The sequence below is a fragment of the Poecile atricapillus genome, chromosome 3 (genome assembly GCF_030490865.1).
Source record: "Poecile atricapillus isolate bPoeAtr1 chromosome 3, bPoeAtr1.hap1, whole genome shotgun sequence".
Lineage (NCBI taxonomy): Eukaryota > Metazoa > Chordata > Aves > Passeriformes > Paridae > Poecile > Poecile atricapillus.
Genome location: NC_081251.1, coordinates 2,739,208 through 3,248,607, shown reverse-complemented (window position 1 = coordinate 3,248,607; position 509,400 = coordinate 2,739,208). Strand labels below are relative to the sequence as shown.

The 509,400-nt window shown below is 44.8% G+C and overlaps 5 protein-coding genes across 5 annotated transcripts; 3 read left to right on the top strand and 2 right to left on the bottom strand.

Annotated features, from left to right (window-relative positions):
- The first annotated feature begins 46,859 nt into the window (after nt 1–46,859).
- PINX1 (PIN2 (TERF1) interacting telomerase inhibitor 1) lies at nt 46,860–108,191 on the top strand. Its single transcript, XM_058836131.1, has 7 exons — nt 46,860–46,893; nt 51,975–52,084; nt 53,854–53,946; nt 54,290–54,368; nt 58,085–58,177; nt 60,693–60,769; nt 105,209–108,191. The coding sequence occupies exons 1-7, from the start codon at nt 46,875–46,877 to the stop codon at nt 105,806–105,808; spliced, it is 1,071 nt and encodes a 356-aa protein (XP_058692114.1). The 5' UTR covers nt 46,860–46,874; the 3' UTR covers nt 105,809–108,191.
- Nucleotides 108,192–114,145: 5,954 nt separating this feature from the next.
- Nucleotides 114,146–118,418, top strand: SOX7 (SRY-box transcription factor 7). Its single transcript, XM_058836197.1, has 2 exons — nt 114,146–114,435; nt 116,328–118,418. The coding sequence occupies exons 1-2, from the start codon at nt 114,210–114,212 to the stop codon at nt 117,227–117,229; spliced, it is 1,128 nt and encodes a 375-aa protein (XP_058692180.1). The 5' UTR covers nt 114,146–114,209; the 3' UTR covers nt 117,230–118,418.
- A 41,938-nt stretch (nt 118,419–160,356) lies between these two features.
- On the top strand, nt 160,357–186,113 carry RP1L1 (RP1 like 1). The gene is made up of 7 exons (XM_058834407.1): nt 160,357–160,995; nt 176,620–176,788; nt 178,678–180,156; nt 180,949–181,343; nt 181,404–181,879; nt 182,510–183,917; nt 184,815–186,113. Exons 1-7 carry the CDS (start codon nt 160,357–160,359, stop codon nt 186,111–186,113), a joined length of 5,865 nt encoding a protein of 1,954 aa, XP_058690390.1.
- Nucleotides 186,114–223,669: 37,556 nt separating this feature from the next.
- Nucleotides 223,670–239,807, bottom strand: LOC131577063 (serine protease 55-like). The gene is made up of 5 exons (XM_058834406.1): nt 239,612–239,807; nt 238,548–238,737; nt 237,371–237,711; nt 234,506–234,660; nt 223,670–223,969 (listed from the first exon to the last, which is right to left on the bottom strand). The coding sequence occupies exons 1-5, from the start codon at nt 239,805–239,807 to the stop codon at nt 223,670–223,672; spliced, it is 1,182 nt and encodes a 393-aa protein (XP_058690389.1).
- Nucleotides 239,808–241,835: 2,028 nt separating this feature from the next.
- Nucleotides 241,836–473,826, bottom strand: MSRA (methionine sulfoxide reductase A). The gene is made up of 6 exons (XM_058836249.1): nt 473,565–473,826; nt 390,688–390,756; nt 367,688–367,807; nt 339,276–339,380; nt 323,710–323,816; nt 241,836–242,671 (listed from the first exon to the last, which is right to left on the bottom strand). The coding sequence occupies exons 1-6, from the start codon at nt 473,704–473,706 to the stop codon at nt 242,507–242,509; spliced, it is 708 nt and encodes a 235-aa protein (XP_058692232.1). The 5' UTR covers nt 473,707–473,826; the 3' UTR covers nt 241,836–242,506.
- Between the last annotated feature and the right edge of the window lie 35,574 nt (nt 473,827–509,400).

The window sequence follows — 509,400 nt, the reverse complement described above, 5'->3', positions numbered from 1 at the left end:
CAGCAAATCCAACCTGAACTGCAGAAGAGGAGCCAATAGTGAATAATTACCAGTGCAAAATGCAAGTGAGACACCCATTTCAAGTGTAAATATATATAGTTTCAGTGTTTGGGATTGGAGCTAATTCTCTGCTTCACCCTGTCCTTTTGTGCACCTGCCAAAAGTCAGCAGTCATTTGCATGTATTTTTATTTAAAGCTGACTGGATGAAACAGGGCAAAAATAATTCCAAGCTTTAGTGAATGTCCTGCTAAAATGTGGCTCACATGAGGAGCATCACTATTGACTTTCAGAATGCAATCACCCTGTGCTCTTCAGATGTATTTTTGTACACACAAGATTCACTTCACAATTTATCCCACCCCTGGCCCTGCATGTCACACCTGTCACCCGCACACCTGCAGCATGACTAAACCTCCTGAAGAAAATGTGGTCTGAGGTTAGTCCAGCATGATTTCATTGAAGCTCAGAGGTGCTTTGAAAAGGAAAACTTACTACTGTGCATTTGCAAAACCTTTTAGTGCCTGCTTGCTGGGCAGCTTGGGCAGGAGACAATTTGGAAGCTGCCGGAGTCAGCGGAAAATTGTGGAGACAGGCTTTCCTAGGATTTTTCCTTCTTTTGCTGGGTTTGCTTTTCTCTGGGTTCTGTTCAGATCAAATGTGGTCCTGCAAAAGAAAACCCACCAGAAAACAAAAACCCAAATAACCATGACAAAACAAGGTCTATGCCAATCCCCACAGAAGCTGAGGTGGCTGATGAAGGATGGTAGGGATGATGTGAACTCCGTTGTGGACCCTTTGCTTGCTGGAGCTTGCATGCTGTTCTTTTGGCAGTTGTCTCAAGCCCTGGGGGCTTTGGGGGTGGTGCTTTCCCAGGGTTATGATTGCTGGTTTTATTTTTCCTTGGAGCTCAGGTGTATTCTGGTGCAGAGAATCTCAGCCTGGTTTGAACGAGGAGATTTGAGGCTATCCCAAATAGACGTGGGCAAACCTTTCACTGTGTGCAGAACGCATTTCCAGACCTTTGGGTACCGCTAGAGATTGTTGCAAACCACTTAATTCTCCATGAGCACGTTCAGAATCGCTTCATTGTTCTGTTGTGTTTGAACTCGGGAATAACGGTGTGGTGACTCTTTCCTGTCGAGGTGTGATGTGAAGAAAGGGAGGAGCTTTCCTGCTGTGCTGGGTATTGCCTGTGCTCAACCCTTGTTCCTTACTTGAAGCTCAGACAGTGGGATAATGAGAAAAATGGGAAAATGAGATGACAGATCACTGCATATGTTCCACTGGCTCTTCGCTGATGAGGAGGGAGGCAATTGGTGACTATTAAAATAAATCTGCATAAACCATCTGGACCTCGGTGTATATCCAGACACGCACAGAAACCAATTGGAAAGTGATGCTGATAAAATAACGTGGATACCTTTTCCTGTCGTATATTAAAAACCTAAAAATGAAACCAAACCAAAACCAAGCCCTGCAAATGGAAAAAAAAAAATAAAAAAAAAAAAGAAATATTTGAGAGCATAAACCTTCCTGTGCCCTCCCCATTCCTTTGGGACACATGCAGCAAGGCAACTGTTTGAAAGCCAGGCACTTTGTAATCCGCGGAGTTAATTGGATTTGTGCAATGCTGTGTTTGTCAGATGGTCTCTTACAGAGAGCGTAGAAAGTGACCACGGTCTAAAAGTCATTGCAGATTTTTGGGTGACAGTACTCCTGGGTTTCGACCCCAGCTCTGCCACGAAGTTGCTGTGTAACCTTGGGCAAGTGATTTAACCTTTCTGTGCCTACAGTTTACCCATCTGTACATGGGTATAATAATATTTACCTACCTCACAGGGGTGTTGTGAGGCTTAAGTTAACGTGTGTGAGAGGTGCTGGAAGTGCGCCGTGAAAATTCCATTCTTGCTGGGTTTGTGCTGCTGTGGGGGATGAGAAGTGAAGGGGTGGGTTACAACATGCAGGAGGAAAACCTGCTGGTGCATGCCTTGAGAAAGTGATTTGAAGTCTTTTCTCTCCCCAAAAGCAAGGAACGGAGAAAATTGTTGTGCGCCAACTGAACAGCCTTGCTTTCCTGGTCAAATGTAACAGCACTATTTGCAATATTATTTTCTTACACAACAGGTGACCTTTCCCTTTTCCTTGCTGTTTCTGAAAACTTGAAACTAAAGATGACAAAAGTATTTCTGAACCGAACAGATTACTGATGAATACTTGAATTTCTTTAAAAGTTGCTCTCATCAGCCACGGTTAAATGTGCACTAATCTTTCAGTCATCAGCTTCCATCTGAATACAGTGAAAAATTTGCTCACGCTGTTTTGGAATAGCCTGGACCTTATTTGGGAGGCTGGTATTGCTGAGGACTCTTGTAGGCATGGGAAAACTAGTGTCTCAACTGATAAACATGTGAAAAAATATCTTTTCTTTTTCTTTCCGTTTTTGCCTTTTAAGTTCCTTGACTGCCTAAGACAGCACAATAACTGCAGTTTACTTGGTTTACTTGGTTGTACAGTTGCTTTTTTGTTTTGTTTTGTTTTGTTTTTGTTTTTGTTTTGTTTTGTTTTGTTTTGTTTTTGAACTGTTTCCTTACGTGAAGGGCGAAGGTGGGATGTGAAAGGATAAAATAGACCCAACGCTGCTCCCGTGCGACTCCTCCTGAAGTCCCTGCTTTCCTGGAGAAAAAAACCTGTGCCACATCTAGAGAGACCAGACCAGGCTGCCTCCACCATCCTCCTGCAGGCAAAACTTCCCTTGCCACCTGTGGGAGTTTTGGCTGTTGGTTCCATGTCCATCGAGGTGGATTCATCCCCGGCTGAGCCCCAAGCCACTCGGGTGAAAGCCAGGATAACTTTCTTTAGAACGAGGGAAGGGATCCAGTTCATTGCTCTAAATGTCACCACTGGTCAGGTGATTCAGAAGGGAAAAACATGTGATAGAAAGCCTGGGGTTTAGGGGGGTTTTGGTGTTTTTATTGTCTAAGTGTCCTGACCATTATGTGATGTCTCCTGTGGGAATGCAATGCCAGGCAGGACCCCCTGCTCCCTCTGAGTGAAGCTTTGTGAAGTCTGCTCACACACTCCTTACTCAGGCAAAACTCCTGGGTTTTGTTCTTGGGTCTCCTTTTCTGTCCTGAGTAAGGACTGTGGAGTCTGGTCTGTTTGGGATCACTGGGGGTTGTTTCAGGTGGCCGCTGTCTTCTCTAGCCCAAGACTTGCCTTGCATGAAGCAAGAAGGAAGCTCTGGCTTGGTCTGCCACGTACCTTCCCTGTCCCTTCTCTGTACCCACCATGGGGAGGGAGTTCAAAATCTTCTGGCTACAGGAGCCAGGCTCTTCCACCTGAATTTCCAGGCAGCTGCACATCTTCCTGCTGGGGCAGAGCAAATTTAGAAGCCCCACTCCTGCAGATGGGCCGTGGCTCATCCGCATTGGCTTTGGGTCTGCTCCTTCCCCATCCTTCTCCCCAGCTGTTTCTTTGCCCTGTTTTAAGCATTCAGCTTGGTGCTTCTGGGTTCTTTTTACTGCTTCTGTTCCAAAAAAAAAGAAAAAAAAAAGAAAAAAAAAAGAAAAAAAGATTGAAGTTGGGAAAAAAAACAGCAATGTAACTCCTTCGGTGCTATGCTAACTGCTTTGTTTGACCCAACCAAATGCTGGCCAACAAGCGGATATTCCCTCTTTGTCCTAAAAAGCACCACACATCTGTGTCTTGAACAGGGATGGACTGAGAGGGCTGAGAGAGGGCAAGTGTGGTTTTGAAAGCAATTAAAGTCTCATGTGTATCTGGTAGAGCAAAAAGATGTAGGTGCAGACTGCTTTCAAAGCTCGTTGTCGCCCACCTCGTGGAATTAAATAGGATATAGCCTATAAGGTATTGAGGGCATTATATATATATATCTATTTAAAAAAAAAAAGAGAAAAAAATTCACATTATTGATAAATCACCCTTTAATTCTCCTGAAATTGCACTGTTTAACAAGGAAACCACCTGGCTGTGCTTGCCCCTGGTTGTTCTGGTATGGCTCACTTCAGCAGTGAGAGTAAAACAGCAGGAAGTGAGAGAATTCCTCCTACTATATATTAAGCCTGAAGTGAAGTGTGTGCCTAGGAATTTTCAGGATTAAAGGGATTAATCAACATGTATGTCTGAGTCTATATCCCCAGTCTCGTGGAAATATAGGTGAGCATACATGCCATGTTACTGCAGCAGTATATATGTTTTAATATATATGAACACATTGTGAATTCCAAAGGGCTTTTTCGAGATGAGGAAGGTCATTCCTGGTGAGAGGTGCTAGCAATTTGGGATTTGCAAGCAGGGTTGAAATAAACATTCCTTGTAGGGTTTTTTTTGTTTTGTTTTGTTTTGTTTTGTTTTTAATTAAAAGACTATCAGTAGCTTAAGGTCCTGAGGAAATGCTGTCCCACCGGATCTTCCACTTCTTAAGAAATTTGGAAGCCAAAATCAGAGCAAACATGAGGGCCCAACACAGCATCAGGATAATTCAGTAGAGCTCCACTGATGGCCAGGTGCCTCCTTACACTATCTATGCTAAAACCAGTCTTTTCTGCTGGTGTTGGGGAGCCCAAACAGGGCCCTATTGGTCTTTAACTGTGACAGTAGATTACATGTTTGAGCTTGTAGAGTTTGTCAAACCCAGGCAAAAGTTGGGCAAAAGCAGAAGTATCTTTCCAAGAAGAGCCATCTGAGTGTAGCCTACCCCTGATCTCTATAGGGGCTTTGTAGTCCCTGGTTTTAGCTGAGGAAGAGATGGTTTCTGCTTTCACCAGTATCAGCGCTGCAACGAGAACAGCCCTGTCAACACACGCAGCAAACGGGGCCCTCCTTTGCAGGGATTAAACCCTCCAGATCTGATTTCAAGCCCTTAAAATTCAAATGCCAAATGCCACTCGAAGGGAATGATTATTGTTTTGCCTCCAGATGTCATTCCCGTTCATCAGTCACAAGGACAAGCAGCTCATATTTTCCTTTTGAGCTGTATTTACCAATAAAACTCGCTGCCTGTGCCAGATCCTCCTCCCCTCAGCCCCAGCTGAACGCCACCTGCATTCCGCCCCCGCCTTTCCTCCCCTTCTTTCACTCTAAAAGCAAACACTGTTCCTTCCTAACCAGGGAAGATCCAGGACAAATGCCAGCTGATTACACCTGCAATCTGTTCGCTTGAGGGGCTGGTTTCAGTTTCTGAGGGCACGCGAGTACACGCGGGGACACGCGCCCGCAGCAATTTCAGTAGCCTGAAGCCGAAGCCTCTTGACTTCAGCGGGGGGATTCTTGGGGTCGTCCCATGTGGGGCCAGGAGTTGGACTTCCATGATCCTTGTGGGTCCCTTCCAACTCAGGATATTCTGTGATTCCATGAGCTGACACTGTGGGAGAAACTTCAAAGTGCCCCCCAAGCAACCCTCTTAAATTACTTCAATTTCATACCATTCCCATACAACCTGTTTTTTCAAATAATCATTGAAATCTCGGTATCAGCCAACAAATTCATGATGGATAAGTAGTAGGGAAAGTGGACTGGTTTGCACTTAACCATAAACTTCCCAGAACTACTCAAGCAATTAAACGAGCCTTAAATTGGATGTAATTGCAGACATTTGGAGGGAGAGCTGTGATGTGTGTTTTCTGAAGGAGGGTTTAAATGGGTATCACAGCCAAATCCCTTTGTCTCCCATCTTTTCTGTGTAGGGAGAGTGAGAGGCAAGAGATTTTACCTTGAATATCAAAGTTTTCCATTAGCTACAGCATATGTCCCCTCCCAAAATGGATCTAAAACTTGAGGGGTTTCCATGGAAAATATTTTCCAAAAACAACGGTTCTGGCTACTGTTTCTGCTCTGCAAATTTTTACCATTCCAGCCTTTTGTTCCAATGAGGAATTGGAATTAGTTTTAAAAGTGTTTTATTTACTCAGGGAAGGATTATTTCACATCTCGGTTTGGTGACTCCTGTTACTGGGCCAAGTTCAGACCATTCCACTAAATCTGATGTGGCCACCCGTTATGAAAACAGTAGGAGGTAAAGGTGGGGTGAGGTTCTTGACTGGTTTTCTGTGTGTTCCTTGTTCCAGACTAATAGGGATGTGCTTGGGAATCTCTCAGCATGCTCCATGCTGGAGCTGTTCCCCTAAAATCAGGATTATCACAGGAAGGCTCTACATTTTGGAGGCTTTGAATGACGTTCTGATTGCAAGGAAATGCTCTTCCTGTGGTAGGAATATTTTTGGATTTATTTTGAAAATCATGGTGCCTGAAGGTCCACGTTCTCTCTCCATCTCTGCCATGGGCTGTTGGTTGGGAAAGCCAAGAGGATTTTAGGGTTGTGTCTGCTGGCAGGTGTGAGATGCTCCCTGGTGCCATTGGCCTGTTTTCCAGGGCATGTGATGTGGGAATGGTCAGTCTGTTGCCACATCCTTCCCTGGATCTCTGCCATGCTTTCCCCAGGTGTTGCAACGTGCATTTAAAGATCTTTCTCAATCCTATTTCTTGCAAAGCCCTTCTGATTGAAAGGAATCCTTAAAGTCCATGGAACCCTCTTAAATGAGCTGTCATCTTCAGAGAGTTTTTGATTAGTGAATTTTGATAGTACCAGAAAATTGGCACAGCCACAGAGAATAGCACAATTTAAGTACTTCTATTGCAGAAGTGCCACTTTTCCCATAAACATTGAAATTCAACTAATCACTACTGGAACTTGTTAGCACTCAAAACCTGGAAAACACTCTTGCGCTTGATTCCTCAAATAAACCTCATTCAAGGAGAACAAATTCCAGAATTGCTACAAAGTGGTAAAAATAAGTTGTTAGGGCTTAACCTGAGGGTTTTGGGGGATTTTTGCTCCATGTTTCATCTGTAAACTGTGAGGGATAAAGATTCCCTCGTTAGGGTGATGGGAGGATTATTTAGACCATGTTGGTGATGTGCTTCCAGACCTTAACATCAGAAGTGCTGTGGGACCATGGTGGTGGTGGGCAGAGCAGGACAAATCCTTCATGGCACCTTCCTTTCGTCCCCATTTGGCTCAGCAGACACAAACAGGCAGATTGTTCTGTAATGTCACAGAAAGGGAACAGATTTTGGGAAGTGCTTTTCTCCATCCTCTGAAATGCTCCTCTCTCCCTGTGGAAAGCATCCAGGGAAGTCAACTGAGAAACCAAGGGTTTAGCACAGTCCTTTTGGGCCATGGAGTTGTTGACAGCAGAGGTGGAAAGAGCACATGGGTCCTCAGGTATATTCCCAAGAGTTCATGCCACAGGCATTCCTGTGTCTTATTCTCCCACCCTAAATCCTGTCTGGCTGAAAAAAATTCCAAAGAAGAATTCTGCTCACCCCAGACCCTCTCAATCAGGTGCATCAGGCAGGAATAATGGCCTAAGCTTTCCTAGTAAAAAGTACATTTTTTGTTAACTAAGCTTGAAACTTGGTCATGCCCATGCCTTGAATTTGCCTTATAAACCAAACTCAGCCCATTCTGAACCCAGGTCCTTCATCTGAAGTTGTCTTTCCAGTGCCGTTCCAACCCAGCGTGGCTTGCAGGTGAAGATGCCCATCCATCCAAGTTAGGATCAAGGATTTTCAGTTCATCTGGGAGAGGCTGGCTCCTTCCTAGTTCGCTTCTGCACCTGAGCCAGCCTTCCTGGGATTCTAGAAAGACTGGGATCCAAATTAGACACCCAAAAGTCAATCTGAACGAACAGGGAAAACTACACCAAGTCCTGCTGCGGACACCTCTGTTTGTCCCCCACAGTGGTGTCCCAGCAGCATTCCTGGCTTCTGCCAGCACACACGGTGCTTGGGTGACACGGGGCTGCCACCAACCCCTGCTCTGAACTGGCCAGAAGTGGCTGAGGGCAGTCCCGCCCCTCCTCTCTGTCCAGTGAGCGAATTTCCGCCAAACTCCTCGGCGTTGTCCTTGACTCGGTGCGAATCCGCTGACAGCGGGGGCAGGCTGCTTGTCAGCAGCTGTTGGAAGAGCTCGGGATTTTCAGATGGGATGGGCTGACAGGTGTCAACACGATGCAAAACCTGTGCTCTTAACTTGGCATAGAGTGCCTGCGAGTCTCTTCTTTTTCTTTTTCGATCACCAGGCAATGACCTTATGTACGGGGAGCCCATTGGGGATGGGCAGTGTCTGCAACTTCTCATTTTGCAGGAGGGCTCTGAGGATGTGCTCTGGATTATTCCCAGCTCTTCCTTCTCTTTTCCACATCTTGGAGGGCAATGTGCTTCAGCGTGAGTTTATGAGCAGAAGAAATAGAGCAAGGGCCAACACAAAAGTTTAGTGCAGCAGAAATGTCGGTTGAGTAAGGAGGGAATGAGGAGCACGGGCTAAGACCTCAGAAAACCAGACGGGTGCAGGTTTCATCTCTGCCTCAGCCTGGAAAGACTTCTGCCAACCCATCAAAATTGTAGCCTGTGTTCTGGACAATTTATTCTCTGGGCTCCCGGGGTGTGACAGATTGAGATATTCAGGGCAGGGCTCTGCAGAGGGATGAGATCAGACTCGCTGAGTGCCTTTGACTTCCCCCAGTTTAGTGGGAGCTGAAGGCATCCAGCACATCCCAGGAGGCAGCCCATGGCAGGCTGTGCCCTCTTTGTGTTAGATTATTCCCTGAGCACTCCAAGTTCAATCCTGCTTCTCTTCCAACGGTGCAGGTGTGTTGATCACGGCACAAAGAGGCCGCTTGAATTTAGGAAGGCTGTTAAAAGGTGCCCAAAATGCTACATAAGAGCTCGCAAAATCAACGTGCTCCTTTAAAGACCAAACTCTGGTCTCAATTTCACCATCAGCCACCCTGGGGAAACCCCAGTATTTTTTTCTGGGAAAACACTGTTCTTTCTGTCATCAGCGAGGCCAGGATTCGGCCTGGCCCCACCTGCCCTCATTAACTCCACCAAGCTCTTTATTTTTGTTGATGATGGCTATGGTAGGGCAGCAACATTTCAACTCTCAAAGCCTCGTGGTGCCTTTCCTTGTGGTGCTCACCCTTCACAGGACTTCAGTCAAGGCAACCACTTGTATCCAACAGCAACGCCAGTACTTTTCCTCTGTATTAGGTGCCAGTGCAGTAACAGACTTTAATGTATACTTATATAAATATAGATAGATAGATATATTGCTATAGTTATAATTATATATATATAATTGAGGTTCTGATGCCGCTGTCTGGGGAATGGACCATTCCTCTGCAGGATTAACACTGCTCGAGTGAAACCAACAGCTCAACGTCCTGTAAAATGTTACAACCTTGGCAAGGAGCTTCTCTTTCCCATATTTTTTTGGGTTTTTTTTTTTCCAGGTTCCTTCTCCCCTCCCAACTCCCAGAAACGCTCTCAGTGAAAGATGCTGTTTCACATCATAGAAATTTCTAAAAATTTCTCCAAATCTTCCCAGCGGATGCCACCAGGCCACATCTTCCTCCTAACACGAGATGGGGAGGTCTCCCCTTGCTGTGGAAGGAGGAGGATGGGGTCGGGGGATGCAGCATCCCAGGGGAGCATCCCAGGGCAGCATCCTTGCCTTTCCTTTGCACCTTGTGGCAAGTGGTGTTATTCCCCCACCCCGAGCAGAACCATCTGCTGTCGAGCCTCTCCATCTCAGCTGCCCCAACAACTCGGTGTGTTTTATTTCTTCTTTGGATGCTCGGTTTTCCGTGCTGCTCCGAGCGAGCCGCTGCCCCAGCCCTCGCTGGCAGGCAGGAGGGAAGCTGGCAAAGGCTTTGCTCACACGAGCAGTTCTGCCTGACTTCAGGGGGAGAGTTTTTTTTGTCAAAGTACTGCTGGGTTGGGCCAATTATCCCCTTTATTGTTACCTTTGAAGTATTGCTGAAACAAGAGAGAGACGATAGAGCAGATGTGGAGTGAAGTTATCTTCTTCCTAAAGGGAACAACACCAATAATACTGTAAAAGGTGCTAGAATCAAACCTCATTTTATATACTTTGGTTCTTAGAGTTAAAAAAAAAATTAAACACACAGTATTCTTCCTGTGCAGCCTTACTGTAGATTGTTATAACCAACTCATTATCCAAAAGACAAAAAAAAAAAAAAGTGAAAAGGTTAAAAAAGGACAAAAATGAAGTGATCCTGTATAAAGTGTAACAAATATGACTTTCCTATATAAATGTAAATGATCAGACATATATTAAAATGCACTTGAGACAGGCAGCAAGCATGAAAAGCTTTTGAAGTATCTTTTTTAATGTACAACACCTGTCTTTTTTCATTTGGCTGGAGCAAGAGGGAATGTGCCAAGTTTCTTTTATTTCCTTTTCATTTCATTTGTGATTTTTGGAAAAGGACAGAGGGCTGGAAAGAGAGTGGGAGGTTTAGCTGGGACAGAAACCTGGAATATTCATCTCAGTTTTATTTGTTTTGTTTTGTTTCATTGTTAGTTTACGATATTGGTGGCAGTGTTTGGCCTCACACCTTATTTCTCAAATGCTTTTGAAAGCTTTGCTGCCTGACCCAAGTTCTGAGCATAACTCTTACCTCAAGAACACTTTTTAAAAAAAAAAGAAAAAGTCAATTGTTTTTTCCCATCTCTGGAAAATTAATGTAAACAAGTGACAACAACAAAAAGAAAAAAAATTAAAAAAGCAAACAACCAGCAGTGATGAAGGAATGAAAATTAAAAAGAGAAAGAAGTCAAAGCAGAGGTTTGGTGATGAAACCGAGCCATTCTGGTGCTTTTCCCCTTTTTGTGTTGCTAATGATCAAAATTACATGAGATGGGCTTAGACAAGTCTGTGGTCTTAGGATGTAGCAAAAAATGTATTTAAAAAGAATACAAATTTGCATGGAACAAACTCTGATGGAACCTTTAAAGAATGGCTGTTTCAGTGTCAGACGTTTAATGTTAGCATGTGTGTGTGCTGTAAATACCTTTTCATGTGTGACATGTACAGTTGACTGAGGAAAAAAAAAAGTATGGAACCGAACAAAAAAGAATAATAATCAAATGCTATTTTATCAGATGATGCACTTTTTCACCTTGATGAGAAGCCACTGTTCACAACTATGCAATCTTCCAGTTTCTCTCTCTATCTCCTCTCTCCAACCTCAAATTTCCCAACTATTTTCCATAACCTAAACCGTTTTTTCTTTTGTACAAAGAAACACAAAAAGTTCCAAACTCTGGTTCAAGGTGAGAGTGCTACTGTGACTTTTCTCAAACAATAAGAGCTAACAAACAGACAAACAAAATGGGTTTGGTTTTGTTTTTAAGAAAAAGGAGGTTCGGACATGACCCTCTTTATGTTCTCTAAGTGAATTGATGTTTTCTACATGTGCCAGGCTTCTGTTGACTGTTTTTTGGGTTTGCTTTTCTTTCTTGATTCATTTCTCTCTCTTGGGTTTTAGAATATTTTTTTTATTCGGTTCCTTATGTTTTTGGGTTTTTTTTCTTTTTTTTTTTTTAATTCTGGTTTTGTATTGTAGGTATTGGGGATGTGAAGATGAAGGTGAAATTTGGCTTAACTCCAAGTGTTTTAGTACATGTGTGTGCTATATGTACATAGTTTTCTACATAGAAAATTTTACGCGCTTTTTAACGCACTTTACGACTTGTATGTAAAAAGTTGTCTATATAGAAAATGTAGTGAGTGTCCCCCGAGCCTCAAAGAAGAGCCTTTTGATTCCATGACTTAGGAGGAGTTCAGGTGTTTGAGTATCTCATGTGCGTGTGCGTGTGTGTGTGTATTATATACTATATTATATATTATAGAAATATATAATAGCCTATGTCCACGTGAGGGTGTGTATAATATAGACACACATCCAAACCCAGGATCGTACCCATCCACACCACCCAAACAGAGGTTTTGTAGTTCTTTAAGCTGTAACTAATAGCCTGGCTCTACTGGGTAAAATTCCCCCTGTCCTTAGGTGAAAGGTAGAAAATTGACCCGTTATTCCCAGTGCATATTCCTGGGGTGGGGGAGGGATGAAGTCTTTATAACTTTTCTTTCCCCACCCCAGTTCGCCACGGAGAGAGCATTGGTGAGGAAACAGGGTCGTCCAGTGATGAGCTCAGGAAACCACGTGGCCACCAGGGGTGGTTGCCCTGTCCCCTGCCCACCACCTGCTCCCCTGCAGCTTCGAGCACGTCGCTCCCACCTCTCTGTGCCTGTCACACGGGGGTTGCCAATGCTGACCAAGCCTTTAAGCACTTTGCACTCATGGTCCTCCTCAGCACGTCCCGCGGGGTCCCTCTCCGTGCCGACGGGAGGTGATTCGGGCCAGTTTACGGTGAGTTCTTCACCAACCTGCCCCTTGTCCTCCAGCTCTCTTCTGTTCAGGAAGCTCACTGATGCTTCCTTTGACTTTCGTCACCTCATTTTTATCTTCTGGCTGTGCTCCTCCTTCCTCCCACTCAAGGTTTCCCCATCCTTGGGAGCCATGGCCCACTGTGGTGGCACTCTTCAAACCCCTTTATCGGATTCTCCTCAGCCACAGCTTGGCTGAGGGCCAAATCCTGGATTGCTGCTGTCAACTCACTCTTATCCCACATACTGCACATAGACCCCATGGTCTGGATCCTGGTGGATGCCTTCCAACCTGAGATATTCTGTGCTTCAATGATTCTGCGATCTTGAATTTCTTGGGGTGGGATAGATAAAAACCCATTTCCGACTCACTGGACACCTAACTTGGCGAAGCTCTTCCAAGTGACCAGGGAACAGCTGTGGGTACAGAAAGGGCTCTTTCTGAAGTGGGTAAAAGTGGGGACAGTGAAGGGAACGGATTCTTGGCATCTCTTCCATGTTTCAATGAGAACACAAGTGTCCACATCATTCTGTGTATCAAGGGAGATTCTTCTAGCCAATCTTTTTTGCATTTGGATCCTCAGCAAGAACTTCATGTGAGTCTTCCTGCTCACATGTTGCAGCCACATTTACCTGAAAACAACTGTACTGGAAAAGCTGGATGCCAGCATCTGCAGTATGTGTTAATGATTATTAATGATTAATTTCATGATTAATCAAAATTTTTCAAAGACAGTATTTTTCCCCCCGGCTCACTCTAAGTTAGAATTTCCATCCCTGAATATGCAGTGCTGAAAGGCCAAGTGGAGTCATCCTCTGCCCCAGTTTCTGCTAAAGTTTTAAGGAAAAAAAATTAGGATACTTTCCTAATTGCTAAATTCAGTGAGCAGAGGAACCTAGAAGGCAAGTTTAACTCAATCTGTAAACCTGCAGCTAAAATCTTTTAAGTTCATACACTCCAGTTCTTAGAGGCAGAAACTTGCAAAAGCTGCTTGTTCCATGACTCACCAAGAAAATCTGTTAGGGGAAAGAAATGTATGGAAGATGCCTGGCAATGTATTTTTCCTTTCTGTTTTACCCAGCCCCTTCAAAGCAAAGCAAGGCACCCTTTGGAGTCTCAATAAAAGCACACTCATGTTTCAGTTCCAAATGGCTTTTTTTTGTGATATGAAGACCCAAATCTTTAGCAGTGTCTTTGGGAAAGAACAGGAGAAATTCACTTTGTGAATGAGTATAAAGCCACTTCCAGCTCCCAGAGCCTAAGACAAGCATGAACTTTTTGTCAGATCTCCCTGGGTAAGGAGGTTTGTCCAAAGGTTCTTGGCTTTACACGAATGGGATCCAATCCTCTAATTTAGCCAGAAGATCTGGGTATCCCATGAGTTATCAAGATCCTTTCCATACTCTATACTTCCATACCAAAGGGAGACTGCTAGGTAGGGATTCATCCCAGTTGATTTCAGATCTGTTGTGTGGCCTTTATTTGGTTACATTTAGGTGAGCTGAATCCCATCCAGAGTGGACAGGATTTACCATGCTTCCAAGACAAGCTCCACCATGGCTTCTCATGAGAATTTTGTATTCTGCTAATGAGCATTTAAAATTATCTCCTTCAACACAGCTCTGGAGTTGGGAATTTGGCTCAGCAGCCCCTGCCAAAGTGGGACATCCACATCAGACATTCCCCTTGCAGGAATAATGGTATCAGGCTGCAATTCAGTGTGGGACCCACCCAAGAAATGGGGAAATTTGATTTTCCTAAGTGTTACACAATTTCTGTGACCTTCTTCTGGTTGCTGTAGGGGTTCCCAAAAAATCTCTTTAGAAATGAATGCACTAGCAATAACCTTCTGTGTGTTTTCCTAAAGGATAAGGTCATTCTCCAACAGTGACTTGTTCAATTCACACAGCGAGCTGGTAGCAGTCACACTGGCTTCTCCTCCTGCTCATTCGCAATTTGTTCTGGTCAATTCTCCTCATTTTCTTTAATCCAGCCATGACATTGTAAATGATAGGAGAATAAAGCTCGCAGTGCCACTGCTTGCAGGAGAGCTGGGGAATCGTGCTTCTTCCAGGGTGTTACTTCCTACCTTTGAGAGAAAATTAGGAGGTGTTTGAGCAGCAGCAAAGGGGCTTCCTAGTCTGAAAATCCAACTTGCTTTTGTCTGTGTTGGACATAAAGCACTGAGAGATCCTTAAACCACCGATAATTCATGGCTCCTGAACGACACGAGCGTGCCATATCCATCCTTTGCTGCACATGCCAGCTCATGGATGAAGGTGGTCCAATGGCCTGAAGAACTATTACCAACCACCCCTGTGCTGGAAACACATTGGAAATGTTTTCCTGGATCCAGCCTGCTTCCCCCTGGCTAACATTAAACCCACATCATCTTCTATCTGTCTTTCCAGCCATGGAAGGAAGAATCAGCTACAGGTTGTCCTGGGTTGACAGACTAAATTGAAAAGCCCAAGGCTATCCCAAATCCATCCCGGGATATTGTGCTGAGAATTACCCATAGAGCCCCAGGTGCCTTAACAAGTCTCCTTGTGGGAATGCAGAGCAAGCAGCCAGACCCCACCAGGTGCCAGCGTCGGTCCCACAAGCGCCGGTCGCTTCAGTGCCACCAATTTTCTTGCCACGTATCTGCTGTTGCCTGAAAAGAGCAGCAGGATCCATCCAGGGGCTGCTCTTCTGCTGAAGCCTTGTTTGGCTGGCCATCATCGACAAGTCCAAGCCGATGTTCCCGAGCACACCTTTGCGGATGCAGCCTCCAGCATTCCCAGCGTGTGCTGTTTCCCCTCAGCCACCTAAAAGGAAGGGAAACTGATTAATTTTGCTTTTGCTTACGTTCAATCCCAGTAGATTCCCCTGCTGGAAAGTCCTCCCTCTTTGCCCTCAGGCACTACCAGTACCCCTAGATCACAGGCTATTTCTCAGAGCTGTTTCATCAACATTAAAAGTCATGAAAAATCAATGGAAAATTTTCCCTCAGAGACAACTAGTTTGTAGGAAACGCTTCTGATTTATTTTCCTCCCTGTTCCCCAAATGGCATCATTCCTAAATGGGCTCTGATATCAATATCAATGTTAGTAGGATCCATTGATCAAGCTGTGAATCAAAGCTCACTGCTGTGGTGGATATACAGATGTTAATGACAGTTGCGTTAAGCCAAATTTAGCAGCTGGATTCTTCAACATCCCTTTGTTTTGTATCTACCTCACTATGATTTCTTTGATTTCTTGTGATTTAGTGTTGTATACAATGTCAGAGGTGATATGTAGATAAAAATATATATATATATATACAAATATATATTTTTTGCTTTGCAATAAAGCTCAAAGCTATAACACGAATATTCATAAAATGTCATAATCTTTATTGTAATGTTTCCTTCTTAGTTGTAAAATCCTGTCTGGATCCTATTTTCCTGTACACTGGAATCTATATTGTGTTCATGAATGAATGGTTATTATTTCTGTTCCTTTTCCATTGAAGTGATGTTTTTGAGATGTGAGATAGACACCAGAATTGTCAAACATGAATTTACTTTTTTTCTTTTCCCCAAATACAGCCTGTTTGTAACTGGAATCAAGCAGCAAAATTGAAAGAAAATTATTTGCAGTCCTGATCTTTCAATTTTGTTTTGTCTGATCTCAACATTGAATTTGGCAGGAGGCAGAGAGGGAGCAGACAAAGAGGGGCTTTTAGGACTGATGGAGGAAAAATATGTTCATCTCTTTCCATTTGGGTGAAGAGGGGGTCCATTCTTTGAAATAATTGGAACGTGGCACTTCCCTGAGCCATGGGACCACATTCATTAAAGACTTGTCCCTCTAATGGCAGCCACCGACCCAGAGTCACTAACCCAGGTCCTTTCTGTGGGAGTGGAGAGAGACAAAGAGCTCCCCAGGACAAATCAGCGCTTGGCTAAGCCACGTGGCATGCATCTCCTTCAGTATGGCTGGAATTGAGGATTTGAGGCTCCCTTTGGATGCCCCACCTTGATGTTCTAAAGCCAAGTTCCCGTGGTCAGGGCACAAACATCCTGGCAAGTGAAAAGCCCCCGTTCTTTGGTCACACTCGTCGTTCTGAGCCACACGGCTCCTTGTGCTCTGGCAATGGAAGGGGTGAGGAGTGTGGGAGCTCCTGGCAAAGTGAGGAAGGCTTTTCCCTGTGTTCATCTGGTGGAAAATGTCCTTGGGCCCGGTGACGAGCCAGGAACACCACGATGACCAACATCTGGTACCGAAATTCTGGCTGAGTGCTGCGGTGTGGGGAGGAGCGTTAGAGAGGGTTCTTGATGTGGATGGGACCTCTCAGTTGTTTATTCCCAGGAAAGCCTTCCCAGGAGCCTCACAGATTGATCCTCCTGCCAGAAATGTGAGGACACAAAGCCCACATCTGCCCAGAGCAATCCTTTTCAATGCCCCCACTGCTCCCGTAGGCTGGAATTAGGAAAAAGAAAAAAAAAACCAAAAAAGCACCAAGCCCCAACTACCGGGATTCTTAGCTTGGTTAGGAAATATTTACAGGGATCTCACTTTACTAGGAGTAAAATGAGGGGAATCCTCTCCATTTCCTTTCCAGCAGATTGTGGGGAATGTAACATTTTGCACCACGGCTTTGTCAAAGCAAACAAAAAATTAGTGACCAGAAAGAATTGGACACAAATGGAATATGACGTATTTTTTTTAAGAGCAAGGAGAAGAATTATTACTGAACATAAATCCAGCTGTTACATTAAGAAATAAAAATATTTTTAAAAAATATAGAAATGAAAAAGAACTAAAGAAAGAAGCAGGAAATTAAACCCAAAGAGAAATAAATCTCTGTGGAGAAAATGATGTTGGGTTTCACTTAAAGCACAAGACAGGACTGCAAAACACAGATTTAGACTGGGTTTCATGAGACCCCTTCTGTGTAGTCTTCTCTCTAAAACTGGCACAATTGTTCAGTACAAACAGCATTTTTTTCCTCATTCTGATCTGGTGTCTGTACAAACCTGGCTTGTTCTTTGGTTTGGTTTGATTATTTCTGTTGCCTGTTCCCACCTATTTCTATTTTTATGGTGTAGTATTTTGTCTTTCTGGAATGAAATACAGGTGTGTTCATGAAGCTGTATAGCAGATGGAATTACAGGTTGGAGTTGAATTGGAAAAAGAAATAATCTAACAATGAGAAAAATATCTATATGAAAAGTATGCTTCCAAAGTGTGTGTTTGAATTTGGGCATTTTTTGTCATTCTACTGAGTTTTTTGAAAGGTTTATTTTGAGATAATGAGACTTTCTGAAGTTTGAGAGGAGCTTGAGATGCCAAAAAGCACAATTTATTGTTAAACTGCTATAATTTGATTGAGGGTCCATTATGGTAGTTCAATCTTTGCCTATTACAATCCGCAAATTTTGACATGAAACACACAATCCTTTCAATCTGTTCATTAATCATCTTGCATTAGGCAGAAGGGAGAGATGCAGCTGTTTCATTTCTGCTCAGAAATCACATGGAATTCCTGGCCTTATTTGGTCTTTATTTGCTTCAGAAATAGGGTTGGATTTTGTGCTTTGTGGTTTTTGTCTTCAATCCCTGCTGTGAAGTCAAAAAGGTCTCCTTTTAGCTGAGTGGCAAAGAGTCTGTCCAGTGAAGGGAAGAGACAGCCTGGATTTTCTCTCATCTGCAGTGAAATGTGCTCTGGGAAGGACCACTCGTGGAATCACTGGTGGATCTGATTGGGTCACACTGATTAACGTTAACGAGGTTCCTGGTGGATCCTCTCTGCCCTCCAGAGCTGCAGGTGCTGGATGAATTTCATGTCTGAAGCAGCATTAACAATGTCCTCAGGTGTTCAGAGGGCTGGTGGTGGTTTGATGAGCTGGGGAAATCTTCAGCATTTCTCCTTCATCTCTTTGAAGGGAGCTCAGGTTTTCTTCCCTTCCTCCCGCAATTATTTCCCCTGGTGCTAATGGGATGCCTTTGGTTTTGGTCATGGAAGCATTTCCTTGTCACATCTGGCTGTTTTTTTACTGTGATCATATTGCAATGATTTCCTAACGCCAGCTCTGAGGTTTTCAGTCCTTCTGGAGCATCGGCTTTGCTTTTTTGAGAATCTTCCTGTGTCTCTTCCATCTCTGTGGAGGATCTTCATGCTCACTGCTGGGCTACCTGCTCCTTTCCATGTCTCAGGACTCTTCACTTCTACAAAGACCCCTTTTATTTTGGAAGCTGGCTCCTGAGCAAAACTTTCCTCTTATTCCACCTTGCTAAATGTGGGAAAGCTGTACCAGCTTCTGTGGAGCTGCCCCAGCCTTTATCCTGGCCTAGAGCAGAGCATCCATCAGTGAGCAGGGTGTGCTGTTTGAGCAGGAATTGCCTCTGTGCTGCCTGTGCCACGGCAGAGAGCAAGTGGATGTAACAGCACTGGGAATGTCTTCTGTCTCACCTGCTAAAGAGAAAGTTTGTGTAAAGTGGTGAGCAGGTTCTGACCATGGAGCTTTTACAGAAACCAAGACTCATCTGACTTGGATCAAGGGTTTCCTGAGATCCTTTAGGCAGCAGAGCAGTGAGAGAGGCTGCAGGACTCGGTTTTATTTTCTCTCTGTTATTCCTGAGGTTTGGAGGCACAAGGCCCTGCACAGAGTCAGATTTGGCTCTGTCACTCCTCAGCTCAAGTCAAGAAACAAAGCTTTGTCCGAGGCATGAGGGTGAAACCATGGCTTGAGGGTCCCTTCATGGCTGTAGGGTTGGCATCAGGACATGCCCAGGAACAACAGACTGGTGCAGATCAGAAGATCCTACAAAAGAGACCAGAGCTTAAAATACATGGGAAAAATGCTGCAGTTTAACCCACTGTAATTCTCCTCCAACATACAGAATCAACAAAGGAGGCTGAGGACAAAATGCCTGATGGGGCAACTGTGAATTATGTCCATTCTCCTGTCAGGAAAAGATAATTGTTCAAACAAGCAATGGATCATCTTGAACCTGAGGAGAACTAGCCTGCACTCACCAAAGCAGTCACGCCATCAACACGCAGTCCTGTCTGACCTGGACCAGGCACGCCAGGAGGAGGGGTAAGGCTGGTAGAAGCTGAAAGGATGATCTTCCTCCTCCTCAGGGGGCCTGTCCCATCTCCCAGGCTGGCTCGAGTCTCGTGTATGCACCCTGAGTTACTTTTGTGAGGTGTTAATGGCATTGGCTGTGAGGACATTCGGCTCTTCCCGGTGCCAGTCCCTCTTTGGATCATGAGCTCAGCACCAATGACATCACCTGGCAGGGAATTTGGTACATCCTGAGCACCAGATGAGTGTTTCACTGCCCAGCCAAGCTCAGTCTTCAAGATGAGCAACCAAATTCCTTCCCTGGTGGAACTGCTTGGGGCCTCTTCATCACCATCCCTGAGATGCAGGATGAGGAGCTGAGTAATATTTTGGATGTGCTTTGAAGTGGCAAAAACTCTAAACTTAATAAGACACACAGATTATTCTCCCATTCCTGCTACATTCCTTGTCTCCACTCATACTAACAAATTACACAGAGCAGGATCTGGCACTCAGTTGTCTAAAGTTTTTCAGTTCTTGGCACAGTTTTGGCTGCAGTCAGTGAATACTGACCCAGAGATTCCCCCACATGAGGATTTAGTAGAAAGTCTGGAGACAACTTTGGTTGTGGGAACTCCTTTGTGGAGGCTCAGGGATACTGTCACAGGGAGAAAGAACCACTGTCACGGTGGTTTTTTATGTATCATGGGTAAAGTCACCACAAACCTTATCAGGTTTTGGTTCAATGTCATGACAAGCAACAGTGCAAAAGTCAAGAGGAGGTGATATCAGACTGAACCTGAAAACAAGTCCCTGTTTAACAAGAAAGAGCCAAGGCTTGGAGGAGAGGTCATATCTTTTACAAGAAATATATATTTTATTATTAAAATACCTCCCCCTTCAAGCCATGCCTCTTGTATTACCTCAGACTATGCCAGCTCCCAAAACGTGACTAGGGAGAGCTCAGAAATGTCTAAAAATTTATTTTATCCCAGTCATTCTGTTGTCAACAAACTTTTGTGGCCCATTTCATCCTTCTGACATGCACCCTGTTCTTGTCCCACACCAAAGCAAGAGGCTTCAACTTTGCAACATGTCAAAGGTTTCTTATTAAGTCCCAAAATATCATCCCTGCTTTCCATGGGAGCTGAGGGGATCAGAATGTTCCAGGAAGAGCCCAGAAATTTTTGGTCCATGCCTTCCCTTTGTTATGCTGCCAGCAGAGCCTCAAGGATGCCATATGGCCTTGTTACATTTGCTTTATAAAAAAATAACGACTCCACAGTGCTGCCTGAGTTTTAATAGTGCTTGTTTATGTACATTTCCCGTTGATAAGTGAGATATTTCTGCAGAATTCAGCACCTTTCAGAGCTGGCTGCATTTCCTGCAATAATTCCTCATTTTTCAGGCTAGGGGGAATTTTTCTGGCTATTTTTTTTTTCCCCCCTGGGTTTCCCCCCATCCAAGACTGATTTAAAATGTAATTCTTTGTTTTCTTCCCCAAATCCTTCCCCACATCTGTTGCTCACTCTAAGAACTCAGCCTTGGGCTTTCTTAAAACTCACAACCAAGAGCCCTGAAAGAATTTGCACCAAGTGAGGCAAATCTGGGGAGATGCTTGCAACTTCAGATTTGGTTAAAAGTCCACAGATTTGGCAAATCAGATTTTGCTGCACAACTCTCTGGATCACTTCTTTGCTGGCTCCATCAGGTCCCGTGTTCAGTGCATCAGATGTTTTTGAAATATTAGAGTTTTTTCTATAAAAATGCCACTTTTTTATCAGAAAAAAACAAATGCATTTGAATCTTCTTATCACAAGAGCAACCTCCATCCACATCAGCTAAATTTTGGTAATTCAAAGCAGCAGAGATCACCTGTCACCCTTTATTTGAGCAGCTCAGTTCCTTTCTCGGGAAAAGAAGCACCTGGTTTGCACAAAGCAAAAAGAGTTGCGATAAATTTGGTATTAAAAACTATACCAGGTATTTAAGGAAATTATTCTGTGCTCATTTCTCATTTGGTATAGTCTGGAAATATTTAAACAATGATTGAAATCTGGTGTTTTTCACCTCCCATGGCTTCATTTATAATTTATTTAGCTACTTGAGGAGTTCCAGAAGATAAATCCCTTAAACCTGCAGGCTTTAGCAGCCAGATGTCCTTCCCCAGGTGTGTCCAGGCCTGGTTATCATGGTAGGATTTTGGGATCATTGCTTTTGAAGAAACCAAGGAGAACACTGTGAGGATACCCAACTGGTTTTGTCCTTTGAAAATTTATCTTAGCAGCAGCAACATAAGTTTCTAGCACATGGTTTGTTTTCTATTCTTCATTAAGGTATATTTCACCTACACTCCCATGACAATTTGTCACCCCTGTACACCTTAGATGGGTGTGTGAGGCAAGATAATGATTCCCTGTCATTCTTCCAGGGCAATTTTACTTCTTCCCCTTGCTCTTTAGCCAGAAAAGGTCTCCCACTGAGCTTCTTTAGGATTCTCTCAAGTTTTAAGGTTTCTGACTGTCCCCCTAGAAATAGGATCGGTCCTTGAGATTTGTGTTTGCACCATGACATCCTGGGCACTTTGGGAGGCAAAAAAAAAAAAAAAGATGTTGAAATGAATAACTTTGCAATGCAGGTGAAATTTGGCTCACCCAATTTTAGACATTTTCAGCGTGGTTGTCCCCCTTGTGTGGACTAATGAATGGATGCCACATTTAGGAAGGAATGTGCCTTTCTTGGATGCAATTCCTGTCATTATAAAGCAGCTGCCTGCACTTTGTCAGGTGAATCATGACCTAGAAATGTCTGTGTCTGTCTTGACTTTAGAAGGAGTCCGAGATTCCAGCTCAAACACGGGCATCAATCTCTGTTTGCTCAGATAATGAGCCTCCCAGCGTCCCAAGATCAAATCAATTTTTAAAGTGTGCCCTGCAGACTGCTCACCTGTCAAGGCGATCTCCTGTTTCTTCCAATCTTTATGGGAGGAAAAAAACTTCTCACTTTTAACACCGTGACTCAAGTCGATAATATTTAAAAGTTTGATTTCTGTAAAAGACCTCATCGGAACCTTAATGGCCACTTAACATCGTATTTATACAGCAGCACTTCCAAACAATCTCATTTTCATCCCAAACTACCTCATTTCATCTTCTTCCGCAGCTCAGGGTTTCAGTAGAGAAGTGTCACTTCCTGAAAATCTTGAGCTGCTTTCAGTCTTGGTCTGACTTGGCCAGATCCAATTTTGCTCATTCTGGGAATTCAGATAAACTTGAACAACCAAGATCAGCTTGCCAAGCCCCTCCAAAGGGACACTGTGAGGTCCTGCAGCTCCTCTTCCAGATTTTTATTGCAACATCTAAAAACAATTCAGAGGCTTGAACTGCAACGTCTGGTACCTTATTTTTGAAGAAGGAATCCCTCAGTGTGCCCACATCTCTTGCACAAAGCTGACATCTTTTCTCTGGCAGAACAAGTGGCATCATTTGTTTTCACCTTCCAAAGAGATTTTAGAGGATTAATGTCAATGAGCCGGTGCTGAGAAATTCTCTGTGTTCCAAAAAGCACAGATCCTGCTGATTTCTTTGTGAACACCTCTCTGGAATCTGGACTCTGTGGGATGCTCCAGCATGACTCAAGGAACAAGAGGTGTTCAGTTCCCAAAGGCACCAGCCAGGGCTGCAGATGGGAGACCCAAGTGGGAAAACAATTACAGGTCCAGTTGGATGAGAGGAATTGTGCTGACAACACTGGGGAAAAGCAACTGTCTCACCTTGGCACGAAATGAAGGAACAAAAATTTAAGATGGCTGTTGCTCTAATGTGGATTAATAAATTCAGGATGGAATAAGCCAGCATCGGTACTTAAAAAAACCCAAACCTCCACAAAAGTTTAAGACTGAATATTGCTGGTAAAATTCACTTTGTCTGACTTAGATAACTAAAAGTTAACTCCCCAAACTCAAACTAGTGCTGCTCAACTTTGTCTTTGATCCTTGGAGAAGAACACTCACCCCTCCTAGCAGAGATATCTAAAGCAGGAGAGATCAATCATGCTCTGGAAATGCCAATTTCCTTCCACTGACTATAGAAGGAGCCAGGGGTGATCCTCTAACACAATGTAGAGATCACAGGCCATCTTCACTACTCATGCAGCAAATTCCTTTGTGTAGGGATGAGGCAACATTCCTGCTGTCCTCCTTCCATCTGCAATTCATCAGAGAAGTTCAGACATTAACACCAAGGGGCAAAATCACTGTAAAAAGTAGAGATCTTCATTGTTTCCTGGAATAACAAAGCCTACCCCTCTCAAAAAGCCTCACAGTCTCAGATCCCAAACCTTGACATAGTTTGATAGAAGCAACTTGGCTTATCTCATTTCCACCACTTCTTTTCCAGCTTGAAAGCTCCTGCTTTAATTGTCCAAGTATCTTCTGGGCAGGCCACAAAGTTTCCATGGAATTCCTGACTTTTCAGGCTTTTGTAGTTGGGCTTGTGCTTCACTGTCTTGTTGCTCAGAGTTTGGGAGGAGCTGTGATTTTCCTTTGACAAGGTTGCAGGAGTTGTTTTTTTTAGTTGTTGAATTAGTCTGTTAAAGGGATATTTGCTTTAGAATAATGATCATAAAGAAATCCCTCCTGCAGTGGGGCACCACACAACACCACAGGCCTCCATGTTTGGATTCTTGGCTTGCCACAGGCCTCCATGCTTGGATCGCTCTTCCACTGGCCTATCAAGCTTCCAGAGGAACGTCTTGTTAATTAAAGCCTAGGGTAGAGGAGCACTGTGATGAGAATGTGTCAAATCCTTGATCATTTCCTCTTTAAATAGATGAATTCTTCCTGACCATGGATTTAGTCAAGCTTTTTTTCCATGAGCTAGATTGCTATGAGTTCCTCTGGTGCTGGGTAGATCCCACCAGCAGAGCCAGGCTCTTCTCAAAAAGCAGGTAGTGCTTAAAAATTAGGAAACCCAGATGCAGGGGCAGGTTTGCCACAGGGAAAAGCTCCTCAGGACAAGGTGCTGTGGGAAAGGAGGCATTCCTACATGGATGGAATTGCCAAGGAGGAGCTGAGGGGCAGTGGTTGAACTGACTGCAGAAATCTGCTGGGAGGATGTAGTGTCTGACAGAACTAAAATGTGGTGACCTACACAATCAACGGCATTCTACTCTTGTCTTGGACTCCTGCTGCTTCTGAAAGTCCCTCAAGTGTCCAGAATAAAATCTAAAGGGAGGCAGAGATTGGAAGAACTTTGATAAAACATTTGTCCTTGTCTCCTTTGAGCTCACAATGTTCATCAAACCTCCTCCAGCCTCTGGCTGGGGCTGCATTTTGCTAAGGATTGCAGATGGAATTTTCAAAATATGTTGGTTTGGTTTTTTTTTTTTTGTGTAAGATATTGCTTTTAAGTAATTCTGCAGCTTTTCCCACCTGAGTACTGGATATTTACCCACCCATTTGGAGTAGGGAGAGAAGTTGAAAGAGGGATTCATCCCACTTAACTTTTTCTCCCTTAAGGAATCTGGTCTGAGCTCTTTGCATCTGCTTCCTCTACCATCAGTGGAAGGAGATGTGCACCTTTGGAAAGGAATTCCACACCACTTTTCTGAGTCTAACTTTCAATAACTTCAACTCAGATGAAAAACTAATTATTTACCTGAGTAAAGGCAACTTGAGAAGGTAGAAATTGCAAAATCATGCACTAAGTAAATTCCTGGAACACTGTCGACAGACAGGAACATTTCTGTTAGAAGCCTGTGTTTTTGGTGGTTATAAAGTCAGCTGGATCCCTCTTCTTGGAGTTGGGATTTAAACTGCAGCATCAGATTTTCCTGGCTATTTTCTGATTACTGTTTTCTTGCTTTCAGAGCAGTCAGGTTGGTTGTGAAGTAAAATCAATGTGTTTGACTAAATTAGCGAGTTACCATGATGCTTCAGGCACAGGGTGGGATTCTTGGAACTGTCCTGGGCATGGCCAGGAGCTGGACATTGATGGTCCTTGTGGGTCCCTCCCACCCCAGGATATTCTGTGATTCTATGATTCTAAAGCTTCTTTAAGTCAGAAAAGTCAAAGCTGGGTGCAGTGAAAATGAGTATGATTTAGCACTTGAGGGCATGGTTAAATGGTGCTGGGTTGATGGTTGGACTTGGTGATCATAGAGGTATTTTCCAACCAATTTCCAAGGATTATTGCAGGGCTGCAGTCATTTGCATCTCATCCTGATAATTTCAGAAAAGAGCCCCTTCCAAATGAACCTGTGACTTGTAGTCACAGACCCTCTGTGGATGATCCTTCTTTTTGAGAACTCATCCACCCAAAAAAATAAAAGATTGTTGATAATGTTAAATGCACAAACTCAAATCCCAGCTGAACACCACTTTGCCTGGCCAAAAAAAGCCAAACTGATGGGTGAGCAAGAAGCAGCAGTTTGGACAGCATAGACTCATCCAGGAGCTCGGTGTGGTGGCAGAAAGCCGTGACTCAAACACACACTCACGTCCCTCATCGAACGGTTTTTACATTTCTTTAAATGTCGGGGTTTCGACCAAGTTTTCATGCTTTTTATTAAGGCAAAAGTCCGTGCTTGTGAAGTTGTGAACTTGATGTGTTATTTTGTATCTGTTTAAAAAAAAGAAAAAAATGTATTTAAAGCTAAAGCCGTTATTGTGCGGGGTTTTCTCTCAAACTGGTGCATACACTTTACATCAGGGACCTACTATACATAACAAAAATCAGTGCTACAGTTACTGTAAAACCAGATTCACACCTTTTACTGTAATAATAACTTTTAAAACCTTGCACTGTAATGGTTGCTATTAAAAAAAAAAAAAAAACTACAAAAAAAAAAGCCTCTTGTCAGAACTGATTTTGTATCTTTGATTATATCTGAAATTTTAGCATTTTGTATACTTGCCATGCCAACCACAGCATCCTCCATGGTTGATTTCCAGGTTCCGTTTCCTTTCCGTCTAACCCAACACATGCATTGCTCCGTGTGGATGGGCAGGGTATGGCCGTGGGGGAGCCACGTGGGCCCCCGCCCCGCTCTTGTTCAGAGCCGAGTAGGAGGAAAAGCAAAGACCCCAAACCATTGGGATGGTTTCAGATCCCGTTCCGAGTTCCAGCTGCCCCAACAGAACCCAGCGAGCGATTCCCGAGTCATTCCTTTATCCTGGCGTTGCTCCGGCCGCGGTGCCCGTCCGGCTCCATCCCACGGCAATGCATCGCGAGTAGGTAGGAAATCCAAACCAACGAGATAACTTTGCAATCACTGAGTTTATCGATTAATTTTTTAATTTTTTTTTTTTTTACCTTCCCCTTTTGAACGTTTTTTTTTTGAACTAAGATGTATTTGGAATCACAGCATGGTGTTGCAATTCTTTCTATTTTTAAATACTGATACATTCTGTGTGTAAAGTCTTGTTTCTTAGCTAAGAGAATCTTAAATGTGGAGCTGAGTTCAAACCATTTTTTCCCTTGTTGTACTGTGATTTGGGAATTATTTTGATATAATCCTTTAATTTGGTAGAAGATTTCCCACACCTTCTCCCTCCTTGCTATCACCATTTCATATTTTTTACAAAACTGAAAAAAACAAACAAACAAAGGAACAAATAATCTTTTTTTCTCTATTTAGGCTGTGTAATGTTGTGTTGTCCAGATTCTGTATAAAAATATGTATATGATGTATCTGATATTTGGCAGTGAACGGCTGCAACTTTAACCAATATAATTAACAAAGAAATGCATAATGTTGGTGTTTTAAAAAGTAAAAAAAAAAAAAAAACCTAGTTAAGATGTTTGTGTAAACTTGCATGGTTTAAAATGTACTTAGTGCATTGAGAAATGTTGTTAGGGTCCTAAGTGAAAGGCTGGTTTACTTTTTGATTCTAATGGTGATTGGTTTGTTGATCAGAATATCCCCTATACTGTATGTCTTAGTTTATTTAGCATATTGGTTTCTTTTCTTTCCTCCAGACCTAGCATAGTGTATCTATCTCTGTGTGATACTGTTCCTTAAAACCAGGTTGTGGAAACTGCGTTTCGTCCGGCCAAAACGATGTTTCGCATCACGCTCGTGGTTCAGTTGCGTTCCACTTGATTTGCTGTGAAGTCCAGGTTTGACTTTCCCTTGGGATCTTACGGCGGGGAGATGCTCCAGGCCGGGCTGCAGGTGCCACTGGGACCAGGAGGATCCGAGGGTGTGGCTCCAGTGGGACGCCGGCGCCAGCCCCGGCGGTCTCTGACCACAAAGGGGTCTGAGTGCAGCATTTGGTCCATCCTTAACCAACAAAGGCTGGGTTTTTCCTCTCGGCAGCACGTGTTTTATCAGGATCACAGCAGGCATCCCCTGGGCTTTCTCCCAGCTCTCTAATGGATGAATTTGGCTTTTGTGGCAGCCGTTCCACCCTGCTGAAGTCACAGGATACCAGCAGCAGCGGAGTGTGGACGACCAGCCACTGCCACCACGAGAAACACAACGAGCCCTCAGCACTCGCAATAAGCTCCATGTTCCCTTCCAGAAGCACAAATTCCATGTTCCAGAGGAGCTGGCCCTGCATCCTGCAGAGCTGGTGGATATCGCGACAGTTAGGACCAAACGTCCGAGAGGCGACCACACGGGCAAAGGTCATGGTTCATTTTCACATCTCCTGCCCCCACCACACCTCTTCCCAGTTCTCTCCAAGCTTTGCTACTGCTGAACCACCAGAATGGGGACATTTCCAAGCCTCCAGCAGGAACCAACAAAATTTGCTGGGTTTATTGACCATTAATGGCTCGTGCAACTGCCCTCCCTGTGTTGGGCAATGCCGACGCACATGTTCTTGTCTCTCAATGCCTGAAAAATTTCCAGTGGCCTTTCCCAAAAATAAGACAGAGCCAGACTTGAATATATAGAGCTCTCCAACTTTTTCAAGTCCTTCATCCCAGAGGGTCTCCAAGGGCTTTTCCAGCATAACACGATCTTATTCGTGCAGCCTGTAATGTGGCAGAGCACTGTTAGCAACCTGCAGCCACCTCTGGGGTGACCCCGCCAGCTCACGGCCACTCTATGCAACAGTCTGGTGCAGGAGGTGTGGATCACACCCTTGGGGAGACTTGGCAAAGGTATAACATGCACAAATCCCAGCTAAACCCATGCTGAGACCCAAGAGGACAGATTGATTTGTTTAATTTTCCTTTTCTGGGCAGTCCTCCTCTTCTTTTCTGTCCTCACCCCACAAATGGTTCGAGTAACCTAAACTTTTCCAGTTTGCTTTCATCAGCTTTTTCCTTCCTGAAAGCTTTTTAAACATTCTTTTCACACAGGAGGATAGGGAACAAATCTTTCCTTCTTAGCTCCAGAAATAGAACAACTCCATACCTCTCTCTTTGCTTACCTTCCTTCTAGTCATTGACCAATTAACTTCCAGTCTTCCCTGATCTCCACCACATCTTTTAAATGACAGATGCACTCTGATTTTGCTGCTTGATGTTCTAATTGGTTTTAATCCGGACAGAAATAAACAGCCTGACACTAGGCACTGGCAGGAATCCTTGCTTGGCATGCAGATATAGGCACTGTCCTGTGGCCAAATCCTACAGCTCGATGGATGCCGGCTTTTGGCCCTGCTGCTGACTGCAAATCCTGTGATTTGTTGCAGGATTGGCTGCATCTCTGAAAAGCTGCTCGTGGTGCTCATCTCCCCAGCTTGGTAAGCTTTGTTCTTCCTTTGTTCCAGGTCCAGAGTTACTCCAGTCAAACAGTGGAAATGCCTCAGCACTGGCTCTCTGGAGAGAGGAGGAGATCTCCTGGTTGATGTTTCATGGCGTGGTGCTTAGTGGATCTTTCTTCCCAAAAGGAATTCAGTTGATCCCAAGTCCGGGTCCTTTATATAGAAAAGCTGGTGGTGGAACCAAGCTTTGCTCTCAAAGGCTGTGAGCTCAGCTGCTCCAGACCCCTCAGGGTTGTGGAGCATTCTCAGATGGAGAACATCAGCACTCAATCCCTCACAAGAGCTTTTCCCATCAGTTTTATTCCTGCAGAGCTGGCCTTCCATATCTCAAACACATCTGGGAGAAGGAGCTGTGCCCTGCTAGGAAAAAGTTTATTCCTTGAGAGATGCCATCTGGATTTATGGACCTGCAGTGTCCTCTTGCCCTTGGCCCATCTGCCTCTTCGTGGCCCCACAGACATCAAGAGGAGTTGGCTTTTAGAGCAGCCTCCTGCAGAGTCAGTCTCCAACAGTCCATCCTCCTTCCCTGTCCCAAGGCCAGCATGAAAACGTTTCCATTTGATTAATTAACCATAGACCTGACATAAATGACCAGAATCCTACAGAAATAACTCATGGCACGGCTCTCCACCAGCTGTTCATCTTCCAGTTGTCCACCAAGCTTTGGTTTGCTCAACAGGAACACGTTCTGGGATAAGATAAAAATCCTCTTAAAAAATATTTCCCTGGAAAACAAGCTGGGCACAGTGCTTTGCTCACCCTCACTAGAAACACATCAGAAGAATCTTTCTGTATAGACAGACATTCCCCTTCCTGCCCTCAGAAGAAAAAATGCCATGACCAGCTCTAATTTCCATCCTTGAAACCAAATCTAAAACAAAACAACAGAAACCCTCAAGCCCTAAACCCTGAAAATATTCAGCAAAGTCAAGGTGAGGTGGGGATTTTGCAGGCCATGGCTGTGGATTTATGCAGGACTTTCCAAGACTGTTTTATTTCCAACGCAATAAAGAATAACCAACTTATTGTAGCAAACCTTGTGCCAGGTGCTATCTCCCAAAACTTTCTGCATGGGACAGTCTCCCTGTTTTTTCTCTGCCTCACAGCACTTTGCAGAATGTTGGAAGGGAAAACACCCCCTTTGCAGATTGCAAATATGTGGTTTTTCTTTCTAATTCTTTTTCCTTCATTTTCTCTCTTTCTTTCTTTCTTTCTTTCTTTCTTTCTTTCTTTCTTTCTTTCTTTCTTTCTTTCTTTCTTTCTTTCTTTCTTTCTTTCTTTCTTTCTTTCTTTCTTTCTTTCTTTCTTTCTTTCTTTCTTTCTTTCTTTCTTTCTTTCTTTCTTTCTTTCTTTCTTTCTTTCTTTCTTTCTTTCTTTCTTTCTTTCTTTCTTTCTTTCTTTCTTTCTTTCTTTCTTTCTCTCCTTCTTTCTTTCTTTCCTTCTTTCCTTCTTTCCTTCTTTCTTTCCTTCTTTCCTTCTTTCCTTCTTTCCTTCTTTCCTTCCTTCTTTCCTTCTTTCCTTCTTTCCTTCCTTCTTTCCTTCTTTTCTTCTTTCCTTCTTTCCTTCTTTCCCTCTTTCCCTCTTTCTCTTTCTCTCTCTCTCTCTTTCTCTCACTTTTTTCCCTTTCTCCTTTTTTGTCTCTCTCATTCTCTCTTCCTCTTTCTCCTTAATCTCTAATTTTTCTCTATTTCTCTTTTCTTCTTTCTTTTATTTTTCTTCCTCTTCCTCTTTATTTTTTTTTAATTTTTTTTATTAATATCTTCCCCAATCTTGCTCTCTCAACCTCTTCTTTTGCTTTTCTTTCCTCCCACCTCTTTATTTCTTGTGAGATGAGGAGCTTCCACTGGCAGCCACTGGAATCTGTGAAAGCAAATCCCTTTGGTCTTTCCATCATAGTTCCAAAGCTCACTTGAGGGTGTGCTGGTGCAGACCCCACAGATGTCCCTTTGAAGCAGTCTTTTGGAAGTGCTTTTCTTCATGTCCCCGCTCCATACCTGACTTCCCAAATCTTCTGGATTCTCTCTTTCACTGGTCTTATGCCCAGTGTACTTTTCTGACCTTTAACAAGCGGAAAACTGGACTTCAAACAGGAAAGTGAACATTATCCCAAGAGCTCCTTTGGTGTCCCTCCCACCTTCCAGCAGACAGACATGAGCAGCAGGCTGGCATCCAGGGTCCCTGGATCCTTGCTGTAGTTTTTCCTCACACTTTCTCTCTCCTTCTTCTCTGTGTGACTCCATTTGCCCACCCAGGTTCAATTTCTACCTCACAGGGCTGCTGTGAGACCCTTGTCTTGGAGGTGGGGTAGGAACACCCACCGTTCATGGATCAGCTCATCAGCATTCCCAAACTCCGTCTCGACACATCTGTGTTGGCAAAAATCAGGAGTTTTATTCATTCCTTTCATCTGATGCCAAAATTTGGGGCATTTGTATTGACATCCCACAGGCAAGGCTGGGTGTGAGATGTGGAGGAGATCAGAGATAAGAATTTTTGTTCTTATTCCTGACATACATTAAATTTCCAGCACAACCATGGACAAAGGGGTTTTGTCCCACACTCCCAAGCCACCACGAACCACCTAATCATCTTTTCCACCACAAACTCAGCCTTTGGATTGCAAAACTCACTGAAGAATGGTGCAAGTGCACATTTTTTCTGTATAAATGATGCCAGTGCTTTCTGTGCCACAGTCCAGGCTCTCCTACAGCACTGCAGGAGCAGCCCAGGAAACGTTTGCTGGTTGCTGTTTGAAAGGATGTGCAGGGAAAAGTAAATTTAAAATAATTTCTCAGCTTTGACAGGAGTTCAGCACCCTCAATCAGCCTCTCCTTTACTGTACACACTTCAGTCAATGGATTCAGGCTCCAGCAGACAAGATTTAGGGCATGAATCCCAACAACTGGTTCTGGAGAGGAAAACTTCGTCACCCTCTTAGCCTACCCCAGAGTCGGCAAAAATGCTATTTTATCCCAAGTTTTATCTTAATCAGAATGAATTAGCAGGGTGAAAAACCATTCTGTTCAAGAGCAGGAATTTCTGCTTGGAATTTCTGCTTCTTCCTTCGAGAGCTCCACCGAGGTGGACTTTTGAAAGCTGTAAGAAAATTGGATTAGAGAACAAAATGGTAAAAAATAAAAGAAAAAAGAGCAAAATGCCCTCTCCCAGGGGTGGAAAAGGAGCCCACAAAAGACCCTTCTTGTGCACCATGTGAATTAGATTCAGGGAATACAGTAGGACAAATTACCTCCTTTCAGCCTCACTGGCACGTGGAAATTCTTGGAGCAGCTTTGAGTGGATCCCTCCCACTGGAAAGCAGCACTCGGAGAACTTCTGCTGTGTTTGCCTTTGAAATCTGAGTCACAAATTCAAAACCAGAGAAGGGGAGAGCTTTAGATAAGGTGAATTAAGTCTTCTTCACAGGGGGTTTGGATAGGAAAGAACTGTTCCATCCCTTAAGAATTTCTGTGAATTTATTTTTCCAACCCACATGGAAACGTCAAGGCTAAGAGCAAACATGAAACAAAAATATGCAAAACAATGCATATGCCAACAAAAACAGTTTGTCTATCATGGAGGGAGATTGTTTTGATCTTTCCATGTTTGCATCCTCTTTTTTTATTATTTAATATATAAATTATCCTCTATTTTGAAACAAACGCTTTTCTAAAATGAAAAGAAAACAAACTGAAGGATAATGTCAAAGAAGACCTCCAAGAGCTTCAAATCACGTCATTCCTTTCCCAACGGATGTGATATTTTCCAACAGGAAAAAGCCCTGAAGTTGGCATTTCCCAAGAAGTTTTAACTGTGACGCACTGGCTTTTTTGTGGGGGGAGAGAAAACAATTTTCCTTCCCAAATCCTGACTGTTTATCACATCTTTACATGGTTCTTTTTACAATGGGATTCCCCTTGGTACGGGAGCTTGCAGAGCACTGCAAACAGCCGGTGCCACAAGATGTTTCCTCGCAGGATGGGGACAGCCAGGTTTCCAAGAGGATTTAATCCCTGTCAGGTTGTGAAGCACCAAGAATAAGCACAGGCAGCGCCTTCTCAAGTCCTGCCTGCCCTTCAACCCAGCTGGGATGGGGCTGTCCCTCCCTTCTGAGGTGGTGAAATCTTCTTGCCTTCAAACCAAGCAAAGAAAATCCACCCTTTGCTTTGTGTGGTTTCACTGCCCGGCAGCATAACAACCCGAGCCTTGAGAAGGTTAATCCAGGGGTTGTCAGGAAGATTTGCTTTAATTCTAAGATAACCATGTTTCTTTTCCTCTTTTGAGTGAAACTTGAAGAGCTCCTGGAGTGCTGAAATTTGGAAGAAGTCACCATTATCCATCAGGGAAGCCCATTCTCCCACACCCAGGCCCCAGCAGGACCCTGCCCATTGCCCGGAATGATAAGCACATGGTAGAGGTTAGAGGGACCACGACAGCCCCTGGCTACAGTGACAAGGACAAAAAAGCACACTTGAGATTAAAGCACACCTCCAAGCCTGCTCCACGATCCTGATAAAACCCGCTGCCCAGGAGGGAATTCCCCACTGCCTCTCCTCCGAGGTCCCAAGCCCACACTCACACTTCCCCCTCTGCCCCTCTCGCTCTGTGATTTCTCATCTCGACGTCACCCCCCTCTCCCAGGCCAGGCTTACTCCAGGATACTCCACTGAGCTCGGCTCTTGCTTCACCACCAGCGAGGAAGGAGTCTGCAGAAGGTTCCTGTGTGCCAAGGGGGGATTTTCCTGGGATCTTGAACACCCCTGGGAGCTGCAGAGGAGCCCAAAACGGTGCCATCAGGGTTGATATCCAAGCCTGCGTTCCCCTTTGGAGAAGAAGTTTATCCTGGTCAAAGCTGTTTTTTTAGACCTGGCCTGGAGCTTTGCACCAGATCTGGGCTTGTGCACTTGCCTCTTCCTTGTCCCATTCGTACGCTTCGGTTTCTGGGCCGTTTTCTTTTTTTTGCACTGTCAGGAGTTTCTTTACCCGTGTTTAATTGTTGTCAGCTGCAAAATGTTTGTTAAGCCTCTCCACCAAGCTCTTTAAATGAACGTCAGTGGCTGTCTTCCCTTGGACAATAATGAATGTATATATCGTAAGTGCAGACTATACAGAAAAGTGGCTAAGTCAAGGATCAGAGGGTTTTGTAAAGCCTGTTTATTTTTTTAAATAAGTTTGAGCATTTATATTTTACCACCATTTACGTGGTTTTGGGGAACCCAGATTGTGTCAAGATCTCATGCCAAAACAAGCCAAAAGTTGTTTGATTTCAACCTTTTCTTCCATGAACCATATTTTAAACGATACTTTGTCATTTTAAATGTTTTATTGAAACATGTACTGATGAAAAAAAAAAGAAAAAAAAAGAAACAAAATGTCATCTTGACAAAAGATTTATACATGAATCAGAAAGTATTTATTTCAATTTTGTACCTTTCCATTTTAATACATTATAATGTATTGACTCAAACGAGATAATATAAACAGTTCATTTTAATAACATGTTTGCAGTGTGTTGTGTCTTCTTTTATTGCCTTTCTACTCCACATTGAACAGATCGTGAAACCAAAAGAAATATTTTAGATCCTGGCAATCCTGAGGTTTTTTTAGACCAGAGCACAAGTGTGTCTTGGGCAGGATGCTCCAGGAAAACCAAATGGGTCAGACCATGGGATGAGGTCTCCTGAGAGAGCAGAGGGCTTAAGAACAGTCCAGGGTTGGGGTAACTCAGGTGCAGCTGGAAATCCAGCTGCCTGCTGCAGGCTCTGGGTGATGTGACTCCCTGTGGAGTCCCCAGGCAGGGAATGGCACCACCATCACCCCACATGTCCCATTTCCATCCTCTGGCAGCACTGTGGTCCCTGCACTGAGACCCCAGCTGAGCACTCCCACAGGGACCGAGTGCCTGGCACCTGTCCTGGCCCTCCTCATCCTCACTCACTCAATCCCTAAGGATTGACTCTCTCCTCCACCAAATTCAGCGCCTATTCCTGATTTTCTTCATTCACCTCCTTTGTCCCCTGCTGCTCCTCCAGGCCCTGCCCAGGGAGGTGCATAAACCCCTCACACACAGGGGGACACATCTCTGCTGCTGCCCACGAGCTGTGCTTTGGCTTCTCTGCTTCGTCCTTTGTCAGGGCAATCCCAGACATCAGCACAGACTGGGAGAGAAACTCACTGAGGGCAGCCCTGGCAGAAGGGTTTGGGGGTGCTGGTGGGTGAGAGCTGGACATGACCCATCCCTGAAACCCCCCAAGCCCTGGGGCAGCAGGGGATGGGGGATTCTGCCCCTCTGCCCTGCTCAGGTGAGACCCCACCTGCAGAGCTGCCTCCAGCCCTGGGATTCAACAGCAGAAGGATTTGGAGCTGCTGGAGAGAGTCCAGAGGAATCCACAGAGATGTTCCAAGGGCTGGACCTGGCTCTGGAGCCAGGCTGGGAGAGCTGGGGGTGCTCACCTGGAGAAGAGAAGGATCATGGGTAACTCCTCTGTGGTAATTAAAAGAGGCTTCTAAAATAGAGGAAGAACAACTTATTACACAGAGAGATGGTGACTGGACAAGCTGGAATGGTTGTAAACTAAAAGAGAAGAGATTTATGTTACATGGGATATTGGGAAGGAATTGTTCCCTGGGAGGGTGGGCAGGCCCTGGCACAGGGTGCCCAGAGAAGCTGTGGCTGCCCCTGGATCCCTGGAAGTGTCCAAGGCCAGGTTGGACGGGGCTTGGAGCAACCTGGGATAGTGGGAGGTGTCCCTGCCCATGGCAGGAGGGTGGAACAGGATAATCTTTAGAGTTCGTTCCAATCAAAACCATTCCATGATTTTCTGCTCCAGTTTTCTGGCCTCAGTCTCCTGCTGAGTCCCTCTCCCAGCCCACTCCAGAACCCAAATACACGTTTGATGGTAACTGACCCCTCAATCCATCTCTCCACAGGGAAAACCCAAGTATTAAGCAGTCTGTCCTCCCTCACACCTGGGTCTGCCATGCCCTGGTAATTCTTGTCCATGGGCACCCAGGACATGGTACTTGTGAGGACAGAAACCTGCTGGTTTGGGCTCTCTGATGGTGCTGGAGGTTGGTATCATGCAAAGAGCAAATCCTTTTGTGACCATGAGGGAAATGCTGATTCCATCCTGGGATCTGAGGCACCTCTGGCCAGGTCCATGCCCTCAAACTCCAGACAGGAGGGTGGTGACATCCAAACCGTCTATCAGGAATGGTCTGTTCTAACTCCTGAGGCAAGTCCAAGGATTATTTGGGACATTTCCAGGTGACCTGGTCCAAAACTGTGCTCAGGAGTGCGCTTGGAAACCAGCATTTGTTTAATTTATTGCTGTAGATACAAGTAGTGAGAACCAAAGCACACAACAGCAAGGGAGGGGGGACATTCATTGCAAAGTCCCCCTGGGTGCTGATTTCTGGTGGCAGTTTTTGGGTATTATCAGGAAAAGCAGATCATATTCTCCATGACTGAAGTACAAAGCTGTTGCCCTCAAGAAACTGCTCTTCCTTCTGGTGGGGGGTTTTTGTGGCAGTGGAAATATGGACCCAAAATTGTTCCACCCCGACCTTTCAAAGCAGAATGAATGCCTGGTACAGACTCATCAAATTTGCCAGTTTGGTACCAGTTCCATTGCAAAATTCCTCATCCTGGGAGGTGATTGGGAAAGAGGACTTCTGGTACAGTGATGCCCCGAAATCTTGGCAATGTTCTCCAAAAGTTATCAGCTTCATCTTCAAAACCTCCCTAAGAGAACTTTTTTGTACCACAACTCTCCCAGTTTGCTGCAGGCAGGGCCCCACAGCTGGAAAGGTCAATTATTTCATTGCACATCAATGAAAGGAGGTGTCTCATACACAACAAGAGCTCAAACCAAACATCCCTGTGCTCCCAGATGCTCTGGGCAGGATCTGGATTTCAGGACACTGCCAAAGTCTGGTTGGAAGGCAGGTCTGGGAGATACTGAATGGGGAAGGAAGGAGAAAGCGGTGGGAGGCTCTGCAGCCTCCATATCACACCTGAGAGACATCAGAGAAGAGAGTTCATGGGTTATGGAGAGGCATCTGGAAGGAAACCAGGTGAGTGTGGGCACCCACTGCACACAGTGTCCTTTATTGTGACTCAACTTTCCCTCTCTGGGGATGTCACAACAAACCCCTGCAGCTCCAGGCTGGGGCAGAGGGGCTGGAAAACTGGGAAAGGTCCTGGGGGTGCTGCTGACACGAGCCAGGTGTGCTCAGGTGGGCAAGAGGCCAATGGCACCTGGGCTGTGCCAGCTCTGGGGTGGCAGCAGGAGCAGGGCAGTGCCTGTCCCCTGTGCTGGCACTGCTGGGACACCTCCAGTGCTGGGGACAGCTCTGGGACCCTCCTGACAAAATGAAACATTGATGGGCTGGAGCATGTCCAGAGAAGGGAAGGGAGATGGGGAAGGGGCTGAAGCACCAGGAGGGGCTGAAAGATCAGCCCTGAGATGAAAAATTATTACCCCTCCATGCCCTCAACTCCCCAGACGTGTCAGGAGCAGTGAGATTCCTGCACTTTTCCATATAAAATGGCAATTCTGGGCAACAAACCTCAGGCAAATGCTTTTGCAATGGGGTCTTTGAGGCTGGGACATGGAGGAGAAGGGAGAGGAGTAGGATATAGGGATGAGGCCTGGGACAGTGGGAGAAAGGAAAACAGAAACAGACAGCAACTCCTTAAGGGTAGGAAGGGTGGCAGAAATAAATACCAAGGGATGAATTCCAAGGGATTTCAACCTGCACCAGGACCACAGCGGAGCAGTAATCCTGGAAAAAAACTTCTTTCACTTATTAGGGCGGGGAAAAACAAGTGAAGAAAGTACTTCACACAGCAATTCTCTCCTGCAAACACCCATCCCAGGACAACGTTCTGACAGAACAGAAGTTTTGAAGGCTCCCTGTTCCCTCTCTGCCAGCTTCCATTTTAGCACTTTCCCTAAAAATTTTCCCTGGTTTGCCACTAACAAACAACTTGTGGAGAGGACAACTGCAGCTCAGTCCACAGCCTGGCTGGTTTTTGTGCTTCCCTCACCTGCCTGAGGAGTGAACTCCAGCCATGTTACAGCACAAGGTAGGTAGCAGCTGCCTCCTCCTAGATTAAATATTCAGTGGGAATTTTCTGGAAACTTTCCCAGCCTTTGGTTCTGTAGGAAAGCTCATGGAGGTGGTTGGCATGGCCACACCCAAACTGCGCGCTGGGACTAGAAAACAAGGGAGTCAGGACAAAGAAATGGGTTGAAAAGGAGCAAGAAATGGGTTGAGAAGAAGTGTGGGGTGAGACAGCAGGAGCAAATTTCCCCTGGTAGAATAAGAGGACACTGGGGAGGTTCTGTGGGTGGGAGCTGAGCACTCCCAGGTGGAGGTGAAGGGTTTGGATATGATTCAGCAGGACTGGTGTGGGTGGCACTGTCCTGCCCTGCCAGCAGCCACTGCCTGAGTGCCACCAGTAAAGGGGACCCTGCTCTGGGGTTTGTTAGGGGTACCCCTCAACAGATTAAACTCATTTTTCCAATTCTCTGCCCACAGCCTACAAAACCTCTGACCACGTGTGCATGTGCATCTTACCTGTTTGTGAATCTCTCTCTCCCTAGAACAAGCCAGGACCTGAGCGCTGCAGAAAAGTGGAGATTTTCTTCCCAAGCTGAGCATTTTCCAAGTGCTCCAGAGAACCTTAAACAAACAATGATATTTACAAGCAGTGGTAGTGCTGCTGCTTCCTTTAGCTGTGGATTTGGAAGTGTCTGTGGGATAAGATTGCCATGATAAATTCCCTGCCTCGTTGACTCCACAATGGCTGAGCAAAGGAAAGCTCCAGCTCAGCTCCTGCTTTACAGGGGAGAATTCCTTCCCAATATCCCATCTAGCCCTGCCTTCTGCGGGGGGAAGCCATTCCCAATGTCCTGTCCCTCCATGCCTTGTCCCAGATCCCTCTCCAGCTTTTTGGAAACCCTTTAGGCACTGGAAGAAACTCTGATCTCCCTGAAGGTTTCTCTTCTCCATTATGAACCGTTCCAACTCTCTCAGCATCATTCCTTGATGTTTGTGCTACCATGGGCTTCATGAGGGAATGCTGTTCTTCCAATGTGTGGAAAAGGTAAGGACAGGGACATGGACTGGCAGTGAGTGACAGCGATGTCCCCAGACCTGGCATTCCCCAGCCACTGTCAATGGGGAGCTCACAGCACAAAGTGTGGGTGAGAGAAAGGAAAACCAATGTGTAATTAAAGAGCTAATGAGCCCATCTTGGTTATTTCTAGTGCTCTTTTATTTTCCAGTGGTTGCTCAAACAGCCCTGAAATGACAGTACTGGGTCAGCCTTGAAAGTACAGCTCCACTTTGAAAAGTGAGCAGTGTCCTTGTGGGCTTCCCTCTTTATTTCTGTTCAAAAGCCCTAAATCTAATTTGCTGTGTTTACAAAGCTGAGCCCTGCTGGGACTGTGAGCAGTGCTGGTTCAGAAATCTTTAGAAGGAACCTCCATCCTGCCACGAGAACATCCCAGACAACCAGGGCTGATGAATAAAATGGGCAGGAAATTGGCTGCATTAAAACAGTTTAAAACCCATTGCAGGTCTATTTGCTTTCTTCACTGCTGACCTCTGTTTGCTGCTGCTGGATCCTGACAAGTCTTCAGCACATAATTCCTTATGAATAATATATCAAACATGCTCTGCTGGGCCTGGCATTTCCTCCTCCTTGTGGAAAGCAATGAATTTTCCTTGCAACCATTTGCAAATCCAAAAAAAAAAAAATAAAAAGAAAGAAAGATATTTGGGACAGGGATGTTTTGTTTAATTTTATCAGTTTCTTCCTGATATTTTTTTGTGGGCCCTGTTGAAGTGAGCCATTGGTGTTGCTTTTGTGCTGCTCAGTATTTCTTTTTGTGCTTCATGGCCAGAGGAGTGATTCCTGTACCTACAAATGTGCAAAAGTGCCACTTTCTTATCTCGCATGTGTGGTAAAGAACACCTGAATGCCTGGCAACAAATATCTTGTGCAAATGAAATTTGCTGCCCAGTTGCTCCTCAGAAAAAGAGCACAACGATGGTGGAAGGGGATTAATTTTGAAATATGAACCAGCATCTGCAGGCAATTTTTTTTTTTTATTTTTTTTTCCTTTCCCATCTCAGTTTGAGCAAAGCAAGTGAGTGTTTCATGGGATTAAATGGGACTCTTTATTTTGCAGAGTGAGCTGCATTTTACAGAGGAGCAATTAGCACAGGGCTGGTTTTGTGGTTAAGTCATTGCATCAGGCCCAAGGGAAGTTGCCTTCTCAGAGGCATCACTGAGGCTACCTGAATTAACTCATAAAGTGATAAAATCAGGAGAGCTGGAGGAGCTGGAGGAACCCTTGGGCAGCCACCTCTCTCTCTTCCCCGTTCTGTGGTCAAACAGTCCATCCATGACAAATGTGACCATCAAAAAAGACAATCCCAGCACCCCTTATCCATTCCCAGGTGTTCTGTACCCTGCCTGTTCTCCAACATGCTCAGTTATGTTGATTCCTGCTTTTCCAGGCAGCAGTACACAAGGAAACCAATCCATCCTAGCAGCCTGCACTGTTGGAGTTCCTGTGTGCTTTTCATTTCTGGACCAAAGAAGCCCAGTTCATCCAAGCTCTTCCTCAGGCTGTCTTTTTCAATCATCTGTTTGTGTCCCTTCCTCTCCTGTCTGCTCCATACCTGGTTCATCCCTGATTTCCTGAAGAGCAGTGGCCAGATCTGGGCACATTGTTACAGCTGTGGGGCTTTTCCATCTCTGAGAGTGGGAGCAATTATCCTCTTCCATCACAGGTAATGGGTCCAGAAAGGAATTGGTTCTTTTGAACCAATCTTTTACTAAAGGTTCTCATTTCACTTGTTATTTTCAAGCTTTACTCCTTCCTCCTTTTTTATTTCCCCTCGGTGTTGGTGCCTCTTGGTCATTCCCACTTTCCCAACTCAGCTGGTGCCCAGATGAAAAGTTTTGCTCTCTTTTGACCCTTAGTCACCGAAACCAGCGTCATGGTCAGAGACAAAACTTGGGGTGGTTTGTGGAGGATGGTTCCCAGTGAATTATTCAGGGTTTTTTTCCTCATTCTGTTGTCCTCCAGTGCACAAATATTGAACCATTTATGGAAGGACTTCTGCAGGATTTTCCCAGGGACTGGAGGCAAAGTGGCTCCTCCACGATTCCCTGAACTCCACCACCCTTCCCTCCAGTATGATCATTACTGATTCAAAGGCTGTTACATGACAGTTCTCAAAATTTCCAGGCTGAGCTCTCCCTGAGTTACAAACCTCCAAGTGGATACATCAATTTTCTTCCTACTCCCAAACCCTCACCATTAAATTCGCTCCAGATTTCACGAAAAACTGAAAACAAGAAACCTGCAAAACCTTCAGTCTCCTGTCAGTGTTTCTTACGGGATTTTTGCTTCCTCATCTTCATCAAGGTGAGACCAAGGCCAGCTTGGGCAGGGCTTGGAGCAACCTGGGACAGTGGAAGGTGTCCCTGCCCATGGCAGGGGGTGGAATGAGATGAGCGTTAAGATCCCACCCAATCCAAACCATTCCTTGTTTCCACGATGCCATAAAGCCCAGGCTGTTGGAATAACAAGAGCAATAAGAAGAATATAAACACATTACACTCATGGAATAGATGGAAAACCATGAGAATTCCTCTCTGCTGCCCCTTTTGCCACGCTCCCTCCAGCACTCCCAGCCAGCCACTGCCGAGCTCTGTGCTGGCAGCACTTCCAGGAACAGCAGCCCCTCTCCCTGAGCCTGTTCATGCTCCTCAGTGCCCCAGTAGCTGTTCTTTGACCCCCTCATCTCCCGGCTGCGGGCACTCGTTGTGACATCCTGTGCTCCCTGGGTCACACGTTGTTAATCTCTTGCTCCCTGCCTGGCGCTTGATGGGCGGCTTCTCCCACCAGAGCTCACCTCTAATCCGTGTGCTCCCTCGAATCAGTGTCCGAAATCAAAGCTGTCTTGTCGTTTTAAGGTCTCCAGGCAGTCCTTGTCCCTAGTGCTTCCATCACACCTCTCCCAGGACTCCCTCAATAAGCATTTCTAGCCTGGCCTCAAGCCATTTATCGCACAACAGAGGCTGATTTGCCTCACAAAGGATTTGTTGCACAGCCTGGACTCACATCCTATTTCTTCCCTGGCTTTCCTCCTCCTTTTCCCCCTTACTTTTCTTTTCCTGGCCACCTCTCCCTCCTCACATCTTCCTGGTCTATGGGGCATGGAATGGGGCCCTTCTGCAGGGCACGGAGCTGCTCCTTAGCTGGGAAATGCAATTCTCTCCTTCCAAGGGTCTTCTCCAGGAGGAAAGGGGTCAGCAAGGTGAGTATCAGGCTCAGATGTGCTTCCAACCCTCCTCCACTTTCCTGCTGTTTCAATTCCCGTGTTGCTGGCTCTGTTCATCCCAGCTGGATCTTTCCCTATGACCCCAACTCAGCCTGGGAGTGGCACCAAAGGAATTCCCCGAAGCCTGAAGGGACTCTGGAGCTGACAGCAATCGATAAGGACGTGCTGGGAGGAAATTTCCCTGCTCAGACTCCAAGCCCTGGCTGATCCTTGCAGGGCTGGTTCTCAGGAAATATCTCTTTCCAAGGAAGACCCCTGGGAGGAATTGCTGGAGAACTCCAAATGGAATGACCACCAGGCATCTTTATCCCTTTATTTTCCAGAGCAGAGCTACATCTCAACCTCCCCAAGTACACTGGAAACAGGATTTGAGGCTATTTTCTTAGAGGGCTGTAATCACCCATAGCAGAAAATATATATTCAAACATTCATATATTTTTCTTTCCTGTGACACCAGCTTTTAGTCAGGAATGGAATTGGGAAACACACAGTGTCCCTGGATGGAGCCTTTTCTCTGCCTAATTTCACTGCCCCTATGCATATTCGTGGACTTAATTGTTTTATAAACTCCTAATTTGCAAGAACTGTGTCGGATAATTTAGACATTGAGCTCAAGCTTCCTGTTAAGTAAATATTAAATAATAATTAAATCAAGTACGACCTCCTTTGTGTTCTGAGTTGTGATTCTTTGCCAGGCGGGAGTGAGAGCTCTGGAGGCAGAAGTGCTCTGATGCAGCCGAATATTAAGTTTCAAAAGCAAACAAGAGAAAAATCTCCACCTCAAGGCATCCTTTAACAGAAATTACTTCACATTTTCCACCTCCAGTGATGTCTTCATACCACAGCGAAGCTGTTCCAAACGTGGGGAATGCTGCTCCCTATTGGAGCGATCAAATATAACAACTCAGCCAAAATCTCTCCAAAATTACAACCAGAGCAGAACTTGGCTGGTGTGAAATGGATCACACAAGTGACCACCCAAACACCCGACACATGGGTGACAGCACAATTTCATTGATGTAAAAGAGATCTTAGAGGTATAATTCATGGAAATGGCTGCCAGGAAGGGCACTTGGATCAGGGAATACAGGTAGAAGGATAAGGGAAGGATAAATATTTTTATTTCAGATCCAGATGACAGCAAAGAGTGGCCACTACAGAGAATGCCTGGGTGGTGGTGGAAGGGGAGGAGAAGACTTCCTACAACTCCCTGAAAGGAGGAGGAAATGGCCTCAAGTTGTGCCAGAGGAGGTTTAGATCGGATATGAGGAACATTTTCTTCACTGAAAGGCTGGTCAAACATTGAAACAGGCTGCCCAGGGCAGTGGTGGAGTTCCCATCCCGGGAAAGTTTTAAAAACCATGTGTATGTGGCACTTGGGGACATGGGGCAGTGGTGGCTTTGGCAGTGCTGGGGGATGGATGGATTTGGAAGTTTTTTCCAACCTGAGTGTTACTATAAGGATGCTGATGAGTGAGCTGTGAGCACTGGGAAGCAGATGTGGTGACACAGAGCTTGGAAAGGGGCTGGAGCACCAGGAGAGGCTGAGGGAGCTGGGAAAGGGGCTCAGCCTGGAGAAAAGGAGGCTCAGGGGGCCCTTCTGGCTCTGCACAACTCCCTGACAGGAGGGGACAGCCGGGGGGGTCGGGCTCTGCTCCCAGGGAACAGGGACAGGACAAGGGGAATTGGCCTCAAGCTGTGCCAGGGGAGGCTCAGGTTGGACACCAGGAGGAATTTCTACATTGAAAGGGTGGTCAGGCATTGGAATGGGCTGCCCAGGGAGGTTTGGAGTTCCCATCCCTGAAGTTGTCCCAGGAATGACTGGATGTGGCACTCAGTGCTCTGGGCTGGGGACAAGGTGGGGATTGGTCACAGGATGGACTCGATGGTCTTGGAGAGATTTTCCAACCTGAATGATTCTGTGATTCTGTATGACTCTATGAAAACAGAAAGAAAGCTCTTCTATGGCTGATTCTGATCTCCAAGGATTTCCTCCTGGAGGAAAGCATTAAGTGAAACTTTTGAACAGGAAAATATCTCTCTGCCACACAGTGAAGGCCTGGGCAGTATTTATTTGTTTTCACATCAGTCGAGCCTGATGAATGTGACCTGAAAGTGCAGAGAACTGGCAATAAAGTCTGGAGAGAACAAACCCAGTGAGGACTCCTGGCAGCAGGATATGGCCTCAGAAAAGTATAAAAGGACCAGTTCAGTGCCCTTGTTTAAAGGAGGAAGTGGGGCAGCCAGAGAAGCCAGTTTAATAAGACCTGATATGAACTATTAAAAATAAATCACCAAGCTAATTATAAATTTAGAGATTTGCCAGGATCGAGCTCCATCGTATCAATGTAACTTTGTTGACAGACAGAAGGGGTCTTAGAGAGGAACAGACACAGATCTAATGTTTGTTTGCAAGACAAAAAAACCTCATAAAAACTGTCTTGCACAGTGTTCCCAAAGCAAACAGGGAACTGTAACATAAATCCAAAGGCACAGAGGCAGAGCAGTGGGAAAAGCTGAGCCAGGAGAGCTGTAACCCAGCTGCCATCCAGATGGGAGGAGAGATGGAGAAAGAGCAGTGGGAAATCTGTCCTGATCCTCTCCTGTGAGGAAAGGGTGAGGGAATTTGGCTTGTTCAGCCTGGAGAAGAGAAGATTTAGGGTGACCTTATTGTGGCTTCCCAGTACCTGAAGGGAATCTACAGGAGAGCTGGAGAGGGACTGGGGACAAGGGATGGAGGGACAGGACACAGGGAATGGCTTCCCAGTGCCAGAGGGCAGGGATGGATGGGATATTGGGAAGGAATTGTTCCCTGGGAGGGTGGGGAGGCCCTGGCACAGGGTGCCCAGAGAAGCTGGCTCAGGCCAGGTTGGACAGGGCTTGGAGCAACCTGTGAGAGTGGAAGGTGTCCTTGACCAGCAGTGCCCAGGGGGAAAAGAAGGCCAAAGGGATCCAAGGGTGCCCCAGGAAGAGCATTTCCAGCAGGTCAGGGAGAGATCCTGCCCCTCTGCTCAGCCCTGTGAGGCACATCTGGGGTGCTGTGTCCAGCTTGGGGCTCCTCAGGACACGAGGAACATGGAGCTCCTGGAGCAGGCCCAGCAGCAAGGGTGAGGAAGGGCCTGGCTGCCTTCTTCTCCCTGCCCAGGAAAGGCTGAGGGAGCTGGGGCTGCTCAGCCTCGAGAGGAGAGAGATCCTGAGAGGGAACCTCATCCCTGGGTGTCCCTGTGAGCAGGGAGGGCTCAGAGCAGGGCCTAGGCTCTGCTCCATGGGGATCCAGCAATGGCACCAGAGGAACGGGCAGGGATTGATCCCAGCAAGTTCCACCTGAAGAGGAGGAAGAACTTCCCAGTGCAGTGACCGAGCCCTGAGCAGATTGTCCAGAGAGGGAGTGGAGTCTCCTCACTGGGGATATTCCAGACCTGTCTGGACACAATCCCTGTGCTCTGGGATGGCCCTGCTGGAGCTGGGAGGTGGCACCAGAGGAGCCCCTGTGGTCCCTTCCAGCCTGGTCCAACCTGGGGTTCTGGGCTCAATCCTCCCATCATCAGCCTCACTCGAGGTATTGAGAACTCCTGGGACACGTCCAGGTCTCTCCAGCTTAGGAAAGAGAAGGAGAAACAGCAAATATCCACAATTCAGAGCATCACAACAACATGGAAAGACGCTATCACTGATTCAGTAAAGGGTAAAAGAAGGATTAACACACTCCACAAACACAGAACATAAAATCTCTACACAGCACTCCTATAAAAGCGATATTAAAGAAAAAAATGTTGCACTTAGGTGCAAAATGTAGGCAGAGAGGAGCCAGAGGAAGCTGCCTGAAGAACTCAGTCATATTTTGGGTGCTGTTCTTCAAATAAAACAAGCGAAGAGATGCTAAAAATCCCAGAAAATACGAAAGACCAAGGACTCAATAATGTAATTACAAAAAAGGATTCCTGCATAGAAGGGCTTTGATTCAGCACCTCATCCAAGGGGTTGCTTCACTCCCCAAATACAATTTCTGGCAGAAAAGAAAAAATAATTTCCACACACACACATTTCACAGAAAGGAAAATATGTTTCTCAAGATGCCTCTGGATCCCCCCGGCCAGTTCTTTCCCACCACAGCGAGATTTGGGGAAATCCAGGGATATCCACACCTGAAATTCCCTGGAATATTCACCCTACCCGTACCCCTTATTCCAACCATACACAGCAAGCACTGCTCATCCCCTTTCCCCGGCTCGGAAACAGCTGATACACAACCGAGATGCGTTTTCAGATATTTATCAGAATTTTAGCAAATTTGCAAACTTTATTTTCTTTTTTTTTTTTCTTTTTTTTTTTTTATTTATTTGCACTGTGGTGGCCGCCGCGCTGCCTGTTTTAAAACTTTTTTTTAATCAGGCGCTACCCAGGTCGCCCTTTTTGTGCGCCGGAGGTCACGAAAGTCCCCGCGCGCGGAGAGAGGCCCCTCAAGATGGCGATGCTGGCGGAGCGTGAGTGCCGATCCCGGCGGGAATGCCGCGGGAATGCCGCGGGAATGGGGGCGAGCCGGTGCCCCGGGAGCGGCCTCAGACCCTCCCCAGAGCCCTGCCTGAGGGGTCCGGGCCGTGCTGCCCGTCCCGATGGGTGCGGAGGGGTCCCAGGGCCGGATAAAGGGGTTCGGGGGGTTCCGGTGCTGGGGAAGCAGTTCCAGAGTTAAGGAAAGGGGAGTGCAGGGACTGGGACAGACGGGATGAGGGGTTCCTCTGTCCAGGAAATGGGGTCCCCTGTGTCAGGGGAAGGGGTGGAGAGACCCCGAGATGGCCGGGAAAGGGTGCAGGGGGCTGCCGGTGTTGAAGAACTGGGAGCTGGGAAAGGCAGGAATGGGGGTCCCCCAGGGTCTGGGAAAATGAGGGGTCTGGGAGCTGGGAGACCCAGCCGGGGAGGCAAAAGGGGCTCAGGAGGTCCCCGATGTTGAAGAACGAGGGGGTTTGGGTGTGAGAAAGGCAGGAATGGGGGTGTGGGGATCCTCGGGTCAAGGAAAGAGGGGACTGGGAGATCTGGGCTGAGGCAGAGAAGGGTTTCAAGGGTCCCTGGGGGTGAAAAACAGAGGATCTGGGGTCTGGGGAAGGCGGGAAGGGGCATCAGGAGGGACCCAGGGTGAAGGAGAAGATGGGATCTGGAGGCTGGGATGGCCAGGAAAGGGTTCCAGGGGATATTGGTGCAGGATAAGGGGGTGCAGGGGGTTCTTTGTGGGGTCTGTCATGTCCCAGGGAGGGCAGGAGCAGCAGGAATGTCCCTTGGACACCTTTGGGGACAGCTTGTGCTGTCAGTGGCTCGGGGCCATCTCTGGCCATGTGTTTGAGGGGAGACACCTCCAACCCGGGGTGTTGGGGCTGGGGACAGCCTGGGGATGTGACAGGGCCGTGTGCTGGGGCTGGGGACAGCCTGGGGATGTGACAGGGCTGTGTGCTGGGGCTGGGGACAGCCAGGGGATGTGACAGGGCCGTGTGCTGGGGCTGGGGACAGCCAGGGGATGTGACAGGGCCATGTGTTGGGGCTGGGGTCAGCCAGGGGATGTGACAGGGCCGTGTGCTGGGGCTGGGTTCGGTGCTTGGGTCATTTCTGGGAGCTGAGGTCAACCTGTGCCGATCTCCAGCTTTTGGAGACCTTCCAGAGGAGGATCTGGAGGTGGGGAAGGGTCTGGAGGGGCCACACGAGGAGTGACTGAGGGCACTGGGGTTGTTCAGCTGGAGGAGACGGAGCTCAGATCTCACTGGGGGCTGCAGTTCCTCCCAAGGGGCAGCTCCCATCTCTGCTCCCAGTGACAGGGGCAGGACCCAGGGAATGGCTGGACCTGTGTCAGGGGAATTTGGGATGATTATCAGGGAAAGGTTCTTCCCCCAGAGGGTGTCAGGCACTGGAACAGTTCCCCAGGGAATGGTGACATTCCCAAGGCTGCCAGAGCTCCAGGAGTGTTTGGACAATGCTCCCAGGGATGCCCAGGGTGGGATTTTTGGGGTCTGAATGGTCCCTTCCAGCTCAGGGTATTCCATGATTCTGTGAATTTTGTTTAAATTTCCCTCATTTTGGAAACAAAGACTTTCAGTTCTGCCTCTGAGGTGATTGAGAAGTTGGGCTCCCCTTTTCTGACAGGGCACCCTGGACTGAGAGCTCAGGGTCTGGTGAATTTGTTTGCTGGGCTGCAGGAGATATGGACAGTACAAATAACAAATGCAGTTTACTGTAGGAAATAAAGATGTGATTTGAGAAAAAACAAATCTGCATTTGCACATGGAATTTTTTAGGTATTTTCAGTGTGAACTTTGGTGTAATTTTTTCAGAATTTGTTAATTATTTTAATTGGACCTGTCAATAATAGACATATTTAGAGCGGAAGGAACCTTAAACCTCATCCAATCCCACCCCCTGCCATGGGCAGGGACACCTTTCACTATCCCAGGTTGCTCCAAGCCCTGTCCAGCCTGGCCTTGGACACTTCCAGGGATCCAGGGGCAGCCACAGCTTCTCTGGGCACCCTGTGCCAGGGCCTGCCCACCCTCCCAGGGAACAATTCCTTCCCAATATCCCATTTAATCCTGCCATCTTTCAGCTTGAAACCATTTTCCCTTGTCCTGTCCCTCCATCCCTTGTCCCCAGTCCCTCTCCAGCTCTCCTGGAGCCCCTTTAGGCCCTGCAAGGGGCTCTGAGCTCTCCCTGGATCCTTCTCTTCTCCAGGTGAGCACCCCCAGCTCTCCCAGCCTGGCTCCAGAGCCTCGTCCTTCCTGCGCCCCCAGACCATCTCTGGGCACACAGCAGGAGTTTGGATGGGAACCTTCAGATATCAAAATTAAAAACATGCTCCAGGCGTAGAATTCATCTTGAAAAAGGGATTAGTAATGGATCTTTTCCAGATCATAGAATATCTGAGTGAAGAATTTGAGTTGTCCAGCCCTGGCACAGCTGCCCAGGGAACGCTGGAGTCCCCATCCCTGCAGGGATTTAAAAGCCATGTGGATGTGGCCCTTGGGGACACGGCTCAGTGGTGGCCTTAGCAGTGCTGGGAATGGTTGGACCTGGTGATCTTGGAGGTATTTTCCAACCTCAGTGATTCTGTGATTCCTTAAAGAAATGAGGATTTTCTCCACTGGATGGTGCTGCTCTCCCAGAGTTTCATCACCACCATTTGTGGCATCATTTTTGAAGCAGCCCGGAAAATTTGTGTTAAATTTAGGAGCTGAATCTTGTACAAGGTTTCCTCTCCCACTCTAATGACATCAGTGAACAAATTTACACTTCTGATAAATTATTCACTAATTAGTGAATTTATTTTTATTTTTTTTTGGAAAGGGAAGATGATTTTATGTTTTCTGTAAATGGCATGGAGCTGGTCCTGGCTTCCTTAAATGCTTCTCTAAGGATGAAAGCAAGTTTGTTTGGAGTTTTTTGTACATTTAGCTCACCCTGTTTAAAAATCAGAGTATGTTAACCTGGCAGAAATGTGAGGATTAACTCACAGTGTGACTAGGATGTTTTCAATACTTAGATTGAAAGTGCTGGGAAAGGGAAGCACTGATTTTAAGAAATATTTGTGTCAGGTGCCCTTGTACTTTGTTACCAGCAGCCTCCTGGGAACAAAGCATCTCAGGGGGCTTTTCCACAGGGAGAGATATTCAGGAAAAGCCATAGATGCTCATTTTTGAAGCTGTGATTGAAAAGAAGAACAGCTGCTCAGCTGGGGAGCATAAGAGCTGTTGGAATCCTTGAACCAGAATATTTGAGGCTGGAGAAGATCTCCGAGATCATCCAGTCCACCACTGAGCCATGTCCCCAAGGGCCACATCCACATGGCTTTTAAATCCCTGCAGGGATGGGGAATCCAGCACTGCCCTGGGCAGCCTGTTCCAATGTCTGACCACCTTTTTCATGAAGAATTTTTTCTCTCAAGTCCAATCTAAACCTCCCCTGGCACAACTTGATGCTGTGCCCTCTCATCCTGTCCCTGTTCCCTGGGAAAAGAGCCCAACTCCCTCCTTTCAGGGAGTTGTGCAGAGCCAGAAGGTTCCCCCTGAGCCTCCTTTTCTCCAGGCTGAGCCCTGTGGTTCTCCATGGTAATCCCAGTTTGTTTGGGAGTTTGAAATCACAGACCACAGTGTTGCTTCCCCATCTTTTTTTGGCAGCACTTGGCTTGGTGGATTTGCTGCTCTCAAGGTTTCCTGGTGGGAATAATCAGAGTCCCAGGATGGTTTGGGGTGGAAGGGACATTAAAGCTCATCCCATTCCAGCCTCTGCCATGGGCAGGGAAACCTCCCACTATCCCAGGCTGCTCCAAGCCCTGTCCAGCCTGGCCTTGGACACTTCCAGGGATCCAGGGACAGCCACAACCCCTGAGGTTAATAAGTTGTTTCCTGTAGAGAAGTGAACCAGGCAAAGATTGGATTCCCTTGGGCCTTTAACCCCCTGTAAAAACTGTTCAGGGACTGTTTGGAGCTTCAAAGTTTTGGCAGTGTGTTTAAAAAAGCCTCCACCTTGAATTCTGACAGTCTTAGTTCCTTATAAATGAAACAAAACTGGGCAAAAAATGAGTCAAACATCTCTGTAATATTCAGTCCCTCTGGCCCAAATCCCAAATCTTGTCTTTTTGGGAAAGATGACTTCCTGATTACATTGAAAACACCTCGTTGGATTTGGCTTCTCCCTGCCTTTGTGTGGCCTTGGGTTAACCGGTCATTTTTGATCCAGCATTTCCCATGGTGTTTGATGAAGTTTGTGATCTTCCTGTCTCCCATTCTTTGTTTGTCTTGTTTATTTAGGTTCTCTTCCTGCCTGGGCTTAGGTGCACACTTCAAGTGACTGGTTAACTGGGCTGGCTGCTCTTCCTTGATTTCAAGGAAGCTGTTCCTGTTGGGAAAGGCAACACGTGGGTCTGGGAATCTGTAATTTCTTTAGGAATCCACATAGGACAAAGGAGCCTTGATTGTCCTTTGGATCTCTTAACTCCCACAATAATTTCTGGCAGCTTTTCAATTTCCCCGTAAACAATTTTTGAGAAATTCAAAAGCTGAAATCCCATGGGTTTGTGTTCTGTCATTCCCTTTCTCTGTTCACTTCCACTGGATTTTTTTTTGTTAGAAATATTTGTTAGAATATTAATATTTGTGGGTTCTGGTTAAAGGGAAGCCTGGAGAATTGATTTTGTCCAGAACTGGGAAAGCAGCATCATAATCTCCTCCCCTGTAGATTCCATGTTGAAGCCAGATGTAAAACAAAATTGGAATAAATATGGAATTTACACCTAAATGGTAATCCTTAAAGCCTTCCCTGAACTGCAGCCCATCCTGAGGGACAGCAACTTCCTTAGCAACCCTACTTTGGTACATCTTCCCATTAATAATTAATATTTTCACTGGGCTTTTATTGTTGTTGTTGAGTTTTTTATTTAGTGAAATTAACCCCTGAAATATGTTCAGAACCCCTGAAATAAGTTCTGGAGTGGTTTCTTTTGCAATGAAGAGCTTTGTTTGAACTGATCCAACACCAGGAGCTCTCTGGGAATGCCAGTAGAGCCTGTTTGAATTTTCCCTTCCTGCTGCAGCCCGGAGAAAGCAGAAGTGGTCCGTGGATCCACGAAACACCGCTTGGAGCAACGATGACTCCAAATTTGGCCAGAAGATGCTGGAGAAGATGGGCTGGTCCAAAGGAAAGGTAGGATCTAAAGGAGAATGGTGTAGCTGAAGGCTCTAAAACTGCCAGGGGACTCTCCTTTGATTGATCCTCTCAAATGCACAGGGAATTTGAGCAGTGAGAGATTTCTACACTTTGTTACAAAGTCTTGTTTGTGCCTCTTCTGCTTTCCAGTTTCTCTCCATTCTCTGACAACCTAAATTCCAAAATAAGAACAGGAGTTGGAGCATTAAATCAGGTTAAAGGTTTTAAGCTGCCTTTAAACCTTCAATTCTCTTCCTGCTTTTGACACTTTTTAAAGCAATTCCAGGACCTGCTTTAGTCTTTCACCTGGTTTTAAGATTTTTTTTTTCTGATCTGTTCCTTGAACCCCTAAAATGCTGTGAGCTGTGTCCCATCCCAGCTCCAGCCACGACCTGTGGATGAGAGGACTGGTTTCTGGCACTAATTAAAACCTCCAGGTCAGCACAAACTGCAGGTTTAATTCCACAGAGGTGCCTCAGCAAAGCTGAGATTTGGGGCTGCACATCAAGGTGTTCAGTGATAAGAATCCCTACAAAACCACTACCTTTAATTATTCTTCAAGATTTCCTCTTCCAGACTTTCCTTAAAAGGCATAAAATTAGGATCATTGTCAATTCTGTGAATGCCTTAAAGCCTGTTTTTGGATTTAAGTTGTTGCCTCAGTTGTCTCAGAATGTTTCCCACTCGAGATACTGGATCTTTCTTGCCAGCAGATTTACAGGAAGGATTTGTGTCTCCATTCCATTGCAAACTTGGACAAATGGAACTTTCCATTCATCAAATTAAGGGGCAGAAGCCCATCTGGGCAGTGAAACGATGCTGCTTAACACCAATCCTGTAATTGGTTGTACTGGAGTTGGGTCAGGGAAGGTTGTGTGGCCAAGTGTCCTGCTTGCTTCCATCCTTTTTGGTCAGCAGAAGTTTCAAGGCAAATTTTCCACCCCATTGACCAAATAAACTCTTCTTTGTAATAGCAACTGCCTTTTCCAAATAGGCCTCATCCCTTCAAATATTTGATATCCCAGGATGTGTCTACAGGGCTTCTCTCCACTACAGCACCACATAAATGTTTATTAATTCCAAAACATTTGACTGATGATTTGTGACAGATGAAGCAAAAAGTGGGTAAATACCAGGAACAAGGTTTTAAACCAAAAGCTTTGATTTTTAATTTTTTAGCTTTGACCACAGAGTTGAGAAAGATAACCCTGGATCTGAATATTACTTCATATTAAACAACCCCAAAGTTGTTTGCTCCAATATTTTCATCCTCTCACGAGGTCGAAGGAGTTGTGAATATTCTGCTGGCTCCAGTCTGCTTCTCCCCTGCCCCCTCCTGCTCTCCTCCCATATAAATTTGGGCTGAATTGTGTGTTCCATGTGGATCTGCCTTACTCCCATCACCCTTCCCAGTGACAGAGACATTTCTGGGGAGAGGCACGTTCTTCTTATCTAGTGTCTTGTTTGAAAACTGTAAACACTTTGGGTTTGCTTAGGAATGTCAGGTGGCTTCCTCATTAATCACCCAACTACTTCATGTTGTTGCTGTTTTAGTGTTTATAATGCTTTGCTGGAGGCTTAAGTAGTGAATTTAAAAAACTTTGTGTGTTGTATGGTAATGCCTGTAAATGAATTCAGGCAAAAACAGGCAAATTAATAGGAAGTTGTGATTTCTTGCTGTATTTCCTTGTGAACTGTCTTACCTGTGCAAAAGCTCTAATTGCTGCTGTAAAATCCTTACATTTTTACCCTCAAATCCTCCTTAGGGTCTCGGGGCTCAGGAGCAAGGAAATCCCGAACACATCAGGGTTAAGGTGAAAAACGACGTGCTGGGATTAGGAGCCACCATCAATCACGAGGTGAGCACTAGACCCAGGGCAAGGAATGGATCCCATTTCAGCAAAAAGCACAATTGTTTGAATGGAATATTAGTGAAATCTGTTGTCCCAGCTGGTGGTAGCATGCACCAAACAGGATTCTTTAGGATTTTCAAAGACTGCCCTTCTAATTTCCTTTCACTTTGGGGTGACTGTAGGAGCTGTGGTTGGTGTTACCACCTGTGGAGCTTCCCAGGGTCCCTCTTACCAACAAGGATTAAATATATGCAATTAATTTACTTCTAAGAGTCTTAATACCTGTTTTGTAAAGCTTGTGTTGGTTCTGAAGACTTCTGCCTTGTATTCATGTGGGTGATATTTACAGGACAACTGGATTGCTCATCAGGATGACTTCAACCAGCTTCTGGCTGAGCTGAATAACTGCCATGGACAGGGTGAAACAGGTAGGTTCATGCTTGGCTCAATCAGATGCTGGAAGCTCAGCAGAGTTTCCATTCTGTGTCTTAAAAAAGTTCCTGAGGCCCAGTTTGTGATGCAAATATCTTTGATGAGGTTGAGAACTCCTTCCCCAAAATCACTGGGAGCCAAAGGCTGTGTTGCCATCCATGATGATGGATTTGTGGATCTCAGTGGATCAGTTTTGCTCTCAGGACTCAAAGAAAGGCTTTTTCTTGAGGAAAGAAAACATAAAATGCTAAACCTGTTTATTTCATCCATGATCACAATATTTGGGACACTTTCCCTGCGCTGTACCTAGAGGAACATTTCTTTCTTTATAAAGCACCCAGAATCTGTCTGAAGGCTCACAACAATCACTCAGCATAGAAATATTTGCCTTCCTTCTGCTGATGAACTATCACTTGGTTTTCATGCTCCAGTGGCTTCTTAAATACCTCCTTTTCCTGTCCTTGGAGAGCTGATTTGTAGCTTTTGCTTTGGAGTTCTGCATGTCTGCTTTGAGTGTGGCATAAAGTGATTTTTGTAGCCCTGGTTTTGAGCACACAAGTGGGGAAACTTTCCCAAAAGGGCTATTTTAAAAGTCTTCTGTTTTTGAAAATCTTCTTACAAACTCACCATTTGTGAAAATTAATTTAGGAAGTGGTGGTGGGTATGAGCTTAGAGAAATAATTGGTTTATCGAGTGATTTTTCATTTCTCCTTTAATTAAATGCAGTTTAAACTCTGATTTTGCATCTGAACACCTCTCTGGAGTGTTGTTAAACCGAGGGCTCCTGCTTGGACACAGCCCTGTCCTTGTGCTGCTGGGGCAGAATTGCCAGATTAGTGAATTTAGCAACTCTTCATTCATTCATTCATTCTTAACCTTTGAGCACTGAAGGTTTTCTAGGAGAGAAAATGTAGAAAGAAGAGAAGGAAAATAATTTAGCAAGGAAGTTTTCTAATCCTGGAGAACTACGATTAAAATTCTGATTCTAATTCTAATTCTGATTCTAAAATTCTGAGCCTGATGTCTCAAAAACACTTTTTTTAACTTGCTGTGCGAGCTGTCCTTGTGAAATCATGAGGCCACCCAGGACTCGGTGCTGTCACTCAGCTCCTGGAGAAAGTAGGGAGAGCATTTCATGGGGAAATTCCAAAAGTTCCTGTCTCCCTTCAGAACAAAATCCTACCCAAGTTGCAACTTGAGCCCTGGGAAGATCAGGGAGGTGTAACTGGTGGGAAACCTGCAGACTGATGAGCAGAGAGCTGAAATGACTTGCCCAGGGCCATGGTGAGTCAGCAGAGGCAGGTTCAAGGAGCAGGACTTGGTCCTAAGCTTTGCACTCTTCCCTGGGTCACCTCATGCAAAGTGACCCTTGAAAACTCATATTTCTCCCTGTTTTCACTCAGTTCTTTAGGTCCTTTTAGAATCTGGGACACGTTTTCAGTCACTGAGAACAAATTTGGGTGCACCTTGAAAATTCCAGGTCAGAGTCACATTTTGATTTACAGAAAGGGATCGCTCTGAAACTTGTTTTTTTGGCAATTGTTGAAGCTGGCAAAACTCATCCAGAAAAAACTCTGCCTGCAGCTGTGCTGCAGGAGCAAATGTTACTTTATTGGACACCCTCCAGTTTCAAACTGCATTAAAAGTCACTGAAAAACTTCATTGTTCTTGAAGAACTGGTGCAGTTGCCAGAGCTGGATTGCAATTAGAGGTCGGAAAGGAAGGGCCCCGTGGGGGTTGATGCCAACTTTCAAATACCCTCAGTGGTATTTGTATGTAGCTTTAGTTGTCTTTTCCTGTTTGTTTGTTTTTTTTTTCCTAGCTGAGCATCCAGTGAGGGCAGGTTTAAATTAGATTAAATGTTAGGAAGAAATTCATCCACTGGTGGGGAGGCCCTGGCACAGGGTGCCCAGAGAAGCTGTGGCTGCCCCTGGATCCCTGCAAGTGTCCAAGGCCAGGCTGGATGGGGCTTGGAGCAACCTGGGATAGTGGGAGTTGGGACTCCATCATCTTTTCCCACCCAAACCATTCTATAATTCCTGGTTCTTTAGCTGGGATCCTTAGTGATGATGACTTTCCCTTTCCCATGGATAAACAGTGGGAACAACACCCTGGCTGTGCTTTGGCAGATCCACCTCGATCCCATTTGCTGCAGAAATGCCACTTCCGTGGCTTTACTGCCCCGACTAAATTCCTGTAAAAAGCACATTAATATTCCTGCAGTGCTTGCTCAGTTTGTCAGATGATTTTCCAGTCCCTGGAAGACAGGGATTTATTTCCCTGCCCACTGCAAGTGCCAGCACGTTCTGTAGTGAAATTCCTCCCTGCAGGCACGAGGCGGTGCTGCTGCCCCTTTCCCAGCAGGAATAACAGTGGAGGAGGAAAGCTCTGTGGAAACCCTTTGCTGTGTAATGCTCCTTTTGCTACCAGGAGATTGGAAACCAGGCTCAAAGTGCTGCATCGCTGTCAGGATATTTTAGTTGTGATCCTTACTTTCCCCACAGACCCTTTTTATTGAGGATTTTTTGTTAAAAACCAGATTTGCTGGTCCTTTCTCTTCCCATTAGTTTGGGAGTGGGAGAGTGGATCTCAGCCTGCTCTCCCACTGCAGGCTGAGGATTTCACTTTTAGCTCAGGCATTCATCTGGTGGCACTGCCTATCAAGCAGGGAAGTGCTGGAAATCCAGTGTCAGAAAGGTTTGGGCAGCAGAGCTTTTCCAGGGTGGGATCATATAAAAAAGGTGACTCAACTTGGCCCTCGGGGTATGGGTTGATTTCCTTACCCATCCCACTGGGAGGAAAAAAAACACCTCACCATAGTAACCTTCTGTGGAGTTACAGAGCAGAGACTCCTGTGGTGCCTCTTTTCAGTACTAACAAGGCAGTAATTAACTGTTCAACAGGTGAATTCTCTCTTTTTGGCAATGTTTTGTGAAATAGCAGGCTCTGTGGCTGCAAGGAGAACATTTGTACCCCCAAAATAACCTGGCACAGCACAGGAACGTGATCTCTGCGCTGTTAAATAGTGAGGTTAATCCTTCACGTGGCTTTAACCTGCTCACAGCCTCCCAAAGTACTCCTGAGTGACTCTGGGAGTGAGCCAGCCCCAGAGACCATTCCCAGAGGACAGTTTAAATGCAGTCCCTCTTCTGGAAGCCTGGAAAATGAGATAATGGAGATGTGGCATTTTGTTGTAGCTGGCCTCAGGGACAGAAAAGCTTTGTCACCATTTAGTTTCCTTACACAGATGTATCAGCTTATGTCCAAATAAAGCTATTTTGTGTAGGGTTAGAAATTAAAATCTTGTGGTGGTGGGGGTTTTCCCTCGTTTTTGTTTCTGCTCAATCAGTATTTCCTACTATTTCTTACATCTTTCTCAGACTTTTGTGCTGGAGATACTCTATGAAAAACAGCACTATTATTATTTTCTTACCACAGAGATGGATTTACCTTTGACCTGGAGTACCTATATCTGGCTTTTCAAATTAAATTTGATTGGAAATGGGAAAGAAAGGGGATGGGGCAAAAAAAAACAAAAAAACAAGCACTGACATATTTCAGACAAAACTTAGAATGCTTCCTTCAGTAATACTTAATGATATATTGTTGACTGGATCTTGAGAGAGAAAATGAATTACACTGATTTTTGAATTTTGTGCTTAAGTATCTCTGACAGAGTTGGACCCTGCTTGCTTGGGGTTTGTTTTTTTAGAATCCTCAGTGAAAAAGAAGAAAAAGACATTCAGCCTCGAAGAAAAATCCAAATCTTCCAAGAACCGTGTCCATTATATGAAGTTTGCCAAAGGTAAGAAGAGTTTTGTTGTTTCATAAGCCCTGGCCAAGATTAGAACAAGCCCTGCTCAAGGTGATCTATTGCCTTGTGGAGTCTAAATTTGGCAAGTAAAACCTGGGTTTAGAAACACCCCCTGCAGCAACTTGCTTAAAGCTCTAATGTTCTGTTCCTCTTTATTTTGGGCAATTTTGGATGACCTTAGGCTGCTGATGTTGGGAATGAAACAATTCCTTAGTGAAGGAGATGAGTAAAGGAGCAGCGAATATTCGGGGTGTGGGCAGGGATGGGAGCAGGAGGCAGGGGTGAGATGGGAGTGACTTGGGCATCTGCGTGGCTCTAACCCTGCAATCCCCAGTAACCCCTGCTCAGAGATCATGTGGATGAGATCAGGGATCAGATTAAACCTGCATGGAGGAAGAGGAAAACCCTCTTACATCCACCAGGTACTTTATGGGATAAATTAGGGCAGCCAGAAAAACTCTGATCAAGAACTTGTGGAGTTTAGTAATTCCTTTCTTTCTTAGAGTGATGACATTATTTCAGTTATTATTTCAAGGGCCAGGTTCTGGCCCTTGACAGTTGTTCAGTCCTTTCCCTTTTGCTGTGTTCTCTGTTCACACAGTGTGTGCCCGTTTCAGGGCATGGATAGGATCAGTTTCCACTAATGGCTGATTTATTAAACTGAAAGCTCTGTGTAATGTTTTCTGACAGCAAATGCCTCTGCTAAAACAGAGCTAATTGATATCTGAGTGGAGGCCAGATTTTCATATCAGGGTTTGGGATTTTTGGTGAAATAACTCGACCTTGAAGTCCAAGCTGTTAACATGAGCCTGCCACTTTATGACATTAAACAATTAAATTGGTTCAGGGCTCACAAGTACAGAGGCCATGGCCTGTTTGAGCAAAGAGGATTTATTTTGATTTGGATTTAACCTTTTACTAAATATAGAGGAAAAAAGAAGTGTCTTTTGAGCATGTAAAATACAGCTCAAGCCTTTCATATTTGCAATATTCCTGATTTGTTTGGTCACGTTTCCACAAGGCAGCCCCTCATTTGCTTGCACCCTCTGTGGCCTGACACAGGGAAATTGTCCTTTTTCAGGGAAAGAGGAAAAGTTATTTGAGAAAGGCTCGTGTTGTCGTGGCCCTTGTTGTTGAAGTCCAGTCCTGCTTCCTTTCAGACTAAACAAGACAAGCTCACACAAAAGCGGGAGAAGGGAACAGCGACGGCACCAAACGCGGCTTCCGCTCCCGGGGCTGGTTTGGAGCCTCGCTGCTGGAGGAACAGCCACCCCTGGATCTGGGAAATACACCCCAACCTCAGATTAAAACACTGATTTCAGCTGCTTTCCTAGCAGCTGCTCCCCTGTGATGCTGCAGGAGACTGGGGTTGCTGGTTTTCTGTTGGAGGAACAATGGGGGATACATCCAGGGGCAGGCACAGAGAGGGAGCATCGCCCAAAGACGAGAGCAGGAGGATTTTAGGTTTCACATTCCCTGCCTTGGCCAAGAGAAAGCTGAAAACAACCCCAGTCTCTTCCAGCTTGTTTGGACAAGGCCATTTAGAGGCAGTGCAGTGAGGCAGCAGGAAAGTGAGGAACACTTGCTCCTCTAGGCTGATGTGTCTCTTTACCCTTTGGGTGCAGTTAAGGATCCCAGGAAAAAGAAGTAGTCAGATTTGGGGATTTTTTTATTTATTTTTTTGGGAGGGGTTTTTTTGGCCATTACAAGATTCATTTTGAAGTCACTGATTTTGGAATCAGAAAATCAGTGAGATTTGAGACCCCAGCAGAGTCTTAACAAGTTGACCTGTGTGGGTAAATTTTGTTCCTTTAACTTTTGCTGACCTTTTCCAAAAGAATTTTCTGATGGAAGCAGTGGACAACTCAACAACTCCTGCTCTGTGGAATTGGCTAAACCTGTGCTTGTAACTCTGAATATCACATCACACCCTCCTGCTTCCCCTCCTTGCTCCATGTCTGATATCCAGCTCACCACACAACAATCAGATGGGAATAATGGCCCTCCTGGAAATCTTTGCTTCACCCTTGAAATGGTTTTGTGTTGGAATAACCCAGTGTGTGGCACAGGTGGAGGTTTTGCTTTTCAGAAGCAACATCAGAAATCGGAGAAAAGTCCCCACTGAGTAAAAATGGATTTTTTTTTCATTGTGTGGAGGAGCTGTAACTCCCTAATTCTGTCAGAAATGGGGAATCCTCATGAGAATCCAAAGATCCTAATGCATACACACATTTCCTCTTGTGTACCTTCATTTAATGGCTTTAGCATAGAACCCCAGCATAGTTTGGGTTTGAAGGGACCTTAAAGTTCATCTCATTCCAGCCCCCTGGCATGGCAGGGACACCTTCCACTATCCCAGGTTGCTCCAAGCCCCTTCCAACCTGGACTTCCTGAATTTTGTTTATTTCCAAGAGCAATTCCTCTCTGTCTGTGGCTCACACTGTTACCAAAATGCATCCTCAGATGTGAAGGTTTTGGGGTTTTTGCCTCTCTTTACCCCTTCCAGGTAAGGATCTCTCATCACGCACTGAGCAGGACCTGTCTTGCATTTTTGGGAGAAGACAGAAGAGTGCCAAGACCCAGGTAAACAAGAACCTTCTCCTTTCTCTTGTTTCCTTGTTTATTATCCCTTATAACAAAATACCCAAATGTCTTCTGCCAATGTGTTTTTTCTACTTGAAGTGCTTGAACTGTGAGGAAATAAGAGTAGATATAATCCCTGTTTTTGTGGATTATCGTGACATAATTCTTTGGAGATAGGGAACTCCGGTATTTTAATTTTTTGGTAGGAAATGTGCATCACAAAGAAGAATTTTGCTTGACCTGAAAGGTCAAAGGTTGGTTGCTCTCAGAGGTCTTTTTCCAACCTAAATGATTCTGTGAAAGATCCATGAATATCCAAAATATAATTGGACTTTCAGTAGCAAAACTGGGAAATCTCCACAAATTGCCCATGTTTTCATAAAAAAAATAGTAAAGGCTGAGCAGCTGCCAAAGATTCAGAGGTGGCTTGAAAAGTGATAAATATTTGATGAGAAGACCTTTACCCTGACTTTGTGTAATGGCATCCAGGTTTGGACCAGCTTTTATTTTATTTATGTGTTCATTAGCATTTTGAACTTGCAAAGCACAGGCCAGCTCTATCAGTGGATAAAATAACTGTGGACCAACATATCCAGAAAAATTCTTTAGACAAATCAACATCTGTAAAAGCACAAATTAATGTATTGAAGGAATTGCCCTGTTGGTTCCAAGTTGTTGGAAATCTCTGGTTTAAAGGGAAAGATGGTGCTTGAAATGGAGTGGAAATTTCTGGAATACCCTGTAGTGTTTCACACCTTGCTCCTTGTGCTCTCAGAAGTTGTTGTGGAACTTCACTGCGGGTCGCTGGGAGCTGAAATAGGGATTTGGGAATTTCCAATCTGTGAGAGCTGCTGGAGCTCTCACATCCTATGGGTAAACTTGTACCAGGGAGCCCTGTTGGTTCTGATCACCTAAATCTGCCCTGGATCTTCTCCTTGGCTCCCTGCTGTCAGATCAGTAGGAAGCAGGAGAAACTGGGATTTAAGGCAGCTGGGGTTGAGGGAGCAGATTTTGCCCACTCATGAGTTGTCTCAAGTAGCTGGTGCTGTTTTCTCTCTATGTTCTCCATCTTTTGAACTTCAGAGTTGGAAAGTCGGCTTCTTCTGGGACTTTTTCCTGCAGAACATTTGCTCTTTTGTGGATAAACACTGCAGATCACATGGATTTTATGAAGGGTGTCTAAGTTTGTGCATGTTGCTGCCAGTCCCTTGACAGATGCAATAGTTGGCTGATGGCTACTGTGCAGATTTCCTGAAATGGTTCAAGCTTCTGGCAGAAAAGTCACAGACTGTTCCCTCCTAAGCACCCAAATTTCCACATGCAAATCCAGGCAGGAGGGAACAGAATTTGGAGCTGCATTGTTGTTTTCTGGCTGCTGCTGAGCAGCCACAAGGGGAGGAAGCCAGAGGCAGCACAATTGCTTCCCCCAGCTCCCCCTTCTCCTTCTCTTCATGGATCAGAGATCTGTGGAGTTTGCACAGAACAGAAGTGCAGTGCTTGGGCCCTCCAGCTCTGAGCAGTTTCATTGCACCCATGAACTCTTATGATCCCTTCCCATCAAGTTCCAGAGCCTGGTCCTTAAGGTGGCACAAAGGGAAGTGCCCTGTGAGGATTTGTGGGAATTCTCTGTGTTTGCCTTCTGGTTTGAAACCCCTGAGCTCTGGGCATTTCCCTGCTGTGGCACAGAGCTCACTGCAGGAGCAGGAAGGTGCTGCCATTCTCCTGTAACTGAGTTGTTCCTGGGTGGAGATGGGGTAGGAAGGGCCCTACAGGCCCAGCAGAGCCCTGGGTTTGCCTGCAAGTTGTGGTAGGCTCCAGTTCCCTTCAAATTCCAGCTCCAACAACCCTGGGCTGGTTTCCCACAGGATAAGGACTTCCATAGGAGCCAGAACTGCTCCTATCCATGAATCTGACTGCAGGTTCCCAGCTGTGGGTGCAATGGAGATGACACATGGAAGTACCCCTGCTGATCCTGGAAAAGCTGGAGCAGTGGCTCACAGGAATCTCATGGATTTAAAAAGACCAAGTGCTGGTGCTGCATCTGCATCAGGGCAACCCCCTGGATCAATCCAGGCTGGGGATGAAGGGATGGAGCAGCCCTGGGAGAAGGACTTTGGGGTGCTGGTGGGTGAGAGCTGGACATGACCCAGCCCAGAAACCCCTGGAGCTGCTGGAGAGAGTCCAGAGGACGCACCAGGATGAGCAGAGGGATGGAGCAGCTCTGCTGGGAGGAAAGGCTGAGGGAATTGGGATTGTTCAGCCTAGGGAAGAGAAGCTTTGGGGTGACCTCATTGTGGCTTCCCAGTACCTGAAAGGAGCTACAAGAAAGATGGAGAGAGGCCATTTACAAGGACCTGGAGGGGCAGGACACAGAGAATGGCTTCAAACTTAGAGAAGACAGAGTTAGATGGGATATTGGGGATATCCCCTCCCTGGGAGGGTGGGGAGGCCCTGGCACAGGTTTCCCAGAGAAGCTGTGGCTGCCCCTGGATCCCTGGAAGTGTCCAAGGCCAGGTTGGATAGGGCTTGGAGCAACCTGGGATGGTGTAAGGTGTCCCTGTCCATGGCAAAGGGTAGATCTGGATGATCTCTTAAGGTCCCTTCCAACCCAACCCATTCCATGATTTTCTAGCTTGATGTCCTGCCTCTGAGGCTCTTTCTCAGGTATCATCTCCCTCCTCTGCTCTCAGAGATGCAGTTTGAGAAGCATTCAGCACACATTTGATGTGCACTGAACAATCCCAACATTACACTCTTGATCTTTTTTAGAAAGATCATTAATTCTTAATTCTTTTTCTCCCTATTTCTATTTGTTTCAGTCTGGGATCATGAAAACTTGGGTGTAACTTCATGGGACGATGCAGGAACTGCTTTTCATTGAATCACAGAATTGCTGAGACTGGAGGAGACCTGGAGGTCTCCAGAGGAGTCGCCCTGCTCAGAGCAGGGTCAGCTATGGCAACTTCTTCAGGAGTTTGTCCAGAGTCTTGATTATCAGCCTTCCCTAAAGCCTCCAATTTAAGCCCATGACAAAATATCAGTGGGTGGATAAAAGAAATCACTTAAGGGGCCGAAGAGATCACAGAATCATGGAATTGTTAAGGCTGGAAAGGCTTTGCAATCCTCAACTCCAAGCCTGTTCACCACTAAACCATGTCCTCAGGTGCTACAGCCACGTTTCTTGAACACTTCAGGGATGGTGACTCCTTTGTTTCCTGGAGCAGCCTGTTCCAGTGCTAGACAACCCTTTCCACAAAGAAATTTTTCCTAAATCCAATCTAAACCTCCCCACTGTTGCACTAGGTCATGCTGGTTGGCTGGTGTCATAACAGACTGCCTTTAGAGGTTAGGAAAAGAGAAGAAAAAGGCAAAACACAGGGAATCCCATCTGTGCTTACGCTCCAAGGGGAATTGGTGGGAGAGCTCAAGGCTCGGTGATGGTCTCTGGACCAGCAAGATAATCCTGGCTCTTCTGAAGTGCTTGTCAAAAATCTGTCACCTCTGAACTGCTGCAGTGATAAACAGGGTCTTAACAAATCAGAGGTGTCACTGTTCCAATCCTTCCTGTCCACTCTTCTCCAGTCATTAGCAATCATTCTATGATCTTGACTGTTCAAAAAGCCTTTGGCAGGAGATGCTCTGTGTGAGCTTAATCTGAGCTCTCTTAACTGTGGGGCTGATCTCAGACTCCCTTTTTAACTGTCTCCGTGGCCAAGGACTGGTCTGGTAATGGATCCTTTCCCTTGTTCCACATCAGCTCTGCAGCACTAAGTGGGGAATGTTGAAACTTGGATTATCTACCTTATCAAAGGAAGAGGGAGTTGGCCAGAGGACTGTAAAGATTGGAAAAGAGGGGAATTGCAAAGGATGTGGAAGGAAACGCTGTTTGCCCCCTGAGGGTCAAAAGGAGTTTCTCTAGAAGTAATAAAACTACAGTGCTGTTGTTTTGATGGTTCTGGGATATGTGTTACTAATCAGAGGCAATTGCAACCTTTAATTCTCCTGAATGTTCAGCATAACAGTCCTTTCTTTAAAATTATTTTTGATAAATCATGTGTCCAACTCAAACCTCCTTAATAAACTACACAGGGACCTTTGTTTAAAACCAGAAAAAAAATAAAAATATACAAGTGAAAAAAACGAGGTGGGGAAGAAAACAATGGCTGGGCTTCAGAGTGGACCTAAATTGAAAACGTCTGCAGTTTTTCCCAGGGAGAGCAAGTGATCGAAAATATTGAATTGTAATTATGATGCTCCCTGGAGACCTGCAGTGAGGACCTGTTTTGCAGGGTAAGATCTGCCAGACTTGTTTTTTGCCCCCACTTTTCCCTGTGATTTTCTCACTTGCTTAGGAACACTGGGAGCTGGGGAGACAGAAAAACAAATTCCATTAGTTCCTATCTGGTTGAACTTCCTGGAACCCCCACTATTTTTTTTGCTTCTCAGAATTTCCTTCCTCCATCCAGCTGTGTTTCCTGATGGAGCCTTATCACTGGAGAAAATGCTCCTGAGTGAGGCTGAGGATTTGGGAATGAGTTGCAGACGGTCCCAACTTGGTTACTGAACAACATGATTCTGGCACTGATTTCACTCTGGGGGCTGGGGGGGAGCAGCTCTGATTTACTCAAACCCTGTTGGAGATGCATAAAAACCTGAGTGTTTTGCATCCACCTCACATGCATGGCTCAGGCCGTTCCATGAGTAATCTGCTTCCTCCAAGTTTGTGTAACTTGGATGTAAACCTGCGTAAGTTCCCTTTAGCCACCCAATCCAAGTAGCCCGAAAGTCTCAGGCTTGCAGTGATTTCTTCCTTGTTAGGCATTAGAAATGGAACTGTCCACCCCTGGTGCTTTTTCACTTTTTTTTTGTTTTGTTTTGTTTTTTAATCAGGAAATTGTCTTCTGACACATTTTGCAGAACTTCCTCAACTGATTTACATTTCCCAGCACTTATCAGAAAAGCATGTTGGCTAATCTTAAGGGACATAGCTGAAAATCCATTAAAGTCTGGCTCTGCCATGGACTCCCTGAAGTTATGGGTGAACTGATACCATTCCCTGCACCTCAACTTTCTCTCTGCAAAATACCAATCACGCTACTGGTGTTTGTGGGGTTTCACAATTGTGACTTTTAGGCCAGTTGCAAGTTTAATCTTGGGGTTTTTTTTCAGCTGTGTCCAAATTTGTTGCAGGGTTAGCACATAAATTAATTTGCTGCTCCCTTTTTTGACAATGCCAGGAAAGGAAAGAAAAAAAAAAACCTGCAGAAGAGAAAAATGAGTTACAAATTAACACAGATTTTTCACCGTTCTGCTTTGGAGACCCCAGTTAGCATGAGGTATTTGGGACTGAGAAGCAGAACAGAAAAAAAAAAAAAAAAAAAAGACATCAAAAACCTGGAGAGAGTCCAAAAGAATTTAGTAAAATGGGAGACAGGGTTAGAGGGCATGTCCTAGAAGGAGAGAGTGGAGGAACTGGATACGTTCATCTCAGAAGAGAGGCAGAAAAAAGATGACCTCTCTGCCTATAAATATCTGGGGGTCATGGGGAGGGAGGAGCAGAGGAAGGGAAGGGACAGTAATCAGAGTAGGCAAAAGCCAGGAATGGGACTGGGGGGTGAGAACTTCAATTAGAAAAAGGAAGACACGAACTTACTCTTCAGCAGGCTTCCTCACAGTGATGTCAGCAGGGCACTGGAGGAGTCTCCTGAGGGAAATCCCAGCTCCTCAGTGAGTGACGCCAAGAAAAGAGATGAATTTAACACTTTTAGACCCATTGGGATGGGCAGAGATGGATCAGTTTAAATAAAACATCTCCAGAAGCCATTCTGTGAGCGGCTCCAGTACTAAAGTTGGATTCCTGTGTTGTGCTTGGATTCTGTGTGGCTAAAGGAGATGAGCTCGTGCTGGAACCCCTGTCCTTGTGCACGTGGATCTGTTGGCCTTCCCTGTTCAGTCATGAAATGTTTTAGGGTCTTAATGTCTTTGAAATCTCTGCTGACCAGCACGTTACACTTGCTTCAGAATTTTAGTCTCAAGTGGTAGGACAAGGTGGGATGGTCTTGACATGGCAAGGGAGGTTCAGATGAGATATGAGGAAAAAATTTTTTCCTCTGAAGGTGGTGAGGCCCTGGTACAGGGTGTCCAGAGAAGCTGTGGCTGTCCCTGGATCCCCGGAAGTGCCCAAGGCCAGGCTGGATGGAGCTTGGAGCAACCTGGGATAGTGGAAGGTGTCCCTGGCCATGGAGAAGGGTGGAATGGGATGAGCTTTAAGGTCTCTCACAACCCAAACCATCCTGTTATTATTATCAAGGGATTTTTACTGCCTGTGTAGTACTGCAGGAACTTCCTCAGCCTCTCCAGTTCTGCTCTGCACCCCACCATGGACTCTTAACAGCAAAAAGGGTCAAAAAGAAGAGAAAAAAACAACTCAAAACCAGATTCTGCCAGCAGTGAGCCCTGCAAGGTCTGAAGAGCAACCAGAAGAGTTCTGGTGCCACAAAGTCACAAGGAGGACAACAGGACAGTACAGCTGAAGGGTGAAGTCATAGAACCACAGAATGGTTTGGGTTGGATGGAACCTTAAAGCTCATCCAGTTCCAACCCCCTGCATAGGTGGTTGGTACATTGTAGGTTGCAAATCTGGAAAAACCCTGGAAAACAGATCTAAAGCCCTGTTGCTTTGAGCTGGTAACCTGCAGCATCCTACAAAGCAAGTCAGAAAATTAATTAAGCTCAAGGTGTTAATTTGGGCCATATATTTAATATTTCTCCATGCAGATGAGATTGTTTCAGGAAGACCAGGAAGAATTTCTTTTACCCAGCATTCTGTCCTAGTTGTGCTTTTGATAAAAAAAGAGGAAGAGCAAAGTATTGATGTTTTGTTGCCTATTCTATAAGCACCTTGTTAATCAACTGGAGGATAAATTATTGCTGTTCAGATATCAGGAGAGAGGGAGAGGAGGAGATCTCTCCCAGTCTGGAAGTAAAGGTGCTTTTTCTTCCTCTCTTCATTGGAGAAGTCTTGCCCCTCCACATTTGTTCCTTGGGGGGTTTGTTAAGGAACTGAAACAAAACTGGGGGGAGCTCTTTTTGATTTATCTTCTCTCCTTCCCTTTTGGTCACTTCCAGAGGCTTAAAGAGCCGAGTTGGCTTTAATGTGTTACCATTAGAGACCAGGCATTAGCTGGAATAACCCATCCTGCCTCACAGTGAAAAATATCCCTTGATTGGCTAATTAATCAGTCAAAGGGGAATGACATGGCCCTCGGCTTGAGGGACTCTGCTGCACAGGTAAACAGGTCATTGATAAATGGTTTACCCACAAATTCATATATCAAGAAAACTTAGTCATTTTTTAACTACACTTGGTGTGAAAGCTGTGCTGTGTTTTTTGGAGGTGGATTTTTGCTGCCTTTGCTTTTTTTTGCATCGTGGAAGCTTTTGGGCTGTGGGAGTTTGTAAGAGGAAGAGGCCAATCACAACTTTGTCACAACTGGAGTTCTTCTGTTTTCAGAATTGGAAGCAAAAAAAAAAAAACCTGAAGAATTTTTTTCCCCCCTCTCAAAAAGAGGAAATCATTGTGGTTTTTTGTGTTGAGATTGAGTGGGTCTGAAATCAGGATGGCTCAGTTGCTTTTGTCATTTAAATATCCTGAGGCTGCTCAGTTGGTCTCATCCAGTTCTCAGGCACTGCGTGGACAAAAAATAGATCCATAAATGGGTCTGATGAAATAATTGGGGGAAACCTATGGTGTAAGAGGCAGGTCTGTGCTGGTAAAAGGCTTTGACTGATTTCCTATTGGCTTTTGGTGTTACTGTGCTGGACCTTGTATAAAATCTGTATATTTTATAACACCTTGTCCTGCAAAGGTGGCTCTCCAGTGGGATTCTTCACTGAGATTTAGAGAGAAAAGAGGGAAAAAAAAATAAAATGAAAAGGGGAAGAAGGAAATCTAGCTATAAATTACATTGCATAAAAGTGTGATTTAGAAACACTTTTATCCATGTGGTAAATAGGGTTAAAGCAGTGAAATCGTGTAAGGGACCACAAAACAATGTTTGGCATAGCTGCTTAACTGGGTGCTCAAAACAAATCCTAATTGTGCTTTTTTTTCTTGCAATTCTCTCTTTTTTTTTTTTTTTTCTTTTCTTTTTTAACTGTGTATTAAAGAAAGTAACACACCAGCACCTAAGAATATGGGTTTGGCTTCTAGGGAATAAACCTCACCTTGTTTTTGTCCTGTGTAATCCCTTCCTCCCAAGCAGCCCTTGCCATGGGCCTGAGCTTTATAGACCAGTCTTGTTTTGTTTTTCCTTTTAAAAATATTTGTCTGATCAAAGAACTCTCCTTAAAAAGAAAAAAATAAAAAAAAAATTTGCAGTGCAGCAGTTCAAAACAAGGAAAAGTACCTTTTTTTGATCCAATCATAACAGGATTTGTATATGGAAGTGTGAGCTAAGCAGGTGGCTTCCTGTTGATTTCTAAGCCAGGTGGGCAAGTTCTTGATGATGAGTTGGTCTCCCTCCCTGCCCCGCTTTCCCTGGCGCAGGAATTTGCTTATTCCTGTGTCTGGAGGAGTGGGATTTGGGCTGACAGCTTGTAGGGATAATGCTGCTGTGAAAATGAGAGGGAAACAGCAGCTTGGTCTCTCTCAGAAATCAGGGATTAGGATACATTTTATTACTCCCAAGGTGGCAGCTGGATCTGGAGCAGCCTGCAAGGACTGGGTGTTGACAGCAATCTGATTTTTGCTGACTTAGTGTCATTAAAGGGTGTCTAACCTTCCTCCAAGGGTGTCTTCTGATTTTTGGCTCATCAAGCTGGTTATGAAACTGCTCGTTGGTTCAGATGGGTTAAACAAACCAGAAGCTGGTGCAAAAGAAATGATTCAGCCTGAGAAAGTGCTTAAAATCTAAAGAAACAAGCTTTTCCACTTCCAATCCAGTATTTCAGCTTCTCTGCAGCATCGTTCTTTCTTCAGCAGGGAACATTTGCTTTTCTAACTCTCCAGTCAGGAGAAATATCTGGTGCTGGAGGGTGACTTGGTGGTAAAGTTCCCCACCAGTGTCCAAACTGGTTCTTCCTCTCTCTGAGCTCCCTCCAGCTCCCTGGCATGTTTGCAAATGGGGCCATTTGAATTTAGTGTGGGTTTATTTGAGTTTTCCCGAGGTTAAGACAAGGTTAAGAAATCCAGTGTCTGTTTTTCACTAGGTCTGCAGCCTCCCTCTGCAAACCACCATCAGTCCCAGCGTGTTTCCTTTGAACAATTATGGTGTTGCCATAGAGAGAGGGACAAATGTGACAGAAGTGGTGATTAATGTCATTCATTTGACCATCTGTTAATAACTGTGTGTATCCCTCAGCTGAGGAAAGAGGAAGAGGATGATGGGGAAGACAAATCATGCAGGGGATAGTTGGTGATAGCTGTGCTCAGGTGGCTTCAGCATCAGCTCTGGAAGATGTGTCCCTTGTCAGGATCCTGGTGATGGGTACTTGCTGTTCTCCCTCGTGGAGTACTCTGTAGGAAAAGCCTCAGATTTGGAGTTAAGGATGAATATTGTCCTGTTCTGATAGCTCAGAGGAGAGAGCAGGGACCTGTTAGAATGTTAGAATCACAAGGATGCTCCCAGGGCTGGAGTCCCTCTGCTCTGGAGCCAGGCTGGGAGAGCTGGGGGTGCTCACCTGGAGAAGGATCCAGGGAGAGCTCAGAGCCCCTTCCAGGGCCTAAAGGGGCTCCAGGAGAGCTGGAGAGGGACTGGGGACAAGGGATGGAGGGACAGGACACAGGGAATGGCTTCCCAGTGCCAGAGGGCAGGGATGGATGGGATATTGGGAAGGAATTGTTCCCTGTGAGGGTGGGGAGGCCCTGGCACAGGGTGCCCAGAGAAGCTGTGGCTGCCCCTGGATCCCTGGAAGTGTCCAAGGCCAGGTTGGATGGGGCTTGGAGCAACCTGGGATAGTGAAAGGTGTCCCTGCCCATGGCAGGGGTGAGACAGGATGATTTAAGGTCCTTTCCCACCCAGCCCATTCCATGATAACAACTGAAATCAGAAGATGCAACCAAGGGAAGCTCAAGATTTTTGCTGAGTTGGACAGAGTTTGGATACTCTGCTGAAGAGATTCCAAAATCTCCATGCACACAGCAGGGTCTGAATCTTCCCTGCACTGGACTGAGGGGTGTGAATCCATCTGTGGTGTGTAGTTTGTCCCTTCTCTCCCTGGGGACAGGTGGTTGTGCCCTCGGGTGTTTGGGGTTTCGCAGCGCTACAAACCCAGTGGGTGTGGGGAGGAGAGGCTGGGGGTTGGTCTGGCTTTGGAGCAGGAGGTGCTGCTGTCTCATCATTAATTCCTCAGAAATTTTTGGTTGTAGCCTGGGATGGACCTGCAGAAGGCTCTGCCTCAGTGATCCTGGAGGAAAGCTCTGGGGTCCCTCAGGATCCAGAATTCCCAGGGTGGTTTGGTAGCCACCTTGCAACTACCTCAGCTGGAGTTAAAATCCAACATATGTTGGATAAACTTTCAGCTCCCACAATCAAGGATGATTTCAGCATGGATAGTAGAGTGGACAGAGGGTGAGAGGTGTGGCTGTCCACAGCATTCCATTTTTAATTCTTTATTTACTGGCATTTGTTTTAAACCTGCTCTGTTTCACCAGGAGCTGACTTTTTCCAAGCGCTGGGAAGTGTTTTTGACAGCAGAATCCAGCCTAGCTCAGGGTAACACTGATCCTGTGTCACCTGTGTGGTACAGGTTGTTTTTTAACAAATGAAGGGAAGATCAAAAATATTGCATGCCCTAAAATCCTGTTTTCCAGAATATTGAAGAATTTAAATGTCACTCAGTGCTTCAATACTTGAAAGAAAATTATTTATTCTCAATACTTTCTTACAAAGAAATATCTAAGCTTGGGAGAAGAAGAAAGTTTCTGTAGTACAAGGTAGTCAAAGGCTAATGCTAATTAGGAAATGTTTTCTAGTTCACAGAAAATACAATTTGTTTTTCTTAAAATTTCTAAAAAATATATTTTAATTTCAGATTGTCAGCTTGTGTATTTTGCAATGAATATTTGCAGTTAGAAAAATAGTAAATGTTACAAACATCTTGCTGTGGCCAAGTGCAAACTTGAAGGTGCTTTTTTATTATTCATTAAACCACTGTATCTCATAATGGAGTAAAAAAATCTTAGATGAGTGAAAAAATCAAGCAATTTTATTATTTCAGGAAACTCTATGTATTTATTCTTTGATGTCTCATAATATGGATATGGGGTTTATATTTAGTGAAAAAAAAGAGGAACAGTTCAAGTAAATAGGCAGAAGGATTTTGTTGGTTCTCTCCAAATCTCATCTACTACTTAAACTCTTAAAAATATTGAAAAAGCTCCAGGTGCCTGGAAAAGTTCTCAGGTTTAGTGAAATGTTTGTAAAGTCCTCTGGGTATCAGTGGATGTGGAATTTTATCTCCAACTACTAATGGGTTAAGCCACTAAGAAATTTGATATGAAATATGTCAAAGACAACATCGCAAATTCTGTCTTGATGCATTTTGGGAGCGGCTGACTCTCCATGTCCCTGCTGTCACATCCAAGCAAAAGCTGTTTCTCCAACAATTCCCAAATTATTTTAGAGCTTCAGATCTTTATTGACTTGCCTGGCTCAGCTCATCCCAGTATCAGCTCTTTAATCAGTTTGTAAACACCACATTTAGCCCAGTGGATTATTGTTTTCTAAATATCTCCCTTTTCTAAGGACTCAGGCTGTGCAGTGATGGCACCAATTGAAATCTCCAGTTGTTCCATGAGGACCACAATAATATATAAATTATATAAACCTCCTGGTGCTGCTCAGCTCCAGTCTGGGGCAGTGATATAATAAAACATGTGACTGTCGAGTTATCCATCCAGCTCTCAAATTGCTTCCCCCTAAAAAAATGTTTCTCCTCCTGACTTAAAGAGTGGATGTTCTGTGGGGAGCGATTCAGCCTTGGCCAAAGTGACCTAAATTCAGCCTTTTAATATCTGTGTCTGTGCTGATGCTGGGAGCTTAAGCATTCATTTACATTTCTTCTTAAGAGCAGTGAGAATGCTGGGCCAAGCTTTGAGGTGATGAGAGAAAATTGGGTAATCCTACACGTCAGCAAGCGGCTGGAAGAGGAAGTTTTTTTGTTGGAACTTGCACACTGAGAAGGCACAATGTCCCTATTTTAACTTCTGCCTTGCTAAGCCTCCTATTAATCACTGCTTTTGAACTCTTCTCTCACAGCCCCTCTGGATTTGGAGGATGGGATTTATCTGTAGTGGATCCCAGGAATGTGGCTCAGGCGAGGAGCAGCCAGGCTTTAGTCAGGGCTCTCTGGTTCCCTTTCACCACCTGCTGTGCAGCCTTGGGTCAAGTTTGCACCCCAATTTCCCAACCACTAAACCTGGGGATGGTTCATGTATCCCATGCAAGTGGTGTCATCCTAATTTGTCTTGTGTGTGATCGTCCATGGAAGTGCATTGAAATACTGGGATGATAATTGAGAATTTTGAAGTGCAAAGTGTATCACCCAGGTTTCTCCCAGTGGTTATTTCTGGAAAAGCTGTTGGAAGCGTTCTGTATGTGCTTCCCTGTTTACCTTTTGAACTTTACAGCCACGGTGCCCATATTGTGGTTTTAAGACATTGCAACTTAATTAAACTTTCAGAGAGTCCTGGAGCGTGACTGTCTCCAGCTTTCCTGAAATCCCTGCAAAAGCAGGGCTGTTCACATAAAATGGGGATGGGAGAGGGGTGCTGTGCTCCAGAGCATCCCCTGAGGGCACAGCTGAGGGTGGGGTCTGTAACCCTGGATAATTTGTTGATCTTGGGAAGCTGAGGTCAGGCAAGAAGTGCAGGAATATCTCACCTGCAGGAGTGTAAATGGTCAAGTGGAGCAGCAGCCCTTGTTTTGACAGCCAGGACTTCATGTATCCCTTGTGCTGCTGATTCCCTGCCCTCCTCTCATTCCAGCAGTCCCCCTCTGCCCAGGCCTTCCCACCTGGAGCTCTGCAGGCTCAGGAAATTTTTCTTTCCCAAACTGCGGGGTCAGGGTTGGTTTTTTTTTTCCCCTTTTTTTTTTAATAAGCCTGGTGTTTGTCAGTTACCAAATGGCAAAGGAATGCTGTGTGTAGCAACTGCGATGGATCTGGTCCAAAGGCAGGGAGCGTGGCCCGTTCCTTTTTCCGGCGTTGTCGTAGGGAAATGGGTGTCTCCAAGAGACGCCCGGCGGCAGAGCCCTCGCTCCGCAGCACCGCCAGCCTGGGGGTTCTGATCTGAGCACTTGCTCCTGGAAAACAGAGCTTTGTCACTCCTGGCAACTGGCTGTACAAAAACACTGATAACAATAAAGGGCTCCCTGCCCAGTCCAGGCTTGCTCCTGCTTTCTGGGAATCATCCAGCGCAGAGGAGATGCTGCCCCTCTGCTTTAACCCACAGTGGGCTTTTGTAGGGCCCTTCTGCTCCCAAATTCTGTACCTCCACAGACCTAAAGCCTTGCAGGGCTGTGGCAGATCCTCTTCCAATCACAGAATTCTTTCCTGTATCAGCAGAACAAAATGCCCTTCACCTTCACAGAGTGGCTGAAGGGATGGGAGCTGCTCACGCTCTCAGAGGAAGCTTGGGAAGTAGGAAAAGTTATCTCAAGTTCAAATCAGGCAACAAGAGATTAGGATTTTGCCATGACATCTATAAAGTACTTCTCAAACTTAATTTTCCAAGAAGTTTTTATGGCTAAAAGTTTTGGACTGAAAGCTGCAAAACTCTTTTGTTCTAATTAGTAACCAGTTTTTCTGGGACCTGGATTGTCAAGCTGGTGGGAGAATTCTCTTATTTTCTGGGGTCTGAAGTCTTTGAAAGTAAAGATGAGATTGCACCCAAGGGGGAGGTGTGGGGTTTGACTCCACTTAAGGGCCCTGACACAAAATCACCTTCAGGGTGTCATGCAGGAGGCACCCACGTGGCTTCATGTTTTGTCCTTCAGGATATCTTGTTGCTGTGGAGATTTCCTGATCCTGATGGATTCAAGGCAATACTCTCAACTAGTTTCAGAGTTTAGCTAAATGCCCAAGGGAGAGGGAGATTAATCCCAGCTGAGAGGTTAAATGTAGTGATGTAACATTGAAGAAAAGCTGCAGTGAAAGGCCATTGAGGCTGCTTAAGGTGTGAGCTGTGCATTTGAGGGTCACCTCTCTCTCCATGGGATGGGAAGATTTGAGACTCCAGGTGTAAAACTTCCACTAAATATTAAATATTTGTTTTGAGCTTTAGGTACAAAGCCCTTGGTTTATAATCATATATTGCAAATATATAAAAGCTTTATATTATTTTCCTTTCCATATAAATACTTAGCAAGGCAATATGCTTTTGACAGTTTCTGTCTTATATTTTTCATAAGATAGAATTACAGAATGGTTTGGGTTGGAAGGGACCTTAAAAATCATCTCCTTCCAATCCCCCTGCCATGGCCAGGGACCCACATTTTTGGTGCTGCTAAAAGGATTCGGTCCCAGAACATGGGTAGGACCTCAAGGAACATTGGAAGGGACCACAGAAATTATTCTGTAGATTAATGCCACTTCCTAACTTCTCCTTAGATATATGATCTTTCTGTCACTTCTGATTGCTTTCCTTTCCCAAGTCCTGCAAATAAAAATACCTTTCTGTAGGAGATACAAGCAGAAATCCTTCTTAAGGCAGGAGCTTTGTGTGGAAAAAACTACAGGAAATTGTAGGCACCTTTTCCCCAGAGTGCAGCTCTGAATCGGTACCTGGCTCTTATTTAGGAGGGCATATTATTCACTTTTCTCCAATATTTGGGAAAGCAGGACATGCTGCTCATTTGAAAATCATACCAGCTCCTTTATCACTGCCAGTCACAGTGAGCAACGCTGCATTCCCAGCTTGACACCAAGGAGGAGGTTTGCCCTGAATAAATAGAGGAGATAAATGGTCTTTCTGTTCCTCAGAGGAATTTGGGCCACTTCTCAAAGTTGGTGCCAGGAGTACAGTAGCAGAGTGGCATGGTTAAAGTTAATTGCCCTCAGATTTTAGTTAAAAGTCTAACTAGCTTGTCAGCTTTGAATTTATATTTTCACAGTTCACTAGGGAGTGATAATAGGGAGGCTTTGATGTAGCTGCCTGTTTTTTGCTTTGTACGAAATGCTCCCAAGTTTAGTAAATAAACTTTTATCGAGATGGGGGTGGGATTGACAGCTCAGAGCCAGCCAGGAGCATCAGGGATATCCCCTCACCGAGGGGCACAGGGGCAGCAGGACATTGGAGCTGCGTGGCTGGAATGATAAAGGAGATTTTCGTGGAGCACCGTGCTGAGTTCTCTAAGAAACAGCTCATCAGAGATTTGTTAATTAGGTGTCACCGGAGACTTGCTGAAACAGTGAAGCTTCCACACACAAAGCACTATCTAATTAACTCTTTCATAGCCCTGGAGTGCACTTGCTAGTTCCCTCCTCCAGGGAAACTGAGGAATGCTGGATTAATCCCCTGGGGCTGCCCAAGGCTGTCCTGAACAGCATTTGAGAGAATAGAGATGTGAGACCGACTCAGAGCTTGTAACAGGAGACTTCTAAACCAAGAAAAGTCTTGCTAAATTAATTGTTTACAAAGATGGTCATTCTGGTTTTAACTGGAACCAAAGGAATTTTTTGTTTGGTTGTTTTAATTTTATTTTTATTTTTATTTTTAATTTTAATTTTAATTTTTATTTTTAATTTTATTTTTAATTTTAATTTTAATTTATGATGAGCCTTGCTCTATACTATACCTCTGCCCTATAGCCAGCTGTGGGGGATATGAGCTGTTTGGTCATCTTTCAAGTAAAGAAGCAAAAAGGCACATTCAAAAGCATTTAAAGGATTTGCTACATATTTTTCTAATATTATCTTATTCAAGATTACCTAATAATGTCACTCAGAGGGTAGTGAGGCCCTGGCACAGGCTGCCCAGAGCAGCTGTGGCTGCTCCATCCCTAGAAGTGTCCAAGGTTGGACAGGGCTTGGAACAACCTGGGATAGTGGAAGATGTCCCTGCCCATGGTATTGAGCTGGGAACTGGATAATTTTTAAAGTCCCTTCCAACCCAAACCATTCTGGGATTCTGTTATTGGGTAACTTTCTAGTCACAACATTATTAGTGTTGATACCTTGCAGACAGCTGTTCTCTGGTTGAAGGGCAGATCAACTCCATGAAATTGGAGTGCTCCGCCTAATTCTTGCTAAAACTGTTCCTGAACACTTTTTAATTTTAATACGTTTTTAATCCTTTCTCATTAAATGAGAAGGAATAACTTACTCTCCTGTTTCACCTGGTGATGTGTGAACAAACCATTGAGCTCTTTGAAGGTACAAGTGGTTTTCTTGGCTCTGCAGCCAGGGTGGATGAATTCCATTGCCAGGATCTTACTGCCACACAGACCTTGTCTCGTTGGGCTGCTTTTTTTTGGAATCTGTTCTTGAGCTGCTCTTTCCACTGCAGGTGGTTCTGCAGAGCGAGCTGGCTGAGCTTGGACACAGAGATCAACTTGTGCCTTTGTGCCTGAGCTTGCACAAGCACAGATCACCTGCTGGCCACCAGGAATGTGCCCTGATCTTGTTCTGGCTGACCCGAGTGAAAACGGGAACTGGCATTGCCAAAACTATTGGAGCATCCAGTGGCTCCAAGGAGTCCAACAGGCTGCAGACAGGTTTGAACTGTCTGGGTGGGAAGGGATTTTCTGTTTTGCAAGCCCTGCAATATTGATTTCAGCACTGCCTGGCTGGGGCAGAGGTAATGTCAGCTCCTGGAGGAATAGCTGTGGTTCTGTCTGAAGGAAAGCTTGGGGGTTTGTCCACTCTGAAACCATAAAAGTAAAAATGTTACTTCCATCAGAAAGTTCTTAAGGGAGCATTTGATGAAAAGAATCCATTTCTAAAGAGAACAATGAAATATTTACATGTAAAAAGCCATTATTGCTTTAACATAAAATCATGGAATCACAGGAAGTTTTGGGTTGGAAGGGACCTTAAGTTCATCCAGTTCCACCCCCTGCCTTGAGTAGGGGCACCTCCTACTACTCCAGGTTGCTCCAAGCCCTGTCCAGCCTGGCCTTGGATGCAAATTTCCTCCAATTAATTTTTAGTAAAGTGCTTGAGTTTTGGTTTAACTCAAAATTCTGAATTGTTTCAGTTTCTGCCTAGTGTCATAAGCAGTGCATTTGAAGATCATTTGTTTGAAGGAGAGGATGTTGCTCTTGGGTTTTTCTGGCAAACTTTTGAAATACATGTCTCTTTAAAAAGTTTATGTCTTTGGGCTGTCTTGTAAATACTTGAATAAATACAATTCTGGCGTCCTGGAATGGTCTGGATTGCAGGAACCTTAAAACTCCTGTAGTTCCACCCCTCTGCCATGGGCAGCAACACCTTTTTCTCTCCCAGGTTGCTCAGGGCTTCATCAAGCTGGGCCTTGGACACCAATTAATAAAATCCATCAAAATTTTGGGGGATTTTCCTTTCATAGGACATGTGAGGATATCATACAAGGAATGTTTAAGCCTCTGTGAGGATTTCAGTACTTGTACTTCCATCAGTCTGGAATTGCATGTTCTCCCACAGAGATTTTGGGCTGCCTGTGCTGGAGTTGGTTGTATGGATCAGTCCATGTGTCCTGGAGGCCTTTGTGCAATGCCCTTCTTGTACAGTCAGAAGTTTAACTTCTATTTCATCCTTTTTCTGCTCTCTTTAATGCCACTTCTCCACATATTATACTGAACCTCATTCAAATACCAATTTATGTAAAAAAAAACCAAAAAAACCCACCAAACAAAAAGAGCACCCTAGAAATGCTGAATCTGAGTTTGATCGTGTAACTCAACTCACTCCAACCCTACAATGAGATTATTTAGACAATCATAATTGTTAATTACATAATTATGTACTGTTCATTTCTCTGGAAATGGCACTCACATCATGAACAGCTATTGAGTTTTTTGATTTCTTTAATGTAAGGTGTACTCTTGGTCTTTATTTACTACATGCAATTCAAATGCTGTTCAGAAGACAGGATTGGGAATATTTTTGCTGGGAATTTGGGAATATTCTTTCTATATTGTTTACTGCAGTTGTATCTTCACCTTTTCTGGTCTGAGGATGGTATCAGGTACTTGCAGAGGACAGTTTGTTAGATGCTGAAGAACAAATCAAAATCTGGAATTTGGGTGCACCTGCCCCACAAGGCAGTATAGATATTTACTGATTCTAGGTTTGCAGACTGAGATGGCTGAGACCTCAGCTCTTTCTGTTTTCATATTGCTTCAAATGATTGAGTTTGAGCCCAAATTCACACATCTGGAGCTGAAAGATTTTGTGTTTTCACTACCAGTCTCTGGTGAGATAAAGAAGAGACAGTTTCTGATGTCAGCCCTGCTGCTGTTTGTTTGTCATACGTGGGAATGCTTTTCTCATCCTTCCACATATTCCTGGATTGAAGGAATAAGCATTATTTCTGGTGATATTATTCATGACAGCACAGTGAGAAGTTATTGTTTTATTAGAGAGGCAAATTATACCTTAGGGAAATATGCTGGTCCTATCACCTTCCATTTAGAAGGCTGTTCCATATCTGACGTGTCTGCAAACAAAACAGACAAATTTGGAATTCTTTTCCCCTATTGGATTACATTTTTTTGATGTATTGACACTTCTGCCTTTTTTGGGAGGGGTTACAGTTTCTTAGATAAGTAGAGTCAGCTTGCTCACAAGGGAAGGGATATAAATACCTGGCTGGGAACTCAGCCTCTGGAGCTGCTCTGTTAATTCATGCCATCCATCTGGGCTGCTGCTGATGGGTGTCACCTTGTGAACGGTGCAGGTGGGAAAATGGAGCATGAGAGCTTTCCAGACAGCATTTCCTGTAAAAATACCAGGTGACACTTTCAGAGGCCTTTGGCTACCTGAGTGATGTCCTTGTGTATGACACACATGAGCCTGGTGCTTGTCTGTGTGCCTGGAAGTGTTTGTGAGCACAAATTCACAGCTTGTGCCCTGCTGCCCTGGTTTATTCATCAGACCCAACTGGTGGCACTCCCTGGGAGTTCTCTGTGAGCACTGCAGAGTGCTCCATGCACAGATTTTTGATTGCTTATACTTCCATCAGGCTGGAATTGCATGTGTGTGATTCCTGGTGCATTCCATGTGCTCGTGTGGCTTCTGGAGGCTGCGGAGTGCCTCGTTTGGGATGGATAAAGGTGCTCAGGTATGGGAGGGATTCTGCCCCTCTGCCCCAATCAGGTGAGATCTCTCACTGAGAGGCAAAGCTCCCTCCAGCCCTGAGGCCTGGGACAAGTCCAGAGGAGGCACCAAGATGTTCAGAGGGATGGAGCAGCTCTGCTGTGGGAAAGGCTGAAGGAATTTGGATTGTTCAGGAGAAGAGAAGGCTTCAGGGTCACCTAATTACCCCTTCCAGTACCTACAGGGAGGCTACAGGAAAGATGGAGAAAGACTTTGGACAATGTCCTGGAGGGACAGGACACAGGGAATGGCTTTCCACTAGCAGAGAAGAGGAATAGATGGGATATTGGGAAATAATTCTTCCCTGTGAGGATGGTGAGGCCCTGACACAGGTTGCCCAGAGAAGCTCTGGCTGCCCCACTCCTGAAAATGTTCCAGGCTGGGTTGGACAGGGCTTGGAGCAACCTGGGGATACTGGAAGGTGTCCCTGCCCATGGCAGAGGGGAACTGAATGATTTTCAAGGTCCCTTCCCACCCAGTCCATTCTGGGATTCTGTGATTTGGAAGGCAGCACTTTGCTTGATGCACTTGGTTTACAGAGAGAAAAGTGTCTGTGTGTGTTTGCTCAGTGGTCTCTTCACACTCCAGTTTCTATGGTTGCAACCCAAACGTTTTTTACAATTTCCCACCTTCCCCACAATTTGAGTGCCCTGTTGGTTTCTGATGTTTTCATTCAATATGAAACATGTCACAGTGGCAATGTAGCAATCATACAGAGTTTAGACCCTGCTGAAATACCTCAAAATCCCCATTTCTGTGGCTGCACAAGCCATTTACTTGGTATTAGTGTGGAGTATTTTAAGAGTAGCAGCAGGAGGAGTATCTGTGGGTCAGGTGAAAGTTTTTTGTGCCAGTGTGTCAAAGCAACAATGATTTGTCAAATCAAATCAAATCAAATCAATGATTTTGATTATGAGATGCTTCTCTACTGTGTCACATTCCTGTGCCATACCTTGTCCTTTTTTTTCCAACTCTCCAGCCTGAGCTCTGCTTTTGGGGTGGACCAGGACAGAAAAGGACAACTTTGTGTTTCTTGGAGAGTCATTAAATTTACTCCTGGAGAGGCAGGAGCTGTCCAGGTTTTCTCCCCTTCAGATACATGTTATCACACATTAACTTATCTTGATTAATTCTGCACCAGATATGGGAGCAGTTCCCTGGAGTTCTTGTGAAAATGAGAGGGACCTGCTATCTCCCCATCATCCTCCCTCGGCGTCAGAGTGTCTGTCTCTGGCAGGACTGGGAGCCAAGGGAAATTGCTTGACATCACTTCAATTTCTGAATCTCTCGGCAGCGGGAGTTTGGCACTGGGAAGGTGAATTCCAGAGCCAGTTTTATCCATTGGATGGTACAGATCATGTTGACACACTTCCTTTGCTCCTTGTACTAAATCTTCCAGGAAGACTTCCCCAGGTGAAGAAGCAGCTTGAAAAGTTGAGGATTTTCATTTTTTCCCCCTTTCTCCTTCTCTGTTTTCTTTTGCCAGAGGTGGGCAGATGCCACCCTCCTCCCATCTAACCCCAGACTAATTCTGCATCAAATTGTGATTCTGATCTCTCTAAGATTCAGATGTTTTTCCCAGTCTGAGGTAAATCCTCTTCTGCATAATACAAGCAAATTAATGACCTTTGGATAGAAAGTCACATTTCCAAGCCATGATTTCAGTATCATATCCAGGTAATAGATCTGTATGTCTTCAAGACAGAATTTATTAAAATATGTCACTTTTGGATCATTTTACTTGATGGAAACCTCCTTTTTGAAAAAAAAAAAAAAATCTAATAGCCTAGTTTCTGCTGGGGAAACTTTCTTCTGAATTGAGTGTGAAATGCTTTTTTTTTTATTCAGAAAATCTGTTTCATATGTGTTTCAGACTTTTGCTTTGATCAACAAACAAGTTGCCAATCAGCCTATTGAAATTCACTTTTCCAAACAAGACCAAAAGGAAAAAAAAAGAAAAAAATATTTTAGGAAGTTCATTCTGAGTTTTGTTTCTTCAGACACCACCTCAAAGCCACTTTACCAAACAGATTCCCCCTGAAATGGCTGGTGTCTGTCTTTTTGGCTTTTTTTGTGGTTTTTTTTTTTTTCTTCTGGCTTTTCATTTTTGTTGTTCTTTGACAGGATTATCTCAGCAGTGTCAGAAAGGACCTGACTTACCCAAAACAGCAGCAGTTAACAAAATCCAGCCTCTGATCCGGGTTTTCCTCCCGAGACTCGGCTGAGTTTATTTTGCCATTCTTGAGAGGTGGTTGCTTTTCCAGTCAGCTCTGCCTTTGATATCCCAGCTAAGTAAAGCTGCTAAATTTGTCCTGGCTGTGTTTTCTTTTTGAGCATTTTCTGGACAAGTGTTTCAACTCTTCCTTTCCTGTCCTGTCTGATATCCAGGGATAAACACACCCGGACACACACACACACACACACACACACACACAAATGCTGGTTTATCCAGAATCCTGGGCTCAATGCTGCTTTCATGTGATTAGAGTCTTAAAATATTTCTTTCATTCCAGTTTGAAGGAATATTTGACATTTTTGATGCCATCACTCTAATTCCTGTCTTGCCCAAAGAGCATTTCATCATAATTTCCTTATTTTTGTATAGTTGCAGGAGATTTGAGTGAGGAAATTTTTCTTTATTGTGGTAGAACTTAAAGAGAAATGGTAGAAATGCTGAGCTCTCATGATTTGCCTTTTGAATTCTTTACTCAATAGCAGTAAGAGTAACATAAGTTTTGGTGTCCCATGTATACAGAAAAGTGTTTTTCATTTAATGGGGAACTAAGTCATGTTTAAGGGTAAAAATGTATCAGCAACACAATTGTTTTAAAAACAAAATTTTAAAAGCTTCTTTTAAGGAGGAGGAGGAGGAACAGGAACTTCTAAAAGGGAATTTCTGCTTTGGCTAAAATGCCAATACATTGATTATTTCTATATTGGCCTCTGTTCATTTTGGGTCTCCACATGTTCTTCTGTATAGATACAGAGTAAACTCTTTCAATCACCTGGAAAATTAGTATATTTTAGGATCTTGTGTGCTTTTAAAAATTAAACTGGAGTTTCCTTTTAAATGTCACCCCAAACACCTTGTACTAGAAGAAATTTAGTAGCAGAAGTAAGTCCAGAATTTGGGAATCTTGAAATGCTCAAGGACTTTCTCTGCCCTGTCACATCTGTAAAGTTCTGCCCCCATTTTTTTTTTTTCCAGTGACATCTGTGATGTGGATTTAACAGCTGCTGCAATTACATGAGGGGTGTTTTCTCAAATGTTTTCAATTTATAAATTGACAGTGCAGCCATGATTTTAATAATGAGATTGAGGGAGGGGGAGGAGCATAGAAGCAATTCTTGAGGTTTCTAAACCAGCTATTTGGGAATTATATGTGGGTGTTTGGTAGATGGTTTTTGTGTTTTTTCTGCATTGGTTGATCCAGGTGGGGCTTTGTAGAGAGCTGGACACTTGGTTTCCATCTGAAACATTTGTTTATCACCTTATTTATGTTCAAATCTTACTTGAAGGTGCCTCCTAAAATGGCGTTGAGTCCATCTCACTTTTGGCTGAGAATGTTTTAACAAGAAGTAACTCCAGTTTTATAGAGGGTGGAGACTGAAGCACCCATAAATTAAATCCTGTGTGGGCAGGGGATGGAAAGATGGGAGATAACCCAAAATCCTTGGAAGGTCCATCTAGCCTGTCCTCTGCACACTAAGAAAATGAGGTGGCAGGACTGTAGGAACATAAAGAGGAGGGAGAAGCAGAGAGAGAAGGAAAAGCAAAAGAAACCATGAAGTAAAAATATTAATTTATAGAATGGGCTTTGGAGCAAAAGAAACCATGAAATCAAAATACTAATTTATAGAATTGGGCTTGGAGCAACCTGGTTTAGTGGAACATGTGCACATGGGAAAGGGTAGAACAGGTTGATCTCCAAGGTCTCTTCCAACCTAAACCATTCTGTAATTCCATGATAATTTCCATTTGCAGGGAATGTCCTTTTGCCAACTAATTGGTTTTGTTTGCAAGGGGAAGAATTCTCATGTAGTAAAGATTATTTAAGTAGTGACATATCTTTCAAACCCTAAGTCATCCTGGGTGTGTCAGAGTAGATAAGCTTACACAGAGGACACAGAAGATTTTAGGTAGTTTTCAGTACTCCTAAAAATCCTACACAGTTTTTTTCCCAAAACTTCCACCTTTTGAATTATAGTTATGAGAAATACTTCTCTTTTTTTATTATTATTTTTTTTGCTTCTTTTTTTTTTTTTTTTTTTCTTTTCTTCTCCTCCTTTTGCTTAAGCTTAATTTTTACTGCCAGCCTTGGTGGTGTCTGTTCTGGAGAGTAGCAGGAAAAGCTGATAAGGGCATAGGACAGAAATCTTTGTGCTTATCTGCCTGCAACACATGGAGCTGAGAGTGCATCCTTTTCCTGTCCTAGGACAGGAGACGTAAACTGACCATCTCCTGACAGCAGGGACTTCAAACAGCGTCCAGAGGGTAGGAATCTTCTCTCGACTTCAGAGGCCAGCTAGGTGAAAGTGGGTCACTGGCTGTTTAGAAAGCTGGGTTTGTGCCAGAAAGAATTAAAAAAAAAACAAAAAACCAACACCACATTTCTGATAACTGCTGGGTCAATAGACAGCTCTGTAGATATTGTGGTGTTTCGTGGTGGTTTTTTTTTTCCCCAAAGGGCAGAAATTCAGCCTGACTCCTAATGGTTTGTTTAGACTTTTACCAGAATGTGAATTAAGTTTAAAACTAAAGAAAGAAAGAAGTGTATAGTTTTATAAAATCATGATTTTTCTGTCAGATTTGGAACAAGTGTCAGACAAAAATTGCCCTCACAAAAGGGGTTATTTGGACAGTGCTGTTACAGATGAACATCAGAGGTTTTCTTTTATGTATTGTCTTCATGTGACCTAAAAGTGAAGGGTCTAAGGCAGAGGGAATGGGAATTGGAGCAAAGAGAACCTTCCACCAGGAATGCCTGAGCCTCGGTGCCTGGAGCTGAGCCAAGGCCCAGGCTGTGAGTTTGGGTTGGGATCCAATTCTTGGAAAACTGTAAACACGTTAGGAATTGGTTAGAGCAGCTCATTTATTACACTTAATGACAGCTCAGGTTCATTCCTAATTTTCACCATTAAGAGAGGCACAGAAAGTCCCAGCTCTTCTGGCTCCATGTGAAAATCTTCCTCGGTGGCCAAAGCCCTGGAAGAGAAATGCAGGAAGAAAACCAGGAGTCCTCACATGAAATATTGGTGCTGAACAGTTTGGAACAAACTGCTTCAGTGCTTCCCGGGCCTTGGTGTCCCTGGTGTGGGACAGCCCAGGAACTCCACGGTAATGCCAAGTTCAACACAGAAGATCACAATGGGAAGGAAGCTTTGGAAGTGTTTTTCTTCTAATGAAGTGCCTGCCTGGCAGCCTGACCCTTTCCAGAGTGGCTTTGCTCTGGAGTCTCCCTTCAGGGAAGCACAGCACCAGATCTTCATTTTCCCAGAAATCCTGGGACTCTGCAGGTTTCCCAACTCTGACAGCAGCTCACATCAGCTGAAGAAGGTGCAGCCTCATTCTCTGAACGTTTATTTATTGCTCTGACATTGGCAGGCCTTGCTGAGGCAAGTCTCATCTGCTTCGTATGTTCACTTGGAGACCTCACCAAGGCTGAAGAAACAGCGATGATCTCATCTTTTCCCTTTGTTTCAGGATGCACAGCAGTTCCTCCAGAATGATTGATTTGTTTTATTTTTTTTTTTAACAGTCACTTCTAGTAAATGTGAGAGCTGGAGGAATTAGGAGCGTTAAATCTCGAAGGTTTTCAGCTCCAGGCTGGGATTTGAGGTTTACTACAGTCCTTAATCTCAGTTTGTGGTCACATAACTTTGATAAAGGCTGGCTTTGGGTGGAAAACCAGCAAACTTTTATCTCTTCCCTCCTCCCAGCAAACCTCAAATAACTTCCCAAATGCAGCTCAGGAAGTGCAGAGCAGCTCTAAGCAACAGGAGGATGCATGGGATCCCTGGAACCATGTGATTAATCCCATTATAATCCAAATTTCCTAGTTCTTTCCAGTCGCTGTGAATCAGATGCAAATTGTACCTGGTGGGGCTGGCTAATCTGTCATTGATAGCAGGCTCTCAGCTGCCTCTGCAAGCCCTCTGGTGTTTCCAAAATCATCCTCAGACCTTTGCATTGTGGTTCTTCGACGACTTTCAGCTCTCCAGGATTCATGTTGTTGTCAGTTCTGCTTTAAAGACAAAGCACAGCTTCTGGGCAATGTTGTAAAAGCTTTTCCTAAAGTGATGTGAATCTGAGACTGGGTTAAATTTGCTGAGATTAAGGGTTTTCTGCAGTCTCCAAACTACTGATGCATTAAAGGCCTAAATTTTAGATTCAAAATCCAAATATAGGGATGCTGAGTTTTCTGAGAGGCAGAGGAGCTGGAGCTGGGAGTTCAGCTCACAGTTTACACCCACATCCCTTTTTCTCCAAGGCAGGAAAACTGGGAACTGGTCTGAGCACAGGGTGTGAAGATCCCAGTCTGGGAGGGAACATTCTTGTACGCAGCTCACCCTTCCCCTGGACTTGGCAAAATGAGCTCAGCTTCCTCCCTCTGAATCACTTTTACCTTCTGTGCTAGCACAGAGTTGCCTGGTTAGGTGGTGAGCTGGGGTAGAAGATGCAGAGGCAGAAATTTAGATGGTAATTAGAGTTATGGATGATTTAGGTTGAGGTTGGAAGGGTCCTTGAAGATGGGTTTGGGATTTGTCCCATGGCAGGGACACCTTCCACTCTGCCAGGTTACTCCAAGCCCCATGCAGTAACTCTTGGGTAAGAAATTTGCTGTTCAGCCCAAAGAAAAATTCAAGTAGCTGTTGGTTCTGCAAAAATTTCTGTCCCCTCATGTCTCGTTATGGACTTTGTGGATTAGGTTCTTTTTCCCTTTGAACTCAAGATGGACGGGAGGGAGGCAGTTTTCTCTTATTCAGTCTCGGTTGTTTATTCTTTTCTTATCAGCATTACAAGGTACAAGGAGCTATGTGCACTATGATAGAAAGGGGTAAAATGGCTAACAAAGATCCTTTTCAAGGTTTTTTATATGTTCATTTACCCAATTAACAGATGCTAACTAAATTGTTTTTCCTAGTGACCCAATGACCCAACACCTATGTGCTGCACTGTGGCATTCTCTATTCAATAATTCACTACCACCCGAAAACCTCTAGGAGAAGAACATGAAGAAAAAAGAAGAAGGGACAAGAGACAACACCCTAAATCCTCCATCTTTTGTTCTCTAAACTAACTTTTTCACCCAGTGATTTAAGAAACTTTCTAATCTACACACACTTTTTCCATCTAACTTTAACATTTGTTCTCATGTATCACCATGAAAACACGCTCATGAATTTCATGTTATATGAAATTCAGTGTTTCTTTGGATCCTAGAAGTAAGTATTAGAAACAAGGGCACACACTCTGTATCTCAGACTCCACCACCCTCAGGAGGACCCTGACCTGCAACTGGAATTTATCCCCAACCTTCCACATCACTTGGCCACTGCCTGAAGGGCCACATTACCCAGTAATTCCTGTTGGATATTGCAGAGGCTGTCACTCATCTCTGGAGCTGCCCAGCAGCATGGTAGGAGCCGTTGTTACGTGAGTCCCATCAGCTTTTCCGTGCCCCGGGACATTTGGGAAGCGAATCCCACCACCTGCCAGGGATTTCAGGGCTGTCAGTAAATTCCTTAGTTCCTTGAGAAGGGTTGCCGTGGAAGGTGGCCTTTTATTCCTGTTTGTGCTGGCTTGTCTGCATGAGTGTCAATAGCAGCATCAGACTGGGCAAAATGAAACCTGTCAGTAGCTGCCTCCCCATGTTAACATTGGCAGCAGCTCCTCGGAACTGTTGCAGGGAAGTAGCTCCGGTGGCCAAATTCTTTCAAAATTTGGAGATTAGCTGTTTGAATGGTTAACTCCTTCAGGAGAGCTCCCAGTCTGTTTCCAAGCTGCTGTCCAGGTTTCTTTACACAGGAGGTAGTTTAGGAGAGGACCTAAGAGCTCATGAAATCCATCACCTTTTCTCCGAGAGGGATCAGCTCTGCTCACGTGAGTCTTGACAGATGTATTCAAAAATCCCACTATGACTGGGTGCTCTTTTACATCAACCCCACAGGCTCTGCACAGGCTGCTGTGTGCCTGACTAACATGGAAAGGCTTCTCCAACTCTTCAAAAAATGCACCTCTGTTGCTTCTGTTTACAATCGTTATTTCTTTACCACAGATTGTAGAACATGGAGGTGAGACCATTGTTCTCTCCCAACCTTTGGCATTCACATTGCTCCAGGAATCATAAACCCCAAATCATGCATTCCTGCCTGTGTCCCTGCTTAAGGCTTTAATAGCTACTTGCACTCCAGGCAGAGATGAGGCTGGCAGATTTTCAGGTTTTGTCAATCATCAAGGCTAAATTACCATTTTTCTCCCTACAATGAGAATAACCTGACCAGCCCTCAGTGTGAATCATGGCAGGCTCAGACTCTGGATCTGTAGTCTGGCATCTTAACCATTACTGTGACCCTGAACCAGCTGATTGTTGCTGTGCCTGATCTTTCCTCTGAACATATTTTAGGGAGTTAAACCAGAAAAGACATTTAATATTGTTTAGAAAGTGTGTGTGAGAAAGGGGGAGAAGATGGGTAGGGCAGGTTGAAAGATGAAGGTGATGGAGCACCAGGAGCAGCTGAGGGAGCTGGGAAAGGGGCTCAGCCTGGAGAAAAGGAGGCTCAGGAGGGACCTTCTGGCTCTGCACAGCTCCCTGAAAACAGATTGCAGCCAGGTGGGGGTCAGGCTCTTCTCCCAGGGAACAAGAACCAGGATCAGAGGAAATGGATCTTCCACAGAAGTAAATTCCCTCCCAAACTCTGCTTGGAAGTGAATGAGCAAACCCCCTTTGAATTTCTGGAGATAGTGTCAGGAACCCTTCCCATTCCAGCCATGTGGACTAGACTGAGCCAGGTCTGGCTCCTTCCACCCTTCCAGCCATTTTTAAATTCCCAAACGTGGCCTTTCAGAGGATGTGGAACAGGTACCTTCACTTCCACGTTGGGAAAGCAGTGATGCCTGCCTGTGCTGGGTGGGCTTTGCAACAATCACTCTGTTATTAATTGAAAACCAGCTTGAATACACACACACAAAACCTGTAACAAGAATTCCCTGAGCAGCATCCCATGGTGAACTCCCTCTGAGCCCAAGCAGAGAGATAAATCCAAATTTGTGCTTTTAACTCCTACAGATGTGCAGCAAACGAGGGGAAGACTATTAGGGAATGAAGACTTCGATCTCTCTCCAGAGAGTTGAATCTGTCCTGGTGACTCCAGGCTTAGCAGGAGATACAAATGGTTCTGTTTCACTGCTTTGTTTTAATGTTGATTTGTTTGTAGTCTGCCCGAGGTACTAATTGGTGTTTTACAAGTAAAAATACAAAGGTGTCTGCCCTGAAGAACTCACTAACAAAAAGCACTGCAGTAATGACAGTCAGATTTTCTGCCTAATGAACCAATCCCTTTGATAAAATCTCTACCTCCTGGTGAATTCCCTGCTTTGATTTCCCCCTCGACTCCCATCTCCTTTTACACCTCACTTTGTATTCTTTTTCCCCTCCGCTTTAAATTTTGGGGGCGGTTCTCGCTCTAATCAACATTTTACAGTGCAGCTCCTGGAAAGAAAGTGAATCACCTCTTTCATTAGGAGCAAACAACGCCGGGCTGATGTTGCAACTGTGGATATTTCAGCTGAGAAAGTGGAAGCCCCTGGCCTGGCACTGGATTTTAAGAGGGATGGTGGCCTGTCATTAGCTTTTAATCCCTTCAGCATGCTGCAGTCGCTAACAGGTTGTAACACGGATGTCAGTGCCTGCATTTGCAATGCTCATACCCAGGATAATAATTGAACAATTCCTCCTCTTCAGTGCTGTGTTGGCTTTTTACCACCTATGACTTAGCATGGATTCTTGCTTTTTTTTTTTTTCTTCAGGAAGTGTTGATTGCTGCAAAAATATTCGTCTTAAGGGTTGCCATCAGCATCTTACTCTCACTGCTTCCATTTGGATGTTGCTGCCACTTTTCCAGAGGTGATTTCCTCTCTGGAAAAGGGTCTGTGGCTGCTTCTTGTCTGCTTCAGCACAAAATATTATTCTAAATGGTCTTTAGTGGTCATTTGTACCGTTGTTACTGTTTTCCTGTTTCACACTGAGGCTGCTTCCACTTAAATCAACACCTCCTTTTAGCACAAGTCCTGTTTGCATGAAGGAGGTGAGAAATGTCTGAGAAATCAGATTAAGGGTAGCTGGAATTAATGGTAAATAGTTCTGACACACTTGATTTTGGGGAGCTTTGGACCAACCAGCATTCCAGGGATTTCTTTTTAACCTCCATCTGTGTGATATACTGCATTCTAAATTGTCCAGCTACTTTTAGATACGGTGTTTTAGGCATGCAGAAGCATCAAGAGCATCCAGTAACAGGCTGCATGAACTCCTGACTTTCTAGTTTTACACCATTTCATATTAGGTTCTATTTTACCCATGTGTATTTCTTTTTATAATTTTGGTTTTATTTCAACTAGTTAAAGGACTGCTTCCTTTTTAGCCTGGCTTCCAGGTCAGCTAAAGAACAGATGATTTTTGTTTGTTTGTTTGTTTTTGAACACTCAACATCTTTGGAAGTGTTTGGAAGATGTGGATGTGGCACTTGAGGATGTGGTTTATGGGTGAACATGGTGGTGGTGCTGGACTGACTTTTCCAACTTTAATGATTCCATGATTCTGTGATTTTTTTTTGTCTATTCCATCCTCTCTCACTGATTTGAGGCACAATCCACAGGCAGATAGCAGCCTCACAAATATGAAGTTCCTACTCTTTGTGAAAATAAATGGTTGGATGAAAAGGAATGACAAATTGTTTTCCCAGCTGGGTTCAACTCTATCATTTGACATCAGAGAATCCACATGGAGGAAAGGTGTTAAAAAATCCATAACTACAGTTACAGCTTCTATCAGAACCTGTTAGAAGCTTTATCAGGTCCAGAGTCATCCAGCCACAATATCCAAAGCCACAGGAAGTGGAGTTGCTTTGCTTAGAGTTACCACAACCATCCTTTTCTTAGTGAAAAGCAGAGCTCCCACCTCGGAGCAGCCGTGACCTTCACCTGTGCTTGGAATGACTTCTTGGAGAACTCCCTGGCTCCACCCTCCTGCTTTTCTCAGGACATTAAATGTGGGGTAATGAAAGGAATGAACCTGAGCTGGCATTGCTCAGTCACTGCAGCGATTTGGGATGGGATGATTTGGTGGTGGAGGGACCACCCAGCTCTGGAGGCAGCAGGAGGGATCAGCAGAAGGCAAACCCAGGGTAAAAACAGGGCAGGGGAGGATTGACTGGAAGGAGGCAAAGCAAAATTAGCAAGCAGATTTAAGGTGGATTTTAGAGTGTAACTGGGGGTGAGCAACATCTTTGAACCTTCTATGTTCCTGCCAGGTGTGGGGACACACAGGTCTGCTGGTTGAGGGGACACTCCCCATCCCTGGCAGTGTCCTAGGTCAGGTTGGACGGGGTTTGGAGTAACCTGGGATAATGAAAGGTGTCCCTGCCTGTGGTCTTTAGGGTCCTTTCCAGCCCAAACCATTCTGTGATTCTTTATTTCCCTTTTCTCTCCATCATTTTAATGCTTAGTATCAAGCAGGAATTTCTTTGCTTTTGGCATCTGTTTTTTTCATTTGCTTCAGGACACTTAGGATTTGTTGGTGAGCTTTTCTGAGCCTTCCATTATGGATTTGAGACCCCAACCAACAGCACTTCCCTCTCAACAGAACAGGAGGGGGCTGGGGACAGCCAGCTCTGTGTTGGGCTGATAGATCCCCGAGGGATCAGCCAGGTGGGAGTCAGGCTCTTCTCCCAGGTGACAGGTGTCAGGACCAGAGGAAATGGCCTCAAGCTGTACTAGGAGAGGTTTAGATTGGATAAAGATAGGAAAAATTTATTCATGGAAAGTGTTGTCCAGCCCTGGCACAGCTGCCCAGGACAGTGCTGGAATTCCCATCCCTGCAGGGATTTAAAAGCCATGTGGTTGTGGCACTTGGGGACATGGGTCAGTGGTGGCCTTGGCAGTGCTGGGATGGTTGGACTCAGTGATCTCAGAGGGCTTTTCCAACCTCAGTGATTCCATGACTGTTTTCCTCTGCTTACCTGCAGACCGCAGAGCATTAGGAACAAATGAGACATTGGGAACAAATTGGTCTTCCCTTTAATCTGACATTTCCTCTTGAGTGTTCATTTTGCTGCTTATTCCTGGAGCAGTTTGCTGCTGAGCTCTGATAAGCATCCCATTCCCACTTCTTTTCCAGAGCTCCTGTGCCAGGAGACGTTCCGGCTTGGAACGCGTGTGCTGCCTGCAGGATCGCCTACCTGGCAATTATTTGTATTGTTTTGTACCCACTCAGAGCTTTAACCTGCAAGTCCCTTGGGGCACAGGTTCTGTGTTTTGTGTGGTTCACTGAGCAACCACAGAGCTCTTCGCTTCCCTCAGGACATTACACAAAGTGTTAATAATAAAATCCTAGGAAATCTATCTGGAATTGCAGGCCTGGGGATTTTCTCATTGTGGTTTTTTTTTTGCATTGCTGGGGAATCTTTATGCAGTTCCATAAAGCTCATACTTGGTGTAGTGAAAGAAAAGTGTGCCTTTAAAACTCAACCAGGTCAAAACCAGGGATGCAGTCATCACCAAAACAATTTAAAAAAAAAAAAGGGAAAGCACCTCTGCTCTGGAGCCAGGCTGGGAGAGCTGGGGGTGCTCACCTGGAGAAGAGAAGGATCCAGGGAGAGCTCAGAGCCCCTTGCAGGGCCTAAAGGGGCTCCAGGAGAGCTGGAGAGGGACTGGGGACAAGGGATGGAGGGACAGGACACAGGGAATGGCTTCCCACTGCCAGAGGGCAGGGATGGATGGGATATTGGGAAGGAATTGTTCCCTGTGAGGGTGATGAGGCCCTGGCACAGGGTGCCCAGAGAAGCTGTGGCTGCTCCTGGATCCCTGGAAGTGTCCAAGGCCAGGTTGGACGGGGCTTGGAGCAATCTGGGATCATGGAAGGTGTCCCTGCCCATGGCAGGGGGTGAGACTGGATGAGATTTAGGTTCCCTTCCAACCCAAACCATTCTGTGATTCTGTGAAAAGCAGAGCAGAAACACAAAGGTCATCCTTGGAAAGCAGCCCAAAGGCAAAGAAATCCAAGGATGGGTATGGAGGTGGAAAATGAGGCTCTTTACTCCCAGGAGAGGAATTCCAGGAGAGTGTAAACCCAAGAGCAGGCTGGACAGATATGGATGTGAAACAAGAATAAATCAAATATTTTCACCTTTAATGCTTGGAAGATCAGGACTGGATTGCCCATGGGCAGAAAAGCTGAGATAAGTTCCTAACTGTGAGTGTCTCAACATTATAGGATCAGAGAATCACAGAAAGGTTTGGGTTGGAAGGGTCCTTACAGATGATTGAGTTCCAGCCATGCCGTGGCTTTTAATCAGTTTTGAAGGACAAGACCTCTCCTCTTGGACATTTAAAATTTCCTTTGCCACTGAAGCAGGCCTGGGAAATGTCTGTCCTGTACATGCTGATCTGAGCTGTTCTCTCCTCAAATGACCTAAGGTTAAACCAGGTGAGTTGTTCTGCAGGTTGGCAGGGCCAAATTTGTGCCAGGGATGGCAGATTTCACAAAATGACCATGAGGATCCTTTGTCCCAGGTCACAGCAGACGTGCTCTGTCTTGCTCAGGCTGCAGGGCTGGGTGGGACATCCTGGCACTCTCAGGCTCTGGGGATTATCCATAAATTAGTGCCAACTACTCCATTGCAGGTTTTCCAGCTGCTTTGTGGCTGAAATGTGCTGTTCACTGTCCTGTTCTCAGTGGGGATCACCTCAGTTTGGTGTTTCAGGACAGGATCAGTGGTGGGTGGATCTAAAATCAGAATTTCAGAGTATGGTCATTGTTGACCTGCTGAAGGCTGTAAAATGTGGAGATTTAATCCCAGACTTTCTCCCCCCTCTTTCCTCAACGCTATTCCTTCTCTGTACATTCCAAATGCCATGTTTTTCCATCCCAATAACCACTCCAAACTGATAATTTATCCTTTTCTTCCCTTTCTTCATCCTCCTTTATGCTTCCTTGGCTCCCCAGCAGAATTCTGCTTCAGCCTTACTAGAAACTTTGTCTAATTGCTTTGGCACCTTATTTTTCAGTATTGAAGGGATACCCAGGACTCATAACACTTCCTAGGAAGTGTGCAGGAGCCTGGAAGAGCTTCTTACAGTAGGAAGCCTCAGGAATTGGAATTATTTTATTTGCTGCTGAAATAAGAGCGAGTTTTTAGGCTTTCCCTGATAACCATTCCCTACTGGCTGTTATGGGTTGTGTGGATGGAAACCCAAGAATAGGTTCTGTCCTTGTCTCCTCCAGCAGTTTTTTTCATCCTAAATGATGTCATTATGTTGGTATTGCATCTTGCTCATGGTTACAGTCATCCTGTCTTTCCTTCCTTCGGTGCTCCCATTGCCAGAGTTAATTCAGGACCAAATCATGAGCCTTTCACCTCCAATTCTGAGATTTACTGTAGTGTTCTCTGTGTAAATACTCACAACTGCTCGTGTTTATGAACAGGGAAAAGCAGCAAAGCCTGGAAATCCAAATAAAGTCAGAACTTTTTATGTCTTCTTTAAAACACAGCGTTCACCTTTGCTTTTGTGCTGCCTTGGAGGAGAATCTGTGCCTCCAGGAACTTGGAAGCTGCGAGCACAGAACAATGCAAGTCTCTGCAGAAATGGGGCTGTGATAACTTGGCTTTTTTGGCCTACATTTCTCAGTGGTTATTATTTGTTAATTATGTTGTAGAGTGCTCACAAGTGGGCTAATTGCTTCCCCAGAGAGCTTGCAAGGAAATGATGGACAGAACAAGGGCAGGATGTTACACATCTCAGATAGCGAGAGGGTAAGGTAGGACACGGCAGGATGGGTAGGGAAACACTTGGAGCAGCATTTTGAAGCTGAGAGGAGAAGAAGTTGGGTTGATTTTTGGAGGGGAGGATGAATCCCAGTTGGAATCGATCTGAGGAGCTGATTGTCAGAAGAGTTGTTTAAGGAAGCACCAGAACTAAAGGCAGAAATGAGGAAGAAATGCAAGAATTTATGAAAAAAAAAGGCTGCAGAGAGTTTGTACCTGGGTGGGTTGTGCTGTGTGAATCCTTGAAAACAAGGATATGATCCTTATGAACTGTAGGCACACTGCATGAATGGTATTCCTTAAAAATAAATCACATTTCTCAGACAAACTCTTTTCTTCAAACCCTTATAGATGGGAGAGAAGGAAAAAAATGTGCATACACAGACCTGCTGTTGTATTTCAAATTTAATTCTCATTCTTGCTGTTCGTGTTTCTGCATCTGTCTTTTAGCCTACACAGGAGGGCCCTGCTGGTATTTATGGTATTTCTGGTCTGTCCTGCCCCAGATTGTGAAGTTCTGATTCATTTCCCTGTGCTCTGAGTCCTCCTTCACACCTGCTTAGAGGAAAGGAACCAAGCCTGTCACTAAAAAGTGACAACAAAGTGACACAAGGTATTTCTCAGGGGCTCCTGGGCCACTGCTGGTGCTGAAAAACAGGAAATGGCTGTCCCCTTGCCCAGAGGTCTGAACTGGTTTGGATCCATGGATCAGCCCTCCCACAAATCACCCTCTTGGATCAGAGGCACAGAAGAGGCTCAAGTGTCGATTTTCCTTTTGAGAAGCATTTTCTGAGAGGAAGGGGAAAGGAGCAAAGCTTTGATTTAAATTACCTGCTTCTGATGATCCTGGAAACACTTTATTTGTACACAGATCTGCGTTTCTACATTTATTATTAGAAAAGGGCCAGAAGAGGAGTTTGACACAGGCAGGTGTTGTTTTCAGATTTAGAAGCACGTGCGGTTTCCTCTGGCAGAAGCCAAAGCTGTGATGCTGTGACTGTGCTTGCTCTTGGAATTGCTGCCAGAACTCCTTTCTCTCCTCTGGATGCTTCCAATGGTTTTTATTCCATCCTTTCTCTCAGCATCCCAAATCTTCAGAGCCCTCATTGATACCTTTGCTTGTATTCACAATCTGGCTGGCCAAGCCCACTTGTTAGTTCTTTTGGAGTTCTGTATCTGTGGAGTGGAGGAAGAAATCCTGAACTCGAGAGTCAGTGAGGGTTTGGTCTCCTGCATCCTTAACAGCAGCTGCCCATTCCACACACATTACAAAGGGATAATAAAAGGTGCCCAGGGAGTGACAGGACATGTGGAGAAGGCTTGGATTGCTTCTGAGCGCAGCACAGCACCCACAGTATTGGGGACAGGGATGACTGTTGGGACATTTAGAGTCTGGATTCAGGATTAACATTGATTTGCATCCTGGGCTGATCCAGGGTGTGGGCAGCAGAGGAGGGGAGGGATTCTGCCCCTCTGCCCTGCTCAGGTGAGGCCCCACCTGCAGAGCTGCCTCCAGCCCTGGGATCCAACAGCAGAAGGATTTGGAGCTGCTGGAGAGAGCCCAGAGGAGGCCACAGAGATGCTCCAAGGGCTGGAGCCCCTCTGCTCTGGAGCCAGGCTGGGAGAGCTGGGGGTGCTCACCTGGAAAAGAGAAGGATCCAGGGAGAGCTCAGAGCCCCTTCCAGGGCCTAAAGGGGCTCCAGGAGAGCTGGAGAGGGACTGGGGACAAGAGATGGAGGGACAGGACACAGGGAATGGCTTCCCACTGCCAGAAGGCAGGGATGGATGGGATATTGGGAAGGAATTCTTGGCTGTGAGGGTGGGGAAGCCCTGACACAGGGTGCCCAGAGAAGCTGTGGCTGCCCCTGGATCCCTGGAAGTGTCCAAGGCCAGTTTGGATGGGGCTTGGATCAGCCTGGGATAGTGGAAGTTGTCCCTGCCCATGGCAAGGGTGGCACTGGATGAGCTTTAAGGTCCTTTTCAACCCAAACCATTCTGTTTTTTCTTCTGTCCACTCCTTTAAAATACAATATCTGAGACTCCTGGTGATTTGATTCCTCACAGATCTGTCACAGAAGTGCTGCTGGGTCAGGTCTGTGTTTGGTGTCCCAGCCCCAGGCAGAGGCGAGTGGAATTCCAGGGTTATTTCCATCCTTGTTCATCTGGGACACCTCTGTGAAGGATCTCAAGGCACCTTACAAACACTTTATAAAACTCCTAGCTCTGCTGTGAGTTTCATGCAGTTGAACAGGCATGTTCTGTGCTTTGACAGCCTGTGCCAGAGCTGGAGGGAATATCTTCTCCAGGGTTTCTCACCAGCTGGGAAGGGAACTTGGGAAACGTGACCTTCCCCGTTCTGTGCTCGCTTTGCTGGACTGTACTTCCTCTGTTATTCAAGGTGAGAACAGAACAGTTAGAATTGATTTAGGTGCTTTTTGGGAAGATGAAGTCACTGTGTTTGGATCTCTGCATCGTGCCAATAGAGAGATCCTAGGGGAAATCTCTTCCTTTAGTTTTGTTTATATCCAGTCTAAGGCACAGATGTAATTTGCAGGGAAATGCGAAGGAAGAGAGGTTGTGCTGGCCTCAGCAGAGGAGCTGGAGTGGAATGAGATGTCACAGGGATATCTAAGTGTCTCTCAAGATATGAAAAAATTTTCTCTGCCATGTGCTGAGATTTTTAACTCTTTCCTTATATGCCTTCAGCACCTCTTGGGAATTATCCCACGGTGTGTATTCCCCCTTAGCCTCAGTTCCTGGATTTTACTCGCTGCCTTTGTTGTGCAAAAACTTAAATAAATTTGTCTTTTTTTTCCTGAAAAGTGTAAGAACAGTAGGAGGAAGTGTGTGTATGCCCTGTGGGACACAGTGCTGGGATTCCCAAGCTGCCCTTGGAAGTACAGGTGCTGTGGCCTGACCAGGATCTGCTCAGGACAGCTGGAATGAATCCCCAGGACTATCGTTGCAATCAAGTCCCTGGCCAAAATTTAATCCCTTGCACTTTTGCAACCCTGTTGTTTCCTGTTCCTCTGGTGTTTGCAGGCTGGAGGCAAAACCTGGCTGAGTGTCACAGTTTTATTGTGCAGCTCCTGTTTCACTGATGGGATCAGGCTGGGCTCCAGCTCATCCTACACCCCTGGAAAGGGATTGTTTGTATCACAAACAAATGACATTTTGCTTACCAGGAGTATTCAGCAAGGGAGATGGGGGCTTTCTGTTGTGTGAATTATAAAAATGAATGAAAATTGCTAAAACTGGCCTCTTGGTGAGGTACAGGATGAGATTTTTGACAAAAATATAAAATAGAAGGGCAAGACAGGCTGGGAGGATTTGGATGTGTTTTAATAAAACGCAGCACCATGGAATTTAAAACTGAAATAAAAACTGAATCAGCAAATACAATGTAAATGAAAATCAAGCACCTGTAGATTGCTGCAGTGGGGTGAAATGGGTGTTGTTTTGTGGTGATAAAACCTCATTAGGATGTGGTGCCATATCCAAGGCCAGGCTGGATGGTGCTTGGAGCAGCCTGGGATAGTGGAAGGTGTCCCTGTCCTTGGCAGGGGGTGGAATGGGGTGGGCTTTAAGGTCCCTTCCCACCCAAACCATTCCATGACTCTGTAATCAGAACAGGGATATCCTGAAGGATGGTAAAACCTCTGTCTTTGGAGGTTTCCATGACTCCACTAAGAAAAGTGGAGCTGGTCTAACACTCGCAGTAGTTCTGCTCCAGAGGTCAGTGATTCTATTAATAACCTCCAGATTATTTTAGGCTTGGATTTACTATAATAAAATTCCTTAGCCTTTTGATTGCTAAAGAACCAATCTGCTCTTTTGTACTTGCAAGTGTAGCAAAAATGGATCTTCATAATTCCATGGAAAAACATTATATTTTTTAAAACATTTTTCCTTGTCCCCTTTCCATGAATTACTTCCTAACTCTCTTCTTCTCCTTGCTGGGTTAGAGGCAGCTGATGGCTCATGTGGAGTGTAGAAGTTAATATCAACTGCAAGACAGCAGCTGATGTTTCAATATATTCTGGAACAGAATTTATTTTAGCAGGAAAGTACTTCTCTGTAGTAATTGGAACTTGTCCTTTTAACAAGTGTTATTCATCCAGGTATTGGACATGCAGGATTTTCATTCCATTTCCCATCAGTGGATTCATTGTTCTATTGGCACTCAGGATAAATAGTAGTAAAATTAAACTTTCCTATGTATATGTGGCAGGTCCTGGTGATGACACCACCATGGCCAACAAAAAATAGAAGTTGCAGCTGACCTGAATTTTTACCACTTTTGTCCAGGCTGAGTATCCCTGCTTCTCATCTCTTTGATTAAACCCTCATTTATTTTAACAGGCTGCCCATGGAAGTGGTGGAATCATCATCCCAGGAGGGATTTAAAAGCTGTGTGGATCTGGCACTTGGGGACATGGGCTGGTGGTGGCCTTGGAAGTGCTGGGGAATTTTTGGACTCAATGGTGTGAGAGGGATTTTCCAACCTTAATAATTCTGTGATCACCAGGAGGTCAAATTGTGTCCCTCTTTAGGTTTTTGAAGCATTACAGGACTGAGAGATGCTCCTGGAGCCCAGATCCCACATTTTCCATTCCAAGCAAGGGTTAACTCCCCATAACACTTCTCTGGTAGTTGTCTTGAGTTGCTTTCAGTGGTTGAGACTCCCAGTGGTTGTTGAGGCTTCACAAAGATGCTGATTTCTCCTGCTGGCAAAGTTTTCCTGTGGATAATTTCCATCTGCTGCTTGTCCTTTTCCTCATGAGCACTGGGGAAATTGTCCAGTTTTCCCTTTTCATCAGCCATTTCTGTACTGGGAGTCTGTTCACAAGATGCTGTCTGCAATAAACCAATTTTAATCAGGTAAATTAAAAGCATTAGAGTCTCCTGGGTACCTGTTCTGATGCCAGAATTGACTGCAGAACTGGTGGTATGTGGCCTTATTTATGCATGTATTTATTTTAATCCTGCTTAAACTCATCAGGCTACAGGTCTTTGTTCACCCTCTCGCCTGTTTGATCCCAATCCAAATGTTAATGCTTGTACTTAACTTGAAGTTGTCAACTCCTTAAAGCAAGACTCTGTCATCGTGGATGTCTGCAAAGCTCCAGAGTGACTCTTCAGGAATTATCTGCAGCCATTCCTGGGATGGAAAGATACAGGGATGCCCTCAGCTCTTGCCTGTCACGTTTTGTGCACTGCATGGGGGTCCCACCAACCTCTTGGTGAGGATCTGCAGCAGCAGGAACAGAACAGGATTGTTTTAATCTTATTGTTACAGTTTCTCAGCAAGAAAGTTGGTAAGAAAGGCAGAACAGGGGTGGATGCATTTTAAAGCTAAGAGTGATCCTGTGTTTTCCATGGAACCCAGGCTCCATGTGCTTCATCCAGCCCACTTTCTGTAATTTCAGTGAGAGCCATCTTTATTCTGCCTTTTTGCTCATCCCTTCTGGACTTTGCCTTTTGTGTCGTTTTTGTGAATCAGATTTCACAAAATTGTTGTGAATTAGTACCAACAAAGCAAAGTCATGTAAAATTACTGGATGTAAGTAATAGTGGTTCCTATGTAGCAGACAGAGATGGTATAAGAGAGTCTTTTATTCCCCTATTTTAAGATTTTAAGTGCTAAAAAGGAAATATTTGCATTCTGAAGAGGAGGGAAACTTCTCTGAATGAGCCCAGGCTGTTTCTGTTGCTCCTGTTGTTGCCAGCACCCTTTGCTTTGCTCGTGGGTTCTATCTGACTTTTCCTCCCAGGGTAACATGCAGGTGCAGTTCATATTTAGAATATTAACTATAATAATCCCAGTTTTGGGTTGGAAGGGACCTTAAAGCTCATCTCATTCCCACTTCTGCCATGGGCAGGGACACTCTCCTCTAGACCATCAAACCCATTTGATTTCATGAGGTGTCTAAATCCTTCTCACTTTGGGCTTCTTCTCTTGCCAAACTGCTTTCACTGATGTGAATTCCTTTGATAATTGACCATAACCCCCTGTTTTTTCCTTTCACTAAATAACTGAGAGGTGCTCTGAGGGTGGGATGCCCTAGAGATGCAATCCTGATCCTGCAGGATTCAAGGGAACCAGGATTTCCCTCTGTAAGTTTAGTGTACTCCCTTAATGATTTAATCAGCAAGTGAAGAAAGGCAGAGAAAAACACGGTGGTACAGGGAGTGCTTTATGTCCTTTAGGTTATTTTCCATACATTTCACTAATTACATAAACAGATGATATTTACAGGAGATTTCTGCCTGTAATTGACCTTCATCTCTTCCTGTGCACTTCCCAACCTCTCCTTGAATTTTCCTATTGTTTCCTCTTAGTCATTTCACATTTTATACCATGTTTTGAGCAGTCCTTTTCTTTGGCCTGGGACCATCCAACCAGCTCCCCAATTCCCAATTCCTTCTCACTTCATCTCCTCAGCTCGGTTTTGTGGGCAATTTTGGAGCTCATGGCATGGACAAACATATTCTCCAAAGCCCAGTCTCCAGGTTTCTCTCCAGTTACAGCACAATTGCTCTTTTACCTGATCATCAGTTCTCTGGAGCAAGAATATTTCTGTCTTTCATCTGGTGAAAAATTGTCTTTCAGAAGCTGCAGCAGCACAATCAACTTTTAGGAATATATGCCTTATTTTTCTTTGAAATTTTTCTATGGATCAAGCAGGGGAGGCGTTGCATAAACTGTGAGGGGTTAGAGAAAACCCCTGGTTAGAGTTCAGCAGTGTTCCCATGGCTACTGGGACAGGTATTCCACGGAAGCAGGAATACCTTGGCATTTAACAGCCCTTCCAGGTGATTTATGGTTTCACATAAGCTTTTCCTAAACCCAGAGGTTTTCTAGGGTTGGCACCTCTTTGCTTGTCTCCATGCCCTGTTAGTTCTGTGCTCAGTGGCCCGTGGTTATTAAAATTCTTATCAATAAAGGAGTTTCTGAGCAAGGTTCTTATTTTCTAAACTCGTACATACCTTTGGAACTCCTCTGCTTAACCAAAGGAACATTTGTTTTTATGCCTAATGTACTTCATGAAAAGAAAGAAATGTGTAGAGTTCAGGTAATATTTGCCTTCAATTACAGTAATTAAGTTGTCAGGAGTTGAAGTCACCAAGGCAATGAGAAAATCCTTTCCTGGTTGGCCAGGGGGTAACGGGTGTTCTGGGCCCAAGTGTGTTTTACACATCGGGGTGGGGAGGGAAACGAGTCTGGTCGAAAACCTGGGAGTCTGTTTGTCCTTTTGCAATCCAGGGTGTCAAAATGCTGCTGTGGGGGGAAGGAAAATGACCCTGTTTGCCTGGGCTTCAGCAGGGGAGGGCCAGGGAAGTGATTGTCCCCTGTGCTGGCACTGCTGGGACACCTCCAGTGCTGGGGACAGCTCTGGGACCCTCCTGACAAGAGAGACCTGGAGGGGCTGGAGCGTGTCCAGGGCAGGGAACAGAGCTGGGGAAGGGGCTGGAGCACCAGGAGAGGCTGAGGGAGCTGGGAAAGGGGCTCAGCCTGGAGAAAAGGAGGCTCAGGGGGGCCCTTCTGGCTCTGCACAACTCCCTGACAGGATGGGACAGCCAGGGGGGTCGGGCTCTGCTCCCAGGGAACAGGGACAGGAGGAGAGGACAAACCTCAAACTGCACCAGGGGAGGTTCAGGTTGGACATCAGGAGGAATTTCTCCATTGAAAGAGTTACTAAACATTGTTAGGGGCTGCCCAGGGAGGTTTGGATTCCCCATCTCGGGCGGTGTCCAAGGAAGGCCAGTACATGGCACTCAGTGCTTTGGGCTGGGTGACGAGGATGGTCACAGGATGGATTTGGTGGTGTTGAATCTCTTTTCCATCCTAAATGAGCCTGTGATGACATGAGATTCTCTACTTGTAAGGTTAGATCTTATTAAAAACAGGTTTAATATAAATGTAGCTCGACCCATTTACCCTGGGAATTCTGTCTTGCTAAACTTCTGCTGCAGCTCCCCTTTCAAATGTAACCTGTGTGGAGATGTGTGTGGATACATCCTCTTTTTCCCTGTGTTCCACATCCCTTTTCAGGCTTCTTTGCCAGAACTCAAATAGTTTCAGTTACTTGATAACCCTTCAGGAACACTACAACATATCCCTACAAGAAAAGTCCCTAATTTTGATAAGTGCCCACACAAACATCACAGGAATCTCAAGTGCAGCCTTACTTTCGTTCCACTGGAATAGCTCTCTTGAAAGCAGATGGATGAGGAAATCACCACTCGTAATGCATCACTAATGACACCAATTTTTGCATTCCTGCTCATGGGAGTAAAGGTTATGGATGCATAAGGAGCCAGACCTGGAAAACCTTACTCACAAACCCTAATAAACCCCACTTCAGCCAGCAAGTTTAACGATGCCCTCAAGAGAGCCAGGTCCCTTATCTGCAGCATCATGCAAGAGCTATAAAGCGTAGAGATAAGTGGGGTTTTATCTCCCAGCTCTCTGCTGGCTTTCCCTGAGCATCAGGTTATGGCAGTGAAAGTGGCTGTGAAATCTGACTGCTCTGATTTGGGCAGGCAGCATTCAGGATGTGTGGGCAGAGTGGATGCCATGGATTACCCATCCATGCATTTATGAATGGAAAAACAGGGAATTACCTGATTGGAATCCCCTGATGCAGATTTTGTAGAGGAGATTTTGGTGAGGATTCTACACCATCCTTCCCAGCTTTTCCCATCCAGAGGGGGTACCTGGTTCCCTGTGGTGTGTACAAAGCTTAATAAAAAAAAAACAATTAACAAGCTGAGGGAGCTGGGAAAGGGGCTCAGCCTGGAGAAAAGGAGGCTCAGGAGGGACCTGAGGCACAACTCCCTGACAGGAGGGGACAGCCAGGGGGGTTGGGCTCTGCTCCCAGGGAACAGGGACAGGAGGAGAGGGAACAGCCTCAAGTTGTGCCAGGGGAGGCTCAGGTTGGACATCAGGAAGAATTTCTCCATGGAAAGGGCGCTCAGGCATTGGAAGGGGCTGCCCAGGGAGGTTTGGAGTCCCCATCCCTGGAGGTGTCCCAGGAAGGTCTGGACATGGCACTCAGAGCTCTGGGCTGCTGACACGGTGGGGATTGGGCACAGGTTGGGCTCGATTGTCTTGGAGCTCTTTTCCAACCTGAATGATTCTGTGATTCTGTGAAAATTTGGGACATTTCCAAGAGTCATTTGCAGCAAAAGGCTGTACCACAAAGGCTTTGTTTTGAGTGCTTTGGTATGTATGTGAACAAGCCTTAATTTCAGCTGCCTTTCTGGTTTGTTTCTTTTGTAAATCTCAGACAATTTAACAAATTATACATTTTCATCTTGTGGCATTTGTTGCTTTCTCAGTCAATTCTCTTCATGCCATCCATAACATCCAGCTCCAGAGCTATACTTTGCTTTTAGTTTGATATTTCCTTTCTACAAAGGAGACTCTTCACCTGCAGTTGGAGATGAGCAGCTCTTTATTTCATGTCTGCAGGAAACTTGTAAGATGTAACCTGTGATGTTGTTTGTGCCATCTGATAACGTGTGATCAAATGGAGCCTGTTTAAATAACAACATCTGGGACACCCTGACAGCAGAGCAGCTCCGAAACAAACATTTCCAAAGATCAGATAAGATGGAAGAGATGCCTCAATGTTGGATTGCTCCCTGGATCACAAGTTCCTTGCTGAAGAGTTATTCCAGGCATGGGATTTCCTTTGTGCCACAGGCTAATGGATTGTAGTGGATCATTTTTCATGCTGGTTTATGTCTTGCAGAGACATGTGCTTTGTAAAGTCAGTGTAATGCACTGAGTATGACAGTGGTAGACATGAGTTATGTAGGAGTAGGTAAACTAAGGAACTCAAAACAACTGAAAATTGTCTTGGCTTGTGTTCTCTTGCTGCCTTCCCTCCTTCCACCTCTTTTCCCTAAACCCACAGCATCTTTCACATTAAGGGCTGCCTCACTTCCACCCAAATCTGTACTCTCACAGTTAATTTTCAAAGCACCACGTTGCTTTTCAGTATTTTCCTTATTAGTGTGCAGAAAACCAGCATTTTGTTTAAAGCTGTGACTCCTGACTCACTCCTGCTCCTTTCTGTTCCCTTGCAGGAGGATATTGCTGATCCTGACTCCCAGGAAGAGAAGAACAACTGGCTCTCCAGCCCTGGAGATGGTTCCAATACAGTGAAGAGTGTTCTCACTGTCCAGGAATATTTCGCCCAGCGCATGGCAAAGCTGAAGGGATCCCAGAAGGAAACAGAAACAAAGGTGGAACATTCCAGCCCAGCAGCTGATGAAGCTGTGGAGCCTTCAGAAGAGCTGGAAACCAAAGTCAAAAAGAAAAAGAAGAAGCAGAAGAGAGATGATGAGGCAGAGTGGACAGAGGACTGTGAGAAACCAGGGAAAAAGCCCAAGACAGGGAGCTCGAATGGAAAAGAACTGGATAATCCACTAAATGAATGTCACAAAAGGAAAAAAAAGAGGAAACATAAAGAAGAGAATGAAGGAGAAAACATCAGTTGTGAGGAAAATACAGGCAGTGGAGAAATTTCTGTGGGAATGTCTGAGGGGGAGGAACTCAGTGCAGGGGAGCAGGAGGAGAAGCAGAAGAAACGCCACAAGAAGAAGCACAAAAAGCAAAAAGAGGAGACAGGGGAGTGTGGGGAAGGAGCACCCAGAAAGAAAAAGAAGCACTGCAAGAACATTTAACCCTTTCAGGCTCAGGGTTTGAGTCTGTGTTAGAGAGGCTCTGTGCAAACACAGCATCATTCCAGGCTTGGACACTGCTCCAGCTCCAGCTGGGACAGGCTGGATTTAAACTCAGGCTGGATCTAAAATCAGGCTGGATCTAAACTCAGGCTGGATCTAAAATCAGGGTGGATCTAAACTCAGACTGGATCTAAAATCAGGGTGGATCTAAACCCAGCTCTGCCAAGGGAAAACATGTCAAATAGGAGCTTCAGTGCCACATTCAAAAGGGATCCACATGGAGGATTAACACATCAAGACTGTGAAAGGCAGGGAATGACTTTCTGCTGCTTCACATTGACTGTGTTTTTCTCAATTCAGGAAAGAAAAATAAAATAAAATTACCCTAGTACTGCCTTTTTATTAAAATTGTTTTCACTTGTGAGAGCCCAGCTCTGCTTCTGGAAGTAGGAGGGGGTTTGCAAAGCTGTCTCTGTTTTCTCATTGATTTTTGCAACGTGGTGTCCAATTTTTACATTCATCTCTTTTTACATATAAAATGAATGTTATTTCTTCCCAAAATGCTTACTCTGATTAAAATTTTGCTCCTGAGTGTCAGCACTAAAGGGTGAAATAAAAAGACCTCTCTGTGCCTCCAAACCATTCTCAAACAGTTGTAACTTTGCACCAAAGCTAAAGGAAATGTGTATGAACTTTATCATTTATTAACCATACCTAAATCTTTGATTTCCAGGAAATACTCAGGAGCTCTTCACAGTTGCCTCTGGAATCCATAAAGCTGCCTTGGATAGAGTCAGGTTTGTTCCTGAAATTGGGAATCCAATAGATCTTGAAAGCACAGTCAGATTGCTGTGGCCATTCACACATTGAAAACTTGCAGTTTGGATTTATAACCAGAGCTTGTTTCTCATTGTAAGCCTGGAAATAAGGAATGCTGGAACTGGGCACTGCCACGAGCAGTTTTGTGGGAGATCTGAAACACTCAGCATGATTTCTGGCATTTTAATGTCACTCAGAGCTGTCAGAAGAGATGGGTAAGCCTGGAAGTGGTGGAATGGGAAGAAGGATTCACCATCCTGGTGTCCTGTTCTGATACTTTGGCCACAGAAAACTTGACAGCACAACCCTGAACACCAAGCCAGTTATCCTGGCAGAATCCAGCATCCAAATCCATGAGCTGCTCATTTCATCCAGGCCTGGCTGGCTTTCATCAGTGTAAATCTAAAACATCCCATTGGCTGCTCTGCTGAAGAAAATGGGTACATTTTTATATTGTCTCAGCTCAGCAGAGTTGCTTAACATGGTCTGAGGAACATTGTCAAGATGCAGATGTTAATAGGGAAAAGAATTTCCTTAAGCTGCCTTTATTGTGCAGTGGAGGAAGCACCCAGACCACATGGATAGTTTGGTTGCAGCTCAACTCCTCCTTTTTTAAGATCTCTTGGTTTCCAAAGCACCTTTTTTTTTTTCCCTGCCCTCAGGACATGCTCATTCACTGCAGCAAAATGAAGTTTCACTTCTTGTTTGGGAGAACAAGATGCCTTTTTCCCTGGATTTCACATGCCAGGGGCTCTAACCCTTGTTGCATCTCCTTTTCAGGCTGTACAATTATTATTCACCATGATCTGTCTGTCCCTGGCTTCCTTAAATGAAATACCACTAAATACCATCAGTTGTTGTCAAACTGGGAGGAAACTCCATGCTTGAGGTGAAAAAATCATCTTCTCAGTGGAAGAAGACAGCAAAATAATGTTTTATGTTAAACTGATGCATCCCTCCCGATTTCTTGCTCACCACAAGTCAGATTTTTTATTATTAATTTTGTTATTAGAATCCAAAAGCCTGATTGTTTCCAGTTATTATTTTTTAACTCTTAACCCAACTAAACTTTACAGCCTCTCTGGGATTTCAGTTTAAAAAGGTGCTAGTGAAGGAATAAGGTTTCCTTCTCCAAATACTGCTGGGCTTGTTTGTTTGTTCCCTCTGTGAATTTTCAAGTTTCTGTGTGCTGATTCTTGTGGGTGCTTGGCCACATTCCAGTGTCAGTTACAGGAAGAATAAAACCAGCAATAAACCTTTAAATTTGTGCTGTTGCTCCTGTTAAATTCAGGATACCCAAGACTTAAATCTGGCTCAGATGAAAGTATCAGCTACCAATGGAAGATTCTCTATTTCTGAAATAAATACACGGCACTTTATCCCGGGAAATGTGGAATTTTAATGTGCCCCAAGCTCTGCATGTGGTTGTAGGAGGGGAAAATCATAATAAATAAATAATCATAAATCATAAATTGCTTGTATTTGACAGAGGCAATTTATTTAATTGCTCTGCTCTGTGTTTGTGGTCAGCATTACTCAATGAAAAGCTCTTCTTACCAGATCCTGTCCAGTGACATGGATGATTCAAACAAGAAGGACATGTTTCAGAGTAATAAATTACATATAAGATATTTTTGTTTGTTTGTTTCTAGTGGGTTTTGAGTTCGGTTTTAACCCAACTCTGGGTTTGGCAAAAAGGCCTTTTTTAGAAAGCACAAGAAAAAGAATTACGTCAGTGCCCAGATGGTGGAATTAGCAGAATGCGAGCACAAAGGAACGACTCGGTTTCATTTCCGCGAAAATCAGACTTTCAAACTCCGAGGCCTTTTGTTATAAATTCGTCCATTGTACTCACAGAATGAGGTGGCTTCCAGTGAAATTACCTGGACACCAAGGAAAATGAGATTCCCTGCGCTGCCGTCGCTCCCAAACGGCGAACGACGCACGCGCAACAAAGATATTAAAATGTTTTCAGTTTTGGTAACCCCGGGTCAGCAGTGACTGAAGGAAATTTTCCTTTTTGCTTTGGGAACATTCCAACACTGGTTTCTCCTGAGTTGTTCCATTCTTTGCAGGGATGGGGCTGTTCTTGGCTTTGGGGCTCGGAATTTGCTGCGGGATCCACGGCCAAGGAGGTGATTGGCAAGTGCAGTGTTAGAGCAGCAATAATGGAGGTGGAATTGTGCTGGTAAACACCTGCAGGCACCAAACTACCCTGGGAAGTAGAGACTGTGGAAAAATAGTCCTGGTACCATTGTTGGACCCAAATCTGCGTGGATTTTGGAGTTTTGTCTGACTGTGGAGCTTTCCTTGGAGCCAGGGGTGGGAGATGGCACGGGAGCACCCCAGGTGATGGCCCAGACATGTGGTAAAGGCAGAATTCCTTGAATTTTCTCCCAAGATGTTCCAGCTCTCATGCTTCACACACAGCCAGCTTAAAGCAGAGGCAGAATTGCAGAATCATGGAATCACTGAGGTTGGAAAACCCCTCTAAAACCATCGAGTCCAACAATTCACTCAGCGCAGCCAAGGCCACCACTGACCCATGTCCCCAAGTGTCCCTTAGTAACAACCAGGGTTTTTTAAAGCACAGATGCAAGGCACCATTAAAGATTTCAGAACCACCTGTGGTTGTGTTTAGGTGAATTTGAGTCCATTGAGATGCAGCTGCTTTGTGACTTTTGTGAATTTAAGGGGCTGGAGCGTGTCCAGGGCAGGGAATGGAGCTGGGGAAGGGGCTGGAGCACCAGGAGAGGCTGAGGGAGCTGGGAAAGGGGCTCAGCCTGGAGAAAAGGAGGCTCAGGGGGGCCCTTCTGGCTCTGCACAACTCCCTGACAGGAGGGGACAGCCAGGGGGGTCAGGCTCTGCTCCCAGGGAACAGGGACAGGAGGAGAGGGAACAGCCTCAGACTGTGCCAGGAGAGGTTCAGGTTGGACATGAGGAGGGATTTGAACAGGGAAGGGGTGGTCAGGCATCAGAAGAGGCTTCCCAGGGCAGTGGAGGAATCCCCATCCCTGCAGGGATTTCAAAGCCCTGTGGATGTGGCAGCTGGGGACACGGGTCAGAGGTGGCCTTGGCAGTGCTGGGGAATGGTTGGACTCGATGATCTCTCAGGGATTTTCCACCCTAAACCCGTCTGTGGCTCCATGAGGTGTTTGGGGACAGCTCAGCATCGTGTCCATGGCTGCAGTTCTCCTTTCAGCTGCCCTGGTGCTCTCTGCCTCCAGCTCCTCAGCTCTCAGCAAGGACAATTAGCTGCATTCATCAGCGTAATTAACCAATTTTCTCCTGTTTAAACACACGAGACCGAAGCTGTTGCAGCATCCACCTTCAAAAGGCACAATTTACGTCACGAAACCTCCGAACCTGCCAACACTGAGGGGAGGAAGGAAGCTCCGAGAAGAGAGGGAAACCACACAAAGTATTGGAAACACCGCCCAGCATCACACCTGGCTGGAAAAAGAGATCTGGGAAGAGTGTATCCTACTGGATATGGGGTGAGGATTGTGGGCATCCAAACCATCCTTTGCCTAATTCCCCCTCAGTCCCGGGCAGGGACCCCTAGGAAAGGTCAGAGCTCAGAGAACACGGGACAATAACCAAGGCTTTTGTTTCTCTACCTGTTCCATCCCGGGATAAACCAATTTTTTTCTTGGATCAGCAAACTTTTAGTGATGTGGGACTGGGGAATGCAGTACAAATACACAGGTTTGTGGTGGCAGAAGTGGGAATATCGTAAAACAAATTGAAGCTCCCATTTCTCAGCCAGTCAAAAATCTGCTTCTGAATCAGTCAAATACATTTTTTCTCTTGTCTTTATCCATCTTTATAAATTTAAAGGTGTGAGAGAGAAACTCTTCCTAGTTCCTTTTAACCTAAAGGCACTAAAATATATATTTTTGTAACCTTAAAACTGCATTTTAAATGTCGTAAGAGCAGAAGTTTTCAGCACCATGCTGAAAAATTTAGCATTTGGGGTGGGGGTGGGGGGGAAGTTCTCTGCATTTTTCTGTATAATGGGAAAGCTCTGGGGTTTTTTACCTAGAAAATAAATGGTCCAGGTGGCAATCCCTGGGGAAAACCTGGCGGAATCAGGGAGGATGGGCGGTGCACAGAGTTGGGAACTGCAGCACTGGGGGAATCTTCTGCTGGGAACCCCCAGCTCTCTCTGCAAAAAACTTCCCTTGGGAGCCAAGAGTTTCATCAATAATTAAGGAAGATGTGAATATTGAGCTAATTTAGGATTTGCACTTTCTCACATATTTTTATGTCCCTGAAGGTTGGTGGGGTGTGAGGTGAGGGTGGGGGGAGTGAAAATAAACCCTCCCTTTGCAGGAGTAAAATTCCAGATGTCAGATCCACCCCCCTAAAAAAAAAAAAAAAAAAAAAGAAATATTTTTAAAAAGATGGTCCTTCCACGTAGGGTTCAGCCACTCATTTTCTGCCTGGCCCTTGGGAGTTGTTGCCACTGTTCCCCATCCGTGAAAATGGGGGAGAACAAAGCTTTCTTTCCCCCCTTTGTCTGCTCCGTCTATTTTCGCTCGCGGCTTTTCGCCGTAATTTCCCCGTTCCCAAAGCCCTGGGAGAGCTCTGCTGCTTCCTGTGCCCCAGATACAGGTGAAGCCTCGCAGCAGAGCGGGGAAGGTGAGCACACAAGAATTAAAAAAAAAATAATAAAAAATAAAAAATAAAAGGTAATCCCGAGGTTTTTCCAGACTAATTACCCCGAGCCGGTGGCAATTAAGAGGTGGCATTTTCACATGGCCCCAGCCTCCTTTATGTAACGCGGGAGCTTCCGACAGGACAGGTTTGACCAGCATTTTAGGCAGGGTGCAGAATTAAACCCTCCTTACTAATGCCATCAGAATGCCAGGTGCTGCAGGAGAGGGGGAGAAGGGAAAAGGAAAAAGTGGTTATTAATAATAGTAGCAGTGTTTGCACTTAAAATTCTGTGTGGGGGCCCTGGGAAGGGAGGAAATACAAAGGAGGAATATTCTGCCGGATTTCTTTGTGCTGTAACCACACGGGAGCCCCAGATCGTGTCTCAGGAGGTTCTGAAAAGCCACGAGTTGACCCCTGTGGTACCTTTGGGAGGTCAAATGTTACTCCCAGGATGTGGAGGGAATAATGAGGATCAGGAACACCCAGAGAGGCGCTCCCAGAGCTTCCAGGCTTCGGCAGCAGAGGCAGGAGGTGGGTGCAGGTCCTGTCCTTGCTCAGGGTTTTATCCTCTCCCAAACCTTTCCACCCATCCTGTAAAATGTGGAAACGCAGGGCAAGGTGGAAGCAGTCCTGTAAAAGGGATCAAGTGGAATTCATCCATCTCTTTCCTTTTCCCAGGAAGGGAAACTCTGCTGCTGCTACTAAAAATTACTGGCCTCTGGGGCCTTGGCAGAGGCTGTTTTTATATTCATGATATCCAGGTCCTGAGCATCCTGAGGGTTAAAAAGTAACAGTGAGACATGCAATATATTCACCATACCCAAAGTACCACCCTACTCAAAATAAAACCTTGCAATGCCAGGCAGCCTCTTTTTCAGGGCACTTCCACCCTTCCTAAAGGAAACTAAAAAAAAAATTAAGGATGTTCCAGGTTTTCTTCCCAAATTCTCGCTGCCAACCTCCGCAGCAGCTCCAGCCTGCAAAATGCACCCGGGAGACCTGTGCAGGGCAGGGTGGAGAGTTTGGCATCCTCCCTCCCTGCCCCATCCCGGCACTCGAAGGCGTGAGACAGGGCTTTGGGAGAGATCTGGAGCTGCTGGGACAGAACAAGCTGTCCCCAGGAGCGTGCCCGGCTCCAAACCCCTGATAAAAGGCAGCTCCTCAGTGTGTGTGTGTGTGTTTGTGTGTGTGAAGGGTTTATAAATCTGTCCCGAGACCAGGAAATCTCCTGCGCCTTTTAGATTTAAGAGAAGTTGCCTTCCTGTTGTATTCCCAGATAACGCAGTTCTGATGGAGCCCACTTGTAAATAGCTTAATAGATTTAATCAGTTCCTTTGGAAAATGTTGTTGCTTCCGCAGGGTTTTAGTTCGGTCCCGGGGAAAAGCTCGGGGAGGGCAGCTGCTGCTTCTTCTGCGAGTGAAGTTGTCAGATTCTAGCTCTCCTGACCCCAAAATCGCTGGAATCAAGAAACCGGAGCCATCTCCCTGCCTGTGCAGAGGGAAGGGAGAGACCAGGAAGCCCAGGCGGATCCTGCCCGGCTCACATTTACATGAGCTCTCTCCATCACTCCTAATCTGACAAGAGTCAATAGGAACACCCAGGCACGTGGGAAACCTGCCCGAGCTCCCCGGCCTGGCATCGGCTCCGGGGTTTTTCCCCCAGCCTTGGGGTCAGATGGGGCAGCCTCGGCCAGCCCCAGGAAACGCCGGCCCATCCCGCACCCCGTCCCGCTGCTTTTCCGGCAGCGAGGAGAGCAAGCCCACGGTCAGTCAAATTGGAGCTGCTGCAGCCCCAAAATCGTAATAGGGTCAAAATCATAAAGGAATCCAGCCACCCAATACATTCCCCAGGGCAGGTTGCAGGGATGAGCCGGGAAAGGGCAGCCAGTTGGGGATTTTCGGTGCCATCACCTTCCTGGACATCCTTTGTCCTAGTGAGAGGAATGCTGCCTTGGTGACTTTCCCACCCCAGTGAACACCCAGCTGGGGTTAGTGGGGAGCACCACTGTGTGGCTTTGGGACTTCCATCCCATCCAACCTTTCTGGGCTGGGGCAGCGCTCCATAAAATGCAGCAGCGAGGAAAAGATCCTTTGTCTCCCAGGATCCAGGGATGGGCGGCAGGGACCGACTGGGGATGTCTCAAGCTCTTTGAGCTGTGCCCAGCCCCATCGCTGCCTTGTTTTCCCCTAAAAGCTCCCTTAGGGGTCCGACTAGGCTGGACAACCCGTCAGCAGGTTCGCTGTGTCCCAGTTTCCATCCCATACAAGGGGACCTGGAAATTTGGGGTGAAAACCCACATGGGGTGGGCAAAGCACAGACTGGTCTGGTGGTTAAAGCAGGAGAAGTGGGGAAAAGGTGCCTGTGGGATCCATGCCTTGATTTCCCTTGGCAAAGAGGGTTCCTGCAGGTTGTCAAAGCCTGGGGAGGGTCCTTTTGCACCCCAGTGGGATCCTCCTTTCAGTGCCATTTTCCTTTTCTTTCCAAGTTTTCAGTGCCTTTATCTCCTCTCTCTTGTTACCCCCCAGCCTTTAAGGTCTGAAGATCTTTGGGATGCAGGAGGGCAGCGGGGCTGCTTGGGGGCGGGACACCTCCAGCTCTCTCCTCACTCCCTTTCAGCGGGCAAAATAAGGAAAAATAACAATAAAAGAGGGGGAGCGGGGAGCGGGAAGGAGAAAGGGGGGTGCTGGGGTTGCTGCTTCCCCGGGGGGTGCCGGGCAGAGGGTGGGGAGAAGTTTTCTCCCAGCACCATCCCGGCCGGGGCTGAGGAGTTTGCAAACAAGGAGGAGCAGCGAGTCCCTTCGGTGTCATTGGAGGAGGCTTTTTCCAAGGAGCTCATAAATACGGGAGAGGCCGGGCAGGAGGCTGGGACTGCGCGGGGACCCCGAGGGCAGCGCGGCGGGGCGGGGGGGCCGGGGGGCCATGGCTGCGCTGCTCAGCACATTCCCCTGGCCGGAGCGGCTGGAGGGGGACGCGGGCGAGGGGCTGTCCCCAGGGCCACCCCCCCGAGCGTCGCAGGGCGAGAAGGGCTCCGAGAGCCGCATCCGCCGGCCCATGAACGCCTTCATGGTGTGGGCGAAGGACGAGAGGAAGCGGCTGGCGGTGCAGAACCCCGACCTGCACAACGCGGAGCTCAGCAAGATGCTCGGTGAGGAGCGCGGTGGGCGCGGGTCTGGGGGGGCGAGGAGCGGGGGGAGCTCGGGGACCCACCCGGGCATCCCCTGGGGTGCAAACCCTGCCCGGATCCGGTGCCCCGGGGTGAGAACCCGGGCACCCACCCGCCCATCCAGGTGCAAATCCTGTCGGGATTCAGTGCCCAGGGGCACCCACCGGGGATCCTGCGGGTGCAAACCTTGTCCGGATTCGGTGCCCATGAGTGCACCAGAGCATTCCCGGGAGTGCAAATCCTGCCCGGATCCAGTGGCCCGGGGGAGGCACCCACGCACCCACCCGGGCAGGGGATGCACACCCTGCTCGGATCCAGCGCTCGGGGCTTGGTTCCCGGGCACCCACCTGCGGTCCCTGGAGTGAAAACTCCGTCCGGATTCGGAGCACTGGGGCGGGGATCCAGGCACCCCCCGGCAATTCCTGGGATACAAATCCCGTTCGGATCCAGTGCCCCGGGATGGGCACCATGCACCCACCCGCTCATCCCGGAGCGCAAATCCCATCCAGATCCAACGCCCCGGACTGGGAATATCAGTGCCACTGACCATCCCTGGGGGTGCCAGCCCTGCCCAGGTGGCGACCCGGTCTGGCACGCAGGAGAAGGGCACCCCTACACCTACCTGTCCCGTTTTGGGGGGCAAAGCCAGCCCGGGTGCAGCACCCTGGGGCTGCAAAACCTGATGGAGCTCTGCACCCCGGGAGCAGCACCGCGCAGCCACCCACAGGGTGCTCAGCCCAGCATTGTCCAGATGTGCAGCCACTCCTCAGGGTGCAAAGCCTGATGGTGTCCTGCATCCCGGGGGACAGACACCCTGCCACCCTCTGCTGCAAACCCTGAGGGTGCTGCCCTGCCCCGAATTTGTGTGGCCTGTCCTTGCTGTCCCACTTTGTCCCAATATTACATTAGCATGTGTGTATTTTTGTTGTTATTTTTGGGGGATCACAACCCATTTTGAACACACATTTGTGTCCCACTCCCCATCCACCATTTCTCCCTTTCTCCCAATCCCCATTTTGATGTGAAACCAAGAGGGCAAACCAAAATTACCAGCCCAGACAGCCTGAGAAAGAGCTGCCTGAATTGCAACACAGCTTTGCTGCCCAACCTCTTATCCAAAGTTTGTGTTTCCCTGGACAGTTCTGTGGTGTTTTCTTTGGTGGTTTGGGTTTTCTCCTCACTGCTTTGCCATGCAGCATCTCAGCTTATTAGTGTTATTTCTGCTGTCTCAGGCCATGGGAAGGCATCAAAAGCTTTGATCTGTATCCTCATTTCTCCCCCTTACCCTGAGGAGCAGCCTGGGACACCTTCACTGTGGGATAAAGCCTCCCTTCCCAAAGCTGCTTTTCTGTCCTGTGTCTTGGGGACATTTTATCTCAAACAGGGAGGAGCGAGGTCATAGAATTAAAGAATCATGGAATGGTTTGAGTTGGAAGGGACTTTATCTAATCCATCCCTCTGCCGTGGTCACGGACACCTTCCACCATCCAGCTGTCACAGTGCCCAGGTCTCCCTGTGCCCTGGTGCAAGTCCTGGCAGGGCACAGGCTGGGGCACCTTAAAGGACACCACGTCCTGACCCTCTGCTCAGCCAGGCATGGCCTCAGCTGTCCCTGCTCCACAGCTGGGCTCTGTCCCAGCCCATGGAGCTGGGAGAGTTCACCTGCCTGCATTTATTTACTAAACCTAAACCCACCCTGTGTGGGGATTTGGGATGAAGGGAGTCAGAGACCCTACAGCAGCCTCAATTCTTCCCTTCTTCTCCTGCCTCCTGCCACCACGTCCCCCTGCAGGCTTTTCAGATGTGTCCTCTGCGTGCGCCTGGTGGGATCTTGGGAGGCTGTGGGTGCTAAGAGAACGTGTCCTCCGTTTCAGGGAAGTCCTGGAAGGCGCTGAGCCTGTCGCAGAAGCGTCCCTACGTGGAGGAGGCCGAGCGGCTGCGGGTGAAGCACATGCAAGATTACCCCAACTACAAGTACCGGCCCCGTCGGAAGAAGCAGGTCAAGCGCATCGGGAAGAGGGTGGATCCCGGCTTTCTGCTGGGCAGCCTGACACGGGACCAGAACTCTGTGCCGGAAAAGCGGACCTGCAGCCGGGCCGGGGGGGACAAAGAGGGCCCGGGTGAGTACCCCCCCCGCCCGGGGCTGCCGGCTGTGCGGGGGTACCGGGAGGCTCCGGGCAGCGGCAGCAGCACCAGCGTGGACACCTACCCCTACGGGCTGCCCACCCCGCCGGAGATGTCCCCCCTGGATGCCATAGACCCCGAGCAGAGCTTCTTCTCCTCGCCCTGTCCCGAGGAGCATCACCGCTCCCACCTCGCCGGTGCCACCTTCTCCCCGGAGTACGCGGGTGGCTCCCTGCCGTGCGGCCACCACCCGCTCAGCCCCATGCCACAGCCGGCCACCTGCATGATCCCCCCGGCCTCCAGCTGCCCTCCCCTTCCTCCTCCTCCTCCTCCTCCCAGCTACTACACACCCGCCTTCCCCTCCCTGCCCCCTCCCAGCCTCCATGCCCACCTGGGCCAGCTCTCCCCGCCGCCCGACCACCACGGCTTCGACACCTTGGACCAGCTGAGCCAAGCGGAGCTGCTGGGGGAGATGGACCGCAACGAGTTCGACCAGTATCTCAACAACCCCGGCCACGGTGACCACCACGGCGGGGCCTTGGCCAACGGGCAGGTGCCAGCATCCAGCAGCTCCCACAGCTCCGAGAACAGCCTCATCTCCGTCCTGGCCGATGCCACGGCCACCTACTACAATAACTACAGCGTCTCTTAGGAGCCCAGCCGGGGCCGCCTGGACCGGCCGAGGAAGGACCCGACACTGTTCCGAGGCGTTGCTCCCTGGGGACATCGCCCGCGGCCCCTCAGGGTGACCGAGTCCGAACCGCAGGGCCCTGGAGTCTCCTCGGTGCTGTAGGTAAAGGATTTGGGTTGTTGGGTCACCACCGTGCAAAGCCTGGAGTGCTCTGCTCCCACTGTGGCCAGGGGGCACTTCCCGACGCCAAAGCCCTTTTGGCCAAGTCCCTCTTCCAAAGCAGGGATGCTCCTGGGAGCACAGGAAGGCTGCCCTTCATTTCGGGGCATCCCAGCTCTGCTTTGGAGTCAGGAGTGCAGCAGCAAACATCAGATCTGAATTCCCCCTGGAAGAGGGAAAGGCAGGGATGGGAGAAAGGAAGATTTTGGTGAAGGTCTATGAGCTGGTTTTGGGTTCCGGTGGTGGCGTTGCTGCAGCCACCCTGACCTGCCTGACCATTCCAACAGGGATTAAAGCCCCCATCCCCTGCCCCAGAGCATGGATTGGGGGCTTCATCCCTCGGGAAACCCCAGAGAGGATGGGACACCAGCCAAGAGAGGAGTAGCCAGCCCCGAGGGTGCTGAGCCTGTTCTGGAGTGGGGTAAGACCAGGGCTTGGAAAGGCAGGATCTGGCCAGCATCCACCCCTGGGAGCAGGTCCCAGGATGAACATTTTGGCCAAGACATGATGATGTAGCAGACACTTTTTTTTATCAAACATCCTTTGAAGGGGAAGGCTCCGTGTTTGGAGCCACAGTGCCCAATGCCTCTCCTAACTCTGGCGTTTTATTGCTTGTAATAAAGCTGTACATTGATTTATTCCTCCCATTATTCCTCCCCCCCCACCTCGGATTTTGTATTGCTCGAGTTCTCTTCCTTTCCATAAAGATGAAGCTTTATTTTAAATCAGTTATATGACATGATTAATCTTAGTGTTTACTGTATGGCACTTGGTAATGATTAGTTAGTAACGTGGTTATGATTTCCTGGTTCCAGTCCCCAAAATGTATTAATAATAATTGCAAAGAAAACTTAAAAAAAAAAAACCCAAAAGTTCACCATTTTTTAAGCTAATACATTCCATCTCTTTTGTGTGACTCTATGCATTTTGAATGAGTGTAGATACGAGTTTGCATAAAATATTTAATTTAAATAAATATGTTTTTATATGATGATTGTTCGATGATTTAAATTGCTGTCGCTATTGACAACAGTTTTCAAAACAGAAACATTTCCCGTGCAAGTGCTATTTTTTTATATTTTTGTTGTTGTCGTTGTTGTTGGTATTTTCAGCCAAATTTTTCTACTTCCATTTTTTTTATAAATAAAACAAAGATCTGTGGTTATCTTTACAAATTGTGGATTGCTTTCTAACAAACAGACTCAGGGCACAATGAGTGCTTACCCTCACTTTTCATGGAGTGTCTCAGGGCTCAGGTCACTGTGCTGGCCTCGATCCTGCTTTGGCCATCTCTCAGATATGATCTTTGTAATCCGGTTTTCATATTACAGTGAAGTCAACAGCTTTGCCTTTAGTGTCTTGGTGAGCACAGATGATGTTTCCAATTTATGGAGCCAGTGCCAGTGCCTGGAGCATGGGTCTTTAGTCACATTTAAGGCTCTCTTTTCTTTCACAGTTTGGGCTAATTCACCTTTTAAGTTGTTCCACAGTGTGAGGACCTTGAAAAGAGTCCTTGTTTCAGGTGCAGATGGAGGCAACGAGGCCTCAGAAATGTGTGGGGGTCAAATTTTGGGGAGCCACGCGAAGGTGATGTTGAGTGATGGTCTTCAGGCCTGGCCAGCAAAGAGAAAAGCTTGATCCATGTTGTTGTCCCTGGAAAAACATCACAGCCTGCTCTTGCCAGACATTAAATCAGGCTGTGTCCCTGCTGTCCCTGAGGTTAAGCCACACACAGAGAATCCCAGAGTTGTTAGGGTCGGAAGGGACCTCTGGAGATCCAAGGCAGGGTAAACACCTCCCAAAGCAGGGTCCTCCCAGGCTGGGTCCTCCTGCTTGGCCCCAGCAAGTGGAGGAGCGTATTTCCTAGTGCACTCTGTGATGCCACCTCTGTGTGGGGGCTGGGAGTGCTCTTCAGATGTCACCCAACCCAATCCAACCCAATCCTGTCCCCAAGGGTGGCTTGTCTCCCATAAGTGACGTCTCTCATCCACAAAGCCCACGGTGCCAGAAGGTGGAGGTTGTGTGAGTATTTGGGGAAGGCACCCTGTCCTGTTCTCCCTCATCCCCCACTTGTAACCCCCGGATTCAGCTCTCCCATCCTGCCTCTTCCTTCTTCCACCTCTCAGGCAATCCCATCTCACCCTCGGCCTTTCGTTTTTAGGGGGAAAGGAATGGATACCTTTGGATGTCCTGCCAGCCCCAGGTACTGTGGTGGCTCCCTGACTGGGGTGGCTCAGTCCAAATGTGACTCTTCCAAGAGGATTTTGGAGCTGGAGGGAGGGGGGTGCCAGGATCCTGTTTGGCCTCTCTGCCCAGCAGCGTTGACTCACGTGGGACCGTGCCAGGAGCAGGAGTGGGGCTGGAGAAGTCCTGCTTTTCCCTTCTCCATCTCTCCCTGCAATCCCCGTGGTGCCCCAGGCCTGAGATGCACTGAGAACAGTCAAACTGCCTCGGGGAGGAGGCTCAGCTGTCCCAGCCCCCCCCAGAAACTCAGCTCTGGGTATTGCCACCAGCCTGATCTGGGATGGCACATTCTGACCCTATAGGACCCTTTCTCCAAGGCATTGGCTGTTCCTACTGGTCCTTCTCCTTATTCCCATGCTCTGAGCAATGATGGGATCAACTGCACCACCCTATAAGCCTTTTCCCTCCTTGCTTTCATCCCATGCAAGGCTGGTGGGAACAAACTCCTCTCCAAGAGCTCCCAGCAGCTCCCAGAGTCTGATTTCCCCAGGAAAAAAGGGGTTTCTCCACGCACCCCATCCCCAAGGAGCCCGTCGTGCCGGGATGAACGGAGAGCCCCGCCAGCCAAGCCTGTCCCCACTTGCTCAAGCCGGAGCCACGTGAGGAGAGGTGGGAGCTTGTCCCTGTGCTCTCTGCACGCCAGGAACAGCTACAGGCCCCAACCAGGAGCCAGGGCCCCCCGAGGGCGTTGGGAGCCGCAGCCAAGGCGAGGTGCGGCTCCCTGGGAGCCACGGCCGGATCCGGGCACACGCCCAGCGCCGGGAGCAGCCGGCTCCCACCTCCAGGACACTGCAGCTGAGACGAAATTCTGGAGCAGAACCATCCACCCCTTCTCTGGTGGGATGGAAAATGAGATGCTATGGGTCAATCCCCTCTACCCACAGCAGTTTTTTGGGATGCAGGGCACTGCTGCAGGAAGCGGATGGAAAATAAGTGGCTGGCAGAGGTGGGAAGGAGTGGTTTTGCTGGGAAAGTGGACATTCGTATGAAAGACTGCTGGCCATCAACATTCACAGATGTTGGGGGGGTCTCCACCCCAAGCAGGACTCATTCTGCATCAGTCCTGGGCACGTTTCTCCTCTCTCCCCATTCCAAATCCAGGAGCCCATGGCTGTCTCTCTGCATGCTGAGGAGTCTTGTGGTTTGTGGCCTGCTGTCCCCAGCCTGGGAACCAGCAGGAAAATTAAATCAGGGCTGCAGGAAGGGATAAAACAGCCTCACACCACATTTGGGCTCCTGCTCAGGGGTTCCAGCTTGGGTGTGGACAGAGGTATCTCGTTGCCATGAGGTGAGCAGGGTGTGAGCCCCTGTCCCCGTGTCTGGTGGCCTTGGCCAGTCCTCAGTCCCTGTGGCTGTGCAGGTGGTGGTGTCAGGCATCGGGAGCAGGGATGAGGTCACATTCCCAGAGAGCTGGGATTGGGGCTGGCCAGGAGCTGCCGTGTGTGTCATGCCCTGGGTGATTTCCTTTTCATCCCTTGAGCAGGTGGTGGCTCCTCTCTGTCCTCTCTCTGCTTGTCCCAGTGCCACTGGGCAGGGGTGGGCCCTGGTGACAGCAGCCACGTGGATGTTCTGTGCCTCAGTTTCCCTGTCTGTTAAACAGATAATTCTTCCTTCCCTCCTGCCCTTTTTCCAACCAGAGCTGGGACATGACCTGTCTCTTCCCCAGAATTTGAACAGGACCCAGTGCTTGTGCTGCCTTTAGCACAAGGGGTTCCTGCCCCATGGGAGGGATCTGGATCCTGCTACGAAATCATCTGGGAAACAAAAATTTTCCCTGATTTTTCAAAGCAGACCCAGGTGAGGGAAGTAAAGGCAGAGAAGAAGGTAAGGTGACTGGACTGAGCTCACCCTGCAAATCAGTGGCAGAGCCTAGAGAGACCCTCAACACATCCAACTCTCCCAAATCCCCAAATCCTAAATCCCCTTTTGCCCTCTTTTTGCTCACCTTCCCCCTCCATCCCTTTTTTTTCCCCCACCCCACCCTGACTCCGAACCCCGCTGCACCCCAGGGTGGGGAGGGCAGGATCAGGCCCTCCCTCCCATCTCTCCAGAGGAGGGAATGAGACAAGCTGCTGAGTGGTTTCCTGCCCAGCACTGCCAATGGGAGCTGCTTGGGGTGCCGGGAGCAGGGGAGGATGTATCCGGAGCTGAGTGTTTCCTGGCAGATAAGGCCAACCCCTCCTGCCGGATGTTATGAGTCCAGGTCCTACCTCCACGTTTCAAGAGAAGGGGCCGAGGAAAGGCTTGGATGTTTATGTCAAGGAAAAATAACTTCTCCCTCTGTGTACAATCCTCTGGCTCCCCCAGGGCTACGTGCAGCAGGGAAGATGCTGGGAATAGGAAAACAGGGGCGAGGAGGGTGATGGGGGAGGCTGTGGGAGGGCTGTGGGCAGGCTGGGGTGTCTCCCTGCTCGCTGAATCTGCCTGGGAATGTGGCAAGGCAAAGGCAGGATGGATGTGGGGAGAAGAGCCTGAGGGTGGGTAGTGCAGGCTCAGCACTGTGGGATCAGGGCCAGCATCAATCCGGGGTCACCTTGGCCAAACCCAGCATGTCACCCCTGGTGCCCACCTGGAGCAGATCCTAATCCAGTTAGGATTCCTCCTCATCCTCCACGTGAGCCCCTGCAAGGCCAGAGCCCAGGCCAACAGCGTCAGCCCCCACGGCTGGAGGTCAGGGTTATCCTGCCCACCTCGGCCATCCAGGGAGTCAGGGATGCTGGCAGAGGGAGGACAGCGCCAGAGCTGGGTCTGGCAGCCCAGCTTGGCCATCCAGGGAGTCAGGGATGCTGGCAGAGGGAGGACAGCGCCAGAGCTGGGTCTGGCAGCCCACCTCGGCCATGCGGGGAGTCAGGGATGCTGGCAGAGGGAGGACAGTGCCAGAGCTGGGTCTGGCAGCCCAGCTTGGCCATCCAGGGAGTCAGGGATGTTGGCAGAGGGAGGACAGTGCCAGAGTTGGGTCTGGCAGCCCGGCTGGCTGGGGAGGAGGGGAAAGTTATGGAGTGGGTATGGAGAGAATGAGGAAAACACGGATTTTATCCATGTTTTTTGCAATGAATAAGTAGAATCCAGTGCTGGCCAGAGCTTCCTCTTTGGATTGTAGCTGTGCTCTCCTGATGCCCTTCTGGGAACATCCCCAGGGATCAACCTGTGCACTGCCTGAGGGCTGGTGCATGTCCAGGGCCCCCTCTGGGTGACGGAAGGAATGTGGAGAGACCTGCATTAGACTTAGACTGGTCAAGAAATGAGGAGAGGGAAGACCCCCAGCCCTCAAGCGTTACCATTCCCACTGAAATTACCCCAGATCCCAGCACAGCCATGCCCAGGCCACAAGTCCTGTCCCAGACCCAGGACAGGGGCAGTGAGGACATTCCTGGTGAGGGTTTGGATGTGGCCACCTGGTTTGGATGGATGCAGATACTGAACAGGTTTTCATGGAGAGTTTTCTCTTGGACATCAATAGGGAGAAATCTGAAATTAGACAAAACCTGGCAATCTCCTGTGCAGGGTGATTAAGGAGAGCTGAGCTGCCTCCCATTCCCATCTCAGTGCAAAAGGGTCCCATTCCACACCCAAGGGGTCCGAGAGAGGACTGGAGGACAATCTGAAAAGAGAGAGGGAAAAACCCTGTTCTTCCTCCTCCGAGCTTGATGAGCCCATGAGGGCTCCCTCCGACAGCTGAAGGGCATCCAGGGAGCACTGCTGCATTCAGGGAGAATTTTGGGATAAGAAGCCTCATGCTGGAGCCCTGACCTGTGCCCTCCTCCAGCGTCTCCCACCCCTCTTCCCTCAGCACCCGGAATTCCCCCGTGTCCCATCCAGCCAGGACACCGCACCCCGCCTCAGCCAGCCCGAGATGTTGTTCTTTCCCTTTGATTTCCAGGAGCTCCTACTTGGCCCCCAGAGCTCCACGGCAAACAAAACATCAGAAGGCCAGGCTTGGCGGTGCAGGAAGGAAACCGGCTCATGTGGGGCTGAGTCACGATCCCGCTGCTCCTCCCGGCATCCCAGGGAGCGGGAGCGGGTACCAAGGGATGCCAGGTCCCACCGACCCCTGACCGGCTGGGGCACCAAAAATCCTCGTCCACCACACGGTTTTATTTGTTTTGATAAACAGAACACGGCTCGTGGGCTTTTTTTTTCATAAAGCTGGAGTGGGAAAGGCTGGATTTGCTTCCCTGTTGAGGGAAGAGTCTCCACACTGCCCGTTTGGGCCTTGGCCAAAATTCAGGGAGGATGCCAAAAACCTGAGTTTAAAAGAGGCTCCTCAGCACCCCTGAGCTGGGACCAGCTACTCGATTTTCTCCTCTCAGGGCCAGATTTCTCGTCTAGAGCTTTGCATGGTTGTGATTGACACCACTCAAACATTTCCAAATCTCCCCCTCGTATTTAATGATAAAATTATTTATTTCTATTTCAAAAATATAAATTAAAAAATTCATATACACATATATATACATACATATATATATACACATATACACATATACCTATATATCTATATATCTATATATCTACATATCTATATATCTATATAACTATATAACTATATATCTATATATATCTATATATCTCTATCTATATCTACCAATATATATCTATATATATATATATATAAAAGAAATATGAGTACTCCCAACTCTTCCCCTCTCATTTACTGGAGACACCAAATATACATATATAAATATAAAAAAAATAAATATAAAAATATATAAATATAAAAATATGCACATACAGGAGATATGACACATACATGTACATATATACATATATACACATATATACACACACATACATATATTTGTATGTATAAGGGATACTTATATATATATATAAGAAAAATGAGTTCAAACTTTTTATCATTATTTTATTTTTATTTGCTTTTTAGCAAGGCCAGTCATGACAGGATAAAGTATAATTGTTTTAAACTAAAAGAGAGTAGATTTAGATTAAATATAAGGAAGTCTAGTGGAAGGTGTCCCTGCCCATGTCAGGGGGTGGAATTAGATGAATTTTAAGGTCTCTTCCCACCCAAGCCTTGTATTCTTGTATTCCATGATTTTATGATTTTTTACATATTTGTGTGTGTGTGTATATATGTATATATATATATATGTACATGTATGTGTCATATCTCCTGTATGTGCATATTTTTATATTTATATATTTTTATATATGTATATTTGGTATCTCCAGTAAATGAGAGGGGAAGAGTTCTTCTCATTTTTATTTTATAAGAGGATATAGGACCTATGGCTTAGAGAAAGCATTCCCTGGTCTCCTTTTCCACAGCTCTCAGCACAGTCTGGTGGCACTCTCAGCAGAGTCCATGTCTCATGGGTCCTGTTAGGGTGGATATCAGGGAGAGGGTCTTCCCCAGAGGTGCTGGCACTGCCCAGGCTCCCCAGGGAATGGGCACAGCCCCAAGGCTGCCAGAGCTCCAGAGGTTGCTCCCAGGGATGCACAGGGTGGGGTTGTTGGGGTGTCTGTGCAGGGACAGGAGCTGGACTTGATCCTTGTGTGTCCCTTTCAAATCAGGATCTTTTATGATTTCAGGATTCCAGGATTCCGTGATTCTCATCCTCTCCAGTGCTGGCCTGGGAGAGCTGTCAGCCTCTGGCTGTGCCTCTGGGGGTTCCAGAGGCTCCAATGACCCTCATGGATGCACCTATGCAGGAAAATGAAGGGATCAGCTCTGAAATCAACTGGTCCATGCTCTCAGCCTCCCAAAAGAGGATGACAACACCCAAACATTGTCCTGGGAATGATCCCTGGCCTTTGCTCACCTTGAACCTTACCTGGGCAGTAGCTGCATCCCTGGCAGTTGACCTGGGCCAAAATCACCCCTAACAATTGGAAGGTCATTGGGAAGCCTCTGACCCTGTTCCTTTTCTTTGATGGGTTCCTCCAGAGTATGGATTTGTCTGCTGGGCTTTTACCGCATTAGAAAACATTCCCACTTCCCTCCCCCATGCCCAGGAAGATGGAAGATGTGTTGCAGTTGCAGAACCATGTGCTCCAGGATTAGGAAAGGCCAGGCTGGAGCGTGTTTGTGCAACCTCCCTGCTCCTTCCAGGTGCCAGGCACTGCAGGAGAGCTGGAGTTGCAGGAGTTCCCAGGATGTGACAGTGCGTTGGGAGGCACTGATCTCATGGTTACAGGATCACAATGAACTTTACTGGCCCCTTGGACCACTCTCAGCTCAGGCAGATTGGGGTGCATCCACTCAACATTTAAGTTTTAACAAGGCCTGCCAGGTCCCTTCCCAGTGACTGCACTGGGCAAGCCTGAATAGTGATTAAAGTTGGGATTTAACTCCCAGGCATGCCCAGCTGTCTCTGATTTGGAGGTCAGATCCATCCTGGTGCGGTTTTCATCTCAGTTGGTTGGAACATGGTGCCAGTGATGCCATGGCTGTGGGTGTGATCCCTCTGTGGGAAATTCACTTATAAGTTGAACTTGCTGATCTTTGTGGGTCCCTTCAGCTCAGAATATTCTGTGATTCTGTGTTTCTCACAGAAATGCTGAGGTTCTAAGGGACCCCTGGAGATCCCATATGGGATCTGTCACAGATCTTTGCATAGATGGATGTCTGATTTGGAGGCAGAAGGAGGTGAGACTCTCTTGGAGCTGACTGTCCCTCTCCAAACTAGCATGGCATTCCAAACTGCCTTTTCCTGGTGCCCTGGAGGCCTTTCATTTGAAACAGAACCCACAGCTCCACCAGCAACAGTTTGGGTATCTTGGCACCATGGTTCCATGGAGATCCCAATTCTCCCAGGATTTCCCCTGCCAGAGCTCCCTCCAATCCAGGCTCCTCTTCCCCTCTTTTACTCAAGGGAAGGAAGTGAAGGGAGCCCACAGTCCAGAGCTCCCACACCACCTCGCCTGCCTTCCGTTCCCAACCTCCTGAGAAGTCCCAAAAGCCACTCCAAGGGAAGTTCTCCAAGGCACGGGACTCCCCTGTAAAGGAGCTGCTGGACCAAATGACCCATCAGACCTTCCTGGCTGCTCTTTCCTGCTGCCTTCCCGGGTTCAAAAGGTGATTTAGGATGACATGCTCTGCTCTACATGAACTTGCCAGCTACTGCCAGCCCTTGCCAGCAGCGTGACGAGACACCCCTTCATTGTACATTAATTCCAGCAGGCGTACGGCCCAGCAATCAAAGTGCCTCATTAAACTTTAATTAAATTTCCCAAGTGATTTGCTCCCGGGCGGAGAACCTGAAATGCAAGCCCAAGCAACTTTGTGTGTGTGTGTGTGTGTGTGTATGTGTGTCTGGGATTTTGGGGTGTCTTTTTTTCCCCCAAAGTGTTACTGGCACTTCATGGCTGGAGTATGAAATAAATTTTCCAGAGGTGGAAATGCAGGCCAGAGGTGGAAATCCAGAGGTGGAAATCCAGTTCAGACTAGGAAGGAAAACCAAACTGAACAGACATTCTGCTCCTGCCACTCCTGCTGAGTGCTGTTCCCCTGGAAGAAGATCCTCCAGGGCCTTCTCCAGGCTGAACAAGTTAAACTTTCCCTGCTGGACTCCTGGAAGACCAGGAAGATTTTGCATTACAGTTCCTTTGTAGGATATGGAGAGGAGATAGAGTGGTCAGGAATTAGAATTCACCCTCAGATCAGTTCCTACAATCAGAGCTTGGCAAAAAAACAGAGGGACAAAGGAATTCCAAACTTGCGATGGATGGCAAACAAAACTAGATCTTCTTCTGTCAATGACAAGTCTTAGAATTGAGGGGTGAGGGTTAGAAAGGACCTTAAATCTCATCCAGTGCCACCCCCTGCCATGGGCAGGGACACCTTCCACTATCCCAGGTTGCTCCAAGCCCCATCCAGCCTGGCCTTGGACACTTCCAGGGATCCAGGGGCAGCCACAGCTTCTCACATGAACCTGTGCCCATCCTCTGCCTTGAAGACCAGTTGGTCTGGTCTGGTCAAAACTCCCTCCAGAGCAAGGTGGCTGCATCTGAACCACCACCAGGAGTGGTCCTTGGGCCGTGCTGACTCCTGACCCACAGCTGGGATCATTTGGGATCATTCCAGTGGACTCGAACCCAAGCCAGGAGTGCAAATGAGCCACATCCCGCATCAAGACACATCCAGGTTGTCTCTGTTATTTCCTGCAAGCTGCAAGTTGATCTCCAGATTCAAATTCCCTGAAGACTCCAGAAGGAGCCAAAACCAAGGCCTTGTTCGGGGGACTGCACAAAACTGACCCGGCGCGGATTCCTCGGGTCCCTGCGCCGGGATCCTGCACAAGGTGAAATTTCCCTGTGTTTTTCCTTGGGCTGGAGTGGATGGATGGCAAACAAAAGCGAATACTGGAGCACTTATTCACATCGAAAGAGGCACGAGCACAAAAACCAGTCACCCCCTTGAAACTTGGAGTGAGGTGGGGATTTCCATGTATTGCCTGTGCTTCCAGATCTGCAGATAAGGGTACAGCTGGTCAAACATTTTCCATTGATGATTTCCTTGCAGAAAACATCCTTCTAGAGGAAAAAAAAAAAAAAGCTCAGCAACTAAAAGAAAACTTACAGTTTAGCTTTGTTTCCCTTAAGCACGCTCAGAAAGAAAGTGCATTTTGTGCAAATTTCAGGTTTTTCTCATAGAAAAGAAAAATAGAAGTGATGAGGGGCCAGTCAGGGTGAGATTGGTGATTTTAAAATTCCAAGATGTATATTTTTTTAATGTTTTTTGTAGCAATATCCAAACTTCCCCAAAATGTAAAAAATAGAAAACAGACCTTTTTTTTTTTCATGTTCTGTACTTTTTCCTTCCCATTAGCTGAACTTAACAGCTAATATTTGGTCAAGTTAAGCTTCATCCTCATCACCAGATTCTGCCAGTTCTAAGACCTATTCAGTTTTAGGGGTCAGAGTAGATGATCTTTGAAGATCCCTGGCAGCCCAGTGATTCTGTAATTTAGTGCTAACTGTATTCAGGTGTACAACTGTGAGTAAAAAGAAGATATTTTTCAGTTAAATTGATAGATTACTATTATCAATAAAACAAACATAAACTGAAGTAGATAAGACGATTTTCTCTCTAAAAAAAAGAAGATTTTAATAAGTTTTTTTCTGAAAGGGAAATTTTCTTTTTTTTTTTTTATTTAGGAAATAAAGATGAGGACCTCAACTGGGAGAACAATTGGGATTTTCCAGTTGTTTGTTGCTGATTTTGTCTGTCCCTTCAGTCAAACTGGATAAAGAATTTATAGATGTAGGGAATATTCATAAAATATATGTTTGGAAGCTGAAGGGAAACAGGGATCTGCTTCTTAACTCTGCAGTCTGCCTTATGTTAATGGAGGAGAATAATTAGGAATGGAACCAGATCTCTGCATTTTCATGACTTTGCTCCTGCCAGCGAATCATTCCACACCCTCTGCCAGGTCCCTAAACCCCAGTGAGCTGTGTCTAACCTGTCAGCAGTACTGGGATGATAATTCCTCTCTTAAGGGAACAGGGAACATCTATTATTCCCTGCAAGATCCTAAAGTGAGCACACGCTGTTGTTGCTTCCCTCCAAGGTGACACGGACGAGCTGCAGAGAGCTCGGTGTCTTGAGGGAGAGGTGTCTGCAGGAATAGGCTGAGCCTTAGGAGATGAGGCTGTTAGCATGGAAACATTTGTTTAGGAAGGAAGATCCATGGAAAAACATGGCAAAAGCCCAGCCCAGCCCACTGGGGAAGTGTTGGATAAACTGATGTGATTAAGTCCAGCATTCCCTCAATGCCTTTTTGGTGGGGAATATCTGAGACAGCTTAATTGCAGGAGGCTGGAGGAGCCTGATGCCCACTGATTTCACTTGGAGGCTCATTCCTGGACTTTCTTTGGGCTGGATGTCCAAAAATGAGTCATGTCCCGGGAATGGGGTTAGGGGGTGAGACCAGGAATTGACTGGGTACGCCTCGTCCTGCCTAGGCATGAAAAATCTTTCAGGGATCCTGTGGGATGAAGAGGAACAGGTTATTGTTGTGCAAAGTGCCTGGCTACCACTCTCCAGCCTTTTGCAATTAGAGGTTCATGGGTAAAAGTGGAGTCTGCAGCCTTTGTGCATTTATACAGGAAAAAACTTGCAGGGCTGAAGTCCCTAAATCCCGAAGCTTTGAACACCTCTCCCAGCAGACAAGGAGCAATATTATTGCTGGGGAACTGAAGCCCAGAGAGCCATCCCCTGCCTCTGATTTGTGCACAGCACTGGTGAATTCCCCTGTAGTGAAAATGGCAGGATAAACCTCAGCACCTGTCTTGTGATCGCACTCTTTGAGGTCTTTTCCAACCTTAAGGATTCTACAGATTCTGTGAGCACAGAATAAAATGTAGGGTGCTGTTTATCCCACCTAAATTATGGAAACTCAGAGCTTTATCTCCATTAATTGTCTAAATATTCTAGGGAAGCATGTCCCTGCCTATGGTCTTTATGGTTTCTTCCAACCCAAACCCTTCTATGAATCTATGATTTTACTATGACTATTTCAGTAATTGTAATATTAAAGATTTTTGCATGGTACACCTATGTTGCCTGTTGGAAATCACCCTAGGAAACGCAAGCTCCCAAAATCTGCACAGGAATACACTGGGTCTGTGCTGGTTTTCCAAGAAAAAAACATTTCAATGTTTTTTTTCTCTCTCAGATGGGACAGCAGTGCTCCACCACTGGTGCCTTGGGACTTCCTGATTTGCTGGAAGATAAATAACCAAAAAATCCAGGTGTCAGCTAATTTGATTTGCCTCTAGTCCAAGAGGAGGACTGATAACCTCCAGACATGGCCAGGGTATTTTATACAGCCATTTTAAAATAAGAAAGCTTGTCCTTTTGAAAAGCAACCTTTGTTCTTATTCCATTCTTCAATTTTATTCTCCAGAAGGTGTAAAGGGAAGCAAGAGCTTGGATTTCTCCAGCTGCAGGGTGTTTCCTGCAGTTCAGTAAATCCCAACAACACACAGAGAGTCTGGCAGCCTGTGCCAGGGCTTCATAATCCTCTCTGGGAACACACTTTTCCTAATATCCAACATAAAACCTCCTTTCTTCCTAATATATCATCTATTCATGCCCTCTGGCAGTGGGAAGCCATTCCCTGTGTCCTGTCCCTCCATCCCTTGTCCCCAGTCCCTCTCTAGCTCTCCTGGAGCCCCTTTGGGCCCTGGAAGGGGCTCTGAGCTCTCCCTGGATCCTTCTCTTCCCCAGGTGAGCACCCCCAGCTCTCCCAGCCTGGCTCCAGAGCAGAGGGGCTCCAGCACTTGGAGCATCTCCGTGGTCTCCTCTGGATTTGCTCCAGCAGATCCGTGTCTCTCCCGTGCTGAGGACCCCAGAACTGGACACAGGTTAACGAGCCTCATCTCAGAGACATCTGCTCATCCTGCCTTTTCTTTGCAGGAACACATCCCAGGTTCAGGGAATGAACCAGAAATGTGTTTCTGCTTCTCACTCGTTTCCTTTTTCATCCAAGTTCATCTAAACATTGGCTGCTGGAAGCTTTGAGCTTCTTGTGCCCCGGCTGACTTTGTTCCTCCAGCTGACTTTGTTCTCCCAGCCTCTCACTGGAGATTTCCCTCACTGCAGCAAAGCAGGAAAAGCCTTTGTGCTCTCTAAATATGAAATAATTTAGGGTGGCTTAGAACTCCCATGTAATCAAAGCCATGCACTGTGGTTACAGCCATGAACCTCAGGATTTCTGTTAAAAATCCCTTCTAAGCAGGGACAATTTCTAGGCTTGTAGAGGGAATATCCAAGCAAGTCCTGTCAGAGCCCTCCAACCCCCAATTTTCATTGCTTCTGACCCCCCCAGAGCTTCTCTCCCTCCCAGGACCACACACCCCCCATTGCCCCCTCCGCTGGTCCCTGTGTTTGTGGGGGTGTATGAGAGCAAGAGCTGCCCCAGGATTTATTTTCAAGTATTGATACTCCTGTTACAGGAGAGGAAGTGCAGTGCCAGAGTGAGAGCCCAGAAGGCAGTTTCTGAATTTACCACCAAAAAAAATGCACCCCCAGAAATTCCTCAGGAACTCACAAAGTCCTCAAGGCTGTGCTTTACATCCTTGTTTCTTAAACTGAAGTTATTTTTTTTTTAATAGTTGCCATCTCCCCAGCTCCTCTCAAAAAGAAAGGAGTCGTGGAAGTACATCCTGGCTCCTCTGCAGGACTTTGGACTGTCATTAGCATCTCATGCATTATTCAGTGAGCTGATTATGAATGAATCAGCATAGATCCCTCCCCTTGGAAAGCTGAGAAAAGCTGCAGCTCTGTCAGAATGCCCCATGGCCCTTCCTGACCCAGCTGGCTGCAAAGGGAGATGTAATTTCTTAGTGACGTTTAATTAAAATTTAATTAATTTGTGAAGAAGCAGTGGATGTCCTGAATAGATTTTTATTTCAAAGGGAATGCTTGAGAATTGGTGCCCTGATCCTGTGTAGTGCTGGGAAAGTACTGAATGGACACTTTTTTATAAGGATTGGGAGATCAGTGGGGCCAGAAGCACCTGGAGGAGGGCTGGGATGTTTGATCCATGACTGAATTTGTGTTATTTGTAAAATAAATAAGGGATGAATGATTATTAAGATAATTATCTTCTGATTAGGAACATCAGCAAAGATCTCCTTCAAGTTATAAAGCCTGGGATAAATTCCACCTAAACCCAGCAACCCAGGAGCAATTACCACAGTGAAATCCAGCTGCTTTTCCCTTTTCCTCTTTCCTCCTTCTCGAAATTCACCCTGTGACAGTTTCCTCAGCCTGAGAGCTGATCCTGTATCGAATGTGCTGAATGGATAAAATCTGCAGCAGCAACAAGTTGTCTGTGAGATTAATTTGTCTCTGGAATCAACATTATGCAAACGGGACCCACCCTAATTTGTGTGAACAGGCTGTGTATGTTATCTTATGATTAAACAGCTTTGTAAGCATCAAAATATCTCATCTGGCTTCCCTGAGCAGGGTCTGATCCAGGACAGGCTGCTACCTTCCCTTCAGCTCTGCTCTGCATCCCCAGCATGATCCTTAGGGCTTAGAAGGTCCCAGCAGTTTTTTTTTAGGGAGAGGAACCAACTCTGGGTCAAATTATAAATTAGTGACATCTTAATTTTATTTTGCAGGAGCCCTAAAAGCCCAGTGGGCAAAGATTTAACCCAGCATCAGCACAACCCCCTGTTATCTCTCTTCATACATGCCATGAACCACCTCCCAAACGTGGGTGAGGTGGGAAGAAAACCAGAATATTGTGCAAAATTCCACAATTCCCTCTTTTCTCTCCATTCAGTGCAGGAGATGTTTTCTCACCCAACTGTTGTGTGTAAATCTTTTGAAATGATCGATGGAGTGTCACTGCTTCCTCTCATCACTTGTTCTCATTCTCCATGGAGGCACGAAGGAAAAGGGAATCACCCTCACCTTTCTCTTAGGTTGGATCTGATTCCTGCCTCACATGCATCAGTTCAAACAAGAAAAATACTCAAAATAACAAGAAGATGGATATGAAAGAGTCCAAGAGGAGGAGAATCCTTATTACACCTTCTGGAGTGCAATGGGGTGTGACAGAACAACATCAGCGTGTCTTAGACGGCTTTTCTCCTTTTTATGGGAGGCTTTGGTACATGTGGCACACATCCAGAATACTGTGCCTGGTCAGAGACTTCCCAGTTTTGTGCTTTTCCACAAGGAGGGGATGGACAAACTGAGAGAAAGTCAGGTTGTTTTTATTTATTTGTTTGTTTGTTTACACTGACATGTTTATGAAGATAAAGAGCAGGATTTAGAAGCAGAAGCTGAGGGATCTGGGTTAGTTCAGCTCTGGGAGGGTATAGAGAAAGCAGAGTCAGATTTTCCTTGGATGTCCAGAGTGAAAATTGACTCTAACAGCAAGAACATAAATCCCAGTTAGGCATTAGGGGATTGAAGGTGGGGGAAATCCATTGTAAAGAGAATAAAAAATGGGAGGGGTGACCCAGAGATGCTGGTGGGGGTCTCCATCCTTGGAGATAAAATATTGCTGAGTATGACTCTGAGCAATGTAACTTCAAACTTGCACCTAACTTTGAACTGGGTTTTGGATCAGACACCTCCTGAGGTTCCTTCTGATCCTCACTGCTCCGTGATTCTGTGAGGAGCCTGGACACGGCTCCAGCTGCAGCTGCCCAGCCCTGGCGGTCAGGGAAGCTCTGAGGAAGCTCCCACCAGGCTCCATGGTCAGAGGTGATGTCCCCATCACCACAGGGAGCCGAGCTGGGGCACACAGGGCACACCCTGGGCTCTGAAGCTGCTCTGTTATCTCATAGGCAAACAAGGGAAGTGTGATTTTGGGATTATTCCTTGGCAGCGAGTGCAGGAGAGAAAGAATCAAACTGATGATGGTTTAAAATGAGCCTAGCAATGAAGATACTTCAAAGCACAGGAGGACTGAGTGGGTTCAGTCTGAAGCCATAGCAGAAGAAAACTGAGGCTCTTGCAGGGGGAAGCCCTCAGGATACTCTTATCTGTCTAAGATATTCTTATTCAACAACCCACAAACCAGCAGAGGCAACATAAATAAACCCTTTATTGCAATATCTAGAAATCAAACGGCGTCTTTTCCATTCTTTGGGACTTCATCCACCTGCCGTGGTTTGGACGTGTCCATCCTGCCAAGTTCAGCCTTCAAAACAGGGTGGACCTGCGCTGGCTCCTGATCCACACCTGGGATTTGTTCCTGAGAGTGGTGCAAGGTCATGCTGAAATGCTGCCAGGGATTTGACACTGATTTTTAGAGGTAGCCAAAGTTCCCAGTGACTCAAGTCAGCAGTCAGGTTATCCCAGCATGGGTACACTTCAGGGCTAATTCATTCCTTAAAATGACCAGTGCATTCCTGATGATCATCAGGGGACTCCACTACTGGAAGGGAGTAGAAAATACTCCATTAAGAAATATCCCAGCTCTCATTAAAGAGCTGGGACCACTTCAGTGGAGAATCAGAGCTGGGCAAGGTGGTGACATTCATCCAGCACCAGGGGTGGAGGCTCAGCAGATCAAGACATGGGCTTTGGAAGAGAAAAGGTACAAAGACAAGCCTTGTTCTCTGGGAAGAATCCATCTGCACTGGGATTTGCAGCAGTGGCATAGCCAGGCTCCTGCAAACCCCACCCAGCAGAGCCAATTTATCTCCACTGGATAGACTGTAATGCCCAACATGAATATAATAATCAGCATCAAGCGAGGGGTTGAATTCTGGATTTATTTTAATGATGTAAAGCCACAGTAGCTCCTTCATCTTTAAGCTGATCAGATCAATGCTGCTGTGATGGAGAATCTGTGTCCAGACCTGATGCCCAAGAATGTCTATAAGTCCAAAGCAATATAAGATACAAGTAAGATCAATAGCAATAATTTTTACTGTCATACAGGGGACTGAAGTGTCAGGGGTTCTATTTAATTTTTCATTTCTGACGCGGTGTAAATGTACTCTGAAAAGGCTGGGACAAGGAAAGGAGCTGAATAAAACCCAAGACCTGAGTGCAAAGCTGGAGTTAAAGAGCCAGTTTTACCCAGGAGCAAATCCTCCCAGAGCTCTGTATGGGAAGTGTGTGTGTGTTGAGCCCCTTGCTGCACAAACCACAGGTACTCAGAGGTGTGCAGGGGCCGTGGGCAGGACCCCTCCAGCTCAGCACCACGGGGATGTTTTCCCTGCCTCTCTCAGATCCCTGCTTGGCAGGGCACAGGTGGATGTTGACATCCCTATTACAACACAGGGAAGCTCTTCACAGCTCACTGGGAGGTAGGGTGAGGGCAGGATTTCATACCAGTCACAGCGATGTGAGCACACCGGCAACCCCACCAGACTCGTTCTGCCAGGCTGTTCTCCCAGACACTTCACCCAGAGCATGACTGCTCCTGGTGTCCCCAGCAACCCCAGCTCCAACAAACCCTTCCCTCCTGGGCTTATCCCAGCCTGGGGCCACCCTCAGCCTGCCATGGAGCTTTCCTGCCCGTATTTACACCTCCTCTCTGAAACAACATTGAATGGTTTGGGGCTGGGACACGAGGAAACAGTCTTAAGCTGCACCAGGGGGTGTTTAGGTTGGACATCAGGAATTTCTTCATGGAAATGGTGATTGGGCATTGGAATGGGCTGCTCTGGGAGGTGGTGGACTCACCATCCCTGCAGGTGTTTAAGGAAAGACTGGATGTGGCGCTCAGTGCCATGATCTGTTTGACAAGGCGGTGTTTGGTCACAGGTGGAACTCAATGATCTCAAAGGTGTTTTCCAGCCTAGTTAATTCTGTGATCCTGGGTTGGAAGGAGCCTTCAAGGCCATCTCGTTCCAAACCCCTGGCAATTGGCATTCACCCACTATGGATTGGATTTTGGGCTAAGCACCCCAAACTCTTTATGTAACACCTCTCTGGAGGCATCTTTCCTGTCTGCTCTCCTACTTCACCTCGGGAGAAGAAGGGCAAACAGCTCATGCTGGAGCACACAAGACCAGTCCTAGATATCCTTGAGGAGCTTTACATCTTCCTCACTGCTGTTGTAGAGGACAGCACTGAAGATCCCAAATCTGGTTGCAGTGGCACCTTTTGTGCTTGGGAGGAGTCTTCAGGCTCTGCAAGAGGTTTTTGGGAAGCCAAAGCAAAGATCTGGAGCCCTGTTAGAAAATTAGTAACTCCTACTATTGGCTACTTCCAGGGAAAAAGAAAATAAATTCATTCCTGAAGGTGAAAGAAAAGTGAAAGGGAAGAGAAAAAAAAAAAAGGAGAAAGTGCCTGGGAAGAGCAGAGTGAAGTAGCTGGGAGAGTGGATTTTGAATCCCAAAAGGACAGGTTTCATCCTGTAGCACTGTCATGTTAACGAGTTTTAAGGCATTTCCCTTTTCAGCAAAGCCAGGAGAAATCCAAGCCACTTTCCCTGGAGGTGTCAAGTCCCACAGTTGTGATTAAAACTCTAAATCTCATTCCCTGCAAGTTTTTCCAAGAGGAGCAGAGCTGGGTGGTGGGTAGGGAAGGGACCTCCACTTTGCACACAGTGTCATTTCCCTGGGGAAGCATTCCTGCCCTGATTCACATCCCCTCTGGCACTGGAGGGCCTGACCAGAGTCAGATTTCCTTTTCCTCAAGGTTCTCCACCCTCTCCATCATGTTCCTGGCTTTCCTTTAGTCTCCAGCTTTTTCTGCTCTCTGAATTAGCAAAGTGATGATGCTGGGAAGAACAATCAGGGGCAAGCACTGGGTTAACTGGTCTGTGAAAGCTGTTTGACCACAATCCCAGGTCTGGCCCAAACTGCTACCAAAGCGCATCACTGATCCCAGACTGGAACCATTCACTTAATTTTGGAGGAAGTTTAATACTGTGGGCATTGCCAGCCCTGACAACTCTCATCAGGACCAGAAAATTACTCCAAGCACTGATTGGTTTCCTGGTAGAGATGTCACCTTCCTGTCATGTATCAGTTTTACATCCTAAAAACCAAGGTATGAAAATGCTGGAGCAAGGAAATCCTGGTTTTTATCACCCATCCTCTCTAAACCAAAAAGTCTGTAGTGGTTTTATCTGAATTCTGAGATTATTACCCACCTCTCCCTTCCCAGCCTTCTGTGGTCATTTGTGTGACAATCTCAGAGAACACAGGACACGCTCCAGCATTCCCCAAAGGTGTCTTCAACTTCTACATCCTCTGGTTAACCATGGCTGCTGATCAGGTGAGACAAAATAAGAGTTTGTGCCCCAGGTTTAGAGGGTTTCCTAAAGCATTCTCAGTCTGTGGCACAGCCAAGAGAGCACCAGAGCTTTAAACTTCCTGCTCATCATTTCCATCACCATATTTTGGATGTTAAAGTGTTCAAACAAGCAGCTCCTGGATGAGTGGGAGAGGTGTCCCCATGTGCTCACATGACAGGCCAGATCTTCAGTGTGAGATTTAAGGAAGTTGCATCATTCCTCAGAACACAGAGATTTCCACATTTCTCCCACCTCCCCTGTATGGCCTGAGTTTACCCCAGCAAATATTCTCCCTGAGGAAGATCTCCATCTACTCTGTAAATACCTACAGCTTGGTTGGATGAATTCAGGCTGATGCAGCTGAAATTGTGGAAAAAATCGAGCCACAGAAAGCTCTGCTTTGCAGAAATTCCCTCTGAGCTGAAGGCAAGGCCCCAGAGTGGAAGTGTTGGGTTATGGCTAAAGCAATTAGCCAAAGCAGCTGATTCCTGCTGGGAAATTGCATCACCTGAGGGGAATGGGAGATACCAAGCTGGCACATGGCTGTATTTGAGTGTAGCTACAGATTAGGGGTGATCTAATTCTAGGGGTGATAATGAGGCCTTCCAGTACCTGAAGGGAGCCTACAGGAAAGACAGAGAGGGAATTTTCACAAGAGCATGGAGTGACAGGACAAGGAAGAATGGCTTCAAACTGCCAGAGGGCAGGGTTAGATGGGATATCAGGAATAAATTATTCCCTGTGAGGGTGGGGATGCCCTGGCACAGGGTGCCCAGAGAAGCTGTGGTTGCCCCTGGATCCCTGGAAATGTCCAAGGCCAGGCTGGACAGGGCTTGGGCCAGCCTGGGATAATGGAAGGTGTCCCTGCCCATGGCAGGGATATGGAAAGAGATGAAGTTTAAGATCCCTTCCAACCCAAACCATTCCATGATTCTGTGACTCCACAAGATGAGAAGTTAGTGCTGGAAGGCACAAGGACCAGGCAAGGCCCTTTAAAGGCCAGTGATGTGGTGGGCGGGGGCGTGGAAGTTGCATCATTAATCAAGTCCTTAATGCTCTTACTGCTAATCCATTAATGCCTCGGCATATAAAGCAGTTACTTCTCTCTCAGACCAATTTTGGGTCCAAGGGGATTAGGACTGAAGGTCTCTCATCTCCTGTGCTTGTGTTGTGCAGTGCACCCAGGGCTCCTTGCATCTGCTGCACCTTGCAAGGTGAAAAAATGCACTCCTGAAACTGCATAACCCATTGCAGGTTATTCATCTGTGGCAAGGGCAGAGATTTATCCTCAGCCCAGCAAGGCTCAGCTGGCTCCCAACAGCAATGTGAGATCCTGATCTCAGAGCCCAGCACACTGAGAGGGTGCTCAGGGATGTCACCCTGTGCGCCTGCTGCTCGTTTCCCAGCACCAAGAGATGGAGCCCTGAGGAGATGGCAGACACTGTGCTCCAGAGGAGCCCAGCCAAGCCCAGAAAAGCTCCAGCTCTCCTTCAGGCTCACCCAGAAGAGCTGTTGCTGATGGAGGGTTCTGCTCAGACCATTGTGGGGAGCCTGGGGTTGGTTTTAAAGAGGGGCCCAGGCAGGAGGTGAGGTCTGAAAGATGCTCAAGCGTCCCACAGCTGTCTCTTACATCTGTGATGGACTCAAACAAGGTAATGTCACTGTCCTTCCAGTCAAACCTCCACACAATCAGTCTTTTGAGACCAGTGCTTTTGGCCTCTTACTCCTGACCCAACACAGGACGTCTCAACAATCCCACCCTGTGCCTCAGAGCATTGTCCAAACACTCCTGGAGCTCTGGCAGCCGTGGGGCCCTTGCCATTCCCTGTTCAATGCCCAACCACCCTTCTTTCACTGGCCCACACAGCTTCATGCATTTATACAACCACATTTCAGGACAAAACACAATTTTCAGGCTTGTTTGGTTTTCAGGTGTTTCTATTTTTATAAAATTCCAGAGCAAATGAAGAGCTTTCTCAAGTGACCCTGCAAGGCTGAAGCAGGATGTGTGTTTGGTGAGGAAAGAAGAGAGATTTGGCAAAGAAGTAACTTCAGTCTCAATGGCAAAGAGCTGCCTGCAGCTGCATTTCTCAAGTTTCTTGACTCCCTTCAAGCAGTTCTGTAGAACAGAACCATAGAATGGTCTGGGTTGGGAGGGACCCTTAAAGTTCATCAAGTCCAACCCCTGCAATAAAAAGACACATCTTCAACTAGATCAGGACAGTCTTGGTAACACCCAGGCTTTTAGACCTCCTAAAAGTTGGACACCCACCACTGGGATCACCTGAGCAAAGCAGTCCTGAAGTGCAGTCTGCCTAAAATTAAATAATAAATCAAATGAACTAAATAATAAATACAATACAATTCTGATGCTTCACCATACACACATTGAGAATTTAATTTTCTCTGGAAGTTATTTTGGTAGAGAGCAGAAACTGATAACAGACACAGGGAGGTCTAGGCTCGTTCTCTTTTCCTGAGCAGCACAATCACCTCTTGATAAATGCCTCTGGGAGGCTGGGACTGAGGTCCTTTCACTACATGGGGAGAAAGTGAGGCCCTGCTCAGAAGAGGAAAACACAGGAGGAGGTTAAACATCTCCTGGAAATGAGGTGCTGGCTCATATTCCTATGGGAACAGGGACTAAGTGATTTCCCCAAAATAATCCCAGTTGTACCGCACTCAGTTTTTCTGAGTGAGACCAAACAGCCTCGGTAATTTCACTGTTAAGTGTAAAACCTTCCAATAATGGATTGGAAACAGGTGCTAATATTATCCAAATGTAAGGACAGGTTTATGGGAGTCAGAGGGATTTGGTTCTCCCTGTCTGGCAGTCAGCAAATGTCTCCTGTCTTCTGCTAAATTTCTCCTCGAGGGGCAGGAGGTGTTTAGTAGGGGAGGAGAGGGCTAGAAAAGGAGAGCCCTGGGGTTTGTTGCATGACCTGCTGCTGTGTCACTGGATGTTTGAGCTCAAGACCTTACAGAACTCTTTATCTGGGGAGGAAATGGGGTCAGAACAGCCACTGTGGTGAGGAGCTGGGACCTACAGCTTTAATTTATTAAAAAGGCTGGAATCTGGGTTAATAGTTATCCACCCTGGTGCTTTCTCTCCCCTGTAGACTTTACTGGGGTTCAGCCTTGAATTTGAGCAGTGGTCCCAGCAGGAGTTTTTCCAAGCCTAACACATTTTCCAAAATGCCTTTTCCCTCCTGCATTCTCCCTTAACACTTAATAAAAGCTCCTCAGCCACCTTCTTGGGTGAGTCTACTTTCATTAATTCCTTGAAGTTACATGGAGATTTACAGGTAAAATAGTCCAGGGAGGCTGCCAAAGCACATTAATTATAATAAACAATTAATTATTGAGACAGTCTCAGAGGAGAAAAGTGCTGGAAATCCCACTCAGAGCAACTCTGTGTAATCTCCTTTTGGAAAAAACCCCAGCCAACCACGGCAGCGTGAGGTCAAGCTGATCATGTGCAGCTTTAGGTGATGAAGCCATTGCATGGGGTAAAGCTGGAGAGATTCCCCCTGTTCTGCTGATAAACAGCCACCAATCCCTCGGCAGATTTAACATGACACCTGGCCAGAGTTACAGCCTGCATGTGTGGAATCCTCACAGATGGCTGAAATCAGTTCCCTTTATTGAGTCTTGGAGGGGATGGGGTGAGGAAGGAGGTGGGAACACAACAGAGCAAGGGAGAATCTTTTTACACCACAGCTCTTGTGGCCTTATCTTTTGGGATGTTATTTTGGGTCAGTCATGCAGAATTTTAGATTTTTTTCTGGGGTTACAACTATTGAATAATTGAAAGCAGCCTCTGGTCTGTCATCAGTGAGGCAAGAGTCACTTGCAGGGATAATTCAGAGCTGGCTGAGCTTTCCCTGTTTCACCCTAGAAGAGACAGAAGCACCTGCATGTAGGTAAGAATTTCTGGGGCTTTTTATTTACAGCCACACCTCATTTAGGATTATAAGATTCATTGAATAAACTCAAACATTGAACTGATTATGCTTCTACTGCATGTGTTTTGCATATGATGATGTTCCTCCTGGATGAGGTGTGGTCAACAGGGTCTGGGAAATGGTTCCACTCCTTCTAAAGGAAGGATTCCAGGGGTGTCTGTCTTGTCCTGGAAGGAATAGTACCATTTATTACACGGCTTGGAGCAACCTGGGGTAGTGGAAGGTGTCCCTGACCATAGCAGGGGGTGAAATGAGATGAGCTTTAAGGTCCTTCTCAATCCATACTCTTCCAGGATTCTGTGATAGTTGTTCTGTGCTACAGCCAGTTTTCACTCCAGGATGCAGAAAGATTTTGGAAAGTGCTTGTCCTGTATGACTGAGCATGATGAGAGGATGCACCCATCCCATGTAATTCCTGCTGTCCATTCCAGAGGTCAGTATCTGAGCTAAAATCCCAAATTTCCCATATTCCCTGGAGAGATGAAGTCATTCTTGAGGGTGAGTCATGGAATCATAGAATATCCTGAGTTGGATCATTGATCCAACCCCTGGCCCTGCACAGACCCCCCAACAATCCCACCCTGTGCATCCCTGGGAGTGTTGTCGAAACACTTCTGGAGCTCTGGCAGCTTTGGGGCTGTGACTGTTCCCTGGGGAGCCTGGGCAGTGCCCAAGTGGGGAAGAAGCCTAAGAAAACACAAGAGTTTTGGCATCAAAACTCATCAAAATGGAGGCACCATCTGGGGTGAAGGTGTTGAGCTTGGCATTAGGACATTTGGGATCCTCATCTGGCCTTACTGTGGGGAAAAATACCAGAATCTGAAGATGCCTCTTCTCCCACTGAAAGGATGAAAACAATGAAGGAAAAATACCACTCACCCTCACCTCTCTGGGGTTGTGATTTTTGTCATTCCTTATAACTTATAATACAATTTAAGAGTCCCTGAAGAAATATCTGAAACTTTTTCTTGGGTACTGAATTTTTCTTTTTGCCATCCATGGGAGTTTTTCAGGTTGGGAGAGGCTTTTGCATTGACTTAATCTGATTTAATTATTGCATATCGGAGACTGGAGACTTAAAACATGGGCTTGGTGATCAGAGAAGGCAAGAAAGCTTTTCCCTGTGCTCCAGCTCTTGGCTGGAATACATGTGGACAGAGGAGGAGGGGGCACTGGGTCAGGCTGGGTGAGCAGCAGAGACCACGCTGCTCACAGAGATGCAAAACTCCATCACCAAACCTGCACAGGGAACCAGAGAAAAAACAACTTTAAGACCTCATTAGTTAATCATCGTCACTGCAGATGGTGCCCAGCTGTAAGCTCCTTTCTGCTCATCCTAATCCCATTCCAAGCAGCTCCCCTTGGCAGAGGAGCCCCTTTGGCTTTGTCAACTGGAGAAGTGGCGGAGCACGGGAGCACCTGGCAGTGGGGAGAGCTGCGGGAAGGGGAGAGATGTAAAGTTTTAGGAAGGGAGGTGGGGGCCCATCTCCCTGTGCAGGCAGGGACTGAGCAGGAGCATCCCACCCTTCACTCACAGGGCTGAGGAGCAGGAGCCAGAGGAATTCTCTGCTTGGCATTTGATCTCCGCTGTCAGTGCTCGAGGAAGGCCTGACCCGGGATGGATTATTGACCTGAGCAAAGCTATGTACCTGGATTACCTTCGCTGTGGTGAGTGGAACCTGCCTCTCTCTGCCCCTCTCTGGGCTTTTAAAGCAACACTGGGAAAAGGAGTGACAAGGGAGGTGCTGGAGGACTGGTGTTAGTACTAATTGCCTTTTTTCAGCAACTCCTTTTTGGTTTGCTTCTTACTAGGAAATTGAGATGTTGTTGGTTACGTGGGAGAAATAGGTGCCTGTGATAAACAGGAATTCTGCTTACAGGGAAAGGTTCTGATGGGAACAAGCCATAGCTGGTGGCTGTTCTTTGCTCTGTTGAGCAACACAGATGTTATCCCTGGAAAGCCTCCAAGGGCTGTGTTTGTGTTTTCCTGGGAGGCTTTGCAGTGGGCTCTGGGTCCATCCTTTTTCAGGCATTTCCCAGGCAAACAGGTCTCCTTTCTGACCAGAGCTGGATTCTGGTTTTCCTGATGTAACTTGCTGCGGCCACTTAAAGTCTCTGCTGCTATTTCTGGGCAGAAGGAGATTGAGTGGATCAATCCCATAAGAAGATCCATGCTCCTGTGCACGAACAGGGGACTCCTGTTCATTTTAAGCAGTGCTGCCCAGGCAGGGAGCCTGGTTTGCTCCAGGCCCTGATGGGAGAGATGTCACTGTCACCACAACCCCAGCTGGAGTCTAAACCAGAATTTTTGCTCTGATTTTCTCTGTAAGAACTGAATAACCACAAGGCCTTCTTTTTTCCCTTTTTCTTTTTCTTTTCTTGGCAGCCCCTCAGTCTCTCTAAGCACAAGCTAAAAGGGGGGGGCTTATGTTTTTTGGCTAACGTGAGTCTCAGGTCATTAACCCTTGACAGTTCTTTAATGAATTACTATTTAAAAATGAATTGATTTCTTGGGCTGAAGAGAGATTCATACTGTTGGGGACACAAGGATCATTTAGATCATCAAATGTGATCATTTGAATAGAAAACAGCATTGAATTTCATCCTGTAGCTCCTTTGCTTTCTGATCTTTTCACATTGTGTTGAGAAATTAATGGCAGAACCACAAAAACTGAAGTAATACAGAAGGTAAGGTGAGAACTGATTTAAATTCCCTGGGATGCCACAGGCCAGCATCCCACTGAGCCTTTGAAGAGAAGAACCTGGCAATCCACTGTTGCCTCTGCTGAAAACCCAGCTGGTTCCAGCTGCCTGTTATGGAAGGATCTTTTCTGGTGGCCATACCCCTCATCTGGGAATTTCTGAGCCTCTGTGACTCTTCAAGGGTTTGGATCAAGATTTGTATTTGCTTTTGAACATCTGAAACTCCAGTAGGTTCTTGGCCTGGCTGCAGTCACTGTGAACTATTGGTTGTGCTGGTGATTGATTCCTCTTTATCTTCCACATCTTCTACTCCCCCAAATGGCTCCTTACAGCAACTGAGGGCACAAGATAAAGTTTTCATCTCTTGCTGCTTTTTTGGTTTTGGGTTTTTACTCCCCTGCTTCCCTGGATCTCTCTTGGCTCTCCTTTGGAACTTCAATAAGTCTTTTTTCTCCTCTCTTTTCATTTATTTCCCTGTAATTACAGCTGTTTTCTTATTTTGATTTGAAGAAACACAAAGCATTGGCCAAGAGGTGAGTTTTGTTGCTATCAGTTGTTACAAGTAATTTATGCCCATTAATGTAGAAAAGGGACAAACTGCACATTTAAGTATAAAATGACATTTATAAGGCTTAGATGGTTTATATATATTTAAAATATTTTTTTGGGAGATAAACAACGCATCTTTTAATCTCTTCCCTTCACACTGTGACTCTTTGCCCCGTGCCAAAAAACAAAATAATCTCTTTTTCCCACTCAGTCTAGTTTTAAATAACCTGTGGGAAGGGGCTTGCGCTCCTTCATTTGAAGATTATTCCAATCTAAATGACCTCACTTGCCCTTTTCTCAGTTTTATCCCATCACGTCTATTTTTACCCTCTTGCTCTACATTAAGCTGTTCCTCTGCATGCCTGGAAAGAGGAAGAATTAGAGCCTTGACCACTTAGAGAATAAAAAAATACAGGAGAAAATTGAGACCCAGGTCCCTGGCTGCTGCCAGAAATGTTGTTCCAGAAAGGACTTGATTTCATCTTTCTGTGCAGTGCCTCCTCTCCTCAGCTTAACTTATCTCCTGGCTCCCAGTCATTCCTCACTGTTCACTTCCAAGGGCTGTGAGCTCCCAACAATGGAGATCCTACTTCTTCCTTGGCTCTTGGCTCCCTCCTGCCTGCCAGCTCTTGAATTTTCCCTTGGGCCTTAGTTGGCGGAGCAGTGTATATTTAGTTCTTTCAACATTTTGTTTTCTCCCTCCTTCATCTCACCAACCCCTCAATCACTCTGCTGATTTTCTCCAAAACCTCCCAAAATTGGCAGCATCCTGCAGGCTTGTGGTTGTCCAGTGCTACCCTCAGTCTTCCTCCTCCTGCAGGGCATGGAAGTTGAGTTTGTTGCCTGATTTTTTTGTTGGTGTTTCTGCTGACGCTGGTGCCCTGGATGGCGTGAGAAGGATCCTGTGTGTGCTTAAGGGCTTAAAGGAAGAGGTGGGCTCTGGAGAAGGGAGAGAAAATCCTCCCATGGATTTCCAGCTCACCTGCAAACAGTGGAATTGTGTCAGATATTTGGTTTCTGTCTCTCTCTTTAATGCAGAAATCAAAATACTGGGGTCAAACAGACAAAGGTTGTGTCCTATTGCTGTCCCAACAGCCAGGCAAGTGGTACTGGGCAGGTTACTTGATCCATCAGAACCTCAATTTTCCCTTCAGCATTTGTTTTTTGTCTTCTGTCTCGTGATCTGTGAAATTGTGGATACCAAATCCTCAAGGTGTGCAAGGCCAGGTTGGACTGGGCTTGGATCAATGTGGGATAGTGGAAGGTGTCCTGCCAGTGGCAGGGGGTGGAACTGGATGATCTTTAAGGTCTCTTCCAACCCAAACCATTCTGATTCTACAATCTGAAGAGGAGGCTCAGGGTGCACCTCATCACTCCCTCCAACTCCCTGACAGGAGGCTGCAGTCAGTGGGATCAGTCTCTCCTACCATGACTGCACTGAGAGGACCAGAGGAAATGGTCTTAAGCTGAGACAGGAGATATTCAGATTAGATATCAGAAAAAATATTTTCACAGTTTGGGTGGTCAGGCATTGAAAGGGGCTGTCCAGGGAGGTGTTTAAGGCATCACCATCACTGGAGATGTTTAAGAATCATCTGAACCTGGCACTGGCTGATGTGGTTTAGTGGTTTAGGGGTCACAGTGGCAGTTCTGGGCCGATTGTTGGACTGGGTGACCTTGAAGGTCTTCCAGCCCTGATGATTCTACGATTCCATGATCCAGTGATGGCAATGCAGCACGACCTGGATGTCAGCCAGCAGAGGGAGGCTGGCTCATGATGTGGCACCCAGAGAGCAGAGGTGACTTTGTGTGTGCTCATGCCTGATCACAGCAAGTCTGTTCCTGCCAGCAGGCCTGGGCCTGTGCTGCCTGGCTGTGTCTGTGTCCCAACGTGTGTATTCCCCATCCAGCCTTGGAGCACTGCTGGAATCCAACAGACCAATAAATCTGTAGAAATTATACCTGCTTGCTCAACAGACCTGATGCTCATCCCAGAACCACGGTGTGCCAGTTCTACTCTTTAAACAAACATGATTTTTTTGGATTTCTTACCCAGGTGCAGCCAGTAAAGCTGTCAGAATTAGAAGAGGACTCTTTGCTGCCTGATGGAATCATATGTACAGGTGCCAGTTAACCTCCAGTTTCTGTGCTGGGTTGAACTGGGTAGTTCTGGGAGTGACAGGAGAGGAGACCCTGCCTCAGAGCCCAGAGAGCAGTAATAAAAATAACCTGCAAAGTTGTCAGCTGGGGAAGGGGCTGGAGCACCAGGAGAGGCTGAGGGAGCTGGGAAAGGGGCTCAGCCTGGAGAAAAGGAGGCTCAGGGGGGCCCTTCTGGCTCTGCACAACTCCCTGACAGGAGGGGACAGCCAGGGGGGTCAGGCTCTGCTCCCAGGGAACAGGGACAGGAGGAGAGGAAAGAGCATCAAGCTGGGCCAGGAAAGGTTCAGATTGGAGAACAGGAACAATTTCTTCCACCAACAGGGTTGTCTAACCCTGGCATAGCTGCCCAGGGCCGTGCTGGAGTCCCCATCCCTGCAGGGACTTAAAAAGCCTTGTGGTGTGGCACTTGGGGACATGGGTCAGTGGTGGCCTTGGCAGTGCTGGGGGAATGGTTGGACTCGATGGTATTTGAGGGCTTTTCCAACCTAAACGATTCTGTGACCTAAATGTAGAATATTTGATCAAGAGTTACTAGGAAGAAACACATTTGCAGCAACTTTTGGTACTAAAACTGCACCTAGGAATAATGAGGCCACTACAGCTGCTTCAATAAGTTACAACAGTCTGGTGGAACTTTTTGTCCTACTTCTGGGAACATTCCCAGCTGCATCAAAGTTTGTTTGAAGTTGTCCCATACCAACTGCTCCCAGGTTTCTCTTGCATTTCACATTCTTTCTGCATTAGCTGACCAGACTTATTCACCAGGTGTCATCCTCGATTCTTGACTGCACAAGCCAATCTCGTGTCACTGAGATGTGGCCATGAGGCCTGGCAGGGAGGGAGTTCTGACTTGCCCTCCACGAACACCTCAGCCAGCCCACGAGCGCATTTGGCAGGTGCCCTTGCCATTAAAGTTCAGGCAAAGTGAACACTGAAGTCAGAAAAACGTGGCCCTCGGCCAACCCATGGAAAAAAAATCGGCACAGATAATCCCAGGTATTTTTTTGCAGTACTTTTCCAGACCTATTCCCATACTGCTGGCGATTCACTCACCCATTTCAACACACTGTCACTTCAACCTTCCTCAAAAGTATGCAAAGCTTCTCAAATAATCTTGCTATTCCTTATCACATCTGCCTTTGAGTGAGAGACAGGAGAAATGGAGGAGGGTTCCCATCTGAATCCAGGTCAGGATCAGATATAAGCTGGGAAATGGTGGAGCTGAGGAGCTGAGTGATCACTGCAGTGTTATGTAAGCTCAGCTGTAACTCCGACTGTTCTAGAAGATCTGTGGTTTTGGGATGAGTGTGAGGCCAGGGAAAGGAAGTGAATGGCAGCAAAGACTGTAGCTCTCCCTAAACCTTCACTTGCTGCCCATTCCCATAGTATGAAAACAGCTCCTGCTCCATGGATGGAGAGGTGGGAGCTGGATTGGCCAACCCTTGGAGTCCTCAGGACAGGTAGGAGCAAGAAAGATCTTCAGATCAGCTGAGCATGGTAAGGGCAAAAGGTGAAAACATGGAAAAAAGGAGGAGGTTAAGCACTGGAAGAGGCTGCCCAGGGAGGTGGTAGAGTCCCCAACCCTGAAAATGTTCAATAAACAACTGGATGTGACACTCAGTGCTGTGGTTTCCTTGGTGAGATGGTGTTTGGTGACAGGTTGGACTCGATGATCTTGGAGAAGTCTTTTCCAACCTAAATGATTTTGGGATTCTGTGACTGCAGAAGTGAAGGATTTTATAGGCAGGATTTTGAATGGATCTTGTATAATATCATGAAAATTGAGATAAGGCCACTCAGAAACAGGTGTTTTACAGGAAGGGACAGCAGGAGGTTTAGGAGCAATTTCAGCAAGGAATCTGTAAGATTTGGGATGGGAATGTTTGGTGTGAAGGAGATGAAGGTGTTGAACATGACACGGAGGTTGGGTGCTGCATGAGTGCAGGTTATTCCAGCAGGGAGGGAGGAGCTGTGGTGGGAGACAAGGAGGTGTTCTTTTAACTGTGATAAAAGGCTGCCTTTTAAAGGTATTTCATGGAGAATCCCTCTCTGGAGGCATTCCAAACCCACCTGGATGCGTTCCTGTGTCACCTGCTCCAGGTGACCCTGCCCTGGTGCTGTGGATGGACTGGAACACCTCCTGAGGTCCCTTCCAACCCAGATTATTCCATGATTCTGTGAAAAGTGTTGACAGAACCACCTCTGGGAAAGCTCAGGGAGGAAAGGAGAGACCCAGCAGTGGAGGGTTGCACCTGACACCATGAATATCAAGGCTGATGTCACCAGCTGACATCACAGGGATCACCATGTCAGCAGAGAGGGAATGGGGATGAGGAAGAAGCACCAGGAGGTTCAGATGCTACTCTGGGGTGAAGGCAGCAGAGCAGACCAAGTCTCTAAAACACGGTGTCCATTGCTATGGAGGAGAACTGGATTTCAACTGCAGCCAACGTGGAGGAGGAGCAGGAGGTGACATTTTTAGCTGTTTTGGTTTTAAGTCACAAGTTCAAATGTGGAATCTTTTACAGACCCCAAACCTTGTCTCAATATGGCACTTCTGTTCTTTTTCATGCATTCTTTCAAATGCTTTGAAAGAGTAATTAAGGTGAAGAAAAACTATTAATTTAATTTATTATTTTTTTTTTATTGCTTCCCACCCATACCATTCCATGAATTGAGACACCGTATCCTTCTGGTGGCTCCCAAGGAGAGCTGGAGTGATGTTCTCAGCTGGAATCATTACAGACACCCACATCCAGCCTCAAGCATTCTGCCCAGTAGGATTTATTTGTCTCACATTATCCTGTGATGATGACTGATCCTTGTCCCAGCTCCCTGGCTGTGCACCATCTCCCTGACCCTGCTTAGGGCTGAGCAGTTGTGGGGCCACCTGACTGACCCCACCAGGACACTTTGTTCTCCCAGAAGGGCCCCAAAACATCTGGGAAGGAGCGTTTGTGTCAGAAATACGCCCCATTGTCCCACAGCTGGCAGTGGAGGGGAGGCATTGTCCCTTCTGCTCCTGCACAGTGCCCCAGCACAGCAGGTGTTCAATCCCAGGAGATCCCGTCAGCTCTTGCTGGCTCATCTGATCAGAGAGTCTGGGATTCAATAGATGGGGGAAATTAAGAACAGTTTAATTGTGCTGAAAGTGTAGGCAAGCAAAAATCGCAGAAAACACCAAATTTAGACTTTGGCCAGGGTGCCAGTATTAGCAATGCTGCTGTGCATGAGAGGTCAGAGTTTTGCTGACATGAACTAAAATCGAGGATAAGTAAGAACTGGAAGGATATAAATCTTGGGGGTAGAGAAAAAGTAGCAGAAAAAGCAGGACTAATAATAAATTAATAAGGAGGACAATTCAAAACTGGCTGAGTTATTGAACAACTTAAAAAAAAAAAAAATCTCCTGAAGAAGAAAACTATAAGAGAGTGATTTGGACAGGATTTGAAGTGAGGAAGGAAGTCACTATAAAAAAAAATGTAAAGAACAAATGGAGGAATCCTTGAAAAAAAAATGGAAAGAACACAGATCAGCTTTGCTGATCTCGACAAGTTTGATATTAGAGAATTGAGTAACCAACTCTGTCACTTCCCAAAGACAGCTGATGTGAGCTGGGATGAATAAAGGAGAAAAAACTGGGATAATATCCCTGATAATTTTTTTTCCTCCTACTACTCAAAGCCAAAAGGAGTGACTCCAGGTGAGACATTGTGTCTTCTAATACAATGGAGCAAATGTTGAGGCCCAAATAAGAGTGCAGCTGTGTGGCAGAAGAATTCCAAACAAAAGGCCAGATAAACACATGATTCCAGAGAAATTTGACTGTTTCTACTGTTTATCAGATTTTACACAGTGCTGGATTTGGCTTGGAAAATTATTTGAAAGCGTTTTAGAAAGAGACATTGTTGGATGAATAAATGCAGTCCATGGACTCGGTAACACACATTGAAAAAGTGAGAGAGAAAGGATATACATGATGGAATGTGGAGAAACTGATTTGATTTAATATATTTTAAAATAACTTTTTTAAGAGTGTAAAAGACACATTAATGAAAATCAAAATTGATAATCATTTGGAAGGAGCTGAGGGTATAAGAAAGGAAAGAGAAATATAAAGGGGCCTGGAAATGTTAACAATGGTCAGAAAAATTAGATCTGTATTGAGGAAAAAAAGCCAATGTTTCATTCAAAGGTTTAATAATCTCAAGTAAATGTCTTATTGGAAATGGAAAATAAGGAAATGATGGTGGTGTAAAGGAAATTGACTTGTGCCTGATGGAGATGGAAACACTGGGATGCAAATGGTTGTTGGATATATGGAGAACCACATGCTGAGCTCTGGAGGTCTGAGCAATAAAGTGTCTGTGTATTTCAAAGGTTGTCTGTTGTCCTGAGGAAGGACTGGAGTGGTTTTTTGTAGAAACTAGAAAAAGAAACCCTTCCAACCCATGCAGTTTCTGGAACCTGTGGCAAGTTCCTTCTCCTGATGTACAGCCTTGAGCTGCCAGGCCAGATCCAGCTGCAGATTGAAACCTCTCCAAAGCTCGTGGGGGTTCTCTTCATTCAGCAATCAGCTTCTGGGTGGCAATTTTTAGGCACAGCTTGCCCCAGGTCCTGGGTTTTGTGCATATTCCTGGTTCTTCAGCTTCTCACTCAATCAACTGCTTTGCTTCCCTGGATGTTGAACTTTCTCAGCCTCTTCCATCATTCCTTGTTAGAGAGAGGAATTCCCTGTTACAGAGGAGCTCACCAGCATAGGAGACCACAGCTGCTTCTCTATAAACTCCTTGTGTGCCTCAGCTTCCTCCTCTGAGCTGGAAACAGCCCTGGGATGAGAGGTGGGAGGCACAGGGTGGCTGTGATCATGGAATCAAGGGACACCCCCACCAGAGGGAGGCAAAAGAACTGCTGACATCTGCCCAGCCCATTCCTGATCCTTGTGATGCACATGTGGTTTTGGGATCCTCTTCCTTTCAGGTGATTAATTGTACAGTTTTAGGTTTGAGTTGGGCAGGCTGCTCCAGTTTTGCCATGCTCTCTCCTCTGTCTGATGTGATGAATAGAATCATGGAATCACAGAATCTCCTGAGATGGAAGGGTGAGATGGAATCAGAGATCATTGGTCCAATTCCTAGCCCTGCCCAGGACACCTCAACAATGCCATCCTGTGCCTGAAAGTGTTGCCTAAATGTTCCTGGAGCTCTGGCAGCCTTGGGGCTGTTCCAGTGCCCAACCATTCTCCTGGGACAGAACCTTTTCCTGATATCCAACCTAAACCTCCCCCTGACACTGTTCCAACCATTCCCTCAGGTTCTATCCCTTATTATTACAGAAAAGAGAAATAGCACCTCTGTTTATCAATTTCCTGATACAAACATGCAGAGCAAGTTGGGCGTCAAACTCCACCTCTGTATTTCAGAAGGAAATACAGTTACCTTCCCCAACATTGCCAAAAATGTGAATAAAGGGCAGTGCAGATTACCTGTAGCAATATCACTGGGGAATGCCAGGCTTCAGCACTAGAAATACCCTCTGAAACAAAAGCTTTGTCCCTGATCCTAGTGGTGTTTCTACCCTGTTGCTGGAGATAAACAATGCAGACCCTGAGACACCCTGATGTGGCTGTTGCTGTCAGATCCTGTCACGGTGTCACTGGGGCTGTCCCAGCCAAAGGGGCTGCCCAGGAAGGTGTTGGAGTCCCAGTTCCTGGAGGTGTCCCAGGAATGACAGGACCTGGTGCTCAGTGCTCTGGGCTGGGTGGCAAGGTCGGGATCAGTCACAGGTTGGACCTGATGGTCTTTGAGTTCTTTTCAAATTCAGCCATTCTCTGAGGGTTGTTGTTTCAACAGACCACAGCTGGGTGTTGAACAGCAAGGGGCAGAACTGTCCTCTCTGCCTCTAGTTTATTAAACCCTTATTTTCATTTCAGGAAAGACAAATCCTACATTTCTTTAGGAAAATAAAGCAGTCCTCTCTGTTAGGTCTCCTCTGGTGGGAGAGTGTTTTAATCTCACAGAGGACTGTGCTTATCAGCACCCTGGGGGAGATGTCACAGCGTGATTGAATAGAGGGACTCTGAGATGGGGACAACAGGGTGTGTAGGGGAGGGGTAACAAACAGGAATCACAGTGTCCCTGTTCCTGCTCATCAAAAATCACAAGAGTCATTGAGGTTGGAAAATCCCCCTAAGATCATCTAGTCCAACCCTGAACCCAGGACTGTCACTAACCCATGCCCCACACATCTGCGTGTCTCCTGAACATTTTGAGGGGTGGTACTCCACTATTTCCACAGGCAGCTTAAGCAGAAGGAAAAACTCTGCACTGAGGAGTTTGAACCAAGCCTTAGTTTAGAGCCAGTCTTGGTAAGGTCTGTCCTGTCTGAGGTCCTGATCCTGGAACTAAATCTTTAGGGCTTGGTCCTTAGCCTCTGAACTGATACCAGGAGTTTGGTCTTCAGCTTCATGAGTACACCTTTTATTTGCATGGTGAGGGCACCTCCTGCCAAAGGAATAACCACAGAATGGTTTGGGTTGGAAGGGACCTGAAACACCATCTCATTCCAAAACCCAACCTCTAAAGCTTCTCAACTCCTGTACTTCCTTGCATGTGGAAGGCACTCAGTTTCATGATTTAAACCCATGGAAAATGATGTATCAACTGTAGAGACCTTGTAACAGAATAAACGCTTTAAAAATAAGAAAATAATTTTTTTTTTCAATTAAAAAAATTTAAAAATAAGGAACATTATTAAAAATAATGCTTTAAAAATCAGCACCCTGACTTTCCAGCAATTTCAGTAGATTTTCTTTCTTTGCACCTGTAGCTGAAAGACTAATTAGGTAATACATCTAGAACAGCAGGTTGATTTCTGTAGATGCATCTGATCCCTGAGACTAATTCTTATCCTCCAGAAGGCTGGGCTTCTTTATTACCTGGGCTAAGTGCACTGCAATCATTTGCATTAGAGATTGTACTTGAAAATGCAGCTTGGGTTGCTGTGCTTTGAGGTTTGACTTGTTTCAAAATTATATGGACCCAAGTAAAGAAAAATAAGTGCATTCTTTACAAAAAACCCCAAACTAATAAAAATCCCTACTTACCCTGTTAAAAAAATCCCACCAATTTTCCCCCTCCAAACCAAGAACAACAAAAATGTCACATGTATGAACGAATATTTAAATTTTTAGAAGGAAATGTAGTGATCACAAAAGAGAAGAGAGAATAATGTTAGAGAAATTTGAGGTGGAATATTCCATCAGATCCCAGAAAACATCTCTGATGATGGAACAGTTCAGGTGGCTGCAAAGGATGCATCACATTAAACTGTGAATTAAGCAGGAGTCTGACCCAGTGCAGGCAACCTTTGTAGAAGCTGCCTTGCCTTTGTTAAATCACAGAATAAATTAGTCTGGAAGAGATTTCAGAGGTTTTACACTCACTTATTTTACATTGATTTAGTCTCAGTAGATCAGATGCATTTTGAGTATCCTCAGACTTGGCTGTTCCTCCACCTCTGAGGCCCCAGTCTCTCATCATCATCACAAATTATTTTTTTCTCCTACCAAAATAACCTTTTTCCTGCAGCCACTCATGTCTGCCATGTCTCAATGCTTTACTCTTCTGGGAAGAGTCTCTATCCCATACCTTTACCATGCCCTAGGTAGTTCTAGACAAGGATGTGGATGTTTCCAGGTCCTTCTCCAGGTTCAATAATTCCAGTGCTCTTATGATCTCTATCCACATCATGCACTCCTAGAATCATAGACAGGACCTTAAAGACCACATAATTCCACCCCTCTGCCATGGGCAGGGAACCTTCCTCTAGACCAGGTAGTTCAGAGCTCCACCCAACCTGTCCATGAATGTTTCTAGAGATGGAGCCTTTACCCATCCACCTACCCTTCAAATTCCTAGCAAAATCCCAGAAGAGAAGGGAAAAAAAAATGAATTATTTTAGATGCAGTGAATCCAAACCCTCCTAGAAAATAGCTGATGAAAATGTTCTAAGCTGTAGGTGCTGTCGAATCAAGAAGATTTCTTGGCACAGAAGACAGAGTTTGCATTTCCAGCTTCCTTTCTGATCCAACAGTGAGATTCAAGGAATGGTGTCAATCCCTCAAATCTCCAACACTCTTCCTACCTAGAGGTGATTTCCCATGGCTTTAATACCAGCTCTAACAGGGACCTGGGTGAGGAAAAGTGAGGAATGGTTTAGGCTCATTCATTCATGGAATAGAATGACATGTTTGCTATCAGAAATCTCCTTCCTAAACAATGAAAAACTTAAAAGTCTTTTTCATAATCCTTTCCAAGTAATTTAACAAATTAATTGAAGAGAAAATATACATTCTATCTATTTTTGTCTCCTTTTTTTCAGATAATTATTATATATTCCTAGGGAAATGGATAATCTGTTTTCCAATTCAATGCTTTTATCGTTTTATGAATCAAATTTCTCAAAGTTCGTAATTTTCCATACATTACTTTGTCTTGGTCAGACCACAAATACTCCTTGTTAATTAAGATCACTTTGATATTTAAAAAATATTTTTCTTCATCAAAAAGAAAACATGGCAAATTGAAATGAGCTTTTTTTAGAAAACACATGGCTAAATCTTCAAACTGATTCATCTTCCTAGCTAGAAACTCTCACCTAGTCTGGGAAAAATTCCATGTTAAATAATTTTGTTTATGATTTTCCAGGAAGACAAACCTAGAGTTTTCAACCAGCTGCATTCCAGATGTTAGTGGTGGTCTGTAATTTTTTCTTCTGTTTGAAAGAAATGACTTTGCAGAAGTAGAAGCTACAATTACTTGTATGAGAGGAGAAATTTCCAGAAAAATTCTGCAACCTGATTAATCAACTAAAGTCATAAAAAATTTGACACTGGGACTGTTCAGGCGAGAGGAAAGATGCAGGTTTTAGTATTAAGTGGGATTAATGAGCTGTCACTGCTGGATGGGATGGATTCTTGATAATGTAAAGTATTTAAAGCAAGTCTGGAAGCTCCTCTTAAAGGCCTTGAGCAGTGGTCATAGACCTGGTGCTCAGTTCATGGAGTCACATTCCCTGACAGATCTCCTGCCTTGGCTCAGGCACCTTCTGGAATTCCTCTGCTTCTTCTACACTCCCAACAGAGAGGAGGAGGAGGAAAAAAACCTTTCCCAGATCAGAGTAGTGCAAGGGACACTGATGTGAACAGATGTTAATGCTGCAAGTGAAGAGGCCCTCCAGGAGAGCTGAGAGGGACTGGGGACAAGGGATGGAGGGACAGGACACAGGGAATGGCTTCCCACTGCCAGAGGGCAGGGCTGGATGGGATATTGGGAAGGAATTGTTCCCTGTGAGGGTGGGGAGGCCCTGGCACAGGGTGCCCAGAGAAGCTGTGGCTGCCCCTGGATCCCTGGAAGTGTCCAAGGCCAGGCTGGAGCAAGCTGGGATAGTGGAAGGTGTCTCTGGCCATGGCAGCATGTGGAATGAGAGGGTCTTTAATGCCCCTTCCAACCCAAACCATTACATTAGGTTTTGGCTAAGGGGTCACACAGCTTCCTCTGTGTGAATTCCAACAACAGAGGTTTGATAGGGTTGAGAAGTCCAGGACTTCCCTGCCTGTTACGCTTTAATCTTCTTGAGAATTCATTTCAGACTCTGATGGGAAACTGAAAAACAGGGACCAGCGTCCTGACACAGCCCTGAGTTTGTAGAAAAGCCTTCATGAGGGGTTCAGTCTTTCCCATGGATGGACTCTACACATTTTCCTGTAGAGCTGTGACCTCTTTTACTCAGTGCAAGCCCACAAAGAGGTGACTTTGGTCCTCTGGGTCAAGGATCCCACAGGAATGGCCTCTGGACCCTCAAAGATGCATCCACAGCTGGAAAGCAGTGCTGTGCAAAGAGGACTGTAACAGCTCCTACACTGATGTTACACTTAGAAGATTCCTGCTAAGTATCTGAGATGCAAACCTTGCTGAATTTATTCTTGCAGGATCCCCAAATCCCTGCCCTTGTAATAGAAGCCCTTTAGGACCCCAATTTCTCTGCATGTAATTTGTTTCTACAAAAGAATCCGCTTGGTGCTGGGAGTGAGGAAGGTGCACAGGCTGTGTAAGTAATCACAGAATCACAGTCACTAAGGTTGCAAAAGACCAACCAAGATCGTCAGGTCCAATCTTCAGTAATTCCAGTCCATGCAGGAGTGAGATTTCTCACTGATTTTGTACCTAAATCCAACTGATTTTCTGTTGTTTTTGTATGTGTCTTTTTTTGCAAATAGGAGCTGAGAGACAAAATAGGAAGGCTCTTACAGGTTTTACTGTTCTTTTATTTATTCTTAGAGGAATTATGAGCAAACAAGCAATTTCCCATTACTTGTCATCCACATGTTTATCTACCCATATTTCATACCCAAATCTCAATGATCCAGCTGTTGAGCATCATTCTGAGATGTGACTTTGACATCTGCCATGAACTTGAAAATGTTGGGCTTGGGGCTCTCCAGACTTTCCTGTTAATATTTCCCTGAAAAAGCTGTCATGGTGTTATCTCTGTCCTGAGTATGGGACTATCCACCAGGTGGGAAGAGACAGATCCACACAAGTCCTTCAGAGCCAGCATCATCTTTACTCCAGTCCCATGGATTTACCTGGAATTGCCAAAAACAAGATTCCAAAGCATTTTAGCAAGTGAGTTGGATCAGGAAAGTTTTCCAGGTCTCTGCAGGCCTTTATTTAAGAGAGGAATATACTTTGGATTGCATTTCCAGTTGTACTGGTGTGATTCCGGAGCAGAGTCAGATTGTTACATGGCCACGAGGAAAAGAGGGATTGGACAAACTGTGGCTAAAGCTCCCGTGGATTTGAGAGCCTCCTCCAGCAGCTTAGGTGGCTTTTCTTTCTATCCTTAGCAACACAGCCCTGCTTAACCCTCCAAGCTGTGGTCAGTCATTTTGAGGCCAGGTTGATTGACAGCAGGTAACCTGTTAACAATTTTTCCCTGCCTTTTCCAGTGTGTTTGATCCTGTAGGTGGCTGGCTGGATGGGTTGCTTTCCTAAATTATTATTATTTGGTTGATTTTATTTTTAATCCCCTGGATATTCTGTAAGAAAAAGCCATCTTGAGCCAGAGGGATGAAGTATTTCAATGTAAGTACAAAGATATCCATTTAGGCTTTTTTTATTTCTCTAAAAAGGTGTATTTGGGCAAGGTGAGCATTTTCCTTTGCAGATTAACAGTAGAGTTTCCTTCCAACTCTGACCCTTCAAATGGATAATATTAAACTTCTCTGTATGGGAACTGTTTATATTTCCTTTTTTGGGGGGAAATTATGGCTTTGTAAGAGCAGGTCTGACAGACCCTCTAGGCTGAGGTGGGTAATCAGCTCTATCACCCAAAACTCAAGGAATAATATTCCTTTAAATTAGTCATCCAATAACAATCCAACCAAATTATTCCCCAAAAACAGAAGTAGTATTGGGAAAGCGCGTTATGACTCGTCCTGTATTTAATTTTTTTTTCTGTACTTCTTACAATATGATTTAAAAACCTGAAAAGTGTACAATAAATCCTTGGGAAGCAGTTTAGATTTCTGGGAATGCAGTCAGCATATTGTGGATCACCATTTGTCCAGTGACTACAATTTGGATAATGGATTTGTTTGGAAATGATGCTGTCACTCTTTGAAAGCTCCAGTGTGGGGCTTGTGGAGAAAAAGTTGAACCCACCTTTCTGGAAGCTGTTGGAAAATAAAGAAATGAGGTATTTCTTCCCTGGAAATGATGAGTTGGAGTAATGGATTGACCTTTAAGTGGGAAATAAATAAGTGAATAATTGCTCAGTGAAACGTGTATGTGGAAAGAATAAATCATACTGAAATCTTTGGGGTGTGCCTGGATGTACAAAAGGAGGGATTTTTCACAATAATGGTTTTTCAAATGATGCCTAATGTCTTTTCTCACCTATCTGAGCTCAAACTTCCATTTATTGCAGCATTTTCTGTAGTACAACGTGCACAGATATTTCACTTGAGGGTACTGTGGTAAGAATATAGTGGTTTTGTTCTAAAATGTAGAGAAATTCAGCATTTACAGCTTTTTGAATGCTGCAGCAGAGACAAAATTCCCATTAATGGCAGTGGTCACCAAATTGATTCTCCAAAGAATAAACTGTTATTATCACAATTATTCAAACTAGAACTTCATTCAGCTGCTGCAGGAGAGGTAACCAGGAGCAAACTGAAAGCACCATTTCATTATAAATACATTTACTGGTTTCTAATTCATTCGTGAGCACTAAAAAAAAAATCCTTTCTTGTAAGATATTTTTTTGAAAGTTACCATAGGAAACTGATACCAGCTAAGAACAGAACTCGGAAAATAAATTGTACGTAGGTGTTTGTGGCCAGAACCCTCTTCTGCAAGTTAAAATTCTGCTGATTCCTTACTAACAATTTAAATTATTTCCTATCTGAGAGCAGATAAATTACCTGAAGATGATACATCTAAGTGCCATCTACTCCATTGAAGTCTGAGTAATTAACTCAGAATAAACTGGGGAATCACTGCTCATGTTCATGAAAAAAATGTATTGTGCTCATTACAGCCAATATTTTAGCAGTTGCAAAAATATTGTTAATTCTTTTATTTTTTTCATGTGAAAATCAAAGTGTCTTCTTTTTTGGGCATAATAGTTCATTCCATGGGAGGTCTGAATTTTTTAGCAACTGGCTTCCATGAAAGTGGATTTGATAAGTGCAAATAATAGTCTTGTCTTCATCAGGACAATGACATTAAAACCATTTGTGTTCCAAATGTGGCATGCAACCACCAGACTGAAACACCAAAATCAGTTTATCTTTTAAAGTGAAGGACACCAACAAAAACTGGGCAGATGATCCCACCCAGTCTCCATTTTTACCACTCTTTAGCAGAACCAAGTTTTGTAGCTCTATTTTATATCTCGTGCTATTTGTTATTTGTTTGCATAACTGCCTGAAATTTTTCATCCAGAACTCAGCACATAATGGCATGGCCTGTTCTAAAACCAGACTGCTCTGCCCCTCAGTGAGCTCAGGACTGATTGTGTGCTACAAAGTGTAATCACAACTTGAAGAAATTCTGCTTTGTTTTGGTTTTTGTTATGCTCCAGTCCACGGGGTTAAGGGGTTACATGAGAATCTCAGTGCTGTGCTTGTAAAAATAAAGCTGAAGTAATCACTGGCTCTGATAATCTCAGAAAAAACCTCAAAAATATAAGCAAGGAAGACACAAAACTCCAAAGGACAACAATGCACTTTTTGTGGGTTTTGCTTGGGGTCTGACTCATGCTTTTTTGTGCCTCGGGGGTGACTGACAGTGACTGGATTCCCACTGGAATCTGCAGGCCCAGGAAGGTTTGGCTGTGAGGAGCAGGGATATGGACGCTCTCCCCGCCGTGCTTCCCTGTGTCTGCCTGGTCCATTAATTCCTAAGGGTTGTTGGTACAATCTGCTCATGATGGAGCTGTTGTGAGGAGCACAAACCTTGCTCCCACACCACTCAGGCTCTGATCCTTCCTGACTCAAGCAAACCACTCTGTTTTTCCTTCTCTTTGTAGTTATCTTTAAGCAAGAGGGATGACTCAGGTGCCTGCTGACTACCTGTCAACCACCAGCTCCTACAACTATGAGCCACCCCTCCCCTCCGTGGCTCGGGCCAGCACCCTCACCAAGGTCCCTCCAGCCAAAAAAATAACCTTCTTCAAGAGTGGAGACCCTCAGTTTGCAGGAGTCAAGATGGCCATCAACCAGCGGAGCTTCAAGAGCTTCAACGCGCTCATGGATGACCTCTCCCATCGGGTCCCGCTGCCGTTCGGGGTCCGGACCATCACCACCCCACGAGGAATACACTGCATCAGTGAGCTGGACCAGCTGGAGGACGGAGGCTGCTACCTGTGCTCCGACAAGAAGTACGTGAAGCCCTTCAGCATCACCTCTGGGGGACACAGGCCGGCCCCGCCACGGAACAGTCGCCCCTCCAGCACCATGAGGAGAGCGGCTCAGGAGGGCAAGCTGGAAGATTATTCCACACCTTTCACTCACCATGGCCCCAGAATACCCAAGAAAATCACTCTGGTTAAGAACGGGGAAAGTGGATTTCGGCGCTCCATCATCCTGAACCGCAGAAATGCCCGGAGTTTCAAAACGCTCCTGGATGAGATCACAGAGATCCTGCAGTTCCCAGTGAAGAAGCTCTACACTGTTGATGGGAAGAAGGTAAATATCTCTGATGCTGCTCAATTGTTCAAACAGGAGTCATCACCTTCCTTGTGATGCAAATCCTTTAGCTGATAGGTCCAAAAGTTTATCCACCTTACCTTAATCCTCCTGGCTTTGTTACATTAATTGCTTCCCCATTAATTTCACAATAGTTTGATGCAGAAGAATCATGTTCAGCCACTCAAGAACTTCATGCCAAATATTGTTTGGGGTCAGTAGGAGGTTTAATGTTTTTGCAGTCAGATATAAAACCTCTTCTAGTTACAGTGTTTCTCACCTTTTTTGGGGAGGCATGTCCCAACAGAGGTTCAGCTTTTCCATTCCTGACCACTGGGTATGGAAATTCAACAGAATAGGGGGACCTTTGCTTGCAGTTCCCCACAGAACAGGGTCCTGCTCATCCTGTGGGATCCTCAACAGAGAAAAGATAAGATAAAAGATAGTGATGATATGATAACCAACTAATAAAAAATTAAGGTTTGAGTGAGACCAAGAGATGATTTTGTATCGATGAATTAGTGAATCTGCTGTGGAGGGAATTCTTATAATAAATTCAGGGCATGGTAATCCCTTAATTCTTCTGAGCCCAAAGGAATTTCCTGGCAAACCTGAGATTTTCCTGACTTCTTCTCCATCTCTTTTGAGCTAACTAAGCCTTTACCTCCATTTTTTTGAAAGAATCCCGCGGGTTATCCTGTCTTGTCCCTGTCCCTGCAGTGAATGGAGATTTCCCAGCTCCTTTGCCACTTTTCCCACCTTTACAGGGCTGAGTGCCAGCTCCTCAGTGGCAAAAACACAACCACTTGTGGTGTCAGTTTCTGAGCCAGGTGACTGAAATGACCTGGCTTCAAAAGACCCATTATCCAGGAGGGGAAAAAATACAGGAATATTTTGCAATAAACTCATTTTTACCTGGCACAAGGAGAGGAATGTGCAGTAGGAAGGGGAGAGGGAGAGGATAATTTAAGCCATCCTTCCTGCTGGAAGCACCGTGTCTTATCACAGAGCTTTCTGCTATTCCCACCAGTCTGGAAAGAGCTTCCAACCAAACCAAATCCTGCTGCCAAGATATTTTATAATCTATGGATAGCTAACTTATTTTGCCACTGATTTCTCCAGTTTTAAAGACTTGGACTCCTGCTCAGTCCAGACGCACATCATAATCTTGTGAACTGATAGCAACTTTCTCTTTAATTTTTTGAGAATTTTCACTGATTTCTCTGAAGAAAAGTTTTGCCTTCTACTTCTAAGTGCAGTCTTAATGTTCCCCTTGTAATTCCTAAATGAATTCCCCACAATTTTCCTTCTAGTCATTATAAGCACCAATATTTTAGGTGGGATATGAGCTAAATATGCACTCTGTAAACACAAATCTTCAACTCAATGATCTTGGAGGTCTTTTCCAGCCTTTCCATGTTTTCCATCGGCAGAAATATGGATGTGGGTCAAACACTATCACTTAATCCCTCCATGGTCCCTCCAGATTCTACTTTTTTAGTATGAAAATTTTCATTACTGTTTTGTCAATAAATAGTTGATTTTCTATACCTTAATAATTCTATTTTCATTCCTTTAATTCCTGTGCAGAATATCACAGTGATAGGTAATGAGGGCTCCAACCTCAGCAACATCATCATCTTCCACATAATTAGGAGATATGTGATTATTAATACCTCTCCTGGGAAACTTTTACAGTGAGTTTTTGACTATTATTAATTTTTGTAACTTACCTCCAGCTTCCAAACTGTTCATCACTGTTAATTTAACAAACATTCCTGTTAGGACTTCCTGTTACTCTGGGCTTGGGTACAAAGCATTTACACCACAAAAAATTTCACTCTGTCTTGGATTTTCCAATCTTTTCCTTTCACATGGATTCTCTAAACTATCTCTGTTCTTCTGAGTTTTTTTGTCATAGCTCAGCTTCAACACCTCTGTTTTTGATACACAGCTGGCTGTATCTGAGTTTTCAGATATAATTGTTTCACTGAGGAGTGAAAATGGTGAATTCAATGCACAATTTTGAGCTTTCCTGAAATAACCTCCTTCCACTGGTGCTGGGGTTCAATTTTACCTATGCATCTTATCTTTATACTTAAATTTGCATTTTCAGTTAAAGACAATGGGAAGAAGCTTCCATTCTTCCATGATCATTCAAAGGTATCTGGATGTTTCGTGTTTCTTGGGTATTTCATTTTTTCTTGCATTATTCTCTTTAAAGAATAATTTAAATTCTCTTTAAATAATTTTGTGAACTTCTTTTATCCCAATTATCTATGTAATTTTTCCCCATGACTTAGGACAGAGATCTTTCTTGGATAGAGGGCTGGGATTGAGTGGAACAGTAACTTTTGATATTTATTCCCATATTTTGACAGGTTAGCAGAATAATTTGTAAGCAATGCATCTGGACTACTGATGGATTGACTTCATATTTGTCTGGCTCAGAATAACAAAATTCACATCATTTAACAGCAGGTTCACAATGTCTCTTTTTCAGCCAGTTTTTCCTAGAATTCTTGAAAACCAAACAAAAAAGAAAAAAAAAAGAAAAAAAAAGGTGAAAAATCTGTCCTACAGGTCAATCAATCTTCCATCAATGGAAGTTATGTTCACAGACCTCAGAGTATTTGCTCTCCAATCTCCTTTTGTTTCTTCTACTACTGTAATTCCAGATCTAAACTTAAATCCTAAAATGAGTTAAATCACCTCTGTCCCAGTGGCTCTGTTTTGATCTGCTTCATTTTCATATTCTTACCATTTTGATGAATAAATTCAGGACACTTTGAAATTACAAATCTTTATGTGGGTATAGACTTATACACACATGGAGCAGGTTTGTTTTGTGTTCCTTTCACGGAGTACTGATTTGAGAAAAGTGATTTCTTCCTTTTGTAGTCCACAAATTTTCCCAGTAAACCTCTAAGTTTAATTCAATCATAACTCAAAATTAATTCATAGAATCCAAGAATTTTAAAGCCCTGATTCTCATGGAAGTACATGCAGATTGGTTCTATTGGTATTTACATATTTGCATTTTCATTCTAACTCCTGAATCCTTGAGTGAGGTGAAACCAGTGTTTTTAATCCTAAACATCAAGCAGATTTCCTACTAGGAAATCATATTCCCATTGAAGTAGGTGTGAAGTGTTTGTACACTCATTTCATCAGGGCAAATAGCCCGTTTTCCCAAATTAACCAAGATTTTTCTTGCCTAGAAATTTAATGACTATGGGACTGGGGAAAAATTTAGTTCAGTTTTAGGTAAGCAAAATCAGTTAAACTTTCAGCAAGAAAAGAAATGTAAATCATAGGTTTTTTTCCAGGTCAAGCTACTTGTTGGTGTTTTCCAGGTGATTAACTAGAAATAATTGGATTAACTGCCCAAATAGAGAAATTTGCTATTTAGGTTAACATTGACACACAATTAACTGGCCAGTGAAACTCTATGCACATTTCCCATTTCTAAAATATAGACAATCCTGGACACAATTCATGAATTCATCTAAATCTGGTTTTTTTATGAGGCATTTGGGATGAAGGGACATTTTTCCTGTTGGACCCTCTTTATTAATTATAGAACATAGGAAGACTGACTGAGACTAGTAAATTAAGCTAGGCCAAGTTTTCATATACTAGTTACAAAGTACTACAGATGTTTAGATATTGGCAAACACAAATACTGGACTTTACATCCATTAGCTGATGAGACTGTTGGAAACCACATATTTCCTAGTTTTTACTGAGAACATCAGTTCTATGCTAAAAAAAGAACCAGGTGTGCAGATATCTCAATAAAAAGAAAAATTGGTTATCTTCTCCATCAAATGACCTTTTGACTCTGTTCTGGGAAGTTTTTATGCCACATAGTGGGTTTTCTTCCTCATGGTCTAAACCACAGGAATGCACCTCTGTTCAGATCCCCACCACCCGCCTCCGGAGAGGGAAGGATGTCTCTGGGGGCAAAGAGAGATCACAGAAAGGGCAGAAATCCTCCTAAGCTGTAAGAAATTACGTGTAGCGTGATGAGGCAGCGACAGAGGATTTCCCTTACAAATGGCAACTATCCAGGGCCCACCAGCTGAACAGTCATTAAGATTTCGTTAAGTCACAGGAACCCAGCACCATGACTGTGTCCAGGCACAGATGTCCTGATTTCTGAATCACTAGGCCTTCCTTTTACTGGCTGTGCTAAATTAAAACAAGAACCGAATCAAACTCTTAAAATCCAACGTTCCTTCTCACATGGCGTTTGAAACCACACTGTGAGATGGCAAATAGTCTACATAGTTCATGGCTACTGGTGGCAATTACCAAGAGCAGCTCAAATGGGATTTATCAGCCCTCAGAAGAGTTTTCCAGGGGATGTGGCCAGTTTTATGTTTGTTGGAGTGAGGCCAAGGCTGAGATGTTTTTTTGTTTGGGCGCACTCAAGGCTGACCGTAAGTTGTTACATTTAATGAGTGAATCTGATCCGGTTTTGTTGTGTGGAAAGGTCGAGTGGATGACCAGAAAGACTCGATTTTGCCTCAGATTCTGCAAGTGAGAACGTTGCAGAAGGAGCACTGTGTGCCACCAAATTTCCTTGAGGGATCAGAGAATTGCTGTGTGGGTTAATCAGGGGAGCGATCATGAGTTAAGGAATGTTTCCTCAGGCACCACGAGCTGGAGACTGTAAAGGATTAGTTATTAGAAACATCTTGGGGTAAGATCCCTCAGTTTTCTCCTGTGTTTGTGTGGAATTTGGCACAGGTTGTACTTACACAAGACCAACCATGCTGGGGCAAATCAAGCCATCCTTGACCATGTCCCAGTCTTGGAGAAAGACAAATGAAGTGACTCCTTCCCTTGTGTATCTTCCCAGTCTCCAGCAAGCTGTAGGATAAGACCTTCAGCCCAAAGGAGCACGATGAGCCCTCACAGTTATTCCAATAGCCAGGAGAGTATCAGAGCACAGACTCTGGCACCAAATGGCACAGTCTGTGGATAATCACACTTCTTAGCACCCAAAATAGGGTCTAATTCCCACAGGGGTGGCCATGCTCAAGCCGCTTCTTAGGAAAGCTCCCTGGCATGTGTGAACTCCCACATTCCACAATCCCAGGAATTGCTTGGGAGAGTGCCAGTTGATCCAGGCTTTAATTGCTCTAAAGACCACTCTAAGAAGCGTGGCAGAGGCAACACCGTTCCAATGCCCTCAATCCAGAATTGATTTAATTTAGCAGTAAAGACAAAACTTTTATTTTTAGATGTTATTAGCCAAGCTGGTGGCCTAGCTATTATTACTAGGTAGTTCTTGATAATGACTGTATTTACAGCGACCTAGGGGTGCAAGGCCAGGAAACAGGCTTGTCTGACATATTTCCTGACTCAGATTTACACATCCATAGAGCCATTCCTAGGACATCTGTAGGCTGCCCGCAGGCATCCTCTCGGCCACTCATGTTTGGGCTCTCTACCAAGCTCATCTGTCTTAATGACAGGTGTCATCAAGACCATGATGGAAGTGCGGGAGGAAAACGGGATACATGGAGGCAGATCAGCTGTTTTAAAATGTGGTATGTATATAAACAGTGAGAGAAGAGAGGTGATAATTTGCCTCCGTGGGATCGTTAATTTTCTGGTTGCACGTTGATGAATTCACTGTGACGCTCAGTTTCTGTGCTCAGGTATGAGGCACTGCAACCAATTCCAGCCCCTGATCTGGAGCAAACCGTTGTTATCAAGCGAGCTGTGCCACTTTTCCACCCACCACGTGTGTGACTCATGGTCTAAAAACAAACCACAGGTTTCAGGTTTGATATTCTCTGATTCCGTGCCAAAACCACAATGACTCCAACGAGATTTACACAAGCGATCTGTAAACCTCAGCAAAACTTTCCATGAACCTCATCCACAAGAAGATTCATATCCAGGTGTGTTTTGTGAACCTTTGAGATGCCCTGAGATCATCTGGCTGGGTGCCTTACAAGGTAGAGTTAAAGGGACCCCGTGTTTAGCCACTTTCTTATCTAGCATGCAGCAAATCTGATACTTTCTTATCTAACATACACCAAATGCAGATGATTCCTTTAGCCTGAGGAGGTTTTGTTCTTTCAGTAATAGTGGAGCAAAGTGTTATTGCTTTCTAATCCTTTTGAATTTAATCCAGGGCAAAGACTTTTCCAATAATGTTATTGAGTGTATGCAATACTCATTGGAATATCCTGAGCTGGAAGGGATTCCCAAGGATCATGCAGTCCAACTCCTGGCCCTGCACAGGACATCCCAAAAATCCCACAATGTGCCTGAGAGTGTCATCCAAACACTCCTAGAGCTCTGGCAGCCTTGCTGGTATGACCACTAATATTTCCTAATTCTTCTTAATAGCAATTTAGAAAATTCTACCACTCATTTAACTTCTCCTTATGGACTTCAATTATACAACCAAAAGCTTCTGCCATGCTATGGGTACCTCCTACAACTATTTTTGGCATTTCTGTGTTTTCCCCAGAATAAACTATTTTGTTTTTAAATGCAAGTGGTTTTGGAAAAAAAAAAAAAAAAAAAAAAAAAAAAAAGAGAGGAATTGAATTTTTATAGGTACAATTTTGTCACATTTAGGTTTTTTCCATCTTCAACAAATTTTAGAAAGTACTTAGAAGGAAATTACTTCTATAGTTACCAACATATAGAAGCTTAGACCTCTGGAAAGATTGTAGATGGTTAAAGAAGAGACAAAACACCCCAGACTTATATAATGCAGATTTGCCAATGCAACAAAGGGCACAAAAGTGCATAACAGTAATTTAAACTTGATATAAAAATCCTGGATGGGGGTTTTGTTTACGAAAAAAATGTACTGAGCCAATAAAACCAGCTCTATGTCAGTAACAGGTAAATTGTGGGAAAAAATCAGGATCCATCAGAAAAGGTTGTGTTACAAAATATTTTGTGAGAAATGTAAAGCTTTTCCTGTTGATGGTTCTCTTTATAGTTCAGAAAAGGAGCACCAAATAAAAGTGGACTTCAGGAGAGTAAGATTTGTCACCATGATCTCTCTATTTATTAATTTGCTGAGAGTACAAAAAATAGTGGAATTCCACCCTCTCCTGGAAAAACTGTGAATTTTCTGTGAGTACTTTCAGTAGAAATCACTGTTTCTTCAAAGAATTTTCACAGGAAAGTCTGTGGGGTTTTTTTCAAAGGGAAATTAGGTTTTACAAATGAAGACTTGGGAGTCTTTAGCCAGTAAAAGGAGACGAAAAGAGAGAATTTTTACATTTGCATCAATTTTCTTCTTCCTTTTGGGCCTTGAACGTGGAATTCAAAGGTTTCTGCTGCAACTCTTAGCAAGTTTTGGAAGTAAAAGCAAAATCCTTCCCACTTTACCCATTTGTACCATGGATTTTCAAAATGAGAGTGAAACCTGGACTCCATAACAAAAAAAAATACTCAATTAAACCAAAATTTTCAGCTGAATGTGTCTCTCTCTGTGCCCAGAGTTTCTGGAGCCCACAGATTTTACAAGACATCCAAGATGGGAAAACCATGGATCAATTCCCTATGGATCTGTGAGTTTGATCCAGGAGGGTTTATATCCTTAGTTCCAGCTCCCAGAGATAACTGGAGCAAAACTTTGTCCTTCCCTCCTTCCCCCACAATTTCCAACTGGAATACCTTCTCATCCATGATGTAAATATTCTCCATATGAAAGGAGTGAGTTTTGACAACTTCTGGTCATAGGGAAAAGCTCCCAAAGTTGGATCCTTCCCACTGACTCAGCCACCACAAGACTGAGCACAAGAACCAAATGTTTCACATTTTTCAAGGCATGTCAATTTTTCAGCTAATCCTGCCCCAGGAGAGGATCAGGGCAGGCTCTCAGGGTGGAGTGGATGTTACTCTGACTCATCATTTTCAAATGCTGATGTTGGATGGACCAAATCTAATGAACCCAATGCCAAAGGTGGGGGACTCTGATTTCAGCCAGAGGGTGACAAACATCAGCAGCGAAACTCTTCTAGAAAGGCCATCCTCTCTTCTCAGTCAAAATTTGTGCCTTTAACAGCAGTTTGCTCTTTCTCTGGCTGCTTCACAGCTTGAACAGTGGAAGACCTAATTTTGAGCTGACAGGGTGGGTGAGGAGAGAAAAGGCCATCAAAACTGATAAGGCCAGTGCAATGTGGAGATCTCCCCAAATCAATCCAGCACATTGTGAAGTCCTTGGGAAGCCTCCCATCCTCTTCATCAGGAACCAGCTCATCCTGCACACTGGCAGGACTGGTGGCACCCCTCACACAATCAAAACTTCCAAACTGAACCAGACTAGAAATCGCTTTTCTTCCCATTTTTAGCCTCTTCACCTGTTTCTTAAAAACACGCTTTCTCCGTGCCCTTATTTTCCCCATCAATCCTCTTCCCCTTTTCCCTTTTCCCATGAGGTGTTTCTCTTCTGCTGCTACCCAAGTGATTTCCAACAGCCACTGATTTTCTCATTGCAGTATTTCTCTTGGAATGATGGAAGAGTTGTTAATCCAAAGTACTTTTAGGGCAAAAGCTAGAATATTTTTTTTATGTGTGTGCAAAGTGTCATGCACAGGGAAAAATCGTCTGTGAGTACTCCAGGAAAAGCTGCCAGCAGAGCAATAGTTACACCTGATCTTTGCCTGTGCTTGACTAAGATAGCAGAGCAGGGCATTATTGCATTCTTCCTCTCTCTTTCACATGTTTTATTTGTCTCTTTGAGTGCTTCGTGTCCTTCCAAAACTCTCATTTTTTTAATGCATCTTTACACTCTGGGCAAACCTGAAAGCTGAACAGGTCATGTCTGTAAAAATCTAGAGGATGCTGATGTTTGGAGAAATGTTGGAATGGCAAATTATTTTACACTGCTGTATTTCAGCATATGGAGCACTGGATTTGCCCATATTCTCATTAAATAAGCATCAAAGAAAGGCAGCAGCTTGAAATCTGTGTTTAACAAACCACCTGCTCTTACAAGAGCCCTGAACACTGGAATCTATCCTGATTTATCTATCTTCCTTTGATAAAAGAAGGTTTTGGGATGAGCCTTCCAGTACCTGAAGGGAGCTTACAAGAAGGATGAAGAGAAACTTTGGACAAGGACATGGAGGAACAGGACACAGGGAATGGCTTCCCACTGCCAGAGGGCAGGGATGGATGGGATATTGGGAAGGAATTGTTCCTTGTGAGGGTGGGCAGGCCCTGGCACAGGGTGCCCAGAGAAGCTGTGGCTGTCCCTGGATCCCTGGAAGTGTCCAAGGCCAGGTTGGATGGGGCTTGGAGCAATCTGGGATAGTGGGAGGTGTCCTTGCCCACGGCACGGGTAGACCTGGATGATCCTTGAAGCCCTTTCCCACCCAAACCATTCCATGATTCTCTATGGATTTGGGGACCTGATATTTAATTTAGTTCAAGAATCCATGTGAGTTTTGGTTTGGGAAGATGCAGGGGATGCTGTGTCCTCTCTTCTGGACTAATAATTTGGATGCTAAATTTTCCAGAGGATTAAATCCCTCTCCATGCAGTATTTCCTCGCCCTATGTTCAGTATTACCTCTTGTTTTATGTTCCTCCTGGTGACAAGGAAGAGCCTTCTGACCCCTGCTGAAGCTAGAGAAAGGGAGGACAAGTCATGCACTTCCTGATCTCTTCCTCCTCCTTTTCTTCCACTGCTTTGCTAATTTGTATGTGGGCATGGAGTGGCAACACCCCATGATTCACCTTCTGACCACGGATTACCCAGCCACTCCCCAGAAGAACCACTCTCTAATTCCTCCGGTGCAAAATTTGGGGAAGGGAAGGGCAAATGGGCTCTTTGCATGAATAAAATGCAAAATCCATTATCATTACACCACGATACATCAGTTCAGAGCCTGGATGCCTCCGGATTGGATGTGGCACAGAAAACAGACAGGGCTGTTCACACTCCAAGGCAGCATAAATGGGAATGGAAGACAAAACAGAGCAGATGGAAGAGCTCTGTGAGAGGAGACAGTGAGACAGCACAGACCATGGACTCAGCCCATTGGCCTGTTCCTCAGTGGGTGTGTTTCCAGACTTTCCTGTTTCTCCCATGCATTTCTGCACTCCTTTGGAAGGTGGATTAGTTTATAGACTCATCCTCTGAACCATGTCTTGCATTATTTCCACATTCTGTCGAAGTCTCTGACGTCTTTGGTTGGCTGGCAAGGGGTCTCCTTCACTCTGCCTTCATCAGAAACTGGCATTTGTGTTCAGCTTCTGAGGTGAGCAAGGCTGAGTGGTTCTTTTTCCTCTGGGAAGAGCCAGAGGGTGGCATGTTCTCCACAACAACCAGCTGCTTCCGTGTTTTAGAGGAGTTATGTTTGCCTTACTTCTGTACAGGTATTGATGACATTTTACTATTGCGTTGCAGTAACACCTAGAGGTCCTTGCTGAGATCACAGCAGCTGGTGGGTCCTGAGCAGCAGAATTCATGGAGACAATCCATCCTCAACAGATAGCAGCTAGACTGGAAAAAAAAGGGTATTTCAGAAAAGAGGATGTATTTTCATTTACACCTCACTCGTACTGACATTTCCAGTGGAAGTTTAATGTCTGTAAATCATTTTTATCGGAAAGAACATCGAGTTTTTTGAACCAATCCATAAATGCCATATCCTACTGGGGCAGGGAGTTCCTCTGGTGAGGAATAATGAATCATAAATCACAGAATGGTTTGGGTTGGAAAGGACCTTAAAGATTATCTTGTTCTACCCCCTGCCACCTTCCAGCTGACCAGGCTGCTCCAAGACTCATCCAACCTGGGCTCTTGTCCAGAACTTCATTCACAGAATCCATAATCCTTTTGGATCCTGATCCAGAGTCTGTGGAGATCACCCATTTTCTCTCCATCTATTACAGTGGGAGTTGGATCAGGTTTTACAGTAAGATTGAGAAACTCAATTTAATTTTACTTCAATAAATTTTACATAATAAACTTCAATGGGAGTCTATTCCAACCCACTAAATGCCAAGATCTAAAGACTGATCCTGTGAATTTTGGTGGATTTTTGTCTCTGATAATCCAATCAGACTTAAATCTGACTGAGTTACATCAAGGGAACTCCGAAAAGGCTTAAATAGATCCTGATTTCAAAATAAACTCTTTGTTAACCCAACACCTTTATTATAAGCCATTATTTCTCTTCCATTTTATTCCTAACTGTTCACTTATGGATTAAAATGTTCTTGAAGTTCCCATGTTTTGGGACTCAGCTTGCAAATGAAGATATCTCACTTTCTAACTTTATGAAGGTGGTTGATGTTTCCCGCTGAGCTTTCCGGTCTCATATTTTTTATCCTGTCAGCCATCCTCAGGCACATGTTGGATACTCTAGAATATCTCAAATTGTTTCAGGAATCTACATTTAGACAGCTGCTTTGAGATGATTGACTCTGTCATCAGTGAGAGTCAGGTATATCCAAGGGGGGATGTTGATCTGGATCAGGTGAAATTACCTGTCTCCCAAAAGTATTGGCTGCTCTCCACCAAGAAGCCTTGATTGTAGATGATGAGTTAGAATCCTGTGTGATGAATTAATGAAGAAATATTAGAGCAGGGCATTCTCTTCTCCATCACATCTCCTTCAGGTGATTGCCGGATTTTAAGGATTTATAATCCATTGCCTTTGGGTTTATTTTAAGCTAAATTGTGGTGGGATTAAATGCTGTTTTCTCTGAATATCCTAGCATGGCTGCTCAGGAATCTTGCTGTGGCAGCCTGAGGGAAGTGGGGAATCAGTTTGCCGGAAGAATCTAAGGTTTTACTATTGCTTTAATATCACAGAAATTATTAAGGTTGGACAAGACCTCCACAATCATGAAGATCAACCTTCAGATTTATCACATCCCCCTTCAGTGGCTTTCAGTTTTCTCCACAGTCTGTGAGAGCTAAAGCAGATAAGAACATTCACCTTCTTGTCTTTCAGTTCCACTCCACTTTTTCTTAACTGATGTCTCCATGAAAATAACATCCATTTCTACAATAGAACACCTAATCACGTTATCACTGACTTTGGAAAATACTTCTGGAGATCATATCATCAAACCTTCCTTTTCCTCCATATGCTGGAATTCACACTGTTTTCTGCAGGATCATTTCCACCTCTTACCTAATCTGAACAGCAATTCAACATCAGATTATTTTCTCAGAATTTAATCCCATCTAATATTTCCCTTGTTTCTCTGAGGCTCACATGCTTCTGAAACAGGAATAGTACTGTGTCTGCTTTTCACCATGGTCCTACTGCCACATCTGATAATCTTCTCTTTCTCAAAGCTTCTGTCTGATGTCCAGTTCCTTCTCCCAGCATGAAAATCTCTGGCAGAAATTGTGTGGAAAATACAGTTGCTCAAGTCATAAAAACTTGGTGGTTGTTGTGTCCAAGAAGAACAGGATCACTTCTCTTGCACAATAGCAAAAAAGAGGCTGGAGCCCCTCTGCTCTGGAGCCAGGCTGGGAGAGCTGGGGGTGCTCACCTGGAGAAGAGAAGGATCCAGGGAGAGCTCAGAGCCCCTTCCAGGGCCCAAAGGGGCTCCAGGAGAGCTGGAGAGGGACTGGGGACAAGGGATGGAGGGACAGGACACAGGGAATGGCTTCCCACTGCCAGAGGGCAGGGATGGATGGGATATTGGGAAGGAATTGTTCCCTGTGAGGGTGGGGAGGCCCTGGCACAGGGTGCCCAGAGAAGCTGTGGCTGCCCCTGGATCCCTGGGAGTGTCCAAGGCCAGGTTGGATGGGGCTTGGAGCAATCTGGGATAGTGAAGAAGTCCCTGCCCATGGCAGGGAGTGGAAGTCCTGCAGCAGAATGGTATTTATTTAACACTCAGAATACATTCAGTTGAATTTAAAACTACCAATGAACAATGAATATAACAGTGAAGCATTACAAAGACGGACCTCTGGAATTATTAATTCAAAGAGATTAATCTAGGAAGGCATTAGGAAGAAAATGTACATTATAGACAGAAACACAGCTAAAGTGCTGTTGATGTCAGAAATACTTCATACTACAAATACAGACTATTTTAAGTGACATAACACAAGTGTATTCCATATAAATGAAAGTAGAAATTCCCTAATTCAGCTGGCCCAGCTCCATGGATCCCTGACTCTCTGTCATTGGCACCATCTATTTTCTGCACACAGCACAACAGTGATGAGTGTGATTGAAATATCTACACCGAGACGTGGAACCACGTGAAAAAATGTGGGCAAAAATAGCTTTCACTGAAAAAAAATGTCCTTTACAAATAGAAACAGTTCCTAGACTTAGTGGGGCTTGAAAGACAGATTCTTTTACTTTAGGGACAGAACATGTTTTGTGTCTATTTTTTTTTTCCCTCTCCCTCTTTTTCATTTTCTCTTCTATTTTATCCTCATGTTTGTTTGTTTTGTTTTTTTCTACTTGTATAAAATCAGGGGAAAAGATCTCACCAAGGCAATAAAAATAAAAAGAACAGGAAAAAAAAAAAAAAAAGAACAGAAAAGCAAAGAAGGAAATTAAATATACAGATGGCAAAAGCACACTTGAAATATTTATTAAATTCTAGACTTTCTATAAACTTTTCAAGTGAGCTAGAAAGATGTTTTCATTAGGACTATATAAAGATGTTTTCTTTAGGAATAGATGGACCAGAAGTGGAGTGAACAAAGGCAAGCTGAGATTTGTGAGCTATTTTTCTGTTCCATGGTACCCATCACATGAATTTGGCATTTTCGCTGCTTTGCAGAATTTAATGAAAGTTTCAGTGAGAAAAGCTATCTTATTTTGGGTTTCATAACAAGCTGGATAGGCTAGAACACAGGTGTTGTTATAACACAAACAGAAAATAAAAAATAATGGGAAGACAAAGGGATTTTTACTGTATTCCCACTAAAAAGTTGATACCGTGTGTTTTATTGTAACAAATGCTTTCAGAAGTGATTAACTGGATCTAGAATGTGCTTCCATTTATCTCTGTCCTGCTCTCTCACCCCCCACACATTTATCCTCTCATTCACACCAGATCCAGCATCAATCCCTTAGTGCCTCCCACAGTCCTGGTGGGACATCCTGGAAAACCTCAGGAGCATTTCCCAAGCTGAGGGCTTGGGCTCTGAATGGGCCCTGGTTCCTCATTCCTTGGCTGTAACCATATTCAGAGGCCGAGCTCTTCCCTTCACGAGCTGTCATTTCAGGCACGTGTGACAGCTGCAGAACTGTCATCACTGCTGCTCTGAGGTTCCTTATTTTGGTTCTCATTAGGGGAATGATGATTAAGTGACAGGGTGAGGTCAGGCTGCATCGTGCTGAGCCCAACACCAGTGCTGGCTTGGTAACCCATGGTGGGGTCCCCTCTTGTTGAGGTCTTCCCTATGCCCTAGAGATGTTCTCCTGATGTAGCAGGCTGAGGAGGAAGGGACATCCCACATTGTGGAGACACACAAAGCTGCCAGAAATTGGCCACTCTAAAGTCCTCTCAGACAGCAAGAGAGTCTTCCCCTTCTTTTGAAAGACATCAAGTATTTTACCTGAGGGCTCAACTTCAGTCTTTCAAATGAGAGGATGCAGGAACAAGATGGAAGATGGGTCCAGGATCAGTCTGCCAGTGCTTCCCACAGGACTGATTCCTACTCTTTGAGTGAGACAAATATATTTGGGTAAAAGCTGGATAGGGATCCGAGAAACCTGCTTCACCTGCTTCAGCTGAAGATGTCCCTGCTCATTGTATAGGGTTGGACTGGATGGCATTTAAAAATTCCCTTCTAATTCAAACTACTCTAGGATTATACAGTTCCATGAAAAGTGACTCATGAAAGAGTTGGTGTGTGATCCAGGAACAGGTCATGTGGTGAGGATGAAGGGTGCAAACCTGAGTTCTCATAGAGGAACAAAGATTTCTTCACAGGCACTTCCCATACTGGGGACAATGTCTCTCACTGTCCAGCAGTGAGGCAATACTTGGGGTTATAACTGAAGCAGTATTTAAGGGAATATTAGGGGAAGTCACAATTCTTGTCCCTCTTCCTCAGCAAGAAAAGGATCAACTAAGGGACAAAACTAATTGTAGCATTTTTCATGTAACAAAAGCTGCCCCGTACAGGAGCTAGAAAATTTTAAATGTTATAATTCTCTGTAAGGCAAACTGAAACACCTCCAGTTCCATCCTCTTCCTCACTACCATATGGAAAATGACCAAATTTTTCCAGAATATGTGAAATCTTGTATCATACATAATAAATGAAATCTATTCTCTCTTAGGCAATCTCTCCCAGCCCTTCCCTATCTTAGGAAATCTGATCAAAAAATAGCAGAGCTTCACTTTCTATGGAGGAATTCTCCAACAGGCTCTGGTAGACCCCTAAGTTCTCCAGAACCACGTTTATTTTCATTGAATCACAGAATATCCTGAGCTGGAAAGGACCTACAGGGGCCATCAAGTCCAACTCCTGGCCCTGAACAGGAAAACCCCAAAAACAGCATTGCATGCCTGAGACCATTATCCAAATACTCTTTTATGTAGGCCACAACTCCTTGTCAGTAGATTCCAGGCCTGGAAGAACCGAATTCTTCTGTCTGGGCTCACGGTGCTCCACTTGCTGTTCCCTTTGCAGATTGACAGCATGCAGGCCCTGCTCCACTGCCCCAGCGTGCTGGTGTGTGTCGGCCGGGAGCCATTCAAACCTATATCCATGGAGAATTTGAGGAAACACTCGGTGGAGAAGCTGCCCAACCTGCCTCCCTGCTCCAACAATGGCAACAATGTCAACGAGAACAATGACAGTAAGAAAACCTCGGGGCCGTGTCGCGCGGCCGTACCCAGGCCTGTGTCCCACAGCATGGGGGTTACGGGCCCCTATTGTGCTGCCCCAAAGTACAGATTTCATGTGGAAAATGCACTTCCCTCTCCCTGCCTCCCAGGCCTTTCCATCCTCCCCTTCTTTTTCTCTGGTTTCCTTCTAGGATTTCCTCCCTGCACCCCCTAGTCTTTCTTTTACATGCTCCCCATGTCTGGCTGACTTCCCTTCCTCTTTCATATCTCTAGGTCTCCTTTTCCTTCCAGAAATCCCTCCTTTCCTGTGTCTGTCCTCCCAGACCCTTGAGATTTCCCACGAATCCTCTCTCCCCTCGTTGTCTGTCCTATCATGCCTTCACTCCTGCATTTTCCTGCACCAGGACCAGAGGATGCCCTGGTTCTGACTCAGTTTCTCCTGCAGGTTACAGCTGGCCTTTCAGGAACAAAATGTGTTTTTATGGAAAGATTATGTTCAGGAAGGAGTATGTTATGGATTATTCAGGATTATATTTCTTTGGCACTCCATCGTGAGTTATTTAGGGTCACAGGTAATTAAACCAACCACCTTCAGTAGCTTGGGAAAAGAAACATCCCGATCCCAAAGGCAATTAATCTCACCTGTATTAAGGATTTATTGTAGGATGAAATTAAATGTGCCCTGGAGGTGCGTCTGTTTCTCTCCATTGTCAATACCAGGAGCTTGGAAAGATTCATTTGTGTGTTGCCAACAAGTTGTAGAAACTCAAGGACAGAGCCATCCTACGCTCACTGTTTAGACATAAAATATTGGAGAGAAACATGGGAATAAACTGGAGCTTTGCCCATCAAAAGACTGAGCAAATCCATCAGTTCAGTGATTAGGATGGTTAGGGAAGAGCTATTTCAGCTGATTTCTATGTGCTCCTGCTCCACTTCCTTCCTAAAATTCCCTCCAACCAGCTGCATATCCATATGCCCACGGAGGCACAGGATTATCCGGGTATATGTACGAGGAAATTTTGGACAAACTTTTACTCGAAACAAGACAGATAAATGTCTTGCAAGACAACCTGATAGAAACATATTCTGCTTGAAATGAAGGGACCTAAACAAACCTGTCCACATCACTGCACAGGCAATAAAAATGTTCTTCCAATTGCAATTCCTAAATTCCCTTATTCTCCTTGATTTCTTCTACAACTCCCACTATTTCTCTTTGTAATTCTCACCAGCTTACAATTCATTTTCTGTTTGTTCTTTTTGTTTTAATAAGAATATAATTATTCTTAGTGGCACATCCCTGCAGGGACTGGGTGTTACTCTGGTTAACATGGCCACACATTTCCTGGAATATGGGTGGAGAAGTGGACGATGCATAATAAATGAGTGGTTAGCTAAGGAAGAGGGTCACTTCTCTATGTATTTTTCCCTGGTTAAATAAGGGTAATGAAAACCTCCACAGTTAAATAAAGGAATATTTGCAATGTGATAAAATGCTCAAACTCAGAGACTAAATTGCTGTATATGTGTATGTATATGTATATATAATTTTTCTTAATTTTACTTCCTGACATGCACTTAATAAAACAAAGTGTTTGTGGTTCAATTTGTTTTTTAAAATAAAGTTAAGCTGTAGAAGACTTTATTATAGATTATTAATTCAAAACATAATATTTAACAAGGAAGTTGGACTAGATTGTCCCTTCCAACCTTAACTATTCTATGATTAATGGACATCATGAAGTCAATGACAAATTTTCAAATTTTGTAAATTGGCATAGGCTTGGCCTTAATGGAATCACATCAGGATTCAATAGTTTGAGGGCTTGACTTATATATATATTGTCATCTTTATATGAATTAACATCTCTCTCTATCTTTCTTTTCTTCACTCCAGTGAACTTCGGACTGAAAGCCAAAAAAAGCGTTATCCATCCACGGTCAGCATCCAGCAACAGATCGATGAGATTTTCCTTGTCATCAGAAAAGTCATACCCCAATGGCCTCGTGGCCTCTCCAGACAACGGGGCACCCTTCTCCAATGGCTGCTCTCACCCAAAAGCTGGGGACCTGGTCCAGTCCTTGGTCAACGACGACATCGAGAAGCGGGTCCATGTGAACAAGGATGGGAGCTTGTCCGTGGAGATGAAGGTTCGCTTCCGTTTGCTCAATGATGAGACTTTGCAGTGGTCCACTCAGATCAAGAAGTCCAACCTGATGAACCGGCTGCCTTGTGAAGAGTCAGGAGTGGAGGAGGACGGTGGACTAGATCCCCTACAGAAAATGAACCCGGAAGCCAGCTCGGAAGCAGATGATTCCTTATATCCCTGTGATATCGATTCCTACATGTCCAAACTTGAGGAATCAGAATGTGACGAGGCCCACTGTCACAGCTGTGGAAAGAAACACCAGGACTATGACATTTGGAAGAACCCCATGCACATGTCCCAGAGGGAAGAGCCCAGCGTGCGAAGCACCTGGCACACGCGGTCGTCATGCTCCAGCACATCTTCCCGGAGGAGAGTAGTCCACAAAAAAATGACATCTGTAGATAGCATCCACACCACATCCAGTGAGGAATTCTCTGAGCACATTGTGAGAGAGTCCTCATCCTACTCAGAGACTATAAAGAACAGAGTGGCGTATCGATCCGTTAAAAAGTGTATGTGCCGAAGTGATTTATCTACCGGTGCTTCCAATGGAGAAGAACAGCAGGAATACACTCAGACAAGCACAGGAAACAGCCAGAGGCCTTCATCCTTGGGCTTGATGTCACATTCAAGCTGTGAAAACAACCTGGACACTCAAGACACCCCTGAAGACCAGGAGATCACCAAAATAATTTCACAAAATGAGGATGCAAATTGTTTTGAAGCTTCCTCTGTGAAGTGCTTGAAGGATGAGGAGGAAGAGGTTGAAAGCAGCAGAGTTGGGAGTGTCATGTCCAGGTCATCTCTGCAGTCCAAGCAGAGCAAGAAGAACGTGTGTGAGGAAACGAGCAGCGTGGGCAGGAGCATGTCCTCCTCAAGCCTTCAGAAGGCAAATCAGGGAGAAAACAGCCAGTGCTCCACCCCTGCCAACAGCGTGCACAGCAAGTCCAGTAACTGCACCACACCAAAAGAAAAGACTGAGCAGAGTGACCCCTCTGATGACAACCCAGTGGTGTCCTCTTTCTCCAGTGAGTCCTGCCCCAAGAAAGAGACTGAAGAGGTGGAAGCAGAGCAGGAAGAAAGTGAAGTCAATGAAGTCAGCTCAGTGTCAGCAAAAACAAAGCCAAGCCAGTCAATCAGGGATGAGAGCAGTGAAGGGGAACAATGCTCTACGCAAGGAACCCACCGTTCCAAGGCTAGTGACATGAACAGCAAGAAAAGTGGCAGTGATGAGAACATTCCATGCAGTGTCTCTTGCTCTTCCAGAGGGTCCAGAAAGAGCAAACGCAGCCACCTTCATTTGGATGCACAGTCTGAAATATCTGTCTCTTCACTTGAATCCACTCCAAATAAAAAGAAGAGTTCGCTACATGCAGATGATGCGAGATCGGGCAGCAGGGCATCAATTTACTCCAAAAGCTCATGTGAAACCAAGAAAAAATCTGTTGGAGACACCATATCTCATAAGTCAGCATCTCTTCACTCAAACATTTCATCTACCAGTGAAGCAGAGGCAAATGCAGGTCCTGCTGAGGAGAAAAGCTCAAAAAGTACTGCCAGTGGCTGCAGTGAATCCTCAAAAAACTCAAAGAAGAGAAGCCATAAAGAAGAAAGCAGCAAGCCATCATCCCTCTACTCAAGTTTTTCAAGTCCTAATGGAAAAGCTGGAGAGAGTCATGCCAAGATTAGTTCAGAACCCTCTTCTTCAAAACAGGGAAGCATGAGTGGGAGTGTATGTTCAAAAGTTGACCACTCAGCTGAGGATGGCATTAGGAATGGAAAACCTACAAGTAGCTCCTCAAGAGTCTCTTCAAAGTCAGAAATAAAAGATAAATGTGTGTTGACACAGATATCCCAGGAAACCGATGATAGGTGTTCACAGTCAAACATGTCTCTATCTTCAAAATCAAGGCAGACAAACACAAAAAATCTTTGTGTGAAGGTGTCAAACTCCAGCCGGGCATCGGTGTCAGAGACTATGTCAGTGTGCAGTCTGCACTGCCCTGCCCCACCAAAAGGGAAGCCAAAGAGAAAAAATATGCGTTCAACCATGTTGAAGAATTCCTCCATCAGCAGCATCGGCACCGAGTCTGTGCTGACCGCAGGAAGAGAGCAGAAAGAAATTGTGGATTCCTCCAAAGCAACTTCCTATGGTTCTAAATCCACTGCAGCCAAAGGAGATGGTCAGAATAATAAAGTGACTGATGATTTTTGCAGCAAAAAAACAGAGGTAGAGGTAGAAGACACAAGTGTTCCGGAGGAAGGAGGTGATTTAATGCCATCAGCTCTACCAAATACATCTCCAGAAGAAGTTGTGCAAGAATGGCTCAGAAAAATCCCTTCGGAAACGTTGCTTATGAAATACGAAATGGAGGATGACGGAGAGAAGGAATGTGCAGAGTCGACCACTGAGGTATCACACTGTACAAATGCTGAGGAAGCCCCAGAGGAGGAAAAAGCTGAGGAAAAGGAGGAGGAGGAGGAGGAGGCTGAAAAGGATGAAGCAAAGGATGAAGCAAAGGATGAAGCAAAGGATGAAGCAAAGGATGAAGCAAAGGATGAAGTGGAAGAAGAGAAAGCAGAAGACACAGCTATTATTGAAGAGGCTGAAGAATGCGTGAACCAGGAAGAAATCTCTGAGGTTGCACCTGAAGCTGCCGAAGCTGAGCAGGCAGAATGCAACAAGTCAGTTACATCCAGCCAAAATAACAACAAGAGAGACCTGCCAACCTCTGTCCAGACGTCTGTCCAGATCATGAAGGCCTTGCTCAGTTCAAAGCACGAGACCAAATTTGACCGATCAAACAGCTTGCCTGAAGTGTCCCCCACAATGGGGAGAAAACTGAGTAATTCTGCTAACATTTTGATTTCTTGTCTTGCCAGCCTTCAACTCCTTGATGAAGAGTCAGAGGATCCATCAGAAAACTCAAAACATTTGAATAAGTCAAGGTACACAGAGCTGCTAAACATTTTTCAAGCCCTCTGGTTTGGGTGCACTGCTGAAAGGAGTGGCCCAAGCTCAGGCCAAGAGGCAAGCAAACCAGCAAAGCCAGTGTCTGGGTCTAAGGTCCCAAAATCCATGGATCACGCCTTCACTGCCATGTCCTCCTCTGGGGTTGATGTTTGCAGTGGCTCTGGTGGCTCAGGAGAAGAGTGCACAGCTGGTGCCACGTTGGTGGCACAGAAAACCATGGAATGCAAATCAGCCGAGCAAATGGAAAATGCAGAGACTGGCACAGAACTGACTGAGGTTGAGGAGCAAAGTAAAGAGGAAGAGCAGCCATCCCGCCCTTCCACAGCCTGCTCAGAGGCAAAAGGTGAGGGAAAAGCAGAGTCTGCTAGAGAGGAGTCTGTAATCCAGGAGGAAGAAGAGAATAAGGAGGATCAGGGCAGTAACTGTGAGCATGGTCAGGAAGAAGGGGGAGAAAATGAAAATGAAGCAGAAAACAAATCAGCTGAAACTGGAGAACAGGAAAAAGCTGAAGCTGTGAATGATGAAGTCCCACAAGAAAAGCCTGAAGAGGAAGCTGATCAGCCAGAGACTGCTGGTGATGCCGATGTTGGTGATGCTGATGTCAGGACAGAGCTGAAAGATGAGTTGCAAGAGGAGCCCCAAGAAGAGTCTCCAAATGACCCTGAGCCCAAAGTCAATACACCCACCATTGTGGACACATCCGTTGTCCAGCAAAACTCTGTGGATCCAGACCCAACCTGGGTCCTGAGACTACTCAAGAAAATCGAGAAGGAGTTCATGACTCACTATGTCAATGCCATGAATGAGTTTAAAGTCAGGTGGAACCTGCAGGACAACCAGCAGATGGATGCAATGATACTGGAGCTGAAGGAGGAAGTGAGTAAAAGGATACAAAAGAGCATAGAGAAAGAGTTGAGGAAGATCAAAAGCAGGGCTGGAAGGAGGATGCCAAGGCCTCCAGAAGAGCCACCCACACGTGAGTCCAAACTCCAAACTGAGCAGAGGAGATGGCGACTTCAAACGATGCATAAAAAGTCCCTCTTTGGAGACAAGAATGGTGCCCAAATGAGGCTGGAGGAGACGACAGACTTATCATTAGATGTAGACAATGACTTTAACCTTAGTGCAGCCTTGGAGGACAGCATTAACAAACAATCCAGTGAGGAGGAATATTGCCCTTGTGACTCCTGTGTGAGGAAAAAACTGGCTTCCAGGCCTGCCAGAGCCCCTGTGGTGGCCACCAATGCCCCAGTCATGAAAGCCTTTGATTTGCAGAAAATCCTGAGGCTGAAGAAAGATGACAATGAGGAAGCCATTGTCGCAGAAGCAGCCCAGGACACCAAAACACTTCCCAATGGTTCTGTGGAGGAAGGGGCAGAAAACGAGGAGAAGGATGAGGAGCAACCTCAGACAGGTGAAAGAGAAGCGGAGGATGATGAAGGAAAAGAGCCAGAATTAAATGAAGATGATGGTGCAACGTTGAATGGAGATGGAGAAGAACCTGAAGTAGCAGATAGTCAAAACGCTGAGGTGGAGGATGAGGCCAGAATTGAAGAAACCAAAGAAGAAGCAGAAGAAGGAGAGGAAGAAACACAAGAAGGAGAAGAAGAGAAAGAGGAAGAAGAAATGGCCAAGGCTGAAGAGGAGGAAATAAAAGAGAAGGATGGTGAAACTAATGAAGATGAGGAAGTAAAAGAGGAAGAAGCAGAAGAAACTAAGGAGGAAGAAGAACTAAATGAGGAGGAAGAGAAGGAAGAAGAAGAGGGAGTGAAGGAGGAAGAAGAAACAAAGGAGGAAGAAGGGAAGGAGGAAGAGGAAGAAGTAAAGGAAGAAGAAGAAGGGAAAGAGGAAGAGGAAGGGAAGGAAGGAGAGGAGGAAGCAAAAGAGGAGGAGGAGGAAGCAAAAGAGGAAGAGGAAGAAGCAAATGAGGAGGAGGAGGAAGAGGCCAAAGAGGAGGAGGAAGCAAAAGAGGAAGAAGCAAATGAGGAGGAGGAAAAAGAAGAGAAGGAGGAAGAGGAAGAAGAAGCAAAAGAGGAGGAGGAGGAAACAAAAGAGGAGGAGGAGGAAGTGAAAGAGAAGGAGGAAGAAGAAGCAAAAGAAGAGGAGGAGGAGGAAGCAAAAGAGGAGGAGGAAGTAAAAGAGGAGGAGGAGGAAGTAAAAGAGGAGGAGGAGGAAGCAAAAGAGGAGGAGGAGGAAGCAAAAGAGGATGAAGAAAAAGAAGAGAAGGAGGAAGAGGAAGAAGCAAAAGAGGGGGAGGAAGAAGCAAAAAAGGAGGAGGAGGAGGAGGAGGAGGAAGAGAAGGAGGAAGAAGCCAAAGAGGAGGATGAAGAAGCCAAAGAGGAGGAAGGGAAGGAAGAAGATGAAGAAGCCAAAGAAGAGGAAGAAGAAGCAAAAGAGGAAGAGGAGGAAGAGGAAGCTGAAGAGGAGGAAAAGGAAGGGAAGGAGGAAGAAACAAAAGCAGAGGAAGAAGCAAAAGAGGAAGAGGAGGAAGGAAAAGTGGAGGAGGAAGAAGCAAATGAGGAAGAGGAAGCACAAGAGAAGGAGGAAGAGGAAGAAGTGAAAGAGGAGGAGGAAGAAGAAGGGAAGGAGGAGGAGGAGGAAGAAGGGAAGGAGGAGGAGGAAGAAGCAAAAGAGGAGCAGGAAGAAAAAGAGGAAGAGGAAGAAGCCAAAGAGGAGGAGGAAGAAGCAAAAGAGGAGGAGGAAGAAGCCAAAGAGGAAGAAGAAGAGGAAGAAAAAGTGAAGGAAGAAGAAGCAAAAGAGGAGGAGGAAGCACAAGAGAAGGAGGAAGAGGAAGAAGTGAAAGAGGAGGAGGAAGAAGAAGGGAAGGAGGAGGAGGAGGAAGAAGGGAAGGAGGAGGAGGAAGAAGCGAAAGAGGAGGAGGAAGAAGAAGGGAAGGAGGAGGAAGAAGAAGCAAAAGAGGAGCAGGAAGAAAAAGAGGAAGAGGAAGAAGCCAAAGAGGAGGAGGAAGAAGCAAAAGAGGAACTGGAGGAAGAAAAAGTGGAGGAAGAAGAAGCAAAAGAGGAGGAGGAAGAAGCAAAAGAAGAGGAGGAGGATGAAGGGGAGGAGGAAGAAGCAAAAGAAGAGGAAGATGTAAAAGAGGAGGAAGCAGAAGAGGAGGAGGAAGAGAAAAAAGAGGAAGAAGAAACAAAAGAGGAGGAAGGGAAGGAGGAAGAAGAAGGAACAGAGGGTGATGAGGAAGCAAAGGAAGATGAGGGTCAAACAAAAGAGGAGCAGGGAGTGGAAGAGAAAGAAAACCCAAAAGAGGAGGAGGAAGAAGCAAAAGAAGAAGAAGAGGGAGAAAAAGAGGAAGAAGAAATAAAGGAGGAGGAGGAGGAAAAAGGGGAAGAGGAAGAACAAGAGGAAGAAGCTCAAAATGAAGAGCAAGAAGCTGAAGAAAAGTCCGAAGGTGAAGGTGAAAATGAAGCTGAAGAAGCAGAGGAGCCAGAGGATGAGGAAGTTGTGGCTGATGATGAGGCAGAGACATCAGAATGCAGAGGAGATGCTGAGGGCTCTGGAACTGACAACAATCCTGAAGGAGATGCTGTGGAAGGAAATGAAGAAGCTGAGCAAGATGAAGCTGAGGCAGAAGAAGACGCAAAACCAGAGTCAGGAGATGAGGCTGAGGAGAAAAACAGTGAAGAAGATGAGAAACCTGATGAGAATGGTGAGGAACCCACTGGTGATGACCCTGACAAGGCACATGAAAAACACGAAGACCAAGGCACCAGCAAAGTTTCTGAGAAAGCTTCAAAGACCAAAGGCAGGAGAACCAGCAAAAGGTTAGAAACTCTGAAAAAATCCACAGCCTTTTCTTGTTATTCTTCTGTTGGAAACTTCTCACAGCAATCCCAGAAGGGGTCTGATGATGAAGAGGAAAGAGTAGATGAAGAAGAAGTAGTCGAAGAGGAAGGAATAGTTGAAGAGGAAGCAGTAGCTGAAGAGGAATGCAAAGGTGATGATAGCCCTGCTAGCGACCACCCCAATGGAGAGGTTCGAAGTGATGAGAGCTCCAAGCCCTCCCAGATGTATCCTGACAGTGAGGAAGAGGAAGAGGACAAAGAATCTTCGGGTTCTGATCCTGTGGGAGATGAGGAGCAGCCAGATACTGAAGGTGCAGAGCCAAAGGAGGCTGAAAACACTGAGGAAGTTCAGTCTTCTAAAAAGAAAGAAAACTCTGATGAGATTGACCAGGATGACCTGGACTTCTAGAACTGCTGACAAAAAACTGACTTTTTCTCTCTTTCTTCCTTTCTTTCTTTTTTAAAAGTTAAAATTTTCATTGCATATTTCATTATCTCTGGTGAGTTGAGCCCTCGTAATCGGCTTTTCTTCTGAGTTAAATGTGGTAAACTCAATCTTGAATCCTGTGAGTAATGTTGCGATTACCTGCCCTCATTTCTAGAGGGCTAGTAGCTCATTAATATCCTGTGGTCTCAATAGGTAAGTGATTTAGGGAAAGAGAAGGCTGTTTTGTTTGGGATACCTTCTAGGTCCCACCCTTTAAGCCACGCTGTTTGCTGCTGGAGTGATCTGTGGCTCTGCTGGGCATCGTCTCTGTGTGACTTTGGGATGCCTTTCACCTGTTGCACACTATTTTCCTGGAGAGATTGCCAATCCACAGAAACACGACAAAATTCGGATTCATTGCCAAAGTCTGGTCAGAGCCCACAGAGATGTACATTCATCTTCCTCCTTACCCTACCTTCCCTATACCCTGTATATTCATCTTTCCCTCACCTACCCCACCTCCTCTGTACCCAGAAAAAAGGGTCTGAGATACCAAAGATTTTCCCCTTTTTTTTCTTTTTTTTTTCTTTTTTTTCCCCTTTAGTAGATGTTGAGCTCATTCCTCATTTCAATGGAAGCCTCAACATGGAAAAAGGTCTTTCCAGTAGATCCTCTTCCAGACCCCATCTCTCTGTACTGTGCTCATCACTGTAGTGGTAGATAAAAAAGATGAGTTAATTCACTCTGTCAGGTCTCTGAGAAGTGGTTGAATGCAATATTGACCAAATTAGGGATAGATCCAATCCCTTGTGATGTCCTTTACTATGCCAATGATGGTATTGAAGCACTTTACAACCATCTGGGATCCCTCAGACAATTTTGCACGAGGCCCTGTTCTGGAGCTAATGGGATTTGCAATGGCTCAGTGCCCCATCCTTGCAGACAAAATTTAAACTAATTTTCCCTTTAACATGGAAAAGCTTTGGGCATTTGTGCTGCAGCAAACAGCTGGAAAAGGCTGAAGCAGTTATTGGAGAGCTTGGACTTTACAAACCACACTAGAACTGCAAACTTCATTTAGCAACTGTTTTTTACCAGATTGTAACTTTTTTCTTTTTTTCTTTTTTTTTTTTTTCTTCCTCTGGGGAAATACAAACATTTCTGAATAAATGCCCAACTAATGCCAGGAGAAGTTTGACCATACCTCAGCTGCATACTCAAGTAAAGCTCTTAGGGACACAGTTCATTTTATCAAAAATTTGCAGGGGGAATAAAACAGAGAGGTTGAAAACAAAATGCCTTAAATCGTATGGAGAAAAAGTATGTGTGTAGTGTTGTGCTGGGTTTGTGAAGATGTATGCAGACATCTAAATAATCAGTATTCCAAACTAAATAATTCCTGTGGTCTTCATTTCTAGAATCCTTTTCTTAAACTTACAACCAGAGATAAGATTCATTTCACTCAAATAAAGATCTGGGTTCAGCTCCCAAGACAAACAGTTATTCAGAGACAAACAATTTTGGGTGTCTGAGGAATAAGGGGAACTTGGGAGAGGTCAGTGGAGAGCTGGATCTCAGCTGAGCTGTTCCCACAAAGACGGACAGTGCCTCCAGAGAGATCATCCAGGGACAACAGCACCATCCTCAAGATGGAGAAGTTAAAATAACCATCCCTAAAAGAAGGACAGCCCTATCTGTGAACTTCATGGAATCACAGAATGGTTTGGATTGGAAGGACCCCAAATATCATCTGGTTCCAACCCCCTGCCATGGGCAGGAACACCTGCCACTACCCCAGGTTGCTCCAAGCCCTCTCCAACCTTGGACATTTCCAGGGATGGGACAGCCCTCCCTGGGCAACCTGTGCCAGGGCCTCACCACCCTCACAGGGAAGGATTTTTTCCCAATACCCAACCTAAATCTCCCCTCTTTCAATTTTTATACATAAAGACCATCAAGCCCAATTTAGTTAATCCAGCACTGCCAAACTCACCACTAAACCATGTCCCCAGGTTCTACATCATGTATAGAACCCTTTTGGTTTCATAATCAGCTTTGTGACACATCAATTCATGCAGGATTCTCAAAAGAACTGAGCCTGGTTGTCACAGCTCTGATCTTGACATGAGGCGTAGACTGGACATGGTACATGTTGAGTGAACTCTAAACATTCCTGGTGAAATGTTTAGAGCCCCTGAGCCACGCTCCAGACTCCCCTCATAACCAGCAGAGAGAGAGGGGCAAACACTGTGATTCATCTGCTGCAGGCTGCTCCCTTAGGAGGAGGGGGCAACACTGCCAGCAGATACATTTCTACCTGCAGAGTGCACAGGGAGTCTAGACAACTTCCTCAGACGAAAATCACCAAATCACACAGTTATTAGGTTGTAAAAGACCTCCAAGACAATCAAGTCCAACCTGTGACTGATCCCCACCTTCTCACCCAGCCCAGAGCACTGAGTGCCACGTCCAGTCATTCCTTGGACACCTCCAGGAGTGGGGACCTCACCATTTCCCTGGGCAGCCCCTTCCAAAATGTCTCATATGGGAAGAGCTGATCTCACTGTAGCTACTCTACAGTATCTTACTTTGATGGCTTTCAGGCAACAGCTCAAGCCAGTTATCCCATGGAAGTTTTAAAAGTGGAGTTTTTTTGGCTCCAAGATCACAAGGGGAATGGCTTCAAACTGAAAGAGTTTAGGTTGAATATTAGGAAAAAGTTATTCCTGTGAGGGTGTGAGGCCTTGGCACAGGGTGCCCAGGGAAGCTGTGGCTGCCCCTGGATCCCTGGAAGTGTCCAAGGCCAGGCTGGACAGGGCTTGGAACAACCTGGGATAGTGGAAGGTGTCCCTGCCCATGGCAGGGGTAGAACTGGATGATCTTTAATGTCCCTTCCAACCCAAGCCATTCTGGGATTCTGTGATTGCCTTTCTGTGCAGTTGCTAAAAGGCACCTCTGGAACTTAACAGTTAGGTTAGGGAAAGGGCAAACATTTCCCAGGATTTCTCCTGCAGCTGCTGACTTTGATCACTTTAAAGCTGCTTACACAGTCAACGCCACGCCCTACTCGTGTTGAATCAGTCAGTTCCTCACCTGCAGCACGGGTAAGGAGAAAGAAACTAAAAGCAACACAAAAATGCAGTTGTCAAACCATGAAAACTGAAATCACCAAAGTTCCTGCCCAGGAGACCTGTCCCACTCATATCTGTGTTTGTCAGCGTGTCTGGGCAGTGACTCACACATATGCCTGTCACAGTCAGGGCAGAGTGAGCTCTGCTCACCAAATTCCCCACTCAGAGGGGCTGGGGAGCAGCCAGTGGGGATCCAGAGACAGATGTTGCTGAAGGAGGTGTCTCCTTCCTCCACTAGTCTCACCCAGGGTCACCCAGAGCATCTGTGAAGGAAGCAACCAGCTGAAAAGGATCCCTCGCAGTCACATCCCTCACGCTTGCACGGCTTCCAACGTTTGCATTTCCCCTTGGCTGCTGTGACTCAGGCGCCTGTTGGGTCTTGCAGCTTCCCCTCTCCCTCTGACAGCACGGGAACGTGTTCCCAGCCAGGTTCAGGGCTGTCACGTTCATAGGGGCTGGGAAGATCACTCCTGTCACCACCTGGAACGGATTACAGCTGCTGTCTTTCAGCGGGGCTGAGGAGGAGGAGGGAGCAGAGGCGATGTGAGACTTGCACAGCTGTACTTCGTGCTTTCCTGTGCTCCTCTGCCTGGCTTTGGGGTGGTTGTTTTTGTTTCTTTACCAGCCAGACAAATTGCTTCTTGATGTGCCTCGGTTCTGTTTGCCTGCTTGCTTTAGAAATGGGAAATATCCAGTGAAAGATGAGGAGGAGCATGGTGAAAAGCTTAACACAAACGATGGAAATGAAGGAAATGTGCTTTCCAAGGCTGAGGTCTTTGCAGACGTGTGTGAGCAGACTCCTCTCACTAATGGAGAGCAATAATCCCCCTTTCCTGGTGGCTCCTTGTTGACATAGTGACATATTTAGCTCCAACCACTTGAAATCCCAGCTGCCTGACAGGAAAGGGTGGTTTGTGGTTATTTCTGGACCTCAGGCTCCTCCATTAAGTTTTGCTCTGGAGGGCAGGGAGAGTTTCCAAGCTGGCTGTGGATGTGGCCTGCAAGCTCCCTCTTTTTTTTAATTGGAAGGTGGAGAACTTGCACTGCAGGGCTTGGTTGCTCCTTGGCAAAGTGCAGGAATCAGCGCTCCTCCTGGATGGGATGGGAACACTCAAATCAAATGTGTGATGCACACATCAAGCTCCAGGCATTTGGGAGGTGCAGTGTTTTCCTCCAAAAGTGTGACACTCCTTTCCTGGGGGCAAATCCATCAGTCCCACTGCTCCTCCAGAGAGGCACTTCCTCATGGGTGCAGGAGGAGTGATTAGGACGTGGGATAAAGGATACACAAAGCTGGTTTAAACTCTGACCAGGCATTACATCCTTGGCCACACTCCTGCAGTTTGCCCTGCTCCAGGTAGGATACCTTGAGCCAAACAGTTGGGAAAGGGTGTCTGAAGAAGGCTTGAAACAAGCACAGGCTTCTTGGGGGCTGCAGGATCTCCCGACATCTCTTCTGTTGGACCTGCCTTGCTTTTGGCGAAAAATTTTCCCAGAGTTGCAGGATAAACTCAGCAGAGAGAGAGGCTCATTCTGCACTTCTGAATGGTGACTGACCCAGTCTTTTATATCCCAGGAAAATGCCAAACGACAAGACATCTCCTGTGTCCATCCAACACAGCCTTTCTAGGAGGTGACTCAGCTGGGGACTCCCTAATTATTCCAGTCCTTACTTTTTTGGTGTGGTCAGCTAGGTGTGTACACATCCTCTACATGCCAGGGAAAGAGAGGGATTATTTAGGGAGGAATTCCTGATATTCCAAACCTCATGCTAAAGGCAGAAGAGGTATTTTCTGTGATCCTCTAGAAAATAAGAAGCCTGGAGATGCTTATTTTCTCATGCCCCTAAGCCACAGACCCCTTGACCTTGTCAGGCTCAAGCAGCGACCTCCGTAACCTCGTGGCCACTTCTAATTTTAACTCCCTGCCCTCTGATCCGAGCACCAGGGTTTGTGCAGCTCCAACAGGAAGCATCCCTGCTGACCTTTCTAATTCCAGGAGCTTGATGCTTGCTTATCCCTGCAATCCACAGGAAAACCCCTACCTAAGAGCCACCTGCACCATTTGCAAGGAATCACATTTTGCTGCAGCTGAGAGGATCCAGCCCTGCTTGGAAAAGGATGTGTTTATTCTCAGCCCTGTGGTGTGAAAGTGGGGCTGGAGTGTGAGGGTGGAAAGGTCAGGCTGTGACAGGCTGGTGGGGTTTTTTTCCCCTCAGTAAGAAGGGCTTTGCCTATTGCAGAGTCCTGGCTGACAGATGTGACATGTATTAACCTTTCAGCTCTTGCATAAAGGATGGTGCTGGGGCTCCTTTTCCAGTTTTAAAAGAGCTGAGGCAGGCTCTTTCAGCCCTGTGACAGAGAGGGAGTGGGCGTAGGAGCAAGGTCAGGACAGCGCTTCCTAAGCGGATGGAAATGCTTCCCTGTGGTGCCTAATTAGTCTATTCCAGCACAGAAATCCTCCCCCTGTACCAGGCCCAACCTGGGAGCTCTCCCTGGTCCAGGGTCAGTCCAGCCTTAGGGCAGTGGGCACTTTGGCTCCTGGTCTGGTACTCCTGATCCCCTTGCAGAGAAGGCTCAGGCTCATCCAACAAACACCGTCCTTCCCACTGCTGTCCCAAAGCATCCTCTCCATCACAGCAACCTCAGCCACTCAAGGGTAATTCCATATTAAGTTTCTTGAATGGCACAGGTAAGTCTCTGCAAAAAAAAATCCTTCTTGTGCACTAAAACATTTGAAGAGTGATTTTTGGGTTGTTAAATATTCAAATTTCTGTATTTCTTTTCCAAGCGTCAGTTCCTTCCCAAGTTATCCAGAGCAGGAACTTTACTGAAGTGCAAGGAACCAACTCCTGCTCTTGAGAATCTCACTGAGCAGCAGGACTCACCCTCCGTAAGGAGTCAGGAACAGGCAAGGAATGCAGCCAGGTTTGGCTCTCCCTCTGTCTTTCCTGGGCTGCAGTCCCTCCCTGGCTGTTCCTCCTTGCATCAGACACCTGATTCATCAAACCCCAGGGACGGCAGGCACAGCCCAGTGCTGCAATCCCTGCAGGAATTCACAGTCACGGAATGCTTTGGCTTGGGAGGCACCTTAAAGCTCATCCAGTGCCACCCCCTGCCATGGGCAGGGACACTTTCCTCTACCCCAGGTTGCCCCAAGTCCCATCCAACCTGGCCTTGGACACTTCCAGGGGTGGGGCAGGACAATGCCCTGCTCTGGGCAGGATAATGCATCAAGTTGTCCTTGAGGAAGGACACAACCCTTCTGCTGTCTCACTTTGTGGGCTGCACGACCCTTGCTGACCCCATGCACCAGCTAAGGTGTATTTGGGGAGTTTTAAATCTTACCTTGATCTTTGTGGTGACATCAGACATGTCAGCTGGTCTGGGCTGCTAAACCCAGTCTCATGATGGAGCAGAAAGGGAACGGAGTTTTCACATTAAAATCTGCAATGGTTTGAAGAATGGAGGGTTTGCTGTTAAGAAAAACATCCCTGTGTTTCTGATAACCCAAATTATATTTCATGGCAGAAGACCATGATCTTGATCTCTTCCCAGTCTCCCACCTTGAAGGCAAACATCCATCAGCCCTAACATGCTGTATTTCACTTGGCTGCCCAAGAAACCTGGAGAGTAAAAATAGAACCATAGGATCATAGAATGGTTGGAAGGGACCTTAAAGACCATCCAGTTCTGACCCCTTCCCATGGGCAGGGAATAGAAGGACACTAAGGAGTAACCTGAGGACAGAGCCATAATGCTTGTGCCAGAGGCAAGAATGTTTCATTCAGACCTGGCACCATATTGCACAGCTGAAAATCCCATCCCAAGAAGACAAATTCACATCAAGGGTAAAATTTTGGAAGTTACTAGTGTAGTAATTTAACTTTCTGAGCAGTAATGTAGTAACTTCATTTTCAGCCCTGGGGATGCACTTCATAAATAAGAAAACTTAAGGAATGAGATCAGATTAATGAGGGCTCTGGCAGTATCAGTTGACCACAGCAACATGTGCTGGGAGGGAAGGAGAACTGAGGAGAAAAATGCACCTCACATGTGAGAGATGTTTCTTATCTCACCACTGCCCACGCTGAACTGCGAGGATTTGGTTACATCAGATGTCTTTTGGCGATGTCAGCCAGTCCCAGCAAGGGACCACATCTAATCTCATCAGGTTTCACCTTCCTGTGACACCCCTGAGCAAGGAAAGAGGATTGTGCATCTCTGGCCACACCTTGGATTCACATCATGTGTGGGAGGGCTCTGCTGGAGAGGAAGGACAGAAAGTGGGAAAAAAACGAGTCCCCTGTCCCCCTCCCTTCTCTCACTTTCCTGTCGCTCCTCCCTATCTCTTCCTGCCTGGTGATCCTAGCAGACACCGGCCTTTTCCCAGCACTGTGACAGGAATCCAATGTTCCTCTTGGGCTCAGGGCTGATCCCAGCCAGGGAGGCAGGGAAGGCACCCAGGGAAGCAGGCAGAACCCAGAGCCCACAGCCTTGGAAGAAAAGGAGAGGAAAAGAGCATCCACCCCCAAACAGGAGTCTGGAAACATGTGCAAGTACAGGAGTCTGGGTCTCTTTTCCAAAGCAGGAGTGGTTCCAGAAATCTGCGCTCTTGGCTTTTTGCCACGTTGGAGCAGACCAGCTTGTGGAGAATGAAAGGGTGGATTTGTATTAGTTTCATTAATAACCATGGATTGGAATTCAGATCTATGCTAATTACATCTGCAGTTGGTGCTAAGACAGGAAGACTTTTACAGTTTCCTGACCCTCGGGGTCTCAAGAGACAACTCCATGAGCTGGGGTGTCATAAAAGAGTCTTACTGATTTGTGGAGATGATCCACAGAGAGAGGATGATCCATTTTGCTCTGGCATGGATATACAAAGCTGGAGAAGAATTTGAAATAACACCACTGCCTAGATGTGAACGATGTTATAAAGCCTTAGCTATCAGTAACACTTACAGGCTGGTAGTTCTCCAGTCAACATATTCATAGGCCTTGATCACCATAGAATCATGTGAGGGTCTGGGTGTGAAGGAACATTAAAGCTCATCTTGTTCCATGAGGAGAGACACATCCCACTATCCCAGCCTGCTCCAAGCCCTGTCTAACCTGGATTTGGGCACTGCCAGGGATCCAGGGGCAGTCACAGCTTCTCTGGGCAGGCACTCACAAAGTGGGCCAGATACTCACAGAGGGAGAAATTTTACCTTTATTGAGTAGTGCATCCCAGTAGCTCATCCCAGAATATTGGTAGGGAGTTGAATTTTTTCAGGAATGATATTACAGCTGCAGTAACTCCCAGATCTGGGTGAAAAAAAAATAAATAAAATCCAAGCATAAAATATGAAGTTTGACCAATGGAGTGAGTTCCCTACTGCTTTTGCCTTTTCCAGGAAAAAGGTGTGGCATTTGGATCTACAACTTCCAGGTGGGGGAACCTAGCAAGAGACCACCCTGTCTCCATGTTTGCAGTCCCTTCCTCCCCTGTGAGATCTCTGTGGAGTCTTCCCTCAATGCCTAAAGAGAGGAAAGATAAAATCCCACATCATGGGACAGAGGAGAAATCAGGCCACTGTACTGAGGCACCGCTGGAATAATCCCTGTGATTATATATAAGAGTCATATGGAGATATACTAATGGTGACAATCCCAAGAAGCCCAGAAATTGAAGAAGGTCAAAGTGGGACTTTTGACAAGATCATGCAGTGACAGGATCTTGTGATGAATGTGAATGTCACAAGAATGTCTTCTTGTGAAGAATGATTTTAAGCTGAGAGAGGGTAGAGTTAGATGGGATATTGGGAAGGAATTCTTTCCTGGGAGGGTGGGCAGGCCCTGGCACAGGGTGCCCAGAGAAGCTGTGGCTGCCCCTGGATCCCTGGAAGTGTCCAAGGCCAGGTTGGATGGGGCTTGGAGCAGCCTGGGATAGTGGGAGGTGTCCCTGCCCATGGCAGAGGGTGGCACTGGATGGTCTTGAAGGTTCTTTCACACCAAACAATTCCATGATTCCCTGACTTTGGAAGAACTGAGTACACTAAGCACAAACAAGTGATGACAGATTGTATCTCAGCCCTTCAGAAATGGAATCACAGAGGGACAGACTGAGACAGTGAAATGGGCTACAGAAAAATTTAAAAAGATCACAAAAGAGAGGGTGACAAGACAGCAAAATTGACATGGAGGGAAGTGCTCCACCACTACAGACAGCAGTGTAAACTGATCAGTTGTGCCAAGAAATAAGTGAAACATCATCATCCAGTTCCTCTCTCTACCCTGAAAAACAGTTTCTGCCTGCCTCTTCTTGTCCAGGCAAGTTTTAAATCTCCTGAGGTCAGGTTTAAAGAGTGTGATTTTTGTTTTCTTGCCTTATTCATACCTGCAGTTCTTCAGTGAACGGCAGGAATAAACACAGGTGGACACAGCACAGGAACACTGCAGCAGAAAAGATGGGAAGAATGAGCAGGGCAAAGGGAGGAAGCAGCAGTGCAAAAAGGCAGCTGGGAATAGCTGGGGATCAGCTGTAAGAGGAAGGCTTCAGTTTGATATATGGTGCCAGAGACATTATTAATGATTTGATGGTTTTTACCTTTAAAAACTTGGGGTGGATTATTTATTATGTCACCACAGAGCTCGTATGATCTATGAAAGGGATGATAATACGTACCTGCTCCTGGCCTCTCAGATTCACTGCCTTTTTACAGCCTTTAATTAGGACTTAATTCTGCACTCCTGACACAGAGGAAGAGTTTGTGGTGTACTTAAAGAAAAGAAAAACACTTCCCCCCTTGCTTAAAACATCCCATTTGACCATGAATGAGCAGCTCTGCTGAGAGTCATCACAGCATTTTCACAGGTCAAAGGATTTATTTTCATCTTCAAATAACGAATAACCCAGGGAAACCCAACTAGACTGGAAATATTGCTAAAGCCCTGACTTTGGTGTCCTTCCATGAAGTTAGCCAGGAAAGCAGTGGGCACTAGCTGCATTCTGAGTGGGAATCTCTTCAGTAGGGTTGGTGCTCTTCGTTTGGGAGAAAATTCCTGTGATTTGGGTTCAGAATCATCATTTGAGGCTGGGGAAAGGCACAAGGTACTCAGCCAACATCCCAACTTGCCAGGCACAGGCAGAACTGCAGACATCACCCACAGTTACTCGTGTCCTCAGCACCACCTTAGTGTTTTCACCTGGAAACTCCTCTTCTCTTCTCTTCTCTTCTCTTCTCTTCTCTTCTCTTCTCTTCTCTTCTCTTCTCTTCTCTTCTCTTCTCTTCTCTTCTCTTCTCTTCTCTTCTCTTCTCTTCTCTTCTCTTCTCTTCTCTTCTCTTCTCTTCTCTTCTCTTCTCTTCTCTTCTCTTCTCTTCTCTTCTCTTCTCTTCTCTTCTCTTCTCTTCTCTTCTCTTCTCTTCTCTTCTCTTCTCTTCTCTTCTCTTCTCTTCTCTTCTCTTCTCTCCTCTCCTCTCCTCGAGTCTCCTCGAGTCTCCTCGAGTCTCCTCTCCTCGAGTCTCCTCTCCTCGAGTCTCACACCTGAGCTGTCCCCAGATGGGTGACAGTGGCCTCCCAAGGCTGTGCTCACACTGCAGACTGTGCCCATCCTCTCTGAGGAGCCAGAGGGATTCTGCAGGGCATGGCACAGCCTGGCAGTGAGTCAGCCCCGAATGACAAGGGAAGAGAGGAAAGGTGATGGGTGGCAAGACATGGGGTGAGTGAACTGTCAGAGAAGAGCAGCTCAGTGCAGGCACACCCAAGGGAGAGCTGCTCCTGCTGAAGGTCAGCGCAGAGGAGGTGGGTGTGAAGTGCTCCTCCCAAAGCTCCAGGATGGAGAAAGCCTGGATCACTCCAGCTCTGACTGGCATTGGGATTTGGGGTGAACTTTGAGGCTGTATGATTGAGAAAAACAGATTTTCTGGCTCCCTTGGTTCTCTGTACACACTGACAAATCCCATAAGCACTGCACCAAGCTGAACTTGTCCTTTGGGCAGGAGAAGGCTCCAAATTTGCAGGCTGAATGTAGCCATGGCACTGAGGAAACTGAGACCTCAGAGGCTGTTTTATAATGTTCCTGCTCCCCTCCATGAGCAAAGCTCCTATCCCTGGTGGTTTGGAGAAGGACAATAATAAAACAATCAGAATAACGATTCTGAATAATGGGAAAATGCACTTTTATCCTGGTCCTGGCCTGATTCTTCCCCTCCTTAACGCCTCACTGAGTGCTTTTGTTGGTTGATAACTTCAGTGTGGGACTGAGGAGGTGGGCATTCATTCAATAAATACCAAGAGCTCTTGCAATGGGCATTTTCCTGCCCATGGGCACCCAGGGTGCTTAATTCCACCTGCCTGGGATTTGAGTGGCTGGGAGTTGGGTATTGGGGAGGTGAGACAACCAGTTATCTGTGGTTGTCTCATGGTGAAGATGGCAAATTTCTAAGAGGGGCAAAATAAAAAAAAAATCATGGAATTGTTTGGGTTGGAAAGGACCTTAAAGTTCATCTCATTCCACCCCTCCTGGACAGGGACACCTTCCACTATCCCAGGTTGCTCCAAGTCATGTCCAGTCAGGCCTTGGGCACTTCCAGGCATGAAAGACCACTGTTTCATATGTGATTTTATAGATTCAGCCCTCAGGACTTGGTTTGTTCTCATCATTCCTGCACCAGTGGGATGTGATCTGCAAATCCTCACCCTGGGCTATCCCAAGATGAGGCTATGAAGAAAGAGGAAAAGGGATGGCCCAGGTGTCCTGGACTCATCCAGTCCAGTCCAGTCCATCTCATTTTGCAGGAAAGTGGAGCTGCAGACAGCAAACTGTGAGGAATAAAGCTTAGGACAGAGCTGACATGAGCTGTGGGATGAGCAGAGCCACCAATAATTCAAGATACTCATTACTATTTTCACTAAACTGCAAGAAGGCATTAAGGGATCATGGACATGATGTGACTCTCCAGGCACAACCCAATTCCTGTCTTCCAAGATGCATTCCCACCATTTCCTATCCTATCTGCAAGCAGAGCTTCATATCAGCACAAAAACCCGGCTGCTGCTCATCAGGGAAAAAAAAAAAATTAAGAAAGGACCATCTGGAAAATCCAGTGGTCCTTGAGCAAAGCAAGAGGTCTCCACATAACCCGGTGGTCAGACTTTAACCTAAGCTGATGTTAAAACAGAGATAAGACATGGTCCCTGCTCAATTTAAAACAAACATTTGCCACTAAAACATGGTTCAGTTATTAAAATTAATTACATAAACAAGTAGCAGCCTGAATTGACTTTTGGTTGAACCATTTACCCAAGCTGAGAGACTCTGAGGCTCATTTTTCAGTTTCAGTCTTGCTGAGGATGATATAAAGCTCCCCATAACCTCTGTGGCCTGGAAGAAGTCACGCTCAGTCAATACCCCCTCAGAATGACAGGTCCCAAATCCCACTGCAAGCCGTGATGGATAGTCCTGGGGTGAGATTTCATACATCTCCTGCTTTCAGAGGGGAGCTGACACGAATAATTGGTGTCACTTTTGCTGGGACCGTGCCAAATGCTGACAAAACAATTCCTAATCAGAGGTGCTGGGATTTGTGAGCTGGACAACAGGGAGGTGTCACTGTGGCAGTGAGCTCGAGGGGTCTCAGCTGGCTGGGACAGAGTGGCCTCTTGGCTGGTGCAAGAGTTCGGTGTTGTGACAAAAGTTGGTGGCATCGGCTTGTCAAGAGCTCTGCAAACGTGGAAACCCAGCTAAAGTCTCACCCTGAGTCCTGGAGAGCTCAGGAGCTCAGGAAAAAGGGTATCATCCCCTTTTTCTGCAAGTCAGACCTTAATCTTCTCTTGGGAGACCCACAGGATGCTGCCTTGCAGGATGGGGAAACATTCATTGGTGCCGTATGGTGCTGCATCACTGTATGTGGTTTCAACCCTAAAAATCCAATTATTTCTACAGTTGTTCAGGAGTGACAAGGATTAGTGACTTTCTCAACATCCCAAAGGGAGTCTGGATCCAGGGCCTGACCCTGTTTTCCCACAAAACTCCTCCTGCACCACAGTCCCCACCACTTTGTTGCAGCCACTGTCCTCCACCTGTTTTTCACCAAGATCAGGCTGTACTCCCAGCCCTGACTCAGCCCCTGAACCAGCAAAACATAGCAGGGATAGGGAGCTATTCCCTGGAAAACTGATCCATCCTGACAGGCTCGTGGGATAAACCAAAGTTATCTCCACTAAGCCGGGGGGTGACTGATACCACAGGACAAGTCTCATCACTGAAGAGTTTCAGGCTGTAAGAAGGATTCACCTAGTAAAAACACCCCCATTTCCATCCTTAAGAACTTGGATTTGGAGACACATGAATAGGGGGAGGGTTTTTTCCATGTCCCCAAGGCTTTCAAAGGCTGCTTAATTGTCCTGCTCCTCTCCCACTTTTCCTTTGCCGCATTGTTAGCGTTATCAACAATTCCCATGCTATAGCACCACGCAGGAAAATAATTCCACACCTGGCACTGGGCTCGTATCCTGTCTGCAGGGGCCACAGGGTGAACAATCGGGTCTGCACCTCCCGTATGGCACCGAGCAGGGAGCGGGGAAGGAAACCTGGGGCAGCGGCACAATTGGCGGGGAAGCATCAGCCGCGCTCCGAGTAAGAGTTTTGGCCGCCGTCAGATTTGTTGTTGGAGCTCGGGGCCGGGATTTAGGGACACGCGTGTGTTGGACGCCCTCTGCTGCTGATAAATGTGAGTTTATCGCATTTCTCCTCAAGGATGTAATTCCAGGCCAGAGCCAAGGTCAGGGAATCGCAGAGTTATAGCGACATGGGATCGCAGAAACACAGAACCATGGGATCATGAAGTTATTGAGCAGTAGAATCATAGAAAGCGCCATGGAATCATGGAATCATAGAGCCAGGACATCATAGAATCACAGTCATGACATCATAGAACCATGATATCATGGAATCGTGGAATCATAGAGCCAGGACATCATAGAACCATGGAATCATAGAGCCAGGACATCATAAAATCACAGTCATGACATCATAGAAGCATGATATCATAGAACCATGGGATCATGGAGTCATAGAACCATGATACCATGGAATCATGGAATCGTAGAGCCAGGACATCACAAAACCATGGAATCATAGAGCCAGGACATCACAGAACCATGGAACCATAGAGCCATGACATCATGGAACCATGATATCATGGAATCATGGAATCATAGAGCCAGGACATCACAGAACCATGGAATCATAGAGCCAGGACATCATAAAATCACAGTCATGACATCATAGAACCATTATATCATGGAATCGTGGAATCATAGAGCCAGGACATCACAGAACCATGGAATCATAGAGCCAGGACATCATAAAATCACAGTCATGACATCATAGAACCATGATACCATGGAATCATGGAATCATAGAGCCAGGACATCATAAAATCACAGTCATGACATCATAGAACCATGATATCATAGAACCATAGGATTATAGAACCATGGGATCATGGAGTCATAGAACCAGAACCATGATACCATGCAATCATGGAATCATAGGCCAGAACATCACAGAATCATGGAACCATAGGGCCATGACATCATGGAACCATGATATCATGGAATCATAAAACCACGGGATCATGGAGTCATAGAACCATGATACCATGGAATCATAGAGGCAGGACATCACAGAATCATAGAACCATGATATCACAGAATCATGGAATCATAGAACCATGGAACCACAGAACCATGGAATCGCAGAATCAGAGCCATGACATCATAGAATCATACAACCATGATATCATGTATTCATAAAATCATAGAGCCATAGAGTCATGGAGTCATGGAATCATGATACTGGGGAATCATGGAATCATGCATGGAATCACAGAACCACAGAATCCTGGAAAAACAGAATGACAGAATGGTTTGGATTGAAGGGGACCTTAAAAACGATCTCATTCAAAGCCCCTGCCATGGACAGCTCTATTTTTACATGACCATAAAATAACAACAACAATAAGGAATGGAAGGACCCCGTAGGACATTCCTTACCCCCAGAACAAAATCATTTTTGCTTGAATTCTGATTGTTGCAACTTTTTCCATATTCTTAAACCTTCTTTTCAATTATATTTTTTCCCTGCTCCATTCTGCTCCTCCACCAGTTTAACAGCATGGCCAGTTGACCTCCAGTGCTCCATCCCAGTAGTACGAATTGACTCTGAATTCCTCAGTAGTTCACCCAAAATTTCTCTTTGCCCAGGAAAGCTGTGGCTGTTGCATCCTTAAGGTCCCTTCTAATCCAAACCATTCTAGGATTCTATGATTGAGGTCTCCACAACCATCGCCCCAATATCTCACAGAGTTTCTGAAATTCTGAAAAGTCTGGCTCATCTTTGTCTCCCAGGATCATGACTTTCCTTGTCACTGGATGGCACACAAAGTTGAGTCCTAAAGCTGAGGACACAAACCTGACCTTTCAGGTTGAATCTACTTCCAAAACCTCTCCATTTTCATTGGCTTGTCCTCCTTTTCTGACAAGATCTCCACTCTGGGCTGGCAGCCACCTGACCACTAGAGAGGGAGAAGATTCTCTCTAAAAGGTGTATTTTGCTTTGGGCAAAGGCTTAGGATTACCTAATTCAACAATTGTGGCTATGCCACAGGGATTTTATTCAGGCTGAAATATGTTTGGGGACCTATGCAGACAGAAAACACCCTGAATTTTCTATTGGTGTCAAGATATTTTAATTGGAACTTTTAAGAAATCCCTCTGTCATTTCAATCCCTCTTTCTCTCCAGTTGTGCTGTGATCCTACAGCCCAGGGAGCAACCTGAGAGAGCACATGTCTGAGAGAAACTTCCTTCTGGAGTCTCATGGAAACACTTGTGGACTGATTTCTGGAGTCCTGGAGTCAGAAAGAGCATCCAGGCTGTGCTCTGACCGAATTTTGAAGGCACACTGACCCCTGTACCTTGGTGTCCAGGAAAAACCCTTAGGGAATCAAAGACCCAATGTCCAAAGTTTAGGTGCCCACTCTGATTCATTTTACTGTTGTAGAAAAACTTCATCTCACCTGTCTGTTGATAAAAGCAAGCAGGAGGATTAGGGAAGGCTCAGGTTTGAATTCCTCGTCCTAGGGATGCTTCAGACCAACACCTGTTAATTACACCAAGGTGTAATGGGCCTCAGGATGAGCCAGGCTGTGACCAGGGGTCCTTTACTCCACACATGACATCTGCCCACCCTTTGGGCCTTTCAGAGCCGCTGTCACCTGGGGAGGACCCGTGTAGGAGTTTTGTTAGTGGTTTGCTCCAACAAACAGTCAAGGTACCTATAAAGAGCAGGTTTCTATTCAAGATTCTCAGCTGCTTAGGACCTCTTCCCACCCAAATTCTGTTCAGGACTCTAACATGCTTAAGACCTCTTCTCACTCACATTTCAATTCCTTGTGCCCACCCTGCCCAGCTGTGTCCCCCCTACAAAGGGTGTCCTCTGTTTTACACCCCCCAGCCAGCTCACACGGGTGACTTACAGCTCCCAGAGCCCACCCTTGTGGGTTTGATTTTCAGGGAAGCCAGGGCAGTTTGGATCACTTTTCTTTTTTTCCCAGTGAGAGGAGGCAGACTGAGTTTTCCAGTAAGGAATCTGAATGAGCCTCCCACTCCTGGGAGAGCTGGATGCCTCCTTCAGCTCCCAGGGATGAAGGCACTTTCCGAGTCCCACGATGCTCCATGGTGGTGACAAACCCACTCCTGTCCCTCTCTCTCCCACGTCTCACCTGCACCCAGATGTGGCAGCGCTCCAGGCTCCCAAGCACTGATGAAAGTGTGGAGATTTACTTCTGGCGTTGGGAAATATTTCATCTTGACAAAACAACAGCCGTATTTCCTGTATCTGTACACAAAAGAAACAACAGGCAAATGTGTATCAAGTGGATTTATCTACACAGGATTTTGCCTTACAAGGAACAATGGAAACTCGAATCCACGAGGTTGCCCAACCACAGCAGAGTGTTTAGATTTTTTTTTTTTTTTAATTTTTTTTTTGGAAAATATTGTACATAGGGGAGTTCCTTAACACAGCAAGACAGCAGGCAGCTTCCTGTTATGAAAACAGTCAACAACCTGACATTCAGCAACCTGACATTCCCCCACACCCAACGTGATAAACAGGGCCGATAATGATCTGCCACAATAGGTACAATAGCACCCCCCCTAAAGGAATAGGACGTGGGCAGAGCCTCAATACACAAATATCCCAAGCCATCTCTTCCAGCTTCTTTTATACAGTAGATAATCTCATCCTGCTTTCCTTATTTTCCCAACATTGATTCATTTCCCCTCAGGCAGGGGTCAAAGTGGGAGCTGGGTGTTTGACACCACTTTCTCGCAGGTCTTTGTAGTTCAGAGGCAGTGCTCGGTGGAGATCTGAAAACTGTTTACCGGGTTTCCCTTCCTCCTGCCATTCATGATCCCTGTGTTTCAATGCCACAGCTGCTGGACTCCTCTAGCTTGTCCCCAGAGTCACCTCCTCCATCTGAATTAAATCCCAGAAGCAAAACAAAAAATAGTGGGAACCTCTTCCCCCTTCAGTGACCTTGGTAATGGATGTTGGACCTGCCTTTTTTCCTCCCTGATTCCCTATGGCCTCCACCGTAGTGATGTTCTGAGTTTCTCTGCTAAGGCTGCAGAAGAAATATCAGATAATATTAATTTCCCACCAACTAAGTGTTGGATGAACTTTTCTTCCACCTGAAAGTGACTGCAAAATAAAAGAAGAGGAACTCCTTTGCTGCTACTCAGCTCCTAGGCTGTCCAGAGAAGCTGTGGCTGTCCCTGAATCCCTGGAAATGTTCAAGACCAGGTTGGACAGGGCTTGGAGCAACCTGGGATAGTGGAAGGTCTCCCTGCCCTTGCAGGGGGTGGAAGAGAATGAGCTTTCAAGTCCTTTCCAACCCGAAACATTCTGGAATTCTGTGATTCCTATGCTTATTTGGAAAGACCTGTGGCCATTTTCCAGCCCCTCCACAAATTCCAGTGAGGTTTAGTGGAGCATTTCCCAACTTTCCCCCACAGATTGCAATTCCTTTTCTACATCCTATAGGAAAATAATAAGGACCCACCTGCTGTGTCCTAAGAGCCTTTGGGTACCTCCCAGGCAGTAGAAACAGGAGGGACACAGCCTAATCCTCATTTTTTGCTCTCAAAGAAAGGACAGTCTCTCCCTGGCAGGCAGGAGTCTTTGTGGACGGGAGGATATGATCTGTAACATGGAAAATTTTGAAGCACTCCTTGGAGGCACAAATCAGTCCCATTGGCCCTTGATTCCACTGCTCTCTCACAAAGAATCTTCCTTTGAAGCTCCCTTTGAAGGCAGAATTCCCATCCAGGCAGCACAGCTCCAGCAGGAGATGGGAATGAGGGCAGGCACCATCCCATGCAAACTGGGCACAGGAAGATTGAGCCCCACGTGCAATACCTGGCCAGAGGTAGCATTTATGATCTAGTACAGAATTTATTGCTTTGAAAGGATTTAAATTCTTTCTGCCACACTTTGTTACAACCTATTTCAGGCTGGTCTTGCTGGTGGCTTGGGGACAAGGCCATCAGCAGCACAGAACCAAGAGCTTGGGCAGGTGGTGGTCAAACCACTAATCCTGGGGAGGTTTGTGACTGATGTTAGGAAAGGTTCTTCCCCCAGAGTGTGGTCAGGCACTGCCCAGGCTCCTCAGGGAATGGCCACATTCCCAAGGCTGCCAGAGCTCCAGGAGTGTTTGGATACCGCTCTCCAGCACAGGGTGGGATTGTTGGAGTGTCCTGTGCAGTGCCAGTAGTTGGATTTGATGATCCTGGTGAATCTCTTGCAGCTCAGGATATTGTAGTCTAGCCCAGTCTAGAAAATAGCTGTGTGTTCAACCCATATCACAAAGTGTTAGGTGATATCTGGAAGTATTTGTGTCACCCATTAAGATCAGTCAAGAGCACTTAGAAAAACCATCCTAAAAGACAAAGAGAGAAAGAGAAAAATCAATCCCATCTGGTCAGAGAAGTCCCTGCTGTGCAGCAAAGTCTTTGTGGGTGGCTGAGACTGTGAGGGAAGGAGCTGTGCTACCTCAGGTCATGGTGACACTGTGTCTGGCACCACTTGGAAATCACAAGGACCAACATCTTGACCCTGGGGCAGCACTTGAAAGCACCCTTAGCTCAAACCTTGCAGGGGAAGAAATGTGAAGAGCATCAAGGGCAGTGAGAGCTGCACTGGGGATCTGGGAACCAGAGCACGTTTTCCTCGTGGGGAAATGTCACTGCCATGCAAACACACTCATTAAAATGGGCTCATGCTCATTAAAAATGGGATGTATCTCCACCAACCAGTGCCAGGACTTGCTCCTAGCCGTGTCCCTGTGGAAGTTGCCCTCTAACCCCTGGGACAGGGGTCCCACACAAGATTCCCAGCTGGTCACTGGTCCATGCTGATGCCTGAGCCATTCCTGGGCTCTGTCACTGAGCTGGGCCAAACCCGTGTCAAGGAAAGCTCAAACAATCCAGTGGTATGGATGAAGGAATTCCTGTCTGGGGTAATTTACTGGTGTGATGCAGCCCTTGAGCCCTCAGTGACCTCGTTTGGTCACAGTCTCTGATTTATGCCACCGTTAATTGCCATAATTCACTATTTCCGCTGCAGTAACAGTGAGGAGCCTGAGGCTCGGAGAAGAAATGCTTCTGCTGGGTGCTGCTCAAAAGCAGAGCAGGCCATTTCTGCTCTTAAAACAGTCTGCAAATCAAAATATAACCTGTGAGGAGAGCCAGCACCCACAGGTGCAGGGGAAGGTGGCTGCACTTTCCTCACCCTCCTGTGATCTCCTGAGGCGGAGGAAAAGGGCTTTTAAAGCCAAAAATGAGACTTTCAAGGACAGATCAGAAGGAGAATCCTGTGTGCATGCACAGGAAGGTCCCTGCCCTCACAGGGCACAGTGTATTTGTCAGAGAGCACCCAGTGCTAACTCCCAGGCACACACCCTGGAGCAGGAGGGTGCAAAACCTTCCCAGGCCACTCAGGGGTTGGGTCATATCCTCATTTCACAGGTGCAAAACTACCCTAGAGCAAACATTCTGGAGCACGAGTGGCTCATGTGTTGCACTTGTGTTGTTTGCAAGCCCTTCAGCTTTTGTGTGCTCTGTACCTGGGAGATGCTGAGTCGAGCAGCTGTGTTTGACCAGCAAACTCCCCAGTGCCTCCTGGTCCCCCATCACTGCCTCAAATGGTCTCAGGATCAACCCCAAAAGTTGCTCTTCCAGCAGCCAAAGGGACTTTCCCTCTCCCTTTCCATCAGAAATTGAAAAATTTCCCTCCAGGTTCTGTGTGCACTGAAGTGGCCACTGCATCATTTATAGGTGGGTAATACTAGTTTAAGAGAGATTACAATGATTTTTTACATTTTTTTCCTCATAGCTGAGCTCCTCACTCACCTCCTTTGCTCCTCGTTCCTTGAGAGGCTTTTTTTGTGAACACAGAGCAGGCAGGATTTGCCCTTGTGCCCCATCCAAGAAAAAGAGAGAAAAATAACCCCGAACAATTGCAAAGCTTTCATTTGAGAAATTAATCCTCAAGGGAGCAAGGTTAAAAATAAAGTTCTTTGGCCAGAGCCTTTATAAGCTCCAGCCATATTCTCTGGAATATAATTCATAAGCACAATATGTTTTTTTGTTGTGAATGAGTGTGAAGTACCAGAAAAGGAAAGAGGAAACCCCTAATGTAGTCCTGAATAGACCTGTGAAAAAGGATAATAAAACTTGTCCTGGATTTCCTTTAGCAGCAGGTGCTTCCTTTGGAGTTTCTATTCATTCAGACTTTGGGCAACCACTGCCTGCCAATTTTTTTTTTTCTTTTTTTTTAAACTTTTTGTAAACACAGCACTCAGTTGATCTGAACGAAGGTGAATTTGTCTTCTGGGCCACTGTCAAGCTCATGGGCTCACAAGGTCAGTGGCAAAGCTTCTCCAAGCTTTTGGGGCGGGTCCCCTGACAGGCCTGACAGGTGGAAAGGTGCTACCTCAGGTCAGGAGGTTTCCTCAAGAATCCAAGGCTGGAAGGTCCCAATTTAATTTTTTTTTCCATTTTAAATAGACCATCCCATCATTCCTGGTGAGACATCCATGCTTGCCCATCCACAACACGACACCAGCAGGGGAATGCAGCTCCTCATCCTCCCAAGGCTCATTTCTGGGAAAAAAACAGAGTCTCTTGAGCACGCTGATGTCTATAAAACATTTAACGAGATTAAATTTCACGGCATGTGAAGGTCTACATTGTCAAGACCCTTTAGCTTTCAACATCTCCCTGTTGCTTTCAGCATCTCATCATCTTCACCAACACCAGAAAAATCCAGCTTCTCCCTGTCAAACACAGCCTGGCTTCCCTCCTGTCCTGGTTTAGGGCAAATTTGGGAGAAAAGCCCAAAGCCCAAGCCCTTTTCCCAACCTGAGACAGCACCACAAACTCCCCATTTGTGGAATCCTAGAGTGGTTTGGGTTGGGGAGGAAGATTATAATTCATCTTGTTGTGTAGACAGACAGAAAAAGGCAGTTTGCTTCAAGGAGCTGAAAATCTAAATTCACCTTTCCTGAAACTGCTGAAACAGTTGACACTTGAGGAAAAGACTGAATATATTACAGTATATCACAATACATTGCAAATCTTCTTGTCTGCCTAAAGGAAGGAGGGATTGGAACAGGAGGATCTTTAATGTCCTGTCCAACCCAAACCATTCTGCACAAACTGTCAGAACTGAGGTTTTTTAGGTGTCTTTGATGAATATCTATTATTTTCTGTAGTCGCTTTGTCTTGCCAAACATCCTCACTGCCTGCTCCAGCTCACTCCTACTGAGGAAAACACAAACAACTCATCCCATTCCCTATATTTAACGTTCCAAACCTGGCACAGATTTGTACCAGCCCTGGTAACAATGGCATGCAACACCTGTCAGTGACTGCATTTGCCCAGGGATTCACTCTGTTCCATGCTGTGTGTGTTTAATAATTCCTGCAAACAATGGGAAAAATAAACTTTTTTTTTTTTTCCTCCTCCTCAGCTCTCACTCAGGCCAACATCACTGTCCAAATTGTACATGAGGGGCCTGCAGAGGCTGGTGGTTGTTTCCTAGACTTGAGGCCTCTTTCCCTCAGAAAAGACGTTGTCAGCAGCTCTGAGCTCAGAGAGGGCATTTTCCACTTGTATGGAAGGAAGGAAGAGGAAGAATGAGCAGGAAAGGGGCAGTGTCGTGCAGGGCTCTGAAGGCAAAGGATGATGAATTTGAACTTCAAGCAGGGGCTGACAGACAGATCTTCTGAGAAAGATCTTAGCAAGGGGATGAGGGATGTGTGGAGTGCACAGCCAAGGCTGGAATAACAGGAGCCAGTGAGGTGGGAGCAGAGGGACTGTAACACCCTGCAGCTCTGTCCTGGAACAGCGTGTGGGGTTGGGATGGGGATGGGGATGGGGAGCATGTGGAGCTGCTGGAAAGAATCCAGAGGAGGCCATGGAGATGTTCCAAGGGCTGGAGCCCCTCTGCTCTGGAGCCAGGCTGGGAGAGCTGGGGGTGCTCACCTGGAGAAGAGAAGGATCCAGGGAGAGCTCAGAGCCCCTTCCAGGGCCTAAAGGGGCTCCAGGAGAGCTGGAGAGGGACTGGGGACAAGGGATGGAGGGACAGGACACAGGGAATGGCTCCCAGTGCCAGAGGGCAGGGATGGATGGGATATTGGGAAGGAACTCCTGGCTGTGAGGGTGGGGAGGTCCTGGCAGAGGTTTTGCAGAGAAGCTGTGGCTGCCCCTGGATCCCTGGAAGTGTCCAAGGCCAGGCTGGATGAGCTTGGATCAACCTGGGAAGATGTCCCTGCCCGTGGCAGAGGGTGGGACTGGATGATGATTCCATTTCTGTGGCTCAATCCAGCCTCTTCATCCCAGCACAAAATTCACCTCCCCAGATCTCATGTCTCATTCCAAACATCATTTCCCATCTCTGCACCAGCCACTTTCCCCAGAGCAGCACCCCAAACTCACCAGCCAACCTCACCCTCACAGGTCCCCTTGTTCCCATGTCCCCATCATCGCCCCAGTCTGACCACAACTGCTCTGAGTCTCAGCAAACACCACCAGAACCCACCCCAGGCAGAATTTATCACACAAGAATTATTATTTGAGGTATCTCAGCCCTCTTTAGACAGCAGAAAACCCATCCCAGAGCTGTACTCCAGCACCTTGAACAGCACAGGTGATTTTGGGGGACATCCCAGCCTTGGTGGACTTCCAAAAACAGCAGCCTTCTCTTAACATGGGCTGCCAGAGGCCATTCCTGCATGGAAAACAAAGTCTTTTTAGGTCATTTAACCTATTCCCAGGGTTCAGCAAAGCTTCTTGCAGCCCAGCCTTGTTACAGATATGATTCACACAATGATATTTCAATCACTTCCTCTGGGAGACTCTTTCCAACAATGCAGATTTCTTGGCAGGAGAAGAATTCCCAGGGACTGAGCTGAAGTTTTCCTTCACCCTTGCAATGCATCCTCTCAAACAGCTTCAAAATGAGAATTTCCCTCCCTTCTCATTGGCCTGCTAAGGAGCCACATCATTCCCCAAGGGCAGGTGCCAAGCCTAGCGGAAAACTGGGCTGAAAATCCAAAAAGCAGGCCTAAAGTGATCCTAATCCAGTTCAGAGAAACCCACTGGAAAAAAAAATATTCTCCACAACTCCCTGACAGGAGGGCGGAGCCAGGTGAGGGTCGGTGTCTTGTCCCAAGGAACAAGAGATAAGAAAAGAGAAAACAGCCTTGAGTTGCACCAGGGGAGGTTTAGACTGGCTACTTGGAATAATCCAGGGAAGTGTTGGAATCACCATACCTGGAGGGATTTAAGACATGTGGATGTGGCACTTGGGGACATGGATTAGTGGTGCCCTTGGCTTTGCTGGGGAATGGGAGGACTCAATGCTCTTAAAGGACTTTTCCAACCTAGAGGATTCAATTTTTTGTGCTTTTCATCATTTCCCAGCTCAGAGGTTTTTTTTGGTTTTTTTTTTTTGAGCAGGAAATTCCTGGTGACACACTCCAGATCTATCCCATGGCTCTTCTGCAGGAGCACCCCATGTGACTGTACAGGGATACTAATACAAGAGTCTGTTAATCCATGAGTCTCCTGATGTCTGGCAGGATGAAACTTCTCCATGTTGGACTTCAAAAATTGGTGATTTCTGAAATTTAAATATGCTTGAATGCCATGTAGCACAAACTCAAAATCCTGGAATCACTAAGGCTGGAAAATCCCTCCAAGATCATCCAGTCCAACCATTCCTCCAGCAGTGCCAAGGCCACCACTGACCCATGTCCCTAAGTGCCACATCCATAAGTTTCTTTAACATGTCCAGGGATGGGGATCTACCACTTCCCTGCCAGACAGGCCACCCCCATTTTACCAGAAATGAACACCCAGTCATGGATCTGCTCCTGGAAAGAGGGGACAGAGCAGTGCAGGATGCCTGGTGATCCCAGCTGGATGTTCCTCTGGATGGCACCTGCAGGCACCACCTGCCAATATTTCAGCAGATGAAATGAGAAATGTTTGCAGTGTCTTTGAGCAGGGGTGAGGGAGAGGGAGGAACAGAGGCATTTTCTGTGCTTGGAAGACACATTTATGTTCTGCAGGTGAAAATTGAAGTAGAAAAGTTCATTACCATTGGTTGGGTTTTCTTGCTGTACCAAATGATGGTTTGGCCACGATTGCAGCTCGGTCTCTCACAGTTTTTTATTTTGAAGAATTCTCTCCCCAGAAGTACAGGAAAATAAACTTCTTACCCCAGCAAGTAATTGTGGAAAGGATCCAGTAGACAAAGCACAAAGTACAAATACTGCCAGATTTGTGGTGTTGCAAATATTAAATCGCAAAGAAACAGGTTTTGTATTAGAATTATTTGTTATTACCCATCTCTTGAGCATCTCTGAAAACAAACCTTCTCCCCTGAGAAGGAATAACTCTTCCCTTTTTATTATTTTTATTATTATTACGGTGCTCAAGACACCGTGGTGGAAGCACCATGGTATCAAATCAGTTATCAAAGATGAGCAGTTTTCTCTAGTATTAAGTGACGTGGAAACATTGTGAGACAACCCCTGATGCTGCAAATCTGCAATTTAAATAACGGATCATGGAGGAAAAACAAGGAGGAAACTGAGGCACAGAAAGGTGTTTAGTCCCCAGTGTTATTTTAGCACTTTTGAGCAGGAAACTGAAGCTATTCTGAGGATTTGGGCTGTTTGAGGTCACATAGAGAAAGTTTGTGGTGGACTCAAGAGGCAAAAGCTGAACCCGATTTCCCAGTGCTTAAATCCAGCAGTGAACAGATCCATGTTTGCTTGAACACAAGCAGAAAACTGTTAGGAGAATCTGTCTTGACCAAGGCATGAAAACATGGAATCAGGGAATGGTTTGGGTTGGAAGGGACCTTAAAACTCATCCCAACCCCTGCCATGGGTAGGGACACCTTCTGCTATCCCATCCAACCTGGATAGGGCCCCTTGTGTGATGTGGGCATGCTGAGATCTTCCTTCCTCCATCCCACTAGACCCCAGAGCCATTGCAAGGCCCTGGAAGGAATCCCAAAGAAATCCCTAACCCAAAGGTTAGATAAGGTTTTGGTGAACCCTGTGACACAAAATATCCCCATGTTTGGGCAATAATCCTCAGGCAGGACCCACAAGTGTCATCCCAGCTTGTGCAGGTGGCAGGCTGCACACTCCAGGTGGGATAAATCCCCAGGTCTGTGGGTCATTGGCACCCACTGAATGCCCCATAGGAATTCCTTCACGCAAGGCATGAGGTGGAGAAAGTCGCAGAACTTCCCAAGCCTGGAGTGATGGTGATTGTCCCATCCCTGGAAACATTCAAGGCCAGCTTGGACAGGGCTTTGAGCAACCAGATGTGGTGGGTGACGTCCCTGCCCATGGGGTTGGATTGGATGAGCTTTAAACGTCCCTTCCCACCCAGACCATTCCACGATTCTCCGATCACCTTCCCTGCTGCCGGTAGAGCCTCACGTCACCCCCTGGGCCCCATCCCAGCTCCATCCCACCACAGAACATCTCCCACAACCCATCCTCTTCCCATTGCTTGTGCAAACACACACAGACCTATTTTTCCATCGGCCTCAGGGATCCCAGCAAAGCCTGTGAGTGAAGGAAGCTGACCATCAGCTTTTGGGATCTGCTCCCTATGGGCCCGGGAAGGGGATGCGAATCCCTTCGGCGTTGGGTCGGGTTTGGTTTGTTAGGAATTTTTTTTCCCCCCTCTTTTCTCTCCCTCTCCCTGGATCAGGATCCAGAGATGAGGCCAGCATGAGAAAGTGGGGCCGTCCGTGCAGATGTTGCCCGGGGAAGCCGAGGTTCCCACACCAAGTAGGAAGCGGGGCCTCACGGAGCCGGGATGGGGACTGCGGAAGTGGCAGCAGGGCTGGTCCAGGGATGATGGGAGAGGAGAAGCCAAGCGGGGGGGCCCCGGCGTGGAGGGGGGGACATCTATTCTTGGAGAAAAAGGGGGGCCCTGCTTGGGGGGGTTTTATTGTAAGGCTTTGTTTACACCCCGAGCTGAATGAATCAAATGACCTTGTTTATTGTCGGTCTCCTGAATGGACGGCACAGGGAGCGGGGGAGGGATGGGGATGGGGGGTTGTATTTATTGTTAATTCTGCCATTTACAACTTCTTCTTCTTCTTCTTTTTTATTTTTTTTTTTCGCACCAGGCATTGTTGCCGTGATAAAAGAATAAAAGGTGAAACTCTATTCCTTCCTTTCCCCATCTCCGCAGTATTCTCCAAATCCCCAGGCAGGAGCCTGTTGGGATGGAAGTGCCAAACCACGGAGCTGTGGATGAGCTGCAGGGCCTGATCCTGCTGCTCCTGACCTCGCTCCTTCCCAAAATCCTTTCCCATGGGGTGAGAGCTGTCCCCACAGGGCTCAGAGTGTCTCTTCCCAGGGGGGACAATAGGACACAAAAAACCTTTTGCCACCACCATTGGATGGATCCCATTTTGCCCCTGGATAGATGCAGCAGCCTGGCCACTGCTCTCACATACAGGGACATTATTCCCAGGAAATAACGACATCCAGGAATGGTTGCTTGCGTTCCTGAAGTTTTTGAGAGCTGAACTGGAGCCCTCCTTGAAGGACCCAAATTTGCAGCAAACCACCTGCTCTTGGTGCCAGCTGCATGGAGATGTTTTGGTACAAGTCCCAATTATGGTCTATTTTACCTTTTAATTGGCCTCTGGTGATCCCCACTGCTGCTTGATAATTCCCCAGACAAGAACTCAGCCGTTTTTGGGGAGTTTTTGACTTTGCAGAGCTATGAAGGTCCAGGTTTGAGGATTAGCAGGATTGCTGAGGGCATGAAATGGTCCTTTTGGTTTGAGCATCACAAAAGCCCTCAGAGAGAAGGGCAGAGGATTATGTTGGGCTTGAAATGACATTTTCCCTCCTTGTCACAATTTATAAAGATTTTTACATCTCTAGGATGAAGGGAAAGAGAGAAATGCTTCCCAAACTCTGGCCCCTCCAGGGGCATCCATCTCTGTCCCTCAGGGTACCCTTGGCTCCACACGGAAGTCTGCTCCTGCACTGGGATTTGCTATATCCATGGGTGATTCCCTCTATCCCTTCACTTCATTCCTCTTTCCCTTCAGCTTAAGGCACTTTGGTTCCTTGGGGATCATATTTTAATTTCTTAATGACTTCTGGATTTTATTAGCACCACGTTGGAGATTCTCACTGGGGACAAGATGAAACTTCATCCCAGCCACCTCATCCCGGCTTCTTCCCCTCTCACCCAGCAACTTGCACATGGTGATGGAGCTTTCCTGGCTGAGAGACATCAGTGCAACAAGGAAAGCATCCTAAGTAGTTTGTACAACCAATCTTCTGGGAATTCAGCACTGGGAACCCGATTTTTCAGGAGATAGAGGTGTTTTAGGTACTTCAGGGCAGCTCAAATGTCACCGAGTGCCCACATCCTGTGTGGGCAGCTGAATCACAGACCTGTGGCACAGACATCCACATCCCAGGTGGGTGTTTATCCCACAGAAACCCAACCAGACAGTCAATGAAGTGACTCATCAGACCACAGGGAGGTCTCTGATTTATGGGGAGGTGAATCACTGGCTGGGAATATTTGCCAGAGATCCATAGGCAGTGTAAGAGACTAAAGACGTGAGCTGATAAAAAAGCCATAAGAGCTTAAAGGCAGGTGAGATGAGTTGTGGCATGCATCCACCTTGGGAAATGCACCTTCCTAGGACAGATCCCAGGGAATTCCTGCCCCTGTGCTGGAGCTGGGGGTGTGCTGAAGTGAGCCAGACCCCGTTTCCCCAGGATGGCTTACGGAGGAGAGAGATGGACATGAAACCCCAGACCTGGACCTACAGAGGAACTCAGATACATGATTTTAGGTCCTTTCTGGCCATCAAAGCTAGGGATTTATTGTTCTTTCAAAGAATAACAAATCATCCATTCTTAACAAAGGCACCCTGACCACACTCACCACTGGTAGAGACTGGATGGACTCATCACTGAAGTCATTCAGTCATGAGGTTCTTGCTTTATATTCTGCCTTATGAGCTTTCCCCGTTATTTATTCACCAATCCTTGCTTGATCACAGACTTCTCTCTAATTAATATCAAGGATTTCCTAGGTTCTTTGGTCAGTGCTGAGCTATAATCAAGGTTTTGGCCCTTGGCTTCCTGCATTCATCTGCTCCATTTTACTGTCAGACTCCCTTTCTTTGCCTCATATCCTTCAGATTTCCCCATGGCTGGAGGCAGGTAGATTTAATGTATAGCTGTGGGGTAGGACACACTGCCAGAGGGTACAGGATGGACATCAGTCTTGGAAATTTACATCAGCTATAGAAGAGCACTCTTTGGGCCAAGGTCAGGAAACCCTTGGCTGAGAACAGAGGTGGGAAAAGAGAATTAAAAACACAAAGAGGTAGAAATGAGCAAAGAAAAGCCCCATCTGCTACCCAGAGCCAGAAGAAAGGATGGACAAGGTGTGTTTTGGTTGTGACACCACGGGCAGGCAGATAAATAAAAGCCCTGTTTCCCTCTCAGTGACCCAACCCTGTTTTCAGTAACTTGGGAACACCTGGTTTGCCATCCTTGCCATCCCTTCCCAGCCTGTGCAGCCCCAGGTGGGGATGGGAATCCATAAATTTCAGCAACAGAAGGCATAAGGCTACAAGAGCGCAGCAGCAGTGATCCTTGAACAAAGTGGATGTCCCAAGTAGGAGGAATAAATCACTCGTCTCACTCCATGGACAGCGAAAAACAACCATGAAACCTCCTCAGTCTGATTTCTGAACTTTTAGGAAGCAATTTTTACCCCCTAACCTGATAATTGTATCAGTTGGACTGTGCAAACACTTCTGTAATTCCCCCATCTCCTCTCCATCTCTGCACCAATGCGTCCAAATAATCCAATATTTAGGCTCTGAGCTCATTCAGATTTACACAAAAGGACACCAAAAAGCCCTGGGATCTGTCTGATAAGAGGACAGGGAGATGCATTTTGGCATGAGATTTGCAGTTTGAGCAGCATGAAGCGATTTTGGTGAGGTTTGAAACTCACTGATGTCACATCACGGTATGAGATCTTGGATAAGGCTGAGTATCACAAATACTGAAACTTGACATCGTGGCATCCTATGCAGGGATTAAAACAAACCAGAACACCCCAAAAGAGGGACTTTCTGCCATCTAGGGGTTGTGTTTTTCAATTACAAGCAGGACTGGAAAAGGAAAACTGTAATTCCGCCTCTCTTGAATCTATGCTTGCAAATATGTCAGTACATAAAGAAAATGAATATGCATTCTTTGCAAAAATAAGTTTTAAAAGGTAAGAAGTTGAGAAACTCCCTTTTTTTTTTCTGTGAATTTGCAGAAAGAAACCTCATTTAATTTCTGTTTTACTGCAACGTCTCAGCACTGTCTGTGTTGGAAATGTGCTGCATAAGGGACATGAGAAAACACAGTTTATTTTCCATTTCCCAACTGGGAGGAAAGTTTTTAGAAAAATCCACAAAAGAGGAAGCAAGAGGTCTTTTATTTTTTTTTTCTGCTTTAAAACCTCAATTTTTGCAAGATATCCAGTAGCATCATTAGCATCACATATTTTTATGCTTAACACCCACAGCTAAGCTCAGCCTATAAAAGAATTCAACTTGTGAGTAAAAAAGGAAAAAAATTATTCAATATTTAAGGTGTGCCCCACTCATCACTGCTTGGGCATTTTGCTGAAGGATTTGAAATCTTAATAAGCTAATAACAAAACAATATTTTAATATTCAGCATTTCATTTCTGTGCTACACAGATGGCAAAATTATGTGATGAGTTTCTTTTTTTGACAATGGCCTGGAGTGCCAGGACAAAGAGAATGGCTTCCCATGGGCAGGGATGGATGGGATATTGGGAAGGAATTGTTCCCTGTCAGGGTGGGCAGGCCCTGGCACAGGGTGCCCAGAGAAGCTGTGGCTGCCCCTGGATCCCTGGAAGTGTCCAAGACCAGGTTGGATGGAGCTTGGAGCAACCTGGGATAGTGGGAGGTGTCCCTGCCCATGGCAGGGGGAGGGATGGGATGAGCTTCAATGTCTCTTCCAACCCAAAACATTCTGGTATTCCATGATTTCATGAAAATCCAACATGCTCTGTTTATGACTGGTCAGTTTCCCCATTTCCATGTCATGTAGCCCAAACTTTGCCATCTTACCTGGGTGATAAAGATCCAAAATGTAGAAAGCACATGGAAAACTTGGTTTCATTTTCATAGCATTCCATTTCTCCACCAAAGTGGCAACTGAAGGAAGGAGTGCCCTGAGTCAGATCCAAACTGGGGCTGTTTAGCCCAGTTTTACGTCTCCAGATTTTCTAAGTGGAGGATGCCCAGGGGAAAATTTTAAGAGATGATAAGGATAAAATAATCTTTTCCCGGTAGCTGAGCCATGGGAGCATCCCTAGTCAGACTCAGTTGATGAAATCCTTGTGTTTAGGACATCACACTATCCACCAATCCAGGATTTTCCAAGAGGCAGCTGGATTGAGGGCACCCATGTGGGGAAGGGAGAGTTTTTAAAAGCCTGGAGATGGCCAAACTGGCTCACCTGCCTTTGTGAGGTTGCCACCACAAGTGGCACATCTGGGATTCCTACAACCCTGTCTGGGCTCTGCATCAGGGGGTGCCTTTGCTTCCCCTTCACTCCTGCATTTACTTTGAGATTTTTCAGAATTTTCAAAAATTTTATGACAAATATCTACACCCCCCTCACTGCCAGAAGGACACTGAGGGGCTGGAGCGTGTCCAGGGCAGGGAACGGAGCTGGGGAAGGGGCTGGAGCACCAGGAGAGGCTGAGGGAGCTGGGAAAGGGGCTCAGCCTGGAGAAAAGGAGGCTCAGGGGGCCCTTCTGGCTCTGCACAACTCCCTGCCAGGAGGGGACAGCCGGGGGGGTCAGGCTCTGCTCCCAGGGAACAGGGACAGGAGGAGAGGGAACAGCCTCAGGCTGTGCCAGGAGAAGTTTAGGCTGGACATCAGGAGGAATTTCTTCATGGAAAAGGTGGTCAGGCACTGGAAGGGGCTTCCAGGAGAGGTTTGGATTCCCCATCCCTGGAGGTGTCCCAGGAAGGACTGGACGTGGCACTCAGAGCTCTGGGCTGGGGACAAGGTGGGGATCGGTCACAGGATGGACTCGATGGTCTTGGAGGTCATTCCAAATCTAAATTATTCTGTGATTCTTTGTCTCTTACCCTTTTATCCTTGCAAATACTCATTTATAAGATGCAGAGCAGCTCCCACAGTGACTCCCACCAGCAGCCCATGGACCTGTGGCCTGGATCATACCTGGGGTCAAGGGGATGTTCCTCTCACCAGGCTCCAGCAGACGACAGGAAGGGGTAAGAAGTTTGGGATTCTGCTTCACAGCATCATGCCTGGATATTTCAGGATGCTTATCCCAAAATGCAAAAGCTTCATTTTAACCACAAAGCTCAACAGGAAAAATCCTCAGCCCCTCCAACACGCTCCCAAGATGGGATGCCCCTTTTCCAGCCGTGTCTAATTGGGATTTCTCCTGCTGAAATCATCAGAGGCTCATTATGCAGCAAGGCAGAAACCGATTTACCTTTATTACAGAACAGTTCTGCATTTCTCCACGAGATCACAGTGGGATGGCACCATTCCCTTCCCTTTTTTGTATTGTTAGCCTGTAATTGTGCAGCGGGTTGCTTTGAAACCCTGGCAGCCGGGCAGGGGCGTGGGTGGCTTTGAGAAGTTTGGGATGCAGCCCCTTCCCAAATCAGCTGGCAGCCCAAACCCTTTTCAGCAGTGACTCAGGGTGCCCCAAAACACAGTGGGGGAAACAGAACACCAAAATGCATCTTTTAAAGCCATTGGAGGATTTCAATAATGGCTTCATGACTCTGACGAGCCTGCCAGGCTGTAGGAGGATGTTTGGGATGGCTGCAGAGCAGGAATCGTTGGCAGAAGAGCTGGGAAAGAAGCAGGGTTTGGAGGAGGGAGCTCTGTGCTGGAAAATCAAATAGGGATGAGTGGGTACAGGATTTTTCCATCTACATAGAGCAGAGATGGCAAGACCAACCCAAACACCAACCCGAACACAGGCCAGGGCCCTTTGCCAGGAGGCAGCTTGGATCAGCCACCCTAATATAGAGAATGTGACCATGTGGGTCAGGCAGGACAGGGCCAGTTGGTTCTTGCGGTGGAAAAGAGGTTTTGGTACCATTTTTAAGTTATGGGAGATGTGAAATATAAACATCTGTGTGCTGGTAGCAAGGAAAATAAAATAGAGTCACCTCGAGCTTATGTAAGGACCAACCTGCAGAGGTGGTTTTTAAATGAGTCTTTGGAGGTGCATGAGTTTTGGATTTAAAATACCAGGAAAGTGGAAGTCCAGGGTCCAGTGTGAAGGCAAAAATCCTGGAGGGCAAGCTAAAGGCAATTTCATAAGTGAAGCAAAGCTGTGTGCAAGCAAAGAGGCACAAGAATCATGGAATTACAGAATGGATTGGGTTGAAAGGAACCTTAAAATTTAGCCCATCCCACCCCCTGCCATGGGCAGGGACACCTCCCACCATCCCAGGTTGCTCCAAGCCCCATCCAGCCCAGCCTTGGGCACTTCCAGGGATCCAGGGGCAGCCACAGCTTCTCTGGGCACCCTGTGCCAGGGCCTCACCACCCCCAAAACCAAGAATTCCTTCCCAATATCCCATCTAAGTATTTTCTCTTTTATTTTAAAACCTGATGGAAAGGCTGAGACACACCCCCCTTCCTCCTTCTTTCTCCAAGATTTTACTGCTGAGCATGACATTATGTGGCATGGAATATCCCCGTGGTCATCTGGGGCCACCTGTGTCCCCTCCCAGCTCCTTCTGCCCTCCCAGCCTCCCCACTGGTGGGGTGGGAAACAGGGAAAGTTTTGATGCTGTGCAAGCCCTGCCCAGCAACTGCAAAATCCCTGACACAGATTTGAGTCTAAGACAGAGCACCATGGGTGCTGGGATAAAGAATGTGAATTCCATCCCAGCAGAGCCAGTGCACAGGGCAGGAAGGTCCTGGCCAAGATCTGAGCCACCTGGGATGGTGGAAGGTGTCCCTTGGTGTCTCCAGCCTGACACCAGAAGTGTTCACCTGTGTTTTCTCAACAAATCAAGGAGTTCAATACTGTCAGAGGTGTTTTCTCTCCCAGAGCCACTTTCAATTAACAACAGTGATTAATCACTCTCACCAATGGTGCGTCCCAAGGGATATCCCTGCTCCTTAATTATTCCCATGCTTACAGAAGGATAAACAGAGCCCTCACTCTGAAAAATGTCATGAAGGCCACATGGGAAAGCACTGGGAATTGTGGGAATAGATTCTGATCCTGTGCACCTCCACCTCCACCTCAAACCCTAAATTATTATCAATAAAAATCACATTTCTCTCCATGTAGTGCAAAAGGAGTGACAAAGGGATGGCAGTGGTCACAATCAGAGCTGTGTGTGCCCTCTGCCTTCTCCTCAGGGGGACCAAGAGGTGCTCGGGGTGCTGAGGGGAGCAGGAGAAGATAAACCTGGCTTTTTATTGTTTTACCCCTGTGAGGAAATCCGGGCAGGGAAAGGAGAGAAATGGGAAATCTCAGTCCCCTACAGGGACAACTGCTTTGTCTTCAGATCCCCCAGTGACATGTCCTGAGAAGGAGCTGGGTGGCAGGTGTGGGATCCTCCCCTTGAATCATGGAATATTTGGGGTTGGAAGGCACCTTCAGGCTCATCCCATGGGCAGGGACGCCTTCCACCATCAGGATGGGTAAAGGTTGGATTTCTCCAGCAGCAGTTACCTGTGGCCAGGGATTGCTGCTCTCCCCACCTTCCTTCTCTGAGGTGGAGCCACACAACTGTGCTTGGAGCCCTCCCCACCTCTCACCTCCACCAGCTCTTGCTGCCAAATTTGCACAAACATCATCATCTTCAACTCTTCCAGCTCCGTGCTCCAGCTGGCGTGCGAATGCCAGCTGGGATTGGGCAGACAGGGAAACACGTGGATACACAAAGCCCTTAATCTCTGCAGAACTAAGCCAAAATTACTTTGATGTATTGGCTTTTAAATTGCTGCCTTCAGTGCTCACGGGAGCTTTTCTTCTTATCTCCTCAGCAAAATGTGCAAGCAGCTCCTGACCACCTCTTTTCTCTGCTTGAGTACTCATATCCTCCTATTTTTTTTCCCCCTGAATCCTCTTACAGATGTTTTCCCAGGTCTCTAAGCATTTCCATATCCTGTTTATTTGCTGCTAAAGGTGTAGTGCTGCAAACAAAATCTGCCTCTGGGAAGAAGGGAGGGGCAATTAGAAATGAGCTGTAAGTTAAGACAAAAAGTGAACTTTGCCAGCTGCAGACTGAAGCACAAACCTTCAGTCTGGAAATGGTGTTCTGAACCCAAAAGAGAAGCTGTGGCTGCCCTTGGATCCCTGGAAGTGTCCAAGGCTAGGTTGGACAGAGTTTGGAGCAACCTGGGATAGTGGAAGGTGTCCCTGCCCATGGCAGAGGGTGTAACTGGATGATCTTTAAGATTCCTTCCTGGCCAAACTATTTTGGGATTCTCCAAATACAGAATGCAATAACATCATGAACATTTACACCAATGTGGTAAAGCTAAAAAAAAAAAAGATAATGTGTCCCATTGTGCAGCTGCATTTTGGTTTTGAGTGGCTCCAACATATTCCCATCAAATCCACAGTCAGAATGCTCCCTGAAAACCCAAATACCCTCAGAAAAAAACCTCACAGCATCAAGATGTTTTCATCAGACCTAATTGCAGTCTGGAAATGTTAAACAGACATGTCCTCTCTCACCCTGATTATTGAACAGTAATTATTTTATTACTATTAGTAATTATTGAAGTAGTAAGAAAGATGAATTCACTTTACTGAGTTTTATGATGTTTTAAATAAGGAGGAAAAGGTTTTTCCTGTTTATTTCTTCGCAGGTCTGGACTTTCAGGAGTGATGCTCCACATAGGAAAGTGAGTCTCTTTCATGCTCTCTATTTACAAGCAGGGAAATTGAGGCACCAAGCACAAACTTATCCCCAGATCCATTGAATAAATAAAGAGCAGGATGAATCAAAGCCCGGAGCAGCAGTGCCCTGCCTTCATTTAGCACAGACCATGATCAATTTGCAAATGCTTCTGATGGAAAAGACCTACTGGGTCATTTTGCAGGCCCCTGTAAGCCCAGGCTTTTTCCCTGCCATGTGCTGGAGACAAAAGTGCTTTATACAACCCCTACATTAAAATAATTTAAGCAGGAGGACTTCTCTCATTTCCTCTGGGGGAAACAATTCTGCAGCTGAAGAGATTGCAACATTAGGAAATATTTCCTGACGTCCACAGCTTCCAGAATCTGTTGATATATTATTAATAGAAAGGAAAATAAATATAGGTATTAATGCCAGCAGACACTGTCTGCTACTAATAGCTGTTAAAGTAATATATTCCCCTTGTTTTTAGCTCTTATTAGTCTTTTTGCAAAGGGTTACAAGACCCTTATGCATCCATTAGCCAGTCAGCCATGTGAAATTAATGTGGAGCAATTTTCATAAGCATTACTCAGAACTAATAATAATTAAGCATTATTTTCTGCTCAGATAACACAGAAAATAAAGCCTGACTTTTATGCCAAGATGGGTTTGCATTAGCTTAAGGTAGATGAATTAATTCTCATTTACAAGGCTTCTCTGCCAGCTAGCCAGAAAATATCAAGGTAATTAAAACCAATTTGTGAGGTTCTGTCCCATTGCACATTCACTGGGTTTTATCATTGCTGCAAATTGCAGGTGTTTTTATGCAAAGGTGGGACATGAAGGGGACTTTGCTGCCTCTCTCCTTCCCCATCACTCTCAAGAAAAGCTGAAACCTCTTTGTGAGCAGCAGAACATGTTTGGAATGCTGGAGATTAATAAAGGACCACGTGTAGGATGGAAGGATGTGAAGGACCAGCTCAGTCCTTCAGACCAGCTCAAAAAAAACCACCTCAAACAGAGCAGAAAAAATCTCTTTCCTTTTGCTTTACCATCGACTTGCAAGGGATTAATTTTGATTATTTTTAAGACTGAGGGGTTTTTGTCGGCAGCATTTTCTGGATAGCCCCCAAAACACTTCTCTCACCACAAAATCCTTTTGTTTTGGGTTGGAATGAACCTTAAATCTCCTCCAGTCCCATCCCGTGCCATGGGCAGGGACACCTCCCACTATCCCAGATTGCTCCAAGCCCTGTCCAGCCTGGCCTTGGACACTTCCAGGGATCCAGGGGCAGCCACAGCTTCTCTGGGAAACCTCTTCCAGTGCCTCAGTGGTTCTGTCCCCGAAGTTTCACAGCACCTGAGCAGGGGCTGAGCTCTCTGTGGGTGCTCTTAGTAAAAAAAAAAATTAGTTAAAATTAGAGTAAAATAAATTAGGGCAGCTAATAAATATCTGTAAGATACAAAAGCCCAGAGCTATCTTACAACAACTAATGATAAAGTGAATCTCTTCCTCTGGGTTTCAACTTTCCAAGGGGATCAGCACTTTCAGATGCCACATCTTCACTTGGCATCTGAGCTTAGCAAACAACTGAGTCCAGTGTGACCAAGCAGTGTGGAAAATCTGTGTTTTCCAGAGGATTATGGCCCACCTTGGCCAAATTCTGCCTCCTTCATTTCATTTCTCCACCCTCTGCCTCACTCCCTGTCTCATTGTCACATCTCCTGTTGGTGCCTGTGTCCACATCAGTGACATGGGGCAGGGTGGCCTCAGAAAAAAGAATGAAGTGGCAGTTGTGACTTTTATTTTCAAAAATCTTCCCTCAGTGTAGAGAGAATTGCTATTAAAAAGATAAATAAAAGGAGACAATACTGCAGAAACACCCGTGTTCCAGCCCTGGAACGAGCAACCCTGAGATGTGCTCCGCTGTCCACACCCTCAGTGAAGAAAGGTTTTCCCCTTATGGCTGTTTCCTTCTCAATCCAGTCCTGGTAGCTGTAAACAGGTGTTAAAATCCTGTTGTTTGGCTTTCCTCCACTGATGATGCCGACCTGGAACCACTTCATGGTGTCCCAGTAGCTGCAAACCAGAGGTCCCCCGCTGTCCACCTGTGGCAGAAGGAGGGATGTTACAGCTGGATCCAACCTCAGGTGCCTCAGGGGAGCTGCCTCACACAGCCTGAGTGGGAAAATCAATCTCTGCCTCAGGTTTGTGAGGATTTGGGGAGGGGGGGGGGGGGAAAAAGGGAATTTGGAGTCGAAATTTCGCAGCTCAGCTCTGAGATCCTGCAGGATAAATAGATACAGAAGGCAGGAGGAGGAGATCAGTCCCAGGCTCTGGCTCAGTGCACTGCCCTGTCATTCCCAGCCTTTTCCACACGCTCCTGTGGCCCCAGGAGGATACCTGAAACCTGTCAGCAAGAGACAACATCCCAGAGAGAAAAGGGACATTTGCTGTGACTGCTCACTCAGTCCTTGTCTCCTCGGCAAAGCTGCTGCGTGGAGGTGCTGGGTACCTGCCACTGCGAATTCTGGGGGCTGGCACCCAGAAACTGGGCAGCAGATGAACAATAATCCTGACAAATCCTTCTTGAAGCCACAGTCACTTCCCCTGAAAACTTTCCTGCTGCTGCGAGGACAAGCACTGCTCACCCAGTGTGGGCAAGGCCTTAAATGCAGGTTGCAGCCACCTCAAAAAGTGGAATATTCTCCTGTTGGCTGCTGTAGCTGGAACACCAAGAGCACACCCAGCTCTGAAATCTCTGGACATGAGCCCAGGGAGAAGAGAAAGCAGCACAAAATCCACCCAAGGCAGGTGAAGCACTTTTCTGAGGAAAAGCTGTGTGAGAGCTGGGAGCTCAGAGCCCCTTGCAGGGCCTAAAGGGGCTCCAGGAGAGCTGGAGAGGGACTGGGGACAAGGGATGGAGGGACAGGACACAGGGAATGGCTTCCCACTGCCAGAGGGCAGGGATGGATGGGATATTGGGAAGGAATTGTTCCCTGGGAGGGTGGGGAGGCGCTGGCACAGGGTGTCCAGAGAAGCTGTGGCTGCCCCTGGATCCCTGAAGTGTCCAAGGTGGGCTGGATAAGGTTTGGAGCAGCCTGGGATAGTGGAAGGCACTAGAAGATTTTTAAGATTCTTCCAAGCCAAACCTGTCTGGTTTTCAGGACATCTTCAGCGCTGTGCAGCCCCTGCTATAAATAAATAAATTTCCTTGCACTGTGTGTTTGAGTCTTTTTTTTCCACCTTTTCTAACCAGCACTTGTGGTAAACAAGTTCAATACAAATCCATTTCCCAAGACAGCAAACTTTACTGGGAAATGTTGTCCTTCCCTGTTTGCACACCACTTTGGGAAACATCTTTGTCATTAATGGATGAAACCCCTTCTGCCAGCAGCTACCCTGAGCTAACACACATTAATTAACGAGCAAGGAAGGGGCTGAAGTTCCCTGTGCAGCTCATCAGCACTCGCTGAAGTTTATGGCTGAATTCCCACTCCAATAGCTGGAGGGTTCTGGTCATTAATATTCTTATATTTTTCTTTTCTTTTTTTTTCATTTTTTTTTTCCAGTTCAGTATTCATTCAGGAGGTAAAAATGAAGATAAATGCAGAGGTAATGTTTGTAGAGTCACAGAATATCCTGAGCTGGAAGGGACTGACTTAGACCAGAGATTTACAAACTCATTTAGCCTGGAAAAGACCTTTCAGATTGTTGAGTCCAAACATAAAATCAACAGTGTTTGTTGTTATTGTGGCCACGTCCTTGCATCTCAAGCAGTGCTGCTGGACCCTCTTCAGAACCAGCATCTAAAGGGGTTTCCTGACCTTATTTCAGCCAAGAATTCCCATGAAAACCAGAGAGGTGACCTTGGAGCCCCGCGTTGCGGGCATCCTGTTGGGATGAATGAGCATCCCCGAGCGATTCGATTACCGGGGATTTCACTGCGGATCCCCTCGGGGCAGGAATGCATTATCCTGGCGAGGGGAAGGCGCTGGGAGCCTCCCACACGGGGATAAGGAGCTCGGTCTGGAGAGTGGGAGCTCGGGATGCTCCGCTCCAGCTCTTCCCAGCAGGAAAAAGGAAAAAATAAAATAAAATAAAATATAAAATAAAAAATAAAATAAAATAAAATAAAATAAAATAAAATAAAATAAAATAAAATAAAATAAAATAAAATAAAATAAAATAAAATAAAATAAAATAAAATAAAATAAAATAAAATAATAAAATAAAATAAAATAAAATAAAATAAAATAAAATAGAGATTTTCAGAAAAAAAAAGAGATGGGTTTCAGCCTCCAATTCGGAGGCTGTTCACACTTGGAAAGGATGTTCCTTTACAGGTGAATTCCTGGTGCCTTGTGACTGTGCCGGGGAATTGTCGCACCGGGAGCCGCGGCAGGGCAGGGATGCGATTGGCACCGGGCGGCGGCAGAGCCAGAGATTCATTCTTGTTTAAACTCTGCCTCACGCAGCTTCCCTCTCAGATCAGGTCTGATCTTCTCCTCTTCAACCACGTCCATTCGGTTCCCGGCCCGGGATGTTTGCGGGATGGGTGATTTAAAACTTGGGCAGAGAGGGAGCTCAGGGATGCTCTGAACAAACAGCCCAGGCAGCAGCTGCAAATCCATTTCCCTAGGAAATTCCCAAATCCTTACAATTTCCCAAATCCACAAGGCCTGGGACCCAAATCCTGATCTCTTTCCACGCGGGTTGAGCTCCTCTGCTTCCTGGGTACCACTTCTCACGTGCCATTTCTCTAAACTTCAGCACCTTCACATGAGGATTGTATCACAAAATGGGCCAAACCATCCTCCCCGTGTGATAACCTCACGTAATTACAGCAGCAGCCCGGATGAATCAGGTTTTCACAGGACTAAAGATGGAGAAAATAAACCCAGTCCTCGGGCATTTCTGAATATCCCTGTATCCACCTTAAGCCTTCAGGAACACCGGCCCAAGGTTTTCCATCCTTGTGTAGGAGAGGGAGTGGGAGGAGCGAGTTTTTGAGTGCTGGGACAATTATCTCAGCTCTGTGATGCTTCCAGTAACGCTAATTTAATGAACGCTCAGGTTAATGACTCTGAGGATTGAAGAATTATTAAACGCTGTTTTTTTCAGACTCCCGCATCTTGGTGCGGAAACGCTCCTGGTCAGCAACACACACCAGACACCTTCTCCTGCTTTTCCCTCTAAGTGCCAAGTTTCTGGATTGGAAAAACCAAACTAAAAATAGCAGCTTTGCTTCTGTTTCATGTTTCTTGTCATCTCGAAGATGAGCGAAAAGCAAGCGCAACAAATCAGATCTGGTGCTGAATTCCTGCCTGAAACATGTTAATCCTCCCATTAGGAGAGGTGAAAGCAATGATACATTCACTGATAAATAGCTGTGGGTTGTATAAAATCTGCCACTGCCTAACAAGGTGCTTTGTTCACTGAAGCTGACCAAAAATTTCATCTTTTTCACTGCGTCCAAAACCTTTTTTATTTTTTTTTTGTGAGCATCAGGAGCCTTTCTGCTGCCTTTAGCGGGCTTTGGATCAAAAGTGTAATCTCTCTTTTACATTTGTATTCGTGTCTGCAGCACAGTCATTGATCAGAACAAACACGTTCAGCCACATAAATCTTCCGAGGTGGGAGAAGCTCTGGGGGTGGGAGAACAACTCATCTGATCCTCATTAGGTGGATGCACAATCCCTGCAAGTCATTGCTGGTTTCATTTTCATGTTGGTGAGCTCTGTGCAAATTGGAGACAATCAGCACGGGAATAGCAGCACTGGGAATAGCAACAGTGCCCATCAGAGCTGCCCTGGCTGCTGGAGGCAAAGGCTTTGGCAAACATCACTTGCCCAGCTGTTTCCAGCTGCCTTTGAAGCGGGAGGAAAGGGGTTGTGGCCACATGGATGTGCAGATATCAGAAATGCACCAGGTAATACAGGGCATTATACATCACACTCCTCTCACACTAGCCCTTGGAGAAGCTTCAGCTCCTCTGTCCCTCCATCTCCCAGCTGGAAAATGGGAGAAGATGACCCGAAATCACCCACTGTGATGTCAGCAGGGGCATGAGTGACTGCAGTGGCACAGGCAGTGCAGATGGCTCTGGCCAAAGCCCTGTGGCCCAGACTCCTGTCTCTGTCATCTGCAGCAAGTGCTCAGGGGAGGAGAACGAGGAACAGGGCAAGTATTTACAGAGTTGTATTTACATCCCAGTGGCTAATGGCCTCAGAGAGATCTTCATCCAGGAAATTGCCTAATTGCTTTTTGAATCCATTTATCCCTTAGGATAAATACCCACAACATCCTGGTCAGCGACTCCCATAGTTTAATTACCTAATGGAAGAGAAAACACTTCCTTTTCTTTGTTTTAGATCTGCTGCCTGTTAAGGCCATCTGACACGCCTCCTTCATGTGCTTGGAGCAGCAGTGACACGAGGACAGCTCTTGACTCCTCTCCATGCTGCCCATGAGGTCGGAAATGTGTCACATCCCCATCAGACACCTCTCCTACAAGCCTCAGAGTCTTTCTCTGCTATTCTCTGTGCTGCCAGGAGCTCTTCCACGTCCCTGTTCATCCTTCCTGCTCCACTTCCCTCCTTTTCTAAAATTACCACTCCTTTCTTGGATGGAATGGATGGGAATTAGGCAGGGAGGCTCCCAGGAGTAGTGCCCTGGCACAACACATTTGCTTTGCCACTTATTCCTGTCCTAATAATTCTTAATGCTCTCATTGCCCTTTTGACCTCCCCAGAGCCTCAAGCTGATGTTTTTGAAGGACTACCCACAGCCCTTCTGACATGGTAATAGCTAAATTAGAGCCTATTATGGTCAGTGTGCAGCCAGAATGGCTTCCCCGTATATCCATTACTTTTTCTTTATCAATAATGAGCTGCAGCTGCTGTTTTAACCCCCAGTCACTCAGAATAATGGGACCTGCTGCACCTCTGCACAGCCACCTTTCACTTTGACCACTTTGAATAACGCTGTGGCATTGGCCAACTTGGTCATCTTGGCATTTTGCCCTCCTGGCACATCAAAATTCCCTCTTCCTGAAAGTTCTTTCTCAGCTCAAATCCTTTCTACTTCATGACAGCCCCCTTTCTCCATGAACTCTCGGTGAGGAATCTCCTTGCAAAGGTTTTGGGAGTCTCAGAACATGTTAGATGCTTGAACCACCCTCTTCTACAGGGTTGGCAACTCCTTTAAAGAATTTGGATGTGCCTCTGAGTCACAGCTTCCCCTCAAAGCTGTCACTGAATGAGAAGTGGCTCCTCTGAATCATCACAGCCATTTCCCACTCCCAGGGCAAGCTGGGATTTTGTGTTCAGCTGGATCCAGAGCTGCACCAGGACACAAAACCATGCTGGACTCCCAAACAGCTTCAGTTTGAGGGAGCAAAATCTATGACCCAGAGGAGGAAAGCAGAACAGACACCAAACATCATCCTCATCACCATCTCAGGGTCTTAATTTTTCACAGATTAAAGAACAAAGCCATCAGAGATTGAATGTGCTCACTTGTCTGCCCACACCATAAAATGATAAAGTGATGAAAGCCCCAAAAACTCATGGGCCACGGGAAAAGTGTTCTGATTCTTGTGAGCTACACATCAAAGGATTGGAAAAGAAGAAAATTGAAGGGACTGCAAATGCAGAAACACCTCTCCACTGCTTCATTCTGGGGCTTCCCAGAACGCCTTCCTGCTTAAAGCCATCTGTTCCCTGGGGAGAAGAAACACCTCATGGTGGTAGCAATAGCTCAGTGATGGGAAATCCATGACAAGGATGGGGAGTGGATCACTCTGTTCAGTAGGAAAAGAGGAAACAGCCTCAAATTGCACCACAGGAGGTTGTGGTCACTGAATATTAGGGAAAAAGTCTTCAATGAAAGAGGTGTCCAGCCCTGGCACTGCTGCCCAGGGCAGTGGTGGAGTCACCGACCCTGAAAATGTTCAGAAAACAGGTGGATGTGGCACCTGGGGATGTGGTTTCGTGGTGGCCTTGGCAGTGCTGGGGGAATGGTTGGACTCAATGATCTCAGAGGGCTTTTCCAACCTCATTGATCCTGTGAATCTACTATTAAGGTAAAATACAATAATAAAGTACTTTTACGTGGTTTGCAGTAACTTTTGGACTGAAATGTGGATAACTTTGACTCCTAGCCCCAGGGAACATCTGGCTGACAGGCAGAAGGACCTCAGAGATCCTGTGGATGCTCCCCATCCCTACAGACTGCAGCCAGACCCTCATTTCACCACCTCTGTTCAGGTATTTTGAGCAGCTTCAGGGACTGACCACACTATCCTGGTTTGTGCTCTTCTCCTTGAATCCATGACAATTACCTATAAAAACCACAGTTTTCATTTGCAGACTTCTTTCCTTTAAAAAATTCTATTTAATGAGTCTTTCTTGGCAGTTCTGGGGCCACGTTTGGACCAGAAAAAAGGATGCAAGACCATGTGAAAGGATGCCAGAGCTTTTCCAGTGGAAGTGTGAGGCTCCCACTGCAGTCACTGGGGCACGGTTTGAGGTGGGAGCAGTGGGATTCCAGGAGATATCCCGGGATATCTAATAGAGAATTAAATGTAGGCAACTGTCTTGCCTCAGACCCAAGTGCCCCGCTGTGAGCTAAAGCCCTCCAGCTGGATTTCGTTTCATGGGGAGCAATAAACACACATACAGGGCTTGATGTCATTTTAACACAGATGCTTAAAACAATCTCAGTGACTCCCATCACCAGGGCTTCTTTTTCTCCCTGTTGGTGTAAAGTTGGTTCTGTGGATGCTGATGGTTGTAGAAAAGACATCTGTGAAATGGCTGGAAAAGCCCATCCAGGCTTGCACAGAAACTGCTGCTTTTGTTCCAGTTCTGTGGGGTGAGAGCCCTGAGCATCCCAGAGCCTGTAAAGGGCATTTTCAGAGATGGGGCAAGGGGGAATGGCTTTAACCTGAAAGAAAGCAGGGATGGATGGACTATTGGGAAGGAATTGTTCCCTGTGAGGGTGGTGAGGCCCTGGCACAGGGTGCCCAGAGAAGCTGTGACTCTCCTGGATCCCTGGAAGTGTCCAAGGGCAGGTTGGATTGGGCTTGGAGCAACTTGGGATGGTGGAAGGTTGGAACCAGATGAGCTTTAAGGTCCCTTTAACCCCCAACCATTGTGTGATTTACTGCCAAATCCCCCCTGCTGCAGGCTGTAAGAGGGGGTGGATACCTGCAGCCCAGGACTCACCTGAGCTGGAACCACCCCACTGCTCTTGGGGGTCACACAACGATTCCTTCCCCTGGAATCAGAGCAGGGCCCGGCCCCCCTTCATGTGCTGCTGAACTGTAGGTGACCTGTGACTCCAGCTGAACACACTTTGTCCTAATCACCACATCAGAGCTCCCCCCACAGCCCCTCTGGACGATAATTGGGCCATTTACTGAATTTTGCCTGGGCAGGGAAGGCACTGAAGGAGACATTTGCTTTGTGAGCCCCTTATACTCTAATTATTGTTCAAGTTACCATTGCATCAGAGCCTAACAAAAGATGCTTAAGAAAGCAAGGAATGAGACATCAATTGTGGTTCATGGGGTCATGGAAGAAATGTAGCACACAAAAAAATAATACATAGGCCATCTCCAGTGTCTGTTCCTTAGCACTTGTACCCCCTGAACATCCATTAATGTTAATGTTTATGACTAAATAGAACTATAAGTCAATTACAGCTCCTGGTAGTGTTAATTCCCAGCCAATCCATATATTTGTCTGCAGAACTGACAGAGAATTGGGATAAAATAGATTTTTCTTTTTAAGGCAATGGATAATTTTTTTAAAGTACAAATACTTGGGAGCTCTGCTATTCAATCTCCTTGAGTTATTAAAGGAACATGGTCAGTTATCCACAAATTAGGCTGGTCTGGTATGAAGGCAGCTGGTGAAATGTCTGAGCCTTTTTATTCATGGTTTTTCTATTCAAGCTGCACCAGGGGAGGTTCACATTGGACATCAGGAGGAATTTCTTCCACAATCCCAGGTAGCTCCAAACCCTGTCCAGCCTGGCCTTGGACACTTGCAGGGACCGAGGGGCAGCCACAGCTTCACCTGTGCTGGGGCCTCCCCACCTTCACAGGGAACGATTCCTTCCCAATATCCCATCTCTTCTTCTGGTTTAAAACCATTCTCCTTTGTCCTGTCACTGTCTCCCTATGTGAAAAGTTGTTCCCTCCATCACAGCTCACAGATTTGGATCCAGATGTGGATCATGTGAACTTTCAACCTTGAGTCCAGCAACTTTCCTGCCTTACACCTGCTCTGGACATGAAAGCACGTATCCTGGTCCTCAGCAAATCCCAGGAAAAGTTAATATCAGGCTTTTATCTCCTCTGTGTCCAGGGTTCCTCAGGCTACAGCAAACTCATCATCTCCAGGGCTTGTTCCCTGACCAGGAATCTCTGCCTTGCCTGAACTTCTAATCCTTCCTGGCCTCTCCACAGTGACTCGTGGGTGGCTCCTGATCCATGCAAGAGCTGGAGCCTGGAAGTCCCCCAGGAGACAGCTGGATGGAACAGACCAACACCATGCCCAGGGCATGAAACCTGGCCTCACTCTCACCTGACACAAACCCTGTCATCCTTACAGGCAATGGTAGCTTGAGGGGCTGCACTGTCCACAGTGGATTGTCCAATTCTGGGCCCCTCACTCCAACAGGGACATTGAGGGGCTGGAGCGTGTCCAGGGCAGGGAATGGAGCTGGGGAAGGGGCTGGAGCACCAGGAGAGGCTGAGGGAGCTGGGAAAGGGGCTCAGCCTGGAGAAAAGGAGGCTCAGGGGGCCCTTCTGGCTCTGCACAACTCCCTGACAGGAGGGGACAGCCGGGGGGGGTCAGGCTCTGCTCTCAAGGAACAGGGACAAGGGAAAACAGCCCCAAGCTTGCCAGGGGAGTTTTAGATTGGATATTGGAAAAATTTTCTTCTCTGCAAGGGCTGTCAGGCATTGGAAGGGGCTGCCCAGGGATGTTTGGAGTCCTCATCCCTGGAGGTGTCCCAGGAAGGCCTGGATGTGTCACTCAGAGCTCTGGGCTGGGGACAAGGTGGGGTTTGGGCACAGGTGGGACTCAGTGATCTTGGAGGGCTTTTCCAACCTGAATGATTCTGGGATTCTGCCCAGTGGTCCCTGTCCTGTCCCAGGCCATGAGCAGGCAGCCTCCCATGGACAAGCCACCAGGTTTCTGACCCAGCCCAGTGAGGCCAAGATGTGTCCCCCTGGCTTTAATCAGCACTTCTCAGAAATCCAGGAAACCATCCAGCAGCAAAACACTTCCCCTCCAGCAAATCAGCAAAATCTGGTAGCAAGTCCTGAAATCCTTGTTTCATCCCTGAAAAGTAGAACTTTTATCCTCAGCTCTGTTTTTGTCCTGTTCCCTTTTATTCCAGTTTACAAAGTATTCCTGCCTGGTGTAAAGATCCCACTAAAATCAGAGAGATGCTGTATTCTGAGTTTTATCACCCATACAAAGGATGTGTGCTTCTGCTGCTTGGAAATCTCACATTCCTACTTCATTCCTCAGACAACTCTGACATTACTGTGGATCAAAATAGCTTCTTCATCAGCTTTCTGAGTCCAGGAGATTCATTTTGCTGGGAACAAGTGCTCCTGCTATTTCACCAGCATCATTCACCCACAGAACTTCAGGCTAGGCTGGGCTGGGCAGTGCATCCTTTAATCATGTTAATGTTATCCTGTGGCAGGTTTCTTTTCAAGATTTTTTTGATTTAATTTAATGGAGGTGAAAGTCACTCCTTGGATGGTTTCAGAGGCAGATGGAACTCTAGCTAAACAAAAAATCATTTTGCAATGCAAGCTTTCCCTCAGGATCCCATGGTCCTGGTGCCCCCTGCCTTTGCCCAAAGGTCAGAGCATCTCTCTCCATCCTGGGTGCTGGTTTAGTTCCTTCAATGAGTAATTGCTACAGGATGGAGCTGCCCATCCATGTGTCTCCCCACCCAGACCCCTCCAAACCCAAGGACATGTATCAAATACAGCTGGATGGGTCTTGGAGCAACCTGGGATAGTGGAGATGTCCCTGCCCATGGCAGGGGGTTGGAACTGGATGAGGTTTAAGACTCTGTCTAACCCAGACCACTCTGTGATTCCTGGAAAACCATTTCCCAGTGGAGGAGGGAAATCTGGAGCCAGAGGCTGCAGGAGAGCCCAGTCCTTTCAGTGTCTCAGGAGAGGGTTTCAAAGCTGGATGCTATGAATGACAAAGTGATTTTTGACTTCCAGGCTTTGTTTGACACCAGGACAGCAATCCTGGGGTAGGAATGTGTTGTGAGGGCACAAGTTCTGAGTTTTTCCTAATTTGGTTGTTTGTGTCAGCTCCCTGACATCAAATACTGCTCAAACTGTGATTCAGCTTGAAAAGTGCCTCGTTCTGTGTCACCAACACACTGCCACAAGACGTGACTCGTTTTGGCACCCACAGACCAACCAAGTAGATCTGGGTCAGAGCCAAGACCTCACCTGAGAAATGTTTCTAATATTTAAATTAAACACCCCCAGACTAAACTTCCCTCCCAATTCTTCTGCCTTGAACCTCCTGGACAGCCATTCCTATCTCCTTTAAGGCTGTGGAGCAGACCAGGAATGCTGGTCCCTTTACCTGGCAGCCTCCTCCTCCTCCTCCTCCTCCTCCTCCTCCTCCTCCTCCTTGCTCTGTCTCAGCACACATCATGGTCTCCACGAGGTGTGGGATCTGCTGCAGGCATTTCTCCCTGCTGATCAGCTTCATCTGTGTTTTCTGCAGCACATGGGATGCTGCAGCAAATGAAAAGAGAAGGATCAACAGAGCTGCAGAGCAGATGGAGAGTTCCCTTGGGAAGAATCTCAGCTGGATTTCTAAAGCATTGCAGGGCAATGGGGTCTCTGGGCAGAACCATCGGGTTCTGGGGTTGTGGGGTTGTACAGGGGATCCACAAGTGTTGGCAAGGATGAGTTTGTGCTCCTGAGTTTATCACGGAATCCCAGAATGGTTTGGGTGGAAAGAGACCTTAAAGATCATCCAGTGCCACCCCCTGCCATGGGCAGGGACACCTTCCACTATCCCAGGGTGCTCCAAGCCCTGTCCAGCCTGGCCTTGGACACTTGCAGGGATGCCAGACTGCTGGGAAACCCCCAAAGGGATGGATTTTCCTGCTGGTGGTCTTGGTGATGACCTCAGAACTCAGTCTGAGGGGCTTTTCATGGGATCCTGTTCAAGCCCCTGCAGATCAAGGTCCACTGAGCTTTCCCCAGAATTTTAATTTTGAAAATACAGAATCATGGAATAATTTACATTGGAACAACCTCTGAGAGCATCCAGCCCAACCATTCCCCCAGCACTGCCGAGGCCAGCTCTGACCCTGTCCCCAAGTGCCACATCCACATTTAAATTCCTGTGGGGGTGGGGACTCCAGCACTGCCCTGGGCAGCTGTGCCAGTGCCCAACAACTCTTCCAGGGAGGAGTTCTTTTCCTAATATCCAATCTAAACATTGTTCTCCCCGGGGAGGGCTGCAGGGCCACGCCTCACACAAGGGACCAGCTGCATCTTCACAAAGTGGCTCTCGGGATGGCAGCACACAAAGGAAATATCTGCTTTATCCTTCCCTTGGGATGGGAATACAGAAATCACAGCTGTAAGTGACAAAAAGACAGAAAATGCGCTGGGCTACTTGGAAACCCCGCTCATTTCACCCACGTTTCTCTCTAAAGCGAACCTGAGTCTAAAGGATAAAACTGAGATCTTCAAATCGTTTGAAACTCACTCCTTGTTTCATATTTCACTGTGCTGAATCCTCCCAGCACCTTCAGGAAACTGTGACTCAATGCCAAGATCTAAAAGATGGAAAGTGGTCACATCCCTTTTCCAGCTAAGATGGAAGTTCCCAAAGATGAAATTGCTTTGGTGTAGGAATCTCCAGGAAGGTGAAGCCCTTCTCTTATGGAGAGAAGCTGCAGGAGCTGGGGGTGTTCACCTGGAAAACAGAAAGCTCTGGGAAGACTTTAGAGCCTATTCCAGCCTAAAGGGGCTCCAGGAGAGCTGGAGAGGGACTGGGGACAAGGGATGGAGGGACAGGACACAGGGAATGGCTTCCCACTGCCAGAGGGCAGGGATGGATGGGATATTGGGAAGGAATTGTTCCCTGTGAGGGTGGTGGGGCCCTGGCACAGGGTGCCCAGAGAAGCTGTGGCTGTCCCTGGACCCCTGGAAATGTCCAAAGCCAGGTTGGACGAGGCTTGGGGCAGCCTGGGATAGTGGGAGGTGTCCCTGCCCATGGCAGAGGGTGGTTTGGGATGAGCTTTAATGTCCCTTCCAACCCAAACCATTCCCTGATCCTGTACCTTTTGGCTTTGCCCATATCACACCATCACACTCCTCTCTCACCACACCCAGATTCTGCTGGATTTCTTCCAAAAACCAGGCAGGGGGTGGGGGCTACCAGGGCTGTCAGTATTTGGAAGTAGGTCCCACATCAGCTGAGCCCACAGAGCAGCACGAGGCCAATCCCCAGAGCTGCTCCATGGATTTTGCACAGAGGAGCTCAAGAGAATTCCTGCAGAGGGACTCTGCAGCAGCCCCTCTGTTCTAGGAACACGTTACCTTGGTGAAATGGGAGAGTTTCACAGCTTCAAGAGTGTTGTGTGCTACTGCTGAGGGAGGAAAATGAAGCCTAAGAAGGTGAATTCAGAGTTTCATGGGAAAAACAGCAACACTTTGGAGCAGAATAGCAAGGATTTAACGGGATATTTATTTATTGCATCCTGGGAAGGATAACTCAAGCTCCAGGAGGCCCCTGCCCTCCCAGTCCTGATTAATTCTTTCCAATAATGAAACAGCTCATTGGCTATTTAGTGACATTTGCTCAGAACAGACATTTTGGGTCACAATTCTGGAAGACCACAATTTTGGTCACAGTTCTGGAACTGCTTTCATTAGGGCTTAAATGAGATCAATTAGCAACAGCAATCTGCAGTCCTAAATGAATGAAGGAAGGAGTGGCCAGAACAAATAAGTCAATCCAGCTCCTGGAGCTGTTAAGCCAAAAATGGCCCCAGACCTTCATTTCCTTTAGTCCAGACTATTTTAGACCCAGCCTAACTGGGTGATTCATAGAATATCCCAAGCTGAAGTTACCATAAGGATCCCACAAGGTGACAAGTGTCCAAGGCCAGGCTGGATGGGGCTCTGAGCGACCTGGGATAGTGGAAGGTGTCCCTGCCCCTGGCAGGGGGTTGGAATAAGATGAGCTTCCCTCCAGCCCGAATAATTCCATGCTAATTCTGTGCTAATTTACCTATCGGGGTGGAGTTTGTCTTAATCTGGGTGCCAAAAAGAGGACCAAAGTTTGGAAATGGCACCAAAATAGGTCCCAGAATTTGCCCTGGGGTTCTGTTGGTGACTGTTTCTTGCCCTGAAGGGGAATCTGGTGGATGTGCAGAGGTTAGGGGGGTCTGGATGTGTTAACCAGGGAGGTGAGGAGTGGAACTTTGTCTGGAAAACCCCTCATGGGAGAGGCAATCCACTTTAAATGGATAAAACCCATCTTCCACCAGCAAATGCATCTCCCCCAGCACCTGACCTGCGCTTGTGTTCTCCCAGCCAGCAGCCCAGCAGTGCTGCCACATGTCCTTGTCACACAGGAAGGGCAGGCAGATGGGAATTTTCTCCTTGCTGAACTCGATGGGGTTGCTGAGCAGGATCAGGGCAATGTCGTTCTGCAGGCTGCTCCTGTTGAATTCCTCGTGCAGGATCAGGCTGTCCGGGTTGTACTCCTCCAGAGGGAGGCTGAGGTCAACTCCCCCCGCTGCCACCGTCAGGTCTGGTGGCCTTAAAAACACAACAGGACACGGTAAACATGAGGGATTTGGGTTATAAAGCTTGGTGCCTCCTCCCCAGAGCAGGGCATGGTGGTGGCTTAGGCAGTTCAGCTGGAATTCCCAAGGAATTCACCCTCACTCCTAGGAAAGGATGATTTCCAGGGCAGAGAGGTGCAGAGGTAGAACGTGAATGCAGCCAGGTTATGAATAACAGTCACTACCACACAGATGGAATGGTCTGGATCTTTTGGATCTCTGTGCCCTGGGCTGGCTGCTCAGACCCTGCTGTCCCCAGCCAGCTGCTCCAGGCTGTGCTGCCTCAGGTCATTTGTCACCGAGCAGTCTCGGCTGCTGGACCTGCCACGTTTTGGAGGGGACTCACAGAGGGCTGGACTCTGCCCCTGGACACTGCATGGAGTTGATTTATCCAGAGTTTGGTGTTTGAAATTCGGAGTCTCCATGAGGTAAAGGTGTTTGCTGTGCAAAGACAAAGGTGATTCAGGGGGTACAATGAGCTAGAATGGAATACATCGCCTTTTCCAGGGGACTGGAACAGGTGTAGATGCACAAGAAATGCTTGGGGCCATCAGAGTAGCATTAGGAGCATTTATCCAAGGTTTCTCAGGCCATCCCTCAAAGAATTGCCCATCTGCTTCTCCTGGTTATGCAGATTTCTGCACATTCCCGTGTTCAAAAACGGGCCTGTTTCCCCCAAAGGAGACAATCCCTGCTTTCAGGGCTCAGCCACACCAATGTGGCACGTGGAGATGCACATCCTGCACCCACCAGGAGGAAAGTCATCCCCCCACTGTGCCTGGGCTGCCCTCCCACCCCTGCAGCACTCACAGCTTGTCTGCGAAGCAGTGGGCTGCGGTTAAAATCCACAGTGCGCTGATGATGGTGCCTCCACAGATGTGCTTCCCGTGGCTCTGGATGCTCACGAGCCACGGGAATTCCCCAGGACTGACGTCTGTCCCTGTGCCAATCCTCTTGCCAGTCTTCTGGAAGGACTCGTAGGATGGTCGGAGGCCACACCCTGGGTACAAAAAGGGATATTTTGGGCACATTCAGCAGCCTGTGCTGCTGAAAGGCAGGGGCAGGACATCCCTGAGCACTGAAATAGAAATACCCATGGAATCAGAGAAACACAGAATCACAGAATGGTTGGGGTTGGAAGGGATTTAAAAATAATTTTTCCAAATCCATTCCAATCCCAGCTTCCACCAGACAAGGTTGCACCAAGCCCCATCCAACCTGGCCTTGGACATTTCCAGGGATCCAGGGACAGCCACAGCTTCTTTGCAAAACCTCTGCCAGGGCCTCTCCACCCTCACAGCCAGGAATTCCTTCCCAATATCCCATCCATCCCTGCCCTCTGGCAGTGGGAAGCCATTCCCTGTGTCCTGTCCCTCCATCCCTTGTCCCCAGTCCCTCTCCAGCTCTCCTGGAGCCCCTTTAGGCCCTGGAAGGGGCTCTGAGCTCTCCCTGGATCCTTCTCTTCTCCAGGTGAGCACCCCCAGCTCTCCCAGCCTGGCTCCAGAGCAGAGGGGCTCCAGCCCTTGGAACATCTCCATGGCCTCCTCTGGACTCTCTCCAGCAGCTCCAAATCCTTCAAATCCTTCTGCTGTTGGATCCCAGGGCTGGAGGCAGCTCTGCAGGTGGGGTGTCAGCAGAGTAAAGGGTGAGAATGCCCTCCCTGGATCTGAAATACCAAAACCCATGACATCCCTGTCACCTCCCCAAACCTAAATTCTGCCCAGGAATTTGGGGTGGGAGGGACCACTGACCACGTCCCATGGGCAGGTGGGATAAAGCCCTTGTTTAGGGAGTGGAAGGTGCACCAGGCTGCAGCACAGGCCACACCTTTATTCCCCCAGCAGAAGGAATGAGCCCAGCCCCATTTCACTTACCCACATGTGAATATTCTGCAGCTCTTTTGCGCTGAGAATGCTGAGAAACAAAACCTGCCTGGACACTGCTGGTCAGGGAGGCTAAACAGGAGAGGGTAAGGAGCAGCATCTCAGTTGATCCTGGTCCAGAACTCTCCCACAGCTCTCGGAGCAGCGATGCCTCTGCAGATCCCTCAGGACACCGCCCGCATTCCATGTCAACACAACCCCGGCTGACATCACAGCGCCCGCTCCTTCCTGGTGCTGCAGCACTCAAATGCTCCTTCCTAAGGCAAAAGGGTCACTGAGGGAAAGCTCAGGGATTTCCAAAAGGTTTGTGACTTCCTCAGCTCTAACAGGGACAGGGCAGCAGTGAAATTCCTGTCTGTATCCTGGGCTAGCCTCACAGGATATGGCAATGGTGCATTTCATGAGCTGGGTGCTCCTTGCTGGATCCTGAACCAGCTTTGAAGATCTCAGGAGCTGCTCCTGTATCAGCTTTCAACTTCATCTCCAAAGCCTATCATCATGTTAATTTTCTCATTTCCTGGTAATTTTCTCTCCAGTTAGGACATGCCTGGGGTATTGACTCGAGTGTACTGAAACAGGAGAGTTGCCCCATCCCTGGAAATGTTCCAGCCCAGGCTGGACAGCACCTGGAGCAGCCTGGGACAGTGGAAGGTGTCCCTGCCCATGGCAGGGGGTGGGACTGGAGGATCTTTAAGGTCCCTTCCCACCCAAACCATCCTGGGATTCTGTGTTTGTAGGAGAAAGCAGCAGCTCTGTCACAGGACAATTTCCAAAGAGTGCCCAATCAAAACTATCAAATCAAAATCAAATCAAAGATGTCTGTAAATAATTCTGAGGGGTAGCAAAATATTTTGGTATGGACCAATTGTGGTATCAATGGAGCCATCATGCTGATTTTTAGACCAACACATCATTTCCATCAGGACAGGACCCAATAAAAACCTCAGCCAGGCTCAGAATTGAGGATATCTATAATAAGAGCTTTTCCCAAAGATTTTCCAGCTTGTTTCAAAACAATAACTACAGCATGGAGTAGGAGGGGAGGGAGAGGAATGGAAGAGAACCAGAAGTTATTTTATGAGCCTCCAGATGACTCAGAACCTGAAATGCTTTGCTTTGGAGCACATCAGGAGTTATCCCACCAGAGTCTGGATTTCACTGAGGTTGACAATGCATAGGATGAGGGTCACACTTTATTTCCCTCTCTTCTTTGCTTCTCTGTCACTTCATGCCAAGGAAATGAGACACAAGTGCTGGTTTACTTGGCTGTGAGTACTGAGAAAACTCCGTGGCAGGACAGGTTAGGGACAGGATCAATTACCACAGAAAGGAAAACTCCAAATGTGCTGTGGGCACATTTTGGGACATCTCCAGAAAGAGCCCAATGGGGCAATCCTGCCTGAGGCAGCTCCTGTAAGCCTGACCCAGGTGTAATCTGCCAAGAGGACAGATTTCCTCTGGATTTTGAGCCTGGGATGAGCTCAGCATCAGCTGAGGAGTGAGGGAAGATGGGGAGCTGATTTTTCTGGCATGGACTTGCTGCCCATCTTTGGAAAGAGCAGGCAGGGCTGCAGCACTGGATTTACAATCCCAAACACTGACTTGGTGGGGCACATTTTCAGTCTCTCCAAGATTGGAGCACCATCTGATCTGCTGCACAGGTACAGGAGATGTTCAGGGAGCTGCTTTGGGCCTTTTTGAGCTTTAAAGCTGAGTTGGAGAGCAGGAAACACCAAACCAAGCTGTGGAGAGCAGTGCCATGGAGAAGGAGGTGCTGTGGACTTGTGTCCCTCAAAACTGGCTCACTCCTTGAGCTCTGCACCCACAGGATCCCATTTTCATATGGGATAAACCGTGCATCCCCGCATCCTTTTTCTGCAGCTTTGAGTCTGCACTCTGAGAACCCCATGAATAAACCCAAATTTGATTTTTTTTTCCCTTTCTGGATGTCCTTCTGTTTTGACTGCACACTCACTGGAGACTGCCCCAAGTTACGTTTGCCATGAGTTTGCTCTTGGTGGGGGCTCCCCAAGTTATTAAAGTACGAATAATTAATCTTAGGGATAATTCTACTCGGTACTGTCTTGACTGATGATACAGATTTAAAAGCCCTGGTGTTTAATTAGCAAACTGCAGCATTTTATAATATTTGATGATTTTTTTTTTTTGATCAACCCAGATATCTACTTGGAACACATCACAGAGAACATTGTTCTTTTTTTGTTCTGTCATTTATTGCAGAGCAGGAAACAAAACCGATTTCTTTTTTGTGTTTATTCACTTCTTGGAACTGTCAAAAAGAAGAATCACATTACAATTTTGATTTTTTCTGGCCAAAATAATTTCAGAGAATAGGCAATACAGGTGGTACTAAATGCCATGAAAGCGGAGTTGTGGTAGGAGAATCACTGATCTGGTCAATTCATCATTCCCAAAGACATCAGATTCCAGGGCTGTGACAGGTAAAGAACCCAACCACATCTCCAGAAGTCAAAGCTCTGGGAACACCAGGAAATTATTTAACCCAAGAAGATCAACAAGCCCGAAGGCATTGGAAATGCGAAGCAGCTACGGGTGCAACCACCTCCTAATTCACCCTTTTAACAGCATTTTGAGGCAAACTTTCAGAAGTTTGGATCTCTTTCCACCTCTCCAGACAACAAGGAAACCCCAGGAGCTGCACAGAGCAAGAAGCTGTGACAGCACCAATTCCTGCCTCTACTTTGGCTCTTGATGTCAACAAGCAGAAAACTTATGATTACAGAAAGCCTTCCCAGCAGATTCCCAAATCTTTATCCATGGATGCTGGGGGAACATCCAGTGGGGCTCCTGGGTGTTCTTTCCAAGCTCTCTACAGTGAGGAGGAGGTGGTGGAGCGAGCACAGGCTATGTCCTGAGGCCGATGGGGCAGGAAACCCCCGTCCCGCCCAGGCCGCAGTAGCCGCCGGGATTCTTGCTGAGGTACTGCTGGTGATATTCCTCGGCGTAATAAAACTCGGGAGCCTCCCGGATCTCCGTGGTGATGGGGCCGAAGCCTCCCTTCGTCAACACCTGTCAGGAGAGACCATGGAAAGCCATGAGTGGTTTGCTGTGAATGGCACCAGGATTCCTCCCTGAAGGAGCCACGTTCCCAGCTCACCCCTGAAAGATTTTCATCCCTGCCCTCGTGGTGGTCTGCTCGGAGACATTGTGGGCACAGAGAGGGAGTGAACAATCCCCTTTTAATGGCTCATTTGTTTAATCTGCCACACTTTTATCCTCTTTATTAACCTGGGCAGTGATGTGGAGCCATCAGTGAAAGTGGAAAACAAAGGGAGAGCGCACTTGGATCCACCCTGGGGAGCTGCTGTGTCCGGGGACGTTCCCTGGAAGGTGCCTTGGCTACAAAATCCACCCCCAATGTCCTTGCCCAAGAAGAATTTCTGGGTGAAATTTCAACCCCAAGGATATCCTTGGGAAATCAGAGCATTTAGGCTTTTTTTTTTTTTTTTCTTCTAAGGAGTAATTGCAAACTCATTCTTCAAAGAGAAAAGTTCCATTTTCACCAGAAAGTTTTAAGGCAAATTATGGCTCATTTTGGAAAGATTTGCCAATATGTGGACCAGGAGCAATAATCACTTGGCAGGAAGAGAAGATGGAATGTGGGTGGGGACTTTAAATTAGACTTTAATTGCTTTCTGATATCCTCTAAGTGAATTTGGAACTCCTGAGAGGTTTCTGACAGAGGAAATTTCTTTTTAAGATGAATTGCTGTGACATTTTCCCCACTGCATTGTCCTTTCCTAAGAAAACTGGTAAACACCAACATTTTGGAGCCAATTCTCTTCTCAGTGGGGACATAACTTGTGCTCTGAAATCCATGCTAAAACCTAGTAAGTGCTTTAATTAATGTCAGAGTCCTGTTGCAAAGAGTAGTTATAAATACTGGATGTAGATAGAATTGATTGAAGGGTCAGCATTTAGGATTCCCATAAAAATATTTGTTACCTCATCATACTATTAAATATATGAAATACAAATAAAGGGAAATCATCACATGGAATCACAAAATGGTGAATCTGCCATCAGTCATCAATCCCATCCTCCTTCATCATGATGGACTGAATGATAGCAGCCTTGATGGCAAAAAACATTGGTTGTGGAAGATCTTTGGAGATGGAGGTCCTCATTCCAATATTTTCCATCCTGTTAGAGAGTCCCTCCTAAGCCTAGCCCAGTTAAACCCAGTACTTTCACTCAAACCCAGCATTGTGGGTTTACTCATCCTGGACATGGAAAGGAAATCATTCCCTTCCTCCTTCATCTCCTGCATGGCTGGGGAGAGGCAAGGATGGCACACAATGGAAATACTGGATTTAAACAACAGGAGATTATCTGGGACAAAAAGCCTTCAAATCTCCCACACTGGGGTTTCCCAGATCCTGCCCCAGCACAGCCAAACCCTGCCCACAGCCTGACAGCAGCTGCTGGGCTTTGGAGAGCATTACTCTGATTTAGTCCCAGCTTCACTGTCTAAAGGACACATTCTGCTGTGTTCAGTCTTCAGTCAGGAATGAAGTGATAAGGTGGATACAAAATCCGTGACTGACCAGTCTGGAGAGCCCTGAGTTCACAAACCTGCACTGGAATTCTCAGCACAGCTTTGGAGATTGTTCCTTGTGGGAACACAAGGAACTGGGACGCATTCCAAAGGAACCTGGCCTTATGTCCCCATGTAAAATCACCAGCCAGCTTTTCTCCATCTTTGGGACAGCCCTTGTCCCAAGGGAATCAGGTTATTCACCTGTCAGGCGTGTGAGTAAAGAAGATAAAACATGTGAAGGTTTGTACCACAACACCTCAACAGCACCAAACACAAAGAGGTGTCAACACAGCTCCTTTTACAAAGCACTATTTCACTTTCCAACCTTCCCAGCACAGAGAAGACACTTTGGAATGATCTTGACTGCTGAAAGATGGCACAAAACTCTGCCATCGTGGGCATTACTCATTCACCTGCTGCTGCAAATGCAGTCAAAATTGGCTTCTCCCCCTTCCCTGAGTCATGAGGATGCTGCTGGAGGGGGAGAGATTTTTCCACTCTGAAAAACAGTGTTTGTTACAGATTTTTAACCTGGGACTTTTCCATCATTGGCCTCATTTTGTCAGTTAGGAAATCCATTCCATTCGATGAGGCACCACAAGAGGGCATAAACATCATTTATCCCTTCCCAGCCCATTCAAACCTGACTAAAGCAGAACCCAAGATGACTCCTTGCACTGCACTTTGGTCCTGCTGTCAGGAGCAGTGGGAACCCCAGGCTCTGACACCCTGCCAAATCCCACCTTGGAGGTGTTTGGATTTTAAAGGGAAAATTATTTTCCTTGCACTGACAGTGTTGATGTGAAGATAAAAACATCACTGGGAGAGATGGGGATGTTCAGGATGTGCTGGCTCTGGCAGGTGTAAATCAGCCCACTCTGGATTGATTTCCTGCCACTGAGGCTGATATAATTTGATGGTAATCCTGTTCTCGAAGACTTTTTAGTCCTCTCTGCCTCAAAATTCCTAAGCCATCCAATGGCACCTCTCGTTACCATGCTGCAATTAACCCTTGGGATTTTTAACTCAGTGCAGGAAATTTTTAGGGACCCATTGGATAACTTTCCCCTCCAATAATCCACTGCAATTCAAAGAGAATTTATTCCTTCAGAGGATTTCTGTGGCTTTTGTCATAGGAGAGATCAAAGCCCTGAAAGATTATCGACTCCAGTCGTTAACCCAACACTATCAAGTCACTGCAACGTCACAAGAAATCTTTTAACTGATTATACTCCAGCCCAAAAATCCTGTCAGATTCCACCAGGGTGGGGCCAAGCCAAACCAGAACCCAAATCTCAGCCAGCTGCAGAGGGGACACAGCCATCCTGGGACACTGGAGAAGCACTGGAGCAGGAACAAGGAATCACAGAATCATTAACGTTGGAAAAGACCTCCAGGATCATGGAGGTGACAAAGCCAGCACTGGGAGCCTCAGCACTACAAGTTTTTCAGCCAACCTGTACTTTCAGCATGTAAAAGATGTGTTTGGTGATTTTCCCAATTCTTGACAGACTCTGAAATTTTATTAACTGTTGTTTGCTTTAAGCTTTTCCTGACCATTGATGACCAGAGTAGTCATCACTTCCTCTGTCACAAAACAGTGGATCTCAGAATCCCAAACAGTTTGGGGTTTGAAGGGACCTTGAAGCTCATCCAGTCCCACCCCCTGCCATGGGCAGGGACACCTTCCACTATCCCAGGCTGATCCAAGCCCCGTCCAGCCTGGCCTTGGACACTTCCAGGGGTCCAGGGGCAGCCACAGCTTCTCTGGGCACCCTGTGCCAGGGCCTCACCACCCTCCCAGGGAAGAATTTCTCCCTAACATCCAATCCAAACCTACTTTCTTTCAGTTTGCAGCCATTCCCCCTTGTCCTGCCACTCCAGGACCTCTCCACGTTTCCTGTAGGCCCCTTCAGGCACTGGAAAGCCCAAAAGTCACCCCAAAGCATCTCTTCCCCAGGCTGAACAACCCCAATTGTCACAGCCCTGCCTCACAGCAGAGGTGCTTCATCCCTCTGATCATCTTGGTGGCCCCCTAATAACAATTCCTTCTCCCCTCTCTCCATAGAAATCTGGATTTTACACCTTAATCCTGCCCATCCATGTCTTCAGCCAGACCCACAGCCTTTCACTCCTAATCCATAACCCAGGGCAGCCTTCTCACCCTTCCCTGCACCTCTCCCTGCTCTCCTTCCCCGCTGCACTCACCGGGGTGACTGGAATTCCACTGTGCTCAAGAGCCCCACCGATTTATTCAGCCCTGTACTTACATTTCCTCTTTCATTCCCCATCTCTTTCCCAGCAATTCTTTGCATTCCACTTGCCTTCCTGACCTCTGCTGAGCACGGAGCAGATGTTTCCAAAGCACCATCTGCAGTGACGCCAGAACCTCTTTCCCGGGCTAATTTAAACCCTCTCATTGTGCCTGCACTTGACTTTTATTGACATGGAATTTCAGCAGCTATTTTCTGTGGTATTGTCAGATTCTTCTGCAACTTTTTTGTAGCTGTGTCGACTTTGGCTCACCTGGAATAACTCCAAACCCTCAGCAGGTTTTGGTGCGTCACTGTTGCCTCCCTCCCTTTTTTCAGCCCTTTTGTGAGGATATTGAGCTGCACAGCTTCCCCAGACAGGATAATCTCTCTTCCCTGCAGAAACTGCACAGTTATTTTTACCTTTTATTTCCTATTTGTAACCAGTTCTTCACTCAGAAGAGCAACTTTCCTCTTATTTCACATGTGGCACCTCTTTATGCATCTGCTCTCTTAAAAAAAAAACTGTATTATGTGTGCAAGGCATGAGTCTCTCATGCTAAAGTCATTATAAATCTGACAAAAAGGCTTTAAAATTGGTTTTGCTAAATGAAACCATTTAATTTTCCGAGCAGAGGCATTAGTAAAGCAGGGGAGTATTAATTGGCTTCAAGCATTTTGTGGCTTTTAATAAAAATGGCATCATCCTGTGTTTGATTCAATAGACACTTTATAAACCAGCTTGTACCAACATCCATCCACTTTGTCTCTTGTCCCAGTGAGTTGCACGAAGCTGCTGCATTTCTAAAACCTTGAAAAATGCTGGAAGCACCACAGAGCATCCTGACACATGTGACGGCTTCTGTGCCATCACCCCGACAAACTCCAACAACAACCTCACCAAATAAAATCTGCTGGGCTCTCCCTTCATTGCAGTGTCTACTCAAAATTTCACACCAGCAGCAGCAATCCTGAATTTCAGCTCTTTTTCCAAAAGTTCTAAGAATTAAAGGAGTTGCGCTACGGAGGAGAAGACCTGCAGGAATTAGTTCTGTGAACTCTCTAGGGTGGGAGACTGTGGGCATCCTAGACACTTGATTCCTGTGATATTTTTAACTGGAAAACAACTTAACTGACTTTGCCAGCTTTGGGGATTTGTTGCTGGCAGGTTTGGGAGCAGAAATTCAGCCCTACAGGCTCACTTGATCCAGAGGAACAAACTTGGGTCCAGAGGAATCAGCAATTACCAATGTTTTCTTTTCTTCTTCATTTATTTTCTCCTTCCTTTCCCTCTCCTTTCTGTCAATTCAGCCCACTCTGCTGTGTCATCGGTGATATATGGTCTGAAATTGTTTCCTTTGTGCTGTTTTCAGTTGGCTGGAATAGCTCAGTTTGTCACACCGGGTCCAGTCTCCTCTATGTCACTTACTGATGTTGGCTTTTCCAAATTAATTGATGCCAGCAACCTCTACAAGCGCTGGAATGGGCTGAAATCCTGATTATCTGGTAAAATCTGCATTCCCAGCCTGTAGGTGTCCTGCTTTTGGAAATGATGTGTTTATGACAGGAAGAAGGACCATGCCAAGGGAAATGTGGCGAGTACTGAAGTCCAACCCCAGCTACCACAAGGACTGGGACCAGATATCCACATCCCCCTGTTTCCAGCTGCCTCTGCCCAGTGGATTCCATGGTATCGATGCATTTGATGGGTGGTGCTGGAATTGATTGGCAAATGCTTTTCACAGGGCTGTGGAGTTAATTCCACATAATTAGCTAATGCTCACACAGGGTCTGGAGAGCTGTGTCATTCCTGAGGATTATTTATACCCTTGCAGGGAAGCTGTCTGGTCTCAGAACTCTCTTTGCAGAATGCCTCTGGCAAACTGGGCAAGATCAAGACTGGGAATGAGGGAATCATGGGGGTATAAATTCCTCATCTTTCACAGAATGGGCACATGGATCTAAGAGCAGAAATGGTGAAATCCACAGACCCCACAGTGGGAGAGAAAAACAGCTCCTGTGGGGCTAAATCTGAAGAAAAATGTCATAGAATCATGGAATGGTTTGGGTTGGGAGGGACCCTTAAGGACCATGCAGATCATGGGCAGGGACACCTTCCACTATCCCAGGTGGATCCAAGCCCCGTCCAGCCTGGACTTGGACACTTCCAGGGATCCAGGGGCAGCCACAGCTTCTCTGGGCAGCCTCTGTCAGGGCCTGCCCACCTTCTCAGCCAGGAGTTCCTTCCCAATATCCCATCCATCCCTGCCCTCTGGCAGTGGGAAGCTATTCCCTGTGTCCTGTCCCTCCATCCCTTGTCCCCAGTCCCTCTCCAGCTCTCCTGGAGCCCCTTAAGGCCCTGGAAGGGGCTCTGAGCTCTCCCTGGATCCTTCTCTTCTCCAGGTGAGCACCCCCAGCTCTCCCAGCCTGGCTCCAGAGCAGAGGGGCTCCAGCCCTTGGAACATCTCCTTGGCTTCCTCTGGACTCTCTTCAAGAGCTCCACATCCCTGTCACACTGGCATCCTCAGAGCTGGACACAGAGCTCCAGGAGGGGAACGCCAGAGTGGAATCAGGTCCCTTGATGGTCACACAGCTTCAGGTGCAGCTCAGGATACACCCCAGGGTTACCCATTCCCTGGGCAAAGAGGAAAAGTGCCGCTGCAAGAACCTGCAGGAATTTTTCCAAGGAATGTAACCTTCCATTCAGCACAGAAAAAATGCAGGTAAGAAGGAAATAGGATAGAAAAAGAAGATGGTACAAAGTCTAAGCTGAAGATTCCTGTTTTTCATCCATAAAACTGCAACACTGACTTTGTCCGAGCTTTCCCCTGTGGACAAATCTCCCACACAATGGAACACGTCACTGGAATGGAGTAAACTGATCCTGGCTGGAGACACATCTCCAGGAGCCTCAGGGAAAGCTGGGTGTGTGTATAAAGTGTGCTCCCTCTCTTTGAAGGCCTGCTCTCTCTGAAATGTTTCCCTCTTAACCACTTAGCTTGGAGCAGGTTGTTTGGTCCGTCCTCTCTGCCAGAGGGGAAGGAATTGCTGGGCTTGGATATCCATCAGTCCTGCCAAGGTAAATCGCAGTTGGATGATAGCCTGGTATTAACACAGCCCCAAGTGGTTGTGCTCAGAGGGTCTAGGGAGGGCCAGGAGTGAAGTTAGGCTGATATTTCCTCCTGTTTTACCTCTGGGTGTAAAACCTGAGTGTTGCCCGCAACAATGAGCTCTGCCAGCTGAAATCTCACATTTATCCAGCCAGATTTTGTGGCACCTTCTCCCACAATGGGAAAAGAGGAGCTTTGAATTTGTCCTAAATCATCTTAAATACAACTGACAGCAAAATAAAACCTGCAATTTTATTTTTTCCTGTTGGATGCAGATCCTGTGAACGTGCATAGGAAGGAAGTTGCATCCTGCTCTCCATCATATCCATCTAATTCTGGATTCAAAGCTTTTTTTCCTCCAGATACTGCCTGGTTTAACAGGATCAGCTTGACCCAGAGTCTTTACAAGCTTGACCTTCAGCATGGAGCTTCCTGAACACCCATCCTGTTTTCTCCTGAGGGAAGAGAGATGAAAGTGGGGAATGGCACGGGCGGGCATTTAGGAGGTAGAGGGAGATAACATTAGCAAAGATAAAAGACATCTTGCTCCAGTAGCATCTGGGAGCTAATTAGGTGTTGAAGGAGCCATTGAGAGAGATGGAAATTCTGTTTGTCTGGCCAATTTTAACGCAGCCAAACAGCCTCTTACTGCACATCCTGCATGGATAATTGATGATGCCTAAGAAAACTCATGCCCATCCTGACTTCCAGTGATCTAAAGCTCAAATCTCTTCTGTGGCTGGAGACAGCAGAGTCTCCTCCCCTAATCACTCATCCATCACTCTAGTATTCCTGAAATAACAATGGCCAGGGCCAAGCTGGGATGGGGAAAACAACCCACACACAGAGCAGTGACACTCAGAGCAGAACTTTCCCCACTGGAGACCACAAGTGGTTTGGCCCTGGATGACTCCGAGAAGCCAATTCAGGTCCAAAAATACTCTAAAATCAGGCAACTCCAGCTGTCTGTGGACAGAATAAAACCCTCCACATGTAAATACTGTGTTGACAAGACTTCCCCACCTCCATTAGCTCAGTTATCTCTGGATCACGTTTTGTTCCAAGTGCAGAGCAGTTTGTGGTGCTCCCTTGGGTGTGAGCCCTTGGCAATGAATGTGAGGCTCTGCAATTATTTTTTTATGCAGGGGAGCACAAATGAGGAAGTAAAAACATTCATTTGCCATATCAAACCCAGAGGGCTCAGGTCAGCTCTGCTGTTACACTGCCATCATTTTATTTTTCTCACTGGATTTACATCAAGTATTTCTGCCATGATGTATAAGCATGACAGTTTCCCAGGAACAAATATGAGTTTTCCAGAGAAACAATTTATCTTTACCTAAACTCATCCTGAAAAATCCAGAAATTATTTCTGTTGTGATTGGAGGGAAAAACTTCCAGACGGGAGACCATGCACAATAAAAGCATAAAATTTGCTATATTGGAATACATTAAACATCCTTGCACTGGAAATTGTTGGGAAAACTGTCATCCCTGCTACTCATTTTGCCTCTAAAAACACAGTGGGATTTTCTCTTCAGGCTCCCAAGATCACTGTTTTATAACCCTAAACCATTTCATCCCCCCAAAAACTGTGAGGCCATTTGTATTTTACTGACATTTGTATTTATGTTTACCTCTGGAGAGGTGAACAACTCATCCTGAAAACCCACCATGAGCCCCACCTGCTAAACTCCACGCTGCCACCTTTATTTTCAGTCTGTACTGGTGGTTACCTCTATCAGGAAATATCTCAGGAGGATACAACATGGATCTAATATTCCCAACAACTTACAGCAGAACTATTTATGTCACAGATTGAACATTCCAGCAAAGCAGAATCATAAAATCAGAGTCCTTTCAGCTGGAAAAGCCCTCTAAGACCATAAAGTCCAACCATCCTCAGGACTGCCAAGGCCACCAGTTATATGTGGCCCATCAGATATTGCTTGTGCTCTAATGCAGCCTGAGGGGAGGGGATGATAATGAAAAGGAAAAGGAAAAGGAAAAGGAAAAGGAAAAGGAAAAGGAAAAGGAAAAGGAAAAGGAAAAGGAAAAGGAAAAGGAAAAGGAAAAGGAAAAGGAAAAGGAAAAGGAAAAGGAAAAGGAAAAGGAAAAAGGAAAAAAGGGGAAGGGAAGGGAAGGGAAGGGAAGGGAAGGGAAGGGAAGGGAAGGGAAGGGAAGGGAAGGGAAGGGAAGGGAAGGGAAGGGAAGGGAAGGGAAGGGAAGGGAAGGGAAGGGAAGGGAAGGGAAGGGAAGGGAAGGGAAGGGAAGGGAAGGGAAGGGAAGGGAAGGGAAGGGAAGGGAAGGGAAGGGAAGGGAAGGGAAGGGAAGGGAAGGGAAGGGAAGGGAAGGGAAGGGAAGGGAAGGGAAGGGAAGGGAAGGGAAGGGAAGGGAAGGGAAGGGAAGGGAAGGGAAGGGAAGGGAAGGGAAGGGAAGGGAAGGGAAGGGAAAAAATCAACACCACATTTTTCTGGTTTTTTGGATATTGTCCTTTTTTTCCCCCATGGAGATGCCTTCTCCAAACATCTTAAATTCCCCCATGGCTGCCCTCTCCAAACATCATCAAGCAACGAGGAGATGGATCCAGCATGAGACTGATCCAAACACCACAACACTGCACATCAGATGAAACAGAAAATCGAGGTCCTTCCCCCAGGGGGTATAAAACAGGGGGCACATCCCAGTGCTGGATCTCAAGGGTCAGTGCAGCTGCAGCTCTGTGAAATTTCCAAACAAAAATCCCACTCTGGTTTAAAACAGAACTCAAATTCTTCTGTGCCCCCAGTGTGTGTTGTCAGGCAGTTGCTGCATTTCCAGCCCAGGTCCTTCTGACCTTTCTGTCCAGCCAATTTCAGTGGAATATTTGCTGGATTTTTAATCCATGTATCAGATCAGAGAGAGGCCGAATACTTTAAAGCAATTTGGATCCTTCAGGATGACAAATTGTTTCTGTTATCGAATATATGCATAATTACTACTAAAATTATATTTGAAATGGCTACCAGGCAATACAATTTTAGCCCATTCCAAGGACTGAAAAGTCAAGAGAAAATGAACAGAGCATGTTTTAATCAGAAGATAAGTAGTTTTTCAACCACTATAAATAGAAAAGGCTGGAAGAACCCATCCAACAAGCAGGAGAAAGTGTGAGGAGGGTAAAATTCCACTGTGTTTTGGCTTTGGACTTCAGAAGGTAGTGAGTATGAGATAGTGTGAAATACAAAGAAGTCTTTGTTGTTTACATCTGAAGTTTAAAAGTGGCACAGTGTGAATAAACAAAGGATGTTCCATGAAACGCTGCAGCAGGGATGCACTCGCTCCGTTGGAGCTCCGCGTAAACAGAGGCATCGCCTCCGTGCTTTAAAAAGAGAGGGAGGTAAACTTGAAAGCGTTGCCTTCCAGAAAATCTCATTTACCCGGATCCTCAGGCTTTTAAGTGGTAGAAAAAACACACACAAGCTTAATAAGACCAAGATCTGGATCATTTAGCATTTGCTTTCAGGTTGGTTAAGCTCCTTCCTAACGATAACAGTGCACATGCTCTGCAAAACCTGAATTAGCTGTTCCTTATCTTCCTGGGGAAAATAAGTTTTGCTCTCAAGAACTGGGATAATATCAAGCAATTTCTTTTCTGGCAGACAATAAAGAATACTGCCTTGATAGTTTCATGAGTTAACCGATGGTTTTCCAGGAGGGTGCAGAGGATAATTGGTAAGGACAGAATCTAAAGATACCCAGATTCAGTTTGATATTCACGATATTTCCTGTTGAGCAGTTACATAGCATTGAACTTGATCTATAGGATCTTGGAATCATGGAATGGTTTGGAGTTGGAAGGGATCTTTAAATCCATCCAGTTCCAACCCCTGCCATAGGCAGGGACACCTTCCACCATCCCAGGTTGCTCCAAGTCCTGTCCAACCTGGCCTTGGACACTTCCAGGGATCCAGGGACAGCCACAGCTTCTCTGGGCACCCTGTGCCAGGGCCTCCCCACCCTCCCAGGGAACAATTCCTTCCCAATATCCCATCCATCCCTGCCCTCTGGCAGTGGGAAGCCATTCCCTGTGTCCTGTCCCTCCATGCCCTTGTACAAAGTCTCTCTCCAGATTTCTTCCTGCCTCCCTTCAGGTACTGTGAAGCCACAGTTAGGTCACCCCAAGGCTTCTCTTTTCCAGGCTGAACAATCCCAATTCTCCCAGCCTTTCCTCACAGGAGAGATGCTCCATCCCTCTGATCAACTTGGTGGCTTCAGGTTAGTTATGGTACCTGTATAGATCTTCCAATGCAAAGGTCTCCCCTTATTTGACAAATCTGATAAAACTTGACTTGGATTCAAAACATTTTCAGCTATTCCTGTGATGTAGGAAAAGGGTAACATCTGATGAAGTTAAAAATAAAAGGGGGTAACTTTTGATGAAGTTAAAAATAAAATTGTAATGATTTGCCCCTTATCCTATCCCTCCAGACCCTTATCCCAAGTCCCTCTCCAGCTCTCCTGGAGTCCCTTTAGGCTCTGGAAGATCTCCCTGGATCCTTCTCTTCTCCAGGGTGGACAATCCCAGCTCTCCCAGTCTGAAAATTATTTAACACAACCCCCTTTCTTATACAATTGTGAAAATTGGTTCAGCAAAACCATTTTACCAGAGGATGAGGAAAATGTGCACTTGGGTGGAACATCAGCTGCAAACCCAGCACCGTTTCACAGCTGCCAAAAGTGCTGAGAGTTCAGCAACAAGGGTGAAAATAAAAATGCTTCATAAGGAAACAGGGTAAATCCTACAGCTTCAGCTCCTTGCCACACCATCCCTACTCCTTCTGGACACAACAGAGAGTAACTGTGTGCACGGGGCACCTGCAATCACAGAGTCACAGAATAGTTTGGGTTAGAAAGGATCTTAAAGCACATCTAGTTCCAACTTTATTTTAACTGTCCCTACCTTGTATGAGCAGTAGATTCTTTTCTCAAGCTTCTTGATCAGCTCTAGTGATTTTTTTTTTTTTTTTTATTAAAGGGGTGGACCTTGGGCTTCCAGAAAAGTATCAGTGAAGGAAACCTCCAGAGCTTCTTTAGCTTTTCCACCTGCCCCAAGCTCTGCCTGTTTGCTGGAGGGATCCTGGAAGAGTTTAGGTACAAACAATTCCGATATATATGATTATGATTATATATGATTATGATTATATATGATTAGTGGCCCTCAACACACCCCACAGGGGCTGAGATTTGAGTGAGACTTACAGTCAACAGGTTAATTTCTCAGGAAGCCTAGAAAATACAAGACCCTTTTGGATTCAGGGTCAAATTCTTCTCGTCGTATAAACCACCCACCACCACTGGAATGGATTTAGGCGTCTGGAAAGGAGATTTGAATTTGGCCATTAGTAAAACAAAATACCGAGCTGATTGAGGCTGGAGAGGAAGCAAAGAAAATGCAGGGAATGCACTTTACATTTCAGAGAGAACCTGGCATTTGCAGCACATCATCTTCCTGCCAGCTACAGAACAGCAGTGACTTGGCAGAGGCTCCATGGCCAGATGTCACCCTCATCTGGTTCTCTTGGCTCAGGCTGCTCCTTTGAAATGAGCAGCAAAGCAGGGCGAGGATGGCTCTGCCTGGTGCTCCCTGCACAAGGAATAGAAGGAGGAAAAGTTCCCCAGTTCCCCAAACCTGGCATTGCTTTGCACCATTTTGACAAATTCACAGCCCTCAGCAGGCAGAGTCTGGGAGGTGGAAGCAGAGTCAAGAACCAAAGGGATTTGTTTGACAGCTGCCTCTCTCTGAGTGATGGATACAGCACAAATCCTCTCCGGGTGCTTTCTCTGCAGCTTCAAACACTTCAGCACTCAGAGCCCTGGTGCATTTCCCAGGATAAAACCCTGCACTTGGATTTCTTTGTTTAAAGCCATTGCTGTGTCTCTTTTCCACTGCACCTTCTTAACTGGTTCTTTTATTTAAAGAGGGTGATCCTTGAAATGAGATGATCCTTAAGATCCCTTCCAACACATCCTATGATTTTCTGATTTCTGCCTCTCTGTTATATTACCACAACCAAGAGCAAGGAGAAAAACATCAGGGAAAACATTCCCCACCTAACACCTGCCTGCTTTGGAGTTGTTATTTAGGCAATTAAGGATTTATGATAAATATGAAGGGACACAGCCTAACACCACATGTTCCTCCTAAAACACCTTCAGATACATCAGGAGTTCTGAACTAATGGCCAAATATCTGTGGGGTTTTGACATGGCACCAAAGTCCCCAAATGCCTTGAGACCCAGGGAACAAAGGAGACAGGCACAGACCATCCTGGCTAAACCCCTCATGTGAGTGACCTTCCCTCAGAAGGAGAATTCCTTTTGAAGCCCAACACCTGATAACACGTGTGTGTTTGTATACACATCAATATGTGTGATAAGAAGGCTGCTCCGTGGCAGAACCTGCCAACAAACCCATTTTTTGTCACCATCTGCTAGGAAGAGAGCGAGCACCTGTTAGGAGCAGCTGCCTGAATGCAGAATGTAGGTAAGAGAGAGGAAAATCAGTTTCATTTTGGACTTGGCCTGCTGCAGGTAGCACATGGCTCCCACCACCGAGGATGCCAAGTGGTCCTTTTTAAGTTTGTCCTAATTAAGAGCTTTATGAAACCTCCAAATTGTTCATTTATATAGGGTGTTACACCAAGTGAAAGAAGTGATGGTGTGCCCTAAAACACCTCCCCACTTCCACTGGGGTCTCTGCCCTGTCCCCTGCCTGTTTCCTTCTTTGAAGCCAACGGAGCATTTGGAGGAGCCGCGCGCGGCTCGGTGCCTCTCCTGGCACGGCAGCTGCCCCAGGACCTGCTGCTCTGAGGAATCCCAGCATTAGCAACACCCCTTGACTCCTTCCTTTGGAGAACAACCGCTTCCCTTTGGCTGCCTCCTTGTGTTCATCTCTGTGGGGGTCCTGGGAGGGATTTTGGAGGGATTTTGGAAGGAATGGGGACGCTCGGTCCAGGTGCTTGCTGTGATCAAGGCACCAGCAGCTGCCAGCCCTGCCATGCTGTCCTTTCTCCAGGGGGAGCAACGGGGCTGCCACCACCCAGAGAACTTGGAGTGGGCAGGAAAAACACATGAAAGGATTTCCCACCCTGGTCCAAGCGACAGATCCAGGTTCACAAGTCAGCGTGGCCTCTCCCACCGTGCCTGACACCATGGATGGTCTCCAATCTGCTGCCCTTAATCCCCACTTATGGCATCTGTGCATCCATGGAAGGAATGAGGTCATTCAGTTTGTTCTTCCCCAACCTCTCGAGCATGGGCTGTTCCTCATTTTCCTCAGCAAGCCATGCTTTGTGTCCCATGGCTGACCTGTCCTGCACGGCCCGTGCGACACAGCCGCTCACAGGGACAGCACCAGCACCTGCCCAGCCCTGGCTGTGAAAGGGCTTTTGGTCCTAAAAATCAGCCATCCTGCAGGGAATCATCCTCTTCCCCTTCACCACACAGCCCTACATCTAAATCCCTTGGGGAGGAACAAAAGGACTACGAGGAGCTCCTGTCTCCATTCACAGCAACAGGATCAATGCCCATCAATGGACGGGCTTGCCTTGCAGAGGGAATATTTGAAATTGGCACCAATATTTGGGAGCCCTTTCAGATCCAAACATCTTCACATTTTTCTCGTTTCCCTGTTTCCTCATTTTATCTTCCATTTCTTGCCTTCCCGACTACTTCTGTCCATCTTCTGGTCTACCCCGTGTCACAGTCCCCCGTTATGAGGAGAACAAATATTTTTTATAAATTGTCTGTCTGACCCATTGGACCCAGGAAATTTGTATTTTCTGAAATGGAAGAAGAGAATTGGTGGGACTGTCACAGCCTGTGAAAATCCAGAGGTTCATGCACACAGGCAGTGCCTTGAGGAACAAGGGATATTCCCAAAGCGCTTTTGAGGCTCCAAGCTCTGTGATGTGCTTTACAGTTCAGCTGGATCAAATGCTGATCCCAGAAAAAACCCCAACCCTGATTTCCAGGTGTGAAAACAACAGTCCAGCTGGATCAAATGCTGATCCAAAAAAAAAAAAAAAACCCAACCCTGATTTCTGGATGGGAAAACACCCATCCAGCTTCAGAGCGAGTGCACGAGGCCGAGGGAGAAATCCCATTTCTCCAGCTTGCAAAGGAGTAACTCTGCTCTTGCAGCAGTGAAACCCAGATAAATCACACAAAGCCATCCCAGAGTCCCTTCTCCCTGCAAAGCTGCACTTCCAGCCCTGTGGTTTAGCACAGATCCGCCGGCCAAGCAGGAATTCTTTTTCCTGACGCAGATTTCTCTCTGTGAGCACATCTGTAAGCACACAGATCCCTGCCTCCTGGGACAGGACTAATGGGCTCTGCATCCCTCTGCCTCACTTCTTTGGGAAGTGCTGGCTCTGCAGTGGGAGGGCTGAAGAGGGGCTTGCAAAGAGGGATGGTTTTTCATCCTGAATTTAAATGTACAGAGACTGTGAGATGTTACTGCCAAGAGAAATGACAACAGGGGGCTCAGGAACCTCAGACTGAGGAGTCAGTGACATAAAAGCATCCAAGGACAGGATGAGCTAGCTAATTAATGTCACCCTCTGCCCCCAAAATTGGTCATGTACTTCCTGAAGAGCTTCTGCTCCCCACCAGCCAAAGAGCAGCGATGCAGGAACACAGAGAGGGCAGCTCTGGATGTCCCAGCTCCTTTCAGCTTGTTTGGTGGTGAGGAATCCCCTCCTGGTTCACATCCCGTGATTCCCTGATGAATTTGGGATGTCTGAGGAAGGCAGGGATATTGAACAGCTCAGTGCTGACTTTGCATGCAGAAAAAAAGGGGAAGAAGCTGGAGTTGGGAGTAGTTATGGATCATGAGAGCAGAAATCAGGTGTCTGTATCCAGGAGGAAAAGTATCCCACCAGGAAAGCTTCCCCCCAGAAGAAACATGGGGTTAATCCACCCCTGAGAGCAGCCCAGGTGCCAGTGAAGCTCTGCTACAAAGCAACTCCCCCACCTTGGAGCACTCTGAAATATTAAAATATTGAAATTCTCCATATTTCCTCATATCAGGAAGAGCTCAGTCTTAGAAACTCTCTGGTGAAAAATCCAAACTCTCCTGCCTTTAGGAAAAAAAATAATAATAATAAAAAAAAATCCAGCTACTGAAAGGGAAAAAAAGGAGGCCAAAAAAAAAGGAAAAAAGAAAAAGGCTTGTTCATGCTGTTACAGTTTAGGAACTGCTGGCATCCCTGTCTCTGAGAGGAAGGGATGGGGAGCTGACTGCTCAGCAGCTGAGAACGTGTGTTCTGGAAGCAGCTCCTGGAGCAGATGGTGCAATGATTACTGCCAGTAAATGTTAGAGCCCTCTTTTCCTTTTTTTTTTTTTTTTTTTTTTTTTTAACTAGAATTCTGAACAACAGGGGAAAAATAATTACAAAGAACACATGAAAGCAGCTTGATTTCCTTTCTTTTTCCCCTCTCCGAGTGTGTCTTTCTCCTTCTCTAATACCTGACGCTGCAGAAGGGGATGTTCCCTGGGATTGCTGGGATGATGGAATCCACCATCCAAGCATTTTGTTCTGGGGAGTTTGACACGGCCCCTGTGCTCTGAGCTGTGTTCCCTGGGAAATGAGGAGCTGCAGGATCATGGGCTGTGGATGGGATGCTGAAAACAGGGAAAAGGAGAAGGGATGCAGCTGTGTATAATGAATGGAAGGCGTCCCTGCCCGTGGCAGGGGTTGGAATTGGAGGTCTTTGAGGTCCCTTCCAATCCAAACCATGCTGGGATGCTCTGATTCCACGATTTAAACAGTCACCCTGCTGGCTTGTGGGGTCCTTAGACCAAGAAATGGGAATTATTCTTCCCTTTCATCACCAGGGTCTGGCTCCCCTGGCCCCATCTCCCCCTCCAATGTCTCTGAGTAGCCCTAATTTCCTCTCTTGTTTCCCCCATTTCCTCTCTTGTTCCCTCCTCTTTGTCCCAAAATTCTCTTTCTTTCCCCTTTAAAATTTGATTTTTTTTTTCATCTTTCTGCCTTCTAGCAGGGCAGCTTGTCCAACTTAAAAACTGGAACTTTAAAATTGGGCTCTAAACCCCCAGGAGAGCCTGGCTCCCAAATTTTTAAAGAGCAAACATCAGCCAGGATGGGAAAGGAACATCCCTGTCTTCTTGGAAAACACAGTGTGGTGCAGGAGCAGGCTCAGCCAGAGCAGCACAGCACATCCCCTGCAGCATCCTCTGAGGGCTTCAGCTTCTAAATGCTGTGACATCTCTCCCAAATGTGTCTTGTTTTTTTTTTGATTTTTGAATTTTTTTAATGTCTGTAAATTAAGAAAAGCCAGGGAAATTTCCACAGGGAGATTAAAAAAAAAAAAAAAATAAAAATAAAAGCAGGATATGCGCAAAAACGCCTCCTTCCTGAAATTCAGATCCCTGCTCTGCAGTGGGGAGGTACTAAAGCTCCACGTAGACAGGTTGGGAGAAATATTTTAGTGTTGAAAACAACATGTTTTTCTCCAGCTTCCTGCTCCCAAGAATTTTGGCTGGAACTTTAAAAATATCCGTCTGAGGAGGCAGAAAACTGGCACAAAAATGTCACACACACACACACACCCCCCCCCAAATTAATGTTTGCTGAAGTATCAATCAACTGAGGGAAAAGACTTCTGAGAGGAACTGTCAGACATCCCTAAAATGGGGAGCATCCAGCTCCACTGGCAAGACTGAGGTGCCAGAATTCCTCACTGTGATTCCAGGTCAAAGCAAATCACATTTTCAGTCAGAAGACTGAGGTTCCTTTGTGACCATATAGGAAAAGGAATGGTCAACATCTGCTAAATTATCAAATTCTTCTTACCATTAGCCATGAAATTCCCCTTTGAAGGTCAGGCATGGCTTTTCAAGGTGAAGCCTAACAGTAGTTAAAGAATGAGATTTTTTAATTTCAGTTATAATAATTTTGAGGCTTTGTTGGGATGTTTTCAATTACAATCCCAGCTCTCATCCTTTGACAACTTCCAGGGAAGAGAAGAGGGGAGTAAATGAAATGTTGCATCTTCATTCAAAGCCTGCAGCACTCACCAAACAAAACTGAAATGAAGGGTACCAAGAAAGTCAGTACTGGACCATCCAGTGAATACTCCTCTCCTTGAGATGCAGCACTTGTATCAAGGACACAAACCATCAATAATAACAGCAGCACTGTTTGTTCTGCAATTTGTGGGTATTCAGAGCCCACTCCTCAAATCCTTGCTTAAATTGTGGCAGCACAAATGGAGTTGGACAGAGCCCGGTCCTTGAGTCCTACACCATTTTCTGGGTTCAAAGGCTGAGCGTTTTAGCTGTGTAATAATTGGTGGTATTACCAGGCATTGTGATGAAAAGAAATCTTCCTTGAAATGAAAATACCCTCTTCCCATGGAGCATGAACCCAGCTTTCTCTTTCTTCTGTGCTGGATCAGTGGTATTTGCAGAAAAACTCTTGTGGCACTTGTGGGATAGCACTTCATGCTGAGCTATCAAGGAACAGGTCAGGTTTGGGGGTGTTTTTCTCTTAATTTGTTGTTCCAGCTGACTGAGGACCCCAGATTTAAGACTGGCAGTGCAAACACAGGTGGTGCATATCTGACACACCTGAGCATTTCTTGGCTGATTGATAAATAAAAATCAGTAGCAGTGAGGAAATGTGCAAGGGATTTGATTTATTGTTAATATTTTTGTTGTCCTCTCTAGGCTGGATGGGGCTTTGAGCAACCTGGCCTAGTAGAGCCATGGCAGGGGTTGGAACTGATGATCCTTAATGTCCCTTCCAACCCAAAATATTCTGTGATCCACTTTCAAAGTACATTTGCTGAAGCCCCTTTGTTCCCCATTTTTCCTGCCCATTAAAAGCATTTGCCCTCAGCTACTGAAGGGTTTTATTCTCTTCTCTGAGCCTGGCTTGGTGAAAGGCAAACCCCCGCCCCCATCTCCAGCTCTTTCTTTATGGGGTTCATAAAATGATCTTGTGGTCATCAGGAACAAGGCCAAACTGCACTCCAAGACCCCTTTACAGCCCCAGAGGTGTGATATTGTTTTCATGACTTTCCTGACTGTCTTCACATCCTGCCTGATGCTGATTTCATGGGGTTACAAAGCAAGGCTTAGAGATCTCACTAAAAATATCACCAAAAAAAGAGGAAATTGTCTTTGGGGAAAAATTAATTTGTGATCCTGCAAAGTCAGCTCAAGATTTATGAGGCTGCAGGATGAGAGGCTGGGGCAAGTCCCTTCCCTGCCTGTCCCTCTGTGTGCCTGCTTGTAAAGCAGATGTTGCAACATCTGTACTTGCAGCAGAGCTGAATTGTGTTTGAGCACGTGGGAGCCTCGACATTGCCTGACCTGGTGAGGAGTCCCAGGAGATGCAGCCATGAAGACTGTGCACCTTTTTGCTGGGAAAAGTGATAAGGAGCAGGCACAGGGTGCCCAGAGAAGCTGTGGCTGCCCCTGGATCCCTGGAAGTGTCCAAGGCCAGGCTGGAGCCATCTGGGATAGTGGAAGGTGTTCCTGCCCATGGTGGGAACAAGATCCTCTGTCAGGTCCCTTCCAACCCAAACCATTCCATGATTGTTCTGTCGACCTTCCACAAAGTTTTCTAACTTTCAGCAAAGCTTTGCTCCTCAGCTTTACTCAGCCAGTGCCTCTGAAGTGCTTTGGGGACCTGAGGCAAAAAGTGCAACGCAAAACTTCGACGAATCCCATGCTGGCCCGTTGTTACCAGGCATCTTAATGAGGATAATTTATAGAATTCCACTAACATAAATGCATTCCAACCATCCCTGCCCCTCCCCCCCTGCCCCAAACAAGGAATCAATTGAGGGAAAATGGCCCATGACAGGAAAGAAGGAGAGATGGATTAAATATTTAAAGCATTACTGTAAATGAAGACGCCGAAGCCAGGTCAGTAATGAGCTTCCCCCGAAGCCACTGGGAGCTCACATTAATGCTGCACTCGACTCCTGCAGGTCTCTCCCACATGCCAGCAAAAACTCTCCCAAGTTGCCAAGCAGACACATGGAACAAAGTGTTGTGTTGGGCTCTGTGTGTGTGTGTGTGTGTGTGCAGGATGGGGAGAGAGACTTAACCCCTTCTGCACATCCAGAGCCCTAAAATAAGACAAGAATCCGGAATTGCTCTCATTTGGATCTGGGGTTGATGTCTAGCAACGAGATAATCAAGTTCCCATGAAATTCAATGATTCTCCTGAAGAAGTTGAACCAAACATAGGATAAATGGATTCTGTAGGTTGAGACTCTGAAGTGTTCGCAGAGGAGATGCTGGAAATAGAATCATGGAGCGGTTCTGGTGGGAAGGGACTTCAGGATCATTTAGTTCCAACTCCCCCACCGTGGTAATTAACACTCATTTCACCAGATTCTTCCAAAATAATTCATTCTATTACATGTGTAAACTGTGTCCTGCACTTAGGATTGTCCAATCACCCTCTTGGAGCCCCTTTAGGCACTGGAAGAGGCTCTAAGGTCTCCCTGGGGCCTTTTCTTTTCCAGGCTGGACACCCCCAGCTCTCTCAGTCATCCTCCTGTCCCACAGCAGAAGTAACTTCATTTCCAGCTTTCCCAATGGATATTTTCCCAGTCTTTTCCCATGTTTCCCAGCCTTGCTGTTTTCCACTCCAAATACAAGAGTTACATTCTCTTGCCTAAACCAGAGCCCTGTGAGCTCCATTCAATGCAACTTCCTCTTCTGACACAGAACAAATATCAAAACTCTTGTTAAATTCTTTGTCTTCAGACTTCCAGCAAATTTCCTGCTGACTTTCTAGAAGTTCCTGATTGCCAGGTTGACCTGGTTGCTTTTCCTTGCTTAGAAGGATTTTCTGGGTGCTTGTGAAGGCTGTGATTATTTGTGCCAGAATATTTCTAGGAATTAGAGTGGCTGATGTCTACACTGCCAGGTCCTCCTTTCCCATTAAGACAGGCACCAAATATTCCTTATTCCTCACCCATCTTCTGCAAGTTCCAGCCAATTGGAAGCGCCAACATCTCCAAAATCAGTATGAAGAGGATTGGAAAACCATGGAAAAACAACCAACTGATCAGAAGGAGCTGAGCACTCAGCAGTGGATGAAAAAGGAAGATTTAAATCCAGGCATGAAAAGTAAAATCTTCAATTATTTAAAAAATAAAATAAAATAAAATAAAATAAAATAAAATAAAATAAAATAAAATAAAATAAAATAAAATAAAATAAAATAAAAAATAAAATAAAATAAAATAAAATAAAATAAAATAAAATAAAATAAAATAAAATAAAATAAAATAAAATAAGTCTAAAAAGGGGCCTGAAAGGGCTGCACTGCCCATCCTCAGAGGGATTTAAAAGCCATGTGGATGTGGCACTTGGGGACATGGATCAATGGTGGCCTTGGCAGTGCTGGGGGATGGTTGGACTCAACGATCTTGGAGGGCTTTTCCAACTCCAGTGATGGGCACAGGCAGATAAACTTCATCATCAGGACTGAAAGGGTTTAGAGCACTCCACGCCATGTTTTTATCCCACTAACTCCCTTTCCCATCCTTTCCCAGCACACTTCCAAAGATGGGGCCCCAGGGATCATTCCCAAGGGGAGTTTGTACATGGCCAACCTCTTTCCAAGAGTAAATTAAGAGTTTGTGTAGTAATTAATACCATGGATGAAACCAGGCTCTGCCCTTCGAGCTTCACCCATGCACCTCTTAACGAGACAAGTGGAATCCAGGGACAGAACCATCCTAGAAATCTCTTGGATAGAGACATGGACATTAATAATTTCCCCCCATGACCACAGCAGGCTGCTGTTGGGACTGCCCAGAGCATTTCCTACACAGTTTATTCACATTACAGAACTTTTGCTCTCCACAGTTTTCGAGGCTGTTTGGGGCATCTCTTAATCTGTTCCATATTAATTAGCGCTGTTGTGCTTTTTTTTTTTTTTCTTTTTTCTTCCACCTGTACATTATCAAGCGGCTGAAATCATTATTCCACTAATTTATCTGCTGATGACACAAGCTGGGGTGAGCAGTTTTCAGTCATTTGTCATTTGGATGGCACTTTGGCTCTGGCATTTCCATCCATCTTCTCCCACTGGATGATATTTGCAGGTAAATCTTTCAGAATTAGGTGATTTCTACCTCCGTGCTATCTCTAAGCCTTCGGAGCTGATCTCCACTGTGCTGCTGAACCAGAACCTGAATCAGCCACCCTCAGAGTGGCAGGATGCTGCCTTTCCAAGATTTTGGGATCAAACTGGCTGTCAAAATAGGCTTTTTTTTCAGCAAGCCAGTGGGAACTATCCAAGGATCTCTCAGGATTCTGCCACCGATCCTCTCCCCGTGCTCTTTGACAGCAGAGCATCATGACTGGATGATCTTAGAGGTTTTTTCTAATGATTCCATGATTAAAGTTCAGGACAATTCACCCCATCCAACCCCATATTTGTGCTGTGTAGGGAACCCACAGCCTCAACTCCTGCACTGATGAAAAGCTCACTCAAGCTCCAGTGCAAGAAAATCCCTAAATCCTCCATGGCTTCAACCTCCCAAATCATCCATTATCAGCTTTGTTGTAGTGGTTGGCACAAGGAATTAGTCCAACAGGCAATGACTGACAGTTTTCTCCTAAAAAATGGCACCATCTGGCAAAGCAGAACTGCCATTCTACATTATCCCAGTCCTCCAAAGCATTTCTGTCCCCTGTCCAAGGCCCATGAGCAACCAGCAGATGTGGACAGGGTTTGAGAGAGAATCTGAACCACAGCTGTGGCTCAATTGGCCATGAAGACATGTGGAAATTATATAAAAAACATTACAACCAAAATCTTTTACTCTGGGATAAATGAGGTTATTCCCCTCACAACGGGAATAACTGGGAGGAAAGCCTCACTAGGTGCTAAATGGTATTTGATCCATTTTTATGGGAAGGATTCCATGAGATTGTTGCCCAGAATAACAAGGAACCGCATTAGCTGACCCAGGGAATCCTTTGCAGACACAAGTTTCTGTTCTCTTTAAACAAAATGAAAGGAAAATGCAGTTCTCATATCTGAAAGGAAAATCAGTTTTCCTGGAGCCCTGACATGCAAACAGGACTTTTTTTTTTTTTTTTTTCCCCATCTGCAGCAGTTCAGACAGATTTAATGTGATTAATGCTGCTAAACTATGTCACCTATGGCATTTTTCTGCTTTCCAGTAGATGAAAAGGCTTCTGTTCAAAAAGAAAACTGCAATATGTGCTGCATGAAATGCCAGCTGGGAGTGGAGGAAGAAAGGGTAGTGATGGCAGATACTTGATTTAGCTCTGCATCAATAAAACATCCACATTTGTAAGAGAGAATGCGATGGAAAACGTCTTAATTGAGCAGTATTTGTACCAGGACATTGGGCCACTCATCAGGAATCACTTCCAGGATACCCTGCTCTATTCCTTGAATTCAGATCTCCCCCATTCAAAGCTGTCACTGAAAGCAACGTCACAAAGAATGAACTTAATGGGTTGGAGGCAAATCCCCATTGGATTGGGGTAGGAAGAGCCATGAGGATTGGCCCAGCAACAAAGTTCAACAAGCTGGGGGTGCTCACCTGGGGAAGAAAGGGATCCAGGGAGAGCTCAGAGCCCCTTCCAGGGTCTAAAGGGGCTCCAGGAGAGCTGGAGAGGGACTGGGGACAAGGGATGGAGGGACAGGACACAGGGAATGGCTTCCCACTGCCAGAGGGCAGGGATGGGATGTTGGGAAGGAATTCTTGGCTGTGATGGTGGTGAGGCCCTGGCACCCTGTGGTGGATCCCTGGAAGTGTCCAAGGCCAGGTTGGATGGGGCTTGGATCAACCTGGGATAGAGGGAGTTTTCCCACAGCAGGGAGTGGAGAGAGATGAGATTTAAGGTCCTTTCCAACCCAAACCATTCCGTGACTCTGTGACCTCTCAGGCTGCTGAGTGCAGCAATTCACTGACTGACACAAAACATCAGTGTACCGCTACAACCAGCTGAGGTGTCCCCTGGCCAAAGGACACCAGTGCTGCTGCAAGGGACTTGCTCAGAGCTCTCCCAGGCTCCTCAAGAGTGCTGGAGCTCTGCTGCCATCTGGACAACTTGCCCAGGGAACTGTATCAATGGAAAACTAACCCCGATATTTTGTGCCAGTTTAGATCTCTGAAGAGTCCCTGTGGAAAGGAATTGTGGAAGGGGAGAGCAGGAAAGAGGAGAAGCCAGCATCTCTTTTCCCAGCCATGCAACTGCACCTGGATCTGATCTCCACCCCCTCCTCCTCCTCCTCCTCCTCTTCCTCCTCCTCCTGCAGCTCCGACTTTGATGCCAGAGGAGCTATTTTGGTGCAAGCTGGGTGTGAAGGGAACACAAGCCGTGGTGTCCTACATAGCCCTGCTGGCAGTGATGGCACAGAGAGTCCTGACTCATGTCCCCTTCACGGAAATTCCTTCTCCAAAGTTTACATCACCTGGCAGCTTTTTATTATTTTTATTATTTGGGTCCCTGGCAGTCAGTGTTAGCAGCTCCTCTCTCTGTCAGGAGTACAAATACAGCAGAAAACATCCAGGATGGTACCAGTGATCAGAAGTTAATTGTGGCTTTATAAAAGGCAGGATTATTTTGTTCCTATTGTATCCCAGTGAAAGGATGTTGCTGACAGGAGGTGTTTTACTTTGCTCTCACTGTTGGGGTTTTTTCACATTGTCAGAGTTTAGCCTCTCAACCAACTTTAAAAGGTTTGCAGCAGCAAAATAAACCAAAAACCTTTCCTTTTTCCACAACCACATCCAAGCAGGGTTCAGGATATTCTTCCCCCAGTCTGGCCAAGCTTCCCTGTGGCATCCAAATCTCCCCTTGTTCCATGCCATAAGGTCTTGCAAATCCTGCTGAGGAGTGGCTGCAGATCCTCAGATTATGGGAGTTTCTGCTCTCAGCACAAGCCCTGAGCTGTGCATGTCCCAAAACCTGCAGTAAGACCCCAGAGGCTGGGATTTGCCAGTGGGCACTGGAACAGATGGCTTTGGGAAACTCACCAGAGCAAGAGCTCTCCATCCAGCCTGGTCAGCCAGGTGGGTCATCAAATCTGTTCCACTGTCTGAAAAGTGCTGGATCAAAGGGATCCACAGAAATGGGTCTCAAATTCCTTCTCAAGTCTGTTCTAAATCTCCAAGATAACACCTCCTCTCTGCATCTTTATTATTTAAAGATATTTATTATTTAAAGATAATTTGGATATTTGAAGATAATAAGGAATGACATCACAATCTTCCAGCACTCAGAGCTTGTCCTTTTTCTCCTAATACCTTCAGAAAAAGAAGGAATTGTTCTAATCTGGAGGCCTCACCTCCTACTCCAGTCACCTTATCTCCAAACCTGCCTGGTTTTGTCTGAAAAAGGAAGGCTTGAGCTATGCTTTTCCCACAGCTCATCATGTTTAGGCTGAGATTAAGGCCCAGCCCAGGTGGCTGCCACAGGAGCAAGGGGCTGGGTGGACCTTTGGTCAGCCCCAGCACACCTGGTCCTGTGTTTTTATGTAATTTGCACAATTTTCAGCTTTCCAGAATAACAGCTTGTTGAAGAATTGTCCAGAATAACAGCTGGGTGAAGGAAAATTTGCCTCATGATGGCAGAAAACCGTTTGCAATTCTCTGCCCACAGAACAGACCTGAGTCTGATCTGATTCCTGCTAGGTTTGGGTCCACATCCATAGACAAAATTATTCCAGGTTTGCATCAGTAGTGCCAGGGACTGTGAAAATGCCTGAAATGTCTATTAAACCCCATTTGTGCACATTCCAGTCTCCCCTCCATGCCTATCCAGACATTTTATTGATCTGATAAGAATATTTATTGTGGGGAGTGCCCTTGGGAGATAGATGTAAATATGTTTTACAAGGGCTTGTCCAAATTTCAAAACAATAAATGCAGTAGCCTTATAACTCCTGGAGTTCCAAAAAAAATGACCTAATTTAAATTTACATTTACATGCAGGGACTTCTGCCTCCAGGCCAGTCCTGCTGGGTAACACAGGGCTGGTATTTGGATAGAGCCATCCTGGGTGTTTGGAGCACAGAGGAGGTTCAGATGTGAGGAAAAAGCCCAGAGAGCATGAGGATGAGAGCAGGATTTCACAGAATCATGGAATATTTTGAGTTGGAATGGACCCACAAGGATCATGGAGTCCAACTCCTGCCCTGCACAGACACCTCAACAATCCCAAACTGTCCCTGAGAGCGTTTTCCAAATGCTCCTGGAGCTCTGGCAGCCTTAGGGCTGTGCCCATTCCCTGGGCAGTGCCCAAACACTCTCTGGGGGAAGAACCTTTTCCTGATTTCCAGCCTGAACTTCCCCTGACACCACTCCAGACATCCAAACCTGATGGCAAGCCCAGGGTACGAACACCAAGAGCTGCCATTCCCCCAGCATCACCTCAGTACTCCACCTCCCCTCCACCTCCAAGTGCTGCGCATTAATTTGGGAATTTATTATTTAACGTGATCTTCCATCTGCAGGGCTGTGCAGATCTGTGACTTTGACACCAGAGCTGGGAGGTGGCAGCACAGCCAGGCAGGCACATTAAAGAGCAGAGCAGTGACACTGCCTGCTGAGAATTCAGGTTTTTCTCCAAAGAAGTTACAAGAGGAAACATTTGTAGTGTGTCTCGGTGACATCTCTGGGAATAATCCCCACAGAGCCCCTTCCCCTGTGCTTCTTAGGAAGTCACTACCTACCCTTATGTTTGGAAATCTGTTTCTGTGCAGCTTTACCTCATTTCAGTTCAGTCTTACAATAAGGGAGCTTCCACCATCCCTGGCACCAAAGCTATGAATACATTCTAGGTCACTTCCCCAGGCCAGCTTTTCCTCCCCACTTCAAACCAGCTGCTCTATGGAGAAGCACGTGCAGAGGAGCAAGGAAGCCTCAGATTCTTCTTGTTTCCATCAGGACAAAACTCTTTCAGGAATTTCAGCTCCAACCCGCCAGCTCCCATGGAATTGTCTCTGTCTAAAGGTTTTCCAGAGAAGCTGTGGCTGTCCCATCCCTGGAAGTGTCCAAGGCCAGGTTGGAGCAACCTGGAATAGTGGAAAGTATCCCTGCCCATGGAATGAGATGAACTTTAAGGTCCCTTCCCACCCAAACCATTCTGGGATTCTGTGATTTCACATTCAGCTGATGTCTGTCAGAAAGCTGCACGTCCTCTGATAGTGGAGAGAATCCTGCACAGCCCAATTTACGAATATATTATAAATTAGAATTATAGATGTGGCTCGCAGCTGATGTCACTTCAATTCACATCATGCAGATCCCATCAAAACAATGCATCTTCCGTGAAATAATTCAGCATCCTCAAGTAGCAGGAAAGGGGCTCTTTGCCTATAACGTGTGCCTCTCCTTTATTTTAATATAACATTAAATATGCACAGTTAAGCACTCAAAAGTCAGGAAATGAGAAATGCAAGGCTCATAGAGCTTTAACTCTGCCTCCTCAAGGATATTAATTATGTTGTCATCTTTTATCAGATCATTGCATACTGTTTCTTAAATAATCTTTTTCCGCAACCTTTCCCACACCCATACATTCCAGAGCAGCCCTGGGTGGCTCTGCTGGAAACCACAGGGATTCAAAATGAGGAGAGGACACAATGAAGGATTCACATTTCCATTCTGCCTTGGACTTCCTTGGCTTCCCAGAGCTAAAATGTGCAACTTAGAAGGCCAAAATCCCTCTTATTTTTCACTGTTGTTGATCCCAGGGCTGCAAAGTGTTACCATGGAATCAGAATCGTGGGATGTCCTGAGCTGGGAGGGACACACAAGGATCATCCATCCAACCCCTGGCCCTGCACATACACCCCAACAATCCCACCCTGTGCATCCCTGGGAGAGTTGTCCAAACACTCCTGGAGCTCTGGCAGCTTTGGGAATGTCACCATTCCCTGGGGAGCTCTTCCAGTCCCTGACACCCTCCAGGGAAGAACCTTTCCCTGATATCCAACCCAAACGTCCCTGGCACAGCTCCAGCCATTCCCTATGTCCTGTCCCTGGTCAGAGTAGAAGTCCCCCCAAACTTCACCCATTGACCCCTTCTCTGTACTGAACACTAACATGTTGAAACTGGTTCTTCCCAGTGCTGAAAAACATTTTAGGAAGTAATAATTCCATTTTATATGGTGAAATTTCCCTTGTACTTGCAATATGATATATAATGTATAGATATATAATATAGAGATCTATATCTTATATATAAGGGCAACTTGTCTTTCTCTAATTTTCCATACAGAAAGGGAAAAAATTGCAAATTTTGCACTTAATGATGGAATCAGAGTACCCTGAGTAGGAAGGGCCACACAGAATAATGATGGGTACAGAGAGGCCTCTCTTCAGGAAAGGCACCAAACTTCCAGTCCTTGAAAATCAAATATTAATATTCCACCTCGTTTTTATTTCACCGTGTCTTCCCAAGGCCTGATCCTGTCCCACTGACTTCCACTGGAGCTGAACTGCTCCCTGCAGAGCATTTCTACAGGGCTGGCAAAATTAACCCCTCTTTTCTTTCCTTCCCTCTCCTCTGCTTGTCTCCTCATTGAATATTTAAGGAACAGAGCAGAGGGACAAAACAGCAGCTTGCCACCTCCATGCTGGACTTTTGAGGTGTCACCAAGAATTACAGACAGGCTCTTCCTGCAGGAGAGCCCCAAACCCCAGCAGAAAGTCCAGGTTTGTCCTGAGTTAAATTATAAATAAGCAGGAATACTCTCAGGGCTGCAGGAAGAGCTGACAGCCTCTGGCAGCCAGATCTAAAGGTCTAAAGCAGGGGGATGCTCCCACTCCCCCCAAAAAAGCAGCTGCACAATGTTCTGGAGAGTTTTTGCTCCCCCAGGGGCAGGTTGGACACTGTTACAGGTAAGGTGAGTTGTTGTATGGTTGATTTGAAATAAGAGCGGGTCTGTGCATAAGATTAACAACATTACAGCAGCTTTCAAATCACCATGACAACCCTGGGTTTATAGACAAGATAATTTTATAGATATATTTATATATATATATAGATATATATATAAATATATATATATCAGCAAGATGTGTATGGCCTTTGTTGGGATAATGAGGAATGATGGGTCTCTGTCCCAAGGAACTTTCAAACTGAATTTGGCATCCCAAGGCATGGAGCATGTTCACTCTGGCCACTTGGGAGGGTGGAAAACAGACCACATTTTCAGGCATTTCAGGTATTTTCTGAAATCATTTCAAAACTCAGTCAGACAAATCCACACTACACACATGTGACTTCTTATCTTTTACCAGGAAAAAGAGTGTGGGGGGGAAAAAAACCCCATCTCTTCTTCTAAAATAATAAATATAATAAAATAAATAACTATAAAATAATTTAATAATAACATTAATAACAAGATAAAATAAATAATAATGATAAAATAATAAATAGTAAAAATAAAAAATAATGCTTCTCCATGACATTTTTCTCCCACATAAAGAGCTGAGTTGCAGGATGGTTTAATCCCCTGAGGGCAAGGTTTGGTTGGAGATTCCAAAAGCACTGGGAGTGCACGGCATCCCTGGCCTGTGCTCCAGGCAAGCAGCACAGATAACCAGGTTATCTCCCAGGCAGGGAAATCCCAGGCCATTTCCATAATTTATAGATGAGCTCAGCTGAATGAACCCGACACGAAATTGTCACCGTCTGTTGAACAAACTGTGTGGAACTGTTGAACAAAGGGACATTTTCGCATCTGGCATCACACAACAGAGGCCCCACACGAGCAGCTGTGCAAAGCTGGGCCTGGTAATTGTGTTTCAGTGCGAGCATTTCTGCTCAAAGACGCCTATTCCCAGCCTAACACCAACCAAACACTGCTCTTGCTAGTATGTGTGTAAAGGTAATCTAATAATATCTTTTCTTGCAGAGGATGTTTACAAGAAACCCTCTTTTTGTCGGGGAAATCACTCTTTGATTCCTGTCTCACAAAATGCACCTGAGACCTCGCCGCGGCCCAGAGGCTTAAATGTTCCAGCCCAGCTCGCAGCCATCCATTAACCTCTCTCAGACCCTCAGGATGGGTTTCCACACGCAGATTCCACACTGGGAATGCTCCTTGGCCTGTCCACCATGGCCAGGAATTGCCTGGGGTGGTGCCAGAGCCAGCCCCACTGTGCCAAGGACGTCCCAACAGAGTGTGGATGGGCCAAGGGGCATCTCCTCTGCACAATTTAACGCACAAGGACAAGTCAGGCTGTGCTTTATGCATTAATTCCCGCTGGCAGAGGGCAAGGTTAGGTGGGATATCGGGAAGGAATCCCTCCCTGTGGAATTGGGGAGGCCCTGGCACAGAGAAGCTGTGGCTGCGCCATCCCTGGAAGTGTCCGAGGCCAGCTTGGAGTAACCTGGGATAGGGGAAGTTTTTCCTGTCCCTGGCAGGGGGTTGGAACTGGATGAGCTTTAAAGTCCTTTCCAGCTCAAATCATTCTGTCATTCCATGACTTACACTGGGCTTATTTCCCACTTCTGATGCACAGAGCATTTCTAGATAAGTGATGGTATCTCAGTTCCTCCGGATGATGCCTTTCCTGGGTGCTATTTTTTCCACTAATGTGTTAAACTATTGAAGCATTGCTACACTGGGGGAGAGAGGGAATGGGGAGTAGAACTATTTTAAAACTTTGCTCTTCCTTCTCTCTGTAATCATGGATTTCTTCTGCTTTTCATTGCTATGTACAGCTCAGTATCCAGGCAGCTTCCCTCCCCATCTGCCACGAGGAGCTGCAATTCAGGGAATTATTTCAGTTTAAGATGGCTGCTCTCAGAGAAAAGAAACATCCTGTGTCTTACCCTTGGATTTGGACTTCCTGTGTCCTTCTCCTTTCATCTGAAAACAAAGACCTTCACTCTTCAGGGATGCTGTTGCTCTTTACTCGTGAGCAGATGAAGCAGCTATGAAAGGAGGATGTTCCTGCTCTGTCAGAACTCACTTTTTGGATGAAGGGACCACAAAGGGAAATCCTAAAACTTCTGTTATTCACAGACTAACTGGTCTGAATGTCTTGTGAGCACTTGTGCCACCGAGCTTCTTTAGGAGAAAAGGAAAAAGAGTTTTTACCTCAAATATCCCCGACAATAAACACAGCTACACCACCTCTGAAACCATCCAGGTTTGCCTCGACTTCCTGCTGCAAAACCTCAGCCCCATTTCAAAGGGCTCCAGAAAGTTCTCAGCCAGCTCCACCCAACCCTTGGACCTGCCAAAGTGCCCCGTACAAAGCTAAATACATTTTACTGCACTGCAGGCGCAGGTTGGAAAGGCAGAGCTGCTCAAAAAGCACGAAAAATTCCACGTTGCAGACATGGAAACAGCTCCTGAGAGACGGAGAAACTCTTCAAAATAGCTCCTTGATTCATTAGGAACAACAGCAAGGTTGACACATCCCCCACGTTTCATCCCACCCGTGGATTCATTACAGGCACCAGAGAGATGCAGGCGCTGAGGAACCGAATTCCTTCCCCCACCTTTCTTCCCCACAAAGCCTCTCGCTGGGTTTTATCTGTAACTTCAGCAACAGCTTGAATTGCTGGGGAACTTGACAGGGTGATTTATCATAGCTTGTTGCATTTTTCTCAAAACATCCCAAGCAGATGATATCATGATATAAAGGAGGGAGGGGGGAAAAAAAACAAGATGTAGTCATTGTACATGACAAAAGCTCATTATTAGGGCATCACAAAACAAAATAGAAGAAGATTAGGGGCAGATAATGACAATCAGTGCTGAAGACAGGCAAAAAGGAGAGAAAACCAGGAAACTGAATAAACAATAAAAGTGTAAAAATAGGATGGGAAGGACCTCTAACCCAGCCTTCCCTGAAGGCAGGTTGGGCTCTCCCTGTGTCAGTCCCAGCAGATGTTTGTGAGAGCCCACAGCAACACCAGTGTCCTGTGCTAAAGGAATCACCTGCAAAAACATCAGTGGAATTCTGAAAAGCCCCACACTGAGCCACAACTGAAGTTTTGCTGACGAAACTGAATTTAAGAGGGAAGAATAGCTTGCCATATTGCAAAGGAATAGGAACCCCTTGGTGATACAGAAAAAGCTGACTTCCACAAATTCCGGGGTCTTGGGCAGGGGCCTAGGAAATTAAATGTTTCCTTCCTCCCCAGAAGTGTCTCTACTTTGGAATACTATTCTCCTCTGAGCTTACTTTGGGATGGCACATGCTCATGACATCATTTGGCAGCAATATTAAAGACAGCAATACTGAATAAATAGATCTGAAACATAAAATTTAAATACTTTCCTTTTTTCTCACACATCTGTCTGGGAAGGGCTTCAAAACACCCGAGAGCAACACAAGGATTCTGGAAATGTCCTTTGAATTCCAGAAGTCTGGAGGGCAGGGTGGGTTTGAGCTGACATCTCCGTGGGTTGTTTTATTTATTTGGGGTGTGAAAGCCAGTTCCAGCTCCAGCTGTTCGATCAGACCAGCTCACAGTGCTCATTTCTGGTGACCCTCAGGGAGACCTCGAGCCCATCTTTTGTGAAAGGCTGGAAAATCACAGAGCTACAAGTGGAGAAGCACTTTAAAAGCTGTAAGGCAGAATAAGGGGTGGGTGACCTACAAAGCAGAGGCTTCTTTTGGTGCTTATTGCACTAAACATCAGGGAGAGAAAAATAAATCTTTTCTTGAGCCAGTGGTGAGTCAGAATGAAACAAAACCCTCACCATCCACCTGAAAGGTGCCTCACCATCCACCTGAAAGCCACGATGCTTGAAGGTGAAGTTATCCCTGTGTCAGGGCCAAGGTGACACCTGAATTCAGCTTCAGCTCTGAGCCTCTGCTGTGACCCACTCGAGAGTTCTTCATCGTTCATTTCATAATACCAATTTCACACTGGAGTCAATACAGCTCCTCAAAATGATGAAATAGGCACAGAAGTGCCTAATCCATGGCCAGCAGCATCTCCTGCGGGTGCAGGCTGGCCTGCCCTGATTTGCCACAGTGCAGGTGACAAATGGTAGGAAGGACAAACTTAACAGCTCTTCCTTAAATTCTGGAATAAATTCTTCGGCACACGACATCATCAGATGTTGATTAAAGCAGAAACAGCACAGAACCACAGTCACAGGATCACAGTCACAGGATCAGTCACAGAATCACAGAATGGTTTGGGATGGGAAGAGACTCCCAAAGCTCACCATGTTCCAACCCCTTGCCATGGGCAGGGACACCTCCCACTATTCCAGGCTGCTCCAAGTCCTGTCCAACCTGGCTTTGGACACTTCCAGGGATCCAGGGGCAGCCACAGCTTCTCTGTAAAACCTGTGCCAGGACCTCCCCACCCTCACAGCTGAGAATTCCTTCCCAATATCCCATCCATCCCTGCCCTCTGGCAGTGGGAAGCCATTCCCTGTGTCCTGTCCCTCCATCCCTTGTCCCCAGTCCCTCTCCAGCTCTCCTGGAGCCCCTTTAGGCCCTGGAAGGGGCTCTGAGCTCTCCCTGGAGCCTTCTCTTCCTTCTCCCAGCTCTCCCAGCCTGGCTCCAAAGCAGAGGGGCTCCAGCCCTTGGAACATCTCCTTGGTCTCCTCTCTACTGGTTCCAACAGGCCCATCTTTGATGATTGCCCCAAACCCTCATTATTTAGTCACTCTCCCACCCATTTGAAGTCACATTCCCTGCTTTCTGCCTCGATACATTCCTGTATCATTTACCCAGACCCACATTCCCTTATTACCTTTGAGCTTCCAATTTTGGAGCTAATCTATTTCTGCACCTGTGGGCAGGTATTTGACAACATCAAATTTTCCTTTCTGCAGCTACTAAGCCACAAATCTACTACAAAAGGACATGTTAAGACTCTGTAATAGATGCTTAGGAACACAGAAGTGTAGGCACTAAACATTTTGTCCCTACATTTAGAAACTTCCTTTTTTGAAGTGTTGCGTTAATATAGAACATTATGTTTTTACTATTATGATGATTAATTTTATATATCTGCCTGTAAGCTCCTTTGGAGGGTTTCTGTAATAGATGAAGGACTCTGGTCTAAAGATCACAGGATCAATCCCAAAATGTTCTGGGTTGGAAGCACTTTAAAACCCAACCCATTCCACCCCCTGTCATGGGCAGAGACACCTCCCACTATCCCAGATTGCTCCAAGCCCTGTCCAACCTGGCCTTGGACACTTCCAGGGATGGGACAAATGCCCCGGTTTAAGGACATGAAAAACAAAGAGGCCACATCCAAATGTCAGTTTGGTACCTGGCATGTGCTGCCTCATTTCCCATCTGGGAAAGGCCCCGTTAATCTGGCCAGAACTGTGTCAGAGGCTTTACTAAAAACCCTAGGCCAACATCCGAGCCCGTGTCCTGGCTGCATTTAGGTTCCTAATAGAGATGTATTTATTAGGCTCCAGTTGGAGCACATGAAGGTGCTGGGGGTTTGTGGGATCCAGCTCTGCTGGGCTTGGCTCACGACTGGGCTCAGCTCAGTGCAGCTGGAAGTCAGCGATCCTGCCTGGTGTCAGCTCAGCTCCCGTGGGCTTTGTTTTTATCCAAAGGGCATTGCCAACGCCCACCGCATATGCTGAGCATAATTAAAGCATCTTTCTTCAATTAAACCTTTTGTCTTTGTCTAATAAGGCAGAATCCGGTCAAGTCTCTGCGTAACGCAGAGAGATGTGGAAACAAATGGCTCAGAGAATTCCTGGGCACATGTGGGTCTTGCAAATTTGATTTATTTCCTCTGGACCTTTCCACTGTGGTCAGGCCCTGGAACAGCTGCCCAGGGCTGTGCTGGAGTCCCCATCCCTGAAGGGATTTAAAAGCTGTGTGGATGTGGCACATGGCTCAGCGGTGGCCTTGGCACCTGGTCACAGGTTGGACTTGATGACCTTGGAGGTGTTTTCCAACCTGAATTCTATTCTATACAGAAAATAGCACTCAGTTGAAGGATGCTGGGCTCTCCCTGAGGCTTCTGTCCTCAGGCCCTTCTCCACTTTCATTTCAATTTTTTATTATGATTTTGGTTCCTTATAACCATTAATAGATATGGAATCAAAATGTCTTAATTACAAAATGTGCCCGGATTAAAATACCATGAACAAAACCAGTTTAGGAAAAGCCAGAGGGAACTGTGTCCTTTAATCAGCCACTTTATTAATAATGTAATAAGTTCTCTCAAAGTTCTCTCAGGGCTCATGACTTCCTGATGGAAGATTTTGCTGAAGGGATGTGAAAGGATCTTGTGCTCAGTGAGCCAAACCACGCTTGGGGCATGAGCTGGACTGCTAAAGAAAAACATTTAAAACTGGGCTTGTGTCACCTTCAGGGGGGAGATGTTTAAGCCAAATATAAATAAATAATTGCAGAGCCCATGGGAAATAAAACCATAAAATAAACACACAGCAGAGAGATTTCCCAATTCCGGACCAGCAAATTCTCAGGGATGCTCAGGAAGTGCTTCTGAGTTGCCCTAATTAAAGAGAGATTTAGGACATGGCCATCTGTAAATCTATTTTGTCAAGATCAGGTGTTAATGTAAAAGAAAAATAATTTGGAGAAAGCTCTTGGCTAAAAGCTTCCTATATATACCCACCTGTTCTTCTAAAGGTTTTCTATAGCAACCATCAACAAAAGGCTTTTAGAGCAACAGCATCACTGAACAGAAATGTGGAAGCCATTAAATTTTCTTCTGAAAAAATGAATTTTGCCTGGAAATGAAAACTTCAGTGGCAAAGCTGCATTTTTATGAAATATTCTCATTTTCCTAAGAAATCACCATTTTTGAACTCTGAATTGGGGCTCTTCTGGATCTTCACAGCGCATCACAATTATGTTCACCTTTGTCATGCTTTTTATCCCTGTCCTTTTCCCCTCCCTTACCATCAAAAATAATAACAAGGAAATAAAAGATGGGCATGAAAAAATGAAAATATAGCAAGAGAACTGCATCTTTTATTGTATTACAGGTCAAAATGGGGACAACAGCAAGGTAAAGACACAGCAACACATGATTTCCTCAAAAATGGCTTCACAATGGAAAGATCAGGAATTCCATTTCATTTCTGGAAAAGTGTAACTTTGAAATGCCAACATCTCAGTAAAGTCCCCTCTCCCTTCCACCTCCCTCCCCAGAACAGCTCAACTAAGAACTCACAGATTGGAAGGAGCAGAATTAGAGAATACACTGGATATACAGAACACACACACACACAAGCACTGAATATCTCTGACCAGCCCCAGGTTCCTGGCTGTGAATTTCCCTTTTCTCTCGCTAAATTGATGAGTTTATTTCACCTCAAGAATGTTATTGCCTCTAGGAAAGTGTGACAGGCAGCAGGTGTTGCAGTTTTTCAAGGAAAACCTGAAAACACCTCCAGGAAGAATGGCTCAACCACTCTTTTCTGAACCACACCAAGGAACTGATTCAAACGAAAATAAAAATCAGCAAAAAAAACCAAATAAAAGCTTTTTTTTTTTTCTTTTTTTTCTTTTTTTTTTCTTTTTTTTTCTTCTTTTTTTTTACAGCATGAGAAGTCTTTTGATCTGGTTTCTTGCATGTCCCCATCAACAACTCTGTACTGTAAGACTCAGCCATGGTGCACAACCTCCCTGGACACTCCACAGCATTGATAAATTATCACAGAAATTCAGGAATTCAGACACAGGTTCTCAAGAAAGGTATCCGGTGTCCTGGTAAAAATGTCAGACAAATGCATCATTTTGTCCCTGCCTTGAAGGTCACTGAGATTGTTGGGGGTTTGGGACGCATCAAACAAAGGAGGGGCTGAGAATTGGGCTCCTCCAATGAAGGGAATGCTGATGGAGATGCCAATGTTTTCCTAGACTGTGAAAGAGGAGGTACAGAAGACAAACCCAGACTCCTTCAGAGGTGCAGAGTGGAGGGGTGAGAAGCACAAGGTGTAACAGGGAAAAGCATTTCACTCTTTAAAAACTCACCTGGACACAGCCATGAGCAACCTGAGGTATGCTGGACCTGCTTTAAGCACAGGCTTGGACCAGAGACCTCCAGAGGTTCTCCCAGTCTAAATTATCTGAGTTTCTACAATCCTACTATTCAAATATCTTCAATTTTGTTATCCCAGGTTGCTCCAAGCCCCATCCAACCTGGCCTTGGACACTTCCAGGGATCCAGGGGCAGCCACAGCCTCTCTGGGCACCCTGTGCCAGGGCCTGCCCACCCTCACAGGGAACAATTCCTTCCTCATAATTAATCTAAACTCACCCTCTAATATTCTATTAGATCTAATTTCCATGACTTCCATTTCTAAATGGATCCAGAATTGAACAAAGGGTATCAATGAGTGTCTCAAAATCACAAGAACTTCCAATATCCCTTACCTGTTTCTCCTCAATACCCCCACTCATGCCATGTATGTTACCTTTGGATCAGACACAAGGCAGCAGCTCACTGACTAAATTATTTTTTATAGGATTCTGGCTATTTTTCCAGGATATTGACTCCACAACTTGTCTTCTCCATGACTGAACACCTGCACAGTCATTGTCTCAGCAAACTCCACGTGACATCAACGCTATTTTTGTGGAGAAGGTCAAGCCCTGTCAGGTACAAAGAGCACAGAATTTCTGAGGTGGAATTCAGTCCACAGCCCCCGTTCTCAGCACAGGAACTGAACATTTCCTGAATTCCACCCTCACACAGACAGCATCTTATGCAGGATGAGTCTCTCAGAGGGAATCCAATGAATGGCTTTTCTCGGACTAAAAACATTCCTTTCTCCACACAGCAGAGATGCTGCCCTGGCTGAGAGGTTGCACTGAGGCATGAAAATGCACATGGGAAAAGTTCTCTCCAGCTTTTGTCCTTCAGTGATCCTCTCTCCATCATTTTTATGAACATTCCTACCAACTGCTTCTCAGTGACATCACTCCCATGGCTATATCTGACCTCGGCAGCTTCCTTTGCCCAAGTTTTATCTATTTTGGTCTTATAAATGGCCTATATACAGACCTAGAATTATTTCTGACAGGCTTTTCTTTTTTTCTGTTTCACAAAATGGACGTGTCCATTTATATCAGGATGGAAATGAACTTCCTACCAATTACATCCTTTGCAGCACTTCCTTCCAAAATGACATAATTCAGATGACAACAGTCAGAGTCCTCCATGCATTAACTCAGGCACCACACCCAGCACAGGGCTGCTCATTGTACCTTTTTCTTTAAAAAAGTTTGTTTTTCAATTAATCCACTTACCATTCTTGTGCTTCCTTGGTTTCTTATAAATAAAAGTATAGGGGTTATGAACGCTAATCATTACATCTCCAATATTTCCATTGATACATTTCTTTGGGCTTTGAAAGCTTGAAGTTATTTACAGAACTGGAAGAAAAATATGATATTTGATCTTTTGTGGATAATTCCATGGCTGATAGCAACAATACTGTGAAAATACATTGACTTTCACATTTTTTTCCCTATAAAAAGTTCTTTAACAGAGAGACATCAAAGAGATTAGCAGTCAAACACAGATTTATCTTCCAGAAACCTGAAGGATTCTCATGGCCTGAGCCCACCTAAAAAGTCCAGAACTTCTCCCAAAATAAGAACAACTTTTGCCAGGTGTTATTTCTTGTAGTTCTTTTTTCCTTTTCTCCCTGACAGCTGCTGAGCATTTTTGGTGGCTGACCTTCAGCTTAGGCACAAAGAAGAAACCACAAGAATTGCCCGTAAATGCATTTACTGATAAATGCAAATCACAGAACATGATCTAATCCTCCATCCTCGCTTTTCTAAAAGGGGAACAGTTTTCAAGTGTTTCTGTGAGGTTTAAGAGCATTGGATAGCTGGAATTCAATTCTGATGAAGCGTCTCTGAGACCTTGGACAAGGGGAAACAGATTTTTTGCTAATCCTCAAACACAGCTGGCAGGTGAAAGGATTAGCAGGGGCTGAGCTTCTCAGTATGAATGAGGAGAGACATGACACATCAGCAACCAGAAAACTCAGGGTTTGTGTTGATGGCTTTAAAACACCTACTTTGCCTGTGAGTAGGTTGAATGTGCCAGCCTGAAGCTCAACATGGGTAATTTTCCCAGTTCAGAACCATTTTGGAAGCAATTTGGGTATCAATATTCTCCACTAGTTTTTCTGGAGCTGCAGTAAAGTCACATCCCCCAGCTTGAGCCTCGCCGCCCTCAAGCCCTTACTGAAGTTATTTTCTTGAGTTTTAGGAGTAGTTTTAGCCTAAACCACCTTTTGTGAGAGCTTTGGGAGAGGAGGCACTGGAGGAAATTCATTGAATACCTTCACTAATGGATCTCTTTGTTATCCTGCATTCCCACCATCTGTTCCTTGAAAATACTCCCTACCTCTCATCTTATACAGGAATCAGAAGTGGGTTTGGAGACAGGACAATCTTGTGCTGTGTGACAGCAAACACTTGGCATTAGTGGGTTTGGGGCTTGTAGTGGCTACTGAAATATGAGAATATAAAAACACAGGAAGCTCCAAAAGCAGAGTCTGGGTTCTTGCCCAGCTCTGAACAAACCAAGCAAACCTTTGGCTGCTCCAGGTCCCTGTTTAGATTTTATAACACCTAAAATGCAGGTGCCTAGAATGAATTCAGAGCACTTCAATTAAGCACAATTCAATCAAGAGACTCCAGCTACCACCTAGACTGGCAAAAAAACAGGCCAGTTCCCATTTGCTGCCCCTGAGGCTCAAAAAAACAAGGCACAGCTAAACTTTTCTCCTTCCCAAACCTACTCATTGCATCCAAAGAGCCAACTGGGAACAGCTCCTTGTCCATCCAAGTTTTCTAACCATGCCTGATCACTGTCCAGGTCCAAATCTGTCTGACTGTACCAGGAATCCTGATATCATTTTAATATCAGCGTGAAGAATGATTTTCCAAGTGCCCAAAACTCTGCTTGGCTCTTCAACAGAACAATACTAACCTGCCCCTAGGCACTTCTGAAGAGTAATTCAGAGTTCTAGGCATGAAGATGGGTCAATCCACTTGATTTGAAGCTTAAACATCTAAATGAATCATTGCTGCCACAGACATCCAGCCCTGACTTGGAATATAAAGTGGCCTCCTGAGGCCAAATGTTCAAATGAAAGGAGCTCAGCCTTTTGAAAATCAGTGGGAAAAAATAATTTCAAATGCATCTGCTGGATCCTGGCTGGAGAAAGGCCCAGTGTGTAGTTTCTGGAACAAAAAATGGGAGGTAGGATCTATTTCAGTAGGATTGATTTAAAATATAGTCATAGGATCACGGAATTCCAATATGGATTGGTTGGACGGGGACCTTAAGACTCATCTAGTTCCAACTCCTGTCATGGTCAGGGACACCTTCCACTACTTCAGGCTGATCCAAGCCTTGTCCAGCCTGGCCTTGGACACTTCCAGGGACATGAGAATTGCTGGCAGTTCATTTCTTACATTCAGCAGCAAGGTGGGGGGAAATTGCCCTTGAGTTAGAATGACTCCAGGCAGATCCTGGGACATGCTGGATTGTTCCCAGGAGGACCTGCTATCTTTCCATGGATAATGGAAGGTTTAGGTTAAGGCCATTTCTGTTAAACAGCTAAAGCCAGGTCAGATCAGTCCCCCTCTGAGTGCTTAAGCAGTGGAATTGATGTGCTCCTGTTCTTTGGCCCAAAACATGAGTTCCATCCAGGGCTACAGATCCCGGAGGAGATGCTGCTGGAAAGGAGTGTTCCTGCATGTTTAGCATGTATCAGGCACCACAGAAAAGCCATCTGACTCTGGCAGGGTGCCCCAGGCCGAGATAGAGACATGTCAGCTCTGTGATGATTCCATTTGAAAGGATTAATTTGCTATTAACAAATGGATATTGCTCCAAATGCACCTTTCCCACAGTTCTGGGAGATGAGAAGAATGAGCCTGATATTATCCTGTGTGCTGGAATACGCACTTGTTTTCCCCTTTGCAAGAACTAAATACATTGGGAATGCATCTTGTGGGCTGGCATTTCCACACATTCCTGTGTCTATGTTCCTGCACCTTCCATTACTGAAAGCAACTGATTTAATTGGACTTGTCACTATCCATGATTCCTTCACCAACGAGGATATTTCCAGCACATTGCCTGAAGAAACCACCACATTAAAGCAATGTCTGAGGGCTCAAGAAATTTTAGAACCATGTAGAAGGTTTGGGAGAGGAGAGAGGGGCAAGTGAAAGACTGTTGGTGATATCTTAACCCTTTTGTCACTGCCTTTCTTAACAGGTCACAGATCAGATGTGCTGATAGACTTTCCCAAGCAGAAATACTGGCTGAAATTATGCTTTGGAACCATGACTGATCAGAGAAACCATGGTCAGTCATCAGATCACGCTTTTATTTTGGAAGTTTTACAAGCAAATATCACCTATGGAGACCTCCATTGCAGGTACAGAGTGATGGGTGCTGTTCGAGTTCAAAAGACTTCTCAGGACACTGTCACTAAGACAGAAAATGGTACCATTGTCTTGTAAGGATCACCTTAAAGATCACCTGGTCCCAGATGGCTCCCTGTGGGCAGGGATATGTCCTAAAGCCTCATGATTTATTAAAAAAAAGAACATGCTTCTCATTTTTAGTAAATTTATTATTTTTCCTCATTATAACTGGGATTAAGGATTCAGGTAATTTAGGTCTCCACAAAGTTATCACTCTGCTACAATGGCAGGCACTCATCTCTTCTGGTGACCAGGGACAGGACCCAGGGAACAGCTGGAAATGTGCGAAGGAGGTTTAAGTTGGATATCAGGGAAAGGTTCTCTGCCCAGAGGGTGGTGGGGCGCTGGAAGAGCTTCCCAGGGAATGGTGACATTCCCAAGGCTGCCAGAGCTCCAGGAGCATTTGGACAACGCTCTCAGGGATGCACAGGGTGGGATTGTTGGGGTGTCCTGGGCAGAGCCAGGAGCTGGTCTCAATGATCCTTGCGGGTCCCTCCCCACTCAGGATATTCTGTGATTCCATGAACTGCCTCATTAATTCACAGCTACTTGTGTAGTCATAAAAACAGTACACACATTGCACACTGAAGGCCAGGAACCTGTGGATACTTAATTTTAAGTATTTGAAGACAGAGAAACTGAGACCCAAGGAGTGCTTGACTCAAGAAATGTCAGAGGGTACCAGGCTATGCACAGAAACCAGTCTTGGACCCTGCTGCTCCAACCCACCAGCTCCTATGAAATTGCCTCTGTCTGAAAAAAGGAACAGGTTGCCCAGAGAAGCTGTGGCTGCCCCTGGATCCCTGGAAGTGTTCCAGGCCAGGCTGGACAGGGCTTGCAGCAACCTGGGATAATGGAAGGTGTCCCTGCCCATGGCAGGTGGTGACTTCCAAACCATTCCCAGATTACACGGTTCTAAAGGAGTTTGCCTTTTCAAGGTTAAAATTCTCAGCCTTGTCATCTCACTCCCTATCAGGTAATCAGCAAATTCAAAACTTTACCTCTCCAACTTTCCCCCCTGACTCCCCTCCCCACTTCTTTCCGAGGCACATTTGGTATTTGTTTTGAATCCTGGCCGATTTTCAGTGCGCAAAACCTGATGCCGAGAGTTACTTGATATTCCGAAGGCGTTATTTTAAGATGAAACAATGTAAATTCTGCCTCGGATGGCAGATGGCTGGCAGTTCACTGTTTGGCAAACCAACTGGTGGGGTATGTTGGAAAGTCGGAGCAGCAGGTAGTACAGCTCAATTTGAAACGACCACAGATGCTCGGAGAGGCGCGGGGGAAGGGCGCAAGCTGGTCAGGAAATTAAGAACAGTAGTCAGAGCTCACAGGGGAAAAAAAAAAATTAAAGGGAAAAAAAAAAATGACAGTAATTAGCTGAAAGTTTTCTTCTCCCCATCAGCACTTTTTGGATGGGAGTTAGCAGAGATGAGAGCGAGCGTTGTCGCAATTCACGCAAACGCGGCGCTCCCTCGCTGAGGGCTCCTTTCTGTGCTGTGCCCTGATGGCTTTAAAGCTCTGCACCACTCACATCCCACATGAGGGCTGTGGGTTATACAAGCCTTGTACAAAGCTGCTCTTCCCAGAGGGATGAATGTCATCCCTGCTGTCCCAGCTGGCCAAGTTCCTGCCCCTCGGCGCAGGGCTCTGGTGCTTCCTTCTGGATGGACCAAGCATGAGGTTGGACTCGATGATCCTGGAGGTCTTTTCCAACCTTAATCATTGAATCATGCAATAACAGAATGGTTTGGGCTGGAAGGGACCTTAAAGCTTGCCCAGTTCCATCCCTCCCACAGGCAGGGACACTTTTCACCATCCCAGGTTGCTCCAAGTCCCATCCAGCCTGGCCTTGGATACTGCCAGGGATCCAGGGGCAGCCACAGCTTCTCTGGGCACCCTGTGCCAGGGCCTGCCCACCCTCACAGGGAACAATTCCTTCCCAATATATCCCATCTAAACCTACTTTCAGTTTAAAACCATTACCCCTTGTCCTGTTGTGCCAGACCCCTGTAAATAAACTTGCTTCATCTTTCTTGTGAGTTCCATTTAGGTATGGAGAGGTCACCCCAAAGCTTTCTCCTCTCCAGGATGAACACTCCCAATTCCCTCAGCCTTTCCTCACAGCAGAGCTGCTCCATGCCTCTGCTCATCCTGGTGCCTGCTCTGGGCTCTCTCCAGCAGCTCCAGATCCTTCCTGTGCTGGGCCCCAGAGCTGGAGACAACTCTGCAGGTGGGGTTTCACCCGAGTGGGGAAGAGGAGCAGAATCCCTTCCCTAGGACTCCATGATCTCTGCTCCCATCGCTTCCCACAGAGGGAGTCTGCCCTCCCCTCAGCATCCGCAGCCGCTCTGCCACGAGACGGGAAGGCTCGGCACCCGCCGCCGGTCGTTCCCAAATTGGTAACTAAGTGGGAAGAGTCGCCCTTTGGAGGAGCCCAGCTTTCCGCACTCCCGCAGCTCTGGGAGCTCAGAGGAGCCATCTCACTTCGTGGTAGCTAAAAGTAGCTCTGCTGGATCCCGATGCAAAGGGTGGGAGCTCTAAACCAGAACTTTGCTCCAACTGTGAAATTTTACACCTCCACGGCTCAGCTGACCCAGTGCCAAGGGCCAGCTGGCCACGGGCTGGCCATGCCCATGATCTTCTGTGCTCCAGAACTGGCTAGCAGCATCCAAACTGCCTTTTGGGAATGGTCTCTGGCAGGTGCCATCTCCCAAAGAGTGCTTGGGAAGGGTCTGGAATGTTCACCAGGGCCAAAACTGTGCCAGGATTAGGGAGAAAAGAACACTCCTGGAAGTGTTTAAGGCCAGGTTGGCCAGGACTTGGAGCAATCTGGGAGAGTAGGAAGGTGTTCCTGGACACTGCAGGGGGTGAGATGGGATGATCTTTAAGGTCCCTTCTAACCCAGGCTATTCTATGATTCAAAAATTAAGGTTGGAAAAATAACTGATCAACCAGTGATCAACTCAGATCACTGAGTGATTCCAATACTGCCCTGGGCAGCCCGTTGCAGTGCCTGACCACACTGTCAGTGAAGAAATTGTTCCAAATATGCAATTTAAGCCTCCCACAGTGCAGCTGGAGGCAGTTTCATCCCATTTCTTCCCAGAGGGCAGATAATCCAGCTGTAACACAGGCTGAAGCTCTCCTATGGAAACAACTGCAGGATCAGTCTGCTGTCAACCTTCAGTCTCGACCTCACCTCAACCTTCCCACAACCCAGTAACACAAAGCGGTTTTGGACACACTCCTCAACACCTTGCAGGAAAGAAGCAGCATTAGGGAAGAACAGCTCATTAAAAGGGAGGGCGTTAATTAACTGATCACATGCTCCAAAACTCTGGATCCACATTCAAGCTTTCCTATGTGCTCATTTCCAGTCTGGATGCTTCCTCCAGGTATTTGTGAGCCATGCCCATGTTGCCTGCTGTGTACTGCTGGGTGCTAACAAGCTCTGAGTGGTGTTCAGTTTGAGAAATTCCACTCTGAGCCAAGTGTGTGAGGTTTTTTTTTGCAATTAAGCATTCAGCAAAATCAGGAAATGCCACCTGCACACTTCCCTCGGTCCCCCAGACAGCACACAGGGTTCCTTTCATCTTGGAAAGGCCTTGGAGCAACCTGATCTAGTGGAAGGTGTCCCTGCCCAGGGCAAGGAACTGGAACTTGACGGTCCTTAAAACCCCTTCCAACCCAAACCATTCTGAATTCTACAATCTTGCCCAGATTTGTTCTGATCCAAGTCCCCTGAAATAAATGAAGTTATTTGTAGGAGGAAGATTTGGTTTTTTTTAAGGTGATTCTGCTGTTTTCTGCTGTCTATAATTTCATGGACCTCCCTCCAGTGCTGGTTTGTTTATAAGGGTAGGCAGCATTCCTTCATGGATACTTGCTCTGTTTAACATCACCTTAATCAACTTTAAATGATTTTTCCTCCCTCTAAGGTGTGGATTTCAATATTTCAGCAAGCAGCAATCGTGCAACACAAAGCTCTACAACCCCTTTCTGCCAACAATTCATGGAAATTAAGCAGTTAAGCACAAAAGCAATATACCTGTGAACGCACACAAATTGCAGACTGGCAGATGAGGTAATTAGATACGGAGTTAATTTATACGAAAAAACTCAGCAGAGCTGGGTATTTCCTCAGCTGTACATTGGTATTCTACAACATTCACATGTAGAAGATCATACAGGAGTCCTGTATTACTTTGGTCATATCAAGCTGGATGTTTTCTGAAAACTGTACAAAATGTGTGTACAGAGCACTGGATTACTTGGAAAACCTGTCTGCAATCAGGAAATTAAAGATCCCTGTAAACCCAAAGCAGGCAGGGGAAGCGTTAAGGCTGCTTGGGAAACGTGAGACTGAAATGACTCCTGAATGTCGAGGGGTTGATGCAAGTTCTTGACGCTGTTTACTGAGGGAATTTCACAGGGGCTTGGCACCCCAAATTAGAGAGCCAGAAGAAGGGAGGCTCATTGTTTAAATGCTGGGGGGAAGGATATAATTCACAGGGCCCAGGTTCAGGCAGGAGAAAATGCTGACATCCTCCAGCAGACTGCAGTGAGAGGAGGCAATTCCAGGTGTCCAAGTCCCAGATCTACTTTCTCCATACTCTCTGAGTTACCTGCCCATGATTGCCTCATTTTTACCCTTTTTCTAAAGGGATTTATTGGACAATATTGACCAGTAACAAACATCACAAGCATCACTACTCCCCATTCATCTGCACCGCTGAGAACCTGTGAGTTATTCTGACACACTCCCTGCTTCCCCCTGGCTATAAAATAAACCACTCCAGCCATTTCCCAAGCGCTGCATCACCTTTTAAAGGCCTTGTCTTAGGTCTAAGGCCATTAAATTTTCTTTATGGGAGCTGGAAATAAACACAAAACCATTGCTGATAACATTTGTGAATGACACAAAGTTTGACATCATAGTAAGTATTAGGGAGCGTGAGGTGTCTGCAGAATCAGCTCAGATTCTTTAGTATATTAGGTTCAATCAGCAAACCCATATTTTAATATAAGAGTGTGTGTTCAGCTAGGAGAGCAGGAACGCAGGAATGGAGAGAACAAAGGATTACATAATGGAAAATAGCATCTGAAAGTAATTTAGGGGTCACAGTAGCCAAAAAGCTTAGCTCTAGGATGCCATTAGGATGCTGTGATGAAAAGCACTAATGCAATTCACGGACATGTGCGCAGCAGAGGAGGAGTGGGAGGAAAGGGTGACTTGATTTTCATTTACGGCAGCATCGAGACTAATGCTGGAATATTAAATCCACTCCTGCCAACCACGTTTTTAAAGGATCTTCTAAAACTGGGGATGTTGTGAGGAAGGCCTACAGTAGGAATGGCAGGTCTGGAGAGCCTGTCTTTGGTTCCCAAGTGACTTCAAATTCTGCATGTCCAGAAATACAAATTATTATAGAATCACAGAATGGTTTAGGTTGGAAGGGACCTTAAAGTTCATCTCATTCCCTCTCTGCCATGGGCAGGGACACTTTCCACTATCCCAGGTCCCTTCAAGCCCCATCCAGCTTGGCCTTGGACAGTTCAGCTGTGATAAATTTTGTGGCAAAAGGAAAAGTGACTGAACTGTGCACACAGGGGAATTGATGAAAATTTTTAAGATTAAAAAAATCACAAACCCTGTTGGATCTGGTGAATGAAGAGATGATCAGTCCCAGAGCTCGGTACTTCATCAATATTTGACCATCAAAATTTGAGAGCAACAGTTAATGAGGCAAATGAAAAACTTAATGTTACGTGCACAAAGATGATTAGGATCCAATTACGGCCATCAAAAGAAACTGCCTCGGAAATGAACTCTTTAAATGTCCCGAGGAAACCAGGGAATGCTGCCATGCACTACACTGACATATGCTTGGGACTCACAGGCTGAATTCCCTGATGCCCTTGAATGGCAGATCACAGAATGCATTCCTAAATAACTTGAGTGACACCCAGGATCAGGCTCAGATGCCTGAGCTCAGCGTCCACAGGGGCTGGGATTGCTTACCACGCATCGACATCCAGTGTCAGCCAGATGCCACCCAGAGGGACCTGGAAAAGCTGGAGCAGTGGCCCATGGGAATCTCATGGATTTAACAAGACCAAGTGCTGGTGCTGCACCTGAGTCAGGGCAACCCCAGGGTCAATCCAGGCTGGGCACGAGCAGATGGAGCAGCCCTGGGAGAGGGACTTGGGGATGCTGGTGGGTGAGAGCTGGACATGACCCAGCCCAGAAACCTCAGTGAGCATCAGGGGAGCAGGGGGGATTCTGGATAGCTTCCCACTGCCAGGGAACTGGGATGGATGGGATATTGGCAAGGAATTCTTCCCTGGGAGGGTGGGGAGGCCCTGGCACTGGTTGCCCGGAGAAGCTGTGGCTTCCCCACCCCTGGAAGTGAATTTGCAGGCATGAGATATCCCTTGCAATTTTATAGCAACTGCATTTTTAATTAGCCCATTGCTACAATAATTCATAATAAACTCAGAAAAATGGAGAACCTGAATATTATGCTAAGAAAACACTGGGGTTTGTCATGAGCATCTGCCTATTTTGGGTTGCATTAGGTGAGAAAGAAAATGGTTTACAAGAACAAGAGCATTTGCTTATCTTTCTGGAACTTGCACAAATCATAAAAAATCTAAATTAAAATGGTTTGTCAAAAATCAGGTCCCTCCTTTTCATGCTGTCACCTTTAGCATAGAAAACACATCCATTAGATTCCCTTACTTTTTTTTTTAAGATGCGTGCATTTAAAAGTGAAGAAGAGAAAACACAGAGGATTGGATTTCCCCCACCCAATTATGAAAACCAACAAAGAACAGGCCTTGAAGAGTGCAACTGCAATGACAGGATGACACCCTGTGACACTGGGACTTGGCAAAGTTGTTTCCCAAGAAGCAAAGAAGTGAGGCAGAGGATGAAAAAATAAGGCCAGAATGGGAATTACCCAAACAGGATTAAGAGATTTTTATTTTTTTTTTATTGGGGAAGGAATAATAAAACCTCAGAATGGTCTGAGTTAGAAGGGACCTTAAAGCTCATCCCCCTTGGGCAGGGACACCTTCCACTGTCCCAGGTTGCTCCAAATCCCACAGATTTTCTGGTGGGAGAGGATGAACACCTTGTTTTCCTATAACATTTCTATTTCCTATTTCTTTGAGATACACACAAAAGGAAGGGCTGATCACCACCAAAATCTCATTATTTCTGCTGTAGTTACTCAGAGTTCAGGGGTCTGCCCAGCTTCACTTCTGTTTTAGGATCAGGCTAAGAGGCTTCACTCCTATTTTATCACAATCTCAAGGCTCAGCCTCTGCCTTTAACACCTTCCCCTAAAAAACATAACCCTCAAACTCATTATCCTTTTGCACTGACATCTAAACCAGCACTAAGTAAAAAGAAATTGCACTTCAGAAGGTTTTCAGAACACAAAAATATTTTTCTCCTGAGTCAAGGACAACACAAAGCTCTCTTTTGGATGGACCCAACACAAACCCCTGTGTGTCCAAAGTCCTGTGAGTGCCCAAAATGCAGAGTTCTCTGTGTTCCCCCTCCCAGTGAAGGCTCAAACCCCACAGGTGAGGACTGGTTCAGTACCACATGGGCAAGTGACACAGATGTGATGTCCCCAGGACACAGGGCGAAGCTTCAATTTCAATTTCCAGACTCCCTGCAAACCCCAGGGAATGGATAAATTGCCTCTCCTGCTGCTACCCATGCCATGCACTTGCAAGAGATTTTTTTCCTTGATTTAGTTTATTAGGGATATACAGAGTTTAAAAGTCCAGAGTCAGCACCTGGCTCTTGCAATTGGGCATTTATAACACACAGGCAATGGCCAGAAGCTACGAATTACTGATAAAAGTAGAGATGGTAGGAACATTCTTTCCTTTCCCCTGAAGAACTCAAATAAAATAAAATAGAAAAATCATATTTTAATCTAGTCTTACCCCACTGGTTTTTCTAAATGTCATGGAAAAAACCAAAAATTCAGATAATGGCTGTTTATACAGCAAATACACACAGCCATATGTCAACACACATATATACAATCAACAGTCTAAAATGGATTTTTGAGAGGCTTCAGTATCCAAAGATTAAAAAAGCATCCTAATGAGACAATTTCCCTTAGTTAAAAACCCACATTTTTGGTCAAAAAATATTTATGTGCAAAATTTTCAGGGAAGTCTAATTTAGGGCTCTAATTTGCTAATGGTTGAAATCCTTTCTAGTCTCCTTTTTTCCTTGAAATCCAAGCTTCAGATGTAAAACAGATAATAAAGCTTTTCTTTTAAGGAATATGCCTGGAGCTGAAAGCTTTAAATTTAAATCTTAAGGAGCTGTAACACTGCTCCGTCCAAGAGTGGCTCATGGTGAATGTAGCCACACTCACTTTTCATTTATCCGGGCAGGATTCAGCGCAGACACCAATCCAGCATTTCTGCTGTGGCAGAGGTAGGGAAAGCATGGGATGCAGAGAGGAAACTCCAATTCCAGCATGAATCCACCCCAGCACTCTCTGGTTGAGAAGAGAAGGATCCAGAGAGAGCTCAGAGCCCCTTCCAGGGCCTAAAGGGGCTCCAGGAGAGCTGGAGAGGGACTGGGGACAAGGGATGGAGGGACAGGACACAGGGAATGGCTTCCCACTGCCAGAGGGCAGGGATGGATGGGATATTGGGAAGGAATTGTTCCCTGGGAGGGTGGGCAGGCCCTGGCACAGGGTGCCCAGAGAAGCTGTGGCTGTCCCTGGATCCCTGGAAGTGTCCAAGGCCAGGCTGGATGGGGCTTGGTTCAACCTGGGACAGTGGAAGTTGTCCCTGCCCATGGCCGAGGGTGAAATGCGATCATTTTAAGGTCCTTTCCCAGCCAAACCATTCCATGATTCTCTTTTTGTGCCTCATGATCCCAACAAAAGAAAAGAGCTGGAAAGAGCTGCCCAGATGTGAAGTCCAACCCCTCCAAGAGCTGTGGGGTGCCAGCCTGGCCTCAGCAAAAATGGAAAAGAATCTCTGTCTGTGTTCTAGAAAATGCCTGAATTATGTTTGCATAAGACTCTGACGAACAGAATTGATATACAAAAGGTGAATGAAGTCACATGTCTGTCAATGAGTTGCAAAAGAACACAAAAGGAGAGGCTTTTTCTTTTTCTTTTTTTTTCCACTTTTTCTTTTTTTTTTTTCTTTTTCATTCATTTGCAGCTTTTATTTTTAACCCTAGGAAAGAAGTTTACATCTACTCCTGTAAGGACTGCCCAAGCACAGGAGTACTCACTCCTCCTCAGACAAGGAGTCAGTCTGCATTCTTTTTGTTCTTTGTCTGTAGAAACTTCTGGGTTATTGATAATGTGAGGACAGTGTAGGCAAATAAAAGATATTAATGCATCTCTTTTCATCTGGAAAGACATAAAGCCAACCATGTTCACTCTCTCCACAAAGAACCCCCCTGGAAAGTTCTGGTTTTTATATTTCTATGTATATACTCTTGAGAAATGAAGTAGACACAAATGCATTTTCAGAGACTTTTGGACTCGGTGTCATGAAATCAAAGTGAAAATTATTTCAATAACATCACCCAAAGCCTCCTCATTGTGGTGGCAGGGAACCATCCCTTGTTAAAGGACTTACAGGGAGCTGAGCACCTATTTAGACACCATTGTAAATGAAGACAATGCATTTATTTCATTGCTATGGTTACTGAATCAAGTCTGAAGTATAGAAATATGGTGCACGAGGGAAAAAAAAAAGAGATGAAGGAAAATAAATGATACACTGCTTTAGGAATGCAGAGGGAAGATCAAACAAACAGGCTGCACAGTTTAAGAAACAATTAATTATTAGAACTTTCACAACACGTTTGATATGATCTCATTGTAAGCTGATTGCAGCCATTCTTACCCCAGTGTTATCTCATCTCCTCACTTGTACCCATCTCATTTTTTGAACTGCTGCTGGTGTGGGAAAAGCTGCTGGTTTTTATCTGTGAGATGGAGAGAATGAAGAATCACTGCAGACCTCAAGCTCTGTGGCGAGGTTTCTCCTGGGATGGGCTGGGACAGGAAAGCTCCTCCTCTCTGGCATCTCCACAGGACCAGTTTGGCACAAAGGGGCTCCTGGTTGGGCTGAAGGGCAGCACAGGCTCCTGTCAAATGTCTGGGCATAACTCCAAGTGTTTCCTGGGGGATTGCTCAAATCACAGACTCATGGAATGGTCTGGGTGGGAAGGGACATTAAAACTCATGCAGTTCCAGCCCCCTGCCATGAGCAGGGACATCTTCCACTATCCCAGGCTGATCCAAGTCCCGTCCAACCTGGCCTTGGACACTGCCAGGGGTGGAGCAGCCACAGCTTCTCTGGACAAACAGGGCCCCACCACCCTCCCAGGGAACAATTCCTTCCCAATATCCCATCCATCCCTGCCCTCTGGCAGTGGGAAGCCATTCCCTGTGTCCTGTCCCTCCATCCCTTGTCCCCAGTCCCTCTCCAGCTCTCCTGGAGCCCCTTTAGGCCCTGGAAACGCAGAAGCTCTGACGGCCAGCAGGTCAGAGCTTTCTCTCGGTGACACATTCACAGCATCCCAAGCTCTCCATGGAGAACAAGTGTCCAGTTCTCTGGACACAGCTGACAAGGGATTCCTGCCCAGCAGGTCTGGTTTGGACCTTTCCCCACCAAGGGAGCAGATCCAGGCCAGAGAGGTGATCCAAAATTACCAAGATCAGACGAGTAACCAACAGAAAGGGTCAACATCAGGTTTTAATGCTTGGAAATACCGCAAAGCTGCACTTTTTGTATCGTTCAATCAAGGTGTTTAAAAGGTTTTCTGAACAAAAACTTTAAAAACTACTGACCAAGACTATAAATCCCTCTCTCCTTTCTTTAATGACACACAGTCAACAATTTAATTCCCTTCACTCACCCACTGGAACATCGCTGGTTCCAGAGCTGCCAGTCAAATTCTATTTATTTCACAGGACCCTCATCAGAGCAATCCCAAATTCAAGGCTAAAAACGCTGCAGTCAAACTTCTGGGCAAAGTGGGTGGGAGGCACAGGGATGACACTCTGAGACAGGATGTTCAGCAGCCAGGATTAATCCACCTGACACTCTGCTGCCGACTCCTCAAAGCAAATCCAAACAAATTCAGGACAGCAGTTGCAGGAGCAGCCTCTCTCTTATTTAGGCAAAGCCAACTGCTCAGGCCACTGTGTGCACTTGGCACGCTGAGAAATCTCTTTGCCACAGCCAATTAGGAAGAGATCTGATTAATTAGGACTTCTTCATCCTTCTTTTCTGACCAACACATAGCAATGGATTATTTAGTGCATTAAATGGGGTTGTTCAGCTACGCTGCCTCAAACAAGAGCTCTTGTGGGGCCACTGAATAGAGCCAAGAAGATCCAGATGGAATTAAAGCATTCAAGTGAATGCTGTTCCCACATAGCCCCGTGCAGGAGCACAGCTGTACCCGAGCCATGGCCATAAAGGAGGACAGGCTGACTCTACCCTGTCACTTCATATCCTGCCACAGCTCCATGACATGGCACTGGCATCGCTCCATGGTGCTGGCACGGCATGTGACAGTCATTGTCCCTGCTAGATTCCAGAGGAACTTGTCTGAAATTCCCCCAAGTGACTGAGGAGCCTGAACTTTGCTGAGCTGGTTGGGGCTGAGCCTATTCAGTCTCTGAGGGTCTGTAGGAAAGGCCACTTCCTACTCCAAGAGGTGAGAAAAGAGGAAAGGATGGAGTCAGGCTAACAACAAGGACAAGAGACTGAATAAAATTCCTTCTCTTTAACCTCTGACACAAGATGCAGTTACCAAAAAGAGACCAGAAGCAGGGTAAGTGCAGATCTATGAAAAATAACCTTGTTGTATCCCCTACATCCCCTGGGATCTCTGCTCCCAGAGACCAGCAGTTCCAAAGTCTCCCCAGGAAAGCACAAGTGAGCAACTCAGTGAAAAACAAATTGAAAAGCACTTTGCTGAGGTATTTCTGTCTGACTGAGAGTTGCACCAAACCATGTAATTTCCATGAAATGGAAAATAACTGCCTGGTGACTCGCAGTGAGGAAAAGTGTGGAGAGCAAATTGCAGGAACCAGCAGTCCTGGTGGATGAAGCCAATGTGCTCAGGAGCTGGGAATTCTGCTGGGTCAGGTTATGGTGGTCTTGGGAAGTTTTGTATGTCTTTGTGACACCTGGGGGCACGGTTTAGTGGTGAACACAGTGCTGCTGGGTTAATGCTTGGACTCAGTGATCGTGGAGGTCTTTCCCAGCTTCAAAGACTCTGGTTATATCTGCTCAAGGAAAGGCAAGATCAAGAGCTGTGGTGAACACTCAATTCTCTTTTGATAAAATCTGTGAACCTCATCTTCATCTTTGCTAGGCCTTGCTGCGAACCTGCTGCAGCTGCTCTGAAAAGAAGCCATAAAGCGAGGATAAAAAGCTCATGGAATCACAAAATCACAGAATATCCTGAAGGGACCCACAAGGATCATTGAGTCCAGCCCCTGGCCCTGCACAGACACCCCAACAATGCCACCCTGTCCCTGGGAGCGTTGTCCAAACACTCCTGGAGCTCTGGCAGCCTCGGGGCCGTGCCCATTCCCTGGGGAGCCCGGGCATTGTGCGACCACCCCGGGGGAAGAACCTTTCCCTAAAATCCAGCCTAACCCTTCCCTGCCTCAGCTTTATGCTCTGGGTCCCAAAGAGCTTAAGGCAATATGAAAATAACCAGAATCCAGAATTTTATTAGCATCCAAAATCCAAAGAGTCAAACTGAAACATCCCAAGACTGAAGGGGGACAAGCAACCCTACAGAGAAAGAAATTGGTGCAACTTTGAAGCAACTTTCAGTAGAAGCTGACAGAGAATCACCTCGTCCTACAGAAAAAGTTACATGAAAAATGAGCCATTAGAGCCTGAAAGTCACACATTATTTTGCTTAAATGAGCATGAATGTGTGTTTCTCTTCCTGGAGGTGGCCCAAAGGAGCAGCAAACAAGTGCATGGAGAAAATCCCAAAGACTCTGGCTCAAAGTAGTGAAAAAAGAGGTTTCTTTGGAAGGTAAACTCACTCTCCCAAAGGGGATGAGTAAGCAGTCATTTTCCCTCACAGGCAAATGAAAGCTTTCAAAGATGTCATTCACAAAATTGCTCTTAATGGGACAGCAGAGTGACTGAATCCAGGCAGGAAATTAAGAAACGGAGCAGGGACGGTCATTTTGATGAGGAGACTCAAAGAGAACAGAAAAAACGAAACAAGGGGCTGTGCAGTGCTGTTATCTCCTTTGACTGGGTCCCATTAACACCAGTCATTTAAGAGAGTGATGAAAAGAATGGGAATCTTTAAATAAAACACAACTCTTTCAAAGGCATAACTCTGAGTTTCCGAATTTCTCTTTCCAAATACACCCAAATACACCCCAGCAGGACAGACAAGCTTATGCTGTATGGATTATCCAGTGACAGGGGTATTGTCATGGAAACATGAGCTTTGTTCAGAAGTGATCACTAACTCCTGCTCGCCCTTCATATCTTAATAATAGATTTTTAAAAAAACTTTTTTCTTTTTTTTTTATTCTTTTATGGGCCCAAATCTTCTCCTATCTCCTGTATGAATTTCATCCTGGATTTCAGCCGGTTTGTTTCTCATTTACAGCCTGTCTGCAGCAGTGGCCCATGGGCACAGCCACGATCCACAGGAAAAGCTGGTCTGGCTCAGGAAGGAAACACAGCATCCCATCCTTTTCACGGATGGACACAACTTTTTAACTCTAAGAGCCAGTGAACACATGACAGATGTGAGGAATACCACTTTCACCACAGGACATCTAATAAAATAAATGAAATGGAATTCTCCTCCAGAAACTTTGCACTTGGGCGTTTACAGGAAGACAGGCAGCTGTGGCCCTTGGGGACATGGCTCAGTGGTGGCCTTGGAGGTGCTGGGAGAATGATTGGTCTTGATGATCCTGGAGGGCTTTTTTGAGTTATTCTGCTGAGTTATTCTGTGGTGAACTCACAAAGTTATACAGGTTTGTGAGTGAAGTCTGGTGACTTTGGATCATCTCTTAATATCTGTAGATTTAGCACAGGCTCTTCCCCCCATCTTGGGCCCATCACTGTAACCCCTGACAGACATGAGACTGGGAGAGGTGAAGGAAGAACCCACAAAAAAAAAAAAATAAACAGGAAAGGCAGAAAGATGAAATTCTGGAGACATTTGGGTGAGAAATGTATCATGTCTGCCAGGTTGGTAACTGCAGCGGATTTCACAGAGTCATGGAATGGTTTGGGCTGGAAATGATCTTGAAGACCACCCTGCTCCACCCCTGCCATGGGCAGGGACACATCCCACTATTCCAGATTGTTCCAAGCCCCATCCAGCCTGACCTTGGACACTTCCAGGGATCCAGGAGCAGCCACAGCTTCTCTGGCCAACTTATGCCAGGGCCTCACCACCCTCCCAGGGAAGAGGAAACATTCAGGCTGGAACACATCTTTAAAATGGAATCAGAGCCTTTAACTACAACTTACTTTTCCAGAGTTTTCTATGAAACTCTACAAAATCTGATCCTGTTAGTGAGTGAAAACATCACTGACTTCCACCAGTACCGGCCCGGAAAAACAGAGATCAGATTTATTTCTCGGTTGCATCTGTGTAGCTGCACCCACCAGATGCATTATTTAAAAATGCAGGGAAACAGTTCTGTTTAATCATTTTGCACACAAAATAGTTGGGATGATGGGTATTGTTACTTTAATGGCACACAAACACCCTGAAGGCTGCTGGAATGGTCACTGCTGAGCTGGGAACAGGGTTTTACAACACTGCAACATTAGAAGCAGAGTTAATTTTTTAAAAAGAGTGAAATCTATGTCCACCACCCTCTTCCTCCTCCCTCCACCCCAAGCCCCCCAAACCCTGGGTCTGGCGGTTGCTCTGATCCCTGGAGTTTGATGCATGTTTGATTCACAGACTGCAGCATGTCTGCACCAGATGGCCCTGAGTTAATGAACACAAACTCATCACTTTTACTCACGAGGGAAATGTGCAGCTCAATCTGACTTGTACTCGACAACTAAAAATATTTGAGTATTTTTAGTGAGCATTTTACTGTTACAAAATGGCATTTGAGGAAAGCAGTAAAAGAACACAGCCTACCCAACAAATGGACTTGCACAGATGAAGAGCAGCACTGCTGCCTTTCGCCCTTTTCATCCCAGCAAACATATTCCCAAACCTTCAAACTGGGAGCAGCACAGAAGGAAAGCTGTAAGACCTGGGCCTCCTCTGGCACCACTTGCAGAAAGCCTCCCGAGTTTGCTGAAAACAGGATTGGGATCTGAGTTTGTTACCACAGCATGTTGGAAAGGGCATCAATCATAATCTCAGCATAAAAGAAAGGGAATGCTTGGAAAATCCCAGAATTGTGATTATTTACGGTGGTTAATGATCTGTCTGCTCAGGGTCACATGGAATTCCAGAATGGTTTGGTTTGGAAAGGACCTTAAAGCTCATCCCATTCCATCCCCCTGCCATGGGCAGGGCACCTCCCACTATCCCAGATTCCCACAGTAGTGCACAAGATGCAGCTCCAGGAGAACATAAAACATGTAAACCCCAGCATTGCACTGCCATGATATCCAAAAGACTTTTCTCCAAGGAACCAAGAGATGTTCATTACAGGATGGAACCCAGATTCCTCAGTCTACAATCCAAAAATGGATTAATTGCTTCCCTGGGAGTCAGCGGGCACAAAGTCAGGATGGCAAACACATGGCAGGGGTGACATTCCCAGAATTTAAAGGAATGTCGGTTTCACTTTTATTCAAAAAGCTGCTGGGTATGCCAACAATTTAATGTAATTGTAGATGGAATGTGACTTCCTGACTACTCTCAAGCATTTGATTTTATATAGAATTGTTTTGGTTTGGAAAAGCCCTCAGAGATCACCAAGTTCAACCATTCCCCAGCAGTGCCAAGGCCACCACTGTCCCCATGTCCCCAAGTGCCACATCCACATGGCTTTCAAATCCCCCCAGGGATGGGGACTCCAGCACTGCCCTGGACAGCTGTGCCAGGGCTGGACAACTTTTGGTGAATAAATTGTTCCCAATATTCAACCTAAACCTCCCCCAGTACAACCTGAGGCTGTTTCCCCTTGTCGTGTCCTTTGTTCCCTGGGAGAAGAGGGTGAGGAACTCCCCCTGAGGCTCCTTTTCTCCAGGCTGAGCCCCCCCAGCTCCCTCAGCTGCTCCTCAGCAGAATTTTGTTCCCACACCATCATAAGATGCAATTCCTAAAAAAAAAAGCATATGGAAAACCCTGGAAACATGTCAGAGGCACTGTATGTTGATGTAAATGTTTCAGAAGCAGTACACAAAGCCTTCAGGTGCACAATTCCAGCTCCACAGCAGTATTCCCACAGAGAATGTGGATTGTCTTGATGGCCTTTTTACCTCCCCAACTACAAATTTTCACAGCTCACCCCTAAAATGATATTTTAGCCTATGCCCATGCACCATGCATTGTACACCAGTGATAAATCATGAGTTATTAAAGAGCAAAGTACCAATTTAACACCAGTGTCAAGCCATTCCCAATGGCTGAGATGATAAAAAAGAGGAAAACCAGAGGATGCTGAGAGGCCATTGTTGTATCCTAAGGCATGGAAGAATTATCCAAGGGAAACACCCATCAAGGTCCCATTCATCACTAGGTGCTGGAGGAAATCCTAAACCAAGCTTTGCTTTCTGCTCTTTGCGCTGCCTTGGTCAACTTTCTTCTCTTCTACAGTTCTCCAATAAAATCCAAGGAATATTTGCTGCCTGCCATGAAGGGATCACCTCCCACCAGGGGATTGCACGATGCCATCTCACCAGGATCATCCAGGAACCAGTGCTAGGGAGCCATCTCACAGCCATCACAAACTGGGCAGGATGCACAAACCCTCCTTCTCTCAGCATCTCTCTTCTCTCTCACACACACACATAAACCAAGTCATTCTAAAGCCTGCTTTAATGTGAAGCAAAAGCAAGCACAGAAACCTCGATAACCTTGATATTTTCTAAGAAACAGAATTTGTGTTCTGACTTGCCCCACACGAAGTCTACAAAATATAATAGAAATATTGGAAATAAATCTGCTTTAATCAATCAAGGGAGTCAAAATTCTATTTAGAATGGAATATTGTGACTTCAGCACTCAAATCATTCCTGTTGATATGCACTGTGATGCAATGAAGCTGCAACCTGGACACCTGCTCTGTTTGGAATTCTTCACTCAGACTCCTCTAAAGACTCAAATCAAATGGTTCTAGGAAGCACTTCTTTATCTCATTTATCTCTCCTCAAATACAAATTTTCTGATGTACAAGTTGTTCACTCTCCCCATCCTTTACAACTGAATATAAATATGGATTCTAAATATGGATATAAATGTGGAATATAAGGGACCAGGGACCATCTATCACCTGGGACAGCACAGAGGAGTAGGACAAGGGGGAATGAGAGATTTAGATGGGATATTGGGAAGGAATCTTGAGGGTGGTGAGGCCCTGGCACAGGTTGTCCAGAGAAGCTGTGGCTGCCCCTGGATACCTGGAAGTGTCCAAGGCCAGGTTGGACAGGGCTTGGAGCAACCTGGGATAGTGGAAGGTGTCCCTGCCCATGGCAGGGGGTGGAATGAGATGGGCTTTAAGGTCTTTTTCAACCCAAATCATTCCATGATTGTATAAAGTTACCTACACACTAATTTCAGCTCTTTGCAGAGCAGGATTGCTCTGCAGTGCTGGGCTGGGGTCTCCACCATCAGGAAAACTCAGCACATGTTTCTAAGGCAGATTTCCCCCATCGACTTCTCATTCTTTCCTTGCTCACCCCAATTTTAAACACAAGCTGAGGCAAAAAATGATATTTTAGCCTATGCCCATGCACCATTAAAAATAGGCATGCAGCACTTCCCATGCATAATTCATTCTTCCTGTATTTCCAGTCAAGATGTCTTCACTTTGCAAGTGCAAAGTGACAATTCTTGCAGATTTGGGAAATAATCCTTTACATCTGTTACAAGCTAGCAGACACCATTTGGCAAGTGTTAAAAAATACCATATAGGACCAGGACTGCGGTGTCTGTTTGGTTATGAGCACTCATGGTCTAAAGTCTGTAGGGGAAAAAAAAGAGATGGCTTGAATGTTCTTTCCTTCCAGCAGATACATTCCAGTTTTCCAGCCATTTATCTCTCTTTGTGTGTTATATCCCCCTTATTCCTCACTCTTTCTTTATGTGCCAGAGAATCTCCTGAGTTGGAAGGGACCCACAAGGATCATCGAGTCAAAATCCTGTCTCTGCACAGAACACCCCCAAGGATCCCACCATGTGCCTGACAGCATCATTTCACTGGGTTTTCTTGCTTTGCAGATTTGGGGGTGGATTTTTATTTCATTTTTTCAGTCTTTAATGCCGTCCCTTCCGCCACCTTTATTATGCCCGACCCAGAACAAGCATCACCTCCGACTCCCGTGGGCCTCTCCCCGTCTCCATTCCCCCTCTCTCTCGCCTTTCCCACCAGCCCACGCTTTTCCATCAGCCCAGCCAGTCTCTACCCCTGCCTTCACTTCCCCATCTCCCTAATTTAGCTCTGCTTTTAAGTCTCATTAGCCCTGCCTCAAAGCGTGAGGAGCAGCGCTGTCACAACAAAAGGAGGGAGCGCTCGCAGCCCCGCTCCGGCAGGGCGAGGAGCATCTCCCTGCATACTAATGCTGCTTTAATATCGCTGCCCGAGCACCCCGAGCCTGTGCTCACAGTCTGCAGCCTCGGGAGGAGCTGCCAATGGGATCTGCTGAGATGATGGCTGAATTCACATTTCAGCCAAGTTTGCCATCACGGTAGCATCGCCCAGCCCCGACTCTTCTCCCCGCGTCTCATTAGGATGTTTTCTCCTACTCTAAATCTTTGCTCCCTGCGCTTAAATTGTCTCCATTTGCATCCCAGCCCGCTGTTGGAAGCGGTAATAGGAGCGGTGCCATCCGCGGGGCTAAATAAAGCAATATCTATTTAATTAAAATGATGCTGAGGCGGCAGCCGGGCTCACGCTCCTCCTCTGCTGCCGGCAAAGACGGGTCAGCAAAAATGTCCCCGATGCTCCGGGGAGCCGATCCCGACACCTCATCTGAAAGTGCGAACCTCCTTGAGCATCCTCGGAGGTTTCCCCTCGGAAAGAGCTCGGGACTTGCGAGCGCTGCCTCGGGCAGGGCTGGAGGGGACACGGGGCACGCAGGGAGTGACAGAGCCTGCCCGAGGAGAAATTCGCTTTATTGGTGCCGTGCTGGGGAAAACACACACCCAGAGACACAACCAGGCACGTTCTAAGAAGTCGCATTTAATCACGGAATCGCGGGACGGGTTGGGGTTGAAAGGGATGGTAAAGATCATCTGGTTCTAACCCTCTGCCATGGGCAGGGACACCTCCCACTAGAGAAAATGTGAAGGGGAGGACAAAAGTTCCAGGTTTATTTCAAGTTTCAGAGGTGAGATTCTAAAATATCTGGGTTTTTTTGAACAAGGGAAAGAGCCACTCTCAACCTGTCCTTCTTCACGTTGAATTTAAAGAACTTTAGACCCGCTGGATGAAGCATATTGATTTTTCCATTTGTGGTTTTGATGAGAATTTAATTGCAAAGCAATGTAAACAGGGGTTTGAAATTTGTCTGCAGTGTGTTCCACAGGAAAACTGTGAAAAAGGGGTTAAAAAAAACCCCAAGCACCCAAGGATTTTTTTTTTTCTTATCTCCCATCTCCTGGAGTTTGAAATCTCAAGCACTTTATTCACTGCCTATAGACAGATACCACATTTTGTCGGTTCAACTCATCATGAAAGCTGCTGACAATTAATTTTTAATCTTTTATTTTCCTCCTTTTTATGTAATTGGGAATGGTCAGAAGGATTTACATCAGCAACACTTCAATAAACTGAAAAAGGAGGTGACACCCCAGCCCTCTCCTTTAGGCTTGATTTGCTTAATGTGAAACATCAGGGGGAAAAAAAATTGGACATTTCTGAAGTTCTCCCACAAACCCTTCCTGGGTTCAAATATCCTTTATTGTTTCTAGATCAAAAAATGCCAAGGAAAAGGCTGGAGAAGGAAGGAGTGACAGGGTAAGATGCCACATGGAGGGATCTTTTTAACAGCAAACAGGAAAGAGTGACACATCCCACAGATTTCCTCTACTTGTTTTTAAGGGAAAAATACCTGCACAAGGCTTTGGTGGTGTCACTGCATGAGCTTGCCAGTTTGTGAAATGAGCTTTTAATTTAGTTCTGGTCTGGAATGTGAGTTTTTTCCCAAACTTCTTCCACTAGTTGCAGTCCTTGTCACAGCAAGGCTCACAAAGGGAATGTCTTCTCCCAGAACTGGAGCCCCAGCTCAATTCCGACCGGAGCTAAGGGATAACACAGCTGCCTGCTCATTTAGTGACAATTCCACGTGTTTTGTTTTCTCACCTGGATGTGCTTCCAGTTTGGGGTGGTTGTTAAATGTTCCCTTTATCTGCAAAGCCTCAGGCAGAAGTGGATGTGTTTCTGCATTTCCCTTGTAATACGGGAATAGAATCAGGGAATCATGGAATGGTTTGGGATGGAAAACACCCTGAGCATCATCCCATCCCAGCCCAGCCATGGGCAGGGACAACTTCCACTATCCCAGGTGGATCCAAGCCCCGTCCAACCTGGCCTTGGACACTTCCAGGGATCCAGGGACAGCCACAGCTTCTCTGGGAAAACATTCCAGTGCTTCCCCACCTTTGTCAGCGCCAGGAGATTTATCTTTCAGCTTCCCAGTGCCCAGGAGGAATGGGTTATTTTGAGGAGGATAGATTTGAGGAGGATCTCAAGAAAATGAGGATATTTTCATCTGACAGTGACACTCCCTTTTCTCAACTTTCCAGAGAGCTCCTGGCAAACTTCTCCACAGAAATAATATTAATTAAACTGATCTATCAGTGGGATGCAGAACTTTCTCCTCTCTCTAAGCTGTACATAAAATAATATCATGTTCCTCACAGCCTAATGGTGGCACATGGAAATGGAGCTGCATTATCAGTGCAGTGTGAGGATGAGAAAGCCATCACATGGCAGGCAGTCCCAGGATGATAGTATCTGTCCCACATTGTATTATTTTGGGAATAATAAACATTATATGTAGGAAAACACCACACCAAAAGAAGCTTGGTCATCCCACAGAGCTTGTGACAGATGGCAATTCCAGCTCGAAAATCAAAGCAATAATTAACCTTGTAGGTTAAAAAAAAAATCAAAGTGCATTTGCAATCCAGTTCTCCACATCAGGGATATGCTGGAATATTCAGATACTCTGATCACCTGAATTAAATATGGCTCCTGACAGGAAAGCTCTACTCCTGCAGCAGACACCATGGACCACCAACATCCAGGATTTACTCGATATATTTTAGCAAAATGGAGCCTGAAATTTTAAAACAGGATCTGTTCAAAAAGACCTAAAACCATTTTTGCATCCATACACAGACTATCTATAATTTTACTCCATGAACTACAGCTCTTTTTATTCTATTTATTCAATACCCAAAAACGCTAATTTCAGTCTTTTAGCTACTTGTGATCTGTATTGCCTCTGAATTCAGTGGTGGAAACAAATTCTGCATCTATCATTTGTGAGTTAACTGGTTGGACTTTCTGTATATATTAATGTTTATAATTTCCAATAGTATTTTTAAGATGGAAATGGTAAAATTAATTAATAAAATAAATAGGATGTGTGTGAGTTTGTATAAAATGACCTGCTGGAATGAGTCCAGGGGAGGCCTCAGAGATGCTCCAAGAGCTGGAGTCCCTCTGCTCTGGAGACAGGGGAGATCTGGGAATATCCAGCCTGGAGAAGAGAAGGAGACCTTGGAGTTCTCCCCAGCCACAGAATTTGCTGATTTTCTGTTCATCAAATCTTTTCAGTCCATCTGACTTTGCAACTTTGTGACATTGCACAAGCGGCTGGGAATAGTGGGACACACAAAACATAGAGCCCAGGAAATTGAATATTGATCATTTGGCTCCCCCAATTAATCTCTAAATTCCTAATGGTCAGGCACGGGATGCAGTGCAATGGTTTAATGTAGTCACAGCTTTTTTTTTTTTAATGGGGAAAAATAGAGGAGAAATGAGTTCATAAAATAGCAGCACTTCGTAGTGATGGGGCCACAGGTCTGGAAAACCTCCTCCTGTGTTTCCTGTGTGTAGTTTCCTGCCACTGGAAGCTCACATCCATCCTTTCATGAACTTTGCATGCCCTGTTGCATAAATTGTTAGATTTCTCACCTCTTCTGTTCTGTTTGGGCAGCTGTTTCTGAACCCAGCTGCTCTAACGATTATAAAACATCTGATTTCCAGCCCTAAACATAAAGATGGGCAGTTTATAGCCACCTGGATTTGTGCTACCATCATTCTCCATCCTAAACAGCTTTTTCCCCTCTTCCTGATATGTTTTTCTATTTCTAAAAAAAAACCAAAAAAAGCCCAAAACAAAACAAAACAAAAAACACAACAAAACTAAAAAAAAAAACCACACACAAAAAAAAAGAAACAAACAAAAAAACCAAAAAAAATTAGTGCCTCACAGTGTCACCCACAAGTGTCCCCAGGTCATAGAACCACAGAATTGAGTTGGAATGGACCTCAAAAGCTCATCTGGTCCAACTCTCCTGCCAAGGGGCACCTTCCACTGCATCAGGTTGCCTGAAGCCCCTCCAATGGTCCTTGTCTGCTTGGATAATTGAGAATCCAGATAAATTTATGGGTTATTTGGGTAATATTCCATCATTCTCAGCATGCATGACACCATCCATCTGCATGAGGTGGGTTATGTAGGAGTATTCCTTGATTTCATCGCGATTCAAGGAACCAGGGTGAGTCCTTCTCATTCCCAGAAGTAACTCCATGGAATGACCTCATTCATCCTGGAAAATGGAGTGTGCTGAGCCATTCATCAGTCACTCTGGCCCAGAAGAGCAGCTGGCCTCACGTGAGGTCCAAGCAGCCAGACCCTGCTGCTCCCAAGGGTCCGGTCCTGCTGGAACCGCCTCTTGGGAATTATCACCCTCAGACCTCTCCTGGTTTGGAGCTCCAAAGTGTGACAAGGCTAAAACCACGTCAGTGACCACTCCAACAGCTGAGGAGGGTGCCCAGGGCAGAGAAACACCTGGGCCCAGGCACACGACTGCCAGCCTGGCTTCCACCTGGACCCATAACAGAGAATACAACAGCCCAAACTGGGGTCCAATAACTGTAGCTCACTCCATGACCCAGTTCTGGATGACTCTTCAGCAGAGGCATCTGATGGTAGACTGGAGGTTGGATTAAGTTGCCCAAATTCAGATTTGCTTTGATGTCCATCCACTGGCCCAGAAACTCACAGGACATGTCCAGATCCTTTCACCACACACAGCCCCACACGAATGGCACAGATACCCTAAAGAGTCACGCACTGCACCAGGTGCTACATCAGGCAACCAAACTTTTCTTCTACCATCCCCTACAGAATTCCCAAGCCATCAGACATTTGTGTTCAAGTTTTGGAAACTGGAGTATCCAGTGTGGATCAGCCAGCTGAGGGCACAGGCACACACTGGGCTTTTGGAGAGTAAAAAGGTTTGGGAGTTCTGCTTCAAGGCCCCACTGTAACCCAACACAAAGAGGGAAGATGGCGGGAGAAAGAAGAACGTGAACAGCCATGAAGAAAGGAAAAAAAGCCATCAGGAAGGTGAGGGCCATGATGGAGCTTCTGGAGAAACTCCAGAGGAGGCCACAGAGATGCTCCAAGGGCTGGAGCCCCTCTGCTCTGGAGCCAGGCTGGGAGAGCTGGGGGTGCTCACCTGGAGAAGAGAAGGATCCAGGGAGAGCTCAGAGCCCCTTCCAGAGCCTAAAGGGGCTCCAGGAGAGTTGGAGAGGGACTGGGGACAAGGGATGGAGGGACAGGACACAGGGAATGGCTCCCAGTGCCAGAGGGCAGGGATGGATGGGATATTGGGAAGGAATTGTTCCCTGGGAGGGCAGTGAGACCCTGGCACAGGGTGCCCAGAGAAGCTGTGGCTGCCCCTGGATCCCTGGAAGTGTCCAAGGCCAGGCTGGACAGGGCTTGGAGCAACCTGGGATAGTGGGAGGTGTCCCTGCCCATGGCAGGGGGTTGGAATGGGATGAGCTTTAATGTCCCTTCCAATCTAAACCATTCCATGATTCTAAGATGATTACTGACAGTTAAGACTTCACTAAAAGGGTGACACTTTTAGGACTTTTTCCACTCCATGCACTGTTACAAAACCACACTAGAAACGAAACCTGCTGACCACGATATACTTTGCGTTTTTATGCTCAGAGACGGAATTATTTCATTTTTGTCTTTTCTAGCACGGGCGAATTCCAAAAGGACAAGCTGAAATGGAAAAACACTCCGTGGCATATTTTTTTTTTTTTTTTTTTTTTGGCAGGCTGCATTTTTCCATTGACCCAGCAGCATTAATAAACATTGCAGAGCTTTCTGAGGGGAAGATTTCCCATCCCCTCTGCGCTCTACCTCATTACCTTTTCATTTTGTTTTGTTTGCTTCTTCCTGTCAGGATAAACACGAGGCACTGTCAGGCAAACAGCAGGTCGAGGGATGACATTTTTTAATGTTCACAGAACAACCTGACCTCCTGCTCACAGCCACTAAAAGGGAAGTAAGGGAAACCCCTGTTTTAAGTCCTAAATGCTAACGAGGTTCTCTATTTGATTTGTTTCTCCTTCCCAGCAACACTAATTTCAAATTGAACCACTGACTCAATTAGCAAAATGCTGAATTTGGTGAGACTTTGTATAATAAAAAGTCCTAGTAACAAAAAGGAAGCCGGCAGTGGTTTGGTGCCAGTAACTAAATTCATTTTAATGGGGTATTTTAATTAAACAAATTAAATTAATGATGGCCTCTGCACAATGATGAATTATGCTATTTAATAGATCATTGCTATGTGCTAATCCCTTTTTTAATATTATCTTCTAACATTGATTCATGCATAGACACATAAGTCACAAACTAAGCTCAAGAAAGAAAAACAACAGGTGCAAAAGGACCAAATAATGGCCCTTTTAATTTTTTTTTATTCATTTATTAATTAATTTTAATTTTTTTAAATTCAAAAAAATACCCAGTTTTCAGTTGAGGCTATGGCAATTAAGCACCATAAGGGGATAATGGAAACGGTGGAACCTACAGTGCCCTCCATGAGGTCGGATATCAGGAGGAATATTTAATTATGGAAAGGATTGTTAAAGATTGGAAGGGGCTGCTCAAGGAGGCATCCTGGAGGTGTCCAAGGAAGGCTTGAAGTGGCACTCAGTGCTCTGGGCTGGGTGACAAACTGGGGATCAGTCACAGCTTGGACTCGATGGCCTTGAAGGTCTTTTCCACCCTCAATGATTCTGTGAGGGGGAGGACCCAGATAATTTCTTCATCTTCTAAGGAGATCTAACTTCATTTTATTTCATTTATTTTTTTATTTTTTGGCTGTGTTTAGAAGGCAAGGGTAGGGTTTACAGATTGGAATTGATGATGTTGGAGGTTTTTTTTCAGACTTAAATGATTCCGTGATTCTGTGTGTGATTTACCTGATGTGACACCTCCAGGGATTCAAGTCAGAGCTGAGCCAGTTTAGAGGCTGTGAAACAGCAAAAAGTGGGGGGAGAAACGAAAAAAAAGGTGTTTATAAAGATTGCTAATGGCAAATAGAAATGGAATGTGCTTAAAGATGGCTGGGATTTCCATGCAGCTGGAAGAGGGTCCATAAAACACATGGGAACACGAGCAAGACTGAGGGTAAAAGAGGGAAACAAGCAGCACCTAAAAGTTGGGAGACAACCATAAATACTAGGGATCGTGGTAAAGGCTCTTCTTGCGCTGTAGTCAACCATAAAAAATCCAGTTTGCCATAGTTTTCCTTAAAAAACGTCCAATTTGGGCTGTTGTAGAACCACACCAGAGCTCCACAGACACCTGACTCCAACTGATTTTAGAGGATTTATCAAGTCATTGACAACTGAGGGGATCTGAGGTCTGGCTTGCTGATAAAGACTTCAGGAAAGATTATATGGGATTAAATGGGAATAACTGACAAAAAGGAACGAAAAAAAAGATGCAAGGTGCAAACACAGCTGGATAACAGAATCATACAAAGTACAGCAGGAATGCTGAAGATGTAAAGTATTCTTCACATAAGATGAAACGTTTGGCCTTAGCATCTTGAAATTCCAAGGATTACAGGAAATGGAATAAAAACCATTTTTCAGTGAAAAAAAAAAAAATAAAAGAAGCATGGACCTGAAAAGGACCTGTTCATCTGCCACAAAGAGCTCTTCAGTGTTCTCTAAAGTAGATCCAGCACTAAATTCCCCTCACCCAGGCAGGACATGTGTCTCTGGAGATACATCAGAGCTCAGGATCATCCGTGTGCCCACACATACGGGCACAGGAGGCACAACCTTCATCCCTGACAACCTGTCCCCTCCCAGGTGTTGGAACAAGATGATCTTTAGGGTCCCTTCCAGACCAAACCATTCCATGATTTCATGATTTACCAAGTTCATATTAATTTGTGGATCCCAGCTCCCACTGGCTTTGCCTCCCATGAAAAAAAACTGCTATAAAACAGATTTATCTTTGCAATGGTGTGGCATAATGATGTTATGGAATCATGGAATTATTAAGGTTGGAAAAGCCCTTGGAGATCACTGAGTCCAACCATTCCCAGCTCTGCCAAGGCCACCACTGACCCATGTCCCCAAGTGCCACATCCACATGGCTTTCAAATCCCCCCAGGGATGGGGACTCCAGCACTGCCCTGGGCAGCTGTGCCAGGGCTGGACAACACTTTCCATGTAGGAATTGTTGCTAAAATCCTTATTCTCCAAAGAATTCCATTCTACAGAGAATGTTTAAAAATGAAGAAGTGGGCTCTGTATTTTAGTCAACTCCCCTTTAGCTGAAGTTCAGAATCCTGACTCAGAATCCTGGTGTTTGTACCTGAGGGGACGGAGGAGTGAAGAAGCCCCAGACAATGTGGCAGGATGCTAATTCAGGCTTCCTAATGAATTCAGAGCCAGAACAAATCAAAGAAGAGCTGCATTTAAAATAATTTTTTTTAAAAAAACCAAACCAAAAACACAGCTACAGGTGTAGATTGTGAACTGGCATTATCCTCCCTTGTTTAAAAAATGACATGGTAATTCTAATGACAAACTCGGTTATAAATAGACACTTAATTACAATATCTTAGGTCTGGAATCTGCATTTTCACCACCTTAAAGGCAGAAGCCAAGGAGAGTTCGCTGAAAAGTGGAGACCTAAACAAGACAAAAGGAAACGTGAAGTTCAACCAAACCCAAAATCTGCTGCTCTTCACACCCTCCACTTCCCTGCTGGCCTGCAGGCACTTTTCCCAGGAGAAGGAGGGAAATGAGCCTGGAATGTCCTGGCAGCTGCCACCCATGGGAGCGACCTACCCTTGGGACACCCTCTCCAAAAACATCCCTCTGACCAAGGGAGGATGGACATCCTGAATTCAGCCACTTGGAGCATTTTTTTCCTCCTCTCCCTCTCAGTCCATGGGTCCAGTGGCTACGGCAGCTGCCATAGAAACCAAAGTGCTGCTCTGCAGCACACGGAGCAGCAGGAATGGGGATGTGGGGAGGGGGGTGGATGCAGGAGGAGGAGGAGGAGGAGGAGGAGGAGGAGGAGGAGGGAAAGCAGCATCACACGTTCAGAATGAAATGTTCCCACCAGAGGGAGTGAGTCATTCCTGAAGGAAAGTGCAAAGCTGCAGGATTTTTTTTCCCTGCTGCTCTCAATGCACATCTGCAAACACAGACGTACAAATCTCCATCCTTTGCTGGGTGCAGGGGGAATGGAGCAGCAAAGGATGAGGAGCAGGTGGGGGTACTTAATGCCTTCTTTGCCTCAGCCTTTAACAGTCAGACCAGTTGTTCTCCAGAGAGAAACAGGGAGCAGAATGAATCCCGTAATCCAAGGCTGTCACAAACCTGCTACACCACTAAGACCAGCCCATGGGGTGGGATGGGATCCACCCAAAGATGCTGAGGGAAATGCCAGAAGCACTGCCTGAGTCACATTCCATCATTTCTCAACATCCTGGCAAACCAGGGAGGTTCCAATCCACTGGAAGGCAGCAAATGTGACACCCATCACATCAGTGGATGGTTTGTGGATGGTGAATCCATCACACAGGACTACAAGAAATGGCCTTAAGCTGCACCAGGGGGGTTTAGATTGGATATTAGGAATAATTTCTTTCCCAAACAGACTGTCCAGCCCTGGCACAGCTGCCCAGGGCAGTGGCGGGGTCCCCATTCCTGAAGGGATTTCAAAGCCATGTGGATGTGGCACTTGGGGACATGGGGACAGTGGTGGCCTTGGCAGTGCTGGAGGATGGTTGGATTTGGTGATCTCTGAGGGCTTTTCCAACCCAAACAATCCCAAGATTCCGTGATTCTAAACAACCCTGCTCTTGCCTTTTGCACAGGTGCTTGACTCCCTCGTGCTCTGCTCTCTAAAGAACACTGTGATTTTCTCATGATTTAAATTAATGCCTGACCCACCCCAAGTATCTGAGACAGAATTATGCTGTCATTTCCAAAATGCCCTTTAGAGCTTTTTCCCTTCCTCTCTTTCCAGAACAGTGCAGAAATACAACTTTGTATGAAGCCAACATATATTAAACGGGGATTTTACATCAAAAAGTCACTCATTTCATAAAGCCAGCAAGCCATAATACATTATGATACACTATACATTTGTAAATTGTTTGCTAATTAAAAATAAAAGATAATAACAACCAGTCTGGAGTTGTGTTTGATTTCCTTTGATCCTACTGTTCAAAATTAATCTCTTTGCCTCAAGGGCCTGGAGGGACAGGACACAGGGAATGGCTTCCCACTGCCAGAGGGCAGGGATGGATGGGATATTGGGAAGGAATTGTTCCCTGGGAGGGTGGGCAGGCCCTGGCACAGGGTGCCCAGAGAAGCGGTGGCTGTCCCTGGATCCCTGGAATTGTCCAAGGCCAGGTTGGACAGGGCTTGGAGCAACCTGGGATAGAGGGAGGTGTCCCTGCCCATGATCCTTAAAGTCCCTTCCAACCCAAAATCACTCAAAAAAAAATTTAATAAATAAATAAAATTAAATTTAAAAAAATAAACAAACAACAAAAAAAACCCTACAAAACACCCAAACAACTCTTTCCTTGCTCGGCTTGTTTGCTAGGTAACAAATCAGAGTCTTTTTGTACTCAATTCTTCAATGTTTCCTTCCATTCCTCAGTTCTACAGAAAACAATTTGTTCAACCCAAATTTACCCAGTGTCACCCAGTGCCTCACAGTGTCACCCACAAGTGTCCCCAGGTCACAGAACCACACAAATAAATGGGATGGAACATTTGCCAAGCCCTCCTTCAGCTGGACTGTGGGATGAATTCACAGCAGCAGGAAATGATAAAAACCTGATATTTACTCCTCCAGACTGTAAATATTTCAATGACAGCCCAACATCTGGGAGTGTCCTTCCCAAAACTCACCTGGGGAATGTTCATTCGGGCAATGCCCAACTCCCGCTTTCCACAGCAAAATACGCAAAGCACAGAATCCCCTTTTTGTCACAATTCATAAACCCCAGCAGGATAATTCTGCTGTGTCTGATCCATGAAATGATGCTCGAGGGATCACACAAACACGGACAAATAACCGAAATTACAGAAAACCCGATGGTTTGCGTGGCACAAAGAGAAGGGGAAAGCTCCTCATTCCCTGCCCTTGCAGAAGAGTTCGAGCCCACTAGAGGGCAATGAAAGAAATCAGGATTTCTCCAGCCCTGGAAAACCCCCTAATTTCCCACTGAAGGTTTTTCCTATGATAACATATCACGGGATAATGGGGAAATATATTTCCCAGGATGGCTGGCACATAAAAGAGCAGCCACACACATATAACAGCAAGAAGAGCTGGATGAAAAATCACCACCCAGGATATAATTAGCTGATTGGGATAAAAATAAAAAATATCACAGAAAATAAAATGATGATGATGTTAAAAGTGCACGTTTGTGTATGTGTGTGTGGAGAAGGAGGAGGGATGCTACAATCCCCCACTGCAATTTTTCAACTCCTCTTTTTTTCTTTTTTTTTCCAGAATTCTTTTTTGGGTGTTTTAATCTCCACAAAACTTCATGGTTTGGGCTAAACTTGTAATTGCAGGAGAAAACTGTTTTTTCTAAATTTCTAGGGCAGCCACTCAGCCATTTGTGATAAATACAACTGTATTTATTCAATATTTAATAAATAAATCTAAAAATTTAATTATTGTGTTTTCCATAGTAAAAAAAAATCTAAATTATCTAGAAATAGCTAGAAAATATCTTTAAGGAATGCAAAAACCTTTAATTTTTGGTGTCCTTAAGCATGAAGCACTGGCCAATAAAGCCAAATTTGTCTAATTTTTTAGCTTTTTAAGGAAAATAAAAAGGGTTAAGGGTTTAACATAATCAGTAGATGATTAATATTGAAAATTTTGGGAGAGTGAATGAGCACCAGTTCCCTGAGCACTTCAAAAGGGAAAATAAGACAACACAAACAACACTGGGTCAATTTATATGTGGGTAAAACAAACAAACAAACAACAAAAAAAAAAAAAACAAACACCAAAACCAAACAAAACCACTCCCCCCCCAAAAAGGAATGACATTCAAATGATAGGGAATATAATTAGTGCCAATCAATGTTTTTGTAGAAAACAGGTCAGATATAAACCAAACATCTGTCTTTGATGCTATTACAAGTTCAGCTGACACAGGAAAATTTGCAGATCCAATGCAGCGAACATTTTGTGTTTGATTAAGTATCATAGAATTAATTTAATTAAAACAAGAAGTGAAGAAATGGTATTGATATAGGGAATGATAATTGGATTAAGATGGACTTTCACCAGGATTGTTGTGAATTGTGCTGATCAAGGCTTAGAAATAATTTTAAAATTATTTCTGGTACAACTGGGAGATGATGTGAAGGTCAGAGTTACTGCCCTGGACCACTGAGATCATTGGAATGGAGTTAAATCTCAAATTGTCTCCATGGCTTTCTCTTTTTCTTTGGAAAAAAATCCAAAATTCCACCTTCACCCGTTGTCTGGATACAGATTTTCCTCCTCCTCTTCCTCACCACCTCTAAAAGGGTCTTGATGTGTAAAAGAGTTTTTCCTTCTGTGGACACCTTAAATACAACTCCTTTAAAACCTGAAAAAGGCCTGGTTTAACCGAGCCAACTAAAAATATCCACAGCACAGGAGAAAGGAGCAGCCACAATGGAAATACATTAACCCCAAAAATCCATAGGAGGCTGCTTGCTCGGGGAAAGGTCAGGATTAAATACTGGATTTAATACTGGGGCTTGAGGCAGGGATTCACTGAAAGTGATTTCTCAGCCTTTGATGACTCTCCCTGCACATAACTCCATGGCCCTGGAAGGTATCTTGGGATGCTCTAGGCAGCAAGAAGAGGGAATGTATTTTGTCCACTTTATGCTGGGTAGTTGGATTCACTTTCAGACCCAGTGAGTAAATGACACCTATTAAATGTCAGCCAGAAAAAATACAATTTTGTCTTTGTCTGCAAGGATAAAAAAAAAAAAAAAAAAAAAAAGAAAAAAAAAAAAGAAAAAGAAAAGGAGGTTTTGCAGAAACACAGGCCTCATGGGAAAAAAAAAGGAAAATCTGAGGACTGGAGAAAATGTGGAACTAGGAAGAAAAGGATGAGGGACATCAAATGACAGAAGATTGTTCCCTATGAGCGTGGTGAGGCCCTGGCACAGGGTGCCCAGAGAAGCTGTGGCTGCCCCTGGATCCCTGGAAGTGTCCAAGGCCAGGTTGGATGGGGCTTGGAGCAACCTGGGATAGTGGAAGGTGCCCCTGCCCATGGCAGGGGGTGGGATGGGATGGGCTTTAAGGTCCCTTCTAACCCAAATTGTTCTGGGATTTTGTGATTCCATGACAAAACAAAAGGAAAGACCGGTCTACAAGATATCTGTGGAAGTCAGTAAAGGAGAAAACAACTTGATGTCAAAAGATCAAGAGATCAAACCAGACATGACAATGTTGCTGGCTAAAGCATTCTCTGATTTTTCCTTCCAGGAAGTATTGACTTGTTTTCCCCAAAGCTGAGAGCTCTCTTTGATGTAGTGGCGCGCTTCATGCAGAAAATAATACACAAAATCCTACAGCAGCTCTTTGGGCAACAAAAACACCGAGAGGAACCAAACTCCTGGGCCACATTTTTATCTCAATCGCATTACTGGAAATCCAAAGTAATTCCATGGATTCGAATGGTGTTGCTCTGGATTTGCAGCTTATGGATGTTCTGCACTGGGTCCTGTGAGGGAATCTTGAGAGTTATTTAAGCAAATGGCAACATCAGCTGGAAAACAACTTCAGCAGGGATGAATTGTCAACACAATTGGTTATCAACCCTCTGGTTATCAAATCATGGGGACATGAGTGTTTAAGTGGACCCTCCTCTGCCCATATTCAGAGGCCTGAGCAGGATACGTTATAAATGTTGAGAATCTGTCATTTCCACATGAGAGCTTTGTGGAACTCAGAACTTCCTGGAGTGCCATCATGCTCAGGTACATTTTTTGCTTTGTATTTCAGAGCTGGGTAAACAGTGGGAAAGTGTTCCATGAGTATTCATTTGGATCCTGGCTCAGGCACACTTCTGTCCCTGAGAAAACAAGGTTTGAGGAGCGTTCTTGGATCCCACAGCTCGGCACCAGGGACAAACAAACTGTTTGGAGAGCAGAAGTAGTGCTCCCACGCTCATTAGAAATGCCCATGCCACTTTAAAAAAGGCTTTTTCTCGGAATTTTTTAAATTTGTATGGAAACCTCAAACCAGGCCAATCTCTCTCCCTCTCTCAGTCCATGCAGAGATTCCCACTTCAAATCTCATCCTTCACCTGGACATGGATGGATCCAAAGGGCAGAGCAAAGACACAACATTGTCACACATGATGAGACTGAACACATCTGGAGATGATTCCTCAGGTTTATTTCCTGGAAATTTTTCCTTAGGTCATTTTTAAGGGCTGTGTTTAACCCAAAGAGAACAAGAATGGCACCAGCCAATGACCTTTTCACCTTGTTACCAGTTCCTTTTACCTTGACCTTTTTCTCTTTTATCCTGTCCTCCCCATAACTAATCTCCCAGTTAACCTGAACTCCTTGAGAGTTTCCTGAAGAGAAGGAATTCCACCCTGCTCCCTGCAACTCCTGTGTTGACTTAAACCACCATCATTAAGGTCATTATCACGTTTTCACACCTGACATTTAATGTGCTTGTGACACTTCCAGAATGCTGCAACAGATGCACAATCAAGATCAAGAAATTCAAAAGCCAGGACTTGAAGCTCTTCAGAAGGATCCCAGATACCACTGAAACTATGTGAGAGAACATTTCCAGGCTGATGGGAAGGGATTTAACCTCTGTGCTGCCATCGGGGCGCATCCCACTATTTTTCCTTTGCACTGGGATGACCCAGGGGCCACAGGAGAGCTGTGCCCAGCTGGAGGCCAGGTCACACAGGGCAGGACCCCTCAAACAACAGCTCAGCCCTTTAAATCTTCATTTGCTGAAGCAATATGGGGATCTGCCCTGGAGATTGAGAATTCATCTGGCTACGGACATGAAAATGGGATGTCTACACAAATCCAGCGTGTTTTTACATTAATGGCAGGCTGAACAGGGCAAGCCACACAAAGCAGGAAATGTTTTATTTACAACCCACTCTTGGAGTCAAATCCATTTGATATTTACATTAGTTTATTACAGGGCAATTTCTAGCATTAGTTTAAATGTCCAATATAAACTTCACATTCCCAGTGCAATAAAGCAAACGGCTCTTTCGGTGACCCCCGTGACCTCCCAGATGAAAAAATTATTGCAAAATACAAAGTCTGGTTTCGTCCTGCTGTTCCTGGTCCTAAATCCAAATTCAGGATCAGCTGCATTTGCAACAGTCAGAGGGTCAAGTGAAATGCCTGGCCTTTATCAAGTGAAGACAATAAATGCAGAATTGAAAGTTGTAACAAAAAATAAAAATCTTGTCTTCCTCAGCATTAATTAAAATAAGCACCATGCTCTGCATTCCTGGAACAGGAAGAGTAGCAGGATGCACTCAGCATGGGATGGTGGCACTTCTCTGCCTCAGGGAATGTCCATCCCCACAAGTGTCCAAGGCCAGGTTGGACAGGGCTTGGAGCAACCTGGGATAGTGGGAGGTGTCCCTGCCCATGGCAGGAGTGGGATGAAATGGGCTTTGAAGAATCCACCACCACCCTGGGAAGCTCCTGACAACATCTAATCACCTTCTTAATGGAGAAATTCTTCCTGATGTCCAAATTAACCCTCCCCTGGCACAACTTGAGGCTGTTCCCTCTCCTCCTGTCCCTGTTCCCTGGGAGCAGAGCCCGACCCCCCCGGCTGTCCCCTCCTGTCAGGGAGTTGTGCAGAGCCAGAAGGGCCCCCTGAGCCTCCTTTTCTCCAGGCTGAGCCCCTTTCCCAGCTCCCTCAGCCTCTCCTGGTGCTCCAGCCCCTTCCCCAGCTCTGTTCCCTGCCCTGGACACGCTCCAGCCCCTCCAGGTCTCTCTTGTCAGGAGGGTCCCAGAGCTGTCCCCAGCACTGGAGGTGTCCCAGCAGTGCCAGCACAGGGGACAGGCACTGCCCTGCTCCTGCTGCCACCCCGGAGCTGGCACAGCCCAGGTGCCATTGGCCTCTTGCCCACCTGGGCACACCTGGCTCGTGTCAGCAGCACTTCCAGGATCTTTCCCAGCCCCTCTGCCCCAGCCTGGAGCTCCAGGGGGCTGTTGTCACCAAGTCATCAGTGCCATCATTCCCCAGCACACCCTGTGCCCAGCCGTCACCAGCTCTTAACCCAGCCCAGAGGGAACCTGCCCAGACTTGGGGCTGCTGGATTTTCCAGGAATTAGCCTTGGGAGATGCTGTCAAAGGCTCTGCTGAAGTCCAGGTAGACACATCCACAAGTTCATCCTAAGTTCATGCCATTAATGCTTTTATCTTGCTGCCACTGTCATCAAGAAATGGATTAGGATTAGTTTCGAGAGATTCTCTCGCTGTGAGGTGCCTGAATTTTATTGGAGTGGCAAAGTCAAATTTTCTGCAGTTACGGTAACATGAAAAGAGTTCACAACTGCTCACACAAAACCTCCTCACCCGTAGCCAAATGCAGCTTTCTCCAAGAGGGATGAACATACAAAGGCTATCTCTGTAGCACAGAAAAGTGATTACAAACCAAAGAATGGCTCAGCTTATCAGATCAGCTTTGCTTGTCTCCACAAGAGCCACCACCATCAATCAGGAATCAAGTCGTTGCCATTCACAGCAGAGTGAAGCAGAGATAATTTGACACATAAAGCTCTGAATTAGATGTAATTTGAAGAGGAGTAAGCAGGTGTTATTTTTTTATTGACTATTGTATTGCTTTATTAAAAACAATCTCATTTTAAAAGAGCTATTTAACTTCTCCCAGCCAAAAAATCACATGAAAAACCATCTCCCAGGAAAAGCTCGTTCTGAATTCACACAGCACGTCAGAGAAAAACACAGATGAAGGTTGTCAATTCCCACCACCAGGCATTCCTTCATGGAATTAACAACTCAGAACTGCAGATCCCAGAGGTTTGTAAACAGCCCATCCTCCAGCTTTGACAAATACAATCCTGACAACTTCACCTCCTTGCAGGTTGCTGCTCCAAAGCTCGTTGGTTTTGGAATGCTTTTGGAAAGTCCAGCTTTTCAGTCTCTTTTCCCTAATAAATGTCTTATTTTTGCACCTGAGGGTTTTGCTGTTCCCACATCATGTCACAGGAAGCTGATGGAAGTGTCTACTAAAGTGCTGCGCTGCAGGGATTGTTCCATCGTCTGCTGGCCAGTGCTAATTCATTGTGTGCCTTATTCCAAGGAATGCATCCAGCCAAAACCTCTGCTCTGGAGCCAGGCTGGGTGTTTGAGGTATTCACCTGGACAAGAGAAGGATCCAGGGAGAGCTCAGAGCCCCTTCCAGGGAATAAAGGGGCTCCAGAAGAGCTGGAGAGGGACTGGGGACAAGGGATGGAGGGACAGGACACAGGGAATGGCTTCCCACTGCCAGAGGGCAGGGATGGATGGGATATTGGGAAGGAATTGTTCCCTGGGAGGGTGGGGAGGCCCTGGCACAGGGTTCCCAGAGAAGCTGTGGCTGCCCCTGGATCCCTGGAAGTGTCCAAGGCCAGGCTGGACAGGGCTGGGAACAACCTGGGACAGTGGAAGGTGTCCCTGCCCGTGGCAGGGGGTGGCACTGGATGACCTTTAAGGTCCCTTCCCACCCAAACCATTCTGTGATTCCATGAAGGGGAGGCACTCAGTGTATTCTTGGAGCCTTAAAACCCAGTGCTAGTGCTTGACAAAACAACTACAAGGTCTGATTCTGAAAAAAAAAAAAATGAATACAAACTTCTTCCCACCCTGATTTCACTCTCTGGATTACAATTGCCTTGATAATTCATTTGAAAACCAAACCCAGCCGAGCAACTGTCTTGAAAATTGAGTAACCTCAGGTTCACTTGTATTTAAAAACATCAGCTTCAGGCAAAACTGCTCATTCACAGTGATTTCACCAAGGCCTGGCCCTCATTTGGTGTTTTTTTCTGATTACACTTCCACTGTGTCACCGTTTAGCAGCAGCACTATTGTATTACAGCCTCTGTCACCAGGAGCTGACTGACTCCTGCACTCAGCTCCCTCAGCAGCTCCAGCTCCCTGGCTCGCTGTGAGTTCAGCGCTCTTCTGCCACTCCTCAGCTCTCAAAGCAGCTGCAGGAACCAGCAGCAAGTTCCACAACTTAAAATAGATGTGACCTCGCAGGATACCTGGGCTCGAGGCACACCGAGGGTCTCACCCACAGCCTGGTAATAAATCTGATTATTGACGTTTAAAATTGAATCCCAGCATCACTGAGGTTGGAAAAGCACTATGAGATCATCGAATCCAAGCATCCCCCAGCACTGCCAAGGCCACCACTGATCCATGTCCCCAGCTGCCACATCCACAGCGTTTTTAAATCCCTCCAGGAATGGTGAATCCGCCTGGGATTTCCACCTGGGAAACCCATTCCAATGCTTGACCACCTTTTCTGTGAAGAATTTTTCCCTAATATTCAATCTAGACCACAACTTGTCACAGCTTGAGGCCGTTTCCTCTCATCCTGTCCTTGTTCACTGTTCCCCCCAGCTGTCCCCTCCTGTCAGGGAGTTGTGCAGAGCCAGAAGGGCCCCCCTGAGCCTCCTTTTCTCCAGGCTGAGCCCCTTTCCCAGCTCCCTCAGCCTCTCCTGGTGCTCCAGCCCCTTCCCCAGCTCCATTCCCTTCCCTGGGCACCAGGAGCCACTTGGGAAAAAACCCAAACCTCATCTATCAAACCCATCATTTTCTGGTTGAAAGCCATTTTTGGGGCTCTTTCAGGCCCTCAGCTCAAAGCACATCTAAGAGCACATGCACAATTATTCAGTGAACAAAAAGATAAATGACATTTTGATTTTATTATTCTTCCTTTGCAGGGCCAAAAAAACGCTGGAGTCACCCGTGCACACTGCAGTTATTGTCGTGTTTGTTAGTCCTTCCTCCCTGGCTGCAGGCACCACTGCTTATCAAGGAAAAATTGTGCCATTCCCACATTTTTATCCATGATTATCTGGCATGTGTCACCGCCAGAAAAGCTTGATATTTATTTTAAATTGCTGCAATAATAAGGAAAGTGGCTGTATTACATTTACATTAAAATAATGGAACGCACAGCATTTAATATGAAAAGGGATTCCTGAACAAATTGTTTGCTCAGTGTGTTTCCCACACAACCATTCCACTGCTCCTGCAATACCCCAGTAGACAATATTGGAGATATTGTTGTTAATAATACATGGGAAACACACATCCCTAAGGAATTTCAGTGCATATTTCCTGGGTTTCCTTAGCTGGCAACACCGTCCCTTCCTTCCCCACTTCAGTGCAAAAACAAACTCTACATGTGCTCACTTACAGTTGTGCCTAATTATATAAATGTACTAATTACACACACTTTTCAAAGTAGGTAAATTTTAAATGGTGCCATTAAGGAAATCTATTTGATGATGGAAATTTCTGTAATATCATATTGCGATCTCACACATGGCAATTTTGCTCTCATGTCAGTATTTATTTAATGACAAATAACAGCAGAGGATAATAGAGTTGAGAAAGCAAATTAAAGCTGTAAGATTTGCAGGGTGATGTTGGTCAGCAGATGCTAAATGAAAGAAAGAAAAGGAATTCGGAAAAGCAGTGGATCTAAGGTAAATAATGAGTAAAAAGTAAGTTTTGAATGATAAATATTTTTCAAATCCACCAGATAAAAACCTGCAAGACTGATTTAGCCCCACCAGAAAAAAACATAAGTCATTGAGCACTTCATCTACACACACAGTTATCAGATCTGGAAATCACTTACCTGCTGTTCTGAGCACCTCTTTGCACTCAAAATAATTCCAATTGCAAGTAGGAACCAGCCCTAGGAGCTCACCCAGTCTTACCCACACTGGTAAAAAAAAAACCTGCTGCCTTTTGGGATCTTCTGGCTGATGTAAAAAGATTTTTTTTTTTTACTTTTAAGATCAAATAAACACCAAAACTCCTGGTTCTTTAACATAACACCAGTGAGGAGACTTTAAATATAATGAACGCTGGTTTTCTTTTAGGACTGCTTAAGTTTACTGCACTGATGTCCCAGGTGAGTGGTTTTTTTTCATGTAAATTTTAATAATTTAATATTTTTCTGCTGCAGAATCTGTATTTTGCATTGACAAGAGCACTGGGCTGCACCACAGAGCAACAACTAATCCCTCTGCCTTTACTTAAATAGTAACGTGGCAGGGAAGGCACAGAATCCATCTTGCCCAGAAAACAGGGGAAAATCCTGTGAAAGGAAGGGTCAATGTCCTCTCACACAAATCCTTGTGTCACAAAAAATACTCTCATTAGGACACAGGCTGTCACATCTCATCCAGGATATTTATGGAAAGGCTTGATAGAAGCATCTCATAAGCATCAGGTGGGTGATCCTGAGTTATCCAGCTCAATTATTGATCAGCAGTGTTCAGGAACTCCTGGATCTGGGATTTTGGGTACACCCTTCAGGTTTTGGGGTCCAGAGAAGCTTGAATAGCTTAAAGACCACAGATTTGTATTCTGGTGAGCCCACACTAAATAAACCTGTAGAAGAGACTCAAAATATCTCTGCATAAGGAGCTGTTTTTCTTTCCGCACGGTTATAAAATGACTCGCACCAAAAACAATCCTAAAAGTTGGAATTTAAAGCAACTCTGATGGAAGTTGGGCATTGGACTGAGGAGAGTGCACAGCACAAGGAGTGATTTTGTGTTAATTGGTGACTTCTTCAACCCTGTGCTCACAGGTGAAGCAATTCCACCCCCTGCCCAGTGTTACCTTCTGATATTCCTCCTTGGATCTCAGGGCAGCTTCCATCTGCTCCTGGGAGAAGGTGTAGATGGCCGAGCGATACTGAGTGCCGACGTCGTTCCCCTGCCGCATCCCTGGGGGGACAGAACACAGGGGATCAGCTTCCCTCCCTCCCTGGCTGCTGGGAGGACCCCAAAACACCTGCATTTCACAGAATTCCAGGATGGGTTGGGGTGGGAGGGACCTTTAAATTCATCTCATTCTATGGGACAACTGCCATGTGACACCTCCCACTAAATTCAGGATGTTACAGCTGAATTAGCACAGTTTCTTCCATGCACAATCAACAGATAGTTAGGAAGTCCAAGTCTTTGGTTAGAGAGTCCTGAAGGGATTCAGCGCTGATATTTCCTTTTAAATGTCACAAAAATGGGCATTTTACGGTTTTGTTCCATCACACAACAGTAAAACAGAGATGCCAAACCTTAAATAATTAATCTGCAGTAACAGTAATCAAGGCACTCTTCAAAAAAAAAAACAAAACTGATTTTGAACCATGCAAATGGTTACCAAAAAAAAGTTGATTTTATCAAGTGCTTATAATTTTATTTTTTTTGTGCTGTAGGAGTACAACTTCATGGAAGAAAGGTACAAAATACTTTTGGAGAAAAATAGTTACTTTTGGGACAGGCTGCCCAGAGAGCTTGTGGACTCCCCACCCCTGGAGGTGTTCAAGGCCAGGCTGGATGGGCAATTTTGGCACCAGGATTTTGTGATATTTCTGCTGGGATGTGTAACCCCTTCAGAAGACTTGATGTATGAAGCTGTGGAGTTTCTAAAGCAGAGTCCTCCCAAAAAGCTGCAATTCAAGACAAATTGGAAATCATCAGGATTGGTGTCATGATTGCCACCAGGCTGCAAAAGCCCCTCTGAGGGTTCCCATCAACTCTCAGGATTGTGGAGATGAAATGGAAAAAGGAAATGATGTCCTGATACCCCCCTGGAAAAGGGAGTGGAGAAAGTATTTTCCTCCAGTATTACTGGAGGGAAAAGATGCCCTCAACTCACTACTCCTCATTAAATCATGGATTTATCCCTCTTGGACCCCCACAAGGCAACAAAAAAAAAAAAAAAAAAAAAAAAAAAATAAATAAATAAATAAAAGGGAAATAATATAAACAAACAAAAACTGCCTGAAATATTTATGAACAACAAGACACAAACATATTTTAAAATATGTATTAGGATAACTGCACTCGATGACCAACAGCTACATGAAAGAATCTGATTCCAGAACATCTGACGGAGTTTTCTGATGATGTGGGCAATTTTTTTGGCTGTTAAAATGTATTATTACAATAAAAACGACAGCAAGCTTCTTCATCAATACTTAAGAGTGTCAAGTGCCACCAAGGGATATTTTGTTCAGTCCTTTGGAAGTTCTTCCAGGGTGGCAGGGAGCCAGTTTGGGATAAAATGAGGACAGACCAGGAAAGCTTTAGTTTGGCCAGGATATGTTAATGCTGATTGATGTTTGAGCTTAAGCATTAACATTCTACAAATCTATTTATTGCTTAACAAACTGTTTAACAACCAGATAGGGAGGAGATTACAAAAATCTCTCTAAATGGAGGGGCACTACAGAGGGTGCTGGTTTCCAGCATGAATTTAGGAGTTTAAGTTTGGTGTGAGCTCAGGTGCACAATGCTATGAGTGAAAAAATCAGATTATTTAATATCTGCGTGTGCCAACATGACATAGAATCAGGGAGCCAGTCAGATTAATTAATTTATTGAAAAGAAGGTTAAGAGGAGAAATTACTCTAAATTAAAAATATATTTCTAGAGAAAAACAAAACAAAAAGAAAACCACCAGAGAAATGAGGCTCCTCAGTCTTGCTGAAGTTGTTTAACTTGGAAGGGCAATTGAAAGGCAAAGTATCCAAAATCCAGGTGGGAAATAAGACAACAACCAACCAACAAAGAGCATTTATCTCTTGAACAATAACCTAAAGCCACATTCCATTCCTGAGGGCTTCACTTTAAGGAAATATATTTCCATAGAATCATAGAATCATGAAACAGTTCAGGTTGGAAAGGACCCTGAAGATCATCCAGTCCCACCCCTGCCATGGGCAGGGACACCTTCCACCATCCCAGGTTGCTCCAAGCCCCATCCAACCTGGCCTTGGACACTTCCAGGAGGGATCCAGGGGCAGCCACAGCTTCTCTGGGCACCCTGTTCCTTTTTTCAGACAGGCCATTTCAAAACAAAACAACTTCTGCTTGAATCTTTGAAAATCCACAATGCCTCTGTGATTAAACTCTTAACTCAGAGAAGGAACAACTCCTCCAGAACGTCAGCTGAAAAACTTCAGAGCAACTGGATTTTTTTGGGAAAGGCTGGTTGTGTCTCTAACTCTTCTGTGAGATGCCTCAAAGCCATTCTCTGTGCAAAACCAGACAGTTTATGGATAGTTCTTAGCATACCTCCAGGAGATCAATTTTTTCCTCAAGGATAATAGGGAAATCTGTCAGTAGGACCTGAACTTCCCTTTTATCTGAGGTGATAAAGACGTTACTTTTTGAAGCTGGCAGGAAAATTTACTAACCCTGAGGAATCAGAGAATCACTGAGGGTGGAAAAGGCCTCTGAGATCATCAAATCCAACCATTCCCAGCTCTGCCAAGGCCACCACTGAGCCATGTCCCCAAGTGCCACATCCACATGGCTTTCAAATCCCCCCAGGGATGGAGACTCCAGCACTGCCCTGGGCAGCTGTGCCAGGGCTGGACAACGCTTTCCTTGTAGGAATTGTTGCTAAAATCCTTATTCTGGTTCCATTCTACAAAGAATGTTTAAAAATGAAGAAGTGGGCTCTGTGTTTTAGTCAACTCCCCTTTAGCTGAAGTTCAGAATCCTGGTGTTTGTACCTGAGGGGACAGAGGAGTGAAGGAACCCCAGACAATGTGGCAGGATGCTAATTCAGGCTTCCTAATGAATTCAGAGCCAGAACAAATCAAAGAAGATCTGCATTTAAAATAATTAAAAAAAAAATAAATAAAAAAAATAAAAAAAAATAAAAATGGGTTGGGGAATCCACCACTGCCCTGGGCAGCCGTACCAGGGCTGGACAGCCCTTCCCGTGAAGGAATTGTTCTCATCCAGATTTACTTCAGTAATATCAGTGGGGCAAGACAGAGATGGGGAAAGGCAAATGCTGTGTCCTTGACCAGGTGATCAGGAGCACAGCCAGCAGGAACAAGAACAGCCAGACCTCCGAGGTAACAGCCTGGCACTCACTGGGGAGGCCCGAAACAAAGAAAATTGGCTGATCTGCTGGGAACAGCCAGAAAACCTTTTGTGAAAGAGTTGCTTTGAAAGAGAGGCTGATTTTAGAACAGAGAGAAAAGCAGAGAATTTTCACCTCTCTGGCAAAAGACAAAAATATGTGGGGTTTGGATACAGTTGTGTGGTGCCAAAATGTAAAAGAAGCCCAAAATCCAACAGCCCAGGCTCTGTGTGAGCACTGGGCTGTTGTTGAAAGCTCTTGTCTCCGGAGAACCAGGGTAGATGAGGGCATCTGGAGCTTAAAATGTGTTCAGATGTCGGGCATGGATCATATTCAGGAATTTCCCTCTGGCTGACCAAAGCACCTCAGCAGAGCTCAGCCCTGAACACTCTGGAGAACACAGAATGTCCTCACTGTGCCAGCAGAGCCCAGAGCACCAATTAACCACAGAAAGCCCTCAAGAGCTGAGCTCTGCTTTATGTGAAATGGAAATCTGTGGTGAGAGGATGGTGCCTGGAGAGAACAGGGAACTGTGATGGGCTCCCAGATCCTGTCAAAGGAACGATTCCCAGGCTGAGACTGCCATGAAATATAAACACACTGCCACTGGGAAAGCTGCTTTTTGCCAAGGTGTAGATAACAGGCAAAGAAATGGCCCTAAAAATCCCTTTCTTACCAACACTTTGGTATCTTCTGATGCACCTGGCTAGGAATGACTTAGTTTCGATCTTCCTCACATTCTTTGGCATCAAAGCAATAAATGCTGGCTCTCCTTTGGTTTGAATTACTGGAATATGGACTGGAATATGGAATCCCCATCCCTGGAAGTGTCCAGGGCCAGGATGGACGAGACTTGGAGCAACCTGGGATAGAGGAAGGTGTCTCTGCCCAAGGGCAGGGGGTGGAATGAGACGATCTTTAAGCTCCCTTCCAACCCAAACCATTCTGTGATTCTCTGACCAATAAAAAAACCCCAGATTTCCCAGTACTACTTTTTTTCTTCAGAAACTGCAAACAAGCAGACTTGTTTCCAAAAAGCCAATGTTTAATACATTACCTACAGAAAGCTAAAGCAAAAGACACTTTATTTTATTGGCTAAATCAAGGAATTCTTTCAAAGACTCAACCCTCTAATGACTTGAAAGTAACACTTATACACCATTCCTTATCTTCCCTCCATTTAAAAATAATAAAAAAAATGTAATGGCATCATCCGTCAACTTTGCTATTCTCGGAGGATCCCAGGCATAATGGAGATAAATGGCTGAGGTCTCTTCGACTCTTCTCTGCCATCCAGTGAAATTTTAAAGGGCAGTTCATAGCTCTTATTTTTATCATAATTTTTCCCATGATTTATAGACTTTTCTGCAGCTGTCACTTATTTTCTTATACCTGCAGCAACCTGAGGTACGGATTGGTCATTTTCTTCTCCCCAATCAATCCTTGCTGAGTTAAGACTAATAAAACTCCTTCTTCCAGCTCATCATATCATTATTTAGTAAAAATCAATTGCACCATGTCACCCTGGCTTGATGTCATCACTCACTCTAATGATTACATCCATACAGCTTAAAAGTTGCCAGGGGAAAGTAAAACTCTTTATGGCACATGATTAAAGGAGAAAAATGTTAATAGGAAAGAATTTCGTTACAGTGCTGTGCATTGAGAGTTCTGGATGATTTTCAAGGTGCTGCTGTGCAGGAAGTATAAATTAAATAGAAAAGAGTTTGTTCAGGAGGTTTAAAAGAATTAATGAGCTTGTACATAATAAAGGAAAGATTTACGCTGTCAACAAGGTTTAGAAAGTTTTCAGCACACACAGTTCTTAGTGTCAAGGAGGAAACTCTTGGTTTGGTCTTCTTTTGGCACTAAAAAATCTTTGAGGTCTTTTCCAACCCAAACAATTCTGTGATTCACATACCAGAATCAATACTGCTCTTTTATCACTACAAATATTTTATACATATTTTTTCAAATGAGAAATTCTCAAGGAAGACTTGGTTTAGAAGAAAAGTTTCCTGTATATTCATTATTTTTTAATTCCTTCAGATATAACAATCTATAAATGCATTTCTGAATGCTCTTTGACCTTTGAAGGAAGTGCATCATCAACCTGAGCCCAGAAAAAAAAAAAAACCCTCAAAGGTTTGTTTTGTATAAGTGTAACAAAGCTCAAGTACTAACTCAAGTATCACTGCCAGGCAAAAGTGTTAATCCATTTCTACTTATTAATTGAAAATTCATATTTACCAGTAGTGCACAGAACAGATGAATAGAACAGTGAATTATGCACATAAATCATCCTTAATGGCACTAACTTTATTGTAGGGGACTTTAATCAAACTTGACTTCACTTTAATCAAAAGTTAAATGATTTGGTTTAGGCAGGATTTTAGACATTTTCTGCCATAAATAGGCATTAGAATTTTTCAGATGTACTTTTTCTTCAAAATCTGTCTGAGAGCTGGATGAACCTCAACCTGCTGGAGAAACTCCAGAGGAGGCCATGGAGATGCTCCAAGGGCTGGAGCCCCTCTGCTCTGGAGCCAGGCTGGGAGAGCTGGGGGTGCTCACCTGGAGAAGAGAAGGATCCATGGAGAGCTCAGAGCCCCTTCCAGGGCCTAAAGGGGCTCCAGGAGAGCTGGAGAGGGACTGGGGACAAGGGATGGAGGGACAGGACACAGGGAATGGCTTCCCACTGCCAGAGGGCAGGGATGGATGGGATATTGGGAAGGAATTCCTGGCTGTGAGGTCCTGGCACAGGGTGTCCAGAGAAGCTGTGGCTGCCCCTGGATCCCTGGAAGTGTCCAAGGCCAGGCTGGATGGGGCTTGGATCAGCCTGGGATAGTGGGAGCTGTCCCTCTCCATGGCAGGGGGTGGGATGAGATCATTTTTAAGGTCCCTTCCAACTCAGACAATTCCATTATTCTATGAGCACGGGAAGGGAATGAAATTTTTATCGATATTTTTATCAATTACTGGTGAAGCTGGAACTGAGCTTTGGTTTAGGCAACCAAAACTGACCAAAGATTGATGCCTCATTTGAGTCAACTGGGTTGACAACACCCGTGGGAGCTCAGCCCCTCTACACCCATGGAAACATCTAAATTTAGGTGGATTTAGCTCAGCCTTTATCCCTCCTGGCTGTGCTGGAGAAACAAGCCTGCCTGGAGATCTTGATAGCCTTCAATCCCAAATAAAATGCAGGGATGTGTGGAAGAGACTAGAGGGCATGACAGAGGACAGAAATGAGTTCCACATTTTCTAACTGCTGGAAAACAGGAATAATTCCCAAAAGCATCTGTCACGGCAAAGGCATTTCTGTTTGGGCCTCGGAATCGGGCCCTCATTGCTGATTTTCTTCAGGAATTAACTTTGCTGTGATGTTACCAAAAGCTGAACAACTGATGATGGGGAAAAAAATACGATTAAGAAATTCAGGGATTCAGATCAGTTACCACACGGGCTCAGCTATGGAGCCACACAGATTTCCTGTTGTTTTCTTCATGTGCCTTCTCCTTTCTCTTTGTTTATCTGCTGTTCATTAGTGCCTCGCCTCAATTTAGGCATTTGCCAGCTCTACGGATCCAAACCCACTCTGATCCACCAGGTGCTGTTGCAATAGTAATAAAAATAATTAGTGATAATAAAAATAATAGTGTTGTCATTTGCTTTTATCAGCAGATAAGCTCATGGGACACTGCTCTCTCAAAACACAGACAAGTGTGCTCTTATAAATATGCACAAGGAAATTGCAGGAAGAGAAAAACAGTCATTCACTGAAAATATTGTTGTTCAGAAGAGAATCAGCTTTGACCTCTTGTACCTAATTATACACGAAAACAAAGATTAAAAGCCTACTAATAATCACCATAAACTATGATTAATGATGCCACGCTTCAGTGCCTCAGATTTCCAGACCCAAGTACAGTAAATTCACTATTATTTGAAGAAGAAAACAATGTTTGGTACCTCTTTGTTTTGACTTCATCTATTGTTTTCCTTGACTAAGGATCAGGAACGATCTATCAAAAAATTCTGCAGAAAAAGACTTTCTAAGGTTACGCTCTCCTAATTCTACAAACACATTAAAATTTAGATGTTGTTATTCTCACCATATTCCTGTCGGCTTCGTGGATAGAACCATGGCATCATGGAATGGTTTGGGTTGGAAAGGACCTTTAAAGATCACCTCAGAATCACAGAATATTCTGAGTTGGAAGGGACCCACATGATGTTATATTATATATATATAAAAAAAATATAACCTCATTCTTCCTTATATCCAGTATAAACCTCACCTCCCTCAGGTGGATTCATGTTTCACACAGTGTCAGAGTTTTAATTTTCAGTAGTTCTGGGGAAATGGTCCACACATCCTTGACAGATGTAAAATAAAGAACCTAAAAGCAGCTGAAAGAGGAATTCAGAGCCCAGAAGGACTTTTACCCTTGAGCCAGAATTGATTTGGCACCACTCACTTCAAAAAGTGAGCCCACCTCAGCAACCACCTCTCTGGTTAATAATCCCCTTCATCAAGAAAGATGCAGGGAAAATATCATCTCCTAAATTGAAAATATAGGTCAGGAAAAGTCTTTTCTAATTTATATGGATAAGAAGAGTCCAACGTGCAAATTAGGACAAGGCAGCTGAAATTCCTCGGGATGCAAAGCAGCCTAATAACACCTATTTATTTTTAATGCCTGTTTACTCCTGGAGAAACACAAAGAGTGGGAACAACAAAACACAAGATTTCGGTTCAGGAAGGAGATGGTGCTGCATTCTCAAAGTGCAACTCTGACAAAGAAATTACTATTTGGAAAAAAAAAACCCACAAACCACAGGTATTTTGGAGGTGAGTTTGGGCAGGGGACTAAATTTGTTGCTGGTGGGATGAATTAGCATCAATCAACTGTCCCACCACTGGGATTTCATTGGAAAGAGCAGAAATTAGAAGAAGGCAACAGAAAGGCTCCTATCAAACAACCCAATTCTATTCTTGAGTGTCCAGCCCTGCAGGAACCACCACACATTTATCATTATTGTGTCCTGGCACATAGATTTCCATGGCTTTCGTTAATTTATCAACACAGAGCTGTGCTTTATTCGCTTCCTTCAAGGGCCTCCCAGCAATGTCTTTACCACTGATTTAATTAGCATCCTCTTCACTGTATCCTCCGAGTCATTAATGAAAATATTGAGGAGTATTGGACCAAGAATGGCTCCCTGAGGGGCTGGTAATTCTATTTTGAATATATTTAATATGCCTGGTGACAATAGATTTTGTATTTCTACTGTTTTTTGTTACACCTTGTAATAATGCTGAGACCATCAAGGCTCTTAATAACGTTTGAAATACACGACAAAGGCGCTTTAATCTGAGACTCACAAATCTCACTCAAATTATAAAGGGAAGCATGTTACAAAAATGTAAAGGCAAAACATAAAAATGGTTATATTTTACTGAGAGAGATTATTTTTTTTTTCCCCTTTAATCTCCGAATGAAGTTCCAGGCCTGTAGCAGAATACCAAATGTTGGTTTAGGGTGGCTGCAGCGTTTTTTATGTGTACAGCTGTTCTTCCACTGGTATAAGTAGACACATCTGCTCATTAGCAACACAATGTCATTTCTAGTGTCTAATTTTAATTATTTGCAGATGATAGATTCCTTATGCAATGTCTAAAAAAAGTACAGGCCTTCAAAGCTGGGGAGAAATAAATATCCCCTCTGCAAACAAACTGGGTCAGCACAACGAAAAGCAGATATTAATCTGGAGAATTCCTGTATCAGCACCAAGGCTAAATGCCAGCACGTTTGGAAGGTCACAGGGAAGAGAAATGGCTCCTACATTTCTTCTTTATCATGGATACACAAGACATATGGACTGAGAGACGTTCTGAACAAGTCTGGCAGGTGATGAGTTTGTTGTAGGACAGATGGTCCTCAACTGCTGGAAAAACATCAGCCCTGCTTACATTTCCTGCACAAACACAGGCAAGATAAGGACTTGTCCCTGACAGGAAAGAGATGCCTTGCAATGACTTTGGTTCTCTGGATATTCACAAAGGATCAACAAGGCTGGAGAGGAAATTCCAGAAGCCCCTGAGCAGCGGTGGCCACAGGTTTGTCCTTCACCCTGTGGTCAGAGAGTGACCAAAGCTGTGGAGTCCTGGCTTCCTCTCTGCCACTAACTCAAAAATCCAAAGAGAAAGACAGAAGGAATGAAAAATGATGGGATTTCTGGACAACAGGCACTCAGCACAGGGAATTGTAGCTGTACCCGAGTTGTTCCCTGTGGGCTGGGAATGATTGGGTACTTTTGAGGAATGTGGGGAGCAGAACCACCTAAACAAGCATCTGGTTTGGACTGTGCTCAGGAAAGAACAGAGCTGAAGGAGGCAAGTGGATTTTTCATTTCTCCCAAAAATGTTTTTACAGAATCACAGAATGGTTTGGGTTCAACAGGACCTTAAAGATTATCTTGTTCCATCTCCTGCCATGGATAGGGAAAACTTCCACTAGACCAGGCTGCTCTAAAAAGAAATTAGTTTGGTTGTCTGCTTGACTTTTGTACAGACCATGAAAGCAAGAAGGGGCTTTTCTTTAAAGCCACCTTGAGCTGGCTGAAATCTCTGACAGACAAAGGACTTCACCCACACACAGGTCAGGAGAATTCCAAGATTAAAGTCCTTTACAGGACTCACATTTGCACCACGCCAAACACTCTCCTCTGGTATCAGATTGATTTTTCCAAAGGTCTGGAGAAACAGTTTCTCATACCCCACAAAGAGCAGTCAAACTTCCAGATCTGATCCAATGTGACATGTTCCTCCCCAGCCAGGAGCACAGTGGGGTTTGGAATTGGCTCAGGCACCGCAGGTCGGTGCTGATGCCACAAGGGTGATCCCACCAGAATTCCTGCTCCTGGCAATTTAAATCCTGGCTGGAAACCACGTTTCACTTCCATTCATGCAGGGTTAATTTTCAGCCTGAGCAGAGAACTTTGTGATTGCCAGAGTCAACACAAACAAAGAGCTTGTATCTGGCTGAAAGGTTGGGGACAGAGGAGAAAATCACCCTTTTCCCCAACAGGGAAGTCAAATATTACTTTACAGAAATTGTGACACTACAGAAGACACACAAAACTGATGGGCTGAAAATCCAAGTCGCTCTCTATAGGCAGCAAGAAGGTGCCAGCAGGACCATGGTGAGGGCGCAACTTTAAGGGGACAGTCAGACTTACAGTCTAAAAAAAAATCTGGAAAGCTCTGAGGATAGCCCCAGTAAAAAAACAGCCAATACAGACTTTGCCCTACACTTCTGCAAACGTTAAAAAATAAAATTATCTACAAAGATTTTTTTTTTTTGGTAGTATTTTTGGCATATCCCATTCATCCCTCATGTCTGTATCAGTGACAAAGAAACATCATCTCAAGCACTTACAGAGCCATCCAGAGCAATCCTCTTACAGATCAGCTCATTCCTGGGAGAGCAGGAATGCTGAGCAGGGCACTGGAGGCTGAGCAGAGATGACAGCCATATGCCACTTGGCAGAAGTCAGGGAGTTGTTTGTTGCTTTTTCAGTCTCCCAATTCTAATGAATTATAAAATAGAGCCTAAATTAACAGTCAGGAGGACTTTGTCAGGGCCCCACACTTCGGAGATGCTCATTGGGGAGGATCTCTTTCAACTGTTTGATTTGATCAAAGGTTCCTGCTTTTCAATTGACTTCTGTGCACTCCAGAGCTTCCCTAAACAAGAGCCAGGCTCCTTCCCAGGGACAATTTGAATCCCAGTGAGGTGTCAGTTTCTTCTAAAGGACAACTGCTTAGAAAGCAGGAGTTTTTGAATATTAATACACTCATACAATGATGAATGATGGGACTGGCAGTCTGTACTCTTCAGAAACCTGGTACCAACTAAACCAATACTGAAAGGTATCTGCCACAGAATGTACACATTGTATGTTTGATGACATCAGAACAATGAGACAAGTCCATTAACTCTGCTGGGGGTAGAAGGGGTGAAATGGTGTTACCCCAAACACTGGAAAAAGATAAAACACACTGAGCTTTTGTATTTTCGAATGAGAGCCATACTCAAGAAGTTCAGCACTTGCTGTATGAAACAAGAGATTCATCCAAAGATTTGTGCTGAGTAAGAAATCTTCTCATTTATCTTCTCATTGGCAGACTGAGTCCTGCATTTCCACAAGGCTGCCTGAATAAAACTGTGCACACAGCTCAACCTCAAAGGAAAAAAACATTGCAGGTCAGAGAGGTAACTCTCACTTTCAGTGTTTTTACATAAATCCGTATTTCCCACAGGCAGCTGAAAACAGGGAATAGGTACAAACCAAGGCAAAGAAACAATCCCAGCTCAGAGACCTTCTACCATCCCTACCTTACAAAACAGAAATCTGCCATTGGGACCTTGTGGTTCAGGTTTTTCTCAAATCAAGAAATATGAATGAGGTGTGAAGAGCTTTGCAAAATTCTTGGACTGAGATTAGAACCATGACATCAAAGAATCATAGAATCATTTAGGTTGAAAAAGACCTCCAAGACTTCCAAGATTAAGTCTAATCTCCACCTCATCACCAGCCCAGAGCACTGACTGCCATGTCCAGTTCCAGTGTTCCTGGGGCACTTCCAGGGATGGGGACTCCAACAGGAAGGGGACAGCCCCTCCTGAAGTTTGACAGCCTCTTCCATGAAGAAATTCCTCCTGGTGTCCAACCTCCCCTTAAGGAAGCATAAAAATACCCAGGCAAAGCAACCTGTGCAAGGCTGGGGCGTGAAAAATCTTCTGAGAACAATTCCATCTTTTCCAGGGGTAAAGTGATGCTCTCACTTTTGGCAAATTATTATGGAAGAACCAGGTGGAAATTCTACTGATCCAAGCTTAGATGAAGGTTTGGGATTGTTTTCACCAAGCACTGACACACAGACGCCTGAGACAGCTGTGAAGGATTTGGGTGTCTCCACAGCTCGGTGTCACATGGATACAGGAGCTCATTCCCAGAAGGAATTCAGCCACATTAGCAAGGCCTCCTGCCTGGCCTAATTAGGTGATGCTTCCCAGCTGCCAGAAATCCAAGAGTGAATCACACATCTGCCACATCCACTGTCTTCTGAAAGCACAGACTGGAACGGTGCTGAACCTCAGTTGTATGAGGATATAAAGACATAATGTCATGATTTTAGTTTGGTTTAGAGCCAGAATGAATCATAAATTCAGCTGATGAGTTTATCTGACCTGTTATCACAACTACTGCACTTCATCCACATATCAGTGTGCCCAGATAATGAACTTCAGTCATCCTAAAGCCCTTCAGGCACTTCCCTGTTCTCTGTAGGCCACAGGCTGAGTCTAAACCACTGCCAAAGCCAAGACTACAGACATGGTAAAGGATTGATTACCTGGGTGTTGTCCAAATTATTTCAGCAGAAATCCATTTCTCATACCTGAAAGATGAAGAATCATAAATTCCTGCTCATCAGTTCCCAGCTCTGGCAATCAGGATGAATCCAAACATATGAATAAGACACATGGACCAATTGTCCTGATGCATCAAAACAACCCATCCATGAGAGTCATGGAAATCCAGAATGGTTTGGGTCGGAAGGGATCTTAAAAACCATCCAGTTCCACCCCCTGCCATGGGCAGGGACACCTTCCACCATCCCAGGTTGCTCCAAAACCCTGTCCAACCTGGCCTTGGACACTTCCAGGGATCCAGGGGCAGCCACAGCTTCTCTGGGCACCCTGTGCCAGGGCCTCATCACCCTCACAGCCAAGAATTCCCTGCCAATATCCCATCTAAACCTACTCCCTTTCAGTTTGAAGCCATTCTTCTTTCCCTGACACTCCAGGCCCTTGTAAATATTCCTCTCCATCTTTCCTGTAGGCTCCCTGTAGGTACTGGAAGGCCTCAGTGATGTCACTCCGAGGATTCTCTTCTCCAGGCTGAAAGAAAGAAGCCACCCTCTGGTGATGGCAAATTTCAGATAATCCAAATAAAAAATATAGCAAGAAAAAGATCTAAAACCAAAAACTGGTAGGACAGAAAGAAAAACTCCTCCATAAACTCTACAAGAAACCAGGAAGGCCCAACAGCATGGTTTGAAGGCGGAGACTGTCTTAGAATCACACGATCCTGGAATGGTTTGGAAAATACCTTAAAGATCACCTTGTTCCAACCCTCTGCTGTAGGGAGGGGTCTGTCTGAATGCAGAGCTCCAAGTTTTTCAGGGATGGTGCAGATAAATGATCCTGAACACAGCTCTAAAGGAGGGGTTGGAAAGGGAGGCTCATAAATCAACAGCACGGGCCACTGCACTTGACAGATTCACAGGATTCCTTCTCCTGACTGGAATCAAGCCCCTCTTTTAAAATGATGGATTATCCCATCTGAAAGACTCGAAAGGATGGTGATGGAAAAAGACTCCAATGTTTAATTACACTGAGGGATGTGAAGCTGTTTCATTCCACAGTGGAACTTTCCAAACTTCAGCTCCCAGCTACTGGAGCTTGTTCTGGTTTATCGGGATCAGGTTCTCAACCTGTGACGTGGTACCTGCAAGGATGACTTGATCATGCAATCACAGAATATCCTGAGTTGGAAAGAGACCCACCAGGATCACTGATCCAATTCCTTGGGGTCTCCCAGGACACCCCAACAATCCCACCCTGTCCCTGAGAGCATTGTCCAAATGCTCCTGGAGCTCTTGGAGCCTCAGAGCTGTGCCCATTCCCAGCTGTTCCAGTGTCCAACCATCCTCTAAAAACAAGAACATTTTCCTGATATCCAACCCAACGCCCCCCGGCATGGAGTTCTCTCTCTCTAATATGTCTAGTCCCAGCACTGGGGCAGTTTTCTGGGCTCTATATCCTTTTTCTGTTCATCTTCAGCAATCCCCAGCAATATTTCCATAGATCCCTGGGATGGCAACAGGGGAACTGCACAGCATGTTCTGATTTCCTGGCCCTGCAGACAGAAAATTCCTGACTCAAGCCCCTTCCATACAGGCAGAAGTTGCAATAACCACTTTGGGCTCAGTGGAAGACACTTATCCACAATAGTCCCTGGATCCCTCTTTGAGTTTCTGTTTCCCGGGATGGCATCACATTTTGGAGGTATCATCTGCAAATTTTTTGTTCCCAGATGCGGTAACAAGTGGCATAATTACGACGGTTGTTCAAATATTGAAATGAGTTACTTGTGTGCAGCGTTTCTGGGAAATGGGAGAAGGGATGGGGTTTATTGGAACTCTATAAACATGCAAAATGTTTTCTGCACACAGTTTCTCATTTCTGTTTGCACAGATGTGGGTCGTGTCAGCACAAAACCTCTGCCAAGAAGGATAAATTAAATCCAAAGGTTTGGATAAGGCAGAGAGGTAGAATGATCCACTGGTGCCTCTGCACAACATCTCTAACCCTGTTTGCTCCCTTTTTCTAATCACAAAATATGCTCAGTACTGTTGAAAAACGTCAAATCCCAGGTTGTGATGAAGGATAAAGGGCCTGGGTAGAAATGAAATAAAATAAAGTAAAATAAAATAAAATAAAATAAAATAAATAAAGTAAACCTTAAAAATAAAATAAGGTAAAGTGAAAATAAAATAAAATAAAATAAAATAAAATAAAATAAAATAAAATAAAATAAAATAAAATAAAATAAAATAAAATAAAATAAAATAAAATAAAATAAAATAAAAGAATTGAAGAAAAGAAAAGAAAAGAAAAGAAAAGAAAAGAAAAGAAAAGAAAAGAAAAGAAAAGAAAAGAAAAGAAAAGAAAAGAAAAGAAAAGAAAAGAAAAGAAAAGAAAAGAAAAGAAAAGAAAAGAAAAGAAAAGAAAAGAAAAGAAAAGATAAAATTTGAGAAACCAAAATAAAAAAAAGCAAAATAAAATTTCAAAAATAAGGTAAAGTAAAATAAAATAAGATAAAATAATAGAAATTTTGAAGATGCAAAGAAATATGCTCTAATTGAAGAGACAAAAGAAATTACAGAATAAATTGTCATAATCAAAGTTGAAGAGAATTTTCCATTGTCTCCCGTGCCACTCTGTGGGAATTTTCCCAGCCCAGGCAGCTGTAAGGGAGGAGGGGCACTCAGAGCTTCTGTGCTCCCATTCTCCCTCACCCTCTCTTTCTCTGTCAATAAATGTCTGCAATCATATTCCCGAGCTCCAGTGTGATTTCAAGGTTCATCTCTTCCATGCAGCTCAAACACTAATTATCCCAGCTGTAATTAGTAAGATAATTAAATACTGGCTCGCTCATCACTCTACCTTGTGTCGGGTCATGATTCTCCCAGAAGACCTTGAGCAGTTGCTCAAAGCTGATGTTTTGTGGCTCAAACACCACCCGGACGGCCTCGGTGTGCCCAGTTCTGCCTGCAAATTCAAAATAAAATCAGATTTTAGCAGTGACAATTAGCCAGGGCGCACTCAGGGTTTTGTCTCTGCCATTCCAAGCACAGTCCTTTGGTTTTGTTTCACGTTTTCTGAGAAATACTTTGATTCAGCACCATTTATACCCGAGCTTTTCTGCACGATATTTTATATTTATGTCAACTCTACTAAATCTGTTTGTTCAGACAGGGCCATCGTGAAATAAACTATGCAGAGAGACGAGAAGACAGTGATGTAATTACAGCAGTTTGTTAGCTTAAAGGAGAAAAAAAATAACAATTCTAACAAATATGTAACTGAAAACTAGCAAAATATTTTAAATATTCTAAATAGAGCATTAAAATATGAAAGCTTTTAGGTCTAAATTGTCTTGACTGGGTTTTGTTCCCATGGAGATATGGATAATATAATTGATTATTAAATAATTATCATTATTGTAAAATATCAATAACATTCATGATGATAAAAAAAAATGCCAAGGGTGTTTTTACACAAGAGCACACAAATAATTCCAAACTGTTTCACAATATCTGATAGGCTCAAAAGTGTCAAAGAAAGCCTGGCTGAACTTTAAATTTTATGACAGCAGAAATACAAGGAAGATTAGCAGGAATTACAGCACTTAAACATTATTCCTAATTTTCAGTTACACTTTGGAAAGAATTTTTTTCATTTCTGATGTGTTCATAACTCACAATATTATTGAGAGATCCAACGTATGAGGAATCTGGCCACATAATTCACTTAAATTTAAATTAATAGTGATGAGTACTCTGACTTTTCAGGGGAGAGTCCACTGCACAAAGTGCATTTTATGTTTTCTATATGTTTTATATTTTGCAATTTAAAAATTAGACATTTTTGTTGTCATTACCTATTCATGAATGGGGAAAAAAATCCCATCCTTCAATTAAATCATAAGAAGCAAATATCTAAAAAATAAACTGGATCTGCCTGTTGGTATGGACATATTAAGCTCCTTGATCAAACAAGGGAGGTTTTTATTTAATTTACACCAGCACAAACTCCAGATTTATTCCACAGATTTCAACAGAATCAAGGAATTCCACACAGGCTGAATCTGGCCCAGTGATGGCTCCTGAATCAAGAAAATGATTGCTCCAAACAAGAAAAATGAGATTCTGTGAGTAACTGAGGAGGGTTCAGCAGAGACATGAGGAGAAATTTGAATTTTTAAAAATTGAGAGAAATGAAAAGGATGCTGGGACATATTAAAGAGCCATGATGGGGCAAAGTGTGACAGGATTTTATCAGTTAATGGGGCACCTGAAGCAAAACCTAAACGAGGCACAGAGGGCTGGGCCAGCTGATAAAAGGGATTTGAAAGACTGGAATTCAAATTTAGTCTGGAATGCAGAGGAGTAAAGGAGGACACATTTGGGATATCTGTGGTCTAGATCTGATAAAATCAAAAATCTCTATTTCAATGTAACAACAATCTGCGCAGTGAAAAGAGAATATCCAGATTTCCTGTGAGCTGGAGTGAAGCCAGGTCTGTCCTGCAGGATGTCCCCAGCTGTGACCCAATTCCTCTCTGCCTTTTACAGTCCAGGTAGGCATCGCATTACCTGCAGCCAAATTCGGATCATGGGAAGCAGGAAGGATCATCCATTCAGCAGAATAAAAATACAAGTTAGAGACAATTGCCTTAAAAATGAAGTAAAATGGTCTTCAGCAAGAACTGACGGCCTCCTTAGGCCAGGGATGGAATTCATTCCAGATTTCGTGGTTTAATGTGCTCCATCAGCAAAAATAATGAACTTGGTGGAACCCAGATTGGGACTTTTGTTGTAGCTTGAGGAAAAAAAGGAGAGAGCACGAGCAGTGGTGTGTCCAGCTCTCCCAAGCCAACACTGCTCTCATTAGCCACACAAGTACAGGATGGGGCTTTCCTCTGGTGAGCGGCAGGGCGAGTAAAAGAAGGTCGAGGGAGCGCAGTGAACAGGGGCAGGCAAACAGGCGTGGCACATCTCTAGGGCGTGGCACTGCAGTTTGGGCAGCAGCTCATGCATAAACAGGTGGGACATGTCTCTGAGGGTGTGGCACTGCAGTTTGGACAGCAGTTCATGCATAAACAGGGGTGTGGCACATATCTGAGGGTGTGGCACTGCAGTCTGCATGGCAAACAGGGGCGTGGCACGTCTCTAGGGCGTGTCACTGCAGTTTGGGCAGCAGTTCATGGCTAAACAGGGGTGTGGCATGTCTCTGAGGGCGTGGCACTACAATTTGCGTGGCAAGCGGGTGGGACATGTCTCTAGGACGTGGCACTGCAGTTTGGGCAGCAGTTCATGGCTAAACAGGGATGTGGCATGTCTCTGAGGGCGTGGCACTGCAGTTTGTGCAGCAGATGGGTGTGGCACATGTCTGAAGGCATGGCACTGCAGTTTGGGCAGCAGTTCTCAGGCAAACAAGGGCGTGGCTCATCTCTGAGGGCGTGGCACTACAATTTGCATGGCAAATGGATGGGACATCTCTGAGGGCGTGGCACTACAATTTGTGTGGCAAACGGGTGGGACATGTCTCTGAGGGAGTGGCACTGCAGTTTGTGTGGCAAACAGGGGCTGGCATGTCCCTGAGGGTGTGGCACTAAAATTTGCATGGCAAACAGGCGTGGCACATCTCTGAGGGTGTGGCACTGCAGTTTGTGTGGCAAACAGGGGTGGCACATCTCTTCCCCTGTACTGGGCACTGGTGAGGCCACACCTGGAGTGCTGTGTCCAGTTCTGGCCCCTCAGTTTGGAAAGGACATTGAGACACTTGAGCGCATCCAGAGGAGGCAACGGGGCTGGTGAAGGGCTGGGAATGCAAACCCTGTGAGGAACATCTGAAGGAGCTGGGGTTGTTTAGCCTGGAGAAAAGGAAATTCAGGGGTGAGCTGATCACTCTCCACAGCTCCCTGAAAGGTGGCTGTGGTCAGGTGGGGGTTGGTCTCTTTCTCCAGGCAGCAGCTGACAGAACAAGAGGACACAGCCTTGAGCTGCGCCAAGGGAGGTATAGGTTGGATGTTAGGAAGAAGTTTTTTATGGAATGGGTGATAAAGTACTGGAATGTTCTGCCCGGGGAGGTGGTGGAGTCACCATCCCTGGATGTGTTTAAAAAAGACTGGATGTGGCACTCGGTGCCATGGTCTAGGTGAGGTGTTAGGGCTGGGTCAGACTCGATGATCTTGAAGGTCACTTCCATCCTAGCGATTCTGTGATTCTGTGTGTGATTGTACAACTAAAATGAGATTAAAGAGCGGCTTCTGACTTCAGTATTTTTATTTTTTTTAAGCCAACATGAATCTTATGAAAGGTTTTTATCACTCAGGAGCAAATTACCTGTCTAAAATGAACAGGTTTAGATCACAGCAAAGTTTCCCAAAGAACTTAAAAACAACAGAGGCTTTACCTTTCCTCCTGACTGAAGCAGCAATTACACCTTGTCAACACTGCCTGCTCCTGCTAATCCAGAAGTTCAAAGGATCAGCCTCCTTTTTTTCCCACAATAAGGAAATAATGGTGCTCCTCTGAGAACTATAGTCTGACCTCATGAAAAATATCCTCAGATGTGTGGCTAAGAGACTGTTAGAATAGATTTAAAATCAATATTCACCCTCAGGGGAAAAGAAAGGAAGTAATGCTGCTGGCCCTACCAGATTCACCTCTCATTTTCCTCAAAGCCTTTCCACAATACAGTGGATTTTCTTTCTGCTGTGGCTATTCCTAATAACAATCTTGACATTGGTGACTTTTTGCATTAGGCTTGAGTCTGACTATGAAAACAGAATAATCCCATTTTGTTTGTGTCTCACACACTTGGTAAATCCAACGCCAAAAGAACACAGCATCAACCCAGCTAACTACTCCCCTGTATGGCAAAAAAAAAAAAAAAAAAATTTGAAATATTTCTAATCAAACCTTTTTTTATAAGAGTTCTTAAAATGAAGAGGCAGTAATCAGAGAAACAATAAACCCACTTGTTCTCCAAAAGCCCACATGTCTTTAATGACGAATTTAACAGCCTGACACCGAGGAGCTGCAAGGATTTCAAATGATCAGTGGGAGATGTGATTCTCTCAGTGACATCCAGCTCTTCACCTTAGTGCCTCCTTCAGAATTCCTCCTGAAATGTCTGTTTATATTGTCAGAGAGTCACAGTGTCCTCAGTTCACCCACTGCTTTTAATTATCGGATCCTTAATATCCCACAGCAAAAGTTTGAACGAGTATGAACATTTCCAGAACCCTCAATGTCTGGATGATGTTTTTTAAATAATTTATGTAATTATAAATATAATTCCATGCGCCATTCACTGTGCAAACAGAGACCCTTTCTTTATCAGAGCCATTATCAGATTTCCAGTGCTGCCGCTCGGTTCCTTCAGCTCTGGAAGGGCTTTAACCATCGAAGAACCTCCCTGCAGATGGGAAGACTTTATTACACCGAGGCAGGGAGGGCTGAGTGCCAAGAGCAGATTGTCTGTTTATCCTGGATCCATTTCCCACTTAGAAAACACGGCCGCTCCCGGAGGATTAACTCTAGCGAGCTCATTCAGTGGGGATTCCAACCCTGGCAAAAACGTCCCCGCAAAGAGCAGGAGAAAAAGACGTCTGAGTGACACCTTTTCAATTCCTTTTCTTCCTAAGAGCATTTAGACTCTCACCTTCTTAATCATGTCCCAGGTGAGTGCCCAAGCTGAGGGATTAGGGAAGAGAACTCATTCTTTTTAACTGGCTGGATCCAGGGAGCGTTTAATTATCTCCGGCAAAGTGGAGCGGCTTCCTAGGGCTGGCTGGACAGCTGCTCACCTGGGAGTCTCCCAGCAGCCACGTGGGTTTCACCTCCACCTGGCCCTGCTTCATGTGAACTAAATTCTGCAATGAAAAAATTCCAAAACTACTCCCTCCTGCCTCGATTCTGGAAAACGGGAAAAAGGACCTGTCTCTTTTCAGAAATAAGGTCCTGACTCCAGTAAGTCACAGAGTCCCACAATAGTTTGGGTTGGAAGGGAGCACAAAGATCATTTTGTTCCACTTATTTGTACTCAGGTCTATTTAACAGCTCTTCATTACAAGAATGGCCCAGAGTCTGAGGAGCAACTCATCCATTACAGCTCCTGCTCCCAGTGTTTTCCATAAAGAGAAGATAATGACTTCTCACACGTTTTGAAAGAGTTCTCAGAAAACAATTCCCTCTTTTCTCACCTCTTCCAGGAACTCCTGAACTGCCCCTGTGCTTGTCACACCAGCAACACAACCTCTTTGGGATCCCAGAATGGTTTGGGTGGGAAGGGACCTTAAAGATCTTTCAGTCCCATCCCCTTCCATGGGCAGGGACATCTTCCACTATCCCAGATTGCTCCAAGCCCCATCCAGCCTGGCCTTGGACACTTCCAGGGATCCAGGGGCAGCCACAGCTTCTCTGGGCACCCTGTGCCAGGGCCACGATGCCAATGTGGAATGTGAAGAAATTCAAGCAAACATCAGCACTCACTGATTTGGGAGTTAAACCAAACTCTGTTATTCGAAGTCACGGCCCAAATGAAAATGCAAAATACTACCAGAAAACTGTGATGGGAAGGTCTTTTGAGCATCTCCAATCCAACCTGGGAATTTTTATTAAGTCGTGGTTACTGCTACCAAAAATTTCCAATGACTTCCTATTTGTTAAATAAACAAACCAAAGGTTCAGCACTAAAATACTGAGAGCCCACATTTTGGGTGTCCCCTTCCCTTTACATTCTTACCTTCAAATCAATGACGATGAAAAGAATGGGAATAATCCCAGATTCATAGATTTTTTAAGAAGGGTCTATTTAAATACTTTTATTTGAATTCCTGCCCAACACTGAGAGAATTTCATGGAAGACACCCTTATTTTGTACTTCTACACTGTCACTAATATGTGACTAACTTATTTTACCTCCTTCCTTATATTTTAAATCACTTTAATGACTTTACCAGCCCTGAAATAGGAGATAATGCTTGGTTTATTAACCACTGTGAATTTCTGCTTTAGAAAATATCATTCTTTAACTTCTCAGTGTGATCCACACTCTTTTTTATCCAGTTTTATCAAAACATGTCAATCCTCTCCAGTAAGAAGCCAATTTATCACTATGGTCCAGCCAATCCTGCAGTTCTAAATCAAAATAAATTGTCCATAAATTCTAGAAACTTCCAGAAACTTCTGCCTGGATCAAAGAAAATCAAGTATCTTCTAATACCTACAGAAAATAGCTCATACAGCAGCTACAGTGTGGTGCCTCTGAAGAGAAAATGTTATTAAACTTCATTTATTTGGTTTATTAGAGGACAGGTGAATCACCCAGTAAGTGAAAATTCATAAAGATAAGAAAATTTACTGATAAAACAATGAACTGCTATTTCTGGTGCCTTCTACAATCACTTCATTTTTTACCCCTTGAAAACAAAACTGGGAGAATAAAATTGCCAGTAAAAATGGGGTTGAACATGCTGTTATTGATATTTTTCTCACAGAAATTTTCATATTTTTCAGTAAACTACTTGAATAAAATTTTTAAAGATTGGCAGTTTTCACAAAAAACATTGGGTTTTTTCAAAAAATCTGCCAAATTAAAGTACTAAATGAACCTGTTTCTTATTAGCAAGTATCTAAGATTTCTGTGTCAGAGCTGTAAAAATTTTCACTGTTTGCTGAAATCCTGTCTGCTCTTTAGCAGCAAAATGGGTTTGATAAACAGAGTATTGATTGGTTTAGCTGAACAGAATATCTGGAAGCTAGACCACTGCTATAAACCCTTTTTATTTGTAAAATGGCTGTACACTGAACAGCCAAAAAAAGGGGAAAAATAAATTATATAAACCTGTAGGAAAAAAAAAGGAGATGGCAAAACTTTCTTTGTTCACTGTACTTATTATAGGTTATGTTTTCATAGGCTGAATGTCCACACTACAAGCCCTTAAAAGGGGATTATTTCAGACTCCCTCTGGCCTGGTCCTGTGGACCAGATGCTGTTCCCAGTTGGAATGTGCTCCTAGAAAAGATACTCTGGTTTAATTTCAGCCAAGTGAAGGAAAAATGTCAAAGATGGGCTTATAATTAACAACATGTTCCTATGGAATACAGGTCTTGTCAGCCAAACTCCATTTCATCCTCCCATGGAATTACAAGTCTGACTGTAATAAATGTGGGATGTAATAGCATGGATGGAACTTAGGCTTTATTAATGCATTTGACTTATTACTTCATGACTGATTAAAAAATTAACACTCCCCCATATCGATAGTGCATGTGTTAAGTGGATTAAGAATTGTCTAAATGACATCTTTAAAAAAAAAAAAAAAAAATTGTCCAAAGGGAACAAGGCTTGAATGGCAGCATTTTTATCTGTCCTCTGCAGGGACTGCTACAGAGCCTGTTGCTCTTAAAGCCCTTCATCAGGAATTTGCAAGAAATATAAAGTCTCAGTTTATAAATTCTTTGGATAACTCGGATGAGGAGCTGATGGGATGGCCTTACAAAGCCATTTTTTGCTGCACTGGGGTCACTCAATCAAAAATGTGTTAGAGAAGTCAGAGGTAAAGTCTCTGCTGAAGGGAAAAAATGACACACACGGTACCTGCAAACCTTTGAGGCAAGGGTGGAAATAAACATGCAATTTCATTGCCATACTGCAGTAAAAGGAAATAAGGCCTGAACTGGGATGTCAAAGAGAAAAGGGGTTGTAGGAACAGCTCTGGTGAGATCAACCCTGGCACTAAGAAATCCTGAAAAGTCGTTTCAGTGACAGCCACCAAGTGCCGGGTGAATTTACCCTTTCCAAAAGAAACCCCTGGGGGTTTGCAACTCAAGGAGATGAACATGGCCTCAGGAAGGGGACACAGAAGGGACCTTTGAGAAAGCAATGGAAAGGCAGATCAAGAGTCAGTGGAAGGGATGGAAACCAAGACGTTCCAAATGGAAAATGGCTCTTAGACATGGAAAATGGTCCATGCTCAGGAGCACCACTGGATCTTGGGCTTCTCCTCTAAACCCATGTCCTGTAAAGCACCTCTCCATTTTCAAATCAAATCACATTTCCTTCTGGGAGAGGCACTTCAGTCAAATATCAGCTAAACTTAAAGGAAAAAGTGATAGGTCTTGATAAAGCAGTAACGCGATGAAACATAATGATCTACAATATAAAAATGTCAAATTAAATAATGCAGGGAGCCCTTACCAGCCTTAAAGGCTGGGAATATATGAGTGAATTTTCCCTTTTTCCTTTGTTCATTTGGCTTTAACGAAGCTTTTCTATGCCAAACTCATCTGTGCAAAGAGTTGGGACTTTTGAGTTATCTTTTTTCATCATGGTTGATGAGGAAGACTCTGACCCAACTACAAGTTCTGTATAATTTTTATGCAGTAGAGTTGAAATCTTTTAGCTGTGGAGTAGGGAATAGAAAAAAATCCATATTCTCACATCAAAAAAATTCTCCTTTAAAGCCTAAATTTAACCCTTAACTGACACATGCAATGGATGGAGCCTTTACATTTCAATAAATTGCATTTCCTCTAAAAAAATCCTCAAGTACCTTCCGCGATCCCAGGTTGCTCCAAGCCCCATCCAGCCTGGCCTTGGACACTCCCAGTGACCCAGGGGCAGCCACAGCTTCTCCAGAAAAGCTGTGCCAAGGCCTCAGCACCCTCACAGGCAACAATTCCTCCCCAATATCCCATCTAAGCCTTCCTCAATAGCCCAAATATTTTTACCCATTTGCTTCAGTTGTGATTTGCTCTGAAGAAGGCAAATGGAAAACAGCAATTCCCTTTGGCTGGAAAGGGAATGATAGGACACAGCAGGAACAGAAGACCTAAATATTCAGAAAAGAATTTTAAGAGATGATTTATTGCCAAAAATGGGTGTAATGTCCCAAACCAAAGCGATACTGGGCATCTGTCTGCTGCTGGTACAGAAAAAGCTTAGATTTAAAAGTTAATAATAAATACATAAAGAAAATGCCTGGATTTAGTAACCCAGCTTCAATCTATAAAGGGAAATGTTTTAATGGAAATATAACAAAAACATAATTGATTTTTTTCCTTAAAAGTTTACAGCTTTTATCTGCAAAGCCTCTGTGCCACTGTTACGCAACACAAAGAATATCCTTAAATAAATGGGTGCAACGGAAAGCAAAGAATAATAGGAATGTGGAGAATATGTCATGCACTGAGAAGAGCTTTGAAAAGGGATAATGGAGGTAAATATAATACCTGGGAACATCTATTAATAGCAAGCTGGAGATTTGGAAAATATTAACTAACCTGGAATTCAAAAAACAAGACATGAGGGTAAGATATTCTAATGTTTATTATTTTCTACTAGAATTACAAAAATTGTGGTTTTCTCCTTGTCTCTCTAGAGTGAATCAAGTAAGAGATTACTACTCGGAGGAGATCTCTGAATAAAAGGTTTGGTTTCTCGAATGTGACAATTCTGACTCTTTCTGAAGCCGGAAACCACCAAAGAGCTTAGGAAAAAAAAAAAAAAATGTGCAGATCTTAATACCTGAGAACTACAGACCAGAATGACAAAAAAAAAGAGGGATAAATTACTGTATTTGTGCTCTGAAAGCTTCTCCTTCATAGCTGATTTTTATTAAAGTACTCTGACAGTTCTATTATATACATAAATAAGATTGGGATCATTGTTTCCCTCCTGATTTCCCCAAAACAAATCTGCAAAAAGCAGTAGAGGCAACCTGGCTTCACCAGACAGCATCAAAATGCAAAGAGAAGGTAACAGAGCAAAGTTTATGATGACAAACAGACACTCAGTGAGTAAAAAGGGAGCTGGGATGAAAATTCAGAATTAATTCGCACTAGGCAAATACTTCCCAAGTCCACCAAAATTAATAAAAGAATTCTAGAAAGTTCTAAAAGTGCCCAAGCAACAATTTGTTGAAAAAGTCTTTAGCAGAAACTATTAAAGAGATTCAAAAGATAAAATTTTGACATGTTATATATATCTAGAACAGCTATAAGACATATAATTAATTAAAATTATATTTAATCATTTCATTTACTGTACTTTCCTTCAAAGACCTTTAGAAATCCTGCTCTTTTTTTTAATTATAAATTACAGCCATTGCACCTCTTCAAGTGATATTTCTGCAAGGTTACTGAAGGAGGGGGCTAAAAATTTGCCCAGTAGAGATATTTAAAATTGTAATAGAGATATTAAAAATTGAAGTAAGGTCAGAAACTGGGAAATCAGGAATTTTCAGTCTTGGGTGCACGGTACAAATGTCTGCAAAGAGCAACAAAGGAGAGTTCAAATCACAAGAGGTGACAAAATTGGTTGTCTGGTTGATAAAAAGATATTTAAACCCCTGAAAACTCTGTTAATCAAAAGATTTTGGAGACAGAAAATCATCCTGAGAATTCATTTTCGCTTCAGCTTCTTGATTGTAACTTTATTTTTCCCAACCACTCTTACAAAGGTCCCTGCAGGGAGAAGAATTTTGCTCCATGCCCAGCATCATCAGAGGCCCCATTTCAGAATATCCCATTTCTGATTGTGGAGAGAGGAATTCCTCATTTCTAGGATCTGAGGACAAACCCCCACTTAGTGATGAGAAGAATTTTCTTAAGGACTTATGAAAATCACACCCCACAAAGCCCATTAACCACAGAACCAGATCAAACACCAGCTGAGAGACTTCTACAGCTGCACGACCCAGGTCTGAGACCAGGTTTAAAAAACAAAGAGGAGTAGATCAATCATTGGCCTTTAATAAACCTTTACAGATATTTCTCCTTTTTTTTTTGTGGCCAACCTTTCAGACATTATTAATTCTCAATTTTAATGAATGGCTCCACCAAAGCTCAACCTCGAGAAGTCACGTAAAATGAGTTATTACCATGATTAATTATGCTGGGATAAGCCAGTAAAAGCAGCCTTTATTTCAGCCACTAATACAATTAATTAGAATTAATTCCAGTAAACAGTGCAGTGCTACCCACGCAAAACAAAAAGTATTTTTGCTTTTTTTCTTTTGCTAAAATGTAAATATCATCATTCACATTAGACCAGTAAAACCATTTACCTCCAGTTTAAGCCTAATGCACATTCACTGCATTTGATTATCCATTATTTCTGTTCAACAAGCCCCAAATCAAGAGTTTTCAACTATAGGTCACTTGTATCCTTTTTATATTGCCATTTAAAGGGGATCATTTCAACAAAGCAGAGAAGGGATTCTCAATTCAAGTGAAACCAGTATTCCTTGACATTTATTCATCCAAAAAAGAATGACCAATTTGGATGCCCAAGAGTATTGAGAGGACAATGAAAAAAAAAAACAAACCCTATTGTTAATTTATTTAAAAAACCCAAGACTCAGGGAATTAATACGTAAATAATGTGGATCGCTGTGCTTTCATTTATGGATTTGTACATCCCTAATACTTGGAGAACTGTTGGAATTTAGGAACAACAACTCTGGCAAAAGGAGGGGCACAAATTTCCTTTCTCACGGCTGCCATTCCCTGGGGATTTTTTTTTTTTTCTCATATTCAGATGAGGTCTGGTTTTGCTGCACTGGAAGATCCTGTGGCCAAAAGCTGAGGTTACATAAATCCCACCTGGAATAAAGTGCAGTTTTATAACACTGCGGGAGAAATGCTTGACATTATTTATTTTAGGATATCATGGAGTCACAGAAGGGTTTGGGTGGGAAGGGAGAATAAAGATTATCTCATTCCAAACCCATGCCATGCCCAGGAGCACCTCCCACCATCACAGGTTGATCCAAGCTCCATCCAGCCTGGCCTTGGACACTTCCAGGGATCCAGGGACAGCCACAGCTTCTCTGGGCACCCTGTGCCAGGGTCATCTGAACAATTCCTTCCCAATATCCCATCCATCCCTGCCCTCTGGCAGTGGGAAGCCATTCCCTGTGTCCTGTCCCTCCATCCCTTGTCCCCAGTCCCTCTCCAGCTCTCCTGGAGCCCCTTTAAGCCCTGCAAGGGGCTCTGAGCTCTCCCTGGAGCCTTCTCTTGTCCATGTGAGCACCCCCAGCTCTCCCAGCCTGGCTCCAGAGCAGAGGGGCTCCAGCCCTTGGAGCATCTCCATGGCCCCCTCATTCCAGCAGGTCCACATTTTCTTTCCTCATCAGGGATAGACAGCCCAGAAAATGACAGTGGCTGTATCCCACAGCGTGGAAGCTCATCAGGACATTTGGGGAGTCTCTATCACCAGGAGGACAGTCCTGCAGTGCAGCCTTTCTGCTCCCTCCACCCCGGAGCTGCTCCTGAATTGGCCTGGTGAGTGTTGCAGATAGTCCTGCTTCCCACGAGAGCTTGGAGTAAAGTCTTGCAACCCAAATTTCCAGGATCCTACTCCATTCTAATTATGGCCACAAACCACAGCTCATTCTCCTTGTTCTCCATTTTAAATCAGAGATTTATTTTAGGTGAATCAGACCAGTCTGAACATACCAAGAAACTCTGGCATCTTAATTACCTTAACAGAATTTAGGACTGACTTGACTGGCAAATACACAGTACTGGGAGCTGTCCCAGGTACTGGGATTAGGTTTTTTTCAACATTCCCAGGCACTGGGATTAGATCCCTTCAATTGTCAGTTGTTGGAATGGTCACTCCATGCTAATGGATCATCCTGTAAATGCCTCTCTCCCAACACACAGTGTCCAAGGACAGGCTGGACAGGGCTTGGAGCAGTCTGGGACAGTGGGAGGTGTCCCTGGCCTTGGTAGAGGGTGGAATGAGATGAGCTTTAAGGTCCATTTCCCTCCCAAACCGTTGTGGGATTCTGGGATTCTGTCATTCTATTCCATGATTTTTTTTTATTTTTTTTTTTTTTATTCCATGTATAAATTTGCACGGATGTAATTCCTGAGTTGGGAAATAAGCCAGGACAAAGGTGAACCCTCCCCACAAACAGGGTTTACGCGTGTGAGGGATGGCCCCCCTGAATTATGGGTCATAAAACAGCTCTCACACACTCCTTCAGCACCTGGAATTGTTCTAGGATCAGAAATGGATGTGTGCAAATAATCACAACAAATTATCCTCTCTTATATTTTATCTCTTTTTAAGCCTTCCAGAAGTCCCAGCTCCACTATGGCCTGGCCCAGCTGTTATCAGGCACATGAAAGACTCTCCTTTAAAAATCTTGTACATCAAATGCAGACTTAAAGATGGGATTAAAAATAAAAATAATACAAAAGAAAGCCCACCAACTTGCATTTAGCAAGCTTATAATAAAAATTAAAAGATACTAATAAATACTGTGCTTATAATCTGGTCTAAATCTATCCAAAATGCCCCGCAGTGAAGTCTTACATCAGTTATTATTGAAACATTAAATGCTTTTCTTCCAGGCTTCCAGCAATCAATTTAACTTTCAGTCATCTTGTCCCCATATGTGCTGCTCCTGTTGATGAAATGGCTATTAATAAAGGAATAGATGGCTATGAATTAAAGCAAGCTCTACTTAATCACATTAATCCAGAGTATGTTAAAGGCTTCAATTTTCTAAATAATTTTGGGCTTAATGCCTCTGAGATGGGCAGACTGCTCTATTGATGCAGCATCTGGTCCAATTTAAGCTGCATTGTGAAGGAGGAATTGTTAGGCCCTTGCAAAAATAAGGAAGACTGACAGTTTTAGGGATGCAACCAAAACTGCTACGGCTGAGACAAAAGATCCTGCAAGATATTGAAAAAGGGCCCGCGACAATTAAAAGGCAGCCCCTGCTCTGCAAATGCAGCTCCAGTGCTCAGTGAATTGTGTATGATTAACTTACTCCTCCTGATGGGATGAGCACTCCACACACTTCACCAGCGCCGTATTTTCCAGTCATTGAACATCCAACAGCTGCTGCTGTGAAATATGTTCACTTACCCATTACATTGGGATACCAATTAGGGAGGAATTATTTCAAAGGGAATGGCACCACCAACGCTATCCTTGCAAAAGGAGAAATTTCTGGCTTTTGGATTTTTTTTTCCCCCCCCTGCCGAGAGTATTTTTTTTTTTTTAATTTTTATTATTGTTTTGGTTCTGTAAATGGAGGAATTTTACAATGAAATTAGATTTGCCTTGGCTTGTAGCACTGAAATGCTGCTGCATTCAACTCAGATTTCAAAAAAAAAAAAATATTTTAAATACTTCTAGGGGGAATAAAAGCCTTCATCTGAGAACTAGTTCAAAATGTTTTTAGAATATTTCTGTAGGAGAACGATTTTTAAATCCCAGTCTTCATAGAAGGTTGTCAGTGAAGGAGGCAACATGGTACAGTCCATCTACATTTTAATATTAAAACTAATATTACCCTTGCTATTACATTTTTATTATATTTAATATTAAAATTACAAAAGCTTCAGGGGCAGATACTTCATCAGTACCTTGATTAGAAATTAAAAGTAAATCAAATGAATTTAGTGGATTTTCACTCCATATGTAAGGAACGAATGAAGCCAGAAAGTCACATCCTGCAGAGCTGTAAAGATCTGTCTGAAACCTTATTTCAATTAAAAATAATGTTTAAGTTAAATATACAGAGCAGTTTGGCGAGCAGACGTGGTATGTAGTTTGTAATATTAAATATTGTAAAATGTGGACAATTATAAGGTGCCCAAAGAAGATTTTATATGACACACTGGAGCATCTACTTCATCGTACAGGACCTGAGAGGAATCAGAACTTTAAAAAATATATTAAAATGAAGCAAAATATTCAGATCTATAGTTCTTCTTCAGCTGAATAAAATAATTTTGATGCATAAATACCAAAATGTATCGGCTAAAATTCTCTATGACTCCAGGAGATAAAACACAACTTCTGAATTGCCCTTCCTGCCTGTGCTTTCCTCCAACATTCAGTCCCAGAAAAATCCATATATCCATGGATTTCAAAGCCCCTTAGAAGATAAGATAAACTATCTCCCTTTTTCATGAGTGAGGACAATGGGCAGGAAGAGCTGAAGGTCACCCAAGTCAGCCTTGGAGCCAGGAATGAAAGGGAATGAGCTGAATCTCCAGGTAACAGCCCAGCTGCTCCTGCTCCTCCTCCCATCCTGCTCCAGAGGGCTGCCGGGCAAATTCCAGCACGGAACCACTGCTGAGGAACAGGAGAGGCAGGAGCAGCAAAGGGGAGGAATGAGATCCCAGCACATCCCCTGAGACACTTGTGCCGCCCCTCCGAAGGGAATGGGAATGTCTGAGGGCAGCCTGGGAGAAGTTCAGTTCCTAGGAGAGGTTTCAAAAGGGTTCTGTGACCACCAGGGGAGGGGGGATTCTGTCCCTCTGCCCCCCTCGGGTGAGACCCCACCTGCAGAGCTGCCTCCAGCCCTGGGACCCAACAGCAGAAGGATCTGGAGCTGCTGGAGAGAGTCCAGAGGAGGCCATGGAGATGTTCCAAGGGCTGGACCTGGCTCTGGAGCCAGGCTGGGAGAGCTGGGGGTGCTCACCTGGAGAAGAGAAGGATCCAGGGAGAGCTCAGAGCCCCTTCCAGGGCCTAAAGGGGCTCCAGGAGAGCTGGAGAGGGACTGGGGACAAGGGATGGAGGGACAGGACACAGGGAATGGCTTCCCACTGCCAGAGGACAGGGATGGATGGGATATTGGGAAGGAATTGTTCCCTGTGAGGGTGGGGAGGCCCTGGCACAGGGTGCCCAGAGAAGCTGTGGCTGCCCCTGGATCCCTGGAAGTGTCCAAGGCCAGGTTGGATGGGACGTGGAGAACCCTGGGATAGTGAAGATGTCCCTGCCCATGGAAGCTGGGATGGGACTGGAAGATCTTTAAGGTCCCTTCCCACCCAAACCATTCTGGGATCCCAAAGAGGTTGTGTTGCTGGTGTGACAAGCACAGGGGCAGTTCAGGAGTTCCTGGAAGAGGTGAGAAAAGAGGGAATTATTTTCTGAGAACTCTTTCAAAATGTTTGAGAAGTCGTTATCTGCTCTTTGTGGAAAACACTGGGAGCAGGAGCTGTAATGGATGAGTTGCTCCTCAAACTCTGGGCCATTCTTGTAATGAAGAGCTGTTAAATAGACCTGAGTACAAATAAATAACCACTTGTTGTGCTGCTGATTTAAAAAGAACTCATTTCTAGGTGTAATTCTATGGCAACAGCTTTTGTAAGGCACTCTTTGACACTGCAGCAGAGCTCCTGTTTAACAATTCAAATGCAGAAAAGATGGGAATAAAGGAGGCAAAAAGCAACTCAGTGAGATCCCTGCTCGCAGCTCAATTGTTTTGATGAATTCTGCCCTCACATGTTATATGAACATCTCACGTGCAGACAAATCCCATTTCATGGGAACAATGGGTGTGCATGGAGAAAAGTCTATTATCATATGGAAAATAAAAGAATTAGAGGAGAATCAGAGGTGATAAATAGATGAATATGCAGGGAGACACTTGGCTTTCCACTCAATTGGTCTGCAGGATTTGCCTTCCATATCTGCCGTGACACTGATTATTCCTGCACTTCGGTGGACCAAAACTGCCTGGCAGAAAAGCAGAAGCAACAAATGCAGTTCTGCTGCAAAGCTGTGCCATTTTTAATTCATTATTTTATTTTCCAGAGCTGCCTGATATAGTCATCCCTCAAGCAGGCCATAGAAATGATTCTCTTTATTATGCAAAGTTCCATAAATCTCAACTGCTGTATATGAAAGATACTGCTAATCTTTGGAGACTTTGGGTTGGAGTCTGTGAATTTTTTGGAAAAGACCAGGGAAAGTATTTCGCTTTTCCTAGTTAATTAGACCTGGAACTGTGGGAGCTGGTAGAAAAATATTGCTGAATTTTGGTGTGGCAGCCCTCGGTTCAAACACCTGCCCAGGGCGTTTGGAGTCTGGATCCCCAAGGACTCTCAAAATCAGGCACAATTCTGTTGAAAGCCTCCTAACTCCAGGTTTAGAGGAAATGTTCAGGAAGCACATTCTTTACATGTCCTGGTAAAGCCAGGCCACTGCTGAGAACACAACTGTGAGACTATAAAATTATAAAATCATCAGGGTTGGAAAAGCCCCTCTGAGATCATTGAGTCCAACTGTTCCCCAGCTCTGCCAAGGCCACCCCTGACCCATGTCCCCAAATGTCACATCCACACGGCTTTTAAATCCCTGAAGGGATGGAGGTTCCACCGCTGCCCTTGGCAGCACCTTCCAATGTTTGACCACCCTTTCCATGATGAATTTTTCCTAACAGTCATCCTGAACCTCCCCTGGCCCAGCTTGATGCTCTTTCCTCTCCTCCTGTCCCTGTTCCCTGGGAGCAGAGCCCGACCCCCCCCCGGCTGTCCCCTCCTGTCAGGGAGTTGTGCAGAGCCAGAAGGGCCCCCCTGAGCCTCCTTTTCTCCAGGCTGAGCCCCTTTCCCAGCTTCCTCAGCCTCTCTTGGTGCTCCAGCCCCTTCCCCAGCTCTGTTCCCTGCCCTGGACACCAGGAGCCAGGTGGGAAGTTTGTTTTCTTCAACTGCTTGGGGCAATATGGGCAGGGAGAAGAAGAGACAGAAAGGAAAAGTCCTGGAATTCGTTCCCAGGGTTAACATCTGGGCTGATGCACCTTGCAGCAGCTTCATGACAGATACACTGTGGGAAGCCAAATCTCTGCTTTTCCCTGTGCAAAAATCTCATATTGTTTGCTTCTATTTCCACATATTTGGATTATTTAGATTATTTGGATATGGATTTCATTTTCCCCTTTGGATTACGCGTTGCTGCATGATCAGCAGAAGAAGGAAGGAGGTCCCCTCACCACCCAAAATCTGACCCACTTAATGCAAACTGGATCCTACCTTCCTTGTGCTTTCCAGCCTAAATTCAGCTCAGACTAAAGACACCAGATCCCAGCCTATACTTTTCCATTTAATTTTAGTTTCACCTAAAGACTTCTGACTGGCTCACAAAGGCAGCTGGGACACGAGGGAAGAGCTCATTACACATTGCTCCTGTCTTTGAACACCTTTGAACACCTGCAGAAAGGTTGAACTGGCCCTGAACACAGAGCAACGAGGCAGGAGAGAAAATGAAACCATTTGTTAAAACAAAATAAATGGAGCGGTGAAAAATAATGGTCCCATCTGCACCTACCACTGGTTCAGGGTCAGCTCTGCTGGAGCCAAAAATTCAAAGGAGAAGGATGGAATAGAACCCTGACCACCTCCCCCACCATCACCAGCCCATTCAAAAAATAATAATAGTAAAAATGTCAATATTTAGCACTCTTGCAATGTTTTGCAGCTTCAAAACATTGCAGAAACAGGGCAGGATCAGGGGAACTTCTTTTTTTCCAAGTCCTGTTTGCTCCTTGATAGCCACATTTTTATCTTATCATCATATTAACAGGCCGAGAGAAATTTCTTCCTGATGTAACGCCATTAACATCAGTAGAATTATGTCTAGGATCGGTTTGACCCAATTTATTACTTTTTTAGCAGATGATAAGTGTGCTATAATGGTGTTCCATTTGACTTGGAACAAAGAATTTTCACAGCATCCAGCAGAGGGAACGACGTGATTAAACCTTGTGTCCTTTCCAAATAAAAATCTAAGCCAAAATAACACCAAAAAAAATATTAAAAAACATTAAAAAACTAAAATTCAGTAAGTGAGAAAAAAAAAAAAAGGAAAAAAAGAAGTAAACAATGTGAAAATATGACAGTCAATGATAATTCAAACTTTCAGTTTAGCCCATGGCGCCTGTCACCTCTCAGGTTGCAGAAAGCAATTTTGTGGTCAGGATAAATCAGGATCTCCTTAATCCCAGGTCATGGATCACCTTTTTGCTCTCTACAACACGCTGACAGGAGGGTGCAGGGAGGAGGTGTCAGACTCTTCCCCCAGATCACAAATCACTGGATGAGACAAAACAGCCTCGAGCTGCCTCAGGGAGGTTTAGGTTGGCTGTTAGGAACAATTTCTTCATGGAAAAGGTTATCACACACTGGCTCAGGCTGCCCAGAGCAGGGGTGGAGTCACCACCCCTGGAAGTGTCCCAACAAGGTGTGGATGTGGCACTTGGGGACATGGTTTGGTGGTGACCATGGTGGTGGTGCTGGCTGATGGCTGGACTTGATCTCAGATTTTTTTTACCAAACTTTCCAGCTTTTCCAACTTTACTGATGCCATGAATGGAGGCCATGAAGTACCAGCAATGGGAATGCAGCTCCATTTTTCATGGCTCACAAGACCCCTGAGAGGAAGGACCAACCCCATCCATATCATGCTCCAGTGAAACCCCAGTAACAGCCTGGGAACACAAGGACACCAGAATTAAAGCTGCTTTATGGAAAGTTTTCCATTCCCTTCCTCTCTGCACCAACCCAGACAGTGACATCTCTGTACACACTGAGATCATGGCTTTTCATATTAATTAAAATTCTCCTAAGCCTTGATTTCTCCAACTGTCTGCACAATCTGCTGTCTTTTCTCTCAGTCTAACACAACACTTTGGGAGTAAAGGACCTTCATTTTTTTCCCTCTGCTTTCCCCACCAAGGTCCCAAGTCCAGCATTCAGAACATGAAACCCACTTTTTTAGCGTTTTTGTTCTGCTCCTGCACTTTCTCTGCAGAAAGAAAAGCTTTCCTAGATTTTATGGAAATGTGACATTAGGAGAGAATCACTCGAAGGCATTTCAGCTACAATTAACATTCTTCACTCCTCAGAAAGAAAATAAAAACAGCTTCTAATTGAATCGCTTGACTGAGTAAACACTGGATTAAACTGAGAGGGGAAGGAGCAGACAAAAAACTCCAGTTGGACAAATGTTGGGATTCGGGTTTGTTTTCCCAGGAACATTTGATGTGGATGCACTGTGGGCATGTGTGGGAACACAGACGCTGCCACTGCCACGATGCTTTTTCTGGGCTTAGTAACAGGCACAGAAATGTCTCCAGGCAGAGAAACCTCATGATTCCTTCTTGTTTCTTCCCAGACAGAGCATTCCTAGGATCCATGGATTTAAAAGGGATGGTTGGGATTGTCAGTACAGACAACGCACCTCAGAAGGATTGAAAACAAGAGCAGGGAAGTGCAAAGAGTGCAATGAGCTCCTCAGAGCAAAATATTTCCTAATAAGTATGAGTCTAGGAGGAGTCCTGGCTATGAAGAATCATGGAATTGGAATGGTTTGGGTTGGAAGGGACCTTAAAAGTCCCACCCCTGCCATGGCTAAGGACATCTTTCACCATCCCAAGCCCTGTTCAGCCTGGCCTTGGACACTGCCAGGGATCCAGGGGCAGCCACAGCTTCTCTGGGAATTCCATCCCAGCTGCTCACCACTCTCACAGGGAGGAATTTCTTCCCAGTGTCCCATCTAAACCTACTCTGTCAGTGCAAACCCATTCCCTCTTGTCCTGTCCCTCCAGGCTCTTGTAAAAACTCCCTCTCCATCTTTCTTGTAAGCTCCCTTCAGGTACTTCTGTGTATTCCTTTTGCTTTTAACAAAGAAGCTGCCTTAGAAACCAAACAGGACAATCCTTTCACTGATTTTTAAGAGCTCTAAGAGGGTTCTGTCCAAGGCAGGCAGCTTCTCTTCCTTTGGAAGGAGAAGTTTAAGGTCAGACACCTCAGGCTGGTCACTTTGTCCACATCCACAAGCTGGTGACATCCTCCATGTAGAAATCAGGTTTGCTCTGAGTGCTGCAGGAACCAGATCACCTTAAGGTCCCCCTCTAAATCCAGGACCACAGTTTGGTAGACTCAGTAAGTGGCTTTGTAGCTTATTTTTACTTCTCAAGTGTCTCCAGAGCAAAACCAAGAAGCACATCAAGTACAAGCAGTACAAGAAGTAGAAAAAGCAAGGAACCCCCACTGGCCACCGTAACAACAGTGAGCTTTTTGTTGACACCATTTTCACAAACACACCAAACTGTTCCAGTGCTGGTGGCCACAGTTCACATCACAACTTTAATCCTGAGTAGATGAGTAACAGCAACTGTTATTTGAACTACTGGGTAAGAAAAAACACATCCTGACAGCAGCCTTGTGCACAGGTGATATTTTCAGGCCTCCTATGGCAGATCTGTCTCTTTTTTTCCCCATTACCTTGTTTTTTCACCACTTCCCAGCTCACCTACTGCTCTGAACCCCACTGATGGTACAGCACATCACTATGAAATACTCATAAATAAGGGAATTTTTCCTTACCCCTCAGAAGAAATACTTAATTTCCAGACATGCTGATTTGTAGCTGCCAAGAATTAACCTTTAGCAAAATATCTTTTAACAAGTTCTCTTTGTAACTTCCTGCACGGGTTCAGAACCAGACTTAATGAACCCCCAATTTCCCTCCTATTTATGAATGCCAGGAATAAAATCGTATTAAAGAGGTGGATAAACAAATTAATACAGAAAAGGTCATCAGTGATGATTAAAGACTAAGTCATTAATAGCTGGAAGCTGGGAGGTAAATGCAGATAGAACTTGGTCTGGTTTGGGTGGGAAGGGACCCTAAAGTTGATCCAGTTCCAATCCCTTCCAAAGGCTGGATGCTGCTCCCTAGTCCAGGTTCTTCCAGGCCCCATCCAGCCCAACTCGTGCTGACTTTTCCTGGAGTAGATTCTCAGATCAGCTGCATCCTTGGTGTGAACCAGCACAGCAGCTACATTCCAAACAGTCCAAAATCCTCCCTTTCTTTTATTCCTTTTCTGACATTATCTATCTAAGAAATTTCCAGAAAAGTAGCATAAATAAAAAGGGGATTTGGTCCCCGGGTGAAGGGAAAAATAAACTTTTGAGTGACCCAGTTGTCCCAGCAATGGCCAAGGTATTCCATTAATCATCCTGGGGTCAGGGAAAGAGTGATCCACCCTCCCTCCTGCTCCTGTAGGAGCAGCCAGGTCCCAGACAGGAAGACACAGTTTTTGGAAAGGAGCAGGAGCCTCAGCTGTATCTCAATTATCTTTTGTCAGAAGTATTTTGAGTGCCTTGTGGGTTATCCCTGGGGCTCTGCAGGCAAAGATCTCTGCTGCAGTGTTAAAAAGAATTAACTGGGTCCTACAAATCATTTAAGAGGGGGTTTGCACCCTATTACTGCCCATAGATGGAAATGGTTGAATTTCTATCCCTCTGGGTGTTCAAATAAAAATTGGATGAGTCTTTTCCATTGCTTACACCCAGGGCTTCCAGCCTGAGAGGTAAAAAGGGATGGATCCTACCTTGCAATAGGTTTTGATGTTTCTTCCAGAAGTTTGCAGATGTCATCCTACACATTCTCTAATCCCAGCTTCACAATCTGCCCTTTTTTAGTGCACCAAAGATCCTGAAAGGCTTTTGTCTCTTTTGTCCCTCTGAAAAGAATCCACCTACAATGGATGTGCTCAGGCCTTGGCCCACAACAAATCCATGAGGGAATCCAAGAGTTCTCCTGAGCTCTGGCTTTCCCCAGAATCCTTCTCCAAATATCCTTTAGATTGTTGTTGCTGCAGTGCACAACAGCCGTGAGGATCCAGAGGTTTTGCCTTTCACTGGATCGAATTCTTGTCTTCCCCATGGACCAAATTCTCCTCACCTGGAGGAAGCCCAGGTAAAAGTGTGAGGGTCTGCAGAGGTAAGCCAGAGCACAGCTTCACTATCATAATTTACTTATTAAAACTGAACTATAACAGTCTCGGGCACAGCTGAGCAAACAGAAGCGAGTTAAACTCCTGTGGTTTGATAATTTCATTATTCATCCAACAGCTAGAAACTGTGCAGGTCACTTGCAGAATCATTCAAAATCTTAATCACCTCTGTGAGACAAGAGTCAATTTCCAAACTTTTTTATGCCAGCACAAGAAGATGTTCCATAGAACAAGCAAGTCAGAGGGGGTGATGTTTGCACAGAGTAATTGCAGTGCTCTCCCAATTTCAGGAAAAATACATTATCAGACACATCCACACTGACACCACAGCATGTCAGTCCTGTGCCTGAAAGGAAGGAAGATTTCACCTGGGAGAATGAGCAGCAGGAGCAGCAAAAGAACAGGAACACAACCACAGTAAACGAGAAATGCAGGGGAAATACCAACACGTTCCAAAACCTGCTGTGATTCCAGAGTCATGATCTCCCAAGAGCTGCTCCCTGGTTTCATAGACAGGGGGTTGGAAGAGACATGAGAATTCATCCCTTTCCACCTCCTCTGCCATGGGAACCATCCCAGGTTGATCCAGCCTGGCCTTGGACACTTCCAGGGATCCAGGGGCAGCCACAGCTTCCCTGGGAACCTCTGCCAGGGCTTCCCCACCCTCCCAGGGAAGGATTTATTCCCAATATCTACCACCTGTAGTAACCACCAATTCTGGGAGCATAGTTTGAGCACAGACTGAGTTACTGCCTTTGTAGCTTACTTTTTCTTTACAAGGTCTCCACAGCAAAAAAAATTAATTAAATAAATAAAAAAAAAAATTAAATTAAAGTAAAATAAAAAAAAAAAATCATGAAACCAAAACAAGCAAACAAAAAACCACCAAACAAACCAAAAAAAAAAATCCCACTTAAAGTAGAAAACCCCCCACTGGCCGCAACAACAGCACTGAGCTTTTTTCACAACACCATTTTCATAAATACAACATGTTCTGATACTTAAAAAGAAGCAGCTCCGTGCTGCATCTTCTGTTCTCAGCCCCAGTGACACGGGGAATGTCACAGCCCAATCCTGCACGGAGTCTCCTGTCGAAATGAAGCTCCTTTGGGAGCTCCCTGCAGGCTCCAGGTCAGAAGATTTTGTCTTTGACTTGCTCTGTAATGGCTCTTTCAACCTCTGGGGCTCCCACACTTTCATCTTATATATATCTTTAATAAAGCAGGAGACGGGAAGGATGGAAACAACACATCTCAGCGGACTACAATTCAAATAAAGTTGTTAATTATAAATAATATATTTGGTATTTATATTGCTGCTACAAGCCAAACCTGTGATTGTGGGCAATGCTGGGATAAATAGATGAAAGGAGCAGAGGACAGCAGCGAGGCTGTTAGGATTTTAAATTTGCCAGGAGGCAAAATCAGGTATCTAAATAATAAATATCACTTTGGTTTCTTCAAGCCTGAACCAGACAAGACATTAACCCTGAGAAGTCAAGTTCTGAGATGGAAAAGTGAATTCAACTTTGATTACAGATGGAGCAGAGCTCCCTCAGCAGAGTTGCTGCCATGCCTTTTGGGCAAGGAGCTTTTTGTTTTACAGGTAATGGCAAATTTATTTACCATTTATTTACCATAAAAAGTAAATATTTATTCTGCCTTTCATTTTTAAATAACAAATATACAGACTCCATTCCTGCACCCTGGATTTTAAGGTGTAATAAAGTTTTCTTGGTCACCTTCTCTGCTGAAAAAAAAAAAAAAATGTCAGTAGTGTCAGCTTTGAAAATTTGGAGGTAGAGCTGCAGAGGAGCAGGTAAGTGAAATTCAGTGCATCTGCTGGGTTCTTGTTGCCAAGGTTTTATCGTTGCAGCAGCATCTGCCATCACCTTTCCAAATGATTTTTGAAGTGAAATTGCTACATTCATTTTATTTCATGACTTAGCAATTGCATGGAGGACAAATTATAGTTTCTGGGGTCATATCAAGGTTTAGATGCACATCCAGGAGGATCCTAAGACGATAATCTCATGATTGCAGAGACACAACTTGTTCCAACTGTTCTAGTTAACAAAAATTACAGATTTTCTACAAAATCCTGTTCTTCAATTGCTACAAAAAATACACAAAACAGTAATTCCCACAGTTCATGACATTAACTTTGATTGATGCAGTATTTTGCACTTTGGCTGACCTCTCCTTCCTTTCTCACAGGTGAACTGGGGGAGAAAAAAAAGGGGAGAGGTGGAGCAATTGGCCAATCCTATCAAGGCACAGATCAAGGGCATGGTGAACACTGATATTCTTCACAGTCATTAAAATTCCTATATCCTGTTCTTATAAGGATGAAAAAAAAATAAAAAAAAGACCAGACAAAGGCACAACAGGAATCTATTCTCTTGACAGCAATTTAATAACAAAAGAAAATGTTCTGAGCCACTCTCATTACTGCTTGGAAACTTTAATCTTGTGGACTTAGTTCCTGTCCATGGAAACCTTCAGATCCCTTTTACAAGCTACAGAAAGGGAAGGGAATATTTGTAGTTTAATTATACATTTAAACACTTTGGAGAACCAGAGCCACTTTGGAAGTGTTGTGGTGTTCAGCTGAAGGGTTCTCCAAGGAATACAAGGCCATGTCTGAACATCAGGAGAGTCACAAATTCATCATGGGGCTGGAGCCCCTCTGCTCTGGAGCCAGGCTGGGAGAGCTGGGGGTGCTCACCTGGAGAAGAGAAGGATCCAGGGAGAGCTCAGAGCCCCTTCCAGGGCCTAAAGGGGCTCCAGGAGAGCTGGAGAGGGACTGGGAACAAGGGATGGAGGGACAGGACACAGGGAATGGCTTCCCACTGCCAGAGGGCAGGGATGGATGGGATATTGGGAAGGAATTGTTCCCTGGGAGGGTGGGCAGGCCCTGGCACAGGGTGCCCAGAGAAGCTGTGGCTGCCCCTGGATCCTTGGAAGTGTCCAAAACCAGGCTGGACAGGGCTGGGAACAACCTGGGATGGTGGAATGTGTCCCTGCCCAAAGCAGGGGATGGAACTGGATGATCTTTAATGTCCCTTCCCAGCTAAAATCATTGAAAGATTCCAGGATTCCATGAACATGCTGATAGTTTTCCATGGGACATTCTTCTGTATTTTTAGGGAAGGGCAAATCTGAGAAGCCAAGAACTTTCCTATGTTACATTTTTTTCTCTGTTGCCATCAACCACTTCTGAATAGTTCCCATCAGACTTTCCATTGTTGCCTTTAATATCAACAGTTTATGCACAAATATGTAAAGTTAACCCCACATTACCCAGCCAAATCCTCCTCACACCTTTCCACCCTTTTGTATCAACATCCCAACCACCACCCTGCTCTGGGCTTATGGAATTAACTTGGGAAATCACTAGCTGACCACGGGAACAGGAGGTAACGTGTTGCAGCCTGCAACCTCAGGATCTTGTCCAGGGAAGCAGCAGGGTTCTGGGGACCAGCATGAAACACCAACGAGACGGGCTCCCGTTCATGAAACCATTTATTCAGCATGAGAACAAACTCAGGTCCAGAACAGAGAGCCCCGAACAGAGGCACAGCAGGGGTTTTTGAGGGACAGAACCGAGGGTTTCCACCTTTGAGGGTGGAGTTCAGGGTCAGGGACCATTAGAAACACACCAAGGGAGAACCCCCCAGGGACTCAAACCCAATCAGAACTCCTGGGCCGCCCTTCACAAGGGGTTTGGGGTGGGACAATGTAACTCTTTGTCTCCCTGAGGCCGCTGCAACAGTAACGGAGCAAAAAATTAATTTTCCCTTCCTCCACTCTCTTCCATCAGCTGTTTAGAAGCCTTCCAGGTGACCTTTGGAAGCCAAGACATTTTAAGGAGAACTGGAAATCCAGTATGGAAGAATCAGTCAAAAGACTAATTCTTATGCAAGAGGCACTAGTATTCCTCAGAAAAACATGGATTTGCTGCTTTGGAGATGTGAAACAACTTCACGGCCAAATATTTTACGTAACTCAGAGCAGAAACAAAGTCTGTGTGGCACATTTTTATATTGAATTGTTAATTATTAGAAATTGTAATTTGTGCACGAGAGAAAATGTCCCAGAAAGATGAGAAATGACAAGATTATAAATTGGTTTAATTCACTAAATCTCAGCCTTCTAACTAATATCATCTAATAACCAGACATGTTTTATTTTTCCTTACATTTCAGTCACTGAAGATAAACAAAGGGAACAACTGAAAGCAAACTCAGATGACCTTCTCACACGTGAACAGCCTGAACCACAAGCTTATAAACGACCCTGTTTTTAAGGAAATTATCGTTAGCTGTGTATTTTATATGGTAATTGTACATCCCCAGTTTATGAATAACAACAGCAGAGTTCTTCCCTTCTGATTTCAGTGCCACTTGAGCTATGCAGATTTCTAAAAGCTGATGAATATACAGAGCAACAGAATTGTTCTGAACATCTGTAAGCAAAATATGAAAAGATGTTTGGTGCTGAATGAACATCCTGGGTTGTCTAACGCTGGCCAAAAATTGTGTATTTATGTATTAGGGGAACGCACTGAAAATAGCTCCAAATCCTGCACACCCTCCACAAGGCTTTTTCAGACTGTCCTCTGCATGGCTGTCACCAGGAAATGGAAAAAGAATTTTCCATTCTATTCCATTTTCTATGTTCAATATTCTATTCCATTCTAGAATTCCATTCTATTCAATTTTCCTTTCCTTTCCTTTCCTTTCCTTTCCTTTCCTTTCCTTTCCTTTCCTTTCCTTTCCTTTCCTTTCCTTTCCTTTCCTTTCCTTTCCTTTCCTTTCCTTTCCTTTCCTTTCCTTTCCTTTCCTTTCCTTTCCTTCCCTTCCCTTCCCTTCCCTTCCCTTCCCTTCCCTTCCCTTCCCTTCCCTTCCCTTCCCTTCCCTTCCCTTCCCTTCCCTTCCCTTCCCTTCCCTTCCCTTCCCTTCCCTTCCCTTCCCTTCCCTTCCCTTCCCTTCCCATTTTTATTCCTATATCCATTCCATTCCATTCCGTTCCATTCCATTCCATTCCATTCCATTCCATTCCATTCCTATATCCATTCCATTCCATTCCATTCCATTCCACCTTAAATCATCCCTTTTCCCACTTTTCACAATTTCCAGCAAGTTTCTGCCTTTCTGGCTGCCTTGCAGCACCTCTGCACGGGGCTCCAAGTGTCCATTATTATTTGTTCGTATCACTTTTCACACCCTTTCCATGAAGCCCACGTGAGAGTTTGTCACTAAGAACAAGCCCCAGCATCAGCATTTGGCATGAAAATGTTAACAAGAAAACAGACCAAAGGAAAACTTCCAAGTGAGTCCAGGAAAACCAGGATTTTCTCCACCAGCAGCATTAGCTGGCTGCCAGGGGTTCTGTGGTTCAGATCAAAGAAACTGCTTTGGGGTTTTGTAGTGCACAGTGAAAAATAAATGCAAGGGTTTGGCCTGGAAATGACAGGATGCTGTACACTGAACTGTGTGAGAAATTAACAGATTATTAATCAGAACAGAATATCTGCTCATACACTGATTCACTAATTATTAGGAGACAGCAATGGGATGGGCATCCACAGATTTCAACACAGTTTAGGATGTAAAGCCAACCCCAAGTCTCCTTAGTCACTGCAGTCACTCATTTCACTCCTCGTTGTCATTAATAATTCAGGATTCTGCTCCTGACCCTTAAAAAACTAAAGAGGCAGGACTCACCTGAGCACACCTCTTTGTAGGTGGGGTTTGGGGTATGTCCTCCTGCATAACCCACTTGGGTGGAGTAGACTCCTTTCTGCCTCCAGAACTTCCTCTCGGCTCCCCAGAAGCAGCCCATACCTGAAAAGGGCACAAAATACACATTGCCAGGTCAAAATCTGCCAATACTCAATCACTCATTTGCATATTAATTGATACAGGGCGTAGTGGAAGGAACATCTATAGGCAGCACCTGCTGGTTAAGTGTTTTCCAAGTTTATTTATAGGGTAACTATAAAGAGAAATCCATTCTGCATCAGAGCACGACTCAAACACAGCTTGATTTATGCTTCTGAATATCAATTTATCACAGAGGGCAAACCTTGGAAGGGCTCAAGGCCTGAACAAGGAGAATTCTCATGCAGACACCAAAAAAAAGTTCCTTACAAGGCAATTGTGCTGTTTGTACAGCACCATTTTTACCTGAGCTGATTAGGAAGCTGTCAAAACACAATAATTTGTATTAATGGCAAACAGTTATTTAATTTTCTGCTTTCAGGCAGAGGTGGCAGCAATAATGGATTGTATTATATGTTATATAAAGGGAAAAATGCTTTAGTTTAGCAATTTATGCACAGAGATATTTGATGTTCAGACAAGATTTTTTGTAGTCATTCACCCCCATAGCCAATTATCAAAGGACATCAGACAGTTTAAGGGTGTAAATTAAAACCTCTCCTGGTTAAAGGAATTAAGAAGCAAACACACCAACACTGACAATTGTCTGATGGCTTAGTTAAATAAATGTTTAAGGGACTATTTATTAAATTATTTATTTAGAGTGTCATGGAGATTCCAGTATTGTCAAGCTGCAGCAATGAACTTTCCTTTTCAGTGATAACATCCTGTTATTATTCCCTTTCTAACACAGTTGAAATGAAGACAGTAAAAATAAACTAAATATTAAATACACTATTTCTATACACACAGAAATCAGTGATCCATGAGAGTTTTCTCCTGGTATCACTGAAGATATGACAGGTTAAAAAGTCACAGAAATGATCCTTCAAATCACAACCAGAACGGAGCAGCCCCTCCTCCAACCTCGATGGCTCACAGTTTCTTTCTTTGAACCTTCAGAGATTAACTTCAAATTTAAGTTTTAATGCACATAAAAAGTACAAAAATGGGATTTCTACTTCTAATTCAGGTGCTTAATCAAGCTGCAGAAATTAAGAGCCAAGGCTGCTCCTGGAGATCCTGGGAAGGAGGCAGGAGCCTCCTGAGGACAATTCCTGCAGAAGACATAAATTGATGATGAAATTGCAGTTATTGTCCCTTGATTACAGAGATAACCAGAGCCCTTGGACTTGGGCTCCTAATCCAAAGCAGGCTGGTGGCTTCAAGCCCCATCCAACCTGGCCTTGGACACTTCCAGGGATCCAGGGGCAGCCACAGCTTCTCTGGGCACCCTGTGCCAGGGCCTCCCCACCCTCCCAGGGAACAATTCCTTCCCAATATCCCATCCATCCCTGCCCTCTGGCAGTGGGAAGCCATTCCCTGTGTCCTGTCCCTCCATCCCTTGTCCCCAGTCCCTCTCCAGCTCTCCTGGAGCCCCTTTAGGCCCTGGAAGGGGCTCTGAGCTCTCCCTGGATCCTTCTCTTCTCCAGGTGAGCACCCCCAGCTCTCCCAGCCTGGCTCCAGAGCAGAGGAGCCATTGGAACTCTCATGGAATTGGGCACACCAAGGCTGTATGAAACTGCTTCCAAGGGTGATTTAACTTCTTTTGGGGGTTGTCCCTTAGATCCCAAATCTGTACCTGCACAAGACGCATGGAAAACAAACTTCTGCCCAACTCTAATACTTCAGTCCTTTGCATCCTTAATATTCCAAAGGAATTTTGAGCTCCAGCTGCCTAAAATCCCATCTGTCCCCACAGCAAGTGACGCTGAGGCTCTCGCTGGAACGACTCTGGAGCCAATTTATCAATCCACCACTGGCTGTTCAAACACGCTGAGCGGCGGCCAAGGAGCAAAATCAGCCATGCCAAGGAATAGGACAGACCCACATTTTCTTCCACATCGCATTCCTGGGCTGGCACCTGAGCATGAATGAGCAACATACAGGCCCAATTTCAGATACAAAGTAGAAATGCTCATTCTTAGTGCTTTATTTCAGAGATTTCAATGTTCATTAAGTACTGATAAGTTGAAGTAACAACTAATGTTGTTGTTGAAATCCCTGGTCATCAGGGCTATGACCTGATCTGTATTATTTGGGATTTTCTCATTGATAATCATCCCTGACCCCTCTCTCCAGGGCAGTGGTGGAGTCCCCATCTCTGGTGGGATTTAAAAGCCCTGTGTGTGTGGCACTTGGGGACATGGGGCAGCGGTGGCCTTGGCAGTGCTGGGGGATGGATGGACTTGATCTTGGAGGACTCTTCCAACCTAAACTAATCTGTGACCCTGTGGATTTGAACAGTGAGCTGTGTCCCCATCATGGACTCCTCCATTCTTCCCTCTTCCAGCTGATGCCTGAGTTCATTGTGCTGCCCTTTCCCGGAGAGAGGGATTTTATTCTCCTGAAGAACCGCTCTCATCATTTTCTCAAGTGCGCTGCCACCTCACACAAACAATAAATCCTCCCATCCCCGAGAACAGATAAAATTGAAATCTTTGTCATAATAAAACAACCTGCTGGTAAAGAGACATAATTTACAACAATCCAGCACTAAATTGCTTTCCCCAGCATTAATCCATTCAGCTGATGTTTGTTATTCTGCTAAAGTGGTGCCACGTTCGACAGAGAAATTGTCATAAGGAGAGAAATATTAACAATAAAATCCCACATAATATTCCAGAATTAGACACGTGAGCTCATGGAGTGCCTGTTTTCCAGAGCATTGGCTGCCTCTAGCCATGGTTAATATGGACAATTAGTACCAAAACAGAGAAATCATTTCAGTTCAAGATTTCACATGGTCTTGTAGTACTAAGAAAAAAAAAAAAAAAAAATGCTTACTTCCCTTAATTATTACTACTTTTGTAAGGAAACTGAAGAAATAAATAATTTAAATAATAAATTTAAATAATTAAATAAAAACTCAGAGGGGGAAACAAAATAGTAAAAAAAAAAAAAAGGAGGAAAAGAACCATAAAAGCAAAATAAGCCACCCATATTATAATTTAAAACTTGAAAACATGAATGTGATTTTAAACTATTCATGAAGTGATTTCCATAATCCCCAGTACTGGGGAAGTGAGTGCAGCTTTGGAGTTACAGAGGGAGCTTCTAGAGGCATTCCTAAGAGGAAGAAAAAAAGGAAATACAGGGAAACACACTCATGTTCCCAGAAAAAAAAAAAGTCTTATTTGAACATAATGGGTATTGCAGAGGAGTGTTTAAGCACTGAAGACATTTGTCACTTTTTAATTGCTAATTTGCAAAACAAAAACAAGAATAGTGATGAGTTTTGACTGACTCTTAATTGGAATTTCAAAAGGTATTTTAGAATTATTTTTTTTCTGGTTTTGAACTTCAAACCCAAACAGATTGAGACAGGAATCTTTAAATGTTCAAGCATCCCTATGAAAAATATTAATCAAACAATCGGGGATTAAATTATAGAATCTATATTCCTTTCCAGCATCCACATCCATTTTCTCCAGCTATTCTTTTTATGGATCCATACTCCTATAGATCCTCTGTACAAGGTTTTTTGTCACCAAGGACCCTGTGTTTCCATAGGCAACCCTGTAATTTGCATATTCCTAATAAATAGCATAAACTGAAATATTTTTCTAAAATAATGTAAGCACAGTGCTACTCTGATAAGAGATAAGCAACCCATTCTTAGAGATAAAAAAAATTTGAAATATTCCAAGACAAACAGAGCAGAATGGAACCCCAGGTGCTTGCAGGGATAAGCAGCATTATGGATTAACCACACTGACCAGGTCTCCATTGGCTGCACAGGAGCTTCAACATCCAGGGATTCATTTATTTGCCTAAACGGAGACATCTGGGATCATTTGAGATGCCTGAGGATATCCGGGACATTTGTGTGCACAAGGCTGACATAAATGACACAGAATTTGGGAGAAACATGTGAAAGGGCAGGGAAAATGCTCCTGGACATGGCAAATGGAACTCATGGAATCATGGAATGGTTTGGGTGGGAAGGGACCTTAAATATCTTCCAGTGCCACCCCCTGCCATGGGCAGGGACACCTCCCACTACCCCAGGCTGATCCAAGCCCTGTCCAACCTGGCCTTGGACACTTCCAGGGATCCAGGGGCAGCCACAGCTTCTCTGGGCACCCTGTGCCAGGGCCTGCCCACCCTCCCAGGGAACAATTCCTTCCCAATATCCCATCCATCCCTGCCCTCTGGCAGTGGGAAGCCATTCCCTGTGCCCTGTCCCTCCATCCCTTGTCCCCAGTCCCTCTCCAGCTCTCCTGGAGCCCCTTTAGGCCCTGGAAGGGGCTCTGAGCTCTCCCTGGATCCTTCTCTTCTCCAGGTGAGCACCCCCAGCTCTCCCAGCCTGGCTCCAGAGCAGAGGGGCTCCAGCCCTTGGAACATCTCCATGGCCCCCTCTGGACTCTCTCCAGCAGCTCCATGTCCTCCACATATCCCAGAGCTCCAGGTGGGTCGCACCAGAGCATCCCACTTGCACATTTTAAGGCAGGAGAAACCAGTCCCTAATCCAGACACAGATATTACAAAACCCTGAGAATCTCTGAATCTGAAGTTGAATCAAGTCTCCCAAAATACAGTGATTTTTGTCTGAAAGTTGCTTATTTCTCTTCCACATCCATAAAAAATGACCAACCTGACGAGATCAGTAGGACTCCGTGCTGCAGAGATGAACCTCAGACAAAATTACTAATTCCATAGTTGTCTATCCTCATAATAATATTCACAGCTTGAAATATTGTTAATTCTCTTTTTTTTTTGTACTGTGTACAGAAGCCATCACAGAGCATCAAAAAACTGATTGGAAAACTTACTTGAAAACTATTCAACATTCCAGACATTTTCCCCCAATCTTACGAGGAACTCTACAATTTCTAAAGGAGCCCTTACCTCACTTTTGTTCTGATCTCTTCTCCAATACCTGTTTCCATCACATCTCAATGTTCCCTGGTCTCCACGAAGATTCCCTAATGTAAACTCCTATTTATAATTCCATTATGCAAATGAGCACAGGCAGTAAATTTACATCAGAAGGGTATTCCTGATCCAAACTCCAGCCTCACAAGCTGCACCCATTCTGTGCTAATTAACATCCATTAACTCCGGAGCTTGGTGGAAGCTTCCGGGACTCTCAGCCTCCCATTTATTCCATTTATTTGAAGAAACTCACAGTGGGTGCATTGTGTTCTATACTGGCCAATTTTCATTTTTTATAATATACACATATGGAACGTTTTCATTTGTGGAATATTTTTTAATGCCTTTTGTCCTTCATCTTTGTGGAACATCCTTCTCTGATGGCATCAGGTGCAGACACACCTGACTCCCCACCGACCTTTCCCTCCTGCCAGCTTTATTTCCAAGCCTTCCCTCTCTCCCTGCCTTCCCAGCAGTCCAACAGGACATCCAGAAGACTCCTTTTTTTTTTGTCATATTTTGAAGAATGAGTGCTTCATTTCCTTGGCATGCCAAGCCTCTGCTGGCCCGCCGCCTGCCATCCCTACACCCACACTCCAAGGCACTTTTCCATGCAGCAGATTAAGGAGCTGTTCCCATGCCAGCAATGCTTCGCTGAGGAAGATGAACTGCAAAGGACACGGATCCTGCTCCTCCTTCTGTTAGCAGGATTTCGGGATATATTCCACCAGCTGGGAGGGGTGTGTGGGGTGGGGGGGGGAAATGTCAGCTTTAAATATAATAAAACGTGCTGGGAGAACAAAGAGCAGAGTCCTGGAAACCTCTTCCCAAAGCCCAGAGGAGAGGAAGGAGCGGGACAGGATCTTTCCAGACGGAGGAGCCTCTCGTGCCAGGCTCTGCTCTGAGTCCCTGGGAGCAGTGGCTGTGCCAGCTGCTCCAATGCCACAGGATCCAGCCACAGGCTGCTCCCATACATTGAGGCAGCAAAGGACAGCCAAGAGCACATCCCACCGGCTACCTCGGAGCTTCCTGCCCGAGCCAGCATCTCCAGGAGCTGGAGGCACAGCTGCCAGGATCCTGCTTCCCTTGGCCAGCACAAGACTTGGCCCAGATTTTGAATACGATTGATTTTGTTCCCTCTATAAAATCTGGAGAAGGAAATGCTCAGCTGCTTTGTACTGAAATGATTTTTTTTCTTTTTTTGTTTCCCCCACCCCATCCCTCCCCAGTTGGAAGGAATAAATTGAGCCTCGACGAGTTCCATCCCTATAGAATAATGCTCATTCCATACATTTCAGCCAAATGCCGAGTGTGATTGGCATTTTCCTCCTTAAAAAACTGTGGAGAGCAGTTGGTACAGCTGATTGATTGAAGACAGTCCAAGTTCTGATATTTCTGAGCACAGAGCCAAAGGGATATTGATGCTCTGTGCTGTGAAATTGTGCAGACCATTAATTCTAAGAACTTCTCAGGCTGAGGAGGGGACCTTGGCATCACCGTGGAAGGTCAGGATAAGACCTTGGTGAGCACCACTTTGTTCCCTCCCAAAAAATAATGTGGGCAAGTAGGTGGCAAGGAAGCTGTGATTGGAACCTGCAGGTCTCTGGAGGATCTGTTGGGAAGAGTCCACAGAGATGTTCCAAGGGCTGGAGCCCCTCTGCTCTGGAGCCAGGCTGGGAGAGCTGGGGGTGCTCACCTGGAGAAGAGAAGGATCCAGGGAGAGCTCAGAGCCCCTTCCAGGGCCCAAAGGGGCTCCAGGAGAGCTGGAGAGGGACTGGGGACAAGGGATGGAGGGACAGGACACAGGGAATGGCTTCCCACTGCCAGAGGGCAGGGATGGATGGGATATTGGGAAGGAATTGTTCCCTGTGAGGGTGGTGAGGCCCTGGCACAGGGTGCCCAGAGAAGCTGTGGCTGCCCCTGGATCCCTGGAAGTGTCCAAGGCCAGGTTGGATGGGGCTTGGAGCAATCTGGGACAGTGGGAGGTGTCCCTGCCCATGGCAGGGGTGGGATGGGATGATCTTTAATGTCCCTTCCCACCCAAACCATTGTATGAGTCCATGATCTTCCTGTTTGGATAATGAGATTAAAATGTCCTGGGAACTCAGGAGAACATCCAGAATATCCAGTTTACACACAGTGGATGTTCACCTGCCTACCATAATTTTTCTTGACTTTATATAACTCCACAGCACCAGATTCTCAAAAGATTCTCAAAAGATTAACTTTTGCTGTCTAGAGGGAAATACTCCTGTCAGTCCCTTTGGCCCCCCTCCGATTGTGGATGTAAATCCAAGAGCAAACTGGATCTCAAATCCCTTGGGAAGTGAGCAGAAACAGCTTTGTTGAACACTTTGATACTGTCTGTGCACTTACACAACTCTTATTAAGGCCTTGAAAATCTAAAATGATCAAAGCCATGTCCTCAAGATAAAAATACAGCTTGAAACTACCCCAGAGCCTTTGTTCTGAATTTTTTCAAGTCCTTGTCGAGGATCTGGAAAGAATTCCAGAGTCAGATTGAAATGCACTCTCATCTTTTGCACAGCACTGAGATTCGTAGGGTGCTTTGGCAGCCATCTGGATCCATACAGGATTAATGTTATCAATCAGGATTTAAAACAAAATTGTACCATTGATACCCTCAGGGGTTTAACATCCAGCAGCCCCTGAATATCTGAGCAATCACAGAATATTTGAGATCACTGGGAAACAATCAGCTAAGAAATGGTTGGGAGGAATAGGGAAAAAAACGGTGAAATGGAGAACAAGTTGAGCTGAAAGAAATAAAACTGCTGATGACAGATGGCATTAAGAGGATGATCTTCCTCGATGAGCGTTGGCTCTAATGCTCCAACAGGGTTGATAAATATGTTGAACAGCTTGCCTGGGGCAAGTCAAACAAAGCCCTGGGCAAGAAATTTAAAATGCAGTTTGCCTAACAGAGCAACTAAAGAGGAATTTCTTGGCTCACCGTTTTGCCAAGATGTGTTCTGTTCACACTGCATGAATTCCCAGGGAAACTGTTGGGTTTGCTTCTTTTTTTTTTTTCTTTTTTTTTTTTTTTTTCTTTTTTTTTTCCATAGGAGAAGCAGAAGCCTCATGTTCATTCAAATTAACAAATGCCCAGGAAATTGGTTCCTGCCTGTGGCTGCTGACGTTGGACGCGGGCGTGGGCACGTGTTTGTGTACGGATGGATGTTTGGATAAAAGCTGCACAACAGATTATTGCAAAAGGAAAAGCAGATTATCATCAGAGGGAAGGAATATTTTACTGTCAAGAGAAAAACTGCCATGTTTTCAGCACGGGAAATGTGTCAGAAGGATGACTTTGGAAAAAAACCCTTGAAGACAACAGCACTCAAACTGGGAAAAGCAATGGGGAGATACAGAAAACGACTGCAAAATGTGTTTATCAAACCCATCCTAAAGCATGTTACAAGCTATAAATAATACAAACTCAACAGGATTCAAACAAAGCTGAAGCCAATATCCAGAATGTTAATAAGGCATAAAGCACAGTTGCTCTGAACTTCCCAGGCAGAACACAAGAGGTTTCACATATTCCTATTTCAATGCAATTTAGAGCTTAACCAGCAGAGAGCAGGGACAGACCCAGCACTTCCCAGGGTGGCCTTATTCACTGCCTCCACATCCTTTCCCACCCAAAAAGCAGGAATATTTAAACCATTTATTGTCTCGAAAAATCAACAGAGCTGCTTTCTGGTGACTCCACACAATAAAATTCCATTGCCAAAATTCTCTGTTGGAAAACTTGCCTCTGTTGGAAAACTTGCCTCTAATTCCCAGAAACTGGAAGGTACAGCCCAGCCAAAAAATCATTTCTGGTGACCTGAAAGCTTCTCGTCACATATTGGAAGAAGAATACAGAAAAGCAGCAAAAGGCCAAACTTTGTGGCCTTTGAGAGCTGGCCCAGAATGTCCCTGTGCCCGTGACACTTCTCCAAACCTGGCAGAGCCAGGAGAACAATGGTGCACCTCAATTTCCACCCATGAGCGGCACCCAGAGCCTCCAGAAGTTCACAAAGGATCTGAATAATCAGAATCTCAATAATCCACTTTCCAGGAAGAGAACTTGTGAGAGTGAAGAAAGCCAAGAACCTTTGTCAGTTCTTCCCTCTCTTTTTCCTTCATCTTGGGACACAGACTTTGTTTCTAATCACTGCATATAATCAAACCTCATATAATTTATAATATATTAAATATTATTTAAATACTCCACGATTGAGGTATGAGTGGTACCAAAGCAAAACAAAGAATCCTTTTTTGAAAAATACCAAAGGATCCCAATCACAGGTCTTTGTTAAAAATCTCTTTCTCGTTTCTTGCCTGTAACTTTCAAAGGTCGGACTCAATGATCTGAGAGGTCTTTTCCAACCTCAGAGTCTCTGATTCTGTGTCTATTGAGTAAGACAAACACAACTTGATAAAAGCTTGATTAAAGGGAAGCTTTTTCCTTCACAAATTTTGCTTGGTTTGTATTCTTCATTAAAACTTGGGATAAGTCAAAGTCACGGCCCCAAGGCTGCCAGAGCTCTGGGAGTGTTTGGACAACGCTCTCAGGCACAGGGTGGGATTTTTGGGGTGTCCTGTGCCAGGCCACAGGATCAATCAATGACCCTGGTGGGTCTCTTCCAACTCCAGATATTTCATGATTCCCTGAAGACCAGTCATGAGAGACTAGGAAACAGAAATGTCTAAAATAAATAGAGAATTCATCCAAAAAAACAGTTCATTGTCTTACTCCTAAATGTTTCCATGGTAAAAATTTGCATTTGGTCTTTGATCATGGGAACATCACAGATCCCAGACTGGTCTGGGTTGGAAAGGACCTTAAAGCTGATCTCATTCCACTCCCTTCCACTAGACCAGGTCAAGGTCCAGTCTAGTCCATAGATTAAATTGAGTTTCATTCATGAAAACAAACTGAAATCTGTCTACTTGGCTTTGTATAAATCATCAATCCCATTATATTTAGACAGGTGGAGCACTGGGAAAAAACAAGATGAGCTGGAGGCTTTGTGAATTCAAGGCTGAACTCAGACTCTTTTTAGAATTTAGAGTTTTTCTCTCTGAAGCCGATTTCCATCATTAGCGGTGCTGCTATTTTCAAACCCACAGAACAAAATAGCAACATCCACAAAAGTTGCCTTTTTCTACTTACAGGGTCGTTTATATTCCTACATTCCATAAACATCAAAGAGAACTGTCACAAACTGTAAAAGTCAGGAAGGAGAAACCAATAAACACCTGTTTCCTTTCATGTTTGGGGATTTGGGAATGCAGCTGATTGAATGTTTGTGGCTGGGATCAACAGGCAGCATTTTCCATGAACAACTGACTGATACCCAAAGCAATATTGCACCACAAATGGACCTGACCCGCAGGAAAGAAGAGCTGTTCACAAAGCAGGAACAATCAGTCCTTAAGTGCAAAGTGTTGAGATTAAAATTGCTTCTGTTTCATGTCTAATCCATTAAAGAGTCACCTCAAGGAGTCCTGTTGTTTCTTGGCCACAAATATGATTCTTGAAGTGTCCCAAGGACACAGAAGAAAATGTCAAAGCTTATGGTCAGAAATCTGATTCCTTGAACTATTTGTTTACTCCTTCTAATTTCTCTTATCAAACAAATTATTTGATCAACGAAAATGTGATGAATAAAAGCATCAGAAGTTCTTAGGCCCTGAATTGTCCAAAAATGGAATCAAACTTATCATAGAATGGTTTGGGTTGGAAGGGACCTTAAAGACCATCCAGTCCCACCCCCTGCCATGGGCAGGGACACCTTTCACTATCCCAGGCTGATCCAAGCCCTGTCCAGCCTGGCCTTGGACACTTCCAGGGATCCAGGGGCAGCCACAGCTTCTCTGGGCACCCTGTGCCAGGGCCTGCCCACCCTCACAGGGAAGGATTCCTTGCTAATACCCAATTTAAATCTGCCCTCTGTTGATTTGGAGCCATTCATTCCGTCTTGTCCTGTTACTCCAGGTCTTATTCCAAAGTCCCTCTCCAGCTCTCTTGCAGCTCTCCTCAGGTATTGGGAGGGCAAGGAAGTCACCCTAAAGCATCTCCTCTCCAGGCTGAACAATCCCAGTCCTCTCAGCCTTTCTCACAGCAGAGCTGCTCCATCCCTCTGCTCATCCTGGTGCCTCTTCAGGACTCTCTCCAGCAGCTCCACATCCCTCGGATGTTGGACCCCAAGGCTGGAGGCAGCTCTGCAGGTGGGGTCTCACCCAAGGGGGGCAGAGGGGCAGAATCTCCCCCTCCCCTGCTGCCCACTGAGGTTTCTGGGCTGGGTCATGTCCAGCTCTCACCCACCCGCAGCACCCCCAAGTCCTTTTTCCAGGGCTACTCCATCCCTTCATCCCCAGCCTGGATTGATCCCAGGGGCTGCCCCAATCCAGGTGCAGCACCTGAATCTGAACGAGCACAGCAGAAAGCTGACGGATTCAGTCACTAAAGAACACTAAAGTCACTAAAGAACAAATCATGCCTCAACCTGGCCTCCTCTGTTCTTTAAAGAAGAGAGAAGTTTCTTAATATATTATGTTTCCAAAGTCTGTTAGGGATAAAAAGAACCGCTGCTACAATAATGTGGTGAAGAGATTGAGATAGAGCTACACGGTCCTATCATCAAGCTGATTATTTGCTTCATTGCAAAGCATCACATCTTTAGTTCAGCCATTGATTTGAGGCTTTCAAATCATTTTGTGATCTTCCTTCACTCTGAGCATTCCAGCGCTTGGCAGAGATTCATTTTAGATCATCCCCGGTCATTTGCCACACTTTAGTGCTCCACTACTCAAGTAGAACTTGATGTACACAGAAAATAAGAGATGTCATCAGGGCTGTGTAATCCATTTCATATAAATCCATCTCTGCAATAACACCCAAGCCTTACCCTTGTCTTGTGAAAATCTCTCTAATCTCCCAAGCCACCTTGGGGAGCTTGAGATAGAGAGAAGCAAAACAAAATATATTCTACTCTTATAAAAGCAAAGAGCCACGTTTTGTTACCAGCAAAATAGGAATCACTTCTAGGGCCTTGCTGCAGAAAATAATAACTTGTTTACAAGGTTTGTTTACTGCAAGGAATAGAAAAATTGCCTTTTCTTTCCTTTTTTTCTGATGACTATTGCTGAGTTAAATGAACTTCCATAGCCACATTCAGCAAAAGTAATCTCATATTCCTTATTATATTCGTAGCCTTAGATTTCAAACAACAATAGAAAGCTGTAGGCACCCTGACAATTATTTAAACCTACAATCTATAATTGCTCAGGAGCAAAAAAATAATTACATTCAAATAACGAGCAATTCAAGCAGCCCTTTTGTCCTCCTTTACCCTTAACCCTTTTCCAAACCAATAAATGCCTTCCAAGTGCACCTAGATCATTCAAATGGATCTATTTTGAACCATAGCTGTCCTTAATGGAAATATGGAAGTTCCAAGAGTTATTTTCTCATCTGTTGCGAGCCAGTGAAATGATGGTGAGTTCTCACTTGCAAAAGAGAATAACTCTTCCTACCCATCTCAAAAAAAAAAAAAAAAAACCAAAAAAAACCCCAAAAGATAATTACTCAAGAAAATACCAGAGTAGATTGTTAGAGAAAAACTAATTTGTATCCAAAGGGGCAGACAGAGGTCAAATATTAATGTGGTTAGTCATTTACCCATCGTGCAGCTCAATCATTCCCAAAAACCCTGGAGTGGCAGCGTTGGACAGAAAGGAACTATAAAAAACGCTGAGGCAGAGTGGCACCAATGGCTTGGCAAAGGAATTGCCAGCAAAGCCCATGACCTGCAGCTCTCCATATCCATGGTTTCCACAGACATCCCAAAAAAAGCAGCCTGTGCCCTCCAGCTGTGGTTGGCAGGAGACTGAGCAGAAGGGCTGCAATAAACAGCCCCTCTAACCCTGGATTTTGGGGAGCCTCTGCCACAGATCCTTGTGGGAATGTGTTTGGATAACTTTAGCTATCCACCCAGGCTGGGATAACTCCACAGTCACCGGGACAGAGCTGTGGTGCCCCAGGGTGGGAGCAGAGAGAGCCCATTCCATGCTCTGCATCCAGCCCAGCTGAGCCCCAGCACTCCTCCCGTATCCACACCACAGACACATCCAGAACGAGCTGCTGTCTCGCTTACAGCATCACTGTGCAATCAGTCACTTCGTCCCCTTTGGAATTCTGGGGGTTTTTATGGACATACAACTCAAAGACAGCTCAGGGGCAATTACTGAGATGTTTATCAAGTTTGTAAAATTTGTCCGGCACAAAAAGATTCACAAATGCCTTTAAATCTTTATTTCTCGTGACTAATCACAGAATGAAAGGATGGGTTTGGAAGGGAACTTAAAGATCATCCACTGCCACCCCTGCCATGTGCAGGGACACCTTCCACTATCCCAGGCTGATCCAAGCCCCATCCAGCCTGGCCTTGGACACTTCCAGGGATCCAGGGACAGCCACAGCTTCTCTGGGCACCCTGTGCCAGGGCCTCACCACCCTCCCAGGGAACAATTCCTTCCCAATATCCCATCCATCCCTGCCCTCTGGCATTGGGAAGCCATTCCCTGTGTCCTGTCCCTCCATCCCTTGTCCCAAGTCCCTCTTCTGGAGCCCCTTTATTCCCTGGAAGGGGCTCTGAGGTCTCCCTGGATTCTTCTTTTCTCCAGGCTGTCCAAGTTACCCAGGATACCCAAGATGAATTACTCCCAGATTCACACAGAAGCGTCCAGCAAACTACACAGTGGTGTGAAGAGAAACTACGTGAGTGACCAAAAATCCTTCTGCATCTAAAAACATGCCCAGATCTTTAATGCAGTGAAATAATCTTGGGTTTATTGGTCTCCAGAAAACAAAGCGAATTAAAATCTCTTCATATACCCCAGGGATAAACCCCATCCCACTGGCTGAGTCTGAGTTTCACCATTTTAACATTTAAACACCTACACTTGTCCTCTCTTGGCTTGTCAGGAAAATTCCACAGAGTTACCCGAGTGAAGCCCATCCTGCTGTGCAGGGATTGTCTGGAGCCTTGGGATGTCCTCAGCTGGTGCAAATTCAGGGACTGACGGTGCACAAGGGACAGACACAGTGACAACATTCCCAACCACGTTTTCCATCCCAGAAGAGCCAAGAAAAGCTGGATGGCCATTAGATAAAAGAGTCACCCCTTTGGATACCAGGAGGACACCCTGCCCTCCCTCCATCCCTAATTCCAAACACATTCCAGCATTCCACTCCAGCTCCATCCCCTCGACTCGAGCACATGTCTGCTTCTGCATAATTCATTACATGACTCTCAATAATTTTCAGTCAAGGTTCAAGCAGGAATATGTCACACCAGTATTAGATTATTTATGAGCATAATGTTGGATTTAAGCCAATGACACACCAATAAATTTTATCTCCAAGCCTGACATATCTCATGCTGTTTTCCCTGGCTCACAAACAAATAACTACGGCTGTCTCAGAATTACTCACATTCAACTTAAACCAGAATGGTTTTTTGGTGATTAGTTCTTATCTTGCCTGAAAAACTGATCATGTTGTTTCTTTCTTCCAGAGGCTGAAGTGTGGTTTTGCCTTCATTTCTCAAGTGTGTCCTGCACAGAGAACAAATTCAGGTATTCCAGAATAAAAATCTGGAATAAGGTGCTGTTTGAGTCTCTTAAAGGATGGAGTTTTTACTCTTTTCTAAAGACAAAAGACTTTTTGTCACCCAGGAGAAGCAGAGCCTGTACCAGTCACCATAAATTGCCATTGAAAATAATCTGAGCATTACCCAAAATAAAACTAATAAATAATGTACCAATAATACATAAACACACCTTATATATAAACGTTTATTAATATAAATATTGTTATATAAATATGTACTGGGACATAAAGGATTTGTGGAGCCATTCTAGGAGCAATTCTTCCCATCCAACCTCATGCAAACTTGGAATAACTGCACTGAAATATCCACAATTTGTGTTCACATGTGACAAAAGGTGCCCAAGCTCTCATGACAGCCACTGGAGATCCAGTTGCAATGGAATGAGATGACTTTCAAGGTCCTTTCCAACCCAAACTATTCTGGAATTCTGGGATTATATTCCAATTGAGCCCTCCACGTTTCAGGAGTATTTCTGAGCCAGTATTTTAAAAGTTGGTGGAGATTTTTGTATCTTTGATCTGGAATAAAGTTATCTAATGATGTATTTTTTCAGTAACTTCATCAGATAAGAAAAACTCCTGAAAATCAGGAAAATCACTCTAAATTCTCCCAAACTAAATAACCCAATAGTAAGTAATCCATATTTTTTAATATAGGACCCTCTTTGCTGTGTATCACACACCCAGATCTAAAATTTCCAGGCTGTGCCAGCATTTTTATTGTGAAGATAAATCCATTAGGATCCGCTGACAGCACTTTGTGGATGTCACAATATATCTGAAATGATCAAAACAGCACCACTTTCCCCCTCCAAAAACCCTCTTACATATTTTTTTTGCTGGCTGAACAGAATAAATCATTAGCACTCCGTGTGTTTTATTCCGTGTCACCACTCTCTGTGCTTTATTAGCAGGAATCCAAGGATAAATCCGATGGTAAATGTGCCCATCCCAGCACATAAACAAACACACACACACAAATATATCTCCTGCAAAGCAGCATCAATCTGATCAGGGCGGTCTCCAGTCATTAACAGGATAATTTACTTCTATTTCCAACTTAAACCAACTCAGAATGATGCCAAGCATATGTTCCTCCTGCTCATTGATACACTCCTTTTTATCACAGGCAAGGAATTACTTTTCTGCAAGGCTTTTGCAATTGCTCAAGGTGCTCCTGCTGCCTTTTTCGCATGGAAAATTAAAGAATAAATTGGTAAAATAAAAGAATAAAAACCCATAAATAAATAAAATATTACTAAATTTTAAAAATTAATAAATAGATAAATAGAAAAATAATGATCCTCTTCAAGACAATTCCTGCAGCTGGAGATCACCAAGCCCTATCCCAGAAGTCATGGAAATTAACTGTCTCTTCTGCTCCTTTCTGTGGCAGTACCTCCAATAGATAATTAAAAGGTTGTTTTAAGGTGAATGATGCTGATTAAAAAGCTGCAGTCTGACTTTTAAAAATCCCCAGATCTTCCCTAATGTGTAATAGCCACTCCAAGCAGAAATCACACAAAGCTGAATTCTTCATTACCTCAAGAAACCTAAATTAACATTAAAAACTCCCTGATGGAGAAGCACAGAAATTGTGTTTGAAGGCCACATTACTTTTGTTTTCCAAAGGAAAAAGAGATGTGGCTTCTTTGAAAGCAAAAGATGTTATGAAGGGTTGTGCTCATCAAGGACAGCTTTCACTTTGTGTTAGGGATATTTCATTGTCCCTTATTAGTGTTTATAAATGTCAGGAAATGTCCTTGGTGAGGACCAAGCAGAACTGTAGCATTTTGTTTTTGTCAGGGTCTCCTTGCCCAGTGCTTTGCCCATTTACATTCCCACAAAGCTGATGCACAATTCCATCAAATCAGAGCGGCAGCATTTAAAGCACAATGCCCAGGATACTCCACAGGACAAGAGAAACTGAGTACTGACATTTTTATTTCAAAAGGTCACAGAGTGATGGTGTTTTTTTCTGTGTTTGTCACCTTATTTTACAACAGGTTTAGGGGTAAATTTTCAGGCTTTTCTGCTTGGGCTTTAAAATCATAACAGAAAACATTCCCTGGAAATGACTTAAAAAATAACCCTGGAGCATTGGCCAGCAAACCAGAGAATCTCACTTCAGGAGAGGTTGTGAGGAAGAAGATGACCTGAGGAGAAGGATTTGGGGATGGTGGTGAAGGAGAAGCTGGACACACCCTGACCATGAGTACTGAACCCCCCCATGTCCTGGGCTGATCCCCAGTGTGGGCAGCAGGGGAGGGGGGATTCTGCCCTGCTCAGGTGAGACCCCACCTGCAGAGCTGCCTCCAGCCCTGGGATCCAACAGCAGAAGGATTTGGAGCTGCTGGAATGAATCCAGAGGAATCCACAGGGATGCTCCAAGGGCTGGAGCCCCTCTGCTCTGGAGCCAGGCTGGGAGAGCTGGGGGTGCTCCCCTGGAGAAGAGAAGGATCCAGGGAGAGCTCAGAGCCCCTTCCAGGGCCTAAAGGGGCTCCAGGAGAGCTGGAGAGGGACTGGGGACAAGGGATGGAGGGACAGGACTTCCCACTGTCAGAGAACAGGGCTAGATGGGATACTGGGCAGGAATCCTTCCCTTGAGGGTGGTGAGGCCCTGGCACAGGGTGCCCAGAGAAGCTGTGATTGCCCCTGGATCCCTGGAAGTGTCCAAGGCCAGGTTGGACAGGGCTTGGAGCAGCCTGGGATAGTGGAAGGTGTCCCTGCCCGTGGATGATCTTTAAGGTCCCTCCCAACCCAAAGCATTCCGTTATTCCATGTTTAGGCAGTGGCTGCAATAGAGATGAAGCATGAGCACACAGCAGGGGCTGGGAACTGGGCTGGGTTTCAGCCCTCTGGAAGAGGCAGCGAAAAGACAAAATCGGTGTCTGGAAGAGAGGAAAAAGGAAAATGGGAACTAAGGGTAGATTTCTTTAATAAACACACTGCAAAGGTAAGAATGGAAACACGATTTGGTTTAGGGACAGAGCAGCCTCCCTGTAGGCCATTCCCTTTTGTTATGCCCTGACTTCCCAGGCTTTTTCTCTCATTCCAGAACTGCAGAAATGCTGTGTCTATTTTTCCATCACCATGTGAAAACAGGATGGCATTAATGCCTCAGAACTCTGCAAAGCCAGCCAATTAATGCACTTCCTTCCCTTTTCCACATGCTGAAAAAGAATTAACACAAGAGACATGGACCCCTTCTGCAATACATTCCCTCTGGCTCTCGCTTCCTCCACAATGTGATCCTTGCACCTTGTGACAATATTGCTGTAGATGTTTCTCCTCCATTTGGGTCAGAGCAAACACGCCTCTTTCAACATTATCAAGTCTTACATTCTCTTCAGATAAAGATAAAACATCTTCTGATGTGTAGCATTGTTTTAAGGATTTTTTTTTTCTTTTTCTTTGAGGAAAGTTGCTTGTTCTATTTTTACTGACAAAAAAAAATAAAAAATAAAAAGGTATTTCTCTTGGGGGTGAAACTTTGTTCCCTGAGATTTCTTTTCCTGGTGAAAAATAGTCATTGAAAACTCAGCTGGACCAAAAGACTTCCTAAAACTGGTTCTTCTCTGACACAGCCACCAGCAGCTGTTCCAGGGGGGATGAAAAGAAACTCTGTATGGATTTATCTGTTCTTGAACCCATCATCCCACTTCTAAGGGAAATAATTTTCTTTCAGTTGAGAAGTTGCCCTAATGAGGGTTTTATCCGCAGAAACAGAACGGTTTGGGTTGGAGGGACATTAAAGCTCATCCAGTCCCATCCCCTGCCACAGTCAGGGACAACTTCCACTATCCCAGGTTGCTCCAAGCCCCATCCAACCTTTGTGGGAAGGAGCTGAAGCTCCTGAGAGCGGGATGTGTTGGAGGAGCTCAGTTTTCCAAGGGCCCCAGACCCACGTGCTGCAGGAGCAGCTGAAGAGACCTCAGGAACAGGCTGAGACAATCCTGGTGGAACCTGGTCTAATTTTTAAATAACCTTTGGAAGCAGTGGGAATGCAGTTGTGACAGGACACAATAACTCAGGCAAAACACAGTAATAACACAGCTCTGTGGAATTACTGGAATGTGCTGCTCTCTAATAAGTGCAGAGCAGAAGGTGACCAGGCCTGGATCCGTCTGCCAGCTCTGAAATATCCATAATTAGACCTTATCAGTTCCTTAACATCCTATTTCTGTCTGCACTTTGTTTACCTCAAGAAACCAATTATCCCATTACAAGCCAGTCTATGTCAAGCAAACAGAGCTCAACGTGCTCCTGCCTTTTAGAAGTGTTGTAATTACAAATCTGAACTATTGCCAGATTTCACTGGAGGTAAATAAGAGCCCTTCTACGCACACACCATATGCACAATTCTTCCTTTTGGAGGAATCAGGTGACACAGAAATCTTGGGGAATATGGGGGTGCTCTGGGATAAACTGGAGTCTTGCACCAGCAGCACTTGATAAGGGAAAGGAGTGCTTAAAATTCAACGGAAACCTGACCAGAAACATTTCTGAGCTTAATTTGCCTGACCATGGCAGGGGGTTGCAAGAAGGTGATATTTAAGGTCCCTTCCAGCCCAAACCATTCCATGATGTTATGATAATGCAGAAGTGCATTTAAATGTGTTTAAAATATGCAAGAGTTGCAATGGTGATGAGGAAAATATTAATTTCTTATTATGAATGTTCTGCAGCTTTCAGATATTTGGGTTTTTTTTACCCCAGGTAAGTAAGTTGAATTTAGACCCTAAACTGCTTTTTTTCAAAATATTATCAACCCCCCTTATTTACATTCAGATTTTGAGTTTTGATTAGGTTTGGGGCCAAAATCAGTCTCTTAGGACAAAGTACTTTTAACTAAATATATCCATGGCCATAAAAATTCCAAGAAAGCTTTCTGGACAGGCATTTATTGAAAGGCTTCTACTTTATCATTCATAACACAAACATGTAACATCAAGTTTCACTTGTTCACCCCAGAATGGTTTGGGTTGGAAGGGACCTTGAAGACCACCCAGTTCCAGCCCCTGTCACTATCCCAGGTAGCTCCAAGCCCCATCCAGGCTGCTCTTGAGCACCTCCAAGGATGGGAATCCACAGCTTCTCTGGGCAGCAGCCACAGAATTTGGGAATAGGCTCCAGGGAATTTTTGACACAGCATTTCCAGTGTCTCCAGTGAGGCTGTGCCTGTGCACATCGTGTTCCCTTGGTGCTTTAATCCTAGCTGGGAGCTGGCTCACAAAGTCACAGAATGGGGAGCATTAAAAGATTTCCATTAAAGAATCACCCTCACCCTCAAAATGTGGCTTTTTTACCCCATTGTAGAAACAAGGACACATTTCTTTATCCTAATGAACAATAGGTGCACCTCCAGCAGCTGAGTGATGCTGAACAGACAACAGGAGAGTCTCAAGATCATTTAAATCATCCTTTGAAATCTGTGAGGTTCTGCTATAGGTGGGAAAGCTGAGGGAACAATGCCCTGAGTACATTCACCCTGTCCCTTGATCCAAACAAGCAGTCACACCATCAAATAAATAATGCACCATTAGGAAGAGCATCTTGAGGAGGTTTTGCAGGAGAGGGAGCTGCGGAGTGAAATCCAACTGCATTTGCAGCAGGTGGAAGGCTCAGTGTTTACAACCCTGCACTGTATTTTATTCTGCTGGTTTATTGGTGTACCTAAAACTATCCAAGCAGGAGGAAAATTCACTGCAAATTGGCTGTCTCTACACAACCAACTTTTTGGGTTTTGCAGATCTTTTTAAGCAATCACAGGATGGGTCAGGCTGGAAGGGAGCAGACTGGGCTCATCTGGTCCAAGTCCCAGCTCCAGCAGGGTCACCCCAGAGCACAGGGCACAGGGTTGTATCCAGATGGGTCTGGAATAAGCCCACTGAGGGACACTGGAATAACCCCAGTGAGGTTCCACACCCTCTCTTAGGCAGGAAGAGGGAACTGCTCTAAGCAACTACTGACTGCTCTTTCAAACCTGTCCCTGTGAATCCCAAGGATTAAAGGATCTTTCTGGAAGAAGGGTGTGAAAATCCTGTCTTGGTGAGGTGGAGTCAGAAATCCTCTCCTGAGTTTAGAGAGTCCCAACATACCAAGAACCATCTTTTAACAGGATCACACATGGATAGGATGAGTAGCAATCCCAGGAGAGGAATTCCTAACTTCCTTCCAGTGCTTGTTTTAGAATCAGAGACTCATGGAATGGTTTAGTTCAGAAGGGACCTTAAAGCTCACCCAGTTCCATGGGCAGGGACACCTTCCACTACTCCAGGTTGCTCCAAGCCTCATCCAACCTCACCTTTTATTCCCATTCACATGGGTTAGAGGGAGGAAAATGAACTGCAGCTCCCTTTTCCCATCCCACCCACCAGACTGGGGTGCCAATGCCAACAAATGCCAGGAATTATTATCAGAGTCATGTTTGTGCACTATTCCAGTGCAGGTCTAATAGCAAAAATCAGGATTTCTGTTCCTTCACAGCACAGATGGCACCAGCCTGAGGTTTCATCACTTAAGCCCAACACTTGCAATCAAAGCCTTGTGGAAAATCTAGGGCAATTGAAAAAGAATGGAAGTTCCCAGGCTTGAGAGGAATGTTAGAGAGTTCCTCAGGAATGCTTCAAAGCGAGCTATTTAATAAGATTTTGCACTTTTTCAATTTAATTCTGTGTCTTTCTGTGAATTTATACAAATTTTTTACAATGATAGAACTAACACCCATCAAAAACACCAGAAATCTCATCTGATCATGACACAGAAAATTAAAACAAAAGAAAAAAGTTTATTTTTTAAAAAATAGTATCTATGCAGCACAGACTGCATCAAAATCAGACTGAAACAGGACCCTCTGACCCTTCCTGCTGTAAGAAATCCAAAGAAAAATCTTTAAATCCACCTCAGCCTTGGAGCTTAAAAGATTAAAATCATTTTCCATTTGCTCCAAAAGAAAATTATAAAACAATCACTCATTCCACCACTTCCAAGAACTTGTTTATGTTCCCAAAATCCACAGGGAAGGAGACACTGACAGAAAGGCAACACTGGACTGGAGGAACTCTGAAGAGAAGTTGAATAAATCACACTGGAAACTGAAGGGTGACACCCACAAGCCGTTTCTCCTCTTCAGCAATGAAACTACACCAACATTAATTCCACAGGAAAGATGACACTCCCCAAGATTTTTGCCATCATCAATTGAAAAGATCATTTTTGGAGTATTAAACTAATGTGTACCAGGGAGTGAATTCATATTTAGTTCAGCAGCACAGATAGAGAAACATTTAATAGAATATAATACATTTCCTAGGCACTTTGGACCACCCTGCACATGTTAATAGAGAAATACATCCTTCATAAACAACTCAGTTGTGTCAAAACAGCATTAGGAAATTTTTCATTCTCTGTAGCAATAAATTTTAATAATTGCCATAGAAATCCACGTTTTTCTTCCCAGTAAATCCCTTGCCTTAAGGACTGACATCAGCACATCCCAAAATGAGAGCTCTGACAATTCCCAGATTTGGGTAAAGTCCAGACCTTGGTTGGAAAAGAGTGATTTTTATCTATTTTAGGATGTTTATTACTTCCAGAAGTAATAAATTTCTCTGGAGAAACGCCTTTTCAAGTCTCCAAAATGGGCTCAAAGAATGACATTTTCGTAGAAAAGAGACAGATACAGAGAAATTAAACCTCTTCTCTTTTCCAGCTGGCCCCTTTTCCAGCTCTGGTGGCTCCCAGCAGGAATTCCACAAGGTCAGGTAGAAACCAGCAGGTTTGGTTTAGGACATGTAAATGGTAACAACCCTCCAAGTCCAGGAGATCCCAAACACCTGAAGTTCCTTGCATGGTTTAAAGTGTGGAGAATCATGGATCATCTTTAGAATTTTTTTTAAACTAATGAATGATCTTAGACAAATTATAAGACATAAATAAAGCTATTATTTTGGAATTTTTAGGGCACAAAATAGAGGATTTACATTTTCTGTTTGCATAACTAAGAAAAAACATTTTTAGTGTATTTCTTTATGTGGAAATGGCATATAAAGGACATATCCCAAAATGTCCAGTGGCTTTAGCTGGTGTCAGTGATTGGGAAGTGGCAGGAGCAGCCCAGATTCTGAAACTCGAAGGAGTCAGGCTGAAATTGAGAAATTTGGAATGCAGAAACACCACAGAGCTTTGAGCTTTTATTTTCAAACTGAAGCCTTACCAAACAGAGCCATCTGTGTTCCCTCTGGGAAAGGTTCAACCATTCTGTTCCCATTGACATGATGTTTATCTAGAAGGGGGAAAAAAAATGAACAAGTTAAAATGTGATAGAGTATTTGCATAAAATCAATTGTTTATTTCTCATGGATCCACTGAAACCTGAACAATTCCCATGGCCAGGGACACCTCCCACTATCCCAGGTTGTTCCCAGCCCTGTCCAACCTGGCCTTGGACACTTCCAGGGATCCAGGGACAGCCACAGCTTCTCTGGGCACCCTGTGCCAGGGCCTCACCACCCTCCCAGGGAACAATTCCTTCCCAATATCCCATCCATCCCTGCCCTCTTGTAGTTCAAAACCTTCTCACTGCCATCTCCACATTAATTTTTTGCTACTTTTAAACACATTTTAAACAGTGGCGGCAAGAAATTAAACTGCCAGCATTGAAAATACGACTTTCTGTTCACAAAATATTTCCCAGGGAGAAAAACCCAGATTCAGTTTTCTCAGTGCATGCATTATTTTAATTCCTTTAGTCCTGATGCTGGTGAGGAGCAAACCAGGTCAGATGAGGAATGTGGGCTCACTTGTGAATTCTCTGGAAACAATATTTCTCATTAGCAGGGAGGCCCATTCCTAGTCCCAGCTGGCATCCAACATTTACCAACAGAGAAGGGAAAATCAAGGTTATCTGCAAGTGGAGCAAGAGGTGCCACGAGTCAATTGGTGGCATTTAGGAAAATTGAATGTCCTGTGCCTCAAGAGAGGGGCTTTGGGAAGAAAATTGTTGGGAAGCTCCAGAGTGGGAGCAACATGACCAAGGTTTCAACCTCGTTAGCTGTAGCTGGTATTCCCAACATGATCTACAGCCACGGGAGAGGAGTGAACAGTCAGAAAAATTATGGAACATCTTGTAAGATCAAATAAACTAACCCTGCCCTCGCCCTGATAGCTGCCTTCATTTACAGAGTGAGTGACATCCATGATGTATGAAGCAGTTATCATTTCAAATGGCCAGGCTTTCAATATATTAAAATTAAAATTAAACTTTCAGAGGTGAGACGGGCTTGAATGAAAGTAATATTTTCAGAGTTCTCAAGTTGTCTCCCAATGTCTTCACACTTTAATTTCAAAGATCTCAGCCAGATAAAATGATTCATTTTCTTGTCATTCATACTTTGGCTCACTATTTTTTCCAGCATTTCCTGCACAGATGCATTAAATAGTAAAAAATAAACCAAAAAACACCCCAAATTTAAAAGGACCTTAACAAAACACCCATTCAGCCTTAGGAAGAAAGTAACAACACCTAAATAACAATGTATAAGTAACAAAAACTCTCCCCAAGGAGAACTAAAGAATGTCCCAGTTTGGGGCTTTTTACTGAGCAGTTTTCCATGTGAAAATATTTTAATTCTCAGCTAAAAATTGGATTGACTAACTCCAGAAAATCAGGAATATTTTGGCCCCATGGAATTAGGAAAAAAATAGGACTATCTCTGTAGCTCTCCAACAGAAAAAATAAATTACTTTTCCAAGCTCATTGTCATCCCAGAGACAAGGGATTGCAGTGAGTAGGATAAAACCTGGTGTAACAGAGCCATGGAGAGATTTCCAGTGAGCACTGGACTGGCTGAGAGCTCATTTCAGCTTCCTGGGGCTGGAAACAGCACATTCCACCCAAATACTGTCAAATTGTGGAGTTAATCCATTAATGGGTGCAGAAAAGCTGAATTAGAAGAACATGGATCATCAAATTCCCAAAATGGTTTGGTTGGAAGGAACCTTAAGTCCATCCATTCCCACCCGCTCCCATGGGCAGGGACATCTTCCAACATCCCCAGGCTGCTCCAAGCCCTGTCCAAGCCGGCCTGGAATACTTCCAGGGATGTCTCTAAATCACTTTTTTTAATCTCTTTGATCCTCAGGGTTCCCAAGTAAAGTTAAGGAATGGATTCTTACTTTTATTTTATTTATTTTATATATTTTATTTATTTTATATTTACTTTTATTGTGTTATTATTTTATTGAAACTCAGAATTTTCACAAACATAAATTCATGAACAACGACCTCTCAAAACTTCCAAATGCTGCTCCATCATCAACTGCCAAAACCCTAAATTTTCCAGACTAAGCCTGAGAGATTCCTGTGACACACTTTGCTCCCTGCTGAACAGAACCAGTAGGACCTGAAAGAAACACAGATCCTGGAGGACTTGACATTCAACTTCAGCTTCAGGCAAAGTCTGCTTCAGACAGGTGCAGTGCCTGACTTGTGTCCTTGGATTATCTTGATTTTAACAGAAAGAATCCTTCCCAAAGAAAGAAAGAAACAAACATGGAAAGATAATCAAAAGTTGCTAAACTGATCCTCGATATTTTTTAGGCGTTACTCAGTTTTTGCACCTATCACTGGATAGTTTCTAACCTGGTCCTACAACAGCCCTTGGCTGAAGAGTCACTGACTGCAGGTGAAGTTCTGTCCACACGTGGATTATCAGAGAATCCTGGAATGGTTTGGGAAGGAACCTAAAGACCATCTAACCATCTAAAAAATCCAACCCTCTGCCATGGGCAGGGACACCTCCCACAGTCCCAGGTTGCTCCAAGACCCCATTCAACCTGGCCTTGGACACTTCCAGGGATCCAGGGACAGCCACAGCTTCTCTGGGCACCCTGTGTCAGGGCCTCCCCACCCTCACAGCCAGGAATTCCTTCCCAATATCCCATCCATCCCTGCCCTCTGGCAGTGGGAAGCCATTCCCTGTGTCCTGTCCCTCCATCCCTTGTCCCCAGTCCCTCTCCAGCTCTCCTGGAGCCCCTTTAGGCCCTGGAAGGGGCTCTGAGCTCTCCCTGGATCCTTCTCTTCTCCAGGTGAGCACCCCCAGCTCTCCCAGCCTGGCTCCAGAGCCAGGTCCAGTCCTTGGAACATCTCCATGGCCTCCTCTGGACTCTCCCCAGCAGCTCCAAATCCTTCTGCTGTTGGATCCCAGGGCTGGAGGCAGCTCTGCAGGTGGGGTCTCATGCGGCCAAGTAGAACCATCTCCCTCCCTGCTGCCCTCACCACGAGGTACCACTCAAACAGACAAGTCTTATCTACAAACTATCTGAGAGTTAATTAGCCCAGCTGAAATCATGTTTGATCCTATCCCAGCAATTTATCAGCGTGGACAATCGAGTTCCAATGCCCGGACCTGTTCTCTGGCACATTTTAATTTGTTAGGATACATTTCATTTATCCTCCCAGTTCCACGGGCTGATGGTATCACACCAGTAATAGATTTAACAATGAAATATGTCCAAAATGGGAAAGTTCTCTAAAAAATATTTCCTTTTGAACTATCCTGACCTAAGTTCCAGTGAGATTTACAAGCCCAGGGAAATTTAGAGAACTCAGGGTTAACATATCCCCAGTCATTTAATGAACATCACTTCTCTTTTTGTGCACCCAAATGAAGATACTTAAAGAAAGTTTGGCTTTCAGAGAATGCTGATCCAGCAGTGAATGAAAATCAGGAATTTTCTGGTCTCAAAATATTCAATCTCTAGCAATCACAGCAAAGATTTGAGAACATTTAAATTATATTAACAAGAGATTCATATGTTCTTCATATTTGTCTTTTGATTTTTTTTTAAGCCATTAGGGAATATTTAGATTACATATCCAAACTTGTTTTATCAGAGCAGCCAGAAAGTTATTATTTTTAAATGAAAACTGAGATTCTCGCATAATCAAATTAATCCAGGAGTAGGGGTCATATTTATACGCAAGGACTGTTAATTTTCCATGGTAAGTACAGCCAGGAATTGAATTGAAAATAGCTGATTAACCAATTACCAGGAGCCTTCTCCATCTCCCCTAAAGCACAGCCACGGTGGGGAAGGGGGAGAGGAGGAGGAAAAGGGAAAAGCAGGGATGGGAACATCCCAAAGTAAATCAGCTGCTACTTGAAGGATTCCTTTCCCCTTCCTTTTTTGCCTTTTCTTATGTTTTTCCTGCATTTCCCATCACTCTGCCATGGTGGAGGATTTTGGCTATTGAGGAGTTGGGAATCTGTGAGAAAAAACAGATCAGGGAATATAAGAATTCTTTTAAGCAGTTATAAAAGGATCTCACAGGTTATTATTCCCAAAAGTGGAAGATAAGGCATAATATAATTTGATTATATTTCATTCACCTGCTTTAGAAAGCAGGGATATGACCTTGGTTTGTTCTTGTGCCTGAGTAAAAGAACTGATTCTAGAAAGTTCTGAGCTCCAGAATTTCTGTTCACTTTTCATTTGTGAAAGCCACCACTGACCAGTACTTCTGTAAAACAGGTCATTCATTTATAGCACTAAATACCTTCAAGCCTGATTTTTTTAAACCTAAGGATATTTATTTATTTTTTTCACTGTTTCATAACCCAAGAGATATTCCCCTAAGGAAAAGGTTTTGTTCTCTAAAAAGGTGCTTGATGTGTGTGCCAAGAGGAGTCACACACATGTCACTCATGTAGCAAATTATGCCAAAAATGAGGATTTGGTAAATTGTACAAGGATGGGAGCATTGCAAGTCCTCACTTATTGAAACAGAGAGTGAAATCATTCACTTCATTTATATCCATCCCCTCTCCCAAGTTCTCCTGTACACCAGAAAATGCTTTTGAGGAGGTTTCACAATGGTCTGCAAAGGACAGAGGGGAAGACTGGCTGTTGAAGAGAAAGGTTGTAGGAAGTGCTTGTGAAGGAATAGGAATTACCTTCTAAATTCCCTCTTTTTCTGAGCTAAACTAAGACCCTCCATTTTATCTTGTTCCTGAAGGTGGAATCTGGATTTCAAATTCTGGGATTTCAAAAGCTACTCAATGGAAAAAAAAAAAGCAAGAAATCAGAGATTCACTGGGGCTCTTGGAGGAGTAAAGAAAGGCACACAAGGGAGAGGGCTGCTCTCCTTGAGTGGGATGAGATTTTTAATTTATGGCAGAATTTCATCCATAAATCCTTCCTAGCTGGTGATGAAACAGAAGCTCTTCTTTCTTTTCAGGTCTAGTTCAATGAGCAGAGCTGTCAGTTCTAAAAGCTCCTGAGCAATATGAAAACCTCCTGTCATCTCGGATGAACTCCCAAGTGTTACAGTTCACATCCCTTTGTCTCCCAAAGGATATTTTCAGTGCAGAGACATCGATCCCCAATCCTGGTCATTTATGTCTCCACCTCTGAGGAGTCACTTGGATCCTCTGCATGGGTAAAGAGATGGTGAACAGGATCTTGCTGTGCTTGTTTCATCTCTCACTTCTCCAGTTCCATCCTCCATCAGGAGAGATCAGCTGTCAGCTCATGACCAATTAAAAGGAGAGGTGACAGTAATACAACAATTTGAATTTTGAATTATTTGAATTATTTGACTCTTTGTAGTATTGTGGTGCTGTCCTCACACAAGGGATCCCAGTTATTATTAATAAAAAGCTGATATCACTCAATGGAATGTAATAATCACAAATGTTGTTGAAAAATACCTAAGTTTATTGATCAAAACAGCTCAGGAAAGGAAGAGTGGCAGCTGCAACCAGTTTGGAAATGTATTCTGGAGATGATGTCCCACAATGTGACACGCTGTGCTCTCTGCATCCAGGCCATCAAACAGATTGGGACCCAGGAAGTGACTGATGGCACAGAATGTGATGTGTCCTAGCACAGAGTGTCAGCTCAGCCTCCAAAACACACGGGCTCCTCAAAAAACAGAGGCGCTGCTTAATGAGCAAAGGCCAGAGATCACACACTGGGTTTGTTCTGACATTCCTTCCGGGAAAAGGATCAGGAGTGACAGGAAAATGAGGTTTTGGAATGAAAACCAATCAATTCCTTAAAAGAGGGCAGTGGAGGTGCAGAGGAGGAGAAATGGTGATTGTGAAATTGGCAGTCCACTGGGGTAGAGGTACATGCTCAGAGTGGGGGACTGGAGTCGTGGCAGCTGGGACAGACAAGTCGGGATTCGGGAGTAAAATATGAGGATCGGGGATATATTTGGGGTATGAATAAAGGAAAGTATCCTGGAAATTCCAGGAGACCAGGTCACAAACCATGGAGCTGCTGAGGGAGCTGGGAAAGGGGCTCAGCCTGGAGAAAAGGAGGCTCAGGGGGTCCTTCTGGCTCTGCACAACTCCCTGACAGGAGGGGACAGCCAGGGGAGGTCAGCCTGTGTTCCCATGGAATGAGGGACAGGATGAGAGGAAATGGCCTCAGGTTGCACCAGGGAAGGTTTAGGATGGATATTGGGAACAATTCCTGCCTGGAATTCCTGCCTCCCAGGGCAGGAGTGGAGTCCCCATCCCTGGATGGATTTAAAAGCCCCGTGGATGTGGCACTTGAGGACACGTTCAGTGGTGGCCTTGGCAGTGCTGGGGGAATGGTTGGACTCAGCAATCTCTGAGGGCTTTTCCCAAACAAACCCGAACAATTCTGGGATTGTGAGATTATGTGACTTTCCCACACACAAAGTCTATGAGGCCCAGATAAAGGTGACCCATCACAGTCTGATTGTGACCACATGTTCTGCTTTATCTGCTCTCTGACTCTGAAGGTGCTGAATTTTGGAGGTTTTAGTGTACAAAAATTAAGGCTAAATTAAATACTCTTAAACTTGGAGCCTTGCACTTGGCTTTCATTTCCACCCTGGATATCCTTGGATCCTCCTGTGGTGATTCATTTGACATACTGTTTTCTTCAGGATAAAACCAATCATACTTAAAAATGTCCCTTTCTGAGCACTGATTATAAGGAAAGTAGTGACAAACTTGAATGGATTCCACCTCTAACCCAGAAGTAATATCACAGAGATTCAGGATCTGTTCAGGGGAAGGATTAGATGTACCTGTGTGTAAACAAATATTTATTAAAATATTGCCTCAACACCAATGGAGATTATGGGTTATGAACCAGAACAAACATTAACAGTAAAATACATCACCAAAATAGCAAAGGAAACAATGGCAGAGGAAAATAATGACACCAACCAAAAGGAATCTATGATTGTGTAGGAATCCTGCCCAGAAGGGCTGCCAGATCAGAAAGATAACACATGTATGAGATACACAGTGTAACCAACTCTTGTGGTATTTCTGAGACTGTCACATCATTTCACTTCCCAAAAACTTAATTCATGGAGTTCTGTCATAGCATAATGAGCAGTTCTCATTTTTAAAACTTTTTCTTTTTAACCTCCCAGAGAAGCTGTGGCTGCCCCACCCCTGGAAGTGTCCGAGGCCAGGTTGAATGGGGTAACACAAAAGAAAATAATAAAAATACAGACACCTTCCACTATCCCAGGTTGCTCCAAGCCCTGTCCAGCCTGGCCTTGGACACTTCCAGGAATGGAAGTCTAGAACTTCCTGAAATATAAAATTGAAAAGAAAATAGAGCAGCCTTGAAGATGAAGCAGAGCCTGGCATTGAGGTATCCACCTAGCACGGACTATCCAGGCCATCTCTGCCATTCCTGGTTTTCATGGAGCCTCTTGTTAGCACAGGAAATGAATGAAAATGATAAAATACAACTGGATATACTTCAAAATTACAGACAATGCTTCTCAAAACCCCACTTGAAACCCTCACATTAACCAGCCTGGGTAAGAATGGCATCAGACAGGCTGGAAAACCAAGAGATCCAAACAAAGGATGGCGATAAACAGAGCGCAAGGGAGCGGGAGGAGATGTCCAGTGGGGTGTGGTGAGCAGGGTTGTTAAGCCTGGGTTTATTTAGCAGCTTTATTAATGATCCCAACTCAGGGGTGAAAAGCACATGAATAAAACATGCCCTGGATGCTCATCTGGAACATGGTGTGTACGCCCTGAAAAATGGGAAGCAGCACAAAGCTCCAGGCAGGAATTCCACGATGGAGCATGAAGAGAGGCAAAGCAGCTCCAGGAACATTCTATTCTGTTGCAGAATATAAGTTTGCATCCCATAATTCCTGAGAAAAAAACTGTCTAGAAAGGGCAGGAACCACCTGAGGGAAGGCCTGAAAATTCATGGGAGAAATAAACTTTTATAAACTCTGGAAAGCCACAGGCTGGGGGCTGTTCTCTGCTGGTCAGGGAATTCCTGGCTCTGCTCAGTTCAACATCTCCCCACTTGTGAATCAGCACCAGAAATGCCAAATTCTGGGGAAGCCTCTGCAATGTGAAACAATGCAGACCTAAAAAATCCCCTCCCAACTGCTTTCAATCACAGTGTTTATTTACAATTTCCTTTTACAGGTTAATATTTACATAAATAATCTCCTAAGTGTGACTTTGGATTTAGACTGCTCCTTTTTTGAGGGCTCATCCTGAGAGCAGTTAAGCCTCGTGCCACGAAACACCGATGAGTTGTTACTGATTTTTATGTTCAAGGCTTCTCAAAATGAGACTCAAGCTAATTTTTGCTGGAAATTCACACACATGTTTAAAGTGGGAAAAGCCCTTTGAAATTCATGGCTGGCTGTGAATTTGTAAACAAAGAGCAGAGCTGTGTTGTTTCAAATCTCTAATTACATATATGGATATTGGAACTGGATGATCTTAAAGTCCTTTCCAAACCAAACCAATCTAAGATTCTACTATTCTATGATACTAAAATTTTACAACATCCCAGAAAGGTACTTTTGGGCAAATCATACCAATAAGACAATGACAGGTTAAAGAACTTCACAACATCATTGGTAAAACATGTCTTGATTCATAAGACCCTTATTCCAAAGGGTTTGTCCAACTCCCTCTCCAGCTACTTGAAAAAATGTGTTTACGGGCTAAAAAAACCCAGTGGAGGGAATTCAAGAGTCACTCTCTATTAATGAGTTAATATCACTCAGTCACCTACAATTTAATTTTTCTGAGGCCCTGAGATTTTAATTTGGGTAATACTTCTATTAATTACAATGTCTAATAACAATGTCAACTTCAGACATCTGTTAAAAACATGTAATGTTAATTTATTGGAAAATCTCCAGCAGTGCTCAATTAAAATGTTCCCCAGTTAAGTCAATGCATGTGATTTGTCATGAAAAGCAAAATGGGATACAGTTAATAAAAATAACAGCAAACTCAAAACAATAAGTTTTGAATTGCAGATTGACCAAATTCAAGATGCAAAACTTTTTATTAGGTGGCAGAACAGGAATTTTTGGAATAAGGATATTGTCTCACTGGCTCAGGAGCCTTGGTCTAAATTAGCACCTACAGGAAATATTTCATGGAATTACAGAATGGTTTGGGCTGCAAGGGACCTTGAAGCTCATGCCACAGACAGGGACACCTTCCACTATCCCAGGTTGATCCAAGCCCTGTCCAGCCTGGCCTTGGACACTTCCAGGGATCCAGGGGCAGCCACAGCTTCTCTGGGCACCCTGTGCCAGGGCCTCACCTCCCTCACAGGGAACAATTCCTTCCCAATATCCCATCCATCCCTGCCCTCTGGCAGTGGGAAGCCCTTCTCCATCCTCTTGTAAACATTCCACCTCCACCTTTCTTTTTGGCTCCCTCCAGGTACTGGAAGGAGCCACAATTAAGTCACTCCAAAGTTTCTCTTTTCCAGGCTGAACAATCCCAATTCCCATAAACCTTTTTTATGCTGAACATTGCAGGAAATATGTATTAACCTTCCCTTATCAGATTTTTCCTGCTGTAATTTCAGTTTCATATAACAAGACATTTTCCTTATTCTTTTAAGTATTTAGATTCACTAAGGCTTGCATTTGCCAGGGTGGGCTTCACTATTTTTAAATAATTCCTGAACTTCACAGCGGAATTAAACCGCGATGTGAAACACCCAGCGCCTTCAATCAGACTGCTGCCATCCCATCATCATTCCCGTGCCTCCCCACACATCCCCACCTCTCCATCCACCTGGAATTAAGACTCCACGAATCCACGGCAGCGACGCCCAGCCCCGTTTCAGCGCCACATCCCAATTCCCACCGTCCCTCAAAGCCCTGCTGCTGTTCCCTTTCGCCTCGTGGAGCCGTCGGGAGCCGCGTGTGGCTGGTGATAGAGTATCTCCCTCGCACACATTCCCTCTCCACGGCAGATTATCCGCCTGGAGGTTGCGCCAGGCTCCCGTCAGCTGTCACTCCACGGATGAGCGCCAACGCTCCGGTGCCTCATCCCCCCTGGCCCCGCTGACAGTGATAAATGACCAGCCCCAACGCTCAGCTGAGCCTCCCAATCTGCTCCAGCCTTTTTCCTGGTGATCTCCCCCACTCAGCACAGAGAAGGGAAACCGGGAGAGCCAAGCTGGGCTTTGTTGAGATAAAGGGAATTGTGGTTTTACTGCCTGAAGCAGCTCAGAAGCTGATGGCAAAATGAAGGTGAGAACGGTGCTACCAATCACTGGTTTGGGTTTATGTGGCCAGGTTTGGTCGCACAGATGATCTTTAAGGTGCCTTCCAACCCAAACCATTCTATAATTCCATGATTTCATGAAGATTCCAGATCCTTTCCCCATGTCCAGCAGATCCAATGTATGTATGGGGCCAGCGGTGCCTGACCTGGGCAAGGATTGGCCAAATGAACACAACATTTGTTAAAGAAGTGATTTGTTATCTCCAATGTAGCACCTAATTTCTAATTCTCCAGGAAATCCAGCACCCAATGAATTTCTCTCCTCTGAGGAAGAAAACAAGCCTGGTAAGGGATGACTATGTTATGATATGGAGAGGATGGGGAAGGGATTTAGTAAAAAGCATTTCTGAAGTGAAATGGGAAGTAGTTACCCCAATTTTAAAAAAATTCTTATGACTTCTTCATGAACAGCTGACACTGTTTAAGGCTATTTCTCAGTGACACTAATTGCAAAATAAAATATAAGTAACAAATGTCCTTTTTTTCACTTTTACCTTACACCAAACAAATCACTCCAAAATTTAAGGCTCAAACTCTGTTTCTTTACTGAAGTCATGACCCTTGAAAACCAAACCAGCCACCAACCACTACAAAACTGCATCTGACATGATCCATCCTGAAGGGATGGCTCACAGTAAACTCCCAATTCCCATTTTGTACCTTCCCAAGCGTAAGAGTGATTTTGGATGGGATGCAGAAGAGGGTTTGAAATGAAGGAGGATGAGTTTGGCTGCTCAGCAAACCTCAGTAAGTGACACAAGCTCTCAGAGGGAGCCAGGGTTTGGCACTGAACCACAGAATCTTGGAGTTGGATCCATAGAATATCCTGAGCAGAAAAGGACCCACCAGGATCGTGAGTTCCAGCTCCTGGCCCTGCCCAGGACACCCCAACAATCCCACCCTGTGCCTGAGAGTGTTGTCCAAACGCTCCTGGAGCTCTGCCAGCCTTGGGCACACAAGCAGAGAGCAATTCAGACAATCTAAAATCAGGTTTCAGCTTTGACCCTCCTTCTGAACAAGGTTTTCTCCGACTCTCTGTGTCTCCATTGAATGTGGAACAAGAAACATGGGAGATTTTAGCTCACTCATGCTAAAATTAGCTTCTTTATGCTCATTTCTATGAATAGCCCCACAATTCACAGCAGATTTCAGCTGGAAATGAGAATTTATTCTGAAAATCATCAAAATTAACATTTCAACCTGTTATGGCAAGAGAGATAAACAAATAAAGCATGGAGTCTTGTAGGCTGGAAATTCTAAGTATGATTCATCTCATCCTAAAGCCATCAGCTAAAATATTCCAATCATTCCTTGAGGACATTTATCCTGTTGTGATGTGATGGAGCCAGGGGTGAGAGTGGCCAAATGAATCCAACAATTTTATTATTTGTAAAGAAGTGATTTGTCATCTCCAATGCAGCACCTAATTTCATTTTAATTTTCCAGGGAATCCTCTATTTCCAATGACTTTCAGGAAGAAAACAACCCCATCAAGCCCAGTAAGGGTTGACTGTGTTATTATGTGTTAGCTGAACCCCAAAATTTACCATTTTAGTACATAAAATTCCATAAGTAAAAGAGAATCCACTTGCCTTAAGAACAGAAATCCAACCTTTCCCTCAATCAGGACATAGAAACTACTTGTACTCAAATCCTCAGCACATTCCTTCTTTCCTAAAAGTTTCCTCCTTTTATTAACAAATAAGGGTCTATTTAATAAAGTGCCTTTATTTAATAAAGTGTTTAGAAGTTTAACGTTCTTCCCAGTTTTTCTTTCCAAAATTCCCAAATCTGAATTTGCTCTGAACAATCTTAATAACAGAATTTCAATCTTTGGCTCTGTCATACACTAAAATTACTGACAAACTGAGCTAATGCTTGTGGTTTCATGCCAGCCAAAGCACATTTTTGGGATATAAAAGAGATGTAGGGGTTTTCAACAATTTTTTTTCCTTCCTAAAATGACAAAACTGATGGTGATTTTAGTCCTTTAATGTGTCTTGATTTACCAGAAATCAACATAACGAAGTGCCCTGAGTTTTTAAAGCCTATTTAGCAGAAAACACAACAGTTCTATGATATTTTTACCCTTCTGTTGCTGAAACAGTGTCATAAATGTGACTCAAATTTTGCACTGATTTTTCTTGCCTCAGCTGCAGCCTCTGGTGCTACAGAATCAAGGACACTTTTCCACCATGATTCAACAGCTCCCATTGAATTAATGGCAGATTCTCCTGAGAGCTCAGCACTTTATATTGCAGGATCTTTCCAAAAACTGGCTCCTGGATATTATTTTGACTGGTATTCAAGGAAAATAATTGGATTTTAACAGGGTTGGTGCATATTTAATCACATAACCAGGAGAACTTTCCTCGTGATGAGGTTCAAATTTCTTTCTAAGCTACAACCTCTCACAAATGATCTACGTGCTGAATTTTATGGCAAGCAATTCACAGAAAGATCTGAGCCTGGAAGTTATGGTTCTGAATTTGTGATATTTTTTAAATTAGACTTGTTTAGAAAGAGGAGGAATCTTTATCTTTGTACAAATGGAGATGGAATAGGGTTGAGCTGCTGACAAAATTCAGACAGCAAGTAGTGCCTGCTCCTACCAAAGATACAGGGATGATGCCCACAGATGAAAGGTTCAAAATGGCATTACCAGAGCTCAAAAATATCAAGTTAATTGGCGAAAAAAAAACCAAACTATAATTAAGTTTCTCTGACCTTCTCACATTAAAACATTTCCAATAACAATAATTATGTTTTTCTCAACAGTTTATAATACCTCTCAAAGTAAGATAATGTTTATTGCTCTAGATCCATAAAACACTCCAAAACCAATTTAACAAGCAGTGAGGGAATAATGAAAATATAATTGCTGTCTTTATTAAAGTTACTGCTGCATTTTCCCTGGTATTTGAAAACTGGCAACCAAAATCGTGCATTCAATATAAGTAATATATAGAGAGAGGGGTGATGATTTATCAGGTAGGGTAAGGCAAGTTAAAAACCAGTTTTGAGTCAGAAATTACAAGGGATCCTAAAGCTCATCCCCTGCCATGGGCAGGGACAACTTCCACTACCCCAGGCTGATCCAAGTCCCTCCAACTCTTTGCTTACTTGAAGGCAAAGTTTCTCTTCCAAATGAAAAAAGTATTCAAGGCCCTTTCAGGAAAACCACTTTAAATTTTATTTACTGTGGCTCTTTCAGGAAAACCACTTCAAATTTTATTTACTGCAGCCAAGGGATTCTGGAAGCCTTTCTTGTGAAGGGTTAGAATCGCACCATAAAAATGGGAACTTGAGGAGAATGACAGGCTCTTTGTTTCTGAAAGAATCAGGTTGAGCTTTTTGTGACACTGATGTTCAAAAACATATTTCATATTTCAGGAAAAGACCACAGAAATGGAGTCTCCAAATCAAGCTCTAAAGCAAAACACAAAGCATCCTTCTAATCTTCCCTATTTTTCTGAATCCTTGCAATCTCGAGATTCTTTCTGAGCTCAGGGTCATGTCTCCATTAATGTTCTACATTATCCTGTAGAGTGAAGCACCACGTTCCCAATTTTATGTGTCAGTTAAATCAAACAATTATTGTTATTGTTGTTATTTTATTTGACAATGCAGCGGCAGAACTTTTAATAAAGGACTTTTCATGATGATGAACGAGAAAATTACTTTGGGGGATAATAAATGAAGCCAGGTCTGTGCCTGCAATGATACATGAAAGTTTAAAGAGTGGAAGAAAAAGCAGAACATCATATTCAGCTGAAGAAAAAAAAGAAAATTTAAAATATCAGTGGTCACTTTATATGGGTTTTGTTCCCTTAAACCTCCCCATCAATGGCAGGTAAAAAAGTTCAAAAATATCTCAGCCCAAAACACCTGGAGTTCTGAAACAACTTGGAAAAATATCATCCATACAATTAATTTTAAACCTTCCTATACCACTATTTTAATTTCTTTCATATAAAAAAAAAATATGTATATAAATTGAGACACTTGTCTTTCAGACTCTAAATTTTCTGCATTAAACACAGCTTTTCATTATTCCTGATCTAATAAGTCCTATTCTCATCTGGGCTATCAGCAACTCAATAAGTAATTACTATCCACCTTGGGCTGTTCCAGTCCATTAGACCAGTGCTGATGACTCAGTGGAGGCACAAAATGAGGAGCACGGGGCTGACGAAGGCAGAGAAAGCGAGGAGAGGAAATATGCTGCAGCTGGAATTCCTCCCCATGGCTGGGTTTACTGAGAAACCCTCAAATCAAATAAAAGAAAATTGATATGATCGAAGGTAGGCCGAATTTGCGAGGCCTTGTGCAGATAAATATAAAAGCTGTTCTCTCTGATGCTACAGAGGGATGTGAGGGCAGGAATTCATTCCTGATCTAAGCATAAGGAATTAACTCCTGTCTAAGAGACACTATGGAAAGGAAATGGTACTGATTCATCTCCACACAGCCCAGGCCCTGCTCCCCTCCAAAGCCTGGAGTTATTCCATGGAGTCAAAGAGGTTTGGAAGTTAAATTCACTCTGATCCTTTTCTCACCTTGACCAATCATTGTGGCCTTCCAGCATCTGAAGGGAGCCGACAAAAAAAGATGGAGAGGGAATTTTTACAAGTGCCTGGAGTGACGGAACAAGGGGGAATGGCTTCAAACTGAAAGAGAGTAGGATTAGATGGGATATTGGGAAGGAATTCCTCTCTGTGAGGGTGGTGAGGCCCTGGAACTGTGGCTGCCCATCCCTGGAAGTGTCCAAGGCCAGGCTGGATGGGGCTTGGAGCAACCACAGAATCATAGATTGGTTGAGGTCAGAAAAGCCCTCTAAGGTCATTGAGTCCAATCGCTATCCCAGCACTGCCAAGGCCATCACTAAGCCCACAGAATCACTGAAGAATAGAATAATTTTGTTGAAAAAGGCTTCTGAGATTACCAAATCCTAACCATTAAAAGCATCAAAGGCACTACCAAAAAATTTCTTCACTGCTTCTTGATCAAGGGAATCTCTGTGAAAGCAGAGGATGATCACTTAAAATCCTGTTAGGCAAAGGAGGGAGCAGGAAGCTGGATTTATCCACTGAGAGCATCCATGTTCCAAAACTCTTGGGTAAAATTCAAGTTTTTCTTGCTTTATGTCCCAAATGGCTACACTTGAGTTTAAATCCGTGTCCCCAAGAGCCACATCCACACAATTCTTCCCCAGAGATGGGGGACTCCACAGTGCCCTGGGCAGCTGAACCCTTTCCATGAAGGAATTGTTCCCAATATCCAACCTAAACCTCCCCTGACACAACCTGAGGCTGTTTCCTCTTGCCACAAATTGAGAGGGAAGGTTCCAAGTGGATGTAGGGAGGAGTGTGAGGATGAAGCCCTGGAACACTTTGTACAGAGAGATTGTCTGACCCTGCTTTGACCCCAGACCTCCTGAGGTCCCTCCAGCCTGAGTCAGTCGTGTTCCTACCAGATGATTTGTCCTTCTGAAAAGAGAAATTTTAGGAGATGATTGAGGGGCCACCTCTGTCAGGACAAACAGATTTACAGGCGATATCAAGTGCTCAAATAAAACCACTTGGTGATGAACTTCACAGCGAGTTTTCAATCCCAGCTCTTAAATTAAAGATTGCCTGACACAGCCTGTCCAGGGCTTGTGACTCACGGTTTTGTTCCTCACTGGTGTTTATACAAATGAATTAAAATTACGTAACTGTCAACAAAACCTTTACAGAGGAGTGAGATATTCTGCTGACCAGGGTAACAGCACAAAAAAACACTTCTAGATAAGTGCCCACAATTAAAGGGACATCCACATATTGAAATAGATAGGTGGAGTTCCCAATGCAGGGAAAAAAATACGGCCCAGTTTGTGTGAAGGCTGTTTGTCATTACACAGATAATTTTACATTTGATTTCTTTACTCAGGGTGGCTCGTTAGTTTAAGTAAAACCAATGCTCGACATTCATTTTATTGAACTCTGTCTCGTCAAATCAAAATCAGAGTTAGAGCAAAAATGCTTTCACTGTAATTGTATTTTTCTGGAACATTCCAATTCAATCTCAAGTTCACAACAGCAATTAAAGATAGGGTATTTTTAATATCAATATTTCTAACAGATTCCCTATCAAAACAATCCTTTGACCATTTGGCCACCTCAGTTATATCCCCAGTTTACAGACAGAAACCCAGGAATTTTGCAGGATCAGTCACAGCCACTTTACAGCCTTGCAGATGACACGCACTAGAAAATTTTTAATGAGCTGATCTGTAAGGAAAAATGTCTTTATTAAGATGTGTTGTTCCTCTCTCAGTGGCTAAATGATTGTTTCCAGAAGCAATAATCAGCTACTGATATGAAAGCACCCAGTTAATTAGCGAAGGGTTGTACTATTCAAGGAAGCTGCATTATTCAGTCAGCCATAGGAAAGAGTTTTATTTTACAATATTATTAAATGCAGCTTTTGAAATTGTTTAGCTGGTAATGCAATTCTTGAAACATGATTTTCACTAGAAAAATATCTCTGCTGGTTAATAACTGCAAAAGAAAACACACAGAGTCAGGCAGCCCCGTTCTTGTGCAACAGGATTATTTCCTTTTATTGCTTTTCATCTTTTAATTATTGTAGTAGAGATTACAATAATCACTAATAAACAATTATATAAAATACTTGGACAGTGAACTGAGAATCAAAATACAATTAAATTGCTTCCCTAGTTGTATTTCATGCAGAAAGTGGTGGATAAAGTCTTTCATATTTGACTTTTTGGATCTCCAGCAAATCACGAAAATATTATCTTAGGTGTCAAAGACTGGGAATGAAACTTGGTTCAATTACATAGAGAGAATGTTCAGACAAAGGGACTGCTTGGGCTGCTCCCTCCAAAAATAAATCCAGATCAACTGAACAGCTGGGAAATATCTGTAAATTTAAACTATGACATTTATCCAGTCACAGAACCCAGAATGGTTTGGGTTGAAAGGGACATTAAAGATCATCCTCTTCCACCCCTGCCATGGGCAGGGACACCTTCCACTATCCCAAATTGCTCCAAGCACCATCCAGCCTGGCCTTGGACACTTCCAGGGATCCAGGGGCAGCCACAGCTTCTCTGGGAAAACCATTCCAGTGTCTCTAATGGAAGGTTCTGGACTGGAGCTCACCAGAAGTAAATGAACTCTGCAAGGGGAGATGTGAAGGCACAAAAATAAATCACCAGGAGACAAATAGATCATTGATTTCACTACTGCCAGAAACAACTGCAAAGAGAAAAAGGAGCATTAAAAAGTTAGAAGTGGAAAGTTATCTCAATTTCCTAAAAAAAGGGGGAATTGGCAGTGGGACTGACAGATTCTGAGATGTCACAGTTGAACAACTTACTGGGGACTGAAAAAGGAACAAAATAAAAAAGATGAGCCTGGAGAGAGGTTACAGGAATCCCATCTTCTCCCCTGCTCCCTCTTCATCCAGTCCAGATGTTTTATATAAATTTCACTAAAAGAAATACATTAAAAGATAAGGGAAGTGTAAGAAAAGATTCTCGTGATGAAGAGGAAAATTTTATTTATTGACTGTAAATTTGGGCTAAGGAAGCATCACTTTCAACCACAGCACTTCCAGGCACTAACAAGGATCAATAATGACAAAACGACACTTTGATTACAGCTAACCGAGAGGAAAAGAAATTTGACACAGTTCATGGTAGCAGGAAAAAATAGGGACTGGAAAAATGCCAAGCAATTTAATTTAGAGCTTGATTAGGCCACCTTCCCCTTACACCCTTCCACAAACAGCAGAGCAAGATAAGGGGCAAAGCACTCCTTGAACTGGAAGAAGGGGACATGATTTATTCTCAAATTCTGGGAGATTTCCAAATCTGAAATAGGCTGTCAGCTTGTTGATAAGTTATAGAACATGACAAGCAATATTTAGTTTGGGAAATGTTCTCCAAAATTCCTCCTCCTTTAATCTCCTTCCCTCCTTTTCACTAATCCTGCCTCACCCCCACCCCAGGCATGAAAGGGTTGTAAGGAGTTTTTTAGGGCCATCACTTCAGGTTTCAGCCAAAAAAGTGGCTCAACAGCAATACAAGTCATTCTCAGAAGCCTCCAAGTGTTTTGAATTTGCTTCTGTTTAGGGTTTTCTTTAAAAAAAAAACTCGATTGATTGTTTGTTTATCACCTCAAGCACATTCAGTGAGCGCTGAACAATCTCTCCTCATGCAGGGGAAAAAGGGAAAACAACTGGAAAACTCTTACTCATCCTGTTCCTCTCCAAGAGACCAGGAACAGGCACAAAACCTTTGGAAAGACACGCTGCCAGATGACAGCAAATGGCCAGAAACACGGAGTTCAATTATTTGCTGCATTGTTCTCCAGTCTTAATTCAGAATTTGGGAGAGCTGCTCAGTGGCTCTGGGCCAAAATAACCATCAGCAAAAATCCCACCCTGCTGTGGGAGGAACTCAAAGGAGGCAAGGGGCTCACACTGTTCGTGCCTATATTTATAAATGTATATTTAATGTAATAAAAGAAGAAAAAAAAAATTTAAAAGTAAGGAAGTTACTGAGTTACCCTGAACATTGGATTTCCAATTCTTAAATACACTTAAATACAGCTGATGTTATTTTAGAGGCCTGAGGTCTCTGAGAAACCTGCACAAAAATGAACAAGAGTGAGAGATTTAGAGTGATGTTGTGGTTATTCCAGTTCACGGAACACATGTGGAATTCCACATTCCCAGGAGAAGAAGAAAAAGCCACTAGAAAGAGGGAAGGCTTATTGCAGAAAAGTGGCACAAAGAGACACCATTAAAAACACCAGTTTAATCATATTGAAGCTCAAGAATCACAGAAACATGGAATGGTTTGGGTTGGAAGGGACTTTAAATTTCATCCAGTCCCACCCCCTGCCATGGGCAGGGACACCTTCCACTGTCCCAAATTGCTCCAAGCCCCATCCAGCCTGGCCTTGGACACTTCCAGGGATCCAGGGGCAGCCACAGCTTCTGTGGTTAATCTGTACCAGGGCCTCAGCACCCTCACAGGAAACAATTCCTTCCCAAAATCCAATAAAAGTATCTCCTCTTTTAGTTTAAAGAAGATGACCATGAATGGAAAGTCCTGTTTAGAAAGGAAAGAGTCATAAAGCTGACATATAAAAAGGAAAATGGGGCCATCCAGACTGATTAATTAGCAGACCATTGCATTACATTCATTTATGAACAGTTTTTCCTCTATTAAACCCAGTAGAATGTTTTTCATAGCCATCAAATGGAATCCATCATCCTTGCCAAGGAAAAGTCCACAGGTAGAGAGTTAGGATTGATGAACAAGGAGGGAACAGGATGGACAGATCGTGGAGTAAACTAATGTACTGGGAATGGAGAGGGCTCCAATTATCACAAATAAATCCCATTACCACCAGCCTGGGAACAAAAGGAGGTAGGTGAAGAAATCCCTCCAACCTCTCCTCACACTCTCCAGGAAGAATGCTGCACCAGGAATTGTTTGTGCCCTGATGATCTGTAACAGATCCACCAGAGCCCAGGTCAGGGGGAAAGCTCCAAACCAGAGCCATTAATATTTGTGCTTGATTAATGGTTTTGATGTTCAAATCAGTACTAAATGTTAACGACTTAATCAGCAACGGAAAGAGATATAATTTGAATTAGTGCTAGATCTTGACAAGGAAACAAATTTAATACAGGGAAATGAAGTGACTAAAGTAAAGAAGTCACAGTTGTTACAACAGAGGACATTAAGTGTGGGAACTCTAAAGATGCTGAAGTCAGACTTATAAGATTTGGATTTTGCCCTCAAGTGTCTCACAAGTTTCCTGAACTGGGACAGGCAAATCACTCCAGTTAAACATTTATGGTTGGTGGAAAGCAGGGGACAAGACTTGCAAGAGAAGCCCAACTCAGAAATGAAAATCATTGAGCTGCAAAGGCAAGGCCTGACCCTGTGAAACTGAACCAAAACACTGCTCCAGTCCAACTAACTCTTATAGGACACATTAAATCATATCATGGAATGGTTTGGGGTGGGAGGCACCTTTAAAATCATCCAGTTCCACCCCCTGCCACAGACAGGGACACCTTCCACTGTCCCAGGTTGTTCCAAGCCCCATCCATCCTGGCCTTGGACACTTCCAGGGATCCAGGGGCAGCCACAGCTTCTCTTGGCACCCTGTGCCAGGACCTCCCCACCCTCACAGGGAACAATTCCTTCCCAATATCCCATCCAAATCTCCCTTGTCCAGTTTGACGCCATTCCCTGTGTCCTGTCCCTCCATCCCTTGTCCCCAGTCCCTTTCCAGCTCTCCTGGAGCCCCTTTAGGACCTGCAAGGGGCTCTGAGCTCTCCCTGGATCCTTCTCTTCTCCAGGTGAGCACCCCCAGCTCTCCCAGCCTGGCTCCATATAATTGATGTACAAAACAAACTCCAGCCAAACCCATTTAGATCATTACAAATCTCCAGACAGTAATTAGTGACGGAGAAAAACGCTCACCACAGGTACCACTCTGCATTATTTTATAGTGAGTGACACATTAATGCCTGAGCTCCCCCTGGGTGAAGGACAAGAAGAACAAAGGAGCTCCCAGGGGTCACAGTCACCCTCGTTAGTGCTGCTCTGGATTTGGGAATCCTGCAGCAGAGCCGATCCCAAAACATTCCTGTGGAAAGCTGGGCTGATATTCCAGCAGGATAAAAAACCCTGGAATCTGCTCTACTTCTGCTTCAGCAGCACTTGCTGTGCAGGAATGTGCTCAGGAACTGGGATTTAACAGTCCTGCAAATTACTCACACAGGAAGGTCTTGGTCAGGTGTAACATCCACCAGGAAAAGGGGCGACACAGGAGGAATATTTTTGCAGAAGGTCAGTATTTGCTGACCAAACTTCAGTCTCAAGTAGCAGAATATTAGAAATCACTCCTAGAAACCACAATCATTCATTGTGAGGAAAATATGGAAATAAAACCCAGGGATTTTCCATCAGGAGCTCAGTGGTAGCAGCAGTGTCCATGCACTAATAATTGAGCTTGACCATTGCTCACAGTGGATTCATTTCACATTCCCTATAAAACTTCCATTGCTCAAAGAAAATTTTTGTGGTTTAATGTCTCTATCCAATTTTTATAGAATTTTTTCCCATTTCCACCTCTCCATCTATTCAATTTTTTACAAATGCTACATAACTTTAATTCAGCTTCTTCTCATGACATATTTTGGGAAATAAAGGAATATTTACCCATATTCAAAGTAAAAATCTTTACAAAATATTTAATTTGAGAGTTCAAATTGCCCCCCCCCCCCCTATTTTAAAGCAGGAACTTGGCTGTAAACCTTGGTTTGCTCAGTGTTAAGTATTCATTTGGATTTCCCAGTCTGGAATTCAAAGCAGAAGCCTCAAAGCTCATTGCTCTCTTCAATCAATCTAAAAGCTGTCAAAATCTGCTGCTCTGGAGACAGGCTGGGAGAGCTGGGGGTGTCCAGCCTGGAGAAGATGCACTGGACTTTGTTATTAATTACCACTGACATTACACATAATTTGCATTTATTCCCTCACATGTGTCAATATCCCACATTAAACCCCAGAAATTCCCATCTCAACAGCCTGACTTGGAAGATTTTTAAACAAATAAAATTTATTGCAGAAAATAAAAAACAATCTTCAGGTTTAAGCTGATGAAAATTCCTGCCTTAATAAGGACTATTAATTAAGCCCAAACACATATCTTTTGAATTAAGCTATGCTATGATTCTAATTAATTTTATGGTAATAATTTGCTATGACATCATTGGAGTTTCTCTCCATTATTTTTCCAAAGGAAAAGAACAAACAGTAGCATTTCCCAGGGCTTTGGTGAAGGTTGTTGTCTTATGGTTTGTTTCATTTTGGTTTTAATTTGTAAAAAGGTTCAATTCTTTGTACACTGTAAATCAAATTAAGGCCTGCCTGGGGACTCATCAGCCCAAGCATCTAATGAAGAAAATACATCAGGGCTGATGCAAATTTATTGGCTGATTTCTGCACAAAGGAAACAACAAAACAGCCAAGAAGAACCACATATTAATGAGGAAGCAGATGATATTTAATTAAATAAATATCCTCGGCACTGCTCCAAGGAATGGCGTTACAGGGGTGCTGGACAGCCAAATTTTGAAGCAGGTTACTGAGATTTAAACTACATTGGGTTTATTTCTACTTACAGAGCAAATGAACAGTTCCTAGAAATCAGACAAATAAAAGCACAATAACAGCACAGGTTCTCAGCTGATGTTTAATTGCTCCCTTGAAAAGAAAAATCCTATTTTTGTTAATGCCACATTGATACTTACTGAAAGTACTTTCATTCTTTCCATGAAAATATTTCATCAGCTTAATTATTCTATTACTAATGCAATCTCAAATAATACACTGAGAATAGGTTAGAGAATTTTAAGAATTCCTTATTTGGATGAAGAGTGAAGGAGGGCTTTGAGGAACAGGTGTCCTTTGAAGTGTTTTAGGAATAGCACAGCAATTTAACCCTGACAAAGAGCCTGGGCTGGGATGGAGATGAGGGAGAGATGATTCATTTCACCTGAGAGTGGCTGAGACAGACTCAACAAAGCTTCCTTGAACTGAACCTGTGCAATAGAAGGGGTTGGAACTGGATGATCTCTGAGGTCTCTCCCAAGCCAAACCATTCCAGGATTCCATGAAATTGAAATTATGTTGGTCTCCGTATCTATTTTGGGACCCTCAACAGGAAAAAAGCTGTAACAGTATCAGGGTCTCCATAACAAAACAAAATATTTGTTACCTTTTGTTCATATGGTGTGTTTATATTTACTGGTGAGTTTTTGCTGTGGTTTTATTTTAATTAGTGAGATGAGGAGAGGGAATGAAGTTTTCTTGGATGACTAAAATGGTTGATTCTCCTAGAGGACAGTGGGGTTTAATCATGGACTTCAACTTAATCCTGCTTTAGTCTAAAAGCAAGAACATGATGCAATCTCTACTGATTTTTGACCTGTCCCATTTGGGATCTCAAATCCCTTCCAGACCCCAAACACCATCAACCACCAGTAAAGGCTGAGCAGTTCTAGAGTCACTTGTGCCCTTTTTGGCAGTCAAAAAACAACACCTTTAGTGCAATTGCAGGGAATTCTCTAAAATATGGCAGGTTTACCCACACTTTTTAATACATGCATCGTGTGATGTCTCCCAATTTTCTGTCTCTCCATTTTCTCTCCCCTTCCATCCCATATCCATTTAGCAAAGGACAAAAATCCACTTTTTATGCCAATAAGCAAACTTTTGATTATTACTTTCATCCCTTACACGTTCATTAGCAAATACAAACCCAGACAAACATAAAGGATTCCATAATCTGCAAACAGCCTGTGGTTCAATTCCATCCAGGATTTCATTACCCTCAACAAATGGGAGCTGTTAAAAAGTCTGAGCAGAAAAATCATACAGAACTAATATCTATATATCTGTAATATCTATCAGGGTGCTTCTATCACTTCCATTAAATTATGTAATGGTCTCTTCTTCACCATAATTCCACCAACATTTTTTTTTTCCCCTGGACTGTTATCAAGCTTTGAAAATTTAGCTGACAGGTTTGTCAGCAAAGCAGTGACAGTTTGAATCTTCCCCAAATCACTCTAATAAACCACAGCTGTACTTTGAACTAAAACATCCCATTATCCCTCTTTTTGCGAGATTCATGTTGATTAGTCCTCAACTAAAGGAGAGTGAACGCCTCTTGAACATGTTTTACAGCGAAGAAACAGGCTGTGTGTGCGCATGGGAGATAAAAGGAACGTTCATCTCGGGAAAGTTATCAATAAACTATCTAAAAAAAATGCAAATTCTAGCTTTCATTATTATTAATCACTGATTTGGGCCCTCTCTCTTGCTGGGAGCTGAGCAATCTGGCTCCAAGCCAGCAAAGCACTTAAGCATTTTCTTATCTTGCTTGCATTGAAGTCGGTATCACCATTCACACGCTCGAAGTTAAGCGTGTGTAAAACAGAATGTTCAGCCTCGCTCCAGCCTGAGCGCCCCGGAACAGCGCAGTTAATGGAATATGGAAATGGGAGAATCAAATCCTAGGCCAGGATGTTCTACAGATTGAAATAATGCTCATTTTTAAATAGCTCTATTCCTCCAAGATCTGCTCCATTTCCTCGGGTTGACGGTGTCCGACAGAGGAGAACGATGGGAGGATTACAATTCAAATATTATCTTATCCTATTTATCCCTGTATCCTATAAAACTGTAATTGCTGGGGACTTGAGCCATGCCTGGTGGAGCTCTGGCTGAAATCAGAGTTGCAGCAGGGCTGAAACTCTCCCCATGTGCTTTTTCCATGAATGTTGGGAGACTTCAGGACGTTCAAGCTTTTGAAAACCTCCATTAAAGAGCTTTTATGAACTCCTGTTGCAGTTTCCATAGAAACAGCTGATCATAATTTCGGGGAGAATATAAAACCTTTTTCAACACGTTTGATGGTAATTTTCTCCAAATGACCTCCAGGTAATTAATGTGATGATTTGACCCCTGCTTTAACATTATTTTCTAAGAAACAAGCTGCAATGCTCCATTAAATCCCTGAATGCATTGTTCATACCAGGCAAAAAAGACATTGGAAGTTTGGGATCTACTCAGGCAGGGATTGTGCATGTGGCCAGTTCATGTTTCTGGTTCTTTTAAGACGTTTCTGTGATCTTGGGGAAGATCACATTGATGTGATAACCTCTGTGCCTTTGCAGAATTCACAGCCAGAAACCTTGACTTGAAACCAAATAAAACCAAAGTTGTCCATCTGTCTAAATCCCACTGGGAATCTGTGATGTCCAAACTTCAGGATTTACTGCATGACTTGCACGCAACATAAAAGACTTTGTAGTGATCACCCTCTATCAGAGCAATGCTGCTTTTCTGGAAATGCTCCTGCAGCACCAAGAGAAATCATTATTCAGAATTTTACTTTATTTTCTCAAGATGAAAAGCAAATAAAGTCAAAAATATTTTACTTTTTCAAGAATTATTTAGGATTTGATTCTGATGGTGGTATCAGACATTCACAATTTTGGAAAAGTCATCAAATCCTGAAATGGTTTGGATTGGAAGGGACCTTAAAGCTCATCTAATTCCAACCCCCTACCATGAGCATGGACACCTTCCACTGTCCCTGGTTGCTCCAAACCCTGTCCAACCTGGCTTTGAACCCTTGAACCTTTTTATTATTCCCAAAATTTCAGTTCTCTTTTCCTATCCCAGATGAACTCTGTTCATCCAGTGACACTTCCAGCTCTGCCTAGAATCCTATATTTACTTTTTTTTTTTTAAATTCCATAAGAAAATGTAGAAATGTAAGAAAAACCTGTCACTTTTCAGAGATCTCATTCCTAGTTATGCACTCCCATACTTTGTCATCCCATTACACAGAATGGCACCTTTGCTCAAAAATGAGTAAATCAAAAAAACTCAAAGGAAAAAGTAAAAGACTCAAATGAAAGGATGCTGCTTTCTGTATAAAAGTTTTGCAGTCTTCTCCAAATGGAATTATTTGTATATGGAATCATAAAATCATAGAACCCCTGGAAAAGTCCTCTCATACCATGGAGTTCAATCAATATGATCATCAATACATGAAAACTACCAACTGATCAAAAGTATCCCGACAAATAAATCCACCAGAGTGTGTCCTCAAACAATCTGGGCTATTTTGTGCATTTATTTAGAGATCTCTGCTGAGGTACAAAATAGACACCACTGTTTATGGGAGTGTTAAATCGTGCAGAGCAGAAATCTGTGTCTGACTCAGATCCTTAAATTGTTCAGCTCACGTGGATGTTTTATTTTCCATTGGGTTCTGTTACCATTGGAAACGCTGCTGCTCTCGTGGACAGAAATTTAAAATCCAGTTCTGATTATTTGCCATGGATCTCAGACACCTTCTAGCTAGCACAGAAGGAATTCTGACATTCCTCACATGGATGATTTGTTTGCTGCTCACTCCAAGTAATGGGAATTTCCTGCATTACCTCCCTGGATCATCTCTTTCCACAACCTGAGACAACGTAACTCTATTTATAAGGAATAAAAAGGCATTCGTGTAACAAGAGCTATTCCAGTTCACTTTTGGATGGAAAAGGAAGAGCATTTATTTCAATTTATTCCAGCGTTTTTTCCACAGTTCTCAGGATCTGACCAAAGTTTCAGAGTATTCCAACAGGTTCTTCAGGTTCCAGGGTGGAAACCAAAGGTTTTACCTGACAGTGGCTGTGTGACCCATGGCGATGATAAAGGAGGTGAATTCCTCCAGAGCTTCTCCCTCACACAGGAGACTTCAGAGTTGTATTTCCACAAACAAGGAAGAAACCCCTTCCTTTTCTTCTTGGACTCTGCATAACCTTGTAAATGCGCATTTAACCTCATCACTTAGATGGAAGGAACAACCTAATTTTAGTTATGCAAAGATACCCTCACTGCCATCTTCAATCTCTTTTTCTGCCATCTGAATAGCCACTACTTTATTTACTTCTCTTCCCTCACTATTCCATTATTATTATTATTTTTATATTACTCTTCCCTGAAACTTTACACACCAGAAAAGTCATTACCTCAAGTTTGATGCTCCAGTATTTATTGCTGCAGGACACTGATTGCTGGCTTGGCTGTCCAAAGTCAGCGCTGTCCTCCCCTAAAGGTTCAAGAGCTGCTCTTTTCCCCTTGAAAAACTGCAGTGGGTGCAAAAGTCCTGTGATGTGATCCTGCTACAGATTCTGGTTCAAAATTTTACTGTTAACAAACTTTTTCTAGAAATGTCCTTCTCGAGGGGGAGCAAAACCATGGAATGAATGGTTTGGGTGGGAAGGGGCCTTTAAGATTGTCCTGTCCCACCCCCTGCCATGGGCAGGGACACCTTCCACTATCCCAGGTTGCTCCAAACCCTGTCCAAACTGGCCTTGGACACTTCCAGGGATCCAGGGGCAGCCATAGCTTCTCTGGGAATTTCATCCCAGCCACACCCTCACAGGGAACAATTCCTTCCCAATATCCCATCCATCCCTGTCCTCTGGCAGTGGGAAGCCATTCCCTGTGTCCTGTCCCTCCATCCCTTGTCCCCAGTCCCTCTCCAGCTCTCCTGGAGCCCCTTTAGGCACTGGAAGCTCATTCTTTTTAATCTTGATTTATTATCTTCAGTTCTCTAAAGAACATTTCCTCACCTTGTTAGTCTTTAAAATGCAAGAGGAAAACTACATTTCCACTCCACCAGAATTTGTTCCATTTCTGGCACACTTTGCTCAGCTCCAGCTTCCTGTGAAAGAAACCTGACACATAAAATTGAGCTTTATATCCCCAAGTGATCCTTAACACTGTTCGGGATTTCCAGTAGAAATGCAAAGTGCTGAATCTACTGCTCTGTTGTTAAATGAGTGGAAAAATTCCCTTCTTGGTTGATTGTGGTCCCTCAGCTTCCCTCGGCTTATTTATTGAGGGGAAACACTTTGAATCCTATTGAAACCTCTACTGAAATTTTATTCTGCAAAATTCAGTGTATTGGTTGATTACATACAGAGCCAACCCAGTTTGATTTTGCTATTTTTATAGGAGTGTCCAAAATAGAACACAGCACTCAAACCAGGCAAGTAGGGCAGAATAATGACCTTATTCGAGGTGTTTGACATTTTTAATAGGATCACATTGCTTCTCTCTGAAATTCCTCAGCTCCTGCAACCGTGAATTCCAAACCTGCAAAATCCCACTATCATTTTGTAAGACAATTTTGAGCACTTTATGTATTTTCTACACACCTCAAACAGGTTTATTTGCACTTTAGATGTCATTTCACCACTCTGTATAGCTTTAACACCTCAATCCCCTTTTTTTCCTGCTTGCTTCAAGGTTCCTAAAATTTATCTGCAAATTCTCATGAGCACACTCACTGAAAATTGTGAGATAGAAAAATTGTGATTAGATCATCCAGTGATAATCTCATCTACCACCAAACTGTAGTTTCAGTGGATTAAGAACAACTCAAAACCTCAGTTTAGGTCACCTGCAGTGTCCTCTGGAAATGGGATGTTTGGGTTCACTTCCCTGCCAGAGTGAATGTTTATTTATTACTTATTAAGTGAAAAAATGTCATGGAATAATTAAATTGGAAAATACCTCTGAGATCATTGAGTTGAACAACTAAAGGTCAAAGGCATCACCTAAAAAAATGTGTTTTCTTCACTGCTTGGTGATCAAGGGGATTCCTAAGAAAACATAGGAAGATCATTTAAAACCCTGTTAGGCAGCAGCAAACTGGACTTCTCACATCTGCTGAGAGCATCCCTGACCCAAAACCCTTGGGTAAAGTTCAGCTTCTTCCTGCTTTATGTTTTCCTAGAGGTGTCCCAAGTAGATATGGTTGGGTTTAAACCAGAGAATTTGTTTTACCCCGTTTCCTCCATTCAGCAGGAAAATTCTGGATTATGTCATAGAGTCACAGGAAGTTTTGGGCTGGAAGGGACCTTGAGGCTCATCCAGTTCCCTCTCTTGCCATGGGCAGGGACATCTTCCACTGGACCAGGTTGCTCCAAGTCCCATCCATAACTTCTTCAGCTTTGTTACTGAGACAGAGGAGCTGATGGGTTGCGCAGATCCATTTCCACCTCGTTGTTTGTACCCCCAGCAATCCCAGCAGGGGAAGCATTCCTTGCCCAGGAGCAGGACAGGGACACCCCCACATGTCACTGCAGGGCCAAAAGCCTGGAAAAAACTGCAGTTAAACACCCCTAAATTCAGGTGTCCAACCCCTAAGGTGCAGCTTTATCTCAGCAGCTGTTCAGATTTTTGGCAATTCTTTCCCCACCTATTTCCCACCTACTCCTGTAGGGATCAAGTTGATATTATGCTGTTACTGCTCATTATTACTCATAATCACTTCAGAAAGAGGTTTGTAAAGTGTCCAATTTCCATTTATTCTTGAGAGCTCCATACTTAACTCCCTTTTGTCTTCCTAAAGACATTCACCATAGTTTACAGGTAAAAGTAAGAGGGATGCTGATACAAATTCTTATTATTATCCAATCCTTTTCCAAGGAGGAAATTCCGATTTGCTGGCACTCCTCAAATAATAATTCAGCACACAAATCTTGCTTTGCTCAGAGAACAGGTCCTACACAAACACATTTATCCTGTTGTCAGCTGTTTGCAGTCGCCGCCTAATCCTCTCCAGCACTTCTGTTTTCCTAAAGAATATTAAAATACTCAATCACATTTTAAAAATGAGATGATAGAAACAGAATTATTAAAAAAAAAAAAAAAAAAAAAAAAAAAAAAAGTGGCAGATTTGGCTGTGTCACCTTAAGGCCGCCCGAGGATTGGGACACACTAAGCCAGGTACTACATATACATATATATTTATATATATGTAATGAATCACAGAATGGTTTAGCTTGGAAAAGAGCTAAAACATCACCTAATTCCAACCCCCTGCCACCTTCCACTATCCCAGGTTGCTCCAGGTCCTGTCCAACCTGGCCTTGGACACCTCCAGGGATCCAGGGGCAGCCACAGCTTCTCTGGGCTTATATAAATATATATACACACACAGATATATATTCACACACATAAAGAGATAAAGCCCATCTTTCTAACAAGAACAAGTTGACAAATGAGAGAAAATTACAATTATTTTTTGATGGTAGGTTCCAGAGTTCATTTGATAAGACCATGAGGAACACGATTACTTCACATTTCTTACATTCTTGGATATGATGCAATGTATCCACACATTAATTGGAATTTTGGTCACAATTAGCATGTAATAAATTCCTGATTAGTTGTACTCATTTAGAGCACTTTAATTGGTTTGTTTCCATTGATAAAATGTAATGTGGTTTAAACTCTGTAATTTAGAGATTGTAGTTAGTAATCATTGATTGGCTCATCAATAGCATTGTCACAAGTGTGGGAGGGCTGCCTTAATTGTGGCTGAAACTCCCATTTCTCAGGAAACAAGTGATGTAACAATTTTCCCTCTGGCTGTGTTAGCACTTCATTTGCTGCTTTTATTAAGTGCTGTGGTTTCTAAGATGAGTTTGCATTCTGTCCCTTTTTTTTTTGTGAAAACCTTGAAATGTCTCACAGCTCAACTCCTGTCATTAATTTCTTGTAAACTTGTAGCTCCAGTGCTCAGAGGAAATATTTACCAAGCGTTCACTGCAGTGAAATGAAAAGTTCACTCAGCACAGACTGGAAAAGTGGCAGCCCTCTAATCACAAATTCTGTTCTGCTCTGAAAGGTTATGTAGGGTTTTCAGGATTCTTCATTGGATTATGACTCTAAAAATGACACTTAGGCATATTTTAAAAATATATCTCTTTAATACCTATCTCTCTACTTCTGCTCTGAGTTCGTTTTGCAATTTTCAAGTGAAAATCATTTTCTTCAGTGAATTTACACTCTCCCATTTATTAAGTTTGTTTTTCTCTCTGATTGCAATGGAACTGAAACCTTGCTTAACATTAACTTCAATTATTTGAGGTCTATGTCATTTCAAGACATTCTTATACAACTATTTCAAAGTGTTATTCACCTAATTCTGAGAGAGATCATAAATCATACAATTATGGAATGGTTTTGGGTTGGAAGGGACCCCAAAGCTCATCTTCTTCCAACCTGGCACCTTCCCTACCTCAGGCTGCTCCAACCTGGCCTTGGACACCTCCAGGGATCCAGGGGCAGCCACAGCTTCTCTGGGCACCCTGTGCCAGGGCCTCCCCACCCTCACATCCAGGAATTCCTTCCCAATATCCCATCCATCCCTGCCCTCTGGCAGTGGGAAGCCATTCCCTGTGTCCTGTCCCTCCATGCCTTGTCCCCAGTCCCTCTCCAGCTCTCCTGGAGCCCCTTTGGCCCCTGGAAGGCCACAATGAGGTCATCCCTGAGCCTCCTCTCCTCACATTTCTTAGTGAACAAATGCAGTGACAGTACACTGAGCTTTTGTGGTTATACCAAAATCCCAGCAAGAAATCCCTACCACGGCTGGAAAATGTCTGATCTGAAATACCAAATTACTTTGCGGGCCCGAGGCATAACAGAGACCCAAACCCTGCTGAGTTATTTCCATTTTTCCCTTGACTCCCACGTCAGACAGCCCAGAATTGATCCCCAAGCTCTGACTTACAACCAAAGAATATTTTAAATGTTCCTTAAACCACCACAGTAAATTTTCAGGTACTGAATCTAATGCTTTGGCCTCACGGCCATAACATAGGCCAAGACAGCTTAGAAATTTCAAAATAAATATTCCCCAATGTTGGAAATGTTTCCAGTGGGAGACCACAGGGTTGTATCATTTCATCTGGCTGCCAAGGAGGTTTTGGGAGTCACATTCTGAAGTGGGCTTTATTCATTCCAGGTCATCAGGAGATTCCCTTCAAGGTTCTCATCTCAGCATTCCATAAATTTGAGAACATTTATGATGGATCTGGCCAAAACCACACCTGGGTTCCTTTCTTTGATGGTGCTTTAGATGTTTCCCAGTGCAAGAGCATATGGACATCGTGGAAATTCTTCACAGATCTCTCATTCACAGCTGCACTAAAGGCATCTCCTGGAAGTTGTAGTTACTGTTTAACAGCTTTTTTCTGATTTTTCTGATTTTTCTGATTTTTCTGATTTTTCTTCTTTGAATTTTTCTAACTCCTGGCATTCCCAGCAGCCTTTGCCAATGAGCTCCACAGACTGCATGAGCCACTGAACCAAGAGATTCCCAACCTTCCAACAACATAAACAGTGTTTTCTTGGAGTAAGAAGACACCTCCAAAACAGCAGCTGTCCTAACTGCCTTTTAAAGAATAACCAAGGAATTTGATTTCAATTTAGGGGTGTTTCAGATGCAATTAACTGTAATTACCCTGTTCCTCTGCGGCTGAGGCAGCTCTATTAAAGTCATGTCCAAGTGCTCAGCCTTTCAAATTAGCAAGGTAAAAACACTCCAGTAAGAACTTCCTGCACAGAATGTGTCATCCAGCAAACTCATGATTTGTTGTGGTACAAATCCTCGCTAAATGCTTGATTTGGATGTCTTGTGCTTCTCACCAAACACTTGGCCACTCAGAAAGAACAGGGCCAACTCACATTCCTGTAAATAGAATTTTTGTGTCTCACCATGCACAGCTTGTGCTCTCTTCTTGCTGCTCTCATTTGTCCCAGTGAACCCAAATGGATCTTGACCCTCTGCAAACTCCAGGTCAATTGTTTATAAAGAATCAGTGAAAACAATTTTTCTTTCTTTCCACCCACAAAACAGAGACAAGTTACAGCAATGTGCCTGTGACTAATATTTAAAACTCCCATCTTACAAAAAACATTTAAAGGTTAGGACGCTCAGAGAATGCAAAATGAAAGATTTTCAAACTAAGGGAACAATGTGTAAAATTGTAAACAACAAAAACACAAAGGCGCTTGCCCTACAAAATAGATGATAATACAGATGGATCTTTAGAGGAGCCCAAACAGGTACTGTGCTTTGAATTATGCAAAGAACTCCTAAGAAATTGTTATATTTTCAAAATACAAACATGTTGAGTGAAGTAGAAGCTGTCAGGATGGATTAAATAGACACCAATTTTGAGATGTCTTTGAGAAGTTCACAAAGAATGACACCTAACCTGAACCAAGTGACATTTTATCTGTGTGCCCAGGTGGGCAAGAGGCCAATGGCACCTGGGCTGTGCCAGCTCTGGGGTGGCAGCAGGAGCAGGGCAGTGCCTGTCCCCTGTGCTGGCACTGCTGGGACACCTCCAGTGCTGGGGACAGCTCTGGGACCCTCCTGACAAGAGAGACCCTGAGGGGCTGGAGCGTGTCCAGGGCAGGGAATGGAGCTGGGGAAGGGGCTGGAGCACCAGGAGAGGCTGAGGGAGCTGGGAAAGGGGCTCAGCCTGGAGAAAAGGAGGCTCAGGGGGCCCTTCTGGCTCTGCACAACTCCCTGACAGGAGGGGACAGCCGGGGGGGTCGGGCTCTGCTCCCAGGGAACAGGGACAGGAGGAGAGGACAAACCTCAAACTGCACCAAGGGAGGGTCAGGTTTGGCACCAGGAGGGATTTCTTCATGGAAAGGGTGGTCAGGCATTGGAAGGGGCTGCCCAGGGAGGTTTGGAGTCCCCATCCCTGGAGGTTTTCATGACTGGACGTGGCACTCAGTGCTCTGGGCTGGTGATAAGGTGGGGATCGGTCACAGGCTGCCCTCGGTGGTCTCAGAGCTCTTTTCCAGCCTCAATAAATCTGTGAACAGTTTGTTCAGCAACACCAGCTCTGCCTTAGCTCTCAACTCACCAAACATTTCAGCAGAATATATTTATTTATTTCTGTGTTTCTCGTAACTGAAACGATGGCACTCCAGAACTGCACAGAATTACATCACACAGTTCCCGTGGGTGACATCCCTTCCCCCTCCTGTGCCACTTGATTCTTGACTGAGCTAAAGCACTGAAAAATTAGACTTCATTTCAGTATGCTAATAGCAATCTATCCAAAACAATGTAATCAAGGCCTCATGTGCTCCTATAATTTCATTCTTGACATAAGTCTGACAGCTATTTATTGTTAGAGTGAACTGTGGGGAGGGGAAGAGAAAAATTCCTGTAATTTCCCCTCCCCCCAACCAACACAACAGCTTTGCAGTTTGAAGCAGGATCTTTGTGAACCACACAAAATGGAAATAATCAGGGGGTTTACATATGTCTTGTCTTAAGCAATCAAGGCCCAGAGTTAACGGAGAGGCACATTCAGATGCGCCAATTCCCAAAATGGCCACCTCTGATGAGCCAGCTGTGAGCTTCAATTGTCACATTATAATTTAGGCAAGGAGGAGGAGGAGGAGGGGGGAAGAGAAAGGCATCCAGCTCCACACTGGATGAACATAATTATTCACAGCAGGATGCTGCAGAATTAATTTAGCCAATCAGAATTATAGTGGGGGCTGGGCATTGGCAGCAGAGAACGGGAAAAAGGAGAAGGAAAGGAGAAAGAAAATCGGGAGAGGGATCAAAACAATGTGACTAACACCTTGCTAATGTTTTGATTGTGCATCCCTCAGTGTACTTGGGATACAGTGAAGTGGAAACAAAACTGTGACATAGATGGGCTGGGCTCTAAGGGGCTGGCTGGAAATGAGAGATGCTGAGAATTCGGTTCATTGGGGAAGAAAAAGCATCAATCTGAGGGGAGTTTTGTCAAATATCACATGAACTGCTACCTGGCTGGATTGTACTGATAAAGATATTGTCAGATAAAAGGCTGGGCAGGACTTGGAGCAACATGGGATAGCAGAAGGTAGCTCTGCCCATGGCAGGGTGTGGAACAAGATGAGCTTTAAGGTCCTTTCCAACTCAAATCATTTTGTGATTCTCCAATGAACATAAATCTGGGAACAACACTTGAAATTTCCCATCCTTCTGGGGCAGAACTTGAGAAACTCTGCCAAAACGCCACTCAAATAACAGAGCAGGCAGGAAAACAACCCCCAGCCCAGGCTGCACTCAAATGACATGATCCTCCCAATTTCAGCTCAAAACCCACCACGAATTTTGTGATGACAGCTTTGGGTTGTGTGAGTGAAAGGAGCTGCCTGGGGGAGTGAAGAACAGGAGCTCTTCCATCAAAGGTCTGGGCTCAGAGAGAAGCATTTTTGTTTAATGATTCCATTAAATTAATCTCAGACCAACACTGAGCAATATTGGTCATCACTTCAGCACAAAACCCCTGCTGAGAGGAACAGGGACTTCAACTCTTCTCATATGTTTTCCTGTGAGTTTTGAGTGCAACGTTTCATCAATTTACAATTTACCGACAGCTTCTGTTTCTCCTTTTTTCTGAAGTTAAATTATATTTTTGGCAGCAAAGGAAATCATAGGATACATTAAAGAAATCAAGCAGAAATCTTGGTTGCTTTAAGCTCTCAGCATCCAGAGAAATATTTCAACCCAGGTCATCAAGGGAGTAAATTTAGATGGAAAGAATTCTTCCCATTTCTATTCCCCCTACAGAGGACAGACCAAGACCAGGGAATTCACACTCTGACCCCTTGATCCTCCTTTACCTGAAGAAGGATCATACAACCTACACATGTTTGCCCCTATTCCTGCCAACCCCTCTTTGCTGGTGCAAAAACAAAGGGTAGATGGAAAGGATAGGGAATATTTTAGATACCTAAACATGGAGCGTTGAATCCTCCATAAAGGTAAATCTCTGTTTTCAAATTTCTTATGCTTAAATGACCTTAAGCTTTAATTATACCTTAAGAGATGCTCAGAGAAGGGATATGTAGACAATGGATCTCCAGAATACTCAGTTTAGTTCCACTTAAATGAAAAATAAAATTATTATACCGCTAGGCAGACAGCAAGGCTTGGTTTGGGTTTGTTTTTTTTCCCTTTCTTTTTCTGGAATTGTACAAGTGTGACAGATGGAACGGAAGCAGAATCCTGGAGTTCCTGTAAAAGTTAACTCAAGCTTCTGCTCTCTGATTCTGGTAATGGAGAGGAAAATGCCAGGAAGGTTGGTCAGGTTTTATTTCTGGCGATAATGTTTGATGAACACCACTGTCAACGAGAGCTGTGATTTAATCTGGAAGGATATAAGGCCTTGTGGTAAAAATGGTATAACTACAAATCCTGATTAACAATCACTGCAACAGTAAAATTGGTTCCCATAGCAACAAGAGTGGAATGATACAACAAATGGCAAAGCCACGTCGGATAAATTACCCCACAAAATGGCCCTTTTTGGAAGTCATTTGCCTTTCTGCTGCCTTCATCTTTAAGGACTTGCAAATACTACTTTCAATCTCCTGATCCTCGCTTCTCATCCTCTAAATTCCATCATCATTTGTTCTTCTAATAGCCAATGTAAAAGAATAAAATAAAAGTAATAAGAAGACAATATGGTATTTAACATCTGAAAGCTCATGGCAGATCCTGACAGTTTTAAAAAAATACACATTCCTATATATCTTATAAATTTTCCTCTTTTCATCCGCTCTGTGTTTATTTTATGGTATTTCCATAACTTCAGCTTCCAAAAGCAAATAGCAATTTTAGATATTTTGCATTTGTAAAACAAACGGCTGCAGCCACCTGCTTTGCCAGCATTGCTTAGGGAGCGAACGTGGAAGTGAAGAAGAAAATAGAACTTAGAGATGGAATTAGAGATTAGATATTTATCACTTAAAACACATAAAAAATATCTTTCAACACGAATGACCCTTTGAGATAAAAAATGTGTAGTTCCAGCTGTGTAGCTCATGTAGCCCCATCCAACCTGGCCTTGGACACTTCCAGGGATCCAGGGACAGCCACAGCTTCTCTGGGCACCCTGTGTCAGGGCCTCCCCACCCTCCCAGGGAACAATTCCTTCCCAATATCCCACCCATCCCTGCCCTCTGGCAGTGGGAAGCCATTCCCTGTGTCTGTCCCTCCAGGTCCTTTTCCAAAGTCCCTTGTTTCTCTGTCCAACTGGAGGGTGTAGGAAAATCAAACCAAACTCTTCCAGCAGGTGTAAACTAAATAGACGAGAGGCAAGAAAGAGAAGTTGAAACAGTGGAGATTCCAACTCAGAACAAGAAAGAATAATAAATATACCACAAACCTGGTCAAGGAAGGGTTTGGAAAGACAGAGACCCCCTGGTTCTCTGACAGTCAAAGCCCTGAGTGATCAGCTCTGCGCAGGATGAGGAACTAAAGACCTCAGGAGATCCCTTCCATTCTGTTTCTCCTGCACCAGAGAACAGCACCCAACTTTCAAATTTCAGTGATCCCTCACTCCAACAAAAACATACAGTAATTCTTTGAGAAGAGCTGGGGAATTAGTCACCCCCTAAAACAGCAGAAAGCCTCGTGAGCTTCACACAGTCAGAAACCAAAACACCAAGCCAAGAGCTGCTTTACCGTCATGACCAGGGACAGGACACAGGGAACGGCTGGAGCTGTGTCAGGGGAGGGTTGGGTTGGATATCAGGGAAAGATTCTTCCCCCAGCAGCTGTTGGGCACTGACCAGGCTCCCCAGGGAATGGGCACATTCCCAGAGCTGTAAGAACATCTGGGATCTGCATCCTCTCAGGGATGCACAGGGTGGGATTGCTGGGGTGTCTGTGCAGGGCTGAATGATCCTGGTGGGTCCCTTCCAGCTCAGGACATTCCATGATTCACTTGGTACTTGTTTAAAAGAAAGATTCAAAATGTCCTTTTATACCTTTTATAAAATCCTTTTCTTCAGGATTTCTAGGAGGAGAGCCCTGGACATCTCATCTGCCCTCAGTGACATGAAAGGGTTTCCAGAAATCCCTGCTTCCATTTGGATTTCTGTACCTTCCAAGCCTTACAAACACTTTCTGTCCCCTCAATCCATCCCAAGTTCCTGAAGCACCACTCTCCAGTCCCGGCCTGACAGGAGCTCTCCACGATGGAGAGTTTACATGAGAGAATTCAAATAACAGAAGAGAGAAATCACCACATCTCATCTCTTCAAAGAGGGAGGGGAAGAGCAGAGCTTCTCCCCCATACTGAGCACTGCCCTCCAGAAGGGATTCCTGTCTTAGCTTAAATCACAGAACCACAAATTCTTTGGGTTGGAAAGGACTTTAAATTCCATCCAGCTGCAATCCCCCTGCCATGGGCAGGGGCACACGACGCAAATTATTTCCCTGAAAATTAGGAGGGAAAACAGAAAAAATTTTCTATAATGCACTGAAATGTAATGTTTCAGCATTTACAAACTAATTAAAAATACAGGTGATAAAGCTGTAGTTCTGAAGTTACCCATCCCTGTATAACCCTGTATTCCTCCTTTCAAAGCAGAGGCTACTTGGAGGCAGAATGGAAACACAAAGTCGGTCTATTATCAACTTCCCAAATATCCTGAATGCTGAAAATCCAAGAAGCTTTAAGACCTATAAAAGGATCTCACGCAGAACCATGCAGGTATGACAAGAATCAAAGAACTCAGCAGAAAAGAATGCCAGGAAGCTGCAAAAATAGCAGTTTTAAAGAGCTTTAACGGTGAGCTGGCACCAAACAAATAAGCCTGAATGGCAATCAAACAATTTTCAGCTTCTTAAGTCTTCAAAATTTACTTTGTCCAGCTATTATTAGAGCTGAATAGGTATGAAAAAAAGAAAGACAAAAGCTTGGGAAGGAGATGTTTATTGTATCCTGCTCTGAAAAACAGAATCATGAACTGAGCTGGAAATGCTCTTTATGTCTCTGGGCAGGAGAACTATTAATACAGAACAAAAAAAAAAAAAAAAAAAAAAAAAAGAAGTATAGATATAGATATATATGTACACATTCAGGTCATTTTATTCAGTGGGGCTATTTTAAGAAGTAGAATACTTTACCAAGAATTTGATCAACAGAATTTATATAGATTGAATGCAGCAGTGTCTTCTATTCATTCCTCCCAATGCCGTAACTGGAGTGAGCAGCGTGAACTCGGGAAGTAATTCAGATAAATAAAAGCATGGAAGTGGCCAAAATAATTCCTCCATCATTACCTTGAATCTATTTCTGAGTTCTTGATTCAGTTTTGCAAGAATAACATCAGCACATTTTCATCTGCTCTTCCTGCCTGGCAGAGAACTTCAAGTCTGTTTGCTGAAAGATCCCCTCAGCGTGACTTTACAGGTGCTCGTTGTGTAAAATTAATAAAATTAATAAATCATGCATTCAGCTACTTACCTATTGCAATTAACTCAATTTCAGTCCTCAAAACTGTATATTTTTAAGCCCCCAACTGGTTTAAAATGTCAATCACCATATTAAAAGGTCTCCAAGATAAACTGGTCCAATTCTAATTAGAATTAAGATGAAATTTGTGGAATGACTTTGTTGAAGTGAGATTCAATGTTAAAACGTTTTCCAGAAAAATAAACATTTATATGCACAACGCAGCACTTTGGAAAAAACTTCAAATACTATGAAATGAGGCAACCCCTTTTTCTAAAAGAAGTTTTACCTAAATAACATAAAAATTATTTTGCAAATAGAGCAGAGTGAATATTTACCACCCATATGAAACAACGAGGTTTTTCACATGTTTAAAATGTAATCATTTTGCTCTCAGTAGTTACTTAGGCAAAGTAAACAGAATATGCCAGTGAAACAGAAAATTAATATACATCATATTTCTCCATGAAATACAGCATTTCTCCATAATTCTACTAGCTCAAATTTAGAGGCTGATGTGCTCACTAACTCAGAGATTTACCATAAAAGCTTCCTTCATAGAAATCTGTATTTTTAAGAAGCTGAACTGCAAATATCAGGGTTTATTTTTTTTCAACAGAAGGGACAATTTAATCTTCATTCTATTAACTCTTGGAATCTGACCCTGCATCTTGCTGGGACATTTAACCTCAGCATTGAGGCTGCCAGAAATACACAACTGATAAAACCTAGAGTCAAATCAGGTCCTTGGTCCTGGCATTCACACTCAGAATTTGTTTTTAAGTCAGAACTTGAAGATTATTTATGATGTCATGTCAAAGAGACACAGACCTTTTTCATGAGCTAAAGCCACATTATTTGATGTCACACTGGGCTTGCCACTTTCTAAGCCTTCCCATTACCTGGAAATTCTCTTTTTATGGCAGCAGTTACTGAAGTTCAGATGTTTCACCCCTCAGCATCTCAATGTCACTCCTGATGGGGCACATTTACAGTTTTTATTACAGGAGAAAACGAGTACTTTGTTATTTCAAAATATTGTGGCTTTTCCCTTTTCCCCTCTAACTCGGGGGGGGAAGGATTTCATTTTTATTGATTCTTTTTAACTGTGTTGCAAACCTTTTATCCCTTTTCTCTTTTTGATATTAACTCCTTCCTGATCCAATGCTTCCTTTCTCCCTCCCACAGGAATTTTAACCACAAAGGAGCCCCTCCTGACAAGAGAGACCTGGAGGGGCTGGAGCATGTCCAGGGAACGGAGCTGGGGAAGGGGCTGGAGCATCAGGAGAGGCTGAGGGAGCTGGGAAAGGGGCTCAGCCTGGAGAAAAGGAGGCTCAGGGGGGCCCTTCTGGCTCTGCACAACTCCCTGACAGGACAAATGACAGGACAAGAGGAAATTACCTCAAGGGAGGTTTAGGTTGGATATTAGGAATTTTTTTTTAATTGAAAATGTGGTCAGGCACTGGCACAGGTGCCCAGGCAGTGCTGGAGTCCCCATCCCTGTAAGGATTGAAGAGATGGGTGGATGTGGCACCTGGGGACATGAGGCAGTGATGGATTCACAGTTGGCTTTGATGATCCTAGATGTCCTTTCCAACCTGTAGGGTTGATCCTACCCTAAATCATCCTTTACTGCCTACTCCAGCTTTAGGGAACACACCATCCACAGAAACACCAACATCAGAAAAGATTCAGAGGACACCTGATCAAACCTCTACCACCATGTAGTAATAAAAGTAAAAATAAAAGTATTTTTCCACCACTCTGTCATTCCCTGGGCCAGCACAGCCACACCAGGACACGGCAGCGTGCTCTGCACAGACAACATGGCTTTTATATTCTATTTATAACAATGATATTGTCATGATGAGACTTGAGACTCCAGGAGCTGAGAGAAGAAACCTCAGGCAGGGCTTCTGCTTATCCAGAATAAATTCTCATCTTGTTATAGAGGATCTTTGGATGGCTCTTTTGTTATTGCAGAAAGAATCTGACAGTGTTGATAACGACACAACCCTGGATCTTGCAGTGCCTTTGAAAGCTCAGACAGAACCTGTCGGTTCAAAAAGTAACAGAGAAAATCTTCTCCTGACTTTAAATCCCGGAAAGAAATCAACGCCTCCACAAAAATAGAGGAAAATGCCTTGAAAAGCCTTTGAAGGAACAAAGAACCAGCAATAACAACAAAAAAAAGAAAAAACAAGAAACAAAATCCTCACTGCTTTTTAGGTGACATACACAAAATCCAGCAGTGCAGAAGCCAAAATGTTAAAATTAGTGCTGGTGCCTGAGAGAACCCTGAGGGAGTTTGCATTAGCACAACAAAAGTTTGCATAGAGCAGCTTTGATGAAGTGAGCAGGCCCTGCTCTGAGCAGGAGATGGAGTTACAAAGGGTGTCAAACCTGCTGTGCAGACTCTTCTGATGGTGCCTTCCACGGAACTGAGTAGAAAAATTATTTGCTAACATTTTATAGCCTCCTCGTGGTGGAGGAAATGCCACAGTACAAAGAACGAGAGTAGGACTTCCTAGGTGACAGAAGAAAATATTTCCAGGTGTTTAAGCCAGGTAGGAGTCACTGACAAATGGTCCTAAATTCATCATGGAAATAAAAAAAGGAAACAAAAATACTAAGGGATAACTGAGATATCCTAGCACTGTTTGCAGCACTCCCACAGCAATAATCTACAAATACCTCTGCCTTACTTCTCAAGACAAACGCCCAGGAGATCCCAAGATATTAACAGAGTAATTAAGACCCAACTAAATTATTACAAGCACTTCCAGTAGAAAAGGATCTTAAATTCAGGGAAAGAATTCTAAGGGTGCAGAGCTATGCTGAACTCTCCGCTTAATTGAAAGCTTCCAAAAAGTTTTGAGGTAAATTAGTCACAGAGTTGTATTTTAATACAGAAGCACAAGAACTAATGTCTCACCTCACTGCTGCTCATATTAAAAACACTGAGTGCAATGATCACCATGTGCTCTGAGAGTCAGACACCCCTGATATTCAAATTATTCCAGTCATGGAATGATTTTGGGTGGGAAGGGACCATAAGGATCATTCCATTCCATCGCCTGCCATGGGCAGGGACAGCTGCCACTATCCCAGGCTGTCCCAAGCCCTGTCCAGCCTGGCCTTGGACACTTCCAGGGATCCAGGGACAGCCACAGCTTCTCTGGGCACCCTGTGCCAGGGCCTCCCCACCCTCCCAGGGAACAATTCCTTCCCAATATCCCATCCATCCCTGCCCTCTGGCAGTGGGAAGCCATTCCCTGTGTCCTGTCCCTCCATCCCTTGTCCCCAGTCCCTCTCCAGCTCTCCTGGAGCCCCTTCAGGCCCTGGAAGGGGCTCTGAGCTCTCCCTGGATCCTTCTCTTCTCCAGGTGAGCACCCCCAGCTCTCCCAGAGCAGAGGTCAGAATACACAAAGGATTGTCCAGCCCTGGCACAGCTGCCCAGGGCAGTGCTGGATTCCCCATCCCTGCAGGGATTTCAAAGCCATGTGGATGTGACATTTGGGGACGTGGCTCAGTGGTGGCCTTGGCAGTGCTGGGGGATGGTTGGACTCAGTGGTCTGAAAGGGCTTTTCCAAACTAAATGATTCCATGATTTTCTGATATGAATAAAAATTCTGTTGGCTGCTCTGAGTCACCGGCAGCATTTCAAGAAGCCCTTTGTCACAGCATTGCTCTATTCAAACCACTCATTCAAATCACGTTAAAATCCCAAAATCAGGCGCTCAGAAGTTTGGAAATGTCAGAATTATTCCTGTCCACATCCGTCCCAGCAATCCTGCTGGGTGTCCCCATCCTGATACTAACTCAATTATGTCATTCCAATTTTCTGGCAGGATCTCAGCCCTATTTTGTGACCAGGAATTTATTCTGTGCTTCACTTTAACCCAGCAGCTGCCTGTATCTCATAGTCTGTGTAAACTCTCTGCAGCTGATGGCAGCCATGGAATTGCTCAGCCAATGCTGCAGGTCCCAGTTCACCTCCCAACCATCCTGGTTTCACAGCTCACAGTAGCCACCTTTATCCACCCAGCACAATTAAACTTTCATAATTTAATGTACAAAAGCAGAAAGTTATTCCAGTTGCTTCATTAAAACCACTGTATTTGTGATAAATCAATAAATAACTGTGTTCTATTTATTATTCAAGCTGTTTTATGAACATGTTCCCACGGACTGGCAAGATCAAAGGAAGCTGCCAAAACTTTTCAGAGCTTAGGATGCAAAGCTAGGCTCCACGATTTAATTGGATCATGTGGAAAATGCACAGAAGCTGAAATGCAAGTGATGATCACATTTTATCTTACTAGGACCTGGAAGAACACCCAGCAACTCAAGGACTGAGGACAACATGGAAATTATCTGTGCCCTTCTTCCTGCACAGTCCTGGAAGCCTTGCCAGTCACTTCAAGAAATCAAATTGGTTGTTTCTTATTTGCTTTATATGTGGTGATCAATTACATTGAACAAAAAATAAACGCCACTCATTTAGAACTGACAGAAATTCCGGCTTCTGTGAAATTTGGGGTTCAGGGCACTCAGCACACAGAGATTTACTCTGAGAAAGGGAGAAGGTTTTTTAAATGCCAGTAAGAGAAAAAAAGAGATTTGGACTCAAAACTGCCAGACAGACTCCTTAGGGAAGACGTAGGACAGTACTGAGCAACAGGAATTAGGCACTTTCCAATCCCAGATCCAGGAAATTCATATTGGAAGGTGTGTCATGAGTCCAGCCAACCATCCCACAACTTCCTTAATGCCACCAACAATGCTGGAGGGGATTAATAACAATTGTCATTGTGTCCTCAGAAAATTACAGATTTTCATATTTGCAAATCTCACCAAAAAAAGAATAAAAGATAAAAGGCAACATCATGGGCTTGAGTCTCATTTTCAGTGTGGGATAGCATTTGAAAACCACCCATTTAACAACAAATGCATAAATACACAAAGTAATAAATTTTATCAGGTACCTTGCAAGGTAGGAGTCTGCATCTTAGACCTGGCTTTCAAATTAACTTGTCATTTTTTCTAAATTACAAACAGTAGTTTCTGCCATAATTTAGTACACCATGAATGGTGTATCTAAATAAATATGTACTTCCTGTCTAAATATGAAAATAAGGCTTTTCCTATCACATAAAACTAATTATTGGAGTTTTGCATGGCCATTTTTTTTCAAATTGCATTATGAATTATTCATGATGCTGAATTTAATACAGCTATTTTAATGATAATATCTCATCGAAAAAAAGTTTTTGAAGAAGAATTAAACACATCTTTAAACAAAAGAAACAAAGGGTACTGAGTTAAAATCATCCTTTTGGTAGTTTTAGGGAGATTAGAGTCACAAGTAAATAGAAACTTGGTCTCTTCAAAACCAGGCAGTTCTTTGGCTCCAGGGTGACACTTCAAATTAAAATGTAACAGCTGAGCTAGGAGAGAATAAATGGAGACAGTATTTGAGCAGAAAATAGTTCCTTGGAAGTACAATAGTGGATTGGGCAGGTGCAGAGGATTTGAACTCCCACCTTCAGATTTTTGACAATTTTTTTCCAATGAGAATGAGGGTAAAATGTGAATTTTGGAGGTTCATGCCGAAGGAGGGGGCAAGGAAAGGACAATGCCCTGAATGACAGTTCATTGTCACTGCTGTGCTTAGGAAAACCTTTACATGGAAAGCTTGGCTTGGCTTCACACCTTAGAGAGTCACAGAATTCCAGAATGGTGTGGATTGCAAGGGATCTTAAAGATCACCTTGTTCCACCCCTGGCCATGGGCAGGAACACCTTCCACTACCCCAGGTTCCTCCAAACTCCATCCAGCCTGGCCTGGAACACTTCCAGGGATGGGTTTCCTATTTATTTGCAAACTTTTATCCCCTCTGCTTTCTCACTGATTGCAGCTCCTCTCCAAATGTCATTTTTTGTCTTTGTCATGACACTTTTTCTGCTGCTGGAGAAGCAAATGGAATTTGAGACTGAACTTAGACACCACAAGGACAAGATCTGTGTGACAAGAGCCCCTGGAGCAGAGAAACTGAACTTTCCTGCCTCTCCACCCTTGTGAGCTCTCACTGCTCTGTTTCCCCTCAGTTCATGCCATCCTTCCCTCAAATCCCCCTGAGGCTGCTCAGCTGGACCACAAGTTCCCGGGAACAACAGGGACAGACGTGTGGCACAATCCTGGCACTTTGTTTGGTGCTAACACAGATCTACGTAAGTTTTTTTTTTTTAAATACTGGAAGTATTTTTTTTACACCTTAGGCAAAAGGAGATGAAGAAGAAATAAGAGAGAAATACGACCAAAATGGCCCAGATATTTAATGTGATAGAATCATGGAATAGTTTGGGTTGGAAGGGACCGTAAAGCTCATCCAATGCCAACCCTTGCCATGGGCAGGCACACCTCCCATAGACAAGGTTGCTCCAAGCCCCATCCCAACCTGGCCTTGGACAGCTCCAAGGAGAAATCTTCTCTCCTTTGTCTTCTCCAAGGTCTTTTTCAGCAGGATAAATGAACAGTCTTGAAGACATCTCAGTAAAATGATTCCTCCATTAGGCTCCGGCGGCCACTGAGAGAAGGTTCCCATTCCCCCACAAAGAGGAAAAGAGGGTCAGGTGGTCACACACATTCTCTCCTCCTCCACAGCAGTAATTCAAGCCAGTTTTCTGTAATCAAACTGTCTTAGTGCTTTTTTCTTTTAATAAAAAGCTTTTTTCCCTCAATTTTTCCTGCAGCTGAACATATATAAAAGATCAAGATATGAGAACCATGGATTGTGTGCTATCTTCTGTGTCATTATATCAGATCTGTCTATCAAAGCTCTTCTTCACCTCTCCCCTGCCACAGTTCATTACAAGGACCTGGTCTTTTATGACTAAACGATGGAGTAATATTAATCCTTGCCAAATGTAAAAAGGGAGATGTGATAGCAGGAATTTAATAAAAATACTTTTATTCGCCGAGGTATTTTTCTGCAACTATCAAATGGAATAATAGCACATCTCAAGACTCCCAAAGAATGGCAGCGTATTTTCCTCAATGAGTTAAAATTTTATCTTCAGCCCCTAGTTGTACAATTCATAAAGGCTGAAGAGTCAAATCATTTTTTTAAAAAACGTCAGATGTTCCGATAAACACAATTCAAATTGGAAATTATTTTCTTTTCTCAGTTACTGTCTAATTGTTATTCTATTAGGAAGGGATCACCTGGGTCACTGAGTCAATCCTATGCTTCTAGCACTACCCTGGTCCTTTAATTTATACAAAATTTGCATGATTTGCCTCATTACTGCCTCTGGAAAGCCAGTCCAGAAACTGATGTTTGCAATTTTTGGAAACCCTCTTCGAATTTTTAAGTAATGTCATTTTTGCCCAGTATTTATTTACTGCTCTAAACTGAAAGAGGAGAGATTTAAATGAGATGTGAGGAGAAAATCCTTCCTGTGAGGGTGGGGAGGCCCTGGCACAGGGTGCCCAGAGAAGCTGTGGCTGCCCCTGGATCCCTGGAAGTGTCCAAGGCCAGGCTGGACAGGGCTTGGAGCAACCTGGGATAGTGGAAGGTGTCCCTGCCCATGGCAGGGGTGGAACTGGATGAAATCCCATCCAACCCAAACCATTTCACGATTCTCTGATACCCTGAGCTGACACATTAAAAAGGAGAATTCTTAAAAGTCATTAAAGTTGGCAAAAGAGGAAAGCTTACAGGAAAGGCTATTTCTTTCAATGACAAGTACAGCTGTACAACATCCCTTCTAATAATCTTCTCTCAAAAAAATTATTTATTTCTCTCCTTGGATAATTACTGAGTAATTAATGTGGACCTACAAGGGCATCACCCCAGGGCTTTGCCTACACCCAGTGGAGCAAGGTTACAACTTGAGCCTGTCCCTCTCCAACCCCACAACATTTATTTCAGTCAATCACCTCTTCATGTCCTGCGTGTCAAGGAGCAGCAAGAACGATGCTGGCCCCTGTTTTGGGGGTTAAATTTCCTTGTGTGTGCTTTTCATAGCGTTAAATCTCATGTAGTGCAACTTTGTACAAAGAACCTCCCGGAGCTGAGGATTCATTAGCATTCCAAAGGAAGTTGTTCCAGCAAAGATGATTAAGCAAATACCCCTGTGAGAAGGGGAGAGTTCTTTGAAATGTCTCCCGTGGTTCAAGACAGCGTCTTGGAAAGTGCAGAAGGATTTCTGAGCTGCCCAGATCTGCAGCAGGAACAAATTCTCGGAGAGCTCGTCCCCATTCTGACAAGTGTTCTTGGTCCCCGCATTTAAACCGGGATTAGAAAATGGCATTTTTACTGGGACAGAGAAAATCAGCGTGTAAAATGTAAATAAGGACAAAATGCTTTCCATTAATTACAAAATTTCTCCTCTGGATCGACGGGTAGGTTTATGTGACTTTGTTTTTTTAAAAAATATTCAAAATGGGCAAAAATAGTCCCTTAAGCCAAGCATGGCATGAAATGGTACAAAGCTGAGAGATCAAGATTTTTCCAGCATTTGAGTTTATCAACAACTTTTTAACATCCCCAAAAGCTTGCAGTAACTAGAGGTATCAAATGCAAAGGTTACGTCTTCATATGTGCTGCTTCCACTTTGTTTAAAATACGGTTTGCTTTTAAAATGCAGGTTTAAATAATATTTAAATAAATAATATAGAATATATATTTATAATAATAAAAAAATATTTAAATAATATTTAATATTAATGCTCACAAGCAGCCATTATGCAGGGCTTGTGAGTGAAAACATGAGATAGATTAAGCCAAACTTAAAATCCTAATGAAGTCATGAAATTAATCAAATTAATCTCAAGACCCATTTGGGCAGTGAGCAGAAATCAAGAATTCAGGGGCCTCATAACCCACTGGTATAAAAGGACATTTAGAAGCTTTCTTTTAATCTGATACAAAGTGAATCACAGAATCCCCTGAGTTGGAAGGGACCCACCAGGATGCTCAAGTCAAACCCCTGCCCTTGCACAGAACATCCCAACAATCCCACTTAAAAAGTATTAAAATACTGAAAAGTACTGAGCAAATAAAGAAGCTTTTAAAAAAAAAAAATATGGCTGCAGTTTTCCCAATTAGTAAGAGCGTGAAAGGAATACATAAGTAGGGAAAAGTAGATTTCTGTATACACAACCTTTTTTTTTTTAAATTTATTTCAGCTGCTAGGACACTACAATTTCAAATCATCAATAATTCTGGACATTATATTAAATTCATGTGAAATAAACATATTTTAACTCAGAAAAATTCTAACACAGTAACTCAATGCCTTAAAAGGCCTGGTAACTACTAAAGAATATGGGATGCAAACTCACAGAATGGTTTGGGTGGAAGAGACCTTAAAGCTCATCCAGTTCCACCCCCTGCCATGGACAGGGACACTTTCCACCATCCCAGCTTGCTCCAAGTCCCATCAAACCTGACCTTGGGCACTTCCAGGGATGCAGGGGCAGCCACAGCTTCACCTGTTCCAGGGCCTCACCACGCTCAAGGGCAGGAATTCCTTCCCAATATCCCATCTCACCCCTTTTTCTGTCACTCCAGGCCCTTGTCCAAAGTCTCTCTCTATCTTTCTTGCAGGCTGCAATAACAGAATTATCACTGACAGATACAAACCAGTGAAAATTTTTGGGTAGGTACCCCCTGACACTGACCAAGAGTCATTTTAAACAGAAAGCACAGAAAAGGGATGAAAGAACCTTTTGGTACTTGTGGATAAGGTGAAGCTACTCAAAGACATTTTAACCTGTCACTTCTAAATCATCATCATAATCAAAATCGAGGTTCTGCATGCATTTACAAGGCGAGGAACAAGGCTGGCAACCAGGATAAATCCAGGTGTTTATGGAGTCAATGAAAAAATAGATGTGCAGTTAGCAGAGCCTTCACTAAACCAAAAGCCAGAGGGAGGCCATTTGTGCTTGAATTTGTGAGCATGAGGAGTATGAATGTTCCTGGGCAGAATAATGAACCTCCTTGGTGCTTTAGGGCTGGTTTATGGCTCCTGGAAGCAGCTGCTTTGTATTCAAATGCAGGATTTTATGCAAGCTTTAAAAAAGATACTTTTCACACTTAGTGAAACCTCTTGATATTAAAAATGAGGGCAGATCACGTGCTGTAATTTGGGGAAGGTACTCATGAAAGAGATAAACTAAAACCTGGCTGCTCATGCACACACAGATTGCTGGGGGATCAGCTCTGTTCCACAGCACAGGAGGAATCTGAGGGTCCTGCTGGGGATACTGGGGGTACTGGGAACCCCAGCAAGAGGAACTGGCTGATCATGGAGTGGTCAGTGTTGAGGAGGGGACAGATTTCAGCTTCTTTTGGTGGCTTTCCTCTGTGCCTCATGACTTTAAAGCGTGTTCCTTTTAAATTCCACATCTCCATCCTGCTTTTCCCAGCTGTATCACAGCTCTTGGGGGTTCATTCTTAGCCCCTTTCCCAACTTTCTCACTCCTTTATCACTTCACCTCAGGACATCAGGAGAAGTTTCCTCCTGGAAAGGCCTGTCAGGCATTGGAAAGGCTGCCCAGGGAGGTTTGGAGTCTCCACTCCTGGAGGTGTCCAAGGAATGACTGGATGTGGCACTCAGTGACAAGGTGGGGAATGGTCACAGGTTGGACTCGATGGTCTTGGAGCTCTTTTCCATCCAGAATGATCCTGGTTCTATAATTCTGCCTCCAGTTCTCTATTCTGTCACTGCCAAATTGGCCTCCTGACTGTCAGACCTTTGGAAATACTGTTGCTCCTATTCTTGAAAGAGAAATAATAATTAGCACATCCTTTAAATTAACATTCTTACCCTTAGTCCATAGAGCCAGGTCAAAGCAGACCCACTTTTTCCTATACTGCAAAATATTTTTTCATAATTTTTTTTTCTTTTTGCCGTTGACATTTTGGCCACTAAAAACTCTCTTAATAGAGACAGCTCAGAAGAAAAAATAAAATCTACTTTTACTTTCCACAAATTAAACATTTTTGATAGAGAGCCAACTATATTTAGATGGGTAGGCAATTCTGAAATTGACTCTTCCAACCTACACTACCCTACAATTACACAAAAAACACAGTGCAAACCTTCACTTTTTCGTTTTCATTTTAAATAAATCTAAAAAAAAAAAACCAAAAAAAACCTGCAAATGTTTCACAAGTATTAGTTGTATATCTGTGAAACAAAAATATCAGCAGGAAGAAAAACTCCACAAGAGGAATTTCTCCACATTCTTCACAATGGAAGGAGTTAAGCACAAGAACAAGGTGCCTAAAAATGGCATTAAAACCTTAGAGATTTTCAGAAGTCAATAAGCAAGGCCCAAACTTTGGAGGCTGCCTTGCTCGGAGCAAGGAACCGAAGTATAAAAACTTCCAGAATCCCTAATTTGTCTGTAACAATATGAAATAAAAGATATTTTAGTTCATTGCTGTCTGTTTTCAAATTTAAGCAGGTAACCAACAATTTTAAATGGATAAAAGTATTTCTAGATTTTAAATATCTCAACATTTTTACTTCTTTTATCTTCCTTATTTGAATGCAGGTATTTCTAAATCCTAAAACACACAAGAGACCAAGCTGAACTAAAAGTCAGTTTGGACCCTCCAAGAGAGGAGCAACTTCCTAGAATGTTTTCCACCTAAAAACTTCCTAGAATGTTTTCCACCTTTATTCCATATCCCCCAGTGGTTCTTCCATGTGTTTGCCCAGTCTCTTTTAGGAATGTGGACATTCAGAGCTCATAACTACAGTTGATATTTATGTCCTGTCGTCCTTTAGAGCTTTAAAGCAATTCTGTACCAGGCTGATTTTTACAAACACTTAACAATAATTAACTGAAAAACAAAAGCTTTTAGAGACTATTTTTCCTAAGTCCTAATTCAGTAGGTGGTTTAATATGAAGAGGTGCCTGATCACTTCCCCTGCAGCAGCTGTGTCATTTCTACTCTTCAAAAACACATTCTCCAAACCTGCCGCTGGAATTTCTCTCATTAATCGAGCTCAGTACGTCCCCGAAAGCCTTTGGTAAAACAGACACTAGATTACATTAATTAATCATTTAAATTTTCTTCTGATTTTGCTTCGACTGCCACAGGCAGCTCTGCCTCTTCAAAGGTACCTCCAGTGCCAGCACAATAACTACAGTTCAGAAGGGCAGCAGGAGAATTGAAGCTGAGGTACATTAAGGGAAAATTTGAGCCAATTTATTTGCATCATATATCCTACCAATTATTGCTCTAAGTGAAGTTAAAACCCCCTCCTGCTCTGACTTCATTTGCACAAAACAATAAGAAATTAGGGGGTGGGGGGAGCAGGAATGTATTTCATTTTTAAGGGATGCCTCTCTTGAGGATACATAAAGGGAAAATATTTATTAACATGCATGTCTCAAACCAGGTGATGGCACATGAGGATTCCTCTTTTCTAAATTTAAATTGGTTCTTCATTAGAAACCTTTTCAGAGATTTGCTGCAACCAAAACCAGCAATTCAGCCCTTTAAGTACACAGTAACCTTCTCCTGCTGCTTCTCAAAACTTATCCTCCTACCTGTGCATTCCTCCTAATTCTACTTGTTAGTAAATAATCTCTTTGATAATTGAATGTTTATCTATTCCACCCCAAATTTAGACACAGTAAAAATAAAACTGCACAGCACAAATTATTAAATAACTGTAAATAGTAGTAAATAATACAACACCATTCATCAGTATGCACTGTTCATAAAAGCCCTTTTGATATTATTAGTGTTAAACTGTTTTACATGGGTAAACTGAGAAATATTTACCTTTATTCTACGGTTCAACATGGTTCAGTGGTGGCTTGGCAGTGTTAACAGTTGATGATCTTAAGGGTCTTTTCAGACCTGAACCATTCTGTGATTCTCTAATATTCAAGAATCAAAGACCTTTGTAAATGTGAGGAGCCATCAGCACCAATCATTTAAATCAAACAACTGAAAAATTCTCATTGCTTGGGCGACCACACCTGTTACCATTTCACACAGAGAATGGCAGACTCTGCGAAGCATCCAAACATCAAGGATTTCTAGAGATATCATGAATTCCCTCAAAAACAACACTGAGGATCCCAAAATTCACTGTCACCATCGGGTGGTGAATCATCAGTGCCTGGTCTCAAACAAAAATCGATAGCAGGATGCAGAAATCTCCCATTTATGTGTCTATAACACCCATTTGTGACCGCCTGTATTTTTAAAAACCACAAAAAGCGGGGCACAGAATGTCACTGTGAAACCTGTGCTCTGCCTTATTGGGTGAGAAAGAGGAGTGACCCCACCAGGAGTTAATAACCTCCTCGTCATTCAGGCAAGCACAAGAGGTTCTTGCATATGGAGTGTAAAAAAACTTGTGTGATCTCAGTGTGTGAGGTCACTGAGCTGTCAGGAACAGAAGCAGAGACAAAAAAAAAAAAAAAAAATAAAAAAAACAAGAAATCATGAAGCTGAGGAGGAAAGAAAAGGGAGAGAAATTCTAATTTAAGGAATTTTAAGTATTAGATCTAAGCTGGTCTAGTGGAAGGTGTCCCTGCCCATGGAAGGGGTTTGGAAGGTGATCTTTAAGGTCTCTTCCAAGCTCAGACCAGTCCATGATCCAAGAGAGTCCTGCAGACTGGCTGTGTATTTTTTGGCTCAAAAAGTGTCAGCACGGACCAGGAACCTCCCCAAAAGCTGTTTACAGTGTTGCTGTAGTGCTCTGTCAGCTGAAGGAGTTTAACAGTGGTCAGACTGACTCAAAACCAGAAAACTCATTTACTATGATGATGTAGCCATCATATTATCATAATTATCAATTAACGATATTATCAATCATATTATCAATTAATCACAGACAGAAATGTATTCCAGGTGTGATCCTGGGATGGGTCAACCAAGCAGTGGCTGAGCTCCTTTCTGTCAAGTATTTGAAAAGTTTGTAAATATTCCCCACTCTGCTCTCTCCTGACCGGTGATGTGTGGATGGAGAGCAGCTGACTCCACAAAGCTACTCCAACATCTGGTGGTGCCCCTAAAACTCAGGGAGCAGAACATCTGTGCTTGTCCCACACACACAGACCCCAAGGATGAATTCTCCAGCTTATCCAGAAGTTTCTCCACGTGGCTGTGCAGTTCATGAACTACTAAAGCAGCAGAATGAGAAGATGGCTCCCACAAGCAGTGAGAACAGTGAAAAGCTGTCTGATGTGGAAGAATTTCACTGGAATCCACTGCAGCACTTCCTGCTTTCAGTCACTGAAGGATGCAGTGTGGAAGGACCACTGAGCCCAAACCCCTGCTCACAGTGGAACAAATCCAACGCTCAATCCAACTGCTCAGGGTCACCGCCAGTCAAGTTTCCAAACTCTCCAAGGCTGGTGATTCACACTCTGACTATGAAGAACATTTTCCTTAATGCAGTCACACCTTTCCCTGTCATGGTTTTGCTGTTCATCAAGAAAACAATTGATAATCATCGCTGATGTAGAGCTGGAGGTGTGATAAATGCTCTGTATCGAGCGTAGCTCAGGAAGCTGCCGGTCACACGCAACAGCTTCAGCTTCCAAATTGTTTTCAAGCATAGTTCCCGTTGTATGGAGGCTGATAGATAAATAAATCAGGAATGGTGATGGCCACTTTGCCAAGCACGAATCATAAATGTGACATCCAAAAATACCCATTCCCTCATTGTACACTGAGCAAACACCACTCAAAAAAGACATTAGAACATTATTCACACTCCTCTTCAGCACACAAATTACAGGTGATGTTACAAATCCCATAATCTTCCAGTTTGGACAAGGTCTATCAGTTTGGAACCCTGCTTGGCAACATTTCCAACCTGACTGTCCTGCCAGCTTACCTGGAGTTTGGAAAATGTCCTGCCAGCAACCACCTGAGCATGCCTGTGTCTGGCTTCTCATTACCTCAGGTATTTCTAGACTGCTCCTTCCCACTTCCAAAAAGCCTCAGGAAGTGGAAAAAGACTTAAAAAAATTATGGAAGAGCCCAAAAAAGATCAGTCAACAACATTCAGGTGTTCAACACCCATCTTAGTGCTAAAATGACAATAGCTTGACGGTGTCACCATGAGGTACCAGCCCACATTTCCAGCTCTAACCCAAGGAGATTCAGGAGATTCATATGGGTGGTACTACTCGAGTTCCTCACTAAAACATTTATTTATTGCAGGTTTATTACATCCCAGTGGCTGCAGAAAAGAAGTGGATATGTGGTAGAAAGTTGAGTAAACTGTGCTTCCCCTTTATTTGGAGAAAATAAATGGGTAACATGCTCACAGAAGAACTCCCAGACTGGAGATTAACGTTCGAGTGCCACAAATCGAGAAAAACTCAGCTTTTATTTGTGAATTCTCAGAAAGCAGGAAAAGCCATGAAGGAAAGGAAGGGGAATGCTGTAAAACAGAAAGTACTCCATGAGCAGAGATTTATAATTAATCAACAAGAGGGATGCAGCACTGTTTTACAAGGCAATAATCCAGCCCCATTCCCTAAGGAAAAGCCTTGGAGAATGAAGGCCAAGTAGCTTTTTCAAACAAGGCAACTGGATTATTGCCCCATAAAGCAGCACAGCTCTGTGATTATTACCTTGGTGCTACATGCCCTTTTTAAAATGGTTTTCCCCCATAAATGTTTAAAACCTCCCAAGTAAAAAAAGATCAGGGGAAGGGAAAGGAGATGTGGGGTAGAAACCAACACATTTAATGTTTTCTTCTAATTTCCTGGGCAATACCAAGCACACCACGTAAAAGAAATGCCTTCAGTCAGGGTTATTACAAATAGCAGCAATAAATCCTATTAATAAGCAGCATACTAAGATTTTATGTTTCTCTTATTCTTCACATGTTGTTTGCCCTCGCTGCTTGTTCCCTCCCTTTTCACACTCTCCCAAAAGCAGAAGTATTTTCCTTTATTTACAATTTTTGCAACATTTCAGTTTCACTTTACATTTGATACACCAGCCTCAAAACAAGGCAGAGACTCAAATATCTCCCGGAATCTTATTAGTGACAGCTGATAAAACTTCAAGCCACAATTAGCCTTTGTCCTTTACAAAAAATAAGATATTTGGAGAACACAGAGTCTTAGCCCCTCGGCTGAACCCTGCCTTGACCTGTGTGCCAACTCCAGGCTGTGCCACGTGTGCTCAGGGTCAAAAATCACTTTTATTTAGAACAGACATATCCAGAACAGCCTGTGTGTGTCCCATCAGAGCAGAAATGTAACAAAAGTTCAATATACCAGCTTAAAAAAAAAAAATATTCCTGGTGAGATGCTCGGAATACTCCAAGGATGGACTAAATTTTTCTCGTGTGATTTAAAGCAAAGCACCAGCTCCATTCACAGCACTAAATATGCACAATTCACTGAATGAGAACAGGATCAGAATAAGAAAATTCAGCAGACTCCCAAATCCTTTGTTTCTGAGAATATTTAGACATGTCCCAGCTGCCTCGTGAGACTGACATCTATTCAAGGTACTGAATTTCAAAGAAAATAACAAGTGGAAGTTTTACAAATATTTCCTCTCTAAAAACTCTTCTTTCTTCCATTTTAAAAACTTTTCAATCCCTCTCATAAAAATTTCTTTGTAAAGGCAAACAACCAAAACAAATATGATTTCGACTGATGTTGTTTTGAAAACATTAAATGGAATCCCACTGGGAAATTAAATGGAAATGTCACCTCTAATAATGGGAGAGAAATGATTCATAGGCAGACTCTAACATTTTAAAGTATGTTACCTACGTAATTAGAGGAGCCTGATTTTCCAAAGGAGCACTCTCACACACCTTCCAATATAATCAAAGCCCAAATACAGGCTGTGAAAGCCACTTTCAACATATGTGCATCAAATATTTTGTCACAGCGCAGAAATTAAATCTGGGAAGCCCTGGAAGCCTGTTCCTGCTACCTAAGGTATGGAACTCACAGGGTTCCAAATGCTTCAGGAATGTCTTTTTCTAATAGCAGCTGACACCAATGGCAAAATTACAGCTTGGGTTCACAATGTTTGAACTATACAAAATATCTGTAATCATCTTTATGACCACTTAAACTTCAGCTGTCCCAATCTGCAATTGCTTGATCTAAAAAACTGTCAGATAAAGAAGGTGACACTTCCCAGGTTGGAAGGGGAGAAGAAGTGTTTAATTTCACTTACTGTCAAACAAAACAGATTTTTAAAAGCTCAAGTTTTGTGTAATTCACAGCAGAAGCTGTGTGGGGATAGCAAATGCTCAAGTCCCACCATTCCAGTCCAATCTCTGCACAACCTGTGAGGTGCAAGTTTTGACTCAGCCAAAACAGAGTTAACAATACAGAACATTTTCTCCAGGCTCTTCAATTTTATATAAAGCCAATTTTATCAGAAACTGCTAAGCAGTATTCACTGGTTATGAATAAAACTATTTAAAGGATAATCTAAGGGAGCCTTTTCATCAATATTAAAGTCACTGCACGTTATACTGAGTTACTGGAGAGGAATATTTGTCTAACTGCCCCCAAACTGTGATTCCCAAACTAGGAATCACAGCCTGGAATATGGAACCTGCAGGTGATCCACACAAAACATTATTTTCAGGTGTATCTTTAACTCTGCAACTCTGACAAGAAGTTTGAAGTCCTTTTCTGAACACCCACAGGAATGGGGGAAAAAACCCTTTCTGTATAGTTTATTTTCTCATTGAGGAGCCAGGATCTGGGATGTTTTTAACACAGCAAGTGGTGTTTATTTGCTGAGCTGCAGGAAAAGGTTGGAAAATCTTCATCAGCTGCATTGAATGTCTCAGTTTCCCCTTCTGTAATTGCAGCATCTGTGGGGGTTCTCCTTGGGGTGGAGCATCGTGGAATTATGGAATGGTTTGTGGTGGAGGGGACCTCAAAGACCATCCAGTCCCACCCTCTGCATGGGCAGGGACACCTCCCACTGTCCCAGGCTGCTCCAAGCCCTGTCCAACCTGGCCTGGGACACTTCCAGGGGTCCAGGGACAGCCACAGCTTCTGTGGGAAACCTCCCCACCCTCACAAGGAAGAATTTCTCCATAATATCCAAGTTGGCTTCACAGCAAAGCCTCACAGCTTCCCAGTAACAGGAAGGCATTCTCCATGCTGCTGCAATCTCTAGAGGATCCTCAAGGACAAGAACTTTGAGATGAGAGTGTCTGATCCAGGAACACAAAAGACCCCATCTGGACAGAAAGTGGCAGGAGAAAACTCAGGAGCTTCAGCAGAAATCCCAAATGAAGCAAACTGTGCACTTCAAGGCAGCAGAAAGAGGAGTGGAGTTCCTGCCTCTCAGTCCTTCAATGGTTTTAGGATCACAGGAAGTGCACTCCAAGTTTTCCATCCAGTATTTTGACTTTCAGGCCACAGAAGCCTCCCAGTCTCATCCTGAGACACACATTACAAATTTTATTTTCACACATCCCCCAGAAAGGCAAGTGGAGGGTCAGCACATCCCTCATTGCAGAATGAAACAAAAACCAGCCCGAAGCTCAAAGGCACTTTTAAAATCTAATAACTGCATTCACTGCCTAAATCTATACACTTTTTATACATAAAAATTACTTGTAAAAGAAAAGTGCTGAATTTGAGGCAACATGAGAAGCTCCAGCTCCCACCACAGGCTTTTAAGGAAATGTTTCACTACAGGGTGGGCAGACAAGGACTTTACACATTTCTTTGGTTTATTTTTAACTATTACAGATGAAACTGGAATTATTTTCTAGAAAATAATGACAGAGTTTTTGGTCTAAATGTCACCCAGAAACTCAAACTCAAGCAGGTGCACAAACTGAGTTGAACAGCAGAATATTTGGAAAATTCATCAGAAAAACAAAAAAAAAATCTTTAAACAAACTTTATGATAACTGATTATAATGCAAAAATGTAAATGGTTTAATTACCTCAAAGAAGCACATGAGCAAAAAGTCTTTCACCACTGTCCTGGTTTAGGGCAAATTTGGGAGAAAATAGACATATCCATATTGTATAGGTATATGCACACCACTCTCATCTTTAAATAAAATCTTCTATGTGAAAGATTAAGTTTAATAACTTACAAGGACCTTGCAGTTACCCAAAATCAAAAAACTTTCTTGAACATAGAAAAAAATCCAAATATGCTAAAAAAATCCAAGCAAGTAGAGAGTGCAAATAACTTTAACTGACACGCAGCTGTAATACAATAGGATTACTGACTCTTAATATGCTGACCAAAATTAAATTAATTTAATTGGCTGTGTTCCCTCATACCCCAGGAACACAGGACAAAGATAAAACTCTTTCCCTGCCAGCACAGGACATTGATCATTTACTACAAAGCACAGAGGGCAAGGAAAATCGATGCTGCAGAGAAAAAGAGCTCTGTGAAAGCAACATATTTCTGTTCCTAATAGCAAAAGAAAAGTGACCATGAAAACTTGTCTGGAGTCACTTCTTGGCAAGACTTCACCTAAAAGCATTTTTCTCATCCCCTCCCCTTTCTTTATTTTATTTCCTTCCTCCTATTTCTATCATTTTTTGCATTTTTCTCACTATCTGATTATGTTAAAAATATTTTGTTTGCATTTTCAAACTACCTTTGGCTGCTGAATACCCAAAAGTTTTGTTTCAATGAGCTCCTTACAAAGGAAGGCACAAAGCAAATCCAAGTCTGGCCACTCTGGGGCACAGGGCTGTGACCTTTCACAGTGAGACACAGTCAGGAATGTTTTCCAGTAATACCAGGCATAATTCGTGCCAGTGGGATTCTGCCTGATCCCAGAGGATGGAACAGCTGAGAAGAAATACCACAGTCAAAATTCTCCACATCTCACAGACAGCTCAAAGGTGACGCAGTCAGGAGACAATCACTGATATTGTGATAATGACAATTGTGAGGACATTTGTCATGCAAGTTTCATGTAAAGAAAGGACAACAGAGCACAGGAAACACTTTATTTTTTTAAAATAAAAGTAGAGTAAGAAAAAAACCTAAAAGTTCATGAAGAGTGATCAGAGTATTGAGAATTTCATGGCACTACAAGGTCATAAAATCCAGAAATGCCTGCTCAGGTGGGTGCAGGATTTGAAAAAAATCCTACAATGATTTGGGTCAGGAGAGACCTCAAAGTGCCACCCTGTGCCATGGGCAGGGGCACTTCCCACTATCCCAGGATGATCCAAGCCCCATCCAGCCTGGCCTTGGACACTTCCAGGGATCCAGGGGCAGCCACAGCTTCTCTGGGCACCCTGTGCCAGGGCCTCCCCACCCTCCCAGGGAACAATTCCTTCCCAAATTCCCATCCATCCCTGCCCTCTGGCAGTGGGAAGCCATTCCCTGTGTCCTGTCCCTCCATCCCTTGTCCCCAGTCCCTCTCCAGCTCTCCTGGAGCCCCTTTAGGCCCTGGAAGGGGCTCTGAGGTTTCCCTGGATCCTTCTCTTCTCCAGGTGAGCACCCCCAGCTCTCCCAGCCTGGCTCCAGAGCAGAGGGGCTCCAACCCTCAGAGCATCTTTGTCCTCTCATCTCGACCCTTTCAAACATGTCTGGGTCCTTCTTCTGCTGCTTTTAGGAGAAAATTATTTATAAGACTCTGTGTTTTACTGGGAACTATTCCACCTGCAACTCCAATAGCTTGGAATCAGATTAGCTTGGAATTAGATAATGACCAAATCTGCCTAAAAGTGCCCAGCTCTGGCTGCTGACTCTGAGGTTACAGTAGTAGAGTCCCACATACCTACACTTGCAGATCCTGATCCTGGCCCAATTCTCTCAGGACAGTCTAAAGAGACCATTTCAAGTTAAAATCTTACAGAGTAACAGCTAAGACCTCAAGAAAATGAATTTACAAGTTGTTAATTGAGCGTCCATAAAAATATTCTCCCTTTTCATCAAGACACATTGGCCAAAGTGCATCACTCTTAAAAGTGTTGTCTAAAAAGTTAGAAAGGTTGGAGAGAACTGGCAATAGTTGGGCCTTTACATTAGCATAAACACATCAAATATTCATTACAACCAAGCACTCATTATGTCAGCAGTTGAATTAAATAACAAGAATAATGTTTCCAAACTATAAAAATAAGTGCCACAACAGTCTCCTGCACCACAGCAATTTTCAAGAGGAGACAGGGAGACAGTGTTGGAAGGAATCACATTGTTCTCTCTGCTAAAACTGCTTCGTTCACTACAAATATATTGGCTTTTAACAGTTCCTTTTCAGATGAATTTCTACCAAAGAGAAAGAATTATGTTCTACAGCATGAATCCATACGAAAGGAAAAGCATCATACTGGGACAATGGGGTTTATTGCAACAGCAGAATGTATCTTAAATGCAAAATTATACCAACACTATGAGTTTACCAATTTAATCATAGTTTAAAAAAAAAAGATAATAAACACAGCAGACATTACAAAAACTTGTTTATGGGAGATTTTTACACTGGGTGCACAAAAACAGGAAAGTAGAGCCAGAAGTGTAATGGCAGCAGAACAAAACATCTCAAGCCCTTGAAAAGCATCACAACTGTGAACAACTAATGGAAGGACTTATAATATACAAATATAAAGCCATAGATATAAAGAAAATCCATATAAATGGTAGGTAATAAAGCCATTAGGACAATAAAGAATGCCTTAAAACCAAAAGAGGGTGGATTTAGATTATATACAGGGAAGGAATTGTTCCCTGTGAGGGTGGGGAGGCCCTGGCACAGGGTGCCCAGAGAAGCTGTGGATGACCCTGGATCCCTGGAAGTGTCCAAGGCCAGGCTGGATGGGGCTGGGAACAACCTGGGATAGTGGGAGGTGGCCATGGCCATGGCAGGGGGTGGCACTGGATGACTTTAAGGTCCCTTTTAACCCAAAGAATTCCATGATTTCATCTTGTCAATGAAAGCAATAAGCCTTAACTAAGAAAAGATCTCCTCTTCCCTTGAAGTCCTTCCTGCCTTCCCACCTATGGAGATCAGAAGGAAGATGGACAATGAACAAACAACTCACAACCAAGGACAGAGCAACACAACTCTCTCCAACTGGGAACAGATTAGAAACGCACAGGCAAACACTTAGAAATGGGAAATCTGCCTAAAACAAGAGGATTTTACAAATTTCCCAGAGAAGATTTTATCAGTTGATACCACCTACAATTCAAAACTTCCCAACCTACCGTGTTCAACCATTTCTATCAATACAGGTCAAACCAAATTGAGATTTTTCTGAGCATGCTCCTCCTGAACCCACACATTTTCTCACAGTCTGTCCTCTCCACAGTCTCTGCAGGTGCTTTAATCTGGGATGGAATTTTTATTACCTAAATCACTGTCTGTGGAAAATGAAAACTTGAATCATCTTAATACTGTACTGTGTGTAGAGTTCTTAGTTTTTACTTGCTGTGCATTAGATGAACAAGAAACAGACTTTATTCCTATTCCTATATGGAGGATTGGAAAAAAACATGGCTTGGGGCTTCCAAAAAAAAAACAACAGAGGAATCTTTCATGGAGCAAAGAACTTTCACTCTGTATCTACCCTTATTCTGCACACTTGGTGCTGTGCTGAGATGTAAAAGGGATGAAGGAAAAATCAACACAATGGAAACCTCTCAGTGCTGAAATCCAAAGTTTGTGTTTGGAGAACGAGGACCAAACACTTGTTACATGTCAGGAAAAAAGCCGGAACTCTTAGTGAATAATCCAAGATGAGGGTGAAAGAAATTTTCCACTTGGATGTAATTCAGCACAGAAACAAACAGTGGTTTTTTTCATGCCTCTTCTCTTACTGTTTTAATATTAATTTAAATGGAAGATCTTTTCCTTGCAGTTTAGTGAACTCAACCAAGCCTTTCTTCAGACATTCCAGTTTCCTTTGGCATTCAGTAAATGTTGTGTCCGTATGAGGGAGACACTTTTCTTGGGATCTGATTAATTCCTGAATCTGGAAAATCCTGATTAAATTAAATCCTGATCTGGAAGTGTCTGAACCACCAGTCATGGACCAGCTGCTCAGGGAGGTGGTGGATGTCCCATCCCTGGAAGTGTCCAAGGCCAGGCTGGACGGGGCTTGGAGCAGCCTGGGATAGTGGAAGGTGTCCCTGCTCAAGAGGAGGGATTGGATATTCCCTGATTTCTCTCCTGTTAATCTGTTGATTAACAAGAGCACACAGAGCAAACAGTGCTGCAAACACTGTGCATTTCCTGTTTTAAAACCCCAAATTTGATACTACAGAGGCTGTGACTTCAGACAAACCAGAATCTGACACAGGCTGAAGAGGTCAGCAGCAAACAGGAGAAAAAATGACACCAAGACTCTGCTTCATCCTGGCAAGCTCAGCAAAAATAGGTGATAAAGCAAATGTAAAGGCAAAACAATAATGGGATTTTTTTGCATGACCTCTAATGTATCCCTAAAAATATTTTCAATTCCATAGCATCCAATAAATATGGAAAAATTGCTGTAGTGACTCGGAGGAACAGATGTAAATTTGGCACAACTTAATTATAGAAGAAATTAGGAAAAACATGGATTCCCATAATTATTAACAGTACAAGCTTCTATTATTTCTACAACAAGTTCAATAAGGAAATTATCAGAATCAGTCAGATCCTAAAAAACTGTGAGCTATTCCTCATCTATAAATAAACAAGAATATAGCAGACAATATAACTAAAAAATACTACAAATTAGTATTTTTATATTCTCACCATTTTTTCGTCTATTTTCCAATTTTTTATGGTCAATAAAGAGAGTGACTCACAGGACTGATGGGACAACCTCCCTAATCACCTCCTAAAGGTGTTTATTCCTCCACAATGACTACAAAAGTTACTCAGCTCACATAAATGATATTTTAAAAGTTAGAGTGGACAAAATAATACTGATTTTGCTCAAAACTTTAGTGGCATGGATAAAGACTGTGGCCTATATGGAATAAGGGAGTAGAATTCCACCCAAGTCAATCCCACTGTGCCAAGAGAAAACACCTTGGAGTGGTGGACTACAAAATAAGCAATTATTCTGGATTAATGGTAAAGAATAAATGGTAAATGGAAAGAGCCTTTATATATATATATATATATAAAATATAACCTTTTAATTTTTTAAAAAAAAATATTATTATAGATGGTGAGGACACCTCAGCACATGGAGTTCTACCATATGCAGAACATCAAGATAATCTCCCATGGCCATAGGAATGCAAAGTAACACCCAAAACCTCCATAAACTGCATTTTAATGTTTATATTATTGTCCTACAACCATATTTAGGGAGAATCCACAGTCATACTGAGAACTGCCCATCTCTTCCTTGTCCAGTAACCACAGGGGTTCAGAGTAAGCATTCATTTTAAAAATGCTTTAATATATCAATATAAAAGGCACAAACTAAGCCCATTCCAGGCCTATTTTGATCTCAAACTACTTTGACACTAATTAAAACAACAGAGCAAACCTTGGCTTATGTCCTATTAATCACCACAAGTGAAGTCAGACATTGGCCCATCACAGTATCAAACGTGATGCTCTAATGTGAAATATTATCTGTGGTTTAAGAATAAAAATTAAATTAAACCCCAACCACCAACCCTCACCTCCACGTTAAAATATGCCACGTTAAGGAACTGTATAATCCAATCTAAAACAGATATTAATGATTCATTAAGAATTAAACACAAATTGTTCATTTATGAAGTTATTAAAACTATCCAGTAATTAAGGATCACAGATGAATGAATGATGGCCATGAATAATCAGATTAAACTATCCAGAAAACCCCAGCTGATAAAGAAAATACATAAATACAATAAACCATGTCAAATTACATCAGAAATTCCATTTGTATGCAGTCCAACCAATGTTCAGCTTCCAACCATTTAAAGCTTGCAATTCTAATTTCATTTTTAAATTGCCAAGTTGAGCTATTTTCCAAAAAAATCAGCACTTAGACAAACTCTTAAACTCAAAGAGTTTAGCAGGAAGGAAAATATTTTATTATGTAGGCCAAGAGAAATGTGCAGTGGTGTATATCTGATTTAGGAACCCAGAATGTAATGATGAGATATTTCAGAGATAAACAGTGTTTCCAACATTGTAGGAACTGTTTCAAAATAACTTCAGTGTCCACAGATGTTGCAGTATTTGTACAAATATTTCTCTTTATAAATGCAGTGCAAGAACCCACATGTTGATCACGTTTAAAACCTGAATTTATGAAATTATGTAGGTACCTGGGAGAGAAATATAGCTATTTTAATGTATCACTTAGAAGTGTAATGGTCATTTTAATATTTCCCTTAGAGGCAGCAGCATAAATGTTTTCTGTTGTTTTCTGAATTTTAATAGGGGCACCCAGTAAAGATTTGGTTTGGAATGTGACGACTAAAGAAAACAGCAAATGCTTTGAGAACTGCACAGGATTTCTGAGAAATAAAGGGAATTCCTTACAGAATTCCCCACAGACAGACAAACTTAGGGCACTGTTGTGATGCAAACTCAGCCCAGCACATCCCCGTGTCCCCGAGCACATCCCATGGCAATGCCTGCGCAGGAACAACAGACAAGAGCCACACAGAGAGCAGAACTCAACTCCTCCAAACACTCCCCTTCCACCCAGGATCCATCTGAAATCCCCCATGGGATACCTGTTCCTACGCAGAACTGCTGAGGATATTTTTTAAGGATTTAGAAAGACAGGGTTCCTGTGTGAATAATAGAAATTTTTCTTCAAAACTCCCTAAGAAACCCTATTAAAAGGTTTCAGTGCACCAAATATTAATCACAACAGCATCGTACCCACTATTTAACTACAGCATCTTTCAAAAGGCTCACTGATGTAGTAAAAAAATCAGACAGATCTTGCTAAGAAACCCATTTAATGTAATATTAAGTAACCCAAGTTTTTGACATCATCAAAAACACCAGTTAATTTAGCAGTCTCATAATCCAAATGCCACAGCTAAAACACAAACACATTCCTATTAAAAACCTGTCCATTAATGTTGTTTCTTCCCTTCAGCAGGGAAGAATGAGGGAAATGCACTTGTGCAGCATGCCAGGAATTGCACATCTCACAGGCTGAACAATCCAGTTTTTAAGGATAGGGTAAATACTTACTCCAAGCGAAGCCGATCCGTAAAAATCTACGGTTTACAGTTCCTCCCTGAAATAATAATGCTGATTGTCACAGCAGCAGGAGGATAATCCCAGCACATCCAGGCCTAATAGGCAGTGTGATCATATTTGCTCCCAGGAAATCAGAAGGCAGGTACCTCTCTCCCTGAAAATCCAGGCACCTTTGGAGAAAACAATGGACTTTTAGGTCCTTCGTTTTATTGAAATCGTAAAGCGTCCACGCTTCAGCCGTCACTGATTGTTTTTAGTCCATTTTCTTTTAATTCCTGAGAAAAGAGCAGATTTTCTCACTGTTTGCAGCAAACAGGTCCTGTAACTACAAACTGAAGTTTCCGTATCCAGTGCCATCAACTGTGTCATCTTCAAACATTCCTCACTTGGCAGCAGCCGGATATTTTTCCATCTCTTGTTGCTTCTAAAAGTAGAAAATTCAGCGATTTCAGAGGCTCTCTAGGAAGATGCACTGAAGGGAATGTTTGAAAGCAGGAGCAGAATAACCAAGCTCTGATTCTGCCCTACAGGCATAGCCTGGGTGTCTTCGGCGTGTCCTGCTGGGTCTTCAGGTCTGTCCCTAAAGGCTGGGACATGGAGCCAGGGCAGCACCAAGCAGCAAAAACAAATGTTGTGGCTTTAAGAACATACTCACTTTTCTATTGAGGTGTCACAACTTTCTCTCTACTCTTACTTCACTGCTGGGTCAGATGAAATCTTTAAGGAGGTTCCATTAAAAGTTCGTTTCTGTCGAGAGAAACGCTGGAATTCCCGTTCCAAACGTATTCCGAAGGAGGTCAGGTTCGGTTTTAAAGCATGTTTGTGTCGATGAAAAGTTTTTGTTTTGCTGCAAAAAAATGAAAATTCTCCCTTTTATTTACACATTCCCTCTGTAATCTTCCAAGTTACTCGGCTCCCTTACAGTTTAATCAGACATAGGGGAAAAAAAAAAAAAAATCACCAAATATCGTATTTCCCATATGTACAAACTGACATTGTGGAGGCTTCATTAAAAGCTTTTATTTCTCTGCTCACTGCTAACTGGACGTCATTTAATGTCACCACCACTTCCCAAGAGCCCAACGAGACTTAAAAAGCGACGGAAGTTTGAAAACCAAAAAAAAAAGTTGTGAGTTTTTCTGTACCCCAGGACGGTTTTCTTTCGCGAAGCTCAAGCCGAGACAGCAGACAAAAGAAGCTGATTTGACTGAGCCGTGCCAAGTCTTGCCTTTTTTTCTTCCCTCGCCTCGCTCGCTCTCTCGCTCTCTCGCTCGCTCGCTCCCAGCATGGCAACCTTCCCGAGCAGTCTTGGCGGAGCTCCAGCCTGTGCCAGCCTGTCTGAATCCTTGTTTTCCAAAAAAGATGCTCTTTGCGAATCAATTAATAGATTTCCAAACAGGAAACTGTGGGTCAGTAACCAAATCTTGGCACCAACAGCCGCTGCTCCTGCCAAATCGGCTTTATAGATTTCATGGTTCCCTACCTTTTACAATGGATGCAACGTTTGTGCTCCCGGATCGTGGAGCACTGGAAGCCATTCCCTGTTCTCGCAGGGATAAGAAATCTGCTCGCTAAAAATGTCCGCATGCGACACATGAACAACCTGCAGTAAATCAAGACTCTTTGGAAGGCGGGCGTATGTGTAATTTTAATAAGCACCAAATACTCCTTAAAATAATGTGTTTTCATTCTCTCCTCCCCAGAATCATGGGAAGATGCCAGGAGCAGGAGACGTATAGATTTGAATTAAGATCACACTCAGAAGTCACGCACATTTTAACTTTATCTGAACTCCAGCTTGAAAACAACCGGTCTTCTCAATTCCACCGTTATTAAAAATCAGCTGAAAATTAATAAGAAATCGGATCCCAGCTCATACACAAAAAAAATCTCCCCACATCCGTAGATCCAATGATGTCATCTGTTAATTCAACAGCTCAAGTTCTTGTGCCACAGAGCAGAAATGGCTCAGCATTAACAGTCAACTCTGGTGGGAAATTTTCTGATATGCTGCAAGACTTTAAGGATAGAAAATTATATTTGGAACTTCATTCAAGATATTCTAAATGACAAGAATTCATGTGAGGAAAATTACAGGAATAAACTTTCTTTTATCTTCAAGCTATTTGCCAAGGCAAAATGCCAACTTTTTAAAATACATGCATTACATTAATGAGCTAAATAGAATATTCTGAGGGAAAAAACCTTCCTGAAGTGTTTAATTTTCTAATTTTATTCAGTAGAGAGTCTCAGAAGTTCACAGATCATAGAATGGTTTGGGCTGGGACACTAAAGACCATCCTGTTCCATATCTGCCATGGGCAGGGACACCTTCCACTATCCCAGGCTGCTCCAAGCCCCATCCAACCTGGCCTTGGACAATTCCAGGGATCCAGGGGCAGCCACAGCTTTTCTGGGCACCCTGTGCCAGGGCCTCACCACCCTCACAGGGAACAATTCCTTCCCAACATCCAAGGAAATCCCTCTCTGTTTCTAAAGATTCCATTCTGTCAGAAATTGGGTGCCCTTATCTAGTGATTTTTTAAAAAAAAACAGGTTAATTCTCTGAGTCCCTTCAGGCCTCAGACATCCACCCAAGATTCCCCTTGTCCTGTTTCCAATGACTGTAACAGACCCATCCATGTTTCTTCCAGTATCCTCCCAACCCCTGAAGAAACACCATTAACTTTAAAATCTCATTTTTACCTCAAAATATTGCACACTCTCTCGTTTCCCTTTGCACCTCGCATCCTCATGACAGGGCCAACTTGGGGAAAAAAACTATGTATGATCTTTCTATTTCTTTTCTTTGTGCACTTGACAGCAAACTCTAATGTGTCACTTTACTGACAGACCATCAGGCATCAACATGGGAAAAAATATCTCAAGGAAATTATTGACAGTGGAAACAACTACCACAGCAGACGCTATTAAATGCTCAGCTTTTAATTAGTTTTCCTTCAAAAAATGTTATTGACAACAGGGGACTTCAGCAATAGTAAATATATATATAGGATTCCAATAGAGATGAACTTTTTAGCTGCTCCTTCTTTACTCTTCGTGAAAGTTAAGGCAGTAAAAACAAATCTATTCCTGAGCAGGCAAGTATTTTCCTGAAAAGAATTTGCTAACAGGATGAAGAGCCTTATTTTATCCCTTAAAATACTGCTCCAAAGGCAGTGGATCCAACAAGAGTGGATCTTGTGCAGGAACGAGTCCACTCTTCCTGCCTCCAAGCCTTTTGTCCAAGGTGTAGCTCACTGCAGCTCTCCTAATTCCCTCTCTCCTCTTAAGGACTCCAGCTACAGCACTCCACTGGAATTGCTCCCACTTCCCTCTGTGACACCTTCTGAAATGCATCCTTCACTCCAAGGTGCTGGTGTCTCTCAGTGGAACTAATTTCTCTTCCTCCATTTCTCCTCTTTCACATAAAGAAGTTTCTAGACCAATGAATTGAGCATTTAATATCCTCCAGACAGGAAGAAAACGTAAAACTTTCTCCACACCTTGTTTTGGGCCCTTTTTTCATGTTTTCTGCCTGGTTTTCACCATGATCCTCCCCTTCCTCCCCCTCAGCTTCTCCAATTTTCTCTTTTTGTTGTTGTCTCTCCCAGTTGTGAATTCAGCCCTTTCCTCTCCTTCCTGCACAAAGTCTGTGGATTTTTACTTAGAAGGATGCAATAATCCAGTACTCAAGTCCCAGATAACGACCCAAACACCAGGTTCTGTATTAGTGACTCCACAATGTGCTTTTTCACCCTCACATGTTTCTCCTGAACATTCTCCTCTCTCCAGCTGTCCTACTGATGTTTCTTTGATGTCATTCTCTTGCAATGCACAAAATATGGAGTCAAATTCCTCATCACTCCAAGTATTTTCCTATCCATCTCCAGTCCAAATCTGACCATCTTTGTTGTTTAGCATTACAGAACCACGTGGAGCTCTGTCCCTCAACACAATCTATATCCCCATGCTTGGAGAAAAATCCCCAAATTTGCAGTATCTTAGCTATCACTGCTCTTTCTTTGAAGAATTAGGGAAAAAAATTAATATTGATCTGTGCCTTGATCATCATTCATTTCAAATTTTGTTTTCCATCTTGGACTTGATGATCTTAGAGTTCTTTTCCAACCTTAAGGATTCTGTGATCTTTTATGCATTTTACCTTCATGCCTCTGGAATTTGTTCATTTAAAATTCTCCCAGTGAAAGCCTCCTGATGTCATCATATTCCCTTTTATCCATGTGTTTTTCCATCTCTCTCAAATGCCTGTGTGTCTCCCCTGTGTGGTACACCTGGACACACCTGTGCCAGTGCACGTGTGAAGGGAGAATGATTTTCCACCTCCCAAGCGGAAAACTTTGGAATAGAAGTTACTCATTCTTCAATTAAACTGTTCTATTTTGAATACAACCCCAAAAAGTTACTTTCAAATGTCAGGTATAGCTTTTATTTCCCTTTTTCTCTTCCTTGCTGAACACCTCAGTGTCAAGGACCAATGAAAGCTGTCTAACACTTTATCCTGACCACCTGATGCAAATTCAGTCTGATTGTGACAGTCCCCAAAATATTTTATTTTTAAAATAAACACATTGGAATATCTGGTATATCAGGGCTAAATATCAGTCTTTCTGCTATCATACTCCCGTTATCATTTGTGGGCATTTCCATTAGAGATAAGTGAATCCAATGCCTCTGAGGACAAGCCAGAGGTTTTTTAGGAGTCTAATTCTGGATGCTTTGCTGATTTATTATTGAAGGGTGAAAGTGCATCATGTGAAAAAAGGCTCCTTTTACCTGTCCTTTTACCTGGGCTGTTCATACAGAGACCATGACAAAGAATTTCCTGTTGACTCTCCACTTTTCTGAGTTTTATTATTAAACAGCCAAACACTGGGGAAGCTCTAAGAACATATGAGTGACTGTAACTATTACATAGAGGCCAATAAAATAATAAAGAAGACCAATAAAATTAGAAGGAATACTGAGAGAAGGGAAAAAGGAAGGAATATTGGAGCCACTCAGAAGAGGCAGGGGAAGACAGCAAGAGCTGAAGTCAACATTTCAAGAATTAACCAAATAAAATTAAAAAAAAAAAATACAAGAACACAAGAATAAAGGCCTATAAATTCATTAAAAAATGGAACATGAAGGACTAGACCTGCAAGGGCCTCGGGTCCTGCAGATTCCCAAGGTCAGTCAATACAGAGACCACCTTTGGCAGCTTGTTTTGCACAGTTTTGCATGTCCCCAATTAATTCTGGACAAGGATGAGCTGTATCCTCCTGGCAGCTGCCCCCCTGCCACCTGCATTTACCATTTATCATTCTGACAACATCATGTATGCCTGACTGTGGTCTTTCCTGTGCCATGGAAAACATCAGCCCCAGGAATGGAGAGTTCCAGCTGAACCCAGGTGAAAATCAAAGCAGCAGATCCGTGAGCCCGGTGGGTTTAGGGCTGGCACTGTCACACTGTGGGCTGGAGTCCTCCAGCTTTGCAAGGCAAATAAATGACAAGAGCAAACTCTATGGGAAGCTGTCAACAACTTCCTAAAATCACTGTGGGATTGTCCTTCAGTTGCTCATCATGTGCTGGCATTCCACCCCAGTTTGAAATTCCAAATCCATGGGTCAATCTCCACTAAATGTGTTCTTCTTTAGTTTCTTTAGGACCAGAGGGTTTCCAGGGTATAGCCAACAGAATTTGCATTCCTAGGTTAAAATATTTTCCCATTCCCTCCATCCAGTACCACCCAGAACACTTCCAAGATAAAGTGGAACATGGATTTTTAAATGCCATTGGTACCATTAAGTGTTTATTATCTCTTTTTAGTTCTCAGGAGAAAAACAGTTACAGGCAGGGCTGAGTGGCATTTAAAAAGTGATTGCAGTGTGAAACATGAAAAATAAATGCACAGAACTTGAGGTAGAAATAGTTACTCATAATAAAATCTACTTACAGTTAACTTGGGTGGAATGAAAATAGACTTGTGGCTAGAAATTCTCTAATATCTTCAATTATTATGAAAATGGAGGCTCTAAAAAATCAGGTAACTAAAAGAATTCATCCAAAATTTGGTCCAGTTAGGTTCACATAATACCAGGTATGAGGAATAAGAACATATTCTTTGTCTTGCACTAATAAAGGAATTTATTGTAAAATTCAGGTACAAAGTGCTTTGTGTTCAATAACAATTTTCACTAATTAAGTGTTTTAAATGGTTCTACAGAGATCACTATCTCAGAATTCCTCATCTTTATCCAGCCATCAGCCCAGAGAGTGCTGGGTTTTCCTCATTTTCCACTTCCTTTATACTTAATACTTTCACAACAGGCTTACCTGGGAACATCTGTGTGCAGGTATCCAAAAGGATAAAATACACATTTGGTGATTTTTTTTTTGCCTCTCATTCAAATAGTTTGCTTTTAATTATTGTAAACTAAATCAAACGCTGAGTAGGTTTTAATTGGTGTGTGAATGCTTAACACAAAGACAACAAACAAGGATTAAAGGAGAAATGAGTTAATGCAAAAGGCTGAGTGTGGGAGTCTGCAATTCCACACCACCCAGGACTGGATGGAGGGACACTCAAATCCTGCTGATGACCCTTCATGTCCCATCCTCTGTGCTCGTGTCACCAGCCCAGGCACAGCCAACAACACCCAAAACACGGTGCTGTGCTCCAGCTGTCAACTGGAAACGGTTCCACATCTAGGAATTCCAGAGGAATGTACTGGTTGACCAGGGAAAGGGCAGATCCAGGATCTCTCCAAGGATTTAAGGATGATCTGAATCATCTCCACATCCCCAGCCTGGGGCACAGTCACAGTAACAATCTGCAGTTCCCACCCTGGGAATGCAGCCTTAGGCTGCATCCAGCTTTTCCTGAGTGGGATGGGATCCTCCTCCAGCAAAAGACAGCATCTTTCAGGTCATTTGAAAAGCAATTTGATGACTAAGAATGGCACAAGGGACCAGATTATATCAAATAGCAAGAAATGTAGACAACTGGTAAGAAAACAAATGCATTGAAGCCACTCAATAGGGAGATACGAGGTGTGAGGTCCTCCCCCAAATCCCTCCAGTGCTCAAAACTCGGGTTTTAAACAGGAAACAACAACATGAGAAGACATCTTTCAGAAGCAGAACTTCAGAACCAAATGTGGCAAACAGATGGGCCATCGATCCTGCTGCTTCTTCCAGAGGATGCAGCTGTGCTCCAGGGAAGTTATACCCATTAATGAATGGATTTATGAGAAATGCTAACAAAGTGGAGGAGGGTCAGAACATGCTAAAATAGTTTTTTAAGAAGGATCTTTTCTAAGTTCTGACTTCCTGAAATTAGTATTTTAAGAACCAACTGTAAACTTATCTCTAGGTCATCTTATGTGTATTTTTCTTCTTCATATAAAGATGCATTAGAACATTCTCCTTAAGAATGCACCCTCTACATTTGGGTTGTCTGCTCATTTCTTCCCTTTCCTGTTCCCTGAGTGGTAACTGGGAAAATTGTCACTCAAGATCCCACTGAAATGAAGCATTACTATTCTGTGAGAAGTTTATTCTATCAGAAGTTGTCTGAGTGCAACCTCTTCAAGATGAGATTTTTATCTCTGCTCCCCAGGTCAAGCTCACTAAGTGGAGAAGGAGGTTTACGTATCCCTACTTAGATAAGAAGGAGAATTCTTAGGGAAGAACATAAACAAAAGAAAGAAGCAATATAAATAGTGCACATAGACCCTATATATTGTAATGTTATCTCTGGTGCAGTTATTTTGATTCTGATCTTAGACAAAATCTTATTGCAGTTTGCTAAATCAGCCACTGATTCCCTGACTTGGAATTTTGCCATTTTTTAAAATGTAAACTCAACATTTGGGAGAGCAGATAATTACAGATATTTTCTCTCCAAGAGGAGCAGATCAGTTGCCAGCCTACTGATCCCAACCTCAATGACCTCCTCAAGTCCCTTCCAGCCTGGATTATCCTGTGATTCCGTTCTGCCATACACAGGCACCATTCCCTGCCAGTCCCACCAAGGGCTGTCTGGAGTCATCCCTCTCCTCCCTTGGCCTGTTAAATCATCAATATCAGACTCTCCTGATTCCTGCTCCCACTTTAGGAGTCCTGGAATGAAATCTTAGGAGTTGAATGTTTGATGAAGCAAAAAGTACATTTCTGAGCCTGAGAATGGGGAATGTCAGAAACACAAAGACACTTCCACTGCACAACATTTCTCATTCCTCACTGGGTTCCTAAAAGTTTTGAGCCAGAGACTCAGGCACCAAATCTCTACACCTGAAGTCCTCAAGTCTAAACAAACATCCTCAAGATGAGGGATGCCTCACATTGAGGGACACTAAAAAAATTAGTTCCCACTGCAGTTCTGCTTCTCAGCCATTCCTGAAAAGTGGGCATTCCTTAAAGCATCTGTGGAGGCTCCTAGAAAGTCAAATTCCTGAGAAATCAAGCACAAACTATAGGAAAAAATAGAGGTATCAGCTACCTGGCCACATTTCTCAGCAGAAAATAAGATCTCATCTTCAAAACAAAGACCCAAATAATCTCCACTAATTCCAATTTTGCATTATATGCAAGAGGCATTAACTACAAGCAATACACATGAAACTGCAATAACCATCCCTGGATTGTGATGGGTTTCATTGAACAGGTTTTTAATCTGATTTGTACTAAGGGCTTATTTATGTGCATTATTTTAATTGTACTGGAAATCTAAATGCAAGTTTCATACATATAAAAATTTGCAACAAAGTAAGTGCAATAATCAAATGTATCCATATCACTGAAATTCCATACATAATAATTAAAAGATAAGCATGGAAGGATAAAGCAATGCCTATCACACAATAAATTACAAGCCAAATAATTCAGTGGTTGCAAAGTAAAAATAAATCAAATAAAAATTACAGAAACCTGAAGTTAAGGCAATGTACACCACTGTAATTTGAAGGTATAAATTTGACAGGAAGACATTAATTAAACAAGAGAAGCTTTTAAAGCTGAAAAAATTCAAAAGGAAATACTGTATTTCAAAGAAACACAAAAGGACTAAGAAACAGGAATTAATACCTGAAATATTCAAGCTACCTTAAATCTGCCTTAAGGGCTATTCTGCACTTATCTTCACTCTAATCAATTAAGGTGAGGAGTTTTATTATTTACTCCTTGTGTGCTCTGAAGGAACTAAAGATGCTGCACCTCTGCAGTTCCATGGGTGAACAGCTTCACACTCATTTGGATAACCTGACTTCAGAAATTCCTTTCTCCATTATTAGCAATATTGTATACAAGCATGAACCAGGAAAATTAAAGAAAGGAAAAAAATATGATTTTGTGAACTGGTGTTTGGTGTAGAGAGATAAATAAAAATACAGCTTTTGACCCTGGGCAATAAATAAAAATAAATTAAAGGCTTTACATTGAATATCAACTGCATGGACAGGTCATTAATACAGCAAAGCCAGGACTCTCTGTGTGGCTGGTTATCACACAGACACCTCCAAGTGAGCTGGTCACTGGACCTGCACTGGTCACCACACCCTCCTGCAGCCCGTGGAAGAAAACAGCATTTTGGGCACTATTTCCCTGATTTAAATGTCTTTTGATGAACCAAACACACCAGTGCCTGTTCCACCTGTGGCAGCCTAACTCTGGGTATTGCTGCAGCAGCACTCAGCCCCTTCCAAAGCTCTGTCCCACCCTGTTCCTGCTGCAATGTAAAGTTTGTCCCACACTCTCCTACCTGCTGTGGAAAGAGAAGCAGTGGGAAACCTAATTCCATATGTGCCTGGGATATACACGCACTTAATTGTAGGGGGAAATGTGGGATTCAGGGATCAACATTACCTAAATGTCCAGTCAGTGTCATTCCTGCACTAAAGATAAATGGACACAATCAGCCAAAACAGCCAATATATCCCAGGAGTCAGACAAAATCAGATAAAACATTCTCTAGTCAGGAAAAACAACCTGAGTAAATATAACCTTGTGTTTAACTCTCATAACTGATAGGTTTAACACCCCAAATTTGGCAACTTCAGTCATTTACATCCCTTCTCAGAACAGCAGCAAAAAAAAGCTCCTGAACCCTGTGCACCACAACTACCTTCACCCAGGAATAATTATCCCCTTTTATTACACAGCTTGGAACGATCCCTCAGAGCAGCATCCACACACAACCCTCTGGTACAGATCCTCTGGGTTCCTTTATCATTTGGGAGAGGGAAATCACGGCACCAGCACGAGAAGGCTCCACCAAGGCTCATTTGGATGCAGGAGGCTGCCAGTTGGGTGAAGTTTCTCTCCATTTAGGCGATGCTGTCTCCCAGCAACCCGGGCTGTTGCCAGGAGAAGCCCCGGGAGCGCTTCCTCCGCACCCCCGGCTGTGAGCCGCATGCTAAGCAGAGCTCCAGGAACTCCAGGGACATCGAACAGACATTTTTTTTCTACTTTTTTGTTATATTTTTGAGGGTTTTAGTGATGAATGATGTCACTCTTTCTCTTGGGATGTAGTGAGAGGTGGTAAGTAAGCGCAGGGTTATTCCATCAGGGTTATTCCGCATCAAAAGCAGCATTTGGCAGCTCTGTAAATATATTTCCTGTATGCTTTCCATCTCTCCAGCATCCTCTGTGCCTGTTAACTTCCTCTAGGTTGTTGTTTTCTAGCTGCCAAGAGCAAAAAAGCACATGCAAAAAAACAACAACAAAAAAAATCTCTTTATATTGACTTAATCTTTGCTTCTCCTTGCAGCACCTTCCAAAATGTAAAATGCAATTGGGGGGAGTAAAAGTAATTCCTGTTTTTCAAATGAGAGCACAAGATTTACAGCTGTAGAGTTGGCTTGAAAATTAGGTGTTTAGTGTGTGGATATAATTACCTGACAAAGCGCACAAAAAAAAAAATAGAGGATGAAAAAATGCCATGACAGGCAGGATTTCCAAGGAAATTCATCCTGGATGTACCTGTAAAGAAGTTGTAACCACAAATTTGAGAAGTTTTTTCAGATAATAAACATTATTATTTTATTGGGGTGAGGTGATTCTCTGCTGTGCACTCTGCTTTCAATCTTGGCATACACAACAAAATTGTAATGAAATTTAATAATTTATGAAAATTGATGGCTTGAGTGTGTTTGAGGCAAAGATTGTCTTCTAAAATGAAGAAACAAGTAATTAACTCTTCTGAGTTCGAAAGGTAAATTGCAATTTGGAAAGTGCTAAACCACATATGACATTGTTACTCAAAACACTCCACTGAATCACAATGGAAGTCAAGTCTTGCTTTTTTTGGCCCATATTTCATACAAACTCAATAAAAATGGACAACTAATTAATTCATTATGTAGAATCCTGTACCACATAAATAAAGTGGCTTAAAATTTGAAGAAACAAATCCTCCTAAACCTTAGGATGAACTTTCTTTTGAGGTTTTGTCCTGAGGTATGATCTCACTCAAGAATCTTTGTTTTAGACCTAAAACACAGGGATGTTAAATTCATGTCTGAGAAAATTTTGAATTTGCTCATGATTACAAATTCTTTTAACCAGTAAAGGAAATAAACATGAATATTTTTCATTTTATTCCTTACTTTGAGTACATAGTTTAATGGTGAGCATGGTGGTGAGACAAATGGAAGTACCAGACCACAGGCCACTAGTTTGACCACAATAATTTCTGTTCAATGTCTTAAGAATGGTAAAAAAAGACTAACAGGGAAAGCCTGTGGATCCTCTGTCAAATGACATTTTTAATCAATGTTTTCTTTAAAGAGCGTGATCTGATTCAAGCAAGAATTAATTCATGGCAATGCTGTGCTTTTTGCTTTTTTTTTTTTACACAGAAGGTCAGACTAAAATTCACCATGACCTCCTTCACATTTGTAATTACTGCTCTATTAATCTTTAGATATAAAGCTAAGAGGCCTAATGGGTTTAAACAATCCTCAGGCTCTCTACCCATGAGCTGAACTTTCTCTGCCTCAAAAAAGTCAAGCCACTACAGATATGTAAGGAGATATTCTCTGACACTGCTCATTGGGAACAGGAGGGAAAACATTCTTTTAATTTATTACACATTGCTACCTCAGGATATCTAGCAGAAAAAAAACCTCTGTGTGTGTGTATATATATATATATATATATATATATATATATGTATATATATGTTACTCAATGTCTACATTCATAGGGCTTCTCAACTTCTGCTCCTACCACTGTCATAAAATAAAACAGTTCATTAAATAGTGTAAGCAATATATCCTCACATACTCAGAAAACACAGACATGTTTGAGCAGCAATCAAGCTAAAATTAACTCTGAAAAGTAGAGCTATACTAGAAAGTTAGAAGCAATAAATAAACAATGCACACTATAAAGCACAACATCATATTGCACCATTATACAAGGACATGAAAGAAGTAATTTTAAAAAATGAATGCAGATGCTCTATTGCAAGGAAAGAAAACAGCACAACAAACTCCAATTCCCAGATTATGAAATTTGTACGAGACCAAATAAACTCAACATGCTTACAAAAAAAGTGAAGTTTGCTAATGTCTGTACTCCTTCCAGCTAATGCAGAGTGGTTTATCCAGCTCTAACAGAATGATTTTCTTGGATCCTTGGTGTGCACTAACATCTCTGGAACTTCAACCTCCCTCCAGATGAACTCTGGGAAGAGCCTGGTGCTCCTCCACAGGGATCTCAGGCAGCAGCTTCACTTTTGGGAGCTCTGCTGCAGCAGACACGGCTGCTGCAGCACAAGGAAGGAGCTCCAAGGATGTTTTATCCCACCAGGATGAGGAGCAGGAAATCAGTGGGATCTCCAAGAGACAAGGAGCTAAATGCTCTGCAGCTCCTCACCTAGGAAAGTAAAAGGCTGCTAACACCACTGAAGGTGAAGAGGATGGACACTGCAGGTACAGAAAGCTCTGGCAGAAATTTTCCTCAAGTGTCTGCACTGTAAGGCAGAGCTTGGCTCACTTGGATGTCCAGGTGTGGTCACAGACCTCTGACGTGAGCAGACACCTGGCACAGCACACACAGCTGGAGCAGGGACCACAACAGGCTATGCAGGATGTAAGAACCATCCTTCCTAGCACAGAAAAACAGGATGGGGAGCTGCACTCCACTGAAACACAACTCCTTGAGAGCACAGGGTTCCAGAAGGAAACAGCTCTGTCAGTAACCACAAGACAGCAGAGATGGGGATCCAAAGGAAGGCTGGAAAGGTGCTCAGAGTTAGCATTTTCAGCTTGCTGAACTCTGGCTTATATAGGGTATGATCATGGAATCATGGAATATCCTGAGTTGGGAGGGACCCAAAAGGATCCTGAAAGTCCAGCTCCTGACTGTGCCCATGACACCCCAACAATCCCAACCTGTGCATCCCTGAGTGTTGTCCAAACATTCCTGGAGCTCTGGCAGCCTTGAGATGTGACTGTTCCCTGGGGAGCTCTTCCAGTGCCTGACACCCTCTGGGAGAAGAACCTTTCCCTGATACCCAACCTAAACCTGACACAGCCCCAGCTGCTCCTTGGGCCCTGTCCCAGAGAGCAGAGATCAGAGCTGCCCCTCCACTGTTGCTCAGGAGGAGCTGCAGCCTCTGAGAAGCCTCCAGGAGGCTGCCAGAAGGAGAGAAGGGCTCTTCAGGATGGTCTGAATTTTGAAAAAAAAACTTTCTAGGAGAGTTAAAGAAAAAAACATCATGTAGAAAAACTGGGAACTTCATCAGAAACACAGAGCAGCTTAATGCACTAAAATACACATCAAAAACAAGCAACAAAGGAGGCACAAGAAAGCACCACCTCAGCATTTAGGCACAAAATCAGCAAGGTCAAAGCTGGAGTTCAGCCTAGCTGGGGACATAAATGGCAATAAGAAATGAATCCACAAAAATTATAGGAGCAAAAAGAAGCTCAGAAAGAATCAAGGGGCATTGGTGCATACAGGAGACAGCCTAGAAGTGCGTACAGAAAAGTCTAAAGTACTCAAAACCTCTTTTACACAAGTCTCCACAAACAACAACTGCCTCAAAATGTCTCCAGGCTGGTAGAGTCAGAAAGAAAAGCATCAAACAACATAAGGAAAAATGGGTTATGGCTACTTAGAGAAGCTAAATATATTTAAATCCAAGGAGTCCTATGGAGTTTTTTCAGAGCTGGGAGGCCAAGTTTGCTGGTGTGGCCATCAGAACACTGTGATGGATCAGAAATAATGAAAAACCACAGTGACTGGGGATCTCTGATGATGGGATCTGGGCTACAGTGACAATCACTTTTAGGAAAGGAAAAAGAAGAATTGAGTGGGTATAGGATGCTCAGCTTCAGCTCAGTCCCAGGAGAGATCATGGAGAATGCCCTCTTAGAAATTATTTCCAAACAGGGAACAAGAAAGTAATCAGGAATAACCAGCACATTTACCAAAGGCAAATCATGCTTGTCCAGCTGAGCTGCCCTTTGAGGCTGAAATGATGGCTCTGCAGAGCAAGGCAGAGCAGTGCCTGTAGCACATGCTGACTTCAGCAGCGTTCTGACACCCTCTCTCCCAGCATTTGCTGCGGAAGCTGACAAAGTCCTGGCTGGAGGTGTAATTTCTCTCTCTTTGTTTCTTTTGTGCTTAATTCTCTGTGGATATAACTTTTCTCTAGGCTCTCAGCCTCTTTTGGGCTGAATTCCTCTGGGATCCTCCCTCGTGGGGAGTCTCACTTATCTCAGTCTTTATTACTCGAAGAAAACTCTAGAGTTCGTTAGAATCTTGTTTCTCGTGTTTATTAACAGGTGGTCATAAAACTTACCAGGTCTCTCCAGGCTGGTTACAAGGTTAATCTTTGCAATTTGGCACATTTCTTTCTTCTGATGGTACAAACAAGGCCTTGTGGCTCACTTCGTGTCTGATGCACAAAATGGCCCCGAACTACGCAGTTCTTTTATCTTTATACCTATTTTTACCCAATTAACAATACACATGTATATTATTTTTCTTAATGACCCAATGACCCATCACCTCTGTGATGCACTGCGGCATTTTCTATCCAATCACTGACTATTACCCAAAAACCTCTAGGAGAAGAACAAGAAGAAGAAAGAAGAAGGGACAAGGGACAACACCCTAAATCCTCCATCTTGTCTCCTGTTCTCTAAACTAACTTTTTCACCCAGTGATTTAAAAAACTTTCTACTCTACACACTTACACTTTCAGCTTTTTCTAACTTTAACATTTGTTTTCATGTATCACCATGAAAACCTGCTCATGAATTCCATATTATATGAAATTCAGTGTTTTTCTAGATCTTATAACTAAGTATCAGAAACAAGGGCACACACTCTGTATTCCAGACTCTAACAGGAGGAACAGCCTCCAAGTCAAAACTGGGCAGGAGCAGCAGCCTCCAAAGGCAGGGATCAATACCTTCATGTCTGGTGAGCAGCAGGTGACCCCAGGGGCTGATGCTGGGGCCAGAATCACTGGACAGCTGAAACAGCAACGTGAGTGATGTGACAGGAAACAAGCTCAGCAGATCTGAGGGCAGCGTTAAACACAAAGCAAACAGCAGAGGTTTATCTGAGGAGACCTGGAAAAACTCCAGGTCTACACCAACAGAAACCTCAGGGAGGTCAACAAGGAGAGCAAGATGATTTCAGAGCTGCTGGGAAGGAGCTGTAGTCCTGCTGGATGCCAGGTTAAATGCGCTCACAGTGCCGAGAAAGCAAACTGTGACTCTGGGCAGCGAGAAAAAACCCTTTTCTATGCTGTACTGGTTAGAATTCACCTGGAATACCAGGTCCAGTTCTGGTTCCTGACTCACAAAAGACATTAACATGGCAAAGGTCTGCAAGGTCAATCAGCCTCGAGTTGATCATCAGCCTCGAGTTGATCATCAGCCTAAAATTTTAACTGCCATTCTTTTCTGAGCAATTTACATCTCTTTTAACACTGACAGCTCACTGGAGGGCCATGCTGTTATTAAATATAGAATACCACATTTAGGCACAGAAGAACATTTTTTAAAATTGTGTTTGGCCTTATGAGGATGCTTATTGTACAGCAGCCCAAAATTATTCTACCTGAGCAGTTACCCAGCATAAAATGAGCTTGGTGTGTCTTCTGTCCACTCTTCACTCAACAAACAACATGAAGTTGCCACTTTAATCCAGGCAATGTGCTCCTCTTGGTGCCATCTCTGGGGTTCACTGCTGTAATGGCACACACTCCACCTCTGCACCCCTCCTTTTAGTCCATTTTCTCCACATCATAAATAATATTCTCCCTGCTACCTTTAATTTCACCAATACTTTCAACTATTTACCAAGTATCAATGCAAAATTTTATTATTCTCTTGACCACTGGGCTTATGCCATCACCCATTTATAATTCCTCCACCAGCACTTACACACTTAATGTGGTTAAGTATTTATTTTATGCCATAAGTTCACACATTTCATTAGGATCCACAAGAGCTTGAAGAGAAGATACACATAAACACCTTGTTCAATAAGTACCTTGTATGTGAACTACCAAATACATGAGTTAGAGCACCTCAGTGCCACTAAAATTCCTCCTGAAAAGCACTGACAGTCATCTTGGAACACCTTCAGTTCCTAGGAGGACTGTCAGAAAATAAATTCTTTAATTGTGGGTTGCTAGTTTGCTTACCTGATGGCACACATCTACCCAAAGGAGAAAAATAATAGGAAGAATTATTAAGAACTTAAAGCATTTTGCAAACAGAATCATAAAATTATTTAAGTTGGAAGGGACCTTAAAGACCATCTCATTCCAAACACTGATATGAGCAGAGATGCTTTGCACTATCCCAGGTTGTTCCAAGGCCCATCCAACCTTGGACCCTTCCAGGGATCCAGGGGCAGCCACAAATTCCCTGGGAATTCTATTCCAGGCCTTCACCACCCTCACAGGGAACAATTCCTTCCTAGACCACCCACAGAAGATACACAGCATATCGTGGTTTTATTTTTAAGTATTATTATTTTTTTTTAAAAAAAAGGACTAAAGAAGTCTGTTTAAAACGCTGTTGCTGGCTTCAATAAAAAGTAAAGAGAAAATTCATACATTGCTAAGAGAAATTACGGAAAATAATCACAGGATGGTTTGGATGGAAAGGAATCTTAAATCTCATCCAGTTCCACCCCCTGTCCCATGGGCAGGGACACCTTCCTCTATCCCAGCTTGCTCCAAGCCCTGTCCAACCTGGCCTTGGACACTTCCAGGGATCCAGGGGCAGCCACAGCTTCTCTGGGCCCACACATAGCCGCGCTCGCTGTCTTCTCCAACAACCCGCCCACCCCTATTCTTACGGCACACAAGAAACGCCACTGCGCGAGTGAAGCTCAACACAAACACCTCCTCAAGGCACTTTAATCCCCCCGTCCCCCCTTCACAGGACGCACTCCCCGCAGCCGCCGCCGCCGCCATGTTCCTCCCCACGGCCCCGTCTCCCCCCTCAGCGCGCACGCGCCGCAGCGGCCCCGCCCCGCCGCGAGGGCACCGCGCATGCGCACGGCGAGAGCGGGGCAGGGGCGCGCGGCTGAGGAGGAGGCGGCGGTCGGGAGCGGGGGACGCGACGGGAGAGGAAGGAAGCGGAGTTAACACTAACCTGGCACCGCCATGCGCTGGCTCCTGCCGGGCAGCGCTTCGCTCGCCTGCGGAAGGCGGGAGGCCCGGTCGCTCATGCCGAAGGTGGAGCCGTGGAGAGTGCGGAGGAAGAGCAGGAGGTGGAGGCGGTGGCGCGGCGACATCGCCCGCTGGGGGTGTGAGGGAGCCCCGGAGGGAGGGGCGGGGAGCGCGCCCCCTGCCGAGCGCCGGCGGAGCAAGGCCGCTTCTCCCCGCCACTGCCTCGGGTGTCCCTCAAGGGCTCTAAGTGTCCTCAGTGACTCTTTATCCCAAAACACCCCTTTCCGCGGGCTCTGCCCGCTGGGCCATGTTCCTGGGAGGCACCTCTTTGGAATGCGGCTTGTTCTGATGTGTGCCCACAGCGTTGTTCCCAGTGTTTTGGGACCCTCATGGAGTCGGCGTCGCCTCCACCCCGTGTCCTCATCCGTGTCACATCCACCCTGTGGCCTGTCCACACTCACAGTTTTAGAGGGGATTTTGCAGACACACTTGGGAAAACACGCTACACATTTCTTTTATGCCTCTGTGGAATGCGGCTTGTTCTGAAGTGTGCCCACAGCGTTGTTCCCAGTGTTTTGGGACCATCGTGGAGTCGGTGTCGCTTCCACCCCGTGTCCTCATCCGTGTCACATCCACCCTGTGGCCCGTCCACGCTCCCGGTTTTAGAGGGGATTTTGCAGACACACTTGGGAAAACACACTACACATTCCTTTTATGCAGTAATGTGCTTTATTTGTACATTAACCACAGAGTGGTTTGGGTTGGAAAAGGCATTTAAACTTAATTTGTTGCGACCCCCAATAATATTTTTTTTTTCCCGTGGCTTTTCTAGTTGTTAATTTCGACAGCAGTTTCCTGTGTTGTGTTTGGCCAATGTTACTGTATCATCCCAATTTTGCAGAGTATTTTTTCAGTGAATATGTTCCAAGTAACATAAGTCTCCAGGAAGAATTTTCTGCACCTATGTTTGCAATAAAAATAGATAAAAAGTGATCAGAGTGTGAGTGGAAAATAGCCACTGTGCTTTTGATGGTAATACAGTGCATATTCGTACAATTATAGAATGATTTGGGTTGAAAGGGACCTTAAAGTTTGTCTCATTCCATGTCCCTGCCATGGGCAGGGACACTTCCACTGGACTATGCAAGGGACAGGATATTAATTGATGGCAAAATTCTTCTGGAGGGTTTTGAAAAAAATTGAGTTGTTGGCTGAATAGAGAGAAGGTAATAAAAAACAGACTGATAGCTAGTCTGAGCAGAAGGTTGGATAATTCTCTCAAAAAATTGTCTATGACAGATTCAGTTCCATTAGGTTTATAATCAAGCTGGGTTTTACATGAATGCAATAATCCTGAGGCCTAGAATTTAATTCATACATGTAAAGGTGTTGGATAATTACCACAATTTGCTCTTGAAACAATCTGGAGGAGTGGGAAAGTCATGTTTAGGAGCTTTCTTCAAAGTTAAAAATTCAGATAGAAACAGGAGAAACAAAGCTGTCCCACCTTAGCTTTCAGGTTCCCTGTTTTGTGTTTGAAAGGTGAACAACATCCTCTTTGAGCACAGGTAGTCCCAAGATTGCAGTCAGTTTTTCAAGTTTTTTTACATGAACAAAATTTCTAACTAATGGTAACTAGAATTACTGTGGTCAGGACTGGAGAGGATCTCAGGTGACCTCAAAAAAAGTCTTGTAATAACCTGGAGAAAATCCATTGAATAATGAGTGAGTATAGAGATGCTTGTGATAAATAAGTGTGATGTTTTGAGAGTACAAGTTAGTAAGAACCAGAAACGCTCAATAACAAAGTGTGAATTTCATTTAAAACATGTTTACCTAATTAGTTATTCTCTCATTATGGTCATGGTGTCAATTCCCAGCTCTTTCTTTGTGGAAACCCCTAAAGACGATGACATCCATGGGTTTTACACTGCCCATCTCTTCACTTTCACCACACCTATCTGCCAACAGTGTGTTCCTAAAAAATGCACTGCTCAGTGTCACGATGGATGGCAATGGAATTTTCCTCTCAGGATTAATGTCTCCACCTGCGAGCTTGAATTTTTTCTGCCTCTTTGTGACCAGTTTTGTTTTCATTGCCATCTTCCCTGCGTGAACTGAGGGCAGTCAGTGGTGAGGGGCAGAAAAACAGGCTCGTGTTTGGCTGCTCAGCCTCGCAGGTGAAGTGGCTGAGGTGCTCCAGAGCCCAGATGTGCTCCAAAATCCCAGCTGCTGAAAAGCCAGCCTTGCCTCCACTCCAGTGATCCTGTCCATCCTCCACGCTGAACGTGCTGTCCTCGGCTGTTGATACTCTGTGTATCCTTTAAATCATGGGTGCCCTTTCTGGTGCATTAATTCCTCCAGGAAAAATTGCTTCATCACCCAGTCGAGCTGCTTTGTTCATGAGGCTGAAAACAGCGGAGGACTGGGATCCAGAGCAGTGACAGCGGGGCTGCTGATGCTGGAAAATTACAGCTCTTGGGGGCAGGAATCAGCCTGGTGTTCCCTGTTTGCGTGGCACTTCACACACCCTGTCCCTGACTCGTCACTGAATCCCAAGTATTAAATGGTAATAAGCCACCGTGCCACTTAACAAATAAAAACTGATTTTCACAGGGGTTTAGTGCTTGTTGGCTCCATGGAAACAGAAGACTGTTTAAATTAGATAAATCCCACTTATATTTCAGGAAAGTGTGGGCTATCCCCTCCCCTTGTTGCTGAGGGTGAGGTCTGTGTGAGAGACTCTGAAAATTACACTCCAACTTTTTTTAAAGTTTTCTGATTTTTTTACCTCTCCAAGCAAGCAGTAGAATGTGATTTTTTTTTTTTTTTTTATTTATGGTGTATTACGCTTTACACTTAAACACAGACTTTCTATGTACTAACACGATGAATTAAGAAATATATCAGGAAAAAATGCCTGGATTATGGCACCTAGACAGTGCTTGCATTCCCATGTAATTATCACAGTATTCCCAGCACAGCAGTTTTATGGCAGATGCTAAAAATTTTCTGTGAAAATGGAAAAAGAGAGGAGAGAGAGAGAGCAGGAAGAAAAGGGACGTGGGCTTACCTCTCTCCTTTCAGCCAGGGCTTTGCACAAATTCCCACTCATCCAGTCCTAGGAACTTGCTCAAAATACACACAATTTTTTTCCAGGACCTGGCATTTCCTATATATAATCCATCAGAGTTACATTTCCTAGTCTTTGTGGTTTGGTATAGATGTGTTTTTCCCGTGTAACAAAATCTGCCGTATCTTGAAACTGATAAAGCCCTGTGTGGCCATCTCCGTGGAAATACAGGGATTGGGGAAGGCAGGTTTGTGCTGCAGTGTGCATCTCCTGGAAAAGCAATCTCTTTTTTATCTGAAAACATGCAGTGAAAGAAGATCCTCCACGGGCTTTAGTGGATTATTCAGTGCTTGATTACTGTTAAAAATATGCAGCTTATTTTTAGGTTGGCTTTGGCTCGCACCCGTCACAGCTTAGCTTATCTTCCCTGGAATGAAGAGATTGCTTTTATCCAGGTTTTGTTATGAAGACTTAGCGCTGCAGGCTGCGGTCATCCCTCAAGAAAAGATAAACAGGACTCTGGGAGTTCATCACTGTCAAGGATGTTTTCTAATTCTCTTAAGTCATTGCACATCTCTGGACGCTCTTCAGGTTTTCAAGTGACGTATTTCCTGATTTTTTTCCCCGCTTTGATGAAGATGTGAGTAAGGAATTCACCATTCTGGTGCTGCTCAGACCAAGCAAGTACCGTTGTAATCTGGTTTCTTGATTCCTGGTTGGATGTGCCTTAATCTGTCCAAGAGCAGTATTCCAGCCTCACAGATACATTGCTGAGACTTCTCGAGGGTTCCCAAAGGAATTGATTACCAAAGTATGGAAATATCAAGGTGATTATGGCAGATACGTAGAAAATTGAGTTCTGTGCCTAGACCTTGTCACCATTTAAATCACTCATCTAGGCTTGTTCCAGTCCCTTGTGTTGCTATTGCTCCTGCAGCTTCTCCTCAGCTGCTGACAGAAATCATTTTCCCATTTCATCTCCATAGCTGATAAAACTGTCAGATAGTGAATCACAGAATCACAGAATATCCTGAGTTGAAGGGATTCAGCGATGATCATTGAGTCCAACTACTGCCCCTGCACAGACACCCCAACAACCCACCCTGTGCATCCCTAAGAGCGTTGTCCAAACATTCCTGGAGCTCTGGCAGCCTTGGGGCTGTGCCCATTCCGTTCTCAGTGCCCGAACACCCCTGGGGGAAGAACCTAAAACCCCAAATGGGGAGGATTGTGCCCAGGGTGTGCTCAGAGCTGCTCTGGGCATGGGGACATGTCCATGAGTCTGGTATGGCCCCAGCTGTCCTGACTCCCTGGATTCTTCCCATGGGAAGGGCCCAGGGCAGTCCCCCTCCAGGGCTGCCTGCACTGCTGGCAGTCACTCAGGCTGGGGATGTCTTCGTGCATTTTGGGGCTTGATGGCTCTGCTTTGGGGCTCAGTGACGCTTCTGCACCTCTTGGCTGCCGTTTCCTGGGGCCCTCTGCACTCTCTTCCCACTCCATGCAGACTCAAACAGGTTGTGGATGAAATCGTTATAATGGAAAAGCAGAACACTGAACAACATCTTCTACATCTTCATCTTCATCTTCATCTATATCTTCATCTACAGCATCAAAACAAGCCTTCCTCCATCCCCAAACAATGTGAGCCCTCAAAAGGCCTAATCCTCTATTTCTGCTCCAGCTCTGCCTGTGGGAGCCCTGTGCTTGCTGTCAGCTCTGGGCAGAGAGCTCTTCCTCTTCTTCCCTCACCTTTCCAGCCTGATGCCATGTGTGGACACGCTGCCCTGGGGTGGTGGCAGCTCTGTCCCTGCAGGCTGCTGTGGCTCCTGATGTTTCCTGCCAGTGGTCCTGCCATGCTCTGTGCTCAGGATGACTTTGGAGCTCTGTTCAGCCAGGGGCACCTTCCCAGGCAGCCAGAGCTGGGTGGTTTTGTGCAAGGGCTGCTGCCCCTGGTGCCTGCAGAGTCCATGGCCATGGGGACACTTCTGGGATCCCCTAGGGACACGTGGCCCCCAGGGCCTGGCACAGGAGCTCTCAAAGGTCTGCCCTGGGCAGATGTGGCCACCCAGGGGTGCTGGCCATGCCCTGCTGAGCCCACGGGCCACAGCTGGCAGGGGCACAGGGGCACTGGGGGGGCTTGGCTGATCCTGTGGGAGGTCACAGCCCAGGCTGGGGGTCAGACACTGAGGGCACTGAGGACGAGGAGGAGGAGGGAGAGGGTCAGGGCAGGAAGGGCTGGGAATGTCCCCACAGTACATCCCTGGGCTGCTGCATTCAGGATCAGGCCCTACCTGTGCTGCAGGAGGGCTTGGGGGAGTGGAGGGGCTGCAGGAGCTGGGCTGTGGGGGAGCTCCGGCTGCCACAGCGGTGCCACAGAGCTGACAGGACCAGGGCCACTCAGGCTCAATGGCTGGGCAGCTCTCTTGACTGGACACAGGTCTGGACCCTGCTCTGGGAGCATCTCCAGGGCTGGAATGTTGGAGCTCCCATAGTTGTGTCACACAGCCAGGAATGCTGGGGCTCCCCTTGTCCTGCCCCACCCACAACAGCTCTGCCAGCTCCTGCTGGGGAGAGAAAGGGTGAAAACCACAGAGCTGGAATTACAGAATATCCTGAGATTTGAGCGGCCCACCAGGATTATTGATGCAACTCCTGTCCCTACACAGCCACCCCAACCATCCCACCCCGTGCATCCCTGAGGGCATTGTCCAAATATTCCTGGAGCTCTGGCGGCCTTGGGGCTGTGCCCATTCCCTGGGGAGCCTGGGCAGTGCCTCCCCCTCTGGGGAAAGAACCTTCTCCTGATAGCCAAGCTAAAGCACCTCTGGCACAGCTCCAGCTGTTTCCTCAGTTCATAAAGAGCTGAGGATTGATGCTGATATTATATCACTATAAACACAGCAACCTCATGAGGGGTGCCTCCTTGCAATCATGTTTTGTGATTGGTCAGATAACAACATCTTTGAAAAAGCCCAAATTTTCACAAGGACACACAAGTCGGTTTCCCAGTTTTAGCAAAAAAATCACAAACTGGTTCTGAGGGTTTTCAGTCAAGGGATCCAGAGACTTTAAGTGGCACAGTTCTTTTTGGGAACACGAATCCCAGAAACAGCTGTATCTGTTACCCCAGAAGGACAGCAAAGATGATAACACAGTAAAGGATCGACGTGAGACAGTTTCTAGAGAGAGGAGGGAAGATTAATCAGTCATTCATCCGCCTTCCATTTGGGATCTCGATGAGCATTGAGATAGAGATTAAGCTACATAAATTATCCTAAAAATGGAACTGACGTAGAAGAGCCATCAGCACTGTACCTCAGGATAATGCAGTGATTTGGGATTTACAGAGGGATGTCAAAAACAATGGGCAATTTCATGGAACACAGTATACCATATGTGCCAGGCAGAAGATGAAAACACAGGATACAAACAGTCTCGTCACACGGGTTCTTTATTTTTTCGTGGCGCTGTAGCAGTGAGGGAAAAAAATGCTAATACAGCACAAGCTCTCTGCAGGGAGAACCTTTGGTTCTCTCCTCCCTTCGCTGGAGTTCAGGGTACACTTTTATTACCACAAGGTACACTTTTATTGTGGCTGGCCAACCCCTGGAAGTGTCCAAGGCCAGGTTGGATGTGCTTTGGAGTAACCTGGTCTGGTGGAAGGTGTCCCTGTCCATGGCAGGGGTGGAATGGGATGAGCTTTAGGGCCCTTTCCAACCCAAGCTGATTCTGTGACAGGCACCTGCATTTTGGTGGCCCATCTGCCTGAGGTCAGAATTCACACTTTGCAGCTGGGTATCCTTAGCAGAGATCTCCTCCAACAGCATGGCTTCTCACAGCTCCATGAATTTCCTAGGATTCAATTCCCAGCAGCTGAGGCTCAGCCCTGCAGTTTTTAAATCAAGATTTCTACACAATATTCCGTAGGTCAGGTTCAGGAGAGGACAAATTCCTGGGCACATCAAGTGGCCAGTGCTGTGCACATCAAGTTAAATGGTCACTGGCTGTGTCCTTGGCTAAAATCTGACATTTTAAATGCAGATTTCACTAGTTTGTGTCATCATGACACAGCGCTTTTCTTTGTAAAACTGTAATTCTGGTAAGAAATTCCTCAATTATTATTTTTGATTCAGTTCGCTTTTTGTGTGTTTTTATCACCATGAGCTCTGTTTTTGCAGGACTGACTTTATGAACATTTTTTTTCCTTTATTTAACTGGGAAAAATTGAAGACTTAAAGTAAATTTTAACCCCATAAAAATATTACTTCTGTTACACATTGACTAGCAATTCCAAAATAAATTGACTCTTTAGCACAATATCCTTCACATTCCCCATCCTTAGTAGCATTTTACATTCCCCACTCCAGATTTCCCATATTGATTTCATAGTCCTCGAGATTTCATCCCTCCCTTACTAAAACCTTTTTTCTTTCTAAACCCCAAATTCCTATTTGCTCAGATACGTTTTAATCACTGAAAGTCCAAAGTCCATTCACAAGTAAGTGGCTGAAGTATGTTAATGACTTCTATTTATTTAAATTACCATGAGTGAAGAAATAAGCATGATATTAAATTATCATTAGTGAAGAGATAAGCGTGAAAACAAATAAACTGTTAACTTTGGGGTAACATTTCACCATGGCTGGAGGTACTGGTGGGATTGAGCTGGAAAATACAAGGGGATGGTGAATAACTGGGTTTCCTTTGTATCTCCCATAGTAAAGAATGATATAAAAAAATACATTGGAATCAGTTCTGTTTTTTGGTGGAAAATTAAGGATCACACCCATGCTCTGGTGGTGGTTCTAAATGCATTGCCTTGGCCTCATCTGTGGGTGCTGGTTTGCCTTCAGTGAAACTGATGACTTTATAAAAACAAATGACAGAGTTGTTTACGCTGCCTTGCTAAAGAAAATAATCTGATTTAATGGTGCTGGTTTCCCAGTTTAAAAAAAAAAAAAAAAAAAGGAAAGAAAAGAAAAGAAAAGAAAAAGAAAAAAAAAAAAAACCAACAACTCTTGTGCTATGTGCTGTAATAAGCTTTTTATAAATGTGCTCATGTGGTGCTGAGCGGAGCCCGCTGTGCCGACACCATAAAACAGAGAGGGAGCTTCATCAGCTCTAAGTGCCATCGTATATTCCCTGCAGCAGCATTCCCCGGGATTAATAAAGTTTGTAAGAAATACACAGGGAAAAGATTAAAAATACATGCGTGATACTAGCCGTGGTAATAAAAGCTGATGTTGTTTGGACTGCTTGTTTATTGGCTTGCCCTAGATGAGATGTTTTAAGGTGAATATGATTGAAGAGATGAGCTTTCCCTCAAGGACCTGCTTTTCCCTGCCCAGCAGATTCCCAGGGATGCTGGTCCAGGGCTGCTTCCCTGAGCCCTCTCGTGGGCTCCTTCCTCCACTGCAACAGCACATCCTGCAAACCAGGCATTTACTGGTCTCCAAGAGGATGATCTTTATGGAATATGAGCTATCTCCTCATCTCCCTGTGTAAGGAAACATGTAAAAATAAAGCAGAATTAGTATTTCATTAAACACATGAGAAATTTTTAGGGTTTTGACCACAAATAGCTTGTTTTTGTTGTGGCATCCAGCAATAACAGCGATTATGGAATCACAACACAGAAAGCTCTTCTGGGAATAGATCTGCAGCGCAGCCTGTCACTGCTTGGCAAAATGCACTCAGGTGCTGATGGAAATGGATAGGTTGTGTATTTGAGGTGATTTCATCGAAAAAATCATAATAAAGTGGATTAAGAGACACCTGAAATGCTTCTTGGCTTTAAACAAAAATATCAGGACATTTCCTGACAGCATCTGGATCCGTTAGGGAAATTAAATGCCAGGTAATATTCTGTTTGGAAGAAAATAAATTAACAGCATATGTAAAATATATCTGACTGCCCATTAGATTATCTTTAATCATCCATGGGATGTTGTGACTTTTGATTCCATTCTTTATCGGAATTGCTACGCCTGATGTTGTGCAGTGCTTACAGGAAAACACAGGTTCAGATCATTGAGTCACTGAATGGTTTTGTTGGGAAGGGGACCTTAAAGATCATCCAGTTCAACCCCTTGCAAAGTGCAGGGACACCTTCCACTATCCCAGGTTGCTCCAATCCCTGCCCAGCCAGGCCTTGGACATTTCCAAGCATAAAAGATCTTTAGGTATTGAAGTTCTGTTGGTATATAGATATTTTAGTCCCAGGGAAATCAGTGGAACTTTGTCTCCGCTTCTGACCCCCAGGAAGTTACATTCCAAATGAGATAGAACATCCCAAAGTGGGGCTCTGAGCAACATGGTCTAGTGGAAGGTGTCTCTGCCTGTGGCAGGGGATTGTGCTGGATGACCTTTAAAAAGCTCCTACCAACCCAAACTATTCCATGATTCTGTGAAGGCAATAACGATGTTGTTTACTGAATTTAGTTTTTCATGGTGGTGGGGTAGAATTGTGAGGCTGATTCAGAAGCAGGGACATGAAGAGTATTAAAGTACGGACCATCCACAGAAGATGTCATGACAATTGTGGGGTGTAAGGAACCAAAATGAGCCTGAGAGGGTTGGCAAGCGACAGAGAGCATTGGACTGTTATCAAACCAGAGCAGAGAGAGGAGTAGAACACAGGAGAGTGGGACATGGAGAGCTGCAATACTGGACATAACTTCTTAGGGGCTGCAATACTTTTCATGGACAAAGTGGGCAGAGCATAACTTAGAACCCATGTCCACAGATTAAGCAAAGGTCGTGACTTTCAGCAGCAATATGCTTGGAAAAGCAAGTGTCCTGCAGCTGCTGTGAATAAAAATTCAACATTTGTCATATCTCAGTAATTGCAGTCCCTTGGTACCTTCTATTCTGAGTGTTGGAGGTTATAAATATTGTTGATGACTCAGCATTTACTTTAGACTTTTTGGGCTTTACCAGCCCTGTTTGCACTCCTTATTCCTGTTGTCACCATTTGTCAGTGTGAACCTTCACCCAAATGGAGGAGATTTACAGTGAATTCTGAGGAATATTTGTCTTTCATTTGCTTTACACCAATTTGGACCTTTCTTTCATAAAGATTTTTAAAATTTATTTACTTTTCATTGGAAGATGCAAAAGAAGAACAAGATGATGCTGTTTTTACCTCTCTTTGGGAAGGGCATGTTCCTTCAAATGTTTTCCAGGACGGCTGGAAGGATACAAAAATCCTGATTTGGGGATGAGCAGTTCTGGCACAAATACCAAGAGACGACACTTCCATCCTTAAAATAAGCCCCCCGACATAAGTGATAATTTAATATACATCATGCCATCTGCTTGCAGAACTGTGCAAGCTGCTCCCAAAGAAGTCAGTGGGAAATGTATTTTTCCTATTATTTTAAACATTCTGGGATTAATCTTGATGTCACAAAGGCAGGCAATAGTCACCTTTCCTCAAAGACAAATACAGCTTGTCACTAGAGAGAATAACCACTGCTGCAAACCCACCATTTTTCCTCCTCCTCATCCTCCTCCTCCTCCTCCTCCTCCTCCTCCCTCTGCCCTTCCCAACCTTCAGGATGAAAACACAGAGTTCTCTGCCAGTTAAAAAAGCAGATGGGGAAAGGAGAAGGTTTCAGAGCTACAAAGCACAGGAGCCCTGGCAGCAGCTTTTCCCTTTATCCATTGTGAGCTTCCATCTTGGTAACTTTTACTGATCTTGACCTGACCTACAGAAACGTGTCAGCAGCATTTGAGGCTGGAGGAAGGACCCATTTCACTGCTTTCTCTTTATTCCAGGTTATACAAAAGCTGGGTCAAGCCTTGCAGAGGTATTTTTGTGGATGGGTCTTCTGCTGCTTCACTGCAGGTTCATTGGAACTTGGGAAGAACAGCACAGGACAGCACTCCTCCACTGAGGAGTTTTTCTGATGAAATCACTAACAAACGCGTAGAAAACTGGGAGATTGAGGCTGACTCTTCCCCAGAATTTGCTCCTGGCTGCTGGTGAACCTGCAGCTCAGGCATTTGCTCAGATAATCTCTGGATCTTGTGCTATGAAATTATAAATGTTGCATGCTCATCTCTTTATAGCACATCCACGTGCAGAACTCCCTCCCTCTTTCTTCAGCTCAAGCGTGCAGTTTAGTCAAATTCCCCTCTTCTCATGTTAGTGCTGTTCCACCGCTTCCATCATCCTCATTCCTGTCATTCATACTTTTCCAGCTTCCCAGCATCCTTTTTTGAGGGGGGAGAAAGGAGACTCAAACAGCACAGATTTTTCAAGGTGCAGAGGCACCAAGATCTAGAGACATGCAAAGCAATCCTGGTTGGAAGGGACATTTTGATGTCTCCACTCAAATCATAGAATCATGGGATCATGGGATGGTTTGGGTGGGAAGGAACCTTAAACCTGATCCAGATCCATCCCCTGCCATGGGCAGGGACACCTTCCACTATCCCAGCTTGCTCCAAGACTCATCCAGCCTGGCCTTGGACATTTCCAGGGAACCATGGCAGCCACAGCTTCTCCAATTCCAAGCAACTTTCTCTGCCCAGACACTTCAAATTCAAGTTCCTTTGGTGTTCTTTGATCCATCTACTATGGCCTCTAGATCAGAAGTTACTCATTTTACACCCTGCTCCTTTCTTGGCCCTCCACGCTGCCTGGCAGGCTTCCTAATCCACTCGTGTTTGTAAAAGGATTGATAATTCATTCCTTCTCTTACAAAGTAGTTCCTCAAATCTCTTAGTCTACCTTTTAATAGAATGCCTGCTCTCTATTTTTTCCGTGTTTGAACACGAAGTCTTCTTACTTGTAACAGCCTCCTTCGCTCTGATCTTTAATTACAGTAGCTTTCTTCTGGTCTTTTTAAAAGTCTTTTTTGATACACTCCGAGTATTTTCTCTGAGCCTCTAATATGGTGTCTTTAAACAATATCTCTGCTGCTTGCAAACATTTCACCCCGTCGTGGCTCGTACTAATTTCCTTTGAACGAGTCTCCTCATTTTTCGTAGGGCTCCTTTTTAAATCCAGCGCTGTGCTTGGTGATATTTTTGGCTGCCTTGTTCCTATGACTATACTGGAGCTCAGCACATTATGGCTTCTCCTACAGAGTCTCTCTTTGATAACACCATAATGATCCTGGGCTGCACAAGGAGTTCTTTCTCCAATGACTGAATCTCCAAGGAGTGTTTGTTCACAGGTATCTAAAGATTTATCCTCAGTATCCATTACATTTATCCAAGGTTTCCCCTTTTTATTGCATCTTGTGTACCCACGGTGTCTTTGGGCTCCTCTAGGACACCTCAGGCATGGCACTGCCCTGGCCAAGCCTTTGAGGAGTAGCTCTGTTGTTGTCCTACTTTTGGCTCTTGCCCAAAGAGATCTTCACCGCTTCCCACCATGTCTTTCTCACTTTTCATCATACCCTTCACTCCAGAACAAACAATCCTTGGCCAGGATTCAATTTCCAGACAAACACCATCCTTTACACTCACACCAGGGCACTTGTACAGCCAGGAGGGATGAGCTGAAGGTCAGGAGAGCTGGAGTCTGGACTCTCAGCAAGGAAAGGACATTGCCTGGAGGGTGGGAGATGCTGTTTCTAATGCACTTCGTGTAATGACTCTGAAAATTGGGCCCTGAGCAACCTGGTCTAGTGGAAGGTGTCCCAGCCCATGGCAGGGGGTTGGAAGGAGATGAGCTTTAATGTCATTTCCAACCCAAACCATTCAGTGATTCCCTGATATTCTGTCACACATCTTATATAACTTTCTCTTCCTTTCTATCTCTATTTGATCCTGTTTTATGTGCATTTGCTCATGTTTTAGGGGACTAAATCTTTCCTCAGCCCTACTTTTTGGAGGGGACTGCCACCAAACCCCAGCGGCATCGTCGATCTGCACAGTCTGGAGCAGCATGAGGCCCTGCTGGGATCTGGGCATTGTCTTCTGCATCCCGTGAGAGTGGATGAGAGTGGAGCTAATGATCTGGGAATGGAGTTGGAAAACATTCCGATGCTGGGAGCTGTGTGTACTTGCTGCGGAGCTCATGCAGGTGTGCTAATGAGAGACTCTGCTCATCACAAGCCTGAGACCTTGGAGAATATCAGTAAAAATGCCAATTTGCATGTCTTGGGGTTAATTGAGGAAATCTCTGATGGAAAAATCTTGCTGTCACTTCAGAAGCCGGTTCTGAATACAAATTGTGTGTCTCCATTGGATATCACGAAATTCTTTCAACTCCTTTGCAAACCTGTAGGAACAAGAAGGTTGTTGGCTCCCAGAAGTTTTCCTGAAAATTTCAGACATTTTTTATCTGTGCTGACATTCGCATGGAACTCCTACACCAAGTGTGGAGAATATGTGGGATCCTCCACCAAACAAACAAGAAATACTCAAACAAATATTTTTCAGATATTCCCCAGGACACGTGTTTTTCATAGGAAAAGACACATTTCTGCATGCAAAATACGAATTCTTTTCAAGTGGGGCAGCACTGTTATTTTATGCCTGTATTCTAATCCAAGTTTCTTGCATATAAAAATAATTACTGGATGTTTTTATCTTTGCTTGAGCTAAGCAGTTATTTGACAAGATGCAGTTGTCTCATTGAGAAACAGGGAAGCAGAGAATTGGTTCATTCACCTGATCCTGATTAAGAATCAGTGCAGGTTTTTGTTATCCTGGGATCACAATGTATTTTCTCATCACCTGGTCTTCCAGGGGGGTTTCTTTCCTTCCACAACTGTTTTATTATATGCCACTGTAAGATTACCACCAACAGTGCAAGGCACAAACAGAAATCCCGAATATTTCTCCATTTAATTGCAAATGTTTTGTGATGCTCTGATCATTCCATCAGCCATTTGGGGATTTTATAAATGTCTTGCTCCACATTATGTCTGTATAATTAACTGCTCTTGTTGAAACACCTAATTTTTGAAGGAGTTTATGGAGGAACACGAGGGAGAGGCATGAGTTTGATGCTGATTTTAAATGAATTATTCCTTGGTTTTCAAAGTTTGCTTTTAGTAGTTTTGACATTCAGTCTTTCTTTTTTTAAACTAGCATGTCCTTTGGAACAAAAAGATAAAAAATTAATTAGAAAAGACAAGAAAAGAGAGCAAAAAGGCCAAATTTTCCCCTCAGCAAAAGTTTCTTAAAACTGAACTCAGTGTCTGCACCTCCAGCAGAACAGGAAAGTTTTACCAAATTCCTTTCACTTCCTTTTTCTCCAGTTTCCTCATTTGAGCATTCCGATGGGCTTGTGCGACGCCGCTGATTTCGACGTGTCACAAGGGGTGTAATTGAAAGCAGAATTCTGCCTTGATTATGGCTCTGATACGTGCCCTTCCCAGCAGCTGGAAGATGATGCGCTCTAAAACCATGGAACCGTGCAAAGCACTGTGGATAATGCTGCGTGCCGCGGTACGGATGAGCGACAGGACACGAGGACACGGCCTCTTGCTGTGCCAGGGGAGGGTCAGGTTGGAGATGAGGAAGGATTTCTCCGTGGAGAGGGTGGTCAGGCATTGGAAGGGGCTGCTCAGGGAGGTTTGGAGTCCCCATCCCTGGAGGTGTTCAAGAAATGACTGGACGTGGCACTCAGTGCTTTGGTCTGGGTGACAAGGTGAGGATGGGTCACAGCTGGGACTCAGAGGTCTTGAAGGTCTTTTCCAACCAAGATGTGCCCTCATCTGGGGTGAGTTTCTATTTAATGCCACAGAGGCATCTGTGGGGGCAGAAAATCTTAGGATGAAACTCCCAGGGGGTGCTGGAGCCATGTCTGGGGTTGGTGTCGTTGCTCCAGCGTTTGTTGCTACTGGACATGAAATGAGAAACACAGACACAGCTCGAGATGTGGTGAAAGAAAGAGAGCTTTATTTTCTTTTCTCAGTATTTATAAGTTTCTGACCACGGCCAGGGATTGGATAGTCAGGTTAACACCTTCCCAACCACACTGGCTGTGAGAGATGTCCATCAAAAGACATGTATCAGAAAGAATGTATACATATCTATGTTCACAGTCAATGTCCTGGGAAAGATTTTAGAAACTATGTCAACAAGATCAAAAAAATGAGTTTTCAGGGTGACATCTCACCCTCTTTGTTTTTAAAAAAAAGAAAAAGCAAAGAAAATGAACAAAAAACTAACAACATTCTAGACAATCAAAAGGAAAAGTAATAGGAAAAATAAACAATGCTCCATACAATCAGAATGCTGTAGTTTCAGGGTGATAAGTGTTCTCTTTGGTAGTCCAAATTCTACAGGCCCAAGAGAATGCCCAGAGAAGCTGTGGCTGCCCCTGGATCCCTGGAAGTGTTCCAGGCCAGGCTGGATGGAGCTTGGAGCAACCTGGGACAGTGGAAGGTGTCCCTGGCGATGGCAGGGGTGGGATGAGATGATCTTTAAGCTCCCTTCCAACCCAAGCCACTCTGTGATTCTGTAGAACACCCATGAAACACACAGTGTTTTTCCCCTTGCAAAGGCAAGAGATGTGGAGAGGATAAATAAAATTAATTAGTGCCTGAAATAGTAAAAAGACACAAACTACAATGGGGAACTGTACAATGAGGACAGGTTTCAAGATCTGTCACAAGCTGCTAAAGGAGAAATAAAAATCTATTTTTTTCACCAGGTTTAAGATGGGAAAAGCAACCCAGGCAGTCGCTTTTGAAGAGAAATTAGGAACAAAAGAGAACACATGTGGTAAAATGTTATAATAGTCAGAGCCAGAAGATCCTACTCATTTCCTGTAGGAGGAGAGTCACCAAGAATTGGAAAGGGGAAAGCCCACATGATTAAAGGAAGAACAAGATTGACTTCTCCCTGACTGCCAGTCTCTGCATCAATGCTGTTCTGTTCCAAGACTCCTGTTCCCAAGGTAGTACAATCCAGCCAAAGATAAAGCCGCAGGAAGGCAGAGAGAACATCAAAGATTCACTTACTGATGTAAGAAAGAGGCAGAAAATTAAATCTCAGGTGGCAAATGAGGTTTCCACCCTTGCTAAGATTGACCAGTCCTAGACCACCCTAGATATAAAATAACAAGTGCAAGACTGGAAAAAATGGGGTGTTGTGGGTGTGTTTAACATGTGATACATGCAGTTCTGGCAGGGTGTTGAACTCCATTTCCACCTCTAGTCACAAAGTGGGTATGAGCTGGATGAAGCCACAGCAGAGCTGCAGCATCCTCAGGTTTTATGGTAAAATTAATCCTTTGAAAAGACATTTCCCTCTTTACTCTTTATTGTGAAATGACCTTAAAGTTTCAATGTTTTTGTGTGTGTGTGTGTGTGTCAAAATCAGCTTATGTAGATGTGTTTACATAGAGTCCAATAAAAAGATGTGTAAATATTTGTATAAATAGATACTTGTACTTTCACCCATCCCATTTATATGATGGGACCCACACATGGAACTCATTTCTTTGCCAGACCATAATTTTCTCTGATCACAGACCTGTGAGTAAATTTTCTAGGACCAGAACTAAATTTTTTTCTAGGACCAGGACTAAATTTTCAAAGGAGGCTTGCCATGTCCCAAAACCATAAAGCCATGAGCAGGAGCTGTCTCAGCACCTCTGTGTGCTGTGTTTCCTGAGATGTGCAGTGCCCCCCTGCACTGGGGCAGGGCTGGGATGGGCAGCACCAGCCTCTGCACCTTTTCTGTGGCATCAAAAGGGCACTTGTTTTTTCCATATCTTATATAGGGGCCTTCCCACTTTTAGATTTCACAGTCCAGAGAAGTGAGAAGTGGAGACTTTGCTGTCATGACAAAAAAAAAAAACCAAACAAACACGTTTTTTCTTTTCAAACTCAGCAAATTCAGTGCTGTTCCAACACATCCACTAAACAGTAAATTGATGGGATGGACAAGCAGCTTTGCCCTCACGTTTCTTCCTCTCAGGGAGGGAACCCTTTTAACTCCTTGTGCTGAAGCTGTTGAGATGGGTCTCTAATGGGCCATATGTTCCTGGAGCTGCTGGGAGAGCCCTGTGACCCAGCCCTTGCTCCACCAATTAATCCCTCACCTTCCTTCTCACTGAAAAACTAAATGGGGATGAACAAAGGCCAGGGAATGGCTCTTTGCCCTGAGGCCAAGTGATACAACCGAGCTCCCTGTCCCCAAAACAAGGCTGGCCACGTCCACACCATTCACTGGGAATGAGTCCTGACCCTTGGCTGTGCCTGGGGAATTTTTGGGTCAATGTTAGCTGGCACAGACCAAAAATAGGCCAGGGAACGTGCTGACCATTTCTCTGCCCTGACAGCCTTATAACCCAGCACCACAGGCCTCACCTGGGCTGCCCCTTACAGGCTAAAGGGCCGTGTTTTCTCTAATTTAATATTCAAATGCCAAGTAAAGCTTAAAAGATTCCAGTGAAGAACGATAATGTGCTTCCACCCCATCCTGGGATCTAAGCTCTTAGGAGAGATGGGGGCTGAAACTCTTCAGAGAAAGGAGGGCATAAATCCCTGGTATCCAGCATCTTGCTAGAGAAGCCCATTCCCAGAATTAGTTAAATAAAACCGTCCTCCAACACTCTGGATTGTGCTGGTCCGGACTCATTAAAACCTTCCTACCAGATTGAACTTCTGAAGTGGGATTGATGGGGGAAACCTAAAACATGAGACATTACAGGTTAAGTGCCCAATCACATTAACTGGATTTAGGAATGGTACATATAATTTAACCATTAGATCCATGAGATTTACCCAAATACCTTTACAGGTCTGGTTCACATCTCCCCACTCCCTGCCCCAATGAGACAATCACATAAATAAAGATATGGCAATGCTGGGGGCTGTGGCCTTGTAGAAGTGGCCTTCTCCAAGCCTGTCCTGTTTTCAAGATCCACAGTGTCCCTGCAGCAAGATACCTCTTCACCAACACTTTCAGCTGTGCCTGGGGATATAAGGTTGGCTATCAGGAAAAGATTCCTCCCCCAGAGGGGGAGGCACTGCCCAGGCTCCCCAGGGAATGGGCACAGCCCCAAGGCCGCCAGAGCTCCAAGAATATTTGGACAATGCCCTCAGGGATGCACGGGGTGGGATGGTTGGGGTGGCTGTGTAGGGACAGGAGTTGCATCAATAATCCTGGTGGGCCCCTTAAATCTCAGGATATTCTGTAATTCCAGCTCTGTGGTTTTCACCCTTTCTCTCCCCAGCAGGAGCTGGCAGAGCTGTTGTGGGTGGGGCAGGACAAGGGGAGCCCCAGCATTCCTGGCTGTGTGACACAACTATGGGAGCTCCAACATTCCAGCCCTGGAGATGCTCCCAGAGCAGGGTCCAGACCTGTGTCCAGTCAAGAGAGCTGCCCAGCCATTGAGCCTGAGTGGCCCTGGTCCTGTCAGCTCTGTGGCACCGCTGTGGCAGCCGGAGCTCCCCCACAGCCCAGCTCCTGCAGCCCCTCCACTCCCCCAAGCCCTCCTGCAGCACAGGTAGGGCCTGATCCTGAATGCAGCAGCCCAGGGATGCACTGTGGGGACATTCCCAGCCCTTCCTGCCCTGACCCCCTCCCTCCTCATCCTCAGTGCCCTCAGTGTCTGACCCCCAGCCTGGGCTGTGACCTCCCACAGGAATAGCCAAGCCCCCCCAGTGCCCCCGTGCCCCTGCCAGCTGTGGCCCGTGGGCTCAGCAGGGCATGGCCAGCAGCCCTGGGTGGCCACATCTGCCCAGGGCAGACCTTTGAGAGCTCCTGTGCCAGGCCCTGGGGGCCACGTGTCCCTGGGGGATCCCAGAAGTGTCCCCATGGCCATGGACTCTGCAGGCACCAGGGGCAGCAGCCCTTGCACAAAACCACCCAGCTCTGGCTGCCTGGGAAGGTGCCCCTGGCTGAACAGAGCTCCAAAGTCATCCTGAGCACAGAGCATGGCAGGACCACTGGCAGGAAACATCAGGAGCCACAGCAGCCTGCAGGGACAGAGCTGCCACCACCCCAGGGCAGCGTGACCACACATGGCATCAGACTGGAAAGGTGAGGGAAGAAGAGGAAGAGCTCTCTGCCCAGAGCTGACAGCAAGCACAGGGCTCCCACAGGCAGAGCTGGAGCAGAAATATGGGATTAGGCCTTTTGAGGGCTCACATTGTTTGGGGATGGAGGAAGGCTGGTTTTGATGCTGTAGATGAAGATGTAGAAGATGTTGTTCAGTGTTCTGCTTTTCCATTATAACAATTTCATCCACAACCTGTTTGAGTCTGCATGGAGTGGGAAGAGAGTGCAGAGGGCCCCAGGAAATGGCAGCCAAGAGGTGCAGAAGCATCACTGAGCCCCAAAGCAGAGCCATCAAACCCCAAAATGCACCAAGACATCCCCAGCCTGAGTGACTGCCAGCAGTGCAGGCAGCCCTGGAGGGGGACTCACCTGAGGCCCCTCCCCAGGGCAATCAACCCTTTGGCATGGGAGCCAGAACAGACAGGAGTTTTTGTTTGAGTATCAAATGCTTTTATTCACCTCCTGGTTTTTGCAAATGGTCCATGTTTTTCAAGACTCCTAGAATCCTAGAGCAGTTTGTGTTGGGAGAGACCTTTAAGATCTTGTTCCAACCCAGCCCTCCATGGGGACAGACTCCTGCAATATCACTGCAAGTGCAGAGGATAAAAAGTTCTTTCAAAAATGAAAGTTGGTTTTCTCACACAAGGAAATAACTGATAGTTCTTGGGAAAACGTCCCAGGATTATCCTTAAAATTGTGAGATGTGCAATGAAATCATGGGCAGGAGTGACCTCACATTGCTGCCTGGGTAGGACACTGTGTGTATTTCATATCCTAAAGGTACAACAGTAAAATATTTCAGAACGAAAATAAATGTAATGTATTCATAATTGCTAATGTGATTGAGAATGTACATTTAAGAAATGTAATGGCATAAACCTGAAGAAATCTAATTCTGAAAGGAAGCTGTCTAAATTTAGAGTGATGTAGTAATAATTAATCCATTTAGCATTCCATACTGGTTTCAGCCCCAGAAATGACTAAACAGGGGACTGTCCCCAGCTTAGGAGGGGCAAGGAAAATGGAAGGGGTTATATATATAAATATATGGTGCTTTTTCTGCCAAGTCAAAACAGATCATCTCTGATCATCTCCAACAGAGATATTTTTTCCAGGTCAATTTGCACTCTGAGTTAGAGGAAAATGCTTTCCAGCAAAGTGAGGGCTAAAGTAGACCACTATCCCAGGTTGCTCCAAGCTCTGTCCAGCCTAGACTTGGACACTTCCAGTAATCCAGGGGCAGCCAGTGCTTCTCTGGGAAACCTGTGCCAGTGCCTCACCACCCTCACAGGGAAGAATTTCTTCCCAGTATCCCATCTGTGGTTTCATGGGAGATGTCCCTGCCTGTGCCAGGGAGCTGGAATGAGATGGCTTTTAGGTCCCTTCCCACCCAAACCATTCTGGGATGCTGGGATGGAGCATCTCACAAAGTGTGAGGGAGCTGAACCTGTTCTGCCTCAGGGAGAGAGGATTGAGGGGATCTTATCAATGCACACAAATAACTTAAGGGCAGCTCTCGAGAGGATGGGGTCAGGCTCCTTTAGTGGTGCCCTGGAACAGTGCAAGGGGCAATGGACACAAACCAAAACATTCAGAAGTTCTATCTGAATATGGGGGAAAACTTACTCTGAGGGTGAGGAAGCACTGGAAGAGTCTTCCCAGGGAGGTTTTGGAGTCTGCTGTTCTGGAGATATTCCAAAGCCACCTAAATGGGACCCTGTGTGACCTTCTCCAGTGACCCTGCTCTTGCAGGGGGGTGGCACTGGGTGGTTTCTAGAAACCTCTGTCAACGCCAAACCTTCTGTGATGCCATAAAGAGAGGGTCTGCTCTCAGGCCTTAGTCCTGAGTGTCACCCTGAAAACTCAGCTTCTGAGCTTGCTGACATGGTTTTCTAAGGACTTTCCCAGGACAGTAACTGTAAACATAGATATGTGTACATTCTTTCTGTTACATGTCTTGTGATGGGCATCTCTCATAGCCAGTGCAGTGAGAAAGTGTTATCCTGACCATCCAATCCCTGGCCATGGTCAGAAGCCTATAAATCCTGGGGGGAAAAATAAACTTTCTCTTCTTCCACCACACTTCCACCTGTGTCCGTGTGATCTATTCATCTTCAGCGGCAACACTGAGGAAGAAAAAACAAAACTGCAACAACAATGAAAAATAACCAAAACAAAACCAAGCAAGAAGGAAGAGTCATTGGGTCCGTGGGACATAAATAGAAACAGAAATAAAATCCATTACAACTTCTGGCCTTTGAATCATGGTAACCATAACATAAGCAATGCAGCAGGAGGTTCTTGTTTAATTCAGTGGATATCAATGAATTCTTCTCAACTGAACAGCATCAAATCCCAGCCCTTTTGCTTTCTGTCAATTATTCAGCCTGTTGTTTGACTATTTTTGTTCTCATTATTTATTTTGCTCCTTATGAAAAAGCTGGTAACTGTTCTCAAAACCTACTTAAAGTCTGAAGCAAAAAGTTGGTGAAATGTTGAAATGTCATACAGATCTCACTGAAACACACACAGCTTCATTCTCCATGAAGCTTGCAGTGAAAAGGAAGCAATTACAGTGTAGGATTGAAGACTAAAGCATCACCTGAATGTCTTGTCATGGAGAGCAGGGAACATGGAGACCCCAGAGGCAGAGCTGTCACCTGAATTGAAAGCATTCAGTGTCAAGGGACATTACCCTGAGGGACAGGGGACAAGGGAATTTTTCTCTCTGTGTTGGTCAGACATGTGAAGCTGTAGGGCCCGGGTCCAGGTGTGCAGGAGCTGGTGAATAACAATCAGGCTACACTTGAGCTGTCACTGGATCTGGGCAAGCTCTGCCCATGAAAATATCCACTGGGAAGCCCCAGGACTGGGACTATATCAGACACTGTGACAGGGAGGTCTCCTGGGGGACTGCCATGCTGGGATGAGCATGGTCCCGTTGGCCTCTAAAAAGAAAAAAGCTTTGAAATCTAGAATATAATACATATATCCATATATTATATACGCATCCATCTCACTCTGTTTGTATCAATAAGATTTTTTTTTTTCACATTAAACCCTTTCTTCATACCCAGCCAGGCCTTCAGGTGCTGTAAAGTGATGTGCCAGGCTTGTCTGAGCTCTGCTGGCTGCGGACATGAAGCCACAGGGAGAAGGGAGCAGCAATGAATGCGGCTTCGCTGGAATTACGTAATTACTTTCTTCAAGCTAAAAGTATTTCGAGTGTTTGATTGCCAGTGCTACATAACAATCTGGAGTAATTATATAATTAGCAAGAAATTGCAGCTCCCATTAGGTACTTAGAAGAAGTCAGATTTAGGTTTGATTTTTTAAAAAGGTGGGAAGTTGTGCACATGTGGGTTTTTTGCATAACGATATGACCTCGAAGAAGTGAGGGAGTCGATTTTTTTTCCTTTCCATAAAGGAACATTTCAGTGTTCATTTAGAAAATAGATCAAGTAAGACTTGCTTGAGAAGATTGAGAAATCTAGTGAAATTGGTGATTAAAAAGTTCATTAGGATTAATTGCTTCCAATTGTTACCAGAAAGCTTGCCAGGATAGGTAATATTGGATTTCAATATCCCTCTGAATAGAACAAGACTTGGATTAGCTCCAGGGACAGTCTTCCTGGGGAGAAGGCCAGAGAGTGGTTAGGTTTGGAAAGGACCTTGGAGATCATCTAATTCCAGCTGTCATTGGAGATGGGAGAAGAAACCAGGTCTGACACCCAGATCGTGACTGTTCCCCTCTGTTGAGAGCTGCCCTTTGACACAACAGTGTTATCTGGTACTTCATACCCAGGGCTGGAGAAAAGGGCTATCGCATCCCTGCCATATTGCTGATCCTGTTGTTCAAGTGATCAACATTTCATTCATTAAAGCTACTGGAGCCTTGCCATAAATATCAGCCAAATTTCCTCCCGGAGTGAGCTCCCGACTCTTCCAATAATAAACAATTTTATACCAGAAAAAAAAAAATCAACACGAGAGGGGGAAAAAAATGCCTATGCAGTTTCCACCCAGATGTGCAAAATGAAGATCCTGCCTAAGTAACCTGTTTTAAAGTCTTGAGCAAGGCCCAGGAGATATAATTGATTTGGATTTTTTAAAAGCCGGTGCCAATTTCATCAGAAAGATGCCTTGTGCAGCTCAAACCCACCGGGAGCCGGCATGAAATAATGGAATGGTTAAGTAACTTATTATGGACAGCAAGGAGAATTTGTAGCAGAAACTGTCGGCATGTCATTCCAGTGCCAGGGCAGAGAAATCAGTTCTAAAATTGATTTCATTTGGTGGTGATGCAAAAAAACAACGGTGCCAGACAAAGGGAGATGGGGCAAGTGGAATATTCCTGTTGTAACACCGAGCTGCTGAATGGGGAGAGAGCAGTGAAACAATGGGTGAGGAGGGAAAATGGCTTGAAGAGCTGCATGTGAGACTGAAATTATGCTGCAAACTTTGGAAGCTCTGCTGTCACGTGGAAAAGTAATTTAATAGCCAGGCAGACAGAAGACTGAGCCTCAGCTAAATGCAGGGCTGAGCAAACCTCATTGATTTCCATGGGAGGCTGCAGTAGATGTGGGCAGATCCTGCACCAGGGCCTCAAAAATAGGGAGCATCTTGGCACAGGGATGGGGAGCAGCATCCCGTGTGTTTAGCACCAACCTTTCCCCACCACCAAGCCCCAGCAGTGGGATTGAGAGCTGCTGCTGCTGCTCCCTGCACAGATTTTTACAGCTGCCTCCCAACAGTCAAAAAACAGGGGGGAAAAAGCAATAAATTCTACCAAGGAGAAGGAATATGATGGTGGAGATGGTAAAGCGGGGAATGGCTTTGGGAGATAACCGGTGTCACGCCGTAGCGGATGCAAATCCCCGCAGCCAGCTCTGGCCGTTTACACCGTGAGGATCCAGCCCTTTGTTCCCCGCAGACTCCGGGATTAGGGAAAATGAAAAGGATAAAGAACAGCCCTCCTGAAGCTGCGATTCACCCGCACGTTAATGTATGCGCATAAAGGAGCGGCCACCCGGGCCAGGCTGCGCCGAGAAAAGATGCGAAGGTCATTCAGGAGCAGATGTCACCTTAGCAGAAAACAAAGCAGTAAAATGAACAAGCCTCAATGGACCAAATGCCTTTTCAGGCAGGTTCCAGAATCCGTGTTCCAGTTACAGAAATAAATGTACAGGGAGAAAATGTGTGTGTTTGTTTCTTTCTCTCGCAGCAATAGAATCACGTCCCCGCGTCTGGGCAGGAGCTACTTGAAATAAAGCTAGAACAACGCTTATCTCTTATCAGCACTCAGGATTTGCAATAATGAAAAGATTTGCATAACAAATGCTTCTTCTCCTTCTTCGGGTTGGGATGGAAGTATTAATTTCCCTTACTTTTCTACCATTTTTTTTTAAATATAACCACCTTCGAGCCAAAACACAAACCTTTCTACTTTATAACCACTGCCTCAACCCTTGTCTATGCTGACTCTCCTGCTGCAGTTTGGGGATTGAAAGAAACACATTTTTGCCCTCATTTATATCCTTACAGGCTCCTTATGGCTTCTATGCACTTGCAGAGAAAATAAAGACAAAAGGCCTCATTCATCCCTCTCGTGGCCCCGTTTTACACCCGTGCCACTCGGCTTCTTCAGAGCCGGGGAGGTGAGAGAAGGATCCTCCCTGTGTAGTCAATTAATTATGAAGTCAATCAGGAGGTAAATATATGCATTAGCATTGGCGAGGGCTGGAGGGGATCTCTGCTGCTGTATCACAGCGTCTCTCTGCACATCAGCCTGCTCTGCCCTTTGATCATTTATGCTGCAGCCGGGCCCCCTCCTGCGAGCGCGTGTTGGAGCTCCCGAGCTTTGTGCCTCGGCGACGGGAAGTGCTCGGTGCTGCTCTGAGGGCTGGGAGCCAGGGGGATGGCTGTGTGGATGGATGGATGGATGATGGATGGATGGATGATGGATGGATGGATGGATGATGGATGGATGGATGATGGATGAATGGATGATGGATGAATGGATGATGGATGGATGGATGGATGATGGATGGATGGATGGATGGATGGATGGATGGATGATGGATGGATGATGGATGGATGGATGGATGATGGATGGATGGATGATGGATGATGGATGATGGATGGATGGATGGATGATGGATGGATGGATGGATGGATGATGGATGATGGATGGATGGATGGATGGATGATGGATGATGGATGATGGATGGATGATGGATGGATGGATGGATGGATGATGGATGGATGATGGATGGATGGATGGATGGATGGATGGATGGATGGATGGATGATGGATGGATGGATGGATGGATGGATGGATGGATGGATGTGGATGGATGGATGGATGGATGGATGGATGGATGGATGGATGGATGGATGATGGATGGATGGATGATGGATGGATGGATGGATGGATGGATGGATGGATGGATGGATGGATGGATGGATGATGGATGGATGATGGATGGATGGATGATGGATGGATGATGGATGGGTGATGGATGGATGGATGGATGTGGATGGATGGATGGATGGATGGATGATGGATGGATGGATGGATGATGGATGGATGGATGGATGATGGATGGATGGATGGATGATGGATGGATGATGGATGGATGGATGATGGATGGATGATGGATGGGTGATGGATGGATGGATGGATGGATGGATGGATGATGGATGGATGGATGGATGGATGGATGGATGATGGATGGACGGACGGACGATGGACATCGAGAGGCTTTCCCAGATGATGATCAGACTCCTCTTGCCCCTGAGTGGAAAGAAATCGTCTCAATGGATATTTGACTCAGCCCTTCAGCCCAATGAGGACTTTCCAGGACCTTCCCAGGCCATGCCCCAACACAGAAACATGGCAGAAAGATCAACACAGAAACATGGGAGAGAAATCAACACAGAAACATGGGAGAGAGATCAACACCGAAATATGGGAGAAAGATCAACACAGAAACACAGGAGCAAGATCAACACAGAAACATGGAAGAGAGATCAACACAGAAACATGGCAGAAAGATCAACACAGAAACATGGAAGAGAGATCAATGCAGAAACATGGCAGAAAGATCAACACAGAAACATGGCAGAAAGATCAACACAGAAACATGGAAGAGAGATCAACGCAGAAACAGGGCAGAAAGATCAACACAGAAACATGGGAGAGAGATCAACACAGAAACAGGGCAGAAAGATCAACACAGAAACCTGGGAGAGAGATCAACACAGAAACAGGGCAGAAAGATCAACACAGAAACATGGGAGAGTGATCCCCTATAGCCAGGACCTGTCTTGAAATTTGATGTGGGTCATGTCAGACCCATGAAGTTCCCCACACAAGCCACAACTGCTTCTTGAAGATGTCACAGTCATATTGATGCATTATTTTTTTACCAGGTTCTTGGAAAAAGTCTGCTTCCACTCTTAGAGTGGAACAGCTTTCCTAATATCTAACCCTAAATCTTCATTCTCCAAATAAAGCTTTTTTCTTCCAGTCCTTTTCCTGGGGAACAACAACATTTGCTTCAGAAGAGCCTTGCACAAGTGCATGCTCTTCTCATGCCACATCATTGTATTTCCTGTTTGGTAGCAAAAAAAAACTCCAAAACCTTTCTTCTCCCCTTCCCTTTGTCTGTATTCCTGCATCAGCAAAAAGTACAAATCAAGTGTCAGCCTAAACTGACAAAGCTGAATTACACCTGTAACCTACTGCAAAATCATCATTTTACTGACTTTATAACCAAGGCTGGCCAAGCTGACTGCAGGAATTTTGAGCTGTTTTCAACCCCAGGTCACTCAGGAAGAACCTCCATGTGCCTCCTCTGGAAAACTCATTAGAATTTGTAGCATTTATATTGTTTTCCCAAATAATGAGAATGTATTCTGAGATCCTCACAAAATCCAAGATAAAGGCCAGAAGTCAGTGTATCACCCATGTGAACATTACTGTGGAAAAGCATCTATTTCTCCCCAAGAGAGGAAATTAAAAATATTACCATTCTTTCCAGTTCATTGTGCTGGAACAGTCCATATTAATGATATCCATAGGTCAAAAAGGAAAAGGGGGATGCTTCCTCATTCGTGGACATTATGGATAAAATTTAACAGGCCTTTTATTTATTTATTTATTTTTCTTTATTTAGGACATTCACGCGTGCCATCTCTTATTTCAGGGCACAGAGCTTTTTAATTAGGACATAGGCTTTGAAACAAATGCATTTTGGAGTTGCTGAAGAAATAAAACCAGAGGACATTAAACTAAAATGAGGAGGAATTAAAAATGTATATTATTTTCCTGACCCCACCCCAAATTTTGAAATTTTCGGGCCATTGCCATCACTTTTTTTAACTCACAATAGAAGAAACTTTATTCTTTCCTTAATAGGGTGATGAATCTCTGCAACATAACAAATAATTCTCAGGTTTTGAAAATTCACACTTAGTTAAAGTCTAATTCAGTATCCAGACACTGTTCTGCCATGACAATGTCCATGACTGACTTCCACATTCCTAACTACTGAGAGAAAAAAAGACAGGTATTTCTATCTCCGATGTGGCTGTTTGGTCATACAAGAAATGATGCCTGTCTCCCTCAATTCCTCCTCTTGACAGTGAAGTGCCGAACAAAAAGCAGGAACAAAAAGGATCAGCATTAAAAGTTAATGCTGTAGGATTCGGCTTTTGTGTCTCGCTTACAGGGGAGGAATTACAATGACAGGTGAATTTATCTGGTTTTCCTGCCCAGGGATGGGTGACAAGTTCAGAGAAGTTATGGATGGTCTAAGGATCTTCTTGCAGAGGTCTTCAGAGTAGAATCACAGAATCATTTGTGTTGGAAAAGCCCTCCAAGATCATCCCAACTGTCTAACCCAGCACTTCCAAGCCCCCCTAAACCATGCCCCCAAATGCCACATCCGAATAACTTTTGAATGCTTGCATGCTGAATGCTGTTAATGCCCTTAAAAGGATCTCCCTGCATTCTCTACACTTCCAACCCTTCTACTTTGGAAGCTCCTCAAGCTTTTTAAGAACCACAGTAACACTTTGTCTCCTTCCTCAGCAAAGGGAAGTTACTTCACTTTATTTGTCTCATTTCACTCCACTGTGGGCCAGGAAGAAAAAAAACTCACTGGGCTCTTAGAAGGTTTAGAAGGGGCTGCCCTGGCAATGGTTTGGAGAAATTATGGGAGGGCATTAACTTGCATGGTTGCAGTTGTGCAGTCTCAATCTTTGGATGTTTTTAAGACCTAACTGGGTGAGCAATCTTGTCTAAACCCAGGGCTGACCCTTCTTGGAAAAGCAAGACCAAAGACCTCGTAAATGCCCTTCCAGCCCAAATTCTCCTACAATCAAGCAAGGCAACACCTTGTTAATTCTCCTGTTTTAGCTTGAACCCCTCACACTCAAAACTGTCCCCACCTTTAAACAAGGGACTCTGGTGCTGGTTGCTGACCTGGGATATCCCATTTCAATCCCTGCTTCACCCGACTTTCTTACAGGGTTCTCCATGTCTCCTATCTCCATCTGCAGAACTGAGACATTTCTCTGTCTGCAAAAGGCAGCTGTGAGATGAATTTGCTGGAGATCAGTGGGTCCTGAATTCAGTGGTAATAAGGGCCATAAGACAGACAAAATACAGGGTGGGAAAAATCTGACAAGATTTTGATATCTGGTCTAGTTGCCTGGATACTCTCTCCTGGCACAGAAAACTCATGCGGCACAGCCACTGTCACATGGTGTGAGCTCAGAAGTTGATTCACTTCAAGGCAGGAGGAATAAACAGAAAATAAAATGTCTTCCATGATTATTTCAGGGCCAGAACATTAGCAGTTATAAATTGCTCGAGACCTTTAGCTTTCACACCGAAGAGTACCTTGGCTGATGCAGAGGAGCAAAATTGTCTTTTTGCCACGAGGCTTGGGCTTGGAGCAGCCTATGGGTGCGTTGTGTCGGGAGCATGATTTTGGAAACTGGAGTGTGTTAGACAGTCAAGATCTGCAGCCTACTTCCATATGGCCACATTAATTTCACGGCAACTCTGCGGAGAGGAAGATGATGCGCCTCCCACCATCCTTGTGGGGGAGAAGCAGTGCTCCTGCCAAGCAGTTTGCACAGGACAGTAATTCTAAGCACTGTCCCCTCTGTGAACAGCCTCAGATGGGGCTGCTGAACCCTCCCATCACTTCTCCAAACCACTGCCAGGGCAACCCCTTCTAAATCTTCCAAGAGCCCAGTGAGTTTTTTCTTCCTGGGCCATGGTGGAGTGAAACGAGACAAATAAAGTGAAATAACTTCCCTTTGCTGAGGAAGGAGACAAAGTGTTACTGTGGTTCTTAAAAAGCTTGAGGAGCTTCCAAAGTAGAAGGGTTGGAAGTGTAGAGAATGCAGGGAGATCCTTTTAAGGGCATTAACAGCATTATGATACTGAATCACCTAGAAAAATAAATGTGATTCCAACTTGAAGACCTGTGGTCCTGTTGTGGCAAGAAACGGGCTAGAACATGTTCTGGAGCACCACCAGCCAGCTCTAAGTCAGTGTGAGCCGGCATCATCCAAGGAGAGACACCAGCCCGCTGTATCCCATGAAAATACCAGGCTGGGATTCATTTGAAGTTAGGAAAGTCTTTCAGGAAGTGAGTTATTGGCACAGTATTTATTTCCCCAGCAGTGCTGTGGGCACATATGAAGAAATTGCTTCTTCAACATATTTCTTTTTCCCTCACATTTTGTTCCATTGGAATTCCTTAGTGAAAAGTTTGATTCCCATCAGCTTGGGTCAGAATTTGAAGCTTTAGCTTCAAAGTTTCAAGTTCTGGATCCACAATGGAAAGGTCCTGACCCAGTGTCTCCCTCTTTGTGGCTGGACAAGAGAGGTGAACAACAGGAATTTGTAACGAAATTGGTTTATTTATTGGATTTTTTGTGTGGAGCCCTGAGCAACCTGATCTAGTGAGTGACATCCCTGCCCGTGGCAGGAGGGAGAGCAAGATGAGCTTTAAGGTCCCTTCCAACACAAACCTTCTGTGATTCTGGGATTACAAAGATTCTTTTTCCTCTGAAGAGGACTCTATGAACATGGCACTTTGGCTTGACTCAAAATTTAGGGTCCCACAAAGATGAGCCAGTTAATCCCAGCAGAGCACCCATAAATACCCCACTGTAGGAAAGGTTTTAAAAATCCAAAGACCGATCATTTTAATAATTTAAAGGCCACACCTCAAGTGCCAGCTGCCAGTCCACAGGCCTGGAGCACGCCTGTTCTTGGCTGCTCAGAATTACAATTGCAAATGATCCATTCTGCTGCTTCCCAACATTAGCCCAGTGACCAACACACAGAAAAAAAAAATTTACTCTGCAGAACATCTGAAAAGGAATTTTATATTAATTTAACAGACTGCCCAGTGCAAAACCTACAGGCAGGAAGTGCCTGCTGGGGGGGAGCTCCTCTGAAATTGCATGGGATTGGCTTTGGCCAAAAAATGGCAGGAGGTGGAGTGAATCCTTCTTGTTTGCTCCCCCATCACTGGGAGACCTGTCAGCTGTAGATGAACAGGATGAATGGATGGACAGAAAACTCATATCAAAACTCAAGTTTCAGCCTTTGGAGTTAAACTCACCTCAGTCTTCCACAGAGCAAATTAAATCTTGTTTAAACAAACAAGAAAAAAAAAGCAAAAGGCAACCCCTCCTCCAATAAGTTTACTACTTAAACCAGGAGGAGCTTTTCATGTTAAAGACTCTGGGTTATCACTGCAAGAGATAGCAATTAATTTTCTGGAAGAGTGCATGACAATAAAGCCCAAATCAGTCCTGGCACTTGGTCATGCTGGACAATGTGCTGGTGTTATTAAAAAGCCAATTACCATCAGCTTGTGTTCCAGATGACAGCAGGAACAACTTGGACAAAGTGGAGTGTTCTAGGGAATCCTGACATCCTTGCACCACTCGTGATCGTTGCAGCTTCCACCTAAGTGATCATTCAGCTGCAAAAGCAGCCCTGATTAAAATGTTTACAGAGCCATTTCTGACAAGAAAGGAGCTTCATCCTCACCCACTGATAGATGTCTTGCTCCCTTCTCTGAAATATTCAGCAGCAGCGTTGCAGGGGTCAGCTCCAATCAGCTAAGATAACTCAGATATTCTTAAATTAAAATCCAAAAGAAAATGGAATATTTCCTCTTGACCTCCACCTGGCGGATCAAATGAGGACAATAAAATAAATGAAATTTTATGATCAACTTGATTTGGTGTCTCCTGAGGAGGGAGGGAAGGAAGACTCATATCATGGGTTTTGATAGGAACTGTTACAGAGGTAGGACTATGAATATCAAAGATACTTTCCATTTCAAAGATCCCTTTTGGAGAGAAAACACTTCCTGAATTCCTTAACATCTGTGAGTATGGATAGAGAAAGCTGTGATGGCTGGATCCACATCCTCTCAGGACAACTTCTGAGAAGGAAGTGGGTGTTCTGTCATGTTGATCTGTATTGGATGGACATCCCTATCCTATGACATTCCCACAAGTCCTGGCTGCAGAGAGTTGGGATCCGTGGCCTCTGGCTGACAGAGGGAAGTTGCAGGTGGCTTCTCCTCCTGTGCTTGAGTAGCCCTGGGTGGGTCAGTGCTGCTGAGGGCCTCCAGAGACCTCAAGCTTGGTTTGTGACCACTGGTGACATTCACGGTGCCAGCACACATGTCCTTCTGAACAGAATTAACTGCACTGTTCTGCCAAGCTCTAACTTGAATAATTATGGTCTGTCCCGCAATTTATCTTAGAGAAATTGAATTTGGTGCACAAAAGAAGGGTTTCTTCTTCATAAGCATGTGTGATCCCATCTCATGGCCCCAAAATGGGCCACAGGCTTTCTTCCAAAGGAAAAGGCTGTTTGTAGAAGATAGGGAGAGAGCTGGATTTTAGCCCTGAGGCAGTGACTCTTTGTGTCCGTAGTCATGGAATCACAGAATCACAGAATCAGAATATTCTGTGTTGGAAGGAACACACAAGGACATCAAAGTGCATCTCCTGGTCCTGGACAGCCCTGGGAATCCCACCATGTGCCTTACATGATGTATCACAAATCACCTTCTGAGGCTGTTGCTCAGTCCATAAAGAGAACCAGCTCGAGGTCTGGGAGGTGTGAGAGCGAGAACAACCTGAAAACCATGGATGACACCTCGCAGGAACACCAGCTGCTCCAGTGACTGCTTTGGGGATGGACTGTCCAGAGTGGCCTGGGAGACAGCATTACAGATCCTAATGTCCACAACTTATTCACAGAGGACTTCAATGCTCTTTCTTTGATTAATACTTGTATTAGTGTAATAATTGTATTAATTAATGCTTTCAATAAAGGCCCAGCAAGGGTACAAGGTTTGTGGGACTAATCAGAGTGGTTTGGGAAGGAAGGGACCCTAAAGCTCGTCCCATTCCTCCCCCTGTCACGGGCAGGGACACCTTCCACTATCCCAGGTTGCTCCAAGCCCATCCAACCTGATGTTGATGGCACCAAGTTTGGTTATTCTGCCACTTACCTGTTAATTTTGTCTTGAGCTTTGATTTTTTGCCGGGTTTGAGGACACCAGATGGGCCAGGTCAGACACGTGCAGAGATGCTTCTCTTTTATTGTCTGATATGTCTGATATTTCCACTCTTCCCATAAACAGGGAGCTCTTGTTTCGTTCCCAAAGAACATACATCCTACAAGAGGCTGTTACATAGTGCAGTGAATAACTTCTGATCCTCAGGTTTTCTCCCCTAATTGACTGGCAAAATAAAACAGCAGCAGCAGCAACAACAGCTCCGTGCCGTCTTCAACTTGAACTTTCCCAAGCACTTTGAAATTCTGAGTGAAATGAACTTCCCAGCCTCTCCTGAGGCAGCTGGGGAGAACAGGAGGGAAGGTGGAAGGGAAATAATTTCCTGAGCTTACCCAACAAATCAAGACTTGGTTTCATCTCTGTGCACTCACTGTCCCATCCCGTAGCCATCAGGATGGGATCCAGCATGGAAATCAGGGTTTTGTTTGCTTGAGGCTGGGGAAGACTGAGGAAAGTCCTCCTGATGAGGAAAATAATCTTAATGCTGAAAGTTTATTCCCTGCTTTTTCTCTAATGGTCAGACTGACCTAACTGGGGTTCAGTGCTTTGCTTCCTATTCAAGCCTGGGGAAAGGAATGATTAACATTCATCCCTCCTCCTTGTGTCCTCTGCAACTTTCTTAAAACAAACTCCATCTCCAGAAGCAGCAGGATGCCCTAAAAAGCCGTATTTTTCCCCAAAAGCAGCATGCACAGAGTGAAGACTGCAGCTCCAGAATGCCACATGGCTTTGAAAATCCCAGCTGGGCACAACCCCTCTGGAGTACCTCTCGCTCTGAGGGTACTGGGAGCACTGGGAGCACTGGGGGATGCTGCCATCCCTGACACGGAGCAGGGGCATCAGCTGCTTGCCGCATGCCAGGGCTCGACGTGCCGAAAGTGGAGGAGGACGAGCTGCTGCCGCCCTCTGGGAGAGCCGTCAAAACATCTGTGATATTTGGGAGCGTTCCAGGGCGAGGGAATCAGAAGTGGATCCTGGAAATCTGCCTATTATCCTAATGAGGATGTTTCCGTGTGGTGGCAGACCGAGGCGGGGAGGCTGATGATGGGGAAGGGTTGGTCCAAGCGACCTCCTGCTGTCCCAAAGGGTGGCCCGGCACAAGGGTGTCCCTGTCCTCCCCATCAGGATCAGTTACTGGCTTGTGTCATGTGTGTTATTGCCTGTGTAACTTCGGTTCCCAGGAGTGTTTTCCCATTAGGAAAAGGGGGAGAAAAAAAAAAAAAACAAAAAAACAAAAAACCCTAGAAGCTTTGCACGGGCTTTTAAGCAAACAAAATGTGGAACATGTGTGCACACAAGATTTCACACCCACGCACAATTTCCCTTCTAACGTTGCAAATGGCTCGTGCACAAGGACCTGGCATAATGCAAGGCAGGGGAAAGTAGGAAAAACAAGGGGAAAATAGGGGAAAAGACAGAAAAAAATTCAGTCATTGTTTAATTTTAGGGAAACCATGTATATTTTCAGCAACGAAAACCAACCCCCATCCTGTTTTATCTGATGTTTGATCAAGTTGAAAACCCTTTGGCACTCTTCCCTTCCCATGTTCTGCCACGGGGGTACTCTAAAGCAAATAAAAATTGGAATAATAATAATAATAATAATAATAATAACACCACCACATCTGGGGTGGCAAAGTGATTCTGTTTAGCACTTATTGCCATCAGTCACTCCAGGTTTGCTAAAGTATTTTGGATTTCCACGTGGGAGCCACGGCCTGGCTCATAGGGCGACAGCCTGAGGAAGATTCTGGATTATGATAAAAGTTTCTCAAGATTTTATGAATGACAGTGGGGAAGAAAAGTCCTGTTATTCCAAACATTTTTTTGGATTAAAAAAAAAAGATAAATGAAAACCAGTTTCTCTGTGTACATGCAACAGTGGTACTTTTCAAACTTTTCTTGATCCTAAAAAATATTCTGCTGGATTGGTGGTTTATGCCCATGGTCTTTTTTGTCAGTGAAGCTTTTCCATTGAATGAAACATAAAATTTTGGGAATATATTAGAAATTAGGAAGAAATTCGTCACTATGTGGGTGGTGGAACAGGTTACCCAGAGAAGCTGAGCTCCTGGAAGTGTCCAAGGCCAGGTTGGATGGGGCTTGGAGCAATTTGGGACAGTGGAAGGTGTCCCTGCCCATGGCAGGGGGTGGCACTGGATGAGATTTAAGGTCCCTTCTAAACTACCTTTGGATTTTATGAAAATTACTTTAAGGCAAAACCACTTGCAGAAAAACATCCCAAATAAAGTCCTGGCCAGGGATCCCACCTGTCTCATTCCTCTGATCTTCTCAGAGCCAATTTCTCCTGACACTCATTGAGTGTCCGAGTGCTTCCTCCCCACCACGTCAGAAACACAAATGTGAAACACGTGCTCTGCTTCATTAAAAATTATGCTAATGGGAGACATCATTTAAATTGCTAATAGGGTCGGCTGTTTCTAGTAAGACATGACAAACTGTCTGGAAGGAATTTTTGCATTTTTAAAGATCCCCTTTATTCCCAAAGGGAAGCGAGTTGTTTCAGAGGGGAAAATATATATATATGTATTTATATACACACACGAGCACGCACACAAACACACACATACAAAGACAAACATTTTTTTTTTCCTCCCTCAATAAATTGCAAGTGCTACAAATCAGCTTTTCTTTTGTGGATGCACGAGGTTGGATCCCTTTTAGCCAGGGTGGGTTTGGGAGAGGGCTGTTTTGGTGCTGCTGCAGCAGGAGCTGATAGCAGGGTGTCCCCTCACCACCCCACCACCTCCCCACACCCTGCACACACCAACTCCTGCTGCAGATTAGCAGCTGCTCTTTGCAAGGAATGCTGATTAGCAGCAGGCAGGGGAGGGAAAAGCCACAGGGATGGATAAAAGATGAAGCCAGAAGAGCAACCAGGACTTCTGCTCCCTCCCGGGACCCTCTCGCCTTGGAATAAGTTATTTTTGTGACAGATTGGAGCAGACCCTACAGCAAAGGGGCAGCCTCGTTTTGTCTTCACTGAGCAGGGCACTGTCCATCCCATTCTTGGGCAGAGTTTTGAGGTGCCTGCATCCCACCAAGAGATATTTGCTCCCCTCAGCAGTGATAGGAGGGAAAACCTGACCCCTGGAAGCGCTTATCCC

Bases quoted from the DNA above. Each gene is read 5' to 3' on its own strand.
- LOC131577063 (XM_058834406.1), bottom strand. From the start codon at position 239,807: ATGGAATGCGGGCGGTGTCCTGAGGGATCTGCAGAGGCATCGCTGCTC. The intron at 238,738-239,611 runs GTAAGTGAAATG...TTTTGTACCCAG, and splicing joins TGCAGAATATTCACATGTGG to GGTGTGGCCTCCGACCATCC. The intron at 223,970-234,505 runs GTAAAGGGACCA...CTTCTGCCACAG, and splicing joins GAGGAGGAGGAGGCTGCCAG to GTGGACAGCGGGGGACCTCT.
- MSRA (XM_058836249.1), bottom strand. From the start codon at position 473,706: ATGTCGCCGCGCCACCGCCTCCACCTCCTGCTCTTCCTCCGCACTCTC. The intron at 390,757-473,564 runs GTTAGTGTTAAC...TCCCCCTTCTAG, and splicing joins CCAGCGCATGGCGGTGCCAG to ATAAACATCATGTCAATGGG. The intron at 242,672-323,709 runs GTAACACTGGGC...CTCTCCTGACAG, and splicing joins CCAAGGAGGAATATCAGAAG to GTGTTGACGAAGGGAGGCTT.
- PINX1 (XM_058836131.1), top strand. The intron at 52,085-53,853 runs GTAGGATCTAAA...AATCCTCCTTAG, and splicing joins TGGGCTGGTCCAAAGGAAAG to GGTCTCGGGGCTCAGGAGCA. The intron at 58,178-60,692 runs GTAAGAAGAGTT...TACCCCTTCCAG, and splicing joins TTATATGAAGTTTGCCAAAG to GTAAGGATCTCTCATCACGC.
- SOX7 (XM_058836197.1), top strand. From the start codon at position 114,210: ATGGCTGCGCTGCTCAGCACATTCCCCTGGCCGGAGCGGCTGGAGGGG. The intron at 114,436-116,327 runs GTGAGGAGCGCG...CCTCCGTTTCAG, and splicing joins GGAGCTCAGCAAGATGCTCG to GGAAGTCCTGGAAGGCGCTG.
- RP1L1 (XM_058834407.1), top strand. From the start codon at position 160,357: ATGACTCAGGTGCCTGCTGACTACCTGTCAACCACCAGCTCCTACAAC. The intron at 160,996-176,619 runs GTAAATATCTCT...TTCCCTTTGCAG, and splicing joins ACACTGTTGATGGGAAGAAG to ATTGACAGCATGCAGGCCCT. The intron at 181,344-181,403 runs GTATCACACTGT...GAGGAAAAGGAG, and splicing joins GTGCAGAGTCGACCACTGAG to GAGGAGGAGGAGGAGGCTGA.